At 41.9% G+C, this 576,716-nt stretch overlaps 12 protein-coding genes and 2 long non-coding RNA genes across 17 annotated transcripts in view; 10 read left to right on the top strand and 4 right to left on the bottom strand.

Moving 5' to 3' along the window:
* Positions 1-13,261, top strand: part of ddx19b (DEAD-box helicase 19b) — a 20,498-nt gene extending 7,237 nt beyond the window's left edge. Inside the window, exons 5-12 of the mRNA XM_079582197.1 lie at positions 2,413-2,505; positions 2,618-2,720; positions 2,812-2,926; positions 5,217-5,394; positions 5,610-5,847; positions 7,326-7,488; positions 8,635-8,826; positions 12,568-13,261. Coding sequence (XP_079438323.1) covers positions 2,413-2,505; positions 2,618-2,720; positions 2,812-2,926; positions 5,217-5,394; positions 5,610-5,847; positions 7,326-7,488; positions 8,635-8,826; positions 12,568-12,629 — 1,144 coding nt within the window. The 3' untranslated portion in view covers positions 12,630-13,261. The remainder of the gene's footprint in view (positions 1-2,412; positions 2,506-2,617; positions 2,721-2,811; positions 2,927-5,216; positions 5,395-5,609; positions 5,848-7,325; positions 7,489-8,634; positions 8,827-12,567) is intronic.
* Positions 13,262-23,374: 10,113 nt separating this feature from the next.
* On the bottom strand, positions 23,375-32,441 carry pusl1 (pseudouridine synthase like 1). The gene is made up of 7 exons (XM_079582224.1): positions 32,090-32,441; positions 31,954-32,014; positions 29,390-29,577; positions 27,886-28,032; positions 26,035-26,202; positions 25,633-25,850; positions 23,375-23,537 (listed from the first exon to the last, which is right to left on the bottom strand). The coding sequence occupies exons 1-7, from the start codon at positions 32,146-32,148 to the stop codon at positions 23,470-23,472; spliced, it is 909 nt and encodes a 302-aa protein (XP_079438350.1). The 5' UTR covers positions 32,149-32,441; the 3' UTR covers positions 23,375-23,469.
* A 9,593-nt stretch (positions 32,442-42,034) lies between these two features.
* LOC306982273 (arf-GAP with coiled-coil, ANK repeat and PH domain-containing protein 3-like) lies at positions 42,035-134,689 on the top strand. The gene is made up of 24 exons (XM_079582151.1): positions 42,035-42,140; positions 77,149-77,206; positions 83,247-83,366; positions 84,955-85,008; positions 89,510-89,568; positions 91,351-91,534; positions 93,010-93,054; positions 93,141-93,236; positions 93,484-93,558; positions 96,668-96,679; positions 113,923-114,035; positions 114,685-114,736; positions 114,835-114,935; positions 115,100-115,211; positions 117,488-117,708; positions 120,691-120,760; positions 121,054-121,148; positions 122,793-123,025; positions 124,810-124,902; positions 125,156-125,257; positions 126,215-126,432; positions 128,363-128,472; positions 130,341-130,451; positions 134,360-134,689. Exons 1-24 carry the CDS (start codon positions 42,094-42,096, stop codon positions 134,505-134,507), a joined length of 2,529 nt encoding a protein of 842 aa, XP_079438277.1. The 5' UTR covers positions 42,035-42,093; the 3' UTR covers positions 134,508-134,689.
* A 14,887-nt stretch (positions 134,690-149,576) lies between these two features.
* Positions 149,577-159,118, top strand: ube2j2 (ubiquitin-conjugating enzyme E2, J2). Its single transcript, XM_079582226.1, has 7 exons — positions 149,577-149,734; positions 152,756-152,886; positions 154,904-154,944; positions 156,179-156,281; positions 157,255-157,393; positions 157,564-157,644; positions 158,500-159,118. Exons 2-7 carry the CDS (start codon positions 152,756-152,758, stop codon positions 158,806-158,808), a joined length of 804 nt encoding a protein of 267 aa, XP_079438352.1. The 5' UTR covers positions 149,577-149,734; the 3' UTR covers positions 158,809-159,118.
* A 9,719-nt stretch (positions 159,119-168,837) lies between these two features.
* On the top strand, positions 168,838-186,822 carry LOC306982320 (RING finger protein 208-like). The gene is made up of 3 exons (XM_079582235.1): positions 168,838-169,034; positions 175,630-176,003; positions 186,692-186,822. The coding sequence occupies exons 2-3, from the start codon at positions 175,633-175,635 to the stop codon at positions 186,768-186,770; spliced, it is 450 nt and encodes a 149-aa protein (XP_079438361.1). The 5' UTR covers positions 168,838-169,034; positions 175,630-175,632; the 3' UTR covers positions 186,771-186,822.
* Positions 186,823-192,166: 5,344 nt separating this feature from the next.
* Positions 192,167-193,560, top strand: LOC306982334. Its single transcript, XR_013794187.1, has 2 exons — positions 192,167-192,265; positions 193,292-193,560. It is a non-coding gene; the product is annotated as an uncharacterized lncRNA (long non-coding RNA).
* Positions 193,561-194,386: 826 nt separating this feature from the next.
* hipk1b (homeodomain interacting protein kinase 1b) lies at positions 194,387-217,481 on the bottom strand (the record flags this gene model as incomplete). Of its 2 annotated transcripts, XM_079582149.1 has the most annotated exons (19): positions 217,128-217,481; positions 213,934-214,273; positions 211,090-211,468; positions 209,701-209,892; positions 208,447-208,628; positions 208,249-208,372; positions 207,159-207,278; positions 206,980-207,066; positions 206,714-206,898; positions 206,388-206,535; positions 204,688-204,874; positions 204,420-204,538; positions 202,638-202,754; positions 197,811-197,950; positions 197,641-197,700; positions 196,561-196,725; positions 196,246-196,412; positions 196,064-196,161; positions 194,387-194,779 (listed from the first exon to the last, which is right to left on the bottom strand). In XM_079582149.1, exons 2-19 carry the CDS (start codon positions 214,269-214,271, stop codon positions 194,387-194,389), a joined length of 3,201 nt encoding a protein of 1,066 aa, XP_079438275.1. In that variant the 5' UTR covers positions 214,272-214,273; positions 217,128-217,481. The 2 variants fall into 2 exon arrangements, with proteins under 2 accessions (XP_079438275.1, XP_079438276.1); XM_079582150.1 differs by lacking the exon at positions 202,638-202,754.
* Positions 217,482-228,332: 10,851 nt separating this feature from the next.
* On the top strand, positions 228,333-229,636 carry LOC306982333. Its single transcript, XR_013794186.1, has 2 exons — positions 228,333-228,362; positions 228,636-229,636. It is a non-coding gene; the product is annotated as an uncharacterized lncRNA (long non-coding RNA).
* Positions 229,637-234,234: 4,598 nt separating this feature from the next.
* LOC306982264 (calmodulin-binding transcription activator 1-like) lies at positions 234,235-415,607 on the bottom strand. Of its 3 annotated transcripts, none has more exons than XM_079582132.1 (24): positions 415,478-415,607; positions 394,913-395,005; positions 363,678-363,781; positions 312,705-312,772; positions 292,221-292,356; positions 279,825-279,896; positions 274,903-275,056; positions 265,872-266,149; positions 262,717-262,918; positions 257,700-258,901; positions 255,665-255,791; positions 251,666-251,800; positions 251,344-251,483; positions 251,093-251,274; positions 250,935-251,013; positions 248,857-249,139; positions 246,613-247,031; positions 245,417-245,541; positions 243,629-243,851; positions 243,405-243,473; positions 242,051-242,196; positions 241,601-241,672; positions 239,064-239,094; positions 234,235-234,475 (listed from the first exon to the last, which is right to left on the bottom strand). In XM_079582132.1, the coding sequence occupies exons 1-24, from the start codon at positions 415,500-415,502 to the stop codon at positions 234,443-234,445; spliced, it is 4,398 nt and encodes a 1,465-aa protein (XP_079438258.1). In that variant the 5' UTR covers positions 415,503-415,607; the 3' UTR covers positions 234,235-234,442. The 3 variants fall into 3 exon arrangements, with proteins under 3 accessions (XP_079438258.1, XP_079438260.1, XP_079438259.1); XM_079582134.1 differs by having other exon boundaries at positions 246,772-247,031; XM_079582133.1 differs by lacking the exon at positions 239,064-239,094.
* Positions 415,608-420,389: 4,782 nt separating this feature from the next.
* On the top strand, positions 420,390-437,735 carry LOC306982287 (dnaJ homolog subfamily C member 11-like). The gene is made up of 16 exons (XM_079582184.1): positions 420,390-420,485; positions 422,762-422,891; positions 423,077-423,150; positions 423,244-423,345; positions 425,357-425,488; positions 427,725-427,847; positions 428,316-428,389; positions 429,144-429,333; positions 430,833-430,918; positions 430,994-431,110; positions 431,192-431,347; positions 433,467-433,536; positions 433,649-433,706; positions 436,183-436,325; positions 436,515-436,644; positions 437,295-437,735. Exons 1-16 carry the CDS (start codon positions 420,411-420,413, stop codon positions 437,324-437,326), a joined length of 1,692 nt encoding a protein of 563 aa, XP_079438310.1. The 5' UTR covers positions 420,390-420,410; the 3' UTR covers positions 437,327-437,735.
* Positions 437,736-449,864: 12,129 nt separating this feature from the next.
* phf13 (PHD finger protein 13) lies at positions 449,865-458,531 on the bottom strand. The gene is made up of 6 exons (XM_079582223.1): positions 458,140-458,531; positions 457,178-457,276; positions 453,936-454,112; positions 453,569-453,843; positions 452,794-452,975; positions 449,865-450,312 (listed from the first exon to the last, which is right to left on the bottom strand). Exons 1-6 carry the CDS (start codon positions 458,182-458,184, stop codon positions 450,056-450,058), a joined length of 1,035 nt encoding a protein of 344 aa, XP_079438349.1. The 5' UTR covers positions 458,185-458,531; the 3' UTR covers positions 449,865-450,055.
* Positions 458,532-461,762: 3,231 nt separating this feature from the next.
* On the top strand, positions 461,763-475,280 carry LOC306982291 (uncharacterized protein). Its single transcript, XM_079582190.1, has 5 exons — positions 461,763-462,104; positions 464,801-464,951; positions 465,039-465,192; positions 473,988-474,022; positions 474,107-475,280. The coding sequence occupies exons 1-5, from the start codon at positions 461,927-461,929 to the stop codon at positions 475,128-475,130; spliced, it is 1,542 nt and encodes a 513-aa protein (XP_079438316.1). The 5' UTR covers positions 461,763-461,926; the 3' UTR covers positions 475,131-475,280.
* Positions 475,281-477,359: 2,079 nt separating this feature from the next.
* On the top strand, positions 477,360-485,193 carry slc48a1b (solute carrier family 48 member 1b). Its single transcript, XM_079582238.1, has 3 exons — positions 477,360-477,749; positions 481,452-481,619; positions 484,947-485,193. Exons 1-3 carry the CDS (start codon positions 477,620-477,622, stop codon positions 485,081-485,083), a joined length of 435 nt encoding a protein of 144 aa, XP_079438364.1. The 5' UTR covers positions 477,360-477,619; the 3' UTR covers positions 485,084-485,193.
* A 54,468-nt stretch (positions 485,194-539,661) lies between these two features.
* Positions 539,662-545,519, top strand: LOC306982316 (twist-related protein 2-like; the record flags this gene model as incomplete). Its single annotated transcript, XM_079582229.1, has 2 exons — positions 539,662-539,962; positions 545,209-545,519. The coding sequence occupies 2 exons, from the start codon at positions 539,662-539,664 to the stop codon at positions 545,517-545,519; spliced, it is 612 nt and encodes a 203-aa protein (XP_079438355.1).
* Between the last annotated feature and the right edge of the window lie 31,197 nt (positions 545,520-576,716).

The raw sequence follows: 576,716 nt of genomic DNA, 5'->3' as shown, positions 1-576,716 counted from the left end.
GTGCTTTCCCTCACTGACAGTGGAATACTATTCCAGAAGCTCACTCCCTGATATGACAGGACGTTCTGTGAAAAGGCAGTCCGCTTAAATACCAATTCACAGTCACCTCTCACAGTGGCTCGAGTCACTCGAGACCCCGCAGCAAAGGACTGTTTTAAAAACACAATCAAACTATTGTCTTCCTCATAATTGATCTTTGCCTGACTGTGTCAGCATTAACGCTAAAGACTAAATGACGACAACACAAATGTATCCCGTGATTATTGGAGGTTGTAGTGTCTGCAGATAAAAACTCTTACTGCCAGTATTTAAAGTGAATTGAGTGTCACAGATAAAGTGGAAGAAAATGTATGCATGGACATTACAATACGCTATCTACTCCCTGATATACCTGCACAGTAAGTGGTCTTCCACTGGTCACTCGGGCAATGAAGGGGGTCGGTCAGTCATCACTTTTTAGCAATGGACTCATTTTAGCCCCTTTCTTTCAGAAGCCCCAAACAAGTGGGTGCAGGCTCTGTGGGCGTTCCTGGTTCTAATGGGCTTTCCAATGAAACCTTTAAGTCATTATCGAACGCAGGCGTGTCATTCTTACCTCCATGTGTTTGTCCCAAAGGTGCATTCTGGAACATTTTTGCCTTTTTTGTGACCCGATGTATTAATGAGTGGTTAGCTTGGCGTCTTTAATTGTACAACACTCCAAGATCAAATGTTTTGTTGGTTTTCTGGTGAGATGGTCGATCAGCAGTGAAAGAGGCTTATGTGATGGAAAGTAAAGCCACCATGCTAACAAGAATACAGCCGCTGGGTCACTGAAAAGTCAAAAGCACACTAATTAAAAGGGTTTATTCTTCACTTGAGAAGTTCCATAATGCACCTTTATCCTATATTTTTTCCATGGCAATATTAATTTTAATTTCCACTCTATCTGTATAATGGAGCTGGCTACAAACATCCACCGAAACGCTTGCCTTTTCTTCTTGTTAGTCGTTCGTCTAAAGCTTTTTCGTCCCGTTCCAAACGCACATTGATTGAAAAAAGTCATTGCGCATTAGGGCTGCTCGATTATTGAAAAAATAATAATCACGATTATTTTTGTCATAATTGAAATCACGATTATTCAAACGATTATTTGTTGCCTTTAAAAAAATCCATCAAAAAAGTGACAAAAATCCATCAAAAAAGTGACAAAAATCCATCAAAAAAGTGGCAAAAATCCATTAAAAAAATGACAAAAATCCATCAAAAAAAGACAAAAATCCAGCAGAAAAATGACAAAAATCCATCAAAAAAGTGACAAAAATCCAGCAAAAATAGTGACAAAAAATTTACAAAAATCCAGCAGAAAAAAGCCAAAAATCCGGCAAAAATAGTGACAAAAATCCATCAAAAAAAGACAAAAATCCATCAAAAAAGTGGCAAAAATCCAGCAAAAAAGTGGCAAAAATCCAGCAAAAAAAGACAAAAATCCAGCAGAAAAAAGACAAAAATCCAGCAGAAAAAAGACAAAAATCTATCAAAAAAAGTGACAAAAATCCAGCAAAAATAGTGACAAAAATCCAGCAAAAAAGACAAAAATCCAGCAGAAAAAAGACAAAAATCCATCAAAAAAGTGACAAAAATCCAGCAAAAATAGTGACAAAAATCCATCAAAAAAAATTACAAAAATCCAGCAGAAAAAAGACAAAAATCCAGCAAAAAAATTACAAAAATCCAGCAAAAAAAGTGACAAAAAAATTACAAAAATCCAGCAGAAAAAAGCCAAAAATCCAGCAAAAAAATTACAAAAATCCAGCAGAAAAAACACAAAAATCCATGGAAAAAGTGACAAAAATCCCCAAATAAAAAAATTTGGAAAAAAAATGTGAAAAAAAATATTGAAAAAATTAAATAAAATTGAAAAAGAAAAAATTATAATCGTTTTTTTGCGATTATGCTAATTTTGTAATCGTTTACTGTTGTAATCGTAATTGAATTTCAATTAATTGCACAGCCCTATTGCGCATTGGTGTTTAATTCTCTTCCATTTAAAATCTGAATGACTCCTTGTGTCGTTCTGCGGTGGCAAAAACAAAATGCTCGTTCACCTCTTCGTGAACCTCCGAAAGCGTGTATTCTGACTGGCCAGGCTCGCTAAATGCAATGGGGGGGGGGATGCCATGCCCTCTGCAGTCAGCGCTATTTCACGGTCTATGGTCATCACAGGGGCATCGAGCGGCCACTCCCCAGACTGCAGTAGGACACCGCGTGAATAGCAAACGAGCAGATACAGGTGAAGCAAACATTAAAACGTACACATTAAGGACTTGGGAGGGAGAAAGAAGTAAGAAGAACCAGAGGGGCAGGGCTCGGCGGACTGTAGTTTGTGTTCAAAGCAACATCATTTCTCACAATTCTGTACATTCGTTGCAGAAAACCACAACTACTTCAAGGAGTTTACGGCATGGGTTTCAACCGACCATCCAAAATCCAAGAGACGGCGTTACCCATGATGCTCGCAGAACCGTGAGTGTTGCTGTTCTCGAACTAGGGCTGGGAGATGTGGCACGAAAAACATTCTCACATTGTATCGTTTTATTATTTAAACAATAACTCTTTTATTCCTTTCTCCCGTCAGTCCACAGAATCTCATCGCTCAGTCGCAGTCGGGGACGGGGAAAACGGCCGCCTTCGTTCTGGCGATGCTCAGTCACGTTGACCCCAACAACAAATGGCCACAGGTCGGTGTTTACTTTGCCTTTAGCGTAAGAGCTGACGGGGAGAAGCCGGGGGAAACGTCGGTGAAATCCTTTGCTTTGTTCCTCCCTCCAGTGCTTGTGTGTGTCGCCCACGTACGAACTGGCTCTGCAGACGGGGAAGGTCATCGAGCAGATGGGGAAAGACTACCCAGAGGTCAAACTGGTCTACGCCATCAGAGGGAACAAGTGTAAGGAGGATAATAGGATCTAGTGAACCTGGATTTGCAGCCCAGAAAAAAAAAAGAAAATACAAAAGCCTTTAATATGCATCATATTGTCGATAGGCTTCATTCACATGACATTACTGAATTACATTCTAAAGAGACTATAGATACAGACGGCATCTCTGGAATCGCAGAAAACAGCTAAGGGGGAAAACAATTTTGAAAAAATGGAAATTTTCTCTAATTATTCAAAAGCTACTGTAACAAATGCTGAAATATGAACATAGTTTCTTCTAAATAAAGACACAAAGACTTTGAGAGGAGCAAAGTGGTTCAACAGCCCATAAATACATGAATAACAGAGATTGATAACTTGATGCTTCATGTTAGCATCGGGCTAATGCTAACGGTTAGCTAGCGCTTGCTACAACTGCCGTTTTTTCACTTCTACTGAACAATCTGCTGTGAGAAAATATCCATATGGGCCTGATTTACACTTGACTTTATTTACATGTGATAAATAAGTTGATATTCCACCAGAAAATGGCTAAAAGAGTGGAACGCCCCTTTCTATGACGAGATGCCGTCTGTATCTATACAGATGGCATCGCGTCATAGTAGGGGATATGGCTTCACCGAGAGAGAAAATAGAATCTTTTGGGAAACACAATTTTTCACTCTTTTTAGCCATTTTCTGGTAAAATATAAACTTATTTATCACACACAAATAAAGTCAAGTCTGAATCGGGTCCATATGGATGTTTATTCACAGTAGATTGTTCAGTAGGAGCGAAAAAGCATGTAGCATGTAGCATTATGCTAACATAACGCATCATGTTAGCATTCTCCATTATTTATGTATTTTTGGCTGTTTAAACACTTTCTCTTCTCCATGTCTTTCTTTAGTAGAAAACTATATCAGTAATTCAGCATTTGTTTTCGATTTTTCAATTGTTTTCCCCCTTAACTGTTTTCAAACATGACCAATGACCATATATGGGCGATTCAAGAGATGCCGTCTGCATCTATATTTTAAAAACTTCCATCTAGTTTTTGTCTTCTCTGTCAGCTCGTATAAACTAATGTTCATATTCAATGTTAATGTTTCCTAAATCAATAAGGGCCAATTGATCGTCTGGAGTCAGTGATGTCACTTCATTTACGTCTAACCACAGTCCTTTTCCAAAATGAATAAATGAACCAATAAGTTAATCTATACAGTGGAGAGCTGCTGCTTCATCGCTGTGCATGACGCTGTTCATTGATAAGCACAGCATCATCAGAAGTTTTGATATTGATATCTCACTGAAAAATTTTGCAATATATCTGAAGCAGTGTTAATTTTGACAACATATTTTAATTAGTTTTAGTCTTAGTCTTTTGATTAAATTGTAATTTAATTATAGTCGAGAAAATATCTTCAAAAAAATAAATAATAATAATAATATCTTCAATTTTAGTCTAGTTTTGGTTGACTAAAATTGCATGTAAATGTAGTCCACTAAATTTAAGACACATTTAGTCGACTTTGCATTTATAATACTCACTATAATAATTTTTAATCTTGTTCCTCTGCTTCATGGAGCTGCTCCACATGAACAAAGCTCAGAGCTGATCTTTTGGCAGAGAATTTACATGATCTGAGGCTCTTTCAGACGCTCAATAGAAGTTTAGTTAATTTTAGTCGCTCCTTTTCATTTTTATTTGAATTGTCTAATTTTAGTCGACTAAAATATCTGGACATTTTAGTCGTAGTTTTAGTCTTTCACTTTCTAATCACTTTGACTAAAATTATGACTAAATATTTTAGTCGATGAAAATAACACTGATCTGAAGAAGTCCAAGATCCATGAGTGGTTCGCGCACCACAGTTTTAGAACCACTGTGGTGGAACACAGACATATACATTGTTATGAATTATGCTTTTTAATGAAACATGACTATAAATTGAAACTTGTATTATTTCTTTTGCCATTAAACCCAATATAAGATTTCACACAAAAAAAATCTATAGTTTGACGTTTTTTGTGATCTTTCTAGTTTAACTTCCTTATTGGACGCTGACAGGAAGTGACACAGATAAAGGCAAAAATGTTTAAAATGTTGCCATGCCAACCATGTAAAGTCAATGGGAAATTAGTCAAACGGCTATGAAACTTTACCTCATAGAATGATATTTTTTGCCTACGACAAGATGTTATCCATCTCAAGTCATATTTGCAACAGCATTAAAACTTATCATATGTACTTGAAGGTTCTGGCGTCACATATATGTCTAAGTCCTAACGTAGTGCGTTGCCGGCTGTCTCCTCAGTGCCGCGGGGTGTGAAGCTGCAGGAGCAGATCGTGATCGGGACACCGGGCACCATGTTGGACTGGTGCGCCAAGTTCAAGTTCATCGAACCAAAGAAAATCCGCGTGTTTGTCCTGGACGAGGCCGACGTGATGATCGCTACACAGGGGCACCAAGACCAGAGCATCCGGATACAGAGGTACACCGGGGATTACATTCACAACGTTAAACCTTTTCTCCATGAGACCAGGCCTCCAGCAAACGGGGCTGTTCCAATGCTGATTTTGTGGTTATTTTATTGGTGTTCCCTTAATGTGGTGTTTTACTGAATACAAGGGAGATCCTTTGATGCTATTTTGTAAATGTATTGTTGATCAGCTCGCCACTGTATAACTCTGAGCCTTGAACCTGCAGGATGTTGCCTAAAAACTGCCAGATGCTGCTGTTCTCGGCCACGTTCGAGGAGACGGTGTGGAACTTCGCCCAGCGGATCGTCCCGGACCCCAACATCATAAAGCTGAAGAGGGAGGAGGAGACGCTGGACACCATCAAACAGTACTACGTCCTGTGTAACTCCAAAGAGGAGAAGTTCGAGGCGCTCTGCAACATCTACGGAGCCATCACCATCGCACAGGCCATGATCTTCTGCCACGTGAGTTCAAACCGCCACATTTGTCAACAGCAACATGTGTTGACTTGAATCTCCCAATAGATTGTGAGCTTACTGACCATTACTCTAGAACAGTACATCTATATTCCCCTGCCATCAGTGAAACATAGATTTGAGTATTATCTGCATAATTGTGGTTTGACACATTACATCTGCGTATCAGATGACCTGATGAAATAGATTAAATAAGAGGGGTCCCAGGATCGGTCTCTGGGGAACCCCACAGGTCAGTGGTCACAACCATTTGGTCTAAGCACGAGGTTCCAATCTTAACACAATATGTCCTGTCTTTACTCTCATGGATCAGGAACATTGAGCAGACAGACCGTTTAAAGTGTGTGTGTTTGGTAATAACACATCCAAGTTAATGTGATAGAAAATGCCTTCTTGAACTAAAACGGCTTTTTCAAAGTTTCCCTTGGCCTAATGTCCTAAGCCCTCGCTCCCCGTCAAAACAAGCCTCACTGTAGCGGAGTGTAGCATTAGCTGCTATCTCTGTCCTGTCTCCTGTGAAAATCAGCTGTAGTCTGCATGCACATTGTATTGTGTTTACAGTATTGCAAAAATCCATAAAATGACAGTGGTATAACCGTGCCCAATAGCAGTGTTTTTCAACCATTGTGGCGTGGCACACTAGTGTGCCGTGAGATATTGTCTGGTGTGCCTTGGGTTGTTTTTTTTTTTTTAAACAAATGCATTATTATCCACAAATAATGTACCGTTTTCGAGTGTCTATGCTGTCTAGTGATCGGCAGAGTAACCATATTATACTCTTCCATATCAGGTAGTTAATTTCTTTGAGACAAAAGATTTAGTGATGCATTGAGGCATTGTGGCTAGCGAGGCTATACGGTGTTCCTAGTCAAGACACTTTGATGAGAACATTTTCTGCTGGTGGTGTGCCTCATGATTTTTTCAATGAAAAAAATGTGCCTTGGCTCAAAAAAGGTTGAAAAACTCTGCCCTATAGGATATGGCCCATGACCAATGAACATACATTACAAAAATTTAGGTCTCGTTCTGTCAAAGTTAGGCTTTATTTACTCTCTTGCAACAACATCCTGACTTTAGTAACTTCTGCAGACTCCAGACCTTTTTGAAGGTTTTCTCAGAAGAATATATATATATTTTTAAATCAAATTCTAGCCTCATGTGTTAAGACAAGATGAAATGAACTATTAGTTAATAACTAGTTAACTATTATAAAAAACCCATGATGATGTGATTGAGCAAAGCTTTACAGTTGTAAAACAGCACACATTTTATCAACTTGTACTTGTGATTGTAAGCCATCATTTTCAGACTGTTGACTGCTTGCTTCAGTCATCGTTGGCTTATACTTGTTTTTTAGCAACTTGTTTTTTAACTTTTTGACTCTATTGCTTTTGTGCTCCAAAATAACTTCACAAGCTCTGTCCACAGTGTTTTCAAAGTAAATTGAAACCTTTGCTTTCTCTCAGACGAGGAAGACTGCGGGGTGGCTGGCCGGGGAGCTGTCCAGGGAGGGACACCAGGTGGCGCTGCTGAGCGGGGAAATGCAGGTGGAGCAGAGAGCAGCGGTCATCGATAGGTTCAGGGAGGGGAAGGAGAAGGTGCTGGTGACCACGAACGTCTGCGCCAGAGGTGAGCACTAACTTCACTAAGGATGACCCGACCCTGGCCGATTCGGTACAGTCTATTGGTATTATTATATCTGTATTTTATTTATTATATATTATGTTCGGTAATACAGGATAAAAGAAGCATTTAATATTATTATAGCTTAGCCTTAACACCCCATCTCTCTCTGAAATCTATAAATGATGTGGTTTGCGCTTTGCCCGTCCGCATAAATCGGATTATCCAAAGTGAAAAGTTAAAGTCCACAAATATCCAACCCCCTCTAAACATTCCAGAGAGTTCAGGAAGTCATAGGCTGGTTCCGAAACGGGCAGATTGCTAAGAGCTCTTACGCCAAACCGGATGTGCGTCAGCGTCCGCCATGGCAAGTTGCCTCCGAATTGGTAAGTCAGTTAGGAAGTAGTTAGGAAAAGGAGCCTTGATGCTAACTATCATAGCCACTTTAGCATAGGGACCTCTGATGCTAACTAACCGGTGATTAGGAGCTATGTGCCATCCCATAAGCCACTGCGCCAAAAAAACCCACCCCCCTCGCCCCCACCCTCGAGTGATTCATGCGCAACCACTGTTGATTGACAGGAGCACATTTAATAATAAAAATAATAATAATTAAAAAAAGATTCTGCACAAGCCAAACTTTATAAAAGTGATAAATCCATGTTGTCGTCCCCACAGCTCAGTCACATGTCAGTGTTAAAGAGGAAACTCAGGAAACAGATTAAATGCTTTTGTTTTCATTTAGTAGAAACTTAAGCCACATGGATCATTTGCATAATGTAGCTTTATGAAACAGCTGCTGAAATAAAATAACACTAAAGGGAAATGTTTGGATCATTTGGATTTATTTTCTCCTTAAATGTCTTTGTTTGGACACTGGACACTAGGGGGCGACATGCACTTTTGTTTGGCCTGCACTCCACCAATAACTTTAAAGAAGAAGAAAAACAGCTGTTGGTGATGTCACTTCCCCTTCCCCTGTTTAAGGACGGACGGATTGTTCAAATGCTGCTGAAGGTCTAGTTCCCTAACTGCATAGATCTAACAGCCGACCCCATGAAAGGTTAAGGAGTTAGTTGCTAGTGTTAGTGCTTAGAGGCTACAATTTGATGGTTTCGGATTGAGCCATAGTTCCCTCTGACACTCTTGCAGGTATCGACGTGGAGCAGGTTTCCGTGGTGATCAACTTCGACCTCCCGGTGGACAAGGACGGCAACCCGGACAACGAGACGTACCTGCACCGGATCGGACGCACGGGGCGCTTCGGCAAACGCGGCCTGGCCATCAACATGGTGGACAGCAAAATGAGCATGAACATCCTCAACCGCATCCAGGAGCACTTCAGTGAGTCCGTTTGTTCAGGCCAGATGTGGCAGGTGCCCGATATGGATTTTCAGGGTCCGATACTGGTATGAAGTGGTGCAGAATCTTTTTAATGTAACTGCACATTGTCCTTTTTTAAAACTACTAAACAATTATGGGGGATTTTGATTGGCCGATGCCGGTGTGCACCATTGATATTTTTGGCCACATTTTAGAACCAGAGCCGTGGGAAGATGTTTTAGTTAGGGGGTGCTGAGGGACAAAATATACCCCCAAAATACTTTTACCTATTTATTAACCTCTTAACTCCCTCCTGAACCGAGAGCATTTTCTCCAGTTCAGCTTTACCCAAATCCTGTAGGCCAGTGTAACGCCTCATTTGAAAGACCTACAAAACTAAATGGATCTTTTTCCTCACATCAGATTTTTTTTACTCACTTTTTTTGTTGGGCGGTCTCATTTTTGTCAAATTTTTGTCACTTTTTCGTCAAATTATTTGCATTTTTTTGTCAAATTCTTATCACTTTTATGTCAATTTTTTGTAATTTTTTCTCCATTTTTTGTCACTTTTTTGTCAAATTTTTGTCATTTTTTGTCACTTTTTCGTCAAATTATTCGCATTTTTTTGTCAAATTTGTATCACTTTTTAGTCCATTTCTTCTCAATTTTTCGTCAAATTTTTCTCACTTTTTTGTCAATTTTTGTAATTTTTTTGTCAATTTTTTGTCACTTTTTCGTCCATGTTTTCTCACTTTTTTCACATTTTCATCCTTGTTTTCGTCTCAGTTTTGTTGCTATTTTCAGAACCATTTTTCCAGAAGCTTTAGGACTGGGGTAAAGCTTGAGAAAATGTGCTCGGTTCAGGTGGGAGTTAAGGGGTTAATATTGCCTGCAGTTCACAAACTATCCACCAGGGGGTGCTGCAGCGCCCTCAGCACCCTGGGTTCCCACGGCCTTGTTTAGAACTGTCTATAATGCTGTGTATGAAGCTTCTAAATGTGACAGCAGGGGGCGCTGCATATTCATTTTTAGTAGTTACTTCAGAAGGAACCTGTTTGAAAGACTAAAATCAGTAGATTCACAAACAAAGGTAAGTCTTTTCTTATGGTTCCGAAATTATACGCAAAAGTTTATAAAATATGTAAAATAGGTGTAAGAACCAATTTTCACCACGATGTTTCTCTGCTGTTGAACGGGAAGTCTCCATCACTTTTGGTCCCGGAGATATCGGCCTTTTTATCGGCCGATAGCCGATATTGAAAATATCCTAATATCGGCCAATATATCGGTCGGACCCTAATTGATAAATTTTGTATCCACATGTTCTGCAGAAAGCGACCAAGACGACGCTGTACAGTGGTCCCTCCTTTATCGCGGGGGTTACGTTCTAAAAATAACCCGCAATTGCTGGGTTGCAGGTTCTAGAATGTGATGATGTCATCGGACCCAGCGGGGGGCAAGGGCCAGTTTTTCCTATTAATAACATTACACTTTCACAAGTCATAGCTAAAAAGAAAATATATGAATTTAAAAAATGATCTTTAATATCAGTCACTGGGTCCAAGATCTCTCTGTACAAGACCAAAAATTTCCTCAAAAACATAATAATTTTTCCTCTATATAATAGTATAGGCCTTTAGAACGCTGTGATGTCACCTGCAACCCAGCAATAGGAGAAATCCGTGAAGTACTAGCTATTACATATGTTTTAAAGAGACTAGATGCAAGTTAGTCATTTTATGCTCACTACTGCCACCTCAGGTCTTATGCGTAACTGCAGTTCTATTGCTGGGTCTGCAGGTTCTAGAATGTGATGACGTCATCGGACCCAGAGGGGGCAGGAGCCAGTTTTTCCTATTAACAGCATTACACTTTCACAAGTCGTAGCTAAAAACAAAATATATGGGTCCATGATCTCTCTGGACAAGACCAAACATTTCCTCAAAAACAAAATATTTTTTTTAGAATGCTGTGATGTCACCTGCAACCCAGCAATATTAAGCTCGCGCTTGACGGCAATTCAGACCGGAATTAAGTTGTGGTGAACAGGTCTGAGCTCATTCTACACATTAGGACAAGGCTGGAACATGTAGGGGGAGGAAAATACTTAGTTTTAACCTTTTTAAACTCCGTATAGTCCCTTTAAAGCTGTAAAGCCCCTCACCACACACTTTATCCACTCCTGTCACTTGTTCACACAGGTTCTCCCTCATGCCTGGTGTCACTGTGATTTTTAGATGTCACATTACACATGTGGTTGGTAAAAGGTGAGCTGCTCTCGTCTCCACTGTGCGTTTGGTTGTAGCTACGATCGTCTCACAGTTTGAACAAAGTTTCATCGTCGCAGTTTCAGGCTTCAAAAGGCGAGTGTTTAGCTGAGGTGAGCGCCACATGCTGGCGGTGTTTATTTTCACAGAAAAGTGCTGATAAAGGGAACCCGGAGTCGGACCCACTCATGACTCTGTCTGCGGCGCAGTGTGAGCTGATGTGTTGACGGGACAAAGATCCTCTCTGCACGAGAGGAGGCTCACTTTACGACTGTCCAATCCGGACGCAGAGCACAATGGCGTTCATACGCTGGAAAAAACCTGCAAAATTGTTCTTAAAATAAATCTGCGAACAGCGAGGCCTCGAAAGGTGAACTGCGTGACTGCGAGGGACCACTGTGATTCCACGGCTAAAGACGGGAGAAATATACACAGGGAGCAGGTGCAGACGTTGCAAAACTTCAGGGACGTTTTGTCCAGATGGTTTTCATTCTACATTTGCAATTTGATCATAGTTTTTTCAGTGTTGGCTTTTTTATCCGATATCAGTATCAGATTGGTGCTTCCCTAATTATAAATTGGAAGTAACGGATGATAACATAAAATGACAGAAAACTACTATTTATATCAGTAATCTACAGCAAACGTTTCAAATTCCCCTATTTACCTTTAGTGCCTCGCCTTAAAAGAATAGGCCACCGTTTTTATATACTAAGATATGTTCTTACCTCACTTTAGACGTGTTAATATATCCCCGTCTGGTCTTTGTCCGTGCGCTCTGCCAGGCAAACGGAGCACATACGCAGCCTCTCCCACATGTCACATAGCTCCAAAAAAGCTCACGATAGAAGCTACCAAGCTCTTCCACGTGTTCCCTATTTAAATAAAGTTACGTGAAGTGTTTTCATGCGAAGTATATTTACACAGAAATGTAACGTGTCAATTTTATAAGCAAATAAAAAGGGGGACTATATTGTGAGGCGTAATGATACGAGGAGCAAAACGTCCGCGCAGTAACTCCTAAAGGTTATTGACGGAAGTGAGCGGGGGAAGTCTTTAGAAGCCTCACAATATAGTTCCCCTTTTTATTTGCTTATAAAATCGACATGCTACATTTCTGTGTAAATATACTTTGCATGAAAACACTTCACGTAACTTTATTTAAATAGGGAACACGTGGAAGAGCTTGGTAGCTTCTATCGTGAGCTTTTTTGGAGCTATATGACATGTGGGAGAGGCTGCGTATGTGCTCCGTTTGCCTGGCAGAGCGCACGGACAAAGACCAGACGGGGATATATTAACACGACTAAAGTGAGGTAAGAACATATTTTAGTATGTAAAAACGGTGGCCTATTCCTTTAAAAAAAAAAGATTGTGCACAATATAGTCTTACAATTTCAGAAGTGCAAATCATTTCAAACACTTCTGATCTTGGTGCAGCATTTACCCTAAAATCATGAAACTGTCTGACGTCAGTGTCCTCTTCTCTCCACAGACAAGAAGATCGAGAGGCTGAACACGGACGACCTGGACGAGATCGAAAAGATCGCCTCTTAAAGGGGCGGTACTTACGACACCCCCCCCCCCCCCCCCCCCACTCCTTCCCTCCCTCCCTCACGGCTCTCCTCGGACTCCACTGTTTTAACCTTTTTACTTTTTCTTTTTTTTTTAAATTCGGGAGAGAGGGAAACAAACAAAAAAAAAGGTTTACACTTAGCCAGACCTCCGTGTTTTTTTTTTTTTTGTAAACCCGTGAATCATACCCCATTTCACTTAAATAAAGCATCGTTTTTATTTTTGTATTTTTCACTGTGGTGGTGCTGCGCCTCATCCTAAACACTCATTACTTCAGGAAATCAGGAGTCGCTGGAAAAAAAAAAAATGCCAAGAGAGATATGAGTTTTATATAAAGTGCCACAAAAGTTTAAAAAATCAAACTAAAAACAAGCAAAACTGAATGTATTTAGGAGAATTCTATCACTCGAGCGCAAACGCAGAAGTGAAGTTGGGTATGCTTCAATCCGGGCCTGGCTACACTGCACGTACACGGGCAGTACATGTTTTACTGATGTACTTCATTGTGGGCATGTAAGCATCAAAGAGTTTTTATAGTCAATGTTTTTTCAATATTAAAGCTGATTTAAAAAGTCTAACCTATTTCAAGGGGCTATATTACGCTTTGATTTCTATTTAAACAACATTTTATAGAACTGACAAACTGGCAAAGCAGGAAAAACGAGGTAAAATTGGTGAGCCAATGCAAGGCCGTGGGAACCCAGGGTGCTGAGGGCGCTGCAGCAACCCCCTGGTGGATAGTTTGTGAACTGCAGGCAATATTAACCCCTTAACTCCCACCTGAACCGAGCACATTTTCTCCAGCTTTACCCCAAGTCCAAAAGCTTCTGGGAAAAAAGGTGTGAAAATAGCAACAAAACTGAGACGAAAACAAGGATGAAAATGTGAAAAAAGTGAGAAAACATTGACGAAAAAGTGACAAAAAAGTGAGAAAAATTTGACGAAAAATTGTGAAATAAAGGACGAAAAAGTGATACGAATTTGACCAACAAAATGCGAATAGTTTGACGAAAAAGTGACAAAAAATTTACAAAAAAATGTCAAAAATTTGAGAAAAAATGGACGAAAAAGTGATAAGAATTTGACTAAAAATGCGAATAATTTGACAAAGTGCCAAAAAATTACAAAAAATGGACAAAAATTTGACAAAAAAATGAGAGAAAATTGACGAAAAACGGAGAAAAAATGGACGAAAAAGTGATAAGAATTTGACCAAAAAAAATCGAATAATTTGACGACAAAGTCACGAAAATTTGACAAAAATGAGATGACTGCCCAACAAAAAAAAGTGATGAAAAAAAATCTGATCTGAGGAAAAAGATCCATTTAGTTTTGTAGGTCTTTCAAATGAGGCGTTACACTGGCCTACAGGATTTGGGTAAAACCTGAACTGGAAAAAAATGCTCTTGGTTCAGGCGGGAGTTAAGAGGTTAATAAATAAATAGAGATTAATCTTGCCAGACAAAACATAAGCTTTTTTTTAAGGAAATGTGTGGATGTACCAGCAGAGGGCAGGCATGAGCAGTTTTATTGTGCTCATTTAAAGGTCTTTGAAAAACGTACAGTATCTGGAATGAGGTTTTGTTGCTGTAATCCTTCATAATGAGTCTTTCTCCTTCTGATACGCTTGTCAATCAGAAATGTGAAGAAATCCCCCCCCTGATCCCAGATACACGTCTTTGTAAAGAAAAGGAAAAGCGAGTCGTCCGGCTGGCCAGGCTAGTTTACACCAGGGTTCCCCAAATGTGGCCCTCAGGCTTCTGGTTGAATTGACGCACCATTGACCGCAAGTTTAATTATTCTACACCCTCAAGAACTAACTTTTTATTGTAAGACTAGGCTGATATTATTGTCCAAAGCCTAAATAACGGTGTGGGGAATGGTTTAAACCATTTTAATGCACCCAGTGGACTGACCACCAGATGGATGCTTTTCAAGGCCACATATTGAAGGGTGTATAAAAGGAGGAAGTGCGCACTCTACTCAGTCCCTTCAGAATTTTGCAATGTGGCAATTGCAACCCCTGCGAAATCCTGCGGCAAACCCTGTGGCGTTGCAACGGTTCCACAAACCTCATTTAAAATATATACATTAACTCTCCAACTTTCCCACAACAAAGTGACTGTTAGTAATCACATATGTCTATTTGAACACGCTCTATACCAGTGGTTCTCAACCTTTCGGAGCCGCGACCCCCATTATAACAGTTAATTAGGATCGTGACCCCCACCCGGGTCAGACCATGGGAAAAACGGGGACATTAATCCCTTAAGTCCCGCCTGAACCGATCACATTTTCTCCAGTTCGGCTTTACCCCAATCCAAAAGCCTCTGGGAAAAAAGCTGTGAAAATAGCAACAAAACTGAGACGGAAAATAATGATGGAAATGTGACAAAAAAGTGAGAAAACACTGACAAAAAAGTGACGAAAAATAGACAAAAATTTGTTAAAAAAATTGACGAAAAAATGAAAAAAAAAAGTGACCAAAAAAAATGACCAAAATGTGACACAAAAATGTGATAAAAATTTGACAAAAAAAATACAAAAAAATGACAAAAAATGACAAATGTGACAAAAATGTGATAAAAATTTTTTTACAAAAATGTGACAAAAAAAATGATGAAAAAGTTAAAAAAAAAAATGAGTTGAATACCCCACAAAAAAATGCTGGAAAACAAATCTGATGACGTGAGGAAAAAGATCCTCTCGGTTCAGGCGGGACAAAGAAAAAACAATGGCTAAAACAAAAATGAATTAAATTTAGAACAAATAATGGCACCCTGGTAATAAAGCATATCCTACGACACCATAATAATATTAAAATATATATTTTATCTATATGCTCTGGCGACCCCCCAAATTTGTCTCGCGACCCCCTAGTGGTGTCCCGACCCCCAGGTTGAGAACCCCTGCTCTATACAACTAATGTTGGTACGGTTTTGCTAAATATTCCATTTATTTTCAAAAGAAAAGTGAATTTTAGATTTTTAACTTGTTTTGTTGGAAGGCCCGGGTCTACAGGGGCGCAAAAGGCTGCATTTCCACCTCATTTTAAAATATTTGCACCCTCTATAATCTCTATTGGCACCCATTCTCTAGCTTTGATGCACCCTCAGTGAGATTGTTCTGGATCTGGTGCTGTTTTAGCTTTCATGGAGCATCTTTGGTGAAACTGCATGAAAAATGAGAAAGGAAAAAAAGTGATTTTAATGTCATTTTTAAGGAGATTTAAAAACACTGCTTTTTTTTATTTTTTTTATTTTTAATCACAGCTTTTGGAATAAAATGGCTCACAAAATCAGGGTTTTAGCCCGCACAATTACAAACTCTTGACGGACTCTTTGCTGGCCATAGTGTAAATGCATTTGTCATATCATTAAACATAGGGATATTCTCTAAACCAGCAGTTTCCAAAGTGTTCCAAAGCAGTGTTTCTGAACTTTTATAGGCTTCCTGAAGTCCGTGATGCCAGAGGACACATTGTAGCAGGTTGAATATGCATAATATAGCCCCTTGTTATTCAAATATTCAAGGTTCTTTACTTTCTAGTTTAGTTAAGCTAACAAAGTGTGCCAAGTACTGCTTACAATATTTCAGAAAACATGATGGAAAGATTAATCTGGATTGAACCGTAGACTCATCTTGAATGGGGTTGAACTGTGTGTGTGTGTGTGCAGCCAGGCCCTGTGTAACTGTCTTGAAAGGTTTATGGTTGGGTTTCAAGGGTCTATGCAAAGTATATATAAAAATAAGTTTAGCAAGTTATCCAAATCAGACCATAATCCTGGTTTGACCTCAGCTTTAGCTTCAGGGTTTGTCAAATACTAAGTGGCGTTACCTTCACTGGCGCAGTGCCTCGGCTGAGCATTATTTCATTATCAAATCCATCGAACTCCATTTTAAACGTACGATTTTGAATATTCACAACCGCACCTCGGTCCTGGGGAAGCTGATGCATTGTGTGGAAATGTCGTTAAAAGTCTGCGCTGGATTGTATGAATTTAGCTGCTTCCATGAAATGTTAAGAGGCAGGTCCGCCCATCTGCTGCTTTCAGCAGCTTTTAGCTCTGCTCTCTGTTTCGTGATATGTTACTGCCGATGTATTCTTTATGAACTGTTTCTGCCCCAATGAGCAGTGTTTTTGGCAAATGGTTTAACCTCTTACCCCCACCTGAACCGAGCACATTTTCTCCAGTTTGGCCTTGCCCAAATCTCAAAGCTCCTAGAAGACGGCATCAAAATAAAGCGAAGCTGTGATAAAAAAAAAGTGACAATCTAACTATTGAGGCTAAAGCACCGGCCTCATGTGAAAATATCCCTGGGGTGACGTTAGCATAGTCAGATACAGACGGCATCTTTGGAATTGCCCATACAGTATGTAATCATGTTCAAAGAAGATCTTTATTTATACAGCGCCTTTCACAGACATGGTCACAAAGCGCTTTACATGAGACAATTGTACATTCACTCCATACTCGGTGATGGTGAACTACGTTTGTAGCTTCAGTTTCCCCTAGGGGAGACTGACAGATGAGCTGTCACGACCGCACATGTCTGCACCAATGGTCCCACCCCCATACATTCACTCACACACACCATTCATCCTGGCCTATTGTACATGTTTTTAGTGGTAGGGGAAACCGGAGTACCCGGAGGAAACCTACGCAGACATGAGGAGAACATGCAACATGGGAATTGAACCCTGGAGCTTCTAGCTGTGAAGCGAGAGCGCTAACCACTGCGCTGCCGTGCCGCCCAAAGCAACCAGAGGGAAAACAAATCTCTCCATTACTTTTAACAAATGGTGAATTAAGAATACTGTATATTTTTCTACTACTTAAAGATATAGAGAAGGAGCAAAGTGGTTCAACAGCTTATAAATACTTAAAAAGAATAGCTAATGCTAATGAGGAAGCAATGTTAACGATTTGCGTTGCATGCTACTGTTAGCAAAGCTAGCGGTTGCCGTTTTTTGCTTTTACTGAACAACTAGCTGTGGAAGAACATCCATATGGACGCGATGTTGCCCTGACTTTATTGATGTGTGACATATGTTTATAGTCCGCCAGAAATGGCTAAAAATTAACATAACATATTAATCAAGATTCTCCAGCGGCCATGACCCATGCGTTAACAGCGCAGGCAAAACAAAAAAATAAGGAGCAAGTAAACGCTTCCTGTAGCACTTAAAAAGTAAATGTGCCAGATATTCTACCAACAGCGGCTCATGAAGCTCTTGGCAAACGGTTAACAAGTCTTACTTTGGCTTATGAGTTAGCAGGCACTGTTTTCAGCTTATTGTTTGGCTTTGAAAGGGGAAAAACACGCAGCGCTCCACTAGTTCACACGTTTGAAATGAGGTACGATTGGACAGTGACCGTATTAGAGGGTTTTGCAACAGGTCAGTTGAGTTGACATTTCCCGGTTCTTCAGCTTCCTCAGGCGCGGTTGTCGGTCGTGAACTTATATCTTTGAACAGTCGTGGTGCACATTTCTCATATCTTTTGAATCAGGGTAAAGCTCAGCTCCTGTTCAGACTGTGCTGTTAAAGATTGTGCTAAAAAAAACAACAACTCAATGCCTTCCGTAAGTGCATTATTTAAACACTTTGTTACTGATATTACGACACATTGGGCTTAATATTCTGTGAAAACTTGACATTTTTGATTCTTATTGAATTTTGAGCATCTTCAGGATGTGTGAAACCAAATGCTGATTCTGGACCTGTGGCTCGAGTGGATTAAAAAAAAAAAAAAAATCTATGTGTATTTAAAATCTCTGTGAGTAAAGTGTGGCTGAATTAGACGCTTCTACGAAGTGAAACATTCCTAAAGTGGTTCGATTTTTACAAACCCAGCACTTTGAACACAGTTGGGGAAAAGGAGGTTTTACTCCATGTCTTTGGCTCAGCCTTTGAATCAACATTTATTTAAGGACTTTTCTTTTTATAGGGTAATATTTTTGCCCAATAAAACTATGTTGTAAAAGTAGTAATTTGTGAGGGAAAATAAACAAATAAACAAATGGTCAAACCTTCAAAACATTTGTCCATTAGGCTCAAAAAGCAAAAACAAAATTTTACCACCATGTCTTACTTGATGTCGTGAAACGATTTCCAAATTCCGAAAGCGAGCCAAAGCTGTGCAGAAAAACCCCTCGCAGTGAATAGTGGATGTTGGAACTATAAAAAAAAATGTGTTTAATTTGATCAATGCTCTGGACTCTGTCATTGGTCAGTTCTTCAAACCTCAAAATATGGCTGCAGTCGGACCGTGGAGGACGTAAAAAAAAACAACACAAAAAAACGAGGAGTCTGGACTATACATCCTCAGTGACAAACGGCCAAATTCAGCGCGGATCCCGGCCTGTGCGGACTCCCGGACACTATCGTCGTTACGTGGGTGCGACAGAAGTGGCGTGTGCAGTTTTCATGATTTATAGACACTTGGATTGTAAACATTAGCGGTGAGAGTGGGCACGCTTGTCGAGTCCCGAATCTCGGAATCGTACGGCGCAAGAGCAGCGGTCACCAACCGGAGGGGACGGGCAGTTTCTTAATCAATCAAAACATTTTATTGGTTTATTAAAAGTATGTATTTTTCTAGAAAAGTTCCATTAAGATGTTACTGTTAAGGCGAGACACTGCAGGTGAAAAATGTATATTTACAGATATCAATTTGAAACGTTTGCTGTCGATCACTGGCATAAATGTGAGAAAAAAAATACTTAGCAAGTTTTCTGTCATTTTATCTTTTCATATAAGAACAAGGTGTTTTATGCCTAAAAATGCCCCAAATTTCACATCTTTTTGGCGACGAAATCAGAATAATGGACAGAACTACATTCAAATTTATGGCTTCATTTTATTGATGAATGAGTTGCCAAGACTTTCTCAGAGGGGATTTTGGATTTCTTGTTTAGTTTTAAAATAAGCTGATTTTTAGTGGAAAATTTTGAAAAAAAATGATTTTCGCCTTATTTTTTGACATTCAAAACTCAATAAATGGGGCTTAGGGATTAAATAATAAAAAATCCCTCTGAAAAAAATCTTCCAAATATCGTTCAGTCCAAGGCTGGAAAATTTGAAGTCTTTAGGTTCGACTGACGTGGACATAGTGTCGCCACAATGACAGAAAAATGTGTTTTGAGAAAAAGGCCCTTGAAATTGTGTTCTCCCATATAAGTCTATGGGGGAACATTGAATCAGCGCAATATTTAAACATGTTATTGTGAAGATTAGGCATATTTTCTGTTTCCGGGTGAAAGCTTATATGTTCAGAGACCAATTTGGCCCAAAACCTGAAAACTGAAAAAATAGAGTTTTGCCTGTAGTGTCTCCCCTTAAGGCGTAAATGGGCTCAAGGGGACGTATTTTAGGCATTAAATTTGACTTACTGGCACCTGTAGAAACCCTGAAGTTCCACCAGGCCTCGATCAAATCAACCAGGACTATAAACAACTTCTAAACGCCTACTGAATTATAAACGAAATCTCTTCTTCTCTTGATGTAATGTTTTTCTCATTAAAAAGAAAACAAAAAACTGATTTTTACCGACGCATTACCAATTAACTCGATGCGTTTGCCCAAATATCCGTGTTGTTTGTGACCACTGCTCTTGTGTCTTTGCGGTTTCGATGCTTGACCCCCCCCCCCCTCCCATCTCCTTCACCTGTGTTTTGATGCAATGACCCAAACCCCAGCTCATAAGTATCTCATAGACTTTGTGTATAATCTGTGTCGCTTTAGACAATGAAAGGGTTGAAGTGTGTGGTTATGGACATGTGTATTCAAATTAAAAATCAACATGTAGACATCTTTCGTTTGGCAAAGTTTGTACGTCGCTACACGAGACTTCAGCAATGTCGCAGAGAATGTTGCTTTGTTTTTGTTTTTTTTAAGATGATATGGTGGATGAAACAAATCCAAGTTAAAGGGTTAAACGCAGAGAAGGTCTTTAAGAGTTTGTCCTATTTGTGATGTGCCTGAAGTGTGCAAATGGGGTACAAGGAGCACTTAAAGGGATATTTCATGATTTTTGACATAGGGCGTCATTTCCTAGTTGTCCAGAGTGTTGCTGATTTCTGGAGATATTTTTTTTTTGTAATTCATGCAGTTGTTACATTTGAAGAGTTTCGTGACGCTAGGCTAGTGCAAGGCTAGCGCATTTCTATGGTATCAGCTAGCCTGCATTAAAAACAGTCTGACCCGCTCCACAGAGCACCTGAGGCAAATCACTTATAACACCAGACTAACCATATAAATGTCTGTGTCGATAGAAAATTTTTTTGGAATATAACTGACCTTGTATTACATGAATGATCGCATTTTGAGGGACTGTTTTCTAGCAGATATAAATATAAGCTATTTTAAATGCAAAATGGCTACAATCACTCTATCGACAGACATTTATATGGTTAGTCTTGTGTTATAAGTGATTTGCCTCAGGTGCTCTGTGGAGCGGGTCACACTGTTTTTAATGCAGGCTAGCTGATACCATAGAAATGCATTAGCCTAGCGCCACGAAACTCTTCAAATATAAGAACTGCTTGAATTACAAAAAATATCTCCAGAAATCAGCAACACTATGGATAACTAGGAAATGAGGCCCTATGTCAAAAATCCTGAAATATCCCTTTAAAGCCTACAGCAGGAATAGGCAACGTCAGGCCCGGGGGCAAAATTCGGCCCTGAAGCATCCTACAACCTTTAGCCCCCAAGAGAATTTCGAAGAAACATTTATTCATAAATTAGAGACCAAATACGTGAAAAGGACTCTAAAATGTGGAAAATACAAAACACCCCATTAGGTCATATATTATGTGCGGTTTTAAATCGCACATAAACGTTAGCATTAGCAGCTAGTAGGTTAGCAGCTGAATGAACCATGTACCATTTGCCCATAAGCTACAAAACTACATTGTATGATTTTCATTTAATGACGATATTAAAGGGAGAAACTAGAAGTTGTCGCTGTAATGACTTTATAAAGCAGCCGGCGAAAAAGTTACTCAAACAAATGTCACTGACGTCATGATCACAGTGGGTTTAACTCAGTTAAATGTGTTCTCTGTGAATTATCTGACGAAACAAGTCACTTCCATGGCTTCCTTTTCACATTCGATAAATAAAAGAAATAGTTTTTTCATATATGTAAATGAAAGGTTCTCGGATGATCTTTCCTCATTCATTTCAATGATGAGAGATAACGGTGATCCCCAAAAAGAGGCGGTAACCTTTGGGCACCACTGATGTGACGTAGACTTTGTTCCCATCTATATCAATGATCTATATCGACTGGAGCGAAACAGGACGTGGTCATAAGTGCGGCTTCGTTGTCAAACACCATTAAACATTTAGGGCACCAGAATGACTTGCAGCGGCCCTGGGCTACGTAACTGACCTTTCACAAAAGCCCCCTTGAGCCAATGTTTGCTCCGTCAAGAGCTGGGGGAGAAGTGCCGGTGTAACAGGCCAGAGTACACCCCCGATTTGGACTATACCCGGGGTTAAAGTGGCCTAGGCTATTTTATACCCCGGGTACACTGCAAAAAGTGAATATCAAGCATTGGCTTAAATGACTTAAATTGAGGAAATGTTTCTTGTTTTGAGCGGTTTTCACTAATTTAGACACTTTTCCTGATCGGACCAAGTTTACTTTGCTTGTTTGAGGACATTTCAGACCAGTTCTAGGGTAAATCTCGCTTTAAATAAGAAAGCAAAATTGCCAATGAGATAAGACCAATTTTCTTACCCCATCGGCAAAGAAAATGACCTGAAATAAGGACGAAACGTATCGAAACGAGTCAGAAACATCTCAGAACAAGTGAAATAATCGAGGACAAATGCCCAAGAACTTCTTAATTAGTCAAAACAACTAAAATTTGGATTATTATGCTCAAATTGAGATGTTTATACTGATCTAGTTCAATACTTTTTGCAGTGTAATTTACCCGGGTTTAATCTGGGCGGGGGTTATTTGGCCTGTTACACCTGTAATTCCCGCTACAGAAACAGATGTCCAGCAACAACAGCTCACAAAACTCTTGACAAAACGACAGAACCGATGAGATTTCCTTTCCCTTTCAGCTTGATCATAGCCCCACAGCGCCACCCATTGGTCACTCCCATACTGATCTGGGCTGGTTTAATCTGGGAGCAGTGAAACAACCTGCAAGGAAGAATCTCTTCAAAACAAACAAACAAACAGAAGGTGAATGTTTGTAGTCTGTCTGTGGTAAATACAAAATGAAAAGTGGAGCGTGAAAAACTGTGAAACATTAGCTCAATAATCAGGTCATTGTTCCCTGATTCGGAATAGGACTTTTGACGGCTGTAGCGCTTTAATTACGACACAAAGAAAGCGATGATTCACTGGGAAGAGAACGGTTCAGTGTTTAACTCACGCTGCGTCTCGGTGGGAGTCTCATTAGGAGAAATGTCAAGAGACCACAGATATTAACCTAATTTGCATGATCTTTCCTCTGCAGCTGGTACTTACTTTTGCTGCCAAGTGATTAGAAGAAAAACGGGGAGAATAGCTCTGCCCAGTGAGGGATAAAACATGAAATTGGATTGATCAGAAAGGACGATTCTCTGCAGTTTGTCCACTGTATCTTTACAAACTATAAGAGTGAACTGTAAAGCTCTGTCATTCTGTCTACACTCACCTTGGTTCTCGATTGTGTGTTGGCGAGATTGGGCTGATGGACGATGAAAAGTACAAGTCTGCAGACGTTGTTTCAAAAGTACTTTAATTATAAAAAACAGTATTTTAATTATTCTAATACCTATGGTCAAAGGTTACAGCTCCTCATAGCTCGCTCAGGCTGCCGGTGGGTCTGTGGATGTTGTGAGTGTTTCGTCCGATGGTGACGTTGGGAGCTGGAAATCTAAAAGTAAAGAAAAATACCATTTAAATATTACAGTTTGTAAGGGCTGACATTGTGATGTTGGAAGAGTTATTTTATGGTCAGAAACCGAATTGTCACAACATGGCCAAATAAAACCCTGAGTTTCTCTGTGAAGCTGTGATCGTGTGAGCACTAAGCGGCCACTCACTCCCATTGAGAGAGGTTCTTATTACAAATGACAACAAAAAAAAATCTTTAAAGGAATAGGCCACCGTTTTTACATACTGAGATATGTTCTTACCTTAGCTTTGACGAGTTCTTTAGGACCTGTCTGATCTTCCCCCGTGCCTTCAGTCACGTAAACACAGCGCAGACGGCGTTAGCATTTAGCCTCTCCTCTTACAATATAGTTCCCCCTTTTATCCGCTTAGAAAATCCACATTGTTTAATTTAAATAGGGAAAACGTGGAAGAGCTTGGTAGCTTCTATCTTGACCTGTTTTGGAGCTATAGAGGAGAGAGGGAGAGGCTAAATGCTAACGCCGTCTGCGCTGTGTTTACGTGACTGAAGGCACGGGTGAAGATCAGACAGGTCCTAAAGAACTCGTCAAAGCTCAGGTAAGAACATATCTCAGTGTGGAAAAACGGTGGCCTGTTCCTTTAAGTCCGAGTCTGCTGCACATGTAGAAAGGGATGCACCACGAATGTGCTACTTTAGTGACACAGGACTTTGGAGTGCAGATTTCTTCCTCTCTCGCTATTTTCCCAAAGAGGATTAGCGATGTCTTACATAAATCAGCGAAGAGTTCAAGAAAACAATGAGATGCTGTCTGACAGTCACTGGCTACGTGTTAACAACATCATGAAGGATGTAAATACCTGACTCCAGACAGTTTCCCTTATAATATTGGCAAATGGAAACAACGAAAGAGGAAGAGCAGCGCTTCATGATTTTATGCATATACCGTACATGCTCTAATATAGGCCGGGGCCTTTATTTACTCAAAGGCATCTAGGACCAGGCCTTTATTGGAACCAGACCACAATTAGAGACAGGCCTTCAATTCTATTTGAGCAAAACGGACGACCAGGAAAATGAAGAAAGAGATTTGTGTCCATTTGGACCTAAAATATTAGGTTCATTTATTAATTAACATTTCAAACCCTCTCCCAGCGGCTGGAACATTGACGCCTTTTATTTTGTCGGGACAACAGGAAGTGTTTCGTTGCTGTTGACATCAATGTCACTGCAGGTTTCTGTTTTGTTTTTACCGCGGACCAGATTATTTGTTGTTATCTTGTGTAAAAGGCGAGTTTAGACGTTTGTGTTTGTGATCGATCATGAGACTGACCCGAGAGAAGACGAGACGCTCGCGCTGATGGGAGGAGTTATTTTGAGGCGTGGGACTGACCTGCACACGGAGCAGCTGGACGTGCTTTGAAGACGCGATGGTGACTTTATTAAAACCCTGGAGGGTCACACAACTCTCCCCCTGTTTCCAAATATAATCACAGGAGGTTTGAAAAGTGGCTAAATCTGTGTCAAAGTTACGCTCGGATCAGCTCCTCCGCAGCGTCCCCCTCGGCCCGGGTTCCCGTTTGTTACTTCCTGCACGTGAGTTTTCATTTCCACGAGCATGAGACAAATTCCTAACATGGGGAATATTTCTACTGCTATAGTTTCTAATAAAAGCCCCGGCCTGTTTTAGAGACCGGCTTTAATTTGCCTCCGCCAGCCGCGAACCCGGCCTCTGTACAGGCCAGTATTAGAGAATTTACGGTAGCCCATAAAATCATTTCCCACATGGATATAGAATTCCTGAGCTATCGCCACCTGTGCAAAGCCATTATATTACATGTCCCTCATCCCACCTATCCACAAGATGTCCTGCTTTGTCTTTGATGCTCTGTAAACTGCAAAATGTGGATAAAAAAGGTTTTTGCATCCTACAGTCCGTTATTGTAATTTTTTTTGTAAAGACAGTTTTAAATTGTGGGCCCGATATCCTCCTTTATCTATGCAAAGCTTAACTTCTTCAGGTCCTTCCTTGAAGTCACAGAAAAATTGCACAACTGGTCCCCAACCATTGGCCACCTTGGCTGCCACTGTCAAACCAGGGTTAGCCCCGAGTCACCTTGCTGGTTGTACTCCACGTTAGTGAGGAACAGCCCGTGCGCTGGAGCCGACAGGCCCGGGGGGAAGGCCATCGTATCCCGGGCATCAAGCACCTTCTTCAGGCTCAGCGGAGTGAGACGCCCCTGGCCCACCGCCACCAGAGCTCCAGCCATCCTCCGCACCTGTCTGAAGAGAAACGACCGGCTTCGGAAAGTCAGCTCCCAGAAGGTGATGTCCCTGGAAGGAAAGGCCATTGGGAAACACAGGCATTAGAAGGAAAAAGAACTTTATACCAGCCGCATTTTCTCCAGTTCAGCTTTAACCAAATCTAAAAGCTTCTCGAATGGAGTTTACAGACTGTAGGCCAGGGTAACGCCTCATTTGTCATTGCTTTTTTGGCTGCATTCTCCGTCGATCATACCTGTAGAAATGGTTGCACGTGAAGGAGGTTCCGGGCCTGATGGAGATCTGGTCCATGGTCTTTATGGGATCCTTTATGGGGTCTGAGTTAACGACTCTGAAGCTGCTGAAGTCGTGAGTCCCCACCAACATGGCCGCCGCTTCACGCATAGAGTCCACGTCCAGCTCCCTGAGGGAAGCGTTCAGAAGGACGGGCGATCACTTTCATGTCTTTCAAATCAATCGATCTCAAAAGTATGCAAATGGTCACACCACATTGTGTAAAAGCACTTCCCGATCGTGACTAGATTCGAGTCCAGCCGCAAAAACAGATCAGTTCTAAAGCTTTATTTATAAGCGTATTTGCTACTTCATCAAACATATTAACTAAACTAACTTGAGTTGATCAAGGAGTGACTTCATATTTTTATTGCACTAAACAAAGAGAAAATGACAAGCCTACATTCATCTTATTTTGAATACAACTCTTCAAATATCAACAGCAAAACTAATACAAAAATATCCTGCATTTTTGTAGAGGCATCCAGAGGAATATCGGCTGTTGGCAAAATGTTTGCTCATGGTAATTCGCCGACGACTAATGCAGATTTTTACCTTGACAAAAAGTGACAGAGACTTGCCGTTTTTTTCATTGTAAAGAGGAGGGTTAGAGCGTTAAAAGGAGCATTCACTGAATCGGGAAACTGTGTGAAAATACTTCCTCTGTACATGTTCTACACAGTATATTGCCCTTCACTTCAAATTGGTATCGGATCCCAAAAATCCATATAGGTGGGACCCTAGTCTAAACCAGTGTTTCCCAAACAGGGGTACGGGGACCCCAGGGGGTACACGATCATTTGGCAGGAGGCCCCTGGAATAATTTCAAAGGAGGAGCTTGTTCCTGCTCTCCTCATTCATTGACTGGGGAATTCTTCCGCAGTCATGTTCTTTATCCATTATTATATTTTTTTCCAAATTTTCTGCAGCTTTCACAGTTTCAGCGCTTTCTGCAAGTTATGCATCAAAACGTTCCGCATGTTGAGGAGAATCCTGCTATTACTTCAGGGACTTCTGCGATTTACGATTTTTCCGCAATCGGCCAAAATATCGGCGATTTTTCCCACTTATAAGATAAGATAAGATAAGATGGTACTTTATTGATCTCACAGATGGAGAAATTGCATAATGGGGCTTCCGCAAATCCATGCTTTTCTGCACTTTTTTCTGCAATTTCTGCACTTTGTGCATGTTCAGCTTCTGCAACTTGTGGGTTTTGAGAAAAAAATTGGCCTTCTGCAGTTTTCCAGTTTTTTTTTATACGAGAGTTTGAATTTTGGCATTGGTGTGTATGTGCGAATCCAGCCAATGGGGAGACTCCAGGACTCTCAGCCATTTGTGCAGCTTCTGCCATTTAAGCACTGAGGCCATTTCAACAGTTTATGGAATTTTAAAAGTTTATGCAATATTAATAATTCATGCAAATTAACCACTTTATGGGATTTAACCAGTTTATGCATTTTTAAGCCTTTATGCAACTTAAGAGTTTATGCCATTTAGGACTTGAAAGAGTTTATGCAATTTACATTTTAACCCATTCATGCATTTTATACAGTTTATGCAGTTTATACAGTTGATGCAACATGACATTTTATGCATTTTACCAGTTTATGCAAATTAGATTATGCAAATTAACCACTTTATGCAATTTGAACAGTTTATGCAATTTCTGCATTCGCTTCCCGCAATTCCGCAGTTTTTAATGGGAAGAGATAACAGACAGGAAGGACAGCGTCTGGCTGACTGTCCAGACGGAAATCACGTGAGGTCACTGTGCGTATAGCCCATACTGTGTGTTAAAGTAGGCACTCACGTGTTGCAGAGGTTCCAGCAGAACTCGGATTCACTGAGAGGGAACTGGTACTTGGAGCAGCCGAGAGCGACTCTGTACAGATACGTCCTGCTCTGGGCCCTGTACCGAGCGTGGAAGTCCAACGGGACACGGACCGCACGGTTCACTCTGAGGATATAATAGAAACGAGACGGATAAACACCTTTATTCATCCAAAAGGTTCGATTTATATTTATATCAGCCAGTTTAAGAGCAAAAGAAAGCCTCACAGTCACAAAAGCATTTTTATCTGCAAACAAAAAATGCATATTGTTATTCGATAGAATAAAAGTACAAATCTACTGTAAAACAAGTCATTTGACACTGCCTTCATCACAAGAGCTGCACAGAGGCTTTAACACTCTGGAGATAGTGATGCTGGCCCATGCACCAGTGATACAGCATGTGAGCTACTTCAGGGACCCGGGGTCATTTACAATTTAGACTTAAAGAGGGGGTATTATGCTTTTTTCAATCACATAGCACCAGTCTATATCACACTACAATGATGACCAAACCTTCTGTTGGTCTGTAAATGCAGTAAATTAGAATAACTGCCTTGTATAAAATTGCTCTCTCAAAATGGCTGTAGCGAATGTCTTGAAATAGGCCTCTGTCTCTTTAAGAACCTCCGACCCTTTGCAGTGGTTGGTTACTCGGCTGGTGACGAAAGCTCGGAGGCGTCTCCAGCAGGTGGGCGTGTTCCTAGGAGGACTCAGGCAAACCTATCCCTAAAATGGCCGCCATCAGAGTTTTTACAGATTACTCAAAAACACGTGAATGTGCCATGGCAACACTTCAGGCATGTTTTTAATGAGGGAATGACATAATAACATGATGTAAAGCTTGAAAAAGTCCATTTAGCATAACACCCCCACAAGTCTTTTTCATTGGAAACATGATTTTATCTATGCTTTAGTTTGGTTGAATTGCATTTAGGTAGTATGTTTTTTTTCTGGTTTTCTGGTTTGTTCACCGTGATCGTATTGTCTTTATTTGACATTTTCAAAACCTCATCTATAAGAGGAAAAAAACAGGTATGAACTTGAATCATATTTAAAGGGGGGCGTCTCAAATAGGACTAAATTCTGGCTTGATTAGGTGAATGGGGGTGACCATGTCTGAAAATCACTGTACAAATAAAATCCCTTCCTTTGCTTCTATACCTGTTTACTCACTTTTTTTCTGTTTCTACTTTTAGCTCCGGTGACGCAGTTCTCTGACCCAGAAACTCACATCAAACTTTTATGAGCGCAAACCTGGGCCTTAAATTTTGGATTTGGGGCGTCGTCTGGAGTCTCTGCACTGTTGCTGTGTCATCAAAGATATTTCATCATAGTTTTTGCAGACTTAACAAAATATAACACATGATGACTTGAAACTCATTTGATGACTTGAAACTTGTTTGGCGTTACCGTGCTGTTGCTATGCAGTAACATCACTCGCACGCCTCTATGTTGTGGTTGTCACATTTGCAGCCTCTCACCGGATCTGCTGTTCTCTGAGGTGGAAGTTCAGTGCGTCCACGAGGATCTCTTCGGTGAAAGGCTCTTGGTCGTCTTTGCGCTGCAGGTCGAAGTGGGCCGAGTTACACAGGGCGTGGACTCCGGCGTCCGTTCGGCTGGACACCGTCAGGCGCGCCGGGTTTACAGGCCTCAGACGCAAAATGGCCGCCTCAAAAAGAAGAGGATGAACAGAGAAAATGTATCACTTTTTAGTCCCAATTCTAACCCAAAAAACACATAATGACCCTCAAACAGTCCTTCCAATAAGTGAGGACCACCCAAAATATCTTCACTTTACAAAAATGTCCTCACTCCTCACAATGTCCTAAGTACAAGAACACACACACACTTACACACACACCCACACCAAGAGGGCTCACACTCGAGTCGACCTGAGGAAAGTGTTAACTACAAAAGGTTTGCACAAACATGGAAATCTTTTTACACGTGTCAAAAACAACTTAAAAGCCTGGCTCCAAAGAGTTTATAAAAATACTGTATCATATTTATAACCACGCTGATTTTTGTCGTATTCATCTTTAAAGTTTTCGCTTTGGGCTTTGGTTTTTGTTTTGTTGTATTGAGCCACACTAATGCACGAGCTGAAACTGTGATGCCTTAAACCAAAAGCTTCGTTTTACTTTTACATGAATACTGTTGTGAAGTTGTGGTATTCTGGAGTGGGGGTTCCCAAACTTTTTTGGCTGGGACCCCAAAAATTGACACGTTAGCAACTCAGGACCCCATTACATTAAGTTATTGCCTCTATTGCTACATTCAAGTTAATATTCACCTTATTCCGGAGGCTCGTGTGGGCGCCGCCATGAATAGCGCCCGCCCCTTTTCTCCTATATGTTTACATGGGGCTGGAGAAATCCACATAAAATCAGTCACTACACGAAAACAAAGCCGTTTTCTGGCCTCGCTGAGAAACGGTGCAGAGTTGACATGTTGGTGCAAATGAACATTGGACATTTTACACAAATCAATCGACTAAACATCAGATTTGAGCGGAGAATGTTTTCCCTCGTTCTCCGTTTAAATGAACGGGCTTCGCGCTCGACCGGAATTGTCTGTACAACGGAAGTCCCGAGACAAAGCAAAAAGAGGCAAAAGTGGGCGGGGCAGAATAAGGTGAATATATGTAAACTGTTCATTTTGGATATTACAAAGGATTTCACAATTTATAAGCTCAAGGCCTCGCGACACCCTAGGGGTCCCGACCCCCGCTTTGGGAACTCCTGTATAGGGCTGCAACTAGCGATTATTTTGTGATCAATACGAGCGATCGGTGTTATTGTTTACGTCCGCAATTTCCGCCGGATGTTTTGGTGAATGGTAGACAACAGCTGATGATGCATCCAGGTCTCTAACACGGTTTTTATAAAATGATCGATCTGTTACAGTGCAAGAGAAGCAATGCCTGCTTCTGATTGGACGAGACACAGACAGATATTTATGAAATTTACAATGTACAAAACACTACATAGATACAGACGGCATCTCGTCATAGAAGGGGGCGTGGCTTCGCCGAGGGGGAAAATAGAATCTTTTGGGAAACACATTTTTTCACTCTTTTTAGCCTTTTTTGGTGGAATATGAACTTATTTATCACATAAATAAAGTCAAGTGTAAATCGGGTCCATATGGATATTTTCTCACAGCAGATTGTTCAGTAGAAGTGAAAAAACGGCAGTTGTAGCTAGCGCTAGCTAACCGTTAGCATTAGCCCGATGCTAACATGTAGCATCAAGTTAGCATTCTCCGTTATTCATGTATTTATGGGCTGTTGAACCACTTTGCTCCTCTCCATGCCTTTGTACCTTTATTCAATAGAAAACTATATTCATAATTCAGCATTTGTTAAAGTAGTTTTTAAATAATTACGGCATCTCTGGAATCGTCCATATATGGTCATGTTTGAAAACAGTTAAGGGGGAAAACAATTTTGAAAAAATCTAAACTTTCTCTAATTATTCAAAAACTACTTTAACAAACGCTGAATTATGAATATAGTTTTCTAATAAATAAAGGTACAAAGACATGGGGAGGAGCAAAGTGGCTACATGTTAGCATCGGGCTAATTCTAACGGTTAGCTAGCGCTAGCTACAACTGCCGTTTTTTCACTTCTACTGAACAATCTGCTGTGAGAAAATATCCAAATGGGCCCGATTTACAATGGACTGTATTTGTATGTGATAAATAAGTTCATATTCCACCAGAAAATGGCTAAAAGGAGTGGAAAATTAAGTTTCCCTAAAGATTCTATTTTCCCCCACGGCGAAGCCACGCCCCCTTCTATGACGAGATGCCGTCTGTATCTATACACCAATTCCATTTGAGTCTGTGTGAACCAGAGAACGATTAATCGATTACCAAAATAGATATCAACTATTTCAATAATCGATTAGTTGCAGATTAATCGATTAATTGTTTCAGTATACAGTTTCATATCTGCAATTATTAATCAACAGTGCAATATTTACCAAACAAAGTGTTGGCTACGTGACATCATAAACACTTCATACAGCAGGGGGAAATTACCTCTAAATGGTCCTGGACTCCTTTCTTGTTCAGCTGTTGAGGAGGTACTTTGACCACACCACTGTTGACATAAAGTGGCTTTTCATCCAACCGCATGCAGCAGATATTTAGTTTAATGCATCAGTTGATCACTGACCTGTATTTGTTCCCGACATATTGAAAAAAGATCAAATATCGAGTCATGTTGTTGTGCATGTTGTCCTTGGTAGCAGCTGCCTATCTCTTCATGTTGCTGCTGAAGTGGGAAAACGTGTTCAAGATTAATGACAACGCCATAATAAAACCACACACACCCTGTGCAAATAGCCAGTATGTTATTTTAGTCAAACATGTTAAAATAAGCGTGCCGTTTTGATTTGTATATGAATTAACCTCTGTTGAGTGAAGACGCATGTGGACCGCATAGCTTCCGGAATAAATCTGTAGTCCGGAAGTAAAGTCGTACCACATTTTTTAGCCATATCAGGGACATGTGGAGCTTTTTCTGCTATTAGTAACACATTTTCAACTCAGTAAGCAATGCCAGGTTATTGTGCAAGGTTTATGAACATATTTACGTGCAAGCTGGGGCAAAGGTTTGAGAAACACGAACGATCAGCCCCCCTCGTCGTCAAAAAACCTCTGCACGAGCTCCTCCTGCGTCGGTTTACCATACACGTCTGTCTAAACCATGGTCAGAATAAGACTCACAGTTTCATAACATTTAAACTCATGGTATCGACGATATGTCCGCTTTTATGACGGCACACAAACTGTCATTTCCTCTAACGCGAACATTGTGGACCCGTGGTGTTGACTGTGGCTCACGAAATGCCCAAACCGCAATGTTCAAAGCTGTTAGCATTAGGCTAAAGCTACCGGATGTGACGTCACTTTGTAGTCACAGGTTAGTGCTAGATCGTATGCTCCGGAGGGACGGTCTGCTGTGATTTTGTATAGATCTATGAGTTGGTTTGTCTAAAAATACAAATAATCCTAATCCTTAAGGTTAACCCCTTAACTCCCACCTGAACCGAGCACATTTTCTCCAGTTTGGCTTTACCCCAGTCCAAAAGCTTCTGGAAAAAAGCTGTGAAAATAGCAACAAAACTGAGACGAAAACAATGATGGAAATGTGACAAAAAAGCGACGAAAAATTGATGAAAAAGTGGCAAAAATATCACAAAAATGTCACAAGAAATTGATTAAAAATTGACGAAAAAATGTCACAAAAAAGTACAAAAAATTGATAAAAAATTGACAAAAAAATGACAAAAATGTGACAAAAAATTAATAAAAAATTGCCGAAAAAATGACAAAAATGTGACAAAATGTGACAAAAAAATTACAAAAATGTGATACAAAATTGACAAAAAAAGTGACAAAAATGTGACAAAAAATGGATTAAAAATTGACGAAAAAATGACAAAAATGTGACAAAAAAATTACAAAAATGTGATAAAAAAATGACAAAAAAGTTACAAAAATGAGTTGAATACCCAACAAAAAAATGTTGGGAGAAAAAAAGGGGTGACGTGAGGAAAAAGGTCCTCTCGGTTCAGGCGAAGAGGTTAACCATTTCTCTGACCCTAACCTTAATTTGTGTCATGATATCTCACGTTTTCACAGCAGACTGTCCCTCCGGAGCGTACGATCTAGCACTAACCTTTGGGGTAATTGGGGGTCCCGTGGTTTTTATTTATGTCAGTGGTCTGATGCTATTTTTTCTCTCCCTTTATTTGCTTTTGACAATAACTACACAGTTATTACTAAAAGCTACAATCGCTACATGTAATAAAATGCATGCATCCATTTTTACTCGTTTTTAAAATAATATATATATATTTTTTTTTTATTCATTCATTCACCTCAGACATAGACACAGTCTCAGTAGACATTGAATAAAAGAAAACCATAAATAACACAACAATACCAAAATCACAATACATTTCACAGAAAGATAATTCCAGACTAAGACAGGACAAGACAAAGACAAGACAAGCAAACACAAAGACAAGACATACAAGACATACAAGTCCTTGACATATTTTGCATCAATTCCATATTATTTTTTACATTATATTTTACATTATATTTTATATTTTGCAGCGGCTCTCAAAGAATGGGCACTCCACCAGTCTTCCTTTGTTCTGTTCATCCTTATACACATTTTTATCTTGTTTGGAGTGTTTATTGATTGTTTTATATTCATTCATCTTAAAATTGTTGATCTAAATTTGTTGGAGTTTGGGATGGTAGTCCTGGGGCAGCTGGTTTGTTGCAGGTTTGATTTTAAAACCCACACCCGTCCCACTCGCGCTTCAAAGTTTGAGAACCACTGAATAAACATGATAAGACATTAATTACATTGTGTACATTAGGAAATTCAAAAATGTTAGTACACATCAGTCCCATAACATCCCATTCCACTTTTTGTCATGTGAATTTCTTTCATTTTTGTTTATTGCTATAATCTTTTCGATTGTATACTGTTGATGTGTTTTGTTTTCTGTTGGAAAATAACAGGCTTACACTTTTGAGGAGAAAAATATAAGCTCATGTTATATTTGTTCTGATTTCTGCTCTAGATCTCATTAACTGTTAGAAGTACAACAGGGGAAAAAAGGATAAACCGGCAGCTCTTTTGGCAAGGGCCGGGTATTATGTTAAAATCAAGGTAGTTCTATATTTATTTTTAATGGTCCCGGAAGCACATTTATTTTTAGATCCCAAGTTTTCCTAAAGAAAGTTACGAAACAAAGGATAATAAGTAAGACTTTATCTTTTTGTTTCGTCGTGTTTGCAGATGTCAAAGCTCAATGCCCTGGGTTTCCGGCCAATTTTTTTTTATGTCTAAAACCTCCAGGACTGGACAAATTCAAGGGGATCTGCTGCACTCCTTCCAACCTGAAAAGAACAGCGTGGAGATAAAACAGAACATGCATAAACTGTACGAGCGTCTTATTCAAGGTCAGTGAATAACATGAGCAGAGGTGGGTTTACCCGAGGCGTGAACGAGGACTCGGCGACCGGACTGATGCCCTTGTGTGTGTAAAATACAAAGGGACACCATAGTGGATTTGCCAGGCTATAGGCTTATTCAAGTAAGAGTTGCATTACTTTAAAAAGATTTGATATTATATATATATATATTAAAGCAGTACTAAGTAACGTGTTTACCTTAATAAATCCTTTTCGTAGTCCCTGTGGGGGTAATACAAGTGTTTATGGGATGACTGGAGGGTCTTTCATCTCCCCCTGGTGTCTCTGGACAGAAAACCAGGTTTGCAACTTCACTGCCACCAGTCCAGAGAAAGCAATACACACTAATGGAATCACGAAGAAGAAGCTAACAGGCTAACGGGCAAAGCTAACTGTGGGCTAACGTCACTTTAAACAGTATTTACAGCCAGGTTTGAGTGAAAAAAAATATTTCCATTGTATAATTGGATGCACAGTAACCCTCTCTCCCTTCGTCTTTCCTGTTAGCGTAGTATTTACTCTCCAAGACAATTAATAAGTTAAAAAATCGTAACTTGCTACTACGCCTGCAGTTGCGCTTATGGCCTCTAGGGGGAAGAGTTACTTAGTACTGCTTTAAGTAAAAGTAGTATCTCAAATAATGGGCTTTTATACGTACCTGTCTGGTCTTTGTACCCGTGGAAGAGCTTATTCTCTTCCAACTTCAGCCCCGTTTGGAGCCATAGGAATACACTAGGAGAGGCCAAATGCTAGCAACATCTTTGGTCGTTTTCCGTGACTGAGCGCATGCGCAAAGACCAGACAGGTACGCATCAACTCGTCTAAGCTCAGGTAAGAACATATTTCAGTATGTAAAAACAGTGGCCTGTTCCTTTCATTGATAATCGTTTGATAAAGTAACCATTAATGAAATGTGCATCACTAATCTGCTCTTGATCCACTCATTTGAATGTACAAACATACTTCTGCAAGAAATACAGACATGTTTTAATGTTTCCTGCACCATTTAATCACATTTACTTCTTATTTCTTTATTTCTATGTTAACATGGCCAACGAAGTACAAAAGTTACTAAGGTGAACTTTAGGGCTGGGTACCGAAACGATACCAGCATGGAAAAAAAGTTTAGGTACTACTAGGGCTGGGCGATATGGACCAAAACTCATATCCCATTATATTTAGGTTGAATGTTGGTAGACGATATATATATCGCGATATTTTTTCCCGCAAAGTGAGAGCTGTGAAATTAAATTTGAAGTCAGATTCAAAGCCAAATACGAGTAGTTTGATTGAAAACTCACTATAAAATGTAAACATAAAGACTGCATGACAAAGCTCTGTAAGGTGCACATTTAAATAGAATAATATCTTAAATAGAAATAGCCTAGAAAATAATCTTTTTCTGAGGGCAGCATTTATGTATAAAGAGATAACAAAATAAGTGCTCAGTTTGAAGGAGCTAGATGCAAGTTGGCTGTTTTATGCTCACTACTGCCACCTGAGGTCATTTGTGTAACTGCACCTTCTATATTGAGCTCGTGCATGACAGCTTTTTGAGTGACAGTGCAGGATTTTAGAGGCAGTTGTGGTGAACATGTCTGGGCTCATTCTACACATTAGGACATGGCTGGAACATGTAAAGGGAGGAAATACTTTGTTTTAACCTTTTTGAACTCCGTATAGTCACTTTAAAGGATCTATATCCTGCTATTTTAGCCATTCCAAAGTTAAGTATGTATATGATATATTGTACCTCTACCATTATTGAGCACTCATTTTTGTGATAAATATAAGTGTTTTCTGGAGGTATTTTTCAAACCCGGAAGACACAACGCTTCGATTCAGTTAACTCCGCCCCCTCTCTCCGCACATACAACTTTACCGTAACATAAATAAACAGCAATAAGTGAAGATACTTCACAATGCAGTTATACGGAGTTGACATCTGCAACACAGCTTCATAAATGGCTAACACACATGCTAATATGCTAACACACAAGCTAACACACATGCTAATATGCTAACACACAAGCTAATATGCTATCACGCGTTTGGACTGACTCACCCTCTGCTCCATCGCTGTTTACATTATGGGACTCACGTTGGTTATAAAAGTTAATCCACTTTGGTTCTGGCGAAGGTTCACCAAACATCCATCAGTGACAGTCACAGAAAAACAATATTTTGGTGATAGTCACTGAATCCCGGAGAGAAAAACAGCTGAGTGGCCTCTTCTTGAAAAAAGTTGAACAAACTCTCGTCCTCGTAGCCAAACGCGCTTCTTTTTCTCCGTCCGTGACTTTATCGTTAGGTAAGAATAAGAACAGGTGTGTCCAGTTATAACGAGCTCCATCTTCAGCTGCAGCGCAAACATGACTGATCTGTTCAGACGCTCAGGGATGTGTTTGTTTTGGCCACAGCTGACCGGAAGCACCTCGGGCGCATCCTTTTTAATTTATTTTTTCTCTCTTTCATCTCTCTTACGACAGAAATAATGAAAACGCTGTTTTACAAATTAAAATCAGGCTGTAAGACATTACATTACAGACGTCGAGCACTTCCGTTCCGCTGTGACGACACAACTGAACACTCAGTCGTTCACCAGGAGAGGGAGGAGCAGCTGCTCAGAGAGCAGGATTCAAGAGGATTACTGAGAGCTGCGTGAATGAAGCCACAAACCACTCTGGGGGTGTTTTTGATAAGGAAATAGCAAAACAACATGGCTAAAAGCTCCAAAAAGTCGATTTTGCATGATATAGGACCTTTAAGTATCTGCTGCTATTTCAGCAGAAAATTCAGATAGAGTTGTGTTCTTTTGCTGTGTTTATCTATGGAACTCTCAACAGTTTGGACCCAGTAGTGACTCGTTATTGTGTGAATTCGCACTTTAACAAAATGGGAGGAAAAAGCAGAGGAACTTTCAATGCTACTAGTAAATGTGACCTCAGTATCCTACAATGTATTTAGCTGTGCACATTATGTAACTTTTTTATGGGAGAGTCAATATTTGTGTGTATTTGATCTTTCTGTGATCCAGCGGCTGCATAGATACAGACGGCATCTATGGTCATGTTTGAAAAAGAAAAAAGTTGATTCCATGAGAGGTTTTCTTCCCTTTCGACTAGGCCACGCCCCCTTGTGTGAAGCATTGCCGTCTGTGTCTATGGTGGCTGCTGTCCATCCCAGTGGCTCCAAGGATCCTCCAGGACTAGTTGCTTTTTAGGGTTTCCTGTAGGTTTTCTTTGCAGATGGAACTGTCTCTATCTCCATGGTTGCGCATATTGGAGAAATCCTACCAGAAACCCTAACAAACAGAGCATCATAGAGGCCACTGGAATGGAAAAACACAGGTAATGCTCGCCACCCATACAGCTGACGGGTGGAGTGGTTCCCAAAGTGAGTGTCAGGACCCCTGGGAGGGTCGCGGGACACTGAAGTGTGGGTCAAAAGATAATTTGAGACAATGAATTTGATGTGTTTTTGATTGAAAACAGCATAAAATTTAAAATGATTCCAACTCATTAAACCAAATTTTTAACGTTTTGCAGCTTAAATTGATATAAATGCTAATCACTTTTACAGAAGGGGGCCCTAAGTTGTTGGTTGAGTGCCTTTGGGGTGAACCCCTCATGATGCACCTTTTTAAAGGAGACCAAATCTTTCTCTGTTCTTCTACCAGGCCTTCATTTTAGTTTTTCCACTGGAATGTTATTCATTTCATACACAGTTTGCAGTGAAATGGGGAAATTGTCTTTTAGTTCCCTGTCGCTGATTGAAAAGCGGAAGTTTCTAAAGTTCTGTTTTGTGTTTGGTTTGGTTGTTAGGTTCTGACTATTGTCTGGCGGACATGAGGAATATTTGCACATATTGAGCTCTTTCAGATATTACCTTCCCCTCCTGGATCAGTCACCTTAACGTGGTGGAGGGGTTTGAGCACCTGAATGATCCTGGGAGCTCTGTTGTCGGGGTGTCCCATGACCAGGGGCGGACTGGCCATATGTCTATTCTAGAAGAGCACAGAAGGGCCACTGGCTCTAGGGCCACCGGTCTGGCCTCTCACTTTACCTTACCCTTACCCCGAAGCCGAGCTTTACCCAAATCTAAAAGCTTAACCTCTTAACTCCCGCCTGAACCGAGAGGATCTTTTTCCTCACGTCATCACATTTTTTTTCCATCATTTTTTTGTCATTTTTTGTCATATTTTTGTCATTTTTTTGTCACATTTTTGTCATTTTTTCGTCTAATTTTTGTCATTTTTTGGTAATTTTTTCGTCAAATTTTTGTCATTTTTTGGTCAAATTTTTATCATTTTTTTGTCATTTTTTGTCACATTTTTGTAATTTTTTTTGTCATTTCTTTTGTCATTTTTGTGACATTTTTGTCCAAATTTTCTCACTTTTTTGTCACATTTCCATCATTGTTTTCGTCTCAGTTTTGTTGCTATTTTCACAGCTTTTTTCCAGAAGCTTTTGGACTGGGGTAAAGCCAAACAAAAATGCGCTGGAAAAGCAACAAAAAAGTGACAAAAAAGTGACAAAGGGCTGGTGCCATGTGATTTGGGCAGCTCCAACGGCTGCCCCCACGACCCGGCAACGGACAAGTGGAAGAAAATGGATGGATGGATGGATGGATGGATGGATGGATGGATGGATGGATGGATGGATGGATGGACGGATGGATGGATGGATGGATGGATGGATGGATGGAGATACTACCTTTGCATTCAGGGCAGGCAAATTATTTTTGTCAAGATATTTTGGCCAATTTTCTGTCATAACATATCGACTTTCATCTGGGACCAAATAATTGCCTGACGCTCGACAGCAGTCAGCTTGTTACTCATGTGGGGAAATGTAAGTTCTGCGCAAGGGAACTTCCTTTTTTGAAAATGAAACCTACACATTTCAAAACTCTTCAGTCTGTCACACAACATAGGAGATTTAACTTTACCCAGTTTTGAAAAGAATATCCTTTAAATGTCAGCCTGTACTACTGATTCAGATGATTTTTAAAGTTTGGGTTCACTCTTTCAAGCATGTTGACCGGTGTGTTGGCAATTTGGGTTCGGATGTTATTCTCTAAGTCGTCAGGGTCTACGGACGATCGATTTAAACCAGGGATCTGAGATAAACCCACAGGAAATAATCACAGGCTAAATCGGGCGAGTACGCAGGCCAGTTTACGTCCCCTTTCAGGGAGAGCAGTCGCCCAGGGAAGGCTTCTCTCAAAAAATCTACTGAAATCACTTTGTATGAGTGAAGATGGACTTCACAGTGAAGAATTTGACACAGGGCCACATCAAGTTTTTGTGGAGTGCCACAGATCGCCGGTCAATGCAATGAAATTTGAAAATTGTATTGAAAAAGTAAGATTTTAAAATCAACTCTAAATTAAACTGGAAGCCAATGCAAAGAAAATATAGGATCGGAGAGCTGAGTATTGCACATTTTAGGTCGCTTGTTGTGCCACCAAATAAGGGACAGGTGGTCACCCTATTGTAGTCAGCGGAAATGGTAGGGTGAATATGGGTAAAGTGGGACAATGGGTAAAGTGGGACACTTAACTTTAATCATGATTATTTTATAATGTGTCATATTTTATCACTAAAAATACATACACACTGAATAATTAGAATGTGCAGGATAAGAAAATAATGGTTTTGTGGATATTAATTCACTTCATATGGCGTGGCAAACCATAATCTACCACCAAGTAGTAAAAAAGCAGAGGTGTGTCCAATGACAAAGCATTTGGGGATTTATGATCTTAAGGTTATAACTTTTTAAAACTAACAGACATGCAGATTTTTGTTGATAAATTATATAAGGGAATGCATCTGCAAACAAAACATCTCAAAATCACATGTTTATTCTTTATACTTTTATTTTTATAAGAGACTTTATCAAATTCACACTTTACCAATGTGCTATTGGTAAATTGGGACAGCCTCATATTGGCAAAGTGGGACAGTGTATTTTTGTGGAAAATCCTGGGTTTGCTGATTACATTTCTGATTGAAGTTTTAACTGTAGCTCTTGTTCACTATGAACTCTTGATCGCCGTTTAGCAACATTTCAACATTAAGTTGTTCTTTTTGAGGTTTCTAAGTTCTTTAATTGTACATTTATTTATTTTTAAATACCGGCTATATATATAATTCTTTGCAAATCTTTAAAACCCGTATACTTCACCAATCAAAGGCGGCCTGAGTTCACAGATTTACGTGTGTTTTTTTGGGCATGTCCTTCATATTATCCCTCACTCATTTATAAACAAAAACAAATCTGATGAAAGCACTTCACAGTATTATTCTTCCATTGTTCTGTCACTCTTGTTTTTAGTTCATACCAAAGGTCCCAGTTAGATATTCCACACTGTAACATGTCTGACTCCTTCTGCACCAACAGCACAGGCTGCACGTCAGACACATGTCCTTCATGGTCATATGTCTCACACACCGTTAGAATGACCATTAGAATGGTTATTATTATTCATAACCTCTTCACATATTCATACAAGTACTTGCTACAATAATGTTAATGATTTTGAATGGAAAAATTACTATGTTAATAGTGTCCCACTTTACCAATTACAAGTGTCACACTTTACCAATAGCACCTCAAAAAATGTATCATTGGACCAACCTGTGTTTGAGGCAAAATTATAACTTCTTTGTTAAACATTTGACTTTTTTTCCTCCACTGGTGTAAAATAGAATCTAAAGCTTTTTAAAAACATACAACATTAAAGGCATTTAATTCCAAACCAAAAATGAGGTGGAAACTGAATTTTCAAAAAGTGTCCCACTTCACCCATATTCATCCTACACGCGTTATACTCGGTGTGGCCAGAGGAGGGCGCGCGCTGCTGCTCTCCTTATCCCTCTCCGGTCCCTCTCTTCACTCCACTCCGCAGTCACGCCTCCCAAAAGAAGCAGCAGCAGCGGCGGCGGCGGCAGGAGCGGCGTCTGTCGTAGTAAATCCGCCTCCTCCACTCGCTCCCATTCCGTGTCACGGCGCCGCTGTCAGAGGAGCGACAGAACCGCTGCGCGCCAGGGGCAGGACGACAAGGACACACACACACACGCGCGCTTTTGGGTTATTCTGGACTCCATCGTGCAATGACATTCACGTCCTGCTAAAACAAGACTGGGGGAATACGCCGGGACAGACCGCAAAAATGACGGTGGACTTTGAGGAATGCATCAAGGATTCGCCTCGCTTCAGGTGAGTGCGTAAAACGCGTCTGCGCGGGCTCGTGTCAGCGGTGCGCAAAGATGGCACACCTACAGATCGGCTGTATTTTTGCTTTTCCTTTCCTTTTCTTTTTTTTTTTTTGAACGTCGGATCGTGGCATCAACAGGGTGAAACGGGCATGTGGCGTGTGCGTCGGTTTCATGCGTGAGCTGGCTCGCATGTTCAACAAGAGGGCGTCGCTTTCGCCCATTCATTAGCGCGTTTTCATCCCCTTTATCCCAAATCCGTTTCCTCGGACGACACCGCGGGCTATTTAGTGCTTGTCATTCCGTGGCAGACGTAAAAACGCGTGACCTGTGCTGGATACGTGGATTCATAACGCATTTGTGGTTTGGAGATTGGCGTTTTTAGCCCAAGCACCTACTCATTTTTTTGCCAAATTTGCGTCTTGTCATGACATATTCGTGGCGTTTCCCCGACGTTATGGATCTCCCGACCGCGCTCGCGTATTTCGCCCGTGGTTTTGCGATTGCGGGGCGGCATTTTTCCCCGTCCCAAAGACACCCCCCCTCCCCTCCCCTCGAAGGAGCACTGGCTGGCAATCGTTGCACAGGCAGAGAATCCATTTTGTGGGATTGAACGCACCAGTATAGACGTGGTTATGATTAGGCTATAGCTGATTACGCGCCGCGTCTTGATGAGTTATGTTTCTTGAGAGGGTTGGCCCTGCAGGTTTGGGCGCAGTCCGGGCCCTCTCTTTTTTTTTTGGATTTGCCATTAAAGTGGAACAGATAGATGCCCTTGTGATGCCAGTATTAGCAGCAGCTGTTGGGTCCCGGTCAATGCATTTAGCCCAACTTTTATTGAAGCGATTGTGAGAACACCTTTGTCACACCAGACCAGACCTTTCCCATGTGCTGGACTTATCTGAATTAAAGCAACACTGCGTAACTTTCCCCCTCATAATTAGAGGATGGCTTTGCTGGGGGCGGGACGTCACCGGGTCGTTTCCATGGAGATGCTGCCGAATTGAGTAAATTCTTCGGCTTTTGACCGTAGTCTTTGTGGGGCGACAGTGGCGCAGATGGTAGAGCGAGTCGTCTCATGATCGGAAGGTCGGGGGTTCGAATCCCACCTCCTGAAAGTGCACATTGTCGTTTTGTCCTTGGGCAAGACACTTCACCCACATTGCCCCCAGTGTCTGCGTACATTGGTGTGTGAATGAGAGTGTGAATGGGTGAGTGGATCCTTGCTGTAAAGCGCTTTGAGTGCCTAATGTAGGTGGAAAAGCGCTGCATAAGTTGAGACCATTTACCATTAGAGTCGTATCTTTAGATGCAGTTTAGGCCTGAATGTTATAGCCACTAGCGGTGACGACACTCACCCACCTTGTAAGGCGCAATATAAAAAAAAGTGTAAGCTGTTGTTATTCACCTCTTGGGTATATTTTTGACTGCCACACCACAACCATTTTAGCTGCTGTGTCATCTTCAAATGATAAGATATTCCAGTCTTTAAAGGTGCACTTTGCAACTGTTTATGTAAAAAAAAATGAAATAAAAATTCGCATTTGACCTTTCAGTGACCCAGCAGATGCTTGGGGGGTGAGCAAAGGATTTCATTGCTGATTGAACCGTATCCATGGTTACATATACACCCCATAGATACAGACGCCATCTCTGGAATCGCCCATATATGGTCATGTTTGAAAACAGTTAAGGGGGAAAACAATTTTGAAAAAAATAAAAACTTTCTCTAATTATTCAAAAACAACTTTAACAAATGCTGAATTATGAATATAGTTTTCTATTAAATAAAGATACAAAGACATGGAGAGGAGCAAAATGGCCCATAAATACATTTTTTTTTTAAACGGAAAATGCTAACATGATGCTACATGTCGTGGCCATACCGCCTTTGCTCTGCCCGATCCCGTCAGACCTTGGAAGCTAAGCAGGGAAGGGCCTGGTCGGTACTTGGATGGGAGACCGTTTGGGAACACCAGGAAGCCTAGCGAATGTAGTGAGTGAGTGAGTGGTTGGTGGTGGTCGGAGGGGCCGATGGCGCAGACTGGTTGCCTCGCTTCCGTCAGTCTACCCCAGGGCAGCTGTGGCTACAATAGTAGCTTACCACCACCAAGTATGGATTGAATGAATAATGCAATGTGAAGCGTCTTTGAGTGTCCAGAAAAGCGCTATATAAAACCGATGCATTATTATTATTATGTTAGCATCGGGCTAATGCTAACGGTTAGCTAGCACTTGCTACAACTGCCGTTTTTTCACTTCTACTGAACAATCTGCTGTGAGAAAATATCCATATGGGCCCGATTTACACTTGACTTTATTTGTGTGATAAATAAGTTCATATTCCACCTGTGGAATGGCTAAAAAGAGTGTAAAATTGTGTTTCCCAAAAGATTCTATTTTCCCCCTCGGTGAGGCCACGCCCCTTTCTATGATGAGATGCCGTCTGTATCTATTCCGAAAACCTACCAGAAATCCTAAAAAAAACTGAAATAAAATGTATCCTGAAGCATCATGGGAGCCACCAGGATCAAGCCAGGCTAACCCCCATACAGCCGGCGGGTCACTGAAAGCTCAAACACGCACTAATATGAACTTCTGATTTACTTAAAAAGTTGCATAGTGCACCTTTAATGGTGTCCTGCGAAATATTTGTCATAACATCAGTGTAATCATGTTACAATGACAACTTTCTCAAGTCTGTCCCTCTGAATGGCTCAACAAATCCCACTTTACCATTTGAGGTGGTCAAATTCTTTAGCCTTTAGGATTGCTAATCGCTGAAAATGGCAATCAGGCCCTTCACTAGAGGAGCGTGCTGTCCTATGGCCACTCTTCAGTCCACGTGCCCTGGCCCGGTCCTACAGGGAGCGGGGATATAGGTCAGGGCTGCCCTCTGTGTCAGGAGGGGAGCGGGAGCACGGCCAAGCGCGGGAAGCATCTGTTGCATGTTTTACCAGCTTTTGGTGTTCTGGCTCAAAATCCACACGCATTTTCCTAAGTGATTGATTTGAGCTGCATGATTTGTGGATTTGTTTGAGTGGATATGACTGATCGGCTGCACAATATGTCTATGTCAGAAGAAAAACGTATTGCAATTGCTATTACTGCTCTAATCTTACCGCAAAAGGCTTAGGTTTTCTCTATGTTGCTTTGCGGCGTTTGCGTGATACACAGGTTTGCCAAAATCCAAAGTTCAAAATGATGATCTACCACATTTTTGGCTGAGATTGACCACATTTTGTGCTGAAAAGTTGTCAGTATTGTCCAATTGTCTTTCCTTTGTGCGCTGAATTGGTTTTTTGTTGTTGCGTGTGTGGCATTAAAATATAGTCTTTGGGCATTAAAACACATGCAATTGGACTTGCTTCTTCCTGTATAAACTCTGTGAACAGAAAAATGTCTGAGGGAGCTTCTCCAGTAGATGCAAAGGAGTTTGTATCAAAGAAGGATGGTGTTAAATGGTCACCCCTCCTTAACGTGGTCGATGGGTTTGAGCACCCGAATGATCCTAGGGGCTCTGTTGTCGGGGGCTTCGTGCCCCTGGTAGGGTCTCCCAGGGCAAACAGGTCCTTGGTGACGGGTCAGACAAAGAGCGGTTCAGCAGCGCCTTATGAGAGACCAACAGGTCCTTCTGTGGACCCACCACCTGCAGGAGGAGCCATAGGGGCTTGTGCAATGTGATTTGGGCATCTGCCCCCACGACCCAGGGAAGTGGATGGATGGATGGATGGATGGATGGATGGATGGATGGATGGTTGGATGGATGGATGGATGGATGGTTGGGTGGGTGGGTGGGTGGGTGGATGGATGGATGGATGGATGGATGGATGGATGGATGGATGGATGGATGGATGGATGGATGGATGGATGGATGGATAGTGGATGGATGGATGGATAGTGGATGGATGGATGGATGGATGGATGGATGGATGGATGGATGGATGGTTGGATGGATGGATGGATGGATGGTTGGGTGGGTGGGTGGGTGGATGGATGGATGGATGGGTGAGTGGATGGATGGATGGATGGATGGGTGAGTGGATGGATGGATGGATGGATGGATGGATGGATGGATGGATGGATGGATGGATGGATAGTGGATGGATGGATGGATGGATGGATGGATAGTGGATGGATGGATGGATGGATGGATAGTGGATGGATGGATGGATGGATGGATAGTGGATGGATGGATGGATGGATGGATGGATAGTGGATGGATGGATGGATGGATAGTGGATGGATGGATGGATGGATGGGTGAGTGGATGGATGGATGGATGGATGGATGGATAGTGGATGGATGGATGGATAGTTGATGGATGGATGGATGGATGGATAGTGGATGGATGGATGGATGGATGGATGGATAGTGGATGGATGGATGGATGGATGGATGGATGGTTGGATGGATGGATGGATGGATGGTTGGGTGGATGGATGGATGGATGGATGGATGGATGGATGGATGGATGGATGGTAAAATGTTCACATTTATGCAGTGCTTTTCTGCCAACATTACGGTCAAAGCGCTGAAACACCCATTTGCGCTCTCATTCATACACCGTACGTGCACAAGAGGGGAATCCTCCATCCAGGCGATTTTGCCCATTAGCCTCAAAGTAGGACCAAGGGGAGCTGCGCTGGAGTCGCCCACTGCTCTTAATGGACGGCATTGAAGGATGGGTCGAATGCAGAGGACAAATTTTGTAAAGTAATGACAAGTCAATTTTGTCTGGACCTGTGGTGCTCCCCAGGGGCCAGTCCTGGGACCTCTCTTATTCACTTCACTTGGGTCAGCTAATACAAATAAAGCACTTTCATGAGACCAACTTTCATAATGAATGAATGAATGAATGAACGTAAAAACAAGTGTACAGTGTAATTTGGACACAATTATAGGAAACTTGAACAAATCTGCGTTGATGAGTCTCAAACATGACGTGGGAATATTTTTTACTCTCTTTGACACTGATGTTGGGCAGGGCAGAGAGCAGGAGTTTAACCCACAGCCTCCCTACTCTTCCAGTGAACAGGAAGGTCTCACTTACATCAGTCGGCGCTAGTTGACTTTCCCATGATCCCAGACACACTCTGGGAACTGACACTTGTGGAGACAGGAAGGAGAGGAGCGAAGTGTGTGCAGGATTTTTTGCGATATTTGCGAGAGATCACACACAAACTACACAAAAGAAGATGGCACCCAGTCTGGGAATCAAACCTGGGACTTTCTTGCTGTTAGGTGTGAGTGCAAGCTCAGCCACTGTTACCGCAGGCTGTGCTATTTAAAAAGAGGGTGACATTCAGCAAATGATCAAAGCAGAGACTCAAACCCACAACGCAGTGTCCGACCATATGTGCAGCTGCCTTAACCACGCGACTATCTCCCGAAAAACTGGGATTTCTCTACTTCAGGGAGAATTTCTGTGACTTTTTCTTATTATGTTCTCTTTGTTACGCTAGTTTTGCGGTGTTTTTCAACTCAGAAAGAAAATCTGATCAGGGATGGCTGGTATTGGTGGGCTAGTAGGGCCAAGCCTCTCCTGTTATTTTTTGAGAAAAGTAGAAAATGTATTTGTCATTTTTAGTTATAGCGTAACTAATTGCCTAATGTCATTAATGTGTGTATACTCATTGTAGTCTTTTTTATTTTTCCCACAAAGAACAGAAAGCGAACTAGTTTTTATTAGTCCTGCGAACACACAAACTAACAATGATGTGATGGTGGCAGTCGCACATGGTCCCGCCTCCAGCACATACACATACACACACACGTCGTGACTGGTCAAGGATTAGCCGTGGGCCTGGAGCCAATCACAGAGCAGCAAAGCAGGCTGAGGTCAACGCAGAGGCTCTTCATTGGTAACATTCTCTCACACGCGGCATTTCAAAACACCAGAGAAACCTGCCAACACCGGTGGATTATACAGATTTTTTAAAAATTATTATTGAGACAGTACATGGGACTCATGCATGTAAACACGCCACAACTCTTTGCAACAGGACTTAAAGCATGCGACACAAAAGGAAGTGGGGAAGCTGAAGTGACTTTGTGGAGTTTCAAAGAGGCTAACCGACGTCAGGACGAGAGAGGCTCGAGGTGGGCCCAATGGTTTACTATTTATTCCACGATTCACATCTGTCCAGTTTTAGTGCTGGTGCTGACTATAAGCAGGACATTAACGACTCATGCTTGGGGTAAATGTGTTGTTAGGCAATAGTCTCAGCTCTTTAACCACAGTTCTTAGTGAAAACGTTCACCTTGCGTCTAGTTGCGCCTGATGCTCTGAGCTCTGAATGAGAGTTGGCTTTAACATTGGTTCTGTTGGTATTTGCTGGTGTGTGGTCAAATGTGTTCTAAGTATAAAATGTATATGTATATGCATATAAAAATGTTTTACCAACACGGTGTGCAACAGCCCCACCTAGAGTTTACGTCACCAGCTGCCACTGAATCTGGTATCATTTATATCAGATGATAAATATCAGTTCACTGATCTGTGAACTCCAGAAACCAGGTCATGATCTGTTAGTGTAAGTCATTTAATCAAATCTATGAACTCCATTGTTCTCTCCTGTTATTCCCATGGTGGTCATTGAGTCTAACTAATGTTCCCTGAGCTGCTCAGACTTGTGCCTGAGGGACGTGTCATTCTGACAAACTGGACTCCTTTGGGATTTCATTAGATCACATTTTCATCTAGCACCTTCTCTCCGGAGCAGGTCTGGGCTTGTGTCCGTCCTGGAGGACGACTGAGACATAGTATTTCAGGTTAAACAAGATTGGAGCTATCCATTCATTTACATCAGTGACTGTCAACTGGTAAGGCATGGAAGCCACGGCACATTTATTGCTCACACGTACGTGCACTGCCTGAGCCAGAAAAGAAAGTTACCTCAACAAAGGTGGCCTGCTTTAATATTTGGTTGCACACATTTAGCTTTGATTGCACTACACATTCACTGTGGCATTGTTTCAAAAAGCTTCTGCCACGTCAAAAGTGTTGCATTAATTTTTCACCAAGATCTTGTGTTGATGATGGGAGAGCGTGACCACTGAGCATGAGCAATGGTTTCTACAGCACCTCCCGAAGATTCTCAATGGGATTAAGATCTGGATTTTGTGCCGGCCCATCCATCTCACGCTCCCTGAACCACTCTTTCACAATGTGAGCCACATAAGGCACTGTCTTCTTACTGTAAATCGCTTTACGTGTCAACTAAATCCAAGAGATCTTATTTACTATGAATATGCCCCTGCTGTCAGGGAAGAAGGAATCCACTGATGCAATAACCTGGTCATTCAGGATGTTCAGGTGCAGCAACCCCATATCCGAATGTTACATCCAGGCACTACAGTATTACGGGTCAACTTTGCCTTTGGAGTTTGGACTTTGAGGAGTCACATAGAAAGAATTGTGTGTTTGTCTAACTATCTATTTTCTCGTCTTGAAGAGAAGAAATGTACAGTGAAATGCTGCAATTTGTGAAAGAAAAAAAGAAACGGACAGCGCACTCTGTTCGTAGCTAAATGGGGTGCTATTTAGCAGCTAATTAATTATGCACATGTTATCACACACAGTTCACACCTAGTTTACACATCCCTCATCCACTTAAATAGAGATCTGTGAGTGCGAATGTGGTGAAAGACACTGGAGTTTTCAGTCTGATGTAGCTCGTATGTGGCTAATAGCTGGAGCCACAGAAAATACAGGTAATTTCTATCCCCCCCCCATAATTATGTCATTAATCTACAGCAATAGTTTCAAATTGATATCTTAAAGCTTTTGTGGAGGCGCGGACCGTTTCACTAATTGAGATTGACCGCAGATTGACCCTCGGTTGGATTTAAATGTGACCTATAGGTGAAAAAGACTTCGAATAGAGTGAGAACAGTCAAAGGTAATGGGGCCGTCCTCACTGCTCCCTCTGTCTGAGCCCAGCACAATAGGTGCCTAATCCCAGCCGGATCCGTCTCTCACAGGTGTTCACTTCCTGCCTATTACTATAGTTACCTACCGGGATTTGCAGAAGGGTCACGGCCCGGAATATACAAATCATAGAAATGCCTTTAGCTATTTCAGCGTGTTCCCACAAATGCGCACATTTTGTTAGTTCTATTACCCGGCATCCATACTAGAAAACCCCAATGTATGTTTTGTCCGTTTCATGCCATTTATATAATTTCTGTTGTTTCTTTATCATGATGATGTTTAGTGGCCACTGGATTTGTATCTGACCCCACAAAATGCAGAAAATTAGCTGAATTTGAGTTAGCATTTAGCTCAAAAGCTATTGTTATACACTAATGTGTATAGCTAACCCTGTAGTTTGCGCCTACAAACACAATCTGAAATGGAATTGCCGTAGCTGTTCATAACCACATTTCGATTATTTGAAAGGGTATTTTTATGTCCAGCCTGCGTCACTTTGACTGTCTGAAATGCCGCGCTCCTATTGGCCAGCTGCTCCCGTATATATGGACATGTATGTGCTTCCCACGGTGTAAGGAACTGTTACTAAGGGCAACCGGTCAATTTATTCCATGGTCCAGTATTTATCTTTGTTTGTGTCTTATATAGAGAGATATTTGCGCATTGAATTCTCTCTCGGACCAACTGCCGCTGTTCTGTTGGTTACGTTTATATGTTTAGGAGATGACAGTCTATAGGTTGCTTTCACGTTGTAGAATTGCATTAAATAAATGTCCAAAGAGTATGGTTCTAAAGGTTTTTTACTTGATCATTATTTGGAAGTGATTGGATTCACAAACCTGCCGCGTTCATCTGACCAACAAATCGCACAAATGTTTTGTTTTTAAATTATGGCCACCAACTTTGTGCACCTTCATGAGAAAATAATTGGATCTTAGTTTGTACGTGCTGACAGAGAAGACACTGAACTTGTTTCTTGTAGATTGTCCCAGTAACGACAGAGATATTAGTCAAAAGCCTGGACCAAAAATCAGCATAGATACAGACGGCATCTCGTCATAGAAGGGGGCGTGGCTTTGCCGAGGGGGAAAATAGAATCTTTTGGGGAACACAATTTTTCACTCTTTTTAGCCATTCCACAGGTGGAATATGAACTTATTTTTCACATACAAATAAAGTCAAGTGTAAATCGGGCCCATATGGATATTTTCTCACAGCAGATTGTTCAGTAGAAGTGAAAAAACGGCAGTTGTAGCAAGTGCTAGCTAACCGTTAGCATTAGCCCGATGCTAACATGTAGCATCAAGTTAGCATTCTCCGTTATTCATGTATTTATGGGCAGTTGAACCACTTTGCTCCTCCCCATGTCTTTGTATCTTTATTTAGTAGAAACTATATTCATATTTCAGTGTTTGTTGTTTTTGAATAATTAGAGAATATTTACATTTTTCCAAATTGTTTTCCCCTTTAACTGTTTTCAAAAATGACCATATATGGGCGATTCCAGAGATGCCGTCTGTGTCTATTGTGACGGTTACCATAGTTACTATCATGGAATTCTTACCTGCACACTGCCTCAATTTTGAATTATGGGCTCTTTAGAATGTTGTGATGGCACATGAACACAACCGATAGATACAGACGGCATCTTGTCATAGAAGGGGGCGTGGCTTCGCCGAGGTGGAAAATAGAATTTTTAGAGAAACACAATTTTTCACGCTTTTTAGCCATTTTCTGGTGGAAAATGAACTTATTTATCACATACAAATAAAGTCAAGTGTAAATCGGGCCCATATGGATATTTTCTCTCAGCAGATTGTTCTGTAGAAGTGAAAAAATGGCAGTTGTAGCTAGCGCTAGCTAACCGTTAGCATTAGCCCGATGCTAACATGTAGCATCATTCTCCGTTATGTATGTATTTATGGGCTGTTGAACCACTTTGCTCCTCTCCATGTCTTTGTATCTTTATTTAGTAGAAAACTATATTCATAATTCAGCATTTGTTAAAGTAGTTTTTGAATAATTAAAGAAAGTTTAGTTTTTTCTCATTTGTTTTCCCCCTTAACTGTTTTCAAACATGACCATATATGGGCAATTCCAGAGACGCCGTCTGTATCTATAGATATAGACGGCATCATTGGAATTGTCCATATATGGTCATGTTTGAATATATTTTTATACTACATAAAGATACAGAAACATGGTTCAACAGTCCATAAATATTTTACTGTATATTACTGTCACTGCTTACAATTATATTATATTAATTATATTATTAATGTTAGCTTCATGCTACATATGCTAACCTTAGCTCCAAATGACCTTTATTCACTTCTACTCAGAGGTGAGTAGAGTTGTCAAAATATTTTCTCAAGTAAGAGTAAAAAAGTACTTGGAGAACATTTTACTTGAGTACTGGGAATATTAAGTAACTGTTTGAGTACCCTTCAACATGATTAGCAAACACAATGTAGAACCTCTGCACACCTATCCAGGTATTCCATTAAAAATCACCCATTTCCACCTAGAATAGGCATTTACAACATTAAAGGGATATTTCAGATTTTTTGACATATGGCCTCATTTCCTAGTTATCCAGAGCGTTGCTTTATACAACCACGAAGCTGATGCTCAAATATAAGTTATTTTAAATGGTAAAAATGATTCTATCGACACAGACATTTATATGGTTATTCTGGTGTTATAAGTGATTTGCCTCAGGTGCACTGTGGAGCGGGTAAGACTGTTTTTAATGCAGGCTAGCTGATACCATAGAAATGCACTAGCCTTGCACTAGCCTAGCGCCACGAAACTCTTCAAACATACGAGCTGCATGAATTACAAAAATAAATATCTCCAGAAATCAGCAACACTCTGAATAACTAGGAAATGGGGCCCTATGTCAATAATCCTGAAACATCCCTTTAACAACGTCTGGACTCTACCTCTGATTAAGTTATCTTTAATAAAAAATAAAAAAAATAAGGACATTTTAAGAGACCCCAAATTTTTGAGCGGTCTTGTATGTGGAAGAAAATACTATAAAAACATATAAAAAGAAATCAATATGAAGAAGTAATAATTCAACTAAGTAAGAAATACATAGTAAAAGAGTAAATGTAACTACCCACCTCTGCTTCTGCTGAACTGTAATAAGCAGTGAGAATCTACTCTATGGACCTGTCTGGATAATTGTTTTTAGTTGTTGTTCGTATTGTGTTTATGGCATGTTTAATTACCCCCCCCCCGGCAGACGGCTGCAACCAAACTTTGAGATATTCAACTGCTGTACGTGCAGCTCACGGTGGTTCCTCGGTATAAAAGGTCCAAAAGAGTAAAGTAAAGCAGACATGGCATGGACAGGTCTTGGTATTTCGTAAATCTGCACAGCCATCGACCAGTGTGCAGCAGTCGTACAGTATCGGGCTGCGTCTGTAGTGCTAATGTGGCCCTTCGTCGACCTTTTGGAACTGCGGGATGAAACGCGTGCAGAAGGACAGAGCAAGGGGACACGTCGGCCCCCCGTCGCCGCCATTAATATTTAAGACCGAGCAAAGAGCGAGTGCGATGGTTAACGGAGAGGAAAGTTCCATAGTGTTTGAGAAACCTGAAGTATCTTTTGAGGAAAACATCTACGCTCTTAGTTTCCACCACTCTTTAGTCTAATTTCCGAGATGCATTCTCTATAATGATCACCATTTCCCCCGTTATTGGGCGAGAGGGAGAGGACAAAGAGCCGGGCCTTTCATGTCCGCGGTGTGGAGAAAAAAAAGGCAGTTCAAAGTCTGAGAGAGCGGACGTGTGGTACGGCACGAGGAGAGAGCTTCAAACTAAACCTTGCAGATGAAAACCTGCGTCTTCAAGCTGTTGTTGCGTCAGGCCCCTAAAGCTTAGTAACGTCTTCACACGCCGCCGCTGTCTCCCAGAAAGGAAATGACCATGTTTGGATTCCAGCGTCATCTCGGTCGCTTTTCCCTGTCACACACGGGTACTGAACATGCCAGTACTTGTGAATGAATAAGTGTGGGGAAAAGGGCCAAAATGAGCATCGTAAAGTGTGAGTTTGGTCTTTTTTATCCTCTGACGTGGCTAAAAACTGGCTAAAAGTGTCAGCATGGACCGCTGTGTGAGAGATCTCTGTTCCCACCTGCTGTTGAAAAGGCACGGCGCACCGTGAATCTGCCTGCATGTCGTTTATAATCCAGGCCGCTGTGGCCGGGGCTCGGATTCTAATCCAGTTTATCAGATGGAGCTCACGTGCAGAGGACACACTCCCCTCTACAGCTGGAGGAGGGTCACGTGATCAGAGGCGTCATGTGACCCGCCGTCTCCACATGTCAGAGCTAAACGTGCATGACTGCCCGGCGTAGAAGCAAGGAGTATTACACATGTGCGAGCGCCTTTCACATTAGATGGGACATGTTCTTCATTTAGACACACCACGTTCCATGAAGAAACAGAAAATCATTAGCTTTTGGGGTTTTTTTCATCAAATTGTGTCAAAACAAGGATTTGTGATACGGATTCAGGCCAAAAACAAGACTGAAATGGAACAAAATGAGGAAAATTGAGACTAGAACTGCTGAGTGTGCCCTGAAGATGACAATTCAGATCACGATATGAAAGAGAAATATCATGATGATATTTGGTGATATTATTGACAAACTGAGAGGTAAATCTATCTCTAAAAAAAAAAAAAAATCAGAACTTTCTCTAATTATTCACAAACAACTTTAACAAATGCTGAATTATGAATATAGTTTTCTACGAAATAAAGATACAAGATACAAGATACAGCCATGGAGAGGAGCAAAGTGGCTCAACAGCCTATAAATATATAAATAGCGGATCAGCATCATGATACTTCATGTTAGCATTGTAATGCTAATGCTAGCTACAACTGCCTTTTTTTTGCTTCTACTGAACAGTCTGCTCTGAATAAATGGACCCAATGTAGACTTGACTTTATTTGTATATGATAAATAAGTTTATATTTCTCCAGAAAATGGTTAAACATTAGACTAACATTAGCTAAAAACAGTATAAAAAGTGGAGAGAAAAGGCGGTGGAACAGCTCCGTTAGCTGCTGAGTTACTGCTGGTAAATACATCTAACTCACTGTGCTGTCCAAGTGTTTTAATGTGAACAATAACTTTTAGCTTTTAAAATCATTAATTTATAATTGCTGCTAATCCCATGATGCTTAGCAATATGACATCACCTTCCCGAACTATATGGATACAGACAGCATCGCGTCATAGAAGGGGGGCGTGGCCTCACCCATAATTCAGCATTTGTTAAAGTATTTTTTGAATAATTAGAGAAAAGTTTGATTGTTTAGATTAGATTAGATTTGTAATTGTTTTTCCCCCTTAACTGTTTTCAAACATGACCATATATGGACGATTCCAGAGATGGCGTCTGTATCTATTGGCTGCATTCATGTGCCATAGATACAGACGGCCTATATATGGTCATGTTTGAAAACAGTCAAGGGGAAAACAATTTTACGATACCAGTGGGTCAGGAGCTTCTGTGTGGTCCTTAGGGCGGGGAGCTGACATTGCTGTAATACCACCTCCTGGTGGCCAGGGGCGACTCCAAGAGACATTTGGGAGCATTGATTCTAATGGGACTTCATTCTAATGACCCATGTGACCACACTGGGGGAGGTGAAATATTTTTAACCACACCAGGGTTTTTTATCAGCCTGAAATTTGGAAGCGTTTTCAGTACACTGACTCCAGGCTGTTGTTAGTGCCATACTAACAAACGCTACTAGGCTATGCTACAACTTGTCGGAGTTCATTCGAGACGCAAAGCCGAGTCTTTCCTTGCAAAGATGATCTAGTCACTTTTTTGTTCCTTTTGTTGCTTTTTGTTGCTCTTTCTGTGGCATTCAGGGTGCATTTTCGACGCGTTTTTGCTGCGTTTTCGTTGCGTCTTCATCACACACTTTTTTTCAAGAAGCCAAAAATGTGCTCTGTTCCAGTGGGTGTTCAGGGGTTATTAAAGTAGGACTAAACCAGGACGCCTCTATTCCGTTACATTTTGAAGTGCTGCGCGGATGTATGCACACAGGGACACGTGTGCCGTCCCTTATGGAACACGCTACATGAAATATGTAAATCTTAACACGTAGCTCTAATGCCACACATGCTAATTTTACGCCTGTAGTGGAGCGGTTACTGCGGCAGAGCGTTCTTCTTCTTATTGTGTCTCAAAAACACTGTGACACTCTCGCACTTCTGCTGTTGTCAGTGATTCAAAAACAACCCACGCAAACTGGACAGGAAGGAGAGAGGAGTGGGAGGAGAGAGGGAGAGGAAGGGGGAGGCGAGAGAAAGAGAGGCAGAAGAGATGGAGAGAGAGAGAGAGAGAGAGGAGACCGGGCTAGGGAAAGAGTTGGAAGTGAGAGATAATGAAACAAGGGAGAGGAAAGGGGGAAGAGAGAGAGAAAGAAAGGGAGGGGAGACAGAGATGGAGAAAGAGCGAAAGAAAGGAAAGAGAAAGAACTGGGTGGAGGGGAGAAAGGGAGTGGGAGGGGAGAGACAAAGAGAAAGAAAGAAGAGAGTGCCAACTTGAGGGAAAGAGAGAGAGTGGGAATGAAGAGAGAGAGAGAACTTGAGGGAAAGAGAATGGGGGAGGAAGAAAGAGAGAGAATGGAGAGAGTGAGAAAGAGAGAGGGAAAGAAGAAGTAGAGAACATTGGATGCAAAACAAACACGTGGCTAAACTAAAGCCATTGAGACAGAGGTTTTTTTTCCGACAGACGGTTGAACTGGTCGGGTCAGTCAGAAATAAATCATTACGAGTAATTCCCTTATTCATCGTCAGCCTTAGGAGATTATAGCCCTTGACTTTGTGCGCAGAGCCGTTTGCAGATCAACGTTCATAACGGGTCATTCTGGCCATTTTTAAGGCGAGACACGGCAGGTGAAAACATACAATTTGCCATTGTGATGCTTGTTTTGGTCAGGTTTTGTTGTCATAGTGAGCCGGAGATGTCAACAGGAGATAACAACAATATCACGGCACTCCCGGTTTTCCCGCGCTTATGCATTCATAAATATTGACACATTAAATATCCATGTGTAAGGCCACGAGATGTATGGCTGTGATGTATGATTCTAAAAAAAATAATTGTAATCTGATCTCCATGACAGTCTGCGTTTTTGATTACATCGTCATATCGTGATTCATTGAGGGTTTTTTTTAATGCTTAAAGTGACTATGTGGAGTTTAAAAATGTTAAAACTAAGTGTTTTCCTCCCCCTACATGTTCCAGTCATGTCCTCATGTGTAGAATGAGCTCAGACCTGTTCACCACAACTGCCTCTAAAATCCTGCACTGTCACTCAAAAAGCTGTTACTTCGGGTCTGAAGCGCCGTCACGCACGAGCTTAATATAGAAGCTGCAGTTACGTGTAAGACCCGAGGTGGCAGTAGTGAGTATAAAATGACCAACTTGCATCGTCTCTTTAACGCAGGTCTGAGCTCAAACGCTGACACTTTTCTCCACTTACTGCTTCTATTGTCATGATTAAGCCAGAACTAAACTAGGAGAAAGCTAAACGGACAATATCACAGTCTGAATCTGGACTAAAGCTGTACTAAACCAGCATAGACTGACATCAAGGTCAAAACCCAGGACCAAACTAAAAATTAAACGAAATGCGGATTCCCCTGGATTTACCAGAACTAAACCAAGGGTCAGAAGCAAACTTTTTTTTTTTCGTTTGGTGCAGTTCGTATTCAGACTGTACTTTTTGCAAGAGAACTATATTTTGTAAACACGTGTGTGACGATCGAGGCTCCCATTGGACACCAAGGACCACAACAAATGAAATCAAAATGAAAATTTGACGCTTACTATGATAATAAAAGAAACGTGAGAGGCTAAACCACTGACCTTTAACCTCAGCTTCACCGGAGCAGCTGGAGGAAGAGGAGTTTTGTGTGGATGAAGGGTCGTCTGAGCTGTTTGTTTCCATTATGTCCACGGGACAAACTGTTGGTCTTGTTCCTCCACTTTTCTTTAATGCGTCTCGTACTTTCATTTAAGTTTGGCGAAGTTTTTTCTACTTTGACACCGCGCTGCGACGACCGCGGCTGTTCAGGAGACGCTCGAAGCTAGTCTGCTTCATTTTCTCGCTAAACACGAACGCAGTTGGGTTAGTGCATCTGCCCAAATATCCAGGAGGCTCCAGGTCTGCCAACGGCTCATTGTTTGTAGCATCCATCCAGTATTAGCGTGAGCAGCCGCGAAGGGATAACTTTTCTCACGGTGCCTCGCTACGGTGGCTTGTTAAGCCCAAAAAGGCGCATGTATCCCGCAGTTGTTTCGGATCAACAGTGGTTTATATTCACACCTGGAGCAAACTGGACCAGAGTCCGTTTGGAAGCCGGACCGAGACCACCTGAACAAGTGGGTCTCGGTCCGGTTCTTTGATCCGCACCAGGATTCGTTTGTTGTATTCACACCTGAATAAAAAAATCCGGACCAGCGTTCAAAACGAACCCTGATCCGTTTAAAATGGACCAAACAGTGCAGGTCTGAATACACCCATAGACTCAATAATACAGACTGAACCAGGACTAAACCAGGACTAAACCATGTCAACACTATGTAAGGAGCCGAAAACTTGCAGCCCATTTTTCCACCCATTTTTAATATCAGTGATGAAATGATCTGATTTTTGCCCTATTCTCCGGCGGCGTTTCACTTTAAGTTGCTGTGTGTCTCTCCGATTAGAAGAAAAACAATGGCTTTCGCCTCACAATCGTTCACGGGCTGCGGGGTACAACAGCACAAACGCACTCACTGGTTTTCGAGCGAATCCGACAGCGGCACCTTGCATTTCCGTGAGCTTAGAAACCGGACTTGTTGCTTGTTGCTTCTACCTTTTGTGATCGACAGGCCAATCTTCTCACGTCTCTGTTTGTAGACAGCTGTCCCGACCGCTCTCTTCCGTCGCCCGATCAAAGCCTCCGTAGATTCACTCAGCCCTGAATCAGACTGAACCACAATGTGTTGAGGCGCCTTTCAAGTATACCCACACTGGTACAGCCCTAAAAGCTCTTTATGCCCTTCAGACGAGAGACAGGAGCCTGATCGAAATCCTTCTTATGCAAATGTTCACATAAGTATTGCAATTACACTGGAGAAAAGACTGAAATATCTTTAAAAATCTGCCAATTAATACACAATAAAAAAGTCTTAGAGAGGTTTTTCTGACTTTTTAAAGCAGTGCTAAGTAACGTGTTTACCTTAATAATCCTTCCCGTAGTCCCTGTGGGGGTAGTACACGTGTTTATGGGATGATTGGGGGGTCTTTCATCTCCCCCTGGTGCCAGAAAACCATGTTTGCAACTAATACACAAGCTAGCATGCTAACGGGCAAAGCTAACTGCGGGCTAGCGTCACAGTATTTAAACAGTATTTACAGTCATGTTTAAGTGAAAAAAAATATTTCCATTGTATAATTGGATGTAAGATAAGATAAGATAAACCTTATACAATATCCCTCTCTCCCTTCGCCTTTTCTGTCAGCGTAGTATTTACTCTCCAAGACAATTAATAAGTTAAAATAAAAATCGCAACGACACCTGCAGTTGCGCTTATGGCCTCTAGGGGCAAGAGTTGCTTAGTACTGCTGTAATTTTTGTTTTTGCTGTGACTTTTTATTTCTAACTATAAACTTGACTGCCAAATTATGTAAATGTTATAATTAGTTCTAGTAATTCTCCAGTCTGCCTTGGTTGGCAAAGGAAATTATATATACAGTATTGTACAGTTAGTCATGTTAATTTGACATTGAACACGGTGCAGCGTCAATGTCCGACAGTAGCCGCATCCATGGAGCTTATTCCAGAAGTTCGCGTGGGCGCCGCCATAAATTGTGCTCGCCCCTTTTCTCCTATCAGTTATCATGGGACTGGAGCATCTGGAGACAAAACGGCTAATGCTATGACAGCTAGCTCATACGATGCTAACGTTATATGACCGTTTCTCCAAACCAGATATAATTAAAAACATACGACATAACATTATGTTGAAAGCTGTGACCAAAAGTAACGTTCACGTCACTGATGCAGCGGTTTTGTTAGTTTTATCATGAGTTGCTCCTCCACTGGGGGGCGCCATTACTATCTGCATCTCATATTTGAACTCGTAGCAGTCTTTTGCAAGTTGTAATTACCAGTTCGAGCAGCGTTCCGAGGCATTTTTCCAAGTGGGAGGTGGGAAATTTACCAGCTACCAGGTGCCTGGAACGCACCATTAGGAGCAGGAGCTGAAGAAATCGCTTTGCTAATGTTTGCATACCTAGCATGAAGCTAGCATAGATTCCTGGTTAGCATTGTCTGTTTTTTATGTATTTATGGGCTGTTGAACCACTTTGCTACTTTCCATGTGTCTGTATCTTTATTTAGTAGAAAAATATATCAAAAATTCAGCATATGTTAAAGGAGAACCACGTAACTTTTGCCCCCAGAGGCCACAAGTGCCACTGCAGGTGTCGTGGCATATTGCATATATTTTACTCATTAATTGTCCGTGAGAGTAAATAAATACTATGCTGAGAAAAGACAAAGGGAGAGAGGGTTATTGTACATTGTGCCACAACCCAAATATACACTGGAGATATTGCTTGTAAACGCGGCTAAAGTGGCGTTTGCCCACAGTTAGCTTTGCCCGTTAGCTTGTTAGCTTCTTCTGATGGGGATAAACCAAATAACAACGTTTTGCAAAATGTTCATCAACAAAACGAAAGCTGCAGACAGAATCCAGTCTGGACTTACCTGTACCATGTCGTAAATCTCTTTGTCGACAACTGAGAACAGCGAGGGAGATGTTTTCCATTAGTGTGCATTGGTGCTCCCGGGTCGGAGAAGGGAAAGCTGCAAGTGTGGTTTTATGGCACCAGGGGGAGATGAAAGCCCCCCCAATCATCCCATTAACACCTGTATTAACCCCCAGAAGGACAACAAAAAGGATTTATTAAGGTAAACGAGTTACTTAGTTCTGCTTTAAAGTAGTGGTGGTTTTCCCCCTCTGGCAGCTTTTAACATGACCATATATGGGCATTTCGACAGATGCCGTCTGTATCTAATATGTCATGTTGTTGTTCTTATTAAAGCCATTTACAAAATAATGAAATAACTTTAAATTAGTTATTAATTTACCCCATATTTTGGGTCGCCAAATACAGTGTTATCATGACGTCAAAACAGTGATATAAATCTTAGTCCATATCGCCCTGCCCTACTGTCACCCCTCACTGGTAACATTGCGAGGTTAATGGGAATAACTGGGGGAAAAAATAGCAACACAGCTACCCTATAGCATGTTATTCAGGCAGAGAATTGACCCCTGTACTAGCAGATCTCTTACTTGGGCATGAGTGTTGTGATTTGAAGCATGAGCAGCTTTCCCCACAGTTTCCTCATGTATTGGCTTCGACAGGTTAAAACAGGTGACTTCTCTATGACACAGATTCTCTCTCTCTCGGTTGTTTGTTCGGGCCACAGTCGTCATCGTTGTCGAAGCGCTTCCAGAAAAGCCAGTTCAGGAGAAGCGGGGGATTAAAAGGACGGGTTTCGCAATTGAGTTCAACTTTCGCTTCTGTGGCTTCTGTAAACCTGTCAGAGCTGATGACGGCAGCGTACAGGGCATTGATTTGACTTGAAATAAAATACTCGGTCATTGAAGTGACATAAACAGGAGCACACTCTGACACACGGGAGTCAAATAATGGCAGGGCATTTGAATCAGTCTCTCGTCTGTCGTGGTGGTGTTCCCTGAGAGCGTTGGCGATGCCGGGGACCGTAAACTTTCCCTCCGCTGCGGGACACTTCCGCCTCTGCTGCGCTGATGTCGGATCTCAGGGGTCACAGGGGTCTCAGGGGTCACAGGGGTCTCAAGGGTCGCAGGGGCCATGAGAGCCGGAGATGGACGTGTGATCTTATAACGTCTTCCTGCTTTGGGTCGTGTCCCAAACCTCCAGATGTGTGCAGTGCATGTCTAAGCATTTATCTTCTTTTGTCCTTTTAATCTGATTCATTTAAAGCATTTGCTCACGTTTCATTCAAGTAAAACTGACTGTTTCATAAAAAACAGACAGGAGTTGTGTTTCGAGCCGCTACAGCGCATCTTTGAGTGATCTTCGGATCTTCCCCAGTGTTTGTTTCAGCTGTTTTAGGTCAATATTGCATTTTCTTACCTACAAAGTGTAAGGTAGTGATTAAAGGGGAAAAAAACAAAACAAAACAAACCCTTCTGATTACGAATTGTAAATCCAATATAACGTGCGCTCGAGGTCAAAAGTTAAAGCGGAAGATAATGGATGGATAAATGAATGGATAATCCACGGTTAGTATGTTGGCTGTCTTTTGATTGGTCGTGTTTTAAAGCCCTGACTTACAATCAGTTCAAAGAGAGTTCAGTCCAAAGTCTCATGTCTCATTTTTTATTTATTATATTTATGTTGAGCGGCGGAAATGAGCTTCCTCCGCAGGGTGGCTGGGCGTACCCTTCGATATCGGGTGAGGTGCTCAGTTACCCGGGAGGAGCTCGGAGTAGAGTCGCTGCTCCTTCACGTCGAAAGGAGCCAGGCATGTCCTATTGGGACGAGGCCTCGTGGAAGGTCCAGAACACGCTGGAGGGACTATGTCTCCGAGCTGGCCTGGTGTCGCCTCGGGGTCCCCCCAGAACAGCTAGGGGAGGTGTGTGTGGATCGGGAATCTGGGCATCTCTGCTGAGACCACATATAGTGGAAGAGGATGGATGGATGGATGGATGGATGGATGGATGGATGGATGGATGGATGGATGGATGGTTGGGTGGATGGATGGATGGATGGTTGGATGGATGGTTGGTTGGATGGATGGACTATCAATCATACACATTTCTATTCTGTTAATAAAAATTCTACTCTGGTCAGTGTTGTCATTGTCAACAAAGGCGATGACGAAATCAGTTCATTGATGCCCCCTTTTTTTCTTTTTTTTTTGAGTGATAACATAACAGGAACCAGCTACAAATGGCTCTTTGGTGACTGATATGATGAGACATTTACAAGGGTTTTTTTCCCAATTAAATACCATAGGGGTGTGAAAGCAGAGAGCAGGTTGACGAATGCACAGACGACCTCGATTCGATGATCGGAGGATGAGGAAACTTGAGGACACCTCTGCCTAGTGTGGTGTAATCTCTCTGTCAAAAGCTTAGTACATCCTGTCACTGTTCATCCAGTTTCCAATATTATTTGTAATACTTACCATTAAATGAATGAGTCTTTCTTCCCATGAAAGGCTTTGGTCTCTAGCACAGTTGACTCATCCTCCTAAAAACAACAACACAGTGTCTATATCCACAAGCCCGTGGAGAGGCATCGGAGTTTGTTTTGATGGGGAGCGAGGGGCTTAAAGCGAGAGAAACGATTTGCAACGCGTTATTCTGGAAGACGAGAAAGTAAAAATTAGATCGATTTGGTTTTACCTAATGAGGAAGATGTGTTTGCAACTATCACCAAATCCTATTTAACCTCTTAACCCCCGCCTTAACCGACAGCACATTTTCTCCAGTTCAGCTTTACCCAAATCTAAAAGCTTCTCGACTGGAGACTCACAGACTATAGGCCAGCTAACTGATATAAGATTTTTCCTTGCACTGTTGCCACTTCTGTTGTCACATTTTTGTTGCTTTTTCATCACTTTTTTGTCCCCTGTATTGTCGCTATTTTGACCTTTTATTCCGAGAAGCTTTTAGATGTGGGTAAAGTCAAAGTGGAGAAAATGTGCTCGGGGGTCAAGAGATGAAATAATAAGTATTTAAACAGCATAGATGTCTGTTTGAAATGCGTGTCCCTCTGGCACAGGCGCGACGAAGGAAAAAAAAAAAGCATTGAAACCTCACTCAGCTTTTCCACAGGAAGAGCCTGTGCTGACTGAGAGAAACACATTTACAAAAACATGTTGCAGAACCCTTCTCTCCGGTAGCGTTTGCGGTAAAGCCCTCACGTCCCGGCACCTGTCTGCTGCTGTGTGGAAGTGGACGCTCCATTCTGAGGTTTACAACGTCCACAACCACAAGAGGAAGTTCAGCCGCACTTCACTTCTCTGTAATGGACCATAACCACAGTCAGCTCAGGCAGGAATGCTGAGTATGGAGAGCCATGTTTTAGCACTGGCTCGGATAGTTGTAGTAGCTGTCGTTGTCGAGATTCATACTGCGTGACAATAAGAAAAGATCAAAATGACTCAAACAGCAGAATCGGCAAAAAGGGAAACACAAAAGACAAGGGCACACGAGTTCCAAGTTCTTTTCTGTTCACTCTGTGTTTCTATCGTTCAGAATGATCAGAACCACAGTGAGCTAACGATAGCTGGCGAAGCTACCAGCTGTATTTTAAGTTTCACAAACCTCTCTTCCTGGCTCAAACTGAATCGGTTTCATTTGACAATCTTAAGTTCCATGATCGCGGATGCATGTGGCCGAAATGAGCTTCCTTTGCAGGGAGCTCAATTACCCGGGAGGAGCTCGGAGTAGAGTCGCTGCTCCTTCACGTCGAAAGGAGCAGCTGAGGTGGCTAGGGCATCTGTTCCGGATGCCTCTGGGTCGCCTCCCGCGGGAGGTGTTCCAGGCATGTCCTAGTGGGACAAGGCCTTGTGGAAGACCCAGGACACGGTGGTGGGACTATGTCTCCGAGCTGGCCTGGTGTCGCCTCGGGGTCCCCCCAGAACAGCTGGAGGAGGTGTGTGTGGATCGGGAAGTCTGGGCATCTCTGCTGAGACTGCTGCCCCCGCGGCTGGATGGATGGATGGATGGATGGATGGTTGGTTGTATGGATGGATGGATGGATGGATGGATGGATGGTTGGATGGTTGGATGGTTGGTTGGATGGATGGTTGGTTGGTTGGATGGATGGATGGATGGATGGATAGTTGAATAGATGGATAGTTGAATAGATGGATGGATGGTTGGATGGTTGGATGGATGGATGGATGGATGGATGAATGGATGGATGGATGGATGGATGGATGGATGGATGGAAGTTCCATGATGCTTTTCCCCAGCCCAAATATGTTCAAATGATTCCTCATTTTTGAAATGTGTGCGAGGTCAAATGTTGACGCGAGCTGCGCAGGTGAGCGAGAAACCTGAAGTTGGGACTAATGTGACAGGTTGAATATTGTCCCGTGTGTTTGCGTATTGTGTGCAGCTCCATCATGGCTTGTTTTAAATGCAGGTGAGCCGCCTGCCTTTATACATTTTTTGTACATGATATTGAACTTTTTTATGAATACAATCTGAAAAGTTGGATTTAAAAAAGTATCAGTACTCTTTCCATTTCTGGATGGTGTTTTTAACTGTACTTTGAGAGATCTTCAAAGCTTTGGAAATCCACACAATCACTAATACTAATGCAGCTAATGCTAACGCGGCGAGTGCTAGCGTCTCTCCCCTGCTCGTCACCCCTGAACCGTCGCGTTCAATAAAAAGCCTAAAGAAGTACAATCACACCAGCTCATGTACTCGAGTAAACTGAAGTACTACCTGCCCCCGCTGATGAGAACATGAGAATATTTGTATTTGAACTGCTTTGCCCTGCGCGGAGCTCCCTTGAATCCTGCCTTTGTCGCGCCTCGCCCGCTCGAGACTAATGTTTTCGGCGAAAGCGGCAGATAGACACAGATAGACCGGTGGCTTGTGTGATAAAGCCGCAGCGCACAGAGGGTCAGTGAATGCAGCACTGTGTTAGAATAAGACGCCTTGTGTTTGCTTTGGCTGCGAGAGACATCTGCTGGGCCTGAATGGGCCGGCTTTGAGTGAGGGCTGGCTTGAGCTCTTAGACAAATTGAATGACAACAAGAAAAGACAATTTAACCTTTAGCGACAGACCCACAGACTCTGAGCTTACATGGTTTACTCCAGCTGCACCTGAAGAGAAAATTGTGGATTAGACCTTTTTGGTACAGCTTTGGTTAATGATTAGTGACCGAGTGAGCGCTCTTATGGTCATGAGATCTGGGTAATGACCGAAAGGACAAGATCGCGGATACAAGCGGCCGAAATGAGTTTCCTTTGGTGGCTGGGCGCACCCTTCGAGATCGGACGAGGAGCTCAGTTACCCGGGAGGAGCTCGGAGTAGAGTCGCTGCTCCTTCACATCCGAAAATCTGTCCCGGATGGATGAGCGCTCTCACTGTGTAAAGATCGGACGTGTGAAGTTGGTTTTGTTTTGTGATCGAACAGCACGGCTCGTGTTTAGAAAGGTTTAGCTGAAAGAAAACAGCGTCATGACATGGATCTGTCTCTGCAACTCAGGAGGCAATAACGTCCTTTCTCTCTTTTTATTGCAGCCTAAGTGGAAAATTCTGCTCATTCTGCCGGTGTTGCTTTCTGTGCCGTTTTAGGACATCCTGAGCAATACTTTTTTTATGCCCTTGTTATGTTCAATTAAGGCGAGGCACTGCAGGTAAATAGGGAAAAAATTTAAATGTACAGATATCAATTTGAAACTGTTGCTGTAGATCACTGGCATAAATGTGAGGGGAAAAAATACATTGCAAGTTTTCTGTCATTTTATCTTTTCATATAAGAACAAGGTGTTTTATGCCTAAAAATGCCCCAAATTTCCCATTTTTCGGCGACAAAATCTGAATAATGGATAGAGTTATATTCAAATTTATGGTTTCATTTTATTGATGAATGAGTTACCAAGACTTTCTCAGAGGGGATTTTGGATTTCTTGTTTTTCGCCTTATTTTTTGACATTCAAAACTCAATAAATGGGGCTTAGGGATTAGATAATAAAAAATCCCTCTGAAAAAATCTTCCAAATATTGTTCAGTCCAAGGCTGGAAAATGTGAAGTCTTTAGGTCCGACTGACGTGGACATAGTGTCGCCACAATGACAGAAAAATGTGTTTTGAGAAAAAGGCCCTTGAAATTGCGTTCTCCCATATAAGTCTATGGGGGAACATTGAATCAGCGCAATATTTAAACATGTTATTGTGAAGATTAGGCATATTTTCTGTTTCCGGGTGAAAGCTTGTATGTTCAGAGACCAATTTGGCCCAAAACCTGAAAACTGAAAAAAATGAGTTTTGCCTGTAGCGTCTCCCCTTAAATTCAATAGAAATCACACAGGTATCGAAAAAAGTAGCTACCGTTATGGCAACAGGACCAAAAAGCAGGTATTGTTACAGTAGTGGTGCCCAGCCATATATATTATATTGATTATTAACATGACGTCACAACATTCTAAACAGTCTCAAATGGAGTTGGCGCAGATAAGAATTCTAGTGCGGTAAATCTATGGAAAACGTCCAAATGATGAATTGTTTGACTTGTGAGCTAAGGTCAACTCTCATCGAGGCGTCCGAAAGTGGAGACAATATTCAAAATGATGTGCTCTTGATGTTCAGCCACGAGATGAATCGTGACTCGTGTCTCGTGTTTCGAATGCGGCTAAAGCAAACCTGTTGGAAGTGAAAAGAATTGAAATGTCACGAGCACGGAAACTAATAAGAATCTCTTACTGTAAACGAACGCAGACAGAACACGCCCTAAATCCCGTTTGTGTCTGTGGGAGAGGGGGGGGAGGGGGATCGCCCAGACACAGACGTCAGACAAAGAGCCAAATTGGTCAGTTAGAGAGAGAGAAAAAAAGAGAAAAAAAAACGGAGAGAGAAATCATCAGTGATGCCAGTTTCCTTTGGGAGCGGGGAGGCTGGTTGCCGTGGAGACGAGGGATGAGTGGTTGCCTGGGAGACGTGCGTGTGCGAGCGTGTGATGCCGACTGGGAGAGTCCGTGGGCGGATGGAGCTAAAGTTATGTTTTATGAATGGACTTTTGCATAGGGATGAGTGGGAGGGCAACAGCGGGTGTGGACGCTTCGTGGGCTCATCTTAGAAGAACGTTCTAAACGGCCATTTTTCCGACGAGTTGTCCCATTATGCTTGGATTTGTGATGTCTGTATTGTGATCACAGAGCACGTTTGAAACTAGCTCAACGTTATGGACTACACACATCCTGTTGCAGTTTTGGCTGAATTTGTAGTTCCTCCCTCAAAAGTTGCTCATTGTGTTTTGCATATAGGAATTTCTCTTCATTTGTCTGTGTACATTCTGTCTCTGAAGCAAGACTGGACTGGCAGAAAAAAATCGGCCCGGGACTTGTGGGTCAAGACTGGCCCTCAAAAAAAAAAACAGTCATATTCAAAGCAATAGTTGACATGAAAAACAATGAGCCCTTGAAGTAAAACAGTATGAACTACGAATCGAGGACAATCGCTGCATGTTGTTTCTGCTGAATTCAAGCATGAGGGTTATGTTCCAGAGACCCATTGCTCATTATGCGAGATTATCTGGGACCCATAACTCAAGAAAGCCCCACCAGAAGGGTATATAATGCGTCCCGTCCTTCTAGTGGAGGAATTGTGTAATTACATCTATGTAATGATAGAAATTCCAATAGCTTTTGGCGCTAATTGTGGGCCGGTGCAAAGTATTATGTCGGCCCATCAGGAAAACTCTGGGCTCCAGTTCAGTCAGTCCTGCTCTGAAGCATTACAGGCTCTCACAGGTCAAACTGAAAACTTTATTAACCCCATCGTGAGCTAAACAACGTTCGTGTCCCGAGATGCCATAACATACCAACTTTATTTATAACGCGCTTAAAGAAACTTTACGGTTTGTCAAAGTGCCGACACACATCATAAAAATAATGTAAGAATTAATGTGTCTTATCGCATGATGCAAAGTCCGGTAAATACGCCAAAATACAGCCAAAAGTAAGAAATTCAAGAGCGATGTCGCCCACAGCCGGTCCCGCTGTGGCGCGGCACTCGCTCGGCCATAATTGGGTTAACGTGACCAAAACAAAATCACATGTTCACCCCCCTCTCACCCACAACCCCTCTCGCTGCCCCTCCCCAGCCGCAGAGTCTGATTGGAGGAAAAGGTTGTTACATAGATACAGACGGCATCTCGTCATAGAAGGGGGCGTGGCTTCGCCGAGGAGGAAAATAGAATATTTTGGGTAACACAAATTTTCACTCTTTTTAGCCATTTTCTGGTGGAATATAAACGTATTTATCAGACATGAATAAAGTCAAGTGTAAATCGGGCCCATTTGGATATTTTCTCACAGCAGATTGTTCAGTAGAAGTGAAAAAACGGCAGTTGTATTTAGCGCTAGCTAGCCATTAGCATTAGCACGATGCTAATATGTAGCATCTGGTTAGCATTCTCCATTAGCTATTTATGTATTTATGGGCTGTTGAACCACTTTGCTCCTCTCCATGTCTTTGTATCTTTATGTAGTAGAAAACTATATTCATAATTCAGCATTTGTTAAAGTAGTTTTTGAATAATTATAGAAAGTTCAGATTTTTCTCCAAATTGTTTTCCCCTTTAACTGTTTTCAAACATGACCATATATGGGCGATTCCAGAGACGGCGTCTGTATCTATAACGTCTTTGGTCGTGGGTGTTTCTCCACACCACTTACTTCCCGCTTAAAAATCGCAAAGTCTGGGAGCTGCAATATCTCAAAGTGCGCTCCTACTCGTGCTACGCTATAGTCTCTGTGTTTAGAAACTTAAGATCGGGCCCTATAAGCACATCGATCACACACAAATAAAGTCTAGTCACAATCGAGACCATATGAATGTTTCGACACAGCAGATTGTCGCCACTCGAAGCAAGCGTTTAGCATGCAGCGTGAAGCTAGCGTTTAGCATGTAGCATGAAGCTAACGTTAGAATTATGGCGAGGATTCATTATTGAACCACTTTGCTCCCGCTTCTAGTCAGACCAGGAACTCTGAGGACGTAGTTGCATAGAAAGACACGTATGTGAATCACTGCATTTGATTAGTTAGTTATCTTTAAATATTTTTTTTTTTTTAAAAACACAATCCAGCCGTGCATTATATGATGTACACTTGTCAGAGATCCCCAAGATGGCAAAACAACAAACACCACGAGACTGAAAAGCTTCTAAAGCCTTTTGTGCTACTTTAAAGCATTTAACCCCCGCCTTAACCAAGCACATTTTCTCTAGATCCGCTTTACCCAAATCTAAAAGCTTCTTGACTGGAGGTTAAAGCTTTTAGGCCAGTGTAAAGCCTCATCTGAAAGCTAAGACCCTCACAACTGATGTAAGATTTTTGTTGCATTTTTTTTTAAGCGTTTTTGTTTTGCTTTGTCATTTTTTCGTTGTGCTATGGTCACTTTTTCATCGCATTTTTGCCGCTCATTTTTGTTGATTCCTTTGTTGCTTTTTCATCACTCTTTTGGTGCGTTTTTGTCTCATTTTGGAAGTGTTTTTTGTTGTGTTCTTGTTACTTTTCCGGCACGTGTTTTGTCGCTCTTTTGCCACTTTTTTCTTTTTAGATTTGGGTAAAGCCAAAGTGGAGAAACCGACTTCAGCGCTCACGTCACACAGTGAAGGCGTTGAAGACACTTTTCCTGTCCTCTGGTCCGCACTCTGCAGCCTCCGACTATTTTTAGAGCCTCTTGCAGAACCTCTGAGTCAGCAGATACGCGGGACATGCAGCTCCTGTGTAGTACATGAAATAAATATGATCGCAGTGTGTTTAATGCAGCGCGCTGTGAACCCCGCGGCCGCGCTGCATTTCCCGCTCTTTCATCGTTTCCAGTCGAGAAATCGCTGGATATTCTCCGTTTCAAACACGTGTGGGCTTCAGTCTGTCCACGTGACCCGTCCATACCTGAGTGTGCAGTTTACTGGACACTCACAAAAGATGTAAAAAGAACAATGAAGTGATTGTAGGGTTAGTTTTGCAGCTTATTAGTTAGTCTAATGCAGGGCCGTGGGAAGATAATTTGGCTAGGGGGTGCTGAGAGACAAGACTGCCCCCCAAAACGCTATTTCTTTGCTTATTTCCTGTTTATTTAACAGCTTAACTCCCACCTGAACCGAGCATATTTTCCCCAGATTGGCTTTACCCCAGTCCAAAAGCTTCTGGAAAAAAGGCGTGAAAATAGTGACAGAACTGAAACGAAAACAATGAAGATGTGACAAAAAAATGTACAAAAAAATGACCAAAAATGACCAAAAAAATGACCAAAAAAATGACCAAAAAAATGACAAAAAAATGGACAAAAAATGGACAAAAAAAATAAAGAAAAAAAATAACAATAAATGTACAAAAATGTGTTGAATACCCCCCTCAAAAAAATGAAAAAAAATCTGATGACGTGAGGAAAAAGATCCATTTAGATGAGTTTTGTAGGTCTTTCAAATGAGGCGTTACACTGGCCTACAGGATTTGGGTAAAGCTGAACTGGAGAAAATGCTCTCAGTTCAGGCGGGAGTTAAGAGGTTAATATTGCTTGTAATGCATAGACGATCCACCAGTGGGGGCTGTAGCGCCCTCAGCACCCTGGGTTCCCACGGCCTTGGTCTTCTGCCAAGGATAGTAACGATGGCTTTGACTGATTAAATCAGTGTCGATTCTGACATTTTGCTGGATGTCTCTCCCTGCTATTTTCCCCCTTGCACTGTGTTCAATACAATAAAGCAGGGGTAGGCGTCAGGCCTGGGGGCCAAATTCGGCCCTTCAGCATAAAACCTTTGGCCCCCAAGAGAATTTTGAAGAAACATTTATTCAGAAATCAGAGACCAAATACATGAAAAGGACTCTAGAATGTGGAAAATGCTGTCAGTGTTTTCACATTTCCCAGCAAAACAACCCATTAGGTCATGTATTACGTGCAGAACTTATATTTGTAGAAAAAAAGTACATTTACAATTATGTGTTTCGGCCCTTGGTGTTTTGGCAATGAAGAAAATCGTCCCTCCATGACACAAATAGGGCTGAAACGACTAATCGATTAATCAGCGACTAATCGATTATTGAAATAGTCGACAACTATTTTAGTAATCGATTAATCGTTTTCTGGTTCACACAGGCTAAAATGGAGCAAAAATGAGATAAAAAAATGTAGTATTTTTGATCAAAACTTACTTTGATTTTATATTCAGGGTCTGTAGTGTTTTGTACATTGTGAATTTAATTAATAGAGCCTTCAAAAAACATGTCCCTTTAGTTTACTCCATCAGCACATCCTCAAACAGTGCCACTATAATGTGATAAAAAAAAATTGAAAAAATAACATTTTCCTACACCATTCACAGCCAAGCAATTAATCGATTAATTGGAAAAAAATAATCGATAAATTAATTGATTACAAAATAATCGTTAGTCGCAGCCCTAGACACAAACTTGCCCACCCCTGCCGACCAAAAACATTCAACTAAGAAACGCACATTAAATCAAATGTGTCAGTAATGAAGTAAATTTACTGCTGTACATTTTGAAGATCTGTACTTGAGCAGTATTTTTGTGAGAGTATATATTATTTTCTACTTGATTTCTATAAAAGCTCCCAAGTAAAAAAGATAAAATAAAAATACATTTGCCCATTTGTTTTGTTCATCCTTCAGATCCGTAGGTGGCGCTGTGTGTAGATGCTCTGTCAATTCCACCGGCTCACCGCAAGGAACGGGGTTTGTCCCCATTGTGTTGCCGTACAGAGGGTTTCCTAACACTTCATTCAAACTGATTTGTACTTTATACCTCATATTTGTATGTATTTACAGCAAATACTTCAGCACTGAGCAACTTTTACTTAGTTTGGAGTAATATTTGACCTCCTCTGGCCAAAATACCAAGAGAATGGCACTGAGAGCGTCAATAACCGAGAGCCTAGCACAAGCCTAGCGCCACGTAGCTCTTCAAATATAAGAACTGCATGAATTACACACAAAAAATATCTCCAGAAATCAGCAACACTCTTGGATAACTAGGAAATGAGGCCCTATTTCAAAAATCCTGAAACATCCCTTTAAGCTTTATGCTCTCAGAAACGGAAGTGATGGCTCGTGATTTACAGGCTATTGACTCATTTTGTAATCAGGACAAACTTGCCTGGGTGCCCAAAGATTTGAGTGGGTGCTCGAGCCCCGCAGCACCCACGGGATCGACGCCTAGGTTTCTATGACAACTCCATGAAATGCCTCTCGTGTAGAGATTTGTATCTTGTTGCTGCATGAGGCTGAAATGTAGTAAATGAGAAACATGATGTTTAAACCTCTTATCCCCCATCTTAACCAGTTCCTTTTCCCTCCAGTTCAGTTTTTACTCAAATCTGATCGTAACGTTTTGGTTGCTTGGTGGCATTTTTGTTGCGTTTTTGTAGTTTTTTTGCTTTAACATAACTTTTTTTTCCTTTTTTTGTTGTGTTTTCATCACATTTTCGTCACTTTTTGTCGCTCTGTTGTGGCATTTTTGTTGCTTTTTCATCACTCTTTAGTCATGTTTTTTGTCGCTCTTTAGTCACTTTCTTTTTGCGTTCTCATCCTCGTTTTCGTCGCTATTTTGACACTTTTTTGCTTTTAGATTTGGGTTAAACATGCTCAGTTCAGGTGAGGGTTAAAGGAACAGGCCACCGTTTTTACATACTGAGATATGTTCTTACCTTAGATGAGTTCATTTGTACCTGTCTGATCTTCCCCCGTGCCTTCAGTCACGTAAACACAGCGCAGACGGCGTTAGCATTTAGCCTCTCCCTCTCTCCACTATAGCTCCAAACGAGGTCAAGATACAAGCTACCAAGCTCTTCCATGTTTTCCCTATTTAAATATGTTTACATGAAGTGTTACACGATAAAGTATAGTTACACAAAATTAAACAATGTGGATTTTCTAAGCGGATAAAAGGGGGGACTATATTGTAAGGCGTAATAATACCAGGAGTAATTTGGCATCCACACAGTAAAGTGAAGATTACTGCGCGGATTTCGAACTACTCCTGGTATTATTACGCCTTACAATATAGTTCCCCCTTTTATCCGCTTAGAAAATCCACATTGTTTAATTTTGTGTAATTATACTTTGTAGTGGAACACTTCACGTAACCATATTTAAATAGGGAAAACGTGGAAGAGCTTGGTAGCTTCTATCTTGATTTGTTTTGGAGCTATAGAGGAGAGAGGGAGAGGCTAAATGCTAACGCCGTCGGCGCTGTGTTTACGTGACTGAAGGCACGGGTCAGACAGGTCCTAAAGAACTCGTCAAAGCTAAGGTAAGAACATATCTCAGTATGTAAAAACGGTAGCCTATTCCTTAAAGGCTATAATGGTGAGGTTCGGCCCTGGGTGTTTTGGCAAGGATGGAAATCGGCGCGCCATGATGCAAACTTGCCTACCCCTGTTGTAGAATGTTAAAATCACAAGTCAACTTGTAATATCTGTCAAAATGCCCTTCTGCTCCGTTAGCGTCTCTCGGGCTCACACAGCTGTACATGTGAGTGGACGTGTGAATGGATGCACTACTCTCCTGTCTCGCACATGTGGCAGGGGGCAGCAGTGTCAGTAGTACAGTAGCAGTGAGCCCTTTCTCTCTCTCTCCATTCATTAAACTATTCATGAAACGCCTCGCTCGCCTGTCTGTGTCTGTTTACGTCTCGGGGGCCTGAAATATGTCACAACCGGTTTTCCGTCTTCATTGATTGGACGGGGAGACGGGCCGCACGCTTCGGGAGTGCACCGTGTCGTAAGCGGGGCTGTATAAACAAAGCAGGAGCAGACGAAGACCCGGAATCCTGGGAATGCGGTCCTCGGCCTCAAAGTGACACGTGTCTGAGGGAAGTGCGTGGACTCCAGTTGACTCCAGGTGCCGTGGAAGCTGCTGTTTACATATCTGGGTGTCGGATGCAGTTTCTCAGCCCCGTGTTGCGAGGCTTTACGGGCGGCTCTTCGCATATTTTGTCCCTAGATGAAGACATTTTGGAGGATTCTTGTAAACGCCGGACAAAAATGACCAGCTGTGTGGATTATTTACCGAAAGTGCCCGACGGTTTAGACAAGTCTTTTCACCAGAACAAAGTTAACACGATTGACCTTTGGCAAAAGCCTGCCCCAAGACGGTCAGTGTCCAGTCATGCCTTTCAGAGCCAAAAGAAAATGTCTGCTAACCTTCAAGCCAAGGTAAGACTTGTTGGCCATCAGTCTTGTCATTCATAGGGCCCGAAAGTGATAGAGCCTTCAGAGACAGTCAGAGCTTTAAAATGAGCCCTCCCACAACTCCGTAGGCCTCAGGGGAGCGAAGAAACATCACGGTGAAAATTGGTTTGTACACCTATTTTACATATTTTAGTTTATAAACCTTTGCGTAGAATTTCGGAACCATAAGAGACAGAAAGTTACCTTTTTTGTTTTGGAATCTACTGTCTGTTCAAACAAGCTCCCTCTGAAGTGCCCACTAAACACGAACATACAGCGCCCCCTGCTGTCACAGTTCAACACTGACACATTTAGAAGCTTCATGCACAGGATTATAAACAGTTCTAAAATATCAATGGTGCATACCGGCATCGGCCAATCAAAATACCCCATAATTGTTTTGTTTATTGAAAGGACAGTGAGCAGTTATATTAAAAAGATGCTGCACCAGATTTAGCACTATGCTAATTTCCATCTGTAATCGACCGATATTTCTATATATTTCTATGACTGAAACCTTTACTATAATAATAATAAATGCTTAAAGGAATAGGCCACTGTTTTTACACTGAGATATGTTCTTACCTTAGCTTTGACGAGTTCTTTAGGACCTGTCTGATCTTCACCCGTGCCTTCAGTCACGTAAACACAGCGCAGACGGCGTTAGCATTTAGCCTCTCCCCCTCTCCACTATAGCTCCAAAACAGGTCAAGATAGAAGCTACCAAGCTCTTCCACGTTTTCCCTATTTAAATATGGTTACGTGAAATGTTCCACTACAAAGTAGAATTACACAAAATTAAACAATGTGGATTTTCTAAGCGGATAAAAGGGGGAACTATATTGTAAGGCGTAATAATACCAGGAGTAATTTGGCATCCGCACAGTGAAGTGAAGATTACTGCGCTCGATGTCCTCTCAAAAATTCCAGTCAGGTTCCAGCAAAAGCATAGCATCCCCGCAGCCGCTATGGATGTGTTAAATTCAACCACAATGGCTTCACGCTTCACTTTTCCTTCATCTTTTTAAGGCATTTGGGCTCTGAATTGGGGTGCCACAGGGTTTGATATTAGGGCCCCCTCTATTCACTCGAGTTCTCTGCGAAAAGCTTGTGTTGCTGTCTATCCTGGGCTTCTGCGGTTAAAACTAGTCCTCAATGCTGACGACGGCTAATGTTTCGGTGCCTCAAACTCCCCCCACAGTGTCCACTCTTGAGAGAAATGTCCCAGAGTTTCAAGGTACACATGGACAATCTCGTGAAATGACTTTTTCTTTCAAATTTACAAGGACATACTTGCACCATTGTCCTCCTATATCTGCACTTGAATGAGAAAGAGAAGTGTTGATTCATACTTGTTGCGTTCAATCTATTGTTTGGTGCTATATGTTCCATTCGCATGCGCAGATTCACAGTATTCTCTGCTCCTCGTGCACGGAACGAGATACAAAAGCAGTGAGGTGCGAGACTTGCTGCTATAGTGAGGCCTGTGAATAAAGCAAAGGTTTTCCATTTTGATCCTTCCTGTTCTTCGTGCAGTGAATCAAACAGAGCAGCTTTAACTTCTCGTCTGTTTTTCGTGTGTAAATGTGCCGCACAGTCCCTGCTTTATGTCCCTCCTCCCACTTATTGATTCTTCAGCCACTAATCTTCCTCGGTGACGCCTCCGTCCGTTCCTCTCTAATAAACCAGGGTGTGAATGATCACGTCTTTATAAGCGATCAGTGTAAATAAAGTGGCGGCGCCCGGTTGTAATTTCTGAGTGTTGTTACTGCAGTGTAGAAGCTGGAAAGAATTGATGGTAGAGTCCAGTCAGGAGAACATGGTGATGTCCCTCTCATATTATGTATCTGTTATAAACTAACTACATCAGAAATATCAAAATATCGATCATCATTTCTGACCCTGCTCCCACAGTGCCTCGTTTTATCCCCATTCAGGCCAAATGCCCCTATTTATTAAAGTTATTTGGTCAAATATATGTTTAAATGAAATGATTTGCAAACTCCATATGGCTGATGGTCTGTTTGTGTCTTTCAGGGCTGGGATCGACGATGTGGAGACGGAGGTGGTGGAGATCGAGGCCAAACTCGACAAGGTAAAGGCTTGAACACCGCACACATTTTCTTTGGCAAACCGACGTGTGAATCGCTCGGCTCAAGCATTTGCAATTCACTTCCTGTTCAGCAGATGAGAACGTGCTTTTGTTTTCACACACACACACACACACACACACAACCAGTGGCTTTGATGCTCCTAAAATAAAAAATTGAACGCAGTGAAGCAGATTTTACCCAAAATATATAGGCAGTATTTATTTATTGAAGCATGGTATATGGTCTTTCATTTTTACTTTTGTAAAAGACTCACCATCCATCCATTTTCTTCTGCTTTATCCGGGGCCGGGTCGCGACTCACGTTTGAACAAATCAGCCAAACATGGGGTAGGACAAAGCAGTCAGCTTTTGACTCTTTACATCAGTTTTGCGAGGCATGCTCCGCTCCTGAAGCAAAACATCACTATTGGGATTTGTACAGAGACAAAACAGCAACAGAGGCTCTACTGCATAACTGCATAGTTCCTCACCGCAAGACTGCACTTGGTCAGTCTGCCTTCACATATAAAAGTGCAAAGATATGGAACTCATTACCCACTGAACTTAAAACCTTGACTGAGTTTAAAATGTTCACCTCTCGAGTTAAGTCTAGGCTAAAATCGAAACAGAATTGTACCCATTTGTAAATTTGTAAATAGCACTGAATTTGTGTAAATGATTTATATCGTGTATATAGGTAAGTTTTTAAGATAAAATTGAAAATGTTAATTTAGTGTAGAAAGGCCCAGGGACTGGAGTTGAAAATTAGCACTAGCTATATACTCTTTTTGCATCGCATCAGTATCAAGCTTGTTTTGTACTATGTTGACTTGCAATGTCCCTGTCAAATAAATCAATAAAAAAAAAAAAATGGTGTCACAAAAATTGCTCACTCGCTATTAACTTGCAAAACAGAACCACGTTTGCTCTGTCTCTGCAACATGGACATACGTGTCTTCTTTTATTCATGACAAATGTATAAATCAGGTGTTTAAAGCCCTGAACGCTGTGCTCCAGTCTGTGTTGAGATCCCACATGGACGTGTCGCACCGCACTGCATTGAGCTTATGAACTCCACCTCACGGGAGAGATGCAGTCTTAAATAATAAAATGCACAAATGTTTCCCTCGGGAGCGGAGGAGGAGGAGGAGGAGGAGGAGGAGGAGGAGGAGGAGGAGGAGGAGAGGACTTTGTGGGTCGACTCTTTTACTGTATTTGCTTTTCTTTAAAGTGTTAGTTTGTAAGTTTAAGGGCCCGATCTTGTGTTTCAGACTATAGCGTAACATTTTGTGCTGAGTCGGAGCGCACTTTGAGATCTCTCAGCTCCAGACTTAGCACATTTAAGTGGGAAGTACTGGGGTGGAGACACACCTCTTCCTCCAACCAGATCAACTCTGTGGCCGGGAAGAACAAGGGAGAGGGGTTGTGGCGGAGTGTGTTTTGTTTCGTTATACGGCCAAGCGAGCGCCGATCCGCGCCACAGCGGACGACACGAACATCGTTTATCTCACGGTGGGTTCTGAAAGTTTTTACTTTGACCTGTGAGAGCCCATCGTGCTAAAGGAAGAACACAAGGCTGCACGATGTAAACGAGGAAATGAATGTGAGGCCATCAGAGCGGTCCCCTCCTCTCGCCGCCTCATGCACCAGGCACAAGATCTGGCCTTTTATTTCAAATGTCATAGACTGCATATGATTTACCAGAGGTGGGAGGCTCGAGTCGCAATTTTCGGGACTTGAGACTTACTTGACCAAAGCTGCAAAAAGACTTGACTTGATTTGGGACTTGCTGTTTGTGACTCGAGACTTAACTTGGACTTGAGGCCAATGACTCTCAATGACTCGCTGTGACTTTATAGTTATTATTTATTTGAGTGAAACTGTCGAAAGATCAGGATTTATTTTGTAAAAGCGGTGCATCTATGTTTACATATGGTAATTAGCCACATGCGTGTTCGGTTTCCAGACACAGCGCTTCTAATCAATACAGCGCGAAAAGGCAGGAGGAAATACGACGTGTTTCCTTGGATTCAAAGTTTTCTAAAGACAGTGAAGAGGTGGAGATTTACAGACAGGAAAGCATTTGAAACAATGGGCTGGACCTTGACTCGACCCCATGACCGATAGACTTGGACTTGCTTGGTACTTGGACCTTCACGACTTGGACTTGACTCGAGACTTGCATTTAGTGACTTACTCCCACCTCTGTGATTTACCGCCTGGATCAGAAATTCGACCCAACATAAGTGACATCAAATAAATATATGTTTCTAAAGTCCCTCCTTTTGCTGATTTCCGCAACTAATCACGATCCTCTGCGCCATGACTGTGACCAATGAGACGAGCTTTAGTGTGAACAGGTCCAATCAGGAGAGAAGAGCTTGAAAGTTTGTCCTCGCTCTCCTCATTTGGCAAACTAGGAGGGGCTTTTTTTCTCGTTTGGTTCCAAAACAAATTCCTGAACTAATATTTGGAAGGCTTGGTGTTGCTTGCTGAGTAAAGCCACCACTTTTGCACGCCAATAATAGATCGCTTGAGTTGGCCAAAGAGACATTAAACATTGTGGTGGCTCTTATTTGAACAGGACAATCTCAGAGACATAGATGTTAACTAGCTACACTGCCTGACCAAACCCCCCAAACAAAAACATCTAACTGAAAACACAAAGACTGAGATCAGCTGAACATCCTGACCTCTTCCCTGATGGCACGGGCATGTTTCAAGATGACAGTGGTTCATTTTCACACATAGGGTTGGCCCGTTGAAGCTTTGGAAACTACAAATGTATTTCAAGAACCCACCTGAAGTCCAACTTATTTATAGAAAACGTGTTCAACATCCGCTAGGGCTGCTCGATTATTGAAAAAATAATAATCACGATTATTTTTGTCATAATTGAAATCACGATTATTCAAACGATTATTTGTTGCCTTTAAAAAAAACATTAAAAAAAGACAAAAATCCAGCAAAAAAGTGACAAAAATCCAGCAAAAAAGTGACAAAAATCCAGCAAAAAATGACAAAAATCCAGCAAAAAAGTGACAAAAATCCATTAAAAAAAGACAAAAATCCAGTAAAAAAGTGACAAAAAAAAGACAAAAAAGACAAAAATCCAGCAAAAAAGTGACAAAAATCCAGCAGAAAAAAGACAAAAATCCATCAAAAAAGTGACAAAAATCCATCAAAAAAGTGACAAAAATCCATCAAAAAAATGACAAAAATCCAGCAGAAAAAGACAAAAATCCATCAAAAAAGTGACAAAAATCCATCAAAAAAAGACAAAAATCCATCAAAAAAGTGACAAAACTCTATCAAAAAAAGACAAAAATCCAGCAAAAAAATGACAAAAATCCAGCAAAAAAGTGACAAAAAAAAGACAAAAATCCAGCAAAAAAGTGACAAAAATCCAGCAAAAAAAGACAAAAATCCAGCAGAAAAAAGACAAAAATCCAGCAAAAAAGTGACAAAAATCCATTAAAAAAAAGACAAAAATCCAGCAAAAAAGTGACAAAAATCCAGCAGAAAAAAGACAAAAATCCAGCAAAAAAGTGACAAAAATTCATAAAAAAAAAGACAAAAATACATTAAAAAAGTGACAAAAATCCATAAAAAAAGACAAAAATCCAGCAAAAAAGTGACAAAAATCCATTAAAAAAAAAGACAAAAATACATTAAAAAAGTGACAAAAATCCATAAAAAAAAGACAAAAATCCAGCAAAAAAGTGACAAAAATCCAGCAAAAAAGTGACAAAAATCCTAAAATTTAAAATTTGAAGAAAAAAAAACATTAAAAAATAAAATAAAAAAACATTAAAAAAAAAAATCATAAAAAAAAAAAATTATAATCGATTTTTTGCGATTATGCTAATTTTGTAATCGTTTACTGTTGTAATCGAAATCGTAATCGAATTTCGATTAATTGCACAGCCCTAGCATCCGCAGAGTTTGTCCGTCCCATGTCTGGGATCTGTCCGTAATGAACGAGAGGACAGAGCATAATGTGATCACAGATGCATTACCGGAACAAAACCTTTCCTTCAGACCTCACAAACGTGCAGCTCAGAGATGCCTGTACGCTCGCTCTGGTCGCCTCACGGTGTTTTATTTCTTTCCCGAGCCTTACATTTTCGTTGCCGGGGTCCAAATGTGCCACATACCAGTGTTCACAGCTTCCCACACTGACGCAGAGCGGGCCCTGGGAACCGCCGCTCCAAATGTGATAATTAAAGCTTGGGCTGGTCCCTGCCCTGTGCACCAAACCATAACTGCTCTCACTCAGCGCCGTCGAGGAGCAGACCCGGCCCGCGGGCTGGTCTCGGATAGATCCGTCGAGGAGAGTCCGCTCATGGATTTCTCGTGGACCTGTGGGTTATTTAGAGCAGCACCGATCCAGCTTGTACATTTGTTTACTGGGGGTTTGAGTATCTATCAATATCTGATACCAGGAGACTTTCTTAAAGGGGCTGGATGCAAGTTAGCCATTTTAGGCTCACTACTGCCACGTCAGGCCAAATGTGTAACTGCAGCTTCTACGTTAAGCTCGTGCATGACGGCACTTCGACCCGATTGAACAGGTCTGAGCTCATTCTACACATTAGGACATGGCTGGAACATGTAGGAGGAAAATACTTAATTTAAACATTTTTAAACTCCCTATAGTCCCTTTAAAAGTGTCTGCTGTGAGTGAGAAAGTGAAGGTTCTTCTTTCCTCCATTGTGAGATCAATAAAGTCCTTTATATGATCTACTACTAACTAATGTAAAAACATTAAACCGTGGTCACTGGACTTTTTCACTACACTAAATATCCTTTGGTAAATGACCATTAAGCTGCATTAATATCAATACCTCACAATGTGATCTGATCATTACAGATTACATCTATAAATCAGGTGTATGCGCGAAAACTATATTGTAGGGCTGTGCGAGAACGTGAGACCGGCCTCAACTCTGACAATGTTCAACTCCAGACTGAAAACCGTTCTTTTTACCCGTTCATATGAAAACTGAAAGTATTTTATCTGCACTCCGGCCTTTTACTGTAATTGATTCTCTTTCATGTTGATGTTTTATTGATTTTCTTGTATTTTTTTGCAACTGTGAAGCACTTTGAATTGCTTTACATTTGCAAGCACATTTTTCAGTCCCTCCCCTTCCAAGGAAATTAAAAAAACTTGAAAACATTTGAATTTTACAGATTTCTTTCACTTTAAATAGGCTTATTCTCCCCTGAACAAATCTTAATAACATGTCACAAAGTCAGGCCAATGAACTTGAACCAGGCTCTATCCATTATTTAAATACTGACTCGTAAAATAGAGGAAGTTTTGGCATTTTTTGTTCATTAATGTCTCTAGTTTTATATAAAGAACTGTTATATATATATTCTCTTCTCATGTTCTCATATCAGTGAAAAATCAATAGAGTCTGGGCCGCTCAGGATTTCCGTTGGGCTGGAGCTCCCTCTGCAGGCAGCAGTGGGAATGACACATGAAACAGTTAAAACAAGCTCAAGAAAGGTTATTATGATTATGATTATTACTCCATCAAGGAAGAGAAGCACGTTCATTTTGCAGGATCGCCGAGTCCCAGACTGAAGGTTCTTGTTTTCCAGCTGCGTCCTGGATTCTGAGGATTATTCTAAATATGAACCAGGCTTTGATTTATGTAACTCTCTCGTATTGATATCTCCCTGTGCTCTGTCTGCAGAGATCTTTCACCGGCTCCAGTTATTTCCTCTGCTATTGTTTTTTTATTGTTTGTTTTTGATGTCGTTTTTTTTTTTGGTACAAATTCTGTAACCTTCATTCACACTTTTTTTTATAAATAAGTTTTACATGGTATTTATTTTTGGGCAGGATCCAAAAGTAGATTTTTTTTGGTAACATTTCTTGCTATACTTTTGTGATTTTGCAACTTTTGTGATTTCTGTCCTTCTTTTTGATGCTATTCTTTCTCTGTTTTTTTGTGTGTTTTTTTTGGTCATCTTTCCCTCATGCTTTGGTGATGTCTGTTGCTGACTGTGGGGTTTGTGTGCTTTCAGCTGGTGAAGCTGTGCAGTGGGATGATCGAGGCGGGCCGGGCCTACGTCAGCGCCAACAAGCTGTTCGTGAACGGCATCAAGGACCTGGGGGCGCAGTGCAAGAAGGAGGAGATGATTTCTGTGAGTGCAGCGCTCTGCTTGGGTCGTTCACCATCGATGGAAGGATCAATTAATTCTGTTTATTTGTAAATCTTAAACTACAAATAATTATAGATTATTTTTTTTAATGCAAACTGCAAGCCACTTCCTCAAGCTTCATCTTAAAGTAGCCCACAAAGAACATGAAATACAATGAGACACAACTTACTTTGGTTTGCAACTGTCAATCGACCTCTGTCACATGTTGTATCGGAGGCTCGATGTTTGGAGTGTGGTTCAGGGTTTTCTCTTGAAGAAGCAGCTGCAGCTCATGTCCATAATGTTCTCCAGGGCTTTGCTGCTTTAAGTGCTGTCAGTTCAAAAAGTAGGCAAAAAGTATCGATACTAATTTTCATATGTAAAAAGAAGGTGTGGCAGCAATATTAAAGGAATAGGCCACCGTTTTTACACTGAGATATGTTCTTACCTTAGCTTTGACGAGTTCTTTAGGACCTGTCTGATCTTCACCCGTGCCTTCAGTCACGTAAACACAGCGCAGACGGCGTTAGCATTTAGCCTCTCCCTCTCTCCTCTATAGCTCCAAAACAGGTCAAGATAGAAGCTACCAAGCTCTTCCACGTTTTCCCTATTTAAATATGGTTACGTGAAGTGTTCCACTACAAAGTACAGTGGGGAAAAAAATTATTTGGCCAAAATCCAATAGAATGTCTATGTGAAACTGACCAAATACTTTTTTCCCCACTGTATAATCACACAAAATTAGACAATGTGGATTTTCAAAGTGGATAAAAGGGGGGACTATATTGTAAGGCGTAATAATACCAGGAGTAGTTCGAAATCCGTGCTGTAATCTTCACTTTACTGTGCGGATGCCAAATTACTCCTGGTATTAATACGCCTTACAATATAGTTCCCCCTTTTATCCGCTTAGAAAATCCACATTGTTTAATTTTGTGTAATTATACTTTGTAGTGGAACATTTCACGTAACCATATTTAAATAGGGAAAACGTGGAAGAGCTTGGTAGCTTCTATCTTGACCTGTTTTGGAGCTATAGTGGAGAGAGGGAGAGGCTAAATGCTAACGCCGTCTGCGCTGTGTTTACGTGACTGAAGGCACGGGTGAAGATCAGACAGGTCCTAAAGAACTCGTCAAAGCTAAGGTAAGAACATATCTCAGTATGTAAAAACGGTGGCCTATTCCTTTAACACAAAAGGATTATTTGTTTGTTCTGAGCCAAAACGCTCCACAGCAGCAGAGGATTGAACTGAGCCATATCATTCATAAATGCACGTAGATGCTGGCTAGTGTATATCATATCAAACTATGCAATCACTATGCATATCAAACTAACTCTTTTGATGCTGTTGGTCCAGGGACAGCATTAACGGGAGTGACGTAGATAGATAGATAGATAGATAGATAGATAGATAGATAGATAGATAGATAGATAGATAGATAGATAGATAGATAGATAGATAGATAGATAGATAGATAGATAGATAGATAGATAGATAGATAGATAGATAGATAGATAGATAGATAGATAGATAGATAGATAGATAGGTATTTGCATAACTGTGTAACCCATGCGTTGTCATCGGTGCAGGAGTTCCTGGAGAAATGTGGAGAGAGTCTTCAGGAGATCGTCAACTACAACATGGTGAGAACACAAACCTCACGAACACACAGGGACACCTCACGTGCACGCTCAGGCAGCCGTCACGTGCACGCTCCCGCACAGGAGCTCCTCAGACTGACGGCAGCGGTGTCAGCTGTCTCTGTTTGGACACGCTCAGAGCTCGCTGCATTCTGTGGTTATTCACTCACTTGTCTCACCCGGGGACCTCCTCATGACCTCCTCATGACCTCCTCGTGACCTCTGCCTGACCTCTGTATGACCTCTATGTGACCCTTCTGTGACCGCAATGAAAGCAGAGAGTCCAATCCTGAACACATTTATTTTCTCAAATGTCTAATCCCCTTCCTATGTTATTGAGTTGTTGTATATTTTTAAAACCAATATCAAGTAACAGTGACTAAGTGGTTCTTACTTCAGTTATAAAAAACACAAAAATGGCTGCCGCTCGTTAGCTAGCTTTGTTTTGCTATTTACAGTAGCTCAACATTAGCTCGGCCGTGTCAGGGAATACGACGCTGACACCAAAATATTTTAGGTATATGCTAATAGTTAATTCTACCTCATCCATTGAAAGTGTAGCTCTGCGGGCGGCACGGTGGCACAGCAGTTAGTGCTCGTGCTTCAGTGCTAGTAGGTCCCGGGTTCCATTCCCACCTGACGGGGCCTCTCTGTGCACCATGTGCAATAGGCCAGGGTGAATAAGAGTGTGTGTTTACATGGATGAGTCCCAAATGTGTTCATTAAAGGAACAGGCCACCATTTTTTTTTACATACTGAAATATGTTCTTGCCTGAGCTTAGACGAGTTGATGCGTACCTGTCTGGTCTTTGTGCGTGCCCTCAGTTACGCGAAGCGACCAAAGATGTTGTTAGCATTTGGCCTCTCTCAGTATATTCCTATGGCTCCAAACGGGGGTGAAGTTGGAAGCGACCTCACTCTCCCACGGGCACAAAGACCAGACAGGTACGAATCAACTCGTCTAAGCTCAGGAAAGAACATATCAAAGTAAAAACGGTGGCCTGTTCCTTTAACACGCAATGCCCCGAACCAATGACCCCATAACCAAGCATAGCTTCTTTAAAGGAATAGGCCACCGTTTTTCCAAACTGAGATATGTTCTTACCTGAGCTTAGACGAGTTCATATGTACCCTCAGTCACGTAAACACAGCACAGACGGTGTTAGCATTTAGCCTCTCCCTCTCTCCTCTATGGCTCCAAACCAGGTGAAGATAGAAGCTACCGAGCTCTTCCACGTTTTCCCTATTTAAATATGTTTACATGAAGTGCTAAACGATCCAAGTCTAGTCACACAAAATGAAACAATGTGGATTTTCTTAGCGGATAAAAAGGGGGAACTATATTGTAAGGTGTAATAATACCAGGAGTACTTCGACATCCGCGCAGTAATATCTTCGCTTTACTGTGCGGATGTCGAACTACTCCTGGTATTACTACGCCTTACAATATAGACAGGTACAAATGAACTCGTCTAAGCTAAGGTAAGAACATATCTCAGTGTGTAAAAACGGTGGAATATTCCTTTAACAAACTGCTCCAGACCCCACCCCAGGTTGGTGCAGCAGTTTAGGTCAGGGGTCTGCAACCAAAACAGCCACTTTGGTCAGTTTTAAACCAAAAGAAAGTCTCTTTGAAAGACTCAAAATAGTATTTGACTCAACAACAAAGCAGACACATTTCTAATCAATGAAATGATGATGAATAAATACATTTAAAGTAAAAATGATGAAAAATCTTTGAAACTGTGATCATTGTAAGAATTATAAGTGGATCTGGATGGTCCCTGCCTTCAAAATCTCAACAAATCATTCGTCACAGCCTTGGTTCTGGCGCAGGTTTTTGCCTCACACTGTTATTGCAGCTTGTCACTCATATAAATACTCATTATGGGTTTACTTTTTTCATCGAAGCTAAAAGGAGCTTTAATGGGCTCTTTGAAGGCAGTGGTTGCCGACTTCTGGTTTAGGTTGTGGAAACACCCCCACACCGCCCCGTTCCGCCCCGCTCCTATAAAAGATACCCCGTGTTACTGAGTGTAGGCTGGTTTCAATACCGATCCTAGTTTTGATGCCACGGATTTGATGACTTCACACTGGTCACTGCACAAACACACTCTGACTGTGGAGGCTCTGCAGACCCTAAAGCAGGGGTGTAAAAGTGCGGCCCGGGGGCCAAATGCGGCCCTCAGACCAATTTATGGTGGCCCTCGGCCTCTTGCTGTATCGGTGCACATCACCAGAGATGGACCTTTGTATTTGAAATGTAATAATTCTATTCAATTCAAACCTAACAAGTAGGGCTGCTCGATTATTGAAAAAATAATAATCACGATTATTTTTGTCATAATTGAAATCACGATTATTCAAACGATTATTTGTTGCCTTTAAAAAAATCCATCAAAAAAAGTGACAAAAATCCAGCAAAAAAGTGACAAAAATCCAGCAAAAAGTGACAAAAATCCAGCAAAAAAAGACAAAAATCCAGCAGAAAAAAGACAAAAATCCAGCAGAAAAAAGACAAAAATCCAGCAAAAAAATTACAAAAATCCAGCAGAAAAAAGACAAAAATCCAGCAAAAAAATTACAAAAATCCAGCAGAAAAAGACAAAAATCCATCCAAAAAGTGACAAAAATCCCAAAATTAAAAATTAGAAAAAAAAAAAGTGAAAATAAAAAAAAAAACAAAAAAAAACATTTGAAGAAAAAATTACAAAAAAATTGAAAAAAAAAATTATAATCGATTTTTTGCGATTTTGCTATTTTTGTAATCGTTTACTGTTGTAATCGAAATCGTAATCGAATTTCGATTAATTGCACAGCCCTACTAACAACTAACATTTCGTTGTGAGACAGAGCTGGCATGAAGGTGTTAAGCTTAAATAGAGGTATGGGGCACAATTTAAACCTCTGCTAGTCGAAGGGTTTGCGGCACTAACTACTGATCTACGGCCCTTCACCCCGTGTACACTTCAATATGCGGCCCCCCATGAAAAAAGTTTGGACACCCCTGCCCTAAAGCCTCTAATGACCTCAGTATTTATGTTATCTCTTCCATGCCTTCACTTATTCTTTAGAGCGAAAGCCCATTTATAACAATCTTTTATTGGAGTGTAGAAAACGGGTCACAACTGCTGTAACATCCATCCGCCCCAGACGTAGATCCTCTCCATCTTGTAAGCAAAAAAGTGACAAAAATCCAGCAAAAAGTGACAAAAATCCAGCAAAAAAGTGACAAAAATCCAGCAAAAAAAAGACAAAAATCCATCAAAAAAGTGACAAAAATCCATCAAAAAAAGACAAAAATCCAACAAAAAAGTGACAAAAATCCAGCAAAAAAGTGACAAAAATCCATTAAAAAAAAGACAAAAATCCATCAAAAAAGTGACAAAAATCCATCAAAAAAAAGACAAAAATCCAACAAAAAAGTGACAAAAATCCATCAAAAAGAAAGACAAAAATCCAACAAAAAAGTGACAAAAATCCAGCAAAAAAGTGACAAAATTCCATTAAAAAAAAGACAAAAATCCATCAAAAAAGTGACAAAAATCCCTCAAAAAAAGACAAAAATCCAACAAAAAAGTGACAAAAATCCAGCAAAAAAGTGACAAAAATCCATCAAAAAAGTGACAAAAATCCATCAAAAAAAGACAAAAATCCATCAAAACAGTGACAAAAATCCATCAAAAAAGTGACAAAAATCCATCAAAACAGTGACAAAAATCCATCAAAAAAGTGACAAAAATCCATCAAAACAGTGACAAAAATCCATCCGCCCCAGACGTAGATCCTCTCCATCTTGTAAGCGTGTGGATCGTTTCACACTTCCAGAAGCTCCAGAGAAACAACCACCCCGGAGCCTTTTCGCTTTTCCTTTCATCTAAACTTTCCACTCCGTGACCCGCCGTAACGCTTTTTTTTTAACAAACATGTTTGCGTCGCCAAATTATTCATGACACACTGGCTTTATTGAGTTTATTCACGGTGCAGGAATGTGTTTTTTGCCGCTGCAAGTTCGGACAGAGCCGTCGGGGGAATCAAACCCTGTACTTAAATGTGTTAGTCAAACCTGGCAACCGAACCCTGGTTTCACCTTCAGATTCCAGCTCTTTTTGTGTGTCGTGATTTCGCTTTTTGGGATTTTTCTTTTCCCGTCATTGTCTCCAAAGGTGTAATCCCGGGAGATCTACACGGATTATCGCGTTGTTTCTGATCAAGATTCATCGGCGTCCGCGCGTTTATCTGATGTCGCCCCGTGGGATTATGGGAGTTTAAATCGGACGAGACACATTATAAAGATGTCTGTTTTGTGGAATTATGGCGTGAAAAATGGGGGCAGGAGAAATGACTTTTGTTGAGCCTTTTGTGGTCTGTGTGTGTCTGTGTATGTACAGAAGGGGTAACAGTGCTATCTAGTGGCGGGAAGTGGGCACTGCGTGTTGGGAGAGTTGGTTGAAATGACTTTGTTTTTTTAATTTTCCTCCTCTGTTTGTGTTTTGTCCGACAGATTCTGTTCGACCAGGCTCAGAGGTCCATCAAGCAGCAGCTGCACACGTTTATCAAGGAGTGAGTGCATCACCCAGTACTTTGCTTTACTTAGTACTTCTGTCGTGTATTACTGAACATCTTAACTCACACTTTAGCCCAGCACATTCTCTCCAGTTCAGCTCTACCCAAATCTAAGAGATTACACCCTATAGGCTAATGTACGCCTCATTTGAAAGCTAAGACCCACAAAACTGACCTAAATGGATGTTTTTCCATTGCGTTTTTGTCAGAAAATTAGCTCGGTTCAGGTGGGGGCTAAGATGTTAAGAATGAGACGGCTGTGCAATTAATCCAAATTCGATTACAATTTTGATTATTACACTGAACGATTACAAAATTAGCATAATCGGGAAAAAAATTATAAATTATTATTTTGTTTTTTTTGCATTTTTTCATGGCGCTGGGATTATTTTCCCTTTGCATTTCACGTGCCGTGGCTCATGCTTTTTACCTGACATGTGTGATGATGTCATCAGGCCGCGCTGCTCAGTTTGCTTGCGCAGGTGTGAGGGCTGGCCAGCAGGGGGCAGGTGTGAAACAGAGACCTCTCCTTAATCGAGGCAAACTTGTAATCATTTGTACTTTTATGACTGTTCAGAAAACAGAAAATATTCAGCATAGTTTTTTTTTTATTAATAAATAAATAAAATAAACACTTCTTTTTTAAGGCAACAAACAAAGAAAATCGGGATTATTATTTTTTCAATAATCGAGCAGCCCTAGCTGAAGGTGAATAGCGGAAACGTTTGTTTTGTGATTTCAAACCTTTGTTGTACATCACTGAGATAAATATGAGGGGAAATGTCTTTGCAAGTCATTTTATGTGTAAAAAATGGCTAAATATTTTTAGTGATGAAATCTAAATAATGTACAGAGGCAGGTTTTTGTGGTTTTATTTTCTTGACAAATCACTAACTACTTTCACTATTGCAGTTATTGTGTACACTATTCATAAGTGCAAAAATCTGTAACAAAAAACAATTTTCCCCTGTTTTTTTTGCTGTTCAAAGCTCAAAAAATCAGTAAGGAATTAGATACTTAAAGCGGAAAATTGTGCCTTTTTTATACCCTGACCACGTGACTATAAAACTTTAAAGAGACTAGATGCAAGCTGGTCATTTTATACTCACTACTGCCACCTCAGAACTTACCTGTAACTGCAGGTTCTATTTTCAAGCAGTACTAAGTAACGTGTTTACCTTAATAAATCCTTTCCGTCGTCCCTCAGGGGGTAATACAAGTGTTAATGGGATGATTGGAGGGTCTTTCATCTCCCCCTGGTGTCTCTGGACAGAAAACCATGTTTGCAACTTGACTGCCACCGGACCGGAGTCACCAATACACAGTAATGGAATCACGAAGAAGAAGCTAGCAGGCTAACGCAAAGCTAACTAAAAAAAACAGTACTTAAAACCGTATTTACAGCTAAGTTTGAGTGAAAAAAATATTTCCATTGTGTAATTGGATGTACAATATCCCTCTGTCCCTTTGTCTTTCCTGTCAGCGTAGTATTTACTCTCACGACAATTAATAAGCTAAAAAATCACAACTTGCTACAACACCTGCAGTTGTGCTTATGGCCTCTAGGGGGAAGAGTTACTTAGTACTGCTTTAAGCTCGTGGTGAACAGGTCTGAGCTCACTCTACACATTAGGACGTGGCTGGAACATGTAGGGGGAGGAAAATACATAGTTTTAACATTCTTAAACTCTGTATAGTATATAAGCAACTCTTTTCTACGTGAGCGACGGTTCGGCTGCTCTGCTGACCTCTGCCTGACCCTGTGTTTGTTTATCCCAGAGACGTGCGTAAGTTCAAGGACACCAAGAAGCAGTTCGACCGGGTGCGGGAGGACATGGAGATGGCTCAGGTGAAGAACGCCCAGGCCCCGAGGAACAAGGTCCACGAGGCGGAGGAGGCCAGCCAGGCTCTGGTCATGAGCAGGAAGGCCTTCAGGCACATCGCTCTGGACTACGTGCTCCAGGTACAGACGCCAACTGCGATGGTTCGAGCTCCAGATGGTTAGACCAGCTCATATACAAGAGAAGGGTGTTCAGTGACATGTGATTTTGTAATTCATGCAGTTCTTGTGTTTGAAGAGTTCCGTGGCGCTAGGCTAATGCAAGGCTAGCGCATTTCTACGATATCAGCTAGCCTGCATTATAAACAGTCTGACCCGCTCCACAGAGCACCTGAGGCAAATCACTTATAAATTAAGTAATTTTAACCATTTTGCATTTAAAATACCTGATATTTCAGCAGCCTCAGCTTCGTGGTTGTATAAGCTACGCAGCGGTGGAGTGATCTGCTAGAAAATAGTCCCTCAAAATGTGATCATTCATGTGATACAAGTCAGTTATATTCCAAACATTACTCTATGGACACAGACATTTATATGGTTAGTCTGGTGTTATAAGTGATTTGCCTCAGGTGCTCTGTGGAGCTTGACTGCAGGCTAGCTGATACCATAGAAATGCGCTAGCCTTGCATTAGCCTAGCGCCACGAAACTCTTCAAACAGAAGAACTGCATGAATTACAAAAAAAATATCTCCAGGTACCAGCAACACTCTGGATAACTAGGAAATGAGGCCCTATTTCAAAAATCCTGAAATATCCCTTAATGTTTTTTTTGAATGGAGAGCTATAGGTCAGTGTAATGTCTCATTTGAAAGCTAAGACCAACAAAACTGATCACAACAGATCTTTTTCCTTGCATTGTGGCTAGGGCTGAAACGACTAATCGATGAATCGACGACTAATCGATTTTTGAAAGAGTCGACAACTATTTTAGTAATTGATTAATACTTTTCTTGCTCACACAGACAAAAATGGAGCAAAAATGACAAAAAAAAATGTAGTATTTTTGATGAAAACCGACTTTGATTTTATTTTTAGGGTCAGTAGTGGTTTGTACAATGTAAATTTCATGAATAGAGCCTTCAAAAAACACTTCCCTTTAGTTAACTCCATCAGCACTTCCTTAAACAGCACCACTTAAGCTATAATGTGATGGAAAAAATTAGAAAAAATAAAATTAACAGCCAAGTGATTAATCGATTAATCGTAAAAATGATCGATAGATTAATCGATTACAAAATAATCGTTAGTTGCAGCCCTAATTGTGGCAGTGTTTTCGTCGCTTTTTAAAAACTTTTTCCCCTTTTTTGCTGCTCTTTTTTTACGCACTTTTTCCATCGCTTTATTGTCCTTTTTTGTGGCTTTTTTTTTAATGTGTTTTAGATTTAGATCATGACAAACTGGGTTCAGGTGGGGTTTAGAGGTTAATGGCACCAGCCCTAGTTATAATTATTTAAAAAAAATAATAATTAAAGCATCGGTCTAAAGTAAAACAAAAAAAAATCTATCACTGGTGCACTCTAGCTGTCGGCCTAAAGGGGGCAGCGTTGATCAACCCAAACCATTACACATCCTCACATCTGTGTTTTCTTCCCTTTCAGATAAACGTGCTTCAGGCCAAGAAGAAGTTTGAGATTCTGGACGCTGTGAGTTTTTTTTTGATTATTATTAATTACATATGGTGAGTACCTTTTGTTTGTTTTTCCTCACGTCGTTTATTCCCTTCTCGCAGATGCTGTCGTTCATGAGGGCGCAGTACTCGCTCTTCCAACAAGGATACACCATCCTGGACGAGATCCATCCCTACATGAACAAACTGGCCGGACAGGTGTGGGCCAGTAAACTCCTCCAAACTCATTCATCACAACACAACCGTGGTTTTTAATGAGTATTTCATTAGGTTTGCAAGTTTTCCAAGTCAAGTTTAGTTCATGAAGCCGCCAAACATCGCAAATTAGAGTAAAAATGTCATCTGAGCTGCTAAGTTTCTGCTTTTTGTGGAGTTGGATCCTCGGCTTGGTTTTATTTCTCAAATCCTTCCTCCCGATGTGACCTGTGCTCTGTGTGTTGTGCAGTTGGACCAGTTGGTGATCGACTCTGCGGTGGAGAAGAGGGAGATGGAGCACAAGCACGCCCTCATCCAGCAGAGGGTCAGTCCCGGGTTTCACCTTCACATTTACACACAAGAGGAGGAGGAGGAGGAGGAGGAGGAGGAAGAGGAGGAGGAGGAGGAGTGGCCACGGTGTTGTATTTTATCAACAGGGTTTCCACAGGGCAATGAAAAGCAACAAGAGCCAGTAAATGGGAATTGTCCATGTTAAAGGGACCAGACGGAGCTTAAAGGAACAGGCCACCGTTTTTACACACTGAGATATGTTCTTACCTTAGCTTTGACGAGTTCTTTAGGACCTGTCTGATCTTCACCCGTGCCTTCAGTCACGTAAACACAGCGCAGACGGCGTTAGCATTTAGCCTCTCCCTCTCTCCTCTATAGCTCCAAAATATAAAAGTATAGTATAATTACACAAAATTAAACAATGTGGATTTTCTAAGCGGATAAAAGGGGGAACTATATTGTAAGGCGTAATAATACCAGGAGTAGTTTGGCATCCGCACAGTAAAGTGAAGATTACTGCGCGGATTTCGAACTACTCCTGGTATTATTACGCCTTACAATATAGTCCCCCCTTTTATCCGCTTAGAAAATCCACATTGTTTAATTTTGTGTAATTATACTTTGTAGTGTAACACTTCACGTAACCATATTTAAATAGGGAAAACGTGGAAGAGCTTGGTAGCTTCTAGACCTGTTTTGGAGCTATAGTGGAGAGAGGGAGAGGCTAAATGCTAACGCCGTCTGCGCTGTGTTTACGTGACTGAAGGCACGGGTGAAGATCAGACAGGTCCTAAAGAACTCGTCAAAGCTAAGGTAAGAACATATCTCAGTATGTAAAAACGGTGGCCTATTCCTTTAAAAATGTTAAAATTAAGTATTTTCCTCCTCCTACGTGTTCCAGTCCTAATGTGTAGAATGAGCTCAAACCTGTTCACCAAAACTGCCTCTAAAATCCTGCACTGTCACTCAAGAAGTTGTTGATTTGGGTTATAGAAACTGCAATTACACAGATGACCTGAGGTGGCAGTAGTGAGTATAAAATAACCAACTTGCATCCAGTCTCTTTAAGGCCTTAGAACAGGGTTGTCAAACTCATTTGGACGGTGGGCCGAAATCCACATGCAATGTAAACATGAAAATGCGAAATTGAGAAAACATGTTTATTATATATTAGAAACATGACAGCTCATTAATAATTATGAGCTGTCATTTTAAAGTAAAAGCAAGAAAGGATTGTAATAAATATTAAGAACAGCTTACACTTGTATTGAGCTTTCACCACGTGGCTATATTGTTTGTATCATGATCTCTTGTTATGTCAGTGCCCTCTGCTGGACACGTGTGGAATTCTTTCCCTTTTTTGTAATTTTAGCTGCCCCCTAGTGGCTGGAATTATGTCCTTAAAAATGAGACTTTTTTTGTGTGACATTCTCAGGATTTTATGCTCTACAAGGCCACCAGCTTGACATGTCCGCCTTAGAATTTTGCTTAAAGGGGCTAGACGCAAGTTAGCCATTTTATACTCACTACTGCCACCTCAGGTCATACGTGTAACTGCACCTTCTACATTAAGCTCGTGCATGACGGCAATTCGGACCCGAAGTAACACCGTTTTTAGTGACAGTGCAGGATTTTAGAGGCAGTTGTGGTGAACAGGTCTGGTTGGAACATGTAGGGGGAGGAAAATACTTAATTTTAACATTTTTAAACTCCGTATAGTCCCTTTAAAGCAGTACATGTTATTAAAAGACTTGAATTTGATAGCTCTTTGGAAATAATGTCATTGTTAAACACATTTTTAATCCCTTTGTTTATGGAAAAAATATTAAAACAGGCTTTATCAGGTTTACATATTTTGCACCATCACCCTAAGATGACGACCCAGGACCCCAATAAAGAAATACATTTTCTATGTATAATGTGAAACAGGGCTGTTTTATATGTGGCCACGGGTCACATATAAAAGGAAAATTGAGAAAATATTTTTTTCATGAAGTAATAATGAGCTGTGATTTAAAACAGAGCTGATCTGGACTGTAGCCTTATCAATAATTACTGCATATAATTGTATTACGCTTTACCAGCCTGTGTATCTGGTTTATGCTACACTGTATTATTTGTTTATTGTATTATTATGATTGATTATTCATTATTCATTCACTCCATGAGCTACTATAATAGCCACAGCCGCCCTGGGGCAGACTGACCATGTACCTATAATGTGTTCCTGATCTCTTATATAAAAGACTACTATTACTACTACTACTATTATGTTAGTGCCCTCTGCTGGACACGTGAGGGATTCTTTCACTTTTTCTATTTTTTGGCTCCTCTTGTTATTTCTTTAAAAATGTATAACTCCACATGAACCTCTTAACCCCCGCCTCAACCTAGTGCTTTTTCTCCAGTTCAGCCTCACTGAAATCTAAGTTTAAAGCCTATAGACCAGTGTAACGCTTCATTTGAAAGCTAAGACCGTTGTCACTTTTTTTTCTTTTTCTTGCTTTTTTTCTTGCTCTATTGTAGGTTTGTTATTGCTTTTTTTTACCCTCCCTTTCTTGTCCTTTTTCATCCTTTTTCATCCGTGTTTTCGTCTTATTTCTGTTGCTATTTTTTATGCTTTTTTCCAAGAAGCTTTTCGATTTGGGTAAAGCCAAAGCTGGAGAAACTGCACTTGGGGGGGGTTAAAAGAGGTTAAAAAATAAGTCTAAAACCGAGCTTGTCCGACTCAGGTAGTTTCTCTAAGTTTCCAGTAGATAAACACAACAATGCTTTGCAGCCTGAAAGGCGTCCTGTGACCCACTTTTGGGCCCCGACCCGCCAGTTGAAGCACAGTGGAGTCCACAGCGTCCCAATAAGACGCACAGATGCACAACAAAGCTCCATCTGCGATCAAAGACGAGCCAACTTTTCTACTTTCACACGCTTTTGCTTCTGTCGGACTGCCAGAGCTCGGCACAAGAACAGCTGTGGCACGAGGAGTAGTAGTAAAAGTAATCGAAGTAGTAGCGTTGTTTATCGCCAGTGTCAGATACTTCGATAAACGATAAATATGATAAGTGAATATGACTAATTTCCCCCATGTGGTTTTCTCTCTGTCGTCTCACATGTTGCTGCACCGCTGAACTTTGACCCCTCTTCAGACGCTGATGCAGGTAAGTTCATCGTTTCACTTTTTGGAAACTTTTTTTTGGTTCCTAGTATACACCACAGGGCAAATGTACAGAACATAATACATTTAGGGTTGAGGCAAAGGTCATACACGCATCATGTAGAAGAAAGACCAGATCCAGCTTGTTTGCTTCCGATACCGATACCGATACCGATACCGATACTAAGGTTTGAGCATCTGCTGATATCCGATATTAACCAATACCAAGAGTGAAGCAAGTGAACCGTCCTCTTTTCCCCTCTGTCAGATCAATAAAGTCTTTCCTTTTCTTCCATATCAATTATATCTATTAATAAACTAAAGGAAAAATGTTGCACATGGATCATTGGACTTTTACATATCCTTGTGTATATGCTGCCAGCTGCGGTCATCAACAATAACTCTGCGGTGGCTGAAACTCAGCGATTGGATTCTCCAGGTTCTGAGTGAAACAGCAAGTCCATAATCACTGAGATTTAGTTGGTGAAAGTTGTTCTTGTAAAACGTCGAGAGCCAAAACAAGTGTCGGTTCAGTATGGGATGTTTTGACCCTGTGCTGCAGCTCATACCAGAGACATGTTAGATAACGGGCGGTCAATGGCCAATCCCCAATGGGCAAGGAACATGCTTCTCTGTGCTCTTCATGGTGGGGAGCTGACATTGCTGTAATACCACCCCCTGGTGGCCAGGGGCGACTCCAAGAGACACTTGGGAGTAGGGATGGGCGATACCACATTTTTTGGAATCGATACAATACCGATACTTTTGGGGTCTTTTTTGTCGATACCGATACTGGTCATTTCATATGGGTGAATGTATTTCAATCAATATACATTTCTAAAACTGGTTATTTTATATAATTAATTGGTCCATTAAAACTATATTACTTTAACGGGTTAATTAAACAATGTTAATGTGAAATTAAATACCTAAAAAAAAAACATTTATAATTTATATTTAAATGACAAACAGAACCTAAACCAGAATGATATACCTGGCTCAGTTCAATCCTTTGCTGTTGTGACTGTTTTGGCTCAGAACAAAGAAATAAATCATCCTTTTGTGTTGATAATTGCTGCCCCGCCTTCTTTTTACATATGCAAATTAGTATCGATACTTTATGCCAAATATCGATACTTAAAAAGTAGCCGTTTGGTATCAATATATCGATACTTTGGCATCGATCCGCCCATCCCTACTTGGGAGCTTTGATTCTAATGGGACTTCAATCATCCCAAGAACGGTTTAAAAGCCTGGGTCCAAAGAGTGTTTCTTTTTCTAAAAATCGCTATGACCCATGTGACAACACTGGGGTAGGTGAAATATTTTTAACCATGCTAGTTTTTGTTTAAAAGCCCGAAAATTTGAAGCATTTTCAGTGCATTGACCGGTTCCAGAGCCTGTCAATCAAAAGTCAACAGAGGAAAACCCAGCGTGGTTAAAAATATGATACACCCCCCAGTGTTGTCACAGAAGGAAACTCTATTGTTTTTGCCAGGTGTAAAATCTCCATAGGATTCTATATTATAAGAGTTCTTTCTAGCCACTAGGGGGTGTTGCGATTCTGTGCCTTTTCTTTTCTCAACACATGTTCACTGTTAAAACACACAGTGAACGATTAGATATTTGCATTCAGAAGCTACGAAAGGCATAACTAATAAAGTGGCCTTCCAGTTTTTACACGCAGCTTGTTTTTCCGAGGCGTATCAGATCTTTGCTCACGGTTAAAGAATGCTGAGCCTGTCGTGTGTCCTTAGGCTGTGACCTTATTTTATACTGGAAATGGAATTATTGGCTCAGTACTAGAAGGTTTGCCCGACGTTTTCGTGGAAGTAGTTCAGTTTCGAGGGAATGACTCGATCCGGCGTGTTCCCGTGCATTGTGAGGAGTCATGGAGTAAAATGAATTATGTCTCCAGGGTGGGTTCACGTGACAGTGTAGCATTATCAAGAGCCTGTAGTCCAACCTTTAAAGGAACAGGCCACCGTTTTTACATACTGAGATATGTTCTTACCTTAGCTTTGACGAGTTCTTTAGGACCTGTCTGATCTTCACCCGTGCCTTCAGTCACGTAAACACAGCGCAGACGGCGTTAGCATTTAGCCTCTCCCCCTCTCCACTATAGCTCCAAAACAGATCAAGATAGAAGCTACCAAGCTCTTCCACGTTTTCCCTATTTAAATATGGTTACGTGAAGTGTTCCACTACAAAGTATAATTACACAAAATTAAACAATGTGGATTTTCTAAGCGGATAAAAGGGGGGACTATATTGTAAGGCGTAATAATACCAGGAGTAATTTGGCATCCGCGCTGTAATCTTCACTTTACTGTGCGGATGCCAAATTACTCCTGGTATTATTACGCCTTACAATATAGTCCCCCCTTTTATCCGCTTAGAAAATCCACATTGTTTAATTCTTCTTCTTCTGATACTACTTCTTTTTTTTCTGATTCTTCTTCTGATACTTCTTCTGATAGCCATGGCGACGTGAAAACAGGAAGTGACCTCCCTCTCTCCTGGTGCAGCTGAATTGTTGGCCTTTTTCAGTAAATTGTTTGCCTTTTTCAGCGAACCACGTTGTTTTTCTGGATACTTTTGTACGTCTTCACCGTGTTTTTGTGGAGGTTTGGTGGATTTGTTTACTTTGAGAGTCCTAAATGGTCCTGAAGAAAGCAGCTTTTTGAAGGTAAACAAACTGCTAGCTTATCAGCTAAACCCATTTGAGATCTACAAACATCTTCTTCTGAGACACTGAACAGTGAAGAGGCACCAAGAGCCCCCACACCTGCAGCACGGAGGAGGCGTCACAAGAGGAGCTACAGGAAACAACAAAAGGGACCAACGAGGAGATGGTGATAGACTGTGGAGGGAGCTGTGCAGGAGGAAGAGGAAGGACGAGGTGGAGCTGACCAGTGCAGGACACCACGCTCTGAGACGGGAACAAGCCCAGGAGGCGGTGCACCGTTTCAGATGATCAGAGGAGACAGAGGGCAGCTACAGTTTCTCCATCCTCCAAGGTCATGCGGGTGGAGAGGCTGAAGGACAACGAGTTCATGGACCCGGCCGAGGACAGGAACTTCTACATCACCGTGGACCACAACCTGATCATCAAGCAGGCGCGTCTGTCCCACACGGCTAACTACACCTGTGTGGCCAAGAACATCGTGGCCAAGTGCAAGAGCTCCACCGCCGTGGTCATCGTCTACAGATTTCCCATCAACCAGTGCTCCTCCTGTGACCAAAACAGGGAAGATGGCGGCCGCGACACAACCATCTTTCACCAAAGAAAAAAAAAGAGTGGTGCGCACTGAATGGGTGCTGCTGCCGGATGCTCTCTCATCGAATGCAATTTCTCCATATGTGAGATCAATAAAGTACCATCTTATCTTCCATCTTATCTTGATACTACTTCTTCTGATACTTTTTCTTCTTCTTCTGATACTTCTTCTGATACTTCTTCTGATTCATCTTCTTCTGATACTTCTTCTTCTGATACTTCTTCTTCTGATACTTCTTCTTCTGATACTTCTGATACTTCTTCTGATACTTCTTCTTCTGATACTTCTTCTGATACTTCTTCTTCTGATACTTCTGATACTTCTTCTGATACTTCTTCTTCTGATACTTCTTCTGATACTTCTTCTTCTGATACTTCTTCTGATACTTCTTCTTCTGATACTTCTTCTGATACTACTTCTGATACTACTTCTTCTTTGGAAACTTCTTCTTCTGATACTTCTTCTTCTGATACTTCTTCTGATACTTCTTCTGATACTTCTTCTGATACTTCTTCTTCTGATACTTCTTCTGATACTTCTTCTGATACTTCTTCTGATACTTCTTCTGATACTTCTTCTTCTGATACTTCTTCTTCTGATGCTTCTTCTGATACTTCTTCTTCTGATACTTCTTCTTCTGATACTTCTTCTGATACTTCTTCTGATACTTCTTCTGATACGTTTTCTTCTTCTTCTGATATTTCTTCTTCTGATGCTCCTTCTGATACTTCTTCTGATACTTCTTCTGATACGTTTTCTTCTTCTTCTGATACTTCTTCTTCTGATACTTCTTCTGATACTTCTTCTGATACTTCTTCTGATACGTTTTCTTCTTCTTCTGATATTTCTTCTTCTGATACTTCTTCTTCTGATGCTTCTTCTGATACTACTTCTGATTCAGATACTTCTTCTGTTTCTGACACTTCTTCAGATATTTCTTCCGATATTTCTTCAGATATTTCTACAGTTCTGGCTCTTTTACACTCATGTTTTAGTCCCAACTTCTCCCCAAACAATGTGAGGTGTAAAGTTCTGAAGTCCATGCTTGTATGAGCTCACCAGTTCACAATTGATTCTTCTCTATTATGCTCTGTTAACTGAATCTGGAAACACAACAGTAACCGCGATATAAACGGTGCAGCTGAATACTTGCTCACACTCTCCTGTGACAAACCAAGCATCCATATTGTCGTAAAAGTTCCTCCGGACGCAGACCCGTGTCTGGAGCTTCTCGTGAAACGCCTGCGTCTCGTGTTCAGGCTCTTCTATAGAGTCTGTGTCGCCTTTTGAGCAGGAACACAAAAGAGAGAGATGATTTCTGCTTGCGACATCTGCTCCCGATTCATCCCACGACCACATTATTCACGACACCTCGCAGCTCGCAGAGAAGAAGCATCGTAAAAACCTCTACGCTAAACAATGTGCACCAGTCTGACTTTATGAGCACAGGGCCTTTATCTCACTTCTATTTGAGCTTTTATGGACAAGTCATGCTGGAAACCCAGTGGTAGTGGTAATAGTAAAATCATTGTCATACCTTGGTACAAACACACACTCGAGTGCCTACGTAATAAAGCGGTTACCAGTCGCACTGCAGTATTTGTGGGTTTCCGCAGTCATAAGAGAATAAGAAGTTAATGTTAATGTAAGTTAAATGTTCCATACCCATGGCCAGGTGTGTGTGTGTATTCTGGTTTATGAATTACACTTTATCCTATTGCTATTCCAAAACAATGAGCAGCATCAACCTTACGATTAAGGCCAATAGCCGATATACAGTGGGGAAAAAAAAGTGTTTGGCCAAAATCCAATACAATGTCTATGTGAAACTGACCAAATACTTTTTCTCCCCACTGTATATATATTTTAACCAATTTCATTTGATGTCATTTTTTTTTTAATCTCTCAAATAGCATTTATTATTATAGTAAAGGTTTCAATCATAGAAATGCAGAAATATATCTAATACAGGTAACCAATGTGGGTTTTGCTGAGGCAGATGCTTATACCTGTAATTCTCTGTGAGGGCGCTGTATGAGGGGCAGAGGGCTGATTTATTCAGGACATTCAGGCGTAGTAGGTACTTCAGAGGGAGCTTGTTTGAAAGACAAAAATCTGTTTTTATGTCTTGTGGTTCCCAAAAGTCTACAACATAAAATATATAGTATTGCTGGGTTGCAGGTGACATCACAGCGTTCTAAAGGCCTATACTATTTAATAGAGGAAAAATTATTTTGTTTTTGAGGAAATTTTTGGTTTTGTACAGAGAGATCATGGACCCAGTGACTGATATTAATGATATTTTTTCATACATTTTTTCATTCATATATTTTCTTTTTAGCTACGACTTGTGAAAGTGTTATGCTGTTAATAGGAAAAACTGGCTTCTGCCCCCCATTGGGTCCGATGACATCATCATATTCTAGAACCTGCAACCCAGCAATAGGTTCACAAACCTTAAAGCTCTGACTGAGCCATTTCCAATCTCTATCACTGTCGGTGCCGGAGATATCGGCCTTTTCATTGGTCGATAGTTGTATTGCACTTTACAAGCCTGTGCCACAAATTCCTTGAAGTACAACATAGTCATTATTCATTCACTCCACACTCAATGGTGGTAAGCTGTTACTGAAGCCACAGCCGCCCTGGGGCAGACTGTCCATTTACCCACATGGCTATAATGTGTTGTTCATATCCTGATCTCTTATTATGTCAGTTCCCTCTGCTGGACACGTGTGGAACTCTTTCCTTTTTTTAATTTCAATGCCCCCTAGTGGCTTGAATGAGCATTCTGGTTATTCTTTAAAAATTCATAACTCAGCACAGGAATGGGCTAGAGGGGCCTTTCTGAGTGGAGTTTGCATGTTCTCCCCGTGTCTGCGTAGGTTCCTCCCAGGTACTCCGGTTCCCCCTACACTAAAAACATGTACAATAAGCGAGAGTGTGTTTGAGAGTGCAAGTGTGGGACAAACGGATGGGAATTAGCCCAAGTGGCGTGGCCTCTTTACATGCATGTATCCAAATAAACCAAGAGGTACATCTGGTCACTTCCTTGTTGTCCAGCACAAATACATAACCAGTACAATAATAATTTTGTGTTAGGTGTGTTAAGATAGATGAATGTAAGTAAAAGTAAAAAGTTGGGCTCAAGTATAATGCACAACAAAAGATACTAGACTTCAAATAATATGTAGTATTTAAAATAGAATAATAGAAAACAGTATTATCTGCACAGTGATGGTAGAAATGTGTCTGTGAGAATCAACAATGACGTAAGCGACCACCATTAAAGCTCTGTTTAGCTCACAGATTCACCTCCCCCTGGTTAGAACACGGCCACTGACTTCAAAACTGCTCCTAAATACTGACGTGACTCCACTTGTTCTGCCTCCTGCCCATTTCATTAGAGCAGTGGTGGGTGAAGTCAGCTCGCTCCGGTCGGGGCTGCTGCGCTGTCATCCTCAATCAGATCCTCCATGAGATTATATCTGCCTGAGGACCAGCTCTTCTTCTCACATGAGGCTTCCACACACATGAGCCAAGCCTGATGCTCCACAGTCAGTGCACCCAGTGATGTTTATCCACTTTGTACACATGGGTCAGCTGCCTATCTCTATACTCAGTGATGGACTAACCTCATCGGCAATTTTTTCACAAACAAATACCTCAATCATCATTTGATAAGAGTTACATGGCAAGAAAACTATAACAAACAGCTGCCTTGTTAAAGCCAGTGGTGAGTCTGTTGTCAGTTGTTTCTGTTGTGTCCAAAAGTGGCCACCAAGACGGGTCCCGACTCTTCCGATTCCTACCCCTTCCAGCCCAGCCCGCACCAGACCTGTATTGTGGGTCCTTTTTGTGAGTGGGTGACGGCTCCCAGGGGCATTGTAACCCCGCTCACTGTCCTCTCTCTTTGTCTCCACTTCCAGCGCAAAACTTTTATTTCAGTCTGAAGGGAAGCAAAAGAAGAAAAGGAAAGAAAAAAAACAGAAATGCAAATGTCTGAACCCAAATAAAACAAATACTAGCCTCTACAGACACTTAATTATCCACTATATAAAATTTCCCTTTTTTTTTTTGCTTTAAACACAAAAATTGTGTACTTTTTATTTCAATAATCAAAGTTTCAATCAGTTTTCAAAGACTAGGTAAGTTATCTAAAATCCCCTCTAAAAAGTAACTCATAGGTAATAAAATGAAAGAACACATTTAAACTTATCCACTGTTCTAATTTCAACACCTAATCTAAAATATATGTGATGCATAAAATGCCTCATTTATAAAAATGTATAAAAACTAAAAACTTGCGGCTCTTTGAACCTGCTCTTGCGGCTCTTTGAACCTGCTCTTGTGGCTCTTTGAACCTGCACTTGTGGCTCTTTGAACCTGCTCTTGTGGCTCTTTGAACCTGCTCTTGTGGCTCTTTGGACCTGCTCTTGTGGCTCTTTGGACCTGCTCTTGTGGCTCTCTGAACCTGCTCTTTCGGCTCTTTGAACCCGCTCTTGTGGCTCTTTGAACCTGCTCTTTCGGCTCTTTGAACCTGCTCTTGTGGCTCTTTGAACCTGCTCTTGTGGCTCTTTGAATCTGCTCTTGTGGCTCTTTGAACCTGCTCTTGTGGCTCTTTGAACCTGCTCTTGTTGCTCTTTGGACCTGCTCTTGTGGCTCTTTGAACCTGCTCTTGTGGCTCTTTGGACCTGCTCTTGCGGCTCTTTGAACCTGCTCTTGTGGCTCTTTGAACCTGCTCTTGTGGCTCTTTGAACCTGCTCTTGTGGCTCTTTGAACCTGCTCTTGTGGCTCTTTGAACCTGCTCTTGTGGCTCTTTGAACCTGCTCTTGTGGCTCTTTGAACCTGCTCTTGCGGCTCTTTGAACCTGCTCTTGTGGCTCTTTGAACCTGCTCTTGTGGCTCTTTGAACCTGCTCTTTCGGCTCTTTGAACCTGCTCTTGTGGCTCTTTGAACCTGCTCTTGTGGCTCTTTGAATCTGCTCTTGTGGCTCTTTGAACCTGCTCTTGTGGCTCTTTGAACCTGCTCTTGTTCCTCTTTGAACCTGCTCTTGTGGCTCTTTGAACCTGCTCTTGTGGCTCTTTGAACCTGCTCTTGTTCCTCTTTGAACCTGCTCTTGCGGCTCTTTGAACCTGCTCTTGTGGCTCTTTGAACCTGCTCTTGTGGCTCTTTGAACCTGCTCTTTCGGCTCTTTGAACCTGCTCTTGTGGCTCTTTGAACCTGCTCTTGCGGCTCTTTGAACCTGCTCTTGCGGCTCTTTGGCTGTAGAGAGACGGTCTAAACTTTGCCCTGATAAGGACTAAACCATTGCTAAACCAGGACTAAAACAAAAAATTGGAACTAAACTGTGTCTAAATCACAAACTAGAATCGGTCAAAAGCAAGACTAAACCAGGTCTAGACCAGAACTAAACGAGACATAAATCAGGATCAAAAAATAGTCTAAACAAAATTAAAGGTTGCCTACGCCTGATCTAATCCCTAAATCACGATCCAAACCCTTTTTGTTATTTTTCTGTAGATATAGCGACAGAAACCCACTGAACTGTCTCCACGGCCACATGAGCTAGTCCGAGCTAAATCGCTAACCCTAATACCCAGACGCTCACATGGGGTTTGTGAAGCATATGTTGCATTCTGCATATGTTGAAGCGCGCACTGATTCTCCCAGTGTGGCGCTGATTTAAGGCGGTCGGGCTGATTTAAGGCGGTCTGGGCGGGGTCAGCGGCGCAGTAACGTCGGCTTGATTAAACACACACACATGGATCACAGATGCGGCTGAAACAAACCTTTGGAGTGGTTTCCCGGAGGTCACAGTCACTACACCGCCTTCAAAACGTAGCCCCTTCGCTCCACCGGGCTCGTTCTGATCATTCTGGCTTTCAAATTGCCTCCACTGCGCAACTTTAAAGCAGTACTAAGTAACGTGTTTACCTTAATAAATCCTTTTCGTAGTCCCTGTGGGGGAAGTACAAGTGTTTATGGGATGATTGGAGGGTCTTTCATCTCCCCCTGGTGTCTCTGGCCAGAAAACCATGTTTGCAACTTGTCTGCCACCGGTCCGGAGAAAGCAATACACACTAATGGAATCACGAAGAAGAAGCTAACATGCTAACGGGCAAAGCTAACTGCGGGCTAACGTCACTTTAAACAGTATTTACAGCAAAGTTTTAGTGAAAAAAAATATTTCCATTGTATAATTGGATGCACAGTAACCCTCTCTCCCTTCGCCTTTCCTGTCGGCGTAGTATTTACTCTCGAAGACAATTAATAAGTTAAAAAATCATAACTTGCTACGACACCTGCAGTTGCGCTTATGGCCTCTAGGGGGAAGAGTGACTTAGTACTGCTTTAACTGTTTCCAACAACCTGTCTTTTTCATTTTCTTTTTTGGAAAATCAGGATTGAATTGCTTTAACTGTCCCATAAATACAACAGAAGCCCAATCATCTGTTTTAGGGCTGAAACAACTAATCGATTAATCGACGACTAATTGATTATTGAAAGAGTCGACAGCTATTTTAGTAATCGATTAATCGTTTTCTTGCTCACACAGACTAAAATGGAGCAAAAATGACTAAAAAAATGTAGTATTTTTGGTGAAAACCTACTTTGATTTTATATTTAGGGTCTGTAGTGGTTTGTACAATGTAAATTTCATGAATAGATCCTTCAAAAAACACTTCCCTTTAGTTTACTCCATCAGCACTTCCTTAAACAGCGCGACTTAAGCCATAATGTGATGAAAAATTTTACTACACCATTAACAGCCAAGTGATTAATCGATTAATCGTAAAAATGATTGATAGATTAATCGATTACAAAATAATCGTTATAATCTGTTTAGACTGAAAAAGAGTAGTGCTGATCCCCTATAGATACAGACGGCATCTCTGGAATCGCCCATATATGGTCATTTTTGAAAACAGTTAAGGGGGAAAACAATTTTGAAAAAATGTATATTTGATCTAATTATTCAAAAACTACTGTAACAAACGCTGAAATATGAATATAGTTTCTACTAAATAAAGATACAAAGACATGGGGAGGAGCAAAGTGGTTCAACAACCCATAAATACATGAATGACGGAGAATGCTAACTTGATGCTACATGTATGCTAACGGTTAGCTAGCACTTGCTACAACTGCCGTTTTTTTCACTTCTACTGAACAATCTGCTGTGAGAAAATATCCATATGGGCCCGATTTACACTGGACTTTATTGGTGTGTGATAAATAAGTTGATATTCCACCAGAAAATGCCCCCACGCCCCCTTCTATGACGAGATGCCGTCTGTATCTGTACATGGTCATGTTCGAATCAGCCAGAGGGGGAAAACAAAGAACTGGGAAAAAATGAACTTTCTCCGATTTCTCCACCAGTCCTTTAACAAATGCATAGTCATGAATATAGTTTTCTACTGAATAGAGATGCAGAGACATGGAGAGGAGCAAAGTGGTTCAACAGCCCATAAATACTTGAAAAACAGACAATGCTAAGCTTCATGCTACAAATGCTAACATTATCAATGAGTCGTTTTGTCAAACTGTGAAAGGTTGCACAGTGTGGCTTTAAGTTTAAACTCTGGGATAGACGCTGCTGTGGTGCCCAAAGGTATTTTCCATATCCTGATGCCTGAATGCCGTCTGAGCGGGGGGGGGGGGGGGGGGGGGGGGGGGGGGTACAATAGCATAATGGGACTCGCTCCGCGCCGCGTGCTCACAGTCTCCGGCCAGCGCCGCTCTTTGATGTGGGGTCAAAGGTCGAAGGACGCTGGGACAGCTGTATGCTAATCGGATGCTAATGCAGGGGGCTCGATAAATGTTGGGCATTTCATTCGGGGCGGCCTAAGTTGAATGCTACAGCGCAATAGCATAAAACCAGCATTTTTTTTTAATATGGGATGGGAAACCAGAGCACCCGGAGGAAACCTTGCTGTGATTCTTGAAAGTCCAGAGTAAATGTAATATTTCTGTGCGATCAGATGTTTACAAAGAGCCCTGAGGCTAAATGTTCAAATCAGTAAAATCCCATTATAGAGGTCTTAAGTTCCATTGGATCTGGAAGTAGAGTAGTGACATCATCACTTAACAAGAGGATACTGAGAATATTCCACAGTGTCGCCAAGGCCGTGGGAACCCAGGGTGCTGAGGGCGCTGCAGCACCCCCTGGTGGATAGTTGGAGAACTGCAGGCAATATTAACCCCTTAACTCCCACCTGAACCGAGCACATTTTCTCCAGCTTTACCCCAGTCCAGAAGCTTCTGGAAAAATGTGTGGAAATAGTGACAAAACTGAGACAAAAACAAGGATGAAAATGTGAAATAAGTGAGAAAAATTTGATGAAAAATTGAGGAAAAAATGGACGAAAAAGTGAGAAAAATTTGACGAAAAAGTGACAAAAAATTGACGAAAAAGTGAGAAAAATTTGACGAAAAAGTGAGAAAAATTTGATGAAAAAGTGACAAAAAATTGACAAAAAAATGACAAAAAAGTGAGGGAAAAATCAACGAAAAAATTAGAAATATTTGACGAAAAAGTGACCAAAAATTTACAAAAAATTAGAAAAATTTACAAAAAATTTACAAAAAAGTGAGAAGAATTCGACAAAAAAATGCGAATAATTTGACGAAAAGGTGACAAAAAAGTCAAGAAAATTTGACAAAAATGAGACGACTGCCCAACAAAAAAAGTGATGAAAAAAAAAATCTGACGTGAGGAAAAAGATCCATTTAGTTTTGTAGGTCTTGCAAATGAGGCGTTACACTGGCCTACAGGATTTGGGTAAAGCTGAACTGGAGAAAATGCTCTCGGTTCAGGCGGGAGTTAAGAGGTTAATACATAGGATTTTTGCGCAGAAAAAGTATTTTGGGGTTAAATGTTGTCCCTCAGCACCCCCTAACTAAAACATCTTCCCACGGCTCTGAGTGTCGCTTCAAACATTAGCAAAAGAAACCACCATGGTGCACCATCCACGGCAGACGAACCCATTCCTACTGGGACGAAATGGCGAGAATTTAGGGAGTGACACTTGATGCTCTGGAGCGTGTGGTGAGGGAGAGAGAGGAAGAGGAGGAGGAGGAGGAGGAGGAGGAGGAGAGGACAGAGGCATGTGCCGGCGCCTCTCAAACCTGTGGAGTCGGCCTCGGAGGTTGCAGCACAGAACAGAGGACATTCTTTTATTTATTTGAACTTATCGGTGTCGGTTATTCGGGGGGGACGGAGGATGTTGCTGGACGCGAGCGTGAAGCTGACGAAGCTGTTCGGGATGTTGGACTATGCGCTGGTGAGGACCAAAGAAATACCCCTTCTATACGCAGGGAAGTACGGGATTTGTGTGACGCGACAGGGGGAGGTAGTGAGTGGTCAGCAAGTCGGTGTACGCGATGTTAGCTGGAAAGACTTTGAAACAGGTGCTCGGGCTGGTGATGCGTTTAATGTCACGTAAAAACAAGAACGAATTTGCAAAGCGATTGTTTTGCTGGATTGAAACACTTTGCGGATTTGTGTGATTGGGGGTTCGCCAGAGCATATAGATAAAATATATGTTTTAATATTATTATTATGGTGTCGTAGCATACATGCTATTTTACCAGGGTGCCATTATTTGTTCTAAATTTAATTCATTTTTGTTTTAGCCATTGTTTTTTCTTTGTTTTGTAAGAGTTATATAGGTTAACCTCGTAACTCCCGCCTGAACCAAGAGGATCTTTTTCCTCACGTCATCAGATTTTTTTTCCATAATTTTTTTGTGGGGTATTCAACTCATTTTTGTATCTTTTTCATAATTTTTTGGTCATTTTTTGTCACATTTTTGTAAATTTTTTATCACATTTTTGTCATATTTTTTGTCATTTTTTTGTCTTTTTTTTTTTCATTTTTTTGTCATTTTTTTGTCAGATTTTTAGCACATTTTGTCACATTTTTGTCATTTTTTGTCACATTTTTTTTTTAATTTTTTCATCAATTTTTTATCAATTTTTTGTAATTTTTTTGTCACATTTTTGTCATTTTTTGTCACATTTTTTTCATTTTTTTGTCACATTTTTTTTCTTAATTTTTTCATCAATTTTGTTGTCATTTTTTGTCATTTTTTTGTCACATTTTTGTCATTTTTTTGTCATTTTTTTGTCACATTTTTGTCATTTTTTTGTCACATTTTTGTCATTTTTTCGTCACATTTTTGTCTATTTTTCGGCACTTTTTTGTCAGTTTTCTCACTTTTTTGTCACATTTCCATCATTATTTTTCGTCTCAGTTTTGTTGCTATTTTCACAGCTTTTTTTCCAGAAGCTTTTGGATTGGGGTAAAGCCAAACTGGAGAAAATGTGCTCGGTTCAGATGGGACTTAAGGGGTTAATGTCCCTGTTTTTCCCATGGTCTGACCAGGGTGGGGGTCACGATCCTAATTAACTGTTATAATGGGGGCTCCGAAAGGTTGAGAACCACTGCTTTAAACACTAAACACTTTCTCTCTTTGGTTGTTGTTAACACATATGGTTCAGTTCATTTTTTTAAATCTATTTCGGTGTGTTAATGACATGCTTTTTGCTCATATTTCACTGCTCTAAACACATGTAAATATCCATCCCTTCTCCTGTATCCTCCGTCTGTCTTCATCCCCTCCTCTCTCTGTCCTGCATATGTTCAGGACGTCCACAATCTCACTCTGAAAACAACAGCGTGGTTAATAATGGTGAAACGTGAACCTAATCTAGACCTGGTTTAAATCGGCACGGTATGTCACGGAGCAGGCGCCATCTGGACCTGCCATTATCACAGAAACACAAACCCACAGTAGCTTTCAGGGAGAACATAGTGAATGAGGAGAAGGGAGGTACAGCTCAAGTATCTTCTAACGCCTTTGTTCAGATTGACAACATTTACTTCTCAAATATCTGTTTTCAAGCCACCCGGGTTATGCAGAATATATCAAACACGCAACTTTTAAGGTTCTGTTTAAAGTGCACACTGTACATACACTCACTAGTTACTGCGCTGCTTTGCTGTGTAAGTAACTTGCTCCTTTGTTACCAATAAGAAACATCTATAGCCTTTGTTTCCTGAACACATTTCCAGCGCTTAAAGCTCCACTTTAGAAGCCCAAACCCTTCAAACGCATCCACAAATAGCTTTATCTACATTCTTTGAACATTTGATATATTCTGAGAAATTACAACAGCCTACAATAAGAGGCATCAACATGTTGCGTCCTTCAAGAGCGTTACCTCCAACACTGGAAGATACTTGACATAGTGCTACTAGCTAACATGTTACCCCCAACACTAGAAGATACTTGACATAGTGCTGCTAGCTAACATGTTACCCCCAACACTAGAAAATACTTGATATAGCGCTACTAGCTAACATGTTACCCCCAACACTAGAAAATACTTGACATAGTGCTACTAGCTAACATGTTACCCCCAACACTAGAAGATACTTGACATAGTGCTGCTAGCTAACATGTTACCCCAACACTAGAAAATACTTGATATAGCGCTACTAGCTAACATGTTACCCCCAACACTAGAAAATACTTGATATAGCGCTACTAGCTAACATGTTACCCCCAACACTAGAAGATACTTGACATAGTGCTACTAGCTAACATGTTACCCCCAACACTAGAAAATACTTGATATAGCGCTACTAGCTAACATGTTACCCCCAACACTAGAAGATACTTGACATAGCGCTACTAGCTAACATGTTACCCCCAACACTAGAAGATACTTGACATAGTGCTACTAGCTAACATGTTACCCCTAAGGCTAGAAGATACTTGACATAGTGCTACTAGCTAACACGTTACCCCTGAGGCTAGAAGATACTTGACATAGTGCTACTAGCTAACACGTTACCCCTGAGGCTAGAAGATACTTGACGTAGTGCTACTAGCTAACACGTTACCCCAAAGGCTAGAAGATACTTGACATAGTGCTACTAGCTAACATGTTACCCCTGAGGCTAGAAGATATTTGACATAGTGCTACTAGCTAACACGTTACCCCTGAGGCTAGAAGATATTTGACATAGTGCTACTAGCTAACATGTTACCCCTGAGGCTAGAAGATATTTGACATAGTGCTACTAGCTAACACGTTACCCCTGAGGCTAGAAGATATTTGACATAGTGCTACTAGCTAACATGTTACCCCTAAGGCTAGAAGATACTTGACATAGTGCTACTAGCTGACACGTTACCCCTAAGGCTAGAAGATGTTTGACATAGTGCTACTAGCTAACACTTTACCCCTGAGGCTAGAAGATACTAGACATAGTGCTACTATCTTACACGTTACCCCTAAGGCTAGAAGATACTTGACATAGTGCTACTATCTTACACGTTACCCCTAAGGCTAGAAGATACTTGACATAGTGCTACTAGCTAACACGTTACCCCTAAGGCTAGAAGATATTTGACATAGTGCTACTAGCTAACACGTTACCCCTAAGGCTAGAAGATACTTGACATAGTGCTACTAGCTGACACGTTACCCCTAAGGCTAGAAGACACTTGACATAGTGCTACTAGCTAATTCGTTACCCCTAAGGCTAGAAGATATTGGACATAGCGCTACTAGCTAGCGTGTTACCCCCAACACTAGAAGATACTTGATATAGTGCTACTATCTTACATGTTACCCCTAAGGAAGAAAGATACTTGATTTAGTGCTACTATGCTAGCGCAATACCCCCAACACTAATTTAGAAGATATTTGACATAGCGCTACTAGCTAACACGTTACCCCTAAGGCTAGAAGATACGTGACATAGTGTTTACTAGCTAACACGTTACCCCTAAGGCTACAAGATACTTGACATAGTGCTACTAGCTAACACGTTACCCCTGAGGCTAGAAGATACTTGACATAGTGCTACTAGCTAACACGTTACCCCTGAGGCTAGAAGATACTTGACATAGTGCTACTAGCTAACACGTTACCCCTAAGGCTAGAAGATACTTGATTTAGTGCTACTATGCTAACGCATTACCCCCAACACTAATTTAGAAGATATTTGACATAGTGGTACTAGCTAGTGTTTTACCCCAACACTAGAAGATGCTTGATATAGTGCTACTAGCTAACGCGTTACCCCCAACATTAATTTAGAAGATATTGGACATAGCGCTACTAGCTAGCGTGTTACCCCAACACTAGAAGATACTTGATATAGTACTACTATCGTACACGTTACCCCTAAGGAAGAAAGATACTTGATTTAGTGCTACTAGCTAGCGTGTTACCCCAACACTAGAAGATACTTGATATAGTACTACTATCGTACACGTTACCCCTAAGGAAGAAAGATACTTGATTTAGTGCTACTAGCTAACACGTTACCCCTAAGGCTAGAAAATACTTGATATAGTGCTACTATCTTACATGTTACCCCTAAGGAAGAAAGATACTTGATTTAGTGCTACTAGCTAACGCATTACCCCCAACACTAATTTAGAAGATATTTGACATAGCGCTACTAGCTAACACGTTACCTCCAACACTTTTGATATAATCAAAGATAATTGATATCGTAAAACTCAACTCTGTTTCAATAGAAATTCCACAAAGTTTGAACCTCATCATTATTTTATTGGTGTTTAGGTCCACAAACTTCTCTTGTTATGTTATAGTAGCTGTTTGACTGAATAATGCCACCACCACATTTTGATACAACCGTGATAACGTCATATCTCAGAAAAGGCGATAAGCCACGTGCCAGATTGTGTTGCTTGTTGATAAAAAATAACTGAGATTTTATTATCAAGGTTGTGAAGCATCTGCAATATCACAACACATCCCAGGAAGAGTAGCTATCCATTTGGAGACAGCTAATGGGGATCCAAATAAATAAATAAACAAATAAACAAACATAAATGCGAACTCCATGATCAGCGCCTGTTGTGACGCAACCCATGATTTAAGTATATTTTGTAAATATCCTCGTCTCTCTCCAGGATTTCTCGTACGATGACCCAAAGCTGGAGTTTAACGTTGACGCGCCCAATGGAGTGGTGATGGAGGGGTATCTGTTCAAACGAGCCAGCAACGCCTTCAAAACATGGAACAGGTGAACGGAATGTTAATGTTTTACTCATTTTATATCCTGATCATTTAGTCTGTGAAATGGAAGTAGATGGTAATTTTGGGTGTTGCGGCCATAGATATATATATAAAGACTAAATGTCTTAAGGCAGAGTCACTTCCGGCATAACCATCTTGCCACAGGGAAGCTTTCTGGCGAGCTCAAGTAATAAGTGATTGATTAGCATGAACACAAACCCTCTTATCTCGCTCAAATCCTCAAGGATGTGCAAACGGTATGGTTTCTTGTAAACGCTATTAACGTGGCTATAATTCTGAATGGAACATGTTGAAATAAAGATTTTTTTTTTAAATAAGATTTTTTTATTCATATGTTTGCAGTGTCATACCTACATCCTTGAGGTTTATAACAAACCAAACCCTTTGAAAATAGGTAGAAAATTGAGCAAGTTATGGTTATTTAAAAGTACATGCACCATAAAACACAATGTTATGAGTGAGCGAGCTCCCTGTGGCAAGATGGCCGCCTTTATATATATCTATGGTTGCGGCCTGCATAGTTTGTGAACTCCCGGCCTTGTGTATAAGGCTGCTGCTGCTAAAATATGTTTTACTTTAATTTAATGAAACAGGCTAATAAACAGCGTTGGTTATGACTTTCTTGTCTCTTGCAGGCGATGGTTTTCCATACAGAACAGTCAGTTGGTCTATCAGAAGAAACTCAAGGTGAAGACTAGTTCTTGGTTTTGTACATTCTCATGTTCTGCTGTCTGTTCGGACATCTTCATCGTAGAATTCCTTTCCTCTCATGCTCTCCTATGTAGGACTCTCTGACTGTGGTCGTGGAGGACCTGCGCCTCTGCTCCGTCAAACCCTCCGAGGACAACGAGAGGAGGTTCTGCTTTGAAGTCGTCTCTCCCACAAAGTAAGTAGAACGGCTTAGGTCAAACAACTATCAAACAACTATTTTTTTCAGAATATAGTACTCTTTAAATTGCCCTTGTACAGTCTGTTGTTAGAGTTTATGCTTAACAATTGTAATCCGCTTCTTAAACGTTTTTAAACCACGTATCCCACCGTCTCCTGTAGGAGCTGTATGCTGCAGGCAGAGTCAGAGAAGCTGAGACAGGCTTGGATCCAAGCGGTTCAGGCCTCCATCGCCTCGGCTTACAAAGACATCGGAGACAACTACTACATCGAGGTAAACCTTCTCTTTGTCTCGTGCATATTCTTGTCAATGCTCTGCAGTGTTTATCCCCATGGCCTGCAGACTTGTTTGGCTTTATTTGTAACTCTTGTTGTTTCGTGACCCACCCAAAGGCATCTCAAGAACCGCCCCAAACCCGCAGACAATTTTCCAAAGTATTTTAATAGTTTACGGTGCCACTCGTCGTCTTCTCTCTCACCCACAGAAAGAGTAGCTTTGATGGCCTTGGTTTTGAGAATTTGTTGATCAAAAATAGGGATTATTTTTAATCAAGAATTTAGCATTTGGTTATACGTTGGTCAGAATGTACTACACTGCAAAAAGTGGATTCTAAGCAAGTAAAAAATGTCTTACTTTAAGAAATAAGTTCTTATTTTTTCCCTAAAAAGTAATAATGTCTCACTGAGCAAAGTTTTCTTGAAAAAAAAAAACCTTATTTTAGGAAATAAAATCTAGCCATTTCTTGTTCAGATATATTTGCTAAAAACATGCTCATTTTTCTTGTAACAAGAAAGAAAAACTTTTTGAATCTTCTTCAGTTTTAGACAGAAGAATATTTTTCTTGTTTTAAGAAAAAATAAGATCACAGCAACTGTTAATGTAAGAACTGATTCTCACAGAGAGATAATACATTCCATTCTTTTAAGTGCTTCACAGCTCGAAGGTCCTGGGTTCAATTCCCACCAGGGCAGGGCCTTTCTGTGAGGAGCATGTTCTCCCCATGTCTACCACTAAAAACATGTGCAATAGGTGAATCCTCTGGCCAGGTGATTCTGACCATCACGGCGATGGGTCTCCAGGCGCTGGCAAAATTTTCCTTAAATATTAGTATTTATTAAGAACATTTTGCTCAAAAATGTGTGTAATTTAGAACATTTTGCTTAAATCGAGCAACATTTAAGTGAAATACCCACAATTTTTCACTAAATAAGAATCTTTTCCTTAAATTATTCCTTTTTCTGAGGACATTTTGCTTAATTCTAGCTATTTATGTGCTTAAATTTAGTGTTTCTTTCTTGTTTTATGATGAGAAAAATATTCTCGAAATAAGAATTCTTAGCAAGAAAAAAATGCTGATCTCATTGGCAGAATTTTTTCCTCAAAACAAGACAAAATGCCTTATTTTAAGATTTTTTTCCTTGTTTTTAGTAGGGTACTTTTTGCAGTGTATATTGAGCTAAAAAACCACTGCGCTGTTTGCCCCTGCTCCGTGAATGTAGCTGCTGTCGGACATCGGCGCGATTATCTAAAGGTGAAGCTCTGTGTTTTTGGTTTTTATTAGCAGCGATGCTTCAGCCTTTTGTCTTTTAGCCTCTTGCTGCCTTGAATTCGAGGGGTTGGTAAGCCGTGCTGGTTGGGAGGTTTGGAGAGCGCTTCCTGGTTACGTGATGAGGAGCTCATGGGGAAATGGAGGGGTAATACTGTATATGAGCGCAGGGGCGGACTGGGACTGAAAAACAACCCTGGACTCTGACCCGCCGTAACATTAACGAGTGCATTTTCCCCAGTTCGGCTTTTTATTATGATATTTTTGATCGGTATCATCAGCAAAAAGAACTGGAAAGGTGGTCGTAGAAACAGAAGCAAAATCATTAATATAAATAATAAATAATAATGGTCCCAAAATTGAACCTTGTGGCGCACCATACTCCACGGAATTCCTTTTAGATTCATGTTTTTTTATACTGGGCTTTACCCAAATCTAAAAGCTTCTCGACTGGAGATCGACAATGTAGCGCCTCATTTGAAAGCTAAGACCTACAAGAGTGACGGAAACTTTTCGTCACGTCGCCACATTTTTGTCATATTTTTGTTGTTTTTTTCTCGTGTTTTTGTAGGTTTTTTTTGTCTGTTTTTCTCATGTTTTTGTTGACTTTTCATCCTCTTTGTCTTGCTATTTTGATGCTTTTCTTTTTAGCTTTTAGATTTGGGTAAAGCTCGGTTGAGGCGGGACCGGTGGCCCTACAGCCAGTGGCCCTTCTGTGCTTTTCCAGAATGGACATATGGCCAGTCCGCCCCTGTATGAGCGGGTGCCACACTTCAAATAGTTGCCGTGGAAGATTAATAGATTGCTCAAACATGTACAGTATGAATGGCTCCAAACACAACCCTCTTTTGTACCGTAATATGTTCCTGAATTTTACATTAAAAAAACGTCTGCTTTTCCTGCATGGATGCTAAAAACATTTGACCAGGGAGTTGATGAGGCAAAGGCTGACTGTATACTGCATTTATGGGGTGTTATAATCTCCTCCTCCTTCTGTGCGCAGCGCCTGGACCGCACCGCCTCCCCCTCCACCAGCTCCATAGACTCCGCCTCCGAGCCGCGGGTGATGGATCGCGCTCAGTCCAGGGGGGCCGAGGGGCTCCTTCAGAGGGTCCAGACTCTGCCCGGCAACGAGGTGTGCTGCGACTGCGGACAGAGCGCCCCCTGCTGGGCCTCCATCAACCTGGGCATCCTGCTGTGCATCGAGTGCTCCGGCATACACAGGTGAAACACAGTCGGCCGGTGGCACACAGTAGTTTCAACAGCAAAAGCACGAGTAGTTGAGTTTTCTGTCACCTCACGATTCCCAGCAGATGCACAATAGTCGCGACTTACACAACATGCTAATTCTTCAATTCTCAGGAAAAGAAAAAGTGTTTAGTCCTTTATCACTTTAATGCTGATGGGTATTGATTACAGTTGAGTTTGTCTGGCAGAAATGTTTTTATAACGCTGCGTTCCAGGCGTCTGGTCACTGGGATTACTCACACTTAGGGCTTACATTATTTCATGCCGCTGGGATTATTTTCCCGTCGCATTTCCTGCGCCATGGCTCAAAAACAAACGGCGCTGTGTGATGATGTCATCAGGCCGCACTGCTCAGTTTGCTTGCGCAGGTGTGAGGGCTGGCCAGCAGGGGGCAGGTGTGAGAAAGAGACCTCTCCTTAATCGAGGCATTCTTGACATCATTTGTACTTTTATGACTGTTCAAAAAACATTAAATGTTCAGCATAGTTTTTTTAATTAAAGGAATAGGCCACCGTTTTTACATACTGAGATATGTTCTTACCTTAGCTTTGACGAGTTCTTTAGGACCTGTCTGATCTTCCCCCGTGCCTTCAGTCACGTAAACACAGCGCAGACGGCGTTAGCATTTAGCCTCTCCCTCTCTCCTCTATAGCTCCAAAACAGGTCAAGATAGAAGCTACCAAGCTCTTCCATGTTTTCCCCCTTTACGCACAGTAAAGTGAAGATTACTGCGCGGATTTCGAACTACTCCTGGTATTATTACGCCTTACAATATAGTTCCCCTTTTATCCGCTTAGAAAATCCACATTGTTTAATTTTGTGTAATTATACTTTGTAGTGGAACACTTCACGTAACCATATTTAAATAGGGAAAACGTGGAAGAGCTTGGTAGCTTCTATCTTGACCTGTTTTGGAGCTATAGAGGAGAGAGGGAGAGGCTAAATGCTAACGCCGTCTGCGCTGTGTTTACGTGACTGAAGGCATGGGTGAAGATCAGACAGGTCCAAAAGAACTTGTCAAAGCTAAGGTAAGAACATATCTCAGTGTGTAAAAACGGTGGCCTATTCCTTTAATGGTTCGGCCCTCGGTGATTTGGCAATGATGAAAATCGGCCCTCCACGACACAAACTTGCCTACCCCTGCATTACAGCATGGTGAGATGTTAAAATGTAGAAATGACATGTATCAAAAGTTTGCGATAAACAGGAAGTAGTTTCCCTATTAGCTTGATTGTAGCCCCACAGCGCCACTCCCACTGCAGTCTGGACCGGTTTATTCTAAAATCAATGACATGCAAATATGTGAGGGAAGTGTCCACCAAACCGCACCATGCCATCCGTCATTCAAAAAGTACTGTTGAAGTATTGAGAGAACCTAAGAGAAAACAGTGCCCATTTGCCAAAATGACACCCATCGTATGCAAACATGGCTGTCACCGAGTTCAAGCTCGTGACGCATTATTTGGATTCCATTATATTGTTTTTGGCTTGTGTTATACAGTGAAATCTAATAAGTCAAAAAAAATCAAACAGTGCCTGAGGACAGCAGCATGACTCTTTGAGTTCTTTGCCAACTCTTGTCTTCAGTCAGTTAGCATAGCATTGGATTGAGCTGAATCGAACTGTATGTTAAAACCTGTTAAGGACCACCTATTCTGATGTACTCTCGCCTGGCTAAATTAAACAGTCACCTCTCCATATTAAAATTAATGTTAAAACAACATACTTTGTCCAAATTGCTTATGTGAACCATCATAGGAATCAGGAAAGGAAGTAGCTTCTTTGTACATTTAGAAGGACATTGTGACAAAAACATGTAAAAAGGTTCTTTAGTTATAAAATTAATAAAAATATAGCTTTTTTATATATTGAAAATTACACAAAAACTGAAATATCTTTCCTGAAAATATACTTCACAGCACACACTCCAAATTGAGCTCAGTTGTAACCTTACTGGTACTCAGAATGTGTGTAAAATTTCAGAAGTCTAGGTCCAAGTATGTTGGATTTGTAAACTTTTCAATTTTTTGGTGCTATATCTCATTAGCATTGTGCACAAACCTCTCCAAAGTGCCAAATGTTATAAAAGCAAAAATATTTGCTTATAATATAAGTGCAGCAGCAACAACAAACCTCCCAAAAATGGACTAAATCAAAGCACAATGAAGTGGGTAATTTCTTTTCCATATTTATCTCAGTGCACAAAGGTGCGTCAGTCACACCCTTCCCCCGAAACAAAATGGCCGCCTTGTTTACTCAGAAAAGAGCCTTTACACGTCTTCATTCACTGTGGATATGGACTATGGCAGATTGTTGGACAGAGACAATGGACCTCTACACAGATGTACCACTGTCCACTGTGAAATCAATGGCCCTGTGGACATTTTAGACAAGTTTGTGCCTAAATGCTAATGTGGCTAACATGTGGCTAACATGTGCTTCTGGCATGCACTGAGCACTGCCAGCACAAATATCGATAGATTTCTTTGGGAAATGGCTCATTTTGAAGAGAATAGTCATTAGGATTAAGGGAACAGAACTGGAATTGCCATTTGTGGAGTATTTTTAGGTAATTTCTGACCGTGAAAATTTAAAATAATGAGCCAAATTTTCCAAAAAGAGTATTTTGTTGAAATTTTTGTTGAATTATATTTTACTTGAGTGTTTTGGACCAAAAAAATCCAGTCAACCTATGATTGGACCACAAATAATTTAATATGGATAAGAAATTCTTAATTTTAGTTTTTTTTTTTTAATTTTTTCTGCCCTTAATTAGTGTTTTGATTTATGTGATGGTGTTCCATGACTGGAATAGATGTTTTGGGGAGAATTGCCTGTTTAAAAATCTGTGCCACGTGTCTATATTGGTCCAAATATAATTTGCCTAAATACTGTATGCAAGTAAATGGAACTGGAATCAGTCCCTGATCAGGTCTTGTGTTTGTTTGCTTTTCGCAGGAGTCTGGGGGTGCACTGCTCTAAAGTCCGCTCCCTGACGCTCGACTCATGGGAACCAGAACTACTGAAGGTAAATCTACTTCCATCCTGACTCCACAACTACATTGTTTTGTTTGGCGCTTTAGCGTTAGTCTCTGAGCCGGGTGTCGTTCAAACATTTCATTGCAACTTCTTCGAGGGTCACATATCAAATGTCACAGCTTCACTTTACTGGCTCAGTGTTTATAGAATATGTTTTTGGAATTGAACCATTTTGTCTTCATGTGGACATAGCCTTAATCATCTTAATCATGTTTTTACCCACTTATTACCCGTCTCTTTATCTATCTAATCTTTTTTTTCTCTTTAACTCCCTCTCTCCAGTTAATGTGTGAACTGGGAAACACTGTGATAAACCAGATTTATGAAGCCACTTGTGAAGATGTCGGTGCCAAGAAACCCGGACCAACCAGCTCCAGGTGCGAACTGCGTCCAAGTCCGCGGTAGATTTGCATAATAGGGTCTAAAAGAATAGAGGCAGGGCGTACAGTTACATGTCAATAATATAATGAGCCTGGTGCTGCTGCATTGTGCGTGTGGTCTGAAGAATGATGGATGAGTGTTTAGATAACGCTGCCTCTGCTTTTGTTTAAACAGCCCCGTGATGACAGACAAATTAATAAAACTATGCCATAGATCAGGGCCAAATCCAGCCCTCCAGCACAGAACCTCTGGCCCCCAACATGATTTTGAGAAATACGATTATTCACCTGTTAAAGTACACTGAAAATTTGAGAAATAGTGTCTTTTTATGGTTTATTTTTTAAATGTCTTTGGAAGAACATCCCACTTGGTCATATATAATGTAAAACAGTGATTCTCAACTGGTGGGTCGGGGACTCAAAAGTGGGTCGCGATCCCTATAGGGAACTTTTTTTTCAATATTTTCCACCTGAAACTACACGGAAACACACTGGAGTCTGTTCAAATTTGTATTATTGGGTTGTTTTGATCATAATTTCAGTTTTCAAAGCAAATCTACGGCTTGTTCAATAAAAACGTGGGGTAAATGAAATATTTTATGCGATATATGACAAAGTACAGTTTTTTATTTGGGTCGCACTTTGTCATTAGGGTAATGGCGGGTCTCGGAGCCGGACCACTTTAGAGCCACTGATGTATAACATTGGCATTTGCAGAAAATGGTTCTTAACTTTAGGCTACAATAGTGAGGTTCGGCCCTCTGTGTTATGGCTATGATGAAAATCGGCCCTTCGTAATGCAAACTTGCCGACCCCTGCCATAGATGAACTCTAAATGGGACTGGTTAACCTCTTACCCCCCACTTAAACTGCATTTTCTCTGGGTTGGCTTTACTCAAATCTAAAGGCTTCTCGACTGGAGAGCTTGGCCAGTGTAACAACTCATTTGAAAGCCAAGCCGCGTTTTTATCCGATTTTTGTCGTGTTTTGTCGCTTTTTTGTCGCTGTTCTGCGGCTTTTACGTATGGCTTTTTCATCACTCTTGAGTCGTGATTTTTTTCCGGCTTTTTTCCTGTTATTGTTGCTTTTCTGGCACGTTTTTGTCGCTCTTTTTCCTCTTTTTTGACATTGGAAGCTAAGCGGGAAAGGGCCTTGTCGGTAATTGGATGGGAGACCGTTTGGGAAACACCGGGAAGCCTGGGCGAATGTAGTGAGAGGTTGGTGGTGAGAGGGGCTGATGGGACAGACTGGTTGCCTCGCTTTCCGTCAGTCTGTCCCAGAGCAGCTGTGGCTACAATAATAGCTTACCACCACCGAGTATGGAGTGAATGAATAATGCAATGTAAAGCGCCTTTGAGTGTCCAGAAAAGCGCTACATAAAACCAATCCATTACTATTATTATTATGATTAGTATTATTATTATTTTCGTAATGCCAAAATCCAGAAAATGTGCTCTGTTCAGGTGGGGGTTAAGAGGTTAGCTGACTGGTTAACTGTCATTCAGCTCGATCCATCAGGAAACCTAACAAATGATCAAACTTGAAATAATGTAATAACTTTAAAATGCCTCAGTCTAAACATCTCCGACACCTTTTTCTTTCCCCAAATTGAGTTTTTCCGCTGCTCCTTCCGTCTCCCAGGCAGGAGAAGGAGACTTGGATCAAGCTGAAGTACGTGGAGAAGCGCTTCCTGAAGAAGCTAGGGGGCGCCGCGCTGGCGGAGGCGGAGAGGAAGCACCGGCCGTGGACAGTGAAGAAGTGCCACAGGAACAGCGGCTCCATCCGGCGGATCAACAAAACGCGGAGAAAATACCAGCGCTACGAGCCGGGCAGCGCGTCGCCGGCTAACACGATACCGGCTAATCTGTCCGCAGGTAATGATCCCGACTCGTGTCCGACAAGATCCAACAGGTGTCCCGGGTTCGTGTACCTGGCCGGGGGGCGGGGCCTTTCTGTGAGGAATTTGCAGGCTCTCTCTGTGACTGCATAGATACAGACGGCATCTCGTCATAGAAGGGGGCGTGGCCTCACCGAGGGGGAAATTAGAATCTTTTGGGAAACACAATTTTTCACTCTTTTTAGCCATTTTCTGGTGGAATATGAACTTATTTATCACATACAAATAAAGTCAAGTGTAAATCTGGTCCATATGGATATTTTCTCACAGCAGATTGTTCTGTAGAAGTGAAAAAACGGCAATTGTAGCTAGCGCTAGCTAACCGTTAGCATTAGCCCGATGCTAGCATGTAGCATCATGTTAGCATTCTCTGTTTTTTTTATGTATTTATGGGCTGTTGAACCACTTTGCTCCTCCCCATGTCTTTGTATCTTTATTTAGTAGAAACTATATTCATATTTCAGCATTTGTTAAAGTAGTTTTTGAATAATTAGAAAAAGTTTATATTTTTTCAAAATTGTTTTCCCCCTTAACTGTTTTCAAAGATGACCATATATGGGCGATTCCAGAGATGCCGTCTGTATCTATAGGTTACCTTCGGGTGTTCTGGTTTCCCCTGCCACTAAAAACATGCACAATAGCGAGGATGAATAAGAACCACAGCAGCAGATGCACTATGGAGCCCCAGAGATATTTAATAGAACCTAGATAGGACATGGTCATAGTAATACTTTGGAACGAATGCCAACTCCGGCAGCCATCTTGACTGGCCCTTCTAACCCAGTGCAACGTCCTCAAATGGAAAACACCACTTATTTCCTTGATAATGTGAGTTATTTCATGACTCTTGGATAATTGTGACTGACCTTATGTCTAATTTGGCAAGAAAATAAACTTTTTGCAGTTTGTCAAATGCTATTTCAGTGGCCTAGACTTAAGCTACATTTGTTCATGGATTTTCACCTGTCAAACACTTAATTATTATATATCATATGATATTTCAAAGTTTGTAGTAAGTTTATTGTTTCGAAATGTGAGTTTGTGTTGCTAAACTTCAGGGCAGGTTTAAAGGGATGTTTCAGGATTTTTGACATAGGGCCTCATTTCCTAGTTATCCAGAGTGTAGCTGATTTCTGGAGATATATTTTTTTTTAATTCATGCAGTTCTTATATTTGAAGAGTTACGTGGCGCTAGGCTTGTGCTAGGCTAGCACATTTCTATGGTATCAGCTAGCCTGCCTTAAAAACAGTCTGACCCGCTCCACAGAGCACCTGAGGCAAATCACTCATAACACCAGACTAACCATATAAATGTCTGTGTCGATAATTTTTGGAATATAACTGACCTTGCATCACATGAATAATCGCATTTTGAGGGACTATTTTCTAGCAGATCACTCCGCCGCTGCGTAGCTTATACAACCACGAAGCTGATGCTGCTCAAAAATAAGGTATTTTAAATGCAAAATGGTTAAAATTACTCTATCAACACAGACATTTATATGGTTAGCCTGGCATGTGGAGCGGGTCAGACTGTTTTTAATGCAGGCTAGCTGATACCATAGAAATGCACTAGCCTTGCATTAGCCTAGCGCCACGAAACTCTTCAAATATAAGAGCTGCATGAATTACAAAAAAGAAATATCTCCAGAAATCAGCAACACTCTGGATAACTGGGAAATGAGGCCCTATGTCAAAAATCCTGAATTATCCCTTTAAGTTTAAAGCATTTTACGAGTTCTTACACCTCTTGTGTTTCAGCCGCTGCAGCGAAGTTCCGCCGTGACTCTCTGTTCTGTCCGGACGAGCTGGATTCACTCTTTTCATATTTCGACACCGGATCTGGCCCTCGCAGTAAGAACACCCTCTTTTTTCCCTCCATTTGGTTGTGTGTGGCTGGAGACGCACTAGAATATTCAAATAATTGCTCGCTTAAAGGAACAGGCCACCGTTTTAACAACAAAAACGGTGGCCTATTCCTTTAAAAGGCGTTGAAAAGCATTGAATTTGTCTTGCTAATATCAGTGTGTGAGGTTATGGAGGCTAAATGCTGCTGGCGTTTTCTGTTTTTTATGAGCTATGTTTTTAAACCTCACTGTCTCGTCAGGTCCGGCCGGTCTGAGCAGTGACAGTGGGCTGGGCGGCAGCACTGACGGCAGCACCGATGTCTTAGCGTTCGGGGCTGTGGTGGACAGCGTCACAGAAGAAGGTTGGTGTCTTCAGTACATCGGTAGCAATTACACGGCTCGGGAAAACACCAATTATCAGGAAATCACAACAACATGACCACAATCTACCAGACATGTTTTGGCAACATCTCCGTAGACTCCAATCTTAACACTCTTGGACTTGGCAATGTTTTGAGTCATTTATTGCAGTCTCCCCTAAGACTGTAGCTTTAACAGGAGTGGGTGCTCGTCTCCATGGAGATGTGACTAAAATCAGCAGAATTTGAGATTTTAACAGGTTAGGTTTTCATTCAAATCCATTCTTTGATTACACTGCAGTAATAGTGTTTTCTGTGTCGAGCAATGTTTGTGTTGCTAGTCACAGTATGGTCCCAAATGTTACGCAGTGTGCCTTTAAGTTTTGAACACAAAAAAACGACAACAAAACGCTGACAAATTTTGATCTTTACAGTTTTTTAGTTTATTCAAGAACTAAACAAGATCCACAATCCCTCTGAGCAGACTAATATATCAACAAAATAAAACAATGAATTTATACTTGACTCTATCCATTGTTTAGATTTTGTTGCCAAATATACAGGTATGAGCAGTTTTGTACAGTTTTACACATAATGGTCCTGATCTTCCACTTGGCGCAAAGACAGTGTTGATCCAAACAAGGTCATCTTGCATGTGAGCAGCTGTTGCACTATGCGACTGCGCCAATAGTGAGAGGGAGCTGCTTACAAAACGAGGTCGAGCCCACATTCAGCCCACTATATGCACCAGATCTGGAGCTGGAAGATCTCACAGTGCGGGGGGCCAGCAGCAAAGTCTACGCTACAGTCTGCATTTAGAAACCCAAGATGGGGCCCTAAATGCCCTAAAAGCCTTATTTTCCCTATTCACCTGCCGTGTCTCGCCTTGAATTCTAATAATGTGTGAGTGTATATAATATGTGTACATAATATGTGTCTACATGCCGTTTGCTTTTGCAGAGGAGTCCGAGGAGTCGTCCAGCGGGGAGGTGGAGATCGAGCAGGAGCCCTCAGACACGGAGGACCCGCGGGAGCTGCACCCCGGGGCGCTGCTGCTGCGGGCGGCCCGGCTCCACAACCTGCCGCTGATGGCAGAGTCGCTGGCCCACGGAGCGGACGTCCACGCGGCCAACGAGGAGGACGAGGGCAAGACGGCGCTCATACAGGCCGTCATCGGGGTGAGTGGGACGGAGGCCATTCCAGAGATGCCGTCTGTATCTATGCGTCATAGAAGGGGGCGTGGCTTCGCTGAGGGGGAAAATAGAATCTTTAGAGAAACACTATTTTTCACTCTTTTAAGCCATTTTCTGGTGGAATATGAACTTATTTATGACACATAAATAAAGTCAGGTGTAAATCGAGCCCATATGCATATTTTCTCACAGCAGATTGTTCAGTAGACGTGAAAAAACGGCAGTTGTATGTGTTTATGGGCTGTTGAACCACTTTGCTCCTCTCTTGTATCTTTCATTAGTAGAAACCTATATTTATAATTCAGCATTTGTTAAAGTAGTGTTTGAATAATTAGAGAAAGTTTACATTTTTCTCCAAATTGTTTCCCCCTTAACAGTTTTCAAACATGACCATATGGTCATTTTTATTAATCTTCTAATATTAATATTATTAATATTAATCTAATATTAATCTTCCAAATGACCATAATAATGACCATATATGGTCATTTGGAAGATTAATATTAGTCTCTTTGATGACAGCTCGCAACGCCATATTGTTAACATTAGGGAGGGAACATTATTAGAACATAGTTTATTTTATTAGTTTAAGCCGACTCTGCATGATCCTGTATGTCCACTTGTGCACTTTTAACAACAAAGCGTGCAAAGAATTTGTGCAAAATAATCAACAAAGACAAGTGCAACAAGGTAATCAGTCACCACTCACAGGCTGACAGGTCGCATCGCTACAGGCCATCCTCCTTGGCTTTGTGAAGAACAGCTCTCCATCTCTATCTGCCAAACTGTCGGCCCTCCACAAGGCGACTGACAGGTGACTGACTCAGGCTAAACACACGGCCAATAATTATTCACCACGGAGCAGCTATATGGCACATTCAGTTTGACAGAGAGGCTCTAACTCTGGGACAGTCCCAGGAGGAGCCGCTTCAGGTTTTGCTCCAGTCTCACTGGGCTGGCATGGTTTAAACAATAAACTAGTTTCATTTTATAGCCCAGAAGTTCTTAGCACACTTATATGAAAGCAAACTTACCTGTTGGACTTTAACTTTAATGAAAACACAGAGAAGCTGTGTAAGAAAGGGCAGCAGCACCTGTTTTGCCTCCGGAAACTGGCTTCCTTTCATGTGGACGGGACCATAATGAGACTGTTTTATAAATCTTGTGTCGAGTCAGTGCTAACGTTTTCTATGATGTGTTGGTTTGGTAACCTTAACATCAAAGCAAAAAACTCACTCAGCAAAATTGTAAATTTGAGTGCTAAGATTCTGGGAGCTCCTCAGACTCCACTTTCGGACCTGTGTTCTGGACAGGTGACGCGGAAGGCTCTGAGTGTTCTGGCTAATGATGCTCATCCTCTTCATGGTGAATTCTGTTACTTGCCTTCTGGTTTGAGGCTTAGGGCTCCATTGGTGGGGAAAAACAGACACAAATATTCCTTCATACCTGTAGCCATCTCCACTCTAAACGCTGAGTATAAAAGGAGTTTACAGGCACCAAATTCAGTGTGAGGGAAAAAAGTTGTTGTATTCTCTTGTTCTGTTGCCAAGGACTCTGTTTTTGTAAGGTTTTGCACTTGGGCATCTTGTTGAACTGGTGAATGAATGCATTTTTATTTTTCCTGTCTGTTTTTATGTATCTATTTTTATGTACCTTGTGCTGCAAAACTTAGACAAAGCGAGTGTTCTGTCTAATTTATGCCTTTACCACAAAGTGATACGGAGCGAAACAAATCATGTCAACATTTAACAGGGACACTTTTTGACATGTTATCGATGACATAAAGTTGTTCCCTTGTTTCCTCCAGTGGTTTTTCACTTCATTCACACTAAGTTGTCTTCAGCTGTTTCTCCAGTCTGCATTTCCTTTTGCTGCATTGCACTGTTTTCATGGAATGCTTGTGTTCTTTCTCCAGGGCTCGCTGATCGCCTGTGAGTTCCTGCTGCAGAACGGAGCCGATGTAAACCAGAGGGACATGAGAGGGAGAGGCCCCCTGCACCACGCCACCAACCTGGGACACACTGGGTACAGAGTGGACCTAATACAATAATACTCATGAAACAAATCCACTGATGTAGTAATCTATAGGCACAGAGCCGAAAGACGCGTAATGTTACTAAACATGTTGTCATCACCAAATGAATTCCATTTGCAGATGTCAATATTCTCTTAGTTTAGTTTATTTATTTATTTGACAGGAGCGTTCATCATCCATCTGCAGCCCCCGAGACATACAACAAAACACTGTGCAACAGGCATAAAGCAATACAGTTCATAATATTTACAGACAGTATAAATCTATAGAAAGTACATTTCATCAAAGGGAAAACTTGTTCCTCTATAGCAGGGGTGCCCAAAGTGGGGCCCGCGGGCCAAATTTGGCCCGCTGAAACAATTCTGTTGGCCCGCCAGAGAGTGACCTACTTTTGCGCGTGTGGTTAATACTAACTCTCTCCCATTCATTCTCAATGGCAAATATGGATGCAGTACACTTTTTGACCAGCAGTGTCAAATTGGGGGCGCTGTTTCACTCCTTTCTCAAAGTTAAGGAAACACTGTTGTGGTGTCTGTCTGTTTCACAGTTTTCCAACTTTTATTGCAAAGGTTGTTGACGTATACAACAGTACATGTTAAAAATTGACCTATAAAAGATTTGATGCTGAACTGACACTTTCGAAATACTCTAATGTGGCATTTTCTTTAAAAGTTAACGAATGAGGTAAAGTTACTGAGGTGCTGTAGATACAGGTGTTGGTTTTTTAGGCACTAAATTCCTACAATTGTTGGTTTTGTTCTACTAAAACTAGGCTTTTGCCTAGATAACTATGGCAAAAGCCTAGTTTTAGTAGAACAAAACCAACAATTGTAGGAATTTAGTTTTAATATAGCATGTTATTTGCATTGATAGAATCCAATGAAAAATGTAGGCGATTGAAAAAATTAAAACTAAATAAAATAAAGTAACTTTGTAATTTGCAGTTATGTGTTTTTCGACTCACAGGCACTTTTTCATTTTGGCCCTCGGAGACAAAAAGTTTGGGCACCCCTGCTCTATAGTGCATACCTTTCTCAGAAGTAAATAAATGAATGACTTGCTAACACAGGTACCTGCCCTCACTGGGACTGCACAATATGAAGAAGAAATGGTGACATTCGATAATTGTGTATATTATAGTGATATTCGATAAATGTGTATATTGTAGTGATAATATAGTGATATTTTACCAAAGAATATATTTAGGATAATCTATCAGAAAAACTCCTAAGAAGTTGTACATCAGCACCACAGGAAGGATAAGTTGGAACTTAAATAGTAAAATTATGAGTCATTGCTCTTTTAGCAAAGAAAGTGTAAATCTGAACCATCTCTTGTCATGTGGATCAGACGTACTGGAGTTTTTTTTTTTTGAGCTGACAATAATGATGTTTTGGCCACGTGTTATTCAGACCCGACTCACGCATGACCGAAATGTTCTGGCGCCGCACAGATTTATTTTAGCCAATGATATTTGACACAGCTCAATGTACAGAAAGGGCGCGGTGCCTGAAGCCACTGCTGTACTTTTGGACTCGTTCCAAAAGTTTGCACCACTTAGTGAATTCCCATATTTTTGATAGGCGCAGCTGTCTATCACACGTTAAAATGTCAAGTCTGGAGGGAAATCTAAATTGTTGACATTTGGGCCGCGGCATTTTTTTAATCTCCATCGAACGTTCACAATTAGCAGATCGTAAAGTTTCGCTGTTTCCGTAGACCTGGCAGTGCTTGGAAATGTTTTATCATACGCATTGCTCTTCAAACAATGCGTATGATCTTTGTGTGTTTGCATGTTCATATTTCAGTCCTTGCTCCTGGAGGTGTCTCAAATGTGTGCACTGTGTGTGTTTTCCAGCCAGGTGTGTCTGTTCCTGAAGCGCGGCGCGTCTCAAACGGAGGTGGACGAGCGGGGCCACGACCCCCTGAGCATCGCCGTGCAGGCCGCCAACGCCGACATCGTCACTCTGTAAGAACATGACCTCTTCCATTTTAGTTAGTATAAAGTACGTTAGTGGTGGGTCCTAGAACTGTCTCCTGTGATGAGTCGAATACTTAGTGTATTTATGTATTTGCTGAACTACAACTTTCGTGCTAGTCTGTGCTTTTTCGAGAAGGGTCGGGTGATCAGTGCAGCTCCACACCCCCACAGGAAATGACGTCACCTCCACAGGGCAACGCTAGCTTAAACTAATCCGACCTTAAGGATAGTGGAGTTTACTTAATTCATCTTATTGAGATTAATTAAAGGGACTATACAGAGTTTAAAAATGTTAAAATAATGTACTTTCCTCCCCCTACATGTTCCAGCCATGTCCTAATGTGTAGCATGAGCCCAGACCTGTTCACCACAACTGCCTCCGAAATCATTAACTGTCACTCAAAAAGGTGACAGTTAATGAGTCATGCACGAGCTTAAAGGGATATTTCAGGATTTTTGACATAGGGCCTCATTTCCTAGTTATCCAGAGTGTTGCTGATTTCTGGAGATCTTTTTTTTAATCTTTTTTTTCAAGCAGTTCTTATGTTTGAAGAGTTTCGTGGCGCTAGGCTAATGCAAAGCTAGTGCATGTCTATGGTATCAGCTAGCCTGCATTAAAAACAGTCTGACCCGCTCCACAGAGCACCTGAGGCAAATCACTTATAACACCAGACTAACCATGTACACTGCGTTCCAAATTATTATGCAAATTGGATTTTTGTGTCAAAAAGGTAAAAAAAAAAAGCAATAATAATGAAACTCATGGATGGTATCGTGTCTCGGGGCTCTATGAATCACTGACATTAATCTCAGAGACCTGGGATGATTAGTTTTCGGGTTAATCCCAGTTAAGGGAAAAACTACTGAAAAATGGCGTTCCACTTTATTAAGCAGATCATCATTTTCAAGCAATATGGTAAAGAAAAATGGACTTTCTGCTGATTAAAAGTGTGAAATAGTTGAATGTCTTGGTCTAGGTATGAAAACCTTCGATATTTCATGAAAGATTAAGCTTAATCATCATACAGATAAGAGATTTGTGGATGATTCAGAGCACACTCCGTTTTGTGCCGATAAAGGCACAATATGGACGGTTTCTGCCAGACAAACACATCAGATTATGAGAACAGATGCTACAAAGCAGCATACAGGTATTTGAAGCTGCTGGTGCCTCTGGAGTCGCCCGAACATCAAGGTGTAGGACCCTCCAGAGGCTGCAGTTGTGCATAAACCTTCTATCCGGGCCTCCCCTAAACGGTTAATTGAATGCTGATGAACAGAAACGGCTGCAGTGGCTCAGAAATACATGAGGACTCATTTTCAAACAGTCTTGTTCACTGATGAGGCCGTGTAACCCTGGATGGTCAACTCAATGGAGTAGTGGATAGTTGGTGAATGGCCACAATGTCCCAACAAGGCTGTGACGTCAGTAAAGAGGGGGCGGAGTCATGTTTTGGGCCAGAATCATGGTGAGAGAGTCGGTCGGCCCCATTAGGCCCTTTTAGGCTCCCTGAAGGTGTGAAAATGACCTTTGAAAAATATGTGGAGTTTCTGACTGACCACTGTCTTCTATGCTACAAAATGAAGAGCCGTGCTTTCCCAAACAAAATCCTCTTCATGCATGACAACGCACCATGTGCTGCTGTAAAGAATCCCTCTGCATCACTGGCTGCTATGGACATAAAAGGAGAGAAACTCATGATGTGGACCCCCTCCTCCCCTGACCTCAACCATATTGAGAACCTTTGGAGCCTCAACAAAAAACACTTCTATGAGGGTGGGAGGCAGTTTTCATCCAAACAGCAGCTCTGGGAGGCTATTCTGACATCCTGCAAAGAAATCCGAGCAGAAACTGTCCAAAAACTCACAAGTTTAATGGATTTAAGAATTTTGAAGCTGCTACCACACAAGGGCTCCTATGGTAAAATATAACTTGACCTGTTAATATTTTTTTGATTGAAATAGCTTTTGATTTCAGTAAATATGACCTCCTAATGCTACAAATTCAACAAATGACCATTTTCAGTTAATTACAAGCTTTAAAATGTATTGAAACGATGAGTTGCATAATAACTTGGAACAGTGGATTTTGAGGTTTTCACTATATTTATTTTGGAAAAAAATACTGTTATCACTAGGAATTTTTTTCCACCACATTTAAATGATCCTCTACCAGTTAAAGACTTAAAAATTATGCTGACTCTCATTTGAGTTGACAATTTAGAAAATCTTAGAAAAATGTCATTTGCATAATAATTTGGAACACAGTGTAAATGTCTGTGTCTGAGTCATTGTAACCATTTTGCATTAAAAATCACTTATATTTGAGCAGCATCAGCTTCGTGGTTGTATAAGCTACGCAGCGGCGGAGTGATCTGCTAGAAAATAGTCCCTCAAAATGCGATTATAATTATTCTATGGACACAGACATTTATATGGTTAGTCTGGTGTTATAAGTGATTTGCCTCAGGTGCTCTGTGGAGCGGGTCAGACTGTTTTTAATGCAGGCTAGCTGATATTGTAGAAATGCGCTAGCCTTGCACTAGCCTAGCGCCACGAAACTCTTCAAATATAAGAACTGCTTGAATTACAAAAAAAAATATCTCCAGGAATCAACAACACTCTGGATAACTAGGAAATGAGGCCCTATGTCAAAAATCCTGAAATATCCCTTTTATATAGAAGGTGCAGTAACACGAATGACCTGAGATGGCAGTAGTGAGTATAAAATGGCAAACTTGCATCTAGCCCCTTTAAATTTAGACCCTCTTGTTTTTTTCAGCTTTTAGAACATATTAGCTTCTTTTATTTGTTGCGTTATTCACTTTTTCTACATTTTTATACAGAACACTAATTCATAATAAAGTTTTCTTTGAGCTGCGTTCCTCTGAGTTTTGGACTAATCTACACACATGCCAGGGCAAAGGATTCTGTGTTCTTGAATTTTGAGGAATTGCACAGTTTTATACTCGGGGCAGAGTATAAAGATAAAAAATAAAACAATGATAATCAAAATAAAATAAAATTAGCTTTTTTCATATCTAAATTCTGTCCAAAAGGAAGTGGAAAGAAAATATAGAATGATATTTGGGTCAAGAAAATTTAGATAGAAATTAATGAATTCATATTAATGGGTTATTTTCCCAATTTTATATTGAAAAAACCTTTTACAAAAGTTCAATCTTTCCTAGGGCGCCAAGTTGTCCAGGCTCGGCCCTGCTAAAACGTTATAAATATGTCAAAGTGTTGTTTACAGCACTGTTCTCTCATATTTTGCCCTGATGCTGAGGGCATTGCATTTTCCAAGTATTTAGAACAAAGTCAAACCCGTGTGAGCTGCATGGACGTGACTTCTGCACATAAATAAAACACATTCCAACCGAAAGCCACTGTTTTTTTAGCTTGTTTACATCATTCCTCGTCACATTTTTAGCACTTAACATTTTAAAGCTGGACGCAGCGAAACCGGTCAAACCATTTTCAAATAGTCGAGTTTTCTCCCTGAGTGAAAACAGTCGTAAATGATGACACCTTTGTGCTTCTGTCTCTGATGACGAGAAAGCAGCTGAGAACAGGACGATTTTGAAAGGGGACCGTAGCAGCTGAGGGGCAAGTTCAGACAGCAGTATGTTAGCTATTTGCTCGCGTGCTCAGTCATACAGGACTTTTACTTCCAAAGACTTGAAAGTAAAAGCTGGATGGAAAGGTCCCTAGACTTGTTCCCTGCCATCCCTCCGTCTTTCTAATATAATAAATATAAATAAAGTTGCATCTGGTCTTGGGTTGTACGACGGCTCTACCTTCACTCTTTGTGTCGCTGTGATGTTTTAGCCCAGCGTTTGGTCATGTTGCGTGTGGCGTTTGGCTAACTGTGCTCCTCCTCTGTCCGCCCGCAGGCTCCGTCTGGCGCGTATGAACGAGGAGATGCGAGAAGCCGAGGTTCCTCTGGGGCAACCAGGTCAATACCCGAGCAGCAGCCCCACAGAACAGCAATACAAGAAGTGCATACAGGAGTTCATCTGCCTCACCATAGACGAGAGCTAGTACTCACTACTACTGCCGCCGCTACTACTATTACTACTACTACTGCTAATGCTGTCACGGCCACTGTGTACTGTCACTGCTGGAGATGCCAATACATAGGAACTACCTGTAATGCGAAGCAGGAGAAGAGGGTTAGAAATGTAGAGGAAACATAAGAAGGAAAGGTTCCAGGCAATTTTACGCTTTGTCCCAATCACAAGAACAATGTGTTGATCAATAAAAGGTTTAGCTTATATGGATAGCCGCTTGCCTTTGGAACAGACGACTAGTGTTCACATCTGCATAGATACAGACGGCATCTCTGGAATCACCCATATATGGTCATGTTTGAAAACAGTTAAGGGGGAAAACAATTTGGAGAAAAATCTGAACTTTCTCTAAGTATTCAAAAACTACTTTAACAAATGCTGAATTATGAATATAGTTTTCTACTAAATAAAGATACAAAGCCACGGAGAGGAGCAAAGTGGTTCAACAGCCCATAAACACATAAATAACGGAGAATGCTAACAGAATGCTTCATATTAGCACCGTACTAATGCTAACGGCTAGCTAGCGCGAGCTACAACTGCCGTTTTTTCACTTCTGCTGAACAATCTGCTGTGAGAAAATATCCATATGGGCCCGATTTACACTGGACTTTATTTATGTGTGATAAAAAAGCTCATTTTTCACCAGAAATGACTAAAAAGAGGGAAAATTGTGTTTCTCTAAAGATTCTATTTTCCCCCTCGGCGAAGCCACGCCCCCTTCTATGACGAGATGCCGTCTGTATCTATACGGGAATGAAATGTTCTATATATAATAGGCTGTGAAAAACCTTTTGTTAAACAAATAAAATAGATCTCCTCTAGATTTTTTTGACACAGACCAGAGTAAAGGCTCATTCATATGTCATAAGACGCAAGAACTAGACCGAGAGCTACAAAAACATAATTAAAGCAGTACTAAGTAACTTGTTTACGTTAATAAATCCTTTCCGTAGTCCCTCTGGGGGTAATACAAGTGTTAATAGGATGATTGGAGGGTCTTTCATCTCCCCCTGGTGTCTCTGGCCAGAAAACCACACTTGCAACTTGACTGCTACCGGACCGGAGCCACCAATACACACTAATGGAATCACGAAGAACAGGCTAACGGGCAAAGCTAACTGCGGGCTAGCGCCACTTTAAACAGTATTTACAGCCAAGTTTGCGTGAAAAAAAAAATATTTCCATTGTGTAATTGTATATCCCTCTTTACCTTTGTCCTTTCTGTCAGTCTAGTATTTACTCTCATGGACAATTAATAAGTAAACAAAATCGCAACTTGCTATGACACCTGCAGTGGCACTTATGGCCTCTAGGGGCAAGAGTTACTTTGAAGACATTTCCATTAAGTCAAAAATGAGTTAAAGCAGTACAGTTACAAGACACTTCCAAAGCAAAAAATGACTTATGAAGTATGAATGAGCCTTAAGGTTGCAAGAGAGGTTCCTGACTGATTTGATTTCCACAAACACAGTATCTTCTCATTTGCCACAATGACAAAGTCAGCAAAACTTCAGATATTAAAGGTGCATTATGCGACTTTAAGTAAAAAAAAATCTGTCAAAATGGTCGCCTGTCTTTTGCTTCAATGTGATGAATGGCAAACATGCTCACACAGGAGGCAGTAAAATTTTCTGCACGAGGTATAAAAACAACATATCAAGCTTTGTAATGCTGGTTTAGCTCAAGGAAACATTGCTGAACTTTGAATGCCTCTCTTCTCCAGCTTTGACAGTAAACAGTCTGTACTTTCATGTGTTTCTGCTCCAACCATTGCGCCCATGTGTTTCTACGATGCCACTGGAGCTTAGCCACTGCCATCCGCTTCTTTTGTGTATACTCTCTGTCAGGGTTTACCTTACGCTCATACATCCTGTCACTGCTAACAACTCTTACCTCTGGGGAAGCCTGCTGCATTGATACAACACCAATTTGGGCCAGATCTACTGAAGATTTGCTTGGGGAAAAAATGTGCACATTTTTCAACATGTCCATGGGGCATTGATTTTGAAGAGAGCTCAGACTGAAATATGACCTCACTGCCAAGCTACTACAAGAATCACATGCACTTCTGAAAATGTTTGTAGAGGCCCAGGCGACAGGGAACTGGGAGTTTTACCACTTACACTCCCATGTAAACAAAACAGCTAATGCTATAATAGTTAGCTCATAAGTTGCTAACGTTGTTTGAACATTTCTTCACAAATATAATTCAAGACAATGCTAAATAGCATCATCTCGAAGGCTGTGATTTTAACCACTTGAAAATTACTAAATCCGACCTCAAAGCGTTCCAGCTGAATAAGCTTGCATGTAAACAAAACAGCTAATGCTGCAACTGTTAGCTAATAAGATGCTAACTTTATACTCGCATAGATACAGACGGCATCTCGTCATAGAAGGGGGCGTGGCTTCGCCAAGGGGGAAAATAGAATCTTTAGAGAAACACAATTTTCCCTCTTTTTAGCCATTTTCTGGTGGAATATCAACTTATTTATCACACAAATAAAGTCAAGTGTAAATCGGGCCCATATGGATATTTTGTTGCAACAGATTGTTCAGTAGAAGTGAAAAAACGGCAGTTGTAGCAAGCGCTAGCTAACGTTAGCATTAGCCCGATGCTAACATGTATCATCAAGTTAGCATTCTCCGTTATTCATGTATTTATGTAACCTGGCTAACACCATGCTGCTGTGTGCGCTCGAATTATTTCGAACTGCACAACAGCCTGGGGACCATAGCCGACATCTCCGGTGGATTTGGGAACCAATCACAGAGCGAGGAGGGACGGCAAGACGATGACGCGCTATTCGATATATGGAAGCTTGTAGTTTATTTACGGATAATAATAAAAAAAAGTTTATTTACGGATCCAACATGACAGCAGCAGACACGATGGTATTTTTTGATCAAGCTTTAGACCTTGTTCTAAATAGTTTATATTCAAAAGTTTACAGCGGGTACGTCATACGTCATCTCATACGATGATACGATTGGCTGTGGCTACGTGCAGACGCAAGAGACTTTTTTTTTTTTTTTTCGTATCGCCCAATAAACGAGTATGGACGATCGTAAACCACACCTCTCCTACGAGAAAATGAATTGGTGGTCCCCAGACTAAATATCACTTGTGATTTTAGTCTGGTGTTAGCCAGGCTAGTATTTATGGGCTGTTGAACCACTTTGCTCCTCCCCATGTCTTTGTATCATTATTTAGTAGAAACTATATTCATAATTCAGCATTTGTTAAAGTAGTTTTTGAATAATTAGAGAAAATTTACATTTTTTTAAAATTGTTTTCCCCCTTAACTGTTTTCAAAAATGACCATATATGGGCGATTCTAGAGATGCCGTCTGTATCTATGTAGCCTATGGAGTTCGGGAAATCCTACAGTTACCATGGAGATCCGCCATCTTTGCAGCTGTTGCAGCTACATTTCCATTGACTAACATTAGCTAAAAAGTAAAGTATAAAACGTGGAGAAAATAGCCGTGGAACAGCTCCGTTAGCTGCTGAGTTACTGCTGGTAAAAACATCTAACTCCCTGTGGTGCCCAAGTGTTTTAATGTGAACAATACTTTTAAAATCTCCATTAGTTTACAATTACTGCTAATCCCATAATGCTTAGCGATATGACGTCACATTCCCGAACTCTATACAACAAAGCTAATGCTAAAACAGTTAGCTAATAAGATGCTAATGTTATATGAACATTTCTCCATACCAAGTATTCAAAACATACTAAGCAACATTATACTGAAGGCTAAATAATAATAATAATAATAATAATAATAATAATAAATACCACTTGTCAAGAAGCACCTCCTCTCGGATTTTCCTCCGGGAAACTGGGAATAACTTTGATACCAGAGCCCCCGAGGTGAGATGACATTTGACGTTTCAACACAACAGAGAGCAGTGATGTTAAGTTTCATTCCATTAATGAGTTGATTGTTATGAAGCCTACACACTATTCATTTTAGCTACGCAAGTTTTCTTTATATTTCACTTTGCTATGATCACTAGCAACGTGCTAGTGCACCGGTAATTTCTAATTCACAACGGGAAAGAATTGTCTTTCCCAGAGCACCTGAAGGCAGCATGAATTATTTTATTCAGACACACTTCCTCTGGGGTGGCCGCCATTGATGCATTCGACTCTGTCTGGAGTCTGACCACTCTGATCATCTCCGAGTTTGTCGAAATGACCAGTCTGAGCAAAAAAGACGTTAGGTACTACTATTCAACCTCAAGATACAGTCCCTATGCAGTATTCATAATTTAATTCACATCACAATTCATCTTAACAAAGGGTCTTACATGTGACTAAATGGATGTATTTCCATTATTTTCCTCACAAAGGCTCAGGAAGTTCAAACTTATAATGCAGTAGTTAGTACAAGCACATTAAGTGGATGCATTTCTATTATCTTTCCTTTGTACATAATACATCGGCAAACACGCTACCGTTGGACCACGTATTTGGGAGCGCTGCTTTAGTAGATCTGGCCCGTTCACTTCCTAAAACCCAAACCATGTGACGAACCTAAAAACAACTGTACATACACTTTACATGGGTGACCTGTGAGATAATTACTGTGGCATGAGGTGTACTATGGTATGTGTAATATAGTTCAAACGTAGCAGAAGACGCCGAGTCGTTTTGGGACCGAAGAGAAGAGACGTTTGTCATTTGAAACTGTGACGAATAGGGCCGTGGCCTTGTGTAAAATACTTGAACGGATGAGGCAGAAGCAAGGCGTGCATGTACAGACCGATATATTATTAAACTTACTGTAAAGAAACAAAACAAAAAAAAACAATGCACTTTTCCCAATTTGTACGGTATTATTTTTGAATTCCATCGTGATTTTTATATATTTTTATTATCAATTTACTGTTAATTAAATGTATTTTTTATTTATTTTTGGAAACCCCCACAGGACCAATCGATTTGAACGATTGTGAATCTTAAAGCAAAGTGTAGTTTTAAGTTACGGAATACAAGATGTTTCCTCATTATGGCCTTATTAAGCACGCAAATCTAATTTATGTTATTTATTACAATGATTATGCTAGCTGGACGCAAGAAGTGACTTGATGGAATAGAAAGGAATGTAGTGCTGTCCATTATCTTTGGTTTAGATCCATGATTTTATGATTCTTAATGGGTTGCAATTTGCATAAATACTGTGAGTCAGCCAAAATGTTATCACCACGACCAAAAAAACACCATCACTGCACTAATCCTGGCTTAAAGGGACTATAAGGAGTTTAAAAATGTTAAAATTAAGTATATTCCTCCCCCTACATGTTCCAGCAATGTCCAAATGTGTAAAATGAGCCCATTCACCACAACTGCCTCTACAATCCTGCACTGTCACTCAAAAAGGGATCAATATATAGGGCTGCTCGATTATTGAAAAAATGATAATCACGATTATTTTTGTCATAATTGAAATCACGATTATTCAACGATTTGTTGCCTTTAAAAAAAAGTTTTTTTTATTTATATATTTATCAATTTAAAAAAAACGATGCTGAATATTTTCTGTTTTCTGGACAGTCATAAAAGTACAAATGATTTCAAGTTTGCCTCGATTAAGGAGAGGTCTCTGTTTCACACCTGCCCCCTGCTGGCCAGCCCTCACACCTGCGCAAGCAAACTGAGCAGCGCGGCCTGATGACATCATCACACAGCGCCGTTTGTTTTTATGTCAGACAAAAGCACGAGCCATGGCACGGGAAATGTGGAGGGGAAATAATCCCAGCGCCGTGAAATAATGCAAGTCTGCTTTGCCAGGAAAAAAAAGAAAAAGAAAAAAAAAGCCCTAAATTTGGAACCGAAGTGCCGTCATATAGAACTGCAGTTAAGCGTAAGACCTGAGGTGGCAGTAGTGAGTATAAAATGGCCAACTTGCATCTAGTCCCTTTAAATTAGGTCTAAACCGGGTCTAACGCAGGACTTTGAGGTCCCAACCAGGACTAGAACTAAACTAATCCAGAATGAAATCAGGACTAAACTAGGTCTAATCAGGAGGGAACCCGTTTCCCTTGATAAAGGCAAAAACCAAGTCCAATCCAAGTAGTTCTTTTGTAAAGATAATAGAGACTGTCACACGGCAAAATACCGTTATCACAATGTCTTTGTTGTGATACGCGTATTGTATCGGAAGCCATGTATTGCAATACTTTTGATATTCATCTCAGTTCAGGAAAAAAAAATATCCAAATGTTTTTTTGATTGATTTGATTAAGACCTGTTTTGGTACTACCGCTAAACAAGGAAACCATCTCACTAAACCCATTTTTTCTGCTTCTAAAACCAATCTGAATGCTCCTTACTCCTTTTATCTTCAAACTAACAGACCCATGATGAAGAGTCCGTGGTCATAATGTTTTGGCTGAAAGCATGACACCCTCAAAGCTAACAAAGTCTATATTAAACGCATTGAAATATGTACACGTCCAACACAACAACTTGAATTTGTAGCACCCTGAGGTTGCTCCAAATGTAATGTGTGCTCTCTTTGTAAATATTCCAATGTCCTGTTTAAAAAAAAAAAGCACTTTTATTTTACTATATTCCCGTCATGGGACCAATATGGATTTGTGAATCCTCCTCTGGTCGCCCGGTGCATTCTGTTTTCTGCATGTTATGCTAGCATCTCCTTTGCACTGTAGCATGTTTACAGATGATCTATTGTGTGCAGTACAGTGCTGCGGGAGAAGCACATGCCGCTCAGAACAATGGGCCTCATTCAGGACACTTTGGGTGAAACAAAACAATATTTAGCCGATTTCACTTCTTTAAACGTGCTGCTTTAACTTGCTTTCTTCAGTTGACCCCACTCGAGACTGATTTGACCATAGGCTTTAAAGCAGTACTAAGTAACGTGTTTACCTTAATAAATCCTTTCCGTAGTCCCTGTGGGGGTAATACAAGTGTTTATGGGATGATTGGAGGGTCTTTCATCTCCCCCTGGTGTCTCTGACCAGAAAACCATGTTTGCAACTTGACTGCCCCCGGTCCGGAGCCACCAATACACACTAATGGAATCACGAAGAAGAAGCTAACATGCTAACGGGCAGAGCTAACTGCGGGCTAACGTCACTTTAAACAGTATTTACAGCCAAGTTTGAGTGAAAAAATTTTTTTCCATTGTATAATTGGATGCACAGTAACCCTCTCTCCCTTCGCCTTTCCTGTCAGCGTAGTATTTACTCTCCAAGACAATTATTAAGTTAAAAAAACGTAACTTGCTACTACACCTGCAGTTGCGCTTATGGCCTCTAGGGGGAAGAGTTACTTAGTACTGCTTTAACACCAAATACATGCCCTTCCAATTCCCGCTTGAGATGAGCACAAACCGAAAAATAATAGTTTTTAATTGTGTATTATGTGAAACCTACTTCTCAAAAACAAAAACAAAATACCCTTGTTTTTAAATTTTATCAGACTTATTTGTCAACAAAATATTTTACAGAAATTACTTTTAGAGCTGGCACATTATTTGGAATTATTATGTAGAAAATTTTGAATTTTTTAAGCCCAGTCCCCCTCCAAGGCACTGGCCCAATGTCGCAATGATTAAAAGCGAGATGCTGCAGGTGGATAGGGAAAAAAAAATATATACATTTAGAGATGTCAATTTGAAACTTGCTGTAGATTCTGCACAGTAATTTGAGGAAAACACTTATTCCAAGTTTTTATTCACTAAATGTTAATCACAAGTTATTATTGTTATTATTTAAATGTAAGGCGAGACACTGCAGATGAATAGGGAAAAAATGTATATTTACAGATATCAATTTGAAACTTTTGCTGTCGATCACTGGCATAAATGTGAGAACAAAATAAATTGCAAGTTTTCTGTCATTTTATCTTTTCATATAAGAACAAGGTGTTTTATGCCTAAAAATGCCCCAAATTTCCCATCTTTTCGGCGATGAAATCTGAATAATGGATAGAGCTACATTCAAATTTATGGTTTCATTTTATTGATGAATGAGTTACCAAGACTTTCTCAGAGGGGATTTAGGATTTCTTGTTTAGTTTTAAAATAAGCTGTTTTTTAGTGGAAAATTTTGTAAAAATTTAATTTCCGCCTTATTTTTTGACATTCAAAACTCAATAAATGGGGCTTAGGGATTAAATAATAAAAAATCCCTCTGAAAAAATCTTCCAAATATTGTTCAGTCCAAGGCTGGAAAATCTGAAGTCTTTAGGTCCGACTGACGTGGACATAGTGTCGCCACAATGACAGAAAAATGTGTTTTGAGAAAAAGGCCCTTGAAATTGCATTCTCCCATATAAGTCTATGGGGGAACATTGAATCAGCGCAATATTTAAACATGTTATTGTGAAGATTAGGCGTATTTTCTGTTTCCGGGTGAAAGCTTGTATGTTCAGAGACCAATTTGGCCCAAAACCTGAAAACTGAAAAAATTGAGTTTTGCCTGTAGTTTCTCCCCTTAAATTACTAAATGAAAATCACAAATTAATATGTTCTGCACCAAAAACAAATGAATGGATAGAGCCAGGGTCATATTTCTGGTTTTACTTTGTTGACATATTTGTTAGCAAGGCTTGCTTAGAGGGGATCGATTGGTCCCAAATTCGAAATCTATTAGATATCAAAAAATCCTCAGAAGAAACCTTTAGAATATTTAATACAAGACTGGGAATTCGGTGTCTGTAGGTGCTGCTAATGTAGAGATGTTGCTACAATGTGACCAAAAAAATGTACATTTACAATTTACAATTACAATTTCACAAACACTTGAAGAAATTGACTTCTGCGTCTCGGAATTGCGTTAATGAACGAGGCCCACTGTTCTGCCGATGTTCAGCTCGTGCGGCGTAAAAACACATCGCCTTTAAATCTGACCCACATGTTTGGTTTTTATATTATTGTGCTCCTTAATTTCCATTTTGCCAAAGAGTCTTTTAAAGGGAAAGTGTCTGAAAATGTACAAAAAGCTGTTGAGATTATCGTTCCGCGCCCTCTCTTGGTAGAAGTCCGTGACTGCATTTTATATGTCGTAAACCCCATACTGTGTGTTCAAAATGTAGAAATTGGAAAATGACAAATGTTCCTGAGGGTTTTTTTTTTTTTTTTTTTTTAAGTATTGCAAGTATAGACGCCAGGTTTAGAGGTGCCGTTTACTGCTACTGTGACGGAGGAGGGTAAAATGTGTACATGAATGTTATGTCTTTACGTATATGTGTGTTGACAGGTTCATGTAAATAATGTAATCCGATTGCCTGCCTCTTTTACATGTAAAGGCTCATCTTGGAGGAAAAAAAAAAAAGTGTGGTTAGAGGCACTGACATTTCAATATCTGGGAAAAAAAAAAAAACCTTGTCCATAGAAGGGGAGACGAAATAAAACCAACAAATACTCAACTAACCCCGCTTCTTGCTTTTTTCCTTAACATTTCTGATTCTTTACGCATAACTTTCTGTCAATGATTTAATTGATTTTCTGATCATTGCTGGGTTTGATGGAAGAATGGGGTTTCACATGGTTTCACATGGTTTCACATGGTTTCACATGGTTTCAAGGCAAGGCAAGTTTATTTGTAGAGCACAATTCATACACAAGGCAATTCAAAGTGCTTCACAGTTGCATAAATACAAGAAAACAAATAGAATCAATAAAAACATCAACATCAAATTAATCAATTACAGTAAAAGGCGAGAGTGCAGATGAAATACTTTAAGTCATATGCATCGGTAAAAAGAACTGTTTTCAGCCTGGATTTGAACATTGTCAGAGTTGAGGCCTGTCTCACATCCTCGTGAAGACTGTTCCAGATTTTAGCTGCATGAAACTGAAACGCAGCCTCACCGTGTTTAGTCCTGACTCTGAGAACCACCAGGAGGCCCCTCCCTGAAGTTCTCAGGGCCCGAGATGGTTCATACGGCTCTAACATGTCAGAGATGTACTTTGGTGCTAAACCATGAAAAGACTTGTAACAAGCAGAGCTGTTTTAAAGTCTATTCTCTGAGCGACAGGAAGCCAGTGCAGAGACCGGAGCACTGGACTAATATGTTCGTATTTCCCGGTTCTTGTCAGGACTCGAGCAGCAGCGTTCTGGATGTACTGCAGCTCTGACTTTGACACTATTCCTCTGATCTTAGCCATGTTTTTCAGATGGTAAAAAGCTGCTGATGTTATTGCTTTGATGTGGCTGTTTAAGTTCAGGTCTGAGTCCATGATTACTCCTAGATTTCTAACCTGATTTTTTGGTTTTAGAGAGAGAGACTCAAGGTGACTGATTACACTTTGTTTCACATGGTTTCACAGTCACCAGTACTTATTTGCAAATAGATCATTATTAAAGTGATAGTCTGTAAGTTTGCAAAGTGAGGAGAGGAATTTGAAAGGAAACAATCAAATTCCTCCCCTCTGTATCCAGAAAGCCCTTCTTAGTTTGCAGAATGAGGAGAGCAGGAACTGAATTTTCAAAAGAAAAAATGGTCAAGCTCCTCCCCCTTCTTCCTGATTGGACCTGACAGGCTGATTCACAGGAAAAGTCATTCGGGAGGATACTAGACTCTGATTAGTTGCTGATATCCGGGAAGGAGGGACTTTGCAAAAAAATAATATATACATATTACTTACTTACAAAATGCAAGACCAGGTGGTGGATTTTGCACATTTTACAAAACTTGTAAAATATTTAGACTTCCAGACTATCACTTTAAGGTGTAGCCTGAGTTTAAAGGAATCCAGAATTTGGAGCTAGTTGCCCGTCAAACTCCCCCACCCCGGACAAAACATCATCAGTAGTCATACAAGGGGGCAAGTTTTTGATAAACATATTTATCACACACCAAAAGTCAAGCCAAAATCGGGTCCATGTGGATGTTTTTTTACAGCAAATAAAAACACTTGTTACTAGCGTTAGCATAATGTAGCATGACGCTAACGTTAGGTTCCTGGTTAGCAATGTCCATATTTTAAGTATTTATGGGCTGTTGAACTACTTTGCTCCCCTCCATGTGTCTGATTCAAATTCAGTTTAATGGCCATTTGCAGTATACAACCAAAACCAATATCTTAGTATTGGTTTTGTCCAATATCTTAGTATTGGTTTTGTCCAATATCTTAGTATTGGTTTTGTCAGTCATCTTTATTTGGTAGAAAATTACATATTCATAATTCAGTATTTGTTAAAGCAATGGAGGAAGAATGGGAACGTTTTTCTCCTCTTTGTTGACCCGTCTGGTTGCTTCAAACATGTTACTTGAGGTAGTGTTTAGACGTCTCAAAGACTTAAAAATATGGTGTGGTTGGTAAAAAATATTCTTTAGACGTACAATGTACTAATATATGCAAACTCTGCATTCAATGTACCACTGTGGAGTACATCTCAGACCTTGCCCAAAAGCACATTGTACAAACTGCATTCATTCTCCAAACATGAATGAATGTGTCTTTCTTTGTCAAAAATGTAAAAGGTGTTTTTTTTTTTACCACGTTTAGGGGCGACCTCTCCCACCAGCAAAGTCAAAGCCAAGGATCGAGTGAGTGATGAGTCCTGGGTGTATTTCTGTTTGGTGAATAAGAGGGAGTTTTGTTCTGTTTTCCTGGTGAATAGTGGGTACATTTGGGAAAACCACAGGGTTGACTGGGTTAATTAATATATCTTTCTATACATGCCTTTTGTTGTTATGGCGGCCATTTTGAATACCGAATTAGCATTGTGCAGTACTACAACATGTAACAATATGTCTCCTGAGGACATGAAAAGAAAGACAACTGATTGACAGTGGCACATTTGTATGTACTCGTAATCATTGCACAAGAAGAAAGCAGTTAAAACGCGGCCCCAGAGACGCACGTTTACGTGATATAACCAGTGAGTCAGTGTTTAAGATGTTAGCATGCTACCGGTTAGCATTTAGCTCAGACCTCTCCAAGAGAAAGCCCTGAACCACACTCCAAACCTTGGATACAACATGTGACAGAGGTCAGAGTATTTCCTCAGTGTTCATACATGTGAGCCACACATGTGTGATGAAGCCATTGACAGTTGCTAACTGGTAGCATGCTAGCGTCTTGAGCAGCTTACACACTGACTCAGACTGAGACTCTGTTGACGTGACAAACGTCTTTTTCTGGTTCCTCTTTGATGAGTTAGTTCAGTCTTCAGAGAGCAGCCGATCTTTAGTAAATCCTGCTGTAGCTCGACAGACAGAGCTGCTACGTCTGTGCCACATTTGCTGTTAAATGTTTTAACTGTTATCTTCTTGAGCAATGATTACGAGTACATAAAATACCACTGTCAATCAGTTGTCTTTCATTTTCATCCTGAGTAGAGATATTTTTACATGTTGTAGTACTGCATAATGCTACTTCAGTATTCAAAATGGCCGCCAGAACTATGCGTGATGTCACTGGAAACGCATGTACAGATGTGTTTCTCTGGGGAAAGCAGCACTGATGGTTTGGGTGATTGGGTTGGTATAACTAAGCAGGTAGATTTGGGAAATCCTTTAACTAAACCTTAAAGGAGACATATTATGGCATTTCTTGTGACATTTTGTGATCATCTATTACACACATACAACAACATTCAGAGAGAAGTAGACGCGAGAAGCAGTTACTGGAGCTTCTAGCCTCTCACATTACATTACATTACCCAAATGGAACCATTTCGCCGTAGTTTTACTCACCGTTGCTGGCGTATTATACTATGAGATTGCGGCAGGCTTTGACACAGACTGTGTATTTTTCCGCTGTCCGATAAGTCCTTGTTTACAAAGCATTTGTCGGTAAAATGCCGTGCACAAATAAGAGCATTTTGGTCCAAAGGATGGTTCCCACTGTGTCAAAATGATGTCACCTTGTGCCATGGCCAGGAAAACCACCATAACCAGCTTAAAAGCTCACAAAAGTCAATTTTACATTATCGTCTACTTTAAAGCCATACTATATAATATGTCTTCCTAAACAGAAATTAAAGGCGCATTGTGTAACTTTTAATGCAAAAACAAAGAACACAGGATCAATTGTTTTTTAGGGTTTTGTGGTTGGTTTTCTCTTCTGATGGTTACGCATACATTCCATCGAGGAAACCTTCCAGAAACCCATTCACATTCAGCGGGTCAAAGACGTGTCGCAAATGTGATTTTTTTTTTTTTTTTGACTAATTGGGCATGTACAATGGGTTTAGGCAGGGGGTAGAGTGTGCTAGGTTGAAGATGAACTATGCAACTTTTTATGTACAAATTTGAAAAGTAATAGTAGTGCGTATTTGACCTTTCAGTGACCCAGCGGTTGTATGGGTGGTTAGCTTAGCGCCTTTACTTTTCATCACCGTGGCCCCTGTTACGCTTCAGTATCAATTTTCTTTCAGGTTTTTTTTTTTAGTTCATAGTAATGGTACGTAACCATGGATACGGTTCAATCAGCAGATCCTGGAGCGTCCTACAGGCGCTATGCTAACCGCCCAAGCTTCCACTGGCTCACTGAAAGGTCAAATATGCATTAATATCAACTTTCTTTTTCACATAAAAAGTTGGATAGTGCACCTTTACGTTATGTTTTGTCTGTTTATGGCATTGCTTTTCTGTAAATTGTAAAAAATCATAAATAAAGTTGAAAAAAACAAGACGGAAGACGTGTTGGAAAGAAAAGGCGCCATGCTAGCACCCCATAGAGCTGCTGGGTTAAAGGTCAAATAATATCAACTTTTTTTTCCACATAAAACGTTACACAATGGACCTTTAAATACAAGAATGAATTCTGTTTTGGGTGTTTTTGTCGGTAAAAACTCTCTTTCTGCCCAGTTTGGTCATTGATATTGTCGTAATGATCATCAGGAGCACGGTTGGTATCGCGGGAATGTTTGTACTTGGAATGTACCGCAGTGTGGCTTTAACTCTACTAACACAGTTTTCCAGAGAGGTTGGTCCTAGTGCGTTTCAAACCTCAGTTGTGTTTGTTGCAGACGTCGTCTCCGGGGCTGATGACTTTCACGAGCTTCCTCTCCAATCGTCTCTCCATGTCCAAATACTGAAAACTTGGCTCCACCCATTTAAACCAAGCCACAACAATAATTTAAAAAAAGTAGACTGTATAAAAAATGTGTACTACCGGCACTTTCTGGATCAACGACACTTCGAACATATCAATATTTTGTCCAGGATCATGGTATTGGGGTCGTGTCTATTTTTGCACTGGTGTTTTTTTCAATTGTGTTATTTGTTTTTGTTGTAAAATGAATTATGAATAAAGCTGTTTTCTGTTACTGTGTAAATTGTTGTTCCTTCATTACTTTTTGTGGCTTTTGTTGTGTTTTTCTGACTTTTTTTTCTATCATTTTTTTGTTATGGTTTTGTCACATTTTTGTGGCCTTTCCGTTGCTTTGTTGTCGTGTTTTTGTTGACTTTTCATCACATTTTTTTGTCACTTTTTATGTTGCTTTTCCGGCACATTTTTTGTTTTGTTTTCATCCTCTTTATTGTCGTTATTTTGATGCTTTTCTTTTTAGCTTTTAGATTCGGGTAAAGCTTGGTTAAGGCGGGACCGGTGCGCCCCTGGCCTTCAGGGAGAGAGAGTGGGCGGCGCCGCGAGACAAAGGCCCTTGTTATTTTGGGAATGATAAAAAAATAAAAAATAAATAAATAAAAAAATAAAAAAAAATAAAAAATAAAAATAAAAATAAAAATAAAAATAAAAATAAAAATAAAAATAAAAATAAAAATAATAATAATAATAATAATAATAATAATAATAATAATAATAAATTAAAACAATCAATGGCAACTCCTTTAGTTGGGCCAGGTCAGGATGAAATAACACCCCAATATACATTTCTTTAGGTGGTTCCTAACCCACCATAAAGATATATGGTGGTCGCATCTATCGCCTTTTACACTTCGGCTAATGGGCTTTCTTAAATGAGAATCCCCGGAGAGGATTCCTACAAACTTTTGGCCCAATCTGGCCCTCGTTTGCCTCCTGGGTTTCCTGGGGGTCCACCAGCGTTCTTCCAGTGTTGACCTTCTATGAACCGCAGAAGAAGAGGAGGAAGCGGAAGTGTCACGGATCCGGCAGCGAGGGACAGCTCAGGACAGGGGCTTCGTGGATTCTTCTCTTCAGATTGGGCTTTAACATCAACAACACGTGCTTTATTCCTGTCCAGACACGTTTATCTTCCCCACTGTGATCTCTAGAGAGGTACGTTTCATATGTTCTGTGCGTTTTAACGGCGATAGTATCCCATTTTGTACCAAAACACGGCTAGCCGTGGCCTAGGTTAGCATGCCGTTGCTAAGGGTTTTAAAAGATCCTGCGTTGTCAAGTGGCTTTTCCGCCCTCTAAACAACTGTTACATTTCACAAACATATGGTGTCATAATGTAGAACGCTACGCTAAATGAGTATTTCATAAGTGGTGTGTTTATCAAAGAGTACATGTTGTGACCGCTCCGAAGCTAATCTGGGATGCTAGCAGAGATTAGCCTCTAACGCAGTTTCCAAGCAGCGGATTAGCCTGGGTTAATTTAACGTTATTAGTTGACAGGTCCTGGACCAGCACCTCCGTGAAAGACTTTAGAATCTGTTTTCACTCATTGTAAACCAGTTACACACCTCTGACAGGAGTCAATCGCATCGTATTGGTCTAAAAATACGCTAGATAAAAGTTGCCAATGAACTATTATGGTTTTATTTTGGACTATAATGGACTATTATGGTTTTGTTTTGAATGAGTGGAAAGCCCCGGCTGATTCGACAACATTTATTTGCATGACGTGTTATGTGGTGATCCTGGTGGAAGGTGGAAAACCTCCAATCAGATTTCTGATTGCAATATGTTATTTTTTATAATAATAATAATAGTGATAATAATAATTTGCTCGGTAAGAACCAAAACATATAAATCGGCTCAGACAAAACGTTTGCAGACTGAGAATTGTAAATCGGATGAAGATTTTGTAATAACATATTGTGGATTTTTGTAATATTGATATAGCCACATCACTTAACGATACATTACAGCTGTTATTTGAATCTATGATCTGAAAAGAAAAAAGAAATCTTGGTTGTATAAATTAATAAATAACTAATTCCCATAAAAACAGCCATTTATATTTTACTAGTCGCGATTATTCATACTTCTATTGTTTATGCAGTCTGCTTAGTACTCTTCTGCTGTTGTCTGTAGGCAATAAAATGAATTTCAGTGTGTTAGTTATAAAAGTCTGTGTGATAAATACAGAGAATATGTGCATTGATCCTGGATTTATAATTGGGCAGCATAATGTATCAGCACATAAACGCAATATCTGGTGACAATATCGATATTGTGAGAAGCCACAATGTTTATTATCTAATCATCTAACGCAGCCTTTAAACAAAAATGCGTGATGACTTACACATGTGCAAAAGTTCAGTTTTAGTCTCGATTTTCCTAGTTTGCCTTCAGGGTCTTAAAAAGTGTTTTCAAAATTAGGATAAGTGAGAAAATACAAAAATGCGCAGTGCTGGGAGAAATAGAGAAAGAGAATATACTGCAAGTAACTGTTGCATATGTGGAACAAAAATCAATTGTCAAGAAAGGTTAATAAGAAAAGTTGTACTGACCAAAACATTGCTAAAAAATCATCCTGATGTGCATTACCTTTGTATCAATATTAAAAGTAAATGATGAGCATTTTAGTATAATTTCAATGGATTTAAAATAAACATGCTTGAGAATTTTGTTGATTTTTTTTTTTCATTTGTTGTTCTATTTAAATATTCAAATACAAAAACCCAAACAAAGACAAACATGTTAAATTTGTAAAAGTTACAATACATTTGACAAAGTACAGTAGACAAAAGCGTTGACTGGACGTACAAAACAGCACTTCAGCACAGTGCACACCCCCAAAAAATAATAAAGGAAACAAAATGAGGATGTTCAACTTTTTTTACTTATTATAGAAAAACAACCATTATTAAGGATGCCCTCCCGCTTGTCTGTCCAAAGCGATCTCAAGAAGCAAAAGCAAAACTTGCATTATTTTCTGCTGCAGGGATTATTTTCCCTTTGCATTTCAGGTGCCGTGGCTCATGCTTTTGCCATGAAAACAAACAGCGCTGTGTGATGATGTCATCAGGCCGCGCTGCTCAGTTTGCTTGCGCAGGTGTGAGGGCTGGCCAGCAGGGGGCAGGTGTGAAGCAGAGACCTCTCCTTAATCGAGGCAAACTTGAATCATCTGTACTTTTATGACTGTTTAGAAAACAGAAAATATTCAGCATCGTTTTTTGATTAAAAAAAAAGTATCTTTAGTTCATTTACTTATTAAAGGCAACGACTAAAGTAATTGTGATTATTATTTTTTCATTAATCGAGCAGCCCTACAGTAAAGCATATGCACTTAAAGTACTTTGAGCTTTGCATATAATCTTTTATATTTTATTCTCTAATGTATAAAGTCCTTTTTGCTTGCTTGTTATAATTATATTCTTAAAATGCAATATTTTATCAGGCGCTCAGCCGTGAGGTCTTCACATTTTTAAAGGAAGTTGCTCGATTATTGAAAAAATAATAATCACGATTATTTTTTGTCATAATTGAAATCACGATTATTCAAACGATTATTTGTTGCCTTTAAAAAAATCCATCAAAAAAGTGACAAAAATCCATCAAAAAAGTGACAAAAATCCATCAAAAAAGTGACAAAAATCCAAAAATTAAAAATTAGAAAAAAAAATGTGGGAAAAAAATTGAAAGAAAAAATATATTTGAAGAAAAAAAAAAATTGAGAAAAAAAATTATAATCGTTTTTTTGCGATTATGCTAATTTTGTAATTGTTTACTGTTGTAATCGAAATCGTAATCGAATTTCGATTAATTGCACAGCCCTAAAGGAAGTTTAAAAAAAACGTCTTGATAAGGTATTACATTTGACTTTGGGATATTTGCAGATACCCTGGACTTGTTTTGGGCCCGATTTAGTGTTGTGTTGTTGTGCGGACACAGTTTTAGGAAAAAAAACTGCTTACTCTTCTATGTCTTATCAAGTGTTTTAAAAATACTATATATCCATTGGGTGTTATCCACATAACTGCTCACTGTGTAGTTTACACCTCTAGCATAGCATCTCCTTGGACATTACTGAGCCTGCTCGACATGCGGCCCTACACGAGCCGTTCGGGAGACTCTTCCGTGGATTGTTTTGTTGCTGATGAGCTGCTTGTTTTGTGTGGTCAGATGAACAACAGCGGGAACAAGCGCGCTCCCACCACAGCCACTCAGAGACTGAAGCAGGATTATCTCCGGATCAAGAAAGACCCAGTGCCTTACATCTGCGCCGAGCCACTGCCCTCCAACATACTTGAATGGTCTGTACCTTAAACATGATGTCTTCTCATTTTGTTGGAAAGATAGTTGTAATGCATAGAGATGGGAATCTAAAAAGGAGCTTAATGCTTGTTCCATATCAGAACTTTTAAAAATATCTCTAAAATGTTTTATGCTTATCCTAGAAGTGTGTGATCCTCATCAAGAAACAGTGTAATACGTCCTACCCAGAAAAACATTGAATTTTTTGAGTTATTAAACAATTACAGAGTCAGACCACTATGCTCTGGTTTAAAGCAGTACTAAGTAACGTGTTAACCTTAATAAATCCTTCCCGTAGTCCCTGTGGGGGTGATACAAGTGTTTATGGGATGATTGGAGGGTCTTTCATCTCCCCCTGGTGTCTCTGGACAGAAAACCATGTTTGCAACTTGACTGCCACCGGTCCGGAGAAAGCAATACACACGAATGGAATCACGAAGAAGAAGCTAACATGCTAACGGTCAAAGCTAACTGCGGGCTAATGTCACTTTAAACAGTATTTACAGCCAAGTTTGAGTGAAAAAAAATATTTCCATTGTATAATTGGATGCACAGTAACCCTCTCTCCCTTCGCCTTTCCTGTCAGCGTAGTATTTACTCTCCAAAACAATTAATAAGTTAAAAAATCGTAGCTTGCTACGACACCTGCAGTTGCGCTTATGGCCTCTGGGGGAAGAGTTACTTAATACTGCTTTAAACAGTTTTTTAATACCGTAATTTCTGGACTCTAAGGCGCCACTTTTTTCTTACACTTTGAACCTTGCGTCTCATATAACGATCGATTTGTAGATTTTTATGGTCATATTCAATGTTGTGTCGTGTTATCAATAACAATGCACCTGGGTCCCAGAACACATGGCTATTTCTAATGAAATGCACAGAGAAGTCCTGTATTTCCAGGGCTTAAGCACATTCAACTGCATTTATTATATATAGATACAGACGGCATCTCTGGAATCGCCCATATATGGTCATTTTTAAAAACAGTTAAGGGGGAAAACTTTTGAAAAAATGTATATTTTCTCTAATTATTCAAAAACTACTTTAATAAATGCTGAATTATGAATATAGTTTCTACTAAATAATGATACAAAGACATGGGGAGGAGCAAAGTGGTTCAACAGCCCATAAATACATGAATAACGGAGAATGCTAGCTTGATGCTACATGTTAGCATCGGGCTAATGCTTACGGTTAGCTCGCACTAGCTACAACTGCCGTTTTTTCACTTCTACTGAACAATCTGCTGTGAGAAAATATCCATATGGGCCCGATTTACACTTGACTTTATTTATGTGATAAATAAGTTGATATTCCACCAGAAAATGGCTAAAAGAGTGAAAATTGTGTTTCTCTAAAGATTCTATTTTCCCCCTCGGCGAAGCCACGCCCGCTTCTATGACAAGATGCCGTCTGTATCTATTTAAAAAAAAAACACACAATTGTTTTAAACGTCTTTACTCTCACCTGAACCGAGCACATTTTCTCCTGTTTGGCATTACCCAAATCTAAAAGCTTCAACGACAAAAAAAGCATCAAAATAGCCACGGAAACGAGGATGAGAACACAACAAAAACGTGGTAAACGTGCTACAAAAAAGCAACAAAAATGCGACAATGAAGTGACAAAAACGTGATGAAAACGCAAAAAAAATCCACCATCCATTTTCTCCAGTTCGACTTGATCCAAATCTAAAAGCTTCTTGACCGAAGAGGGACAATATAACGCCTCAATTGAAAGCTAAGACCTACAAAAGTAATCATACCTTTGTTGTCACATTTTTCTGTTGCTTTTTTGTTATGTTTTTGTGACTTTTTGTGTTCTCATTGAGCTCCTAAAGGAATGTTTTGTACATTTAGGAAGTTCTTCTCAGATGGAAATATCCGTGGAATATTGTCCGTGCATGTCTCATATCGATGTGTGTGATTTTCCATTCTGGCGACACAATGTCTGAATCATTTTTGAACCTGTCCTCCTCCTCATTTTGACTGTAGCTTTCTGGTCCTGTCTCCTCAGGCACTATGTCGTCAGAGGCCCAGAGAAAACGCCGTATGAAGGTACACCTCCCTCAGTCTGTTTAAGCAGGGGCTCCTCCACGACCCCGAAACTGACCACACAAACAAACCCAGGACTCACCGCCTCTTTCTACTACTTAAGGACAGCAGACGTGATTTGAATCAAGTGTATGCGGGAAGTAGGGTTTAAAAGGGACGGAAAATTCACAGTAAAGTTTCAGACATTTTCCAGAAACTTTCAATGGGAACTTTTAGCTTGGAAACTTTGGGGGGAAAATGCTTTAATACATGTCCCATCCATCCATCCATCAGTCCTACATCTGGGGTAGGCAACGTCAGGCCCGGGAGCCAAATCCGGCCCTCCAGCACAGAACCTCTGGCCCTCAAGATGATTTTGAGCAACACTATTACACAAATCGGAGTACTTTTAACATTATTAGAGTTAAATGGGAGAAAAACGGTAGAAATACTGTCAATACACCCAATTAGGTCATATGTTATGTACAACACTGGTATTTGAAAGAAAGAATAATCAAAGAATAATCGTTTTAAGGAGGAAATGACATAAATCTACTTGTATTAAGAGATTAAATCTAAGGTTTGAGTAGATTTGAGCTTTATTCCCATGCTCTTGTACTTTGTAATATGTTCTTTTGTACTATTGTTGTGATATATAATTTTTTGTTGTAATGTTTTGGGGGTGGGCGTTTATAAGCTTTTGCTTTGGCCCACTCATTTTGAGCAGAATTTCAACTGCTCAAATAAACTAAACTTGGTTTTAGATGAGATAAAACCTCTAGCAGTAGTTATTCTCTTAATTCAGATTATTTGTCTGATTCCAAGTGGGTTTTATTCTTGTTCCATTGGCGCTTGCGTTTGTATCTTGGATTAGTTCAAACCGACTCAAATTCAACATATTATTCAAGCATTTTTAAGTCATTTATCTCATGATGGTCATTTTTCCAGTGTTGTGCTTTACTTTGGGACGGAGAATTTTCAGTTAATGTAACAGTTAATTGTGTACACAATAATGTCCATTGTTCAGCAAGACCCCCTTGAAAGGAAGAATGTGCTAACCTTATGCACTATTGTATTTTTGGCACAGTAAAACTCCACCTCTCTCTGACATACTTTTGCTCTGGCCCATTGTTTGTGTGCATAGCTTTTAAAACATGTGGAAACCTGTTTCCAACGAAGTGTCTAAATGTCGTTTCGATTTTGATTCCAGCTTATCTGACTCACCTCTCTTGTATCTGTGTGTGTGCGTGTGTGGCAGGAGGATACTATCACGGAAAACTCATCTTCCCCCGAGAGTTCCCCTTTAAGCCCCCGAGTATCTACATGATCACGCCCAACGGAAGGTTCAAATGCAACACCAGGTGAGGGGCGCAGGGAAAGATGATCCTTCATTGATCTCACTGTGGAGAAATGCACTTGGTACATACGGCTCTCAGTAAGATCACCCAGTTTGTGCTCAATGGACAGGAAATGTTTAAATAGTAAAAAGCGGTATCTTGATTTGTCGATGTATGTTTGTGACATAAGCCTGGCAGGAGCAGCAGTTCTGACTGAGAGCACTTTTGCATTTCTTTTACATGCAAACAGATATAGCGTATACACATGGCCCTAGCAAGGCGGATCAAAAATGCTAGATTAGGTACTTAATCCCTGATATCTGTCCATTACAAATGCACTTCAGGTATATATCTCCTTTTCAAACGGAGCAGAAGCAGTGAACTAAAATCATGGTAACCCCGGAACCACATTGATTGGTTGAATAGGCGGCTATAATCTGCCCATATACTTGTATTCTTTTTCGTTCCTAGCACACTCTGTAAAATAAACCACCGGAGAACACAAACAAAAGCATTTGGGCGCCAGTGTTGACGAACGCTCCAGTGATCCGTGCACTAACTTTTTGTACTTGAAAGCTAATATTAGTCTAAGGACCAGACTTGCTAGTTCAACGGTGGATTTCTATTGAAACCTTTTGAATAGTTAAAGAGGAAGTAAACACTTAACTGTTTTCTGCTGATGAACTGTATGACCTTTAAATGTGTTAGTCTACTGTTCCTCGTCCAATTTTAGTCATTTTAATGTAAACAAATGTAATTTGCGTGGGTAACAGAGGCAAGGCACGTTTATTTGTTGGGCACAGTTCATACACAAGGGAATTCAAAGTGCGTCACAGAAAGCAGATCAAGTCAAGCCATAAAACATCAACATAAAAGTGAATTCATTACAGTAAAAAGTGCAGATAAAATGCTTTTTGTCATATACATGGGTAAAAAGAACTGTTTTTGGGTCTAATTCCTGACTGACCTAAGTAAAACTCCCTGTTGTTGTTTCCAGGTTGTGTTTGTCGATCACAGATTTCCACCCAGACACGTGGAACCCCGCCTGGTCTGTGTCCACCATCCTGACCGGGCTTCTCAGCTTCATGGTGGAGAAGGGCCCGACTCTGGGCAGCATCGAGACCTCCGACTTTACAGTGAGTGTCATCCAGATCTGCAAGGACCACAAATAGTTTGAAACTACCCCTAGTTTGCTACAAAATGTGTTCTGAAATGTGTGAGATGTATTATGACAAATGTTAATGCTGTACTTTTTTCTAAAGTTGAGCTGTTCGAACAAAGTCATATAATGTGTCTTTATTTCCAGAAACGACAGCTGTCTGCGCAGAGTCTGGCCTTTAACCTCAAGGACAAGGTCTTCTGTGAGCTCTTCCCAGATGTAGTCGATGTGAGTTCAATCATTTCCTCTATTGAAACATGCTCTTAACTCATTTGAGTGGCTCGCCCTCGCACCTTACAACAGGAAGTTTGATTAGTGGATCAAGGGGTGCCTTTCTTTGAGGAGTTTGCTTGTTTTTGGATGCTATTGTTTCTCCCATCAAACATGCACAGTCGGCTGTTTGGAAATACGGGGAAATTAATTGTCAAAAAGCATTAAAAGATATTTTTTTGCGTTTTGAGATGCAAGTTCAAAAGCTAATAGACTAATATTAACAGTAATATGAGCAAATCTGGTCCATAGACTAATATTAGCATTGAAGCTAAAACTATGTTAACTCCGCATAGGAATACAACACTGAGCTAACTCCCCATAGGAATACAATGCTGCGCTAACTCCCCATAGGAATACAATGCTGCGCTAACTCCCCATAGGAATATAACGCTACACTAACTCCCCATAGGAATACAATGCTGCGCCAACTCCCCATAGGAATATAACGCTACGCTAACTCCCCATAGGAATACAACACTACGCTAACTCCCCATAGGAATACAATGCTGCGCTAACTCCCCATAGTAATACAACGCTGCGCCAACTCCCCATAGGAATATAACGCTACGCTAACTCCCCATAGGAATACAACGCTGCGCTAACTCCCCATAGTAATACAACGCTGAGCTAACTCCCCATAGGAATATAGCGCTGAGCTCACTCTCCATAGGAATATAACACTGAGCTAACTCTCTATAGGAATATAACACTGAGCTAAGTCTCCATAGGAATACAACACTGGAAAGGAAGCGGTTCTGACCACAGGAAGTTAGCTGGAACTAGCATATTTAACCACTCTCTCGTCTTTAGGAGATGAAGCAAAAGCAGAAGGCCCAGGAGGAGCTGACTGCGCGGACCCAGCCCCTTCCCCTCCCCGACGTCGTTCCAGACGGAGACCCCCAACAGGCACACTACCTCCCCGCCCTCAACGGAGCAGCAGCGCCCCCTCTGCCCGGAGGACCAAACAACAACATCCACCAACACGCCCTGCACAATAACCAGGCCAACCGGAACCACGGACTGCTTGGGGGCGCCCTGGCCAACCTCTTCGTAATCGTAGGCTTCGCCGCGTTCGCGTACACGGTCAAGTACGTCCTGAGGAGCATAGCGCAGGAGTGAGCGGGCGAGCCTGCGAGCGGACTCCAAAGATGAATTAAATGAGAAAAAAATAAACAGTTTGAATGACCCTCCTTCAGAATCTCCACACGGACTTTGGGAAACTTTTATCGAAAGCGATCGGAGGAAGGAGGGAGTGGCGAGGCTCAAACAGTTGGGATAAGACTCGCAATCGGTCGATTTGTAGTCATTCAAAAGTGGCCTAAAGCAGAACGCAGTAACTTACGTCGGTCTCTTTGTAGTTCTTTGCTGTGTTTTCCAGTGCACACAAAACCATCTTGGAAAAAAAAATAATTGTGACTTTTTGGACGAATATTACACTTGACTCAATTTGCGGTTTATTTGAGATATCCTTGTACATTTGAAGAGGAGACTGAAATATGAACAGTCTAAATTGAAACTCACATGCATTTCAGAACAGCTTGTCTAAACTACAGGGTTAGCCGGACCCCGGGGCTTTATAAATATTTATCTATTGCGACCATTTAAATTGCGCCTTTGATTGTAATTAAATTTGCAGCACTTATTTGCCGCTCGCATTTCCGATTAAAGACAGATGTACACTGCTTTTTCTTTTTTTTATTTGTTTCATAGGCTGTGTATATTTGGGTTAGCGGTGAGGTCGGCGTCACTCGCTAGCGCCGCTTACTTGAAAATGATTGAAAAGAGTAAGCCAGATGTTGGGTCGTCAAAATTGATTGATCAAATATAGTATCTAAACTAAATACTCGCTTGCAAATATGTTCTAAATGTAGTGTCAAATGTCTGAGCTGCCACCCAAACGAATCTCTATCTCTCACACATCCTCATTGTTCACATGAGTTAATTATGATTGATTTGATTTGTGTTGAGAAGTTACTTGGCCGGACCGACCACAAAAACGCTGTGCTAATTTCCCCCTTTTTTTCATAAATAAGATTTCAACACAGGGTTGAGGAATCATGTTTACTTTGGTCGTTTCTTCTTTTGTTATAATGCTTCGGTTTGTGTTTCCCGCATGTGTAGAACTTGTGCAAATCGCTTGTACAAAACGACCATGGGACCAGTTTTCAGTTGTTCTGCAGTCCAACTCTTCTTAGCATACCATTAGCTAAAATGGTAACTCCAGTTTTGCTTCGACCACGTTTAATTCCTCTTACTGCCTACCGGGGGCGCTCCAAGCAACATAGATGCAGACGGCAACGCATCATACAAGAGGGCGTGGCCTCGTCGAGGGGGAAGAAAAGCTCTCATTGGAATCACATTTTTTCACTCTTTTTTTTTAGCCGTTTTCTGGCAGACTATAAACATATTTATCACACACAAATAAAGTCGAGCCAAAATCAGGTCCCTATGGGTGCCTTATCGCACCAAATTGTTCAGTAGAAGTGAAAAACGGCACTCGTGATCATCGCTTTGCTAACGCTAGCATATAGATACAGACGGCATCAATGGAATCGGCCATATATGGTCATGTTTGAAAACAGTTAAGGGGGAAAACAATTTTGAAAAAATCTAAACTTTCTCTAATTATTCAAAAACTACTTTAACAAATGCTGAATTATGAATAGAGTTTTCTACTAAATAAAGATACAAAGACATGGGGAGGAGCAAAGTGGTTCAACAGCCCATAAATACATAAAAAACAGGATGCTAACATAATGCTACATGTTAGCATCGGGCTAATGCTAACGGTTAGCTAGCGCTAGCTACAACTGCCATTTTTTCACTTCTACTGAACAATCTGCTGTGAGAAAATATCCATATGGGCCTGATTTACACCTGACTTTATTTGTATGTGATAAATAAGTTGATATTCCACCAGAAAATGGCTAAAAAGAGTGGAAAATTGTGTTTCTCTAAAGATTCTATTTTCCCCCTCAGCGAGGCCACGCCCCCTTCTATGACGAAATGCCGTCTGTATCTATGTTGGCATGCTTCCTGGTTAGCATTGCTGTCTGTTTTTTAAGTATTTATGGGCCGCTTTGAACCACTTTGCTCCTCTCCATGTCTGGTTTTTTTTTCCTCATTTGTTTTCCCCCTCTGGCTGCTTCTGACATAGCCATATATGGGCATTTTCAAAGGTGCCGTTTGTTTCTGTATTAGATCCCAAGAGAGCTGTTCTTACTCAACAAGTGTCTTTCCAGTATTTAATTAGTCTACATGCAATTTTCTGCACAATGGGTCATCTTGCATCGCAGACATACAAAAATCGTGCACTTTACAGCCATCTTACTTTTAGAACATTACCTGGATGGAAATCTTGGATTTTTCAAAATAGGTCTAAACTGGAGGTCAACTAATACTCTATATCGGGCCGATATTTTGGGATTTTATAATATCGGCTGATCTAGCGCCGAAAACCGTCTGGTAGAGACTTCCTGTTTTGGAAAGGGCTTTAAAACACACAACTTTCTAGGCCTCAGGGGAACAGAAACATCACGATGAAAATTGTTGAGCTACAAGTTTGACTAAACTTAGTTAGTTTCAATAAACATCATTTTGAACCTGGAGAATTAAATTGCTGAGTTAGTTTCAACCGCCGCAATTGTACTTTTGATCGCTGCACAAAAAGCCGCGGCTAGCAACAGTATGCTAATGCTAACGGCAACTAATCAAAGCTGGGGCAGAAACTATGAATCACCTAAACCAGGGGTGTCCAAAGTGCGGCCCGGGGGCCAAATGCGGCCCTCAGACCAATTTTTGGTGGCCCTCTGCCTTTTTGCTGAATCGGGACACATCATCAGAGATAGTCCTTTTTATTTGAAATTTAATAATTCCACACAATTCAAACCAAACAACTAACCTTTTACTGTGAGACAGAGCTGGCATGAAGGTTTTGAGCAGAAATAAAGGTGTGGGGCACAATTTAAACCTTTGCTAGTCAAAGGTTTTGCGGCACTAACCACCGATCTATGGCCCTTCACCCCGTGTACGCTTCAGTATGCGGCCCCACAGGAAAAAAAGTTTGGACACCCCTGACCTAAAGTAATAACATTTGAATCGGCCACTGCTGGAGTGGCCAAGTATCTATGTCTTTAGAGGATTATTGACCAAACATTTGGAAAAACATCAGCCGAGCATATCTGCATTGGCCAATAAAAATCCCCAAAAATCGGTATAGCGAAAAACCCATATCGGTCGACCTTTAGTCCAAACCCAAACTAAAGTGGAATCGTTGACTCTACCGTGACAAACGCCAAGAAACCCTCCACAATCCGTTTGTCCAGCCGCCATGTGCCGCTTTCACACAATACTCTTCAGAGATCGCAGACCGCGACGCTCACACTTGCAAATGTATGTTTTTATTTTGTTTTGTTTGTCAGAGTTACAGAAGTTACTGCGTTCTGCTTTCGGTTTAGGGGAGAGGTGACGGGGGGGACATGCTTCAGTTAATGATCCAATCTGCAAATGGTTCAAAAAATGTTAAGTGTATGGCTTTCCAAAAAGAGTGGGACTGGAACTATAGAGATCCGCCCACTGCAAAAAAAACCTGCTCTTATTCCAGAAGTAACATTCCCATTCGTATTTCCCATGGCGTTCGTAAAAAAAAAAGATCACCTCACCACTCTACAACACTCACCACTATAAAACACTATATAAAGACAATATTTACCCGAAACTTTTCTCAGTTTCGAGCTTTTTCGCCTCATATCTTTTAAACGTTTATTATTTATGGGGAAAACGAGTTGGGATTTTACTTCCAGAGCAGGTTTAGAGGCGAGATTACGGAGCCCAGCGAGTGAACAACAGGGAATGATAAAAATAGGAACTTTATCCATTCAGTAGCGCTGCAAATCCAAAATTATTCATCGCGACAAAACGCTTTGCTTCGTAAAAGTAAAATAATTGCCTTAGAAATATCCCCAAACTCGCCGTCCATCTGGTCTCGGAGGTCGTTCGAATCTGCAGCCACTTGAAAAGCCTATTCCATTATTACGTTTTTTTTTCGAATCTGAAATTACAATAGTTGCTTTAAAAATCATCATTGTATGTTGTTATAAATATAAAACGTTATTCAATAAATATTTTTAAAACAGTCCTCTTATTTTAGCTTTTGTTCTTGATGCAGATGCTTGTAAGCTTGGTTTGAACTGGTGCTTGTGGTTATTTATTTTACAACATTACTGTGAAAATCAACAAATGAACAAGAACTGATCTGTCCGTTTCTACGTTACATTTTCTAGCTCCATGATGTGTCGTCGTCTGAAACCCTGGAGCTCTCGGCTCACTGTTCATCCGGTCCAGGCTAGGTTCAAAGACTGGCTTGAGTTTGATACTCATCGATGTGTTGCAAAGACCTGGGATAGGTTCAGCATTTCAATTAGTGATGTGCGGCCCGGAGAGAATGGCATCCACTTTGGGAACCAGGAGCACTACGCTGGGGGTCTCAAGATGATTTTAACACGGTGGTGGTGTTTCTAATGAGGCCAGCGCTTTTATAACAGTGGGCTAAATTGATAGATAAAGTATGGCTTGGTGTCCATTTAGTGTGTACAGAGCCGTTTTTTTCCTATTGGCAAACTATGCAAGGTGCGTAGGGCCCCCGCAGCCACAAGGGCCCTGCATCTCAGTCAAACACAGTGTTGTTTCACTGATTAATCAAGGCGTTGTTACGGCCTATTTGTCTCAAAAATGAGCTGAATCAACACGGTTCTCATGTGCACAGTTACGTACAGTAACTCTGGTTCTCTGAATGTGCACAGTCTTAAAGGAACAGGCCACCGTTTTTACATACTGAGATATGGTCTTACCTTAGCTTTGACGAGTTCTTTAGGACCTGTCTGATCTTCACCCGTGCCTTCAGTCACGTAAACACAGCGCAGACGGCGTTAGCATTTAGCCTCTCCCCCTCTCTCCTCTATAGCTCCAAAACAAGTCAAGATAGAAACTAATTATACCAAGTATAATTACACAAAATTAAACAATGTGGATTTTCTAAGCGGATAAAAGAGGGAACTATATTGTAAGGCGTAATAATACCAGGAGTAATTTGGCATCCGCACAGTAAAGTGAAGATTACTGCGTGTATTTCGCGTATTAGAAAATCCACATTGTTTAATTTTGTGTAATTATACTTTGTAGTGGAACACTTCACGTAACCATATTTAAATAAGGAAAACGTGGAAGAGCTTGGTAGCTTCTCTCTTGACCTGTTTTGGAGCTATAGAGGAGAGAGGGAGAGGCTAAATGCTAACGCCGTCTGCGCTGTGTTTACGTGACTGAAGGCACGGGTGAAGATCAGACAGGTCCTAAAGAACTCGTCAAAGCTAAGGTAAGAACATATCTCAGTATGTAAACACGGTGGCCTGTTCCTTTAAGGCCTGAGAAGGGCCAGCACCGGCTCTGAGTGCAAGTACAAGCACGGAAAATACAACACGGTGTTTGGGAAAACGAGCGAGGAGGAGATGAGAATGGCCATGGTTACGCATATACTCCACCCAGAAAACCCACCTTGGTGGAAATGAAAGATGCTGACCACTCATACCGCCGCGGGGTCATTGAAAGGTCATAGCAACATCGTGCTGCAACTTTCACGACACATGCAGCACACGGAAGAGGCTTGTTTCTCATCCGCATAATAGCACGAGTGTTTGATTGTTCATAAATGTGAACATTACTTATGTGCTCCTTGACCGTCCATGGCACTGCGTTAATATATTCCTTATGAGCTTCAAGAGAGATTTTGGTTTCCAGATCAGTGTCTGTGTCGGCCTCTTAGCGCCGACTCCTCCACATATCGTTGTATGTGTGTGTATTTGACCTTGTAGTGACCCAGCGGCTGTAGGAGTGGTCAGCATGGCGCCTTTACTGTCCGTCACGGCGGTCTCTGCAGCGCTCCAGGATCAGTTGTTCTGTAGGTTTTCCGGTGAGAGGCTCCGTCAGCAGAGAAAAAACCTTCAAAACTATTGATGAAAGTAAATACGATGGAATTGATAGAAAGTCAAACACGCAGGAATGACAATGACCACAGCGCTTTGAGGAAGTTGTGACACGGGCGTGAAAAAACGCACAATACAAGTGTAAGCCATTGTTATTCGGCTTTAACTACATTTTTCCGACACAAGTGCGTGAAAGGTATTTCTTAAAGGTTACTTGAGAAATGTGATTAAGCTACCAAGCATCTCAAACCGCTTCCTTCTGAACCTTGATAATAATAACTGATAATTGAGCCGTTGAATGCCAGTCCTTTCCAGAGAACTTGCCACGGAACATTATCCAATATCAGCGCCTCCTCCAGTACACACCCCCTCACCTGACGCTCTCTCAGCTCCACAAGCCTCACACAAGCCCGGTCTATGGAAGAAACATGATCGTTCAAAGTCCAAAGTCAATCCAAATCCAAGCACTTTTAAAGTCTTGATTACAAAAGCAGGTCCAACAAAGAGAAATCTTGATAAGTTAAAGGTGCATTATGCAAATTTCTTGGCGGAAAAAAGTTGATATTTCGGCGGCTGTGTGAGTGCTTACCATGGCCTTTACTTTCCATCACGGTGGCCTCTACAACGCTCCAGGATCAACCTTCCAAACACCTGATCCCGGAGCGTCCTAGAGACCACTGTGAGGGCTTTTTGGACACTTGGGTGAAGCCTGATTTTAGGAAACATGCTTGGTTCAGGTGGGGGTTAAGAAACATGCATTCCAGATAATTCAGCTTCCCTACTCAGATCACAAGAACATTTCAATATGTTTTTTGCAGTGAGAACTATAGGACTAAGAAGTACTAGACAGCTAGATCTAAAAGGGGATAAGGGGATTAAGGTAATCTCGGAATGATTCTCCAGAACTGTGTTTGCTTCAGGCGCCTGCTGAGGTAAAACCGGTTTGACGCTTTTCAGATAATGCACACACATTGGCAGAGGCCCAAAAGGCATGCCAGCACAGAGCGCCAAGCTTAATATGCAAATCCGGGATCCACATTCAAATCAGCTCATCCCATTTTACCCATATTACTCACTCTATTTACATGCTACTAATGTGTCAATAAGCTGCACATAGAGAGAGCACTGAAAAGAAAGAAAGATGGATGTGTTTGATTATATTTTCGCAGTGTGTCTTCGAGTAAACAATAGTATCTGAAATATGTAGTAAGTAAGCATTTCGACTTTGTTGGTTCCTATAGAGCGAGCTCAGTCCTGTGCTGCTGATGGAGTGCAGTGCTACAGCCACTTCTATTTAAAGGGATGTTTCAGGATTGTTGACATAGGGCCTCATTTCCTAGTTATCCAGAGTGTTGCTGATTTCTGGAGATTTTTTTTTTTCTGTAATTCATGCAGTTCTTATATTCGAAGAGCTTTGTGGCGCTAGGCTAATGCAAGGCTAGCGCATGTCTATGGTATCAGCCAGCCTGCATTAAAAACAGTCTGACCCGCTCCACAGAGCACCTGAGGCAAATCACTTATAACACCAGACTAACCATATAAATGTCTGTGTCCATAGAATAATTTTTGGAATATAACTGACCTTGCATCGCATGAATGATCACATTTCTAGCAGATCACTCCGCTGCTGCGTAGCTTATACAACCATGAAGCTGATGCTGCTCAAATATAACTTATTTTAAATGCAAAATGGTTAAAATTATTCTATGGACACAGACATTTATATGGTTAGTCTGGCGTTTTAAGTGATTTGCCTCAGGTGCTCTGTGGAGCGGGTCACACTGTTTTTAATGCAGGCTGGCTGATATTGTAGAAATGCGCTAGCCTTGCACTAGCCTAGCGCCACGAAACTCTTCAAACATAAGAACTGCTTGAACTAAAAAAAAACTCCAGAAATCAGTAACACTCTGGATAACTAGGAAATGAGTTCCATCCATTCATCCATTTTCTTCCACTTGTCCGTTCCCGGGTCGTGGGGGCCGCTGTTGGAATTGCCCAAATCACATTGCACCAGCCCCTTATGGCTCCTCCTGCAGGTGGAGGGTCCACAGAAGGACGACCTCATGGTTCAGTCCGGGCCTGTCGGTCTCTCATAAGGGGCTTCTGAACCGCTCTTTGACCCGTCACCTATAGGACCTGTTTGCCCTGGGAGACCATACAGGGGCACGATGTCCCCGACAACAGAGCTCCAGGATCATTCGGGCGCTCAAACCCCTCCACCACGTTAAGGTGGCGGATCCAGGAGGGGAGGAAATGAGGCCCTATGTCAAAAATCCTGAAACATCCCTTTAACACTACTTTGACAACAAAACGGATGTTTTTCTCCTTGTTGAAAGAGAAGATCAATCTGGCCAGAAAATGTAACTGGTATCGAGTTTTAAGTATTTGGGTTTTATAATTGTCCTTTTCTTTGCATTTCCAAAATGTAATTAAAAAGTTGAGTTTTACTGTAGCAATAAATCTTGCTTTACTACATTCCGGCCTGTTATTGACTCTGCAGATGTGTATATATATATGTATGTATATGAAGCTCCGGTGTCTCTGATGTTGGACAGTGTAAATCATGAGGCTTCATAACCAACTGTCGGCCTCTTACTCACCACTGCTTGTTTTACTCTAAAGGGAATGGGGTTTAGGCTCGTCAGCTCTCATTGGTATGTTTTTATTTTCAAGCTGCAGAGTCAGCGTAGTCTTCATACCAATGACACTTTGCAGTATGTTGTGTGGAACCTTCTGCAGAAGGACTTCAAAATCACAGACCTTATTTCTTTCAATAGTTGGAAGTGTCTCGTGATGTCAGTCCAGTCCAGATCATCTGTGTGTGAATGTTTTAACTAAGGCTGTGTTTGTTTTGAAATGTATAGTCACCATGTGTTGCTGCCCATCTTGGCCAGGTCTGTCTTGTAAAAGAGATATAAGATCTCAATGGGACTAACCTGGTTAAATTCACAAACTGGTCCCACTACTTCACTACTATTGGTAAAAGTAGTGGGACATAAAAATAAGTTGCATTCACGATCTTGGAGTTGATTAGCTGAATACAGCTGGACCGTAGTTTAAACATGCAGAGAGAGAAGACTCTGAACATTGTGATTGTTTTTGTTTCATGTGCAAAACAATCTGGATTTTAACAGTTACCATAGACACAAATCATTCTATATACTACCATCACCACAACCTTTACTACTACTTCAGTAAGAAGACTTCACAGTACTGTACTGTAGATACCACATTGTGATGCCTGTTGGGTCCAGGTACAGCGCTAAAGGAAATTACTTGGTTGATAAATTAGACAAATTTCAAAGAAATAAAATATTAAGTAACATTATTGTTCTGTTTTATGGTTCTAGATCTAGATGACAAATATTTAAGTATAGGTATCGAAAAAAGTATTGTTCAGGTATCGTTTGCCGCAGCGTAGCGTAAACCATATATCGTATATCTCTACACCATGATGGATTTTCCACCCTAAGGTTGGAAAATCGCTCGAGGATCAATATTTTTGAAGGTTGTCTCTGCTGACGGAGCCTCGTCCCAGAAAACCTACAATACTGTTTATCCTGGAGCGTTGTAGAGACCGCCGTGATGGAAAGTAAAGGCGCCATGCGGACACTTCTACAGCCGCTGGGTCACAAGGTCAAACATCAACTTTTTTTAATATATATATATATAAAGTTGCATAATGCACCTGTAGCGATATATGGTTTATGCTACGCTGCGGCAAACGACCAACCTTAGGTTGTAAAATCTGGTCACATTGACAATGACCACAGCGCTTTGAGGAAGTTGTGACACAGGCGTAAATATCAGCACAAGTGTGTGAGCCATTATTGTTATTAGGCGATAACTACATTTTTCTGACACAAGTGCATGAGAGGTATTTTTAAAGGTTAGCTTGAGCTGCTCAGCATATCGAACTTTTTTGTTTGGAGCCTTGATCATATCTTTTGCCAGAGGAAATTGAAAACCTTTCTTTCCAGAGAACTCGCAACGTAACGTCACGCAGCATCACGCAGACGTTTTAAAGAGCGCCTCCTCACCTGTACGTCCCTCACACTCGCTCACCTGACGCTCTCTCAGCACATGCCCCACACTGTGTGGAGAGCGCGCTCCACAAGCCACACACGAGCCCGGCCTGGAGCAGGCAGGACACGGAGCATTCGGGGGTCACGGAGCATCGGTCCTTCAGCTGCACCGCCCAAAACGAAGAGGTTTAATCCCGCTCGGAGAAGTCCGGGGACTGCGTGAACAGCGCTGCTGTCCTCAGCTCGTACCCCGGGAAGTAGCGCTCGCCGCCGGAATCTCGGATTTATCTTTTCGGAGGACACGAGGAGAAGAGACTGGACGCACGCGCTTGATTCTCTCACAGTAAGTTCGCTCCAACTCTGAGAAATGAAATGCAGCAGCAGGAGAAGCAGAATCATTTATGTCAAACCTGAATCAGACTTTTTTGTTCAGTTCGCCTAAAAACAACATTTTCTCCAGGTATTGTTATTATTATAATGAAGTATCCGTATCTCTTATTTGAGTAAATATTGTGCTACTCTCAGCAAGAGTAACGTTACTTTGAAATAATTTGACACAAGTAAAAAGTAGTGGCCCAAATAATGACTCAAGTAAAAGTAAAAAAGGCTACAGGAGAAAATGTAGTTTTTAGGCGAACTGAGCAAAAAAGTCTGATTCAGGTTCGACAGAAATGATGCTAAACAAAATATGGAATAATGTGAAAATCTTTCTGTAGAAACAAATATACATTTTATTTTAATATTGCTCAAGTTGAAGTGAAAAGTGCTGCATGAAAAACTAGTTGCAACTTCAAAAAGTTGTACCTTTGTAAATGTAGTTATGACCCACCTTGTGCTACTGAAGTACAAGTAAAAAGTACTAAAACAAGCAGAATAGTTGATTGAAATACGTGGCTTCTTCAGGAAGTATCGATGTTGATATTTACAAAGATTATATCAAAGATGTCATTCTTTTGTCAGTACCAGTTCTATAAACTAGTGCTAGAGGTAAAGTTGACAGTAGTATAGGCTCGTAGTAGTTCTAAAAAGCATTTGGAGCACAAGTATTTATTGTGATTGCATTGTGGTCCTAGTCTTTCTTGTATTTTGCATATACACAAGCGTTAGGCAGACTTTACTCTTGGGGGCCGTTATATCGTTGAATTTGCTTAACGTGATAAGGGCCTGGTTATTATTAATTTGATACTTCACAAAAATAATGGCCGTCTGTTCTGCCTCCAGCTGGTTAATATGACTTTTTGATCATAAAAAAAAGACCCTAAATGACAATACTGCATGAACACAAACCCTCTGTGCTGTGATACTGACGTGAACTTGCAGCTCTTGTGTTGCTCCCTGACAGTTGTGAAAATATTTGCCTCCAGTGTTTTTTTACTGCCACTGTTCTTTGGAAGGCGGTGTTTTGAGTCTCACCAGGTGAGGCTTTGGAGAGACTCCAACAACATTCACCAGGGACGCCACAGAGACGCTTACTTACTTTGATCAACTCATTTTTTGATTACTCAGTTGTTCGAGCGGTTTCCCTGTGACCAGAAGTTTGGTGGTTCAGAGCAATGGCTGCTCTGCTTTGTGGCAACAACACGAGAGGCCGCCATTGGTCCGCCATTGTTGTAGTACCTCCATATCGCCGCTAGCCTCCCATTGAAATGCATTGGACTTTAGACATGTGACACACTTGATGATCCACCTCAGGGTTGCCAGGTACCGCGGAATTGGGTGGTTTTTAAAGCCATTCCGCGGGTGAAAAAAACAGTTTTTTTGCCTTGCTGTAATCAATGTTGAATTGATCAAAAGTCAGGGGAGTAGGGGCGGTTTCTCATCATCGTAGGAGCACATGGGCTCTGTTAACGTATGTCCGCGGGTTTTCCGCGGTTTTCAGATATTTTTGAGCGGGTTTGGCTGCCCATACCTGGCAACCCTGATCCACCTGTGAATGTGTGAGCGAAAATGATGAGATAGATACAGACGGCATCTCTGGAATCGCCCATATATGGTCATTTTTGAAAACAGTTAAGGGGGAAAACAATTTTGAAAAAATGTAAATTTTCTCTAATTATTCAAAAACTACTGTAACAAATGCTGAATTATGAATATAGTTTCTACTAAATAAAGATACAAAGACATGGGGAGGAGCAAAGTGGTTCAACAGCCCATAAACACATGAATAACGGAGAATGCTAACTTGATGCTACATGTTAGCATCGGGCTAATGCTAACGGTTAGCTAGCGCTAGCTACAACTGCCGTTTTTTCACTTCTACAGAACAATCTGCTGTGAGAAAATATCCATATGGACCCGATTTACACTGGACTTTATTTGTATGTGATAAATAAGTTCATATTCCACCAGAAAAAGGCAAAAAAGAGTGAAAAATTGTGTTTCTCTAAAGATTCTATTTTCCCCCTCGGCGAAGCCACGCCCCCTTCTATGACGAGATGCCGTCTGTATCTATGAGTGAAAATAATTATTGTTACTCGGCTACTACTGGCTACAATCTAGCTCGATGTGTTTATATCGACGTCTCGTGCGTTCATGTGACTAGAGGTCGACTGGTATGGTTTTTCTTTTGCCAAATATGCACGGATATTTTTAAAACGTCTCTTATGTTTATAATCCTGTGTCTGATGCTTCTTAAAGGAACAGGCCGCCGTTTTTCTACTCGCTACTTGCACAGTACCATAATGCATTGCGCCTTGGGGGGGTTCGCTGCTGTAAACAATATGGCGTTGCGAGCTGTCATCGAAGAGAATGATGTTAATCTTCCAATTACCATTAAAAAAAAACCCAATTCCACTAAACCAAAGCTTAAAAAACCTGTACCTTTTTATCTATCGATTTTGAAAAGTCGATGTGCAGCGCTTTGTAGTTCCGGATTACGCTTAAGCTGTTTTTCATCATCGTTTGGCTGTAGCTTCACTCGCGCTCAAAGGCCTCCAGGTCGTAGCTACCCCTCAAGGCGCAAAGCATTGTGGGTCATGTGCAAGTAGTGAATACTGAGATATGTTCTTACCTGAGCTTAGACGAGTTGATGCAAAGTTGTTGTTAGCATTATAGCCTCTCCTCCACTCCCCTATGGAGCCGAACAGTGGCCTATTCCTTTAACTCAGTGGTTCTCAACCTTTTGGAGCCGCGACCCCCATTATAACAGGTAAAGGGGTTCGTGACCCCCCACCCGGGCTATTGTTAAATAGTGGAGATAAGTTCTCATAATGTTGTTTATAGGACCACATTTTATTTTATTTATTTATTTGTATTATTATTATTACTATTATTATTATTATTTTTATTTTTTTCCATGTCTTTTAATTTTTCTTCTTTTTTTCGGGGGGTTAATTTTTTTATTTTATTTTTTGGGGGGAGGAGGGAAATTTTTTTGGGGGGGATTTTAGCGACAAAACTGAGACAAAACAAGGATGGAAATGTGGAAAAAGTGAGAAAAATTTGACCAAAAAAAATCAAAAAAAAAAAAAAAAAACCGAAAAATTTGACAAAAAAAGTGACAAAAAATGTACAAAAAATGTACAAAAAATGTACAAAAAAAATGACAAAAATTTGACCAAAAAAGTGAGAAAAAGTGACAAAAAATGTGCCTGACTTGTCAATACACAAATAGTTAAAAAAAACAAATGGCTGAAATAAAATTCATGAAACCACGATCAAATAATGGCCCTCTGGTACAATAGCAAACACATGCTACAATAAAACATTGTTTGCTAACGAAATTTTGTATATTTTATCTAAATGATCTGGCGACCCCCCAAATTTGTCTCGCGACCCGACCCCCAGGTTGAGAACCACTGCTTTAACTGTACAATGTGTGTGACAGCAGGGGGAGCTTTATTACAGGCGTAGGGCCAATTTATTCAGGACCTTCGTGTTTATAGAGAGGAGGCTCATTTGAAAGACAAATAAAAAGTTAGTCTCTATCTTTAGAAAAGAAAGGCAAGAAAGAAACTTCTCTCATTTTGTGTCAAATTGCATGATGTTTTTCTTACAGTCATGTAAATAAGTATTAAACTGACGGCAAAAGAGACAGACAATGTTCAGGCACTACATTAAAGCAGTACTAAGCAACGTGTTTACCTTAATAAATCCTTCCCGTAGTCCCTGTGGGGGTAATACAAGTGTTTATGGGATGACTGGAGGGTCTTTCATCTCCCCCTGGTGTCTCTGGACAGAAAACCATGTTTGCAACTTGACTGCCACCGGTCCGGAGAAAGCAATACACAACGGGCTAACGGGCAAAGCTAACTGCGGGCTAACGTCACTTTAAACAGTATTTACAGCCAAGTTTGAGTGAAAAAAAATATTTCCATTGTATAATTGGATGCACAGTAACACTCTCTCCCTTCACCTTTCCTGTCAGCGTAGTATTTACTCTCACGGACAATTAATAAGTTAAAAAATCATAACTTGCTACTACACCTGCAGTTGCGCTGATGGCCTCTAGGGGGAAGAGTTACTTAGTACTGCTTTAATACATGTCAGATCTGTATCAAAGTATTGAGTTCCATTTATCCAAATACGTTTTAATTGCTGGCATGCATTTTTATATCAGTAAGTTCAGTCTAGTTGTGCTTTACACCTGACTGGTATATTGATTTAGCTCCTAGTTTAGTCTGACAGTTTATTGTCCCATGAGGGAAATGTAACTGTCACAGAGGCAAATAGCAAAACAAAACAACTTTAAAATGACGATAAAAAGGCGAGAAGAGGGAAAAAGTTGTGTCAAAGAGAATTCATTGGAAAGGTTTGTCAGCGTGCGCCCACGGGCTTCATGTTTGTGTCTTGTGGGCCGAGGGTAATGGGCCCATAATGACAGGGTTTGCCTCTTCCTGTGATGACAGACACTGCAGGCGAAGGGGGAGGGGCAGCGGCGGGGGGGGGAGGGGGAGTTAGGGAAGAGCGGTTTGTTTTTAATGGCAGACGCCAAAGTTCTGATGATGCGAAGTCTGAGAATGTGAAAAATCTGAAAATATGTCAATAAACTATAGGAAGGTTCAGGAAATATTATCTGAAATAGTTTCAGATCATATTTCATGCACTGCAAAAAGTCCCCTTCTAAAAACAAGGGAAAACATCTTAAAATAAGACGTTTTGTCAATGGGGTAAGAATTCTGTTTCCTAGAATATTTTTCTCATCATAAAACAAGAAAGAAACACTAAATTTAAGCAAATAAATAACTAGAATTAAGCAAAATGTCCTCAGAAAATGGAATCATTTAAGGAAAACATTCTTATTTAGTGAAAAATTGTGATATTTTACTTAAATGTTGCTTGATTTAAGTAAAATGTTCTAAATTACACACATTTTTGAGCAAAATGTTCTTAATAAACACTCTCTCCATGATGTGGAGCCAGACGGTCAGAATCACCTGGCTGGAGGATTCACCTATTGTACATGTTTTTAGTGGTAGGTGAAGCGTACGCAGACACGGGGAGAACATGCTCTACACAGAAAGGCCCTGAATCGAACCCAGGACCTTCGAGCTGTGAAGCTGAGGCTCTAACCGCTGTGCCACCGAGCCGCCCACTTTAAAGAATGTGATGTATTTTCTCTCTGTGAGAATCAGTTCTTACATTAAGAGTTGTTGATCTTATTTTTTCTTAAAATGAGAAAAAATATTCTTTGTCTAAAGCTGAAGAAGATTCAAAACGTTTTTCTTTCTTGTTACAAGAAAAATGAGCATGTTTTTAGCAAATATATCTGAACAAGAAATGGCTAGATTTTATTTCCTAAAATAAGATTTTTTTTTGAAGAAAACTTTGCTCAGCAAAACATTATTACTTTTTAGGGAAAAAATAAGAACTTATTTCTTAAAGTAAGACATTTTTTACTTGCTTAGAATCCACTTCTTTCAGTGTGGCATCATGGAATGTTGATTTAGTCATCATTACAGAGGCATGCCTGATGCCTCCTTCACTAGCGAGAGGGCATCGCTTATTAAAAAAAGGATGTCGTTTGAGGCGTAGTTTATGACAAGCAGCTGTTTTCCTATATCAGCCTCACAGTCTTTTCCTCGTTTATATTGTGATGCCTCATGTTCTGCCTGTAGCATTACAGGCTTTTATAAGCTCTATCAGGGCAAACTAAAAACTTCATTTATCCCACCGTGTTTGTTTGCGTTTCCGGTTAAAGAACTAAACATGTTTTAAACCCAGTTCAGACTTTATTTAGTCTAATGTGTGTATTAGTTGTGGTTTGATCTGGTGGTGGACGTCATGAGGTGGTACTTGGTGTGAAATGTTTGAGAACCACTGAGAGTGCCGTAGAACTCTGATTTTACTATTATTCTACTATTTAACCATTAGACATTTCTCAATGGTAAATATAAAAATAATAAAATAACAATGCACTGGTTTAATGTAGCGCTTTTCCTGGAGAGACGCTTTACTTTGCATTATTCACTCAGTCCATACTTGGTGGTGGTAAGCTACTATTGTAGCCACATCTGCCCTGGGGTCAACTGATGAGGCCATTGGCCCCTCCCACCACCAACCACTCACTACAATCACCCGGATCTCCAATCCAAGTACCAACCAGGCACTTCCTGCTCAGCTTCCGAGGACTGACGGCATCGGGCAGAGCAAAGGCGGTACTTCCTGAAATAACGTTTCTCTGCAACAGTTATGTAAAGGAGTCGTCGTAAACATCACTAAAAAAGAGCACTAATTCTGACTTGATTTGGGACTGTTGGAAAAGACTCGATGGTCTCCAAGTGGATGGATGACAAACATGCAGGAGTCTGGGCGTCTTACGCATGGATGTGTCTCCAGGAAGGACCTGTAGACATGAACTCGAGACGTTGTGCTAGTCTGACCGGTCAGGCCTCTGCTTCCACATGAAGAAGGATAACTAACCTCTGCTGTGCGTCATACTGATACACACACATTTTCATTTCAGCACAGTTCAAAATGTCTTCCTTTCTTCCTCTCAGGTCATGTCTCCAGACCGCCCCCTCTCCTGCCGCTCCCCCTGCTGCCCACCCCCTGACCACGCCCGGGTCTGCAGTGAGGAGCTGGAGTGCGTGATCTGCTTCTGCGTGTACTCGCGCTCGGAGCGGATCCCGCGGGTGCTCCACTGCAGGCACACCTTCTGCTCCGTGTGCCTGGAGAAGCTGGCCTCGCTGCGGGGCATGGTGCGCACCGTGTGCTGCCCGCTGTGCCGCTGGATCACCTGCACCAACGCCACGCTCAGCCTGCCGGGGTCGCTGTGGGTCAACACTGACATATGGGACCGGATCCCGGAGGAGCAGCTGGAGGAGAGGGGCCTGGACCTGGACCTGGACCTGCAGGAGCTGAAGAAGCACATGTGAGTGTTTACATCCGGGTTAGGTCCTGGGTTACACTAGTCCAGGAGCTGCTTCACGTAGACACACTGCGGGTCAATCTTAAGAATAATCATTTAGGCATGTCATTTTGAAACTTTTGCTGTTTCATATCGTATATTGACGGGTCAGACAAAGAGCGGCTCAGAAGCCTCTTATAAGAGAAGAGCCACGACCCGGCAACGGACAAGTGGAAGAAAATGGACGGATTACTGCAATAAAAAACACTTTAATCTTGGGCTGCTCGATTATTGAAAAAATAATAATCACGATTATTTTTGTCATAATTGAAATCACGATTATTCAAACGATTATTTGTTGCCTTTAAAAAAAAACATCAAAAAAGTGACAAAAATCCATCAAAAAAAGAAAAAAAATCAGCAAAAAAGTGACAAAAATCCATCAAAAAAAGGACAAAAATCCATCAAAAAAGTGACAAAAATCCATCAAAAAAGTGACAAAAATCCATCAAAAAAGTGACAAAAATCCATTAAAAAAAAGCCAAAAATCCATCAAAAAAGTGACAAAAATCCATCAAAAAAGTGACAAAAATCCATCAAAAAAGTGACAAAAATCCATCAAAAAAGTGACAAAAATCCAGCAAAAAAATCCAAATATTAAAAAAAATAAAAATGTGGAAAAAAAAATTGAATTTTTTTTTTTTGAAAAAACTAAAATTGAAAAAATTGAAAAAAAAAATTATAATCGTTTTTTTTGCGATTATGCTAATTTTGTAATCGTTTACTGTTGTAATCGAAATCGTAATCGAATTTCGATTAATTGCACAGCCCTACTTTAATCGGCAAATTAGGCAAGTTTTCCGTATGCTAAAAAAGCGAACGAGCCCAAACCCTGAATATTGAACAAAAATGCGTTGTTGTTTTTTGCCTTAAAGCCACACCGTGTAGAATTTTACCCCAAAAACTAAAATTGAAATACAAGCTTTAAATTTATGACAGATATTTTCAGCATTGAAAAATACCTCAAACAAACATGTGATTTTGCTGTGAGCGGCCTCAGCTCTCCTACACTGCAAAAAGTAATTAACTAGATCAGTATAAACGTCTCAATTTGAGCATAATAATACAAATGGTAGTTGTTTTGACTAGTTAAGAAGTTCTTGGGCATTTGTCCTAGATTATTTCACTTGTTCTGAGACGTTTCTGACTCGTTTCGATACATTACTTATTTCAGGTCATTTACTTTGCCAATGGGGTAAGAAAATTGGTCTTATCTCATTGGCAACTTTACTTTCTTATTTCAAGCGAGATTTACCCTAGAACTGGTCTGAAATGTCCTCAAACAAGCAAAGGAAACTCGGTCCGATCAGGAAAAGTGTCTAAATGAGTGAAAACCGCTCAAAACAAGAAACATTTCCTCAATAAAGTCATTTAAGACAATGCTTGATATTCACTTTTTGCAGTGTAAGAGATAAATTTACCGGGAGTGGGTACGTCTCCAGCTCGTTTCCATGGAGATGTCGACTAAAGTCAGCAGAATTTGAGATTGAAACAGGTTAGGTTCCCATCCAAATCCATTCTTTGATTTCTCACTGCAGTAATAGCAATTTTCTGTGTGGAGCCGGTCATTAGGAGCATGTTTTGTACTGATGGCAACAGTATAATCCAAAATGTTACGCAGTGTACCTTTAAGTGTCTCCGCTGAAATTGCACTACATGTTAAATCCTCAACCAAAGCAGTGACGGGCGGCCGTGGGGACGAGCAGCAGACTACAGCTAAAACATGCAGTGTCCATGTTTCAAATAATAACTGGGTTAGACCTCGCTCAGTCCTGGGTTATGTACAAATCTTACAACGCCTGATCCAAAAGTGTAAAGTGTACGGGTCACACGCTTAAATATTGACTTGGACCACCATGAAGGCTCATTCATGGAAAACATGCCCTGTGGCGATCGAGAGTGCAAGAGGAGGGGAGGGCATCTGGCGCACTGTGGAGTCTAATTTAAGGGGAGACACTACAGGCAAAACTCAATTTTTTCAGTTTTCAGGTTTTGGGCCAAATTGGTCTCTGAACATATAAGCTTTCACCCGGAAACAGAAAACATGCCTAATCTTCACAATAACATGTTTAAATGTTGCGCTGATTCAATGTTCCCCCATAGACTTATATGGGAGAATGCAATTTCAAGGGCCTTTTTCTCAAAACACATTTTTCTGTCATTGTGGCGACACTATGTCCACGTCAGTCGGACCTAAAGACTTCAAATTTTCCAGCCTTGGACTGAACAATATTTGGAAGATTTTTTCAAAGGGATTTTTTATTATTTAATCCCTAAGCCCCATTTATGGAGTTTTGAATGTCAAAAAATAAGGCGAAAATTAATTTTTTACAAATTTTTCCACTAAAAAACAGTTTATTTTAAAACTAAACAAGAAATCCAGAATCCCCTCTGAAAAAGTCTTTGTTAAGTGCCTTTCTTAGTCACTACGCCAAACCCCGCACTTAATTGGGTTGGTGATGTTCAAGGCCTCCCAGCAGGACTTTACTCAAGCACAGAAACCACTCCAACTTTTTGTTTCTTTTGTTTCTTTTATTTGGGTAGTTCCCAGCAGGTAAAAAACCTTTAACAAATGGACACACAAAATTCACAACTTAGATCAAACTTCTAAACTCAGATTGGCAAAGTGGAAATCACAAAATCATCAGTATTTGCTTCTGCAATTTACTTTATTTTTTGTCTTAACTTAAATCCATCACAGGCATATTATCTGACATATTCATTTGCATAAATTTACATATTCATTTGCATAAATTGTTTACGTTCCTTTAAACCAAATTGTTTAACGTTTACTTTTCTTTTGTATAAGTTTCCTTTAAACCAAAGTGTTTAAAGTAATTGAATAAGTTCCTTCTTTCTTTCGTTCTTTCACAATAAACACAACCAAACACATCTCAACCAAACACATCTCCACCGGAGAATACGTCCTAACGAAACCATAAACATAGATTGGTGTGCGTAATGCAACCATGACGCTCACAAACTTAAACACAAACACATGCGCTACGTGTGAGCGATACTCCAGTTCATTCAACAGTTCAGTGAAGGAGGGGTTTCTCTTACCGGCAGTTTCTTCGGAGGTCTTTACACGTAACAACACTGCGTAGTGGTAGCACACAGTTCAGATTGATCTGTACTCCAGAGACCATAGCTTTTTGTGTGTTCTCGGGGCGCACAGCTGATTGTCATTTCATTCACCGCACCTGCTGCGGCGCGCACGCAGACAAGGCAGAGTGAGGTCACGTGACCGTTGCCGTGACACCTCCCACTCGATCTCGAATCTTTGATGTTGAGATCGCTCGATTTAGGCAACCACTGTCCTCTGGTCCTCCACGGGAAGGAGTACCACCAGCCGGCGAACATCCCTCCTGACTACTGTGGTTGGCCAGGAACCCAAAACTGAAGGGTTCGGTTTTGAGCTCGGAGATGGAGCAGGTGCGCTCGGGGTAACTCTGATGTGCGCATCTCGAACAGTTCCCTTGGGGTCCGTCTTGACTGAGACGACTCGACCCAACCTGTATTGGCCTCGTAGCGCGTTCTGGTCGCACACCCACACAATATCGTCTACAGCTACGTTGCGTTGTTTCGTGTGCCACTTACTGCGGACGAAAAGGTGTGGACCTGCCAGTTGGCTCCAAGCTTGCCAGAACTTATTTACTTGAGTTTCCATCTCCCGTAGTCGTTTGTAGGGATATGTGGCAAAATCTAACGGTTTACCATCACAGTTTTGGGACCTGCCAAGGAGGAGTGAATTGGGTGTAACGTATTGGATACACCCCTCCCGGCTTTGGACTCTTGCGTCGATTGGTCTTTCATTTGCCAAGTTGGCTGCCAGCTGCACTGCCGTTAAGAACTCACTGAAGCTTAGTGTTAACTCCGCTCCGATGGATTGCAAAGCTCTTTTCAGGATCTTCACAGCTGCCTCGGCCGCGCCGTTACGATGGGGGGAGTCAGCCGGGTGCAATTCCCAGGCAAATGTCGTGCCGTTTCTTGCTGCCACATTCTCAATAGTTTGTTTGTCAAGCTTGTCCATGTAGTTGTACATCTCCTCCAGGACTGGTTTTGCTCCTACAAAATTGGTGCCTGGATCAGACCATATTTTCCTTGGATGGCCACGGATTGCAGTAAAACGGTGATATGCTAGCAAGAATGCTTCCGTTGACATGGCATTTACCAACTCGGCATGAATGGCCCGGCTTACCATGCAACAGAACACCACACCCCAGACTTTCATCGTGACTCGCTTCTTCACATCATCACGGACGTTATACGGACCGAACAGGTCCGTGGAGGTGTACTCAAAGGGAGCAGCAGGGGTTGTCCTCTCCAAGGGTAGGTCTCCCATCACTTGCTGACATCTCTTTGCCCTCCTCTTTCTGCACATCATGCACGCATCAACGATCCTTTGGGCTAGCTTCCGCCCGCGAACAACCCAGGCCTTCCCCCTCATCTTGAGTAGAGTGGCCGCTACACCATCATGGCCTTCCTCGTGCGCTTTTCTGGCGATTAGGGTTGACAACCAGGCATCGTAGGTTAAGAGAGGCACGGCGGCTTTGTCCCTATCGAAAGACTGGATTCGACCACCACAAAGAAGCAGCCCAGAGCTTTCATCCCTGAATGCAACAAGCCGGTCTATCGTCGAACTGGGAAAAGTATGTCCGCTTTGGGCCGCTAGAAAGAGGTCTCTCAGCGAATCCTCGCGTTCTTGGACTGTTATGGTCCCTGCTGAGCTGACTGCCTCCCACTTTGGTGTGCTGGAGGGTCCCTTTGGTGCCATGAACTTTTTGGCTGCCCTCAACACCAAAGCTGCGGCTCGCACAAGGCGGTCCAGGCTGCCGAAGCGACGTACCTCAATCAGATGACCGACACCAGAGGGAGGCCTCCGAGGGACTTTCTTTGTTTGCTCCATTGTCGGGTCGGCGTTGAGCGCCTTCTTCTGTATCTGGGCTCTTGTTACGACTGCGGTGATGTACGCCTTCTTCTGAAGCTTGCCTATGTTTTCGCTGGCTGCGGTCGCTACGTCTTTTGCAGATTTCACAGGCCACTCTTCCTCCGGCAGATACAAAAACTGAGGTCCGTTCTGCCACCGGGAGTCCTCCCCCAGGTCTTCAGGACTCGCTCCACGGGTGAGTATATCAGCAATGTTGAAAGCACCTGGCACCCACCACCAGTCCTCGACGTTTGTACTTCCCTGAATCTCCCCGATTCTGTTGGCAAAGAAGGTCTTGTAGCCATAACTGTCCCGATGAATGGCTCCAAGTATTGTTTGGCTGTCGACAAAGTGATAGTACCGCTTCACTCTAATGCGGCAGTGTTGCTCGAAGTACTTCTTAATGCGAGCAGCGAAAACCGCGCCACAGATCTCGGCTTTAATTGCCTCTCCTTGTTGATCGAGTGGGGTCAGTTTAGTTTTTGCTTCCACAAGTCGAACGATTGGGCGGCCCTGGGTGCAGGTCCATCGCAGATACAGGACTGCTCCATAAGCATGATCACTCCCGTCAGAGAAGGTGATAGCGCTGGGACCCTCCCGGGTACATGGTGGGGTTAGGGCTCTGGGAAACCTTATGTGCTTCAATCTGACATAGTCTTCGAACACATTAATTGCGTCTTCCCTCAGGCTATCTGACAGGGCCTCGTCCCATGTATCCTTGACAGCCGGTGACACCGTTTTGGCTTCTTGGAATGCCCGCCGAACCAGAATGGCGCCCTTCTGTTTTGTAGGAGCCGTGAGCCCGATGGGGTCGTAGAGACCGGCTACTTGGCTGAGGAGCTCTCGTCGTGTTAGAGGATCTGGTGTGCATGTTCTCACTTGGTCCTCCGGAAGGTTTTGGCCGAGACGCATCTTCTGCTTCTTCTTGGAGAAGTTAATTGCAACCATGGCGTGCAGCGTGTCATCTTCCAGGACGTAACCAAGGCCAAGTGCTTTGTTTTCCCCGTCGCTCATTTGGTTCGGCAACATCACTGTTCTGGTGGTAGACTCATCTTGACCACCGACCTCGGCTTTGTCCGCCTGGTTGCTCTTTCCAGACATGACCCAGGGCTTCAGATAGAACCCACCGGTTTGAAGGATTCTCTCAATGCTTTGCGTGACAGAGTGCAGCCGTTCTAAGTCATTATGTGAGGTCAGGATGTCGTCCACGTAGCTATCTTCATGGAGGACACGGCGCTCATCCTCAAGATGACTGAACATAGGGAGGTCGGCGGTCTCTCTCATCGCTACCTGGGCGATGCACCCCGCAGGCTTATCACCAATGTTGACTCGTGTGATCGCATACACCCCGATTTCATCATCCTCAGTGTCTCGCCAGAGGAAACGATGAAGGTGTTTTTCTCTTTCTTCGAGCCACACTGAGTTGTACATTTTCTTTATGTCACCAAGAGCGGCAAACCTCCCACTTCTGAAACGTAGCAGTACAGCCCGAATCGGATTGAGTACATCCGGTCCTTTCATCAGCAGGTCGTTAAGACTCAGGCCTCTGAACTTCTGGCTGCTATTCCACACAAGCCTCACCGGAGTTGTCACGGAGTGGGGGTTGGGGGCTATCAGGTGGCTAATGTACCAAACAGGTCCAGACCAGGTTAGCAATTCATCCCTGGTCAATTTGACTGCAGCATTCCGTGACACCATCTCATGGACTTGAGCAGAATAGGCAGCTTTCCACTCTGGGTCTTTAGCAAGTTGCCTTTCTGTCCGTAGGAATGTGGCTTCCACCCCTGTCTTATTGTTTGGGAGTGTTGCGGGGTCGACCAGCCAAGGATAACTGCTGTGCCAGTGGGGTTCACTGGTGTGGTCATCCTGCAGCACGTAGGTTAGGCCATTCTTGACTACCTCTAGCTCCCGTTCCTCGGCAAGTGTCATTTCTTTGCCGCCCGGCTGGCAGTTCCCACAGCGGCAACCACCACACCTCGGCTCACATGCTGCCCCTATACTTTCCCAGCCCCACCACTTCAGGAAGTCTTTACATGTGGCAAAGCAGGAATGTACAGGCTGGCCACTGGCAATGCACCATGGAGTTCCAACGGGGAGTTCCTCATACTTGACTGCTGCTAGCCTCATCGACCGCGCAAAGTGGGCTCTTGAGGAGTGAGCGTGAATGAGTGTTTCCTCAAATAACTCCGGGTGGGCCCCACCAACCGTCTTCCCTAAAGGGCCATCCCACAGCACCAGGTCACCGACTGATTGGACCTTCTGAGGAACTAACCGACCCTCCTTATGACTGACGAGAAGATCGATCCTCTCTGGCCGTTTCAGATCCTTCGGATGCACATTGGGGAAGAACTTTCCGAGTTGTCTTGCTGTGACCGGTTGCTGTATGTCCGCTATGTTGTCCAGCCCGTAGCACAACAACTGATGGGGTCGCAAAGTGCCCTTCGGTGTGCCAACTCTGATCTTCAGGAGGTATCTTTTTGTGTCCACGGTAAACTTCATGCCGCCAACACCATGAACCACCAGGGTGATGCTCTCACTTTTCAAGTTCAGCCTTTCAGCAGCAGAGTGTGTTATATAGTTCGTGTCCGAGGCTAGGTCGATCAATGCACCGATCTTCTGGCCCGCATTTGCAGTTACTTCCAATACCATCATGATGACTGGAAATTCCGCAACACCATTCTCTTTCAGAAATCTGGATGGGCCCTGTGTGGTGTTTAGCGACCTGGACACCCTGGACACTGTGTTGCTGAATGCGTTCTTGCACTCTCTAGCGAGGTCTGGTGGGAGCTTCGCTAGGAATTCCTCCTGGACCTCCGTGTATCCGCCTCCCTCAGCAACATTGACTTTACCCTTTGTGGGCGCCTTTCCAGACCTTGGACAAAGGTAATAGTGGTGGCTTCCCCGGACCTCACACTCTGTCTTTTTGCACAAGAAGGCTGGAGTGCATCCAGAGCCTTTGTCATGCGTTTCAAGACATCTTCTGCATGCTCCAGCTTTCTTCACTGCTTCTTCTCTGTCAGTGCAATTCATAAACTTGAACCTTGTGCAGACATAAAGCCTCTTTGCATGCCTGTGGTCTCCACACAGTCCACACACTGATCGGTCGCCGTCTCTACTACTGGACTTGGCGGTCTTGGTTCTGGCATGTCTCCACTCTGATTTTGTCGGCTTCGGGGCAACCTCCTCATCCTGTAGCTGGTCTAGTTGCTCGTAGATACTCTCTTGGTCTTTCAGGAAGTTCAACAGGCTATCGAAACGATTCTCCAGCGTAACATCATTTGACCTGTCGGCCGTATACATCAACCACTCCCTTTTTAAGATGTCTGGAAGTTTACTTTCGATCGACTTGGTCATTAATGGGTTTTTCAATGCCCCTGTGTTGCCAAGATCTCGCAGATCATTGAGGGCTTTCTCAACCGTCTGGATCAGTTCTACGATTTTCCTCGGTTGCTGGCCCCTTATCGCTGGTAACCTCTGAAGCTCCTCAACTATGTCGATGGCAATGCTGGTGTTATTCCCGTAACGATTCTTCAGGACTCGGAAAATGTCATCTGCTGTGTTGTATGACGACAACCGGTGGTCTTTTACGATCTTATCATCGAGGCTTTGGAGTAGCTGTAGCTTCCGGACCTCTCTAGACCCTGATGGCTCACCTTGTGCCTGCAGAGCCTCCCACTCTTTCCACCAGCGGTAGAACGTGCGCTTGTCGCCTGTGAACTTGGGCAAGGTTGTTGGCATTAGTTTGATAGCCGGTACTGCATAAGGTACAGCTTGGGTCGAGACAGCAGCGACAGGGGTTCGTTCTTCCCTTTTCGCCTGGATAAAGTCAGCCGTCCTAGAGACCAGTTCGGGCAAGTTGTGTTCCAGCCGTCTGAGACGTTCTATGAAATCTCCAGCTTCAGCTCTGGGTGCCCAGCGTTGCCATTTTTCGAAAGTGGCCGTTGCGGTCTCTATGAGATTTGTCAAATGACTTAGTCTGAAATCATAGGCCTCTTTGTAGGAGCTGGGTTGGACCGCAGCTATTCTTTCCGCCTCCTTTTCAGCATTCTTCACGGCCATAGATACGTTTTTCACCCCAAAGTCACCCCATAGTCTCCCCTGCAGTACGCCTTTCGCTTCCTTCAACCTGCTCTCACATTCCTTCGCTACTTTCACCAGATCGGCCTTCTGGTCAGGACTTAGTCTTGGCTCATCTTCGCCATCCTTTGCCGACAGTAATTCCGCCTCTATGTCATCGTTTATGTCCAACAGTGCTGTTGCTCCTGTCGTGAGCTTAAAGTAGCTTTCTTGGAGCTCAACTGCTGTCATTTCTGCGTAATTTCTCGCCAGAGTGTTCAGGATTTTCGTGAACTGTCTTTTTGCTGTTGTCCTAGCAGTCCTGAGCTGCTCTAGGATTCTTGCGTCCGCCATCTTGACTGTGGGCAGAGTCGGGGCTGAGCCTGGAGCCTAACTGGATCTGGAGTCGGGCTTTAGCTGGGCCTGGAGCCTGACTGGGTCTGGAGTCGGGCGTTAGCTGGGCCTGGAGCCTGACTGGGTCTGGAGTCGGGCTTGAGCTGGGCCTGTAGCGGTTTTTTACTGTTAAGTGCCTTTCTTAGTCACTACGCCAAACCCCGCACTTAATTGGGTTGGTGATGTTCAAGGCCTCCCAGCAGGACTTTACTCAAGCACAGAAACCACTCCAACTTTTTGTTTCTTTTGTTTCTTTTATTTGGGTAGTTCCCAGCAGGTAAAAAACCTTTAACAAATGGACACACAAAATTCACAACTTAGATCAAACTTCTAAACTCAGATTGGCAAAGTGGAAATCACAAAATCATCAGTATTTGCTTCTGCAATTTACTTTATTTTTTGTCTTAACTTAAATCCATCACAGGCATATTATCTGACATATTCATTTGCATAAATTTACATATTCATTTGCATAAATTGTTTACGTTCCTTTAAACCAAATTGTTTAACGTTTACTTTTCTTTTGTATAAGTTTCCTTTAAACCAAAGTGTTTAAAGTAATTGAATAAGTTCCTTCTTTCTTTCGTTCTTTCACAATAAACACAACCAAACACATCTCAACCAAACACATCTCCACCGGAGAATACGTCCTAACGAAACCATAAACATAGATTGGTGTGCGTAATGCAACCATGACGCTCACAAACTTAAACACAAACACATGCGCTACGTGTGAGCGATACTCCAGTTCATTCAACAGTTCAGTGAAGGAGGGGTTTCTCTTACCGGCAGTTTCTTCGGAGGTCTTTACACGTAACAACACTGCGTAGTGGTAGCACACAGTTCAGATTGATCTGTACTCCAGAGACCATAGCTTTTTGTGTATTCTCGGGGCGCACAGCTGATTGTCATTTCATTCACCGCACCTGCTGCGGCGCGCACGCAGACAAGGCAGAGTGAGGTCACGTGACCGTTGCCGTGACAGTCTTGGTAACTCATTCATCAATAAAATGAAACCATAAATTTGAATGTAGCTCTATCCATTATTCAGATTTTGTCGCCGAAAAGATGGGAAATTTGGGGCATTTTTAGGCATAAAACACCTTGTTCTTATATGAAAAGATAAAATGACAGAAAAATTGCCATGTATTTTTTTCTCACATTTATGCCAGTGATCGACAGCAAAAGTTTCAAATTGATATCTGTAATTTTTTATTTTTTTTCCTATTCACTTGCAGTGTCTCGCCTTAACAAATGATTTCCTGTGTTTCAGACCGAGCTCCAAACCGTCCGTGTTCATGTCCACGCTCCACAAAGTGTTCAGCTGCGTGCTCCAGCATCACTCCTGCTGACGCCGGAGTCTCCGCGCATTGACATTTGTCCTTCAGGGGCCACCGTACACCAGTGACAGCGCTCAGACACTGGGATGACCGCAGTTTTGTTTGGAGCGGGAGGCCTCGTTTCGCTTCTGCCCATGGATTCCAATGAGACGCAGTTCTCCAGATCGCCAGCAGAGGAAGTTAGCCCTGTTTGAACTTCCTGAAAGCCTTTGGATGTTGTGGTTTTCTGAGCTGACTTTTGTTTATTCTAAAGTAAAATTGAGTAATTACTGACTGGTATTTGTCTAAATCTGAATGTGAAAAGCCTGTAAACCTCATATCCTGACTCAGAAGATCCGTGTTCAGACGGCTGAGGCATCGAAACAATGTCCTCCAGAGTTTTCAGTGGAGCCGGAGTCAGACATGCGGCCCCTGAGCTGTTCAGAAGTGGTTTACGGCTTCACGAGGTTTCCAGTTCTCCATCTCTCCAGCAAACTCTCAGGACGACGGCCCTCACTTCACCCTCGGCTCGTATTTAAACTGTACCTGTCAGGAGCAGTGGGGAGACCACAGGGCAGCACTTAAGGGACCGGCCCGGGTGCTGATAACTGGATGGAAGACGAAAGGTTAGTGCTAGATCGTATGCTCCGGAGGGACGGTCTGCTGTGATTTTGTATAGATCTATGAGTTGGTTTGTCTAAAAATACAAATAATCCTAATCCTTAAGGTTAACCCCTTAACTCCCACCTGAACCGAGCACAGTTTCTCCAGTTTGGCTTTACCCCAGTCCAAAAGCTTCTGGAAAAAAGGTGTGAAAATAGCAACAAAACTGAGACGAAAACAGTGATGGAAATGTGACAAAAAAGTGACGAAAAATTGATGAAAAAGTGGCAAAAATGTCACAAAAAATTGATAAATAATTGACAAAAAAATGACAAAAAAATTGATGAAAAAAATTCAAAAATGTGACAAAAAATGACAAAAGATTTATTCAAAAATGACAAAAATGTGATAAAAAAAAGTGACAAAAATGTGACAAAAAAATGGATTCAAAATTGACAAAAAAAGGACAAAAAATTGATTAAAAAAAATGACAAAAATGTGACAAAAAATTGATTCCAAATTGACGAAAAAATGACAAAAATGTGATAAAAAAGTGACAATAATGTGACAAAAAATGGATTCAAAATTGACGAAAAATGGACAAAAATGTGACAAAAAATGACAAAAAATTGATTAAAAAAGTGACAAAAATGTGACAAAAAAATTGATTCAAAATTGACGAAAAATTGACAAAAAATGTTGAGAAAAAAATCTGATGACGTGAGGAAAAAGATCCCCTCGGTTCAGGCGGGAGTTAAGAGGTTAACCATTTCCCTGGCCCTAACCTTAATTTGTGTCATGATATCTCACGTTTTCACAGCAGACTGTCCCTCCGGAGCAGACGATCTAGCACTAACCAAGACGATAGGACGGGGAATCAGTCGGCCATTGTAGTTGTACAAGAAAGTAATTACACATGTAAGTACAGGTCATTTACAGATTAAAGTGCATCATTTCACAAAGGCGTACAAGATTGAACAAAGGTGTACAAGATTGAACAAAGGCATACAAGATTGAACAAAGGTGTACATAGCGTCTCACTTTAGATTACAGCCCACGCTGAGGTGTAGTTACACATTAGTCACAGTGTATTTGCACATTAGGAACGTGGTTATTTTCCTCACTTTATGACACTTTGTAAAGCTGTACTTACATGTGTACTTACTATTGCTCCTCCACATGGTGTTACCTCACTACGACAGTACTCAGTGGAGGGTGACGGGACGGAAACTGAGGTGATTTTGTTAATTTAAATTTGATTGTAACTTACTACAACTACTACTACTATTAGTACTACTACTACTACTTCTACTACAGTAAGATCAGAAGAGCATAGTGAAACGCAGCAGTCCCACATTCTTTCGAACAGAGCTCTTCTAAAATCCGATGCACAATCATAAACCTGTCAGAGAGATTGAGTGTCTCGTGAGACTGTCACTCGCCAAAAGGACATAAGCATCAGAGTTATGTTTCTTAGCTGAAGGGATGGGTCCAAAAAACACACTTTTGTTCTTTACATGAACTTGCCCCGTCACTCAGTCTGGGAATCAGAAGGGGGTGGGGCAAGAACACTTCGACTTAGTTTTAGCTGATCTATGCCTGATTATAAACAACAATAGTCGCAGTGCTAGCGAGCGGTTTGGTTTCTTACAAACATTATTAACGTGGCTTTAATTCTAAATGCTGGACCATGTTGAAATAAAGATTTTCTCTTTTACTCATATGCATGCAGTGCGATACCTACATCTCTGACGATTATAACAAACCAAACCGTTTGAAATTCGGTAGAAAATTGAGCAAGTTATGGTTATTTAAAAAGTACATGTGCCATAAAACACAATGTCACAAGTGAGCGAGCTCCCTGTGGCAAGATGGCCGCCGTGTGCGGGCGTCACCCTCCATTGGCCATCAGCGCACACGAGAGATCTGCCTTTATTATATTATATCTATAGCAGACGAGACCAAAACAAAGAGAGAACGAGGCTAAACGTTAGCGTGATGCGTATACCCTGGAGCCGGACATGACCGAGGGTCCGTGGTCAATCTAAACTCGGACCTTGTTGCTGTGAGTTGATGTAGTGATGTCACTACTACCAACAGTTGCAAATTGTTATTTGTGATTGTGATAGAATTTTTGAATCTATGATTTAAAAAAAAAAAAAAAAGCTTGTGAAAAAGGTACATGGATAAAATGTGAAGGAGTTGACCTCCCTGTAAGTCTGAACCACCTGTAAATTGTGTATTACATAATATGTAAATATTTATGTCGGTTTCCTTTTTATCATGTTATTTTCCGTGCTATGTATTTTAATAAAGTATCTTAAAACATATGTTTTGCTTCAAACTTCCTTGTCCACTTCGACCTCAGACTCAAATGCTCATGTTTATGGGACAAATAAATAGGTAGGACATTGTAGCCGTGACAAACGTGAAGGTCACAAGGTTTGCTTGTTGTCCTCTTCTTTTCCATTAATAAAAATTAATTAGTAATTTTGGAGTCCTGATAACACAGCGAAGCGCATCCGTTTTTGTCAGTGCACCGTTTTGCAACTAGATCTATGTCCTGAGTTGAATCAATAAAATAAGTACTTGTAGTTCACATGACTTTATGAGTAGAACTGACAATGAAAAGAAATGTGTATCAAAAGAGACAAATATACACATACAAAACAAAAATATGTAAATTGGGTATAAAAGAATACAAATATTTAAAAAAACAACAACCAAAGCCAAATACAGAGGCTAAGTGAAGCTTCATCAGAAAGTCTCCGAGAAGATTTGAATGCAGCAAATTTGGCATCCCAGTAAAGTGAAGTTTACTGTGCGGATTTCAAACTACTCCTGATATTATTACGCCTTACAATATAGTCCCCCCTTTTATCCACTTAGAAAATCCATTGTTTAATTTTGTGTAATTATACTTTGTAGTGGAACACTTCACGTAACCATATTTAAATAGGGAAAACGTGGAAGAGCTTGGTAGCTTCTATCTTGACCTGTTTTGGAGCTATAGAGGAGAGAGGGAGAGGCTAAATGCTAACGCCGTCTGCACTGTGTTTACGTGACTGAAGGCACGGGGGAAGATCAGACAGGTCCTAAAGAACTCATCTAAGCTAAGGTAAGAACATATATAACGTTTAAAAAGTTACAAGTTCCAGATCGTGCAGACACAAAAAATACACAAAAACAATTCTGTGTGTTTTGATTTTTTTTTTTATTGAAAACAGTGAGAGTGGGTCAATGTGCTCCTTTCCCTGAATTAGATCTAGCCTCTTTGTGACTGAACATTTGGAGGAAGAACAGTGAAATATCCGACAAATTACACAAATCGATGCCACACAGACAAAACGCTTTCAACCCAAAAGATTTACCTTCGATACAGTCCAGGCAAATGATCTTAATCGTTGTTTGTTTTTTATACATTATTACCAAACGGAGAGCCGTACAAACTGCATTATCTTTTAGCTTCGACAAAGACTGGCTTCTCTGTATAGATAAATCCAATTATTTTAGGAGGACAGCTTTAAGTAGCAAATATTTGAGGATATTTTTGGGGGGATAAAAGACTGGCCAAGATTAACGCAATGGTTAAAATAGTAATTCACAGATACACAGAATATGCCCATGATAGAATGAGAAAAACAGACTGGCCACTTTTTAGGCACACCTGGCCCTTAGCAGAGGCTAGTGCAGTGTTCATTTTGACAACATATTTTATTATAGTCTTAGTCTTTTGACTAAAATGTAGTTTAATTTTAGTCGAGATTTAGTCCCAAAAAAAACTTTTCAATTTTAGTCTAGTTTTAGTAAAATTGCATGTCAATTTAGTCGACTAAAATGAAGACTAATTTAGTCGACTTTGCATTTATAATATTCATTATAATCATATTTAATCTTGTTCCTCTGCTTCATGGAGCTGCTCCACATGAACAAAGCTCAGAGCTGATCATTTGGCAGAGAATTTACATGATCTGAGGCTCTTTCAGACGCTCAATGGAAGTTTGGATGATTTTAGTCTCTTTTCATTTTTATTTAGTCTTATTTTAGTCGACTAAAATATCTGGACATTTTAGTCATAGTTTTAGTCTCATGAGAAACTTTTAATTTAGTTTTAGTCCAATTTTAGTCGTCAAAAATATCACTTTGACTAAAATTAAGACTAAATATTTTAGTCGACGAAATGAACACTGGACTAGTGAACGGCTCAAGACGACACGCAAAGCTCAATCTATCGAGAGAAATCTCAAACTCATTACGGTTGGTCCGTTTGGTCAGTCGACCCGAGGGCAGCTGTGGCTGCGGATACAGGGGCGTGTGTTCACTCTTTTTAGCCGTTTTCTGGCAGAATTAACATATTTATCACGCGCCACTTAAGCTCAAGTCAAAATCCAGTCGATACGGATGATTTTTGTAGAAAACTATCCAGCACTCGCTAGCTAACGTAGCATGAAGCTAATGCCTGGAACCTTATAACAAGCTCTTCCCAACAATAGAGTTCGGGAATGTGACGTCATATCGCTAAGCATTATGGAATTAGCAGCAATTGTAAATTAATGGAGATTTTAAAAGTTAAAATACTGGAGTTATTGTTCACATTAAAACACTTGGACACCACAGTGAGTTAGATGTTTTTACCAGCAGTAACTCAGCAGCTAACGGAGCTGTTCCACTGCTTTTTTCTCCACTTTTTATACCGTTTTTAGCTAATGTTAGTCTATGGAAATGTATGCTAACAGCTGCAAAGATGGCGGATCTCCATGGTAACTGTGGACTTTCCCGAACTCTATACAGTTTTAGTTTGAGATCACAAGTGCGCAGAAAGTCGTTTCGCATACTAGTCCTACAACGCCACCCGTCGGTTACACCCATAATGGTCTGGACTGGTTTATTCTAAAAAGCAGTGAAACGCAAACCAGGGTTGCCAGGTCTGGGCAGCCGAACCCGCCCAAAAATATCGGAAAACCCGCGGAAAACCCGCGGACATACGGCGCGGCTAGAATTTTTCAATATTGTTTACTAGTTAACAGACCTATTTCCCTCCCTTATTGAAAAAGCAGCTTACAGAGCCTTGGATTTGCCTTCGAAATAGTGATTGTGATCAATTCAACATTGATTACAGCAAGGCAAAAAAACGCGGACAGTTTTTTTCACCCGCGGAATGGCTTTAAAAACCGCCCAATTCCGCGGTTTAAGGGGAGACACTACAGGCAAAACTAATTTTTTTCAGTTTTTAGGTTTTTGGCCAAATTGGTCTCTGAACATATAAGCTTTCACCCGGAAACAGAAAATATACCTAATCTTCACAATAACATGTTTAAATATTGCGCTGATTCAATATTCCCCCATAGACTTATATGGGAGAACACAATTTCAAGGGCCTTTTTCTCAAAACACATTTTTCTGTCATTGTGGCGACACTATGTCCACGTCAGTCGGACCTAAAGACTTCAAATTTTCCAGCCTTGGACTGAACAATATTTTGAAGATTTTTTCAGAGGGATTTTTTATTATTTAATCCCTTAAGCTCCATTTATTGAGTTTTGAATGTCAAAAAATAAGGCGAAAATTAAATTTTTACAAATTTTTCCCCTAAAAAACTGCTTATTTTAAAACTAAACAAGAAATCCACAATCCCCTCTGAAAAAGTCTTGGCAACTCATTTATCAATAAAATTAAACCATAAATTTGAATGTAGCTCTATCCATTATTCAGATTTTGTCGCTGAAAAGATGGGAAATTTGGGGCATTTTTAGGCATAAAACACCTTGTTCTTATATGAAAAGATAAAATGGCAGAAAACTTGCAATGTATTTTTTTCTCACATTTATGCCAGTGATCGACAGCAAACGTTTCAAATTGATATCTGTTAATATACATTTTTTCCCTATTCACCTGCAGTGTCTCGCCTTAACCACGAACCTGGCAACCCTGACGCAAACTTGTGAGCGTAGCCTCCGCCAAATCCGACCGCAGTCTCGAATCCTATGAATAAAATGTGCCAACCCCGCGATGTAGCGCTCTGCTAAAACGCTACGGACGCACCTCCTCGAGCGGCCAGTCCGTCGCTCCGTTTTCCGTAAATACATTCAGAGTTGATGCAGTTCCAATGGGTTTTTTTTCCTCTATTGCATTTTCCACATGATTTTCACCCCCAAAAGCCTACACACTACACTTAAACACGCTTAATAGTTAGTGAAACACATGTGCATTTTTTTTTTTTTTTTAAAACATCAAATCACAGTTTCATCTTTCTCTCTCTCGCTCTTTCTCCTCTTCATGGACCTTTTCCCGCAACAGACAAAAAAAATACAAGAGAAACAAAACAAAAAAAACAAGGCTAACCATAATTTAAATAAAGTACAATATATGGAGGTCCAGGCAAGATTCAGCTAATGACGGTATGAGGGGTTAAAAAGTCTTTAGGGGTAGTTAGCCCTTAGCTAGCATCGGGAGGTGTCTAAACGCCCATCGAAATGCCTCCCTACCCACCTCTACTTTTTGCCATCACCAACAATCTGGAGGAGACTCTGTGTGTTTAAACTCCGGCAAAAATCAAACCCGTCACGGCGAGCAGGGATCCGCATTTCAGAAAAGGCCGCAGGATGTGACAGGAGGAATCTCTCTTCACACACGCACAACAACAAAAAAAACAACAAAAAAACAGCTTAAAATGCCTTAAAATGTACATCCTGGAGCTAAAGTAGGGATAACATAAAAGACGGGGTTAATAATACTAAGAAGCTTCTGGGAGAGTGGGCGAGAACAGCCGGCTACGGGAGTTCAAATGACTTCTGGATTCTGAAAACAAATCTCACTTATCCAAAGTAAATCGAACTCTCTTTTGTGAGTGTAGGATACATGATATTTTAAGTTGCTTGACATTATGTGTAGGATACTTGATATTTTAAGTTGCTTGAAATGACATGTGAAAAAAAACAGGATTTTCTTTTTGAAGTTAGAAGAAAAATGGAGGCCCGACAGGTTATAAAATATAAATAAGTTAAAGCGACTGGATAAAAATCACCGTAACTCCAGTAGATGTATCTTTATAGGTAGGGATACTGTGCGATGCGCCTCGGGCTGAGCTGGTAGGCCGTGTACGCGTCGGAGCCCACGTAGGGAGACCCGGCGGCGAACTGCTGGTAAGGGGGGAGAGCGTGGTGCAGCAGCCCGCCGACGGACTCCTTCCTCTGGGCAGAGTCTCTCCGGGAGGCGGAGGAGCCGGAGGGGCCGGAGGACAGCAGCTGGTCGAGGGCCTGGGAGGCCGAAGACAGGGCGCTGGAGGCCGGGTAGGAGTACAGGGAGGCCCCCGAGGCTGTGGAGGTCAGCGCAGACACGTCGGGGAAGGGGAAGTGAGAGGCGGCGGGGGGGAAAGGCCTGCGCAGAGAGGAGTCCGACAGAGATGAGGGGTCCTGGGAGGAGGACACTACCGACTGGGCCTATAGAGAGAGAGAGAGAGAGGATCACAATAAGACACTTCATGGCATCTTTCTATTGTTTTTTTTATTTCATCTTGAGGTACGAAAATATCTAAGGTGAAACGTTTTAAAGTCTAGGGTTGAGTTAATTCATTTACTATCTTTGGTCAATCTCTCTTGTGGTTAAGTCACCGTCTCCTGCACATTGTTTGGACAAAATGTACTACAAGCTCCCAGGTTCCATCTCTGGCCTTTCAGTGTGGAGTTTGCATGTTCTCCTCTCGGTGCTCCAGTTTCCCCCAACACTAAAAATATCTACAATAGGTGAAAGTGTTGGACAAACGGCTAAAATCGAGCGTGGATGAAAATAAAAATAACACGTGGTGACCTAAGTTGATAAGTTATTCCTACGGCTGCCAGTCAAAGACGCCTGTATTTCATCGTTACCATTTGCAGTAGTATATACCCACTGTGTTTTCCACATGCTTTTTTTTTTTACAGGCGAGACACTGCAGGTGAATAGGGAGATATCAATTTGAAACTGTTGCAATGTAGTTTTTTCTCACATTTATGCCAGTGATCTACAGCAAGTTTTCTGTCATTTTATCTTTTCATATAAAAAAACAAGATATTTTATGCCTAAAAATGCCCCAAATTTCCCATCTTTTCGGCGACGAAATCTGAATAATGGACAGAGCTACATTCAAATTTATGGTTTCATTTTATTGATGAATGAGTTGCCAAGACTTTCTCAGAGGGGATTTTCTTGTTTAGTTTTAAAATAATCTGTTTTTTAGTGTAAAAATTTAATGTTCGCCTTATTTTTTGACATTCAAAACTCAATAAATGGGGCTAGGGATTAAATAGTAAAAAATCCCTCTGAAAAAATCTTCCAAATATTGTTCAGTCCAAGGCTGGAAAATGTGAAGTCTTTAGGTCCGACTGACGTGGACATAGTGTCGCCACAATGACAGAAAAATGTGTTTTGAGAAAAAGGCCCTTGAAATTGCGTTCTCCCATATAAGTCTATGGTCAAACACTGAATCAGTGCAATATTTAAACATGTTTTTGTGAAGATTAGGCATGTTTTCTGTTTCCGGGTGAAAGCTTGTATGTTCAGAGACCAATTTGGCCCAAAACCAGAAAACTGAAAAAAATGAGTTTTGCCTGTAGTGTCTCCCCTTAACTCTCCACACAAAAAAACATTCATTTTAGCATTGAAAAAAATGTATCGGATATGGCCAAAACAGTATTTGACTCTGCTGCTGAATTGGCCCACGTAACACCCAGTGAAGGGGAACAGACCTGGCTGAGGTTGAGGGGGTGCGACTGGGGCAGCACTCTGTGTCTGTCGACGTCACTGCAGGACTGGCGGCTGGAGCGCTTCCCCTTCACTATGTGACCTGAACAAAACAACGAAAACAGAATGAATGTCTCCGTCCTACTACAAGAGGTGCCGCTGTGTGATGCTGCAAACAGAACCGCACCAGTTTGGATCCTGCTGCGGGTCAGTGCCGTCTCGGTGGGCTGCGTTTTGATCGCCCCCAGTGCCAGTCCCTTGAGTTGCAGCGGCGTGAGCGGGCTGGCGTTGGACGAGTCCGAGTCGTGCACGGTCACACAGCTGATCACGTTGGCGCGCTGGCTCAGGCTGACACTGGGCAGGGGAAAATAGAAACTGTAAGACACTTTAGTCACTCAGCTCAGTCCACATCGTGTAATTTGAGATCTTTAGACGTTAAACTGCTTGTAATGACTGGGCCGGCGAGTAAACTAAGCTGAAACTACTCCTTGCTCGTGTGTACCTGGCTGGATGGAACTTCCTCTCGTCCTCCGTGTCCGTGTCGCTGTGGATGGTGATGATGCTGACGGCGGGACTGGGCGTGTCCGAGATCACGATGGGCTGAGGCAGTGTGACGGTGACGGGGGGCAAGACGCTGCTGCTGAGGAGGGAGGAGACAGGTGCTCCCCTGAGAGGGAGAAGAACGAGAGCATAGGATGAAGATTAGCAACCCAAATACAAACACTCTGAAGCAGAGGTTACATTAACCGAAAATTCTCCGTCATTTACGGAATATTTTTTACTTTGACGGAACATTTCAAAGGCCGTCCGTCATTTTGAAGGGTTGAAAATAAAGACGCAGCTCTGCTGTTTTTCAGGGGCTCCCCTCTCTAAAGTTTCACACCGCGTCTTGTCTTGGATGAGCTCTTACAAGTTGTATCACTGCCTCGCCAGCTAACTTTCCTAACAACCACGATGCAAACGCGGTTAAAGGCTAATAACATCCTTCCCATATGGAGCGCTCTTCTCACGTAAGTCTCAGGACGACCTCATCTATGTCCCCCCCCCCCTCTCTCTCCCTCTTTCCCTCCCCATGTGCGGAGCAGGCGGCGCATAGTGCAGTGATGTGAACTAGTAAACATTGTCCCGTTCACCCACCGTTTCTTACATTCTGTTAAAATTGAAAAAATGCAAATAATAAGCTCCACTTTACATTTGTATTCGCGTAATCTGAGCCTTGATATTGATGAGCTGGTGACTCTGAAAGTCGTCCTTCTCCGAGACTTTTACGCATAAGTTTATACACATTTCTACTGCAAAATGTACCATGACTGTTCAGATCAGTTTTAGTTTAGCTCCATTTATCCTGCAATCTCACATTTTTACTAACATAATATGCAGCATATATATATATACATTTATTTAAAAAACAAAACAAACGCTTATGAGAGATTAATTCATGAAGGATAAAAATTGCTCATGACGGATTCGTTTCAACCCCGAGAGAAATTATCCCGAGTGAAACCACTGCTCTGAAGTCAGGGGTTAAAGCAAACATTCTTCATCTGACGGTAACTACATGTGCGAGCGTCGTAGTACAAACCTGTTCCTGTTCTCGGCTTGCCTGGCCTTCGACTTCTTCCTCTTGGACTGGGCTGTGCTTCTGAAAGAGTCCAAACGAAAGACATCAGCTTCAGAACATCACTTTTATCACCGTGTCATGTGTTTTCACGATAGACTTCAGACACATCTAGACTTGACTGTTATCCGCACCTCCAGCCGTGTCCCTGAGTGGCGCCCCCGTCAGGCTGCAGAGGGGACTGGTTCAGGCTGCTCTGGTGCAGGCTCATCCCCGGGACCTGCTGCCACGAGGAGGGGATGAGGATCTGCTGCGCTCCCGACGGCCACGCCTGCTGGAGGGGCACAGACAAACACACACACACACGTTAAACTTAATCCTGCGGCCATGTGAAGGTGGGGTGGGCGGAGCCATGCTGAGAGAGGAGGGGCCCCGGACACTGTACAAACGCAACTGTGAGGAGGTAAAAGGACCGGATTCGCTACTTCAGACTGTGGTTTGAGCTTTCATTAGTTCAAGTTTAGCCTTGGTCTATGTAAATGGTACAAAGTGTGAAAAAAAGGACTCCTGCTCCAAAAAGAGATTGGTATAAATCACAACTTACTAAGAAATCCTTCAAAAAGGAAGTAGAGTATTAGGTGCGACTCACTTTGGCAACTTAAGCTTTGTCAGAACACGACGTATGAAGACAAAATCATTGTAGTGAATCTGTTGCAGTGCGCCATGCATTTCAGTCGAAGGTGCGTTCTGTGCCCTTTATCTGGAAAAAAGGTCATGCGAGTACGTATTTGACCATTCAGCGACCCAGCGGCTGTGTGGGTGAATAGCAGGACACCATTACTTTCCATCAAGGTGGCCTCTAGGACGCTCCAGGACCAATAGGTTGCGTTCGTGTGACATTCCAACGAGCCTATAGGTTAAATTGACTCTGTGCGTGACTTCAAATCATAAGTGACTTCCTGTTTCACTGCCGCACGCCAAAATAAAAGCACCATCTCATTCATTAGTTCAACTTTCTTTCTGTCTAACTATTGAAAGGAATAGGCCACCGTGTTTACATACTGAGATATGTTCTTACCTTAGCTTTGACGAGTTCTTTAGGACCTGTCTGATCTTCCCCCGTGCCTTCAGTCACGTAAACACAGCGCAGACGGCGTTAGCATTTAGCCTCTCCCTCTCTCCTCTATAGCTCCAAAACAGGTCAAGATAGAAGCTACCAAGCTCTTCCACGTTTTCCCTATTTAAATATGGTTACGTGAAGTGTTACACTACAAAGTATAATTACACAAAATTAAACAATGTGGATTTTCTAAGCGGATAAAAGGGGGAACTATATTGTAAGGCGTAATAATACCATGGGTTAATTTGGCATCCGCACAGTAAAGTGAAGATTACTGCGCGGATTTCGAACTACTCCTGGTATTATTACGCCTTACAATATAGTTCCCCCTTTTATCCGCTTAGAAAATCCACATTGTTTAATTTTGTGTAATTATACTTTGTAGTGCAGTGTTTTTCAACCTTTGTTGAGCCAAGGCACATTTTTTTTTCATTGAAATAATCACAAGGCACACCAGCAGCAGAAAATGTTCTCATCAAAGTGTCTAGGCTAGGAACGCCGTATAGTCTCACTAGCCACAATGCCTCAATACATCACTAATTCTCTTGTCTCAAAGAAATTAACTACCTGATATGGAAGAGTATAATATGGTTACTATGCCGATCACTAGACAGCATCAACACTCGAAAATGGTACATTGTGGATAATAATGCATTTGTTTAAAAAAAAAAAAAAAAAACTAGGGGAGATTGGATAATTTCCCAAGGCACACCAGACAATATCTCATGGCACAGTAGTGTGCCACGGCACATTGGTTGAAAAACACTGTTGTGGTAGCTTCTATCTTGACCTGTTTTGGAGCTATAGAGGAGAGAGGGAGAGGCTAAATGCTAACACCGTCTGTGCTGTGTTTACGTGACTGAAGGCACGGGTGAAGATCAGACAGGTCCTAAAGAACTCGTCAAAGCTAAGGTAAGAACATATCTCAGTATGTAAAAATGGTGGCCTGTTCCTTTAACACACAAAACATAGCGTTGTGTTGGTCCTTGCCCTCCATCTGAGATTATGACAGGATTAGATTCTAGAACGTGAACGCAACCTATTTTAGTGTGTCTGGGAGGTTTTCACTTCTAATGAAACCGTTTCCATTGGTTACGCATACAATCCATCCAGAAAACCCCAAATCAAATTATCCTGGAGTGATGGAACGTAAAGATGTCATGATAACCACCTGGTCACTGAAAGGTCAAACACGTACTAAAACTAACCGGCCCTTGGTGTTTTGATGAAGAAAGCCGGCCCTTCACCGAGCAAATGTGCCTGTCCCTGATCTTTCAGTTACTCGTAGAACATTTGCCTTGCGCCTTAAAACAAGTCAAATACATGAATCCAAGTCTGCGTCTCCTGGACAGGTGGGTTTGTACAGTGTAGGTCCACGGTTTGCACAGGCGGCGGCGGCAGCAGCAGCAGCAGCAGCAGCAGCAGCAGCAGCACAGAGCTAAAGCAGCAGGTCCCAAAGCCATTCCCTTTGTTCACAAACACACGGCCTGAAACGGATCCAACAGAGACGCATGCAAAGCTCAAACCTGTGTGGGCTGTGGGAAGAAGCACGACCAGGAGTCTACACTGGACTGGCACGGCAGAGCTCACCTTTTCACATCCTAAAAAGACACACTTGTGCTTTTGACCGTGTTATTATGTCCTTTTATTTTTGTCAAGTCCATAACCAGACTTTCAGACCGGAGTTCTAATCGTTGCAATGCAGGTAATATGTTTTTTTTTTTTGCTAGTGCTTTTGGGAATCAAGCACATGCTGGTTTCTGACCTGTACCGTGCCGCTCCAGTGAGAACAGGTAAATATTTAAACCGTGGCGTCGCCTGCTAAAGAAAACTCGATTAATGGATGCCCAGTGCTCTTCCGTAGGAGCCGGAGACTGAAAACAAGAAAGCTTGAGAGAGAGGGAGAGAGAGAGAAGGGGAGGCGATTCCTCAGCTGAAAAAACAAAACAGAACAAGGGCAGCTCAAGCAGAAAGCCTCATGCTCCATGCCTCACAAACCTACAAAGACCAGAGGAAGGAAAGAGGGGGAGCAGCAGAGTGAGGAAGTGTGTATTAGTTTAGATTTAAACTTCAGACAAAATGGTCTTCGACTGGACAGTTCATGTTTCATCATGCATCATTAGGAAAGACACATTGGCCCTGACTGACTGAACCAGGTGCTAAATTGCAAGGACGACTTACGATTAGCATTTGCTCATTCATAGCGTGTCCCGTCTGATCGATTTTTTGGAAACTGAAGCTGCATTTCCGTCACTTGATTTTAAAGCGTATTTTGAAGTTTCACAGAAGTAACAAGTGATAAACTTTTTAGACGAATTGAGGATTGTAATTGCGAAAAGGTGGTGTTTATCTGCCCTCTTGGTGTTTTTGGATTTTGGCGAATACGCATTAATGCACATTTTGGAGGATGGAAACAGATTTATCGCAGATAGTTTGACGTAGCCAATAAAAACACTGTTGGTTTTTGGCTGGAGTGGACAGATGCGGAGAAAGTAATCCTATGAGACGCATGTTTAGTCCAAAACTATTTTGCTTAAGGTGCAGCTGTGCTAGTCACTAAAGCTTGTTGCCACTGTTGCCTTAGAGGAATAGGCCACAAACTGAGATATGTTCTTACCTTAGCTTTGACGAGTTCTTTAGGACCTGTCTGATCTTCACCCGTGCCTTCAGTCACGTAAACACAGTGCAGACGGCGTTAGCATTTAGCCTCTCCCTCTCTCCTCTGTAGCATCCGCAGAGTAAAGTGAAGATTACTGCGCGGATTTCGAACTACTCCTGGTATTATTACGCCTTACAATATAGTCCCCCTTTTATCCGCTTAGAAAATCCACATTGTTTAATTTTGTGTAGTTATACTTTGTAGTGGAACACTTCACGTAACCATATTTAAATAGGGGAAACATGGAAGAGCTTGGTAGCTTCTATCTTGACCTGTTTTGGAGCTATAGTGGAGAGGGGGAGGGGCTAAATGCTAACGCCGTCTGCGCTGTGTTTACGTGACTGAAGGTACGGGTGAAGATCAGACAGGTCCTAAAGAACTCGTCAAAGCTCAGTATGTAAAAACGGTGGCTTATTCCTTTAACAGCTTAGTTTAAATCGCTCGGTCGTCTACATAGACATATTCCTGACATTACAGGTCAAATCAGCTAACCTAACGGCAAGATAAAATAATGTGGCCAACAAAAGAACAGGAAAGGCTTAAGTGGAATGGGTCTAAGTCTATGGGTAAATCATACATTCACAGTGCGCCCTCTGCTGGATAAATGCTCTAACTGCACCATTCAGTGCCTTCCGTGATCCAGGTAACCCATGCCCATCATTTGCTTGAACTGTGATGTAAGCTTGTGCATTTTTTTTGATGGAAGCACAGTGAGTGGTACAAATCTGATTCAAATCTGTTTTTACAGGACTTTTACACAAAAATAAACCCCGCGTCGTGCAATGTGATCTAAAAATCTTACAAGACAAAAAATAAATATTGCACAGTGTACACCAGGTCTCTGATTGGCTCAATTCAATGTATCTCAATAAGACGCCTTACGTAGACATCACTATCCTTAAGGTTAGGGTTGGGTTTAGGGCTAGTTTAGATTAGTTTAGCTTGACTAACTAGCCAATCAGAGGCCGTATTTCCCCTACCATCCTGCATAAGAACAAGTGCCAGCAGGCCTCATGACAAACTATAATGTAAGCGAATGTTGGCCAATACTACAGTTGTATGCTTTGATCGTCAAACATAAGCCTGTTGATGGTCATTTACTGCATGTGCTCAGCTCTCGATGACTCAGTTGTGATGCACAGTGTGATAGAGGTAAAAGGAGCCAGAGGGGGCAGGAGAGGATGCGGTTAGTGTGAGGGCAGAGACAGCATCTTTATTTGGATCGGATTGTCGAGGCTTTACCAGCACTGTGGCTGTGTGTTCCAGCAGGGGGCGCCCCACTCCTGAGCCCAGGCCCAGAGGCAGGGAATACTGGGAGGGGGGGTGAAGAGTGGCCACCATCAGAGGAGTACACGAGCCCTGAGGATGTAGGACACCAGCGAGGGGTTAGGAGGTAGGAAGGTTCAGGACAGATACAGGGTGGAGGAGCTGGACTCGTCTCAAAGCAGTATTTTGCATCCTTCACTTGTGTCTAAAACCAGGACTGAAGGTTTGATTCAAGGGGTGCACGGTGATAAAAATACCGATATGGGAGAACTGTCTGGAATATAGAAGGAATTATAAACGATTATAAACTCGTTTCAACCGACCCTCCTCTACTTTACCTGTATTTGAAATGTTTCCACCAGACCACTTTACAGTGAACTGGCACATTTTTTAGTACCTGCTTGGCCTGGGTACTTAACAAGCCAAGCAGGTACTGTTTCCATGGATACAGCCAAAAGTAAAGCCATATCCATGGAAACAGTATCAGATTCTACTGAATAATGGAAACACAACCAGGCCAAGTGGAGTAGAGTAGGGCAGGGTTGGTGGAAACAAGCTATTCATGAGGAAAATCACGACCAAAGCTGAATTTCGGCCAGTCCCCAGGCTGCTTGGGTACTTTTAGCACTAGAAGTTGTATGCATTTATTGCCTTGGTTATTTTGTGATACTGTGGCTTCGTGAAATATGGAGCCTACGTCATTTAATATTGTGCAATTGTCTGGCTACGTCAAAAATTCTAGCCAGAAATGAGTTTTACTGGTCGTATGTTTATCTAAGGGAGACTGACGCCTGTTCTTTGGGTACATTAAGCGCAGACAGGCCTATTACATGAGTGTATGAATCCAAAAACAAGTGCAAGTTCTGTTTTTCTGGTAGTCTACATTGACAAAATGTGTAGCGTTAGCACTGAAGTCAATGTGCCAGATATTCCAGCGGCAGAAACAGCTTTTTCGTGACGATGTCCAGCAACGACGGCTCATGAAATTCTTGGAACGCGACAAACTGGACGATTAAGAATCTTACCTTGGCTTTGAAAGGGGAAAATTACACCGCGCTCCACTATTTTCTTTGTCAAGAGATCCGGAGAATGACGGAGAGCAACGCTTGCTATGAGGTATGATTGGACAATTACCGTTTTGGGATGGGATTTTGCGGAAGGTCAATTCTCTGTTCTGAGTTTTTGCCCAACCAGACAAACGTTTGATGCACAAAAAGGGCCCTTGGGTGTGAATCAAGACACAAACACAAAAGTCTGCCATTTTAAGGAGGAAAAAAAAAAGAAAGATTGCAGTCAAGGATGCAAAATACTTGAGACTCAAACGCTCTGTAGCATCGGAGCAGTTGTCTCTGCAGAGTCCGCCCCTATTGCTGTCATCACAAACATACACCTGGCTAAATCTACTCGGCAGTTTAGTCCTGGAGCCTTTGGAAAGACAAACCTGTGAACAGCCAGGTCCATAACAGTTAAAGAATTAAAATGCATGAAAGATCACAAACATGTTTAACAGCTCAATAAAGGGATTGTAGCTACAACAAAAGATTGTGTTTTTCTATAACTTATGATTGTTTTTAATGATCATTTCAGAAATATTGCCTTTTTTGAGTTCCCAGAGCAGATTGAGACACTTTTATGTGGCAAAAATATTTCAATATATAGTGATAATATATGCATGTACTCTAACTTTTCTTCCTTGCTCATGCTTGTGTGAGATTTCCGATGATTTTGCATGAGGTGTTGGGGTAAATGAACATGTACCTGCGCGAGCATGCTGGGCTGGATCTGCAGGGGCTGAGCAGACTGGTTCTGAGGTACGAGAGGAACGGAGGTGTCCATCCGAACAGGAAACCCAGAGCTCTTGTTGGATGGCTGAAGCCCTGAAAAAAGGTCAAAAAGACGTCCATTACTTACAAACCGAACTACTGAATTAGAGGGCGACAAATCAACAAATCAAATAAATCCAAGTGCACAGACAAATCTTAGTTTGAAAGCAAATGAAATGTGTATTGGATCAGGTGTGGTTTACCTTGTATAGAGTTTGGGGGGCAGACGATGAGGGTTTGCTGAAAGGGCTCCGACTGGCCGCACAGCCCGGCGGCTCGCGTGCTCAGGGGGACGCTCTGCTGAGTCAGTCCCGGGATGTTGATGGTGGCCTGTTGGTACAGAGCCGGCTGGTAGTTCAGCAAAGGCACAGCGCCCCCTGCTGAAGGCACCTGGGGAGAACGGGCAGCGCGGCGTCAGACAAAGATCATCAGCGGGAGCTTCCCAGAGAATCTTTTTTAAGGTGAGACACTACAGGCAAAACTCAATTTTTTCAGTTTTCAGGTTTTGGGCCAAATTGGTCTCTGAACATACAAGCTTTCACCCGGAAACAGAAAATATACCTAATCTTCACAATGACATGTTTAAATATTGCGCTGATTCAATGTTTGCCCATAGACTTATATGGAAGAATGCAATTTCAAGGGCCTTTTTCTCAAAACACATTTTTCTGTCATTGTGGCGACACTATGTCCACGTCAGTCGGACCTAAAGACTTCACATTTTCCAGCCTTGGACTGAACAATATTTGGAAGATTTTTTCAGAGTGAGTTTTTATTATCTAATCCCTAAGCCCCATTTTTGAGTTTTGAATGTCAAAAAATAAGGCGTTTTTTTTTTTATACAAATTTTTACACTAAAAAACAGCTTATGTTAAAGCAGTACTAAGTAACGTGTTTATCTTAATAAATCCTTTCCGTAGTCCCTGTGGGGGTAATACAAGTGTTTATGGGATGACTGGAGGGTCTTTCATCTCCCCCTGGTGTCTCTGACCAGAAAACCATGTTTGCAACTTGACTGCCACCGGTCCGGAGCCACCAATACACACTAATGGAATCACGAAGAAGAAGCTAACATGCTAACGGGCAAAGCTAACTGTGGGCTAGCGTCACTTTAAACAGTATTTACAGCAAAGTTTGAGTGAAAAATAATATTTCCATTGTATAATTGGATGCACAGTAACCCTTTCTCCCATCGCCTTTCCTGTCGGCGTAGTATTTACTCTCCAAGACAATTAATAAGTTAAAAAATCGTAACTTGCTACGACACCTGCATTTGCGCTTATGGCCTCTAGGGGGAAGACTTACTTAGTACTGCTTTAAAACTAAACAAGAAATCCAAAATCCCCTGTGAAAAAGTCTTGGCAACTCATTCATCAATAAAATGAAACCATAAATTTGAATGTAGCTCTATCCGTTATTCAGATTTTGTCGCCGAAAAGATGGGAAACTTGGGGCATTTTTAGGCATAAAACACCTTGTTCTTATATGAAAAGATAAAATGACAGAAAACTTCCACTGTATTTTTGTCTCACATTGATGCCAGTTAATCTACAGCAAAAGCTTCAAATTGATATCTGTAAATATAAATTTTTTCCCTCTTCGCCTGCAGTGTCTCGCCTTAAGTGGAGTTATGGTTGTTTCGGATTTTCAGATGGTGAATCGCTACATCAGTTCTTGTAATAAACTAAAACACAAATATACATTTTTAAGAGTCTTTCCAACAAATCTTAAGCTTAACGGCCCTGTTTGTGTGCTACTGCAAAATAACAGCAGCCTTTTCAACACGCAAGTGCCAAACATTCAAACTCTCATTAGTTTAAGACCGTGTTGCGTGACTTCCTGGTAGTTAACCTGGTTGTGCTGGTTGAGGACTTTACCTGGTTGTGCTGGCTGAGGACTTTACCTGGTTATGCTGGTTGAGTTGGCTGCTGAAGGTGACTGTGAGGTTTCCTGCTGCAGCACTGGGCACATTTGTGGAGTACAGGGATTTACTGGAGTCGTACGAGGTGCGTCTCTTGCAGATCTCCATGTTCTGGAAGCACGACTTCACACTGAGGAGAGACGAGCACAGTCTCAGACGCCGCTAAACTTTGGCAGACAAGGCGTCACACTGAAGAGGCTTTGTTGGTCTGAATCAAAAGACGCCCAGCTGATAAACCCTTGAATAGTAGCGTCTTCTCTTCCCGGTCCATTAATAGTAAACCTGTTGGATGACACAAAAGTCCTTACTGTGAGCTGTGGGGGTAGTCCATGAGGTGGCTCATTGTGACAAAGGGATGTCCCAGAGTTTTTGTGGGAGTGATTCTTTTATCGGCATCCAGTCGCAGCATTCTCTTCAAGAGGTCGATGAACTCTCTGCGATCGGCCTTCTCCGCCAACATGTCCGTGCCCTCCAAGTGAGAGGACAAATTCACCTACAGAGGAAGAACGCGACGTATTAGAACGACCCGCGGCGGCAGAATGAAGAAAGCAAGCGCGACCATTTTGAGGCAAACCTGCATCATGTCGTCGAGGCAGTTGAAGATGTACTTTCTCGCTTCTTTGGATTTGATGCCCATCTCCATCTCGTGCTCCGATGGAGTCTGCGGAAATCAAACGACAGGGATTGATGTGAAGATGCAGAGAGGGGGGGTCGGACGGGGCAGAGGATGCGGAGGAGTTGCGTTGCCCTGACCTTGAGTCTCCAGAGCGGGTAGCTGGAGTCTGGTCCCTTGTTGAAGAAGCGGCTGGTTTTGGTGCCGGCGCTGAGCAGGTACTCGGCTGGAAGGCCCTGGGTCTGAGAGATGTAGCGGATCTGCACGGGACAGACACACATGGCTTTGAACCATCAGAGACATACAGGCTACAGCAAGACTCTATAATGCCTACACAGATATCTATTATATACACACACATTCTGATCTTAGAGAATGATGGGAAAATGTGCACCATTTGTGAATTTTTTGTTGCATTTTTGACAAACATCTGACGTAAAAATAAAAAAAAGTCTGTGCTAACAGGCTAACGGGCAAAGCTAACTGCGGGCTACTTCCACTTAATCAGTATTTACAGCAAAGTTTGAGTGGAAAAACAATCTCATTCATGTGTAATTGGATGCACAATATCCCTCTGTCCCTTTGTCTTTTCTGTCAGTGCAGTATTTACTAGTAGGGCTGAAACAACTAATCGATTACTAAAATAGTTGTCAACTATTTCAGTAATCGATTAATCGTTTTCTAGCAAACGCAGACTAAAGTAGAGCAAAAAAGACATAATTATGTATTTTGGATGAAAACCTACTTTGTTTTAAAAGTTTGGGTCTGTAGTGTTTTGTACATTTTAAATTTCATTAATATCTGTCTTTGTCGCGTCCAATCAGAAAGCAGAATTAGCACAAAGAGCCTCCTACAAACGTTTACTTTAAGTTTACTCCATCAACATGTCCTCAAGCGGCGCCACTTTAGCTTATGTGATAAAAAAAATGAAGAAATACAATTTCCTTGCACCTTTCACAGCCAAGCGATTAATCGATTAATCATAAAAATAATTGGTAGATTAATCGATTACCAAAATAATCGTTAGTTGCAGCCCTATTTACTAGTAAAAAAAACACAAGCTACGACACCTGCAGTGGCGCTTATGGCCTCTAGGGGCATGAGTTACTTAATACAGCTTTAATGAATGTATGCAGCAAAAACAGTACAGTGGTGTCATTATTTCCTGAAACTTTGAACAGAATTCATGAAATACTTGAACGTTTTCCAACGCCCCTGGGCGACACTGACCTGGTCGTACTCGGAGGCTCCCGGATACAGAGGCCAGCCCAGGAAGAGCTCCGCGATGACACAGCCCAGAGACCACATGTCTATGGCCTCGCAGAACGGCAGGCCCAGGATGATCTCCGGAGCTCTGCGCATGACACGAGCATCCGTTTACCTCCGCTCACCCGTAAACACACTTGGGCATGCGTGACCTGCACTGACCTGTAGTACCGGGACTGCAGGTAGGTGGAGCACACGGCTTTGGACACGTGACTGGCTGAGCCGAAGTCGATGACCTTGACTCTGTACGGCTGCCTCAGCGGGTCGACCAGCATGATGTTCTCCGGCTTCAGGTCCGCGTGGATCAGGCCCAGGCTCTTGAGCTTCATCAACGCTGTGGCCACCTGCAGGGAAACCATTTCAGTTTCAATGTGTGGCAGGTTTGGATGAGTAGATTTATGAGAGACTGTTCGAAGCCAGCGGAAAACTCAGCGACTTTCTAACCATCTCTGCAAACGTTTCCCCGGGTGTGATCCTTTCAGAATCCCTCCTGCATGTCCAAATTGTTCAAGCAAATTGTTTGAAAACACGCTTCATGCCCGTTTACAGGTTTAAGTGGTGGCAAAGTGAAGAGGGGGCCCCGACATACATTTCACTCATTTAGACTACTTCTATCTTCAATTTGTTTTAAACACATTTATTGAGCGATACAACAAAAAGTCAGGTACCTCAGCTTTAACTCCCTCCTCAATCAAGCACATTTTCTCCTGTTCAGCACTGCCCAAATCTAAAAGCTTCTAGAAAAATAGTGTGGCTTCAGCGCTGCAAGCGAAACAATTTGAGCAGAACATCTCAGAATCTAACTGGCTTAAAGAACAACTAACCCCAAAATCAACTTTTCTTTGTAGTTAAGTTGTATAAATGGGTATCTTATAGTGTTGTCTACATGTATCTGTCACTATTTTGTCACTTTAGTGCATGTTTGTTAAAATCCTGTCTTGTGGCAAAGGTCTATTCAGATATATTTATGCAGCTAGCTTTGTAAATTACAGAGGAATCACAGTTAATAACATAACCCAGAGTTTCAGAGCACTCTCAGGCACATGGCCGCTGTCTGCCACGATGCCTCTAGTGTTTCTTCCCAGTGGAAAATGTGCTAAAGAAGTTAGCTCGCTGTCAGAACTCCATGCGGACTTTGTTGACGATGACTCAGGCCTGTCAATCACTGACCCAGGCCCCTCCCACCCCTCACCCCTCCCGCGTGCCCTTAGTCCTCCAGGCAACGCCCCCTTTCTGTTGAGTTTTTCAAATCTGAGGCTCTGGAAGGGGGGGTTAGTAACTCTTTAATGAAACCAGGAAGTACAGAATCAAGCACCTAAACTGCGAACAATCAGTCATGTTAAGCACTAGTTCCATTCCTCACGGACGTCTGATTTGGGGAGTGTAGCCTGTGCGTAAAGTGGAGAGTTGACTCACCTGCTGCAGAATGGGCCGGATGTGGCGGAGGGGCAGAGGACTGAACTTGCTGTGTTTGAGAAAGTCGTAGAGGTTTTGCTCGAGCATCTCGAACACCAGGCAGGTGTGGCCCTTGTGTTGGAAGCACTCGTATGACCGCACAAAGTTGTACTCGTCTGCGTTTTCTGCACTCAGACGGTTCAGAATGCCCACCTGAGGAAAGAAAGCACGAGTGTGAGGAGCCATGAAGCAGCAGCGTCATAAACAGCGCTGGGCTCCGTTAAAGGTCCTATATCATGCAAAATCGACTTTTTGGAGCTTTTAGCCATGTTGTTATGCTATTTCCTTATCAAAAACACCCCCAGAGTGGTTTGTGGCTTCATTCACGCAGCTCTCAGTAATCCTCCTGAATCCTGCTCTCTGAGCAGCTGCTCCTCCCTCTCCTGGTGAACGACTGAGTGTTCAGTTGTGTCGTAACAACGGAACGGAAATGCTCGACGTCTGTAATGTAATGTCTTAATTCTATGCTTACGGCCTGATTTTAATTTGTAAAACAGCTTTTTCATTATTTCTGTCGTAAGAGAGAAACAAAGAGAAAAAAATGAAAAAAAAAAAAAAAGGATGTGCCCGAGGTGCTTCCAGGTCAGCTGTGGCCAAAACAAACACATCGCGTCTGAACAGATCAGTCATGTTTGCGCTGCAGCTGTGAAGATGGAGCTCGTTATAACTGGACACACCTGTTCTTTATTCTTAACTAACGATAATGTCACGGACGGAGAAAAAGAAGCGCGTTTGGCTACGGGGACAAGGAGTTTATTCAACCCTTTTCAAGAAGAGGCCACTCAGCTGTTTTTTTCTCCGGGATTCAGCGACTATCAGCCAAAATGGTGTTTTTCTGTGACTGTCTCTGATGGATGTTTGGTGAACCTTCGCCAGAACCAAAGTGGATTAACTTTTATAACCAACGCGAGTCCCATAATGTAAACAGCGATGGAGCAGAGGGTGAGTCAATCCAAACGCGGGTTAGCTTGTGTGTTAGCATATTAGCATGTGTGTTAGCCATTTATGAAGCTGTGTAGCAGATGTCAACTCCATATAACTGCATCGTGAAGTAACTTCACTTATTGTTGTTTATTTATATTACGGTAAAGTTGTATGCGCGGAGAGAGGGGGCGGAGTTAACTGAATCGAAGCGTTGTGTCTTCCGGGTTTGAAAAATACCTCCAGAAAACACTTGTATTTATCACAAAAATGAGTGCTCCATAATGGTAGAGGTACAATATATCATATAAATGCCTATACTTAACTTTGGAATGGCTAAAATAGCATGATATAGATGCTTTAAACAACACCAGACTGCTGTTGAGGGTCCTGGGATGGATTCATGTCAGAAAAGGATAAAAGTGTTACCTCGATCTGCCCCTGGCGAGCGTAGGAGGGGTGGTTCTTGAGGATCTTGATGGCGACGATCTCATTGGTGCCCCTCTTCCAGCACTTGGCCACCTGCCCGAAGGTGCCCCTGCCCAGGAACTCCAGCACCTCGTAGGTGGAGGACACGGAGCAGAGGATCTCGTGCTGCACCAGCTGGTAGTCGCCCTCGCCGCTGGAGCTGCTGCTCTTGGTGGTGGGGGCGGAGTGGGGGATGGACTGGCCGGTGGTGGTGCCGCCGTTGCCCGTGCGGTTGGAGTACGGCGCGGCGGGGGCGGAGAGCTCCTCCAGGATCTGCACGCTGCCGCAGCCGCTGCCCCCGCCGTCGTGGGGCTCCTCCAGCTTCCTCTTCTGCCCGTGCCTGTGAGCAGGGGGTGAGCGGGATTTAGTTAAGGCGGCTCGGGGACCGTTAAACGATACCAGTGTAGCATCAGAAAAAGGTTTAGGTACGATCGAATAAATGAAAGTATCAAAGACATGTAAAACCTCTTTAGAGCCAAGTTTTGATGCTGTTGGTCCAGGGACAGCATTAAAGATAGTTTCAGCTCCCACATACATTTTGTCTTATTTTTGCCCCCTAATATTTGCTCATTTCTTATTAAAAATATATCCCCCATTTTACTTACACAATTTTTCCTTTTATTTTTTTATTGTTCACACATTTCTCTGCATTGGAGATGAATCTGATATTGTACATTTAAAATGTAATGGCACCTAGCCCTAGCTATGAGCTGCTAAACCACTACCAAGCACTTGCAGTCCAGAACATGTGTGTAGAGATCTCCAAACTAATCAATCAAACTGGCGTCGAACAAAGTCCAACACAAGTACAAGTACTGCAACATGTTTGTGAAGAGCCTGAAAGCCCACAAACAGAACACAGCTGCTTCAAACTCCTCATTCAACTCTTTGGAACTGCAAATAACGAGTATATCACTTTGTCAGGATAATGGCTGTGGACAGTATTATTATTATAAGAGAGTCGTTCATTTCTCATGGTTAGAAAACAGCTGCGTGGCACCAGTGACGCAGCATGAGGACCACGGCACAAACGTAAACAACTATGCAAAAGACACTTTGGAAACAGGATTCCTATGTACCTTTGGCCCTTGTTTAAACTGGCTTAAACCCTGGCTCCATAGAGTTTTAAAGTGGCTATGGCCCATGTGACTGGCTCATAATGCTAAACTCTGTGTCAGCCACTAACGGTCGCGGCCTCTGCTGCTTAAAAATTGTGCGATCCCTGCACGTGTTTGTGTTTAGATCTTTACTTCTGCAGGACAAAGTTCGCTGCTTCGAAGGTGGTGCACCGAGCGATGCAATGTGAAAATGCAAGCATTACGGGCCGGCAAAATGGAGCAGCTGCAGCAGCTTTAAGTCATCTGCACTTTGAACCTTGTTATTAACACGATGACAGGTTATTGACCACAACTACACTGCGTTCCAAATTATTATGCAAATGACATTTTTCTCTGATTTTCTAAATTGTCAACTCAAATGAGAGTCAGCATAACTTTCAAGTCTTTAACTGATCGAGGATCATTTAAATGTCCCAGTGATAACAGTATTTCTTTTCAAAAATGAATGTAGTAAAAAACTCAAAATCCACCGTTCCAAATTATTATGCAACTCATCGTTTCAAAACATTTTAAAGCTTGTAATGAACTGAAAATGGTCATTTGTTGAATTTGCAGCATTAGGTCATATTTACTGAAATCAAAAGCTATTTCAATCAAAAAAAATCTGAACAGGTCAAGTTATATTTTAACACAGGAGCCCTTCTTTAACAGTAGCTTCAAAATTCTTAAATCCATTAAACCTTTGAGTTTTTGGACAGTTTCTGCTTGGATTTCTTTGCAGGATGTAAGAATAGCCTCCCAGAGCTGCTGTTTGGATGAAAACTGCCTCTCACCCTCTTAGATGTTTTGCTTGTTGATGCTTATTTTTCTGCATTAGGGATGAAGAAAAATAAGATTTCAAATATAAGAATATATTTGGAAATGGAGGTTATGAAAGTGATGTTGCACGGCAACAGCACAAGAACCAACATGAGTGTTGTTTCTTTTATTAGTTAGAATCATGTTGGAATGAAAATGATGTAAATGCACACCCTGCTGGGTTGCAGGTTCTAGAACATGATGATGTCATCGGACCCAGTGGGGGGCAGGAGCCAGTTTTTCCTATTAACAGCATTACACTTTCACAGGTCGTAGCTCAAAAGAAAATGTATGAATTAGAAAAATGATCATTGATATCAGTCACTGGGTCCATGATCTCTCTGTACAAGACCAAAAATGTCCTCAAAGGCAAAATATTTGTTCCTCTATATGATAGTATAGGCCTTTAGAATGCTGTGATGTCACCTGCAACCCAGCAATACTATGATAAAAGTAAGTAATGAAGTAAATTAAAGCAGACGCCCTTAAAGGAACAGGCCGTTCCATACTGTGATATGTTCTTACCTGAGCTTAGAAGAGTTGATGCGTACCTGTCTGGTTGTTTTTTTCATGACTGAGTGCACGCACAAAGACCAAAGATGTTGTTAGGTTTAAGCCTCTCCCAGCATATTCCTATTGCTCCTAACGGGAGTGAAGTTGGAAGCTACCACGCTCTTCCACGAGCAGATAAGAACAAATCTCAGCATGGAAAAACGGTGGCCTGATCCTTTAATGCTAAAGAGAAAGTCTTCTCTGAGATACAGTTTGTGAGCACTTTATTTCCTTTGATCATATCGAGCTGATAAGTCATTCATCTAATCACCCACTCACACAAAGGCCTTATTCTTCCCTTGTGACCCTGTCATTAGAGGTCAAAGGTGAAGCTCACCTGTGGCTGCGTGTGTCCGAGGAGGACTCCACGTGGCTCAGCTGCTCGTTCACTCTCCGGCTGGACCCGCGGTGCAGACTCCCGGTGCTGTCCGCCGCCCTCACCACCACCTGCCCCCTGGAGCCCACCGCTGCCGAGGAGGGGAACACCAGAGACGAGGCGAACCCCGGCACCGCCATGGCTGCTGCCGCCGCGACCGCCGCTCCCGGGGCGAAGGGGTACGAGCCGTACGCATCCGGGCCGTCCCACGCGCCGCTCTCCACCTTCAGCTTCTTCACTCGACAGAAGGCACTGGACGACACCGACGGCGGAGAGAACACCTGCAGCTGAGAGCTCATCTCTGAAAGCAGGAACAGGAGAGTCAGCCGGGCTCGAGCCAACGCTTCACAGGACGAGGCTGCACCGGCAAATCATTTTCACCACGATACATCACACTGCTCTTAAACCCCGTTCACCCTGTGCAGTCCTGTCAATGAAACCTTTAGAGGTTTTAAATGGTTTATAAAAATAGTCCAATTCCAGGAACATTTGCATTGGAGAGCAGACTGAAATATGAACTCCTGATTTAATATTACAAGTATTTCAAAGGCCTCCAGGAGTTTCCCGCCACACACACACACACACGGCCACTGGAAAAGGGTTGGTGGCCAAAGAAGCTCATTCAGCTACAAGGTTTTCTTTTCGCAGATTAAAGTTCGACCAAAACGACATAAAAAAAAATACAAATGAGAGTAATACGACGACTGAAATCCCCCGACTAATCAAAAACAGAATAAAAGTATCGCAATACTTTCAATACTTGTGCTTGGAGGGAGAGCTGGGCGATATATCGATATTTAAGATACATCAATATATATTTTCAAATGAGATTAAGGAACTAGACCAGATCGATAAAGTTCAAATCCAGAAAAGCTAATATGTTAACAAGATACAGGTCATCTCAAGTTGATGTTTAAAAAGGTTTACCTAAAACTGAGCACTTTATTTTGAGATAGAGATAGAGATAGATAGATATCCATTCTTTGATTACCCACTGCAGTAATAGCATTTTTTGTACAGCCCAATATCACTACAGGAGTTGCATCACAGGGCTGCACCGAGCATTAAGGCAATAAAACAGAGCAATAAATATGACAATGTAAAGCTCCGGTGAATGAAGTATCCAGGCAAACATAATTTACAAATAAAGCGCCGGCAGCGACGAGCGCCTGCTTTGTTGTACAGAGTTCATACATTTTAGAGTGAAGTTTTAATAAAACTATTCGTATTTGACTCTGCTCTGACTTAACATTTCGTTTCACAGCTCTCACTTTGCGGAAAAAATATTGTGATATATATCGTATATTGATATTCAACCTAAATATATATCAGGATGTGACTTTTGGTCCACATTGCCCGGCCCTACTTTGAGGCATTTTAATCCTGCACTCCTTTGTTTTCCAGCAACACTTTGTTACGTGTTGTGTTAATGTACTTTTCAATCACATGACTGTCTTCTTTTTTCATTTTAAGGTTAACATATCCCTGATCATAAATACTTACTGTATCGCAATACGCATCGATTGGGCCCCCAAATATCGTGATAGGCGTCGGATCGTGACTAAAGTGTATCGTCCCGGCTCTAGCAGTGGCTGCCCCAGGGGCGTAGCACCAAATTCTGGGCCCGAGGTACAAACTATCATTTTGGACCCCCCTCATATTTCTTGTTCTTTAACCACATAACAGTGGTTCGACAGTGCAGTTGATTTGTTTTCTATTATAACTTTATTATATACAGCGACTTAAAAATCTAGCTTAGTCCTGGATACTTAGTTCATTGTTTTGTTTTTGTTTGTTGTGTACTCGATGTTTGACTTGAAATTTCATCTGGATTGGCTTCAGTTACAGAAATTGAATAACCTTCAATCCCGGTGGTGATACAGATATTTAAATTGGTGGTGGAATATTCTGCATAATGATTATCATCAGACCACATTAAACAGGACGACTGCACCAGGGACATGGGATATTTGTGCTGAGAATAACAAATGTGTGACTTTAAAGTAGGCATTAAAAAGCTATTTTGCAAAAAAGAAATATATACTATATGTTGTCTCATGAACAAAAAAGCTCAAGGGCTTCAGCCTCATTTAGTCTCGCACCATATTTGAAGCCGACTGAACCATTTGGCACATTTTTAAATTCATCCATCATTATTGTATATGCAAAATTCGGTCTAGCAACCGTTGTATTTCAGCCCGGTTGAGTTCAATTCTTATAGTATCAATTATGAGGAAACTTAGAAAGTACAACACAGAACGCTTTTTGCAGCACTTTTTAGGGCCCCCACCCTGCTCTGGGCCCTGGGTACACAGTACCCTTCACCCCCCCAGTCCGACGCCCCTGCGCTGCCCTGTTGTTGAGGCCAGAGTATCCAAGTCAAAGGTTGTTGACCAAGTGCAAGTTCAAGCTCACATCCTGCTCCTTTGTTCAACGTCCACAAAGTAGAAGGAATGTTTCACAAGAATTCTTAATCATGGAAGTAAGAACAGAGATATTTCCATTTGGTTTAAGTTGATCAGAGCTCTGTTTAACACACCAAAGGAGAACTAAATAAAGCTCACCATTACAAATATCAGATTTACAAAAGTACAACACTGTACTGTATAAAACGGTGTTACTTTCCCAGGATCGCAGACGAGGCGGCCCACATTTAGACATATTAAAGATGTAAATATCATCGAGAACATCATCTCCGACGTGTATTTCCCTTATTTTCTTTAGGATTTTTGTGCGGATACGGGCTTTTCTCCGAGTGGCCTCTCGTTTAGTCGAAGCCAAAACTTGTGACATTGCAGCGACGCGTAATGGAAACTGCCACAGCCCTGAGCCTACAGCTGATAAGGCTTTCCCATCTAAATAACACGACATTACAGACATTTTTCACAGCATCAACGGCATCCTCGCGCTTTATACCGGACTCCCTTTCAGAAGTCCAAGAATGTATCCCGAAACCACAAAGAAAGACGCTTTAATCCCACCGACAGAACAGGACGTTACCTAACCCTAACCCAGCTAGCCCAATGCTAACGGGCTAGCACGTCAAACTTTCGAAAATATGCGGCACGTATCGCCGCAATACCTCCACAAACAAGCCTACTGCGGGTTTACAGGCGGCGGGAAGACTGGGGAAGAGTGAAAACAGCGAAACTCACCGGATTTGGTGTTCACACAGCGTAGGAAAAACAAGCCAGTCCCGGGGTTTAAATCCCCAGCTCTGCAGCAGCAGCGCTACGCGATTAGCCCCCGTTAGCTGTGGCTGTTAGCCCGAGAGCTAAAGGCTGTGCTAGGCCCGCATTGTTTCTCAGTCCGCTGCAGCAGGAGGCGGCTCACAAACGGGGTTATAGCGCAGAGCTTATAGAATAATATGGAAGGTGTATCATCCTTATGATACTTCGAACAATATCGCCATAAAATATGCACAGCGGCGGGGTTAAAATCCGGCGGAATCCCTGGAAAAAAGAGGTAATTCCCCCAGAGGAGCCAGAAAGTCCACTGCTCACCGGAACAAGCCCGGCCTTTATATCAGCTGCGGCGCCTACGTCACATCCGGGGGAGGTAGAAGTGGAAATTTTACACGAAAATTATACTAAATAAACGCGAACAAAGTGAAGTCTGTGAACGGGCCAACGGAGGGGGACATGTTAAGAGTTTATCCCCGGGGCACGTCCAGTTAGCGGGGCGATCTAAACAAACACAGGGGGAAAAGGAGCTCTGTTTGACGGTAAATTTCTATGACGTAAACCCGCCCCTGGTTTTGGTTTCGAGTTACTCGTCACGGATTACTGTAATCCTGGTGATTTCTGGCATTTTCACTTATTCACTAACCCAACACCGTGGGGTTGGATCATGGGTTGGATCTTGAAATCGTGTGGTGAGGTTTGTGAGGAATACAGTCATTATTCCAAGTATATTTCGATATTTGTGTGTTTGTGTTCAAATGCATAGATAAGAGTAGTGTTAATTTCGTCGGCTAAAATATTATATTATATTATTATTATTGTTCTTAATTTTAGTCAAAGTGATTTTTTTGCCGACTAAAATTGGACTAAAACTAAATTAAAACTTTCTCATGAGACTAAAACTATGACTAAAATGTCCAGATATTTCAGTCGACTAAAATAAGACTAAATAAAAATGAAAAGAAGAGACTAAAATCATCCAAACTTCTATTGTCCGTCTGAAAAAGCCTCAGATCATTAAAAATCACTGCCAAATGAACAGGTCTGAGCTTTGTTCATGTGGAGCAGCTCCATGAAGTCGAGGAACAAGATTAAATATGATTATAATGAATATTATCAATGCAAAGTCGACTAAATTAGTCTTAAATTTAGTCGACTAAATTGACTTGTAATTTTAGTCGACTAAAACTAGACTAAAATTACATTACATTTTAGTCAAAAGACTAAGACTAAAACTAAAATAAAATATGTTGTCAAAATTAACACTGGATAAGAGGAATAGATTGTAAAGCAATTAGAAGACATGCTTTAGTTTCTTATTCAACTCCACTTTTGTCTTCATCGAAAAAATAAAACGGTGAAATCAAATTGGAGCCATATTGTAAAAAGCAATAAATGATGATACTAATAATTTACCGGCTCAAAATAAAAGACAACTTAGTACCACGCAGCTCATCCAGTGTTATCTTATTATTCTATGTTATAACATCTGCACAGGGATGAGATGATGTTCTGCTCCAAGCAAGACCTACTTTTTCATGGCTTAACTGCCTACATCATCCGTGACATCAGCTGGAGGCAGGAAGTGATCAAGAGAAACGAGATTAAAATAAAACTAGCGATTATAAGTGTAAAACTACCAGTAAATAATGTGGTCTTGTTATGGCTTAAGGCGCAAGAACAAGAGGAGTGACATTTGAGACGATAAAATAAGGTTTATCTTATATTTCCAACAACAGTTAGACATTTGTTTATCGTTGCTATGGGTATAGCAATGGAAATAGATCGGAATCTAGCTTTCCGCCTCCAGCTAAGCCCGGAATGTTTACAAACAATTAAAGGGGAACTCTCTCCCATTCATTCTCAAGGGTAAATGGATGCAATACACATTTTGGCCACCAGCGTCAGATTGGGGGCGCTGTTTCATTCCTTTCGCAAAGTTAAGGAAACACTGTTGTGATGTCTTGGTGTTTATCACAGAGCGTTGTAGCATCAACTTTCACAGTTTTCCAACTTTTATTGCAAAGGTTGTTGACCTCAACAAAGGCACGTGTTAAAAATGACTTATAAAAGGGCTGATGCTTTTCAAGCTACTACAAACTACTTTCAAAATAATCTAACGTGGCATTTTCTTTGAGTTAAAGGTCCTATATCATGCAAAATCGACTTTTTAGAGCTTTTAGCCATGTTGTTATGCTATTTCCTTATCAAAAACACCCCCAGAGTGGTTTGTGGCTTCATTCACGCAGCTCTCAGTAATCCTCCTGAATCCTGCTCTCTGAGGCTCCGCCCTCTCCTGGTGAACGACTGAGTGTTCAGTTGTGTCGTAACAGCAGAACGGAAGTGCTCGACGTCTGTAATGTAATGTCTTAATTCTATGCTTACGGCCGGATTTTAATTTGTAAAACAGCGTTTTCATTATTTCTGTTATAAGAAAGAAAGAAAGAAAGGAAAAGAAAAAAGAAAAAAAAAAAGGATGTGCCCGAGGTGCTTCCAGGTCAGCTGTGGCCAAAACAAACACATCGCCTTGAGCGTCTGAACAGATCAGTCATGTTTGCGCTGCAGCTGTGAAGATGGAGCTCGTTATAACCTACTCTGGACACACCTGTTCTTTATTCTTAACTAACGATCATGTCACGGAGAAAAAGAAGCGCGTTTGGCTACGAGGACGGGAGTTTATTCAACCTTTTTCAGGAAGAGGCCACTCGAAGTTTGTTTTCTCTGGGATTCTGCGACTATCACCAAAATATTGTTTTTCTGTGACTGTCACTGATGGATGTTTGGTGAACCTTCACCAGAACCAAAGTGGATTAACTTTTATAACCAACGCAAGTCCCATAATGTAAACAGCGATGGAGCAGAGGGTGAGTCAATCCAAACGCGGGTTAGCTTGTGTGTTAGCATATTAGCATGTGTGTGTTAGCCATTTATGAAGCTGTGTTGCAGATGTCAACTCTGTATAACTGCATCGTGAAGCAATTTCACTTATTGTTGTTTATTTATATTACGGTAAAGTTGTATGTGCGGAGAGAGGGGGCGGAGTTAACTGAATCGAAGCATTGTGTCTTCCGGGTTCGAAAAATACCTCCAGAAAACACTTATATTTATCACAAAAATGAGTGCTCAATAGTGGTAGAGGTACAATATATCATATACATGCCTATACTTAACTTTGGAATGGCTAAAATAGCAGGATATAGATCCTTTAACAAATGCATAAGGTAAAGTCACTGTAGGTACTGCAGTGCACTACAATTGTTTTTGATTTTTGTTCTACTAAAACTAGGCTTTTGTCATAGTTAACATTTGTTTTAATGTATCATTATATTTGCATAGATAGAATCAAATGCAAATGTATAGCCTATAAAATAAAGTAACTATTATTATATGCAGTTATTCACGCTTGACATCGCCGTGTTTGGCCCGCGACCCACAGGCGCTTTTTAGTTTTGGATCTCAGAGACAAAAAGTTTGGGCACCCCTTATTTATTGGATGAAATATTAAGCAGTGTGTCTTTAATCCGCCATCAAAATGAGCACGTTGGTCTAAATTGTTATAATGACACCACAGATGACGGGAGGTAAAGTGCAAATTTTATCTTTATTCTGATTTCATTTTACAGCAGAAATTGTAAAGCATTCAGACATTTTCCACATAGAAGGGCAATATTCAAAACACATTGCATTGGCCTCAGCAACAAAATATTCTTTTAAAAACATCAACGTTTTGAGTGATGCTCGTGCATGCACAATTTTCCCAACAGAAAAACTGGGGGGGGGGGGGGGAGGTTTTTAAAAACTATTGATAAGCTACCAAAATAAAGGATCTTTTTTTTTTTTTTTTTACTTTTTTTTTTCTCGATGACAAAGACAGAGGCATAATGGAAGTTTCAACACAATCGCAGGCAAATTTTCGGGGGTTTTACAGTTAATGGAGGAACACAGGGAAGACAATGGAGAGAGGAGGAAGGGAAGTCTAGCCATAGGTTTCTATAAAGAGTCTATCATTCTAGCATGCAATGTGGGTTTTTGGCCACGCTCTCTGTCTGTTAGATATGAGACCTTTCTCTCCAAGGCGGACGATACCTTTGTCTACTGACTTGTCTATATGGCATCCGTTGTTTTTATTTACGTCTAACTCTACGTCTTTACACTTACCATCCGCTGCTGATAACATACTGGATTTTTATATATTTTTTTCCAAGCGCTGTAGGCTCGTCGCTATCGCACGTCTATTGAAGTAAGTGTGAGTATAGCAAGCATTTGTCTAGCTATGTTTATTTCTATGAGTACAATCTCTATAAAAGAGCCGGTATATGTTTGCGTGAATGGAAGATGGCGGGAACTGAAATTTTTTTCCGAAAAACGGTGAGCGCTCCTGGCACTTTTTCCCCCCAAAAAAACGTGGCTGCTGTCGAAATCGCACTTTCAGTCGGCCGGCCACGTCATTAGGTACACCTCGGATCATCCTCCCAAGGGCAAATCAGGCAGAACAATAAATAAAAATATTATGACCTTTTACACTTACTGACTGAAATTCAAACCCCCTTTGTTTTTTTTGGAATATCAAAAAAGGATGGAAACATTCTTATACACATAAAGCTCGACTGAAATGCGTTGTTTTGTTGATAAAAGTGTGGGGACCAACGAAGCACATAGCTGACGAGCTTTGACAATAGTTTGGGTCAAACTGTGAATGGTAAAATGGACTCAACTTGTATTTTCTACCTTTATCCGGCCCAAAGCACTTTACAGTGCTGGGTTTCGAACCCACAACCTTCTGATCACAAGATGACCCACTCTACTAACGGCGCCAACGTCACACTGTATGTAAAGCGTTTAAGTAAAATAGAATCTGCTATGTTAGAAATGTATTAGATCTAATTAGAAATAACTGTATTTTTCTGGTTCAAACATGACTTGCACCCACATTTATTTTGATCAATTGTAGCTAGATCCTTTTTTAGACCCTTTGTCAGAGCTGATGTAGGTGGTGATACTTGGAGGGCCAAACATATAATGCTGTGGTAGTACCTACATTTATCCAAATCGGTTGACTGATGTACTATATAGTACCTGTTCTCTGGACTACACAGACCCTGATCCTCTGCATTGTTTCAGTGTAGATTAAAATAGGACTTTGTACGTTTGTAAAGCGTGACATCACACACAATAATAAACTCCTTCCGGGTCCAAACTGTTGAGAGTTCCATTGACAAACACAGCAAAAAACGCAACTCTATCTGAATCTCCTGCTGAAATAACAACAGGTAAAATGTCAATATTGTTCTATATTTCTATAAGGAAAAAAAATATGTGATATTTAATGCAAGAATAGCACGACTAAAGAAAATCCAGAGTAAATATAATATGTCTTTGTGATTAGATGTTTAGAAAGAGCCTTGTAGTCGGCTCTACACAGGTTAAAATAAGCTAAAATCCGTTATAGTGAATACGACCTAAGCGCTGTTGGACCTGGAAGTGATGACATCATCCCTTAACAAATGTCAAAATCTCACAGTGGAGCAATGCAATGATTAAAATCTCCAGGAGTTCTTATCGTTTGAAACATGACAACACTAATTGCACAATAGAAGTTTGGAGAACATGAACTTCTAACAATGACATATGGTTACGTTTATAATCCTACAAAATGTCCCTTTGCTGTCAAATATTTCCCATCTATAAAGGTGTACCTAATAAAATGGCCGGCGAGTATATCCAAAACTTGACATTGGATTTTCCCATTACCTTTCCTTTCGCCTCTTGGACCCTCATTGAGGCACGCCCCAAACGTCACCTGGCTATTTTTCGCCGCAACCAACAATCTTGTGCGTTTAAGACAGGTTTATAAATAACAATATTACCACTTAAAGTACATACAGAGTATTCAAGTAGAAGATTCTATAAAATAACTTTAGTTTTGTCGATATAGGTTCGTCTGTAACAAAACGTCGAAAATACCTGAAGCTGCAGGTGTCGCTAGCTGCTTCTTAGTTAGAATAGAATAAATAGGCATTCAATCTTTAGCAATAGAAATGTGAATACTACTAAGGTCATTGTACCCATATATATTCAATAAATGTACCGACAGTAGGAGCAGTTAGGAGCAGTAGTTGTAGTAGCAGTACTACACATTCAATCTCCCCATTCTTCAACCCTGAGTAAAATCTATGGGAAGGAGATTTTTGTTCCCAAAGACAAAGGAGAGAGAGTGCGTGTCTGCGAGTACATTTAGATAAGATACATTTGCGTACAAAAAAAAATGGGAAACACTATGGAAAAAGTTGCGTCGTATCTAATAAGCCGTCTTTTCGATACTGCCAGGACATTTCATTTGATTTTTCGCAAACTGTGACACTCAATTGGTGGCTTAGGGGCCTTAAAATCGACAAAACAGCAAAGATGTATTCAAGCATGTCAGTTCACTGCCCTCTGCTAATGTCTCTGAAAACAACAACCAAAGCACGGAAATGAAAATGGACGCGAATGTCTTGCGATTTGCTCTCGTACACCAAATTTCGGGCGACCTTTGGCGTCACAGTTTTTTCCCCGATTAGCTCCCACGTTTAGGTTAGGCTTTGGAGTGAGCTGTTTTGTCCTACGTATCTTTACCGTCACACCCGTGGTCTACGCCAGTGTCTCTCCCAGTGTTTAAGCTCAAATCCACCTAAAAACCCTTGAACAGAGGCCGATAATCTTAGCGTTTTAGCGACCGTGGCTAGCGGCTAAAGGCTACCTCTATGCTACAATATTCAACACCAGGCTACGGCTCTTTGCTGATAAGAAGTGTGTACTCGATTAATTGTAATGGTGATGGTTTTAGTGACTTGATTGGTGCGCAGTATTTCTTGTTCGATCAGAGCTAGCTGTAGCTGGGAATCTTCTGCTCTTTTGGCCCGAGACGCATTCACGTTTAACGCGATGTTGTGTCGATCATAGCGATAAAAAGGAGAAACGGCTTTGATCCTAACTTATGCGGACAGCTAGCGAGTAGTCCGGGAGGCTTTTCAGAGTCCGTTTAGCCTGCTCACTGTATTTTTCATATAGCCGTTAGCATGAGCCGCCAAACATCGCAAATTCAGCTGTTGTCAACCCATCGACTACATATACAACTACGACTACAACAAAGCCTAGCTAGAAATCATGAATGAATGTACAGATACACATCCAGTGGCCACTAAAAATCATCTTATAATACGTAAACGATAAGGAAACCACAGACATTATATAAATGCCATGGAAAGGACATTCGTTATCATGGGCGCCAGGCTGCCTTATTGATTTGTATGGGAATGGAACAGGCTCAGATAGCTAAAAGCATTTTTCATAGTGTTGAATGGATGTTCCTTTCGGTAGCCTTTGATTCAGTTTCCGGAGGAAGGTACAGCATGCGTAGAAACCTTGAGCTAAAGCTATTTGATTTGGCTTAGGCCGCCGACCACAATCGGCTCAGGGGAAAGTCAGATCACGCCTTCCCAATCGAACCACCCGGGTGTACGTGGGTTTGGACGGTCCTGTTCTAGTCTGGCAGGGCTCGACGTCCGACCTTCCCCTCGTTTACGCAACTGCAATGAATCACCGCTGGAAGTCTCTCGAACCGCCACACAGTTTACCCTAGTCCTAGACTTTATCAAGCAGCTGATATTAGCAGAGGGCAGGACATGGAAGAAGTGCCAATTGTCAACAAGAAATGCAAAAAAAAAAAAGTTGGCCGCAGTAACAGCTCAGTTTGAAACATCACCAATTGAGAATCACAGTTCGGACAAACTGAAAACAAGCCTAAACAAAGTATACAGCGGTTGACATTGACGTGAACAAATTACTGTTGTCTCCAATTGCTGCAAAATGCACAATATTCAACACTTCCTGCAACACAGCATTACAAGGCCATTCATCCACGCTAACACTTTGAATAATTTTGACAGAAAAGGAAAAAAAAACAAAAAAACTGGCAATCATTTTGGAGGACAAACGACATTTTCATGACATGATCGTGCACATTTTTTTAAACATTTATTGAGCAGGCACTTTCTAAAGAATTCGAGCTTTCGAGACTTTTGTGTTCGCAATGGCAGTGGGATGAAGAGAATGGGAAATATAGAGTGATATGCTGAAATACTGTACGAGAAGAGGTGTACACCAGGCTAGATAACACCGAACGTTATTAAACGGCTGAAGCATAGACCACATTCGAAAGAAGAGCCTTGTTTTTGCCTTGGAGTGGTACGGGTAAGCTTACGGTAAGTGGTGTTGGTGGGTAACGTATTGGCAACACATGACTTTGTTAATGACTTGGTTGCAGACACTGTGGGGACTTTGGGAGTCGAGATACCGTGGTCGCCCTCTGCTCTTGACAGAACAGCGGAGCCTTCTTTGGAGTATAAATATTGCTAAGGACTTGTGTTTCAGAAGAGCCCGTTAGCCTAAAAGTAAAGGCGGTGTCATGTCATCAATACTCAAAGTGGCTGTGTATTAATATATATTGTATATATCGATACAATGTGATCGATAAGGCCATCTCTAGTTTGTTCACTATAAAAAGTAAATATCAAGCATTGGCTTAAATGACTAGAAATGAGGAAATGTATCTTGTTTTGAGCGGTTTTCACTCATTTAGACACTTTTCCTGATCGGACCAAGTTTACTTTGCTTGTTTGAGGACATTTCACACCAGTTCTAGGGTAAATCTCGCTTGAAATAAGAAAGCAATTTTACCAATGAGATAAGACCAATTTTCTTACCCCATTAGCAAAGAAAATGACCTGAAATAAGGACGAAATGTATTGAAACGAGTCAGAAACTTTTCAGAAGAAGTGAAATAATCTAGGACAAATGCCCAACAACTTCTTAACTAGTCAAAACAACTAAAATTTGGATTATTATGCTCAAATTGAGATGTTTATACTGATCTAGTTAATTACTTTTTGCAGTGTTCACAAACATTCTACTTATGTCTTTAGTGCGTCTGGTGCCTCTTGTTTGTCGTGGGAACTGATTTCCATGACATCGGGTATCAAGGGAGATCCACCTAACCAGAGCCAGTGTGAATCACCCTAAATGTCCCTTTGTTTCCATGGGATCTTCCAAGTAGAAACCTACTAATCTTGTCGTCTAGAGCTCTGCAAACGTGCTAAAAGACAAGCGATTCTTGTATTAGTTTAGCAGCTCAAATTGTGTGTCAACAAAACAAATATTTTGCCAAAGCCAAACAACCCTACCACTCCACGGCGAACAAGGCCTCACTAACTACTTGAACTAATCATAACCTCTTCCTTGCATTCAGTCGTATCAAAATCATTGTCAAACGTGCCGCCATCTTGGACAGGTCCACGCTTCATCTGTGCCTTTACCATCACAAAAATACCTTCTTCATAGAAACTGTTCATCTTTGAAAATTGAAGGTGGGCTGTAGAATCACGTCTGTCACATGTGTCATGTGGATTTGTGGTTTCCTTGATTCATTCCCAACGTGTTATTTCTAGTAGGAAAAAAGTAGCATTCATTGTTATTGGCACAACTGGCAGGAAAAAGGGGTTACTTTTTGCTATAGCCAAGAAAACAAAGCAGATTTTTTTTTCTTCCCGTGTAGCTAACTTCCCGTTTTCTAGTTTTTTTTTTTCATATTTGCATGCTTTATAAAGAAAATTTGTACCTATATTTTGATAAGCGTTTTTAAAATCCTGTCACAGTCCATAGCCACTAAGTTCTTTTTGCGTCATGCATGTAATTCCGTTGTTCAATTTTTGAAATATGTACATTATATACAAATACAGCCTTCGTTTTGTATTGCGCAGATCTCTTCTTAAGTCTTTATAATAATAATGGGCTTAAAATAATTTATATTCTTCTTAAATACAGTCATCTTATGAAAAAGTTGCAGGGAACCGCCCGACCCCTCCCTCCCCCTCCCCGTCCGATACCTCGTAGTAATCGTATTTACAAGTATAGTCCAAAATATGGTGGATTTGAAATATAAGGGGCGTCGTCCTGTACAGAGCTATAGCATCGGGACCAAGTCAAGGCAATGGCAACGTTACTCTTCGCGCCTCGTGGAAACCAACGTCAGAGGTATTTAACGAACAACATTGACTGATCGGGACAATTTGGCGTAACACAAAGGGAGCAGGGAAAACCCCACAGGTGTCTCGCCGCACACCAGGCGGACACTTTACTAGGTACGCCAGCAGCGAATCGCATTCGACCAATCGGCCAGTGACAAAGGAGTGGTGTACTGTGGTGAAGACCTGACGAAGTCCTGGTTTAGAGCCGGTTTAGTTTGATTTGATTCTCTGAAGGAGTTGAACTTGAACTTGGAAGGATTCAGGATACAGGATTCAATGCTGATACTTGAAAAATATCTAGCATTTGCTCTTTGAGGTCATCCTCTATAACTTAATTTTTTCATAATAATAAATATTCAACAACAATCTTTATATTTAACAATCCAGAATGATATAAGAGCTGCTCATATTAGGTTTGGACAGTGAACCATCGTTTTGTGCTTACAATATAAAAGTCATAAAACAGATCTAATCCACACAGTGAATTATGTTTATGTAAATCAAAAAAGTATCAGTTTTAAAAACTAATCTCAGTAGATGATCTTTGATGTTTATTGCACTTCACTTTCATTTGCCTTGTGTAGCAGTAGTTTTGTTATCTGAGTAAGTTGAGTCCTTTTCAATTAGAAACCTTGGCTAAAATCATGAAACAGAAGCCTGGAAATTCCAGAGCGCTGTAGATTTAAAAACTCTTTCATTGCATTGGTTTCAGCAATTGACGGTCACAAAATAAATCCTGACAAGTTTTAGAATAGTTTGAAGAATATCCGCTTCTAAACGGACTAGCGTTGACTAAAAAAAGGGAACCAAACAAGGCTGTTCTCACAGTCATGTTAACTTCTCATGTAGTTTAGGCTATTACAGTCTATTGACAATTAAAAACTAATCAGAGAAACTAATCTCAGTAGATGATCTTTGATGTTTATTGCACTTCACTTTCGTTTGCCTTGTGTAGCACTAGTTTCGTTATCTGAGTAAGTTGAGTCCTTTTAAATTAGAAACCTTGGCAATTGGAACCTTGGAAATTCCAGAGCGCTGTAGATTTAAAAACTCTTTCATTGCATTGGTTTCAGCAATTGACGGTCACAAAATAAATCCTGACAAGTTTTAGAATAGCGTTGACTAAAAAAGGGAACCAAACAAGGTTGTTCTCACAGTCATGTTAACTTCTCATGTAGTTTAGGCTATTACACTCTATTGACAGTCTTTGTCAGTTTTGTTTTCTGAGTAAGTTGAGTCTTTTTAAATTAGAAACCTTGGCTAAAATCATGAAACTCAAGTCTGTAAATTCATTGCAATTTATTATCACAAAATAGAACCGCAATAAATCCTGACAAGTTTTAGAATAGTTCTAAGAATATCTAAACTGACCCGACTCCGAACTTTGCAGTGTTGACTAAAAAGGGAACCAAACAAGGCTGTTCTCACAGTCATGTTAACTTCTCATGTAGTTTAGGCTATTACAGTCTATCCCAAAACAAACATGTCTATTGACAATCTTTGTCATTACAACCAAATTTGGATTCATTCTGAGGACTCGAGAAATGGATAGAGCTTAGGATTCTTGGCACATTCCATTATGATGAACCAACGGAAAAATGGAAAATACTGGAGTTCTGGTTCAAGTTAAAGCATTTTGGACACTACAGTGTGCTGAATTTACCTGTAGTGACCAGGGTTATTCCATGGCTCATTTCTCATATTGTTTTTAGCTAATATTAGCATTCTATGGCAGTTTTCTATGATAACACTGAATTAATAACACCCTATCCCTAACTCTATTACAAAAAACAGGTCTAAACCGTGATGAAAACAGAGCAAATCCATTCTGTGGCTTGAAGCTGAACCTAGATTAGACTCGAACTAAACCAGGACTTTGACGTTGAGGCGTTAAACCAGTCGTACCTTCTAAAGTGGCCCGCCTGTGTACGCAGCTTGCAATTCATACAAAACATTTCCCAGATTCTCCTTTTTGCGAATAAATAATTTTCACCATAAAATAATAAACTTAAAAAAATAAAATAAAAAAAAAGTAAATAACTAAAAAACAGCACCCGGTGTTTGATCAGTTACACGTTTTCACATTACGTAGGGCAATAATAAGGATCAGGTCAAAGAGAAGATGAAAGACAGAAGAATTGGAGACACAACTTCCTTAACCCACGAACACACATAGAAATCACGTAGAAAAACTGAAAACAGCACTGAAGCGTTTTGGCAAAAAGCATGCAAGAGCTCCACAGCCCAAGTACATGCATTTTTCAGAATCGAAACGGACGACAACGCGACGCACACACCGAAAAAACGTCCATGTAACAAAGAAACTTTTTTAAGACATCGTTTTTTGTTTTTTGTTTTTTTTTCTCCACCCCCAAAGAACCCTTTTTTTTTGAGTCGTATCAACGGTAGCAATGCCCCTTCGGAAACATACATTCAAGTGCGCGTCCTCCTTTTTCGAGTCCGGGTTGAGTTAAAGTGAGGAGAGTAATGACGAAGAAGAAGAAGTAGAAGAAGAAGAAGAAGAAGCCTGTGTGCAGTCCCGGGTTTGAGTTTGACCTGTACACGATGAACTGGAAATTATTTTTGCGGATTCTAGGAGGAGGAGTAAGCGGAAAAGTCGTCGCATGCAAATAATGAGTTGCTGATTTTTTTTTTTTTGGTTTATGTTTTTGTATGTTTCGAGTATTTGCCGATTCCTAAAAACAAGTCGAGCCACGGGATGATTGCAAGTAAAAGCGCAAGTGCAATGGTTTTGGAAATATCCTTGAGTCATGTTTTACAATTGGAATGCAAATGTTTTTTTTTTACAAATCCAAAGAAAAGGGGCCTAGCATCGGATCAGTGTTAATTTTGACAACATATTTTATTTTAGTTTTAGTCCTAGTCTTTTGACTAAAATTTAATTTAATTTTAGTCGAGATTTAGTAAAAAAAAAACGTTTCAATTTTAGTCTAGTTTTAGTCGACTAAAATTGCATGTCAATTTTGTCGACTAAAATGAAGACTAATTTAGTCGACTTATATTGATAATATTCATTATAATCATATTTAATCGTGGTCCTCGACTTCATGGAGCTGCTCCACATGAACAAAGCTCAGAGCTGATCCTTTGGCAGTGAATTTACATGATCTGAGGCTCTTTCAGACGCTCAATAGAAGTTTGGATGATTTTAGTCTCTCCTTTTCATTTTTATTTAGTCTTATTTTAGTCATTTTACTCATAGTTTTAGTCCCATGAGAAACTTTTAATTTAGTTTTAGTCCAATTTTAGTCGTCAAAAATATCACTTTGACAAAAATTAAGACTAAATATTTTAGTCGACAAAATTAACACTGCATCGGATAAAACACCATCCAAGGTAGGCTACTAGAAAACTGCTGAAAATGTATTTTGATAACATTTCCAAGGGGCCGTCTCCCGAACCCCTCGATAGGTCATGTATGATGGGATTCGGAGTCTTTTGACATGAAAGGAAATTGGCCTCCCTCAAAGCGAACTTGCCTACCTCGTGCAAGCTCTCAGTCATCCATGAGTCCCCAGTGTTAGTAAAAGTTTCCAAAGTGGTCAATCATTCTGGGTTATACGAGTTCCTCTGATCTCACGCCTTTGCTGCAGAATGGAAACACTACAGTTGACTCCACGAGACTTCTACGAATATACATAGAGAGGGTTTGCAAAAAATGACGTGAAGAGCAGTCGAATAAGTGTCAACGCTGTGTGTCATGACAATTCAACAAACAGGAACATTGCGGATTCTGTTGTAGGATATTTTGGCACTTTTTTTTTTTTTTTACACCTGGTGCCTTTCCCGTCGGTCCCTGCCTCACTACCACCAAATAATCATAAATTATTAATAAATTATTTGTATTAAAAATTAGAATCAGAAAGCTATGTGTCTATTTTCGGCAGGACTGTGAACGAGGAAGGGACTGCCGGGAGGATGAGCCCATTTTCAATAAAAAAAATAATAGATTTGGGGTGTGAAACGTTACCCCAAGTCTCTAATATTTTAGTAATTCATTGGGTTTGATATCTTTACGGTCCTGTGTCAACAATCGCAGTTTTCGGATATTTCTAACCATTGCACTTTGTTTATAATCACTTTCTCGTCTTTGCCCCTTTGTTTTAAGAATCGGCACGGTTTAAAACAAAACCAAAGCTTATTCTTATCCTCAGCACGTCCAAAGTATTTTTTTTTTTCACCAGCCGGCCGTCCCGTCTCAGGAGAATCCTCTTCAATGCAGCATCGAAATTTAAACATTCTCTCCGTGTTTAGTTTATTATTATTATTTTTTTTAATGTTCTCCTATCCAACATCTCGCTTTTCGCCGACTTTATGTTTCTTGCAACAAAAAAAAGAAGAGACAAAAAAAAAAAAAGAGTAAAAGAGTGCAAAGAATGCCATGAGGTTAATGCGATGGCCTCCTCGGTGTTTAAAAACAGGAAGAGGAGCAGTGCGATGGGCGGGGCTAAGTCCATTTAACCACGCCCGTTTTTCTGTCAATCAATCTGAGCTGCCATGATGGACGCTGTGGTCATATCCTCAGTCAGATACAGAAGAAGAATTGTTCTTTTTTTTTTCTTTTCCATGTTTGGGTGATGGAGCTCAAGCAAATGTGGGCACGTTTGGATCCGAGAAATCAAATTCCCATTCGGTTTTCCCATAGACTTTTCACTAAAGGAACTTATGGTGAGCGCTTACAGAGGTATTTTTTTGAAAATTTGAACATTGTACTATTTTATAAACATTACCAGGGCTTGACATTAGCTTCTTTAGACAGTTTAAGGTCCTCTTCTATACTTGATTCTGGATTTTACATGATATGGTTAGCCTTTGTAGTTCTACATAAGATAACACAATTGTCAACAGAATATCCTTATGGTTGACGATATTAGAAAATGCAGTTACACTAAATGCCAGCAGAGGGCGCACTTCCTCCTTATCTACACCAGGCATCAGGGTAAAATAAAATATAAAGTTATTCACCAAACCCACACATGCAAATACCGCAAGAAAGAGAGAGTGGCGTACATGGTAGTGTTATATATATGCCCTCATTTGAAGCGAAACTGAATAGATACAGACGGCATCTCTGGAAGCGCCCATATATGGTCATGTTTGAAAACAGTTAAGGGGGAAAACAATTTTGAAAAAATCTAAACTTTCTTTAATTATTCAAAAACTACTGTAACAAATGCTGAAATATGAATATAGTTTATACTAAATAAAGATACAAAGACATGGGGAGGAGCAAAGTGGTTCAACAGCCCATAAATACATAAAAAAACGGAGAATGCTAACTTGATGCTACATGTTAGCATCGGGCTAATGCTAACGGTTAGCTAGCGCTAGCAACAACTGCCGTTTTTTCACTTCTACTGAACAATCTGCTGTGAGAAAATATCCATATGGGCCCGATTTACAATGGACTGTATTTGTATGTGATAAATAAGTTGATATTCCACCAGAAAATGGCAAAAAAGAGTGGAAAATTGTGTTTCTCTAAAGATTCTATTTCCCCCTCGGCGAAGCCACGCCCCCTTCTATGACGAGATGCCGTCTGTATCTATAGTTACAGACGGCATCTCTGGAATCGCCCATATATGGTCATGTTTGAAGCCGTCAGAGGGGTAAAACAAAGAAGAGAAAAATGTTAACTTTCTATTATTACTCCAATAATCCTCTAACAAATGCTGAATTATCATGATAGCATCATGCTACACGCTAACGCTAGCTGGCTTTTTTGCTTCTACTGAACAATCTGCTGTGACACATTCACATGGCCCGCGATTTAGACATTTATTTGTGTGTGATGAATAAATGTATATTCTGCCAGAAAACGGCTAAAAAGAGAGAAATTGTGTTTCCCAAAACATACTTCCTTCCCCCCGGCGAGGCCATAGATACAGACGGCATCTCGTCATAGAAGGGGGCGTGGCTTCGCCGAGGGGGAAAATAGAATCTTTAGGGAAACTCAATTTTCCCTCTTTTTTAGCCATTTTCTGGTGGAATATCACATGTAAATAAAGTCCATTGTAAATCGGGCCCATATGGATGTTTTCTCACAGCAGATTGTTCAGTAGAAGTGAAAAAACGGCAGTTGTAGCTAGCGCTAGCTAACCGCTGGCATTAGCCCCGATGCTAACATGTAGCATTATGTTAACATTCGCCGTTTTTTTATGTATTTATGGGCTGTTGAACCACTTTGCTCCTCTCCATGTCTTTGTATCTTTATTTAGTAGAAACTATGTTCATAATTCAGCATTTGTTAAAGTAGTTTTTGAATAATTAGAGAAAGTTTAGATTTTTTCAAAATTGTTTTCCCCCTTAACTGTTTTCAAACATGACCATATATGGGCGATTCCAGAGATGCCGTCTGTATCTATTCTAACCATTCTAAAGAGTGGCAAAATCAAATAACAACTCAGCTAATGCAAATCTAAATCAAATACTAAGAATTTTGGAACTCACTGCAGAACTATGACATAAAGTTTACGTTGCAAGATGTAGAGCGTCAATGTTCAAATGAGCTATATTCAATCTTACATGATAAAACTCTCTGAAAGATTTAAAACGGATTAAGTTCGATTATACAACAAAAACTTGGCGTACAAAAATCTGACCTACACATTATTCGACTAAACTGGCCAGAGGGGCTACAGTACGGGACAAAAATGTTTGGCTCGAGTTAATATCAAACCCTGGTCATTACCTACATTGACATTGATTTTGTTTTTGTCTTGGTTCTAATGGCTAATACCAGTAGGAAATCCATCAAAATATAGGACGACCTAAGAGGTTAAGGCCTCCCTTTAATTTTGCATTCTACTTATCCCACCTTTAAAGGCAGAGCAGGGGCTAATCTGCTATGGGCTAACTAAACATCACTGCTAGACACTCGTGCTAATCAGATTTTAGCACTAAATCTATGGATTTAAACAGCACAGTTAGAAATACATTTTAAAGCTTTTCTATATTTACTTAAAATCAACACAAGCTGACTTTTAAACTCTTGAAAAAAAAGTCTATGAATAACCGAATGGTGAATTTAGTGGAGGACCCAGAGGTGAACTGGCACTGTTGAGCTCCATGAGAACAGGGGGCAGCGGAGGAGCCGTGTGGGGGCAGGAGAGAGGGGAAGGTTCTTGGACAGGACCATGGGGGGGGGGGCGATGGAGGTCTGGAGGTCTGGAGAAGGATGTTCACAGGCTGAGGGAGGAGCTCTCAGGAACCCTGGCCTTTCTCTGCTCTCTGGCCCTGAAAGGAGAAGGCAGACAAACAGTTTCATACACAATGGAGAGCTTGAGCTGTGTAAGCAAGTGTTGAATGAGGCCAGAGAGTCAGCGCTGAATGGATTTGTCATTCTAATGTATCACTGTTGTCCATAAAAGATCTCTCATCCTCAGCTCCTGATCAAACCTGGCTCAAGATCTAGAGATACAGATACTCTTTGAGAACTGCAGAGATGTTGTTCGAGTTCAGGTCCAAGTTCTTACTTAGGACCAAGTCTTCAATTTGGAAGCCACAGTTATGAATGTGCATGCCAAAAACCATCCTCTGACCATCCTTAGAATACAATCAAGCGAATTGTAACCTTAAAGGAACAGACCAAAGATGCAAACATTTGGCCTCTCCCAATGTATTCCTATGGCTCCAAACGGGGGTGAGGTTGGAAGCTACCACGCTCTTCAACAGGCACAAAGACCAGACAGGTACGTATCAACTCATCTAAGCTCAGGTAAGAACATATCTCAGTGTGGAAAACTGGTGGCCTGTTCCTTTAACCGATGACATCCGGGTTTTAAATGTCATACAGCCAGAGCCGTGGGAAGATATTTTAGTTAGGGGGCGCTGAGGGACAAAATTTACCCACAAAATACTTTGTCTGTGCATAAATCCTATTTATTAACCTCTTAACTCCCGCCTGAACCGAGAGCATTTTCTCCAGTTCAGCTTTACCCAAATCCTGTAGGCCAGTGTAGCGCCTCATTTGAAAGACCTACAAAACTAAATGGATCTTTTTCCTCACGTCAGATTTTTTTTCAGCACTTTTTTTGTCGGGCAGTCGTCTCATTTTTGTCAAAATTTCGTGACTTTTTTTTGTCACTTTTGCGTCAAATTATTTGCATTTTTTTTTGTCAAATTCGTATAACTTTTTCTTCCATTTTTTCTAAATTTTTCGTCACTTTTTGTCATTTTTTGTCAATTTTTTGTCAATTTTTTGTCACTTTTTCGTCACTTTTTTGTCACTTTTTCGTCAAATTATTTGCAGTTTTTTGTCGAATTCTTATCACTTTTTCGTCCTTTTTTTCTCGCAATTTTTCGTCAATTTTTTCTCACTTTTTTGTTACATTTTTATCATTTTTTGTCATTTTTTCGTCCATTTTTTCTCACTTTTTCGTCAAATTTTTCTCCGTTTTTTCACATTTTAATCCTTGTTTTCGTCTCGGTTTTGTTGCTATTTTCTCACCTTTTTTCCAGAAGCTTTTGGACTTGGGGTAAAGCTGGAGAAAATGTGCTCGGTTCAGGTGGGAGTTAAGGGGTTAATATTGCCTGCAGTCCACAAACTATCCACCAGGGGGTGCTGCAGCGCCCTCAGCACCCTGGGTTCCCACGGCCTTGCATACAACTTGAACTGTTAACTTCAATCCTGGCTCACGAGATTCCTACGCCCTGCCGCTCGAGACAACTTACAGCTTGTATCTGGAAATGAAGATGGGGGCGGACCCACAGCAGAAGAAGACACAACCAAAGCCAAAAAAACGTACGAAAACGAACGTGTCTGAAGTCCTAGTTTTCCCATTTCAGTAGCTTACCTTACACTTTCACTAGCTAAACTGTTTGTGTGCATTTATACTAATGCTGTTTACACACTGTAGGCTAAATATTTGCATGCATTTCCTACTGCAGGACACCCTTTCTTAAACCTTTGTCATTCAGCAAATAGCCTCAGCCCCAGGCCAAGCACTGCATCCAAGCCCAGCCCAGAGGAGGGACATGCCCCGGGGGAAGAGGAGAAAGCAAACTGTCTGGTACATGCAGCAGTCCGGGAGCAGAGGAGGAACTGTAGCCCCTTTTAAGATCCTTCATGATAACTGGAGAAGTGACCCAAAGGGGAATGGTAATGCCTTATTGATCATGTAAAAGGTTTGTACAGTAAATCTTCCATCTGACTGCGAGTTACACATTTTCTGCAAACTCAGTCTGAAACAAATGCCGTGATTTTTCTAATTTAGTTTAATTTGAGCTTGAATTAGTATATTTGAAAGTTTTATTTGGAGAAATTTTCATAACAAAAAACAAAAACAGAATTGCTTGAGATAATTGACCTTTTACAAAAGCCCCGACCCTTCGCAATTGACCCTGTGCATAGCTTCAAATCGTAACAACGCCGCCCGAGAAGTGACTTCCTGTTTCGATCCAGCACGCCAAAATAAAAGCACACACAGCTCGTCTCATTGATTAGTTCAGCAGGTTCTTGCAACATTACAAGAATGTAATTAAATACACACATTTGAAGTGTTTTGTCTGTTAATAGTTTGGCAAAAAGAAAGTTGAACTAATGAATACGATGGTGCTTTTATTTTAGTGTGCTGGATCAAAACAGGAAGTCACTTTTTGGGCGGAGTTGTTAGGATTTGAAGTCATGTCAGTTGTTAGCTAGCATTATACCATGGTCTGGGTGAATACTGGATTCTGATTGGCTGGTGCATTATTTTGGTATAACCGCACACGTAGTCCGGTAGTTAAATCACTGGGATATCACTCCGCTGTGGGCATCGCTATAGCAACGCATGACACAGCTGAATCAGATAAAGGCGTAATTAGTGACAGACAGGAACGTATGAGATGGATTTTGTGTTAATTTCAACGTTTTTGGCCAAAACAAAAGGTTTGATAAATGTTTGTAGAGGAGAGTGAGCAGCTAGGTTAGCTACTGTTAATAACATATGAGCTTTACATTTCTATTGAAAACGGTTAAGGCTATTCATCATTTTCAGGCGTACATAAAATGATCCTGCATTTAAACATATTTGTCTGGATTAATAAAGTCAAACATAAAAGTTTCAGTTGGTGGGGCCCAGGTGTGAGCGACTCCACCGCAGCTGTTTCCATAAACAGTTGAGCTGGTTGAGCTAGCTAGCTAGCTTCAGGTTAAACAGCGTAAACGTGAAATAACTCCTGCCCACGAGTGCCGCATATCGGTGTTTACTTCCAGGGAAAAGTGTTTCCGGGTTAGTCCTGTTGTGTTGTGATTCTGTGCTGATGTTGTGTCGTTGAGCCTGACTGAGATCCTCGTAATAGCTGCGGAGAATGACCCCCCCCTCTTTTTGTGACAATGTCCAGCAAAAACTGCGCTTTCCACTTTTAGCCAATGACAAAACGAAAAGGTAAACGACTTTTACCTTGGTTTACAAGTCAGCAGGTGCTGTTTTCAGATTTTTCCCCGGTTTTGAGAGGGGAGAAGCCACTTCTCAGGGGCGTGCTGCTGGGACATCATTTCGGGCCCGGGAGTTTTATCATTTAAACCGGGCCACATATCTCCAGACTGGTAGCTCACCTCGCAGAGCTTCAGCTTTGAAACCTTAAGGCTGCTGGATCAGTTCTTTCCCTTTTCACATCGGCCACTACGCACATAATCCGGGCCTGACGAGTCTCCAAAGTCAGCTTTTGAGGTATGCAAATGAAAGACGTTCTTTTTTTGCCTTGAGCGTTGTCTCCGCAGGACTGCGCCGACTTAAACGAACTCACAGGGGTGTTCAACTTAACGGAATAGGCCACCGTTTTTACTTACTGAGATATGTTCTTACCTTAGCTTTGACGAGTTCTTTAGGACCTGTCTGATCTTCACCCGTGCCTTCAGTCACGTAAACACAGCGCAGACGGCGTTAGCATTTAGCCTCTCTCCCCCTCTCCTCTATAGCTCCAAAACAGGTCAAGATAGAAGGAGTAATTTGGCATCCGCACAGTAAAGTGAAGATTACTGCGCGGATTTCGAACTACTCCTGGTATTATTACGCCTTACAATATAGTCCCCCCTTTTATCCGCTTAGAAAATCCACATTGTTTAATTTTGTGTAATTATACTTTGTAGTGGAACACTTCACGTAACCATATTTAAATAGGGAAAACGTGGAAGAGCTTGGTAGCTTCTATCTTCACCTGTTTTGGAGCCATAGAGGAGAGAGGGAGAGGCTAAATGCTAACGCCGTCTGCGCTGTTTACGTGACTGAAGGCACGGGTGAAGATCAGACAGGTCCTAAAGAACTCGTCAAAGCTAAGGTAAGAACATATCTCAGTATGTAAAAACGGTGGCCTATTCCTGCAACACCCCTGCTCTGAGTCAGTTCAGCGTCCAATGGCGTCTCCTGCTTCAGCGCAATGAGTGGAAAGTGCAGTGTGAAAGTTCTTTCTGATTCGAACACCTCAGTCATTAGGCCTCGATGTCTTTATTTGTGTCTAAAACAGCAGCCCAGGCTCCTGCCGCAGCTAAAGCCTTTAGGCCTGTAACAGTACAACTGGGAGAGTCCACTATTAATAGATTTTTTTTCTTCTGGCAGCCCAAAAGCACCGCGGCCGACAATGACCACTTTGGGGCGGGATTTTGCGAAAGGTCAATTGTTCAGATTAACAATGGTTTCCTAAAATATTACAACAATATCGTCATTGCCATATCAAAAGCAATTACGGAATGTGGATTTATTTATGATTCTTTTTTTTGTTCCGTCACTTCACTTTGAAACATCCAAAGTCTCTAAAAGGGGCTCGTGCTTGAGGCTCTAAGCGTTAGCTACCGTTTCCCTCTCTCTGCTCACATGCAGCAGGCAGCAGCTCACACACTCACCTGCTTCAGAGGCCTGTGGTCCAGCAACGGGCTTCACGAGACAAGACAATCGTGTTAGCACCAAACACTCAGCTAGCACTAAAGCTAGTACTGTGCTCGCTCTCCTTCAGTCCACCCCAGGGCAGCTGTGGCCACTACGTCAGCTCACCACCGCCGGGCGTGGAGAGGACGAATGATGCAAAGTGTAGCGTCTAAGTGGTCCATTAAACCGAGGCAGTGTTATTATTATTATTCCTAGGGGTCAGATGCCCTCCCATCCTCATATACTCCTGTAGTGTTTGACTGACTCTCTTAAAATGACGTTCCTTAACCTCCACCTTAAAGGGATATTTCAGGATTTTTGACATAGGGCCTCATTTCCGAGTTATCCAGAGTGTTTTTTGTCATTTATGCAGTTCTGTTCAAGAGTTCCGTGGCGCTAGGCTAATGCAAGGCTAGCGCATTTCTATGGTATCAGCTAGCCTGTATTAAAAACAGTCTGACCCACAGAGCACCTGAGGCAAATCACTTATAACACCAGACTAACCATATTTTACTTTAGCCATTTGTTTTTTTCTATGTTTTTTAAGAATTATGTAGAACAGGGGTAGGCAAGTTCTCTAAACGGAGGGCCAGTTTTTTTTTTCATTGTAAAAACACCGAGGGCCGAAGCCGCCAATTTTAGGCCAAAGTAAAGCACTGCACTGGAAAAAATACCATCTTAAATGAGAAAAATGACTTAAAATTGCTTGAATAAAGGTTCTTTATGTTGGATTTGAGTCTGTTTGAACGAATCTAAGATAAAGATACAAATGCTAATGCCAATGGAACAAACATAAAACCCACTTTGAAATCAGACAAATAGTTTTTCACTTGAAATTATACAATATGATCTGAGTTAAGAGAATAATGACTTGTTCCATTGGTGATAAGATGTTTTATCTGATCTAAGACCAGACCAAATCTGCTCAACGCTTAGATTGAATCTCATAATTCAAGAAGGTTTCTGTCATTTCTTCTATAATTTTGTATTTATGTTTTTCCAGTGCACTTTCTACAAATGCCAGAGTTGTACATAATATGACCTAAATTGGGTGTATTAACAGTATTTCGTCCATTTAACCTTAAAAATGTTAAAGTACTTTGATTTGTGTCGTTATGTTTCTCAAAATCGCCTTGGGGGCCAGAGGTTCTGTGCTGGAGGGCCGGATTTGGACCCCGGGCCTGACGTTGCCTACCCCTGATGTAGACTAATGTGCCTATTTCTCATGGTGTGACCAGGGCGGGGGGTCACGAACCCCTTTAACTGTTATAATGGGGGTCGTGGCTCCAAAAGGTTGAGAACCACTGGTATAAGCTACGCGGCGGCGGAGTGATCTGCTAGAAAACAGTCCCTCAAAATGCGATCATTCATGTGATGCAGGTCAGTTATATTCCAAAAATTATTCTATCGACACATTTATATGGTTAGTCTGGTGTTATGAGTGATTTGCCTCAAGTGCTCTGTGGAGCGGGTCAGACTGTTTTTAATGCAGGCTAGCTGATACCATAGATACAGACGGCATCTCGTCATAGAAGGGGGCGGGGCTTCGCTCTCTTTTTTGCCATTTTCTGGTGGAATATCAACTTATTTATCACACAAATAAAGTCAAGTGTAAATCGGGCTCATATGGATATTTTCTCACAGCAGATTGTTCAGTAGAAGTGAAAAAACGGCAGTTGTAGCTAGCGCTAGCTAACCATTAGCATTAGCCCGATGCTAACATGTAGCATCCTGTTAGCATTCTCTGTTTTTTTATGTATTTATGGGCTGTTGAACCACTTTGCTCCTCCCCATGTCTTTGTATCATTATTTAGTAGAAACTATGTTCACAATTCAGCATTTGTTAAAGTAGTTTTTGAATAATTAGAGAAAATCAACATTTTTTCAATTGTTTTCCCCCTTAACTGTTTTCAAAAATGACCATATATGGGCGATTCCAGAGATGCCGTCTGTATCTATAGAAATGTGCTAGCCTTGCATTAGCCTAGCGCCACGGAACTCTTCAAATGTAAGAAATTCATGAATTACAAAAAAAAATAGCTCCAGAAATCAGCAACACTCTGGATAACTAGGAAATGAGGCCCTGTGTCAAAAATTCTGAAGCATCCCTTCGACTTTACCCAAATCTAAAAGCTTCTTGAAAAAAGTGTCAAAAACAACAACAACGAGACGCGAATAAGGATGAAAAGGCAACAAAAAAAGCAAACTAGGTGACAAAAAAGTGATGAGAAAGCAACAAAACGGAAACAGAAGTACAACGAAAAAAGTGACGACAACGCAAGGAAAAATCTTCGATCGGTTTTGTCGGAGTTGAAGTCTTGCTGACCCCCAGGTTGGGAATCACAGCACTAGAGCACTATAGGGGATGGAAGGGCATCTGAAAGCACCACATGTCACACTAAAGCTAATTACTGGGTTTACTCTGAGCTGAGACACACACGGGTTGGACTGAAGGGATCTGCCCACGGGCGTTGTTAGGCGCCGTGTTTGAGTGTCAGAGCGCCGGCGTTTTCACCTGTGACGGCAGCGCAGCAGGAATCTCAGGATCTTGCGAGCGGCCTGGCTCTGTTTTTTACTGAGGAGGCGACTGTGGGTCAGAACGAGAAAAAAAGACGGTGAACACTTTTTAGCTAGTATTTTACCATAATATCTTTTCATCGTTTTTATGTCTAGGGCTGGGTACCGCTAAACTATGGTATCGGTATCGGAAATCAAGTTTTTTGTACAAGCATCAAAAAAATATGAACAGTGCCCAGCCCTAATGTCAGATAAAGACAAATACACAAATTTTATGATGTTTTGTCTCACTATCACAGCTACGGACAATGTTTGGGATTCATTCCACTCCACGGATATTTTTTTCCCTATTCAACTGCCATGTCTCACCTTAACTCAACTATGCTGCTGCAGTGTCCTTAGTCCAGACCATGCCCTCTCTGCACATGCACTGGGACACTAATGTTACCTGAGGGAGTGCCTGTAGGAGCGGTAGTATTGCTGGATGAGGACAGCTGCGCGGCGACTTTGCTGAAACTTCTTCTGTTCCATTAAACTCCTGAAGCGGCTCTGGATCAGGACGGCAGCCAGGGTCATCCTCTTATAAAGTGCATACTGAAACACACACGCACACAGCATATGTAAAGCCTATGTAAAGACATCTTCACGGTACGCAGGATCATGTATGGCAAGGCAGGTTTATTGGTAGAGCACAATTCACGCACAAGGCAATTCAACGTGCATATCCTCTGGTCTGATGAAAAAAAAATGGAATTGTTCGGCTATAGGCGGCCGCCTCAGGCACCATCTGCTGGAGCGGGTGCCGAATTGAGTCTTTATTTACAACATCGCAGATTTTCGCTCATAACTTTGGAACAGACAGTCAGAGATAGAGACTTGTGGTCTTTTGTGTTGAAAACTAGAGATTTCAAACTTTCAAACGAGCCCTCTTTGGTCCTACTCCAATTGAACTGTTGTGCGTTTCATAATGCACATGTTCTGATTTTCCTTTAATGACTAGATAATCATAATGTGATGTAACAATGATAATCATAATAAAATGTTACAATGATAATCGTAATAAAATGTAACAATGACAATCATAATAAAATAAAATAAAACAAGCCTTTTCCATATCCAAAATGTTTTCAATCTTGCCTCGGGCGCCAAATTGGCAAGGGCCCTGCACATTTGGAGGAAAAAAAGCCTGAGAACACCATTCTCAGGGGGGCAGCTTCATGCTGTGGGGTTGTTTTGCTGTGGGAGGGACTGGTGCACTTCACAAAATAGATGACATCATGAAGAAAGAAATATTGTAGGATTTTTTTTTTTTTTTAGGATATTATATTATATTATAGTGCAAGAAATGGAGCAACATCTCAAGACATCAGCCAGGAAGTTAAATCTTGGGCGCAGATGGGTCTTCCAGATGGAAAATGACCCAAAGCAAACTGCCCAACTGTTTACAAAGTGGCTTAAGGAAAACAAAGTCAATGTTTTGAAGTGGTCATCACAAAGTCCTGATCTCAATCCAGTTGAAAATGTTTGGACAGAGCTGAAAAGGCATGTGCACGCAAGGTGGCTACAAGTTTGGTTCAGTTACACCAGTTCTGTTTGGAGGAATGGACCAAAACGCCTATTGTGAGAAGCTTGTGGAGGGAAATCCAAAAACGTTTGACCCAAGTTATACAGTTTAAAGGCAATTATAACAGATATTAATGTGTGTATGCAATGTAAAAGCAGGTTATGAGCTACAATGCTCCCTGATAATGTCCACTTTAAAACAACTCTCGCTGCTGAACGGTGTCTGTGTGAGCTGATACCTGCTTGTATCTCTTATAGCAGCGTTGAATCACCGCTGCAATCTCTTTACGCTGTTCCTGAACGGGACCCTGAGGAAATAAAGGTTAATACTCGTGTCAAACTAGGTCTAAAACTATGACACAAATCCCCAGATGTTTCCGTTTGACTCATTAAGACTCAATAAAAGCAAAAAGACTGGACTAAAAAACATCTGGGGGCTCCACACCCTTTCGCCGTCCCGTACCTTGTTCTTTCTGAGCACAAGCAAAGCCCGGCGGATGGTCTCGCTCAGCTCTGCCCGCTCCGACTCGCTCAGGGACAGGCGAGACGACGACGGGCTTTTGAGTCCCGGCTCGCTCAAAGCTCTGCAGAGGAAGCGGGGCTCAGACGGGCAGGGCTGCGGGGGCTGCTCCCCGGACAGAGAGCTCAGCCTGGGCACGGAGGCGGGAGGAGAGGGGTTCAGGAACCTGGGGGAGAATACAGAGAAGCCTTTTAGACGTCAGGGTGAAAAGAGCATTTTCCTGCGGTGCAGCTTTCAAACCTTTCCTTGGTTTGCTTTGTTTGCTTTGTGCACTTCACTTAAGTTCCATAGCAACACAAGTAATCTCAAATAAACAGATCTCAGCTGTTTTATGTCATGAAAAAGTAGCTCACGAGAAAAATAAATTCCCTAATCTTAAACTGTTTACTATGTGTTGTTTGTTATTGTTTTAGTTGAGTCCATATGGGTCACAACAAATCATTCAGAAAAAGCGAAAAAATAAAAAGTAAGTCATAGCTAAAGTTAGCATATGTAGCATGAAGCTAACATTAGAATTGTGGTTAGCATTGTCCGCCTCTGTATCTTTATTTAGTAGAAAAATATGTTCATAATTCAGCATTTGTTAAAGTAATGGTGGAGAAATGGGAGAAAGTTTAGTTTATCTCTTTGTTTTCCCTCTGGCTGCTTTGAACACGACCATATATGGTCATCTCTGGAATCGCCCATATATGGTCATGTTTGAACATTAAGGGGGAAAACAGAGAAAAATCGTACCTTTCTCCAATTGCAAATGCTGAATTACTGATATAGTTTTCTACCCAATAAAGACACAAAGACATGGAGAAGAGCAAAGCCCATAAATACATAAATAACCGAGAATGCTAACATGATACTTTATGTTAGCATTGCGCTACATGCTAATTCTAGCTAAGACTAGCTACGACTGCCGTTTTTTTGCTTCTACTGAACAATCTGCTGTGAATAAACATCCATATGGACCTGATTTAGACTTGACTTTATTTATGTGTGATAAATAAGTTTATGTTACACCAGAAAATGGCTAAAAAGAGTGGAAAATTGGATAGTGTTTCCCCTCGGTGTAGCCACGCCCCCTTCTATGACATCTGTAACTATTTACTATACCACAGAACATGCAAACTCCACACAGAAAGGCCCCGTCCAGGTGGGAATCAAACCTGGACCTTCTAGCTGTGAAGCATGAGCACTAACCGCTGTACTGGTGCTGGTGAATACATTTGTTAAAGGAAAACTTACCCTCAAATCCACTTTGTTAGCTGACAAACTGTATAAATGAGAGCCCAATAGTGCTGTCTACATATCATGGTCATAATTTTTGCAATTTTGGGCAAATAAGTAAATAGATCGACTTTCTGCCTAAAAACATCAGTGTGGTGAGGCATGTCAGAGGCACAATCTGATGTCACTTGCCCTGCAGCACAAACACTTCCCACACATGGCCCTGCCTCCAGCAGTGAGGAGGGAGCGAGGGAGGGGCTGTTTACCTGTAAGGTGACTCAGGCCTGTCAATCAAAGAACCATAGCTAATGTTTGTCCATAGAAAATGTATGCTAACAGCCACAAACATGGCACCAGTAGATTTTTCCCAAACTCTTGAAATCTTAAATCTAGTTGTGTTGACTTTGCCTAATCTCTCGTATGAAGTTTAAGGCTTGGCAAACCAGATCTAAAAAGATAAGCTACAAATACAGTATGAAAGGAACAACAAATTCAAGTTGTGCAAGAAAGCACCTCTCGACGTCGCTTAGGCAACCGGACAGCCCCGCCCCCCGACAGTCAGCCTCTGTTTCCATTGGCTCCTGCTTCAGTCGCCCCGACGACGTCTCCATGATGTGGTCCAGCAACGAGACGTCCATCTGCAAGAAAGAAGTTTCTATGAGCTGGGTTTTTCAGAAGGTTCAAAGTTTGATTCACTTCTAAGTGACACTTGTGCAGGCTGAGAGAGAAAGCTCTGGTATTGAGACTGACATGATCAAAAATGTTCTTGCAGAATTTTAGATTTGTAATATTTGTAGTATTCTATAATTTGTGTATGTATTTACGAACCTCTGTGTGTTTTAAAGTCTGAAAACAGAGTTTATCTTTTGAAGCAGTGGCAAAAACATTGCGGAGAAACTGCTTCTCTAAGTCTGATTTGTATCTTATTAATAGTTACAAAATCCGACAAACCAAAAATGTCACATCTTCCAATGAACAGACAAAAATATTGTAAACGTGCATATGACAGGTTTTAATGCTTTTGAAAATGTGACTTATTTAGATGGATACCATCAGTTATAATTATCGTTTTATTTCAAGGAACCAGCAATTTTTATGACTTTTGACAAATGACAAGGCTGCCACGGCAACAGTTTAAAATAGCCTCTATCGACGTCACTTCCTGTCAGTGTTCTATAAAGAAGTGAAACTACAAACATTACAAAAATGGCTAAAAGCAAAGAAAGCTGGGTAAAAATGAAGCTAAATCTTAAATATGTGTAAACTATGTGTCATATGCACTTTAACAATGGCAAGCTGGGACCTCATTTCAGGCTAATGATCAGGGCACACCAGAATACAGGTTTTGTGTCCAGCTCATAGTTTAACCTGGATAATTGCTCAGCTTATTCACAGATGACCAAAGTTCACATCTGCATGAGGCCATATTATTCTCTTAGCATGTAAATCTTCATATTAATACACTAAGGCGCGTCCAAAGGTGGATCAGAAGAACATAATTTACTCCTGTCACACTCTCTTGTTTACATATCAGACGGCCTTTATATTCTGTAATACACATCGTTTCCAATGTTAAATCAGGTGCAACATGGCTGCACAGAAGCATATTTTATTGATCAGCTTGCACTCGTCTTGATAAATGACCCCGTAACCCCTTCTCGTCCCTTGTTTCCGTGCGGGCTGACGGGCTTCGGCGTGCAGTCACTCACCTGCACGTCGTCTGCGTCGTCATGGACACTGAGCAGCTCCGCCTCTCCTCTCTCACACACCACCCTGTGACGCAGGTGAAGCGCCAGCCGCTCTTTACCCATGATCCTCCGGGCCACGCCCCTGTGCTCGGAACCCCCCACGGAGCCCCCTGTCCTGACCTGCAGGAGGGGGGTCCGGGACGGCGCCCTCGGCTGGCACAAGGCGGTAATGCAGGGCAGGGGGGCGGGTCTGACGGAGGAGTTGAGCAGAGAGGTGAGCGTGGAGAGGCCAGGGGCCAGGGGGGCCAGCTGCTGCCCAGGAGGGGAGTCCCCGCTGGGCTTGGGCCGCTTGGCAGGAGGGGGGTCTTCCTGCGGCGTTCCTGGTGCAGATCTGAGTTGGTGGCTGGACTTTGTGTCAGAGTGGTTCTCTGTTTTCACCACTGAAGACGAAATAAAACAGGAAGATGAATCTCAGTTTTGGCAAGTCAAAAATAATGACTAAAGAAATAACATGTGGTAGTAGTAGTAGTAGTAGTACTAGTAGTAGTAGTAGTTGTAGTAGTAGTAGAAGAGTGAAGTATTGGAGAAGGATTAGTCAAATGGACGCTTCCAGGCTTCAGAAGATTTGATTAGAGCTCACGCCTGTGGCCCACCATGTGAACAGTCTCAGGTCCTCTGGCAAACAACATCCTGCTGGAGTCAACCGCGAGGCAACACTTTATTTTCACTCTCTGGGATACTCTGGGCAAGGATCTCAAAAAAAAAAAAAGTAGTAGAGATAGTAATTAAACATTGAAATTTATATTAAAGACGACCCCCCCATTGGCTGCACATTACATAGAAACTGGTTCTAAACTGTCTAGTGATGTTTGTCATACTAAATCATTTCAACACAGTGCATTTAAAACATTTTTTTTGTAAATTTGTTTTGAAAAAAGACTTAAAGTGATAGTCTGTAAGATTGTAAAATGAGGAGAGAGAAACTTCAAAAGTAAACAATCACGTCCCCACGTCCCCTCCTGATTGGACCTGACAGACCAGCTCAAAGGAAAGTACGGACTTCCCGGTGGCCGACCCAGGCAGTTTGAGAGCATCGGACAGGATAAAAAGACTGGATCGCGGCCGATCCCCATAAAGACGACAATGCTATCGCTAAGCTAGGCTACTATCACTCACCTGCCGCTAACACTTGCAGCTTACAAACTCACAGAGAACAATCAGCAGCTGCTAAAGATAATAATAATAATCATAATAATAAGCAGAGAAAGGTCTTTCGCTGCCTTTGCAGTGCTGCCATGAACTTTTACAGAGGAGCCAGAAAGAATCGCGTCCAACAGTGAAAATGAGAGCGTTCTGTAGGTGCAGAATAATTAGCCATGTGGTTCTCCTTGTGTTTATGTCTTTTACAGACCCTGAACATAATGCAATAGTCTTGAATGACCTTTAGAAGCAGATAGAGCTACAATAAATAATAATAATATCTGCTGCTTTGCTGTTGTGAAGGGTTTTTAAAATGATGCAATTATACAACTGTTAATGTTTTGATGTAAGACAATATAAGCGTATAGCCTTTGTATTACCCAATATTACATTCTAATTTAAAATTCAAAGCGAAATCCCAAACTTCTTCCATATTTAAAGAAAGTGCTGTAATAGACTAATATATAAATAATATAATATATTGGCGATATATGATATATAAATTAATAATCCGCCAGTATGAAGTGCCAAAAAAATCGGATCGGATCGCGAGCTTATGTAAAGCGGATTGGGACATCCAGCTCGTCTCACTGATCACAGTGATGTCATGTTGATTCTGATTAGTGTCTGAGATCAGCAAAAAAACATCATTATGTTGCTTATGTTCGGTCAAACAGCAGGTCCAGACGGACAATTAGACGCAATCTATCAAACATTTACACTTACAGACTCACTTTAAAGGTGCAATATGCAACTTTTTATGTGAGGAAAAAAAAAAGTTGATATATGTGCAAATTTGACCTTGTTGTGACACAGCGGTTGTGCAAATATCAACTTTTTTTTCCCATATAAAAAGTTGCATAATAACCTTTAAAGAAGCACCAAAACACGTTATTGTTTAGCCATAAATGTGACATAGACTGTAGACAGCTACATATATAGTGAGTTGCTGCAATATGTTTTTTTTAACAAGTCATTTGTGAGCATTGACAAAGTGGGTCATTGTCTAAATAGGTGACTGTGCAGCACAACCAAAAGCAGCACAAAAATTAAAAAAACAATCACCTGTGTTGCTGTTCTCTGGCTGGGACTCCCCTCTCCTCTGCTCTGTGTCCGTGTGCTGCCCTCTGCTGGTGGGTGCCGGTCTCTGCGCGTCCGAGGAGGAGGGGAGGTTCTGCTGGGGCTGTTCCAGGAGCTGTTCCAGGAGCTCGGCGAGCCGCGTGTGGCCCCTGGACCGAGCGATGTTCAGGGGCAGGCGGCCCAGAGAGTCCGGGATGGACAGGGCTCTGTGGTCCCACTCGAACAGGACTGAAGCTGCCTCGGTGTGGCCCAGCGCACACGCCCACATCTGAGGGAGGGACCAGAGGGGCAAATCCATCCATTACTAGGACTTTAGGAACGCATTCTGAAAACTAGGAATTAGACCATGAACAACAACAAAATCTATCTTTAACACAAGCTTTTGTGTCATAAAGCTTCTTGGAAGAGACGCCAAACACTTCAACAGATGCCAACTCTATGACTGCGGTTGGAAGACAGGCCTTGTTACGTTTCTTTTGTGTTTTACAGTAAATCAATCAACATCTCAGCTCCGATACTGACACAATATGCACGTGTGATAACCTTTCTAATACAAACGTATTGTCCCAGCCCTGGGAACGAGCCACAAAGCTCCTCTCCAGGTCCCTGTTAAATAAACTACACAAGCTAAACTAAGTGATCCACTGAAGAATAAGGTTTTCCAGTCATCATCTGTCCTACAGTTGTAAGGATGTCCCCAGTAAGGATGTCAACTTGAAAACGTTTTTTCCTATAAACCCTTTCATAGTGATGGCGTTTGATCTCCAGCAACCCTATAAGAAGAAGGCATCGGTTTGATATAGCGCTTTTCTGGACTGACAGAAGCGAGACAACCAGTCTGCGCCCCTCCGACCGTCACCACTCACTCACTCACTACATTCGCCCAGGCTTCCTGGTGTTACCAAAGGGTCTCCCATCCAAGTCCCGACCAGGCCCTTCCCTGCTTAGCTTCCATAGTCTGATGGGATCAGGCAGAGTCTCATTTTACATTCAGCCATGGAGTTAAGCTTCTTCATCAAATCATATCATAATAATAATAATAATAATAATAAGAAAAACCCTTACAATAACAATATGGGCCGCCTGCGGATAGGCCTCGATGCCCTGAGTCACTCTAGTAGTGTTTTAAGGACTGTTTTAGGGCCATGGTCGATGACAAGCGCGTTGCGCTCGTCATCAACTACTTTCTTGTCAATGTTGCGACTTGCCTGGATTTTTCACCTTTTTTCATGCGAGCAGTTACAAATGTGCCGCTTTCGCGGCACACGCCTATTTCACCGGACAGGTCGGGGTGCCGGGAGTCGCCCCTATTACTGTCTAATGCATGGGGAGCGCTCAGCGCTCTGTTTCTTTTCGCACGTCTTTCATCAGTGCCAGTACTGCCAGTACAATTACAATAGGCCCGAGCCCTGCCAGGGCTGTATTAATCTCTGTAGAGAAATTAGTTCTCTGCATTTGACCCATCCTCAGTGTTGCATGGGGCGACCTGTAGGAGCAGTGAGCTGCCAGCTTGGGCCGGTGCTCGGGGACCCGTCTCCATGATGTGGAGCCAGGCTGGTGGTCAGAAACACCTGGCTGGAGGATTCACCTATTGCACATGTTTTTATAACCTACCGCTAACCTACGCAGACATGGGGAGAACATGCAAACTCCACACAGAAAGGCCCCGTCCAGGTGGGAAACGAACCCGGGACCTTCGAGCTGTGAGGCACGAGCGCTAACTGTTGCGCCACCGCGTCTATATATCATGCACTTAAGGGTCTATCTCACTGGCCTGGAGACTACTTGGAGACTTGAGTTTCCGCTGGTCATGGAGATGAGGCGAGTCTCCAGGTCTGTGAGACGTTTCTGTGACTGCAACGTCTCACAGACCTGGCGGATACAAAGCAGATCTCAAAGAGTCGTACGGAGTCTCTTTGACATCGCCCTGGTGGCCGCCAAGTATCGGAGACAGTCACAGAAACGTCTCACAGGTTGAGGACAACAAATAGTGTTCGCAGCATTGCCACAACTGCTTGAGACCACAGTGTTTGTGGAGAAGTGTGTGTGAAAGAGTCGCCCACCAGGGGAGTGCACGAGAAGTGATCCACGTTCAACGGGTCCACCTCCAGCTCCAGGTCGATGCTGTCCGAGTGTTTAGTCCTGCAACAGAACGCGGGTGATGAGTGTGTTTGCCTTTTCAGCCTATTCTTCATGTTTGGGTTTCTGCAGCCGTGCTCACCGCCAGCGCCGCAGCGTCCGGATGAGCTGGCTGTAGCCCTGCGCCGCGGCCAGGTGCAGCAGAGTCATCCCCCTGGAGCTCCGACTGTGGACCAGCTCCGAGCCCGAGCCCCAACACGACTGTCCCATCATCTGCTCGCACAGCACCACCACCCGGCCCTCGAAGCTCTGCTCCGTGGACAGCTGCGGAACGAGAAGTGTTAGCAGAGATTCCTAAAACGCTATATAAGAACGTCTCTCTCCCTCTCTCACCTGTTCTGTAGCCCCGCCCTCAACCCCTCCTCCTCCTTTGGGGGCCGAGGACTCCGGGGCGGGACTCGGGTTGGAGATCTCGGACATTCTCTGCTCCATCTGTTCCAGGCGCTCCAGGATGGACATGCGGAACTGAGTGTCTGCAACGGGCAAAAATATGAAAAGTTATTCAGCGTTCAAGAGAGATGCTGAGCGCTCTCTCTGTCTCTTTCTCTTTCTCTTTCTCTTTCTCTTTCTCTTTCTCTGTCTCTGTCTCTGTCTCTGTCTCTGTCTCTGTCTCTGTCTCTGTCTCTGTCTCTTTCTCTTTCTCTTTCTCTCTCACCGTCCAGGGAGAGCCAGTCGTGTTGGGAGGAGGGCAGGGCAGGCAGGTCCCGCGCCTTGTACTCGAACACCACTGAGGAGGAAATGACGTCTCCGCCCATGGCCACCTGCAGCATCACCAGGCCCGTGTCGTGAGCTGAAAGCACAGGACACACACGTGTTTGATGCCAGGCTGGGAAATAGATAAAGCCCTGAGAAAAAAAAAAACCTTTAAAACATTGTGCAATCCAAGCCTGTAAAGTTTGCCGCCTGTAGGAGTTACTAAAGTGGAGATGTTGTCACAAGAGTGGAATGAAAACCTCCTTTGGAGAACACGGCCTCTAAAATGTTGTAACGTCTGTGCCTATATGAAATGACCATATTTGGATTACTGCGTCATCTTGCTCGCTTTTTGCAGTACACATGGATACCCAACATGTCAGTATTTGTGAATGGATATGCATGGGGAACAGTTGTTGCGGTGTGATGTTTGTAGTTATTTCCTGGATAAATTGTTTGTTTGATTTAGGGTTGGGCGATGTCCCCTTAATTGGCCGTTGACGATGTTTACAGTGAACCATCGTGATGGACGATGATATCGTCCATTTCTCATTATAAGCATTTTTTTTTTAAAGACATTTACACAGCCTATATATATATGCTGCATATTTCTGTGTATGTTAGGAAAATGTGAGATTGCAGGATAAATGGATCTAAACTAAACATGATTTGAACAGAGTCACGGAACACAACTTTTGCAAAAGAAATGTGTTAAAACTCGTGCGTAAAGTCTGAGAGGAGAACGACTTATTCAGAGCGTGAACTCCAAGGCTCTTATCACATCGGAGCTTATTATTTGCATTTGCTCAATTTAACGTAATGTTTAAGAAACAGTGGGTGAACGGGACAATATTTACACGTTTGCGTCGTAGCTACATTTTTGAAGCTGCTCCACGCGCCGCCCGGTCCGTGAGCTCGTAACTTCGTACCTCCTGCACCGCGCCTTTCTCTCTCCTCTCTCTCTCCTCTCTCAGTTCTTCGTGAGAAAAATCCGCGAATTCAGTTCGATGTGAGAGCCATTCTCGTCATTTTAAAACGGTTTAAGTTTCAATACGCAGCAAAGCAAAGCAAAACCACGCGCTGTTAAACTCTGAGCTGCAGAGAGAGAGAGAGAGAGAGAGAGAGAGAGAGAGAGAGAGAGAGAGAGAGAGAGAGAGAGAGAGCTCCGCGCGTCATAAACAGAGCAGCTGCGTCTTTACGTTAATAATTACGGCTAACACATCGTGGCTTCTGACAGGCTACTGACACTAGTGCACATATTAGTTACATCCGTGATTTAATTTACAGTGCAATCCCTGCAAAGTTTGTAGGTTTACAAGGCCTACAGTAGACCAGTGCGTGTTTCTGACAGGAGGGGGCGTGGCATCACGATGGTGGCTCTCCATTGTGATGGACAACCCTAGTTTGTTTATTGGTTTATTTTGTCGGGACAGTGCATGTTAATGAACAAGCCTTAGGGTAATTTCCATCCGTCGTCCCCCAATGCACACTCTCAAACACACTCTCATTCATTCAGGCCTATTGTACATGTTTTTAGTGGTGGGGGGAACCGGAGTGCCCGGAGGAAACATATGTAGACACGGGGAGAACATGCAAACTCCACACAGAAAGGCCCCGTCCAGGTGGGAATCAAACCCTGACCTTCTAGCTGTGAAGCACAAGCACTGACCGCCGTAAATCTAACTCGTTAGCAACAAAACGTCATGAGATAAGTGTTATATTTTCAGTCTAGTATCCTCCTGCATCGACCAATGAAACGACCTTTTCCTGTGAACCAGCCTGACAAGGGGGAGGAGCTTAATTCTTTACTTCTGTTCCCGCTCTCTTCAAATTGCAAACTAGTAAGGGCTTTCTGTTAAAGAGGGATTTGATTGTTCACTTTTGAAATTTCACTCTATCACTTTGCAAATCTACAGACGTTCACTTTAAGTGTTTCACAATTCAAGAGGCCAAACCGCCTTTGCTCTGCCTGACCCTTTCAGATCTGGAAGCTGAGCTGAGACTGTTTGGCAACACGTGGGTGAATGCAGTGAGTGAGTGAGTGGTCGGTGGTGGTCGGAGGGAGCAGCTCATCACCACTGAGTGTGGAGAGAATGAAAAATGACTACGTGATACAGTGTAGCTCTGTGAGAAACTTGGTATTACAGGCTTGTAAAGTGCAATACAAGTGTAAGCCATAAAATTATTAAATTCATCAGCAGCCAAACTAATGGTCTTGGTTTTTCCTTTTTTTTAATCAGCAGAACAACCCAGACCTCTGAAAAAAAGTTTGACTTGACTTGCTCCCAACTTGCTGAGAAAAGGAAAGAAGAAAAACATGTCAAGGTGCTCAGGATGTTAGGGAATAGAAGTCAGGTAAAACAACAAAACCAACTCCCCACTACATTCCATTTGTTAAAAAAATAAAAAAAATAAAATGCTTCTATTTAACAGTCACAGCTAAACTCAAGTGTTAGAATGCAGCTGCTGTCCCACATTTGCATACCTTCAGAGGAAACATTTTGACAGTATATTAGGCAGCAGGTTGCCCACCTGTACTTCATACGAGTGAAGATAATAAGGCGATCTCACGGGGCTCGGCGTTTGACTCTGTGTGGGAGGATGTTGCTTACAGTCTGCTTCTGGTCATGTCAGAGTGAGTCAGAACACGCTAACTTTATCCCAATGAACCGTGTTCCCTGCAGCAGGAAACGGGAACTCCACGTCATCTTGGGACAAAAATAATCCCTTCTGTTTTTGTGGCGCAAAAAAATAAATAAAAAAATCCTGACCCAAGTCTAGAATATTGTATCACGGCAAATGTGTTTTTCACGAGGAGAGATTACAGCGTGGTTAAAAGCAGTGATGGGAGCTTGTCTCGCTCTCGCTGAGGCGGTTTGCTTCGAAGCACTCGGGCTCAGTGCGTTTTCTTGGTCTGACAGCTTTGAGCAGTGATGCGGTAAACTTCACTATTTTAATATTATTATACAGAAGATCCTGTTTTCAACCGGCATTTTAAACATAAAAATGTGGTTAATCCGTTTTTTTTGTCATGAATTTCCAGGGTTCTTTAATACAACGATTTAAATGGCTTATATGATGTTTTACAAACAAAAACACAAAAGATGTGGGACAATCATACTGTTGTGGTATGTAGTTAATGAATATCTAACATGTTTAATGCATCAGATCAAAGTTTTTTTATATGACTTTTAAAACCAAGGTTTGAATCAAGTATTCGAATATTTGTGTCTCCTTTATATTTGTTCAGGTTTACGTTTATTTGAAAAACAAAACATTGAGACATTTTGATCTATGTTCAAGGTAATGCAGGACATCAACCATTCTGTGACTTTTTGCATCTCTTTTGTTCATTTCTCAAACTCGTTTCATCAAAAGTAACCGAATGATCAGCGTAAAATATTAACAGTTAACGCATCATTTATATATTAAAGAACATGGGCCCCAAAATAGACCCCTGTGGCACTCCCATAGAGGTAGCTCTAAACAGGAATTGGATGTTGCTCTGGTAAGATCTATCCAGTTTAATGCACTGCAAAAAGTATTTAACTAGATCAGTATAAACATCTCAATTTGAGCACAATAATCCAAATTTTAGTTGTTTTGACTAGTTAAGAAGTTGTTGGGCATTTGTCCTAGATTATTTCACTTGTTCTGAGATGTTTCTGACTCGTTTCGATACATTTCGTCCTTATTTCAGGTCATTTTCTTTGCCAACGGGGTAAGAAAATTGGTCTTATCTCATTGGCAATTTTACTTTCTTATTTCAAGCGAGATTTACCCTAGAGCTGGTCTGAAATGTCCTCAAACAAGCAAAGCAAACTTGGTCTGATCAGGAAAAGTGTCTAAATGAGTGAAAACCGCTCAAAACAAGATACATTTCCTCAATTCAAGTCATTTATTTGATATTTACTTTTTGCAGTGCACAGACACAGGGAGAAGAAAGCAGTATTCAGTCTACCTGGGCAGTAGCAGCGCAGGACGCCCGGCTGGATGAGAGCCGCCGGCACACTGATGTGGTCGAAGAAACAGCTGTAGTCAGAGCTGGACTCCAACCACGGACCAGTGATGAGCACCTTCACCCCGCCCTGAAACAGACCAAGCATCATGATCGTTACTGTTGTGTAAAATAAATGTTATCGTAGCCACAATCACGCCGAAAAGCTTTTTCGATTTTCCTGATTAAGTTCCTTATTAGCCTCGTTTTGGTCCTGACTTCACAATGGTTTAGAGTTTTTTGAGGATCTGTATCACATTTGAAAGAGAAATATAATATGTTCCTTCTCCACTACATTTCTATAAAAGCTCCAAGGTAAAAGGCCAGAATGATCATGTGTTTTGTTTCTTTTAAAAGCCCTGTCACACACATTGTAGACGAACTGTCGATGCTACTGGCTCTCCACAAGGAACAAGGTTTGTCCCAGTTGTTTTGTCTTACTCGTTGTGATTGCACATTTTTTTGTGTAATTGAAGCTGGAAAGTGATTATTCCTAGCACTTATTTACAAAGATTTGCACTTTCTACTTTGAATACTTATTATTTCAATTATGCCACGACTAATTCATTAATTGTGAGTTCAAGCATTAACTTTGACAGTTGTTCAATTTCTACAAAATTGGGAATCCAGTTTGTAAATGTTTTCTAGACGTATGAATGATAAAAAATATATATAATCCAATGAAACTTGTTGAGAATAAAATGTTTTTTTCACTTTGGACTCCTGTTTCTAACCATAACACGTGTCTAAAAACAACTGAAAACATTAGTGAATCTGATCTATTGGGTGAAAATGAATCACATCTCGATTAAGGCCGAGACACAACATGACATGGATAATTTAATAAAGGAAAAATGTTTATTGAAATTCGATCACATCTCAATCAGAGCTGAACGAGAGACTCCACAGACCGAGAGACAAACTGAAGCCCCGGCTTGAACATTTTAACTTTCGCTGTCAGTTCTTCAAGACTGAAACGTGTGGAGTCTGTAGGGGCTACTAAAGTGGAGATGTTGTTGCTAGAGTGGAATGAAAACTTGGTGAAAACGGCCTTAAAGTTTTGTAACGTCTTTAGCGGCGACTGTCTCACGGAAAGGAAATGACCATATTTGGATTGCAGCATCATCTCAATGGCCTTTCATGATGATACACACGGGTATGCCAATATTTGTGTAGCGTAGGAAAACGGTCGTTGCGCCATGAAGTTGTTCCAGAAAATCTCTCTGCTTGCTAGCAACAAAACGTCATGAAATAAGAATTGTACAGGGCAAGTTTCGTCTATTTTTTTTACTCTGACAGTAAAGCAGTACTAAGTAACGTGTTTACCTTAATAAATCCTTCCCCGTAGTCTCTGTGGGGGTAATACAAGTGTTTATGGGATGACTGGAGGGTCTTTAATATCCCCCTGGTGTCTCTGGCCAGAAAACCATGTTTGCAACTTGACTGCCACCGGACCGGAGCCACCAATACACACTAATAGAATCACGAAGAAGAAGCTAACAGGCTAACGGGCAAAGCTAACTGCGGGCTAGCGTCACTTTATCAGTATTTACAGCCACGTTTGAGTGAAAAAAATGATTTCCATTGTATAATTGGATGCACAATATCCCTCTCTCCCTTCGTCTTTTCTGTCAGCGTAGTATTTACTCTCCAAGACAATTAATACGTTAAAAAATCGTAACTTGCTACTACACCTGCAGTTGCGCTTATGGCCTCTAGGGGAAGAGTTACTTAGTACTGCTTTAAAACTAAGAGGTTGAGGGATAAAATTAAATTTCACTGAAAATTCAATGTTAAAAATATGCGAGTTTAGGTAAAGTCCTGATTTTTTTTAACTTTGTTCCATTTTATCTGTGTTTTTGTCTTATCATTTTTAAGACATCTTTTGATACAATTTAAAGAAAAAACAAATTCCCCAAATGATTATACTACCACAAAATGTCAGTTTAGGAAGGAAGAAAATTTGCAGTAGTAATGTTAGGAACAGGAACAAGCTCACCTCTGGGTAGGACCACTCGGGCGAATAGTCCGTCACTCCGAACAGCCTCCCGCTCTCCGGCAGCAGCCCGAGCGACGCCTGCTCCACCGCTGCCCCCTGCAGGTGGCTCTGCGCGCTGCCCTGCTCCTCCGCGCCCCCCCCCTCCTGGCTCATCAACACCCCTGCTCCCACGGCCACGCCGGCTCCGGACCCTTCCACCGAGATGAAATCGTTTATCAAGTCCGAAAACTGGCTCCCGAAAGACGCCTCGAAGCCCTCTAAACTGATGCCCGCCCCGGACGCGTTGGTGTTGGCCGTGACCCCCTGCTGTGGCATCGGTGAGCTGTACAGCGCCCCGTCTATGCTGCCCCCCTGTGCTATCGTCTGCGGGCTCGCGACCACCGAGCTGACGCCGTTGCATAAAATTTCGCCGTCTCCCCCGCTCGCGACGCCGCCCTCTCCGCCGTTCTCTTCCTGCAAATAATGCTCGACTTTGACCCCCGCGCTGTAGGCGTCTTCCGATTTCAGCAACAGGTTATCGCTGCTATCCGCCGCTTTGTCGCCCGCTGCAGTTTGATCCGCTCGCGACGTGGAACTTCTCCCGCACAGAGCTGCCGTTTCGGGGCTCGACTTCTGCAGATCCCCGTTGGTCGTGACTTGCGATGCGTTGGACACGTTGCTCAGCCCCATGTAGCTTTGGCCGTCTCCTTCCTGACTGCCGTCCGCTGAGCTGCCTTGTAGCGCTTGATTCGGGGACGTTTGGAGGAAGAGGGTCGGGGACGGGTGGTGCCCCTGCTGGCCCAAAGTTGAGGACATGACGGCGCTGAAATCCATCTGCTCCAGCGTCGTGCTGGGGCTCAAACCCGTCGACTCGTACCCGCTCTGATTGGTGAGCGGCTGTTCTAAGTTCCCCGCTTCCGTTTTGATGTTGTTGACCAAAGTGGGGTTGTAGAAGCCGTTGGAGGGGCAGTGGATGTCGTCTCCGTTGCAGCCTTCCGCCTTGCCCCCGCCGCCCCCGTACGTTTGCCCCTGTTTGGGGTTGTTCAGGAAGCAGTCCGGGTCAAACGTCATGGTGGTTTCGGGAAGGCCGACCCCGCCGGCCGAGTCGAGAGAGCTGGACAGGACCAGCTCTCCTCCGTCGCCCAGACCGACGCCCCCGGAGAAAGAAGGGAAACGCTGCGGGTTTTCAGGGGTGACGGCCAGAAGGATTCCAGTCGCGAGACCTGTAGGATAGAAGAAAATATGCAAGCTGGGTTTTAAGCAATCTTCCTGAGGCGAGAAGTTAGATCTGACCTCAACACGTGTGATGGAGCAACACCCCAAGGTCACAGAGCCACTTACATGTCATTACCAAGGCTCTGTTGTTTGTTGTTTCTGTCATCTAGATCTGAGGAGACCATTTGATAAAGCCGGGCTCACACGACACGACTTTCAGGGCGATTTTGAACATGCTAAATTGGTCATCAACACTGTGTGAGAGAACCTGAGCCTCACACTGTGCGAATTTGGTCCATCCTCCCATTCATTCAAACACTCACTAGACCAGGGGTAGGCAAGTTTGCATCATGAAGGGCCAATTTTCATCATAGCCAAAACACCAAGGGCCGAACCTCACTATTGTAGCGTTAGGCCTACAGTTAAGAACCATTTTCTGCAGATGCCAATGTTTTACATCATATACATACATACATACATGGAGCATTTTCTTATTCCAGTTACATCCACATATTCACTTAGAAGTACTCACTCTCTTACTTTTACTGTCCCACGTATTAATAAAGAAATAGGACGCAGAGCTTTTCAGTTCAAAGCCCCCTCTGATTGGAATAGTTTACCTTTATCCATTCGTTCTTTAACATTGTTTTTTTTTTTTTAGAGCCTCCTTATTTTCTCACCTAAAAACGCCTTGTTTATGTCTTTAAGTGTATTTGTAAGTTTGTACTTTTACCTCATCTCTTGGAATTGTTTCCTTTTGCTTCCTTTTGATTATATTTCTGTTGCTGTTTTTTTATTTATTTATTTGTATTCATTTATTTTTTGTTTTATTTTGTACATTTTGTCCAAGTATCTTGGAGGGGTTTGGGAGGACTATGGAGCAAGTTTGTTTTGTCTGTGTGACTGTCCTAATGTGTGTTTTGCCCTGTTTATATCTTGTCTTTTACTGTGTTTTGTTAACCGTGACTAGTGTTTTGTGTTAATGGACCCCCTCGCAAACGAGATGGCACATCTCAAGGGGCATTCCATCAATAAACTTATAAACTTATAAACATCAGTGGTTCTAATGTGGTCCGGCTCCGAGACCCGCCAATACCTTAATGACAAGCTGCGACCCAAATAAAACTGTAATTTATCATATATCGTATAAAATATTGCATTCACCACACGTTTTTATTGAACAAGCCGTAGATTTGCTTTGAAAACTGAAATTATGATCAAAACAACCCAATAATACACATTTTAACAGACTCCAGTGTGTTTCCGTGTAGTTTCAGATGGAAAATATTGAAAAAAAAAGTTTGCTATAGGCTCGCGACCCACTTTTGAGTCCCCGACCCACCAGTTGAGAATCACTGTTTTACATTATATATGACTAAGTGGGATGTTTTCCAAAGACATTTAAAAAAATACACCATAAAAAGACACTATTTCTCGCATTTTTAGTGTACTTTAACAGGTGTTTGATCCCTTATATTTCTCAAAATCATATTGGGGGCCAGAGGCTCTGTGCTGGAGGGCCGGATTTGGCCCCCGGGCCTGACGTTGCCTACCCCTGCACTAGACTGTTGGTGAAGCTAACATCAGCAGCAGATGAGAAGTAGCCTAGCTGACTTCTATGCTGAGGAAGATGTTATCAGCAGTTCCTAGCGCTCGCTCGCCTCTGTTTGCAGTGTTTTCCTCCTTCTGTCGCCTGCAGCTCTGTTATATCCATGTTTAGTGCCACCACAGCGCTGGGACCCCACAATCGTGCAATCTTCAGTCACGAGCTCATTGTGAGCAGCTAATCTCTGCTTATAAACCCCACTGCACGATAGAGACACAAGTGAAGCGGAAAAATAGCTTCACTATCTAAATTTGTGTCAAAATCGCCATGATAGTTGCAGTGTTTTTAGTCAAAGTGATGTTTTTGACGACTAAAACTGGACTAAAACTAAATTAAAAGTTTTTCATGAGACTAAAACTATGACTAAAATGTCCAGATATTTTAGTCGACTAAAATAAGACTAAATAAAAATGAAAAGGAGAGACTAAAATCATCCAAACTTCTATTGACCGTCTGAAAGAGCCTCAGATCATGTAAATTCTCTGCCAAAGGATCAGCTCTGAGCTTTGTTCATGTGGAGCAGCTCCACAAAGCAGAGGAACAAGATTAAATATGATTAGAATGAATATCATCAATGCAAAGTCGACTAAATTCGTCTTAAATTTAGTCGACTAAAACTAGACTAAAATTGAAGATATTTTTGGGACTAAAACTAGACTAAAATCGAATTACATTTTCGTCAAAAGACTAAGACTAAAACTAAATTAAAAAATGTTGTCAAAATGAACACTGGATAGTTGTGCTGTGAAAGCCCAGACTGACCATATCTAAACCCGCCATATCTGTTTAAAAATTAATTGTGTGTTGTTGTTTTTTGTTTACAGATAAAATTTCCTTCACTTCTCTCTCAAACCATCCATTCTCCCAGTATTCTGACCATGCTGTCCTGAAAGGTTTAGTCAGTGGCTTTCAGATGGTGTATTTTGAGTTTGCCCGGTGTAACACTCAAGGCAATAATGTTCGCAGCGCTGTTTGCGACTCGGAGTGTTGTCGTTGGTGTGAACCACTTTCCGTCACAAAGTGTTGACATGTTGAAAACAGGCAGGTGTGTTACACTGCCTAAAAAACAGTCAGATCTGGACTGTTCATATTTCAAGTTTTCTTTTCGACATCCACCTACCCCATATTGAATGATGTAAGCCTAATTGTCAAGACATCACGAGGCATTTCACACAGTCTGGTGGAGTGAAAATGGCCTTAAAGGAATAGGCCACCGTTTTTTTGTCGTTCCTAGCCCTAATCCCTGACTCTAAACCTAACCCTAACCCTACAACAAGGGGGACGGCAACAGGTTAAAGGAATAGGCCACCGTTTTTACATACTGAGATATGTTCTTACCTTAGCTTTGACGAGTTCTTTAGGACCTGTCTGATCTTCCCCCGTGCCTTCAGTCACGTAAACACAGCGCAGACGGCGTTAGCATTTAGCCTCTCCCTCTCTCCTCTATAGCTCCAAAACAGGTCAAGATAGAAGCTACCAAGCTCTTCCACGTTTTCCCTATTTAAATATGGTTACGTGAAGTGTTCCACTACAAAGTATAACTACACAAAATTAAACAATGTGGATTTTCTAAGTGGATAAAAGGGGGGACTATATTGTAAGGCGTAATAATACCAGGAGTAGTTTGGCGTGACTGAAGGCTCGGGTGAAGATCAGACAGGTCCTAAAGAACTCGTCAAAGCTAAGGTAAGAACATATCTCAGTATGTAAAAACGGTGGCCTATTCCTTTAACCTGTTGCCGCCCCCCTTGTTCAGGGGAGTAGGGTTAAGGTTAGGTTTAGAGTCAGGGATTAGGGTTAGGAACGACAAATGTGATGTAAGTTGTGTCTCACTCACACAGATCTTACAAATAGTTTTTGAAACTAGAAAGTATCAACTGAGCTATCACACTGGCATCTAGGCTGTAAGGTCTCGAGTCAATGCGCTTTGAGATGGCAGGTGTTGCAGCTTCTCAGTCCATGCTGCCCAAAGCGAGCGCTCCTACCAGACCTGCGCTTCCAATGAGCCGCTCTGGGTGGAGTCCTTCTACCTTTAAAAGCAATTTTTATTCATTGTTTGTATGTCTGTCTGTCTACAAGGATGTGTCCGCTAAAAGTATGTTAAAATAAAAGAAAGTAAAAGACACTTTTGATTGTCCGTCCGTATTTGGTTATATTGCAAAAGCAGGTAACAGGTTAATGTGACCAGAGACACCCCGTAGGGCAGCTAGTCCTTACCCGTGGCGGTGCCCTCGTGTGTGGATGCCAGCAGGTGCGTGTGCCCCGCAGAGTAAACCGAATCCCCCGTCAGAGTGGTGACTTCAGACATAAAGACCGCCGAGCTCTGGGACAAGCCGGCCCCGATGGCCAGCGCCGGGCTGTCGGCCATGTCACTGGCGATGGAGAGGGGCGAGCTCTGGGTGGTGTCCGGCACCTCCACCTGGGGAGTAGAATCATGTAGTTAAAGGTCATACCTGATGAAGAGGAAGCCACTAAATAAAGATGTTAGTTGTGGTCCAAACTCATTCCTAACTGTTCCAACATATTTGTATTGTCCCGATTCGTCACAGGCTCACTTTTCAGGGTCGCTGTGCTAGAAAGTTATAGAAGAAGAAGCTATAGCCTGTCAGTAACTACAATTGCTTTGTAATGGGATGGATAGTTTTCACTCAAATGTCTGAGTTTACAATATACTAAAGGAGGAGACAAAACTAAATTTATACAAAAACATATATAGTGCCTGCAAGTTAGGAAGAGCAGTAAAATACTCCCCCCCCAAAAGAACAAAACAAAACTGATGCTCTTGTGCAGGCTAACAGTAAACATTAACATGTCCCTCTGCCCTCAGAAAGAAGTGAATGTGCTCATAAACACAACTTAAAGGTCCTATATCCGATTTTTCTATGACAAAAAATGAAACAGGAAGCCACTAAATGTAAGTTGTGGTTTAAACTCATTCCTACTTTCGTAAACATATTTGCAGTATCCTAATTCTGCACAATTCACAGGGTCACTTCAGGGTCATTGTCACAGAAAGGCTAGAAAACTAGCTAGCAAGTTTATGAAATTGATACAAATGCTTTGTAATTAGATGCACAGAGTTTTTCCCCAAAAAGTATTTTGCTGCGTCCGAAACGAGCAGATTGGTAAGAGCTCTTACGGCAAACCGGATGTGCGTCAGCGTCCGCCATGACAAGATGCTTCCGAATTGGTCTGTCAGTTAGGAAGTAGCTAGGAAAAGGAGCCTTGATGCTAACTATCATAGCCACTTTAGCATAGGCTCCTCTGATGCTAACTATCATAGCCACTTTAGCATAGGGACCTCTGATGCTAACTATCATAGCCACTTTAGCATAGGGACCTCTAGTGCTAACTAACCGGTGATTAGGAGCTATGTGCCATCCCATAAGCCACTGAGTCAAACCCCCCCACCCCCCTCGCCCCACCCTCGAGTGATTCAACAGATTAAATGCTTTTGTTTTCATTTAGTAGAAACTTAAGCCACATGGATCATTTGCTGCTGTCGCTTTAAGAAACAGCTGTTGAAATAAAATAAGACTAAAGGGAAATGTTTGGATCATTTGGATTTATTTTTCTCCTTAAATGTCTTTGTTTGGACACTATGTTGTTGTAGGACACTGTACACTAGGGGGCGACATGCACTTTTGTTTGGCCTGCACTCCACCAATAACTTTAAAGAAGAAGAAAAACAGCTGTTGGTGATGTCACTTCCCTTTCCCCTGTTTAAGGACGGACGGATTGTTCAAATGCTGCTGAAGCTCTAGTTCACTAACTGCATAGATCTAACAGTCGACCCCATGAAAGGTTAAGGAGTTAGTTGCTAATGTTAGTGCTTAGAGGATATAATTTGATGGTTTCAGACGCGGCCTTTGTTTCCAATGAACCATCCATTAGGCCTACGAGAAAAAATAAATAAATCAGGTGCCGTGCTTTCTTCGATTTGAAAATAAGAAAAAAAAAGTGAGATACAGGATTTAAGCAAAGTTGAGTAAATCTGAATAAGGACAAAGACCAACTAAACTAACTGCCCACATTTGCAGTTAGAAATGAGCAGCCGAGTGGGAGAAACCAGGCTGGAGGAACAGTAGCGCTGGAGAAACACAGGATGTTGCCGTGTGGCTAGATTCTCCCACGGTAAATGCTAACGACACACTCGCCTGATGCTGTGTGGATGTAATGCCTGAAAGCCAACATCTTCATCCTCCACTGCAGATCACCATTAAAACGTTACAAATGTCAGGGTTTCAGCAGAAAAAAAGTTGGCTTGGAGTTTAGTTCCTCTCGCAACTCACTAAGTTGAATTAAAAGGCACTATACCTCAAGGCCGTGGGAACCCAGGGTGCTGAGGGCGCTGCAGCACCCCCTGGTGGATAGTTTGTGAACTGCAGGCAATATTAACCCCTTAACTCCCACCTGAACCGAGCACATTTTCTCCAGCTTTACCCCAGTCCAAAAGCTTCTGGAAAAAAGGTGTGAAAATAGCGACAAAACTGAGACGAAAACAAGGATGAAAATGTGAAAAAAGTGAGAAAACATTGAGGAAAAAATGACAAAAATGGACAAAAAATGGACAAAAAAGTGAGAAAAATTTGACGAAAAATTTAGAGAAAATGGACGAAAAAGTGATAAGAATTTGACAAAAAAATGTTAATAATTTGACAAAAAAGTGACAAAAAAATTACAAAAAGTGACAAAAAATGTACAAAAAGTGACAAAAAATTGACAAAATTGAGAAAAAAGTGAGAAAAATCTGACGAAAAATTGAGAAAAAATTGACGAAAAATTGAGAAAAAAGTGACAAAAAAGTGACAAAAAAGTGACAAAAATGGACAAAAAAGTGAGAAAAATTTGACGAAAAATTTAGAAAAATTTGACAAAAAATTTAGAGAAAATGGACGAAAAAGTTATAAGAATTTGACAAAAAAATGCGAATAATTTGACGAAAAATTGACAAAATTGACAAAAAAGTGAGAAAAATCTGACGAAAAATTGAGAAAAAATGGACGAAAAAGTGACAAGAATTTGACAAAAAAATTGCGAATAATTTGACGAAAATTTGACAAAAATTAGAAAAAAAATCTGATGTGAGGAAAAAGATCAATTTAGTTTTGCAGGTCTTTCAAATGAGGCGTTACACTGGCCTACAGGATTTGGGTAAAGCTGAACTGGAGAAAATGCTCTCGGTTCAGGCGGGCGTTAAAAGGTTAATAAATAGGATTTATGCACAGAAGAAATATTTTGGGGGTAAATTTTGTCCCTCAGCGCCCCCTAACTAAAATATCTTCCCACCTGATTTCTTTTCTAGCATATTGTTAATTTAGTAATCTACACATCCTAAGCGAAAAGAGGTGAGAGAAGGAACAGCGGTGAACCTGGGCGTTGTTGGTGGAGGACGACACCTCCATGCTGCTCTGGGGGAGGAGCGAGGGCTTGGGGATGCGGCCGTTCCTCCGGTCGGACGCGCGGCTCCTGACCGCCGTGCCCGTGTTCTCCGTCTGCCCCTCGGAGACGTCGCTGTTCTGGACCTCGCTCCCGTCCGCCTCGTCCGCCTTGTCCAGGCCGCCGCCGCCGCCGGCCCCCGGCTCCTGCTTCGACGAGAGGATCCGCTGCTTCACGCTCGAGCACTTCTGATGCAGGCTGCTCCCGGCACCTGCCAAAAAACACGGCGGGAAAGATCGGATTTAGCCGTCCACTAGCTGCTGTTAGCGTGACATATAGCGGCATCATTGTGAAGGATTGGGATGTTGGGAAAGCTTTGGCAAAGTTAGGAATGAGTTTGTTTCCTTTGTGTTTGTAAGGCACAGGTGTAGCTATGGTTTACTCCAAGCATATATTTACTTAGAGAGCGCAGTAGAAGATTATGGGCCCAATCCTATGTTTCTAAACACAGACTATAGCATAACTTTTTGGGCTTAGTAGGAGCACACTTTGAGATCTTAACACTGCGGACTTGGCGCATTTAAGTGGGAAGTAAGTGGGGTGGACAAACACCCATAGATACAGACGGCATCTCGTCATAGAAGGGGGCGTGGCTTCGCCGAGGGGGAAAATAGAATCTTTAGAGAAACACAATTTTTCACTCTTTTTAGCCATTTTCTGGTGGAATATGAACTTATTTATCACATAAATAAAGTCAGGTGTAAATCGGGCCCATATGGATATTTTCTCACAGCAGATTGTTCAGTAGAAGTGAAAAAACGGCAGTTGTAGCAAGCGCTAGCTAACCGTTAGCATTAGCCCGATAGATACAGAAGGCATCTCTGGAATCACCCATATATGGTCATTTTTGAAAACAGTTAAGGGGGAAAACTATTTTGAAAAAATGTAAATGTTTTCTAATTATTCAAAAAGTACTTTAACAAATGCTGAATTATGAATATAGTTTCTACTAAATAATGATACAAAGACATGGAGAGGAGCAAAGTGGTTCAACTGCCCATAAATACATAAATAACGGAGAATGCTAACAGGATGCTACATGTTAGCATCGGGCTAATGCTAACGGTTAGCTAGCGCTTGCGACAACTGCCGTTTTTTCACTTCTACTGAACGATCTGCTGTGAGAAAATATCCATATGGGCCCGATTTTCACTTGACTTTATTTGTATGTGATAAATAAGTTCATATTCCACCAGAAAATGGCTAAAAAGAGTGAACAATTGTGTTTCTCTAAACATTCTATTTTCCCCCTCGGCGAAGCCACGCCCCCTTCTATGACGAGAGGCCGTCTGTATCTATGCTAACATGTAGCATCATGTTAGCATTCTCCGTTATTCATGTATTTATGGGCTATTGAACCACTTTGCTCCTCTCCATGTCTTTGTTTCTTTATTTAGTAGAAACTATATTCATGTTTCAGCATTTGTTACAGTAGTTTTTGAATAATTAGAGAAAGTTTAGATTTTTTCAAAATTGTTTTCCCCCTTAACTGTTTTCAAAAATGACCATATATGGGCGATTCCAGAGATGCCGTCTGTATCTATGGCCAATGGCGATGTTGTGTAGAACAGCCATTTCCTCCAATCAGACTCCACAACCGGTGGACTGTCCAGGGAGAGGGGTTGTTGGGGGTGAATATGTGTTTTTGTTTTGATCGCGTTAACACAATTACAGGCAAGTGCGTGACTACCGACCGCGGAGACATCCCTTTCTCTCGGGACACGGACATTGTTTAATCCATGACGGGATAAATAAAGCTTATAGTTTGACCTGCGAGAGCTCTCAGTGCTGCCTGTAATACACCAGGCCTCAGTCGACCTCTTTTTTTTAATAAGCCACTCCCTCTAGCTACACATAGTGCAACAGCTGTGCCACATGGAAGCCGACCATCGTGCTTGGAGCAGTGCTGTCCTTGTGCCAGGCAGAAGATCTGGCCCTTAAAGTGCGTAATGCATAAATGTGGGTACACTACTTCCTGAAGTTGTGCGTGCCAGTAGTTCACATGTCCTATTCATTTCCCATGCAGATGAGGTCAGACTCGTTCCTCGATGACAGAGCAGTGAGTTCCTGGCAGATGATACTTACCAAGTGTTAAATACTTAATGTAGGGTGTAAATACTTCAGTGCAGGAGATGTCTAAGTTTATAAAGGCCGGAGAGTTTGTCCCTACATGCAATAATATAATGAATAAAACCAAATAAATACAAAAATATGAACATGTTGCAATTTTAGTCGACTGAAACTAGACTCAAATTGTTTCCTCAAATCAGATTTTTTTCCATCACTTTTTTTGCGTCTCATTTTTGTCAAACCTTTGTGACTTTTTTGTGACTTTTTTGTCAAATTATTCGCATTTTTTTGGTCAAATTCTTAGCACTTTTTCATCCATTTTTTCCTCAATTTTTCTCCCTTCTTTGTCAAATTTTTGTCCATTTTTTGTAAATGTTTTGGTCACTTTTTCGTCAATGTTTTCTCACTTTTCTCACATTTTCATCCTTGTTTTCGTCTCAGTTTTGTTGCTATTTTCACACCTTTTTTCCAGAAGCTTTTGGACTGGGGGTAAAGCTGGAGAAAATGTGCTCGGTTCAGGTGGGAGTTAAGGGGTTAATATTGCCTGCAGTTCACAAACTATCCGCCAGGGGGTGCTGCAGCGCCCTCAGCACCCTGGGTTCCCACGGCCTTGCTACTGGTGCTTCTTCGCCGGAACTAGCGTAGCCACACGCAACGAATCCAATGGAGGTTTAAAAACATTACACAAGATGTCCTCATTTTCCCAGACATGTCCTCATTTTTAGACCTAAAAACATCTGTGAGGAATGGATTTCTAAATTACCTAATTACCCAAAATGCCCGGGAATATAAATGTAGCCAGTCAAAGGGCGACTTTTCTTAGTTCTGGCTCGTCTTCTGATCGGGTGTCCCTCCCGCCCTCTCTCCACAGCTGTGTGTCCCCGTCCTCTCCTCCCTCCCTCAGCCCAGTGACACAACAGGGCCACAACAGAGAAATATGGCCGGTCGGAGAACTCTTCCCGCTCCCCGGTATATCGCCGCACATAATCTTAAACGGCCCCAGCGGTCGCTTCATTTACAAACAACTTCCATTCACTTTTTTCTGCCCGTAAATCCGGTGTCCTCGTTTCGGTTTGGGCCGCCCCAGTCTGGTCGCGTTATATTACGTTGGGAATGGCCAGGGGCAGACTGGGACTTAAAAACAGCCCTGGACTCTGACCAGCCTGGCCCAAATTAGCGTAATTGTGCCACTTACCACCCGCCTTAACCAAGAGCATTTTCTCCAGTTTGGCTTTACCCAAATCTAAAAGCTTCTCGACTGGAGAGCAACAGTGTAACGCCTCACTTGAAAGTGAAGACCTACAAGAGTGATTGAAACTTTTTGTCAAGTCGCCACAATTTTTAACCTCTTTTTTTGGGTTTTTTTCATGACTTTTTTTGTGGCTTTTTGTTGTGTTTTTGTCACGTTTTTTCTATCATTTTTTGTTGTGTTTGTGTCACGTTTTTTCTATCATTGTTTGTTGTGTTTTTGTCACGTTTTTTCTATCATTTTTTGTCACGTTTTTTCTATCATTTTTTGTTGTGTTTGTGTCACGTTTTTTCTATCATTTTTTGTTGTGTTTGTGTCACGTTTTTTCTATCATTTTTTGTCACGTTTTTTCTATCATTTTTTGTTGTGTTTGTGTCACGTTTTTTCTATCATTTTTTGTTGTGTTTTTGTCACGTTTTTTTTCTATCATTTTTTGTCACGTTTTTTCTATCATTAGGTGTGTTTAAGATGAAGTGCGCCTCGCCTCGATTCCAGACGAGACCAGGCGGTGGCGTCAGAGGGCGGAGAAAGGCGCCTCTAATCAAGGCAGACACATCTCAGCCCCGAGAACAGAGAGGAGCCTCAGATCACGCAGCGTCTCGCGTTTGTTAGAAAGAGTTTGGGAATAAAACTATTTTAAAAGTTTGTGACACATTTCTGCTTCTCCCTCACACCAGACAGACGCCCCATCACTACAGCTAAAATAACAGACTCTCCTCCTACAGTTTAGGATTAGAATAATAAACTTATGCTTATTTAAAATGCAGGCCATATGTTGAACACACGGGCACTTTCTGTCATAAATGAAGACTCTGAAGCATTTCTGCAGATTTAAGTAGATCTTGGTGATGAGAAAAAAGGAGGCAGGAGCTGCGGAGCGTCAGAGCAACACGTCTCTGATCTAAACACAACTCATATCCAATCATCTGTCAGTCCTCTGTCAGCGAACGTGTTTACGGCACTTCATTTCCCACAATCCCTTTGGCCTTTGTAGTTCAGCCAGCCGAGCGAGGCGGAGAAAAGCAACTTCGCTCGCCTACCCAAGGCGCTCCAGCCGCCTCGGTCTCACGAGAATACGGGCACCGTCGCACAGGTGACGTCAGAGCGGTTCTGACCGGCATGCACCGCTCGCCTGCAGCCGCCTGCAGCGCCTCGCTCATCTTAAACACACCTAGTGTTTGTTGTGTTTTTGTCACGTTTTTTCTATCATTTTTTGTTGTGTTTTTGTCACGTTTTTTTTCTATCATTTTTTGTTGTGTTTTTGTCACGTTTTTTCTATCATTTTTTTGTTGTGTTTTTGTCACGTTTTTTCTATCATTTTTTTGTTGTGTTTTTGTCATGTTTTTTCTATCATTTTTTGTTGTGTTTTTGTCATGTTTTTTCTATCATTTTTTGTTGTGTTTTTGTCACGTTTTTTCGATCATTTTTTGTTGTGTTTTTGTCACGTTTTTTCAATCATTTTTTGTTGTGTTTTTGACACGTTTTTTTCTATCATTTTTTTGTTGTGTTTTTGTCACGTTTTTTCTATCATTTTTTGTTGCGTTTTTGTCACGTTTTTTTCTATCATTTTTTTGTTGTGTTTTTGTCACGTTTTTTCTATCATTTTTTGTTGTGTTTTTGTCACGTTTTTTTCTATCATTTTTTTGTTGTGTTTTTGTCACGTTTTTTCTATCATTTTTTGTTGCGTTTTTGTCACGTTTTTTCCCAACATTTTTTGTTGTGTTTTTGTCACGTTTTTTCCTATCATTTTTTGTTGTGTTTTTGTCACGTTTTTTCCATCATTTTTTGTTGTGTTTTTGTCACGTTTTTTCTATCATTTTTTGTTGCGTTTTTGTCACGTTTTTTCTATCATTTTTTGTTGTGTTTTTGTCACGTTTTTTCTATCATTTTTTGTTGCGTTTTTGTCACGTTTTTTCCCAACATTTTTTGTTGTGTTTTTGTCACGTTTTTTCCATCATTTTTTGTTGTGTTTTTGTCACGTTTTTTCCATCATTTTTTGTTGTGTTTTTGTCACGTTTTTTCTATCATTTTTTGTTGTGTTTTTGTCACGTTTTTTCTATCATTTTTTGTTGTGTTTTTGTCACGTTTTTTCCATCATTTTTTGTTGTGTTTTTGTCACGTTTTTTCTATCATTTTTTGTTGTGTTTTTGTCACGTTTTTTCTATCATTTTTTGTTGTGTTTTTGTCACGTTTTTTTCTATCATTTTTTTGTTGTGTTTTTGTCACGTTTTTTCTATCATTTTTTGTTGCGTTTTTGTCACGTTTTTTCCCAACATTTTTTGTTGTGTTTTTGTCACGTTTTTTCCTATCATTCTTTGTTGTGTTTTTGTCACGTTTTTTCCTATCATTCTTTGTTGTGTTTTTGTCACGATTCTTCTATCATTTTTTGTTGTGTTTTTGTCACGTTTTTTCTATCATTTTTTGTTGTGTTTTTGTCACGTTTTTTCTATCATTTTTTGTTGTGTTTTTGTCACGATTCTTCTATCATTTTTTGTTGTGTTTTTGTCACGTTTTTTCTATCATCTTTTGTTGTGTTTTCGTCACGTTTTTTCCATCATTTTTTGTTGTGTTTTTGTCACGATTCTTCTATCATTTTTTGTTGTGTTTTTGTCACGTTTTTTCTATCATTTTTTGTTGTGTTTTTGTCACGTTTTTTCTATCATTTTTTGTCACGTTTTTTCTATCATTTTTTGTTGTGTTTTTGTCACGTTTTTTTCCTATCATTTTTTGTCACGTTTTTTCTATTATTTTTTGTTGTGTTTTTGTCACGTTTTTTCTATCATTTTTTTGTTGTGTTTTTGTGGCCTTTTCGTCGCTTTGTTGTCGTGTTTTCCTTGACTTTTCATCACATTTTTCGTCACTTTTCGTGTTGCTTTTCCGGCACATTTTTGTTTTCTTTTCATCCTCTTTTTCGTCGCTAATTTGATGCTTTTCTTTTTAGCTTTTAGATTCGGGTAAAGCTCGGTTAAGGCGGGACCGGTGGCCCTTCTGTGCTCTTCCAGAATGGACATGTGGCCAGTCCGCCCCTGGGAATGACACATGATAGAAGATTTTAAGAGCCACTAATCCAAACAATACTTAAATCTACAATGAAATACTCGCTTAGAGTCTATGATTTCCTCTGGGCACAAAGGGATGGGTGATCGTTTTGATGGCGGACGGTGGCTTTGCCCTTCACAAGTGGATGAATTGATGAGGTGCATGTGATGAATGAATTATGGATGCCGGGCCTGTTTGATGGAGTACAGAGGCAGAGGCAGAAACGGCCTGTAGGTGGCAGCATGGGGCCGCACACAGTAAAGCATAGTGTAGCTCTCATATGCTAGAGCAGGGATCCGGGACCCTCCATCACCTTAGGACGACGAGCCGTGACCCAAATAAGCAACGTGTTTGTTAAGTACAACGTGAAACCGCTGGATAACAAGAGCAGCTTCTGTTCTGTTCGAAAAAAAACATCTCAGCACCACTTCATTTCACAGACCGAGGTAGTGTTTCCAAAACGTTTCAGTTGATGAATGTGAAAAGCAACAGCAAGAAATTATTTGTCAGGAACTGTTTACAGATACATTCATCCTACGAAAGAAAAGAGGCTTTGTACTGATTTGGCTATTGCTAATTTCCATCTGCAGCCCCATATTTTTGTAGTGTTTCCATCATCCTACTTCCAGAATGTGTAATGGTGCTCTCTATATCAGTGGTTCTCAACCTTTTGAAGCCGCGACCCCCATTATAACAATTAAAAGGGTTCGTGACCCCCCGCCCGGGTCACACCGCGAGAAATCGGAACTTTAGCCTACATAATTCTTAGTAAACAAAGAAAAAAGCTAAAGGTTTAAATAAAATTAATCAAATTCCGAACATATAATGGCACTCTGGTAAAATAGCACACATGCGACCATAAAATATTACAATAGACGCTAAAAAAAGGATGTATATTTTATCTACATGATCTGGCGACCCCCCAAATCCCCCCCCCCCCCCCCAGGTTGAGAACCACTGCTCTATATGATTGCATGTTCATATTCATGTCTTTGACCTAAAGAGCTGTTTTTGAAGTTTTGTACCAGAGGTCGACTGATAAGATGACAAAAAAGGGTAAGTCTCTCTGTCTGATGGTTCCAAAATGATCCGCATATGCAAAGTAGGGTTAGGGTACGAACTTGGGACCGATTTCCACCGCAATGTTTCTCAATGTGTCGAGGGAGTTGTGGGAGGGATCATTTTAAAAATGTGACTGAGCTCTTTCCAGTCTCTTTCAATTCGGAAGATGTCGGCCTTTTAGCGACATGATATTGGCCGATTTTGTAAAATACCCCAAAAATCGGCTCAATATATCGGCCAAATATCAATCAACCTCTAGTACATAACTCCAAAGGTTGACCTCTATCCTGTGCACTTGGTAATGGTTTAAACCCCGACACTGATATCACACGGTTGACTAGTTTACTGAATAATATAGTTCATAAACACTAAATAGCAGCGCAAAGGTTAAGGCCATCTTTATCCTCCCCTTAAAGGTACACTGTGTAACATTTTGGACTATACTGTTGCTGCAAAACAAAACACGCTTCTAATGACACCGATAATGCTGTTCCTGCAGTGTGTAATAAAAGAATGGACTTGGATGAGAAACTAACCGGTTTAAACCTCATATTCCACTGCCTTTCGTCACATCTCCATGGAGACGAGCTGGAGACGCACCCACTCCCAGTGAAGTTTACAGTCACACCTCAGGAGGGGTGAGACTCAGAGATGTTTGTTTGTACATTTATGAGGTATTTTTCAATGGTGAAAATATCTGTCATAAAATAAATGCTTGTATTTGAATTTTATTTATTGGGTGAAATTCTACGCAGTGTGGCTTTGAAGAAGAAGAAGAAGAAGAAGAGGAGGAGGAGGAGGGGAGGAGGAGGAGAAGAAGAAGAAGAGGAGGAGAAGAGGAGGAGGAGAAGAGGAGGAGGAGAGGAGGAGGAGGAGAAGAGGAGGAGGAGGAGGAGAAGAAGAAGAGGAGGAGAAGAGGAGAGGAGGAGGAGGAGAAGAAGAAGAAGAAGAGGAGGAGGGGGAGAGGAGGAGGAGGAGAAGAAGAAGAGGAGGAGAAGAGGAGGAGGAGAGGAAGAGGAGGAGGAGGAGAAGAGGAAGAGGAGGAGGAGAGGAGGAGGAGAAGAGGAGGAGGAGAAGAGGAGGAGGAGAGGAAGAGGAGGAGGAGGAGAAGAGGAGGAGGAGAGGAAGAGGAGGAGGAGAGGAGGAGGAGAAGAGGAGGAGGAGAAGAGGAGGAGGAGAGGAAGAGGAGGAGGAGGAGAAGAGGAGGAGGAGAGGAAGAGGAGGAGGAGAGGAGGAGGAGAAGAGGAGGAGGAGAGGAAGAGGAGGAGGAGGAGAAGAGGAGGAGGAGGAGGAGGAGGAGGAGAAGAGGAGGAGGAGAGGAAGAGGAGGAGGAGGAGAAGAGGAGGAGAAGAAGAAGAAGAGGAGGAGGAGAGGAGGAGGAGGAGAAGAGGAGGAGGAGAAGAAGAAGAAGAAGAGGAGGAGGAGAGGAGGAGGAGGAGGAGAGGAGGAGGAGAAGAGGAGGAGGAGAAGAAGAAGAAGAAGAGGAGAAGGCTCTCCGGTCAGTGTGTGGCACGCCTGCGTGGTCGTCACAACAACACACTCACACATGGGTTTGAGCTGCCCGATGAGCTCCTCCTTGCTCCATTTGGCCCACTCCTTCCGGTCCGTGTTGATGGAGCAGAGCACGGGGCCACAGGGCTTTCCGCTGTCGTCCACCGCGGGGACGTTCAGGTAGTGCACCAGCACGATGTCGGGGTTCTGGAACCACAACAAACACACGCACATGAGAGAACCTCCCATCAGAACAAATCAAAAGGCAGTGCTTATTCAACTTGTATGGCTGGCTCTGTTGCGGTAATGCCAGAAAACGCTCCTCTTTGTCTCTTATCAGAGCCCGCAGTTACGAAACCAAAACCCTGAGAACGCCTTTCATGTTTCGAGAGGAGAGCAGAGAAAGAGGGGGGAGGAACAGAGGGAGAGAGAGTGTAGGTCGAGGAGGAGGTCAGACTTGGCGTGTCAGATACGCTTCTCTCACCTCCATAAAAGATTTAACAACACTCTCCACTCATCACTCTACCTTCCCTCTCTGTCCTCTCTCTCGGAGCTGCGGGAAGAGATAAAACACACTTTCTCCGCACTTTAAGGGTGTGAGCCTCTCCGTGCCAGGCATTTTGCTTCCAATTATTGGAATTCCGACCCAATCCAGAATCAAATATTTACTAAAAAAAAAACGATGATTGTGCATTGCAGTGTTTCCCGACCAGGAGGCTGGGTGAGGGAAAGCAAATCTGTGACGCCTCCGTGACCATGTGTCCAATCACATAATCACTACTCACTTTATAACACCGCATTCAAACCACACTGCCTGACCCAAAGAGTGATAGCAGGCCCACAAAAAAAAAGGTCACACACTTTGGTATTCGGTTGTAGCGCCTTTAGCTTTGATTACAGCACGTATTCGCTGTGGCGTCGTTTATTTCCTGGTCCTCCAAGATGAGTTAGAGCAATATAATTACACCAAAACAGAGATCTAAACAACTGTTAAGGTACTCAACAAATACTGAAAGTGTTTAAAAATAACCTGGGAGAACCTGCGGACCCCTTGTACTGCCCCCTTGTGGGAACTGTTTTGAGTTTTGTCTATTTTGTCCTCTTTATGCTTCCGTAGTTCAGTAATGTTCCAAGCATTGAAAGCAGTCTCTCTAAACTCCAGTGTTCCAGCCTGTACCTTTCAATTTGGCTCTACACAAATAGCTGAGTTCGAGAAAGTCCACAGTTACCACGGAGATCCGCCATCTTTGCAGCTGTTAGCATACATTTCCATTGACTAACATTAGCTAAAAACAGTATAAAAAGTGGAGAAAAAAGCCGTGGAACAGCTCCGTTAGCTGCTGAGTGACTGCTGGTAAATACATCTAACTCACTGTGGTCTCCAAGTGTTTTAATGTGAACAATAACTCCAGTATTTTCACTTTTAAAATCTCCATTAATCTACAATTGCTGCTAATCCCATAATGCTTAGCGATATGACGTCACATTCCCGAACTCTATTGACGTTAGCTTCCATTAGACACCAAATTTAGTAGTTTTAGTAAGTTTCCGATTCGTGATTTCCAAGTATAAATTAGGCGCTAATTTCGTTAGCATCCCTATGGGTTTTCCCATGTATGTTAGCATCGTGCTAATCGCTCGCAAATGAGATTGTTTTTTGTTTTTTGTTATCTCTGAGCTACTTATTTTATATTTTCCACCAAATGAGATTGTAATATGGACCCTTAGTGTTTCTGTATGTTACAGTTTTACAGTGCTTCAGTAAAACAACACCAAATACAGCAAGACGCTTCCTGGAATTTTATTGGAGACTGTTCGCTATCTGTGAAGCTAGTTGACACACTAGTAAAGGCAGCATATGATGTACAATAGGTGAAAAGTGGTCAGCGTGGGAGGCTTGGCCCACAAATGTATTTTTATTACGGAAATAAATCATGTCGTCATTCAGCACACTTACCAACCCCTGCTCCCGATAATGTTTTTGCAACCAGTTTTGTTTTTAGCTGGTGTGCCGAATCAGGCGGCCGTTGCGCGTGTGTTTTTCCACTCTGGAGTTGGACAGGTGCGTGACACAGACAGGTGAGGAGCTCCTCTGTATTAAACATTTAGCACAGGCTCCGGGGTCTGCACGAGAGAGAGGACTGCGGTGACGTACAAATGAACTGACCACGGAACCCGCACAACACCTCCACAAACATGCAACTCTTGGATTTAGCGGTTCGGTTAGCTTTCGGACCTAGCTTGGGCTTTGTTTCTTTAAAGCAGTACTAAGTAACTCTTCCCCCTAGAGGCCATGAGCGCAACTACAGGTGTAGTAGCAAGTTACGATTTTTTTTACTTATTAATTGTCAATGTCAATGTCAATTTTATTTATAAAGCACATTTAAAAACAACCATAGTCGACCAAAGTGCTGCACAAGAACAGTAACAATATGTACAATAAACACAATAAAAGTTAAACACAGGTCATATATAAAGGCACAAACGGTGTCTGGTCTACATGGAACCGAAGGCCAAAGCAAAAAGATGAGTTTTTAATTTGGTTTTAAACTCCTCTACAGACTGAGCCGGGCGCACATGTACAGGAAGGCTGTTCCAAAGTTTCGGGGCCGCCACTGAGAAGGCTCGGTCACCTCAATTGTCTTGGGAGAGTAAATCCTACGCTGACAGGAAAGGCGAAGGGAGAGAGGGTTACTGTGCATCCAATTACACAATGGAAATATTTTTTTTCACTCAAACTTGGCTGTAAATACTGTTTAAAGTGACGCTAGCCCGCAGTTAGCTTTGCCCGTTAGCATGTTAGCCTCTAACATGATGAAAGACCCCCCAATCATCCCATAAACACTTGTATCACCCCCACAGGGACTACGGAAAGGATTTATTAAGGTAAACAAGTTACTTAGTACTGCTTTAAGACCTTGTGCAGTCCTGATGTAGACCTGGATAAAAGATTTCCCGATTTCGTGTGGTATGAAAGGCTTAATGTGGCAGATAAAAACTGGAAGTAATGAATTCAAAACCATTTCCGAAGCTGTAGTGCTTGAGACAAAAAGCAGACGTAGGGTGGCACTCAAAATTGCAGCAACATTAGCAGAATCTAACATTAATTAAGTTACTTTTTTTTTATCCAAATAGTGCTGTGGTTTGGACTCTGTGGTGGCTAAACCCTGTGGGAAAATGACATCTCCAGCTTGTCCTCTTTCATTAACTTGATCCCGGCGAATCTTAGCATTGTCATCTTGGGATATGCTAGCCTGGTCAGTCTGTTTTTTTGTGTGTTTTTTTTTCTTTGTTAATTCGCAGAGATGACGCCAGGCCCCAGACCATCTGTGTCTGTACAGAATATCAAAAGGTCTAACTGGCTATGCTACACCGTGTCATCGGGGAAGAGAAGAGGGCCGAGGGCTGGTCCTTGTGGGATGCCACATCTGAACTCTATTGATGAGGAGGCGCAGTTGCCTTATCTGGTGTGACTAAACGCAAACCTGTTTACCATTCTCTAAAAAGAACTTGGGTAACACTTTACATTACGGGCCGGTAAGTCCATGGTACCTACAGTGGTAATTACAGTGGTAATTGCTAGTACAGTGACAGTGGTACTTATTGTGGTACTTACAGTGGTACTTGCAGTGGTACTTATTGTGGTACTTATTGTGGTACTTACAGTGGTACTTACAGTAGTAATTCTAGGTACTTATTGTGGTACTAAAAGTGGTAATTACTAGTAATTAGGGTTAGGATTAGGGTTAAGGAGACACAGAGTTACCACTGTATCTCTCATTACTAAGAGATACAGTGGTAATGCTCTTAGTAATGAAGGTTGTACTTCTATTTACTTTGGTACTTTAATTGACTTTTTAATTGATATAAAACAACATAAATCAGCATGAGGGAAAAAAGAAGTACAACCTTCATTACTAAGAGTTACCACTGTATCTAGAAGTACATACCTGGTAATTCTCACTATAGTGTCCTTTAAGTACCACAATAAGCACCTAGAAGTACCACTATTATTACTAGAATTTACTACTGTAAGTACCACCATGAGTACCATTGTAAGAACCACTGCAAGTACCACCATAAGTATCACTGTAAGTACCACCATAAGTACCACCGTAAGTACCACTGTAAGTACCACCATAAGTACCTAGAATTACCACTGTATCACTGTAAGTACCACCGTAAGCACATGATAAGTATCTAGAACTACCTCTGTAAGTACCAAGGACTTACCGGCCCGTAATGTACAGTGTTACCAGAACTTGTTTTTTTTACTAGAGACGCGGGATTACTAATTCAACTCAGTGTGTTTGTGTCACTTTGCAAAGGCCTACAAGTCTACGTTCATTATTGTGGCTAATGGAGCTTCAATGCAGGCTTTGGAGGCTCTGCAAGAACAAAAAAAACTACAGTCATACACACATAGCATCTGTTTGTTGCAGTACAGTATATATTTGCATCCCTTGGGTTGAGGCTGGTATGGCTACTCTGAGCCCGGTCATCATGAAACGGTTTTAGGACAACCCTTCCTTAGCCTTAGGATTCAAGGGGGAATATCAATCGGTCCTGAGTGCTAGCGTTGTAAAGGACTGCTTTCTTTCACTTCTGACAGAGCAGCAGAGTGAGTCCACATCTCCATAAAAAACAACACGGAAACACCCAAGGGACTGTGAACCTGTTTGTGAGGGGGGGAGATGCCACTCTGGTGAACAGTGATAGGTGGGAGGGAATAGAAGAGAATATAGAATAGCCAGATAGAGGGTTGGCTTTGTCAGTGTCTGGAGTTATGTATTCTTGGCTAGTTTTATCTTATGCCAAAGTAAAAATCAGAGCAAACTCTCCCTTCACGACGTTTATTTTATGACGTCATCATGTTGTTATTGTTTTTTTACCTTTCTATAAACAAAGTGAAAACAGTGAAATGTATTTTGAAGTCCAGGAGTTGAAGGGGGGAGAGGGAGAGGGAGGGCCTTACCTGCAGCAGCCAATAGCATCGGCGGTGGAAGGTGGGGATGATGGAGGAGTGGACGTAGCAGCCATACAGACACTGGAGAGAGGAGAGGTCAAAGGTTAGTCACGGGGTCACCACGGGGTCACGCAGGGGTCACCGAGGGGTTAGGGCTCAAGGACAGCTCAGGTTAAACACACTCACGGCGCACAAGTGAGAAGATCCAGGCATCTGGGTTTGAAAGGCCTAAAGAAAATAGCAAATTAAAGGAGCGCTAAGAGAGACAAACTGTGGAGCCAAAGTGTGCATCAATAATAGTTGCTCTGTGTGGCTCAGTGGCGAGAGGTGTAGAACATATGCAGAAGAGCTCTCATGTCTTACCCTTTTGCATCTAGACTTTTTGTCACTCCATGCTAGAGCTTTTACGTAAACCTCAACTCAAACAATGAACAAATACAGACGGCATCTCTGGATTCGCCCATAAATGATTGACGTTCAAAGCTGCGAGAACGAGAATGGTGACGTTCTCGAAGCGGAACGTCTCCACCACTCTTTCACCCATTACCCCACCACTACAAAAGCTGAGAATAGAATTACTAAAGATAGATACAGACGGCATCTCTGGAATCGCCCATATATGGTCATTTTTTAAAACAGTTAAGGGGGAAAACAATTTTGAAAAAATGTAAATTTTCTCTAATTATTTAAAAACTACTTTAACAAATGCTGAAATATGAATATAGTTTCTACTAAATAATGATACAAAGACATGGGGAGGAGCAAAGTGGTTCAACTTCCAATAAACACATGAATAACCGAGAATGCTAACTTGATGCTACATGTTAGCATCGGGCTAATGCTAACGGCTAGCTAGCGCTTGCTACAACTGCCGTTTTTTCACTTCTACTGAACAATCTGCTGTGAGAAAATATCCATATGGGCCCGATTTACACGACTTTATTTATGTGTGATAAATGAGTTCATATTCCACCAGAAAATGGCAAAAAAGAGGGAAAATTCTGTTTCTCTAAAGATTCTATTTTCCCCCTCGGCGAAGCCACGCCCCCTTCTATGACGAGATGCCGTCTGTATCTATACAGAGATATGGGGAAGAACAAAGTGGTTCAACAGCCCATACATAAACAACAAAGAATTCTATCTGCAAATTCTAACGCTAGCATCATGCAACATGCTAATGCTAACTTTGAGTGCAGGTTTGTCGCTTTTACTGAACAATTTGCTGCATCAAAACATCCATATGGACCCGATTGAGACTTGACTTTGTTTGTTTATATTTCACCGGAAAATATAAAGCATCAGTGGAGCTCCACACCGCCACAGGAAATGACATCACCTTCAAATTTCTACGTGACGTTTAAGTTAGTAAGTGCATGATTTGTCATTGTACAAGCGTACAACGAAACAGTGTTCAGGTGTTAGTCCTGAGCTGCTGCGACTGAACCGTGCTGCCACTCAACATGACCAGCATGTTTTTGGAGGTCAGGGATACTGTAGCACCTGCCTTCAGTCTCCTCTGATCACTGAAACAGTGCAGCGCCTCCGGGGTTTGTCCCTGTTTCAGAGCGTGGCATCCTGCACTGTTCAGCTTCACCTCCTCCTTCCTCTTCCTCCTGCGCAGCTCCCTCCGAACCTTCTTGGTGCCTCATCAGTGTCTCAGAGGAAGACATTTGCATTACTCAAATGTCTTTAGCTGGTAAGCTAGCTGTTTGTTTACTTTTTAAAGCAGCTTTCTTCAGGACCATTAAAGGGGCTAGATGCAAGTTAGCCATTTTATACTCACTATTGCCACCACAGGTCATAAGTGTAACTGCAGCTTCTATATTAAGCTTGTGCATGATGGCACTTCGGACCCGAATGAACACCTTTTTGAGTGACAGTGCAGGATTTTAGAGGCAGTTGTGGTGAATAGGTTTGGGCTCATTCTACACATTAGGACATTGTTGAAACATGTAGGGGAAGGAAAATACTTTTTTAAACATTTTTAAACTCCGTATAGTCCCTTTAAGGACTCTTTGCAGTAAGAAAATCAGCTGAACCTCCACAAAAACACAGCAAAGACATACAAAAATATCCAGTAAAACAATGTGGAACACGGAAACCACAAATGCAGTTCGCAGAAAAAGGCAAAAAAACGGAGCTGTGCCAAGAGAGAGGGAGGTTGTTGCTTGTTTACCCGTCGCTAAAACAATCCATCTCGATTCCACGCCTTTTGTGAACTTCACTATCTAGGATTAGGCTTAGCTTGGATTCATTTAAAGCTAGCGTTGTTCTGTGCAAGTGTGGACCTCCAATCACATGCCCCGCCCATCAGCCTCCATCCAGACCCTTCTCAAAATTGCAATTCCCATAACAAGCCCCCCCCCCCTTCCCCCTCGGCTAAGCCACGCCCCCTCGTATGTGTCTGTATCTATCATTTCCTCCTGTGTCACTGTCGCACTAAAACCTGTGCCGTTCCTGCCAAACAACATGGCTGTAAACCATCATAAAGTCCCTTGACAATCATTGACATTGATCAAAAAAACGAACGGGCTGATCCTGACTAAGCTAAAGGCTGTGTTTGCATGGCATCACAACGGTCCAAAGAGCATGAAGAAGTGGGCAGCGAAGAATTCTACTGCGGTAACTATGGTAACTGTCAAAATGTTGATTTTTTTTTTTTTTCCACCTTGTTTATACCAAGTGTCTCAGTAATTCTAAGCACAAAGTTCAATGGCTTCTCTGTCAGCACAAACGAACTCCTGTCACATTCTTTTCTGATGAAAGTATTTTTCTTATCGCGCCTCTGCCTATAGCTCCTGCCCGGGTTCGAGTTCTGGCTCCGACAATTTGCAGAATGTCCCCCCCTCCTCCGTTGGGGACACAGGTAGGGGGTAAAAGGCACAATAAAAGAGTGCTCATTTGACAAGACGAGTGATAAAAAAAATAAAATGACTACGAGAGAAATTGTCCTTTGCCAGATATTGGCGCCACGTCATTGGGTTGTTGTTTTGATCCTCACACTAATCACATATCTGTTTTCCTTTGGCAGCGTCCTCCTCTCGCTCTCTCTGTGTCTGAATTCTGTTTTGCCTGAGAGCATTTCCATACATTTCCATTTCATATGAGCCTCCCTCCATCCCAATGTTTTATTTCTCTCTCTCTCTTTCTCTCTGCGTTCCCCGGTTCCCGAATCACTCGCCGTCTCCTGTTCCTGTTCCAGAGTTTGGGTGGTCCAATTTACGGAAAAAAATCTACTGCGGGAGGGGGGGAAAAAAAATGGCTTGTCGGTTCAGAATGACAAATGGAGCGAACGCCAGAACAGCCACGGAAATAAATAAACAGAGCCATATCATTACGACCACCAGGCCGATAGTGGAAGAGCGAAGAAACCGGATGTCAGCGTTTGGGCGACCGGTCAATCCTTGGTGCGACAAGCCGAGGCCCAAAAAGGAACTACATTTGTTTATGTAAAATGGAAATGTCAAAAGGCAAAAAGGATGGGCAGAAACGATGTCATTACATTAAAATTTCAAACCCCTTCGGACCCAGTTTGATGCTATTTGAGATTTCAGTTTCTGAAAGTTGCTGCTGCTAGGTTTAGGTCCTTCACAGATGGGACAACGTAGTATGGCTGTGTTGTTGCGGTGTGATTTTTGACAACCACCGCCAGGATGATGAACGATCTTTTAGAGGAGCCCGGGAAAGACAATCTTCTGGAAGAATTACCGAAGACTCAGGTTTACCACAGACCCCAGTGGTAGCACAAGACCCAAGAACACTGATGGAAGTGCATGACCAATGGAAAGACGAGGACCTTACATCATGTCAAGAGCTCCAGCCATCCATCACAAACTTCAGAAGCACAGGGAGATGGCAAGGAAAGAAAGCTTTCTCTCTAGGACCTCCAGGGTTGCATCAGTCAAGACAAAGCGGTATAAGGGCGGTGAAATATAACAAGGGCTACGCAGCTTTGAGACAGCGTGCAGATCAAAACTTGGTGGCAAAAGATGGTTACAATCTGATGAGGACCTGGACCTTATTCCCCCCCAAAGCCATGGGTTCTTCGGTGGACTGATGCTCTGATGGCCCTTTTCCACCAAGCTGGTGCCGGTGCCGGTTCTGGGCCAGTTCCAGTTTCAGATCCGGCTCTTTCGTTTTCCACTGAAAAAAAACGCTGGCTCTTGGTTCCAAAATCTGGTGCCGGTTGGGAACCAATTAAAAACTGGACCAAGAAACGAGCACCAGTGATGTCAGCAGCTGGGGGCGTGGCTCTCTCCTCCAACAAACAATCAATATTAGTTAGTTTGTGCTTAGAACTTCCTGGAGAAGCCAAAACAGTCTCTCTTGTTTTGCTATATGCTCTTTAGCTAAAACAAGAGTTAGAAAGAAGAAATCAAAATATTAACGGCTGCTGTGACTAAACATAAACTGATTTTTCTGTATTTTATAACCAGAAGTGGCTGTAGTAAGATATTACTGTCCATTTTTGATGTTGACTTCCCAAAGCGTTGCTATGACAATAGGCACAGCTCTCATTTTGGTGGAAAACCAAGTCAGTATGGAACCAACCCGGCACCAGAACCAGCCCAGAACCAACACCTTGGTGGAAAAGCCCTATGAGGGAACGTCCTGCTCCAAGCAGTGATGCTGGTGCTACTGCCTGGCTTCACTCAAGTCTTTCAATCTTATCCCAAAGGCCCACCTTCCAAGGACTTCCATCTCTGAAGCCAGTTGTTTATGATAACAGGACTTTAAGAGCAAGCCTTCTCCACTGTGACCCATCTTTTTTATAGCTGCAAAAAGTGCTGTGTCTTCTCAGTGAGTGTGCATTTTGGCCCTGTAGACCCACTGGAGAGTGATGACTGTCAGATTCACTCAACGAACACTTCTGCACTGCGTGTGAAAGGGACGTGGGATTCATGTTTTTTTAAAGGTTGCAGTTAAGACTTTGTACTGACTTTAAACACACAAAACAGGCTAACAAGAAAATAAGGCTTACTCTATTCTGACTAATGTAATATTCATAACACCCTGATGCTTTTTCAAAACAAATGAAAATAAATTGCTTTTGATCCTCGTTTTCTGGTATCACTGTACTTCATAAAATCGTCTACAATATAAAGTACACAGAAAAGAAAAAAAGAGGTCGATGCTATTTATCTGCCATCCATGGGTTGGGTTTAGCAATGATGCATATCCAAATCTCAATCGATCCATTGCAGTCCCAAACCCCTAACCCCCGATCAGTAAAGGCTCATTTATGCTTCCCTTTCATACGCAAACAAATTTGTGCCTTCCAATTATAGTTATTACAGTATTTAACTCATTGACTGCCAGCCATTTTCAAATCAGAGAGCTCCTCACTGCCAGAGGTTTTTCAGGATTTTGACTGTTTTTTCAAGACCCACAGAAAATTTAGGTCTAGGTCTATGTCAACACGAAACCCACCAAAAGAAAGATTAGACTCTTCTTTCATCTAAAAAAAGTGTGTACCTCTTTTCATTCTTTAATAATCGTCTGTAGAAAATAGGTGAAATCACCCAAAATGCTGTTTTCTGACCAAAAAGCTGAGAAAACGAAAGAGCAGCACAACTAAGCTTTTAACACCAGACATGCTCAAGGCTTTGTTGTTCCCATTGAAAAACCTAATTGACGTATATAGACGTCATTGGCAGTCAACGTTAAGATTTCAATTGACGACTTTAGACGTCATTGGCAGTCAATGAGTTAAGCTTCAGCGCGTTTCTAATGTCCAGTCTGTGTTATTGGAACTTACCACCAGTAGGCGCGTCAGAAAATGCACAACAGAAGAAGAAATGTAAACAATATGGTGCTATGAGGAGCGCGGACTTGAGGAGTTCACGAGGGTGGACTCGGCTTTATCAGCGTTTGGAACGAGTGAACTCGACATCACGGGGAGAAGCTCATGAAGTTTTTAGCTTTTATAACATTAAATAACCTCATATGAAATGAAAAGCGTGAGACACTGCCGGCGACGTGGAAAGATGTTTTCAAAGATGTCAATTAAAAACTTTTACTGTAGCCTATAGGCTGTAGGCTCCAGTCGAGAAGCGTTTAGATTTGAGTAAAGCTGAACTGGACAAAATGCGCTCAGTTATTTGTTGATTGATTGATTGATTGATTGATTTATTTGGATCCCCATTAGCTGTCTCCAAATGGACAGCTACTCTGCCTAGTTAAAGCGACACTGTGTAACATTTTACTATACTGTTGCCATCAGTGCAAAACATGCTCCTAGTGACCAGCTCGACATGCTGTTACTGCGGTGAATAATCAAAGAATGGAGTCAGACGATGACCGTTAGGTCTATTTAAAGCAGTACTAAGTAACTCTTCCCCCTAGAGGCCATAAGCGCAACTGCAGGTGTAGTAGCAAGTTACGATTTTTTAACTTATTAATTGTCTTGGAGAGTAAATACTACGCTGACAGGAAAGGTGAAGGGAGAGAGGGTTACTGTGCATCCAACTATACAATGGAAATATTTTTTTTCACTCAAACTTGGCTGCAAATACTGTTTAAAGTGACGTTAACCCGCAGTTAGCTTTGCCCGTTAGCATGTTAGCTTCTTCTTCGTGATTCCATTAGTGTGTATTGCTTGCTCCGCACCGGTGGCAGTCAAGTTGCAAACATGGTTTTCTGTCCAGAGACACCAGGGAGATGAAAGACCCTCCAGTCATCCCATAAACACTTGTATCACCCCCACAGGGACTACGGAAAGGATTTATTAAGGTAAATAAGTTACTTAGTACTGCTTTAAATCTCAAATTCTGCTGACTTTAGTCACATCTCCATGGAAACGAGCCAGCGACGTACCCACTCTTGGTAAAGCTACGGTCATGTCTTAGGAGAGCTGAGCCGCTCACAGCAAAAACACATGTTAATTTGGGCATGTATGAGGTATTTTAAATAAATGCTAGTATTTCAATTTTAATTTTTAAGTGAAAATCCTACACGGGGTGACTTTAAGGCGGGGGTTAAGAGGTTAAGGCCTTCATTTTAATCCATGTTTCAGTAATACTATTGCGATCGGTCGAAAGGAGCAGGGATGTGGTCATTTCCTTTATACTACACTTACAAAGCAATACATTTGAGTAATAATCAAACACAGCACTACAGAGAGATAAGGTGAAATGTGCAGATCCTGTTTTTCTCCCTCCTTGGTGCCGTCACCTCTCTGTCTCCTTGACTGTTCTCCCTCTCTCTGTGTTTTTGTGCTGATGAATCACTTTCCCCGTGCGTGCCTTTCCCGGGACACACTCTCATACGCCGCGGCCCGCGAGAGGATCGATGTCTCGCTGTGTTCTGCTGAAGGAGGCGCTGACATCATCCCCCTGGCACCGGGCCAAAGCGCTCTCCTCTCCATCACAATCATCAAACGCACTACTACTGTGTGTGTGTGTGGGAGGCTCTCAGTCGTGCAGGGGTTCTCCGGCGTCGACGGCGATCCTTCTTTCGGGCTGATCTCTTGGAGGGAAAGGACAAACTGCTGGTATTGCTACTTCTGCTGCTCGAGTACAGTACAAGTATTAGCACGAAAACCAACCTACAGAGCTGTAACAGGCAGTAGGGGAGACCTTCACCTGTCACGTTGCTTTTTATAGCCTGTGTGATGGTACTGACTTACTATATGTGCATTGGTATCCTTCTTCTCTTCCAATAATAGGCTTGTTGCACAATGTGGCTACGCTAGTTCCTCTGAGCTGAAGCTGTGGGCGCTAGTACTTCCTGTTCGTAGTCATTTCCATTAAGATTAGCTCAGACCAGTGAGTTCCTGGTAGAGATATTTCCATAGAGGAGACGTTTATGCTTGTAAGGATCAGTGAGTTTGTCTTGAAGCTAAAGGCTAATTTAAACTCTTAACTCCCGCCTAAACCGAGAGGATCTTTTTTCCTCACGCCATCAGTTTTTTTTCTCCATCATTTTTGTCACTTTTTTGTCATTTTTTGGTCACTTATTATAATTTTTTTTTTCATTTTTTCGTCAATTTTTTATCACATTTTAGTATTTTTTTTGGTCACATTTTAGCCATTTTTTGTCAATTTTTTATCACATTTTTATCACATTTTTGTCATTTTTCGTCAATTTCTTGTGACATTTTTGCCACTTTTTCATAATTTTTTTTGTCAATTTTTTATCACATTTTTGTATTTTTTTTGTCACATTTTTGTCACTTTTTTGTCAATTTTTTATCACATTTTTATCACATTTTTGTCATTTTTCGTCAATTTCTTGTGACATTTTTGTGACATTTTTGCCACTTTTTCATCAATTTTTTGTCCCTTTTTTGTCAATTTTTTATCACATTTTTGTAATTTTCTTGTCACATTTTTGCCATTTTTTTTCACATTTTTATCACATTTTTGTCACATTTTATCACATTTTTGTAATTTTTTGGTCATTATTTTGTCACATTTTTGTCATTTTTCGTCAATTTTTTGTCAATTTCTTGTGACATTTTTGTGACATTTTTGCCACTTTTCCATCATTGTTTTCGTCGAGAAAATGTGCTCGGTTCAGGTTGAAGTTAAGCGGTTAATGCATTACACAACTTGAAATAGTGCCTTTATATATATTTTTATAGCATGTTAGCCTTTAGCTTCAAGACAAACTATCAATCCTTCATGATCACAGGCGTCTCTGATCTGAACTTCATGATTTGAACACACAGTAAATGTTCATCTACCGGGAACTCACCGCCCACAACATAATCTTTAGAAAATATGATTATTATTCCAGGAAAAGAAAACAGACAGGAAGTCCAGGCGCTCACACCTTCAGGTCAGAGGAGCTAGCATAGCCACACCGTGCAACAAGCCTGTTATCTTCTGGACTGAAAGATAGAGAAGTTAGCTTTGATTTGAGCCGTTTTGGAGCTAAAATGCTAAAGCCGTTTGTTAGCTAGCTTACGTGGACACTCGGGGCTAGTTGTCACACTGGGCATAAATGGTTGGAAATTGTTTCTTTTGTGTCTAATATGTTTTTAGGATGACTTTGTGTGAACATGAGCTTTGATAGAGGCCGTATGTTTGGGTCATTTGTAGTAGTAGTAGTAGTAGTTTATTCGGTCAGTTCATTCCTTTAAGGCAAGACACTGCAGGTGAATAGGGAAAAAATGTATATTAACAGATGTCAATTTGAAACTTTTGCTGTCGATCACTGGCATAAACGTGAGAAAAAAATACATTGCAAGTTTTATGTCATTTTATCTTTTCATATAAGAACAAGGTGTTTTATGCCTAAAAATGCCTCAAATCTCCCATCTTTTCGGTGAGGAAATCTGAATAATGGATAGAGCTACGTTCAAATATATTGTTTCATTTTATTGATGAATGAGTTGCCAAGACTTTCTCTGAGGGGATTTGGGATTTCTTGTTTAGTTTTAAAATAAGCTGTTTTTTAGTGGAAAAATGTGTAAAAATGTAATTCTCGCCTTATTTTTTGACATTCAAAACTCAATAAATGGGGCTTAGGGATTAAATAATAAAAAATCCCTCTGAAAAAATCTTCCAAATATTGTTCAGTCCAAGGCTGGAAAATTTGAAGTCTTTAGGTCCGACTGACGTGGACATAGTGTCGCCACAATGACAGAAATATGTGTTTTGAGAAAAAAGCCCTTGAAATTGCATTCTCCCATGTGAGTCTATGGGGGAACATCTTGAATTTTAGTAGCTTTAAACAACTTTTTGAAAGCTTTGACTGTTTGGGACTGTTTTAACTGATCTTCCGGGTCGTTCCACAGATTAACACCTCTTACAGAAATACACCCACTCTTTTTGTTCTTTTTAGCTTTTGCTTTTTTGAAAATAGCAGTTCCTCGGAGGTTATACTGACTTTTCCTGTGTTCAAAAAGCTCCTGGATGGGAGGAGGGAGAAGATTATGATATGCTTTGTGCACTATTACTAATGTATTTAGATCAATAAGATCATGGATTTTCAGTAGGCTCAGCTCTACAAAGATAGAAATCTGCTTTAGTGATAATTCTTATTGCCTTGTACATTTTGGCGACGGTGGCGCAGTAGGTCGAGCGGGGCGTCTCATGATCGGGAGGTCGGGGTTTTCGAATCCCAGCTCCTGAAGGTGCACACAGTCCTTGTGTCCTTGGGCAAGACACTTCGTCTTCCTTGCCTCCAGTGTCTGTGTACATTGGTGTGTGAATGAAAGTGTGAATTGCTGTGAAGCGCTTTGGGCCTAATGAAGGTAGAAAAGCGCTCAGTTAGTTCAAATGAGTGTAATAAACACATCTGGCATTGATTTGCGACTGTTTTAAACTTATTTTGACCTTTTAGCAACAAAGTTACCAAGGTTTATCAAATTTCATGTTAAAAAATGAATAATGACACATTTTGTTGTGTTTGACGGTCATCAAAATATGACAGAAAAAAGGAACCGACGTCTCCTTCCAGTCAAGGGTTCGAGCTGTCATTTAAAGCAGCTCTGACTCCAGTGGGATTTTCTGTTGATGAGCAGTGGACTCTAGAATAAAAGGTGTGACAAATAGCCCCGGTCTCCCCTACGAGCAGCAGCAGATACGGGAGCTCACTGCTTAATTTATAAAGTTCTTTACCCATCCAACGCTGCCAAAGGCTGGGTCAGATGGAGCCCGGCTAATGTTTAGAAACACATGGCTGGAGGACTCACCTAATTGTACATGTTTATGGTGGTATAGGTGCACAGACATGGGGAGAACTCCTCAAACAAAGGCCCCACGCGGGTGATCGAAATCAAATTGACATGGATCTTTTTTCTTTTACATGTTACCAGCGAGATAGCAACAGCCAGGAGGGAGGTGACCTGCAATAAAGAACAAGCAGGAGTCCAGAGCAGTGCAGCAGCGCTCGTCCCTCCCCAAAGGGCATCGAGTCACTGACCGGAAAACTGTTCAGTGTTCACAACATATGTGTAAAAAGGGGTTTGTGTTTGTGACGAAAAGGGCTTTGTCGTCACATTGTGAAAATACAGTTGTGCTCAAAAGTTTACATCCCGTGGCAGAATTTTTTATTTGTTTTTGGACATTTTTCAGAGAATATGAACGGTAACACTGTTGTTGGTCGTGCAAAGCCATTTATGGTCAAACAACTGAGTTTACTCTTTTTAAATCAAATCAAAGAAACGACCAAAATGACCCTGATCAAAAGTTTACACACCCCAGTTCTTAATGCTGCTTGTGCCTTTAACATCATTGACGGCTTGGATTCTTTTGTGGTAGTTGTGGATGGGCCTCTTTATTTCCTCGGGCAAAAAGCCTCCGGTTCCTGTAAATTCCTGGGCTGTCTTCCATGAATAGTGTGCTTGAGATCTCCCCAGTGCGGCTCAATGATATTGAGGTCAGGAGACTGAGACGGTCACGCCAGAACCTTCACTTTGGAGGTGGACATGTCCCTGTGCTTTGGATCATTGTCATGTTGGAACATCCCAGTGCGTCTCGTGCAGCTTCCAGGCTGATCAGAGACACTTTTCCTCCAGTATTCTTTAATAACATGCTACTGTCATCCAGAAATCAGTTTTGACCAAGTTCCCTGAAGCTCACACATCCCCAGCACATCAGTGATCCACCTCCGTGTGTCACTGTAGGAACGGTGTATCGTTCATCACAGGCCTCGTCGACTCCTCCAAATGTAATGTTTATGGTTATGGCCAAAAAGTTCCGTTTCAAGTTCAAGTTTCAAGTTTTATTTGTACAAGGTACCAAAGCAATGAAAAAAGTTTTGCCCTGGCGCTCGCTCCGCTGAACAAGAAACTATATATAAAAGCATCAAAACAACACAACAAAGCATTCCACCAATAAAAACGGAATTTCCTCAGCGTTCCTTCAGGCTAATGTTCATGAGCCTCACGGCCTGAGGATAAAAACTGTCTCTGAAACGAGATTCAAGTTTTGAGGCCCCGCAGACGTCTCGAGGGAATGTGCGGGATGACTCGGGTCCTCCATAACACTGACATTTTGGTTTCATCATTCCAAATGACGATGTTGAGACTTGTCTCTGTGCTGTTTGGCATATTGTAAACAGATACTTTATGGCATTTGCAAAGTAATGGCTTTCTTCTGGAGTCTGCAGCCCATTTTTCATCAAGTGCCTCCTTATTGTGCATCTTGAAACCCCTTTTTTAGAGAGTCCTGTATTTCTGATGAAGTTATTTCTTTGCATCCACTATTGTCCTGCGAGTTGTTACTGACAGTTTTGTCGGTCCAAAAAAATAATAAAAAATTCTGTTTGTGCACAACTGTATCGATTTTATCACCTTTTGACTAAAAATTCAAAATTAGGATGGGGATATATGGACGAAACACACTTTAGAATGGGGAAACCATTCCAGTTAAAGACGGTTAAACTAGAATGGTTTCTAGGAGAGGCTAAATCCTAGTAGTTCCTCATCACATCCCCATGCACTGTGGTGCTCACCTCCACGCCCTGTACTTTGAGCTTCATGTGGTCCTCCCTGGTGGTTTTCCCGTCCTTGCGTTTCTTCCAGCAGTAGCCATCCTTCCGGTACTTGACCTTCTTGCGGTTGTACAGGATCATGGAGCCATTCTGCGGCCTGGACACGACACACAAATAAAAATATCAATATTGTTTTTAGGCAACGTGGCTCCTGGTGTCTAGCACCTGGACAAAACAAAACCATATTGTTGCAGTCGTAGTAGTTGTAGTAGTAGTAGTGGCAGTTACACTAGCCCTGGCTGTGGTGGCGATAACATGAGCAGCAAAAGGAGCAGAAGAAGTTGTGGACAGGCCACTCTGACAAAGCTCAAAACCTGTGCTGAAAGTGCTAATCTGGACTTTTCACTTGGAATTCATCTCTGAAATGACATTTATGTTTTATTTTTGAATGTACCTTTTTTAGATTGGTAAAGTCCTTTGAAGCACTTTGTGTACTTGCTCAACTACAGCAGCAGTAAAAGCAATAGTGATCCTTAGGGCTGGGACGATCTACTTTTGTCACGATCCTGTACATATCACGATACTCAGGGGCCGATCCGACATGTACTGCGATACAATGAGATATGTTTACCTTAAAATGTGTAAAAAGTTATGTGTTCAAAGTTCATAAACATTTGACATTTACTGAAGTGTTTAGATTGGAAAGTGCATTAACACAAAATGTAACAAGGGGCTGTGTAACTGTTGCTGGTGTGTGATAAAAAATGCCTCCAAACACAAGTATTGAAAGTATTGGGATGCTTGATAAAGTATCGATACTTGGTATTGCAGCACAAAGTATTGCGATCCAAGTCTGATCCAATATTAGTCCCAGCCCTAATAATCATCCAGTGGGAGCAGGAGCAGCAGAAACTATCACAAGGCTTTACTTCCACTCCGTCATGGACAACTCTTAAACTAAACGGGAGTTTGGAAGTGAAGTGGCCCAGGAGCAGCCCGGCCTGACGCTGTGAGAAGCTGCTCTCCTCAGGTCAGTCAGGAGCTGTCGCCTTATCATTTATTTTAGCTGTGCCTTGCTTCTTGCTGCTGCATTATTTTTATCACACGTGCGCTGCCGCTGTGCACGCGTTGAGGTGATCAAAGTCATACAAGAGCTGTAGGCTCCACCTAAACTCGGCACAATGAGAAAACTAAACACGCTAATGATGCGTTTACCCCATAAAGCTGGACATTCAGCAAAAATATGGCCTACTTTGAGAGGCATTTATGGATCTGAAGGCCCTGTATGTTGTAAACCAGCAATGTAAGGGGAAACTACCGTAGATGCTCTAACATAGGCCTTTATTTACTCAAGGGCATCCAGGACCAGGCCTTTATTGGAACCAGGCCACAATTAGAGACAGGCCTTTATTTCTATTTGAGCAAAATGGACGACCAGGAAAACGAAGAAAAACGAGATTTGTGTCCATTTGGACCTAAAATATTAAGTTCATTTATCAATTAACATTTCAAACCCTCTCCCAGTGGCTGGAACATTGACGCCTTTTATTTTGTCGGGACAACAGGAAGTGTTTTGTTGCTGTTAACGGAGCTTTGACATCAATGTCACTGCAGGTTTCTGTTTTGTTTTTACCGCGGACCGGATTATTTGTTGTTATCTTGTGTAAAAGTTGAGTTTAGACGGAGCGTTTGTGTTTGTGATCGATCATGAGACTGACCCGAGAGAAGACGAGACGCTCGCGCTGATGGGAGGAGTTATTTTGAGGCGTGGGACTGACCTGCACACGGAGCAGCTGGACGCGCTTTGAAGACGCGATGGTGACTTTATTAAAACCCTGGAGGGTCACACAACATTTGTTGCCCTGTTTCTACAAATAGTCACTGGAGGTTTGAAAAGTGGCTAAATCTGTGTCAAAGTTACGCTCGGATCAGCTCCTCCGCAGCGTCCCCATCGGCCCGGGTTCCTGTTTGTTTACTTCCTGCACATGAGTTATCATTTACACGAGTATGAGACAAATTCCTAACATGGGGAATATTTCTACCGCTATAGTTTCTAATAAAAGCCCCGGCCAGAGACCGGCTTTAATTTGCCTCCGCCAGCCGCGAACCCGGCCTCTGTCAGAGACCCGGCCGCTAATGGAACACAGGCCAGTATTAGAGAATGTACGGTATGTGTTCTTTCTAACCTGCACCCAAAGTGTGCCGTATATTTGAAGTACCTGACCAGCATCGCTATTGTAGTAGCATCAATAAAAGCAGCATACCACGGCAACGCAAGATTCTCTGGCAAACAACAGCTCTGGGAGACAGTGAGCCACGATCCATAAGAGAAAGTAGCACTAGTAGAAGTAGCAGTAGTTGTAGAGTAGTCATAGCACAAGTGTAGTTGGAGGAAGGGGAAACCAGATGAAACTGCGCACAAACTCACACACATAAAGACCCCAGACCTGGGACCCTTCTTGCAGTGAGGAGAGAATCCAGGGCTCATTCACAAGCACAGCGCTGCCCCGTTAATGTTTTCCTCTCATGACGTCAATACAGCCACAGTTAAAACTCCTCGCTCTCTCTCTCTCTCCTCTTTCTAGGTTGTTAATAATTCAGGTCAATGATTTATAGTCGCAGCGTGGACCTCCACTTCTCCGGGCTTAACACACAAACAACAGCCCCGGCACGAAGCTCTCCCGTCGGGGGGAAAAAAAAACGCGGCACCGACGGGGCCCCGGCGAGACCCACCGCCGAGCCGACTCGCGGTTCAATGTCGGCCCCGCTGCTCGGCAATCAATCTACAGCAGAGAGGAGGGAGGGGATGGGCTTATCTCATGACAACAGGGGGAAGACGTGTCTGAAATCGATACACAAACTCCGGTCTTTTTTTTTTTACGACGCGGAGAACGGCACTTGGTCAAAGATGATTGGACCGGGAGAGAGTTATGGTTTGGAGCACCTGCTGTTGTAGTAGTGGCGGCAGAGATGGCGCTCCAATATGTTATCCACCGGTGCTTTTCGACCAGCCTTTGACATAGGAGGTGTTCTCAGTGCGGTAGGTTAGAGACCGAGGGTGGGCAATGTCAGGGGAGCATGAGAGGGAAGGGTGAGGAAGAGAGGGAAGGGGGATAAGGAGAGAGGAGGATGAGGATGAGAGGGAAGGGTGAGGATGAGAGGGAAGGGTAAGGGATGAGAGGGAAGGGTGAGGAGGAGAGGAGGGTGAGGAGGAGAGGGAAGAGTGAAGAGGAGAGGGAAGGGTGATGAGGAGAGGGAAGGGTGAGGATGAGAGGGAAGGGTGATGAGGAGAGGGAAGGGTGAGGAGGATGAGAGGGAAGGGTGATGAGGAGAGGGAAGGGTGAGGAGGATGAGAGGGAAGGGTGATGAGGAGAGGGAAGGGTGAGGAGGATGAGAGGGAAGGGTGATGAGGAGAGGGAAGGGAGAGGAGGAGAGAGAAGGGTGATGAGGAGAGGGAAGGGTGAGGAGGAGAGGGGAGGGTGATGAGGAGAAGGAAGGGTGAGGAGGAGAGGGAAGGGTGAGGAGGAGAGGGAAGGGTGAGGAGGAGAGGGAAGGGTGAGGAGGAGAGAGGGAAGGGTGAGGAGGAGAGGGAAGGGTGAGGAGGAGAGAGAAGGGTGAGGAGGAGAGGGAAGGGTGAGGAGGAGAGGGAAGGGTGATGAGAAGAGGGAGGGTGAGGAGGAGAGGGAAGGGTGATGAGGAGAGGGAAGGGTGAGGAGGAGAGGGAAGGGTGAGGAGGAGAGGGAAGGGTGAGGAGGAGAGAGAAGGGTGATGAGGAGAGGGAAGGGTGATGAGGAGAGGGAAGGGTGTGGAGGAGAGGGAAGGGGGATGAGGAGAGGGAAGGGTGAGGAGGAGAGGGGAGGGTGAGGAGGAGAGAGGAGGGTGAGGAGGAGAGGGAAGGGTGAGGAGGAGAGGGAAGGGTGAAGAGGAGAGGGAACGGTGAAGAGGAGAGGGAAGGGTGAGGAGGAGAGGGAAGGGTGAGGATGAGAGAGAAGGGTGAGGAGGAGAGGGAAGGGTGAGGATGAGAGGGAAGGGTGAGGATGAGAGGGAAGGGTGAGGAGGAGAGGGAAGAGTGAGGATGAGAGGGAAGGGTGAGGAGGAGAGGGAAGAGTGAGGAGGGAAGGGTGATGAGGAGAGAGAAGGGTGAGGATGAGGAGAGGGAAGGGTGAAGAGGAGAGGGAAGGGTGAGGAGGAGGAGAGGGAAGGGTGAAGAGGAGAGAGGAGGGTGTGGATGAGAGGGAAGGGTGAGGATGAGAGGGACGGGTGAGGAGGAGAGAGGTGGGTGATGAGGAGAGGGAAGGGTGAGGAGGAAAGAGAAGGGTGAGGATGAGAGGGAAGGGTGAAGAGGAGAGGAAGGGTGAGGATGAGAGGGAAGGGTGATGAGGATGAGAGGGAAGGGTGAGGAGGAGAGAGGAGGGTGAGGATGAGAGGGAAGGGTGAGGAGGAGAGGGAAGGGTGAGGATGAGAGGGAAGGGTGAGGAGGAGAGGGAAGGGTGAGGATGAGAGGGAAGGGTGAGGAGGAGAGGGAAGGTGTGAGGAGGAGAGTGAAGGGTGAGGAGGAGAGGGAAGGTTGAGGAGGAGAGGGAAGGGTGAGGAGGAGAGAGGAGGGTGAGGAGGAGAGAGAAGGGTGATGAGGAGAGGGAAGGGTGAGGATGAGAGGGAAGGGTGAGGAGGAGACGGGAGGGTGAAGAGGAGAGGGAAGGGTGAGGAGGAGAGAGGAGGGTGAGGATGAGAGGGAAGGGTGAGGAGGAGAGGGAAGGGTGAGGAGGAGAGTGAAGGGTGAGGAGGAGAGAGAAGGGTGAAGAGGAGAGGGAAGGGTGAGGATGAGAGGGAAGGGTGAGGAGGAGAGGGAAGGGTGAGGAGGAGAGTGAAGGGTGAGGAGGAGAGGGACGGGTGAGGAGGAGAGTGAAGGGTGAGAAGGAGAGGGAAGGTTGAGAAGGAGAGGGAAGGGTGAGGATGAGATGGGAAGGGTGAGGAGGAGAGGGAAGGGTGAGGAGGAGAGAGGAGGGTGAGGAGGAGAGGGAAGGGTGAGGAGGAGAGAGGAGGGTGATGAGGAGAGGGAAGGGAGAGGAGGGGAGAGAAGGGTGAGGAGGAGAGAGGAGGGTGAGGATGAGAGGGAAGAGTGAGGATGAGAGGGAAGGGTGAGGATGAGAGGGAAGGGTGAGGATGAGAGGGAAGGGTGAGGATGAGAGGGAAGGGTGAGGATGAGAGGGAAGGGTGAGGAGGAGAGGGAAGGGTGAGGAGGAGAGAGGAGGGTGAGGAGGAGAGGGAAGGGTGAGGAGGAGAGAGAAGGGTGATGAGGAGAGGGAAGGGTGAGGAGGAGAGGGAAGGGTGAGGAGGAGAGGGAAGGGTGAGGAGGAGAGGGAAGGGTGAGGAGGGGAGAGAAGGGTGAGGAGGAGAGAGGAGGGTGAGGATGAGAGGGAAGAGTGAGGATGAGAGGGAAGGGTGAGGATGAGAGGGAAGGGTGAGGAGGAGAGAGGAGGAGAGAGAAGGGTGAGGAGGAGAGAGAAGGGTGAGGTTGAGAGAGGAGGGTGAGGATGAGAGGGAAGGGTGAGGAGGAAGAGAAGGGTGAGGATGAGAGGGAAGGGTGAGGAGGAGAGGGAAGGGTGAGGAGGGCAGAGAAGGGTGAAGAGGAGGGGGAAGGGTGAGGATGAGAGGGAAGGGTGAGGAGGAGAGAGGAGGGTGAGGATGAGAGGGAAGGGTGAGGACGAGAGGGGTAAAACTTTAACATTTATTAGCGTTAAATCAATGTTAGCCTTTAGCGTCAAGGCTAAAACACCTACATTTACACAGCTAAGACAAGATAACAATACAAATGTACATGTTTTAGCCTTGAAGCTAAACGGTTGACGCTAATTTAAGGCTAATAAATGTTCAAGTAATGCCGTCATCTGAACTAGCCTTTTTTTTAGTGTCCTCTGGTGAAGTATTTACATCCTGTGTCACGCTTTGAAGTGATGTTTTGAGCTGCGTACTATTCAAATGTATGTTCCTTTCAGCAAGACATGGCTAGCTCCTCATAGGAACCGAGGAACTTAGCATCAAGTTGCTCGGTAATCCTGTCAGAAATGTAGCTCCTATAGTAGTAACCGACAAGGACTGTTGAACAATGGTAAAAAACAATATCAATAAACACCCTTATCTCACGGTAACAGACAGAAAACATCAGTCGGAGGTCAATACGCTCTTCAATGATGGACTTTTGCTCCTATCTGCAACATTCATCTTTATTTTACAGGTTCTCTCTCTCTCCTCCTCCTCCTCCTCTCTCTCTTTCTTTCTTCAAATCAATACAGAAATTAATTAAACATTTTAGGTCAATTTTAATTAAGGGAGATTCATATTCGATTACAGTGGGTTCTTTCCTTCGCTAACTCGCTAAATCTTTCCCTGCACCTGCTGTGGTAAATCCTGTCTCCTGCCTGTCAGCGAGCGGGTTGTGGGTGAGATTCCTGATCTCCCTGGCCGGAGCGCGCACGCCTTCACTGTCAGGGTGAATCAGTTGTTGAGGGTGAACCGCCCAAGGCCCACGTATCAATAAGTTATCCTTATTTGGCGTCGTTCTAAATAATGTATTCGTTATTCTCCACCCAGACTGTTTTAGGAGGACGACACTGCAACGGTTCAAGCCTTTCCGCCCTATTCCTACGTCCCGTGAGGCCTTGCGTGAAATATGGGTGGGATTTCTGGCCTGACCGGGAGCGCTGTTTGTTTGCTAATTCACTTTTTATGAGCTTTAGAGGCGTAAACTATGTGGAACACGAGCGGTCACATCTGAAACCAAACTAAGGACTGAAAATGGCACCGTCAAAGAGTTTTCTGACCCGCAAAGCCATCAAAACCGCCAGGGACCCTTCGCACCCATCACACAGTCTCTTCAAAGTTATGCCGTCAGGGAGGAGACTGCGGAATCTGCGGGGCAGTTCCAGTCGCTTGAGGAACAGTTTGGTCCACAGGGCCGTTGGGAAGCTGAACTCCCCACACACAGGCTAACTCTCAGTGGTCAGACAGAAATAACCGTCAGGTGCAGGTGTCAGTTAGTTTTAAATCAGCGGTTCCCAAACTTTGGGTCAGGGACCAGAGGTGAGAGAATGGGACCATTTTAAAAAGGTTAGTGGTTCTCACACAGAGGGGCAGGGCCTGAATTGAGGTCATTATGTTCCACTTCTTCCCTGCACTACTCCACAGTGGAACTGGATAAAACAGATTTTATTTTGTTTGCTGACTCGAATTTTTCAGACTTTGGTTTACTGTCTTCTTCAGGTCAAGTTTTTATCAGCTGCGTGTTTTAACTAAAGAAAAGCCTTTTTTTAAACCGCTCAGACCTGGAGCGAACCATCCACGCTTTTATCAGTTCAAGAATTGACTATTGTAATGCCCTTTATTTTGGAGTTTCCCAGTCCCGTCTTAATCGTCTTCAATTGGTGCAAAATGCTGCAGCTGTTTTTTTAACAAACACACCCCAGCACATCACCCCAGTCCATTTTTCGTTGCATTGGCTTCCAGTTTCTTTTAGAGTTGATTTTTAAAATCCTTCTTTTTGTTTTTAAAGCCCTCAGTGGTCTGGCCCCTTCATACTTGTCTGAACTTTTAACTGTTCGTGACTCGGGCAGATCCTTGAGGTCGTCAAACCGGCTTTTGCTGGAAGTGCCCAGGACCAGGTCCAAGCACTGGGGTGATCGGTCCTTTTCAGCAGCTGGACCCAGACTCTGGACTAAGCCGCCCCCTGATGTGCACCATCACTGACTTTGGCCTTTTTAAATCCAGGCTCAAGACGCATTTATTCAGACTGGCTTTTAACACTAAGTAGCACGGCGACACTTTTTGTACATTTTATCTGTTCTATTTTTGTTTGTATTAATGTCTTTTACGAACTATTTATTGTTTTATGCAGGTTTTAGTCTATTCTTTTTTTTTAATTTTTAATCTGTTTTTTTTTTTGTGGTAGAGCTAATAAGTATTGTATCTGTTTTTAGGATCTCATGTGCAGCACTTTGGAAACATCTTTGTTGGTTAAATGTGCTATACAAATAAAGTGGATTGGATTGGATTATTGTTTGGTTGTATGAATGTTTTTAATGGATTTTATGTGGTTTTATTGTAAAGCCCTTTGGTCGCCTTGAGTGTTGTAAAGGGCTCTATAAATAAAATTTGATTGATTGAACTGTTTTTGACCGTAAATGGGTTCCCTCTTTGTCGAATAACCATGGGATGCGTACTGTGGATTTTTGCCTAGGGCCCCAGAAGGGCCAGCACCGGCTCTGACTTCAGGCTTAGGGAATGTATTGTCAGCATAAAAACCCTTTTTATTTCGTGTTGATTGGTCAGATATCCGTAGAGATGTCACATTTTCAGATTGAACCGAGCTACGGTCTGTTTACGAAGCCTCATTACATGCGTCGCATTCACAGGGAAACACGCCATATCCGTACTTTAATTAGGTCATCGGTTTTACTCAGAAAACATCAGAAAATAGTTGGAACACTCTTTCCACAACTATGAAATTTAAATGAACAGGCCACCGTTTTTCCATACTGAAATATGTTCTTACTTGAGCTTAGACGAGTTGATGTGTACCTCAGTCACCCAAAAAGACCAAAGATGTTGTTAGCATTTGGCTTCTCCCAGCATATTCCTATAGCTCCAAACTGGGGGTGAAGTTAGAAGCTACCACGCTCTTCCACGGGCACAAAGTTACCAGACAGGTACACATCAACTCGTCTAAGCTCAGGTAAATATCTCAGTCTGGAAAAACGCTGGGCTGTTCCTTTAAAATGCGTGTGAGCCGGTCAGTCGCGTGTCTTATCGCTCTCCACAGCGTCAAACACCTCCGTGGGTTTGGGTTCCTCCTCATATGAGAGTCAGTCGCATTTGGCATGTTCAAAATCGCCCCAGAACTGTCACAGTGTAAGCCCAGCGTTAGTCCAGGAGCATGTTCCAAAACGCTGCATGTTCCAGAGCCACAAATGTCACTTTCTTTGTGTTTGAATTCAACCATGAGCTGCGCGAGGACATCCTTTCAAACGTTACGGGGGCTGATCGTTCAGAAAAATCATCTTGAAACGTTGAAATAAACCTCTATATGAAACAAAAACTCTTTCTGGCTCAGTGCGATCTCACCGGAAATGACTCCTATCCTGGTTTCTACATGAGCCACCCCAGGAATTAGGGTATGCAAATGATGTAACAGTATGGCAACAACAAAATCAGCATTACATTCAAGATAGAGTCTTATCTTTTTGGAATTTGTAAACTATTTCAAACATCTTACACTTTTTTTTTGGTAAGAAAATGCTACGTTGATCGAAAACGGCTCGTTCTCTTCCTGGTTCAACATGAGCCTCTGACTGAAGCCCTTACACCGCTCGCTCATCTCCGGAATCGCCCATATATGGTCATGTTTGAAGCAGTTGAGGGGGGGAAAAAACGACTTTAAAAAACGCTATAGTTTTCTACCCAATAGAGATTCAAAGACTTGGAGAGGAGCAAAGGGGTTCAACAGCCCATAATTACAAAAACAACGGAGAATGCTAGCATAATGCTTCATGTTAGCATCATGCTACATGCTAATGCTAGCTACGACTGCCGTCTTTCCGCTTCTTCTGAACAATCTGCTGTGAGAAAACATCCGTATGGACCTGATTAAGACTTGACTTTATTTGCATGAATAAGTTTACAGACGGCATCTCTGGAATTGCCCATATATGGTCATGTTTGAAAACAGTTAAGGGGGAAAACAATTTGGAGAAAAATCTAAACTTTCTCTAATTATTCAAAAAATACTTGTGAATATAGTTTTCTAAATAAAGATACAAAGACATAGAGAGGAACAAAGAGGTTCAACAGCCCATAATTACATAAAAAATGGAGAATGCTAACATGATGCTTCATGTTAGCATCGGGCTAATGCTAGTGGTTAGCTAGCGCTAGCTACAACTGCCGTTTTTTCACTTCTACTGAACAATCTGCTGTGAGAAAATATCCATATGGGCCCGATTTACTGAAAGAGTGAAAAATTGTTTCTCTAAAGATTCTATTTTCCCCCTCGGCAAAGCCACGCCCCCTTCTATGACGAGATGCCGTCTGTATCTGTGGGCTATATCAGAGGTCTCCAACGTTCTTAACCCGGCGAGCTACTTTAACGCAACCAGAATGTTGGAGAGTTACTTACGCTTCAAAAACACTGTACAGTAACACTACACAGTAAAGTGAAGATTACTGCGCGTATTTCAAACTACTCCTGGTATTATTACGCCTTACAATATAGTTCCCCCTTTTATCCGCTTAGAAAATCCACATTGTTTAATTTTGTGTAATTATACTTTGTAGTGGAACACTTCACGTAACCATATTTAAATAGGGAAAACGTGGAAGAGCTTGGTAGCTTCTATCTTGACCTGTTTTGGAGCTATAGAGGAGAGAGGGAGAGGCTAAATGCTAACGCCGTCTGCGCTGTGTTTACGTGACTGAAGGCACGGGTGAAGATCAGACAGGTCCTAAAGAACTCGTCAAAGCTAAGGTAAGAACATATCTCAGTATGTAAAAACGGTGGCCTGTTCCTTTAAGACGTGATGTTTTTAACCTGCTCCAGTTATATCCTAACTTTTACTCTACTTTTACTCGCCGTCCTTTGCCAAATCTTGAGCTATGGCTTCATTTGTGTGGGACCCTGCTAACTGTGAATGTAAAAGATGGTGGAGAGGAAGGACAGCGCCCATGTTACTGTCCAGGCAGGAAACTCACGCGGGGTCACTGTCAGTGTTCATTTTGACAACATATTTCAATTTAGTTTTAGTCTTTTGATGAAAATGTAATTCGATTTTAGTCCAGTTTTAGTCAAAAACATATCTTCAATTTGAGTCTGGTTTTAGTCGACTAAAATTGCAAGTAAATTTAGTCGACTGAATTTAAGACAAATTTAGTCGACTTTGCATTGATAATATTCATTATAATCTTATTTAATGTTGTTCCTCTGCTTCATGGAGCTGCTCCACATGAACAAAGCTCAGAGCTGATCCTTTGGCAGAGAATTTACATGATCTGAGGCTTTTTCAGACGGTCAGCAGAAGTTTGGATGATTTTAGTGTCTCCTTTTCATTTTTATTTAGTCTCATTTTAGTCGACTAAAATATCTGGACATTTTAGTCATAGTTTTAGTCTCATGAGGAACGTTTAATTTAGTTTTAGTCCAATTTTAGTCGACAAAATTAACACTGGTCACTGTATGTATAGCCCATTCCGCCAGAAAACGGCTGAAAAGAATGAAAAATGACGTTCCTCAAAACATTCCTCCTTCCCCCTCGGCAAGGCCACGCCCCCTTTTATGACGTAATGCATCTATTGTCCCCGCACTGCTACAGGAAGCTGCTCTAACAACAGTCACTAGGGAAACACAACTCCAGGTGTGTGACGAGGAGGCGACCTTGTAGCGTTCAAAAGCTTTGATTTTTGCGCAACGCCACCGTTTAAAAGAACTCACAGTTATAAGCAGAGTCAACTCTTTGTTTACGTGAACAGAGAGGAAATCACAATACAGCCGCCAGAGCTGGATGTTTTAGTTCTGTCGGATCACCATGGCAACTTCAGACGGAGCGCTCGCTTTGGCGTGCACTTACATCACTTACTTGACGTTCCGGGGCCAAAACAAATAAGAACTAATGTCAAAACACAACGTTTGAAACTCATTTGGCTTCTGTCGCCATCGCATGAGCCCTACAGTAGCTCGACGAAACCGCTACTAAAGGAGAATGAGAGGATGAGGAGGGAGGAGGGGCTGGTGAAGAGGCCAAAGACTTCCTCCTCTTCAGATGATGCTTTCAGGGACAAGTCAAGGTCAGGACATGAAGGTGGGAATAAAAATTTAAAGGAAGGGGTACGCAGGACTTTATGTTTGTAAATGTTTCACGAGCATGACCCATCTGCCTCCCCCGGATGTGACAGGAACATGTTCAAATCAAATATTGATTTCACTGTGATGTTGATTTATTCACTACGACCAAATGATGTGAAAGCTGCTTATCTTTTACGCGACGCCTTTCGGTGAACGGAACGATCTTATCTCGAGGAAAGCGCAGCCAGCCCACGCATCGGTTTGTAATTTGGGTCAAACTGTTGAACTTAACCTCCTAATGACCCCCGCCTTAATGGAGCACATCATCTCCTGTTCGACTTTACCCAAACCTAAAAGCTTCTGGAAAGAAAGCATAAAAATAGCGACAGAAACGAGATGTAAATGAGGATGAAATAGAACCAGAAAAAAGCATCAAAGAGCAACAAAGAAGCTACAACACAGGCAACAAAAAAGCACTGAAAATGCGTCGAAAAATGGACCACAGCGCAAGGTAAAAATCTTAGATCAGTTTTGTAGGTCTTAAGGCTCATTCATACTTCACAAGACGCGAGAACTTCTTGTTCTTGCACCCTGAGCTGCAGAACAAAATACGTTTGTTAAGTGGTGACGTCACAGCTCTACTTCCGGGTCCGCAAACTACAAAAAACTCTTTAATACCACGATCAATATTTGTGAAACTCAACAGAGAGTTACTGGACATACTTATTTATCAGGCCCATGAGCCAAAAATGCAGAAAAAAAAGTCATATTTACCAAAATCGCTACATCCTGGTTAGCGGAGATAGATGCTAATGGTGCAGCAGCTACGCTAACCCTGGAAGTACAAACTTTAGTAAATATGACTTTTTTAGCAGTAGGTGCGACATTTTTGGCTAATCAATCTGAGAAATAAGTAGGTTCAGTAACTCTACGTTCAGTTTCAGAAATATTGACGGTTGTTTTTAAGAGTTTTTAAAGTTTTTTTCTCGCATATTTGCCGGTCTGCCAGGACCCGGAAGCGGAAGTCGTGACCAGTGTTAATTTTGACAACATATTTTGTTTTAGTTTTAGTCGCAGTCTTTTGACTAAAATGTAATTTAATTTTAGTAAAAAGTTGACTAAAATTGCATGTCAATTTAGTCAACTAAATTTAGGTCTAATTTAGTCGACTTTTCATTGATAATATTCATTATAAAAATTTCAAATTTTTCCCCAATTTCTTTTTGGTGTTTTTTTTTCCTCCCAATTTTCTCCCGTTTTTTTTAATTTACCCAAAATTTACCCCCCAATTTTTTTTTCTTCAATTTTTTCCCACGTTATTTCCCTTTTTGATATTTTTGATTCCCCAAATCTTCCCCAAATTTAACCAAATTTTTCCCACTATTTGCATTTTTTTATTTTTCTATTTTTTACTTGTCTTTCCCTTTTTTTTTCTTTTTAAATTTGTATAACCAACAGCATAAAAACTTATATATCATATATCATTATATTTCTTTTCGGTACCTGCGTTCAATGTTTATGAAACATTGACCAAAAATATCGTGTGTCTCTCAGATTTCCCTCCAATGCATTTGTCCTCCATTGAACTAAGCGTAAGAACACGTCGCCCTTACGTCGCCTTGATCAGATTCGTCTCGTCTGAAGTCGCGCTCTCAAACACAAATGCTTCGGACCGATCTACACTTCATCAGGAAGGATTGTATTTATTGTTAGTAAAAATGCGGAGGTGACGAAACCCGCGGAAAGACTCCCGTTAGTGCGATTCGAGCGGAATCCGAAGTGCGGGGCTGAGCTGTGGGCTGTGACGGGCCACTGCAGACACACAAACAGACGGAGGGGTTTCATCTTCCAAAACACAAGCGACGCAGGAAGAGGGGAAAGTTCCACATTCCAAAGATAGAACCGGGACTCGCTCGCGGGCCCGTACAGGGATGCGACAGTAATGAAATGTTGACCTCTTCTTATGTCATTCTGTATCATTTACAGAAAGGAAGAGGGGAGCAATAAACGTCACCAAATATGTCACCAAATCTCTGGATAAGCTGACACTCGTTTGCTTCTGTTATACACTGTGTATTGTTATTTTTTCTTCACTTTTTAAAACTCCAAAACCGAATGGGGATAATGACTTTGGTGCCGGCGAGATGATGGAGGGGCACAGGCAGGGGTGGGCGCGTATCATTAAAGATGAGTTAGGTGGACCTTTTCAAGTTGGAAAGTGGAAATGGAACCCGACTCTGAATCCTCCTGATAGAAGGTGATTCGTCAAGTGGGTGGGAAAAGGACAAAGCCCAACGAGACTCACTCTGATCTCGTCCCTCCATAAAGCCTTTGAAAGATCTGTCTTTAGATCATTTCTGCCTAAGTCTAAACATTTCAGCTCGTGTGTCTTGATCACCAGTCGGTGTTTTTACCCTTTCCTCACATGTCTCTGAGCACTGAACGTTTTGTGCTTCTGGACACTTCAGATCGGTTACAGCTTCTGAAAATGACAGCACTGGTGGATAATGGATTCCTGATAGCTTTATACTTGATTTTTCGTCAGCCGTTCACCGTTACTTGGCGTCTTTTTCTGCCAACTCACTTCTCACGGCCCAGTTGGCTGTCGGCAACGGAACACGTGACGGTTCAGTTGTCCTGTCCCGACGTTTTTGGGCATCCCCCTGACCGTGGTGTCTTTTCCTTCCCATTTTGTGAGAGGGAAAATGGCAATGGTCCCTCGTTTATTGCAGGAGTTTACGTTCTAAAAATAACCCGCAATAAATTAAATCCGCGAAGTGGACGGCTTTATTTTTTGCTATACATTTGTTAAGTGTAACGTGACGACTTCCGCTTCCGGGTCCTAGCATACCGGATAATACGCGAGAAAAAAAAACATTAAAAACTCTTTAATACAACAATCAATATTTCTGAAACTCAACGGAGAGTGACTGAACCGACTTATTTCTCAGACTCATTATCCAAAAATGTCGCACCTACTGCTAAAAAAGTAATATTCACTAAAGTCACTACTTTCAGGGTTAGCGTAGCTGCTGCGCCGTTAGCATTTATCCTCGCTAACCCGGATGTACCGATTTTGGTAAATATGACTTTTATAGCAGCAGTTGCAGCATTTTTGGCTACAGGGCCTGATAAGTAAGTATGTTCAGTAACTCTCTGTTGAGTTTCAGAAATATTGATTGTGGTATTAAAGAGTTTTTTGTAGTTTCTCACACATCTACGACCCCGGAAGCAGAGCTGTGACGTCACCACTTAACAAACGTATTATTATGTATGTTTTAAAAGGCATGTAAAATTGGGCTAAATATAAATCCGCGAAAGAGCAAGGCTGCGAAAGGTGAACCGCGTTATAGCGAGGGACCACTGTTCTGCTGGCTACTACCAACTCTAGCTAGCATGAGTAGCTACGCTTCCTTTTTCTTAAATATTTCACCCTAGTTTGACGGAACATGTTGTTTGCCAATGGATCCAGATACAAATCCCCATTATAACTTTTTCTTTTTTTTGTGGTAAATTTTGTGGTACAAATGTTACACTTTTGGCAACAACAAAAAGCTACAAAAACCAAAGAATCAAAACCACTGATAGCTTTTCACACACGTGCCCTCTGCTGGACATGGGTGGAACTCTTTCCTTTTTTTAAATGTAATGCCCCCTAGTGGCTAGAACAGTGTTAATTTCGTCGACTATAATATTTAGTCTTAATTTTAGTCAAAGTGATATTTTTGACGACTAAAATTGGACTAAAACTAAAAAAAAAAAAAATTTTTAATTTAATGCCCCCTAGTGGCTAGAATGAGCATTCTGGTTATTCTTTAAAAATTCATAACTCCGCACAGGAATGGGCTAGAGACTTACTTTTTTTTTTTTACATACTCTGGAATTTATGCGCTACAGGGCAGGGGCCGGATTAAATCATCTCGTGGGCCTGATCAGGCCCGCAGGCCGTATGTTTGACACCACTGGACTATACAGAGTTTAAAAACTTAAAACTAGTGTTTTCCTCCCCCTACATGTTCCAGCCATGTCCTAATGTGTAGAATGAGCTGCCTCTAAAATCCTGCGCTGTCACTTAAAAAGTTGTTACTTCGGGTCTGAAGTGCCGTCATGCACAAGCTTAATATTGAAGCTGCAGTTACGCATAAGACCTGAGGTGGCAGTAGTGAGTATAAAATGACCAATTTGCATGTAGTCTCTTTAAATCACTATTAAAAACATGTGGAAAAGGAAAAAAAAAGTAGGACTTAACATTACAGTACAATAATAGTGTGGAAATAGGTTAGAAATACCATTCTACAAACATTGTAGTAACACGGTTATTACATAGAAACGGCACAATTCATTTTATAGCGATATATGATCCGAACTCTAATCCCAATCTTAAATCCTGGAAACATGTCCCTAATTTCTGTCCCTAATCACCATCCTAAAGTGCTTCCAAAATATGTGTTTTCAATGAGATCTGGTGGGTAAATCTGGTCAGATAAAGTGCGCACGGCGGTGTTCGACTTTCTGCCCTTCGGAGCCAAAAGTAAAGTGCAGACAGGTGTTTACAGACTATGACTCAGAGTGTATCAGCAGTGCCATTCCCTGGTCGTCTCGGTCTGACGGGATTATGTGGAATCCGGGGACACGTTTAACGGGATTATGCCCAAACTCTAAATAACATGTCTGCTCCCTTCCTCCCGCGACCCGCTGCTCCGGCTGTGGCTGAGAGGCTGAGGAGGAAGGTAAAGGCAGCGCCAATAATCAATGAGCGTCCGAGCACAGATTCAGCAGAGCCTCGGGGAGCTCCACTCTGCGCCGGCTCAGACCGATACAATACAATCCAGGGCCAGGGCTCCTCGGGCCGCGGGCGTCACCCCACACAGAGGGACACTTTGACGGACCGAGTCACAACAAATCCACTTTTTTTTTTTTATTATTAGTTCTTATGCGACCTGTATCTGTATCTGACAAAGTTTCGCTGCGGCACGCGAAGCAACGGCAGAATCCACACGGCACGGGTAGAGTCGGCTGTGCTTGATAATAAAGTAAAAACATAAAAAGTAAAATATTATAAGAGAATAATACAACACAAGCTTTGAGTAACTTTTGGACTTCAGCTGTTTTGACGATTCCATTTCCATCTTGATAAGTAAAGTGAAAAAAAAAAATCAATAACACACAAAAAAAAAAAAATGACACATGATTATTACCAAATGACACATGATTATTACTAAATGACACATGATTATTACTAAATGACACATGCTTATTACCAAATGACACATGATTATTACCAAATGACACATGATTATTACTAAATGACACATGATTATTACTAAATGACACATGATTATTACCAAATGACACATGATTATTACCAAATGACACATGATTATTACTAAATGACACATGATTATTACCAAATGACACATGATTATTACTAAATGACACATGATTATTACTAAATGACACATGCTTATTACCAAATGACACATGATTATTACCAAATGACACATGATTATTACCAAATGACACATGATTATTACTAAATGACACATGATTATTACTAAATGACACATGCTTATTACCAAATGACACATGATTATTACTAAATGACACATGATTATTACCAAATGACACATGCTTATTACCAAATGAAAGATGCTTATTACCAAAGGACACCTGCTTATTACCAAATGAAAGATGCTTATTACCAAATGACACCTGCTTATTACCAAATGACACATGCTTATTACCAAATGACACCTGCTTATTACCAAATGACACCTGCTTATTACCAAAGGACACCTGCTTATTACCAAATGACACATGCTTATTACCAAATGACACCTGCTTATTACCAAATGACACATGCTTATTACCAAAGGACACCTGCTTATTACCAAATGAAAGATGCTTATTACCAAATGACACCTGCTTATTACCAAATGACACCTGCTTATTACCAAATGACACCTGCTTATTACCAAATGACACATGCTTATTACCAAATGACACCTGCTTATTACCAAATGACACCTGCTTATTACCAAAGGACACCTGCTTATTACCAAATGACACCTGCTTATTACCAAAGGACACCTGCTTATTACCAAATGACACCTGCTTATTACCAAATGACACCTGCTTATTACCAAATGACACCTGCTTATTACCAAATGACACATGCTTATTACCAAATGACACATGCTTATTACCAAATGACACATGCTTATTACCAAATGACACCTGCTTATTACCAAATGAAAGATACTTATCACCAAATAACACATGCTTATTACCAAATGACACATGATTATTACCAAATGACACATGCTTATTACCAAATGACACATGCTTATTACCAAATGACACATGCTTATTACCAAATGACACATGATTATTACCAAATGACACATGCTTATTACTAAATGACACATGCTTATTACCAAATGACACATGCTTATTACTAAATGACACACGCTTATTACCAAATGACACATGCTTATTACTAAATGACACACGCTTATTACCAAATGACACACGCTTATTACCAAATGACACATGCTTATTACCAAATGACACATGCTTATTACCAAATGACACACGCTTATTACTAAATGACACATGCTTATTACCAAATGACACATGCTTATTACCAAATGACACACGCTTATTACTAAATGACACATGCTTATTACCAAATGACACATGCTTATTACCAAATGACACACGCTTATTACCAAATGACACATGCTTATTACCAAATGACACATGCTTATTACCAAATGACACACGCTTATTACCAAATGACCAAATGAAAGACGCTTATTACCAAATGACCAAATGAAAGATGCTTATTACCAAATGACCAAATGAAAGACGCTTATTACTAAATGACCAGATGAAAGACGCTTATTACTAAATGACCAAATGAAAGATGCTTATTACTAAATGACCAAATGAAAGACGCTTATTACTAAATGACCAAATGAAAGATGCTTATTACTAAATGACCAAATGAAAGACGCTTATTACTAAATGACCAGATGAAAGACGCTTATTACTAAATGACGCAATAACACATGCTTATTACCAAATGACCAAATGAAAGATGCTTATTACTAAATGACGCAATGACACATGCTTATTACCAAATGACACATGCTTATTACCAAATGACAAAATGAAAGATACTTATTACCAAATGACCAAATGAAAGATGCCTATTACCAAATAACCAAATGAAAGATGCGTATTACCAAATGAAAGATGCTTATTACCAAATGAAAGATTCTTATTACCAAATGAAAGATGCTTATTACCAAATGACACATGCTTATTACCAAATGACACACGCTTATTACCAAATGACACTTGCTTATTACCAAATGACACTTGCTTATTACCAAATGACACATGCTTATTACCAAATGACACATGCTTATTACCAAATGAAAGATGCTTATTACCAAATGAAAGATTCTTATTACCAAATGAAAGATTCTCATAACCAAGTGACCAAATCAAAGATACGTATCACCAAATAACACATGCTAATTACCGAATGACAAAATGACACGCTTATAATTAAACTACCAAATCGCACGTGCTTATTACCAAATGACATTCAATAAACATTCTGTTTAAATGAGCCATTGAAAGCACAATTTAGGCCTTTTGAAAAAGATACTTTGGCAAGACACTTCCCTCGTCTCCAGGACGCCTAATAAAGTGTCCGGTGGATTTTGACATTATGGCTGCAGAGCTGAACGCCCACTCCCTCTCCCTCCACAGGTCTAAATTATGGATGTCTAACCCTGCACATTTACATTTATTAATATGGGATTTGGAGCCGACATGGGGCTTTCACACACAGCCCTGGACCCTGTGCTCTCTACATGTAGGAAGGATTAGAACTAAAGCCTGGTTTAGTCCTGGTTCAGACCACGATTAGTCCTGGTTTAATCCTGGTTTAGTCCTGGTTTAGCCCAAATTTAATCCTGGTTTAGTCCCGGTTTAGTTCTGTTTCAGACCTGGTTCAGCGCATGTTAAGATCCTTCTTCGCTCTTGTTTACACACCTCTTTCAGATCTTGGTTTGTCCTAGTTTAAATCTACTTCAATGTAGTTTTTAGGCATTTTCGGTTCATGGGGACTACTATCGGCAAAACAAAGTCTTTAGCATGTGTCCGAAGGCTCTGGATCATACAGAAACACTGAGACAACACAATGAGCAGGCTTCGGGAGTTTAGCTTCTGTTCGTGATGCACAGAGCAGAGGCGCGGCACATCCAAAGAGGCGGAGTTTAACTGCTTCAAATTAGCGTCTGGATTGTGCGTTGCATATGCCTCTTGCTGCACATCCACGTCACCAAAGAGTTGCTGATCGGACTGAAAGCGCTGCCCCCAGATCATCTAAAAACAGACCATCCACAGTTCTCCGCTGTCCGAAAGTGCGTCAAGAGCTTTGGCTTTTCTTAATCACTTTCAGATCTATAGCATGACTTCACCTTTTCTTTGAGCAACACACTTTCCAGACTGGTTTTCCTGTGTTTGCAATATTTGTCATCGACTTCTTCACTCTGACCGTCCTATCACCACATCAGGCAGTGGTTTCGTATGATCTTTTTTGTAATCTAAGTAACGAGTTTGTCATGACCTTGACGGAGCACTCTCTCTCTCTGTCTTACCTGGTTTTGGGCGATGTCGTCAGCCACTCGTCATGCTTCTCAAATGTGATGAGATACGCCGCAATCTCCTGCACAAAGACACAAACAAAGATTTTCACTTAAGAGGACAACTCTGCGGTGTAAACGCTCGGAGAGGCTAACAAGCGGGGCCCGGTCCTCCACAGGGATACAAGCAGGCAGGAGCACATGGGACGGGTGCCTGGAAGCGCACTTACGCACTTTAGCGCCCTAACTAAAGATCCCTCCACCGCTGAGTCGCTTGAATGTGAAAGTGCAGACTTCCGTAGCTTGGATGTTTATGCTTTTCATTGTGTTTTTAATGCTTTTCATTGTGTTTTTAATGCTTTTCATTGTGTTTTTAATGCTTTTCAGTGCGATTTTAATGCTTTTCATGGTGTTTTTAATGCTTTTCATGTGTTTTTAATGCTTTTCATTGTGTTTTTAATGCTTTTCATGGTGTTTTTAATGCTTTTCATGTGTTTTTAATGCTTTTCATTGTGTTTTTAATGCTTTTCATTGTGTTTTTAATGCTTTTCATGGTGTTTTTAATGCTTTTCATTGTGTTTTTAATGCTTTTCATTGTGTTTTTAATGCTTTTCATGTGTTTTTAATGCTTTTCATTGTGTTTTTAATGCTTTTCATTGTGTTTTTAATGCTTTTCATGTGTTTTTAATGCTTTTCATTGTGTTTTTAATGCTTTTCATGTGTTTTTAATGCTTTTCATGTGTTTTTAATGCTTTTCATGTGTTTTTAATGCTTTTCATTGTGTTTTTAATGCTTTTCATGGTGTTTTTAATGCTTTTCATTGTGTTTTTAATGCTTTTCATTGTGTTTTTAATGCTTTTCATGTGTTTTTAATGCTTTTCATTGTGTTTTTAATGCTTTTCATTGTGTTTTTAATGCTTTTCATGTGTTTTTAATGCTTTTCATTGTGTTTTTAACGCTTTTCATTGTGTTTTTAATGCTTTTCATTGTGTTTTTAATGCTTTTCATTGTGTTTTTACTCTGTTTGGAGCTTTTGTTAGCCTTTAGGTTTAAGACAATCTATCAATCCTTTATGATCACAGGTGTCTCCGATCTGAACTCGTTACATCAAGATTTGAACACAGTAAATGATCATCTACCGAGAACTCACTTCCCACAACATAATCTTTAGAAAATATGATTATTATTCCAGGAAAAGAATACAGACAGGAAGTACTGGCTACTTCAGGACAGAGGAACTAGCATAGCCATACCGTGCAACAAGCCAAATGAAGCTGCAGTTACGCATAAGACCTGAGGTGGCAGTAGTGAGTATAAAATGACCAATTTGCATGTCTTTAAATCACTATTAACAACATGTGGAAAAGGAAAAAAAGTAGGACTTAACATTACAGTACAATAATAGTGTGGAAATAGGTTAGAAATACCATTCTACAAACATTGTAGTAACAAGGTAATTACATAGAAACTGCACAATTCATTTTATAGCGATATATGATCCGAACCCTAATCCCAATCTTAAAGTGAGACACTACAGGCAAAACAAATTTTTTTCAGATTTCAGGTTTTGGGCCAAATTGGTCTCTGAACATATAAGCTTTCACCCGGAAACAGAAAATATACCTAATCTTCACAATAACATGTTTAAATATTGCGCTGATTCAATGGTCCCCCATAGACTTATATGGGAGAACGCAATTTCAAGGGCCTTTTTCTCAAAACACATTTTTCTGTCATTGTGGCGACACTATGTCCACGTCAGTCGGAACTAAAGACTTCACATTTTCCAGCCTTGGACTGAACAATATTTGGAAGATTTTTTCAGAGGGATTTTTTATTATCTAATCCCTAAGCCCCATTTATTGAGTTTTGAATGTCAAAAAATAAGGCGAAAATTTAATTTTTACAAATTTTTCCACTAAAAAACAGATTATTTTACAACTAAACAAGAAATCCTAAATCCGCTCTGAGAAAGTCTCGGTAACTCATTCATCAATAAAATGAAACCATAAATTTGAATGTAGCTCTATCCATTATTCAGATTTCGTCGAAATTTGGGGCATTTTTAGTCATAAAACACCTTGTTCTTATATGAAAAGATAAAATGACAGAAAACTTGCAATGTATTTTTTTCTCACATTTATGCCAGTGATCTACAGCAAAAGTTTCAAATTGATATCTGTAAATATAAATTGTTTCCCTATTCACCTGCAGTGTCTCGCCTTAACATGTGGATTTCCTAAGCGGATAAAAAGTGGAACTATATCGTAAGGCGTAAGAAGCACTTCGACGTCCGCACAGCAACATCTTCACCCTAGATATTACTGCACACAAATACCCGGTGTTTTGTTGTCGTCCTCTGCATAGATCCAATATCGCAGTCAGATTGCGCAGGTGCATTGGGACAAAGTGAGTTTCCCAGAACACCAACTCTCTACCACCGTCTTACCTCTCCAAACTTCTGCGGTATACGGTGCATTCTACAGATCCCGTGTGAAGCTCGAGATTTCAGCGTTTGTGTTTCAATAAAGACGTTGGCGTTCAAAATGTATGAGCTGGGAAAAAGGCACCGCCGTCTTTGGCAGAGCAGGACCATTTCTGAGTTAGAAAGCGATGTATGTCTTATTCTCTCTGCACTTTTAAAGCCGTAGCGAAGTCATTGTGTGGAGGTGTGGAGAAATGCAAAGAGGAAGAAGAACATACAAATAATCTGCTTTTTTAATCTCTTTTACCGAGTGCATTTTCTCCAATCGAAAAGCTTCATGGCCAGTGCAAAACAGTGAAACACAGCTCCAGAGAACGCCTTAAAGGCAAGAAAACATGCTCTACCAAGCAATGTTCCAGTATTGCTTTGTGACAGAGGTTTTTTTAATCTAAGAGGGGACTTCTCGGACAGATTGTATCCTGAGAATGTGGTCACTGGAGAAATAGTGTCTTTCACAGTAGCTACAGTAGGCTTGTGGGCCGAGAGGTACCGGCAGGCCAAGCGTGCTGCAGCTCGTGCGGTCGCAGAGGCAAAAACTCGGGTCTGGGAGGAGTTCGGAGAAGCCATGGAGGAGGACTGTCGGTCGGCCTTGAAGAGATTCTGGCAAACCATCCGGCGTCTCAGGAGAGGGAAGCAGTGCTGGTGGGGGGCTGCTGACCTCGACTGGGGGTGTGGTCGGGTGGTGGAAGGAGTGCAGCTCTATGCCCATCATCGGGCCCTCGAGGGTATGTGGGAGTTCGCCCAACCAGCAGGAGCTTGGTCGGAAGAAGCGGAAGAAAATGGATGGATGGATGGATGGATGGATGGATGGATGGATGGATGGACAGCAGCTACAATTAGATCGTGACGTAACGCCGCAAAGCATCATGGGATGTAGAGCAAGACAACCAAGCCCTCATATTGCGAAGGTAAGTCTTTGAACCTTTTCTGCGACAAAACATGTTCAAACGCCAAAGCACTGCTGTTGGGGCGTGTGCAGTTCGGACTGTAGATAATCCAGACCGCTTAGTGGAGTTTTCAATCCATTCCCAAAGTCCGGTATCTTCTGCAACGACGTGACACACTCGGAAAGAGAATGGACCAAGCAAAAGACGGGCCAGGAAAAGCGGCGTCAGTATTCATATGGACGAGCGACTCTCGAAGGGTCGCACGTACATAAGCGATTGCTCTCCGATGTGGAGTTTTCTCGGGAAGCAACAATGACGTAAACGAAAGGCCCCAGTTGAACGTCTAGACTAAACAGCATGCCCCCCAAACAAAGATCTAAGCCACGGAGAAGGCTCATCATTACACGATCCTGGCCAGTCCACCAATAAGGCCTGATTAGTGGAGTTCTGCAGAGATGGGTGTCCGTCTGCAAGGGTGTACCATTCCCTCAGAATAACCATCGGGTTCTTGGTCACCTCCCTGACCAAGGCCCTTCTCCCCTGATGGCTCTGGTTGGACGGGCCCAGCTCTAGGAAGAGTCCTTATGGTTCTGAACTTGTTCCATTTGCGAATGATGAAGGCCACTGTGCTCTGCAGGACCTTCAATGTGCTGCAACAGTTTCTTTTCTGTACCGTTCCCCAGATCGGAGCCTCGATGCAATCCTGTCTCGGAGGTCTACAGACAGTTCCTTCGACTTCAGAGTCCAGTGAATGTAGTGCAGCACAGGTGGACTCCAGTCAAACTGTAGAAACATCTCAACAACAACCAGTGGAAACAGACTTTTGAGTGTCATAGCAACAGAGTGTCAATGCTCATGAGATATTTCAGGCTTTTATCTTGGCCTTGTCATGATGAACTTAGAACTGGAGTTATCAGATGATGCAGCAATCTGATCACAAATCTGATGCTCCAAAACTCCGGATGTGCCAGGGCAGATGCAGTTTTTTTTTTTTTTAGAGCCCCTGAACTCTCTGCTGCACCAGGTGGAGCTGATGGAAAATGATTGCACCTCCTCCATATCTGGCCTTGGCGTCAAAGGGGCGTTTCTCAATTGCCAGAATCCTCGGCGTCTGAACCACTTCGGAGGAATCCACGTCGTCAAAGCTCCGCCAAGTGCTGCTCCAATTCACCCACAGCCCTCGCACCCTCCGCTGCTCCACTCCTTCATTCGGCTCATTTACCCAGATGCACCTGTGGACCCGCCGCTCCCCTGGGAGGCTGAATATTCACCGTAGTGCACTTTTGTCTTCTTTTTACAGATACAGGAGTTATCTTAGGATTAAAACACCACCGAAATCAAACTCCAGTCTTTTCATGCATGTACTTTAAAGCTGGGGTTTTTAGTTTTGGCCCAAACTCGTTTCTAGCTCTCACAATCCCTCCGGCACATCTAAATTGTTCAAGCAAATGAATATACCGGTATGCACGTTTCACACCCGTGTACAGCTTTGAGCGGAGTGAAGCAGGGGGGCCCACTCCCAAAATAACTTGCACTAATTTAGATTCTACTTCTATCTTCCATCGCTCAATAAAAATAAAACATTTAAAAAAAGACGATGCAACAAGATCTGCTGTGTTTAAATCCTACATGGTGGTGGAAATAATAAATGCACTCAACCAAATGTCAGGACTTATCCAACACCTCGACGCAATTTTGTTGTACAATTGCACCATTAAGATTGAGATTAATTGTGATTAAAATGACCTGGCTCTCCCTCTGGCCTCTTAATGAATTGATGAAAAAAAAAAGAATAGTGAGGCAAGCACTCGCTGCACAGTGAGGGGACTGTGAATTAATATGCTTGTTCAGGGGCGGACTGGGACTGAAAAACAGCCCTGGGCTCTGACTAGCCTAGCCCAAATTAGCGGAATTGTGACACTTCCGCAAATACATATTTTAACCTCTTACCCCCCGCCTTAACATTAGCGAGTGCATTTTCCCCAGTTCGGCTTTTTATTATTTATTTTTTTGATCGGTGTCATCAGCAAAAAGAACGGGAAAGGTGGTCGTACAAACAGAAGCAAAATCATTAATATAAATAATAAATAATAATGGTCCCAAAATTGAACCTTGTGGTGCACCATACTCCACGGAATTCCTTTTAGATTCATGTTTTTTTTATACTGGGCTTTACCCAAATCTAAAATCTTCTCGACTGGAGAGCAACAATGTAACGCCTCATTTGAAAGCTAAGACCTACAAAAGTGACGGAAACTTTTCGTCACGTCGCCACATTTTTGTTGTTTTTTTGTTGTTTTATTAATGATTTTTTCTATCATTTTTTGTTGTGTTTTTCTCATGTTTTTGTTGACTTTTCATTCTCTTTTTCTCGCTATTTTGATGCTTTTCTTTTTCGCTTTTAGATTTCTTGGTCGGCAAAATTGTGACAAGTAGGCAGTGATTTAGTTCATTGGGACGTCCTGTATGATACGTGTTTTAACGCCTGTGCCTGAGTGTGAGACGTGATAATGTGAAGGTGATGAGGCGCCTTCCTTTTAGCTAGTAATAAATGAAGTATTTTTTTGTACATGTAGCTTATGTCACGTCGTACTTCATGTATGTTCTGTGTTGGTGGTTGTTTTTACCCCATGGGACTCGAGCTCTGAGCTGAATCTGGTGTTCCTGTCTCGCCTTATACTGCGTTTAAGGCGAGACACTGCAGGTGAAGAGGGAAAAAATGTATATTTACAGATATCAATTTGAAACTGTTGCTGTCGATCACTGGCATAAATGTGAGAAAAAAATACATTGCAAGTTTTCTGTCATTTTATCTTTTCATATAAGAACAAGGTGTTTTATGCCTAAAAATGCCCCAAATTTCCCATCTTTTCGGTGACGAAATCTGAATAATGGATAGAGCTACATTCAAATTTATGGTTTCATTTTATTGATGAATGAGTTGCCAAGACTTTCTCAGAGGGGATTTTGGATTTCTTGTTTAGTTTTAAAATAAGCTGTTTTTTAGTGGAAAAAATTGTAAAAATGTAATTTTCGCCTTATTTTTTGACATTCTAAACTCAATAAATGGGGCTTAGGGATTAGATAATAAAAAATCCCTCTGAAAAAATCTTCCAAGTATTGTTCAGTCCAAGGCTGGAAAATGTGAAGTCTTTAGGTCCGACTGACGTGGACATGGTGTCGCCACAATGACAGAAAAATGTGTTTTGAGAAAAAGGGCCTTGAAATTGCATTCTCCCATATAAGTCTATGGGGGAACATTGAATCAGCGCAATATTTAAACATGTTATTGTGAAGATTAGGCATGTTTTCTGTTTCCGGGTGAAAGCTTGTATGTTCAGAGACCAATTTGGCCCAAAACCTGAAAACTGAATTTTTTTTGTTTTGCCTGTAGTGTCTCCCCTTAAACTTTGTATTGCATCACGTTAAACCTAATCCTAACCCTAAGGTACTTTGATTATATACAGTTTTAAATGAAAAAAGCAAGTTGGAAAATGTGACGGTGTTTCAACAGATACACCGGCACATTTACAGCACTAGTCGTCTGTTCAAGTGCACTTTGCAGCTTTGTATGTAAAAAAAAAAAGTTAGTATTAGTGTGTATTTGACCTTTAGGTGACCCAGCCGCTGTATGGGTGGTTTTTGGAATGTAATGCACATGTAGCCATGGATACGGTTCAATCAGCAGTGGAAAACTTAAAAAAAAAACAATTGATCCTACAGGCCATAGGTAAGTAAAGGCACTATGCAGGCATCCTCTGGGTCACTGAGAGGTCAAATACGGACTAATATCAACTTCTTTTACGTACAAAGTTGCATAGTGCACCTTTAATAAATGAAAAATGCAATTTGATGTATATTATATCCACACAGCGCAACATTTCCAACAAAAATTGAAATGACGTCATCGTGAAAAGGCTAAGAATGAAATCGAATGGAAATACAGAAACACTGCGGTGACATTTTTCTGTATTTTTTCTTCTTTCGGTGAGAAGTCGGACACAGCACGCCGCCGCCGCCGCCGCCGCCGCCGCCGCCGCCACGTTACGGAGAGTGTCTCATTCAATTATGCATCTATTCATTAGCAGTGACAGCAGCCCCCCCCCCACCCCCCTCCCCCTAAACCACTGAGCGGCAAGTCAATATTCTATATGGGGAAGGGAGAGGGAGGGAGGGGGAGGATTAGGATAGGAGAGAGAGAGAGAGAGAGAGAGAGAGAGAGAGAGAGAGAGAGAGAGAGAGAGAGAGAAAGCAATTAAAGACCTGCCCCATAAGAGTCATTTAGGAGGCAGAAACAGAGGAGTCAGCTGAATCTCCCTCTCTCTCTCTCTCTCTCTCGCTCAGTGGGAGAGAGGGAGGGGGGTGTTGGGGGTGGGGGGGGGGCAAATGAAGGGCACAGCTTGAAGGGGGCCGGGGGGCGGAGGAGGGGGGGGGGGGGGGTGACTGTCCCGGCGGATGGAGGATGGAGACAGGATTGAGCGGTGCATGTGCGGGATCCGCCGACAATCACGCATTCATACAGTAGAGATACAGACGGCAACTCGTCATAGGAGGGGGCGTGGCTTCGCCGAGGGGGAAAATAGAATCTTTTGGGAAACACAAATCTTCACTTTTTAGCAATTTTCTGGAGGAATATGAACTTATTTATCACATACAAATAAAGTCAAGTGTAAATCAGGCTCATTTGGATATTTTCTCACAACAGATTGTTCAGTAGAAGTGAAAAAACGGCAGTTGTAGCTAGCGCTAACTAACCGTTAGCATTAGCCCGATGCTAACATTTAGCATCATGTTAGCATTCTCCGTTTTATGTATTTATGGTCTGTTGAACCACTTTGCTCCTCTCCATGTCTTTGTATCTTTATTTAGTAGAAACTATATTCATAATTCAGCATTTGTTACAGTAGTTTTTGAATAATTAGAGAAAGTTTAGATTTTTCTCCAAATTGTTTTCCCCCTTAACTGTTTTCAAACATGACCATATATGGGCGATTCCAGAGATGCCGTCTGTATCTATAGATACAGACGGCATTTCGTCATAAAAGGGGGCGTGGCTTCGCCGAGGGGGAAAATAGAATCTTTAGAGAAACACAATTTTCCACTCTTTTTAGCCATTTTCTGGTGGAATATGAACTTACTTATCACACATAAATAAAGTCATGTGTAAATCTGGTCCATATGGATATTTTCTCACAGCAGATTGTTCAGTAGAAGTGAAAAAACGGCAGTTGTAGCAAGCGCTAGCTAACCGTTAGCATTAGCACGTGGCTAATATGTATGTATCATGTTAGCATTCACTGCTTTTTTAATGTATTTATGGGCTGTTGAACCACTTTGCTCCTCTCCATGTCTTTGTTTCTTTATTTAGTAGAAACTATATTCATAATTCAGCATTTGTTAAAGTAGTTTTTGAATAGGCTAATTAAACAAAGTTTAGATTTTTCAAAATTGTTTTCCCCCTTAACTGTTTTCAAACATGACCATATATGGGCGATTCCAGAGACGCCGTCTGTATCTATTCACCTTATTCTGGAGGCTCGCGTGGGCGCCGCCATGAATTGTGCCCGCCCCTTTTCTCCTATATGTTAACATGGGGCTGGAGAAGTCCACATAAAATCAGTCACTACACGAAAACAAAGCCGTTTTCAGGCCGCTCCGAGAAACGCTGCAGTGTCGACATGTCGGTGCAAATGAACATCGGCCATTTTACACAAATCAATCGACTAAACATCAGATTTGAGCGGAGAATATTTCCCCTCGTTCTCCGTTAAAATGAACGGGCTTCGCGCTCGACCGGAAGCGTCTGGACAACGAGGTGCCGGGACAACGCACAAAGTGGCAAAAGTGGCAAAAGTGGGCGGGGCGGAATAAGGTGAATAGGTTTTCAGAATGGAACGTATACGTAACCATGGAAATGGTTCAATCGGCAGTGAAACCTTAAAACAACAACTGGTCCCGGAGCGTCCCACAGGCCACCAGGATGGTAAGTAAAGGCGCTTTGCTAACCACCCAAGCATCTGCTGGGTGTTTAGCCCAAGAAGTGACTTCCTGTTTCGATCCAGCACGCCAAAATAAAAGCACACAGCTCGTCTCATTGATCAGTTCAGCAGGTACTTGCAACATTACAAGAATATGATTAAATACACACATTTTAAGTGTTTTGTCGGTTAATAGATAAACAGAAAGAAACAAGAAATGAAGTTAGATGGTGCTTTTCTTTTAGTGTGCTGGATTGAAACAGGAAGTCACCTCTTGGGCCACGAATCAAGGAAGAAGAAATCTATTGATGGAATAAGCTGAACCTAGATCTGACCGACTGCAGAGAGAACAAGTAAAGGACGCTTTTTTCTGTTTGTTTGGTCAGGCGGCGTATTAGTTACAAAGAATATGGCGCTTTTCCTGATATTGTAGTTCAGCTCTGTGCCAGCTCCGTCAGCCGCGAGACACCTCCACAGCGTCCCCAGACTTGGAATCCGTTTGGACTTTGAAGCAGAGAGCCTGGGAGTGTGTGAAAGGTAGATTGGAGCTGAACCTTGTTGCATTTGGGAAATCAACCTCCCACTCACGCTCCGCTGCGACCGAACAGCCCTCCAAGAAAAACTGCGACATCCACGCGCCGCCAGACGAGACGGGGGAAATGTGCCGCCACCCATGCTAATGTATATGGATATGTATGTGGCGGGACGGGGAACAGAGAGGGGAAGAGGGAAGAGAGGAGGGGGGGGAGGCTAGCCAGATTATACTGTATGTAGAACTCTGACATAAAGTAAACAGCAGAGTCAGTATTTTTTTATTTCATGTGGTTAAGGCGAGAGGTCGTAGGTCAACTCACCCTGCACGATGTTTGCTTTATGGATTGTTGATTGTTGTAGCTCAGACTCCAAACGCTCTGATCTTGGACTTATTTATATTATTTACTGAACATTGTGAAGGATTTTGAGCGCCATCTTTTAAAAGTACACTATGCAACTTTTTAATACATTTTTGACCTTTCAGTGCAGCGGATAGTCGGGTGGTTAGCATAGCGCCTGAAGGATCAAACACGCACTAATATCTTTTTTTTTTACAGAAAAAGTTGCATAGCGCACCTTTAAAGAGACTGGATGCAAGTTGGCCATACTCACTACTGCCACCTCAGGTCATACGTGTAACTGCATCTTCCATATTAAGGTCGTGCATGACGACAATTCGGACCCGAAGTAGCAACTTTTTGAGCGACAGTGGAGGATTTTAGAGGCAGTTGTGGTGAACAGGTCTGAGCTCATTCTACACTGGGCTAGGAACATGTAGGGGGAGGAACATTCTTAATTTTAACATTTTCAAACTCCATATAGTCCCTTTAAAGGTGCACTATGCAACTTTCTGATACATTTTTGACCTTTCAGATGCTTCGGTGGTGCAAAAAGTGAATATCAAGCATTGGCTTAAATGACTTGAATTGAGGAAATGTATCTTGTTTTGAGCGGTTTTCACTCATTTAGACGCTTTTCCTGATCGGACCAAGTTTGCTTTGCTTGTTTGAGGACATTTCAGACCAGTTCTAGGGTAAATCTCGCTTGAAATAAGAAAGTAAAACTGCCAATGAGATAAGACCAATTTTCTAACCCCATTGGCAAAGAAAATGACCTGAAATAAGGACGAAATGTATCGAAACGAGTCAGAAACATCTCAGAACAAGTGAAATAATCTAGGACAAATGACCAACAACTTCTTAACTAGTCAAAACAACTAAAATTTGGATTGTTATGCTCAAATTGAGATGTTTATACTGATCTAGTTAATTACTTTTTGCAGTGCACAGTGCCTGAAATGGAGCAATGCTGGTTGACAGCAATGGTACTGAAAAGATACCTTTTTTTCCTTTTCTTTAACTAGCAAATACACATATATAATAAATTACTAGGCCCTCATTCCACACATTAATGCACCACATACATTCATACATTCAGACATACCATTGCCCTGCTTATTTTGTCGTTGTTCTTAACCCCCACCCCCCACACATTCACAAGTATATCTTACTATCATGTATTGTGAAGATGATGTAATTATAGTACATTTGTATTTCTTTTGTCACTAGGTGTAATCTAAATAAAAAATTAATTAAAAAAAAGCATAGCACCTGAAAGATCAAACATGCACTAATATCAACTTTTTTTTTTTTTTACATAAAAAGTTGCATAATTCACCTTTAAGATTTAATTCGTGTCATATATATTGAATTTTGACCCCCCCCCCCCCCCCCAAAAAAAAAACAGCGCAAAATTAGTGTTTTTTTTTTTTTTTTTTAACAAACATATTGTTTTATGAACAAGCGGCTCATTTAAAAGCTAAACAAGATCCAACACTTTTAAGCAAGTATATTTTTTTTCTTTCTTTTTTATTTGAGCAGCTGAGTATTCAGCAGATGACATGACAAAACAAACAAACAAACTAACAGGTAAGACGCCCAAAAGGAGTAGGCAGAAGCAAGGTGCTTGTACACGCCTACCCCCTTCCAAATGGACATAGTTAAAGGCAAACATTTACAGTTAGTTACCATAGTAACGTTTCGAAAGCATGTCAACTAAACGAGCATCTTATCATGAACATACATACGATATTGTTGAGAAAAAAAAAAAAAAAAAAAATGTATATGCTCATATGTACATGTATGTAGTCCATTTAAGCACATAGCGTATACATATACATGTTTATATATGTATACAGCAATATAAATATTAATGTACATAGCCCTTCAGAGAACATTGTTATTATTATTATTATTATTTATTTATTTTTATATATTTTTTTCATATTGTCTTTTTCCATCTTTCTCACTTCTTGAATATCGTTTAGCTCTCTTTTCCAGTGTATTGATGCAGTAAATCCTATATCAACAAAATAAAGCAATACATATCTAAACCTGGCTCTATCTATTATTTAGATTTTGTCGTATCGTCAGTGATTTTGGCCATTTTATATGAAAACATTTAACGACAAAAAACACGCAACACATTTTCCCCTCATTTTAACATCAACGTACAGCAAACGTTTCATATTGACGTCTCTAAATCTATGTCTGTTCCCCATTCACCTGCAGCATCTCACCTTAAAAGCAAATACACAGACCAGTAAAAAAGGAGAAAAAAGTCCTCTCATTCTCACAAAATCCTTTAAAAAAAATAACAAAGGAAAAAAGTCGCAAACATATTAAAATAACGAACTAAACAATTGAAAGTATTCCGAGAGAAGTGTGGTAAACTAACAATCTTTATAACTAATGGTATAACTAACCCTGCAGGTCCACAGCTCCGCACACATGTTCTGAAATACCTGTGTACGCGGTTCATATTTGGGTCTGCTCTCACACAGATTGGAGCTCGGGCGTCGGGTGGATTCTCTCACATAAAGCATCCTTCTGTGCTCTTCATTCGGAGCGCTCCAGTTTATTTTGGCTGCGCAGCAGGAGGCGGCGCACTCAAAACAAACACGTCTCTTCTCTCTCTCGCTCAACCTCAACCTGTTGTAGCCGCTCTTCGCTCCTGGTTCAGACCTGGTTTTTAGTCCCCGTAAAGTCGCAGTGTGACAGGGTTTTCGTTATGAATCTGAATTTTAAATCGTTCAAAATACGAGTCCCGGTTTACTCCTGTTTGCGTTCTAGTCATGGATTAGTCTAGTCCTGGTTTTGTTTAGATATAGATTAGCCCTGGTGTAGTCCTGGTTTTGTCCCACAACGGCTAGGTTCTGATTTAGACCTGATCTAATACTACTTCAATTTTATCCTGATTTAGTCAAAACATGGCCCCGTATCTGTCCGTTTGGTATTGGTTTAGTCTTATTATAGCCAGTGCTCGTTTTGACCTGATTAAAGCAGTACTAAGTAACTTGTTTACCTTAATAAATCCTTTCCGTAGTCCCTGTGGGGGTAATACAAGTGTTTATGGGATGATTGGAGGGTCTTTCATCTCCCCCTGGTGTCTCTGGCCAGAAAACCACAATTGCAACTTGACTGCCACCGGACCGGAGCGACCAATACACACTAATGGAATCACGAAGGAGAAGCTAACAGGCTAACGAGCAAAGCTAACTGCGGGCTAGCGTCACTTAAACAGAATTTACAGCTAGGTTTGAGTGACTGTGTCCTCGTGGCTGCCCTTGTACGTAAATGGGGAAAAAACAAACATAAATATTGGTCAGAAAAAACTGGCTAAACAGTAGCTAAAAACTGATTTGTAGAATTTTGTATATAGTCATTTGTGTATGTAGATAAACGTATTACATTATGGGCCTTTTAATTATACTACTGCAGTGCAAGTGCTAACAGCCTTGCGGCCCTTCGCTTGTTGGATAGATACAGACGGCATCTCGTCATAGAAGGGGGCATGGCTTCGCCGAGGGGGAAAATAGAATCTTTAGAGAAACAATTTTTCATTCTTTTTAGCCATTTTCTGGTGGAATATGAACTTATTTATCACACAAATAAAGTCAAGTGTAAATCGGGACCATATGGATATTTTCTCACAGCAGATTGTTCAGTAGAAGTGAAAAAACGGCAATTGTAGCTAGCGCTTGCTAACCGTTAGCATTAGCCCTATGCTAACATGTAGCATCATGTTAGCACTCTCCGTTTTTTTATGTAGGCCTATTCATGGGCTGTTGAACCACTTTGCTCCCCTCCATGTCTTTGAATCTTTATTTAGTAGAAGCTATATTCATAATTCAGCATTTGTTAAAGTAGTTTTTAAATAATTAGAGAAAGTTGTTTTCCCCCTTAACTGTTTTCAAACATGACCATATATGGGCGATTCCAATAGGGGGAAAACAATTTGGAGAAACTTTCTCTAATTATTTAAAAAATACTTTAACAAATGCTGAATTATGAATATAGTTTCTACTAAATAAAGATACAAAGACATGGGGAGGAGCAAAGTGGTTCAGCATCCCATAAATACATTAAAAAACGGAGAATGCTAAATTGACGCTACATGTTAGCATCGGGCTAATGCTAACGCAAGCTAGCGCGAGCTACAACTGCCGTTTTTTCACTAGTACAGAACAATCTGCTGTGAGAGAATATCCGTATGGACCCGATTTACACTTGACTTTATCTGTATGTGAGAAATAAGTTCAAGAGTGAAAAATTGTGTTTCCCAAAAGATTCTTTTCCCGCCCCCTTTTATGATGAGATGCCGTCTGTATCTATGGTTGTTTTCTGCTACTTTAGAATGTCTTACTGCATATATTTTATCTACGCTACAGAACCACAATCACCTGGGGCGCTCCTCTGTAAATCGTTTAAAAAAAAAGAGACAAAAAAGACAATCATCTCCACATTCTCATTGATGCCCCCTGGTGGTCACAACATAATAAAACCAGTCAAATTAGCTCTATCTCAAAACATGGACAAAGATTTAAATAGATGATCTCTGCCAAAACACCAGCGTTCCCGCCAGTCCCCATTTTTTAATTCCCCTGCACTTCTACGCGGAAGTACACCGCGCTTGCATGCGGCGCTCGCCTCAGCCAAACACACACGCCGTTTATTTGCGCGGCTCTTTTCACACGACGAAGTCTCTCAGAGCATTTCACACGTGGCCGGAGAATGACTTTTGTCGACGCCTCATCATTTTTTCCGTAAAAGCGGATCTCGAGAGGACGGTGACCGCTGTGTTTTCCCTTTGCAAACAGCCCCTCAGATCTGATTCAGTCCCCGGGTTTAATCCTGATTTAGCGCTAGCGTAGCCCCGCTTTCGTCCTGTTTTGAGTCCCGCAGTCTTCAGTCTGTTCTCAGTTCAGACTTCTCCTCTCCTTGTTTAGACTGGCATCATCAGGGGACGTCTGCTGATGCTATAATTTGTCCTCATCTCTCCCTCCCTCCCCCTTCTCTCTTTTCCCCGAACAGCTTTGCTTCTCCTTTGACATTGACAGACACTCGTTCCAAAATTGCCTGGCGTTTTTTTTTTTTCCTTTTTTTCTCTTTTATATTGGATTCGGTGGCGGCTCCGCGCTGTATTTTTATCTGCCACACTATTGCCTCCATTTGTAACAGTCAGAATGTATCGACCTCGTTCTATTTCGGAGCATATCCCGGTTTTTCTTTCCCGTCACTAGCGGGGCCTGTGATTTTATGCTAAAGCTAACGCTCTTATGCCAGCTGATTGAAGGGCTAATGATCGATAATATATTAGCATTTCCAAGCGTTGGCCTGGGGGGAAGGGCTTGATCGAATGGCGACACAAGCAATAACAAGATTCAATTCAGAAAGAGGTCTATGGAACCTATATGCAGGGGCGGACTGGCCATGTGTCCGTTCTGGAAGAGCACAGAAGGGCCACTGGCTCTAGGGCCACCGGTCCCGCCTCAACCGGGATTTACCCAAATCTAAAAGCTAAAAAGAAAAGCATCAAAATAGCGAGAAATGGAGGATGAAAACAAAGCAAAAATGTGCCGGAAAAGCATCAAAAAAAGTGATGAAAAGTCAAAAACACGACAGAACCATAACAAAAAAAAGTGACAAAAAATCAAGAAAAAGTGACAAAAATTCAACAAAAATGTGACAAAAATTAAACAAAAATGTGACAAAAATGTGACAAAAATTCAATAAAAATGTGACAAAAATTCAGAAAAAAGTGACGAAAATTCAACAAAAATGTGACAAAATTTTTTAAAAAAAGTGACAAAAATTCAACAAAAATGTGACAAAAATTCAAGAAAAAGTGACAAAAATTCAACAAAAAATGACAAAAATTCAACAAAAAATGACAAAAATTCAACAAAAATGTGACAAAATAAAATAAAAAAAGTGACAAAAATTCAACAAAAAATGACAAAAATTCAACAAAAAAGTGACAAAAATTCAACAAAAAGTGACAAAAATTCAACAAAAATGTGACAAAAAAAAAAAAGTGACAAAAATTCAACAAAAAATGACAAAAATTCAACAAAAAAGTGACAAAAATTCAACAAAATTCAACAAAAATTCAACAAAAATTCAACAAAAATTCAACAAAAAGTGACAAAAATTCAACAAAAACATGACAACAAAGCAACGAAAAGGCCACAAAAACGTGACAGAACCATAACAAAAAAATGTGACAAAAATTCAACAAAAATCAACAAAAAATCAACAAAAAATCAACAAAAAATCAACAAAAAATCAACAAAAAATCAACAAAAAGTAATGAAGAAACAACAAAACTATGACAAAAAATGCGGCGACTTGACAAAATGTTGCAATCACTTTGTAGGTCTCAGCTTTCAAATGAGGCGTTGCATTGTTGCTCTCCAGCCGAGAAGCTTATAGATTTGGGTAAAGCCGAACTGGAGAAAATGCGCTCCGTTAAGGCGGGTGGTAAGTGTCACATTTACGCTAATTTGGGCCAGGCTGGTCAGAGTCCAGGGCTGTTTTTCAGTCCTAGTCCGCCCCTGCCTATATGGAGTCTTAACCAGGACTAAACCACGAGCAGTTACCATACTATACACATTTATTTAGCAATCAACAGAAGCAAAAGTTAACTGGGCCGACACAACTGAATGGGAGAGACACAATTTAGGAAAGAAATGTCCGACCAGAAAAATGTCCAGAAAATGGTCTTCAAGGAAAAAATATGCTCGGAGCCACTGGTGTATCGCATCAAACTCTGCATCTTCAGGTCAAGATGCTACGTCCAAAAATAGCGGCTCACGCAGAGGAGTGGGGCTGAAAGTTAATGAAAACTGAAAACTTTGGATTTGATTCTTATTGTCTGCCTGGAGAGTTACAGACAGCACTTGGAGAACATTTGTGGACGTTAGCTGCATTTGCTGAGCTACAGGTCGTCTCAAACACACTCAGACACGTACTGTATATGTTTATTGTGCTGAGGCTAAATGCTAATCGTGGTAACATGCTAACGTCTTGAGCAGCTTAAACACTGCAAAGAGCTACCGTCAATCAGTCCTCCTTCATTTTCATCCTGAGTAGAGATATTATACATGTTGTAGTTCTGCATCATTCCACTTCGGTCTTCAAAATGGCCGCCTTAACTCTGCGTGACACATACAAGGGTGTGTGGCCTAGCCGAGGGGGAAGAAAACCTCTCATTGGAATCACAATTTTTCACTCTTTAGCCGTTTTCTGGCGGACTATAAACATATATTTTACTCACCGACAAAATCAGATCTTTTTTTGTTCAGTAGGAGTGAAAAATGGCGCCGGTATGAAGCTAACATAAGCTTCGCTAGCTTCCTGGTTAGCATTGTCCGTTTTTTAAGTATTTATGAGCTGTTGAGCCACTTTGCTTTAAAGTATTGGTGAAAGGTCATGTGTTTTCTTTTCTTAGTTGCTGCACCTGCACATCTGTAAATACACTCACACTGTGGTTCTGTGACAAATTGTTGTTGTCTTTACCATAGTTTAAATGTAATCTTATAGTTTTAAAGGATCTGTATCATGTTATTTTAGCCATCCCAAAGTATAGGCATTTATATGATATATTGTACCTCTACCACTATGGAGCACTATTTTAAGTATTTTCTGGGGGGTTTGCAAACCCGGAAGACACAACTCTTCGATTCAGTTAACTCCGCCCCCTCTCTCCAAGCTAATCTGCTCATGCATTATTAGCAGTAAGAAATATAAATATCACAGCAATAAGTGAAGTTACTTTACGACGCAGATATAAGGAGTTGACATCTGCAACACAGCGTTTATAAATGGCACACAAGCTAACACACAAGCTAACACACAAGCTAACACACAAGCTAACACACACGCTAACACACTAACACACAAGCTAACACACAAGCTAACACACAAGCTAACACACAAGCTATCACGCGTTTTGATTGACTCATCGCTCTGTCCTGGTCGCTCTATCGGGCGTTTACTCACGTTGGTTATAAAAGTTAATCCACTTTGATTCTGGCGAAGGTTCACCAAACATCCATCAGAGACAGTCACAGAAAAACACTATTTTGGCTGAGAGTCACTGAATCCCGGAAAGAAATTCCAACACGTTTTTCTCCGTGAAATTATCGCTAGGTAAGAAAAAAGAACAGGCGTGTCCAGAGTCGGTTAGAAAGAGCTCCTTCTTCACAACTTTCAGTGCTAACACGACAGGGGATGTGTTTATTTTGTCCGCAGACAACAGAAATAATGAAAAGCTATTTTATAAATTAAAATCAGGCCGTAAGTCATTAGATTACAGACGTCGGGCTCTTGCTGTTTGACACTATGACGTAAAAAACGTCAGAGTGTCACAGGTCGGTCCTTTTCCATCAGAGGGAGGAGCAGCTGCTCAGAGAGCAGGATTCAGGAGGATTACTGAGCACTGCATGAATGAAGCCAAAAAACACTCTCATAACAACATGGCTAAAAGCTCCAAAAAGTCGATTTTGCATGATATAGGACCTTTAAGTTTTCATTGTTTATAATGTATCTAAGTTATGTGTTATATGTTTCATGTTTCATGTTGCACGATCAACCGAAAAAAAAAAAATCCTAGTTGTGAACCTGTTCATAACCATGGCAATAGATATAGATGGCATCTCCTCATAGAAGGGGGCGTGGTCTCACCAAGGGGAAAATATAATGTTTTGGGAAACACAGTTTTTCACTCTTTATAGCCACTTTCTGGCGAAATATAAACTTATTTATCACATACAAATAAAGTCAAGTCTAAATGGGGTCCATACGGATATTCATTCACAGCAGATTGTTCAGTAGAAGCGAAAAAACGGCAGTCGTAGCAAGTGCTAGCTAGTGTTAGCATTAGCACGACGCTAACATGTAGCATCATGTTAGCATTCTCCGTTTTTTATGTATCTATGGGCTGTTGAACCACTTTGCTCCTCTCCATGTCTTTGTGTCTTTATTTAGTAGAAAACTACATTTATTTGTTTAAAGTAGTTTTTGAATATTTTTCAAAATTGTTTTCCCCCTTAACTGTTTTCAAACATGACCATATATGGGCAATTCCAGAGACGCCGTCTGTATCTATAAAACAATTCCGATAATGAGAATGCTGTAAAAAAACATTATTATGTGTAGCGTGGCGAAAGGCCTATTGCCTTTCGCCATTGTTAACGCATTCCAGAGAGCAGCTCAACCCCCACTCCAAAACTCCTAGGCCATTTTATGACTTTTGGAATGTCGTCACTTCCTGTCTTGTGAATGGCTGATAAGATCGAATACAGTTCAGGAGAAAAAGACTGTGACGATCTATCCTAACCCTCACAACCAGAGATGAGAACTCTGTATTGACCTTCGAATTGGACTAAAGACTGAATCTCAAACATCCGATTTGAGTAATAAGCCAATTCTTCAATTCATGGACAGTGAGAATGAACTCAACCAATCTGTTCTAATGATGAATTCTTCCCCAGGTCAACAAAGACGCAATGTACAAACATACTGTCGAAATGTTGTTTGGAAAGTTGTGAAGTTGTTAATGTGTTTATCGCAATAGAAATGTATTTCTTGAATTCTCTCCCAAAGACATTCCCACTTGGGATCGTCATATCGAGTTACGGACTGAAACGATTGGTCGAATCCACGGAGAAAAAGGGGCCGCCCCCTTGGTATAAAGGAAGGAGAAATAGCCAGAAACTTCCCTTTTCCCTTGCTCTTCTTTAAAAAAACGCGCTTCTGAGAGGGTTGGAGAAGGAGAGACGGCAGGATGACATCCCCCGCTGAACTCTGACCTCTCCTTTGTCTCAGATGGACCACAAGAACTTTAAGTTTGAGCCCGTCGTTTGACGTGATTTGTAACTATCTGTTACTTCTTTTAAGAACATTTGCATTTTTCCTACAAGACAACAACATTTTTGATCGCTGAGCTTTCAGCGAAACCAATTTGAGTCTAGCTGGTCAATCCAAACCCCAAGGCCCCGAGGAGCTGGAGAGAGACCCCCGCCTCGCCTGCATCAGCTTGAGAATGGCCATGCGAGAGACCATACCACGACCACAGGCCGTCGGACACCAGGACTTTGAACCGCCTGACCACAGTTGGAGTGGAAAGCCTTTCTCTCACGGTCGTAAGCTCATAGACCTAGCTCAATAAGACTCACATAACTTCTCAGAAAACCACCTTATTGACTTTCAGATACAATTTTAGAACATTTTATCTGATTATTCATCCTGTTAGCCTTCTAGGTTACTCTGTTTGCACTTTAATATTCAATGCCGTCTGTTAATTGATTTTGATCATTAAACCTCCATAAACCACAGTTTGCTTTGGTAATGTCTGTGTTTATTATTCAGACTAAGGGTCCATGTGTAAGGGTCCACGTCCAAGACCTCACTTCCTTCAGATAAATCTGTAGTTTAGCCTCCTATTCTTACTTTTATTTTGTTCGCCTTTCGAACTGGTGCCCCGTTAAATTTTAAGGCTAATCTACAACCTATTAATTAATTAATTAATAAATTAATTGATTAATAAACCCTCATACCCTACATATGTAAAATGTGAGGTTTGCAATTCAAATCAATTGAAAGTGCAAAACAGCATTTCAAATGTATTGCTAAAGTATTGGCAGTGAACTGTTTTGTCGTATGCTTTCCAAGGCCTTTCTAAAGTGTGCCTGGAGCTGACCTTAAAAGCCTCTTGAAGAATCCCGCACAGCGATCGGACCCCACTTTGGGAGCCACAGAGTAAATTAGCTGTTAGTGCGCCTTTCCTCCCGCAGATGAAGAAGCAATGAATTCCATCATTTGCGTCTGTTATGGCCCCACACGAAATCTCATCAGCGCCATCGAGAGCGAACATAATGTGTACGGCAGATTGGAAGGTTTAAATTAAGACTGGAACAGACTGAACCAGGAAGAAAAAGATCCAAACCCGGATTAAAGCGGGGCTATCCCAGGACTAAACCTTGATCGAGGATATTCGGAGAAACGCAAGACTGTTCTGTGTTCGAATAGGCCTGAAAGGACAAAGGCAGATCTAAACCAGGACCAAGATAAAACGCTGAGGCTAAACCAGAACTGAATAAAGACTAACTGATCTAAACGAGGACATTTAACCGACACTGGAGCAGCCAGCTATTAAACCGGGCCCCCCCCTCCGTCAGTAATATTGTATACATTGCGCGTCCGCCTCCCGCTGGGCCGGAGTTTCGCATGAGCGCTAGCGGCTAATACAAACGTTTAATGCAGTTTCCATAACAACTGTGCCGGGGCTGATCAGGATTCCTCTGCCCTCTGCGAGTTTATCTCTGAACAAACCATCAGAGAGTCAAAGAGGCGCCGACACGCAGGAATACTGATCGAAAATTCGGCCCGAAAACAGCCGCAGCGGTGCGCAAACGGAAACCTCTGCGAGCCCGAAGCGGTCCTAAAGGTGGATTCTTCGGCGTCAATGTTTTAGGTTTTTAGAATCAGAAATGGCGTCTGTGTTTGGGAAAGGCGGTTTATGAGCGTTCTCCGGTGGCGTATGCGGCGAGGCGTATGCGGACTCCGGCGTGAAATCAAACAAAACTGCAGGAAGATGCAGTTTGCAATCTCTGGTAACTGTGTGTATTATCTTTACATTGAAATAACAACGGCATTTTCCATTAAGAAGCTCATTTTACACTTGAAACGTATTCTCATAATATCAGAAATAAAGGTAAAAAGCCACAGGCACGGCTTCACGTTTAACACAATTGGTTTTAGATTGTAGTCCATTTTTTTTGTACTAATGTGCGGTACAGATACAGCGCCTGTTGTACCTGTTTTTGCCATCATTTCTGACATTGAAGATGAACCCAATAGTATACATTTGCATTCCCTCCAAACATTATTGTTTTCTGGTTTGAAATGACATATATTTTATTATAGGTATCGAAAATCGTTCAGGTATACGTATCGTAAATTAAGTACTGTTAAAGTACAGCTATTGGAAAAAAAACAGTACAGAGCCCGACACATAAACAGGTTAAATCTGGATGTTTTTTTTATCCAGATGATAGAAAACCAACAAAAACATTTACATTTTTTAGTTTTTGTGGAGGGAAAAAGCTACAGAATGAAGGAATGAATGTGTGTGTGTCTTCCGGTAATTGCGACATTGTGAGGACCAGTTTGAGTTTTTAACCAACACAGTGAGGACATTTTTGGAAAGTGACGACATTGTGGGTGATTCTTACTTATTTTGAAGGACTGTTTGAGGGTCAATATGTGGTTTTAGGGCTCGGGCTAGAGCTAGGACAAAGGCTAGGGTTACGGGGCTTAGGGTTCAGGGTTAGGGTCTGGGTAGTACATTATGTCTATGAGTGTCCTCACTAAGATAGCATTACAAACGTGTGTGTGTGTTCTTGTACAGTACTTACGACATTGTGAGGACCAGTGTGAGTTTTTAACCAACACAGGGAGGACATTTTTGGAAAGTGAGGACATTGTGGGTGGTCCTCACTTATTTTGAAGGACTGTTTGAGGGTCAAGATGTGGTTTTAGGGCTAGGGTTAGAGTTAGGACAAAGGCTAGGGTTACGGGGCTTAGGGTTCAGGGTCTGGGTAATACATTATGTCTATGAGTGTCCTCACTAAGATAGGATTACAAACGTGTGTGTGTGTGTGTGTTCTTGTACAGTACTTACGACATTGTGAGGACAAGTGTGTTTTTAACCAACACAGTGAGGAAATATTTGGAAAGTGAGGACATTGTGGGTGGTCCTCACTTATTTGAAGGACTGTTTGAGAATCAAGATGTGGTTTTTAGGTTAGGGGAAGGGAATCTTATTTGTATAGCGTTAGAATCATCTGTTAGGGTTAGAATTGGGTTAAGATTAGGGTTAGGGGTTAGGGTAATACATTTTGTCTATGAGTGTCCTCGCTAAGATAGAATTACAAACATATGTGTGCGTGTGTGTGAGCTCTTCCTTCTTTACAAGCTTTTCTGTTCACCTAATGGCACACTAACAAATCAACGGCGCCGGGATGACCACACTGTGAGCGGGGAACTGCTCAGAATGGACCTGGTGATGAACTCAGAGCTTAGAAAATAAGGAGGAGGACGGTTTTCTCTGTCATCTGTTACACAACAAAAATCCGAAAAGTACGCCCTTTCAAGCCACATTTATTAGCCTAAACTGCGCCAGGTTTTGTAGCATTGTCCTCAGCAGGCGTACTTGTATCTCCGGTCTAATTTCTCCTGTACATCCTTCCCTCATTTGCGCTGTCCCGTTCTCAGCATCTGTATACAGGGCCATTTTGGAGCAGTTTTTTTTTTTTCGGTTTGCTTTCCTCTCCCAGGAGCCGCCGCCGCCGCGTGTTGAACCACGTCACAGCCCATTACTGAGCACATGAGCTGGAAAGTTAGCAGGAAGCCACGACAGGAGATGACTGATGGCTGCCCGCGTCTGGGCTCCCGAAAACTGCTTTAAATTAGAGCGACTTTAACAAGATCATTTGCAATGAGAAAATGTACGTGTCCCTGGGGTCCCTATAGCCTCCACACGACTGCAGAACTAATACACTTAGAGGAGACGGTGTGGGCCCGTATCCGGCTGAACTGACTTCCCTTTTTTAACCATTTGTTCCTTTGTCGAACACGTCTTCCAATCACGCGTGGGCGGGTTATCCTGCAAATTCAGTCCATCTCTCAAGCTCAAAAGGACTGCCTCCACCTTGTGATGTCATGAGTTGGTGCCCTTCTCCACGAAAGACCAGCTCAAGACCAGGTTGTGAAACGTCTGGCGAACCACTTTTTGTCTCGTCAACGAAAACTCCAAAACGTCTCGTCATGTTTTAGACGTTTTTACTCAAAGTGCTACATAAAGTCATTATTCATTCACTCACACTCGATGGCAGTAAGTTACTATAGTAGCCACAGCCGCCCTGGGGCAGACTGACCACTTACCACGTGGCTAAAATATGCTGTTTATATCCTGATCTCTTATTATGTCAGTGCCCTCAGCTGGACACGTGTGGAATTCTTTCCTTTTTTTTTTTAAATTTAAACTGCCCCCTAGTGGCTGGAGTGAGCAAACTGGTTATTTAGTTTTTAAAAAATCCATAACTCTGCACAGGAATGGGCTAGAGACTTACTTTTTGTTTTGTTTCTTGATACGCTCAGGAATTAATGCTCCTGGAAGGGCCACATTAAATCATCAAAAGGTTGGGAACCACTGATGTAAACAATACTAGTTTTATCTCCAAAAAGGCTCTAAAACTTACATGTATTGGATTAAATGATGTCTAAACTAGCTGTAAAGTAAAAGCCTAAACCGGAAAAATAAAGAAGTCAAATGCATATAAACAAAAATCAAATGAACCATGTCTAATACTGCATTCTATGAAGGTTTCATGTTGAGAGTGAGAAACTACCTCGTCGTATGTCACTTCCTGTTCCCCAGGATTAGATCAACAACAACAAAAGGGGTAACTATACTACGATGATTCAAAACAGCGCTGAGTGACAATAAGAAACAAATCAACACACAGATGCAAATACCTAAAGCCTTTGAGATTGGACGATTGCGGCGATTCTTGAGACCCCGTTAAACATTAGCTTTCAGTACTGGCCGTTGCGTGGATAAAAGCTTAAGTACATGACGCTACAGTAGATAATTTTAGCAGAGGCGCTTGTGTCTGGTACAGTCACAGGTAAAGCCCAGAGTCAACACTTTGGTAAAGGCGGTGAGTCATTCCAGTGGGCGCCTGCTCTGTAAACATCTATGTTTAATACCTATGTCTGCATCATTGGACGTACAGTATAGAAGTGCAGCGCGGAGAATACATTAGCCCACGTTCCGATCGCACGTTGCTTTTGAATTATCATTGTTGTCTTTCGGGGGAAATCTGGGAATAGTCATGAATAGTATATCCCTGAGTTCAAAGCAAATTCACAAAGAATAAAATAATATGCAGTGAAAATGAATGAACGCATTGGCTACAAAACATAATAAAACAAGAACCGTCGCAAATCCTGCTCAGCTTTTGTGAAAAAAAAAATCAATGGTTCTTTAAAAGAGACTTTAAAATATTCAGACTGAGCTGTTCTGATGCTCCGGGGACGACAGTTCCAAAGTCACCTCTAGTTTTCAGCCTCGGTCTTGGGACGTCTAAAATCATTTGATTAGCCAGGCTAATTTTGCTACTTGGAACATGAAATGAGAGAAACTCTAGCGGTTGGTTAGCCCGACCAGACAGACCCACTTCTTTCTAAGAAAAGAGAAAGTGTGATGGGCACTGTCGGAAGTGGCGCGTCTGTAGGAAGTCAACCACCGCTCAGGCTGCTGGGGCTAACGTGGGGCTAACGTGGGGCTAATGTGGGGAGAACGTGGGGCTAACGTGGTGCTAACGTGGGGAGAACGTGGGGCTAATGTGGGGAGAACGTGGGGCTAACGTGGAGCTAAAGTGGGGCGAACATGGGGCTAACTTGGGGCTAATGTGGGGCTAACGTGGGGCTAACATGGGGCTAACGTGGGGCGAACGTGGGGCTAACGTGGAGCTAACGCCGGGCGAACGTGGGGCTAATGTGGGGAGAACGTGGGGCGAACGTGGGGCTAACGTGGAGCTAACGTGGGGCTAACGTGGGGCTAATGTGGGGCGAACATGGGGCTAACGTGGAGCTAATGTGGGGCTAATGTGGGGAGAACATGGGGCGAACTTGGGGCTAACGTGGAGCTAACACGGGGCGAACGTGGGGCTAGAGTGGCGCTAATGTGGGGAGAACGTGGGGCGAACATGGGGCTAACGCGGGGCGAACATGGGGCTAAAGTGGGGCTAGCTTAGCAGTGGAGCGTTGTGCTTCTGTGACATGAATCATTTCATGTAAAGTTCAGCAACTGACGACTCTAAAGACAGAAAGACTCTCAGCCTGACATTAACAAAGAAGTTGTTGTCATTTTGTCAAGATCAGCATCCTCCTAGTTTCATGCTACGTTGCTGCTCGGTCTTGTAACTTATGCTAATTGTTTTGAGCATAGAAATCACTGAAATGCCTTTATCTATCTTAGCCTGTTCCAACCAATGTCAAATCCCAGACTCGATGTTCCATCCCCTACAAAAGAATAGGGAAGCCAGGCGCAATACTGACGTCTTTTCATTGCATTTACATCATTTCTGTGGTTTCTTTATCATTAACATATTATAAAATGATCTGACCCCGCAAAAAGCAGAAACTAAACTGTATGTGAGTTTAGCATTTAGCTTTGAGGACACTTTTATACTCTCATTTTGTATCTAAATGATAATCTCCAAAGGTCTGTACATTCATTATTGATTTCTAACCATTGACCACAAAACCTCACTTACTTACATATCGTCAATGGGTCAACACATCAGCAGCAAACATATAGATTGTTCATAATTTGCAATGATTGGTGGCTAATGCTAACGGCTATAGGAAATGAAAAAACATTGTGCAGTCTAATGGACTCTGAAAAGTGTCCTGGACTAGCCGACTTGCTAGCTCTTCCTCGTATACATTAGGATCGAATGCCGCTTCTCCTTGTGGGGCGAACATGGGGCTAACGTGAAGCTAATGTGGGGCTAACGTGGGGCTAACGTGTGGCTAATGTGGGGCTAATGTGGGGAGAACGTGGGGCGAACGTGGGGCTAATGTGGGGAGAACGTGGGGCTAACATGGGGCAAACATGGGGCTAACGTGAAGCTAATGTGGGGCTAACGTGGGGCTAACGTGTGGCTAATGTGGGGCTAATGTGGGTAGAACGTGGGGCGAACGTGGAGCTAACGTGGAGCTAACGCGGGGCGAACATGGGGCTAACGTGGGGCGAACATGGAGCTAACGTGGGGCAAACGTGGGGCGAACGTGGGGCGAACATGGGGCTAACGTGGGGCGAACGTGGGGCGAACGTGGGGCGAACATGGGGCTAACGTGGGGCGAACGTGGGGCGAACGAAATGGACTCTGAAAAGTGTCCTGGACTAGCCGACTTGCTAGCTCTTCCTCGTATACATTAGGATCGAATGCCGCTTGTCCTTTTTATTTCTATGGTTCTGAAGTCCTGGTTGGCAACATCATGCATCAGTGGAGTCTTTTAGAATTGTACTTTTTTTTACGCATCCGTAGTATAAGGAGTCGCAGTCGTCCAAGCGGCACGAGATAAAGGCGTGAACTAAAGTAAGGCTCGACTTCACCGAGGAAGCAAACTTTGTCTACAGATCTGATCCAGCTTGAAGGAACCATCAACAATCCCACCGAGATCAAAAGCACTCTCAAGGATAGCCATGAATGTTCCGTTTTTCTAGTCCCCGTCTATTCCTGGTACAGCCCTGCATTAGACCCGAGCATCACATCGCAGCTTCGGTCCAGACAAAGCGTCAGAAGTCGATATTTTCACTGATACCACTCGGAGAACAATGCCAGGTGCGGGGGCTTCACACTCAAACCCCGTCATCTGCTCCGAAAGTCCAACACAAACCGAGCGCCCAATCCTCCCCAAATTTATTCATTAAACTCCGAGAATCCCCCGAACGAACGTAATTAGAAAATGCAAATGAACTGAAGGCGGTAGAGCAGGAGGGGCCGTGCTGATACAGTCACACGGATCTTTTTTGGATTCGTTCGAACTGACCTCGTCCAAGAAGGGAGCACATTTTTTTCTTCTAATAATAACAACACAGACTTTTCCTGATGCTCAACGTTGCTCTACAATCGAAGGCATCATTATTCGCTCTCCATACTCAGTGGTGGTGGTTTGTATGTGGCCACAGCTGCCCAGAGGCAAACTATCAATGCCTCTGTAACCCAAAGACGAGGTTGGTGGAGTATCTTTTTTCGAGTTGGAATCAGATCGCCGACTTTTTTAATGGGTAAGCAACATTCTACCACTGAGCCACTGTCATCCCAAAGCCCAAGCTCCAGGCTACACAGTCTGATAGTGCCCGTTTGTTACACGAGACAGTGTTTTGGCGGATACATACATATATATATCTGAAATGTTGTGTTTTTGAATGTGCCTGGAGGAACCCCGAGGTCAGCGTTCAGTCTGGCCCCGTTCGAGGTGTAACCCGAGGTGACCGAGCGTACGGAATCGCTGGACCTGAGACGTCTACTCTTCAGTCGCAACAACAAGAACACATCTTTTAGCGCCGGCTTTTAACATAAGTCAGATGTTGCACCTTATTCTGTCACTTACTCAGCGTTTTACAGCAAAACATTGTTCTCTCAAAGGCAAAACGATCTGTGTGATGATGTCGTTCAAAGAGTCTGGACACTGTCGTTCGCACAAACAAGACGAGGCTGTTATCTTACATGCACACGCCTGATCTTTGTGTGTGCCCTCAGTCATGCACAGCGACCAAAGATGTTGTTATCATTTGGCCTCTCCCAGCATCTTCCTATAGCTCTCAACGGGGGTGCAGTTGGAAGCCATGCAATGCTCTTCCATGGGCACAAAGACTAGACAGGCTAGCATCAACTAAGGTCCAGTGTTCATTTTGAAAACATATTTGAATTTAGTTTTAGTTTTAGTCTTTTGACTAAAAGTAATGTACTTTTAGTCGAGATTTAGTCAAAAAAATCGCTTTAATTTTAAGGAAGAGAGGGTTACTGTACATCCAATTATACAATGGAAATATTTTTTTTCACTCAAACTTGGCTGTAAATACTGTTTAAAGTGACGTTAGCCCGCAGTTAGCTTTGCCCGTTAGCCTGTTAGCTTCTTCTTCGTGATTCCATTAGTGTGTATTGCTTTCTCCGGACCGGTGGCAGCCAAGTTGCAAACATGGTTTTCTGTCCAGAGACACCAGGGGGAGATGAAAGACCCTCCAATCATCCCATAAACACTTGTATTACCCCCACAGGGACTACGGAAAGGATTTATTAAGGTAAACACGTTACTTAGAACTGCTTTAAGACAAATTTAGTCGACTTTGCATTGATAATACTCATTCTAATCATATTTAATCTTGTTCTTCTGCTTCATGGAGCTGCTCCACATGAACAAAGCTCAGAGCTGATCCTTTGGCAGAGAATTTACATGATCTGAGGCTCTTTCAGATCAGGTCAATAGAAGTTTGGATGATTTTAGTCTCTACTTTTCATTTTAATTTAGTCTTATTTTAGTCGACTAAAATATCTGGACATTTTAGTCATAGTTTTAGTCTCATGAGAAACTTTTAGTTTTAGTCCAAAAATATCACTTTGACTAAAATTAAGACTAAATAATTAATACGAAATTAACACTGCAAAGCGCCGCACACAGAAACAGATACAAATATTTACAGTAAAAAAAAAAGTACAACCACAACAGCAGGCAACATCAATTTGCGTTAAACGCCAGAGAAAAAAGGTGTGTTTTTAGGAGAGATTTAAAAACAGGGACTGGGCCTGTCTGATCTCTAATGGCAGCTGGTTCCACAGCCGCGGGCCGGCACCAGAGAAGGCCCGATCTCCCCGAAGTTTGCGCTTGGTTTTTGGTCCGGAGTGTAGAAGCTGCAGTTACACGCATCTAGCCCCTTTAAACACCGAAATAATCCTGTGTCGTTGCTAATTTGACACACAATGCAAATTTCTGATGTGAATTGAACCCCCTTTTTGTGTCTCCGCTGTAGCTCGACCTGTCACAGAGCTTCACCTCCGTCTGAGAGATCCAAACGCTCCAACACTCCCGTCTCCCTCTGCCTCCACGCTCTGTGTTCTAACTTTCGCGGGGTGTATCTGAGGACAGGGTGCTGTGGGGCGGATGTCAGGTGGTATCCCAGAATCCCTCTCTCTTGGCGGGAGGGCCTGCTCCGCGCTCCGCACCCTGCACCTGTCGACCCTCTTTGAAGCGCGGTGCCCCCTGCTGTGTCGGAGGCGCGCTGTCTCCTCCATGCAAATATCTGCCTGAGTGGGAGAAGACAGGCACCAGAGAGCTGCCTTGCGCTGAGACGTGAGTGATGCTCCCGGCGAGGATCCTCTCCAGGCTCGGCCGCCGGGAAACTTTACGTGACTTTGCTCAACTTTTTAGACAGATACGAGCCGGACGCTTGACTTTCTTAACCGGCAATGAGGGCGGGACGTTTGACGGGTTTTGAGGGAGTATCTTTCTAAGTACGTCCAAAGAGGCAAACATGTTCAAATCAAATTTCTTTTGATTTGTTGAACTTTTTAAAGGTGCATTATGCAACTTCTTATGTGGAAAAAGAGAGTTGATAATTGTGTGTATTTGACCTTGTAGTGACCCAAGACAATTAATAAGTTAAAAAATCTTATACCATGGTCTGGGTGAATACTGGATTCTGATTGGCTGGTGCATTATTTTGGTATAACCGCACACGTAGTCCGGTAGTTAAATCACTGGGATATCACTCCGCTGTGGCATCGCCATAGCAACGCATGACACAGCTGAATCAGATAAACGCGTAATTAGTGACTGACAGTAACGTATGAGATGGATTTTGTGTTAATTTCAACGTTTTTGGCCAAAACAAAACGTTTGATAAATGTTTGTAGCGGAGAGTGAGCTGCTAGGTTAGCTACTGTTAATAACATATGAGCTTTACATTTCTATTGAAAACGGTTAAGGCACTATTCATCATTTTCAGGCGTACATAAAATGATCCTGCATTTAAACATATTTGTCTGGATTAGTAAAGTCAAACATAAAAGTTTCAGTTCGTGGGGCCCAGGTGTGAGCGACTCCACCGCAGCTGTTTCCATAAACAGTTGAGCTGGTTGAGCTAGCTAGCTTTAGCTTCAGGTTAAACAGCGTCAAAGTGAAATAACTCCTGCCCACGAGTGCCGCATATCGGTGTTTACTTCCAAGGAAAAGTGTTTCCGGGTTAGTCCTGTTGTGTTGTGATTCTGTGCTGATGTTGTGTCGTTGAGCCTGACTGAGATCCTCGTAATAGCTGCAGAGAATGACTCGCTCTGAGACCAGCCTTCAGTGACCGGCTAATAACACACACAAAATAGTCCCGTAGTCTGGCATAATTAGTGACTTTAGTAAATGAAACAAATACTTATTATAAATGTTACGTTTGTGGGACCCTGGTATAAGCGGATTAAACAACTCAGAGCCACGTTAGACGTTATAATGCACTTCGCGGAGTAACACGGAGTGTTCTTGACTCCGCGTCGTGCATTATAACCGTCTAATGCACGGCTCCGAGTTGTTTAATCCTTACATAACTTGCTACTACACCTGCAGTTGCACTTGTGGCCTCTAGGGGGAAGAGTTACTTAGCACTGCTTTAAATTTAGTCGACTAAATTTATTTGCAATTTTAGTCGACTAAAGCTAGACTAAAATTGAAGATTTTTTTTGGGACTAAAACTAGACTAAAATCGAATTACATTTTCGTCAAAAGACTAAAGCGGTTAGCGCTCTCGTTTTCACAGCTAGAAGGTCCCGGGTTCGATTCCCACCTGGACGGGGCCTTTCTGTGTGGAGTTTGCATGTTCTCCCCGTGTCTGCGTAGGTTTCCTCCATGTACTCCGGTTTCCCTACCACTAAAAACATGCACAATAGGCCAGGATGAATGATGTGTGTGAGTGAATGTATGGAGGTGTCAGAGGGTCCGTTGGCGCAGACGTGTGCAGTCACGAAAGCGCTTCTGTCAGTCCCCCCCCCAGGGGAAACTGTAGTTTACCACCACCGAGTATGAAGTGAGTGTCCACCCGTCTCATGTAAAGCGCTTTGTGACCATGTCTGTGAAAGGCGCTGTTTAAATAAAGATCTTCTTCTTCTTCTTCTTCTTTACACACCCCGAGGCCTCCTCCCTCCTCCACTCCGCTCACTCTTATCACGGCTCCGACTTCTGCAGTGATATCCTCTTTTTTTTTCTTCTTTTTTTTTATGTTTTGAAGAGCATCCAACTTATAATCACTAATTGGACCTCTTGGCGTCGTTTCCTCGCCGCTCCTCCTCTCTCTTTCTCCCTCCGCTTTTGTGCGATGGTTTTTGTAATTCCTTCAAGCCGAGCGCGAGGCCAATTACCCGGCGAGGAGTGGCTCCGTGTTGGCCATACTGTCCGGCTGGCCGTTACGGAAAGGGAGGGCTTAATTACCAGGCTTCGCACTTTGCGTATTGTGATTTCTAAGGACCGATGTCCCAGTGGCAGAGATTCTATTGAGGGACTTTACACGAAAACATCTCCTGTCCCTTTGAACCTCCGAGAGGGAAAGGAAAAGGAAGATTTTAAGTTAATTAGTGGTGATTAGAAGCAATATGGCTGTACAAGGAAGGACTATGGTTGACAAATTCTTGCTACGTTCCTTTTTGCGGGAGTAACACGAGCTAAAGGCCCATAGCGGTGACTAAATCAGCCTATAATCGAGTAAACTGCCTCATGTCCCGGGTCTTGTTTGCACGTGTGGCTCAGGCTTCAGCTGAAACGTAGGTCCTGCTCACACTGAGTGACTTTCTCATGTTCCCGTTCACTCACACGCACACTGTAACAAGCAGGACAAGAGGAACAGTCTGTATCTGACACTGGTTAAATCCAACTCTCCCTCCTCTCCTCTCCTTCTCTCTCTTTCCTCTCTCTCTCTCTCTCCTCTCCTTCTCTCTCTCTCCTCTCCTCTCTCTCTCCTTCTCTCACTTTCCTCTCTCTCTCTCTCCTCTCCTTCTCTCTCTCTCCTCTCCTTCTCTCTCTCTCCTCTCCTTCTCTCACTTTCCTCTCTCTCTCTCTCCTCTCCTTCTCTCTCTCTCCTCTCCTTCTCTCTCTTTCCCCTCTCTCTCTCCTCTCCTTCTCTCTCTTTCCCCTCTCTCTCTCTCCTCTCCTTCTCTCTCTTTCCTCTCTCTCTCTTTCCTCTCTCTCACTCCTCTCCTTCTCTCTCTTTCCCCTCTCTCTCTCCTCTCCTTCTCTCTCTTTCCTCTCCTTCTCTCTCTTTCCCTTCTCTCTCTCTCCTCTCCTTCTCTCTCTTTCCCCTCTCTCTCTCCTCTCCTTCTCTCTCTTTCCTCTCTCTCTTCTCTCCTCTTCCTCTCTCTCTTCTGTCTCTCTTTCTCCCTCTCTCCTTTCTCTCTGTGTCGAGCTCCCTTCTTTCTGTCTCCCCGCCCTCTCTCTCTTTCCTCTCTCTCTTTCTCTTTCCTCTCTCGCTCCCTCTCTCTCTCTTATTTCTCTCTTTCTTCTCCCTCTCTCCCCTCTCTCTCTGTCTCCAACTCTCTGTCCCTCTTTCCCCCTCTCTCATCTCTCTCTCCACTTCTTCTCTGTCTTTCCTCTCCCTCCCTCTCTCTCCTCATTCTCTCTCTTCTCCCCTCCCTCTCTTTCTCCCCCTCTCCTTTCTCTGCCTCCAGCTCTCTTCTTTCTGTTTCCCCTCCCTCTCTCTCTTCTCTCCCTGTCCCCTTCTCTCTCCCTCCCCTCTCTCTTGTTCACCCTCAGTCTTCCCCCTCTCTTTCTCTCTTCTCCCTCTCTCTCCTCATTCTCTCTCTCTCTCTTTCCTCTCCTTCTCATTCCCTTCCCTCCCTCTCTCCCTCTCATTTCCTTCATAAAAACTATGTTTTGCTCTATTCTATTTTCCGAGTCGCGAGGCCCATATTTATCTTGGCCACTATAATTTGACACAAAACATTGTTAACTGCAGACAGAAATATATTAAACAAGGGACAGAGTGTGGGCTGTGAGTTAGAGGCCGAGATCAGGTTTGTGCTATGAGTCTAAACACGGAATAAACCAGGACTAAAGCCGGTCTTAATGAGGTCTAGACCAGGACTAAACCAGGATTAAAATTGTGCTAAACCAGGATTGAACCAGGACTAAACCAGTGCTAAACCAGGATTAAACTAGGACTAAACAAGGATTAAAATTGTGCTAAACCAGGATTAAACTAGGACTAAACCAAGGCTAAACCAGGAATAAACCAGGACTAAAGCGGGATTAAACTAGGATTAAATCAGGATGAAGCTAGGACTAAACCAGGGCTAAACCAGGATTAAACTAGGACTAAACCAGGACAAAACTGGGACCAAACCAGGATTAAACCAGGACAAAACATGGGCTAAACCAGGATTAAACTAGGATTAAACTAGGATTAAATCAGGATTAAACCAGGATTAAACTAAAATTAAACTAGGAATAAACTAGGATTAAAACCAGGGCTAAACCAGGATTATACTAGGATTAAATCAGGATGAAGCTAGGACTAAACCAGGGCTAAACCAGGATTAAACCAGGATTAAACCAGGACAAAACATGGGCTAAACCAGGATTAAACTAGGATTAAACTAGGATTAAATCAGGATTAAACCAGGATTAAACTAAAATTAAACTAGGAATAAACTAGGATTAAAACCAGGGCTAAACCAGGATTATACTAGGATTAAATCAGGATGAAGCTAGGACTAAACCAGGACTATACTAGGACTAAACCAGGATTACACTAGGACTAAACCAGGATTAAACTGGACTAAACCAGGACCAAACAGGATTAAACTAGGACTGAATCAAGATTAAGCCAGGACTAATCCAGGGCTAAACCAGGATTAAACTAGGACTGAATCAAGATTAAACCATGACTAATCCAGGGCTAAACCATGACTAATCCAGGGCTAAACCATGACTAATCCAGGGCTAAACCATGACTAAACCAGGGCCGTGTTGGAGCCAGTGGTTGGTGTGTTGTATGTGAGATACAGATGTAGCTTGAACCACTGTCTCAGAAACCACTGTAGCTTTACTTTACACTTTTGAAGGAACCAAAGCCCGATCTTGTGCATCAAAACGGAGACGATAGCGTGACATTTTGCGCTCAGTCGGAGACACTTTGTGATCTTGCCACTCCAGACAAAGCTCATTTAAGTGGGTGGAGACACACACATTTTCCTCCAACCAGATCGACTCCGCGTCCAGGAGAGTGGTTGTGTGGGGTGAACAAGTGCTTTTGTTTTGCTTCGTATTTGCTTCATATTTACACATACGGCGTCAGAGCAGCTGAAGCTACGCGTGTGTGTCTCTGCTCTTCCCCTAAATGATGGGCACTATTATTGTATGCTAATGTTTACTTACCGTCGCAATTTAAACTTGTGGCAACTGAGCGCCATGTCTGCATATATTCTTCACGTTGTCTTTGTAAAATTTGTGTTGAGCATCGTAAAGTGTGCTGTACTTCTCCACTTCGACAATCAACTGTTCGTCGTCCATCACAAACACAAGGATGCTGCGTGTTGTGAACTTCGAAAAATCAAACTTATTTTGACAGGGTGTCGGAAGTATACTTTGAAAGACTGTACCATTTTCCCGTCGCAGCCTCGCGTCAATACGTCCGTCCGACGCGCGTACAACAATGCTAGTGTAAATATCATGATAGGTTAGAGTGGAAAAAAGTGACGCTACAACGCTTACACGCTGTAATTCCTCTGGTGTAAATTCGTCGTAAGGCTTAAAGGAATAGGCCACCGTTTTTACATACTAAGATATGCTCTTACCTCACTTTAGACGAGTTAATATATCCCCGTCTGGTCTTTGTCCGTGCGCTCTGTCAGGCAAACGGAGCACATACGCAGCCTCTCCCACATGTCACATAGCTCCAAAAAAGCTCACGATAGAAGCTACCAAGCTCTTCCACGTGTTCCCTATTTAAATAAAGTTACGTGAAGTGTTTTCATGCGAAGTATATTTACCCAGAAATGTAGCATGTCGATTTTATAAGCAAATAAAAAGGTTGACTATATTGTGAGGCGTAATGATACGAGGAGCACAGCGTCCGCGCAGTAACTCCTAAAGACTTCCCCGCTCACTTCCGTCAATAACCTTTAGGAGTTACTGCGCGGACGTTTTACTCCTCGTATCATTACGCCTCACAATATAGTCCCCCTTTTTATTTGCTTCTAAAATCGACATGCTACATTTCTGGGTAAATATACTTTGCATGAAAACACTTCACGTAACTTTATTTAAATAGGGAACACGTGGAAGAGCTTGGTAGCTTCTATCGTGAGCTTTTTCGGAGCTATGTGACATGTGGGAGAGGCTGCGTATGTGCTCCGTTTGCCTGACAGAGCGCACGGACAAAGACCAGACGGGGATATATTAACCCGGCTAAAGTGAGGTAAGAACATATCTTAGTATGTAAAAACGGTGGCCTATTCTTTTAAGAAAGAACGCAAGACAGCGCAATGTAAACGAGGAAGTGAACGTCAGCCGTGTTTCCATCAGTGCAGTCGCCTCCTCTTGTGACGCCCCCTCACAGGTGGCGGAGGCGAATGGCACTTATAGCGCCGCCACTCGGAAAATAATTCGCCAAGAGCCTGCGCCGCCCCGTGCGCCGCCACAAGATCTGGCCCTAAGTGTGGCCAAACAAGGGCTGAACCAGGACCAGGACCACATCCAGACTCGCCCCTTTAGCACTGGCTCTGTATCGGACTCAGCCTTCTTTTATGTCTGCTCTCCGCAAACAAAAGTGTGTTGGCTCGGTTAAAAGTCGCAGAGGGAGGGGAACGTGTGGATTCCTCTAAACTCTGCGTCCGCCCGCGCTCCCGTCTAATAAGACCAATATTAAACCTGTGCATTGAGACCACACTCCGGCTCCTTTTCTATCTCATATCGGCTTTTGCTGATATATAAATGTCTGCTTTATTTCCGAGGCCGATGGGCGGCAGTTCCCAAACGTACATTTACATTTGATTGAAATCTTTTTGAAAACACATTTATTATTCTGGAGTACAAGACATGTGTTTATATGTTTCTGTATGTATCTCTCCAAACTTCAATGTCATTACTTATATGAGGCAATACAAGAGTACAATAAAGAGTGATAATTACAATTTGCAGTCCTTTGAGTCCTTTGCAGCGCACTTTTGGAGGCTTGTGTTTGTGAATGTTTTGGATATAGAGCATGTGTATTAGTCAGTGGTTGTGAGCTAAGTTCTTAAACTGATCTCACAACCACTGACTAATACACAAGAGCAAATAGCAAGACATTATTTAGGCTATTTACAAAAAAACAATCATTATAAGCTTATTGTAAATTATGTAAATAAGCTATGTGAACTATTTTGAATTATATTCCATATGATTATAAAGGACTTAAGTAAGGGATAATGTATAGAACGCTGGTCACCTTCAGGGCGAAACAAGACCCTTCGCGTCGGGGTCCGGTTCGCCCTGTCGGTGCTTATTTTCCCGATAATGACCAGCGTTCTATACATTATCCCGCTTATTATACGGCCATTTGCCAACTAAACACGCAACATAAACTTTGTACACTTTTATGAAGGTCGAAAGGTTTATTTAATGACTTCCGCAACAAATAGTTCCCAAAAGTTTGCGCGTTGCCCGGCAACGTTTTGCTAGGCTAGAAGCAGCAAGGCTAGTAGCTAGCACTTAGGGAATGGTGGTGAATCTCTGGGTTTAAAGTCAGACTCACGCTAACTTCACGAGCGATTCCCCAAACTTCTCTGGCAGTGACGGGACAGATAGTGTCGCTGCTACGTGCGCGCGGAGTGATATGAAAGCACGAACTCCGTTGCCATTGGTGCGGGCATTATTTTTTTCAGAGGTCCTTTATCAGAAAATAATGACCGGTAGAACGTTGGGAAATCCCATTCAAATCAACGGAGCTTCTACTTACGTTGTGAAGAGCCGTATAATAAGAGTAAGTAATACTTTAATAATAATTATAATGGTGCATTGGCTTTACATTGCACTATTTGTTCACTCCATACTCAGTGGTGGTAAGCTACTATACATATACAGCTGCCCTGGGGTAGACTGACGGAAGCGAGGCAACCAGTCCGCTGGTTAAGTTTTAGTTTAGTCCTGGTTTAGTCCCGATTCAGTCTTGATCTAATCCTGATTTAGTCCGGGTTTAGCCCTGATTGAATCCTGATTTAGTTCAGATTAAGTCCTGGTTTAGTCAATGAATAGCTCTAGTTAAATTATAGTTTAGTTTTAATCTAATCCTGATTTAGTCCGGGTTTAGTCCTGATTTAATCCTGATTTAGTCCGGGTTTAGTCCTGATTTAATCCTGATTTAGTCCGGGTTTAGTCCTGATTTAATCCTGATTTAGTCCGGGTTTAGTCCTAATTTAATCCTGATTTGGTTCGCCACTGGGCCCCCATTAAAAAGCACTGGACTTTAGACCCCTTAAAAACAACTTTAACGCCTGGTTTAAATTTTTTCAACACTAGACTAGGCTGGATATCCCTCCTGAGATAACGCTGGGTTAATCACAATTCATGAAACCAGGCTGGATTATAGAAATCTCGTACTTAATGAGGCTCGGACTGTTAGCATTGGAGCAGCGCGAGCTACACGTCACGCAAGGGCCGAGTCTACAGTGAAGATCCCGCCCTTATGCCCTTTTTAGGAACATGCTTCGTCAGAGCTGGGGAGGTGGAGTCCGTAAACCCTCCATGAATTCCCCCTCGACCGTGGTCATGATGGTAAACGGGGAGGAGTGAGCAGAAGACGTCCATTATTTTTTACAGTCTACGGCCACAGCACATTCTGATCAAGCCCCGGGAATCAAACAAAACCAAACAGGAAGCCGGGCGCTGCAGCCAAGGGAAGAGAGTGAATGTTTAGAATAAGATCTGCTAATTTAAACTAATTTAACGTAAACAATGCGGCTAAGGAGGATCATGGAGATATTGTCATTTCCATCTTTGGATCAGCAGTCCGTAACTCTGGCATCTCCTCTCAGAAGCGCTGGAACACATGTACTGAACAAAGTGCCCGCGGGGTATCTTTTCTTCCCGTGGTTTTGTAAACAATATTTGAAGCTGGAAAGCCTCTGTTTATTCCAAAGCAAGTGGCACCACTAAATGGAGCTTTCAGACGGACGCTCCCGATCTGTGAAGTGCTCTGACGAACTCATCCCGTTTATTTAGTTTCGAAAGAGAGACGTGTTTTTTGTTGTTGTTGCATTGATCACGTCGCTTTATGGATAGACGGGTGGAAGACCTCGTTTCGCTTTTCCCTCCAACTTGGGCTAAGCAGGGTTTTTTTTCGTGGCCCATTGTGCCGGGGCTTATCTGGATCCTCAGTTCTCCCGCTCGTGTCTGCGTGACTCGGCCCGCCCCCCCGCCGAGCGCTATGTGGGGCAGACGACGACGACGACGACGAGCTGCAATCCGGCTCCGCCTCGGCCTGGAAAAAAAACCCACACATTCGGGGGCCCGGTGTGGATGGCTTAGTCCTGGTTTCGGTCCCGGGTTTAGTCCGCCGTGTCCGGGGCCTGGCGGTGATGTGCTTTAGTTGCATCATTCGGGGGCGCAGCAGGAGGGGGAGAAAGAAAAACATCACCGTCCAACACCGCCTTCCAACGCAGCCACTGCACAGCGATCTGCTGCTCCGGGTCGAGTCCAGACCTGGTTTAGGCTGTTCTAGAACTGGTTGAGTCCTGGTTTACCTCTTGCTCGGTCCTGCTTTAGTCCTGGATTAGTAGTTCTGGATTGATTCTGTTTAGTTCCAATTTAGTCCTGATTTAATCCTGATTTAATCCTGATTTAGTCCTGATTTAGTCCTGGATTAGTAGTTCTGGATTAATTCTGTTTAGTTCCAATTTTGTCCTGATTTAATCCTGATTTAGTCCTGATTTAATCCTGATTTAGTCCTGATTTAGTCCTGATTTAGTCCAGATTTAATTCTGATTTAGTCCTGATTTAGTCCTGGATTAGTAGTTCTGGATTAATTCTGTTTAGTTCCAATTTTGTCCTGATTTAATTCTGATTTAGTCCTGATTTAGTCCTGATTTAGTCTATGAATAGCTCTAGTTAAGTTTTAGTTTAGTTTTGATCTAGTCCTGATTTAGTTCCAATTCTGTCCTGGTTTAGTCCCGATTCGGTCCTGATCTAATCCTGATTTACTCCGGGTTTAGCCCTGATTGAATCCTGATTTAGTTCTGATTAAGTCCTGGTTTAGTCTATGAATAGCTCTAGTTAAGTTTTAGTTTAGTCCTGATTCGGTACTGATCTAATGCTGATTTAGTCCGGGTTTAGCCCTGATTCAATCCCAATTAAGTCCAGATTTAGTCCTGGGTTAGTCTAGGAATAGTTCTGGTTAAATTTTAGTTTAGGCCCGATTTAGCTCTGGTTTAGTCCCGATTCAGTCCTGATCTAATCCTAATTTAGTCCGGGTTTAGTCCTGATTTAATCCTGATTTAGTCCCGGTTTAATTCTGATTTAGTCCAAGTTTAGTCCTGACTAAGACTTGGAATAGTTCTGGTTAAGTTTTAGTTTAGTCCTGCTTTAGTTCTGTTTTAGTCCTGGTTTAGTCCCAATTCAGTCTTGATCTAATCCTGATTTACTCCGGGTTTAGCCCTGATTGAATCCTGATTTAGTTCAGATTTAGTCCTGGTTTAGTCTATGAATAGTTCAAGTTAAATTTTAGTTTAGTTTTGATCTAATCCTGATTTAGTCCGGGTTTAGTCCTGATTTAATCCTGATTTAGTTCAGATTAAGTCCTGGTTTAGTCTATGAATAGCTCTAGTTAAATTTTAGTTTAGTCCTGGTTTAGTCACGGTTTAGTCCTGATCTAATCCTGATTTAGTCCTGGTTTAATTCTGATTTAGTCCAAGTTTAGTCCTGACTAAGACTTGGAATAGTTCTGGTTAAGTTTTAGTTTAGTCCTGGTTTAGTTCTGTTTTAGTCCTCGTTTAGTCCCGATTCGGTCCTGATCTAATCCTGATTTAGTCCGGGTTTAGCCCTGATTCAATCCCAATTAAATCCAGATTTAGTCCTGAGTTAGTCTAGGAATAGTTCTGGTTAAATTTTAGTTTAGGCCCGATTTAGTCCCGGTTTAGTACTGATTTAATCCTGATTTAGTCCTGGGTTAATCTAGGAATAGTTCTGGTTCAATTTTAGTTTAGTCCTGATTTAGTCCCGATTCGGTCCTGATCTAATCCTGATTTAGTCCGGGTTTAGCCCTGATTCAATCCCAATTTAGTCCAGATTTAGTCCTGAGTTAGTCTAGGAATAGTTCTGGTTAAATTTTAGTTTAGGCCCGATTTAGCTCTGGTTTAGTTCCGATTCAGTCCTGATTTAATCCTGATTTAGTCCAAGTTTAGTCCTGACTAAGACTTGGAATAGTTCTGGTTAAGTTTTAGTTTAGTCCTGGTTTAGTTCTGTTTTAGTCCTGGTTTAGTCCCGATTCAGTCCTGATCTAATCCTGATCTAGTCGGGGTTTAGTCCTGATTTAATCCTGATGTAGTCCTGGTTTAATTCTGATTTTGTCCAAGTTTAGTCCTGACTAAGACTTGGAATAGTTCTGGTTAAGTTTTAGTTTAGTCCTGGTTTAGTTCTGTTTTAGTCCTGGTTTGGTCCTGATTTAATCCTGATTTGATTCAGATTAAATCCTGGTTTAATCTAGGAATAGTTTTGATTAAGTTTTAGTTTAGTCCTGATTTAGTTCGAATTCAGTCCTGGTTTAGTCTATAAATAGTTCAAGTTAAATTTTAGTTTAGTCCTGATTTAGTCACGGTTTAGTCCTGATCTAAACCTGATTCAGTCCTGGTTTAATTCTGATTTAGTCCAAGTTTAGTCCTGACTAAGACTTGGAATAGTTCTGGTAAAGTTATAGTTTAGTCCTGGTTTAGTTCTGTTTTAGTCCTGGTTTGGTCCAAATTTAGCCCAGGTAGTGTTTTAGTCCTACTTGAGTCCAAACCTTTTCAGTCCTAATTCAGCCCTCGTTTTTTTTTCCACATTTTCGATGAGGTCAGAGGCTTACTTCTCTCTGACTCACCCGGGCCTACGATCGAGTGTCAAAGCGAGACAACAGAGAGGTAAAAGATCCCTTTAAGACACGAGGGGCCTTGCCGGACGTCCGGGCAGTCGGTCGCTGGAACGTGCTGCAGGTGTTTCAGCGTCACAAAGCACAGACCCTCTCTGACCCAGATATGAAAGAGCTCCGCATGTTTGATGTTCATGAATCTGATTTTCCGTACAACACAAAGAATACATTAACCAATCTCGATAACATACCATATCCGTTCAAAAATGGAACAAATCAATAAACCATGCTACTCCACATATTTCTTTCAGACGGAAGTTGCACTGATCTAATAATAAAACGGTGTTAGTGTTTTCATCCTCATTGTGTGATAAAAGTGCTTTAGTTCAGGCTGAATCAGAGAACTTTTTGTTAACACGATTTTGTTAGTCTTAAAGGAATAGTAATAATACCAGGAGTAGTTCGAAATCAGTAATCTTCACGTTACTGTGCGGATGCCAAATTACTCCTGGTATCTTTTTGGAAGAGAAAAACTGACCCCAGATCAGCAAAGATAGGCCACTGTTTTGGACAATGACTCCGGATTGGTCAACATGTGCTCACTGTTGGCACAACACCATTCAAAGCCGCCGGTACGAGACTTCCTGAACTTCTTTCTGGAGAGTTTCTGAGAGACAGACTTTACAAAGGTGGACACACACCTGCCCAGAGCTGCTGTTTGGATGTGAACTGCCTCCCACCCTCATAGGTGTTTTGCTTGAGGCTCCAAAGGTTCCCAATAGGGTTGAGGTCAGGGTAGGATGGGGTCCACATCATGAGTTTCTCTCCTTTCATGCCCATATCAGCCAATGATGCATTTCACACCGTCAGGGAGCCTAAAGGGGCCGACCAGCTCTCTCCCCATGATTCCAGGCCAAAACATGACTCCGCCCCCTCTTTACCGACGTCACAGCCTTGTTGGGACACGGTGGCCATTTACCAACTATCCACTACTCCATCCATGTGACCATCCAGGGTTACACGGCCTCATCAGTGAACAAGACTGTGTGAAAATTGATAGAAGGTTTATGCACAACTGCAGCCTCTGGAGGGTCCTACACCTTGATGTTTGGGAGACTCTAGAGCAGTGGTTCTCAACCTGGGGGTCGGGACCCTCATGGGGGTCGCGAGGCAAATTTGGGGGGTCGCCAGATCATTTAGATAAAATATATTAGCAAATAATCTAATGTTTGTAGCATGTGTTTACTATTGTACCAGAGTGCCAATATTTTTCGTAGTTTCATGAATTTTGCTTCAGCTATTTGTTTTTTTTCTTTGTTTTTTAAGAATTATGTAGCCTATTTCTCACGGTGTGACCTGGGCGGGGGGTCACGAACCCCTTTACCTGTTATAATGGGGGTCGTGGCTCAAAAAGGTTGAGAACCACTGCTCTAGAGGCACCAGCTGCTTCAAATACCTGCTTGGCTTTGTAGCAGCTGTTCTCTTATTCTGAAACCCGTGCATGCTCTGAATCAGCCACAAATCTCTTATCAGTACGATGATTACGCTTAATCTTTCATGAAATATCAAAGGTTTTCATACCTAGACCAAGGCATTCAACTATTTCACGCTTTTCATCAGCAGAGAGACCCTTTTTCTTTCCCACATTGCTTGAAAATAATGATCTGTTTAATAATGTGGAACGTCCTTTTCAGTAGTTTTTCCCTTAACTGGGCTTAACCTGAAAACGAATCATCACAGGCGTTGATGTCAGTGATTCAAAGAGCCCCGAGACACAACACCATCCACAAGTTTCTATGATTTTTTTGGTTTTTTTGTTTTTGTTTATGACACTGAAATACAATTTGCATAATAATTTGTTTTCACGTGTGTCACTTTGGGATCGGCAAAATCACCCACGCTTCCCCTGTGCGTCCAAAATCACCCCTAAAAATCGAAACCTATTCGATTTGCTGCGACTGAGCTTTAGTCTCATCTTTCTGTCACGTTTGGCAGTCCAGTCGTTGACCCCACACACACTACAAGACACAATTCTCCGCAACAAAAACAATGATAATTTGTCGTGTGTGCTCAGCTTAAGACACTCCCGGTCTCGGTCTGGTCCAGCCGTGGTTTCAGTCTGGCCGTGGCCTCTGCTTTAGTCCGGTTTGTTATCAGCAGCGCCGGTCTATAGTCTATTACCACTGACACGCCAATCTCCCGCTGAACAAAAGACTCCTCGCGCATGGCCTTCGGGGAGGAATCTATCCCTCCATCCCTAAATAATTTCACACATCACTAGGTTCACAAAGACAGAGAGAGAGAGAGGGAAAGAGAGAGAGGGGGAATGTAAGGAAAGACCTGAAGGATCAGAGGAAAGATTAAGGGTCTTGGCTGAGTGCGTATTGAGTGAGATCTGGATGCAATGTTTAAGCTCTGGTTTAGTTTTGGTTTTAACCTCGTTTGGTCTGATTCATCCCCGGTTTATTAAGTCCAAGTTCCAGGAGCAGCAGTAAGTTGAATTTCATCCTTTCCAATGCCATTTCGCTGCTCACGAATTAGAATTTTAATTCGGCGAATGCCCCAAAAATACGAGTGTTTCTTTTCTTAAGATTTGCAAACATTCCGTCAAGCAGAGGAACCAGGGGGAATTTCAACATTCAAAAGCAAATTGGACGCAAACGGGCAGCTTTTGATCAAAATATTTTCCTACAATTTTAGCCCAATGTGATTTTGGACCATGTTTTTGTGTTTCAAACAAACTTCTGCTGCACAAATACTCCAGCAATGTCACGATTCTCCATGGAAATTTGCTCCAAAACCAGTTTGAATCCAATTCCTGGATGTTGGTGGTGGTTGAATGCTGACTATAACAAGTGACAAAAAATAATCACGTGCCTCGGCCAGTCTATTGCTGTTTATTTGATGAAGTTCCGGAGATTTCTAATGTACAAAGGCTCGATTCACGTGCAGAATGTAATAATGACTAATAATTTACAGTTCATGATGTAGCACTTAAGGGATTATATATATATATATATATATATATATATATATATATATATATATATATATTTTAGAATGTTACCAAATGTTTGTGTCCAATGAACTTAGGGGCTGAAGTGGGAGGTATTTGCGAGAGCGGAGCAGGAAGATTATTATCAATTTTCTACAAGCTTTAATTGGAAATAATAAATATGTAAATGTGTAGAAATTAGAGAAACTAGCGGAGAGAAGTCAGCGGAGAGAAGCTAGCGGAGAGAAGCTAGCGGAGAGAAGCTAGCGGAGAGAAACTAGCGGAGAGAAACTAGCGGAGAGAAGCTAGCGGAGAGAAGCTAAAGCTAGCGGAGAGAAACTAGCAGAGAGAAACTAGCAGAGAGAAACTAGCGGAGTGAAACTAGCAGAGAGAAGAAGAAACTAGCGGAGTGAAACTAGCAGAGAGAAGAAGAAACTAGCGGAGTGAAACTAGCGGAGTGAAACTAGCGGAGTGAAACTAGCGGAGTGAAACTAGCGGAGTGAAACTAGCGGAGTGAAACTAGCGGAGTGAAACTAGCGGAGTGAAACTAGCGGAGAGAAGCTAGCGGAGTGAAGCTAGCGGAGTGAAACTAGCAGAGAGAAACTAGCGGAGTGAAACTAGCAGAGAGTAACTAGCAGAGAGAAACTAGCAGAGAGAAACTAGCGGAGAGAAACTAGCGGAGAGAAACTAGCGGAGAGAAACTAGCGGAGAGAAACTAGCGGAGAGAAACTAGCGGAGAGAAGAAGAAACTAGCAGAGTGAAACTAACAGAGTGAAACTAGCAGAGAGAAACTAGCGGAGAGAAACTAGCGGAGAGAAGAAGAAACTAGCAGAGTGAAACTAGCAGAGTGAAACTAGCAGAGTGAAACTAGCGGAGTGAAACTAGCGGAGTGAAACTAGCGGAGTGAAACTAGCGGAGTGAAACTAGCGGAGTGAAACTAGCGGAGTGAAACTAGCGGAGTGAAACTAGCGGAGTGAAACTAGCGGAGTGAAACTAGCGGAGAGAAACTAGCGGAGAGAAACTAGCGGAGAGAAACTAGCGGAGAGAAACTAGCGGAGAGAAACTAGCGGAGAGAAACTAGCGGAGAGAAACTAGCGGAGTGAAACTAGCGGAGAGAAACTAGCGGAGCGAAACTAGCGGAGAGAAACTAGCGGAGAGAAACTAGCGGAGAGAAACTAGCGGAGAGAAACTAGCGGAGAGAAACTAGCGGAGAGAAACTAGCGGAGTGAAACTAGCGGAGAGAAACTAGCGGAGAGAAACTAGCGGAGAGAAACTAGCGGTCTGTTTATTCGATTTTATCTATCCAAAAAGTGGGTTCAAATATCTGTTTCCCCCTACAATAAAACAGTTATGCCAACAATGTATGTCTGACTGGGTTCTGCAAATTATTCACTGGCTTACAAAAATAGATAAATAAAAAAATAAAAAAAGATTAGCATTGAATTAAAAATGTCTCAAAAACAATGGCATTTCCATCTTTAAAATTCCATCTTAAAATCATTCTCAGACCCCCGCCCAGGGCCTTGTGACATGTCTGCTTGGCCCAGAGCTCCTAATAATAGCCCAAAGTAAAGCACCAGACTTATAAATGCCAGTGTTGTACGACATATATTACATGTCCAAACTCTGGAGAGTACTTTAACATGTATTTGAAGGCCTAATTTGGTTCTTATCCTGCTATAGAGGGTCCGGACCGCTGCTTTGAAAACCCCTGCTATACAGAGAGTACAGACTTACACCATTTTCATTCTAAACAGACCCAAACCGGGTGTCCAAGCAAACAATGCCAAATGTCTTTACTCAAAGTTCACACTCACTTGGCTTCGTTGCTATGCTGTAACATAATCCACCCATAACTCTATGATATAACACATCCAATCACAAATGTTCTTCATACTGCGCGTTCTTCATAAAAGGCTTCAGGGAGCTTTTATCAATTGTATAAATGACTTTGAGATTTTATGACCTTGAAATGAAATAGGAGTGTTAGGAGTGCGCTGTTTCCATGAGCCATGATTACCATGTTATTACACGTTCGAGCCCCCTGCTATTGCCATGTTGCCACTGGTTTGTGTTTTCGTCCTAAGAAATGATGACGGATTGTGTTTATCAATAACTTTGGCACATCCCGGCTATAAAAAGCGCAGCCACAATGCGGATACTTAAGTATGCAGAGGAGCGTATAGGTCTGGGAGAGAGGGAGGCTTTGAAGAGCTCCACCGAGGGACGTCACCTCCATCTGAACCCCCAGCAGAGAGGAGAGCGGGGGATTGTGGGTATAACAGAGGGGAATTATGGGAAAATAATAGTGAAGGTAAAGTCGGAGGAGAGGGCACTCGAGGGGCGATGTTCAAAAATATGTAAAAATGTACGGCACTGACAATCTGAGAGGAGCGGAGGGGTTTAGCGGCCCAAATTTAACCGGTAGCAAAAAATCCTGATGTTAGCTTCATGCTACGTGCTAACAGCTAGCTTGGAGTGCCGGGTTTTCACTTTGAGTGCTGTGTCAAAACATTCATATGGGTCCAACTTTGATTTACATAATGTTCTAATCTACATATGTGCAGGGGCGGACTGGGGCTGAAAAACAGCCCTGGACTATGACCAGCCTGGCCCAAATTAGCGTAATTGTGCACTTCCACAAATACATATTTTTACTTCTTGCCACCCACCTTAACATTAACGAGTGCATTTTCCCCAGTTCGGCTTTTTATTATTATTATTTGGATTGGTATCATCAGCAAAAAGAACTGGAAAGGTGGTCATAGAAACAGAAGCAAAATCATTAATATAAATAATAAATAATAATGGTCCCAAAATTGAGCCTTGTGGTGCACCATACTCCACGGAATTCCTTTTGGATTCATGTTTTTTTTATACTGGGCTTTACCCAAATCTAAAAGCTTCTCGACTGGAGATCAACAATGTAACGCCTCATTTGAAAGCTAAGACCTACAAAAGTGATGGAAACTTTTCGTCGCGTCGCCACATTTTTGTTGTTTTTTAAATTATTTTTTCTATCATTTTTTGTTTTGTTTTTCTCACGTTTTTGTAGGGGTTTTTTGGTACGTGTTTTTCTCATTTTTTTGTTGACTTTTCATCCCCTTTTTCTCGCTATTTTGATGCTTTTCTTTTTAGCTTTTAGATTTGGGTAAAGCTCGGTTGAGGCGGGACTGGTGGCCCTAGAGCCAGTGGCCCTTCTGTGCTCTTCCAGAATGGACACATGGCCAGTCCGCCCCTGCATATGTGCTACATCTGTTGACAGTCCGCCACAAAACGCTTTAAACACTTTAAACACAAATATATTTCTTTTGATGACAGTTTTCATAATTATGAACAAGATTAATATGTGGTTAATGTATTCCTTTTGAAAGAGGACTGTGTAAATGAAGGGATCTGCCACTGACAAATCATTAGACCCATTTAATGATAAGTCAAGGATCATTTATTGACTTATTTATTTAAAGTGATAGTCTGGAATTCATGGAACATTTTACAGAATGTGCTAAATCGACCACCTTGTCTTGCATTTTGATATAAGTAAGTAACAATATATATTATTTTTTGTAAAGTCGCCTAATTTGACTTAATCAGAGTCTGTTATCCTCCCATGTCGACCAATGAGACGAGCTTCTCCTGTGAACCAGCCTGTCAGGTCCAATCAGGAGGGAGGGGGAGGAGCTTGATCGTTTACTATTGAAAATTCTGCTGAGCTCTCCTCATTTAGCAAACTAAGAAGGGCTTTCTGGTTAAAGAGGGGAGGAATTTGATTGTTTACTTTCAAATTCCACTCTCCTCACTTTGCAAACTTACAGACCATCACTTTAAGAGAAAGGAATACAATGCACATGAAAACAAATGTAATGCTTGAATAATAGTAGAATAAAATCTGTCTTTGGAAATCGTAGTGTATTGTAGTATATCGTTATTTTTGTGCGATACACAGTGTAACTTATTGCAGTATCTGCGTATCGTAAGGTTACAGTTATTGTGAGCCATGTATCACACATCGAATCGAATCATGAGGGTAGCCAGAGGTTCCCACCCCATAACGGTGATGGATTACAGGTTTTATGTTTCGTCTTTGATGCAACAAACTCCCGGGAAGTAGAAGAAGAAACGACCAAATTGAACAGGTTTACTCCAAACTATGTGAAAGTAAAATACCATGCAATGTTGTATCATGGTGAAACGCTCCAAATGATCCCAGCCCAAAATGTCCTACAGGAAAATAGCAACGCTCTATTTGGCCACATTTCTGCGCTAACTTCCCTGTTTCGGCCCATGCCTTGGCTCGTATCAGACCAGGCTTTGGAAAAAAAAGGCTTGTTTTGTTTCAAGCCTCTATTCTGTGAAGTGCCTCCCCCCTCTGTGAGCGGGCGCCTCTCTTTTTCGGGCGCTGCTGCTTTTTGGCCCATTTTCACAGTGGTCTGATCCATCGGGGGGGCGGCGGTTAATCTGTCGGTCCCGCCGCTGATATGAAGCTAATTTAGCCGCGAGCTTTAGCCCCCTTTTAGTGTAAAGGGGAAGGAGTGATCGGAGACGTGTACAAACTGTGCTTAACCCAATCCAAAGGGAAATCAATGCGGCCGTGACCTGCTTTATGATCAGCCCGCGGGGAGAACACAGCGTTTACCACAAAGGCCTCGTTACCGGTCATTAACAGGGTTCCTAACCTGCTAGATGTGTGCGCCTCTCTCTCACTGTGTGGCGGAGTGGTTAACATGGCGTGACTGTGGCAATGCATACAGTACCTTAACACCTGTAGTAGTAATTACAGAAGTACACTGTTAACCCAAACAGTTATTGTATTATATATTATTAGCTGCTAGTCTCCACATTTGATATTAAGAGTGATTACAAAGAAATGTCCAACCCGTCACACAGTTCAGCTGTAGACCAGTGGTTCCCAACCCATTCCAAAAACTATGGCCACTACAAATGTTTAAAATAATGAATGCTAAAAATAATTTCAAACAAACTGCAATTGGAGTGTTTGATGCACCCGCACTCCTTTCTTACAAACTACAACCACAATATGTTCGCTAAACTCAGGGAACAGAATTCAAGAGACAGTGGAATAATTATGGATAAATATTAGGGGTTCAGCTCTAACGGTTTGGTTCACGGTGCAGGACCCGTGGTTTGGTGCATCACGGTAGTGTACAATCAAAAAAGTAATAAGTTGGTTTTGACCTGAAATAGCCTAATGATCGTTGTTAGACAGTATTTATAACCTTACAATAAAATTGGCAATGCTTTCAAAGCTGCTTTAGAATAAAATGTACCTCTGGGCTCACAATACGTGAAAGCAAAATATAAAACAAATGGTACAGCGGCAAAGTAAAGAAAAAGAAAAAAACTACTCAGTGCAGGCCATGCGCTCGTTAAGTGGTAGTTTCATTTTCGCTTTTACTCACACGGAGGATAAATCAGTCGGAGCAGCGCGTGTGATTAGAGGCTCATGTTGGAGCAGGTTTTGGGCAATGTTTTGGGTGTACTTTTATTCGGAGACAAAGGATGCACGTGCACTCACACGCACGCACACACACGGCGGGTTGTCCTGGGACAGCAGCACCGCGGTCCATATGGACCCGTGGTCAATGCCCGCGGCCGGTGGGACCGTCACGTGGGGGCCGCCCCGCGGATGTAATAATGCATTAGTCTTATATAGCGCTTTTCCAGACGCTCAAAGTCGCTTAACAATTTGGTGCATTATTCATTCACCCCATACTCGGTGATAAGCGAGGCGCCCAGTCTGCGCACATCAGCCCCCACCACCAACCACGCACACACTCACTACTGTCGCCAGGCTTCCTGGTGTTCCCAAACGGTCTCCCATCCCAGTCCTAACCAGGCCCTTCCCTGCGGCCATTGAGTTTGCGGTTTCTATTATAGATTATCAGCATTAGTAGCATAGCAACATACAACAGGTATTGATTTTAGAAGTCTTTTTACACTGGGTAAGCTCCGGTTTCTTTATTTTCTTAACAGCAGTGTGTCTTTTGTTTTGATTGAATGTGCTGCCTTTTGAGCGTGGCTGTTGTTTACTGTCTCTCGGAGCGTTGCCTTGGTGACAGCGGTCGCAGTGGCAGCTCAGAGGTGGTCGGGGCGTCTTACCTCGTTGGTGTTCCAGCGATGCCGCTCTTTGGGCAGGGACGAACATTTGGGCAGACATTCCAGCAGCTTTTTGGGCAGGTAGATCTTCAGCTGTCCCGGTTCATCTGAGGGAGGGAGACAGACGGGAGGAAATGATCGTTAGCGAGATCAGGTGAAAAGCCTAAACACAACTTAGTAGCATTGTAGTCATGATTTTCCTCATCCATTATTTTCGTTTTTTTGCTTTGACACCATTTGGATGAAAACAATTATAATTCCTTACAATTTTTGTTTGACTTTGTGGGAAATTGATGATTTTTAGTTAAACTATGTGCTTTAAGTTTCAGTTGAAACCAATCTTTCATTGCTGAAACAATACCCCATTTCTTGCTCTTGCATTCTTTTGCTCAAACTTATGGAGACGTCCAGGTGCCCTCACCAGTGTTGTGAAAAATAACTCCAAATAAGGCAACAGGAAGACTCTTCTAGTGGAAAACAGAGAGAAAGCCTTCATGACCTTGGCCCGAGCTCCACATATCTCCTATCTCTTCGTGAACGTCACATTTTTTCTGATATATATTTGTAGGAGCGCAGTTAGACGGTGCCGTTTCCTGGGACGGCACCGTTCGTGTATATTGTTCGGGACTTTAGCATTCAGAAAACCTGTGTTTAGACATTGTAAATGTTATAGTGAATAAATCTTCTTTGACTAAAGCTACTGAATTCTGGTGGTTTCTCCTCGGACCTTGTGATCAACGAACGCGCTTGGCGAGACCTTTTTGATACTTTAATATTTTAAACCTAACTGTTTAAATGTGTTTAAAATGATCTATGGAGTCAGACCTTATGTAAATTTAGAGTTTTAATATTTCCTGTGAAATCGCCCACAACTTCAGTTGAACATGTAATTGAGTACAACAATGACCATGACCAGATCTTCTTCATTGTCCCCAGAGCCAATGGAGAAATTGGGAGGCATGCTTTCTGTGTTAGGGCCCCTCGTGATTGGAAAAATCTTCCAGCTTCCATTCGTTCCATTACATCTTTTCCACTGTTCAAATCTGCTCTGTTTACACATCTCCAGAGCTCCTGTCTTTGTTTCTATATATGTTATATAAGTGTGTATACATGCATGTGTTTATGTAGATATGTTGGGCTTATGTATATATATTCATGATGTATACATGAACACAGAAATAAGTATACATATATAGATGCATGTGTGCAGGGGCGGACTGGCCATATGTCCATTCTGGAAGAGCACAGAAGGGCCACTGGCTCTAGGGCCACCGGTCTGGCCTCTCACTTTATACCTTACCCTTACCCCCGGGCGTAACCGAGCTTTACCCAAATCTAAAAGCTTCAAAGAAAACCATCCAAAAACAAAAATGTGCTGGAAAAGCAACAAAATGTGACGAAAACGTGACGACAAAGCAATGAAAAAAGCGATGAAAAAACAACAATAACATGAAAAAAAAGCGAAAAACAACAGACGAAAACACAACCAAAAAGTGACCAAAAAGTGACGAAAACACGCAAAAACATGACAAAAATGCAGTGACGTGACAAAAAGCTACCATCACTTTTCTAGATTTTAGCTTTCCAATGAGGCGTTACAGTGTTGCTCTCCAGTCAAGAAGCCTTTTGATTTGGGTAAAGCCGAACTGGAGAAAATGCTCTCGGTTAAGGCGGGTGGTAAGAGGTTAAGTCCAGGGTCCAGGGCTGTTTTTCAGTCCCAGTCCGCCCCTGCATGTGTGTATGTTTAAACTGTGATACTGTGTTATATCTGTGATGTAGTGTTATACTAGAAAAGGTGTTGTGTTGTATGCATTATGTTACACCAGTGGTTCTCAAACTTCTTACACCAAGTACCTTTATAAACACTTGACCCTAATAATAATAATAATAATAATAATAATAATAATAATAATAATAATAATAATAATAATGAAAATAATAATAATAATAATAATGATGTAAAATTAACCTAAAAATAGTTTAAAATGTGTCTAGTGGCATAAATTGACTGTTTCTTTACTATGGAGTGCATTCGGACCTAATGGGTTCAACAGCCCATAAATACATAAAAAAAACTGAGAATGCTAACATGATGCTACATGCTAGCAGCGTGCTAATGCTAACGCTAGCTAGCGCTTGCTACGACTGCCGTTTTTTCACTTCTACAGAACAATCTGCTGTGAGAAAACATCCACATGGGCCCGATTTACACTTGACTTTATTTGTGTGTGATAAATAAGTTCATATCCCACCAGAAAATGTCAAAAAAAAGAGTGAAAAATTGTGTTTCCCCAAAAGATTCTAGGCCACGCCCCCTTCTATAACAAGATGCCGTCTGTATCTGTAGATTGAGCAGGCTCTGAAAAGTCTCCCGAGCTAGCCCACATGCTAACAAACGCTGCCTTTCCTTTTTGTTACACTGAAAATAGAAACGTGCTCTGAAATCCTCGTCGTTTCTCGCATTAGTTTAAAAGTCGGCGTTTCATCCGCCTCTCACATGTTAAAGACCCCGGACATGGTTAGCAGCTGCACTGTGCACTCAAACCTTTGCAAACATTCACCGCTAGTCGAACCCCAATTGCAATAGTTGTCAGGAAAAATCGCTATTACATTTGATGACACAATAGCGCTTTACTCAGACACAGTGGGCAAACCCGAAGTATGGGAACAATCCTATAAAAAGGGGTGGGAGAGAGAAGAGACAAATGAGAGATGAGGAAGGAACCGCAGCCATATTTCATCACTGAAATGGTATGAGCGTTGAATACCAAAACACAGCCCTCGGGCGCTGGCTGCACTAAATACGAGCAAATATTGGTCCATCCGCACTGTATTTGGACAGGGGGACGTTTCAATCGTCCAAACAGACACGGATTTGGCAAAGACGATGACAGTGTCTCGCCAAGCGCGTCTCTGGGATGGTCTTTTTTTCCGCCTTTTGTTTTGACAAGGAATCAAGCTAAAACGGCGATCAGGCTAAAATGACGAACACCTCTCTGTAGGAGGGACTCGCTCAGAGATGGTCACTATGGGAGATGGTCCGATGCAGAGCCGTGGGAAGATGTTTTTGTTAGGGGGCGCTGAGGGACAAAATGTACCCCCAAAATACTTTTTCTGTGCATAAATCCTATTTATTAACCTCTTAACTCCCGCCTGAACCGAGAGCATTTTCTCCAGTTCAGCTTTACCCAAATCCTGTAGGCCAGTGTAACGCCTCATTTGAAAGACCTACAAAACTAAATGGATCTTTTTCCTCACATCAGATTTTTTTTTCATCACTTTTTTTGTCGGGCAGTCGTCTCATTTTTGTCAAATTTTCGTGACTTTATTGTCACTTTTTTCGTCAATTTTTTCTAATTTTTTTGTCAAATTTTCGTGACTTTTTTGTCACTTTTTCGTCATTTTTTTCTACATTTTTTGTTAAATTTTCGTGACTTTTTTGTCACTTTTTTCTCATTTTTTTATCAAATTTTCGTTACTTTATTGTCACTTTTTCGTCATTTTTTTCTAATTTTTTTGTCAAATTTTCGTGACTTTTTTGTCACTTTTTCGTCAATTTTTTCTAAATTTTTTGTCAAATTTTCGTGACTTTTATGTCACTTTTTCGTAATTTTTTCTCAATTTTTCGTCAGATTTTTCTCACTTTTTTGTCAAATTTTTATCCATTTTTGTCATTTTTTTGTCACTTTTTCGTCAAATGTTTTCTAACTTTTTTTTTCACATTTTCATCCTTGTTTTCGTCTCAGTTTTGTCACTATGTTCACACCTTTTTTCCAGAAGCTTTTGGACTGGGGTAAAGCTGGAGAAAATGTGCTCGGTTCAGGTGGGAGTTGAGGGGTTAATATTGCCTGCAGTTCACAAACTATCCACCAGGGGGTGCTGCAGCGCCCTCAGCACCCTGGGTTCCCACGGCCTTGGTCTGATGAAGATGGACCCCCGGTTTGGCTAGGTCAAAGCTAGATCTCTAGAATACACTTTTCCTCTTCTTTGCAAAGACGTGTATCTGGGATCAGGAATAACACCCGTCAAACTAACCAATCGGACAAAAGACGATCACGATGCAAACGCAGGGTGACCAGAGTTTCCATTAAAAAAAATAGGGTACAATGTTGAACCACCATGAGGCACCATGTCAGCATTCTCTCCCCCCCGTAGCCCCCTAAACTGGGAGAAATCAATTGTTTTGGTGAAACATGGGACAGAGGCTTCCAAACTGGGGCTGTCCCGGGTAAACAGGGACATCTGGCCACCCTACGCAAACGGCATGCATCGTACTTCGTCAGCGAGGAAGCCAGTGGTTTTACGAGGAGCGGAGACAGATGTTAGCGATCTATGTTGTTTGTGCCACAATTAGCAAGTCAGTTTTGGATGCCAGACGTTGGAGAATTTGGATGCTTCAATCAATGCACGTTTGGTGGAAACAAGAAGAAAATCGATGGCGTCAGAAAACTATCTTTAAGTTGAGGGCGCAAATACAACATCAACGCGCGCATCACACAGGGATCGAGGGCGGGTGCACTAAAAGTGAGCACAAAAACTATAGCAGAGGCTGAGGTGTCTTCATACGCCCGGGGTTTGCATTTCAGCACTCTGTTTTCAGCCACTACGCCCTCTCTCTTCCAAAGTCTGACCGCTCAGTTTTCTTCTTCCTTCAGCACTATACGTCATCAGAATCAGGCTGACCAGTCGATCACAGATATAGTAAACAGTCTGTACTGAACACATATATTTGACCTGATACGTTGCCTCAAAATATAAAAGTAGTAAATAAATATTATAAATAAAATGTGAAAAAAATAGACTACTACTACTACTACTACTACTACTACTACTAAAAAATAATAATACAAATAATGATAATAAATGATGATGATGATGATGATAGGACAAAAAAAGGAAGTCCATGTTCTGCAATCTGATTGGCCAGTGCGAGCAGAGCCGTGTGATTGAACAGATTTGCTCAAACATAGCTATATATTATAAGGATTAAAGATTAAAATGAAATATTCTTAGCTACTCCTCGGCTACAATACGTAGTAGTTGGGATGTAATAAAGCCTTTTTTGTGAGTAAAAACTCCAGTGTGTTTGCGTGTTCAGTCCATAGACTGTATCTGCATTGTATATCTGTGATCGACTGCTCAGCCTTATTCTGATGACGTAACGCGCTGAATGAAGAAGAAAACCGAGTGGTCAAACTTTGGAAGAGCGAGGGCGCAGTGTCTGAAATGCAAACACCGGGCGTATGAAGACACCTCAGCCTCTGTTATAGTTTTTGTGCTCACTTTTAGTGCCTGCGCCCTCGATCCCTGTGTGATGCGCGTGTTGATGTTGTATTTGCGCCTCAACTTAAAGATAGTTATCTGGCGCCATATTTTATTTTATTTATTTATTTATTTATTTATCAGGGACGATACAATCAACATAGTTACAATTAATATTTGCAGCTGATGCAATGCATGAAGAGCTTGTAGCTAGTGCTAACTCGCAGCTCATGTCCCTGGTTGGGCCTTTCTACACAGTTTACAATAATAAAATACAGAAATACAACATTTGTATAAAACTTTGTCAGTCACACTCTGTGTACGCTCACACCTACATTCACACAGACTCAGTGCTATTTACAAATGGGTACAGCTTTGGTTTGTTTTTAGCCAGGACTTAACCCTAGAAGTGAACATTTTAAACTCGGATATGGTTTTAAGTTCTGTGGGTAGTGAGTTCCACAGCTTCGGACCAGAGAACAAATGGCAGACTGACCAGATGCAGTTTTACGGTATGGAATGGTACAGTTGTGATTGATGGAGCCTCTGGTCACTCTATTACTGTTTTGTCTCTGTATAAATTTGTCTCTGCATAAAAATCCTCTTAGAGAAGATGAAGCATCAACATCTGGTACCTTCTTGTCGAGTATATTAAAGAAAGTTTTCCTGTTGTGACGACGTGCTCTGTCATTGGATTGATAGAAAACCTTTCGAGATTTGATTGGCCGTTAGTTCAGGACGGTCCGGCTTTTGAACAGATACAAAAAGCAGTTGGGCAACGTCATTGTCGCGGGTTCTGTCTCTAAAGAAAATTCGATTTTCTAAGAAATTTTGATTTAATGCCAGTTTGAAGCTCATCGAATGCGTCTTAATGACTGTTAAGCCGTTGTTTTTGGCAGAGTTCATTTAATGACTTTTAACAAACTTGTTTTCAACCCTCACGGGGGCCGACAGAAGCTGTGCTCAGTCTGTGAATTGGCTGCCGTCAATGTTTTGTACACAAGATCAGCTTATTGACAACTATACTATCGCCAAGAGGGTAATTCTGCAAAACTGGAAGTCAAAATATTCAATAAACATAATTAACAGTATTTTCCTCCCCCTGCTTGTTCCAGCCATGTCCTCATGTGTAGAATGAGCTCAGACCTGTTCACCACAACCGCCTTTACGATCCAGCACTGTCGCTCAAAAAGGTGTTGCTTTGGGTCCGAATGCCTTCATGCAAGGGCTTAATATAGAGACTGCAGTTACGCGTAAGACCTGAGGTGGCAGTAGTGAGTATAAAATCACCAACTTGCATCTCGTCTCTTTAACATAAACAAAAACAAAAACAGAATACCACATACATTCCTATTACTCCAAAGACAACCACATGCACTCAACAATGCTACACAGTTACACACACACGCCTCACACACCCGCAGACGCATAATCCACATGATCACTCACCCCGTTATTAACACAAACGTATAATAAAAGACACTAAGGAGTTTATCATCGCTGCTGTTGCCGTAACCCAACACTGAATGTGAATGTCCTTCATTTCGGTCAATAGGTTGCGTTCATGTGACATCACGGTATCTCGTCATAGAAGGGGGTGTGGCTTTGCCGAGGGGGAAAATAGAATTATTTATCACATAAATAAAGTCAGGTGTAAATCAGGCCCATATGGATATTTTCTCATAGCAGATTGTTCAGTAGAAGTGAAAAAACGGCAGTCATAGCAGGCTATAGCTAGCGTTAGCATTAGCATGCTGCTAACATGTAGCACTATGTTAGCATTCTCAGTTTTTTTTCATGTATTTATGGGCTGCTGAACCACTTTGATCCTCTCCATGTCGTTGTATCTTTATTTAGTAGAAAATATATTCATAATTCAGCATTTGTTAAAGCAGTTTTTTAATAATTAGAGAAAATTTACATGTTTGCAAATTGTTTTCCCCCTTAACTGTTTTAAAACATGACCATATATGGGCCATTCCTGAGATAGATACAGACGGCATCTCTGGAATCGCCCATATATGGTCATGTTTGAAAACAGTTAAGGGGGAAAACAATTTGACGAAAAATCTAAATATTTCAAAATAATGAACTGAGCCATATTAAATTTTATGGTTTTATTTTATTGACATATTAGTAACTAAGATTTTTTCAGAGGGGATTTTGGATATTTGGTTTAGTTTTTCAATAAACTAATCATCAGTGAAAAAATCTGTAAAAACTCAAATTTCGCCTGTTTGTTTGGTTTCAAAGCTGAATAAATCAGGCTAGGAATTAGATATTAAAAAATCCCTCTGAAAAAACCTTCAAAACATTGTCAGGTCTCTGACTGTAAAGTTTGGAGTCTGTGGGAGCTTCTATAAGGGCTCAGGCTCTGCCCGAGTGCGGCTTCTCTCATTCAGAGAAAACCAGCCCTGAAGTTTTGTAGCGAGTGCGCATGCTCGGCCCGTTCTCCGACTTTTCCGCTGCAGCGTCTCGTAGGAGGAAAAATACCATATTTGGGTGAAAGCGTCATCACGGGGCCCCTTAGCAGGACACGTGGATGTAAAATCTGTCAATATTTATGAATGAAAACCCGCTTGAAAGACGGCGTTTCTACGCGGCGCAGCAGCTACTTCCGGGTCACCTCCACCTCGCAGACAAAACATCATAAAATAAACATCATGCGGGTGAGTTTTGTCATTTTTATATCTGACATGAAAACTAAGATGTAAAGGGAGGAAAATAGATACAAATCTCCACTTCGACCACTGCGTGAAAAATCAATACTTTCACCTGCCGTGTCTCGCCTTAAAAGAGACACTTAAATAAAAGGAGGGGGTAATGACGCTGTGCTATCCCACAGTCATCGACTGCGGCATCAGTGTTATCAGAGACACTGAACAACAGAAGACACACTTTAGATAATGCAAACACACTTAAGCATCACACATACTTACAGACACATCCACTCTTAGATATTCAAGACTGGAAAATACCATCCCATAAAAGAAATAACAAGCCTGCAGAACACACCAAGACAATGTAAATATTGTGCAATTGTGTTTCATTGTCACATGGTGTTACTTAAGGGGAGACACTACAGGCAAAACTCAATTTTTTCAGGTTTTGGGCCAAATTGGTCTCTGAACATATAAGCTTTCACCCGGAAACAGAAAATATGCCTAATCTTCACAAAAACATGTTTAAATATTGCGCTGATTCAATGTTCCCCCATAGACTTATATGGGAGAACACAATTTCAAGGGCCTTTTTCTCAAAACACATTTTTCTGTCATTGTGGCGACACTATGTCCACGTCAGTCGGACCTAAAGACTTCACATTTTCCAGCCTTGGACTGAACAATATTTGGAAGATTTTTTCAGAGGGATTTTTTATTATTTAATCCCTTAAGCCCCATTTATTGAGTTTTGAATGTCAAAAAAATAAGGTGAAAATTAATTTTTTACACATTTTTCCACTAAAAAACAGCTTATTTTAAAACTAAACAAGAAATCCAAAATCCCCTCTGAGAAAGTCTTGGCAACTCATTCATCTATAAAATGAAACCATAAATTTGAATGTAACTCTATCCATTATTCAGATTTCGTCGCCGAAAAGATGGGAAACATTTTTAGTCATAAAACACCTTGTTCTTATATGAAAAGATAAAATGACAGAAAACTTGCAATGTATTTTTTTCTCACATTCATGCCAGTGATCTACAGCAAAAGATTCAAATTGATATCTGTAAATAAATATGTTTCCCCTATTCACCTGCAGTGTCTCGCCTTAAATAAGTGAAAATATATACTGTGGGGGGTAAAAAGTATTTGGCGGAAATCCAATGGAAGTCTGTGGGGAACTGAACAAACACTTTTTTGCCCTACTGTATATACAACTTCCGGTTTCAACCCAAACAAAACCCACATTTCTCGCACTCACTGAAGGAAAAGACACACAAACCAGGAAGGGTCCCAGGACGGTGTGTTATTGTGAAGCCAAACAAGACACATTTAAAACAGAGCTGCTAAACATAGGACGCTTAAGCTAATTGGATGTAAAAATAGCCGCAGAGTGTGGTACAGGGGGGGGTCTGAAAGTGTCTAAGCCTTGGCTGGGACCCACATGACATCACACTTGGATTAAGGTGGAACCCATTATCATACATTATCAGGAATCACCGGGGGCCGGCGTGATCCTCCTTAAAAGCGCCCGAGCCTCCCGGTGCACTTTCATAATGGAAGACACAGACAGCGGGGCACTTCCTCCAGAGAGGCGCAATAAAGCGCGTAAATAAAGCACTGCTGTGGGGAAATCTCTCTCCGTTTATAGGAAGGGGCAGGTGGCTTGTGTGGGCCACGTTTAAAGCCGCACTCGCAGACACACGTTTGTTTGATCACAGGCGTTGTTACTGGAGAGAAATGGCTGAAAAAAACATCATTACTTGCTCTGTGGTTCATGTAACATTTCTGTAAATCCCGAGTCGATCCACATGAAACAAAAACTGGCACAGAGTTCACCGTATTCTGAACTGAGGTCTCCTAAAGTGGTGGCAATGAAAAGGATGAATGAGAGGTTTAATATGGCATGTTTGTAACCCCATGTACTACTCATTATTTTCTCATAAAGACCAACGATCACGTCCAAATAATGATCCATTTGAACCTTTTCTTTCAAAAACTGAATGACATCATCACAATTTTTCACTCTTTTGAGCCATTTTCTGGTGGAACATGAACTTATCACATACAAATAAAGGCAAGTGGAAATCGGGTCCATATGGGGGGTCGGGTCGCGGGGGCAGCAGTCTCAGCAGAGATGCCCAAACTTCCCGATCCACACACACCTCCTCCAGCTGTTCTGAGGCCACACCAGGCCAGCTCGGAGACATATGGCTCGTTTCCACCAGCCCTACCCTTCTCTACTCTACTTGGTTTGGTCCTACTCTTCTTGGCCTGGTTGTGTTTCCACTATTCTGTAGAATCTGATACTGTATCCATGGTTACCAGGGTGTATCCATGGATATGGCTTTGCTTTTGACTGTATCCATTGGAAACAGCACCTGCTTGGCCTGGTTAGTACCACGGCCAAGCAGGTACTAAAAAAAGTACCAGTTAACTGTAAAGTGGGCTGGTGGAAACATTTCAAATGCAGGCATAGTGGAGCAGGGTAGAGTAGAGTAGGGTAGGTGGAACTGAGCCAATAGTCCCACCACCGTGTCCTGGGCCTTCCACGAGGCCTTGTCCCACTAGGACATGCCTGGAACACCTCCCGCAGGAGGCGACCAGGAGGCATCCGGAACAGATGCCCGAGCCACCTCAGCTGCTCCTTTCGACGTGAAGGAGCAGCGACTCTACTCCAAGCTCCTCCCGGGTAAGTGAGCTCCTCACTCGATCTCGGAGGGTGCGCCCAGCCACCCTGCGAAGGAAACTAATTATCTGCGATCTTGTCCTTTCGGTCATGACCCAAATCTCATGACCATAGGTGAGGGCGGGAACGTAGATCGATCGGTAAATCGAGAGCTTTGTCCCGACTCAGCTCCCTCTTCACCACGACAGACCGATACAGCGACCGCATCACTGCGGACGCCGCACCGATCCGTCTGTCCATCTTGTTTGTTTGTTTGTTAACTTTATTGTCCCCGTAGGGAAATTTGTCCTCTGCATTTAACCCATCCTTCGATGCCGCTGGGGCAACCCGTAAAGAGCAGTGGTCGACGGCCGTGCCGCGCCCGGGGACCCATCTCCATGATGTGGAGCCAGGCTGATGGTCAGAATCACCTGGCTGGAGGATTCACCTATTGCACATGTTTTTAGTGGTAGGGGAAACCGGAGTACCCGGAGGAAACCTACGCAGACACGGGGAGAACATGCAAACTCCACACAGAAAGGCCCCGTCCTTGGTGGGAGTCGAACCCGGGACCTTCTAGCTGTGAAGCGGAGGCGCTAACCGCTGCGCTACCGTGCCGCCTACATCTCACGCTCCATCCGTCCCCCACTCGTGAACAAGACCCCGAGATACTTGAACTCCTCCACTTGAGGTATGGACTCCTCACCGACCTGAAGAGGGGAAGCCACCTTTTTCCGGTGGAGAACCATGGCCTCGGATTTGGAGGTGCTGATCCCCATCCCGGCCGCTACACACTCGGCTGCAAACCGCCCCAGAGCAGCTGAAGGTCCTGGTTCGTTGAAGCCATTAACCCGATCATCAGTAATCTAAACACCTGTCGTCTATTCTAGATATGGTTCAGTCGCCATCACCAGAATGTATTTGGGTCGCCAGAAGAAGAAAGGCCTGCCCTCATCCATCCAAACACCAGCAGAGGTTGCCCCTACGTCTCATTCAGCCTTGTGCGCTGTGGTCCGACGAGAGATGGTCATTTGGGGAGGGACTTCAGCAGCCTGGGGGGTTATGACGTCACTGCGAGGCTTAACATTGGCACAAAAGGCCTTGGTATCGCATTGCGTCGCGATACATTACAAAATCGATGTATTGCCCCGGCACGCTCGGAGCAGAACATCCGTCTGCAGCCACAGATCGGCCGTGTGCATCGTCCGTGAAAGGCCCCACGGCGAGCGGCGCGAGCGGGTTATCGACGAGCCATCGAGAAGGACACAGAGAACGAGAGAGAGTAACGGAAACTCCAACCTTTTTTTGTCCAAACGCAGGAACGCTTCCAGGTGAAGTTCTCCCGAGGGTTTTTTTTTTTTTTGTGTTTACTTTCTCCGGCGGCGCCTGAGACAGCGGCGGCGGCGAGCGGCACGTATGCTCCTGATCAATTATGCATTTATTAATAGAAGCCCTGAGAAGACAGAATTTCAAAGAGCCCCACGCCGCCGCCTCAACGCGGGGCTTAGTTAGAGCCTAATTTCTTTTTTAGCAGCCGCTTGAACGCTCCGCTCTGAATGACAATCGCAGCTCCCCCCCCCCTCCTCCTCCTCCCCCGCCCTCAGAGAATCTATATTGCAACTATAGATTGGCCGCACCGTCAGCCACGCGACAACACTCCCGCCGTTCGCCGGACTTATTCCCATGGCAACACACGCTGGCCGGTCATTTTCTCTCGCTCACGGTTAAACACAATGGGGTCGATGCCCGTGGCCGAGGAGAAAGGCACTTTGGATGGAGATGTGGCCTTTTTTGAGCAATGAAAAGACGAATCTCTCCCTGCACCATGTTTATTTCATGGCGTTTTGTCACACGCGGTTTCCAAAAATGCTCAGTTTCTTTCTGGACTGCGTGAAAATACCGGAGAAATGTACACGCGCAACAACGTCTCCTACAGACTACAAACTTCGTCTTGGACTGAACAAAATTCCCATCCATACTAACTACAGTATAATCCGAATATCGATGTCCACGCCAAAATATTTATATTTAAATCTTACTAATCGCTGCTTTTGTCTCTGAGTCTATCCAGGTTGAATTTGCTGTTGAGCAATGTAAAAAATGTCAATATATCTAGATTCAAGGGGTGATTTTGGCACAATTAATGTTATAGAGCAGGGGTGCCCGAACTTTTTGTCTTCAAGGTTTGTCTCCGATTTGATATTGATATTATATGTGACATATAACTGCAAATTATAATAGTTTCTTATTTTTTTCGGTATATATTTGCATTTGAGTCTATCTACACAAATAACATGATACATTAAAGCAAATGTTAACTATGGCAAAATCCTAGTTTTAGTTTTAGTTGAACAAAATCAACAATTCTAGCAATATAGTGAAAAATGTTAATACAGTTTTACAGGAGCCTATACAGTGACTTTACCTCATTCATTTGTTAACTCAAAGAAAATGCCACATTTGATCATTTTGAAAGTGTCAGTTCTGCATAAATTCTTTTATAAGTCAATTGTTTACCTTTGTTGATGTCAACAACATGTACAATAAAAGTTGGAAAACTGTGAAAGTTGACGCTACGACGCTCTGTGATTGATAAACACCCAGACGCCACAGCAGTGTTTCCTTAACTTTGTGAAAGGAGTGAAACAGCGCCCCCAATTTGACGCTGGTGGCCAAAAAGTGTACTGCATCCATATATACCATTGAGAATGAATGGGAGAGAGTTGGTATTAACCACATGGGCGCAAAATAGGCCACTCTCTGGCGGGCCAACAAAATTGTTCCGCGGGCCCCACTTTGGGCACCCCTGTTATCTATTATAGAAAACGCTATCTCAATGGCCGCCGCCTGGGCGCCGCCATGTTTATTTCCCATACCGGTTTTGAAGCTAAGCAGGCACGGGCCTGGTTAGGACTGGGATGGGAGACCGCTTGGGAACACCAGGAAGCCTGGCGACAGTAGTGAGTTTGTGCGTGGTTGGTGGTGGGGGCTGACTTTGAGCATCTGGAAAAGCGCTATATCCGCGGCCGGCCCCCACGTGATGGTCCCACCAGCCGCGGGCATTGACCACGGGTCCATATGGACCGCGGTGCTGCTGTCCGAGGACACCCCGCCGTCACAACAACGCGAGTGCACGACATCTGACTGCCGTGCGTGTGCGCACATCCAAACAGGGCGTGTGTGCGCGCGCGTGTGCGCGTGTATGTGTGCGCGCGCGCATACAAACATGGCGATGTGTGTCATCGTCACTCACCGCTAACCTGCAGACGCTCCGCACAGGTACAGTTACATCCTCCAAAACACATCTGCGCGTCTTTCTTTAAGTCTCTCCTGCAGTGACCGAGGCTGTGGTTCATTATACATCCAGGCAGTATTCCGTCTCTAAAGCTTTGTCTCCGAAAAACAGTACACGCAAAACATTGCCCAAAAGCCTCTAATCACACGCGCTGCTCCGACTGATTTCTCCTCCGTGTGAGTTAAAGCGAAAATGATACTACAACTTAACGAGCGCATGGCCTGCACTGCGTAGTTTTTTTCTTTTTTTTTCTATTTTGCTTTCACGTATTGTGAGCCCAGAGGTACATTTTATTTTAAAGCAGCTTTGACCCCATTGCCAATTTCATTGTAAAGTTATAAATACTGTCTAACAACGATCATTAGGCTATTTCATTTCAAAACCTACTTCATATTTTTTTGATTGTGCACTACCGTGATGCACCAAACCACGGGTCCTGCACCGTGAACCAAACCGTTACAGCTGAGCCCCTAATATTTATCCATACTTATTCCACTGTCTCTTCAATTCTATTCCCTGAGTTTAGCGAACATATTGTCGTTGTAGTATATAACAAAAGAGTACGGGTGCATCAAACACTCCACTTGCAGATTGTTTGAAATTATTTTTAGCATTCATTATTTTAAACCTTTGTAGTGGCCATAGTTTTTGGAATGGGTTGGGAACCACTGGTCTACAGCTGAACTGTGTGACGGGTTGGACATTTCTTTGTCATCACTCATACTCTCAGAATATCAAATGTGGAGACTAGCGAGGCCCGGCCGAAGGCCGGGTCTCAGCTAGTAGAGTTATAATGCTTTTTAATGCCAGCGAAAACACTGAAAGAAGTTAGACTTAAAACCATGCCTTCTATTATTTGGATTTTGACACCAAAAATATTATAATATAATATCAATAATAATAATAATAATAAAAATAATAATATCAAGTTTTATACATCTTTATTTCCTCACATTAATACCAGTAATGTTGCAAAAGTTTCATATTGATATCTCTAAAGTGTTTTCTCCTATTGCAGCGTCTCTTCTTAAAGAGGTTTTTATCCTTTTGTAATGGTGACTTAGTCAGATGGATCACGTCTGTTGTAAGTAATAATCAAATTGTTTTATTTCAGTGAAGCAGCATTTTAAAGGTACATTATGCAACTTTTTATGGGACAAAAGGTTGATATCAGTGCGTATTTGACCTTTCAGTGACCCAGTGGCTGTATGGGCTTAACGTGGTGCCTGTGCTTTCCTTCACAGTGGCTTCTATGTCGCTCCAGGACACATTGGAGCGTCCTAGGCCACCAAGATGGAAAGTTATTTCTATTTAGATGTTTATGTTAATGACATATATAAAAGGGAAAGTTCCAAAGAATTCTGACTCACTCATTTCTCATTTCGCACGGCAACAGTTTAGAAATGTTTTCCTCCACGTATGTCACTTCCTGTCTGTGCCCAATGAGGAAGTAAAACAATAAACTTCACAACAACAAAAATAAGCTTTGTTTTTGCAGATAATTGTTTCTAATGTGTCATTAGAGGTGGGCAATATATGGCCCACAAGATAATATCGAAAGTGTTGAAGATAATGGGGCAGCGGATAGTGCTCGTGCCTCACTGTTCGAAGAGCCCGGGTTCGATTCCCATTTGGCTGGCTGTCTTCGGTCCTCCTTTTGCACTTTAGGTGTAAGGTACTTTATGGTCAGGAAGGCGACCTGTAAGGAACATGGGAGACTGCTTGTGCTTGTTTTGGTTTGGTGGGAGAATCCGAAAGAAAAACCTACGCAGACTCGGGGAGAACAGGCAAACTCCACACAGAAGAGCAGCTGCGACACTTCCCTTCAAGGTCGTCACACCCACGAAACACAAATCACAAAGCCGAGTCAACGTTATGACTTGAGGCCTCCGTTCATCGAAGTTTATAGAAAAGGACGGACCTATTGTGCCATGTTCCAACTCATTCAACATCCTGGAGCGATGTAGCCTCTAGCTTTTCTTTTAACTGCACGCTCCACAAAGCCTGGCCATGAGCTTGACCTCGCTTTACAAAATACTTTCTCGTTACAAAATGTTCTCAGTCACAAACGCCTTCACCGTCATACTTTTCCCACTGAGACACATGTGGTGGGAGTAGAAGCAGTAAGAGGAATAGTATTAGTAGTGGTAAAAAAAAAAATAAGGTTTGTAAGCAGAAGTTGCATTACACCAGTGGTCGTCAATATTTATCGATATACATCGATAAAGGATAGAGCCTATTGTAGATATGTTATAAAGATTTTTCAGTGTTGGATCGTGTTTTGTGTAAACTATTAAGTGGAAATATATACTGTATATACTATTAAGCCCAAGAATGGAAACTTTGGAGTCTGTAGGAGCTACTAAAGTGGAGATATGATTGCAAGAATGGATTGAAAATTAAATTTTGAGAAAACTGGCCTTAAGTGTGTGCATGTGCGTGCACATTTCTCCCGTCTTTAGTCCCTGCTGCTTCTCAAAAAGAAAATGACCATATTTGACCAAACGACCAAATATGTCAATATCTGTGAATGAATACGCATGAGGTGGCCAATAGATACAGACGGCACCTCTGGAATCCTCCATATATGGTCATGGGGGAAAACAATTGGCCGAAAAATCTAAACTTTCTCTAATTATTCAAAAACAACTTTAACAAATGCTGAATTATGAATATAGTTTTCTACTAAGTAAAGATACAAAGACATGGAGCGGAGCAAAGTGGTTCAACAGCCCATAAATATGAAAAATGGAGAATGCTAACACGATGCTTCATGTTAGCATCTTGCTAATGCTAGCTACGACTGTTGTTTTTTCGCTTCCCCTACTGAACAACCTGCTGTGAATAAACATCCATATGGACCCGATTTAGACTTGACTTAATTTGTAGTTCATATTTCGCTAGAAAATGGCTAAAAAGAGTGGAAAAATTGTGTTTCCCAAAAGATTCTGTTTTCCCCCTCGGCGAGGCCACGCCCCCTTCTATGACGCAATGCCGTCTTTATTTATGCGGCATAATGTTGTAGTTACTTCCTGGAAATCTCCGTCCCGCTAGCAACAAAACGTCATAAAATAAGTATTGTAAAGGGAAAGTTTTGTGTTTTTTTATAATCTGACGTTAAAACTATGATGTCGATGTTTTCAGCTGCCTTAAGGATGCCCTCACGGCTCATCTTCACACACGCAAACACAACTACAAGCTCGGCACACATGATAGTTTTGAGAACAAACTGTAAATCACAGATAGATATGTCTTACATTGTACCGCCCTGATAGCAGTAAAAGTGGTAGTAGTAGTTGAAATAGTAGTAGTTCCAGTGCTAGAACCAACAGTTGTAAAAGTAATTCAATCACCAATAACAAAAAACCTCCTTGTCTTAAACCAACCTTTCCCCGGATCGAGACAAAGTTGCAGGTGCTCCGATTCCTGCCGAACCTTTGTGGCCTCCGCAGAGAATGCACGCTTTATATTTTTGCACTGATCATGAAGTGAGAAAACATCCCCCGCATTCGAGCTGCAATCATTTCACTTTTCTCTCTCTTCAAACGACTCCCATTGGAACGGCATGACAGCGCGTTGCGCAACAAAAAAAAAACTCGTCACTCTCCAAGAATAAACCTGCGACGTGAGAGCGGACCGAACGTTAGCAGAACGATAGGATTTCTACAGCCGCCGCCGTCAAGCTAGCGCTAAAAGCTGCAAAATGAGTCGGGTCGCCATTTTCGAGTCAGAGTGGCTAAGAGCGACTCTAAAAGGATCGCTATAACATGGAAACCAATGGGGACTTTAAACGTGTCAAAAACAACTTAAAAGCCTGGCTCCAAAGACTTTTATTGTTTCTTAAAAGTAGAGTTGCCTTCGATGAACTATGAGGGGAGAATCATATTTTTGACCACGTTGGTTTTAGCTTTGGGCTTTGATTGGAATCGAATGGTGTTAAAAATGTAAATGGTGAGGAGCGAGGAATGGTTAATATGACTAACGATTTCTGCAGACGAGATTACACCGTAACATTTCATTAATGACTTAGAGCCCCTAAAATACCTGAGCCCTTATAGGACCTGCTGTTTGTGGTCCAGGCTTTTTCCAGAGTTAGACTTCTGTCAGAAACCATGAGTGACAGTAACATGACGCTAAATACATTGTGGCCATTATATTCAGTAAAAAGGCCTCACTGTTCTTCAGTCTGTCACAGACCGACAGGTGAGGAAGGAAGTCATGGAGATTCTGCTTTAGACAGAACTTTGCACATGTGCTGTAAATTATGAAACTAAAGTAAGTAGTGATTAAATTAAACATGAAAAAACTGATATATTTTTTAAAAACTTAAAAAAAAAAAATCACAAAATTGATGCAGATAAAGGTTGAAAAAAATGTCGGTATGTATTATCTGATGTAGAGTCATGGTGGGTCATGGTGGACCATGACAGATGTGGACAGGACTGTGATAGATCTACTTTGACTGTGCAGTCAACAGTTACTAAAGTAACTGGTGTTGAAGAAAGGAACCTCATGAGTTTCTGTAACAGGGGCCTGTCCACATCTGTTCTGCTGCACCATGACTCAGAGGAACTGGGACACACATGACCCTAATCAGGTAATATATAGATATGTTTTCAAACCTTATCTGCATCAATCGCCTGATTTTATTTTTTTTAAACATCTGTTTAATAATAATTCTCATTTTTTGTTTAATTTATTCACTACTTACTTTAGTACATGTGCAAAGTTCTGTCTAAAGCAGAATCTCCATGACTTCCTTCTTCACCTGTCGGTCTGTGACAGACTGAAGAACAGTGAGGCCTCCGTCTTTTTACTGAATATAATGGCCACAATGTATTTAGTGTCATGTTACTGTCACTCATAGTTTCTGACAGAAGTCTAACTGGAAAAAGCCTGGACCACAACAGCAGGTCCTATAAGGGCTCAGGTATTTTAGGGGCGACTGATTTAGAGTAAACTTTACTCTAAGTCATTAATGAAACCTTACTCTTTTTAAAGCAAACTTTACTTTGTAAAGAGCAAGGTTTCATTGATCATTTAGAGCACGCTTTATTTGTTCTAATGACAGAACTCTTACTCAATTAAATTGTGGCAATTTGTGTCTGCAATTTTTTTGAGGAACCTTTACTAATCACAACTGAGAGAGATGAAACTGCAAGATCTTTAAAATTCTGCACTAGCACTTCCTGAAGAAGGATGCTCGCACCTCATGACATCATCAGGAGGAACGGGGTCTTCTGAGCCCGTGAGTCGGAGACGAACCTATGTACGCATGAAGGAAACAGCTCTAGTTTTTCCTGAGTGAACAACATTACGACTCAGCTGAAATGTCACAAAATGTCGACTTTAGTTTAGCGGAACGAGACCTCTTCCCAAACTTCCCGTTTCTGTTCCGGGTGCCATCTAACTGCGTATCTATCACACGCCGCGCTACTTCACCTCATCAAATTGTCATCTTCATATTTAACACCAGAAAAGAGTCAATGCCCCAGTGACGAGGCTGTCAGTTAATTACGAAACTGTTCGCGGCAAAGAAAGAATCCAAACGCAACTCTTAACTTGATATTAGGAGGCGCCGGGGGAAATCTCAACATTTTTACCCACTTTTCTTTTTATCTTTTTTTTTCAAGATGGAATTAATGTGACAGAGGGAAAGGCTCATTGCACCGCAGCAGCAGCAGCAGCAGCAGCAGCAGCAGCAGAGGAGGGGATTGATAGAGAGGCGGGAGGGAGAAAGAAAGAAGAGAGATAGATAAGAAGACGGGGTATGCATGCTAATTTGACCATTCTGCTGATAAACTTTCTCTCCGAAATCCTCGCGCTGGGACGGGGGGGAGCACTCTCTTTTCTCCTCCCTCCCAAACCAAGACCGGAGAGTTTGTCAACAGCAGACGCAGGATGGGCATTTGAAAAACAATCGAGAGCTTCCACGTTGTGCTAGTTAGCTCCATACGCAGCTTCTAACAGTGTTGCGGCAGGTTGATAGGCTGCACCCCGCATTACAAACACCGCCCACGTTTGATGGACTTCCAGAGATCCATGAGGAGGAGATTCCCTTCTGCAGTACTGGGGGGGGGTGTACTATAACGTTGCTAAATACAGTACTTGTCCTCCACACTGCTTCCACTAAAGGGCTGCACCAGGCACGACGTGAAGCGCTGTTGTGTCCCACCTGCTGCTGCTGCTGTGACAGCTGTTACAAGGAGCTTAGAGGTGAACACCGGCCTGCAGGAGCGGACCAGGGTCACCGCTGTTCACATCTGCCCACAGGAAAATGTTACAGGCGGAAACACGGTTAGGGTTGTCAAAAGAAATCTATTCCTCAATCGAAAAAGCATAGGGTGTCCTGAATTCAAGGCTTTAGTCCCAGATCCCGAATCTTGTCCCACATCAGGACTCCACCCCGAGCCCCGGTCTGCAAAGGCTACACACAACACGGGTCATTTCTGACACAGGGATCGCTGAAAGCCTGAGGGACAGAAAAGAGGGGCTGCATTAAAGAGGCAAGAAAGAACTCCAAATGCACAATTCTCTGAAACTGCCTCATTTGTGTGTTGCATTTCTCACTCATCCCGGTTGTTTTGGTGATCAGCGGAAATAACACTTGAAACAGTCCTTAAAGGGACTAGATGCAAGTTGGCCGTTTTATACTCCCTGCTGCCACTTCAGGTCATACATGTAACTGCAGCTTCTATTAGGGCTGTGCAATTAATCGAAATTCGATTACAATTTCGATTATTGCACTAAACAATTACCAAAGTAGCATAATCGAAAAAGCAGACTTGCATTATTTAACGGCGCTGGGATTATTTTCCGTTCGCATTTCACGTGCCATGGCTCATGCTTTTGCCTGACATAAAAAACAGCGCTGTGTGATGATGTCATCAGGCCGCGCTGCTCAGTTTACTTGCGCAGGTGTGAGGGCTGGCCAGCAGGGGGCAGGTGTGAAACAGGGACCTCTCTTTAATCAAGGCAAACTTGAAATCATTTGTACTTTTATGACTGTTCAGAAAACAGAAAATATTCAGCATAGTTTTTTTTATTAATGAATATATAAATAAAATAAAGACTTTTTTTTTAAAGGCAACAAATAATCGTTTGAAAAATCGTGATTTCAATTATGACTAAAATAATCGTGATTATTATTTTGTCAATAATCGAGCAGCCCTCGCTTCTATATGAAGCTCGTGCATGACGGCAATTCGGACCTGAAGTAACAACTTTTTAAGTGACAGTGCAGGATTTTAGAGGCAGTTGTGGTGAACAGGTCTGAGCTCATTCTACACATTAGGACATGGCTGGAGCATATAGGGGGAGGAAAATGCATAACTTTAACATCTTTAAACTCCGTATAGTCCCTTTAAAGCCTTTAAAAGAGCCATGACGCGCCTCGCACAACTTGGTACACAACGCACGTAAACCACGTACCCCAAGGCTCAATTTTAGGGCCAATTTTGTTTTCACTGTACATGCTGCCACTGGGCTCAATTTTTAAGAAATAGAACGTTCAGTTTCACTGCTTTGCAGATGATGTACAGATCTACTTGCCTTTGGACCTTAAATGTAACTCATCTGCCACTTTATTGACATGTCTTAAAGAGGTCAGAGACTGGATGTCGCTGAATTTTCTCAATTTGAATGAGAAAAAGACTGAAATAGTGTTTTTTGGTGAGCCTGACCTCACTGGCAATGCTCTTGGTCCACTTGTGTCCCACTACTGTTCATCTGCCAAAAGTCTTGGATTTCATATTGACAGTTCATTTCAGTTTGAAAAACAGATCAATGCAGTCGTAAAAACTGTTTTTTTCCAACTTAGGCTTCTAAGCAAGGTAAAGAGCTACTTGCCTTTAAACCAGTTTGAACAGGTTGTCCACACATTGATCACGACTCGGTTGGTTTATTGTAATTCTTTGTATTTTGGTCTAAAGCAGTCATCGATTCACGGACTCCAAATGGTCCAAAACGCGGCTGCTCTCAGGAGCCAAACCACATGAACATATCACTCCTGTTCTTTCTTCTCTTCACTGGTTACCTGTTGCTTTTAGAATCGACTTCAAAATTGTATTGCTTGTTTTTGAATCCATACAGTAATTTTTTCCTTTTCTTATCGTGTTATATTGTTGTAGTTTTTTTGTAGTTTTGCATTATTGCACTGTGTACCTGTACAACACTTTGGGGCAGCGATGACGGTTTTGTAAATGTGCTTTAAAAATAAACTTGACCTTGACCTTGACCTAAGTATCGATGCTAAGTATTCATTGGAGTAGGTATCGAGTAGATATCACCTCGGTCAGTGCTCTGTATCTCAAAACTTTCATTTGAGCCAAATAGCTTTACTAAAACACTGGATAAAGTTCTGCTGAAACTAAATGCATCCATTGTCGAAACAGGTGGCTGGCGAACTGCGGATGTTTTTGTCTTAGATTTTGGTTAATATCTCGGTCATTACAGGGAGAATCTACATGAAACAAAAAACTGTCTCAAACTTCATTGTCTTCTCTGTCAGCACATATAAACTAATGTCCTATTACTTCCTCATAAAGGAGACAATAGACTTTCGCCAGTAAAAAGGACTTCCAGCCATAAAAATAATGTGGCCGGTTTGTGAATCACTATCAAATACTGATGAGGAAAAACATTTGTTAATTTTATTTTGGGAGATTTCTTACCAAAAAAAACAGTATTTCTCCCATAGAGTTATATTGGCCTCCACCTGACATCATGACATCATCACATTCTTAAACGTGAATGTGACCCATGTAGGATATGACTACTGCTGCAGGGGCTTGTTGAAAGGAGCAGGCGCTTTGATAAACACTGTGTGGCTAACGCTAGCTTAGAGGCCCATTCCTTCCCATGGCATAGCTTAGCCACCTCCATTCACTATACGTGTATCAGTTAGCATTGGATTAAGCCATTTTGCTCTTGAAATCCACAACAAAATGAAATAATATCAAAGCCAAAAGTATAGTTACATGTTTACTTTTTTGTACTTGGTTCATGAATATATTTGGAGGCATTTTAAAGGTACATTTTAAACATTGTTTGGTATGAATGCACAGTTCTGCATCACCAGTACGGTTCACTATTCATGAAGGCAGAAACACTGTTTTAACATGCCTTTAATGGGCTAAATCCAGTCTGTAAATAGTTTCTATTGTAGGCTATATTGATTAGTATAGTATAAGCAGTTTATCATGAATACTAATTATTCAATGTTGGGGTTTTTTCTCTTGTATCAAAATCGAGTTTGAAATGTTAGTATAGATACAGACGGCAACTCGTCATAGAAGGGGGCGTGGCTTCACCGAGGGGGAAAATAGAATCTTTTGGGAAACACAGTTTTTCACTCTTCTTAGCCATTTTCTGGTGGAATATGAACTTATTTTTCACATACAAATAAAGTCAAGTGTAAATCAGGCCCATATGGATATTTTCTCACAGCAGATTGTTCAGTAGAAGTGAATAAATGGCAGTTGTAGCAAGCGCTAGCTAACCGTTAGCATTAGCCCGATGCTAACATGTAGCATCCTGTTAGCATTCTCTGTTTTTTTATGTATTTATGGGATGTTGAACCACTCTGCTCCTCCCCATGTCTTTGTGTCTTTATTTAGTAGAAACTATATTCACAATTCTGCATTTGTTAAAGTAGTTTTGGAATAATTAGAGAAAGTTTAGATTTTCTTCAAAATTGTTTTCCCCCTTAACTGTTTTCAAACATGACCATATATGGGCGATTCCAGAGATGCCGTCTGTACCTATCGTGATAACACTAATTCCATCGTACAGCACCATCACTATGGAAGAAATTTCCCCCACACTTCAACTAATCCTCATCAACTTGTTTCTGCTTTTATTATATCTTGTGTGGATGTATCTGAAGCAGTACCATGTGCACAGGACACACTCCCCCACTGAGGGACAATAAAGTGCACCATACCGCACCAAGCTACATCAGGTTGACACAAGAACACATAAAGAGCAATTGCCTTCCTCTCCCGGGCTGTTTGGTGAAAGTGGAAGACACAGGCAGGGTGAGCGTCTCCACTTCTTCTTCTCACACCACCCACTTCTTTTTTTACAGAGCAGGATCCATCACAACCTCCGAGGTGGACCCAGTGGCAGGAAACACCATTATGTGCGAGGTGTGGATACACAGATTGGACTTTTGCTCTGGCGTCTGATAGAAGTCAGTATAAAAAGCCCAAAAGCAGAACAAGCATAAGATCAGCCTCCCACCGCTGAAAAACTAGTCAGAGCAACTTGAACAGAAACACTTCATGCAAAATCGACTTCCTTTAGACATAGTATTTCACTACATTCTCGCAGTTTTGAATGATCCTCGGGTTCATCCTGTTTAATTTAACTGTTTCTTCTTCTACGGTGTCAGCGCTTCGTTATTTACTCCCTGGATACAATTTCGTCGTTGTTAAAATCCAAAAACTTTCCTCCACATTTTTAAAGTGTGTTTATCACGGCGTGCTGAAGCTGTAAACCACACTGTAAATTAAAACTGATGTTGTCCCCATGGCTGCCAGCAGGAGGAGTCCCAGGCACACTCTTCACCAGCTCTAGCGCCTGTGTTTCATTTCTACAATTTTCATTTTGTTCTGTGTAAAAAAAGGATCACTTTTTTTCATATTCTTGGATGTTGTTGTTACAATGATTATAGAATTTCACTAGAATGGCATGTTCTAAAAATGTTTTATCTAAATTCTACTAAAATGCGGTCACTGTGGCCACCAGATGGAGCAGTTTTCCTTTATGGCCTGATGTTGCAAAGGACTACTGAAATCTCCAAATAACAAAAAAAAAATCCATCACACGAAGTTCATTCCGATCAATAATCTAAAGATGGAAACAAGGAGCTGCTACATTATTTTTATTTTAGCACAATTCAACTTACATTTGAAGGTTTCATCAAAGTTGCTGCCTCGATTTGCAGAAATGCTATTTCCGCTAAATAGCTGCCATGACCCGGTTGTGGTTCCTTCTCTGACCGGTCCTACGAGAAACTAGTGCTTGCAAAACGTTCCTAGGTACGGCGTGGATGTGCAAACAGGTATCAAGGGAAAACGTGCGTTATTTTAGCCACAGTCTGGCAAGAAGAGGTATGTCGTAAATTTGCACCAATAGGCGTTAAGGGGTTAAACCAATGTATAGTCCCTTTAAGCCCCATAGATACAGACGGCATCTCTGGAATTGCCCATATATGGTCATGTTTAAAAACAGTTAAGGGGGAAAACCATTTGGAGAAAATCTAAACTTTCTCTAATTATTCAAAAACTACTTTAACAAATGCCGAATTATGAATATAGTTTTCGACTAAATAAAGATACACAGACATGGAGAGGAGCAAAGAGGTTCAACAGCCCATAAATTTATAAATAACGGAGAATGCTAACATAATGCTACATATTAGCATCGGGCTAATGCTAACGGTTAGCTAGCGCTAGCTACAACTGCCGTTTTTTCACTTCTACTGAACGATCTGCTGTGAGAAAATATCCATATGGGCCTGATATACACCTCACTTTATTTATGTGTGATAAATGTGTTCATATTCCACCAGAAAATGGCTTAAAAGAATGGACAATTATGTTTCTCTAAAGATTCTATTTTCCCCCTCGGCGAAGCCACGCCCCCTTCTATGACGAGATGCCGTCTGTATCTATATGCATGAGACACCCACAGCAGTAGTTTATGCCTTAACAAGCAGCACAGAGGGCTGTTACAGGACCTACATTGGGAAAACATCACAGACACTTCCTTTATCAACGCCGCGGTAACATATCTTCTGGCCTGGACCCGGCACATGAATGAGACGGCTCGCTCTTCTGAGGACAAGGACACGTGCCAGTTGGATAAAAAGGAAGCAGCTTTTTGAAAGAGGCTTGAAAGAGACAGTGGCCTGGCCTTCAACGGACATGGAGGACTTCCGGTTTTCACGCACCTGAGACAACTCGCTCAACCCAGTCCGAGTGACGATATCCAAATCTCTACCATGACCGTTGAGAGTCAATCATATTAAAGACGACTGAATCATGAACTGAAGTAGTAGAGTGAGTTGTGGTGGCATAGGTACAAGCCGTGATGGGTAGTGACGAGTAAAGCTACATTCAAATAGCCACCTCTGGTCTTTCGGCGGCTCCCTTCTGTTCAAACAAACCCAATGGGATTATCGCCCAGCGCCGTAATTCCATGTGTACAGATTAGCCGCAGCACTAACACTCTGGTATCTGGAATGAGCCCTGTGTGTGGCTATGCATTTGAATAGGGACTAATGCTATTATACTGTAGAGGCGTGCATGAATAAACATAGACTCATAACGCCGCGGCTGCTATCGAAAATCAAATCACCCTTTGAATGGTCGCTATTAGGAAAAGCCCGAAGGCGGCGGCGGCACGACGTCCTCTGCAGAGCCTGTCCCTTAGAGAATGTCTCCATGTGGTTTGAGGACGTGCTAACCCCAGAGTTCACGGGATTCTTGTATTAGTTCATGCCATTCAAAATTCTCTCTGTCGCAATAATAACTGCGTAGCATTATTGCTCAGTCAGGTGATAAACGTATGTGCAGCTTCATCACAAGACAGAGAAGGCTAGCTCCGACGAAGCATGTTCCTAAAAAGGGCATAAGGGCGGGATCTTCGCTGTAGACTCGGCCCTTGCGTGACGTGTAGCGTCCAATGCTAACTGTCCGACCCTCATTAAGTACGAGATATCAAAAATTCTTCTTACGAAAACCAGCCTGGTCCCCGTAGCTAACCCAGCGTTATCACAGGAGGAACATCTAGCTCTAGATAGTTCCAAATAAATTGGGACCAGGCGTTAAAGTTGTTTTCAATGTGTCTAAAGCCCAATGCTTTTGAATGGGAGACTAGCGGCGATATGGCGGCCCCTTAGGGTTGTGACCAAAAAGCAGAGCAGCCAGCGGCCATTGTACTTGAGCTAATGCATAGCAAAGTGAATCAAGTGAAGAAGCCAAATAATACAGATAAACAAATTAATGACATTTGAAAGAGGAAAAAAAATACTTTGTGGGCATAAACATAGGCCACCATGTAATAATAAAAGAATTCCGCTCGTAGAAATGCTACTAGGAAAAGCCAAAATTGTCTCTTCAATTCCCTGGGCCCGATAAAGTTAGCGTAGCTAAACGGCACATGTCCAGTGTTTACTTATTGTAGTCGTTTCACTACTTCTAAATCCGTGAATAGTCACTCTTATTTTGCGCCCAAGAAAAGCTAACAGTAGCAACATTATTTTTGCCATTAAAACATACAGCACCATGACCACTGTTATACTCAAATGTTTTGTAGGTACAGCACAATTACTGTTATCACTGACTGTATGTGCAGCTTCACAAGACAGAGAAGGCTAGCTCTACGCCACAGGACTAGCATCAAACAGTGCGGTCTCCTTGTGCGAAACATGAACATGAACGTTGGGTTTAGTTTTATCCGAAGTAAAGTGGTGATTGTATAAGCCTATAGATACAGACGGCATCGCGCCATAGAAGGGGGCGTGGCTTCACCGAGGGGGGGAACAGAATCTTTTGGGAAACACAATTTTTCACTCTTTTTAGCCGTTTTCTGGCAAAATATAAACGTATTTATTATTATTATTACTATGCTTGACTGGTATGTTTTTAATGGTTTGAATCATTTGTGTATTACCAAACCGAAATAAACCGAAATGTATCACATACAAATAAAGTCAAGTCTAAATCGGGCCCATGTGGATGTTTGTTCACAGCAGATTGTTCAGTAGAAGCGGAAAAAAACGGCAGACGAAAGGTAGCGCTAGCATTAGCACTATGCTAACATGAAGCATCATGTTAACATTCTTATTTATGGAATTATGGGCTGTTGAACCACTTTGCTCCTCTCCATGTCTTTGTATCTTTATTTAGTAGAAAACTCTATTCATAATTCAGTGTTTGTTAAAGTCGTTTTTTAATAATTAGAGAAAGTTTAGTTTTTTTTCCAAATTGTTCCCCCCCTAACAGGTTATTACTGTACAGTATTTCCAAATCTGTGTCACTCTGCATTAATACTTGGCATTCTCCTTTGTGAAAAGATATTTGCTTCGTCTAATAATGAATAATAATGTCACATATGGTCACGTAAAGTTAGGTTTTCAGCATGAGGACGACTCACGTGGATCACATACCCAGCACTCACGGCACAATCGCAAATAACAATGGAGGAGGAGAGAGATGGAAATCTGCCACTGATGTGAGTTTGAGCCAGCATTGTTATTGTTGAAATGCAGAAGTGAGTCTTGTCATTTGTATGTTGAGGCGGTGGAGGTGTCGTCGTTAATCGTTGAATGTAACTCATAAAGTAACTTGCAACTTAAATGAGTTACTTTTAAAAACAAGTCATCAGTGAAGCTACTTTTAAAGAAGTAATCAGAGGTCGGCAAACAGATTATTCCTTACTTATTATTACTTTTGGGGAAGTCAATGGCAAAGCAAGTAAGGCTGAATAAAACGAAGGTGTGAGAACAAACACATTGTAGACAGAGCTGCAAAATTCATGAGCAGAGATGTGTAACGTGAGCTGAATCTCATGCAGAGGAGAGGATTTTTGACCAAAACAAAAAAACAGCTTCTATCTATCATTTATCACGATATTTTCTGAGGCAATATATCATCCTATAAAAAAAAAACATTTTGTGACAGGCACATTCTCTAGACTGTTCATATTTCTGACCTGAATACTCAATCTTCGCCGCGGCAGCAGAAACAGCAGCCTCCTCAGCCTGCTTCCAGTCAAAGCGCTGAAGTCTACCCATTTTCTTCCCGGTGTCTGTTTTGGCTTCTGGGTCTCTCCGTGGTGCGCGAGGAGCAGAAGGCGCTTTGATTGTGTTGGAGCCGTGAAAGTTGTCGCCACAGTGAGTGCGCAGCAGTGAGAGCTAACACTGACCTCCGCTTCCAAGTCACAAAAATCCTCTTTATCTGAACCCAAGCACCCCAGAATGACTCTTACATCACCCGTATCCAAACACACAGGCAGGGCAAAGCAAAGCATCTCTTCCAGTGTGCAAAGGCGGATTAGGGTTGTACGAAAGGGAAGCCGTCTGACCAGGTGTAGGAGTGGCACGAAGGTTATTTACCTCTCTTCACGTGGAAGTATCGCCAGACTCTGAATGATCGATGCTCTGAATACTATATTGACTGTTCGAATGTCTCCAGGCCTGTATTACGGTAATGAACTTCTTCCACTTAAGACATCCAGACTGTGCTCCGTCTCTCCAGTCACATTTCCCCCGGACGTCTTTGGTATTTCCCCAACAACAACAAAGATACTGGCCAAAAAGTGAGACAAATGGGGGAAAACGATGCAAGAAAAAATTCACTTTCTCCCATTTCTCCACCATTACTTTAACAAATGCTGAATTATGATTTTTTTTTTTGTGGTTCAACAGCCCATAAATACTGATAAAAGAAACAGACAATGCCAACCAGGAATCTACAGAGCCTCTCGAAAGTATTCATACACCTTGGACTTTTGCACATTTTGTCATGTTTACAGCCCTAAACATAAAGATTTTATTTTGATTTTTTTACTGAACGTTCCCACACAAGTAACCGACAACTGTGAAGTGAAAGCAAAATGATACATGATTCCGTTATTTTTCAAAAAACAGAATAGTGAAAAGTGGGGCGTGCATAAGTATTCATACAGCATTTTCTGAGTGCATTAAATTGCCTTTAGAACATTCCTAATGACTCCAGAATGTTCACACCTTGGCCTAACCATTAAATAGAGGCCACCTGTGTGTAAACTACTCTCAGTTTAATTTCAGCTGTTCTTTTAGGCCCTCAGAGCTATGATCGGAGTGTATTGGTCACTAAACAACATCATGAAGGTCAAGGAGCACCAGAGGTCAGGGATAAAGTTATGGAGAAGTTTAAAGCAGCAGACTTTCTGTTGTTGCAGTAAAAGGGGGTCCCACAAAGTATTCATGCATGCTGTATGAATACTTATGCACGCCCCACTTTTCACTTTTCTATTTTATGAAAAATAAAAAAATCATGTATCATTTTGCTTTCACTTCACTATGACAAAATGTGCAAAAGTTCAAGGTGTATGAATACTTTCGAGAGGCACTGTACATTAGCTTCATGCTACACATGCTAACATTAGCTACATGTGCGTTTTTTGCTACGACCAAACAATTTGCTGTGAAAAAAACATCCATAGGCACCCCATTTAGTTTATAGTCCGCCAGAAAACGGCTAAAAGGAGCGAACAGTTGGCTCATTGAACGTTGTGGCTATGCTAGTTCCTCTGAGTTGAAGTTGTGGGCACCAGTACTTCCTGTCTGTATTAATTTCCAGTCAGTGTTTATAAAGGTCGAAGAGTTTGCCTTCAAGCGGAAGGCTCGCATTATAGGGATATTTCAGGATGTTTGACATAGGGCCTCAGTTCCTAGTTATCCAGAGTGTTGCTGATTTTCTTCAGTTTTGTGGCGCTAGGCTAATGCAAGGCTAGCACATTTCTACGATATCAGCTAGCCTGCATTAAAAACAGTCTGACCCGCTCTACAGAGCACCGGAGGCAAATCACTTATAACACCAGAATAACCATATAAATGTTTGTGTCCATAGAATAATTTTAACCCTTTTGCATTTAAAATACCTTATATTTGAGCAGCATCAGCTTCGTGGTTGTAAAAGCTCCCCAAAAAATATTCTATCGATACAGACATTTATATGGTTAGTCTGGTGTTATAAGTGATTTGCCTCAGGTGCTCTGTGGAGCGGGTCACACTGTTTTTAATGCAGGCTAGCTGATACCATATAAATGCGCTAGCCTAGCACAAGCCTAGCGCCACAAAACTCTTCAAATATAACTGCATGAATTACAAAAAATATATATCTCCAGGTATCAGCAACACTCTGGATATCTAGGAAATGAGGCCCTATGTCAAAAATCCTGAAATATCCCTTTAATTTCATGCATTATAAAATTTGAAATAGCGCCGCGAATGCAAATGAACTAACCTGCATGAAAACAATCGTCTTGTCTATGCTTTAAACCTTTTATACAAAGTGTTTTGCTTCAAGACAAACCATCCATCCTTTATGAACACATGTGTCTCCTCTGAACTCATTACATCAAGTTTTTAACACACAGTAAGTATCATCTACCAGGAACTCACTGTCCACCAGGTAATCTTTCTGAGCTAAGTGAAGACAGACAGGAAGAGCTCACAACCTCATCACGCTAAAACTTCGGAACCAGTTGGCTTTTCCCTCAGACATTGTGTGACCCGCAGTTGCGTTGATACGAAGCCTGACCGTTCTCTGTGTTTTCCGATGCGTGTAAACTCACTGTTGTCGGAGTCATCGCTCTTTGGAGGGGTGTGTCCGGTGTAGCCCACTGCGATCCGCACCGTTCTCTCGGGGTTTCTTATTTTCTTCAGTCCTGGAACGAAACACGTGACAACAATCAATCGACTTCAGCAGCTTCTCTTAAAAACTCATTCTAACTGAATCGCAATCTCGAAAGTGGTCGATTCATGGCCACTGTTTGTGCCATAGTTTGTTATTGTTTTGGTTAGATTTGGGAGAGACATTTTCGCCTTTGGTGACGACTATAGGGCAGGGCTGAATCAATTCCGAGGGCTTTGGACCAGATAATAGTGATTTGTTTCCATTTCTATTGCCTCTTGTAACGTTTAAGGCGAGACACTGCAGGTGAATAGGGAAAAAATGTATATTCACAGATATCAATTTGAAGCTTTTGCTGTAGATCACTGGCATGAATGTGAGAACAAAATACATGGCAAGTTTTCTGTCATTTTATCTTTTCATATAAGAACAAGGTGTTTTATGCCTAAAAATGCCCCAAATTTCCCATCTTTTTGGCGACAAAATCTGAATAATGGATAGAGCTACATTCAAATTTATGGCTTCATTTTATTGATGAATGAGTTACCAAGACTTTTCTTCTTTGGTTTTAAAATAAGCTGTTTTTTAGTGGAAAAATTTGTAAAAAATAAATTTTCGCCTTATTTTTTGACATTCAAAACTCAATAAATGGGGCTTAGGGATTAAATAATAAAAAATCCCTCTGAAAAAATCTTCCAAATATTGTTCAGTCCAAGGCTGGAAAATCTGAAGTCTTTAGGTCCGACTGACGTGGACATAGTGTCGCCACAATGACAGAAAAATGTGTTTTGAGAAAAAGGCCCTTGAAATTGTGTTCTCCCATATAAGTCTATGGGGGAAAATTGAATCAGCGCAATATTTAAACATGTTTTTGTGAAGATTAGGCATATTTTCTGTTTCCGGGTGAAAGCTTGTATGTTCAGAGACCAATTTGGCCCAAAACCTGAAAACTGAAAAAATTGAGTTTTGCCTGTAGTGTCTCCACTTAAAGTGTTGAATAATGTTGTATGTGTGTAATGGATTATGACAAAATGCCTGAAGAAAACCTGTGGCAGTAACATTTTGTATTAAATGCGGATTATGTAAGATCTTTTGTAAATATTTCCCCCCAAAATGACCGATCTGTGTCCCAGGATAAACCTTTTCAGATCAAATGCTACTTTAACAGAAAACAATGGCGATGTTGATTCATTCACAATCACTTTTTGTTATTGGTTTTTCCAAGACGATCATCCAATCAGAGAGCAGAATGAGCCCCGCACTCGGGTTGCCAGATCTTGTGGCTAGAACTTTGACTTACTTCTACAACCCCAGCTCCTGTCCACAAATTCTAGCCTCCAGTGGTTGAGGCTCAGTTTGGAGGTTCTTAGCTTTCAAATGTTCACATAGAGACAAAAAGCATTCAGGAAGCTTCAGCGCAAATTCCACCTGGAAGACGTTGTACCTGCAGCATTCATTCATCGCCTCATCAACAGCAACCTTCACTAATCATCCAATCACAGCCCCAGCTCAAGCCACGCCTTCACGTCAGCCAATAGATACAGACGGCGTCTCTGGAATCGCCCATATATGGTCATGTTTGAAAACAGTTAAGGGGGAAAACAATTTAGAGAAAAATCTAAACTTTCTCTAATTATTCAAAACTACTTTAACAAATGCTGAATTATGAATATAGTTTTCTACTAAATAAAGATACAAAGACATAAAGAGGAGCAAAGTGGTTCAACAGAGAATGCTAACCAAGAATCTACATTAGCTTCATGCTACATATGCTAATGTTAGCTACAAGTGCGGTTTTTGCTACAACCAAACAATTTACTGTGAAAAAACAGCCCATAAATACATTAAAAAAAACGGAGAATGCTAACATGATGCTACATGTTAGCTAGCGCCAGCTACAACTGCCGTTTTTTTCGCTTCTACTGAACAATCTGCTGTGAATAAACATCCATATGGACCCGATTTAGACGTGACTTTATTTGTATTTGATAAATAAGTTTTTATTTCACTAGAAAATGAATAGAGTGAAAAAACGTGTTTCCTTGAAGTAGTTCGAAATCCGCGCAGTAATCTTCACTTCACTGTGCGGATGCCAAATTACTCCTGGTATTATTACGCCTTACAATATAGTTCCCCCTTTTATCCGCTTAGAAAATCCACATTGTTTAATTTTGTGTAATTATACTTTGTAGTGGAACACTTCACGTAACTATATTTAAATAGGGAAAACGAGGAAGAGCTTGGTAGCTTCTATCTTGACCTGTTTTGGAGCTATAGAGGAGAGGGGGAGAGGCTAAATGCTAACGCCGTCTGCGCTGTGTTTACGTAACTGAAGGCACGGAGGAAGATCAAACAGGTCCTAAAGAACTCGTCAAAGCTAAGGTAAGAACATATCCCAGTATGTAAAAACGGTGGCCTGTTCCTTTAAAGATTCTATTTTCCCCCACGGCAAGGCCACGCCCCCTTCAATGACGCGACGCCGTCTGTATCTATCATCGCAGCTGCTTATTCCTGCTTCAGCCGTTCATCATCCAGGATCCCCTTCAGTCCCCGGTCAAATCCCTCGGCCATTTCCCGGCCGCGCTGTGACCCTCCTCCGCCCCTCCTCCGCCTGGCCTGAAGGAAGGGCTGAAAGGAGGGCTGCAGTCACAGTGCAGCTTTTAAGACCCCACAGATTTACCAACTGTGACCATCCGAATAACGATTCCGATCGGATTGCAGTCAGTCCCGCGGCCCCGGCAGCCCCGGCAGTGCTTGTTCTTTGTTTTGGGTGCCGCTCTCCCCGTCTCTGTGTCACTCTGTGTCTCGTGTGTCCTCCTCTCAATCGATCCGCCCGCCGCTCCTCCTCCTCCTCCTCCTCCTCCTCCTCCGTCGCTGGGCCCAGGCGAGCTGGTACCCGGCTTGGGTTTCTCTCATCATTTCTGTTTCCCTGACCACTGTTGCTACGAGACGACGCTGGAGACGAGGTGCTGCTCCTGCCAGCCACACGCCAGCCAGACCCGCCACAGTCTCGCGTATACAGTGAAGGACAACACAGCGGCTCTCTGTCGAAAAGCTGCTGGGAACGCGCGGGATTCTTGTGTTAGTTTATCAATAATCCGGTCTTTATTTACAATCTGAAAATTCAATTCAAAAGGGTAGAACCGTTTCCTTTACTCAACGTCGATTAAGGATATTGGGTCATTGGCTCGTTTCCCCATGTCGCTAGGCTAAAGCTAAAGTTGTGAGCGCTAGTTCTTCCCGCCCTTATTCATTTCTGAAGGGGATTCGCTCAGACTCATTGGAACAACATATTTTGTAACGATTACAGAGGGTTACTGCTGGAAAAACTTGATGTGGGATGTAAATAATTCAGCAGAGCACTGAGTATTGTGCTTAGAAAGATCGGGGCGTTTTGTTCTTGAAGCTGAATGCTAGTTTAATTTGATACTATTTCCATTTTCCAAAGAGGAAAACTTTTCATTCAGTGGTCCATGTTGAGACTATTAGCTAGTTTCGTCGCTTCATAGTTTTAAGGTAAAAGGAAGGTCTTTTCCTTTGGGGAGACAGCAGCGGCTAAAGACAGGACAGCTATACACATGCAAGTGCCGATGCTACATATCTATAGGTCCCAGTTTTCTCCAAACTAGCTTTCATCTCCGCTTCAGTAGCTCCTCCAGACTCCGAACTTTTCAGTCTTTTCATAATTTTGAAGGTTTTTGAAGTGTGTTTTATTTTATATCTAATGCTGTGTTCCACTTAGGTTTGAAGTAGGGCTGGGCACCACAACTTTAACGATTCCTGCTTTTCGGGACCGGTGCCTTAACGGTACTTTTTTCGATACCTATGTTACTTTAATTGAGTTAAAATAATGTGTATAAAAAGTATTGTTCAGGAAACAAACAAACAGCACATCAGAAAACAGGCCGCAGCAGCGTCACCTGTAACTTCATGTTTTGAGCAGAATTCCCAATAAAGCCGTGATAAAAAGAGAGAAAGGACATTATTACCTCCTGAGCTGAAGGAACAGACCAGATCCACATCAGGCACCGTTTTCTTTCAGATAAACTTTTCTAAACACACTGGGCTGTTCGACAAAGTGAAAGCTCCTCACACGTCAAAGATCTGTTACATAGTGAGAGCGCTCACTCTGTCACTAACAATGTACAAACTGTTCCAAAAATGGCTAATGCAGAGTGAGCGCTCACCTCATTGCGGATGATTTATTGACGGTTGGAGAGAAAAAATACAGAAAATTAGCGCCGAAAAAAAATGTGGTTTTCGTTTAACGGTACCCAACCCTAGATAGAAGTCAGAAAATCCAACCTGGATCAAACGTTCACTGCAACAGGGCAGTTGTGACGGGGCGCCAGTAGTTGCCTCGTCACTCTCGGTCCCCGCGCGCCTCTTCCTCTCCCCTCTCCTGGGAGAGTGCTGGCGCTGGGAGCGCTCGGGCGCGCTCTCGCTCCAAGACTGGTTCCCGCAGCCCGCGCATGCATCCCGCGGTCATGCGTCATACAAACTGTCCCTCCGTAAAACACTGGTTTTCCCGGCTGTAGCGCACGAGGGTGCACACTCGTGCCTACATGCCACATCATTTTCTCACCTGCTCCTGCTGTCCCGTCAGTCCGGTCGCCGCGGGTAGTGTGGCCAAACAGAGGCACTTCCTGGGCCGCGTCATGTAGCCCGTGGTGGCGCGCTGGGGCCAACCACGTGACCCGGGCTGGTCCATTTTGGTTGTTTGTAATGGTTTTGTGATTTCTTGTGTTTGTATGTGAGTTTCTGTTGGCCTTTGTAAAGAACGTTATTTTCATTAGAGTGGTGTGAATATTTTGTGTTATTTTCTTTGTTTTTGTGTCTCCCTGTGTAATTGTTTAATAACCCCCTCCAATTAGTGTTGGTCTGCCCGGAGGAGGGGCTGGGGGTATTAAAGGGGAGCATTTGGGCTCTGTTCTTAGTTGGAGTCTGGAGCTGGCTGTGACCTGAGGCCTTGAATTTGTAAGATTTGGTTTCTTTTTGTAAATATTTCTTTTCCTTGCTGCACTGAAAATAAAAAGGGTGGATCTAAAGTTTCGGCCTTGCCATCATTTTTCCTGTGGGAGTACGAACCCGTGACATTTGGTGGCAGTGGTGGGATGGCTGGTCGAAAGAAACGCCGATCCATGCAGCGCAAGAGAGAAGAGGAGGAGGAAGAACTGGACTCCCTCAGAGCTGAGGCGGACGCCGCAGCCACGCAGCCTTTGGGTGAGCTCCTTGGTCTGATGAAAGACTTCATGGTGAGCCAGCAGAGCAGAGAGGAGGGGTTCATCGCGGAGTTGAAAGAACTCAGGGCGGCGTTGCCATCACCTCAGCCGGGCGGACGAGCGGGGGCCGCCGAGCAGGGAGCCGCTGCGTTTAACTTGGCAGCTATGGAGCCTCTGTCGTCACCAGAGGGTTTGTCCATAAGCCCGAGGGTGGGTTTGCCAACGCCTGCTCCACGACGGCTGCGCAGTTCACCGGTGGACTCTTCCAGAGTCCAGGAGAGCAGCCGAGAAGACCCCGGGCCAGGCGTCCGACCCTACGGAGACCCCAAGATCCCTCAGTATGTAGCAGGGGAGGATATTGAGAACTACCTCCTACGCTTCGAGCGCATCGCCAAGACGTGGGGATGGCCGGAGGGTGAGTGGGCCTGTCGCTTGGTGCCATTGCTCAGTGGAAAGGCGCTGGAGGCCTACACAGCGATGGACGAGGAGAGGGCCCATCTGTATCCGGACCTGAGGGCGGCGCTCCTGGCGAAGTTCGACATCTCACCGGAGACATATCGGCAGCAGTTCCGGCTCAGCATGGTGCCACCTGGAGAGAACCCGACCGAGACGTACCACCGCCTGAAGGGGCTCTACCGGCGTTGGATTCGTCCGGAGCAGCACACGAAGGAGCAGATCGGGGAACAGGTCATCCTGGAGCAGCTTCTACGGGTCCTTCCTGCCGAAATTCGCACCTGGGTGAAGGAGCACGAGCCGGCAGATGGGCTAGCTGCCGCTAAGCTAGCACTGCAGTACATCAACGCCCGGAAAGGAGGCCCAGCTACACACCCAGGCGGATCTAGTCGTCAGCCCTGGTCGCAGCCCAGACCAGCCGCTAGGACCAGCGAGCAGCCTGGGAACCTTGGCGCAGCATCCAATCAGCACGGTACCGGTAAGGATTTCATCTGTTTTTACTGTCAGCAGCCGGGCCACAAAGCGGCCCTCTGCCCCATCAGGAAAGCTAAACTTACTGGTGCCTGTTACATGCCCCGAGCTGAGGATGTGAGTGCTGTAGGGCGGCGGCAGCGGTTTAAAGACGTCATGATAAATGGACAGCCTGTGACCGCGCTTGTTGACTCTGGCAGCTTCCTGACCCTAGTTCGGAGGGATCTGGTGCCGACTGGGGGTGTGGATTTTAGCCGACAGGAAGACATTTTGTGTGTGCATGGGGACAAGCATTCTTACCCCACGACTGATCTGACTGTGGTGGTGGATGAACAGCCGTACCTTTTGACTGTCGGGGTGGTGGAGAAATTGCCTGTTGCTGCCATTCTGGGGTGGGACCTACCGGTACTGCTGGATGTGCTATTGGAGGAGGGGGTCCGGGACAGTGACTGTGGCAAGATTTTGTCAGTTCCAGTGATCACTCGGGCTCAGGCTAGAGCTGGGGTGACGTCAGACTCATCAGATCCAGGACGCGGGACTAACATTGAATCCTGCCAAGTGTCAGTGGGCCAAGGAGGAAGCAAGCTACTTGGGCTACCGACTAGGACGTGGCGAGGTTCGGCCGCAGCTGGATAAGGTGGAGGCCATCCGCAGCTGCCCGCGCCCTCGGACCAAGAAGGAGGTGAGGTCCTTCCTGGGTCTTGCCGGCTGGTACAGGAGGTTTGTACCACAGTTCGCCACCATCGCTGCTCCCCTGACGGCTCTCACCGCGAAGGACCAGCGGAATCCTGTCACCTGGAGCGAGGACTGTGAGGCTGCCTTCAGTAATTTGAAGACTAGCCTGTGTACTTCCCCTGTGCTGAGGAGTCCTGACTTCGCCCAGAGGTTCCTGGTCCAGACTGACGCCTCTGCTGTGGGGTTGGGAGCTGTCCTGGCGCAAGGTGCTCCTGGGGAAGAGCGGCCAGTGATGTACCTGAGTCGTAAGCTGCTGCCCCGGGAGACCAGGTACTCCACTGTGGAGAAGGAGGGCCTGGCTATCAAGTGGGCCGTGGAGAGCCTTCGGTACTACCTGCTGGGGAGGGAGTTTGACCTGGAGACCGACCATCGTGCCCTAACCTGGATGAACTCCATGAAGGACCACAACAGCCGTCTCACCCGATGGTACCTCTCCCTTCAGCCGTTCCAGTTCCGGATCCGTCACCGGGCAGGCCAGCTCAACGTTGTGGCGGATTATCTCTCACGGTTGCCGCACATCGCCAACCTCGGGGAGGAGGGGGATAATGTGACGGGGCGCCAGTAGTTGCCTCGTCACTCTCGGTCCCCGCGCGCCTCTTCCTCTCCCCTCTCCTGGGAGAGTGCTGGCGCTGGGAGCGCTCGGGCGCGCTCTCGCTCCAAGACTGGTTCCCGCAGCCCGCGCATGCATCCCGCGGTCATGCGTCATACAAACTGTCCCTCCGTAAAACACTGGTTTTCCCGGCTGTAGCGCACGAGGGTGCACACTCGTGCCTACATGCCACATCATTTTCTCACCTGCTCCTGCTGTCCCGTCAGTCCGGTCGCCGCGGGTAGTGTGGCCAAACAGAGGCACTTCCTGGGCCGCGTCATGTAGCCCGTGGTGGCGCGCTGGGGCCAACCACGTGACCCGGGCTGGTCCATTTTGGTTGTTTGTAATGGTTTTGTGATTTCTTGTGTTTGTATGTGAGTTTCTGTTGGCCTTTGTAAAGAACGTTATTTTCATTAGAGTGGTGTGAATATTTTGTGTTATTTTCTTTGTTTTTGTGTCTCCCTGTGTAATTGTTTAATAACCCCCTCCAATTAGTGTTGGTCTGCCCGGAGGAGGGGCTGGGGGTATTAAAGGGGAGCATTTGGGCTCTGTTCTTAGTTGGAGTCTGGAGCTGGCTGTGACCTGAGGCCTTGAATTTGTAAGATTTGGTTTCTTTTTGTAAATATTTCTTTTCCTTGCTGCACTGAAAATAAAAAGGGTGGATCTAAAGTTTCGGCCTTGCCATCATTTTTCCTGTGGGAGTACGAACCCGTGACAGCAGTGAGCCATTTCACGTTGATATTTAACAAGTTCATTTGAGAAACATCTGATAACGTGCTTTATTGAAGCTGTACATGTGCTACATGTTGCGTAGGGTGGAAGCGCAGCCATCTTTAAATGCTCCTTGTCAGGTTAGGCGATTCTGCCCCAAGCTTCCACGTCAGAATTACGGAGTTCCAGTTGAAATTTCCAGGTTGGAGCTCAGAAATGTAACCTCTGAGATCAAGTAGAACAGAGCATAATTCCTGCCTGATTAGGAAAAACGGTAGGCTACTGTGATTTTCTTTTTGTACAGATTTTTTCACATATAAATAGCTTATTGAAAATCCCCTTTGTTAGTAACATATCAACACATTTAAACCAAAAATGTAACCCTAGCTCTATACTTTAGCTATTTGGATTTAGTCGCAATTTTGGCTACTTTTACGAAGAAAATATGTCATTTTCTATATGAAAGCATGAAATGTAGGACTGCGATTATTTTGGCGTAAACTTAAAGTAAACATTTGTACAAGGCTATTTGTGCTAATTCTGCTTTCTGATTGGACGAGACAAAGACAGATATTTATTAAATTTACAATGTACAAAACACTGCAGACCCTAACTTTAAAAACAAAGTAGGTTTTCATCCAAAATACATAATTGTCATGTCTTTTTTGCTCTATTTTAGTCTGTGTTCACTAGAAAACGATTAATCAATTACTGAAGTAGTTGACAACTATTTTAGTAATCGATTAGTTGCTTCAGCCCTAATGAAATGACACTTTTACCTCATATTCTTATCACTAATATTCAACAAAGTTTCAATGTGATATCTTTTGATGTAATATTTAGTCAGTGGTCATCTACCGGGGATTCGCTGTCCACCATGTTATCTTTAGAAAATATGAATTCAATTATTCTCCCTGTTCTTATTCATTTATTCATCTGAAATGAATAAGGACCGGAAGTATTGGCGCTCATGTTTGCATAATTTGCGTACAGAGAGAGAGTGCTACGGTCTCCCTGTCCTCACATTGGTCCAGGCGTGGTAAATAATTCCACAGTGAAAGCGATCCCAGAGGAGTGGAGGGGTTCTACTGCTGCCACTGTGTGTAGCCTATTACTGCAGCTTTATTTCAAATGATGGGGAAACACCGGACCCGGAATTCCAGCTACAGCACATTGCACGTCAATATCTAATTTTATCTCACTAAATTACAATAACAATAACCATACTTCACTTTAAACACTATAATTGCTACTAGATTGCATCATATAGCTTTCTAATTTAGCTTCAGAGTACTGTAAAGCTAGAAGATTAATTGCTATCAAATTGCAATTCCGAAAAACGGGCTATAGGTCACATTTGAAAGGCACCCTGAGCGCATGGCTACTTAATGCAAAAAAATCAATTGCAGCTGTTGGACTTGATTCTTCCAGAGTCTGCACTGAAAAGGTAAGTCTTTCCTTGGAATAATTATGTTCTGACCCTTCTCGGTGTGAGTATTTCTAAGCGTTAGGACGTTAGCATTAGCCGTGTTAGCATAGAGAGTGGGTAAGCCTATTTATTTATTTATTAAGAAATCAAGGTCAATCAAGGTTGTGACTGTACTATAGAGTTGGTATACGTTTGTTAAGTGGTGACGTCACAGCTCTACTTCCGGGTCCGCATATGTGCGAGAAACTACAAAAAAAAACTACAAAAAACTCTTTAATACAACAATCAATATTTCTGAAACTCAACAGAGAGTTACTGATCATACTTATTTATCGGGCCCATTAGCCAAAAATGCTGAACCTACTGCTATAAAAGTAATATTTACCAAAAATCGGTACATCCGGGTTAGTGGAGATAAATGCTAACGGCGCAGCAGCTACGCTAACCCCGGAAGTAGCAACTTTAGTAAATATTGCTTTTTTAGCAGTAGGTGCGGCATTTTTGACGAATGAGTCTGAGAAATAAGTCGGTTGAGTAACTCTCTGTTGAGTTTCAGAAATATTGATTTTTTTTTTAAGACTTTTTAATGGGTTTTTTCCCTCTCATTATTTGTCGTGACGTCACACTTAGCAAACGTACAGATACAAACGGAATATTTAGAATTGTCCAAAAACGATCATGTTCGAATCAGCCAGAGGGGAAACAAAGAAGAGAAAAAAATGAACTTTGTCCCATTTCTCCACCATTACTTTAGCAAATGCTGAATTATGAATATATCTTAATACTAAATAAAAATACAGACACATGGAGCGCAGCAAAGTGGTTCAGCAGCCTGTAAATACATAAAAAACGGACAATGCTAACCAGGAAGTAATGCTACCTTCACGCTACATATGCTAACGCCCCCTTGTATGTATTGCCGTCTGTACCTCTATCTCTTTCTCTCTCTCTCTGCTTAGGACGATGCCAAATGAATTGCAAACATCTGAGTAACAGTTGGTATTTGACCTTGTTTCTCCTCAGTGAAACGTGCGTGTCTTGGATGCACAGCGTTCTATGTATGAATGCATCTTCTGCTGATGTGCCCATGGGCCTCGCGTCTTATCTTCTGTGTTCACACGCAACGGGGGGCTCGACCCGCAACCCTCCCTTCACCCCCTCGCCTCCGGGTGAGAGAGACTGGTGCAGAACTCGGCATATCAGAGCGGGGCTGGGCTGCGCTGACGACTGACAAAACTCGGCTGATCAATATTTAAAGAAGGTAAGAATAGTTTGTGCACATGGTTTTCATGGTTTGTTGCTATGATGCACCGAGCGAAGAGGAGCTACTCACAGATGGAATATTTACAGGCCAAATGTAATGATGTACATGTTCTTGTTACGCACTGTATCCATGTCACCGAAGAGTTCCTGCTCTGACAGAAAGTACTGCCCCAGAGCAGGAGCTGAAACAGTCCCCGGTGCTCTGCTGTCCCAAAGTAGAACTCAAACAGCAGCAAGAACTGCAAAAGACTCTGGGAAAACGCCTTTAGCTCTGGTTTAGGTCAGTACATATCCTGAAGCACGACTAAACCAGGACTAAACCTGGACTAAACCTGGGCCTAAACCTGGGGCTAAACCTGGGGCTAAATCAGGACTAAACCAGGACTAAATTAGGGCTAAACAAGAGCTAAATTAAGGCTAAACCAGAGCTAAACCAGAGCTAAATCAGGGCTAAACCAGGGCTAAATCAGGGCTAAACCAGGGCTAAAATAGGGCTGAACCAGAGCTAAACCAGAGCTAAACTAAAGCTAAACCAGAGCTAAATTAAGGCTAAACCAGAGCTAAACCAGAGCTAAATCAGGGCTAAACCAGGGCTAAATTAGGGCTAAACCAGAGCTAAACCAGAGCTAAATCAGGGCTAAACCAGGGCTAAATTAGGGCTAAACCAGAGCTAAATTAAGGCTAAACCAGAGCTAAACCAGAGCTAAATTAAAGCTAAACCAGGGCTAAATTAGGGATAAACCAGAGCTAAACCAGAGCTAAATCAGGGCTAAACCAGGGCTAAATTAGGGCTAAACCAGAGCTAAATTAAGGCTAAACCAGAGCTAAACCAGAGCTAAATTAAAGCTAAACCAGGGCTAAACCAGAGCTAAACCAGAGCTAAACCAGAGCTAAATTAAAGCTACACCAGGGCTAACCCAGAGCTAAACTAGGACTAAACCAGAGCTAAACCAGGGCTAAATTAGGGCTAAACCAGGGCTAAACCAGAGCTAAACCAGGGCTAAACCAGGGCTAAACCAGAGCTAAACCAGGGCTAAACCAGGGCTAAACCAGGGCTAAACCAGAGCTAAACCAGGGCTAAACCAGAGCTAAACCAGGGCTAAACCAGAGCTAAACCAGGGCTAAACCAGGGCTAACCCAGAGCTAAACCAGGACTAAACCAGAGCTAAACCAGGGCTAAATTAGGGCTAAACCAGGGCTAAACCAGAGCTAAATCAGAGCTAAACCAGGGCTAAACCAGGGCTAAACCAGGGCTAAACCAGAGCTAAACCAGGGCTAAACCAGAGCTAAACCAGGGCTAAACCAGGGCTAACCCAGAGCTAAACCAGGACTAAATCAGAGCTAAACCAGGGCTAAATTAGGGCTAAACCAGGGCTAAACCAGAGCTAAACCAGGGCTAAACCAGGGCTAAACCAGAGCTAAACCAGGGCTTGACCAGAGCTAAACTAGGACTAAATCAGGGCTACACCAGGGCTAACCCAGAGCTAAACCAGGACTAAACCAGGACTAAACCAGAGCTAAACCAGGGCTAAACCAGGACTAAACCAGAGCTAAACCAGGGCTAAACCAGAGCTAAACCAGGACTAAATTAGGAGTAAATCACAGCTAAATCAGGGCTAAACCAAGACTAAACCAGTGCTAACACAGGACTAAATTAGGGCTAAATTAGGACTAAACCAGGGCTAACACAGGACTAAATTAGGGCTAAATTAGGACTAATCCAGTGCTAACACAGGACTAAACCAGGGCTAAACCTGCTTCAGTCTGACTCTGTGCACCAACAATGCCAGTCATTGTTTTATATGCACAGAAATGCGTGTGCCAATCAAACGTCCATTTACAGCACCATTATATGGCAATGCTTCCAACCCCATCTTATCTCAACCTACTTTGTAAAATAAGAAAAGAGCACGTTACAGTGATCTGCGTCAGAAAAGGTAAATGCTGTGATTTATAAAGCATATAGTTACTGTGTGTGAAGCTACAAACAAAAGTCGAAAAGCCCGTTTGAAATGCAGGGGATAAATGGAGCTTCATTCTTCAAAGGGACACGGCACAGAGCTGTTTTATTCGCCCAACTTCTGCTAAAATACTGAAGAAAAAAAAAATCATTTGCCCTTTAGAGAAATCCTGCTGTAAAGCCTGTCTGCAAATGCCACATCTGTGCGCACTTTAACGGCTAAAATGTAGAACGGTGATCCTGATCGGGGGGAAAAGTGAAACCAGGCCTCAAAACCAGCGTTGGCTGAAGAAGACAAAGGGCAAAACCAGTGCTAAATAAGTTTAAAAAAAATAAAATACAAAAAAATAAAGCATCAAGCAGGCCTATGCCAGGACTATGTCAAGAATTAAAGGAAGTGACTTGGGGTCAAATAAATGATTTTTTTTTCTCCCTAATTTTCTCAAATATTTTTGTCCAATGTTTACCCCATTTAACCAACTTCCCCCCTAATTTGTGCTAATTTTTGCCCTGAAATTCAACGGGAAGTGACTGGACCTAGCTTATTTCTCAGACTCATTAGCCAAAAATGCCACATCTACTGCCAAAAAAGTATTAATACTAGTACTAAAGTCGCCACTTCCGGGGTTAGCGTAGCTGCTGCGCCCTTAGCATTTTTCTCATTTTTCTCCGCTAATCCGCGCAGTCTTCACTTTACTGTGCGGATGCCAAATTACTCCTGGTATTACTACGCCTTACAATATAGTTCCCCCTTTTTGTGTAATTATACTTTGTAGTGGAACACTTCACGTAACCATATTTAAATAGGGAAAACGTGGAAGAGCTTGGTAGCTTCTATCTTGACCAGTTTTGGAGCTATAGTGGAGAGAGGGAGAGGCTAAATGCTAACGCCGTCTGCGCTGTGTTTACGTGATTGAAGGCACGGGTGAAGATCAGACAGGTCCTAAAGAACTCGTCAAAGCTAAGGTAAGAACATATCTCAGTATGTAAAAATGGTGGCCTATTCCTTTAACTTTAGGCTAATTGAGAGATTTAAAAAAACAACATCAACTTAAACTACTTAAAATATCATATTAAACATATTTATATCGGCTATCGACCGATCGGCCACGCCAACCCCCTCCATATCGGTATCGGACCCCAAAAATCTATCGGTCGACGAGTATAAATTAGTATATTTGGATTACAGCGTCATCTCGGTCGACTTATACAGATACAAAATACGTCCAAAAACATCAAAAAACGTCAAAATAAGCCTCACAAAGGCTCAGTTTTGTCTTTCACTTTACTCTGACATTAAAGGAGAAAACTAGCTAAAAATGTAACATTGAGAACTGTGTGACAAATCGACATTTTCACCTGCACAAATGCGGACTCAACCAGATCTAAACTAGGACCGAACAAACTCAAATTGGAGATGAAGTGAAGAAAAAACGAGTGCAAAAAACCTGAGACTAAACCAGGACTAAATGAGGTCTGAACTATTATACAGTTTATATGTTTGCAGAGCGGGGAAGCTCGTGCGGGTCTTCGATCAAACCTTCCAGCGAGGGAGATTTACTCTGACGTCAGAAAGAGATAGAGTTTGCATCGAGGCAAAGGAAAAAAAAAAAAAAACCTTTAGCCCTTAACTTTATTACAGCCACACTCACAGACGGAGAGAGAGAGGGGAAAGCCTCAGGCGCTGCAACTGAGTCAGTCCCGGGTTACTTCTTTTACAAATACACCTTGGCATTAAACAAAAAATATCCTAATAGCAATTTCTCTTTTGCGTAAGTTATGCGCTTGTGTTTAGAATAGCAATATGGCCAACTTGCCCACGGTGGGTCAAAACATTTCACTGGCCAGGGTTCCCGGAGGTCACTGGCAACTGCGCCGATCATTTGGCGAGGCCCCCCCGCCCCATTCCACCAAACAAAATTTCATCACTGCTCAAAGAAAATGAAACATGCAAAGCTTCATTACATTCCAGCATATTAAGCCTCTTTTAAAAACACTACAGCAGATACACTTCTAACTCACTGTGTCAGGAGAGTGTGATTTCAGCCCTGTTGTATTATTTAGAAGGCCTGACGCACCAGAAGCACATGGCTACTTAATATGCGCAAAGACAAGGACATGCTTTAGCTCCCGATCACAGCTGTTGGCCTCGATTCTACCACAGTTCTGACTCCGCTCAAAAGGCCACTGAGGCGCAGCAATCGTTACAAGAAATGTCTGTGATAATGATGTTTTTAGCAGATGCAGACTGAGCCTCCCAGGTGAGAGGAGAAGCTGCGAGCGGTGGTCACGGTAGCATTAGCATTAGCATTAGCGGTGCGTCGCCATTAGAGGTGAACGATTCCGCTTTTTTTGCTTCTGATACCGAGACTCGGGGTTTGAGTATCTGCCGATATCCGATATTAACCGATACCAAGAGGCTCTCTTAAAAGTGGATTTCTGTGAGTGAAAAGGTGAATGGTCTCTTTTCTCCATTGTCAGATCTATAGAGTCTTATCTTTTAGTGCAAACAGATCAATTATATTGATTAATCACTGGACTTATCTACACTAAATATCTATTAGGCTACATCAATAAACTGATCATTACATCATGTGCATTACAAATATGTTAGATCAGTTATTCTTTAACAGCATTTCATAAACACAAACACTAACTTTAGTTTATTAGGCTCACCTTTGACTAGTTGACATTACCATTAGCAGGCTGCTGCTGCTGCTGCTGCTGCTGCCCGTGGCATTTCGCACGGCGATCAAAAGAACTTCTCGATATAAGGGTATGTAAGGGCAGGCCCATATATTCACTTTGATTTACTTGGTGAAAGTTTTCAAACTCTGAGAGCCAAAAGAGGTATCGGTTTCTGATATCAGGAATTGATACCCGATACTGTATTTTTTTCCTGCATTGCCTCCGATATCAGCTTTGGACCGATGCATCCTTACATGCCTATTATTATTTATTTCTTATGGGAAATTGCCAGTGGGCCAAAGCCGATTGATTGGTGGGCCGAATCTGGCCCGCGGTCCGCCAATTGTATAGGCCTTCTATAGATGTATAAGTGTCAGAAGATGTCTGGGTGTCAGAATCATCTTGGGTCAATATGCTCAAGGGCTGGATTTGGCTCCTTGGCCTGATGTCGCCTCCTCCTGGACCACAAGATACAAGAGCGAAAAGAAGCATCTGAAGAAAGAAGCAAAACATCCTCAACTCTTCCCCTTCGTGCAAATGTACACAGCATAACTGTACAGTCTTATATTATAAGAGAAGTTAATCACAAAGACTACTTTTCCACATCTCGCACAGTCCATATTCGACACAGAACATAAACACTAAAGTATCTCCATTCCAGCAATGGCAGCTTTTTTCCATTCGATTGCAACCATTAAAAAAAGCTTATTTTGATTCCATTTCGATTCATTTGGCTCCACAAAAGGACTTCACAGCATGTGCTAGAGAGAAAGGAACCGGCCACAAGATACCATGGCTAAGATAATATTGCCATGGAGAAATCGGTCATCCGTTGAATTATTAATGAAGGGTGAGTAAGTGTAGATAGAATACCGCTGCTGTGGAACAAAACGCTCCTCGGGAGATGGCTCTGAGGTTGGATAGATTTGAACCTGCTGTAGAGGATGCGGGAATTTGCCGACTTAACGATATAAGAAGTTACACTCTCATAACCGTGTCAGAGGTTCACTCGGACTCATCACAGTTGTTTAGAAACCCCTACGAAGGGGAAATCTAACAAGAAGCTTATTTCAAGTTTGTATAAATGACAAATCCTCAGTCCCACTCAAGTCGATGCTGTGGGAGAGAGAAGGAGGGATGACGACATCGGGAGGAGGAGTGGACCGCAATATGGAAACTCCAGCGGAATCACACAAACTCTCCGAGACGCGATGGAAAACACGGATAAGATTCTTTATCACACTTTGATGGAACACCTCTTTTCTGTCGGGGGGAGTGCGGAGAAGAGCCCCGTCCTGTGGGGACCGTCCACTTCTCAGACGGTACTGGGACTGATGTTCACAGAGCGCTGCGACACATTTGGAAGTGTGCGTTACCTTATTTACAAAGCATTCTGTTGTTTTGGCAGGTATAAGAAGTGCACAACCACAAAACGGTTATCTCAGGCTATTCCCAGAACGCCGGGACTCAACAAGGTAGAAACACCGGACCGTACAAGCGTTGTTTCATTATTGTCCTCATCGTCTCGAGATGTTTTGCACCAAATATCAAGCAACTGTCACAAAGTCTGCATGGGTCCTAGCCAGGGCGGCAAAGTTTATCGATATCCAATCACAATGGAGGTTCTGACGACTGCAAAGACTTTTTTTTTTGTCTTCTGTCTCTGGTGTTTGAGTGATGGATGTTCACCAATCAGCAGGGGCGGACTGGGACTGAAAAACAGCCCTGGACTCTGACTAGCCTGGCCCAAAATAGCGTAATTGTGACACTTCCACAAATACATATTTTAACCTTAACATTAGCGAGTGCATTTTCCCCAATTCGGCTTTTTATTATTATTTTTCTGATTGGTATCATCAGCAAAAAGAACGGGAAAGGTGGTCGAAGAGGCAGAAGCAAAATCATTAATATAAATAATAAATAATAATGGTCCCAAAATTGAACCTTGTGGCACACCATACTCCACGGAATTCCTTTTAGATTCATGTTATTTTTTATACTGGGCTTTACCCAAATCTAAAAGCTTCTCGACTGGAGAGCAACAATGTAACGCCTCATTTGAAAGCTAAAACCTACAAAAGTGATGGAAACTTTTCGTCGCGTCGCCACATTTTTGTTGTTTTTTTAATCATTTTTTCTATCATTTTGTTTTTCTCACGTTTTTGTAGTTTTTTTTTTGTCCGTGTTTTTCTCACGTTTTTTGTTGACTTTTCATCCTCTTTTTCTGGCTATTTTGACGCTTTTCTTTGTAGCTTTTAGATTTGGGTAAAGCTCAGTTGAGGCGGGACCGGTGGCCCTTCTGTGCTCTTCCAGAATGGACATATGGCCAGTCCGCCCCTGCCGATCAGAACTGTCGAGATCTCAGGTACTCAAGGTCTGAGTTTCCATGAAGCAGATTCTGAAGTGTTTCGACCGACGCTCCGTGATTCCATCCCGGACTTATTTTAGTCACGTGGCTGTCCCCCGGTGGTACTCTCTAGATGTCGGTGGAAAGGAGCTGTCCACAGAAAACCAAATATTTTGGGTGTAATCTGAGCAATTATGTTGTTTGACAGTCTAAAGGTAATATGACTCCCTTCACTCGTTTTAGAAATGTATGTATTCGAATGCATGAAATGTAAAAATCGCAATATTTGTCCGAAAAATCTTCTTCTTTTTTCCGCTCCAAATCATGCAGCCCTAGAACACCTAATATTTCAAACAAATGTCAAAAGAAAAAACGCAATTATATCCAAGGATCAATGGGGCAAAGCTGGAACAAAGGAGTATGACCTTGTAATGAGGTCAAATCTAACTAGGGCTGTCACGACACTTACTACTACTACTATACTACTACTACTATATCCACTTATCCGACAGATAAACAATACATTTTTTAGCTCAATACTTATCGTATACTACTTATTCATTTTTTCCCCCCAAAGTAAGTAGTGCCTCATTGAATTTCCTGCTCAGTATGGGATATTTTAAGATGAAGTTAAAGCTTTAGAGTTAGATTCTGAGGTCTCCAAGGTCTTCATTTCGATAGTTTTCCCGTCCCGATATATCGAACTTTAGATTTCGTTAGGCCTAAATCCAACTCAAAATGAACAGTTGAGAAAAAGGAAACTGGTATCACTGTAAACCCTCTCAAAACTGACGCCCATATTAAATATTTTGGACGGCTAGCAGGCTTTTCTGAAACACCAGGTCCACGCCAACATTTATGCCAAATTTCTCATTTCCATCACAAAAGCCAATGATTTGGCCAAACAATGAAATTAATCCGCTCCACTCCACGGCGTTCTGGCCCCCGTCCTCCACATCAGCGCGAAACTCGGCCCTTTATTTAGAATTTATCACATGAGCGCAGGTGAAAGTTGGTAAAGGATTTCACGGCAGAGCTGAAGTCGGGACAGCGAGCGGAACCGAACCAGGACGGAAACTTCGGGAATCGGGACTAAAAACGAGCAGTCAATCCAAACTAACTTAGGACTTAGGACTTAGGACTCCATCCACTTATAAAACGCACATTCACCGGGCGCATCCGCGTGAAACAAAAACTGGCACAACGTCCGGCGCCTCCGTCAGCGCAAAGCGAACTAAAGGCCATATCGTTTTCCACTGTCGCCGTTGACGGCGCGTCCCTCTCTCAGATGGAACATTGTACTTTCATAAAAACAAATGTCCCGAAGGAAAAACTCGCACAAACGCTACATCTTCGAATCTATAATCGCGTCAGCTTATCCGAAGACACCGCGAAACCTGCCGATAACAAAAGGAATTTGCTCCGAGCTTGTAGTTAAAAGTATAGAAGGATTTAGGGCACCTAACACACAGAAAGAGGTGGTAATAATAGGATAATAAGACGCCGCGGACGGGATTTTGTCGCTCGCAAAGGATGTGGCACTTCCTAAATAATTGCAGCGTTTTTCTGTAGTCGCTCCAAAGCCGACGCGTCCTTTTACACATTCACTGTCGCCGTCCTCTAACTATCGAGCGCGGATAAACGCGTCCTGTTTTGCTACGTAATTTCTTTCCAAAACAGTCCCTCGCCTCGCGCGTGTCGGTCCCTTGCCCTCCATCGCATTCTGTGCGTACGCGCGCGTTTGTGTGTGTGTGGTGTTTTTTTGTTTTTTTTTCCTTTTTTGACGCCGTCCAAATTCTGCAACGCACGCTCTTCTTCTTCTTCTCTTGCAATGACCTTAAACTGACACACATGCCATCACACGGAGCCCGAGCGAGGCATCCGGCGATAACCTTCACAGCGATAATGATCACGTCTCACCCTCCACCTCCTCCTCCTCCTCCTCCTATTCCACCACCACCACCTCCTCCTCCTCCTCCGCGCACAAACACAAACAGCGTGCACCGACCCGCATCACTTTGTTTTCTCTCCTTTAAAAAAAAAAAAACAATAATACGTGTGGGGGCGGGCGCGCGTTTTGGCACAAGTCGTAATTACCCCCCCAAAAACGAGGCTAATTCGGGAGCGTAAAGAAAGGCGAGAGCGAGCACCCGCGAGAGGCGCAAAAACACGCACACACACACGCACTCTCGCACGAACGCGCATCTCACGCACGCAGAAAGCATCAGAATTCCTACAGCATCATCACCTTCATCTTTTTTTTTTTTTGGGGGGGGGGGGGGGGGGGGGGGGGATAAAGGAAATACGCCGACAGATCGTTTGGACAAAACAAAACAAAAAAAAGAAAGCCAGCGCGTAATGTTGTGACGCGCGACATCGGCTGAACGCGGCTAATTCCGCGCCATCCACCGCGCGTTTCGGGACAGGGAATTTGTTAAAGAGAAAGGGGGGGTGGGAAAAAAAAAAAAAAAAGAAAACGAGGAAATCCCGAACGGTTCCATGACTCCGGTTTTTTCTTTTTCTGTTTTTTTTTTCTGTTTTTTTTTTCCTTTACGCCGCCGCGATGTGCCGGACGTCGCCGTGCGTGCGCGAAGCGAAGCGAAATAAACACCCCGATATATCTGCTGCTCTGTCTTACCTTCCGGCTTGTTTTCGGCAGCCATTTCCCCACATCCCTCCTCCTCCACTCCTCTGCCTCCGCCTCCTCGAGTCGACCTAGCCGCTGTGATGGTGATGGTGGTGCTGCTGCTGCTGCTGCTGGAGGAGGTGGTGGTGGCGGACGGTGGTGGTGGTTGGTTGGTTGGTAGTTGGAGGAGAGTCGGGTTGAGGGGGGGTGGGGGGTGGGAGGGGGGGGGTTGTAGAGAGACGCGCGCGCGGAGAGGACAGCTCAAGGAGGAGGAGAGGAGGGGGGCGGGCCGCAGGAGCAGGTTTTTTTTTTTTTTTTTTTGGGGGGGGGGGGGGGGGGGCGAGTCTGCCGCGTTCCGGCCTCCCATTGGCGGGCGTCGGTGACTGGCAGGCCGCTCCGTGTTTTTTTTAAAGCCATAATAAAATAAAATAAAAATAAGGGTAATTAATAACGATCTATTGCGGCGCAGAGAAGGAATGAGAGGTCTGGCCAATAGGAGCACGTGCTAGTATTTCTGAGCAGAATTTGCTAACAATAAAACATGGATGTACAACACTTTACTAGTCTTAGTGATGCAGTTCAGTCCAGGGTTCAGGGTTTTTCACTCTTGTTTTAGACTTTGGGGCTAATCTTGGTTTAGTCTTTCTTTCTTTTTTTCTTTCCTTCCTTCTTTACTTCCTTCTTTCTTTCTCTCTTTCTCTTTCTCTCTCTCACTCCCTTCCTTTTCCTTCCTTCTTTCCTTCTTTCCTTCCTTCCTTCCTTCTTTCTTTCTTTCCTTCTTTCCTTCTTTCTTTCTTTCTTTCTTTCTTTTTATCTTTCTCTCTCGCTCCCTTAATTTTCCTTCCTTCCTTCTTTCCTTCCTTCTTTCCTTCTTTCTTTCTTTCTTTCTTTTTTTCTTTCTTTCCTTCCTTCTTTCTTTCTCTCTTTCTCTCTCTCACTCCCTCCTTTTCCTTCCTTCTTTCCTTCTTTCCTTCTTCTTTCCTTCCTTCTTTCCTTCCTTCCTTCTTTCTTTCTTTTTTTCTTTCTTTCCTTCCTTCTTTCTTTCTCTCTTTCTCTCTCTCACTCCCTTCCTTTTCCTTCCTTCCTTCCTTCCTTCTTTCCTTCCTTCCTTCCTTCCTTCTTTCCTTCTTCTTTCCTTCCTTCTTTCCTTTCTTCCTTCCTTCCTTCTTTCTTTCCTTCCTTCCTTCTTTCCTTCCTTCTTTCCTTCTTTCCTTCTTTCTTTCTTTCTTTTTTTCTTTCTTTCCTTCCTTCTTTCTTTCTCTCTTTCTCTCTCTCTCACTCCCTTCCTTTTCCTTCCTTCCTTCCTTCCTTCTTTCCTTCCTTCCTTCCTTCTTTCCTTCCTTCTTTCCTTCTTTCCTTCCTTCCTTCCTTCTTTCCTTGTTTCTTTCTTTCTTTTTTTCTTTCTTTCCTTCCTTCTTTCTTTCTTTCTCTCTTTCTCTCTCTCACTCCCTTCCTTTTCCTTCCTTCCTTCCTTCCTTCTTTCCTTCCTTCCTTCCTTCTTTCCTTCTTTCCTTCTTTTCTTCTTCTTTCCTTCCTTCTTTCCTTCTTTCCTTCTTTCCTTCCTTCTTTCCTTCCTTCCTTCTTTCCTTCCTTCTTTCCTTCTTTCTTTCTTTTTTTCTTTCTTTCCTTCCTTCTTTCTTTCTCTCTTTCTCTTTCTCTCTCTCTCTCACTCCCTTCCTTTTCCTTCCTTCCTTCCTTCTTTCCTTCCTTCCTTCCTTCTTTCCTTCTTTCCTTCTTTTCTTCTTCTTTCCTTCCTTCTTTCCTTCTTTCCTTCTTTCCTTCCTTCCTTCTTTCCTTCCTTCTTTCCTTCTTTCTTTCTTTTTTTCTTTCTTTCCTTCCTTCTTTCTTTCTCTCTTTCTCTCTCTCACTCCCTTCCTCTTCCTTCCTTCCTTCTTTCTTTCTTTCTCTCTTTCTTTCTCTCGCTCCCTTCCTTTTCCTTCCTTCCTTCTTTCCTTCCTTCCTTCCTTCTTTCCTTCCTTCCTTCCTTCTTTCCTTCCTTCCTTCCTTCCTTCCTTCTTTCCTTCCTTCCTTCTTTCCTTCCTTTCTTCCTTCCTTCTTTCCTTCTTTCTTTCTTTCTCTCTTTCTTTCTTTCTTTCTTTCTTTCTTTCTAGGTTTGCTTTTAGACTTAATTCCTGGTTCATTCATATAGTCCCTTTGCTCAAGTAGCAGCCATTCTCTCTTGATTCAGACAATGTTTAGTCGGAGTTAGCTTGATTTATTTACCATTTAAAACTAGAAAGGCGCTTCCCCCCCTCTCTCTCTCTCCCTCTCCCCCCCGTCTCTCTCTCTCCCTCTCCCTCTCCCTCTCCCTCTCTCTCTCTCCCCCCCCTCTCTCCCTCTCTCTCTCTCTCTCTCTCTCTCTCTCCCTCTCCCTCTCTCTCTCTCCCTCTCTCTCTCTCTCGCGTCACTTTTCTACGTCTGTATTCGAGGACACCTTGATAGTTTTCTCCCACAGAAGCATCGTCATCGCGTCATCACAAGCGCGCTCACAGCAGCTGCAAGCCACGCGCACGCACGCGAAAACCCAACGGGAAAATGCGGCGTAAGGTCGACGCGAGCGGCTCTCGGCTTGAATGCTAATAAACAGAGGAGCGGGAGCTAGCAGGCAGGAGGCAGAATGGGCGCAACTAGCCTAGTTTTAACTTCTTAACCCCCGCCTTAACCGAGCACATTAGCATTAGCATTAGCCACCCGAATAAAAGCTTCTTGGGGGAAAAAAAGTCAAAATGGCGATGAAAAGGAGATGAAAACGCAACAAAAAGACACAAAAGAGCAACAAAAAAGTCACAAAGACGCAATGAAAATGAAGTTAAAAACACAACAAAAAGAAAGACAAAAACATGAGCGAAAAAAAGCGAAGAAAAGGCAACAAAAAAGCGTCAAAAACAAGATGAAAAACGAGTATGAAAATGAAAACACACACACACACAAAAGGCACTGGCCTATAGGCTGTTAGAAGCTTTTAGATTTGGGTAAAGCCGAACTGGAGAAAGTGTGCTCGGTTCAGGCGGGGTTAGTAAAGTCATTCTGACCGTCTGCAGTTAGTTTAGCAGGTCATATTTCAGTTTTCTCCATCTTGATTTTAAACTAAACTAAAAGTAGCCTCAGTAAATACATGCGTAAAGTAAACGCCTACATATTTCAAAATAAGAATAAAATAATAATTAGGCTATAAAAATCAATAAATAGTCTATCGTAATAATTACCCCAAACTCGTATCTCGCGCAGTCCTCTTTTGTGTAATATGCGCGTGGGCCGGAGAAGGGCTGTCATTGGCTGCGTTGAGCTCGTGGTGCTGAAAGGACAGCTCCACGAGCGCCTACGCAGCCACGTTGCTCCGGGGCGCGAGAGCTCCAACCAAAGCAGGCCTAACATCAATAATAACAGTTGAGTACTGTACTTCCGGGGAAGACTGAGGAGAAAACGGGAGTTTTGTTTAAATTTACGCCCTGAAAATAACATTATTATTCGCTAGGTCTAAAAAGTGCATTACTAATTAGTTACAAAGGCTCACATTTTAGAGCTCATAAAGACAACTACTTTCAAAAGCTGACAACTATGACTAGTATCACTCCGTTATCTCCTCTAAATGATATATTGTCCTGGCAGGCTGTGGTTTTGTCATTTCAGTGACATTGTGACTTAAAGTGTATATTACTAGGCTTTAACCCTTTTGAAAATATTGCATATTTAGAAGGATAACACCAGTTGCAAGTTCATCAGGGGCATAATTTCAAATTTAAATTAATTTTACTTCAGTGAAGAAATGTTGGAAGACAAGATATTTTTATTTTTATTTTTAAACTGCTGACAGGAAGTGACATAGATACAGACGGCATCTCGTCATAGAAGGGGGCGTGGCTTCACCGAGGGGGAAAATAGAATCTTTAGAGAAACACAATTTTCCACTCTTTTAGCCATTTTCTGGTGGAATATGAACTTATTTATCACATACAAATAAAGTCAAGTGTAAATCGGGCCCATATGGATCTTTTCTCACAGCAGATTGTTCTGTAGAAGTGAAAAAACGGCAGTTGTAGCAAGCGCTAGCTAACCGTTAGCATTAGCCCGATGCTAACATGTAGCATCAAGTTAGCATTCGCCATTATTCATGTATTTATGGGCCGTTGAACGTCTTTGCTCCTCCCCATGTATTTGTATCTTTATTTAGTAGAAACTATATTCATATTTCAGCATTTGTTAAAGTAGTTTTTGAATAATTAGAGAAAGTTTACATTTTTTCAAAATTGTTTTCCCCCTTAACTGTTTTCAAAAATGACCATATATGGGCGATTCCAGAGATGCCGTCTGTATCTATAGATGAAGGTAAAGTTCCATAGCAGTTTGACTCACTTCCCATTGACATAACATGGTCGCCACGGCAACAGTTTAAAATTGTTTGCCTTCATCTATGTCACTTCCCGTCAGTGTCCAATAAGGAAGTGAAACTATAAACATCACATGAATGCACAAACTAAAGAAAGCTGGCAAATTCTCAAATAATTGTATTAACTATGTTTTTTGCACTTTAAGCAGTAACATTTCAAGTAGATTTTTTAAACATGTTTGATGTTTCTTATGAATCAACAAATCAACCAACATGGCAATCAATAAAAAAAATAAAAAAAGGAAAAAAGCACGTAGTTTGCTAGCCCAAGTGTTTAAAAAGTTTACAAACATATTAAACTAACTGACAACGGTCTATAAGACAAACGGCATTATTTTATCAAGCAAACACTTTTAATTTTCTTTCACTATAGTTCATTAGTTTCATTACTGTTCCTTATCTAACCTACTCGCCTCCTTCCCTCTGACCTCCGCGTGCACAAACCACCCGGCAGAGGGCGACAAATCCCCTTCCGGACTCCGTCGGCCCCGTCACTGCCCTCGGCCAATCAGGGCACAGGACGCCGGCAGCGTGGGCGGGGCTTGGGCAGGCGCAAACATGGCGACGTCCTTAGAAGACGATATCGAGCCGAATAACCAGGATTATTACTCGCTGCTCAACATCAGGAGAGAGGTGAGAGGGGGGGAGGACGCTGTGCGAAATGTCGGGCGGGTGGTGGACTTCGAGCCGACCGTGTTTGAGAGTTAGTTCCGCACAATTCACGCCGTGAAGCGGGCGAAATCTGAGCGCCCCGAGTCCCGTTCAGAATCAGCACCATCCTCCTTGACCGGTGGATGCTAGTACCAGCCGGGACTTTTTACCAAAAAAACCCCGATCGTTTAACAAGTTTTTGTCTGTGTGTAGGATTTCGGAAGATATTAGAATGTCACGCAATGCTAGAAATGTTATGTGTGTTTTGTAACAACCGTAGGACAACATGTAACCATTATTTTGTTACAGATTGATTACTGTAAGTTTGGAAGTAATACATTTCTACTGTTTGTCACATAGTGTTTTCAATGTATTCAAGGTTTTCATGAGATCAGCTGCAGGTTGAACAATTAACCAATCTAAGCTTCCATCCATAGATACAGACGGCATCTCTGGAATCGCCCATATATGGTCATTTTTGAAAACAGTTAAGGGGGAAAACAGTTATGAAAAAATTTAAATTTTCTCTAATTATTCAAAATTACTTTAACAAACGCTGAATTATGAATATAGTTTCTACTAAATAAAGATACAAAGACATGGAGAGGAGCAAAGTGGTTCAACAGCCCATAAATACATGAATAACGGAGAATGCTAACATGATGCTACATGTTAGTATCGGGCTAATGCTAACGGTTAGCTAGCGCGAGCTACAACTGCCGTTTTTTCACTTCTACTGAACAATCTGCTGTGAGAAAATATCCATATGGACCCGATTTACACTTGACTTTATTTATGTGATAAATAAGTTCATATTCCACCAGAAAATGGCTAAAAAGAGTGGAAAATTGTGATTCTATTTTCCCCCTCAGCGAAGCCACACCCCCTTCTATGACGAGATGCCGTCTGTATCCATCCATTTTCTTCCACTTTTCTGTTGCCGGGTCGTGATCATATTGCTCCAGCCCCTTATGGCTCCTCCAGCAGGCGGTGGGTCCACGGAAGGACGGCCTCATGGTTCTCTCCGGGCCTGTTGGTCTCTCATAAGGGGCTTCTGATCGCTCTTTTTTTGACCCGTCACCTATAGGACCTACCAGGCGCACGAAGCCCCCGAGAACAGAGCTCCCAGGGTCATTCAGGTGCTCAAACCCCTCCACGTTAAGGTGACGGTTCCAGGAGGGGAAATCTAAGGTTATTCTGTGATTTTTGTTCTCAGGTTTTAGTTTTTTAGCACGTTTTTGTTGCTTTTTTCGCCCACATTTATGTCACGTTTTCATTGCTTTTATGTAGCGTTTTGCATCATTTTTGTGTGTGTGTGTGATGTAACTTAGATTAGAAAAGGTTTCCGCACAACTGAGTAGCTCCCAAAAAGTGTGACTATGATCCAGCCACACAAACGTGACCAAAACATGTCAAAACGGCAACAAAACTGTGATGAAGTCACACCCGAAAAAGCACAAAAACGTGACAATCACAACAAGGAAGAAGCTTAGAATACTTTTGTCGGTCTTAGCTTTCAAATGGGGCGTTGCTCTGGCCTATAGTCTGTATGCTCCAGTCGAGAAGCTTTTAGACTCGGGTGAAGCCGAAGTGGAGATAATGCGCTCGGTTAAAGGAATAGGCCACCGTTTTTACATACTGAGATATGTTCTTACCTTAGCTTTGACGAGTTCTTTAGGACCTGTCTGATCTTCACCCGTGCCTTCAGTCACGTAAACACAGCGCAGACGGCGTTAGCATTTAGCCTCTCCCTCTCTCCTCTATAGCTCCAAAACAGGTCAAGATAAAAGCTACCAAGCTCTTCCACGTTTTCCCTATTTAAATATGGTTACGTGAAGTGTTCCACTACAAAGTATAATCACACAAAATTAAACAATGTGGATTTTCTAAGCGAATAAAAGGGGGAACTATATTGTAAGGCGTAATAATACCAGGAGTAGTTCGAAATCCACACAGTAATCTTCACTTTTTCACGTAACCATATTTAAATAGGGAAAACGTGGAAGAGCTTGGTAGCTTCTATCTTGACCTGTTTTGGAGCTATAGAGGAGAGAGGGAGAGGCTAAATGCTAACGCCGTCTGCGCTGTGTTTACGTGACTGAAGGCACGGGTGAAGATCAGACAGGTCCTAAAGAACTCGTCAAAGCTAAGGTAAGAACATATCTCAGTATGTAAAAACGGTGGCCTATTCCTTTAAGGTGGGGGTTAAGAAGTTAAAGGTGGAATAACTCTAACGCTGTGTAACTCCCGTTTTCCAGGCGACTCTGGAGGAGCTGAAAGCCTCGTACCGCAGACTGTGCATGCTCTATCACCCGGACAAACACAGAGACCCAGAGCTCAAAGAACAGGCCGAGCAGCTCTTCAACCAGGTGCAGCAGGCGTTCACAGGTCAGGACAAAGTATTCATTCGGTTTGTGAGGACTGCATTGTTTGGTTCATGATACGCATCGTTCCCCCCTTTCATCTTGAGTGGTTTAGTTCTTCGTTTGGTGTAGTTTTTTAGGGCTTTGTTTTAGTTTTCAGATTGCCATAGGGTGTTGTTATTTCCTCAAACTTGTTTTCTCTTTGTTCAGTCCTAAGTGATGAGCATTCCAGGGCAATCTACGACCTATTTGGCAAGAAAGGTCTGGAAGTGGAAGGATGGGAGGTAGGTTTCCCTCCTCTGTACCTGTCCAAGCCGCCTCCACCTGGATCTGACGTTATCTAAAAAAAAACAGTGATCTTTCTTTTTTTTTTTTAGGTTGTGGAGAGGAAGAGGACCCCGGCAGAAATCCGAGAGGAGTATGACAGACTCCAGAGAGAGAGGGAAGATAGGAGACTGCAGCAACGAACTAACCCCAAGGTTGGCTCCACTGACAACGTTTGCGCATAACAGGTTTTCACTAAAAGCTACCAGCAGATTTTTTCGCAATCCACCGCAAAAAATGGAAAGCGTCCCAAGATTCACAACTTGTAAAAGCTTCAAATCCAGTTTTGTGACACTAGTGATTTTAAGTAATTCTTGTATCGTAATATTTGTTTACTTTCAAGAGATTAAGAAAGTGTTTATCAGTCTTAAAGCAGTACTAAGTAACTCTTCCCCCTAGAGGCCATAAGCGCAACTGCAGGTGTAGTAGCAAGTTACGATTTTTTAACTTATTAATTGTCCGTGAGAGTAAATACTACGCTGACAGGAAAGGCGAAGGGAGAGAGGGTTACTGTGCATCCAATTATACAATGGAAATATTTTTTTTCACTCCAACTTTGCTGTAAATACTGTTTAAAGTGACGTTAACCTGCAGTTAGCTTTGCCCGTTAGCCTGTTAGCTTCTTCTTCGTGATTGTATTAGTGTGTATTGCTTTCTCCGCACCGGTGGCAGACAAGTTGCAAACATGGTTTTCTGGTCAGAGACACCAGGGGGAGATGAAAGACCCTCCAATCATCCCATAAACACTTGAATTACCCCCACAGGGACTACGGAAAGGATTTATTAAGGTAAACACGTTACTTAGTACTGCTTTAATCAATGAAGAATACACACAAAAAGAAAGTTCAACGTCAATCACAAAGTTATGTATGTTTACATGTTGGGCCCCATGATTTTGGGGAAATAATTTTTATGTCTTTGTTTTTTGGCTCATTACTCATTGCTGGAGGAATCCACATGAAACAAAAACTGTCACTAAGTTCTTGTCTCCTCTGTCAGCACATGTGAACTAATTAACTACGTCAAAAAGTGGTGACAATATGCGAAAACATGAGTGTGATGTTGTCCAATAGGAAGGACTTTTAGACATAAGAATAATATCACAGGTTTGTGAATCCAGTCACGATCAAACACTGATGAGGAAAAATATTTGTCAATTTTCGTTATGGAGATTTCTTAGAAAAACTGTATTTCTCCCATAGAGTTGTGTTGGCCCCGGCCTCCACCTGACATTATGACATCATTCGCCCAAGGCTACAATCTGGTGTGGCTTGTTTACATGCATGAGACCCATTAACTTGTACTGTCCCAACCAAATAAACCAATAAATAAATTGTGTTTATACACTTTATACATGATAAATCCTTATGGAGACTAGGGTTGCCCATAGAAACAATTTTTAGTAAAACCCTTTCCATGAGAATAGAGAGAGAAGAGAGAGAGAGAAAGAAGGATACATGGGAAAAAGCTGGGAATTAACATGACTGGAGCAGTGTTAATTTCGTCGAGTAAAATATTTAGTCTTAATTTAGTCAGAGTGATATTTTTGTCGACTAAAATTGGACTAAAACTAAATTAAATTTTTCTCATGAGACTAAAACTATGACTAAAATGTCCAGATATTTTAGTCGACTAAAATAAGACTAAATAAAAATGAAAAGGAGAGACTAAAATCATCCAAACTTCTATTGACCGTCTGAAAGAGCCTCAGATCATGTAAATTCTCTGCCAAAGGATCAGCTCTGAGCTTTGTTCATGTGGAGCAGCTCCATGAAGCAGAGGAACAAGATTAAATATGATTATAATGAATATTATCAATGCAAAGTCGACTAAATTCGTCTTAAATTTAGTCGACTAAATGTACTTGCAATTTTAGTCGACTAAAACTAGACTAAAATTGAAACGATTTTTTCGACTAAATATCGACTAAAACTAAATTAAAATATGTTGACAAAATTAACACTGGACTGAAGGTCATTCTTTTACAGGGAGACATAACTCAGCACAATAAGTTGATTTAATGGCAATACACTGAGATATCACGGCTTTTTAACACTCTCAGCCGTGTCTATGACAAAAAGCTCTCGCCAGCTTTCCCCACAGAATCCCCCACAGTTTGCTTCCCTCCCTTTAACTTCCCTCCTCTTTGTGCGGCCGTGATTCCAGGGCACCATCAGTGTGGGAGTGGACGCAACGGACCTTTTCGACCGGTACGACGACGACGACTTCGAGGAAGTGCCGAGCAGCGGGTTCCCTCACATCGAGATCAACAAGATGCACATTTCACAGTCTATAGAGGTACATGCAGAAAAACAGCCCGTCATTGCGTCATTGGCAGAGGTCATGTTTTGAATGCTACATCATATGTTTTCATCTCATTTTAGTGTGTTCTAATATGTTGTATGCTGCATTTTCCTTTAGCTATGAACACAATTGAAGATATTAGCTAAATATAGTAAGTGAAGTATAATGTAGTTCTCAATCTCTCGCAAAAAGGGGTCCATCAAATCAAACGGGGTCCATCAAAGAAGTAACTACAGTCTAGGGCCCGACTGATGATAATAATAGTGATGCATTGGCTTTATATAGCACTTTTCTTGACACTCACAGACGCTTTACATTGCACTATTCGTTCACTCCATACAGGATTTGGTCAACGTAAACTATTTTTGCAAGGTTGGCAGTGTGCGGGAAGTATTATTATTTTTACTTGTGTATAATTTCGGAACAATAAGAGAGACTTACCGTTGTTTGTTTTGGAATCCACTGATTGAGCTCCCTCTGAAGTACCTACAGTATTAAACATGAATATACAGCACCCCCTGCTGTCAGAGTTCAACATTGACACTTTTGGAAACATCACACACACAGGATTATAAACCAGACATTTTCTAAAAAACATCATCGGCCACTGTTAGATATATTTGTATTCCTATGATTGAAACCTTTACTATTTCAATGAATGTCTAGCTATAGGCTATTTGTGAGAAAAATAATAATAATCATAATAATAATAATAATATGATTAATAATAATAACAAAGCACAGTAATTATTGTTGGATTTAGTAAGGTTAAAAAAAAAATCCCCATAACCGTAAACTAACGTCTTAACCTCCGCCTTTACTAAGTGTAGTCCAGCTTTACTCAAATCTAAAAGTTACACCACTGTGACGCCTCAAAGCTAAAACCTACAAACCTCATCTAAACTGATCTTTTTCCTCGAGCTGTTTCTGCATTTTTGACACACACACACAAGAAGCTTTTACATTTGGGTAAAGCGAAATCGCAGAAAGTGCTCGGTTCAGGTGGGGGTTAAGAGTTGAACAAAAGAGTGACAAAAACGTGTCAAAAACATCGAGTCACATGACTTGACTTGAGTCAGACTCGAGTCGCAATTTTCGGGACTTGCTGCAAAAAGACTTGACTTGGGACTTGCTGTTTGTGACTCGAGACTTAACTTGGACTTGAGGCCAGTGACTCTCAATGACTCGCTGTGACTTTATAGTTATTATTTATTTGAGTGAAACTGTCGAAAGATCAGGATTCATTGCGTAAAAGCGGCGCATCTTTGTTTACATTATGGTAATTAGCCACATGCGTGTTCGGTTACTCAACACAGCGCTTCTAATCAACACAGCGCGTAAAGGAGGAAATACGACGTTGAAATGTTATGCCGTTTAAATATTAAATATTAAATATTTCACTCAAACTTGGCTGTAAATACGGTTTAAAGTGACGTTAGCCCACAGTTAGCTTTGCCCGTTAGCATTTTAGCTTCGTCTTCGTGATTCCATTAGTGTGTATTGGTGCCTCCGGTCCGGTGGCAGTCAAGTTGCAAACATGGTTTTCTGGCCAGAGACACCAGGGGGAGATGAAAGACCCTCCAATCATCCCATAAACACTTGTATTACCCCCACAGGGACTACGGAATAGATTTATTAAGGTAAACATGTTACTTAGTACTGCTTTAATTAGACTTTAAATCCAAATCCATGAGATTTTAAAAAGTTTGATTTTAGCCTAAATTTTCAAAATTGCTGTATCTTGAGAAAGCACTTGTTATTTTCAAGATTAAACACATTAAAAGTAGACACGCTGGACTTGACTTGACAAAAGCTATGACTTGACTTGACTTGACCTCATGACCGATTGACTTGGACTTGCTTGAGACTTGCATTTAGTGACTTACTCCCACCTCTGCATAAAAGCGACAACAAAAAAGAAACTACGAAAACACAACTAAAAAGAGACAAACACGACAAAAATGCATTAAGAGCCGAACTGGAGACAATGCGTTCAGTTCAGGCCCGGGACTAAGAGTAAATAAAGGTTTAATAAATGGAACTACCGCAGTGGTGTGCAGTTTATTCAGCAAAGGACGATCGTATATGTAAAATATTCTCGATGAGGCACAGAAACGATACAGAGCAGAAAAGGCGAATCACGATGCGTCTCAGCCCGCTTCTAACCCTTCCTTTTTTCCCCCCCGCTTTCCTCTTCTTTGTTCAATATGATTCTGCATCCTTCCTATAGGCCCCTCTGACGAACTCCGACACGGCGGTGCTGTCCGGGTCTCTCTCCACGCACAACGGCAGCGGAGGAGGCAGCATCAACATGACAGTTCGCCGCGTTACATCAGCCAAGGGATGGGGAGAGGTACGCAACCCGCTCTGCCGGCTCCGCGGACAGACAAACAAACAAACACGCACACAAGTTTTACAGGAAATGAAATAATCAATTCAAGCCGAGGGGTGCCGCGCGGTTCACCTGACAGCTCAACCAAAATATGACCAAAAAAAAACGGGGGGAAATCTCGGCAGTCTCTAGGTGACTTTGTAGCCTCAACAGCAAGTTTCTCCACGCGATTGTTTACGTTTGGACCGACATTGACTTAATCAGGTGCCGTAAGCTAGCGTTGAACCTTGTACGAACCAGAATGCTGCTTAAGTAACAACGCCGGGCTCCAAGGCAGCGCCGCCTTCCTTCTCTGATCCTTCCACTTCCATTTGAGAATCCATCCGTGCGTGTTACACAACTTATACAAAAACAAGGTCTTAACCGGGTCTCGGTATGCTATGAGAATGAAAATATAGCTCTTATGTGACTGGTTTCTCTTTTCCGCAGGTGGAGCTCGGCGCTGGGGACGTCCTGGGACCGCTCGTCGGGTTAAAAATGTTCCGAAACGTCACGCAAAGATGGTACGATTCGAGCGCTAAGTAATCGAAGTCCAGGCTTCTTGGTAACAGCTGTGGTCAGCGCTGTCCTTGTCCGGTCAGTAAGTTTAGGGGGACGGCCGGGTCTCGGTAGGTTTGCGGTGACGCCAGACTCTTTCCCTTCCTGGATGGTGTTTTTCATTCCTTTGTATCGGCTTCACACTTAAAACATTGTCCTCTTCAAACGCTGATGCTCAGACACGGCCAAGATGACTTCTTTGAGACTTTTCATCTCTTCTATGACAGATATTTATGTGTTGGCTCAAATTAGATTCTTATGCTGCCGTTTATATCTGTCTGTAAATATAAACTGCAGCTGAAGAATCTGCACAACAGGGATTTAGCACAACAACTCCCTGTTGTGTGAATTAAAACATTAATCAACACAACAGGGAATCGCGGAACATTTGAGAATTATTGCCATTAATTCACATATATTTCCATTAATTAAAAGAGATTTCTGAATTTTACAAGCCACGTTACTCTCAAACCCAGGGTGGAAACAGTAACTTACAGGTGGACACAGAGGGAAGGGAGCGAGTTCATCCTCCTGACATGGAACAGTATTGGTAATTAAAAAAAAGAATGACAATATCTGGGGTTATCTGCTATTTTTGAGAGTTTCATGAATACAGACCCCCATTGTCTCCTCTTTGTGCATCCTCGTTTGTGCTCGGTTCAGGTGGGGGTTAAGAGGTTTAGAAGCAGCAGTTGATTGTTTCTCCTCCCCTCTCTGCAGTTGGATGACGGCTCAGTGCGCGCTCCAGTTCTCGCCTCGCGGGTTGAGGCCCAGCTGTTCCCTCATGACGGCGCGACACTTGGACAACAACACGATGGGGTACCTGCAGTGGCGCTGGGGCCTGAACAGCGCCATGACCACCAGCCTGGTCCGGGACACCAAGTCCACGCACCTCACGCTCGCGCTGCAGGTAACGGTGATTCAGATTCCGGTTAGCCTGATCGTCGCACAGCGGAGAGGTCTCAGAAGCTTCCTGAGGGAGTCGTTTTCCTGAAAGAGGGGTATTGTGCAAAACAGAGCTTTAAAGCAGTACTAAGTAACGTGTTTATCTTAGTAAATCCTTTCCGTAGTCCCTGTGGGGGTAATACAAGTGTTTATGGGATGATTGGAGGGTCTTTCATCTCCCCCTGGTGTCTCTGGCCAGAAAACCATGTTTGCAACTTGACTGCCACCGGTCCGGAGAAAGCAATACACACTAATGGAATCACGAAGAAGAAGCTAACATGCTAACGGGCAAAGCTAACTGCGGGCTAACGTCACTTTAAACAGTATTTACAGCCAAGTTTGAATGAAAAAAAATATTTCCATTGTATAATTGGATGCACAGTAACCCTCTCTCCCTTCGCCTTTCCTGTCAGCGTAGTATTTACTCTCCAAGACAATTAATAAGTTAAAAAATTGTAACTTGCTACGACACCTGCAGTTGCGCTTATGGCCTCTAGGGGGAAGAGTTACTTAGTACTGCTTTAGGGCGAGACACGGCAGGTGAAAGTATTGATTTTTCACGCAGTGATCGAAGTGGAGATTAGTTTTCATGTCAGATATAAAAATGACAAAACTCACCCGCATGATGTTTATTTTATGATGTTTTGCGAGGTGGGGGCGACCCGGAAGTAGCTGCTGCGCCGCGTAGAAAGTCCGTCTTTCAAGCGGGTTTTCATTCATAAATATTGACAGATTTTACATCCACGTGTCCTGCTAAGGGGCCCCGTGATGACGCTTTCACCCAAATATGGTTTTATTCCTCCTACGAGACGCTGGTGCGGAAAAGTCGGAGAACGGGCCGAGCATGAGCACTCGCTACAAAACTTCAGGGCTGGTTTTCTCTGAATGAGAGAAGCCGCACTCGGGCAGAGCCTGAGCCCTTATAGAAGCTCCCACAGACTCCAAACTTTACAGTCTGAGACACAACAAGATTTTGAAGGTTTTTGCAGAGGGATTTTTTAATATCTAATTCCTAGCCTGATTTATTCAGCTTTGAAACCAAAAAAACAGGCGGAATTTGAGTTTTTACAGATTTTTTTCACTGATGATTAGTTTATTGAAAAACTAAACAAAATATCCAAAATCCCCTCTGAAAAAATCTTAGTTACTAATATGTCAATAAAATAAAACCATAAATTTAATCTGGCTCAATTCATTATTTTGATTTTGGCAATTTTAATGCTCAAAATGCCTTATTTTTTTGTGAAAACATAAAATGACAGAAAAAGTGCAATACAAATTTTTTTTTTCTCATATTTATATCTGTAATGTTCAGCAAAAGTTTCAAATTGAAATCTCTACATTCATTTTTTCCCCTGTTCACCTGCAGTGTCTCGCTTTAATTGACAGTAGCTAAGCAGAAAACTCCCGACTACACTCCCGCACTTTTATAACGGTGTTGTTGCTGATGCGGTGTGGTTACAGCTGAGCGTCCCTCACTCGTATCTGATGGTGAGCTACCAGTACAAGTTCCAGGACGAGGACCAGACCAGAGTCAAAGGATCTCTCAAGTACGTTCACTATTAAAACAAGTAGTTAAAAAAAATGCATATGAAATGACTGTCAGTTTCCTCATTCTCTCTCAGGACGGGCTGGTTTGGGACGGTTGTCGAATACGGAGCTGAGAGGAAGATCAGTCGTCACAGTGTTCTATCAGCGACCGTCAGCGTCGGAGTCCCACAAGGAGTCACCCTAAAAATCAAGTACTAACTGGTTTTCATTGCGTCAAAGACATATCGTATTATGTCTCATACAGCAGAGTGACTCCCTCTTGCCCCCTGCAGGCTGTCCCGGGCCTCTCAGACGTACCTGTTCCCAGTTCACCTGACGGACCAGCTCCTGCCCAGCGCGGTGTTCTACGCCACTGTGGGGCCGCTGCTGTTTTACCTGGCTGTGCACCGACTGGTCATCATCCCCTTCACACAGAAGCAGAAGGAACAGTCAGTAACACCATCATTCACACTAGGTTGAACAGATGAATTCATTCATTTTGTGATAATGGATCTTGCCACGAGGAGTGGGATCCTCCTTGAGGCAACTATTAACGCAAAGTCAAGCAAACTCTGCGAAATCAGTGAAGCTTTGCAACTTTTCCAGAATCACACAACTTTCCCGCATTTCTTTCGCAACTATTCCACAACTTCTGCGTAGCCAAAGTAAGTTTACTTGTTAAAGTTGTGAGTAGGAAGTCCCTAGAGGACCACTAATTCATTTTTCATTCATACGAATGTCTATCATGCGTCTGCACGTAGCCATAGCCAATTGTATCATCGTATCAGATGACGTATGACGTATCCGCTGTAAACGTCCGAGCTAAACTATTTAGAACGTGGTCTAAAGCTAGATCGAAGGATGGCGTCATATCTACTGCTGTCATGTTGGATCCGTAAATAAACCTTTTTTTTGTTTTTTATCCCTAAACAAACTACAAGCTTCCGTACATCGAATAGTCTGTCACTGTCTTGCCGTCCCTCCTCGTTCTGTGATTGGTCCCCAAATCCATGGTTGCGCATGTATCACTCGAGGGTGGGGCCGAGGGGGTGGGACCGAGGGGGTGGGGGGATTGGCACAGTGGCTCATGGGATGGCACATAGCTCCTAATCGCCGGTTAGCTACTATCAGAGGTCCCTATGCTAAAGTGGCTCGAATAGTTAGCATTGAGGCTTCTTTCCCTAACTACGTCCTAACTGAGACCAATTCGGAAGCTTCTTATCATGGCGGACGCTGACGCACATCCGGCGTTGGCGAAAGACCTCTTACCAATTTACCGCTTTCGGACGGAGCCTGAGACTTAAGTCTACCACAGACTGGGCTTAAGTTTGAGTGGTCACAGGTCGTTGAATGAGGAAGTCGTAGCTTTCAGACGTGCAGGTGCGAAAGCAGCTGGTGGACCCGGCTCCTGTAGGTTTAGTAAGATATACTGTAGCTAACTTAACAATAAAGCTCATGTTTGATCAATACTAGACTAACATAAGAGAACTTACCCAGTAGTGCAAGAGCATGACTTGCCCACATGCACCTTTGTTGTATATTTCAAATATATTCCTCCACTGCACATTGACAACACATTTGTCCTCGATATGGAGGACATCGCTCTGGTATTGCACCAAAAAATGTCACTAACAAGCACCTGTTATCACGTGTGTTAAAGGAATAGGCCACCGTTTTTTACATACTGAGATATGTTCTTACCTTAGCTTTGACGAGTTCTTTAGGACCTGTCTGATCTTCCCCCGTGCCTTCAGTCACGTAAACACAGCGCAGACGGCATTAGCATTTAGCCTCTCCCCGTAATAATACCCGGAGAAGTTTGTCATCCGCACAGTAAAGTAAAGATTACTGCGCAGTAATCTTCACTTTACTGTGCGGATTTCGAACTACTCCTGGTATTATTACGCCTTACAATATAGTCCCCCCTTTTATCCGCTTTGTGTAATTATACTTTGTAGTGGAACACTTCACGTAACCATATTTAAATAGGGAAAACGTGGAAGAGCTTGGTAGCCTCTATCTTGACCTGTTTTGGAGCTATAGAGGAGAGAGGGAGAGGCTAAATGCTAACGCCGTCTGCGCTGTGTTTACGTGACTGAAGGCACGGGTGAAGATCAGACAGGTCCTAAAGAACTCAAAGCTAAGGTAAGAACATATCTCAGTATGTAAAAACGGTGGCCTATTCCTTTAAACTCCACTTCTTGACGGAGCTAGCTAAAGGACCTGTCTCTCTGCAACTGGAACGGATTGGACGCATACAAAGGGCCTCTCTCACCGGCCACGAGACTAGTCGGAGACTAGAATCGCCGCTGGTCACGGAAATGTCTCCGATACGTCCCCTGTCAGATACCAAGGAGGTCTCAAAGAGTCGTATGGAGTCTCTTTGAGAGTCTCCAGGCCGGTGAGAAAGGCTCTTTGCTAAGGGGGTGGGGCTTTTGCGAAAGGTCAGTTATGGATGACATGTTCAATTCTACTATACCTACTATAGCTGCCCTCCGCTTCAGTCATCGAGCTCTATTGGAAGTGACTTTTTACCTTCTGTCTTCTGCTTTGGGCTTGTGCTCGCAGAGAGCTGGAGCTTCAGAGGATAAACTCCGCCACGGACATCGCCAAGAAGAAGCAGGAGGCAGAGTCGGCCGTGAGTCATCCGCAGTTTGCGAAATCTGTTTAGTTTCTAGGTGTTGAACCAAAAACTCCCCCAACCTTTCAGGCATTCTGTTTACTTCTTATTCTCCCTGGTTGTCGGACAGGTTTTGCTGATGCAGGAGTCTGTGAAAAGGATCATAGACGCGGAGGAATCCAAAATGGGTGAGTGTTAAGAAAAAAAAAGCAACTCTTAAAATATTAGCAAAACATTTCACATTCCACCCTTGTCAAAACAAATGTCTAGCTCGCTGTTAAGTTAGCATTTTGAAGACCGTGGTGATGTAACCTGCCTATTCTACATAGCCTGGAAATCACGGAGCGCCAAAGGGAGAATTTCAAAATAATGGTTACATTTTCAAGTTGGGGAGTAACTACATGGTTTTTCAGGGACACGTCAGTGAATTCTAGCTTCGCTGTACAAAAAGCTCAAGAAAGTATTGCTAAAACTATCCACAACTTAGTGAATGCAGTTTAAATAGAAAATCTCACACTAAGATCAAGTCAAATGCCCATCGTTTTATGTGCCTAAGTCTTTGTCCTCTGCGTTTGACCTTCATTTCTCATTGCACATTTACATTAAGTACGCCCAGTTTCCTACAGAGCATGATCCAAAAAACGGCGGGAACCTCTGCTACAGTTCTCCAGGGCCTGTCAATCAAACCCCAAAGCTAAAACATTAGAAATAAATGTGACTGAAACCACAATGGTCAAAAATGAGACTTTTCTCAGTTAGAAACCAGTATTTTTAGAGCCAGGCATTCAGTTGTTTTTGACATGTGTAAAGTCCCCATTGGTTTCAGTGTTATAGCACCCCTAGCCACAAGGGGGTGGTACCAATGTCAGCCCCGAGACAAGAGACAAGAAGCAGTGGCGTAAGAACCTGTGAATCAGTGTTTTTGCATGTTTTGAGTTGCAGCAGCCTTTTATATGGTAGAAAGGTGTTGGTCCCACACATAGATATGATCTACAAGAGATCAATCGTTAGCCATTCAGCCCCATTCATGGTAATGGTTCCGTGCTGTTTGTGTTTGTGTAACATGGCTGCAGAATCAAATTGGTATTTATTGCCATTGTTTGAGAACAGGTAACAAGTTCACAAACTAGTACTATTTTTTTCTCTGTACACTTGTGCAACATTAAACATATAACACAGAATTTAGAAAAAATAAGCTTTGAAAACAGTGGTTCTCAACCATTCCAGTTCTCCTCCTTACCTAACCCTACATATCGTATTACTATAGCTGCACTATAATGTCTTGTATGATAATATGTCTCACAGCTACCGTAAATTCTCTATATACAGGCCGGGCCACTGTTAGAGACCCGGCCTGTATTCCATTAGGGACCGGGTCTTTAACAGTGGCCGGGTTCGGGGCTGGCAGAGGTAAATTAAAGCCGGTCTCTAAAACAGGCCGGGGCTATAATTAGAAACTATCCCCATGTTAGGAATTTGTCTCATACTGGTGTAAATGAAAACTCACGTGCAGGAAGTAAACAAACGTGAACCCCGGGCCGATGGGGAACACTGCGGAGGAGCTGATCCGAGCGTAACTTTGACACAGATTTAGCCACTTTTCAAACCTCCTGTGACTATATTTGGAAACAGGACAAGCAACAAATGTTGTGTGACCCTCCAGGGTTTTAATAAAGTCTCCATCGCGTCTTCAAAGCACGTCCAGCTGCTCCGTGTGCAGGTCAGTCCCACGCCTCAAAATAACTCCTCCCATCAGCGCGAGCGTCTCGTCTTCTCTCGAGTCAGTCTCATGATCGATCACAAACACAAACGCTCCGTCTAAACTCGCCTTTTACACGAGATAACAACAAATAATCCGGTCCGCGGTAAAAACGAAACAGAAACCTGCAGTGACATTGATGTCAAAGCTCCGCTAACAGCAACGAAACACTTCCTGTTGTCCCGACAAAATAAAAGGCGTCAATGTTCCAGCCGCTGGGAGAGGGTTTGAAATATTAATAAATGAACCTAATATTTTAGGTGCAAATGGACACAAATCTCGTTTTTCTTCATTTTCCTGGTCGTCCGTTTTGCTCAAGTAGAAATAAAGGCCTGTTTCTAATTGTGGCCTGGTTCCAATAAAGGCCTGGTCCTAGATGCCCTTGAGTAAATAAAGGCCCCGGCCTATATTAGAGCATTTACGGTATATAATATTTCAGGGACATTGATAGAATGATACAGGTTACATGTCGGCCACAATTTAAAACTTTTTAAAAAGAAGTTCTCATTTAATAATCCACGTAAGGCATAATTCTTGTCAAGTGCCAGATTCAATTTATTTTTTTGCCCAGGCTGGTAAGAAAACCTATACCAATGGCCTAAACTGCACTGTTAAAATTATGACACCACATGGGTCATAGCAATGTAAAAAAAAACATCTTTGGAGCATTCTTTTGAGCAGTGCTTGGGCAGTGCAAAGTCTACCAGGTAATACAGACTACATGGTGCTGCTAATGCATGTTCCATTGTGCCCCCCTGTCTGGCCCACACAGACAATTGGTTTGGTTAGTTTTCTCCTCCAAAGTTTGATCACTGCAAAGGACAACGCCAAAACAACACCATCACCTTCAGACCAATAATGATGATCTAAATTTGAATTTCCGACATGATTTTTGTTGTGTTCAGGCCTGATAATCCTGAACGCCTGGTACGGGAAGTTTGTGTCCGAGATCAGTCAGAAACAGGAAAAAGCCAAAGTGGCGGACGTCACTGTCCCTCTGCAGTGTCTGGTCAAAGATTCCAAGCTCATCCTCACCGAGGCCTCCAAGGTACGTATCTGTGTCCGTCTCCTTGCATGTGTCATCTGCTGGCCTTACTAGTATCAGTCAGCGCATTAGTCAGGTTTTTAAAGTCCATGTCTAAGTCTTTGTCCTAGTTTCTGGTTGATCTAAACTCTTTACTCTAAGGTTTTGCCCTGTTTTAGTCCTGTTTCCGGTCTCGTCCTCCCTCTTCTGTAGGCGGGTCTGCCGGGGTTCTATGATCCATGCGTGGGGGAGGAGAAGAGCCTGAAGCTGCTGTATCAGTTCAGAGGAGTCATGCACCAGGTCATCTGCGCAGACACCGAATCGCTCAGGATACCCAAGCAATGTGAGGAGCACAAATACACTTTCGCTCAGTTAAACATAGACGTACACTATCCACATAGGAGAATTCTCTGAGTTAATACAAATGTAAATGGCGCTGTTGCATTCGATGACCACGTAAGAGTCCAGACATGACCTTTGATGCTGCTCGTTGTCATGTGAAGCAGTGCTCTATTGTAACAAAAACAGACCACGCACCCTTTCTTTTATCAGAGATCGGCCGATATAAGGTATTTTACAATATCAACTGATATAATAACGATCAAAGGCCGAGGTCTCCGGAACCAAACTGGATAGAGACTTCTCGTTTTTTTTTGCTTTGGAAAGAGCTCAGCCAGGGCCTTAAAATGAGCCCTCCCAAAACTTTCTTGGCCTATGGGGAGCTGAGAAACACTGTGGTAAAAATTGGTCAAAGGTTCGTACTAGGGTTGTTCCTGGATGAACCACCATCACCATGGAGAGCCACCATCGTGATGCCACGTCTCGTCCTGTCAGAAACATGCACTGATCTTTCGTAGGCCTAGTAAACCTAAAAACCCTGTGCACCTCCTGCTGGACACAGTGGTTATGAGGACGCAGTAATAAGAGTTGGATTAAAAAAACGAAACTGTCAAAGATGAACATAATAAACTCACATCGCTGTTCTCTCCTCAGCCCACAGAATAGAGGCGTCAGTGTCGCCCTAGGAGCCCCTGAAGAGAAGATCTCTGAAGAACCCTGGAAACACGTTACTGTGTGCGTAGCTCCTCCGATAGTTTTGTGTTGCCACATAAATCTGAAGAAAGTATTTTCAAATGGTGAGAAACTGGACTGCGACCTGAGCAGTGGAGCAGGCAGGTGTCAGAAGCAACATTTCGATCTGTTTGAACAACTCGGTTTAACATTTCTCCTGTGATTCTCAGCTGCTGCTAACACCACAAAATGCACTTTTATAATCATCTCAAATGTAGTCTGAATCCTCACAGATACATATTAGTATTTAAAGTCATTAAACAAGGCAGATTATGAGGTGGTTGAATTCAATCTATTTGTTTCAACAAAAAGCAGCTGGAATTGACCTTTCGCAAAATCCCGCCTCCAAACGGTCATTGTCCAATCATAGATACAGACGGCATCTCGTCATAGAAGGGGGCGTGGCCTCGCTGAGGGGGAAAATAGAATCTTTTGGGAAATAATTTTTCACTCTTTTTAGACATTTTCTGGTGGAATATCAACTTATTTATCACACATAAATAAAATCAAGTGTAAATCGGGCCCATTTGGATATTTTCTCACAGCAGATTGTTCAGTAGAAGTGAAAAAACGGCAGTTGTAGCTAGCGCTAGCTAACCGTTAGCATTAGCCCGATGCTAACATGTAGCATTATGTTAGCATTCTCGTTATTTAAGTATTTATGGGCTGTTGAACCACTTTGCTATATGGGCGATTCCAGAGATGCCGTCTGTATCCATAGATACAGACGGCATCTCTGAAATCGCCCATATATGGTCATGTTTGAAAACAGTTAAGGGGGAAAACAATTTAGAAAAAATGTAAATTTTCTCTAATTATTCAAAAACGACTGTAACAAATGCTGAAATATGAACATAGTTTCTACTAAATAAAGATAAAAAGACATGGGGAGGAGCAAAGTGGTTCAACAGCTCATAAATACATGAATAACGGAGAATGCTAACTTGATGCTACATGTTAGCATCGGGCTAATGCTAACGGTTAGCTAGCGCTAGCTACAACTGCCGTTTTTTCACTTCTACTGAACAATCTGCTGTGAGAAAATATCCATATGGGCCCGATTTACACTTGACTTTAATTGTGTGTGATAAATAAGTTCATATTCCACCAAAAAATGGCTAAAAAGAGTGAAAAATTGTGTTTCTCTAAAGATTCTATTTTCCCCCTCGGCGAAGCCACGCCCCCTTCTATGACAAGATGCCGTCTGTATCTATACCTCACAGCAACCGTTGATATCTATTATTCTCCGGATCTCTGGACGTGCGTTTTCGTGTTCTCTTATTTTTCTTACCTAATTCCAGCTGTTTTTTTATTTCATTATGCAAAGTCCACTTTTTCGTGCTTTTCTCCATGTTGCAATGTTGTTCTCTCATCGAAAACAAATATGTCCCTGTAGCAGAGTAAAGGTACAGCAGACACCAAGGACAAAGGACTCAGTAGTTTGCTCCATGACTTACATTGCGCAGACAGGCTCCACTTTGGGTCAGCTGTTGAGAATTCAGGACTCGACATGTTCACGCATCCAATACTGTGAATTTAACCCAACACTATTACATTAGTCCGTCCATGTTACTGTCTTACATCGAAACTCATGATTTTATTGTTACAGACATGTGTTTTTTTTATGTTTAATGTCCGTGATCATGCCTTTAATGTTGATTTTAATTATTTTTAATGTCGGCAGCAAAAAAAGGAATTTGCTCCATAAAATGTGGAGGAGGAAAAAACTCACTGGCCACTTTATTAGGAATATGATAGAAAGACTGAGACTGAGAGCTGAGATTTGTACTTATGAAGCTTTGTCAGCGAATAATGATCTTCTAGCAGCAGGCTGAATATAAACACCAGGTCGAGGGAGAGGTTCACCTTGTTATGGTTACCTCCCACACATTACCGCCCAATAACACTCTCGGTCGGATGTTGCAATGGATCTAATGGCCAGTTCTGTTGTGATTGTCCATAGATACAGACAGCAGCTTTGCAAATGCCCATATATGGTCGATTTTCGAAGCAGCCAGAGCAGTGTTAATTTCGTCGACTAAAATATTTAGTCTTAATTTTAGTCAAAGTGTTATTTTTGACGACTAAAATTGGACAAAAACTAAATTAAAAGTTTCTCATGAGACTAAAACTATGACTAAAATGTCCAGATATTTGAGTCGACTAAAATAAGACTAAATAAAAATGAAAAGGAGAGACTAAAATCATCCAAACTTCTATTGAGCGTCTGAAAGAGCCTCATTATGTAAATTCTCTGCCAAAGGAGCAGCTCCATGAAGCAGAGGAACAAGATTAAATATGATTATAGTGAATATTATCAATGCAAAGTCGACTAAATGTGTCTTAAATTTAGTCGACTAAATTCACTTGCAATTTTAGTCGACTAAAACTAGACTAAAATTGAAGATATTTTTTTGACTAAAACTAGACTAAAATCGAATTACATTTTCGTCGAAAGACTAAGACTTAAACTAAATTAAAATATGTTGTCAAAATTAACACTGAGCCAGAGGAGAAAAACAAAGAAGTGAAAAAAAACCTGAACTTTCTCCCACTGTTGCTTTAACACATACTGAATTATGAATGTATTTATTTTGCTAAATAAAGATGCAGAGACATGAAGAGGACCAAAGTGGCGCCTAAAAAAACGGACAATGCTAACCAGGAAGCTATGCTAGCTCCATGCTACGTATGCTAAGATTAGTGATGCTAACGAGTGCCGTTTTTTGGCTTCTACTGAACAATTTGCTGTGAAAAAACATCCATATTTTGGCTTGACTTTATTGGCATGTGTTGAATATGTTTATAGTCAGAAATTTATCTGCCAGAAAACGGCTAAAAAGAGTGAAACATTGTGATTTCTGTTCATGTTCAACCTATTTGCTCATGAAAGTAAAATGAATCCATCATAAATTAACAAATAGTTTATTCAGTGTGTGGATATGCAAACATATCGTAAACCCTAAAATGAGCTCTGTATCAGATTTTATATTATTTTTTTTTACTTTTATTTGTCACTGTCATACAAGTCACTGTCGGCCTCTTTACTTTCAATTAGCATTAGGCCAATCAGACAGACACAAGATGGCCGCCACATTTCCCCATGGAAACAGCTGCCGTTTCCCGAGAATTCTATCGTAGATCTGCGGCACCAAATATATTTATTAGTTCAATAGCCTCGTCTATTGTACAGTATCGATATCAAAACCTTAGCTTATACTCACCTGGCATCTGCACACACAAACAATTAGTCAATCCAAGACAAAACAAAAAACATTGAACCAGGACTTCATAAACTAAGGAACAGTCCAGGACTTTCTCCATTGTGATGCCCTGGTTTGTTTTTCCTCCTCACGTGATGTACTGATTTACCGTTTCCATTTGGAGGCGTGGGACAGGTGTAGCTAATCTAGTGGCCAGTCAGTGGAGTGAGTTCAGAACACTACTTTTTGTGCACTTTAAATCGACTGAAACCAATCATAAATATCCAATCCCTACAATGAGAGATTGTGACAAAGGGAATTTCTTTGCGTTTTGCACTGACTTGTGTCCTCAGCCTCATGTGTTTATCCCATGCCATTGTTAACATTGGACCCACTGCTGTAAACTGTGTAAATGGATTATTCATGTCGTCTATGCTGCAAGGTCTGCAATAAAACACAATGAGACGAGACCAGACCCAGCAGTTTTTACTCTCAACGTCGTCTATCATTTAGTGTTTTCAAACATTCTCGGTCATCCACGTAGTTGATTCAAACTAAAACAAAAAAAGGAAATCAAAACATTTGGACTTACCTTTGCACTTCCAGATGGTACATTCCAGATGGAAGGGTGGTTTATGCCGTCACATTGGAGTGTAGCGAGATGTACATCTGAGAAGCAGCTCAGCTCTTGGAGAGTTGTCTCTGTAGCATCAGAGGAAAACATCTTCAGGCCCAACTCCTGCAGTGTTTCCACCATAAATATAATATACAAGAGATGGCTGCTGTTCCATTCAGGCCCATTCATTGTATCATCTGAGTCGACATGGCTGCTCTATCTCTTCCTATGAAGCCTGTTCCTTAAAAGGGCAAAAAGGTGGGAGGTCCTGTGCTCACATGGTGGGCGGAGCCTCCACAGAGCTCCAGAGCTTGATTGACAGGCTCTGGAGCCAGTCAATGCACTGCAAAGGCTTCCACGTCTTAGAGCTGATGTACAAAGGCCAGCGTGGTTAAAGCGTTGTCACGTGGGTCATGGCGTTTCTTTAGAAAACAAATAAAACTCTTTGAAGCCAGGCTTTTAAGCCGTTCTAGGGATGTCTGAAGTCCCATTAAAATCCTGTCTACCAAGTGTCTTCTGGAGTCGCCCGTGGCCACCAGGGGATGGTACTACAGCAATGTCAGCTCCCCGCCATGAGGACCATAGAGAAGCGCGTTCCTTGCCCATTGGTCTCTGCACATGGAGGAGAGGAGACACAAAAAGCAGCGGTGGTTTGAGAGCAGTTAAGGAAGTCGTATATGAGCCAGCAACAGACAAGGAGGACGTGGATTCCAGTTGTCCAACAGCTGGGACAGAGCCTGCCGGAGGATGCTCCAGACATGGCCTGGATCCAAGGCATGCTAGGGGCCCCCCGCCACTACATCACTGGTCAAGAAAAGTAATCAGCGTCTCTACTTTCTCCTTAAGTTAAGAAGAGCCAGAGTCCCAGCCTCCATTATGTCCAACTTCTACACAGGGACTATAGAGAGCATCCTGACCAGCTCCATCACTGTGTGTTCTTCTACAGAGGGACTATAGAGAGCACCCTGACCAGCTCCATCACTGTGTGTTCTTCTATAGAGGGACTATAGAGAGCATCCTGACCAGCTCCATCACTGTGTGGTTCTTCTACAGAGGGACTATAGAGAGCATCCTGACCAGCTCCATCACTGTGAGGTTCTTCTACAGAGGGACTATAGAGAGCACCCTGACCAGCTCCATCACTGTGTGTTCTTCTATAGAGGGACTATAGAGAGCGTCCTGACCAGCTCCATCACCGTGTGGTTCTTCTACAGAGGGACTATAGAGAGCATCCTGACCAGCTCCATCACTGTGTGGTTCTTCTACAGAGGGACTATAGAGAGCGTCCTGACCAGCTCCATCACCGTGTGGTTCTTCTACAGAGGGACTATAGAGAGCATCCTGACCAGCTCCATCACTGTGTGGTTCTTCTACAGAGGGACTATAGAGAGCGTCCTGACCAGCTCCATCACCGTGTGGTTCTTCTACAGAGGGACTATAGAGAGCGTCCTGACCAGCTCCATCACTGTGAGGTTCTTCTACAGAGGGACTATAGAGAGCATCCTGACCATCACTGTGTGGTTCTTCTACAGAGGGACTATAGAGAGCATCCTGACCATCACTGTGTGGTTCTTCTACAGAGGGACTATAGAGAGCATCCTGACCAGCTCCATCACCGTGTGGTTCTTCTACAGAGGGACTATAGAGAGCGTCCTGACCAGCTCCATCACTGTGAGGTTCTTCTACAGAGGGACTATAGAGAGCATCCTGACCATCACTGTGTGGTTCTTCTACAGAGGGACTATAGAGAGCATCCTGACCATCACTGTGTGGTTCTTCTACAGAGGGACTATAGAGAGCATCCTGACCATCACTGTGTGTTCTTCTACAGAGGGACGATACCCCTAACCGTTCCACAATCAAGGATGAGAGAAATATAATATATTCAAATCATTCACAAATGTTTTGACAAATAAAAAATCGTTGAATGTTTGCCACGGACAACGGCTCTGAGGATGCTACTTATTTGAGTCTGATTTAGTCTTTTAAATAACAACGTTACTGTTGGTAAATAACTTGACCTGTTTCATCATGAGCTCATCTTGCCAGCTTTTGTTCCAAGGTATATGAACAGCACATCCGCAAGAAACCGTTACATTTTCTCTCTCACAATCAAAATATGATCAAAAACAGACAGACTTTCTTCCCAGGGCCGGGCCGAGCCTTCATGGGACCTGGGCGGGGTTTTGTTTTGCGGCCCTTGCAACAAAAGCGTCATTTTGGATCGATCACTGAAGTAGAGGCGCTGCTCCTCCAAACCCAAAAAGCCGTCCTTGTTGAGGTCTCTCCGAGTGTCCAGCCCGGGACACACTACAGAGGGATTAGGGATGAATTCCATTTCTTATGACTTGCCTCCTCAAAGCCTTGGGTGCCTCTGGGTTTTCAAATGTATTGGTCCAAATTGCCATCGGGGATATTTTTCATTATGCACATACCACCACAATAAACTCAATAACAAACAGGTGCGACTGCGTAACGTATCTATTAAACAAAAAGGAGCTGTAAATGAAAGTTAATGGTCATGGATTCCAACAATACGCATTTTATGAACTTGTTCCTTGGGTTCAAAAGGTCAGGATGCAGAAGGTAGACGTCCTCTGGGTTCTCAGCATGGATGAAATGTAACCGGCAGATCGATGTTGCGCATCATCAACAAACACTACAGAATCTGAGTGCGGGATCTTGGCCAGGGTGCCAGCGTCCCAGGGTAACAACCGTACACTCGCCTGTCCTTGTCCATGGGAGTTAGCCTGGTCTTATTGAACTAATTTAAGAGCACATGGTAGAAAAGACAGCTGTTGAACAATAGCCTAAAGAGTAGAGGCTCCTCCCGGTGCTGGAAGTAATAATCAGACTTTTTGAAGATTTCCAAATATTAAGAGTTACAGTGAGAGAGTTTAAAAGCACAACAGACGCTGAACAGCTCTGTGCTAACTAGTGTAACAAGGCATCGATGATTTCCAAGAATACTTAAAAATCCAACAATTTCTTCCCCATTTTTTTTATTAGGCGCATTGAGTTGCCTTGTGTACGAAATGCGCGGTATAAATAAAGTTGCCTTGCCTTATTGAATGTATCTTACACATATAAAAAAAAACATGTGTTTTATATCCATGAGTTACCGCATAGCTGATTCTATCATATTCTTTGAAATGCTTTACTTTTTCCTTCCCACTGGACTGTATATTCCCACTGAACCCTATAGAGTGACATCATATCGCTAAGCATTATGAGATGAGCAGCGATTGTAAACTAATGGAGATTTTAAAAGCTAAAATACTGGAGTTATTGTTCACATTAAAACACTTGGAGTGAGTTAGATGTATTTACCAACGGAGTTGTTTCACAGCTATTTTCTCCACTTTTTATACTGTTTTTAGCTAATGTTAGTCAATGGAAATGTATGCTAACAGCTGCAACTATGGCATTTCCCGAACTCTATTACATACATGTTAAAATCTTCACACAGAGCCTTCTGAGTTCATAAATGACACGGTTTTAGCCTTAAAGCACAAAGCTAATGTTAATGTTAATTTGACGCTAACAAATGTTAAATTAGCAGCACAATCTGAACAAATTATTATTCAGAACACTTAGCTTGACAGGGTTTTTTTCCAATTTCTTTTGTCTTTATATCTTTTTAATTTACATTAAAAACGTGAACAGGAAGTCGTCGTTACCCTCCATCTATCAACAGGAAGTTTCCCACTTTGTCCTGAAAACACACCGGCTCCTTTAAAATGGTAACTCTTTATTTACAATAGTTTACAATAGTTTCACAGAAACAGTTTGCAACACAGTTAGACACTCTCGGGACACAGGTCTGGACCGGGATTAAGACCAGGGTCTGAACAAGGACCTTTAAAACATTTATTATTACATCAAGTCTTCGGACAAGACCACAAATTCAAAAACTGCACATTTTGTTTGTCGGATGCAAATCTTAAAGCAGAAGTCAAGACACTTTTCTCTTTTTTCTTTCCCTTTGCATTGACTGCTGAGAGACTGATGGTTAAAGGGGTCCTGCTTTAAATATCATATCCTTAAGAACTACGTCTTGAAAAGTCATCGACAATAAACCACCGTGTTCCTTTTTGGTCTCTCCCAAAGTACGCGACTGTTTATGTGATTCTACGGTATGGCTTTTTAAATAGTCAAAACCTACATGGACAGATCTATCGACAATGGCACAAGAAGAAAAAGCTTACTCCGGGGTTTTCATTCAAAAAAAAATAACACATCTCCCATAGTCCTTTGCTCTGTTTGAGGAAGTGAATACTGACGTGACGGAGTTGGAAGCAAAACTCAGTCGGGACATACCTATATAACTCTTTGTCATGACTTTAAAACAACGAAATCTATGACTAGGTTGCGTTCACGCGAGTTCTTTAAGAGGCCGTTATATTTCAATGGAGGGCAGGGGTGGGAATTGTCTTTTGAAGCGTTAAAGTGAAGGCGTTTTGACCCGTTTTAGGGTTGATATCGCGAAAATGAATGGTCTTCCATCGGCGCAAATAAAGTTCTGCGAAATTTACGTCCTTCCAATGCCGTGGGAAAAGTAGTGGTACGTTACACAGGAAGGACTTAATGCCAGTGAATAGCCCTAGGAGATCCAGGCCCCTGCCCTCCGTCCGAAATGATGAATGTCGCCAAACACAAGTTAGACTAGTGGTTCTCGACACGGTTTGAAGGCACATGAAAAAAAACAAACAAGAAAAACTATTAAAATGCGTGCGGAAAAAGTAGCTGAGATGTACATGTTAAAACCATATGCAATAGTGTGCGGTTATGGAGAACTATTGGATGACTAAAAGCTTACGTACTGTTTTTTTGAAATACCATTTGTTAAATATAGCTTTCCACAAATAAAACTGCTTGGTACAGCGGTTCTTTAACTAGTCACTAAATTTATCCGGACCGAAACTTTTTTTTCTTTTTCCGCTCAGTCTGGTTGGCCACCTGGCGGTTTGGGACGGCGCCACAGAGATCCGGATTTTCAGAGAGTTCTTTTGTACTGCTGTGCCTGTTTTCAAAGCAAAACTCGACTTTGCCCCACGCCTGAACCGAGCAAGTTTTCTCCAGTTTGGCTTTACCGAAATCGAACAGCTTCTTGAAAAAAAAAAGTGTCAAAAAGAGATGAAAACGAGGATGAAAAGGAAAGAAAAAAGGAAAATAAGAGAGGACAACACGAGGAAAAAGATCCATTTGGGGCGGTGACCTTACGGATTTGGGTGAAGCTGAACTGGAGGAAAAAAAAGCACGAGGTTAAGGCGTGGGTTTGGCAGTTGAGCCCGTTCACTCGTCAAAAGCAAGACCTGGAGTACCATTTTCCTTTCACGGTTCACTTAAGTCACTTCTCTTTCCACTGCTTCCCAAGTTCGCCATCTGTACTTCTTGGATTTTGTTGCTCAAGACTCATAATCCATCACGGGGCCTCCATGGATTTGCAAGCGCGCCATTAACTGGAAGCTTGGATTTATTGTTCTAAGTCAATCACTCCTTTTCGGTCTTTTTTCGTCAATTCAGTTGAACAAAACAAACATCAATGCTTTTGAACAAAAAAAAGCCTCCATTTTGCATGATCGATCCACTTTTCTTTAACACTTTTCTCGGCCATGAACAGGACACAAGCCACTTTTCTCTGATTGGTTTTCAAGGCTGGACTAACGGTCACCGAACCAAATTTCTTTCCATGACAATTAAGCAATAAGAACCCTTTCATTCGCCTTATGTCCATACAGTTCTTTGCTTCTCAGTGACACATTTTCGCCCAGTAGGAACCGCTGTCCCGGCAGTTTAAAAAGCACGACGTTCAGCTGGAAGACTGTCTGAAGGATAGAAGAGGGGGGGGGGTTTGTGCCGGCTTTAAGCCACAATGATAAATAACAAAACATACTTATTTTACAACTTTGTTCAATGTTGTCGATGATACTTGAGAAACTTCTAGCACCATCTCGAGCGAAACACACACACGTTTCCCGCTAAAGTCGAACCGATTCTTTTACGTAACATTGATAAGAGGCATCATCGTAGGAGCAACCACAGCACTTAAATTAAAAACACGTTTTCCGAGCTCCCATACAATGCCCAACTGACTTTTTGGTTTTGTGACTAATCGTTGCACCTCAGAAACACTGATTTTTGATCTGTTTACGCACACGAATAGTCAGCACCAGAAAGCGTCCACCCATTAGCGCCACGTTGCTAACAGCAGTGCTGGCCGTTAGCTATTCCAGCACACTCCCGGCTGCACAACATATCACAAAAATAGCGGCATCTCAACATTAGGGAACGCGATATCCAGATTTGACCTAGTTTAAGTGGTTTGGTAAAATATTGTAAGGTTAATCGAATATCGATTTATGCCGACATCACAACATTTTCAGGTATCGATGAACTGAACTAAAACCATTATCATACTGTTGGATGCTGAAATGCGAGGAGCAGCTCTACGGTCAACACTAAAGCTAGCTATTAAATGGAGCTCAATAATAATCGCATTCAAAATCTCTACAGACTTTGGTCAATTGGAATATTAAAGAGTTTAAGGTGAGACACTGCAGGTGAATACGGGGTTTCTGCAGAAGTCTGCTTTAAAAAATCCCTTGGAGAAAAACTTCCAAACAGTGTTAAGTCCGAGCCTGTAAAGTGTGGAGTCAGTAGGAGATAGATACAGACGGCATCTCGTCATAGAAGGGGGCGTGGCTTCGCCAAGGGGGAAAATAGAATCATTTGGGGAAACTCAATTTTTCACTCTTTTTAGCCATTTTCTGGTGGAATATGAACTTATTTATCACATAAATAAAGTCAAGTCTAAATCGGGCCCATATGGATATTTTCTCACAGCAGGTTGTTCTGTAGAAGTAAAAAATGGCAGTTGTAGCTAGCGCTAGCTAACCGTTAGCATTAGCCCGATGCTAACATGTAGCATCATGTTAGCATTCTCCGTTATTCATGTATTTATGGGCTGTTGAACCACTTTGCTCCTCTCCATGTCTTTGTATCTTTATTTAGTAGAAAACTATATTCATAATTCAGCATTTGTTAAAGTAGTTTTTGAATAATTAGAGAAAGTTTAGATTTTTTCCAAATTGTTTTCCCCTTAACTGTTTTCAAACATGACCATATATGGGCGATTCCAGAGATGCCGTCTGTATCTATACTGAAGTGCGCCCTGTGTATATTTCTCCCGTCTTTACCCACAAAGGAAATGACCATATTTGGATTACAGCGTCATCTCAAGCACCTTTCGTGCTACATGTGGATACCAAACTTATCAATAAACCGGCGCGCCGCAATGCTTGAGTTACACGCTGGAAATCATCATAAAATAAGCATCTTATCTTTTTTATATTTTGAAATTAAAATTAATACGTTAAGGGAGAAATTCTAAACATTCAATCAATGTTTTCAACCTCGCCGTGTCTCACCTTAAAAGCTTTGCCTTGAAAATAATTGAAAATGCAGCTTTTGTAACTTTTCAGGTTTTAAAGTTTTGGATAAATCTTCAGTTTATGTGTTTTTATGTCCACAAGTTACGCCAGACATCCATTGTTCTTTTAAATTGTGAATTATTGATGTTATTCGCGTGTCCTTCTAAGTCTCTAGACATTTTGTAAGGGCAGAATGCGCTTTCAACACTCGCATTATCCTAAGTTTCGAAGCGTAAAACTCCAGCACAAGCATCGCAAAGTCTGACAGGGAGCATGATATGGGAGCTTCGTGAGAGAATCAACGTGCAAACAATCTCTTTTCCTACACATTCCCAGCATGCACCAGGGTCGGGGGGTGGCAGTTACACGGAGGCGGAGGGATTTCTCTATGGCAGTTCCAGTGTTCCGTTGAGAATGAGAATCCCCCTCCCCGAAAGGGAAAACATTAGCGTTCTTCGTTGCTATGCTAATCTTTATCGACAGAAAAACGTAGTCATTTTTTGTTTACGTACACGTGTGATTGCCGTACGCGCCGAGTCTTGTAAAAGGAACTCTTAAGATGTCTTCCGATAAACGAGGAAGTCCTTAGTTTTAGGTCCATAATCGAACAAGAGGGGGGGGTTTAGGAGAGGGTGTAGCGGGAGATGATTGGACCCCAAAAGGAAGCAATGTCCAGTAAATAAAGCCTTTACCCCTGGATTTGGAGCGGAGATCAGGGGAGCAAATCATTCCCTTTCTTATTTTCACACACCTAGCTTGTGTGTGATTTTAGGCAGAAACTCAACAACTCCCAAAGCGGAGTTTTATCTGGAGAAAGATAATTGAGTAAAACAAGTTATTTATTTTTTTAAGTAAAGACAACCAAAACTCTACTTCAGTCATCTTTACTTAAAATAACTTGTTTTATTTGGTTATGTTTTTTTTAAGTAAAGACAACCAAAACTCTACGTTGGTCATCTTTACTTAAAATAACTTGTTTTACTCGGTTATTTTTGTTTAAGTAAAGACAACTACAACTGTACTTGTCTTTACTTAAACAAAAATAACCGAGTAAAACAAGTTATTTTAAGTAAAGATGACCAAACTACAACTGTACTTTGGTCATCTTTACTTAAAATAAGTTGTTTCACTCGGTTATTTTTGTTTAAGTAAAGACAACCAAAACTCTACTTCGGTCATCTTTACTAAAAAAAAAAAAACCGAGTAAAACAAGTTATTTTAAGTAAAGATAACCAAAGTCGTTTTTTTTGTCAACCATGCACGGTTTCCTTCTGGGGTCCAACCTTGCCGCTTTAGGAGGGCAGACCTGAATTTGCAGAAAAACCATGTGGATGGGTGCGGAGGGGGGGGCCAGCGCGGCGAGGATTCAAAAGTGTCATAGTCTAAAAGGTTCAGCGTCGCCCCCTCCTCCTTGTGTCTTTGTGGTCAGCACTAGTCCAGCATGTGCTTTTTGGGGCCGACCCGTGAGCGATTGGACCTCCGTGCGTCGCCCCCCGGCCCCTCGGCACTCTCGGCGCCCAGCCCCTGCGCTCGGCAGCTCTGGCACACGTAGGTCTCGGGCACGTGGCTCTTGCGGATCTTGGCGCAGGACAGGTGGATCCAGGTGTTGCAGGAGTTGCACTCGATCATGGCCCGGCCCGCGAACGGCTTCATGCAGAAACACGTCACCAGGTCCCACGAGTCGTCGTCTGAGGAGACAGGTGCGGGGGATTTCAGCTTCACTAACACATTGTGGTTGATCTCTACGTATAGAAAGGCAAGGCAAGCTTAACTGTAAAGCACAATTCATACACAAGGCAATCCAATAGGTGCTTCACAGTTACGATCACTCATCATCATCATACCATATACCAGGGGTAGGGGCCGATTTTCTTTATTGTAAATAGACCGAGGGCCGAAGCCGCTGATTATTAGCCCAAAGTAAAGCACAACACTGGAAAAATTACTATCATGAGATAAATGACTTAAAATTGCTTGAATTAAAGTTCTTCTATGTTGAATTTGAGTCGGTTTGAACTAATCCAAGATACAAATGCTATAGCGCCAATGGAACAAGAATAAAACCCACTTGGAATCAGACAAATAATGGTTTTTCACTTGAAATGACACAAAATTATCTGAATTAAGGCGAGACACTGCAGGTGAATAGGGGGGGGGGGGAAATGTAGAGATATCAATTTGAAACTTTTGCTGAACATCACAGATATATTTATGAGAAAAAAATGTATTGCATTTTTTCGGTCATTTTATGTTTTCACATAAAAATAAGGCATTTGAGCATTAAAATGGCCAAAATTGCCTATATTTTGGGCAACAAAATCAAAATAGTGAATTGAGCCAGATTAAATTGTATGTTTTTATTTTATTGACATATTAGTAACTAAGATTTTTTCAGAGGGGATTTTGGATATTTTGTTTAGTTTTTAAATAAACTAATCATCAGTGAAAAAATCTGTAAAAACTCAAATTCCGCCTGTTTTTTTTGGTTTCAAAGCTGAATAAATCAGGCTAGGAATTAGATATTACCTTATTTTCTCCCAATTAACTCTAATAATGTAAAAAGTACTCTGTGATTTGTGTAATAGTGTTTCTCGAAATCATCTTGAGGGCCAGAGGTTCTGTACCGGAGTGCCGGATTTGGCCCCCGGGCCTGACGTTGCCTACCCCTGCCACATACCCTCTATACCACTATTATCACTGTTATTAACGTATGTGATCAAGAATTAACGCTGTGTTCGGCTCCTCTGGACTGGAGTCAGTTACGAAGCTGCGTCTCTACATGTGAAAACACTGAGTGCCGTGTTGAATGCATTAGAATCATTATTAACACAGTGGTTACCTAAAAGAACCATCAAAGGGGCAAAGCAGGGCCCAAAGGTTATTTACACACCACACATAAACTGAGTAATGAAGAAACTTTATGTATTCATGTGTGTAAATGTTGTTTATGGATAAATCTTGTATTCTTTGTAATTAATAACTGAGGCTGCACTCGTCTCCACTGTGCAATGGTTCAGGAGCAGGGTGCAGGTACCCAGGCCAGGCTCTGGATGAAGGATAGCGTCATGCCTGGGCACTGTTGCTTTGACTCTGGCAGAGCGGGTGCAGGGTTTTTTTTAACGACACGCCTGACAGAGATCATAGCTGCAGGAGGATGACTCACCCTGACCAGGGTCTAAAAGATCAGACTCTGACGTCAGTCGCAGCTTGTCTTTGGTCATACAACGGTTCTTTATTCATCTTTGGCTCCGTCCACTGTGCGGCCTACGACCTGCATTTTTCAGCTGCAAGATTTTCCTGATCTTTAGTCACAAACAGCCAAAAGTGTGCTGTATACACAATGTCATTTCTACAACTATATTTTAAAGCAGTACTAAGTAACTCTTCCCCCTAGAGGCCATAAGCGCAAATGCAGGTGTAGTAGCAAGTTACAATTTTTTAACTTATTAATTGTCTTGGAGAGTAAATACTACGCCGACAGAAAAGGTGAAGGGAGAGAGGGTTACTGTGCATCCAATTGTACAATGGAAATATTTTTTTTCACTCAAACTTTGCTGTAAATACTGTTTAAAGTGACGCTAGCCTGCAGTTACAGTGGGGAAAAAAAGTATTTGGTCAGTTTCACATAGACATTCTATTGGATTTTGGCCAAATACTTTTTTTTCCCCACTGTAGCTTTGCCCGTTAGCATGTTAGCTTCTTCTTCGTGATTCCATTAGTGTGTATTGGTGGCTCTGGTCCGGTGGCAGCCAAGTTGCAAACATGGTTTTCTGGCCAGAGACACCAGGGGGAGATGAAAGACCCTCCAATCATCCCATAAACACTTGTACAATCCCCACAGGGACGACGAAAAGGATTTATTAAGGTAAACACGTTACTTAGTACTGCTTTAAGATTTAGTTAAACAGGCTTACAACAGATGTTCGTCATCTAAATAAGTCATATTTTCAAAAGCATTAAAACCCTGTCATACGCACTTTAAAAGGCATATATTTGTCTCTCTGTGAGATTCTTAGAAATGCATTTTGGTTTTTTTGTGCACATAAAGCTGATTGCTTCGTCCCTACTGTTGTATGAAGTTGTGCACTCTCTACAGAATGAATATTATTTCTTATGTATTTGGGCGTGTTTAGGAGGATGAGAAACTCTGCAGCTTTATTCCCACTCACCCGAGTCCACCATGATGTCCTCGTCCTCTCCCGACCCGTCTTCGTCTCTGAACACCACCTGTTTGCCCTGACGAAACACCTTCCTGTTGCCGTGGAGACCCTCTACTTTTTGCACCTGCACCACGCCCTCCTCGAGGTCCCAGAAACGACGGTCCTCTCCGGGGGCGTCCCGCGGATACTCCCTGGCAGAGGGGAGAGGCGTTTAGTTCACTTAGTTTGTACTAACTGACAGGCAAATAAACACAACTGCATTTTCTTTGACCTGTACTAACCAAAAGCAAATAGTTATATCATCCAATCCATTAATATCATGGATTCAGGGATGTTTTAGTAAATTTAGCAAAAGCACCAGAATTCGCTTCCATTTTGTTGTACTGTTTCATCAGGAGCTTGGATCATGTTTCCATTCATCCCTTCAGTTCATTTTGTCCGTTTTTATGATCAAACAAACACATCTAGAAACGTGGTCAGTTTTAGACATCCTTTAAAGCCCATAACGTCTTTGTGTTTCGCACCTTACATGGAGCAGAGCAACACAATACTGTTTCCTGCGACAGGTCTGGGCAGGACTAAATGGTTTTTGCATCAGCTCCACTTCCAGGTTCAAAACGTCAAAACTCCAGTGACTTTAATTCATTTGTAGACTGTGTAAAGTTTCAGAAGTCAAAAACTTGCTATAGTAGAATAGAAACAGTAGTTGATCAGGTAAGTGCACTAGAAAGAAGTAAACAGTGTTGAAAATACACTTGATTAAAGGGAGGTCCGTATCACCCACCTCTGCTCTCTGGAGTGCTCTCTGGGGTACTCCCGGGGGTACTCTCTGGGCTCCTTCTTACAGCCTGATGAGGAGTGGGCGGGGCTCGGCAGGGAGATGCTGATGTCATCGTCAGGCTCGTCTTTGATTGGCCGGCCGCACTGCAGCTCAGGTACAGGTGAGTGTGGGTGTGTGAAGGCGTCCCCTCCCGAGAGCTCCCTCTCCTTCCTCCGCTTCTTCTTCTTGAGTTTGTCGACTTTTCTGCGCTCGTCTGTGTGGAAGGAGCTCACCGTGAGCTGGAAAATGGAGAGAGAAAAAAAGAAAACATTTAAGTTCAACAAATAGAACCGAAACATCCTCCTCTCTGCACGCGTCTGTTGAATCTGACCTCTTTCTTGGCGTGTCCGGGCAGGGCGCCCCCGGGCTGTGGACGTTTCCTGTTGCGGTCCTGGGTTGGGACTTTGTTGGGTCGCTGCGGGGCGGTGGGCACAGGGGTCCAGCCATCGCTGTCCGCAGTGCTGCCTGTGCTGTTGGGAGGACTAGAGCTGCTGCGCAGGGGAGAGTACTATACGGGACATACAAAAGGAATCCATTTATATAAATAATCAAGCCGGAGGCCAACTTTGTGCTCTCGTACTGGAAACTGCCTGACTTGTGCCGCCCTCCAGGACTGATTTGAGCCAGTTTGTGAGTCATGTTTGTCTCTGGAATGATGTGGTGCATCATAGCGTCAGAAAAATAAAGCCACTTTAAAAGTACTGCATATTGTTGTACCAACTGCTGCTAGTTGATATTGTTGACCTCAGATTAAAACAATGACGAAGAATTGTCAGTAAAGGGTGTTTATAAGACTTTGGCAAACATAATGCCTCTCCAATAGGCTTCACTAACATGCATGTTCAGACAGATCCCAGGCAGCTCATGTGAGAAGAGCTGCCTCAGTCCACAGGCTCGCCCACTTCTCCCGACCCGGAGGAGGACACACTTCCACGGCCCTAATGCAGAGAGCAGCTCCGTCTTTGCAGAGAAAAAGCGAGGGTCCTCGTCCAGCTCTCGGTTAACCCTCCACAAACACGTGGGAGTCGCACCACCACGTGTTTGTGTTTCACTTTCCTCCGTGTGGGTCAAGGGAGCATTAGATCGTTGACATATGGTGAAAATATAAGCGTTATATCACCATGACTGTGAAGAGCTTTTCTCTGGTTAGCAATGAGTTTTTAGCAATTTAAAGTGAACAGTGGAAGGTGAGCATTTCTTATTTAAGCTTAGATTTATCTACAAAAATCTACATGAGCCATTTTAAAGACTGAGTTTTTAGTGCTAAAAATGAAATGAATAAATGTAAACACTTTCTTATATCCCCACACTTGCATAATGACCACTGCTACAATACAATTGTCATAAAAGTGTTACTCAACAATGATAAACAGGCATATGCCTCGGCCCATATATCGTCACTTTATCCTTATTGGAATATTAGGCCATTTCAGATTACAGGGCTGCACAATAGAGTAAAGCCAAATTACTGCATAAAATCAATATTGCAAAAATAACTGAGCTCTGACTGAGATTAACACTTTTATTTGCTCACACAGTCTGTATTAAAAACACATCGGAACATTTCCAAAAGTTCCGTTTCGATCATGGGTTTAATTCCTTTTTAGCCTGTTTTGGATTCTTAATTTGAATTTCTATTTCTTCTTTTACAAAGTGGTTATGACAGACTTGGCTGACAAAGCAAATTTCTAACTTTTTTTTAAATGATAAAACACAGTTGAAAAGTCTGGTAACATACAATAGGTAAAATAGAATTCAGGATCGTGATGTCATATCGCCATCATCATGGGATTTGCGGCAATAATAAACTAATGGAGATTTTAAAAGTTAAAATACTGGAGGTTTTATTCATATTAAAACACTTGGACACTACAGTGAGTTAGTGTATTTACCAGTTGTGAATCAGCAGCTAACGGAGTTGTTCCAGAGCTTTTCTCTCCACTTTTTATACTGTTTTTAGTTGATGTTAGCTTATGGTAAATGCACCCAAAAAACAGGGCGGATCTCCATGGCAACAGTGAATTTTCCTTGTTTTTCTGGAAAATTGTTAATACATTATTAAAATAAATAAGGGGAAATACCGCTATTTGCGATATTGCGAATATGCGATACAGCTGTGCAATATTGCGATAACGATATTATTGCGTTACGATATGTTTCATTCTAATTAAACACATATCGCAAGGAACTCGTTTATCAAGTAGTTGTGTCAAAAGGAGAAATTAAAAAGGACTTAAAATAATAATAATAATAATAATAATAATTATACTTGAGACTTAGACTCATACTATATAATATAATATAGATAATTGATGTTGTTTAAGCTAAATTAATATATAAAATAAAGTAAAATAAAAAATAAAGTAAAAATCATGAAATCAACTGGAGTTTCATGTAAAACTAATCTAAATGAATAGGGTGCTAAAGTTAAACCTTGACAAAATAATAATAATCTATGTGCAGATATACCGTACCTGTTTTGTTGTATAAAACAAAAAATAGTGGGAATGTGTGTGTATATATATGTGTAGAAACTTCTATGTTTGTAATATCTGCCTATGCAGGAGGTTGCAAAATTCACACTGCTGACCCAAATTAAGACTTTTATTAACTTAATATTTTATTTATTTTTATTTTATGCTATTGATTTAACTATTCATTTATCTTTTTTGCCGCTGTTTTCTCCTTTTTTGTTTCTGTTTTGTTTTTCTCTGTTAATTGTTAAGAAGAAGAAAAAAAAAAAGGAAAATAAATAGTAAAAAAAAAGGACTTCATCAGGACCAAAACAACTACATCTGAGCTTCCATTTACATTTCAACGTATTGTTAGTTTTTGGCAGAGTTTGACCCCCGCAAAAAAAGTCATCGATCTCAGTCAGATGAAGACTTTAGCGATGTTGCGATTTGTTGTGGCTTCTTGCGATACGGATATTGCTAGGGCTGTGCAATTAATCGAAATTCGATTACGATTTCGATTACAACAGTAAACGATTACAAAATTAGCATAATCGCAAAAAATCGATTCAAACATTTTTTTTTAATTTTTTTTTTTTTAATTTTTGTCTTTAATTTTTTTTTCTAATTTTGGGATTTTTGTCACTTTTTTGCTGGATTTTTGTCTTTTTTTCTGCTGGATTTTTGTCACTTTTTTGCTGGATTTTTGTCTTTTTCTGCTGGATTTTTGTAATTTTTTTTGATGGAATTTTGTCACTTTTTTGCTGGATTTTTGTCACTTTTTTGCTGGATTTTTGTCTTTTTTTTAATGGATTTTTGTCTTTTTTTTGCTGGATTTTTGTCACTTTTTTGATGGATTTTTGTCATTTTTTTGATGGATTTTTGTCATTTTTTTGCTGGATTTTTGTCATTTTTTTGATGGATTTTTGTCACTTTTTTGATGGATTTTTTAAAGGCAACAAATAATCGTTTGAATAATCGTGATTTCAATTATGACAAAAATAATCGTGATTATTATTTTTTCAATAATCGAGCAGCCCTAGATATTGCATTACCCAATATCGCGGTATTTTTAGCGCTATACCAGGCAGACCTAATAACAACACATCGCTCCACTCACCTCCTGTGGGTATGGGATGTAGCCCGCGTAAGCCAACACAAACGTGCAAAACTTGTTGAAGTCCTCCACCGTTCTCCTCCGATACTGCGGGCTGAAACCCTATGTAAACACAACCGCATCTTTAGCATTATCCCATTCAATCAATGCACGGATGACACACATTTTAAAGAGTTCGCAAACATTAGGAGAATACAAGATGACAGGAGAACAGACGAAAACAAGCGGAGACGTCCATGCGTTTGACAGTAGCGGCATATGGCAATAGCTAACCCCCCCTCCACCCCCCTCCAAAAAAAAAAAACTCGCCCTCACCAACTTCATTCTCCGATGACCTGTCACACCTATCAATAAAAAACGCTTCATTGTGCTTCATTTTTTTGACGATAGAGTGCGTTTCTGTGCGGGTCAAACTAAATTCCTACCAACCCCCACCACGCACCGATCGCCGAAGTTAGCCGCCGATGCTAGCGATGAAAACACCACACAACTTATGCGCAGCTAATGCTAAAACGTGAGCGCTACTTCGGTCCCGCTCCGTTGACAAACACAAATAAAGCATCCCGGGTAAAGTGTGCGGCAAAACGACACAATCCCCGCGGTCATTTCCGAAAGCGACCGCTCGGTTTTGCTGTTTATGTGCACATTCAGCACAATGCGCGTATGACTGAGAGGCTAGCGTTAGCATTGTGGCTACGGTGATGGAATGCCTAGTTTGATTAGCCAGTCGGTAAAGTGCAACATTTACGTAAAGTACAACGCTTTAATGTGCAAAGACGGGCAGCGACGACACAAGGAAAAAGTCCGACAAAAGCGTCTCTCGGTGTCACTTATTTCGCAACTTCTGTCATTTCTGCCGCTAATGTCAAAAGTAGCATCGCGAGCTAACTGGGTGACAAGTTGACGTTTTGCTAGCCGTGTCACGGGCAACGTCTCGCGGAAAAATAGTTGGAGAAAACTCTTACCTCGGGTTGAAACGTGTGGGATGTGGATGGGTCGATGTCGCCCATCTTCGCCGAATGTCCCAGGTCTGCTTGGCGGCGTTTCCACGGTGTGACAAGCCGTGTTTTTGCGAGCCCAAACACGGTTAGAGAGCGGGGCTAGCGACGACGATGCCACCGTACTTCGGGGGCTACCGCTGCTAAAAAAGAAGAAGCAACAGTGCCCCTTCGTCGGAGATCGGGGGGAATAAAGTGGTCGAAATCGTGGAAATGGCGCTGGGGGAAGTTTGTAGAGGGGTGTCCTGTGCGGTAGAGAAAGCTGGAGGAGGTGTTCGTGCACCGATGCAACCTGCTCACTCCGTCCCGGGTACAGTGTGTGTTGTTGGGGGGGAGGCTTCTCCTGTCACAGCTGCCCGTCTCCGTCCGTCCTCCGCTCGGTCTTCAGGCATGCGCCCCCGCCAGGTTCAACGGTGGTACTACAATCACGTTGGACAGCTTTCCTAAGTGTTTTGGGGGGGGATTTGATTGACATTTATAGATATAAACATATAACGCAGGTTTCTATTAACTGTTTCCATAAGGGTCTGAGGTCGTTTGTGCATAAAAATGACTTTATTGTGAAATGTATGTGTGCAGGGGCGGACTGGCCATATGTCCATTCTGGAAGAGCACAGAAGGGCCACTGGCTCTAGGGCCACCAGTCCCGCCTCAACCGAGCTTTACCCAAATCTAAAAGCTAAAAAGAAAAGTGTCAAAATAGCGAGAAAAAGAGGACGAAAACATGAGAAAAACACGGACAAAAAAACACAACAAAAAAATAATAGAAAAAATAATTTAAAAAGTGTATGTATATGAGTGTATATGTGTACATGTGTGTATATGTGTGTATATGTATATGTGTGTACGTATATATGTAATTGTTGTTGTTTTTTGTTGTTTTTTACATCGGTTAGGCCATCTAGTTTGTAAGTTTTCTTTATTTTTAAGAATGGGGTTGGAGTTTAGAGATTTTTTTTTCTTCATCCAACTCCTGTTCTTTTTTTTCATGGTATGTATTGTTTGTCTGTTTTTTGTTGGATTGTTGCTTTATTTTAGGTTGCATTGCCTTGAAAAAAGAATAAATAAAATGAAATGAAATGAAAAAACAAAACAAAAATATGACAAAAATGTGGCGACGTGACGAAGAGTATCCATCACTTTTGTAGGTCTTAGCTTTCAAATGAGGCGTTACATTGTTGATCTCCAGTCGAGAGGCTTTTAGATTTGGGTAAAGCCCAGTATAAAAAAAACATGAATCTAAAAGGAATTCCGTGGAGTATGGTGTACCACAAGGTTCAGTTTTGGGACCATTATTATTTATTATTTATATTAATGATTTTGCTTCTGTTTCTACGACCACCTTTCCCGTTCTTTTTGCTGATGATACCGATCAAAAAAATAATAATAAAAAGCCGAACTGGGGAAAATGCACTCGTTAATGTTACGACGGGGGGTAAGAGGTTAAAATATGTATTTGTGGAAGTGTCACAATTATGCTAATTTGGGCCAGGCTAGTCAGAGTCCAGGGCTGTTTTTCGGTCCCAGTCCACCCCTGCATGTATGTATGTTTGTTTGTTTCAGATGGATTTTTTTTATACATATCACATGTAGTCTTTGCTACTATAATTTGATCCAAACAGAGTACCACCACAATATAAATACATGGCGCACTATTGAATCAATTCAATAATGAAGGACTTTCTTGGAAGAGCGCAGACTGGCCATAAACCTCTAAATGAAAAATCCAATTTTACCTTGAATCAATCAGTGCTGTTGTTTGGGATCACGATTGCCATTTTATTGTGTCATTTGTTATAACACTCAAAGACAGACAGATAAATAAGACATCTATGGAGGGGGGGAAAAGTATTAGGCTATTTGATTTAGTTGGTCCTGTTGTGCTACATATTTCGACCCTTTCGACAACTTTTGAAATATTTCTGTAGTGCCGCAATTCACTTAAAGGTGCATTATGTAACTTTTTATGTGAAAAACAAAACTTGTCATTTGTGCGTATTTGACCTTTTAGTGACCTTGTGGTTAATGTTGCGCCTTCACTTTCCATCACAGTGGCTTCTATGATGCTCCAGGATCAATTGTTTTGAGAGTTTCTGGTAGGTTGTCACTACTGACCGGGAACCCAACAAAACAATTGGTCCTGGAGCATCATGGAGACCACTGTGATGGAAAGTAAAGGTGCCGTGCTGAACACCCACACAGCCATTGGGTCACAAAAAAGTCAATCATGCACAAATATCAAGTTTGTTTTTCACACAAAAAGTTCCACAATGCAGCTTTAACCTCTTAGCCCCCGCCTGAACCAAGTGCATGTTCTCCAGTTCAGCTTTACCCAAATCTAAAAGGTTACAGCCTATAGGCCAGTGTAGCGCCTCATTTGAAAGCTAAGACCTACAAAACTAATTTATTTACCTGACATTTCTTTTTGTTGCTTTTTGTCATTTTTTTACAACTTTTCTGTTACTCTTTTGCGGCGTTTTTGTCACTTTTCCGTCGCCCTATGGCACATTTTCGTCACTGCACTAACTGTTTTTCTTTGGTTGCTATTTTGTTGCGTTTTCATCCTCGTTTCCGTCTCATTTTTGTCGCTAGTTTTTTCAAGAAGCTTTAAGATTTGAGTAAAGCCAAACTGGAGAAAATGTGCTCGATTAAGGCGGGGGTTAAGAGGTTAAATATGTATGCTCCAGTGTTAATTTTGACAACATATTTTATTTTAGTTTTAGTCTTAGTCTTTTGACTAAAATGTAATTTAATTTTAGTCGAGATTTAGTAAAAAACAAAACAATTTTAGTTTAGTTTTAGTCGACTAAAATTGCATGTCAATTTAGTCGACTAAAATGAAGACTAATTTAGTCGACTTATATTTAGAATGTTCATTAGAATCATATTTAATCAAGGTCCATCATGGAGCTGCTTCCACATGAATAAAGCTCAGAGCTGATCATTTGGCAGTGACTTTACATGATCTGAGGCTCTTTCAGACGGTCAATAGAGTTCGGGAATGTGACGTCATATCACTAAGCATTATGGGATTAGCAGCAATTGTAAACTAATGGAGATTTTTCGAAGTTAAAATACTGGAGTTATTGTTCACATTAAAACACTTGGACACCACAGTGAGTTAGATGTATTTACCAGCAGTAACTCTGCAGCTAACGGAGCTTTTCTCCACTTTTTATACTGTTTTTGGGTAATGTTAGTCAATGGAAATGTATGCTAACAGCTGCAAAGATGGCGGATCTCCATGGTAACTGTGGACTTTCCCGAACTCTATAGAAGTTTGGATGATTTTAGTCTCTCCTTTTCATTTTTATTTAGTCTTATTTTAGTCGACTAAAATATCTGGACATTTTAGTCATAGTTTTAGTCTCATGAGGAACGTTTAATTTAGTTTTAGTCCTATTTTAGTCGTCAAAAATATCACTTTGACTAAAATTAAGACTAAATATTTTAGTCGACGAAATTAACACTGGTATGCTCCTTTGATCTAAAACGCTGCACTTTTCTTTACTTTTCTGTTGCAACTGTCCAGTAGTTCTTTATCCCATCAGCAGGGGGCAGTAGCGCCTAAGCACAACAGCTGAGCAGCTTCAAAACATCCGACTAAATCCTTCTCTTCCGGTGCGGCTTCGAGTGCAGCGCGGGTGCTAGCTAGCATCGTTAGCTTCTTCTGTAGCGCACACGTGAAAAAACCGAGGGACCGGAACATTTAAAACACTAAAGGACAAAAAAGTAAACTAACATCGATCTTAAAATGTCCACCGAGGCGCTGGAGCACTTCAGGACGCTCCTCACGGAAAGCTTTACCATCGTGGCTGTGGATGTGTTCAACCAAGTCCAGACTCTGGTCAGGTCTTACGAGGACGAAAACAAACGGCTGAGGAGTTTACTCAACTCCGTGCTTCAGCCAGAAGTGCGACTCCCCAGGATCGGTACGGGGCGAATCCTTTTCCTTTAGATGTGGACGGAGATGATGGCTGTGAAAGGTCACTCTCAGGAAAAGGCTGTGAAATTGTCGTGATCTTTGTTTGCACGTTGAATGTGATGGCCTGTTTTGTTTTGTAACGTGACTTCCAAGCTCTCCGGAGTTGGTGCGGAACAAGGCCGTGGGAACCCAGGGTGCTGAGGGCGCTGCAGCATCCCCCTGGTGGATAGTTTGTGAACTGCAGGCAACATTAACCCCCTTAACTCCCACCTGAACCGAGCACATTTTCTACAGCTTTACCCCAAGTCCAAAAGCTTCTGGAAAAAAAGGTGTGAAAATAGCGACAAAACTGAGACGAAAACAAGGATGGAAATGTGACAAAAAAGTGACGAAAAAAAGAACAAAAAATTTGAAAAAAATGACCAAAAAAAGACAAAAATGTGACAAAAAATGACAAAAAAAAATGACCAAAAAAAGGACAAAAAATGACAAAAAAATGAGTTGAATACCTCGCAAAAAAAAGATGGAAAAAAATCTGATGACGTGAGGAAAAAGATCCATTTAGATGAGTTTTGTAGGTCTTCGCTTTCAAATTAGGCGTTACACTGGCCTACAGGATTTGGGTAAAGCTGAACTGGAGAAAATGCTCTCGGCTCAGGCGGGAGTTAAGAGGTTAATAAATAGGATTTATGCACAGAAAAAGTATTTTGGGGGTAAATTTTGTCCCTCAGCGCCCCCTAACTAAAACATCTTCCCACGGCTCTGGTGCGGAATGAACTTCTTTGCTGTTCATGAAATTCCACAGTTACCATGGAGATCCGACATCTTTGCAGCTGTTAGCATGCATTTCCATTGACTAACATTAGCTAATATCGGTATAAAAAAGTAGAGAAAATAGCCGTAGAACAACTCCGTTAGCTGCTGAGTTACTGTTGGTAGATACATCCAACTCACTGTGGTGTCCAAGTGTTTTAATGTGAACAATAACTCCAGTATTTTAACTTCTAAAATATCCATTTGAGTTCGGGAATGTGATGTCATATCGCTAAGCATTATGGGATTAGCAGCAATTGTAAACTAATGGAGATTTTAGAAGTTAAAATACTGGAGTTATTGTTCACATTAAAACACTTGGACACCACAGTGAGATGTATTTACCAGCAGTAACTCAGCAGCTAACGGAGCTGTTCCACTGCTTTTTTCTCCACTTTTTATACTGTTTTTAGCTAATGTTAGTCAATGGAAATGTATGCTAACAGCTGCAAAGATGGCCGATCTCCATGGTAACTGTAGACTTTCCCGAACTCTATTGCTGCTATTCCCATAATTCTTAGCGATATAACATCACATTCCAGAACTCTATTGGATTGAGAAAAGCTGCAAGATCGTTACAGCCTTTTGCCTGTTTAGTTGAGAGATGCGCCAATGATAGTGGAGGCGAGAGGTCGAGACTAAAGAAACCAACGGTTGCTGAAATGTGCTTGTTCTTTTTCCTTCAGCTTTACCCAAATCTAAAAACTTATCTGAGCTTACAGACTGTAGACCAGAGTAACGCGCCTCATTTGAAAGCTAAGACTTACAAAAGTCGGCTGTAAGATGTTTTGTTGCGTTTTCATCTAAGGCGAACTAGAGAAAATGTGCTCAGTTTAATGTTCGGTGCAGCCCTGTCAGTCCTCACAGGGCTGCACCGAACATTAAGTCAGTAAAGCAGCGCAATAAATATGACAATGTAAAGTTCAGGAGAATGAAGTATCCAGGCAAACATAACGTCCAAATATGCATTGGCAGCAGGTGGCGACGAGCGGCGCGTGTGTCCCTTGTCCTTAGACTCTCCAGCACGGCGAGGAAAAACTCAAAAACCCAGCAGGAAAACGGAGAAACCTTGGGGAGAACCACAGAAGGAGAGATCCACTCCCATGGACTAGGGCTGCAACTAACGATTATTTTTACGATTAATTGAGTAATCGCTTGGCTGTGAATGGTGTAGGAAAATTCTAATTTTTCTATTTTTTTTTAATCACATATAGCTTAAGTGGCGCTGCTTGCAGATGTGTTGATGGATTAAACTAAAGGGAAATGTTTGTTGGAGGCTCGATTCATGAAATTTACAATGAACAAAATGTACACAGACCCTAACTATATAAACAAAGTAGGATTTCAACAAAAATACTGCATTTTTATGTCATTTTTGCTCCATTTTAGCCTGTGTGAACCAAAAAACGATTAATCGATTACTAAAATAGTTGTCGACTATTTCAATAATCGATTAGTCGTTTCAGCCCTACCATGGACGGGAGCCCCTGAATAGGCCAAGATCACAGACCGTCCAGTCCTCAGATTCCAGAATGCAGGGTTCCTCCGTTCGATCTAGACAGACTCCTGAGGGGGAGTAAATATTGTATCATAATAAGACAAAGTCTGCAGTAAGAAGAAGAGGATAGCGCTCACGCCGCTCAGTGGACCGTACGTCCCACAGCAGTGTTCCTCGTAAGGCAGCTTTACTTCAGGCTGTGGGTTAGAGCTTCACGTATAACTGACCTGATATAAGCTAAATCGAAGAGGTACGTTTTGAGCCTTGTCTTAAATGTAGGGACTGTGTCTGCTTCTTTAACGTGGGAGTGCTCTGGTTGGATGGAAAGATATCACTATTAAAATCATTTTAATAGCGATATCTTTCCATTTTCTTCTGTGTTCCTTCTCTAGCTGTACCTCAGTCCCAGACCAGAGAAAACCCCTCACCCTCCACTCCATGCGACCAGGTGAAGGAGGAGCACATGGAGGTTGTCATCGGCGACGATTTCACCGTCGAAGTCAAAGACGAACCAGACCAGCCCCTCATCTGCGTCACTCCCAGGTACAGGGACTGAAAAGCTCTCCCTCAGATGTGTATGTTGTCCGGAGCCCGGTCTCTACTAGTGTGATCTGCCGTGTCTGTCGTCAGTGTCGCGGAGGTCGACTGCAGCGCCTCCTCCTCGGTCACGGCCTCGGCTGCGGCGTCTGCGCACGGCGACAGCGAGGGGAGCGAGGACGACGAGGGTGAGGATGAAGAGATGGACCAGTGGAACACGGAGGACGGAGAGCCGAGTGTGAAAACGGTAGGCGGCAATTTGAGGATTTCCTGTTATCATTAAAGAGCATTAAAAGTATTTGATAATCGTGGAAGAATGAGGTGCATGTAATTAAAAAACATTTAATTTAAAGGTTCATTATGTAGCTTTTTATTTGAGGGAAGAGAAGTTGATATATTTGTGCATTGTTGACCTTGTCGTGACCCAGCGGCTGGTTCAGTGCTCAGCATGGCACCTTTACTTTCCATCACAGTGGTCTGTTGCAGGGATGGGCGATACCAAGTAATACCTGGGGCTATTTTTAAGTATTTATTTATTTTTCATGTTGCATCAACAGCTGAAAAAAGTGTCATCAGTGTTAATTTCGTCGACTAAAATATTTAGTCTTAATTTTAGTCAAAGTGATATTTTTGACGACTAAAATTGGACTAAAACTAAACTAAAAGTTTTTCATGAGACTAAAACTATGACTAAAATGTCCAGATATTTTAGTCGACTAAAATAAGACTAAATGAAAATGAAAGGGAGAGACTAAAATCATCCAAACTTCTATTGAGCGTCTGAAAGAGCCTCAGATCATGTAAAGTCACTGCCAAATGAACAGGTCTGAGCTTTGTTCATGTGGAGCAGCTCCATGAAGCAGAGGAACAACATTAAATATGATTATAATGAATATTATCAACGCAAAGTCGACTAAATTAGTCTTAAATTTAGTCGACTAAATTGACATGCAATTTTAGTCGACCAAAACTAGACTAAAATTGAAAACATTTTTTCGACTAAATCTCGACTAAAATTACATTACATTTTAGTCAAAAGACTAAGACTAAAACTAAAATAAAATATGTTGTCCATATTAACACTGTTCTATATTCTGGCTTACATGAATACCAAAAAGAGCCATTTAACAAGACAGGTGCTTTATAGCAATTGCAGAAAGAAAAGTAATATGCAATTTTCTGGGTATAATGTATAAAGGTCATGTAAATGCGGGAGAGCTGGGGTTAGGAAAAAAAGACACAACTGACTCTGCTGCTAATCGCACACATATCAACTTATTTTTTGCATAAAATGTTACATTGTGTACCTTTTAATTTTTCTTTTTTGAACTCAACTTTTGTCCAAATTGCTCAGAAGTTGTCCGTTGTGTCAAATTTACTTCTAAAGACTAGACACGGCAGGTCTTTTTGGCGGTCAATATTGTGATTTCTTTTTTTTCTTCTTTTTTCTGCCAGTTTTCAGCGTCTTAGTTTTCATGTAGAATGTAGGGAAGGGTGAGTGCCACAAGTGTCACAATTTTGCAACACGATTCATCATGACTCCTTGAACTTTCTCCAGCTCTCCCAAGGTTGGCAAAAATGCATCTCAAAATGCATCAGATTGTTGCTTTAAGATATGGAATTTAAAAATATTTCCCTGAGAGGGAAAATATACTTCTCACCTTTTTCATGCCTGAATAACAGCTCGCAGCAAAAAACAAAAACAAAAAAAAAGAACTATGAGCTAGTTCATTTTTGGAACTATGAACAAACTATTTACTATAAACAATTATGAACTATGAACGAACTAGTTCATTTTGAAATTTGTGAACTGCACTTTGAACTAGTTCATGTAGAAAATGAACTTTCCCAACACTGCCTAATGCCAATAGAGTCTAAAGTCCCGTATAAACAGAAATTGGACGTCTTTGGTCTATGTGAAGGTTTGGAACTGGAAGTAATGACCAAACTATGGTAAATGTTCAGATTTAGAGAACGAGGACCTGTCGACCGCTCTCACCAACACACCAGGCCATTTTCTCATCAGTTTCAACGCCAATGAGTGCTAAGTTGGACAAGAGCACCTTTTTAGCATTTTTTTATATTTCTAAAGTTGTTCACAAAAGAAACATACTCTTCTAATCTAACTTTAGGCTGGATTTCACGCTTTTCTGTTCTCATTTTGGGAAATAATCATGTTCTCGGTTAAACGTAATGCTGACTAGAAAATCTTAGGCAACACTTTTTCTAGTTCATTCTTTAGATTTAGGGAAAGCATGATTTAACCAACACGTGTCATGACATTAAACGTTTGATTTGTAATTTATTTGCATCGAGGCGCTTTGAGCCGCCTTGTGTACGAAATGATGATGTAAATAAACTTGCCTTCCCTGTTTTATGTTTAAAGGGATATTTCAGGATTTTTGACATAGGGCCTCATTTCCTTGTAATCCAGAGTGTTGCTGATTTCTGGAGATATTTTTTTTGTAATTTCGTGGCGCTAGGCTAATGTAAGGCTAGTGCATTTCTATGGTATCAGCTAGCCTGCATTAAAAACAGTCTGACCCGCTCCACAGAGCACCTGAGGCAAATCACTTACAACACCAGACTAACCATATAAATGTCTGTGTCCATAGACTAATTTGAACCATTTTGCATTTAAAATACCTTATATTTGAGCAGCATCAGCTTTGTGGTTGTATAAGCCAGTGTTTCCCAACCAAGGGTACGGGGGGACCTAGCAGGGGGTACTTGAAACTATTTCAGATTGAAAAAAGGGGGAAATTGAACATAATTTTTATAGGAAAAGCTATATTTTCCAGTAAAATGGGTTGCCTTGGGAGAGTTTTAGGTTTATTTTGAACGCAACATTGTCCTTTTTCTTACAAATACCTACCTCGGGGGGTAGGGGGTACACGGACGACCATTGAAAGGCCCAAGGGGTTGTTGTGGATTTTCTTACTTAATAAAGCTTAAGAGAAGTTTGTCTAGTCAACATGTGAAGTTTATTACGCATGCGGAGATTGTACGCACAGGAGGATCTGTGCGTAAATCTGCAGAGCAAGGTTTCGTAGCTGATTTTATACACATACATCGAAAGGCGGTGTAACAGAACAAAGACATGGTGATACATTTGGAGATGTAAATGCAAGCGGCCAAGAGGCGCTTTGCATGGGAATGAAATCAGGTTGGCGGTGGAGAGAGAGTGGGGTCTTTTGTCATGTTTTAGAAGATGGCCCATCTTGGCCTGTTGTCCGTCTGGGGTACAGGAAGAAAACCGGTCTGACCACACGGCAGGGAGCCAGGCCAAATGGCGCCGGGTTGGTTACTAGCTTAACTTTAACTAAACTTACCACAACAGGGTACACAAGACAATAAAGGTTGGGAACCACTGGTATAAGCTACGCAATGGCGGAGTGATCTGCTAGGAAATAGTCCCTCAAAATGCGATCATTCATGTGATGGATACAGACGGCATCTCGTCATAGAAGGGGGCGTGGCTTCGCCAAGAGGGAAAATAGAATCTTTAGAGAAACACAATTTTTCCCTCTTTTTTGCCATTTTCTGGTGGAATATGAACTTATTTATCACATACAAATAAAGTCAAGTGTAAATCGGGCCCATATAGATATTTTCTCACAGCAGATTGTTCAGGAGAAGTGAAAAAACGGCAGTTGTAGCAATCGCTAGCTAACAGTTAGCATTAGCCCGATGCTAACATGTAGCATCAAGTTAGCATTCTCCGTTTTTATGCATTTATGGGCTGTCGAACCACTTTGCTCCTCTCCATGTCTTTGTATCTTTATTTAGTATAAACTATATTCATAATTCAGCATTTGTTAAAGTAGTTTTTGAATAATTGGAGAAAATATACATTTTTCAAAATTGTTTTCCCCCTTAACGGTTTTCAAAAATGACCATATATGGGCGATTCCAGAGATGCCGTCTGTATCTATGCAAGGTCAGTTATATTCCAAAAATTATTCTATTGACACAGACATTCTGTGGAGCGGGTCAGACTGTTTTTAATGCAGGCTAGCTGATACCATTGAAATGTGCTAGCCTTGCACAAGCCTAGCTCTTGTATAAGAACTTCATAAATTACAACAAAAATATCTCCAGAAATCAGCAACACTCTGGTTAACTAGGAAATGAGGCCCTATGTCAAAAATCCTGAAATATCCCTTTAAAGCAAACTAAATCCTAACATTTGGAGCCTGATGTTTCCAGCACAGTTACGTTAAAACATTATCCACACAGTTTATTTAGATCTGCACAAGTCGATTCTCATCACTCAGTAACTTTTTTCACTTTATCGCGCACACAATAAGTCATTCACAGGCAAAATCCCTGTGCGATATAGCAATTGTTCCACCACTAGGGCGCGCTGTGGATAATATCGGAACTGTCCGGATGTTCGGAATTGTTAACATATTTTGGCATTGAGGCTGCGACTTTGCTGAAATTGTCCAATGTAAGGTGAGTTGTGCTCAAATGAAAATATGTAGCAGCTTATTGTTTCTATCTTCAGCTTATATATTGTAATAGACTTGTGTCATCCGTCTATCAGAGCTAATAGTGATGCATTCGGCCACAATAACTGCGTATTGGTAGTATTTAGATTGATTACAGTGCTAGCATGCATGTTCTTTAGAAAATGTTACTACAGTGAATTTGTTTAATTATTATAATAATAGCTTAGGAGATAAAATGCATTTTATCATTTTTTTATTGTTTTTTTTTTACACAGAACAAAATGGAATGGTCGATGTTTAATCCAAAGCAACCACCAGGGGATCCCCTTCAACCGGTGGAAAGTGACGACAGCCGGGATGATGAGGAGGAGGAGGAAGAGGAGGAGGAGGAGGAGGACTCCACTCCTACACCAGGTGAGGGTTTTGAGTCGAGTTTTTACACATGTCCTTATTTTTGTGAATAAGATAGATTATGGGGAGACTAGGGCTGTGCAATTAATCGAAATTTGATTACGATTTAGATTACAGCAGTAAACGATTACAAAATTAGCATAATCGCAAAAAAATCGATTATAATTGTTGTTTTTTGTAAAAAAAAAAAAAATTGTAATTTTTTTTTTTCTAAATGTTTTTTTCTTTTCTTTTTTTTTTTGCAAAGCCGACTTGCGTTATTTCAGGCCGCTGGGATTATTTTCTCTTCGCTTTTCTCGTGCCATGGCTCGTGCTTTTGCCTGACATAAAAACAAACGGCGCTGTGTGATGATGTCATCAGGCCGCGCTGCTCAGTTTGCTTGCGCAGGTGTGAAACAGGGACCTCCCTTTAATCAAGGCAAACTGGAAATCATTTGTACTTTTATGACTGTTCAGAAAACATAAAATATCATCATAGTGTTTTGATTAATAAATAAATAAAATAAAGATAGACTTTTTTTTAAAGGCAACAAATAATCGTTTGAATAATCGTGATTTCAATTATGACAAAAATAATCGTGATTATTATTTTTTCAATAATCGAGCAGTCCTAGGGGAAACCACTCTGCACATTTTCCTGATTTACCCATTTGCGCCTATCAAAGAAGAACAGGATAATGTACATGTAGTGATGGTAAATAGAGGTCTCTAATGTATGAATAATAAAAACAATCACAACAAGGGGGTGGGACAAAAGAATAAAATAGTAATTAATAAAAAAATATAGGGCTGGGTATTGTTACATTTTACGTTTACAAATATTTTCCATCTAAAACAATATAATAATGTGTGGAAGATGTGCAAATTTACAATATTGGGCTGATTTTGGTCAAGAAATGTGTGAAATTTGGACAGAAAATGAGGAAAAATTGTGGGGAAATAAACTAAAATGGGGCCCGAAAAATGAAGAAATAATTCACTTACAACCACATCACTTTCTTTAAAACTTCAAACTTCAAAACTTGGATCCAATGATTTCTTTTCCATATATGCTTTCTATTGTTTAACAGTCCCCTGCCCTACACGCCTATGTTTTTCTAATGTGATTTATTTTTTTGTCTCCAGCAGGTGATGAGAGCAGTAGCAGCAGCAGCAGCGATGATGCCGATGACGGGAGCAGCAGTGATGAAGATGCCGATGATTATCACAATGCACGTCCCGGGACCAGCGCTACAGCTGCAGGACAGGAATCCGCTGCTTCTACAAAAATAAACCAAAGGGTGGCGGTGAAGACGGAGGAGCGGCAGAACTCTGAACACGCCATCCCGACATTGCAAAGCGCTCTCACAGACGGGGATGAAATCGGACTTCCCATTCAGTATTTCAGAGACTTGTTTTATTCGGACCTTTCGAATGCCATTGTGGAACAAAGTCAAACATATTGCACGCAACAAAATCCAAAGAGCGCCCTGAAACTGGATCATAAAGAGCTGGAGCAGTTCATCGGCACTTTGGTGTTCATGAGTGTTTCACCTTTGCCGCGGTCGAGGATGTACTGGTCGGGTCCGTGTCGATTACCGCAGGTGGCCGACGTCATGTCCCGAGTCAGATGGGAAGAAGTGAAGCGGTTCCTTCATTTCAGGGACTCCAGGGCGTCAAACAGTGACGACAAGCTTGTCAAAATCCGGTCGCTTATTTACTCGCTGCTCGCCAAGTTCCGCGCTGTCCTTCGAGAAGAAAAGCTGTGTTTCAATGAACAAATGTTGCCGTTCAAAGGCAGATCAGGCACGTTTTTTAACTTTGTGGAAGTGGTGATTGTGAACGGCTGGTTGTTGTATCGGCGCGATTGTGAGTCGCTGGAAGTCCCTAAGAAGAAGCAGAAGGATTTGCTGCGTTTCAGAACATCTATTGCACAGGCGCTCTGCATGCAAGGCAAGGACCTGTCGAAGAAGACGAGGGGGCCGCCTTCACTGGATGTCGAAAAGGAGTTTAATATTAAGAAACGTCGAGGTCCAGCTAAAGCGATTCCTTCGCAGGAGATCCGGTCAGATGCTGTGGGTCACGTCCCAGTGGTGTTGGGTCAGCGGCAGCGATGCAAACTTCCGCTTTGTAAAGGCCACACGGTGTTCAAATGTGAGAAGTGCGACGTTCACCTGTGCCTCAACAAACACAAAAACTGCTTCCGAGAGTTCCACGAGTGAGACTGTTTCAGGCGATGCCTCCCTGTCCGGTCAAACAGGCAGACGGAGGGTTTCAGAGCTGTTCATTCATAACCCACTTCCTGCCCAGTCTGTTCCCGAACCCTCCAGTCCAGTTTGACGGTCAAGATAATCAGGAGGAGGTAAACCAAAACTAGAAACACTGGTACCGTTTTTCTGAGAAGTGTTTCAATTAGGGCTGCACAACGAGCAGTTCTGTTCAATTCAAACACAAATCCTAAGTCATTTGTTATTCCTGCAAAATGTGTCAAGAAACACTTAATCGGGACAAAAACGAGGCTGAAATGGAACTAAATTATAAGTAAAACTGAGCTTTTGCACATTTATTGTTTGCCTTTGAAAATAAAAAAGTTTGCCTGTGGTGCAGGTTTTGGGAGGAGACCCACTCAGACACAGGAAGGCCCACAGGAAATCAAACCTGTGACCTTTGCACCAGATCAAAGACTCTGGACTCGGCCTAAAACAACCTGTCAGATCAGTGTTAAATACAAGAAGACATTAGTATAAGAAGGAAATATGTTAAAACGTGTTTGTAAATGGCAAAAATCCCATTATTTTAGTTGATTGCCTTTTCTGTTTGATATTTTCGCATAATAAGTGCGACCCTTTTGTTCTTTTAATGCTTGTTTTTCGCAAGTTTTAATAGATTTTTCATTTTTTTTGGTTCTTATAAAGCGTGTACACTGTAAATGTCCCTTCACGGCAGACAGAGTGTTTTTACAAGCTGTTCATTCGTGACCCACAAAGTGTTTAAAAGTCTTGAGTTCTGTTTACAACTCCAATATACTAATCTGATCTCTAACTGTTGTTATGTTTGAGATGTTATAGTGCAATATGAATTTGTAATATATTTGAACAAATAAATGTATGATCACAATTACCATTTTTACAATTTATTCCTGTTGTCACTAATTTGCAACATACCCAAAATTACAACTGTACTATGTGCTATAGATAAATTAAATGAACAGGCCACCGTTTTTACATACTGAGATATGTTCTGTCCTGAGCTTAGACGAGTTCTTTAGGACCTGTCTGGTCTTCACGCGTGCCTTCAGTCACGTAAACACAGCACAGACGGCGTTAGCATTTAGCCTCTCCTCCTCTCTGTAGCTCCAGACCTGGTGAAGATGAAAGCTACCGAGCTCTTCCATGTTTTCCCTATTTAAAGGGGACACCGTGTAACATTTTGTTGCCATCAGTAAAAAACATGCTCCTAATGACCAGCTCGAGACATTACTGCAGTGGGTAATTAAAGAATGGACTTGGATGAGGACCAAACCTATTTAGCTCTCCAATTCTGCCGACTTTAGTTGATGAATAAAATAATGATAAAATAAATGCTTGTATTTCAAGTTTATTTATTGTGTCAAATACGCGGTGTGGCCTTTAAATATGGTTACATGAAGTAAAGTTGCACAAAATTAAACAATGTGGATTTTCTAAGCGGATTAAATGGGGGGACTATATTGTAAGGCGTAATAATACTAGGAGTAGTTTGAAATCCGCACAGTATCTTCACTTTACTGTGCGGACGCCGAACTACTCCTGGTATTATTACGCCTTACAATATAGTCCCCCCATTTAATCCGCTTAGAAAATCCACATTGTTTAATTTTGTGTAATTATACTTTGTAGTGGAACACTTCACGTAACCATATTTAAATAGGGAAAACGTGGAAGAGCTTGGTAGCTTCTATCTTCACATTGTTCTTAAAATCGTTTGGAGCTATAGAAGAGAGGCTAAATGCTAACGCCGTCTGTGCTGTGTTTACGTGACTGAGGGCACGCGTGAAGACCAGACAGGTACAAATGAACTCGTCTAAGTTCAGGTAAGAACATATCTCAGTATCTATGATTAATCTTACACCTCTTCATACAATTGTCTTGCGTAAAAAAAAACCCTTCCTTTGGCCTTGGCTTGTTCGAAATAACCATGTTTTGCTTTTCTCCCCCAGACTCCTCTACAGAAGACTATGCTAGAATCTCCAAGGTTAAGGTCAACTTCATTTAACACTATTCTTTTCCTTTGTATTTGCGCCTGACTAATCACCAGTATCATTTCTTTGCATCACAGGTTTAAGAAGCCGGACAGCAATTTCCTCCCCACTCCGGACGAATACCGAGACTTTATCTCCCGTCTCACCGACGCCTACCAGGACATGCCCGAGGAGCAGCGGCCGTTGATCACGCGGCTGGGCCTGGACAAAAACATCGAATTTGTGGATTGCGCTCTGGGAAAAGTCCCCAAAGGCTGCCCTCTTTCGTACCAATACCCGGTCCCGTCCGAGCACGACTTCACGCCGCTGGACGACGCGCCTCCCCAGCCGAGGCTCCCGCTACAAAGCCAGAAAATCGACCCCGTCTTCGCCGCGCCGCCCATGACCGCCAACGAGCAAGCGAAACTCAACAGCATGAAGCTAACGTGGGAGGCGGCGTACGACTTGGAACAAGCGACTCGCCAGAAGAAGGAAATCGGCGACGGGCTCAAGGACGTGCGCCTGATGAACTGTTTCCGGGACATTTTCTCCCTCAAGGAAGGCCGAAACAACGCCGAGCTCCTCATAGCGAAGATCAAACGCGGGAAACGGAGAGCCAAGCTAGCTACCATCGAGCAGGAGCTAAAAACCGAGGCGTTGCGGGAGTACTGCCGCCTCATCTGCGTCAACTGGTATCCGTGCGGCTTGGTGGTGCACCCGGGCGCTCCGTGGCTGGCGGCCTTCCCGGACGGCCTGGTCTACGACCCCAACGAGAGCATCACGTTCGGCCTGTTGCACGTCAAGTGCGAGAGCCTGAGGAGCTTCATCGAGTGCAAGTACCTGCAGTGCACGAGGGGCGCGCTGGAGCTTAAGAGCAACCACCCCGTTTACTGGCACATCCAGGGGGAGATGATGGTCACCGGCACGGTTTGGTGCGACCTCCTGGTGATCTGCGGCGACGACATGCTCGTGCAGCGCATTTACCGAAACGATGCGGTGATCAAGGGCGTGAAAAGTAAAGTAGACGGGTTCTTTTTCTACCACTTCCTGCCCAGTCTGTTCCCGAACCCTCCTGTCCAGTTTGACGGTCAAGATAATCAGGAGGAGGTAAACCAAAACTAGAAACACTGGTACCGTTTTTCTGAGAAGTGTTTCAATCAGGGCTGCACAGTGAGCAGTTCTGTTCAATTCAAACACAAATCCTAAGTCATTTGTTATTCCGCAAAATGTGTCAAGAAACACTTAATCGGGACAAAAACAAGGCTGAAATGGAACTGAATTATAAGTAAAACTGAGCTTTTGCACATTTATTGTTTGCCTTTGATAATAAAGAAGTGCAGGTTTTGGGAGGAGACCCACTCAGACACAGGAAGGCCCACAGGAAATCAAACCTGTGACCTTTGCACCAGATCGAAGACTCTGGACTCGGCCTAAAACAACCAGTCAGATCAGTGTTAAATACAAGAAGACATTAGTATAAGAAGGAAATGTGTTAAAACGTGTTTGTAAATGGCGAAAATCCCATTATTTTAGTTGATTGCCTTATCTGTTTGATATTTTCGCATAATAAGTGCGACCCTTTTGTTCTTTAAATGCTTTTTTTTCACAAGTTTTAATAGATTTTTTTTTTTGGGGGGGGGATTCTTGTAAAGCGTGTACACTGTAAATGTTCCCTCACGTGTTGTGAAAACACCGGAATAAAAAGTTCTATTAATGTTGTTGTCTTGACTGTTTTGGTCCAGTAGAGGGCGCCATCTCTGCTGGTCTGTTCGGCTCGGCCACACGTTGGCGAGGTTGCCAAATCAGACGGTTTCATCCACTGGATTGCTGTTGACCTTTAACCAGGGGTGTCCAAAGTGCGGCCCGGGGGCCAAATGCGGCCCTCAGACCAATTTTGGTGGCCCTCTGCCTTCTTGCTGAATCGGGACACATCATCAGAGATAGTCCTTTTTATTTGAAATGTAATCATTCTACACAATTCTAACCAAACAGCTAACCTTTTACTGTGAGACAGAGCATGAAGGTTTTGAGCATAAATAAAGGTGTGGGGCGCAATTTAAACCTCTGCTAGTCAAAGGTTTTGCGGCACTAACCACCGATCTATGGCCCTTCACCCCGTGTACGCTTCAGTATGCGGCCCCACAGCAAAAAAGTTTGGACACCCCTGCCTTAAACCTTAAAAAGCCGACGTACACAGCACCTGTGTACGTATACAGGGGTGTGTGGTAAAATAGACCTCTTTATTTGATGGAAAAGAAATGATATAAAGAGTCCACTTTGAATGGGTTAATCTCTTAATCCCCGCCTGAACCGAGCACATTTTCTCCAGGTTGCCTTTACCCTGATCTAAAAGCTTAAAAAAAAAAAAAGAAAACTCAACATAAAAGTGACAAAGTAGCAGTAAAAGGGCGTCAAAACATGCCAGACAAGCAACAACAAACACAGTGACTACAGAGCAGGGGCGGACTGGGACTGAAAAACAGCCCTGGACTCTGACCAGCCTGGCCCAAATTAGCGTAATTGTGACACTTCCACAAATACATATTTTAACCTCTTACCCCCCGCCTTAACATTAACGAGTGCTTTTTCCCCACTTCGGCTTTTTATTATTATTTTTTGGATTGGTATCATCAGCAAAAAGAACGGGGAAAGTGGTCGTAGAAACAGAAGCAAAATCATTAATATAAATAATAAATAATAACGGCCCCAAAATTGAACCTTGTGGCACACCATACTCCACGGAATTCCTTCTAGATTCATGTTTTTTTATACTGGGCTTTACCCAAATCTAAAAGCTTCTCGACTGGAGAGCAACAATGTAACGCCTCATTTGAAAGCTAAGACCTACAAAAGTGATGGAAACTTTTCGTCACGTCGCCACATTTTTGTCATATTTTTGTTTTTTAATCATTTTTTGTTGTGTTTTTCTCACCTTTTTGTTGACTTTTCATCCCCTTTTTCTCGCTATTTTGATGCTTTTCTTTTTAGCTTTTAGATTTGGGTAAAGCTCGGTTGAGGCGGGACCGGTGGCCCTAGAGCCAGTGGCCCTTCTGTGCTCTTCTAGAATGGACATATGGCCAGTCCGCCCCTGCTACAGAGCAACAAAAAGACGACGAACATGTGATAAAAAAAAAAACAATGGGACAAAAAGTTATAGGCTCTGTTTTGTCGGCCTTAGCTTTCAAATGAGGCACTCCTCTGTTGCTCTCTAGTCGAGAAGCTTTCAAGATTTGGGTAAAGCCAAACACCGAACTGGAGAAAATTCACCCAGTCTGAGCACATTTTGAGGCTGGGGTCTGCTATTCCAATCTGGCAACCCCTGCGCCTCCTCCGTCTGACGTAAAGCAACGTGCATATTTTACCAAACAGCGGCGCAGCGCAACATCTTTATTTTGACACGTTTTTTAGCGCGATAAGGACTCCGTATTCAACATTTAACATGCGATAGTCCACTTATAACGGGCTCTCCCTCCTCAGCTCAGCGCTCGCTCATATTTTACGCACCGGATGCAGTTGTTTTGACATTGTTTTCTCTGCGCCCTCCTCGACACTGGCTCGGATCGGTCCTCCTGTTTTTTTCACGCTGGGTTTGTGGTGATATTCGGTTAAAAATGGCGATTAACAAAACGTACATCAGTGTTGGGTACGCGTCTTTCGGGACGATCATGGGCTTCTCTGCCTTTCTGGTTTGGAACATCGCGTACGGGCAGCCGTGGACCGCAGCCATGGGGGGACTCTCAGGTAAACACAGGACGTTCAGGGCATTCTTCAGTGCACATGAAGGAGATCTGGAAATATATAAGGAAATCTATGTATTCGAAATGTTCTCTTTAAAGCAATAGGGCAACTACAAAGTGTTTTTTTACTCAAAGTCTTGTTTATGTAGACAATAATGCTGCCCCTGCGAACTTACTACAAGGTTATTGCAAATCTACCAAGTCACTTTCCACACCAGTAGTTCCACCTCATGACATATTTGACCCTCCAAGTATCTCCAAGACCAATCCTGGTCCTAAAAAGGCTCCAAAAAATTCAGTCTAAACCAATCAGAAAAAACACCCACGTTAAAGGTGCACTATGCAACTTTTATGTAAAAAAAATAAGTTCATGTTAGTTTGTGTTTGTCATTACTAAAGCATAAATGAAGCAATGTAATAAATATAATTGTCTAAAATTGCCCAAGAAGTGGAACAGTGTCAAAAAAGGTACATAATACAATGTGAAACTTGTATCCATTAGTGACAGTTTAGCCAATTTTACTTAATAAGTGTACGAGTTCTACCTACCAGTGTTAATTTTGACAACATATTTTATTTTAGTTTTAGTCTTAGTCTTTTGACTAAAATGTAGTTTAATTTTAGTCGAGATTTAGTCGAAAAAATCGTTTCAATTTTAGTCTAGTTTTAGTCTAGACTAAAATTGCATGTCAATTTAGTCGACTAAATTTAAGGCTAATTTAGTTGACTTTGCATTGATAATACTCATTATAATCATATTTAATCTTGTTCCTCTGCTTCATGGAGCTGCTCCACATGAACAAAGCTCAGAGCTGATCCTTTGGCAGAGAATTTACATGATCTGAGGCTCTTTCAGACGCTCAATAGAAGTTTGGATGATTTTAGTCTCTCCCTTTTCATTTTTATTTAGTCTTATTTTAGTCGACTAAAATATCTGGACATTTTTGTCATAGTTTTAGTCTCATGAGAAACTTTTAATTTAGTTTTAGTCCAATTTTAGTCGTCAAAAATAACACTGTGACTAAAATTAAGACTAAACATTTTAGTCGACGAAATTAACACTGCTACCTACATTTTTTAGTACATTTTCAGAGTGGTTTTACATTTTTACAGGACACTAGTGCAAGTTACTTATAAAAAACATTTTGCTCAAGTTACTCAAAATGTTATTGTACTACGATTAGTATTACAGTATTACTATTACTGCTACTAACTATTCCTACTGGAGTCGGAGTTGCTACTACTACTACTTTGTCAGACTAGATGCAGAGGTATTTTTAATGGAGCTCGATTAATCACTTTTAAGTCATTTCTACTTGGAGGTACAAGTTCTTCATCTAACTTCTTTATTATCTTAATAACAAGTGGTTGAAAAACAAACAGCACTTTGAGTCCTGAAGAGAACGTGAAGCCACATTTCAGATCTGCTAAAAGTTACTAAGTGTAGGATTGCATGTCGATGGACTTATGTAAGAGGCTTTAGTCCAAGTACTGCGAGGACTTTGAGCCATATTTATCACATCTGGACTGAACTTGGTGTCGTATGTCACTTTGTGGGCCTCAATAGCAATACTTTTTATTTACTATAGGCTTATTTAGGTTGTGTCGATGACTAATTGTGATCAAAATTGGAAAACCACAAATATCCCGGTCTCCATTGTGTGTACTTTCTGCTAACCCTGTCGTTTGCACTTCTACACAAACATGTTCTGTCTAGCAGGTTTCGCAGCCTCGTTTTGCCTGAGCTGGTGCCGTCTTTGTGATTTAAAAATGGCCATTTGAGTTTCACAGCGATGTGGCAGCCCTGAACAAACCACACGAGCCATTGTTGGTCCTTATCTCCCTCAGACTGACCTGACCTGGGTGTGAAAGCCCTCCTTCCAGTTCACCCTGTCACGTTGTGTTGGAGAAAAAAGCACAAACTCATGATAAAAGTGTGACTCGGCTGATAATTAGAGGAAGTGCTGTGTCACTGTTAAATGTTCACACTGTGGTAACCGTGAAACAGAACGGTCGCCTCAGCAGATCTCGCGTGGGTCAGCTGCTTTACGTCTACGTCTTTCACAATGCACGCTGAGAAATGGACCTCATCTGCTTTTGTCGTGTCCTCGGGCAAGACACTAGACAGTGCGTTTCTCGAATGTGGAATAACATTTCAATAAAGAGGGGGTATTGTGTTTTTTTCAGTCACACAGCACCAGTCTATATCACACTACAATGATGACAAACCTTCTGTTGGTCTGTAAATGCAGTAAATTAGAATAACTGCCTTGTATAAAATGTCTCTCTCAAAATGGCTGTAGTGAATGTCTTGAAATAGGCCTCTGTCTCTTTAAGAACCTCTGAGCCTTTCCGACACGCCCCCTCCACACGCTGTCTGTGGCATCAGTGGGGAGGGGGTTCTGCTGAGGAGCAGTGGTTGGTTACTCGGCTGGTGACGAAAGCTCGGAGGCGTCTTCAGGAGGTGGGGGCGTTCTTAGGAGGACTCAGGCAAACCTATCCCTAAAATGGCCGCCATCAGAGTTTTTACAGATTACTCAAAAATACGTGAATGTGCCAAGGCAACACTTCAGGCATGTTTTTAATGAGGGAATGACATAATAACATGATGTAAAGCTTGAAAAAGTTGATTTTGCATAATACCCCCCCTTTAACACAAGTGAAAGGGTGAAATAGAAAGAAAAATGTTTCTTCCCTTTTGACGTCTGTCCAGGACAATTTCTGATGGTTTCCACAATGATTACTTCATCATTGTTATTGAGAAAGTCCCCAAAACATTGAGTTATCAGTTTTTGTCAATATCGCCCAGCCCTATTGACGAGAGAGTGTACTGTTGCACTAAGAACATGGATGGTCAGCTTGCATTCATAAAGATTACTTCAGTTCCTTCTCACACTTTTGGAGTGGAATCGTTCATACACCTTATGTCCGGAAGAGAAGATGTTCAAGACGTGCAATATGCAACGTTTTATGTAGTAAAACAAAGTTCATATTACCAGTGGCTGGACGGGTGGTTAGCTCGGCGCCTTTGCTTCCCATCATGGTGGCCTCTAGGACGCTCCAGGATCAATTTTATTTTAATAGAATCTTTAGAGAAACACAATTTTCCACTCTTTTTAGTCATTTTCTGGTGGAATCTGAACTTATTTATCACACAAATAAAGTCAAGTGTAAATCAGGCCCATATGGATATTTTCTCACAGTAGATTGTTCAGTAGAAGTGAAAAAACGGCAGTTGTAGCTAGCGCTAGCCCGATGCTAGCATGTAGCATCAAGTTAGCATTCTCCGTTATTCATGTATTTATGGGCCGTTGAACCACTTTGCTCCTCCCCATGTCTTTGCATCATTATTTAGTAGAAACTATGTTCATAATTCAGCGTTTGTTAAAGTAGTTTTTGAATAATTAGAGAAAGTTTAGATTTTTCTCTAAATTGTTTTCCCCCTTAACTGTTTTCAAAAATGACCATATATGGGCGATTCCAGAGATGCCGTCTGTATCTATGGAGACAGATCCATCAGCAGTGAAAACCTACCAGCAACCAGAAATGGTCATGGAGTGTTATATTATCTTACTGCCAACTAGATTTATGACAGATACACAGTAGTACGGATATAATGGAAATACAGGAGGTACATGAGACAAATGAGGGTGGGCATTGTGACAGCTAGAAATGACTTCCTCTCTCTTCTCTCTGTCCCTCACAGGTGTGCTGGCTCTGTGGACCCTGATCACACACGTCATGTACCTGCAGGATTTCTGGAGGACCTGGCTGAAGGGGCTGAAGTTCTTCTTCTGCGTCGGCGCGGCCTTTTCGCTCGTCGCCGTCATCGCCTTCATCGCCTTCCTGTCCGTCAGCATCCACACCCAACAATGTGAGTCGTTGAGCGGGGAAAATATTGAAAATGAAGAGGTATCGATTTGAAACGCTGTAAAAAAAAAAGGGCTTGCAAGTCGGAATAATGGATGGAGCCAGGTTTAAAGGAACTGGCCACCGTTTTTCCATGCTGAGATATGTTCTCACCTGAGTTTAGACGAGTTCTTTAGGACCTGTCTGATCTTCCCCCGTGCCTTCAGTCACGTAAACACAGCGCAGACGGCGTTAGCATTTAGCCTCTCCCTCTCTCCTCTATAGCTCCAAAACAGGTCAAGATAGAAGCTACCAAGCTCTTCCACGTTTTCCCTATTTAAATATGGTTACGTGAAGTGTTCCACTACAAAGTATAATTACACAAAGTTAAACAATGCGGATTTTCTAAGCGGATAAAAGGGGGGACTATATTGTAAGGCGTAATATTACCAGGAGTAGTTCGAAATCCGCGCAGTAATCTTCACTTTACTGTGCGGATGCCAAATTACGGAAACGGTGGCCTATTCCTTTAAAGGAACAGGCCACCGTTTTTCCATACTGAGATATGTTCTTACCTGAGTTTAGACGAGTTGATGCGTACCTGTCTGGTCTTTGTGCGTGCCCTCAGTCACGCAAAACGACCGCCGGTTTACGTTCTTCCCAAGGGGTGCCCTGTCTGCAAAAAAAGTCGAGGTCGGGATTGAACCTGCAGCCTCGTGGTCGCGAGCCCGCGCTTCACCTACGGAGCTAAAAGGCCTGTGCAAACTACACATTCATGTATATTAGGCACCACTCCGCGCCCTTGTATTTCCTCTCAGTATGGAAAAACGGTGGCCTGTTCCTTTAAATGTATGACTGATTTGTGGACAGTGAGTTACTAGTGGGGGGGGGAGCTCAGAACGCAATAAATCAGGCAGGAAATTCAGTAGATGCTGAAAAATCCCTTTGAACAAACCATCAAAGTATTGAAATAAAAGCACAAGACGGTTTGTTTTTATTTCATGGCCTCATTTTATTTCATTCTGAAGCATTCTTTCTTTTCTCTGAGCCGCACTTTAGAGAATGTGCTATAAACTGTCATTATTCATTCAGAAAGTTCCCTTTTTCTGCCCATTTTGAGAGTATAAGCGACCTCACAAATGCTGATACTCGACTTTGACCAGCAGTCTTCAGTGCTAACACAACAGCACCGAGGTTTTTCTAATCATTTCATTTCATTTTTACTCATTTCATGACGTTTTTCCCCACATCATTTCACTAATATTTTTTCATTGTCTGTTAATATGTTTGAAAAGAAGGATCACCAATCAGCCTTTAGCACGATTAGCTAACACAATGTCGAACAATAGATAGGGCTGAGTACCGTTAACCTCTTAACCCCCACCTTCACCAAGTGCATTTTCTCTGATCTTCGAATCAGCTTCACCCAAATCTAAAAGTTTACCTAGAAAGACCTACAAAACTATACAAAAAATCTTTTTCCTCACGTTGTTGCGATTTTTCCACATTTTTGTAACGTTTTTGTTTGCGTTTTCTTCACACCTTTTGGTCACTTTTTTTGCCATTTTTCTGTTGCACTTGTGTCACTTTTCTGTGGCTCGTCTGTTTGGCATTTTCATCCTCATCTTTGTCTTATTTTCGATGTTGTTTGGACACTTTTTCCAAGCAGCTTTTAGATTTGGGTAAAACCAAACTGGGCCTGTTGGTCTCTCATGAGGGGCTTCTGGACCACTTTGTCTGACCCGTCACCTATAGGACCTGTTTGCCATGGGAGACCCTACAGGGGCACGAAGCCCCAACACCAGAGCTCCCAGGATCATTCGGGCGCTCAAACCCTCCACCACGTTAAGGTGGCGGCTCCAGGAGGAGAGATTAGACACAGTTTTTGCTAAAACATAGTTAACACGATTATATTTAAGATTTGGCTAAAGATTGTTCCCAGCTTTCTTTAGTTTGGCCATTTTGTGACGTTTGTAGTTTCCTTATAGATACAGACGGCATCTCGTCATAGAAGGGGGCGTGGCTTCGCCGAGGGGGAAAATAGAATCTTTAGAGAAACACAATTTTCCCTCTTTTTAGTCATTTTCTGGTGGATTATCATCTTATTTATCACATAAATAAAGTCAAGTGTAAATTGGGCCCATATGGATATTTTCTCACAGCAGATTGCTCAGTAGAAGTGAAAAAACGGCAGTTGTAGCAAGCGCTAGCTAACCGTTAACATTAGCCCGATGCTAACATGTAGCATTATGTTAGCATTCTCCGTTATTCATGTATTTATGGGCTGTTGAACCACTTTGCTCCTCCCCATGTCTTTGTATCATTTAGTAGAAACTATATTCATAATTCAGCATTTGTTACAGTAGTTTTTGAATAATTAGAGAAAATATACATTTTTCCAAAATTGTTTTCCCCCTTAACTGTTTTTAAAAATGACCATATATGGGCGATTCCAGAGATGCCGTCTGTATCTATTGGACACTGATAGGAAGTGACATAGATGAAGGTAAACAGTTTTAAACTGTTGCCGTGCAACCATGTTGAAGCAGAACTAAGTAACTCTTGCCCCTGGAGGACATAAGCGCCACTGCAGGTGTCGTAGCCTGTTGCGTTTTTTTACTCATTAATTGCCGTGAGAGTAAATCCTACGCTGACAGAAAAGACAAAGGGACAGAGGGAAACTGTACATCCAATTACACAATGGAGATCATTTTTTTCACTCAAACTTATACTGTTTAAGCGGTGCTAGCCCACAGTTAGCTTTGCCTGTTAGCTTCTTCTTTGTGATTCCATTAATGTGTATTGGGCCTCCGACCCAGAGGCAGGAAAGCTGCAATTGTGGTTTTCTGATGAAAGAACCCCCAATCATCCCATTAACACTTGTATTACCCCAGGGGGACTAGGGAAAGGATTTATTGAGTCAGTCAAACTGTTACAAATAATATTCAAAACATTTTAGCATTTCTTCATTAAAATTGCTGCCTCACTGAAATAAAATAAATTTGCAACTGATGTAAATAAGTCATATTTTGAAAAGCATTCAAACCTGTCATATGTGCTTTAAAAAGCATTTAAAGTCAATATATAAACTGATATGCAACTAAATGTCATTTTAAAAAGCATTAAATTGGATTCCAGCGTCATCATTAGGCTTCTGCTGATGTTCTGCTGATGTACTGCTGATGTTCTGCTGATGTTCTGCTGATGTTCTGCTGATATTCTGCTGATGTTCTGCTGATGTTCTGCGCATGTTCCCACACAGTTCAGCTCAAACATTGCCTTTTGCGTGTAATTGTCTCTCCTATAACTGAGGAATGACGATGTCTCATGGGCCTGTGCTCCCTCTCCACAGCCTTCACCAACCCGCGCAGCCTGTACCTGTCCTGTGTGTGGAGTCTGATGAGCCTGAAGTGGGCCTTCCTCCTGGCCCTGGCCTCCCACCGCTACCGCAGAGAGTTCGCCGACATCAGCATCCTCAGCGACTTCTGAGCCCTCCAACGCACGTCCAAGGCTGAAGACTGCCCAGAGCGCCCCCTGTCTCTGCATCGTCACCACTACAGAGAACGCCCTCGGGTGGAGACGGACCTGCAAAGAACATGGATCTTTAAAAAAAAAAAACACCGAACCTTCAGAGTCGGCCTGGATGAGGACACGCTGAGTCAGCCGGACGGGAAATTACAGATACATGGGTGTCCGCTGTCAGAAGAGGGGATACTTTTATTATTATTATTCATTGTGAGACAGGGTTTTCGAATTCAAAAGCAAGTCAGAAAAGGAATTGTGATAAAGTGAAGGCCTTAAATGTCATTAAAGAGCATTAAATCGATCCCAAACTGGCAATAAATCAAAACCTCTTGGTAGGGCTGTGCAATTAAGTAAACGATTACAAAATTAGCATAATCGCAAAAAATCTATTATATTATTATTTTTTTTCAATTTTTTTTTTTTTTCAATTTTGTTTTTTTTTTTTTTTCAATTTTTTTTTTATTTTATTTTTTCAAATTTTTTTTTTTAACATTTTTTTTCAATATTTTTAATTTTTGTCACTTTTTTGATGGATTTTTGTCTTTTTTCTGCTGGATTTTTGTCTTTTTTTAAAAGGATTTTTGTCATTTTTTTGATGGATTTTTGTCATTTTTTTGATGGATTTTTGTCATTTTTTTGATGGATTTTTTTAAAGGCAACAAATAATCGTTTGAATAATCGTGATTTCAATTATGACAAAAATAATCGTGATGATTATTTTTTCAATAATCGAGCAGCCCTACCTCTTGGATAGGCTGGGTATCGCTAAACAATCGGAAACAATTTAGGTCATCAAAGTGTCGAAAAAGTATCGTTAAAGTACCGTACAGCACCCAGCCCTCCTCTTTGAAGATAGTGACACTGTTCAATTATTTTTCCTGCGTAAGTTTGTTAAAAAAAACCCTGATATGACAGATATAAATATGCAGAGATTCGTTCCTTTTGTAGCATTAAAATGGCATTAAAAAAAAGCTTGTTGCTTCCTGTAAAAACCCTGTTCTAGGAGCCACAGACAGACAAATACAAAGCATTTTCCACAACTGCACAGGGAAATGAGCCGCTAACTCCACTTATGAACAGCGCCCCCTGCAGGACAGAGGGGGGGGGGACCTGTTTTAATATCCTCATGATGTACAAGAAGTGACTGATGATCCAAATGTGGAAATTGTTGATGTTGTGTCAAAAAGTCTGTTTTCAGTTTTGTATGAATCCACAAGAGGGGGCTATTTCTCCACATTATTTCTTCTCTCACTCTTGTTTTTTTGTGTGTGTTTTTTTCTATCCCTGATCTACACAAACGTCTGTTGTCCATTGCAATCAAGTGTCGTAAAGATGTCTGTGTAGAATTCTGAAAAGGCATTTGTTGGACACTAAAAACCAAAACCTTTTTTTGCTATTATCAAACTGACGGATGCTTTACTTACTGATCTCATAAGTGACGTCGAAAGAGCCAATGATGATTATTTTAAAGTATATTATTTGTGTATTCGAGTTCAATAGTGAGTGTGACGGAGACTGTTGACCGTGTTATTAAATGTCTTTTCTCAGAAGTGGATCGTTTTGTTTGTTTTTTCTACTGTTTAGAAAAGAAGTTTCAATATGCACCTAGAAAGTAAAATGATCAAATTGTATCAAATCCATATCTATAGAAAGAAACAAGCAAGGCCGTGGGAAGCTAGGGTGCTGAGGGCGCTGCAGCACCCCCTGGTGGATAGTTTGTGAACTGCAGGCGATATTAACCCCTTAACTCCCACCTGAACCGAGCACATTTTCTCCAGCTTTACCCCAATCCAAAAGCTTCTGGGAAAAAAGGTGAGAAAATAGTGACAAAACTGAGACGAAAACAAGGATGAAAATGTGACAAAAAAGTGAGAAAAATTTGATGAAAAATTGTGGAAAAAAAGGATGAAAAAGTGATAAGAATTTGACAAAAAAATGTGAATAATTTGACGAAAAAGTGACAAAAAAGTGAGAAAAATTTGACGAAAAAGTGAGGAAAAAATGGACGAAAAAGTGATAAGAATTTGACAAAAAAAAATTGAATAATTTGACGAAAAAGTGACAAAAAATTTACAAAAAATGACAAAAAAATGGACGAAAAAGTGATAAGAATTTGATGAAAAAGTGACAAAAAAAGTCACGAAAATTTGACAAAAATGAGACGACTGCCCAACAAAAAAAGTGATGAAAAAAAATCTGATTTTGGGGGTTAATTTTGTCGCTCAGCACCCCCTAACTAAAACATCTTCCCACGGCTCTGAACTTGACTAAATACTGTTAAAGTGGCGCTAGCCCGCGGTTAGCTTTGCCGTTAGCCTGTTAGCTTCTTCTTCGTGATTCTATTAGAGACACCGGGGGAGACCTTCCAATCATCCCATAAACACTTGTATTACCCCCAGAGGGACTACGGAAAGGATTTATTAAGGTAAATAAGTTACTTAGTATTGTTTTAAAAGAGCAACAAAGGCAAAAGACAAAAACACGCAACTATGGACAGATGAAAAAGCGGCAAAAAATAAATGAAAATGTAACGAAACAAAAAAGCAACAAAAACACGCAAGAAAAAAAAAAGACAAGAGCGCAACATAATCACTTCCAAAATGTGAGTGTTGGAAAAGCAACAAGAAAGCCACGAAAGAGCGACAAAATTGTGACAAAAATGCGAAGAAAAAGTGACCAAAACACGACAAAAAGTTTAATAAAATGCAACAAAAAATGTCATCAGTTTTGTAGGCCTTAGCTTTCAAATGAGGCGTGACCCTGGCCTATAGGCTGTTGAGCTCGAGTCCAGAAGCTTTTAGATTTGGGTAAAGCCGAACAGGAGGAAATTCACTCAGTGAAGGCGGGGGTTATTATTCTTCACTTTTTTAATGTTCTTTTTCATCTCATTTTTGTCACTTTTTTTTGACTGGAGAGTTTACAGCCTCATTTGAAAGCTAAGGCCTAAGCTTTTCCCTCGTTTTTGATGTCAGATTTTTTGGAGAGTTTTAACTGCTGCGACTCCTGCCGACTACAACTACCACTACTGTGCCACAACAATGATCTGGACGGGGCCCCTCCTGCTGCGGAGCGGACAACCCCGGCTCCGCGGCCCCTGCACCGCTCATCTGTTTCTTCCCGTATTCGCAAATAGCACTTATGAACACATTTGGTAAAGCACTTTGAAGTCCCGGCCCCTCCGACGCGGGTCAGGGGGTCGGTCTCGAAGTGGGATCCAGCGTTTAAAGCGGTCTGCGTTTGGTGCTGATCCGGGTTTATGAAGGAAAAACAGCCCGGAGCGTCGCAGCGTCGCAGCCGCAAAGGCACCGGGCTTTGAAGCTGCGGAGATGATTCCATAGGTTTTAGACGCTCAGAGGAGAGTGGGCCATACGGGCTCTGCGTTTGGACGATCGGACGAGGGGGGGAGGGGTTTTTTCATTGACAACAGTTTGTTTTAAGGCGAGACACTGCAGGTGAAGAGGGAAAAAATGTATGTTTACAGATATCGATTTGGATCACTGGCACAAATGTGAGAAAAAAATACACTGCAAGTTTTCTGTCATTTTATCTTTTCATATAAGAACAAGGTGTTTTATGCCTAAAAATGCCCCAAATTTCCCATCTTTTCGGCGACGGAATCTGAATAATGGATAGAGCTACATTCAAATTTATGGTTTCATTTAATTGATGAATGAGTTACCAGGACTTTCTCTGAGGGGATTTAGGATTTCTTGTTATAAATAAGCAGTTTTTTTAGTGGAAAAAATTGTAAAAATGTAATTTTCGCCTTATTTTTTGACATTCAAAACTCAATAAATGGGGCTAGGGATTAAAGGTATACAGGAGGAGTTCGGGAAAGTCCACAGTTACCATGGAGATCCGCCATCTTTGCAGCTGTTAGCATACATTTCCATTGACTAACATTAGCTAAAAACCGTGTAAAAAGTGGAGAAAAAATCCGTGGAACAACTCCGTTAGCTGCTGAGTTGCTGCTGGTAAATACATCTAACTCACTGTGGTCCAAGTTTTTCAATGTGAACAATAACTCCAGTATCTTAACTTTTAAAATCTCCATTAGTTTACAATTGCTGCTAATCCCATGATGCTTAGCGATATGACGTCACATTCCCGAACTCTATACGCATGCGCAACGCTCTACCTGCCTCCGAGGAGGAAGAATCTCCCAAAAACACTCTGGTCTTGTTTCTCTCTTCTGAAGCCTTTCTCTTCTTCTCATACACTTTTTCTCTTTCTCTTTCTCTTGGCGGACTGGCCATATGTTCGTTCTGGAAGAGCACAGAAGGGCCACCGGCTCTAGGGCCACCGGTCCCGCCTTAACCTAGCTTTACCCAAATCTAAAAGCTAAAAAGAGAAGCATCAAAATAGCGTCGATAAAGAGGATGAAAAAGAAAACAAAAATGTGACGGAAAAGCAACAAAAAAAGTGACAAAAAATGCGATGAAAAGTCGACAACAAAGCAACGAAAGACACAACAAAAAATTATGGAAAAAATGTGACAAAAACACGACAAAAAGCCACAAAAAAGTAATGAAAAAAACACAAAAATATGACAAAAAATGCGGCGACTTGACATTACATTGTTGCTCTCCAGTTGAGAAGCTTTTAGATTTGGGTAAAGCCAAACTGGAGAGAATGCGCTCCGTTAAGGCGGGTGGTAAGTGTCACATTTACGCTCATTTGGGCCCGGCTGGTCAGAGTCCAGGGCTGTTTTTCAGTCCCAGTCCGCCCCTGACTCGGTGCGTTCTGTAGCAGCAATGAATGGCTAACAGCGTAGGGGCGAAGGGCGAGCGCGCACGACGGCCTCCGCTATACCTTTAAAAAATAAAAAATCCCTCTGAAAAAATCTTCCAAATATTGTTCAGTCCAAGGCTGGAAAATGTGAAGTCTTTAGGTCCGACTGACGTGGACATAGTGTCGCCACAATGACAGAAAAATGTGTTTGGAGAAAAAGGCCATTGAAATTGCATTCTCCCATATAAGTCTATGGGGGAACATTGAATCAGCGCAATATTTAAACATGTTGTTGTGAAGATTAGGTATATTTTCTGTTTCCGGGTGAAAGCTTATATGTTCAGAGACCAATTTGGCCCAAAACCTGAAAACTGAAAAAAATGAGTTTTGCCTGTAGTGTCTCGAATTCAACGTTTTGCAAAAGCTAAGTACGTTTTGCACGGGGGGTCAGAGAGTTGTTGGTCAAGGGTTCCCTGAAAAGTCGGGGAACCCTTGGTCTAATCTGCACAATATCATGTACCTTCATCATCGGTCATTATCTCAGTATCTGTTCCCAGAAGGATTTGTCGTCTTTCTGTTTATCAAACGAACATTGAAAATCTACCATCTCCTCAGTGTGCTGCCTCCAGGCCAGGTCCGGCCGACTGAAGAGCAGCTTCATCCACCAGGCTGCCAGGAAGCTGAACTCTCTCCCTCCCTCATCACATACTCTCTGGAGCAGATACATTGTAGTCTTCAGTATTGTTACTTAGACCTTCCATGTTTTTAGTTTTCAGAGGGAAAGAGAGAAAACAAAACAAATTCTGTGTAATTTTCAAGACTTACCGATTTCCTTCGTTCTTGTCTAATGATGCGGCCCTGACTTTGAAAATAAACCCCGCCCCTCTTACTGTTTTGATCTGGTTTAGTAATTGCTGCTTAACATTATTTTTCCACAGCACTGTCATGCAAAAGTAGCACAAACAGCTTGTGAAGTTTAGTGACAAAGCCAATTATGACCAAATCAGATTAAGCAATAACAACTAATCTGTATATGCTCAAACAAAATCCGGGTTTACAGTGTGGGTGGAGAGTAGCCTTTAATAAAGGGGAGGGACTTAGCCTAAGCCCCTCCCAGTGGCCGTCTGCATTTGAGCTCAATCAATCAAGCAACCGGCCGCCAAACTTCATATTTGAACTCAGGAGTGACCGGTGAGGCGTGTTCAGAGGGTGAAGGCGAAACGATGGACAACTCCTGCACGACTGAGAGCCTACACAGACATACTTTATATTTTATTAACACTTTATTATTCAAATATAGGGAAATTCAGTGTCTGTTTCGAACCCATCTCAACCATTTCAGTCGAAGGAGAAACCTACACAGAAACGGGAGAACAGGCAAGCTCCGCCCATGAGATAAGAGTGTTTATTCTAACCCATAAAACACTTTGCCCGTTAAAGTTATTGTAAATACTGTATATCCACGCAGTCACGTCGATGTAAACCCTGAATAAGCCTGTAAATCAAACTTCTCATTTGAACAGAGGTTGGGTTTTCTCAGTAATATAGAGATAAAGACCTGTGACCCAGTGGTTCCATGGCCCATCTTTGGGTCTCGACTCGCCATATTTAAACAGATACATTAATACTATGGAGGGGGTAGAAGAGTCAAGTGGATATTTTGCATTGTGTGTATTAATTGGTTTGTAAATGGAGTTTTTAGTGTCGTGCCAGCAGATCCAATGGAGTAAACTCATATAATAAGACATAAAGCAGTACTAAGTAACGTGTTTACCTTAATAAATCCTTCCCGTAGTCCCTGTGGGGGTGATACAAGTGTTTATGAGATGATTGGTGGGTCTTTCATCTCCCCCTGGTGTCTCTGGACAGAAAACCATGTTTGCAACTTGACTGCCACTGGACCGGAGTCACCAATACACACTAATGGAATCACGAAAAAGAAGCTAACATGCTAACAGGCAAAGCTAACTGCGGGCTAACATCACTTTAAACAGTATTTACAGCCAAGTTTGAGTGAAAAAAATTATTTCCATTGTGTAATTGGATGTACAATATCCCTCTCTCCCTTCGTCTTTTCTGTCAGCGTAGTATTTACTCTCACGGACAATTAATACGTTAAAAAATAACTTGCTACGACACCTGCAGTTGCGCTTATGGCCTCTAGGGGCAAGAGTTACTTAGTACTGCTTTAAGCCATTAACTCCCGCCTGAACCCAGCTTGAACATTTTCTCTGGTTTGGCTTTACCCCAATCCAAAAGCTTTTTGGAAAAAAGGTGGGAAAATAGCAACAGAACTGAGACGAAAACAATGATGAAGATGTGACAAAAAAGTGAGAAAACTTAGACAAAAAACTGACAAAAATGGACAAAAGTTTGACAAGAAAATGATGAAAAAGTGGCAAAAATGTCACAAAAATTGACGAAAATTTGACAAAAAAAATGACAAAAAAGGACAAAAAAATGACAAAAAAATGACAAAAAAATGATGAAAAAATGATGAAAAAGTGGCAAAAATGTCACAAAAATTGATGACAAATTGAAAGAAAAAAATTGGCAAAAATGTTTAAAAAAAAAATGGACCAAAAAAAGGACAAAAACATTTACAAAAAATGTAAAAAAAAATGACAAAAAATTGAACATGTGACAAAAAAAATACTATTTGACAAAAAAATTACAAAAAAGTTTCAAAATTTAGTTGAAAACCCTCCCAAAAAATGATGGAGAAAAAAAATCTGATGACGTGAGGAAAAAGATCCATTTAGATGAGTTTTGTAGATCTTAGCTTTCAAATGAGGTGCGACACTGGCCTTACAGGATTTGGGCAAAGCCGAACTGGAGGAAATGCTCTCGGTTCAGGCGGGAGTTAAGAGGTTAAACACCAAAGTGCCTTATTTCCATAATGTCTCTCCATAAATGTTACTACATATACTATTCCTCCTTCTTTATTATTATTTTTTTCATTTTTGATCTGAGAGAAAGTGCCTTAAACCTCCTAATTCTCCCCCGCTTTGATCCCGGATCCCTCTCTGAGCGCTCTGAGTTTGGGACATTTTTCTGGTTGCGTTTTGGTCTAAATTGCTTAATTCCGTTGCGTTCACGAGCCCCGGAGTCTCAGCGCGTCAGGTATAATTGACGCGCTGTGGTTGCGTTTCCGCGGCAACAGTTTCTTTTTATCTGTAAAGCCGTAAAAAAAAAAAAAAGAAAAAAGTTTGACATTAAAAAGAGAATAACAAGTCTCCGCCGTGCGGTAGGAGAGCGGGGGGTCCCGAATGTGCGGCATTTACTTTATACTGGCCCTGTTAAGTGTTTCTGACTTTATGTGTGTGTGAAAAAATGTGCAGTATGGAGACAAGAGGGGGGGGAGAAAGAGAAGAGAGAGGGAAAGAAAGAGAAGAGAGAGAGGGAGATGAAGAAAGGGGGGAGAGAAAGAGAAGAGAGAGGGAAAGAAAGAGAAGAGAGAGAGGGAGATGAAGAAAGGGGGGAGAGAAAGAGAAGAGAGAGGGAGAGGGGGAAAGAAAGGGAAGAGAGAGAGACAGGGAAGAAATCGAGGTGGGGAGAGAGAGAGGGAGAGAGAGGGGGAAAGGAAGAGAAGAAAGAGAGAGAGAGAAGAGGGGGAGAAGGAGAAAGACGGAGAGAGAAGGGAGAGAAAGGAAGAAAGAGACAAGAGAGCAAGAAGCAGAAAGAAAGAGAGGGAGGGTAAGGAGAGAGGAAAAAGAAGAAAGGGGAAAGGAAGAGAAAGAGAAGAGAGAGGGAGTGAGGGGGAAGGGAGGGACAGAGAGGGAGGAGAGAGAGGAAGAGAGAGGGGGAGAGAGAGAAAGAAAAGAAAGAGAGAGATGGGGAAGAAATCAAGGTGGGGAGAGAGAGAGGGAGAGAGAGGGGGAAAGGAAGAGAAGAAAGAGAGGGAAGGGGGGAGAAGGAGAGAGAGGGAGAGAGAAGGAGAGAAAGAAAGAAAGAAAGAAAGAAAGAAAGAAAGAAAGAAAGAAAGAAAGAAAGAAAGAAAGAAAGAAAGAAAGAAAGAAAGAAAGAAAGAGAGGGAGGGGGAGGAGAGAGGGAGATGAAGAAAGAGGGGAGAGAGAAAGAGAAGAGAGAGGGAGTGAGGGGGAAGGGAGGGACAGAGGGGGAGGAGAGAGAGGTAGATAGAGGGGGAGAGAAAAAGGGAGAGAAAGGGGAGAGAGAGAAGGGAGAAGAAGCAGAAAGAAAGAGAGGGAGGGCAAGGAGAGAGGAAGAAGAAGAAAGGGGAAAGGAAATGAAAGAGAAGAGAGAGGGAGTGAGTGAGGGGGAAGGGAGGGACAGAGGGGGAGGAGAGAGAGGAAGATGGGGAGAGAGGGAAGAGAGAGAGACAGGGAAGAAATCGACGTGGGGAGAGAGAGAGGGAGAGAGGGGGAAAGGAAGAGAAGAAAGAGAGGGAAGAGGGGGAGAAGGGGAGAGAGGAAGAGAGAAGGGAGAGAAAGAAGGTGAAGATAACAAGTAAGAGAAAGGGAAGAAAGAAAGAAAGAAAGAAAGAAAGAAAGAAAGAAAGAAAGAAAGAAGCAGAAAGAAAGAAAGAAAGAAAGAGAGGGAGGGCAAGGAGAGAGGAAGAAGAAGAAAGGGGAAAGGAAAAGAAAGAGAAGAGAGAGGGAGTGAGGGGGAAGGGGGGACAGAGGGGGAGGAGAGAGAGGGGGAGAGTACGGGGAAAGAGGGAAAGAAAGGGAAGAGAGAGAGACGGGAAAGAAATCAAGGTGGGGAGAGAGAGAGGGAGGAAAAAAAAAAAGAGAAGCGAGATAGAGGAACGAGGGGGAGAAAGAGAAGGAGAGAGAGGGAGAGAAAGAAGAAGGTGAAGATAACAAGTAAAATATAAGAGAAAGGGAAGAAAGAGAGAGGAAGAGGGAAAGAAAAAAAGAGAGCAAGAAGGGGAAATAAAGAGAGGTGGGGAGAAAGAGAGGAAGGGGGAGGAGAGAGAAAGAGAAGAGAGAGGGAGTGAGGGGGAAGGGAGGGACAGAGGGGGAGGAGAGAGAGGAAGATAGAGGGGGAGAGAAAAAGGGAGGGAAAAGGGGAGAGAGAAAGAAAGGTGAAGATGACATAAGTAAAAGATGAGAGAAAGGGAAGAAAGAGAAGGGAGAGAAGGAGGAAGAGAAGAAGAGAGGGGGGACAGATGGGAAGAAATAGAAGAGAGGGAGAGAGAAAGAGAGGAAGAGGAGAGGAAAAGAAAGAGGGAAAGACAAGTGAGTGGAAGTTAAAGGGGGGTAAGAGAGAGAGAGGGAAAGAGGCAGTACCTAAAGGGCCTTAGATAGTGAAAATCATAGTACAATGCAAACTTCACATCAGGCTTGTATTTTCACAAATGACGTACTTTTATGGGGAAAGAAGAAAGAAGAAATGTCAGTTGTAGATTCTTTAATTATATAAAAACAAAAACTGCTAAAAGTACCGGAAGTTTAAGTAAAACAACAAGTACTAGATCAAAGAAATCTGCATGAATATTATACAATACACTGATTCTGCCGTACCTGACATGTTGTTGTGAGATTTGGGGAAATACATATAAGAGTACTTTACTACCACAAATTATTTAGTATTAATTAAAGCCAAATATTGAAACTTACGGATTTGGTTGCATTTAGGACAGCGCAAGTCATCTTTAAAGCGAGACAAAAAGGACTTCCATGATTCCAAAATTAGCACAAAAATGAGAGGGTTCATTATTTAAGAGGCCAAACGTTAGAACAACAAATAGAGCATGTGTACAGAAGTATGCGGTGTAAAGTTTTGGAATAGACCGGATGAAAGGTGTACCAAAAACATACGTGTTCAAGGAATAGGAACTTCTCTTTGTTATTTTCTATGATTCTACGTAAAATATATTGAAAACAAAACACAGAAATACAAGACACACCATTGAAATCACAGAAATGCCTTTGGCTCTGAGCCTGTTTCTACAAATGAGAAGATTTTGTCCGACGTCAAATCCCAGATCCGTTTAAATGTATTGTTCCATCCCCATACACAAGGATAGAGAAGCCAGACGCAATACTAACGTATAGACACAGACGGCATCTCTGGAATCGCCCATATATGGTCATGTTTGAAAACAGTTAAGGGGGAAAACAATTTTGAAAAAATCTAAACTTTCTCTAATTATTCAAAAACTACTTTAACAAATGCTGAAATATGAATAAAGTTTCTACTAAATAATGATACAAAGTCATGGGGAGGAGCAAAGTGGTTCAACAGCCCATAAATACATAAAAAACGGAGAATGTTAACATAATGCTACATGTTAGCATCGGGCTAATGCTAACGGTTAGCTAGCGCTAGCTACAACTGCCGTTTTTTCACTTCTACTGAACAATCTGCTGTGAGAAAATATCCATATGGGCCCGATTTACATTTGACTTTATTTATATGTGATAAATAAGTTAATATTCCACCAGAAAATGGCTAAAAAGAGGGAAAAATTGAGTTTCCCTAAAGATTCTATTTTCCCCCTCGGCGAGGCCACGCCCCCTTCTATGACGAGATGCCGTCTGTATCTATGGCGAGGTACGTTTTGTCCTTGTTCATGGCATTTCTATCATTTCCGTGGTTTCTTTATCATTAAAATCTTATAAGATGATATATAGAGGTCACTGTATGACCCCAATCCAATACTCTTTTAAAGGGACTATACAGAGTTTAAAAATGTTAAGTATTTTCCTCCCCCTACATGTTCCAGTCATGTCCTAATGTGTAGAATGAGCCCAGACCTGTTCACCACAACTGCCTCTAAAATCCTGCACTGTCACTCAAAAAGAAGTGCCGTCATGCACGAGCTTAATATAGAAGCTGCAGTTACACGTATGACCTGCGGTGGCAGTAGTGAGTATAAAACGGCCAACTTGCATCTAACCCCTTTAATGCACAGACCAGGATCCGCATATCATTTTTTTTCCAATAAATGAATAATAATAAGCTGTGATTTGGTCAAAGCCCCAGCTTGACTGTAGCTTCATTAATAACAACGGCTCACACTTGTATTGCACTTTACAAGCCTGAGTCACAAGTTCCTCAAAGTACCTCGACAACACAGTCTCACTCCGAAAGCGTCATAAAGTGACGAACGGTCACTCGCCTTATGCGTAATATAGAACGCAAAAGGTACCCGTTTGCGTCTCCCTTGACGCAGTGGGTTTTTCGCGTATTTGAATGAGAGCCCCTGTGCGTCTCCCTTGACGCAGTGGGTTTTTCGCGTATTTGAGAGCCCCTGTGCGTCTCCCTTGACGCAGTGGGTTTTTCGCGTATTTGAATGAGAGCCCCTGTGCGTCCCTCTTGACGCAGTGGGTTTTTCGCGTATTTGAGAGCCCGCGTGCGTCTCCCTTGACGCAGTGGGTTTTTCGCGTATTTGAGAGCCCGCGTGCGTCTCCCTTGACGCAGTGGGTTTTTCGCGTATTTGAGAGCCCGCGTGCGTCTCCCTTGACGCAGTGGGTTTTTCGCGTATTTGAATGAGAGCCCCTGTGCGTCTCCCTTGACGCAGTGGGTTTTTCGCGTATTTGAATGAGAGCCCCTGTGCGTCTCCCTTGACGCAGTGGGTTTTTCGCGTATTTGAGAGCCCCTGTGCGTCTCCCTTGACGCAGTGGGTTTTTCGCGTATTTGAATGAGAGCCCCTGTGCGTCCCTCTTGACGCAGTGGGTTTTTCGCGTATTTGAATGAGAGCCCCTGTGCGTCCCTCTTGACGCAGTGGGTTTTTCGCGTATTTGAGAGCCCGCGTGCGTCTCCCTTGACGCAGTGGGTTTTTCGCGTATTTGAGAGCCCCTGTGCGTCTCCCTTGACGCAGTGGGTTTTTCGCGTATTTGAATGAGAGCCCCTGTGCGTCTCCCTTGACGCAGTGGGTTTTTCGCGTATTTGAATGAGCCCAGGCGCGGCTCATTTGACGATATCGGTCAACTCGTAGTATAGAACGCGTACACTGGCTTGAATCCCTCGCACAAGCGCATAAAGCACGCAAACACAAACCAGACGCGCAGAACTACAGTATTATTTGCGTGAATCTGAGGCCAAACTGTTGTTCATTAAAGCTAAAATGAGGGATCCAGGACAAACCAAGCCGGACCCAACCAACCCTCAAAAACTACTCCAGGAACTTTTACAATATCGTATTGCATTACAGCAATAATAACAATTTAAAGCCTTTTTCCTACCTTCTGCTGTCTTCATGGGACGAGTACTCCAGTATAAGTCCCACAAGTGTGCAGCCGCCGCGCGTCATGGTCCTGTTTTAATCCATGGCCTTGCCGGGTCTTTCCACCGGCTTGTACCCGGCGAAGGTGCGTTCTCTTCGGGCTAGCTTTGAGCTGCGGCCCGCTGGAGTCTAATGGAGTCTCGTAGCAACGATTCACACTTCCTCTGCTTCAGTCCTTTTGGTGAAAGTGATGCCAAGCGTCCGCGATGATATACATGATATACGCGCCTCTATACGGCCATTTGAGGTTCAAAAACACGCATTTATTGATCATATGTTTGACTAGGCGCCAATGTACAGTGACAGGATCAGCTGTTTTGATTGACACCTCCGTCAACCAGTGACACGCGTTCAAAACTGTGACGTCACTAAGAAGATGGTCAATCTATATTTTTATTGTATATTTAAGTCATTGAGCAGAAGATTCTGAAAGCACATTTATAGCATGGATTGGAGGCCTATTTTATTTTATTTTTAGAATTATTATTTTTTATGAATTTTTCAGCAAAAGGTAAACAGAACTGAAGATCCCTGTTTCTACACGGACTCGTTTTGGTGTCGCGCCCATCCCCCCGAGGCTTTAATAAGTTAGAGGTGAGTTGTTTTTAATCGTGTCATTTTACCTACTTAGTTGAACGCTTCAAACGTCTAGGCTCTAGAAACAACTTGCTGTAGGCTGTATGTGAGTATATTTTTGCTGGGATTCATATGGCTGTAGAGCCTTATACAAGCTACTAAGTTTTTTTAGACAGGATTTTATTTTGTGTTTTTAATAAAGTAGGAACTGATCCAGTGCTGAGCCTCTAAATTAGGGTGTAAACTGATACAATCATGATTAAAGCATGTCACAACAAAGATTACATTTATTATTTTTTATTTTTTTATTTTATTGACCTTTATTTAACCAGGATAGTCCCACTGAGATTTAGAATCTCTTTTTCAGGGGAGTCCTGGCCCAGAGGGGAATCTATTGTACATGTTTTTAGTGGTAGGGGAAACCGGAGAACCCGGAGGAAACCTACGCAGACACGGGGAGAACATGCAAACTCCACACAGAAAGTGGGGTGGGAATCGAACCCTTCTAGCTGTGAGGCGTGAGCGCTAACCGCTGCACCACCGTGCCGCAACCAAGAACCTGACCATCTTTACCAAGGCCCAAAACCATGGGATGCAGGTCATTCCTGTATAGTAGGAGTAGAACCTTTGTCATGTGCTGCAAACATATTATTAGTAATGAATCATTAATTCCTTTCTTTGTGCGAGGACAGACAGACGTCTTTCTGAATTGAGGAGAAGATCGAGGACATGGGATTTGGAGTTTGTCCACTACAAGACCGTAGATTCTTCACTCTACTGCATCAGATTGCTCCAGGTTTGTCATTTCCACATCAGTCAGAGGGCTGCACAAGTTTGGACAAATATCTACTTGCAAAGGTATTGTGATTGCAGCTAGATTTTTGTCGTTTCGTTAATACAAAAATGTTGTAATTGTGTCCTTGTAAAATAGACTAAATAAGACATGACGTCTTCTATCACTGAAGACACTAAAGTGCGCAGAGGTTTTGTGGCAATCACCTCTAATTTAAGCTAGGCTTCTTGTCATATATACTGAAGTTGGCTTTGCCAAAGCTATTTTGTAAATGTTTAGTGGTGTTTAGAGGCATTGTTTGAAGGGAGGATATGACAGACCACGCTTGTGTGCACTAGATGAGGAATTGTCTTTTCTTTACCTATGTTGTTAATGATCATTTCGTGTTTGTGTCCCAGCATTATTGATCTGCACCCTGGTATATCCTGGAATAGTCACTTGTGCAGTTTTGATGACATCTCTTGAAGTGTTATGACCATCGAGCACAGCAGGTAAGATCACGTTATACAGAAGAATCAGCCTCTGAATTAGCTGGTGCGGTGTTTTGTTTATATGGCAAACCAGAGCGCTCAAAAGCATATCAAGCATATCAGGTTTTCAGCACAGTTCATTCACAACTGAGGCTTATCTCACCAACAGACACTCAACTCCACATTTTCAGAAGACGGGGGACTGACATCCTGTCTGTGCGTTCTGTCAGAAAATGAAAAGTATGTTATTATTGTCACATGGTCTATAGTTCCGAGTTCATTTGCATGTTTTGAGCCAGCACTTCATGGTGGAAACAACCAGTCATCGCCTTGGTTTTGTTGGATGCAGGGAAAGAAAGTCCGCACAACCGCATAATTGGCTTGCAAATTTTAATGTTTACTAACACCAAAACATATACATATGCAAACATCTAACCTTAAAGTAAATATCTAAAAAATCTAATCAAACAAAGGCAGAAGCAGCTACATGAGTATTAAGTTTTTGTCATTTTCTCTTTCAAACAGCAAAGAAAAGTGTGTCATCAAAATGCCTACATTTACAGAATGTCTTGTGTTTAAACTGAATTTAAAAAATGTTTTCCTCTTCTCACCAGCTTCTACCGGCAAAGAGACTACAACGAATGAAGATTTTGCATCATTATAAACACACAGCAATAAGGGGCTTCTGAACGGCCCGTTGTCTGAGCCGTCAGCTAGGATCTGTTTGCCATGGAAGAGCCGACCAGGGGCATGAAGCCCCCGACAACAGAGCTCCAGGATCAATCAGGTGCTCAAACCACTCCCTTCCAGAAAGGAGGCCCCTTATGAGAGACCAAAAGGCCAGGTTAGAATCGGAAGGCCGTCCTTCTGTGGACCCACCACCTGTGGGAGGAGCCATAGGGGCACTGGGCAGCTCGTATGGTGGCCCCACGACCCGGCAACGGACAAGTGGAAGAAGATGGATGGATGGATAAACATAAGCCACAGCTGGACTGGACAACTTGTTTTCTGGGAACAAGAAGTACAGCATCAATGAATGTGTGACGAGAGACTGAAGTAACTGACTGACATTCTTGACTGAAGACTCCAGTCCATTCTGTACCACTTGTTCAAACAAAACTCTCGATTCTAAAAAGCTGAAGCATAGGTTTCAGGAAATGGCACAAATTTCATGCGTTTTTGTTTCATCACCCAGCTCTAGCAGGAACTGAATTGTAGTGGAGGAAGTTTGAGCTTTGAAATGACAAGAATAAATCTGATATACGTGCAAGTATTTCAAATTAAGAAGAAGATGGTGTCAGCATTTTGAAAGCTGTGTTAAAAAGTGTTATAAGTGTTTGAAAGGGATGGAATGCATGATAACCACATCATATACAGTATCATAACATGATTATTTTAAATTCTATTTTAAAATGATGCAAGCCATTTTAGCGTGTGGGATGTTTAACCTACTCCTGGTCAGTGTTTTCCTATATAATATTTTGGTTCAGTCTTGCAGGCACTGCTTTAGACGAAGACTTTCTTGTTTCAAACCTGTTTGTTTTCTTCTTTGATGGGTTCTGGCTGTACATTCTAACAATTACTGTACTAGTTTCTACTCATCAGGTTAGTTACTAAATATGTTCAACATCATTTCATGCTTGGTAATGTTTAACATTATATTAGAAAATAAAAATAACATTTTTAAAAAGTCTTTACAGCTTTGTCTTGGGTCTTTGGGCTGGTCTGTTTAGTCTTTACCAAGAGGCACATATACAACATTTCTTGAATAACAACCAGATATTAAAAATATGTAGAGAATTTTGAAATTGCCAATTTATATCAGTGACAGGATTCATGATCTTATGGTGCAACACTAACAAACTCCATAATGACATTACTATTTCACTAGTCACTGATCGCTATTGAATCATACAGACTTATAGAACGCTATGTCACCTGAAATGTATTCATAATATGTAAACAGTGCTTAATTTGTAAATTAGTATTTTCAGGAACACTTTTGGTCTGAAGTGATGGATTCGGGGAACAGGCCAAAACATTTGCCGGAACACTCTCATTAAACACCATTATATCAGATAAATCTTTTGCCGGATCCTCCATAATATATCCCAGATCCTTTAGCCTGGATCAAAAATCCAGCATAAAGGGTAAGAACTGTTGAAAACATTTTGCATGTGGCTTCTTGATAGAATGAAGCCATTCTATTCTTGATAGAATGGTAGCTAAGAAGTAAGGGTTCGATTCCCACCAGGGACGGGGCCTTTCTGTGTGGAGTTTGCATGTTCTCCCCGTGTCTGCGTAGGTTTCCTCCAGGTACTCCGGTTTATCCTACCACTAAAAACATGCACAGTAGGCCAGGATGAATAACAGTGCACATGGGGAACGACGGATGGAAATTAGCCCAAGATAATAATCCGTTGTGGCTTGTTTACATGCATTGGACCCATGTATGTTCATTAACATACACTGTCCCATCAAATAAACCAATCAATAAATTATACTTATTTTATGTGATCCAAAACAACGTATAGTTAGGTTCTTTATTTATTTATTTTTCATCAATTAGCTTTAAGCCTCCCGCGGGAGGTGTTCCAGGCATGTCCTAGTGGGACAAGACCTCGTGGAAGACCCAGGACACGCTGGTGGGACTATGTCTCCGAGCTGGCCTGGTGTCGCCTCGGGGTCAGAACAGCTGGAGGAGGTGTGTGTGGACCGGAAAGTTTGAGCATCTCTGCTGAGACTGCTGCCCCCACGACCCGGCCCCGGATAAAGCGGAAGAAAATGGATGGAGCTTTAAGCCCTGGCCACTTTTCAGGAACAAAATTACATTTTTGGTTAAAATACAGTACACATTTCTTTAAATATAATTAATTTGCATAGTTGACATGTCTTCAATCACTATTAAACAAGATCTGATCATTCAATTATAAACTTTAATACCTTTTCAATTTTGTCCATGTTGGGCAGCTAGAGAGTGTCTAAAAGTATGTCTGGAAGGAGGCATCAGGGCTGAAGTGAAAAAAAAAAGTTTTTATAGTAGAAGCAAATGAAAGGCATTTTCTGAAAGCTTATGTTAAATGGAGTAAGATGATGTAATTATAATGCCTGTACCCCACACCTGTTTTTAAATATTTAGGCTTAAGCACTGCATTTGGGCAGTTTTTAAATGCATATTTTTCAAGAACCGTAATAGCTATCATAACAAACTAAATTTTGCTGGATCAGTTTTGACCTGAATTTTAATATAAGAGCATTTGAAACTAGGGGGCGCTGTTAATTATTTACATTAGAAAAAAAAATATGAGTAAACATATTAAATGGTATAATATTGGCATGCCAATTACATATGTATTATATTATGTATTGACAATCAACATGAGTACCATTCATTTTATTTTTAATAAATGTGTTTTGAAAAAATGGCAAAATTAAAAATGTACCATATATTACTACATTTCCCATGAACCCCTGCCTGCATCTGTGCGTCCTTTGCCGCCATATTTGAAGTTCTGTAGTTGCCATATTAGGTTTAGAGATTAGGGCTGTAAACATGAATAAAATCGCTATAAACCCCCCATAAACTTAGCCGAATTATTAATAACATTTATAAAATATGAAAACTATGTTTACTTCGCAAATACGTTTTGTCATTTTAATGTATCACATTATTTACTGTTAGCCGAGTGGGTGCACTATTGTGTTGATGCTAGCTAGGGTTGACGTCCTTAAAACTTGTGTGTTTCGACATCAAAGAAACCAGCGGAACTAGTTAACATCAATAGATTAATAAGGTAGATATTAAAAAATAGCCAAATTATTTCGGATGGCCATTAATTTTAACTTTTTCCACCACAACGTGGTCTCCTTGGTAACCAAACAAAGATCAGGGCCTGATCTATGTACATTTCGGCCTAGATTCTAGGCCGAAATGTACATAGCCCCTTAATGCACAGACATACTAGCTCGGGACATATCAGAGAAACAACATACTGTTAATCATATAATTATGAACATGAAAGATACCAATGCTTTTTTCCTTTTATTGCAAATCATGGACATAAACATTTGAAAAAAATCTAAATCTCAAGAGGTTGAAGCGTATCCACAACTTTCCCTTGCTTCAATCAAGAGTCTCAGGAAGAAAGTCTGGTTTCTCTTCAAAACGCAAAACAAGTAGAATCAGACTTCCAGCCGTGGCTGTGTGTTTATAATGATACAAAATCTTCATTCGTTGTAGTCTCTTTGCCGGTAGAAGCTGGTGAGAAGAGGAAAACATTTTTTAAATTCAGTTTAAACACAAGACATTCTGTAAATGTAGGCATTTTGATGACACACTTTTCTTTGCTGTTTGAAAGAGAAAATGACAAAAACTTAATACTCATGTAGCTGCTTCTGCCTTTGTTTGATTAGATTTTTTAGATATTTACTTTAAGGTTAGATGTTTGCATATGTATATGTTTTGGTGTTAGTAAACATTAAAATTTGCAAGCCAATTATGCGGTTGTGCGGACTTTCTTTCCCTGCATCCAACAAAACCAAGGCGATGACTGGTTGTTTCCACCATGAAGTGCTGGCTCAAAACATGCAAATGAACTCGGAACTATAGACCATGTGACAATAATAACATACTTTTCATTTTCTGACAGAACGCACAGACAGGATGTCAGTCCCCCGTCTTCTGAAAATGTGGAGTTGAGTGTCTGTTGGTGAGATAAGCCTCAGTTGTGAATGAACTGTGCTGAAAACCTGATATGCTTGATATGCTTTTGAGCGCTCTGGTTTGCCATATAAACAAAACACCGCACCAGCTAATTCAGAGGCTGATTCTTCTGTATAACGTGATCTTACCTGCTGTGCTCGATGGTCATAACACTTCAAGAGATGTCATCAAAACTGCACAAGTGACTATTCCAGGATATACCAGGGTGCAGATCAATAATGCTGGGACACAAACACGAAATGATCATTAACAACATAGGTAAAGAAAAGACAATTCCTCATCTAGTGCACACAAGCGTGGTCTGTCATATCCTCCCTTCAAACAATGCCTCTAAACACCACTAAACATTTACAAAATAGCTTTGGCAAAGCCAACTTCAGTATATATGACAAGAAGCCTAGCTTAAATTAGAGGTGATTGCCACAAAACCTCTGCGCACTTTAGTGTCTTCAGTGATAGAAGACGTCATGTCTTATTTAGTCTATTTTACAAGGACACAATTACAACATTTTTGTATTAACGAAACGACAAAAATCTAGCTGCAATCACAATACCTTTGCAAGTAGATATTTGTCCAAACTTGTGCAGCCCTCTGACTGATGTGGAAATGACAAACCTGGAGCAATCTGATGCAGTAGAGTGAAGAATCTACGGTCTTGTAGTGGACAAACTCCAAATCCCATGTCCTCGATCTTCTCCTCAATTCAGAAAGACGTCTGTCTGTCCTCGCACAAAGAAAGGAATTAATGATTCATTACTAATAATATGTTTGCAGCACATGACAAAGGTTCTACTCCTACTATACAGGAATGACCTGCATCCCATGGTTTTGGGCCTTGGTAAAGATGGTCAGGTTCTTGGTTGCGGCACGGTGGTGCAGCGGTTAGCGCTCACGCCTCACAGCTAGAAGGGTTCGATTCCCACCCCACTTTCTGTGTGGAGTTTGCATGTTCTCCCCGTGTCTGCGTAGGTTTCCTCCGGGTTCTCCGGTTTCCCCTACCACTAAAAACATGTACAATAGATTCCCCTCTGGGCCAGGACTCCCCTGAAAAAGAGATTCTAAATCTCAGTGGGACTATCCTGGTTAAATAAAGGTCAATAAAATAAAAAAATAAAAAATAATAAATGTAATCTTTGTTGTGACATGCTTTAATCATGATTGTATCAGTTTACACCCTAATTTAGAGGCTCAGCACTGGATCAGTTCCTACTTTATTAAAAACACAAAATAAAATCCTGTCTAAAAAAACTTAGTAGCTTGTATAAGGCTCTACAGCCATATGAATCCCAGCAAAAATATACTCACATACAGCCTACAGCAAGTTGTTTCTAGAGCCTAGACGTTTGAAGCGTTCAACTAAGTAGGTAAAATGACACGATTAAAAACAACTCACCTCTAACTTATTAAAGCCTCGGGGGGATGGGCGCGACACCAAAACGAGTCCGTGTAGAAACAGGGATCTTCAGTTCTGTTTACCTTTTGCTGAAAAATTCATAAAAAATAATAATTCTAAAAATAAAATAAAATAGGCCTCCAATCCATGCTATAAATGTGCTTTCAGAATCTTCTGCTCAATGACTTAAATATACAATAAAAATATAGATTGACCATCTTCTTAGTGACGTCACAGTTTTGAACGCGTGTCACTGGTTGACGGAGGTGTCAATCAAAACAGCTGATCCTGTCACTGTACATTGGCGCCTAGTCAAACATATGATCAATAAATGCGTGTTTTTGAACCTCAAATGGCCGTATAGAGGCGCGTATATCATGTATATCATCGCGGACGCTTGGCATCACTTTCACCAAAAGGACTGAAGCAGAGGAAGTGTGAATCGTTGCTACGAGACTCCATTAGACTCCAGCGGGCCGCAGCTCAAAGCTAGCCCGAAGAGAACGCACCTTCGCCGGGTACAAGCCGGTGGAAAGACCCGGCAAGGCCATGGATTAAAACAGGACCATGACGCGCGGCGGCTGCACACTTGTGGGACTTATACTGGAGTACTCGTCCCATGAAGACAGCAGAAGGTAGGAAAAAGGCTTTAAATTGTTATTATTGCTGTAATGCAATACGATATTGTAAAAGTTCCTGGAGTAGTTTTTGAGGGTTGGTTGGGTCCGGCTTGGTTTGTCCTGGATCCCTCATTTTAGCTTTAATGAACAACAGTTTGGCCTCAGATTCACGCAAATAATACTGTAGTTCTGCGCGTCTGGTTTGTGTTTGCGTGCTTTATGCGCTTGTGCGAGGGATTCAAGCCAGTGTACGCGTTCTATACTACGAGTTGACCGATATCGTCAAATGAGCCGCGCCTGGGCTCATTCAAATACGCGAAAAACCCACTGCGTCAAGGGAGACGCACAGGGGCTCTCATTCAAATACGCGAAAAACCCACTGCGTCAAGGGAGACGCACGCGGGCTCTCAAATACGCGAAAAACCCACTGCGTCAAGGGAGACGCACGCGGGCTCTCAAATACGCGAAAAACCCACTGCGTCAAGAGGGACGCACAGGGGCTCTCATTCAAATACGCGAAAAACCCACTGCGTCAAGAGGGACGCACAGGGGCTCTCATTCAAATACGCGAAAAACCCACTGCGTCAAGGGAGACGCACGCGGGCTCTCAAATACGCGAAAAACCCACTGCGTCAAGGGAGACGCACGCGGGCTCTCAAATACGCGAAAAACCCACTGCGTCAAGGGAGACGCACGCGGGCTCTCAAATACGCGAAAAACCCACTGCGTCAAGAGGGACGCACAGGGGCTCTCATTCAAATACGCGAAAAACCCACTGCGTCAAGGGAGACGCACAGGGGCTCTCAAATACGCGAAAAACCCACTGCGTCAAGGGAGACGCAAACGGGCTCTCATTCAAATACGCGAAAAACCCACTGCGTCAAGGGAGACGCAGACGGGTACCTTTTGCGTTCTATATTACGCATAAGGCGAGTGACCGTTCGTCACTTTATGACGCTTTCGGAGTGAGACTGTGTTGACCTCGAAGCCACAGCCGCCCTGGGGCAGACTGACTATTCACCACGTGGCTTTATAATGTGTTGTTCATATCCTGAGCTCTTATTATGTCAGTGCCCTCTGCTGGACACATGTGGAACTCCTTCCTTTGTTTAAATGTAATGCCCCCTAGTGGCTAGAATGAGCAATATGGTTATTCTTTAAAAATTCATAACTCTGCACAGGAAGGGGCCAGAGACTTACTTTTTTTTTTTTTTTTTTTTTACATACGCAGGGGCCAAATTAATTGCATTACGGTATATATCAGTATCAAAATACAGAGCCCCCTAGTGCGACAACCAACCCACGTGTCAATAGTCTCATCATACCAAATCATGTACAAATCAGAGCCAAACAGAAATAATTATTAATACCAAAGAGGGGGGGAAAAAAACCCCGTTAAGGCTAAGAGTGAGAGGGGAGGGAGTGAGGAGGCTATTTTATTCCTTTGACTTTATTGGGAGGACTTTTAAACAGCGCCCAGATGGAGGATGTGGTCTGAAGTGCAGAAGGAGCAGAACTAAATGAATTGAAAACACGCTGACAGTGATCGAACGGACTCTTCACATGTTTACGGATTTATTTTGTTGTCGTCGAGGTGATTTGGCTTTTATCTGGATCTCAGCTACCGGCACCGTCACCGCCGTCGTGTCCGGGGCCCGAACACTCCATCCACTTTCCCCCCGAATGTGCAAATGCATACGGTTTGGAAAATGTACGTTTGTTCGATTTGCGCTTAGACGTGGGGTTTTGCAGTTTGCGCGCAGAGGAGGAGCATCAATCAGTGAAATATGACTGCGTCTCCTCTGATCTGAGCTAAAAACAGAACGGGAGATATTTGAAGGCATCTGGGACACATGTGGAGAGGCCTCTGCAGCCGAGTGCCAGATTTAACCAAGTATTTACTGTCAGGACTGGGATCAGTGATGTGAGGAGTCACCCCTGTTTGACCTGTCAGTATCAAAAGTGGAGTCTATGTAAATGGAATGGGGGTCCAATCGATCTCCTCACATTAAAGGTGCACTATGCAACTTTTTAAATGAAAAAAATAAATAAAAATCTTAATATTTGTGTATGTTTAACCTTGCAGTGACTCAGTGGCTTTATAGGTGCAGCATGGCGCCTTTTCTTTCCCTCACAGTGGCGCCTATGATGCTCCAGAATCAATTGTTTTGGGGTTTCTGGCCAGTTCATGGTACGAACCCACAAAAACATCTGATCCTTGGGCGTCATTAAAGGAATAGGCCACAGTTTTTACATACTGAGATATGTTCTTACCTTAGCTTTGACGAGTTCTTTAGGACCTGTCTGATCTTCACCCGTGCCTTCAATCACGTAAACACAGCGCAGACGGCGTTAGCATTTAGCCTCTCCCTCTCTCCTCTATAGCTCCAAAACAGGTCAAGATAGAAGCTACCAAGCTCTTCCACGTTTTCCCTATTTAAATATGGTTACGTGAAGTGTTCCACTACAAAGTATAGTGGAACACTATACTTTGTAGTGTTCCACTTCAAAGTGGAACACTTCACAGGAGTAGTTTGGCATCCGCACAGTAAAGTGAAGATTACTGCGCGGATTTCGAACTACTCCTGGTATTATTATGCCTTACAATATAGTCCCCCCTTTTATCCGCTTAGAAAATCCACATTGTTTAATTTTGTGTAATTATACTTTGTAGTGGAACACTTCACGTAACCATATTTAAATAGGGAAAACGTGGAAGAGCTTGGTAGCTTCTATCTTGACCTGTTTTGGAGCTATAGAGGAGAGAGGGAGAGGCTAAATGCTAACGCCGTCTGCGCTGTGTTTACGTGACTGAAGGCACGGGTGAAGATCAGACAGGTACAAATGAACTCGTCAAAGCTAAGGTAAGAACATATCTCAGTATGTAAAAACTGTGGCCTACTCCTTTAAGGCCACTTTGAGGGAAAGGTGCCATGCTGCACCTATAAAGGTGGGTCACTACAAGGTAAAATAAACACAAATATATATATATATATATATATATATATATATATATATATATATATATATATATATATATATATATATATATATATATATATATATATATACATATATAACCCTATGTCTTTAACATGTGTAGTTTTGTGTTGGCACAATTTTCATACAAATAAATTGCGTATGATTTGTATTAACATGTGATGGAACATACTTTACTATTGTACATTATACTTATATTACCTGTTGAAATGGTAGGTAAAATATGTCAATACATGTGTCTCCATAGTTAAGGAGACTGAAGTGGGATGATGCAGTACTACAACATGTATAATGTCTGTACTTCTTGGGATGAAAATGAAGGATAACTAATTGACATTAGAGGCTTTTTTTTATGTGATTGCAATTATTGCTCAAGAAGATAAGTGTAAAAAGACACATTTATAGAAACAAACCAGGATGTGGTTATGTTTCGAAGGCAAAGACGTGGCAGCGCTGTCAGTCCAGCTACAGCAGGATTTAGCAGAGACCTGATTCACTCCTCAGGCTAAAGTATCTTCCAAATGATTGTGCAAATTATGTTTTTCTCAGATTTTCCAATTTTGTCAACTCAAATAACAGTCAGCATAATTTTCAAGTCTTCAACTGTTAGAGGATCATTTGAATGTGATTGAAAAAACCTCCCAATGATAACAGTATTTTTTTTTTTTTTTAAAGAGAAAAAAAAGTATTTCATTTTGTTTCAATACATTTTATAGGTTGTAAAGAACTGAAAATGGCAATTTGTTAAATTTGCAGCATTAGGAGGTCATATTTGCTTAAATCAAAAGCAAAAAAAAATTTCCTCCCATCCTCATAGATGCTTTTTCTTGTTGATGCTCCAAAGGTTCTCAATAGGGTTGAGGTCAGGGGAGGAGGGGGTCCACATCATGAGTTTCTCTCCTTTTATGCCCATAGCAGCCAGTGATGCAGAGGTTTTCTTTACAGCAGGACATGGTCCGTTGTCATTTTGTTCAGCCGTTTCTGTTCATCAGCTTCAATTAACAGTTTAGGGGAGGCCCAGATTTATTTGCACAAACCTGTGTGTGCTAGAAAACAGCCACAAATCTCTCAACAATACGATGATTAGGCTTAATCTGTCATTAAATATCGAAAGTTTTTATACCTGGTCCAAGGCATTCAACTATTTCACGCTTTTCATCAGCAGAGAGATCCTTTTTCTTTCCCATATTGCTTGAAAATGATGATCTGCATAATAAAGTGGAACACCCTTCTTCAGTAGTTTTTCCCTTAACTGGGCTTAACCTGAAAACTACTCATCCCAGGTCTCTGAGATTGATGTCAGTGATTCAAAGAGCCCTGAGACACAATACCATCCATGAGTAGAAAAACCGTTTTTTTTTTTTTTTTTACCTTTGTGACACTGACATACAATTTGCATAATAACTTGGAACATACTTTGAATGGACACATCGAAAACCTTTCAAAAGAGCATCAGTCTGAGTCAAGCTGCTCAAGACGTTAGCATTCTACTGCTGTGAGCATTTGAGGAATCTGAAGAAAAACTACAGTAACAGCTCAGCTCTGACCTCTGTCACATGTTGTATCGGAGGCTCGGTGTTTGGAGTGTGGTTCAGGGCTTTCTCTTGGAGACGTTTGTACGACCTGTGAGCTCAGCAGCTGCAGCTAATGTCCATAAATGTTCTCCACGTGCTGTCAGTAACTCTCCTGGCAGTGTCTAAGAATCAAATAAGTATCAGCTCTGACAGACTGATCAGTGCATCGTTGGCAGTGGTTGGACTGTTGAGGTGAAGAGGGAGCAGAGCCGAAAGACAAAGCTCTCCATTTATCGGTTGATCTGGGTCATGACTGGCAGGACAAGATCACAGATAGAGGCGGCCGGAATTAGTTTCATTCGCTGGGTGGCAGGACACCCCTTAGAGATAAAGTGAGGAGCTCGGAGTGGCCACTGCTCCTTCACACAAGGGGAGTCAGCTGAAGTTCTGGGCACGTCTCGTTGGGAGGAGGCCTCAGGGAAGATCTTGAGGAACTACATCTCTGAACTGGCCTGGAAACGCCTCTGGAACAGCTGGAGGAGGTGTGCGTGGATAGGGAAGTCTGGGTATCTCTCCTCAGACTACAACCTCCGCGATCCGATCCCGGATAACAGGGAAGAAAATGGATGGATAGGTGGATGGATGGATGGATGGATAGATAGTTTGATGGATGGATGGATGGATGGATGGATGGATGGATTGATGGATGGATGGATGGATGGATGGATAGATAGATGAATGGATAGTTTGATGGATGGATGGATGGATGGATGGATAGATAGTTGGATGGATGGATGGATGGATAGTTTGATGGATGGATGGACGGTTGGATGGATGGATGGATGAATGGATAGTTTGATGGATGGATGGATGGATGGATGGATAGGTGGATGGATGGATGGATGGATGGTTGAATAGATAGTTTGATGGATGGATGGATGGATGGATGAATAGATAGTTTGATGGATGGATGGATGGATGGATAGGTGGATGGATGGATGGATGGATGGATGGATTGATGGATGGTTGAATAGATAGTTTGATGGATGGATGGATGGATGGATGAATAGATAGTTTGATGGATGGATGGATGGATGGATGGATGGATAGGTGGATGGATGGATGGATGGATTGATGGATGGTTGAATAGATAGTTTGATGGATGGATGGATGGATGGATGGATGAATAGATAGTTTGATGGATGGATGGATAGATAGTTTGATGGATGGATGGATAGATAGTTTGATGGATGGATGGACGGTTGGATGGATGGATGGATGGATGGACGGTTGGATGGATGGATGGATGGATGGATGAATAGATAGTTTGATGGATGGATGGATTGACGGTTGGATGGATGGATGGATGGATGGATGGATAGGTGGATGGATGGATGGATGGGAAGCTAGCGCAGAGGAAACCTATGCAGACATGGGGAGAACATGCAAACTCCACTCCGAAAGACCCCACTAACAGTCTAGGATAAAACTCGGGCCTTCTTCAATCAATCAGTGGTTTTGTATAGCCCAATATCACAACAGGAGTTGCCTCACGGGGCAGCACCAAACATTAAAGCAATGAAACAAAACACTAAACAAGACAATTCTTGCTCTGAGGCGCTTGCACTAACCGCTGAACATCAGTGCCGGCCCATTCTACTTTCCTTAAAAAAAAAATCACACAGCATACGGGGCACTGTCCTGGGCCCACCCCGCCTAAGGCCCACAGTCAGTCCCTGTAACAACATTAAAGTAGCTGGATCCCTCTCCGCTCCGGGCTGTACCCCCTGTGTTTAATCCTATTGTTCTGTTCGCTGATGTCCTCCGCTGCCAGGCCCATCTGAAACACTTTAAACATCCCTCTGTTTCTGCACAAAAGCACGCTGTTCGTTTGAAGTGGCTTTTCTGGAGGGAAGCAGTACCAGAGGACGCGCGGTACAGACTCACGGACGTTTTATAACATCCGTGCGCTCGCCCTGTGAAGCGCGCCGATGCAGCGGGAGCCGACGGGAGCGGGCTGATTGGAACTGAAAGGCCCACAGCTTTGAAGCCTTTGGAGGGAACACAGGGAGTTTTGGGGCGGCCTTGTTCAAAGGAGGGAACGAGTGCAGTCAGTAAACACTCTCGTACACAAGCCCCGGAGTGGCTGGAGCAAGAAGGTCACGGGGTGGGGGGGGGGGGGCTATTGTTCTACCTGACTATTGGCTGATCATTGACGTTTGTAAGACTGTAGCCTCATGTGGCCGGTGTTTCCCAAATCGATTCGATTCACTTCACAAGGGTTAAGGATATCACGCAGTACCAATTTTACTTGGATATGGAAGAAGAACTAATTCTGCAAACAGTAGAAATGAACTCTAACTTTTAACTAATGTGACCTGACCAAAACAAAAATGCAAGAAGTCACATGGTGTTTTTATGTTATCAAAAGGATTGATTTAAAGCAGTGCCAAGTAACGTGTTTACCTTAATAAATCCTTTCCGTAGTCCCTCTGGGGGTGATACAAGTGTTAATGGGATGATTGGGGGGTCTTTCATCTCCCCTGGTTTCTCTGGCCAGAAAACCATGTTTGCAACTTGGCTGCCTCCAGGTCGGATGCCCCAACACACACTGATGGAATCACGAAGAGGAAGCTAACAAGCTAATGGGCAAAGCTAACTGCGGGCTAGCACCACTTTAAACATATTTACAGTCAAGTTTGAGTGAAAAAAAAAATCCATTGTGTAATTGGATGTGCAATATCCCTCTGTCCCTTTGTCTTTTCTGTCAGTGTAGTGTTTACTCTCACGGACAATTAATAAGTAAAAACACCATCATAAATGTGTAGTTTTGTGCTTGGGGCGGCGAGGAACAGCGCCCTCTCCATCTAACCAATGGCGCTCTGATGTGGTATAAAAACGTCACTACATATAATTAATTAAACCAATCAGAGACGCGCAATAATAAATCTCTGATGGGCGCTTGGCCTCAGGTGAAAGACGAGGAAGCGTCCACTGTAAACAAACGTGAGTGGCAGCTCTGAGCTCACAGACGATCGGAGGAAAAACTTCCCATTTGAGAGACGGAGAAGCTTCGTGTTGTCGCCTGAGAGGAGGTGAAAGGATTTAGTCAAACTAATGGACTTGGGACAACTTTCTTCAGTCAGAAGTCACGTCTAAACTGACTTTCATGGAGGTAGCATGACGATGCTAACTAGCTCGTCTGCTTTAGCTGCTGCTTGTTTATCTCACACTTTGGGACAACCCTCGCTGACTTGAACACTCATGTGTCAGGACGTGGACATTTGATGGAGAGAAGATTCACGACCGTGAGGAATTTACGATGAGAAGAGGGGAACGTCATTCATTCATTCATTCATTCATTCATTCATTCATTCACTGAGGGAAACAGAGGTGGAGCTCCAGGTGCTCTTCATAACGTAAGCTGCACTGTTATTTCTGAGCGGATCATTTGTCTGACGGTTTATACAGGTTTAAACCTGTGGCTCTGAGGCTCATAATGGAACCATAGCAGGTCTGGGACTAAAACTGTACATGAAATCAAAGAGGAAACACCTCCTGCCTTTGTTCTGGTTCTGTTGGTACAAAACACAAACCAGTGGTGCACAACACAAATATGTATAGTGACTATCATTACACTTTTATTTCATTTAGTCAGAAAAAAGATATTCCAAAAGCATAAATGCTTTATTTTTGAGTTTAATAAAACTAAACAATATATTCTGCATAAAATAATAATATTAAATGCCCCAAGGATAACCTTCTTTTTGAAGTTGAAAACAATGTTTATAAGTATGTTTTAAAATATAATAGAAGGTAGATAGAGGCAACAGCCCCCCCTGGTTTCCACATCACCAGCCGCCATTGTCCCGGAGCGTCCAAGAGGCCACTGGGATGGAAAGCAAAGACGCTTAAAAAGTTGCACCTTTAAGTTAATGAAAAAGACAGTGGGAAAGTTCATTGATGTTACATGGTTGGCACGGCAACAGTTTGAAAATGTTTACCTCTACATTTGTCACTTCCTGTCAGTGTCCAATAAGGAAGTGAAACGATAAACATCACAAAAAATATTGAAATGACCAGATGAGTTTCCTGGAGAAAGTGAAAATGCCGGCGGTGTTTTCAGACCGTGTTGTTTGAACGACTTTACTGCAGCTTTAGGCTGACCCTCTGAGCTCACAAAGGTCACTGTGAGATTACATGTGTTTGAACTCGGCCCGGGACTATTTTAGTTTCCGATTCATTCATTACGTAAGGTTTAATGCTGTACTTTAGCGGCACAGACACTTTTTCAGTTTCCTTTTTCCTGCAAGATGTTGCTTAGGGACAAACACTGCACAAGGACAAAAACTATTTACGATGCGATTAACCCCAGGCTTCACCGACCGGATAAATAAATACAAATAAATAAACAAAAAAGGCAACAAAAACCCAGCAAAACAGATGACAAAAAAGCTGCAAAAAGGCGACAAAAGCGTGACAAAATATCACCAAAAATACAACGAAAATGTGGCGACGCTTTCAAATGAAGCGTCACACTGGCTTAGAGGCTGAAAGTTCCAGTCGAGAAGCTTTTAGATTTGGGTAAAGCTGAACCAGAGAAAATGTGCTCGGTAAAGGCGGCTGGTAAGAGCTTAATTGCGATAGCTACAAAGGTCATAACTGACTCTGTGCATAGAACAGGGGTGTCCAAACTTTTTTCATGGGGGGCCACATATTGGAGCGTGCACGGGGTAAAGAGCCATGGGTCGGTGGTTAGTTCCACAAAACCTTCGAGTAGCAGAGGTTTAAATTGTGCCTCATGCCTTTATTTATGCTTAAAACCTTAATGCCAGCTCTGTATTACAATAAAATGCTAGTTGCTTGGCTAGAATTGTGTAGAATTATTACATATTAAATAAAAAGGACCATCTCTGATTATGTGAACCGATTCAGCAAGAAGTCCGAGGGCCACCAAAAATTGGTCTGACGGCCACATTTGGCCCGCGGGCCGCACTTTGGACACCCCTGGCATAGAAGAAGTGACTTCCTGTTTTGATCCAGCACACCAAAATAAAAGCACCATCTTATTCATTAGTTCAGTAGTTCATTAGTTCAACTTTCTTTCTGCCGAGTTATTAACAGACAAAACACTTCAAATGTGTGTATTTAATTACATTCTTGTAATGTTGCAAGTACCTGCTGAGACGAGCTGTGTGCTTTTATTTTGGCGTGATGGATCGAAATAGGAAGTCACTTCCTGGGCGGCGTTGTTTTTATTTGAAGTTATGCACAGAGTCAATACGTTTGTTAAGTGGTGACGTCACAGCTCTACTTCCGGGTCCGCAGATGTGCCAGAAACTACAACAAACTCTTTAATACCACAATCAATAGTTCTGAAACTCAGAGAGTTACTGAACATACTTATTTATCGGGCCCATTAGCCAAAAATGCTGAACCTACTGCTATAAAAGTAATGTTTACCAAAATCGGTACATCCGGTTTAGCGGAGAAAAATGCTAACGGCGCAGCAGCTACGCTAACCCCACAAGTAGTGACTTTAGTAAAAAATACTTTTTTAGCAGTAGGTGCGGCATTTTGGCTAATGAGTCTGAGAAATAGTCGGTTGAGTAACTCTGTTGAGTTTCAGAAACATTGATGGTTGTTTTTAAGACTTTTTTTCTCGCATATTTGCCAGTTTGCAGAAGGACCCGGAAGGACCCGGAAGCAGAAGTCGTGGCGTCACACTTAACAAACGTATTAACTCAATAAAACATTTTTCATCGAGTCTCACCACTAGTTTAAATCACTTAAAGAGTAACTAAACACCAAATCCCCCTTTTTTTTTGCTGATAAACGGTCTAAATGGTTGTTGAATAGAGTTAGCTACATGTCCCAGTCAATATTTTGACATTTGGTGCAAACTTGTTCAAAATCTCACTTTAGTGTCTAAAACCGCAGGGTTAGCGCCTCTACTGGTTTCACGCATCAACTACATTTGATATTTTGCGGTTGGAGGAGAGTGTGTCCACGGCGTCCACAAAACGTCATCAGTTCTGCCTCTGTGCCTCTGTGGCCCCGCCCACACACGCGTACATTTACAACAAACGACGTAATAAATATTTCTACTGGTATTTTATTCAGCTCACTTGGGAGAGTAGTATTATTTAGCCTTAGCTACGATGCTAACTTATAGTTTGAGATTCTGGAGGTTTCATATTGAGCTCATGAGTCAGACCAGTAGATGGCGCCCCTGCGATGCTCACACTTCGGCTGAGGTGCTGTAGAGGAATCAATCCCTTAGAAAAGCGACTGTGCGATGCTCTCTCTCTGTTCGCAGTCACTGACAGCGAGCGAGTCGTCTACCAGCGGCCATCTTTTTTTTTTTTTCGTAGGATAGTTGCTACATCAAGCAATCACAAGTCATGAGAGTGCACCAACTATCCTACGAAAAAATCAACCTTGCGCACAGTGGTGACACCGGTAACAGCCGTCTGTCAGTTCTTTCAGATCTAGGGGCTTGGTCTGAGACGGTCAACAGAGCAGACCCCGCCCACACACTCACCCCCCTCGTCTCCCCCAAAGCCTCCGAGACCACCCCTTTCTCAGCAATTTTTGACTTTAGTTTGTGGGTGGGGAAAGGCTCTGCCACGCCCGATTAGTTACACTTTAAAAAACAAAAGCAAAACAAAAAACGTTTACTTTCAATCCAGGTCAAATGTAGCAGAGAAAGTACAGATACCGTTCTGTAGTAAAAGCAAAATTACCTAAAATGTGTACTTCCATTTCTTTTTCCCGTCGCCCGTTTTTGTCAAGTCACTTTTCGTCCTGTCACAGTTTCGACGCAGATATCACACTTGTTTAGTTCCTCATAAATACACATGCGCTGCAGTTCCTCTCGGCGAAAAGCGCTGACTCACCTCCATTCACACACTCGCCGCGGCCATGACTCAGCGGGTCACTGGACTAGAACATGAAACGGGAGAAAATGTTGTTTTGACGAAGGTCGATGATCAGCTCCAGAGCGACGTGTTCAAAGAGGGCGCCGGCCGCCTGTCGCGCATCAGCGCTAGCACGCGTGTCTATGACGTACCGCCTCCATCCCCGTCGTCCTGTTTCTGATTCCACCAACTGTCTTTGAACACATCGCGGCACTTTTCCATGAGTCACCCCGGAATGGACAGTGTTTTAGATGAAACAAAACGCTTTTTTTTGTTGTTTAATTTTTGCTCATCTTTTTCACAATTCTGACTTACATTTCACATCGAGCAGAAGTTACAGTTTTTTTTTTCCTTTGTGTCAATAAGTGATAGAAGCTACGGGATCAGACCGGATCGGATGTGGGCTCTGTGGCACATGGAGCGGATGGAGGAAAAAGGGTTTGCGCCGTTAATAAAAGACGTCGAGAGACAAAGAGCAGAGGAAGCGGCGGAATGAACTGACGTGACAGGGCACATCTGCAAACCAACACTGCAAAACAGAGAAAAAGGGGGAAATGGGAATGAATTATAATGACTTCACGGGGTATTAGAATGAGCGTGAGAAGCTCGGACTCGTTTGGCTTCAACAGAAGATCAAAGTCTGCTTTATTATCAGTTCCTCCACACAGATACAGACGGCATCTTGTCATAGAAGGGGGCGTGGCTTTGCCGAGGGGGGAAATTTTCCACGGTTTGGTGCCATTTTCTGGTGAAATATGAACATATTTATCACACATAAATAGTCAAGTGTAAATCAGGTCCATATGGATATTTTCTCACAGCAGATTGTTCAGTAGGAGTGAAAAAACGGCAGTCGTAGCAAGCACTAGCTAACCGTTAGCATTAGCCCGATGCTAGCATGTAGCATCAAGATAGCATTCTCCGTTATTCATGTATTTATGGGCTGTTGAACCACTTTGCTCCTCTCCATGTATTTGTATCTTTATTTAATAGAAACTATGTTCATATTCCAGCATTTGTTGAAGCAGTTTTTGAATAATTGAGAAAGTTTAGATTTTTCTCCAAATTGTTTTCCCCCTTAACTGTTAACTTGTTTTCATCCGTCTTTTTTTGTCGCTATTTGGATGCTTTTCTTTTTAGCTTTTAGATTCGGGTAAAGCTCGGTTAAGGCCGGACCGGTGGCCCTAGAGCCAGTGGCCCTTCTGTGCTCTTCCAGAATGGACATATGGCCAGTCCTCCCCGGTTAAACCTCGCTGTCTGGACTCTAAGTTAGCCAAATTATATCAGAATAATTCATTTGACAGGTAAATGTTTGCTTTCCTTTCTCCTTTGACTCAATTTGATGGCAGGAGTCAAGAGGCTAAGTTAAGTTTATTTTTTTTAAGCGTCAGGTCTGGACAGAAGAACAATGACTCGGGTGCTTGGTTAGCCCTTCACAGTTCAGTACGTGGTTTCACTCTACTCTGTGCTTGTATTACAGTATTACAGTATCACAGTATGACTCTGTAGTTGAAGGAGACGCGTATGCCCCTCTAAATACACACACTAATGAAAACCGCTGAGGGAAAAGTTTGCCTTTTGATGGAGTTTATGATGCACTGGGAGAGCGCGGGGGGAGACATTTTTACCAGGTGCATAAGAAGGTAAAGTGTTGCAAATGAATAGAAGGGAACACATTATTATTGCAAGGATAACATTGGGGCCTTTGTTACACTTCATAGGATCCGCCAGGCCTGTGTGAGTGTGGGGCAGATCTGGAAACCCTAGAGCATGTTATTTTCCATTGCAACAGGTATAATCATAATAGTGAGAAGTTGAAACAAGGACTGGGGAAGCAGGAATCAGAATGCTGAGTGCCGCCCGCCATTAAGCAACAAAAAGAAGATGCACTGAGTCAGAGAAAAGAGCCGACAGCATCAGGTGTTTCAACTTCCAATGAAAGAAAATTGTCATGAACGTGTCACAGGTTGTTTGTTTGTTTGTTTGTTTACTTTATTGTCCCCGTAGGGAAATTTGTCCTCTGCATTTAACCCATCCTTCGATGCCGCTGGGGCGACCCGTAAGGACGGCAGTGCCCCGGGACCCATCTCCATGATGTAGAGCCAGGCTGATGGTCAGAATCACCTGGCTGGAGGATTCACCTATTGTACATGTTTTTAGTGGTAGGGGAAACCAGAGTACCGGGAGGAAACCTACGCAGACACGGGGAGAACTTGCAAACTCCACACAGAAAGGCCCCGTTCTGGTGGGAATCGAACCCGGGACCTTCTAGCTGTGAAGCGGAGGCGCTAACTGCTGTGCTACCGTGCCGCTACCGTGCCGTTAAAAATCCAATGGGAATAAAACTGTGGCGCAATTAATAAAACAAAGTCGGGTTAAAAGGGAATTAAACAACAATTTATTACTGGCCAGTAAAAAGTCCAAATAAAACATGTAAAAGGGCTAAAAAAAAAAGGAGGATTTAAAAGGACTAAAAAGCTAAAAGGAGGGTGTGCAAAAGTGCTTTCGGTGGGGGGCTCCGTGTGGCGGCGGAGGTCACGTATGCCCGGAGAGTCCCGCCACTCATCCCGCCGTGCCTGTCCAACAGCTGTTTTTCGTCCTCTTTAAAGTTATTGGTGGAGTGCATGCCAAACAAAAGTGCATGTCGCCCCCTAGTGTACAATGTCCAACAACAACATAGTGTCCAAACAAAATCCAAATAATCCACACATTTCCCTTTAGTGTTATTTTATTTCAACAGCTGTTTCTTAAAGCTACATTATGCAAATGATCCATGTGGCTTAAGTTTCTACTAAATGAAAACAAAAGCATTTAATCTGTTTCCTGAGTTTCCTCTTTAACACTGACATGTGACTGAGCTGTGGGGACGACAACATGGATTTATCACTTTTATAAAGTTTGGCTTGTGCAGAATCTTATTTTTTTCTTCTTTTAATTTTTGTTAAATGTGCACCATGAATCACTCAGGGTGGGAGCGAGGGGGGTGGGGGGTTTGGCGCAGTGGCTTATGGGATGGTACATAGCTCCTAATCACCGGTTAGTTAGCATCAGAGGTCCCTATGCTAAAGTGGCTATGATAGTTAGCGTCGAAGCTCCTTTTCCAAACTACTTCCTAACTGACAGCCCAATTCGGAAGCATCTTGTCATGGCGGACGCTGACGCACATCCGGCTTGGCGTAAGAGCTCTTACCAATCTGCTCGTTTCGGACGCAGCAAAAGTCTCTGTCCGCCTTACCATTGCTTCAACTAGCCACACCTGCAGCAATCAGCGGCAGGGGCGGGGCTCCCAGGGCAACGAGCTTTGCTGGGTTAAAAACTATTTAAAACCATGCATAATAAAAACACTAAAAGCAACATAAAGCCAGTCCGCTCGTGCCCGTGTCAAACGCAGTGACATTCTTCACTTCTGAATATGTGCTGGGTCACCGCTGAGGCGAGCTGCGCATGCTCAAACAAGAGAGAGTCCAAGGTTGGGAAAAAACATCAGTTCAACGTCAGTGAAAATGAGCCAGAACTGTAGAATCACAGTCTAAAAGCATCGTAAAGTCGAATTGTTTCACCTGTACAGCCACACCATCTCTGTAATGCAGCCACAACCTTGGTTTCATCATAAATAAGCTGGTTAATCACTATGCACTCGCTAATGCTAATGCAGCTAGTGCTAACGTCCACAGCAACTTATAAATACTCTCACTAAGGAGGGTCTGCTCCTGCTAAAACATCATTATTGTGAGGAAAGAATGACCTTTGCTGTGCAAACATGTGGCCTTCAGAGCAGAGTCTGGTAGAATCAGACAAACAGCTGTGAACAGAAGTGCTAACAAGTACGCATATCAAGTAGCCATGTGCTCCGACTCAGGCCTTCAAAGTAAAACAGTGGAACTGGGAAGGCCTTTAGATTCCAACAGGACTAAAATAGCAGCTGTCTGTCACAGTGAGAGTTATAATACTGCATCTGCTGCCGCTGAACTAAGGAATTGCATGCTGCGTAATTTTCTTGAATAAACCACTTAAAAGTACATCACTACATTGAACAGTGGCTAACGTTAGCCGTGGACCTTTAGGTTAAGTCATTAAATCCCAAAGTTCGGAACATCGCTGCGCCCTTATTAATCTGAAAATCATTTGAGGGCCCCCAAATATTAATATAATAATGTGTTATTATTTGACTTCTAAAATTACATTAAAGCAACATTTAACAATGACTGTAGGTTAAACACTGGTTTAAAGTAGTAGATGGTAGCAAAGAAATGTACATTTCCTTTAACCTTTTAACCACCATGTGAACCAGGCACATTTTCTCCAGTTAGGCTTTACTCAAATCTAAAAGCTTCTTGAAAAAAGCATCAAAATAGCGACAAAAATTAGGATGAAAACGCAAAAAATCGGAGGCACGCTCTTTCTCTCTCTTGCACTGTTCGCAGTTTGGTATTGAGGGACTCCTGCGTCCCATGAGTGACGCTGCTCGTGATGCAAATAAACAAATCTGATTCCTGAGGCTCATTTAGATTTTTCTGATGCCCCAGCGGGGCGGGGGTTCCAGACTGATCCCCCTTGGTATAATAAAATATAGAGGGGGATCATTCTGGTCTCACCAGGCTAAGGAAAAAGACCCTTTAGATCAGTTTTGTAGATCTTAGCTTTCAAATGAGGCGTTACACTGGCCTATAATCTGTAAGCTCCAGTCAAGAAGCTTTTAGATTTGAGTAAAGCCGAACTGGAGAAAATGCACTCAGTTAAGGCGGGTGGTTAGAGGTTATAAATATATATTTTTTTATTATTTAATGTACTTCTCCCCCCCGTTGTGCCTCTCAGGCGGCCTCGGACCTCACTTTGGGAATCACTGGTTTCGTCTCATAATCCTAGCCATTTCTCCGCATTGAATGTAAAACTCTGGCTTTAGTCAGTTTGGTCAACAGTTTCTTTCCTCACCTGCCTGTGCTGGAAGGCTGCCCTCTTCCTGTGACAGATCACTTTGTTTACGTCACGTTTAGCATTAGCACGGCTCGCTTTGGCCCAGTGGAAAGACGGCTTCCTGTGCCCTCCTCTAACTGTGGGAAACGGGTGTTAGATGTTCAGGTACAGTTTTACATTGTCTTCCACAACAACAATAAAGAAATGATGAAGCCATGACAAACACATGTTGTTTGAATCCATGCAACAAATCCAATAGAACAAATCCAATCACCTCTGATAAACGTTAATTGGCCGGTTGAGTATTCAGGTCTGTCGTAAAACACCTCATTCTCATTGGAAGTCTGCGGTCACTGGCCTCCCTCCCCTCCCTCCTCCCCACCCCGCCCCATACCACAGCCCCGCGGACCCCCCCAGGACCGCGCTCTAAGTGGATCCCCCACAGGAAGGGCTTCTCTGGGGGGAAATGGCTCCCAGATGTGGGCCTTTGTGCCACTCTTGCGCTGGAGGAACGCAGCCAACTTTAGATCGCTCTGTCTCTCTGCTATGCACGGGTCTGTAACGGGTGTGTGTGTGTTGTGTTTGGGTGGAGAGATCGGTTCCTTTTGCTGATTTCCAAAACACATCATTTGTCTCCGAAGACAGTTGGTGTGTTAATGTGTTGCTCAAGAGCGAAAATACTCTGCAAAACGTCCCTTTTTTAAGGTGTGAACCATGTTGTTGTTCCAATCCCAACTCCTGCAGGTGGAGGACTGTTGTTGCGTCCACCTCAAAGACATAAAAAATGCTATCTATTTGTGCAAATTTGGAATAGGTTTGGACTGTCTTATCACCGATGGAAAGAGAATGATTTTCCCAGCCTTTGATTCTACGTCTCATTTCAAGTTTTTTCACATTAGTTCGTTTTACAAATCAAAATCAGCGTAAAGTGTGAGTGTGGAGCGAAGTAGCGACAGTGCAGCCTTTTCTGAAACTGAAACTTGTCAACACAGCCTTGTAAAGTGGAAAACAGCGGGACTGTCGGAGAGTCTGGAAGGGCCGCTGTTCCCCCAAACCTCAGTGGGAGGAGTCTGGCTGTTTCCCCGGTCCAAAGAAATGAGGAAACATGGGTACAGACCACTTTAAAAGCCCTCACGCCTTCACCACACGTTAGCATCAATGATCCCCAGTGTGTTTGACCCATCCGTCAAAAGTCTTCCAGTCTGGATCGGGGCCTGGCACGGATGCCTTGCATCAGCGGCCAAAACCTACCCCCAAAAAGCCTCTGAAAACCCACCCAAAACATCCAGAACAGCCAGAATTTCCCATGCATTTCATGAGTTTAGAGGAGGGCTTCTTGCACTCCTTTGACGACCTGGATCTGGTCAGGGGCGGACTGGGACTGAAAAACAGCCCTGGACTCTGACCAGCCTGGCCCAAATTAGCGTAATTGTGACACTTCCACAAATACATATTTTAACCTCTTACCACCCGCCTTAACATTAACGAGTGAATTTTCCCCAGTTCGGCTTTTTATTATTATTTTTTCGATCGGTATCATCAGCAAAAAGAACGGGAAAGGTGGTCGTAGAAACAGAAGCAAAATCATTAATATAAATAATAAATAATAATGGTCCCAAAATTGAACCTTGTGGCACACCATACTCCACGGAATTCCTTTTAGATTCATGTTTTTTTATACTGGGCTTTACCCAAATCTAAAAGCTTCTCGACTGGAGATCAACAATGTAACACCTCATTTGAAAGCTAAGACCTACAAAAGTGATGGAAACTTTTCGTCACGTCGCCACATTTTTGTTGTTTTTTAAATTATTTTTTCTATCATTTTTTGTTGTGTTTTTTTGTCCGTGTTTTTCTCATGTTTTCATTCTCTTTTTCTCGCTATTTTGATGCTTTTCTTTTTCACTTTTAGATTTGGGTAAAGCTCGGTTGAGGCGGGACTGGTGGCCCTAGAGCCAGTGGCCCTTCTGTGCTCTTCCAGAATGGACATATGGCCAGTCCGCCCCTGGATCTGGTCCTTTCTCTGTCACAGAACGAGCTGCTCCCGAGGGTCAGAGACTTAGTTTGATAGAATACATTTTTCTTCCCATCAGTATTATCTCATGCAGTCACTACTACAATCATTTCTTAAGTGTGTTGAACAACTGTGTGCGTTGATGGATTGGATAGTTGGAGATGCGGCTGCGCCATTGAAAGAGTCTTCCAACAAGAAACATTATGTACGAGGCAACTGCAGTGAAACGCCTGATGATGGGAGGGTTACTGACACCCTCCAAACAAACCCCCAAACAATGGACAAACTTAAGTCTCACTGCACTGTCTATGAGGAAAACAAAGTGCTCGACTTAAGTGGCTGAGGTTCCATATTTTTCTGTTGCGTTTTGCTTGAATACAAATTTCAATCTTCAGAAGCCCCTTATGAGAGACCAACAGGCCCGGTTAGAACCATGAGGCCGTCTTTCCGTGGACCCACCACCTGCAGGAGGAGCCATAGGGGCTGGTGCAATGTGATTTGGGCAACTCCAACGGCTGCCCCCACGACCCGGCAACGGAAAAGTGGGAGAGGATGGATGGATGGATGGATGGATGGATGGATGGATGGATGGATCTTCAGAGGTAGGTTTTTCTATTTCTTTTTGTTGGATCACATTACCGAAATACGACCAAAAAGAGTGTCCACCTGGATGTGACGAGTCCAGCTGACGACCTGAAGTTCCTGAATGACCAGGTTATTCGCCACAGAGTCCAGATCTGAACCACATTGAGGATCCTTGAGATGTGCTGGAGAAGCTCCCATCATCATCAGTTCAAGATCTCGGTGAGAAATGAATTCAACACTGGATCTTTCGATACTTATCGAAACAAGGCCACAGTGAATGTTTGCTGTAATCAAAGCTAAAGGCGGCCAAACGGTACATTAGGGTGTGTGACCTTTTTTTGCAACAATGTTGGTCAGGCAGTTTAGTATCGTTAGTAGTTTTCATTCATAGAAACACTCAAACCCGCCTGCAAACCTGGCAAACGTTAGCACACGAGCACGTCTTCAGATCTTGAGCTAGGTTTGCTCAGAAGTGCAAAGGTGGAGGAGGAAGCTTATTGTACATGTTGGAGTTTCTTATTTCTTATTTATTTCAAGGATAGCCCCGCGGGGGGGACTGTAAAGTACAAATACAAAAGGTAAGAAGACATATCTATCCTATGGGGACTGTAAAGTACAAATACAAAAGGTAAGAAGACATATCTATCCTATGGGGACTGTAAAGTACAAATACAAAAGGTAAGAAGACATATTTATTCTATGGGGACTGTGAAGTACAAATACAAAAGGTAAGAAGACAGATTTATCCTACGGGGACTATGAAGTACAAATACAAAAGTTTGTTAAATGATGAATTCGACGTCAAACGAAAGCAGGAAACGTTGTCGCGAGTTGTCAAAGCCCGGCACCGCGGCAGAAAAACATTTAGGTAACACAGCCCTAACCGAATTATAGACCTCTCCCTCCAGAAGGACTTCAAAGATCCAAGATGGCGGCTCAGTCAAAACACCAGCTCCGCACCGCGCTTTGAAACCCAAGCTCCCCCGATGAACACGGGGGCCCTCGCTCTCCCCCCTCTCCGCTCAGCCCGTGCGCGTCCCGTGAAGGGTTAACTCCGAGCGAGGGGGGGGAGAGAGAGCGGAGCGTTTAGTGAAACATTCTGTCAAAAAATCTGACGCGGAAATGAAAAGTGCAGCCGGCGAAATCCGCCCGAGCAGATCAAACGGCGGCGCGAGTCGGCGGCGCACACTCGGGACATCTGGGAGTGTTTACCGTCACACTCTCCGGACCGTCTCTCTCCCTCGCTCGCTCTCTCGCGCTCTCTCTTCTTGGCAGTAAACTTGTTGTGTGTCATTTTTTCCGTGGCGTTGTCCTGCCGAAGCTCAAAGGGAAACGCGGCGAACCATGAGATTAACTTCGGAATCAATGACTTCCCCCCCCCCGATCCGTCTGTAATCACCAGTCGGTAACGGCCGCGGACGCCGCTCCGCACGTGATTTCTGTGGTTTTGTGTGTAACCAAACAACTCCAGCCACCAGCGCAGTTTGGTCGGTGTTCTTCCTCACGCCGGTCCCAGGCCTGGAGAAAAAGCACGTCCCTCTGCTAGGTAGAGATTAAAGTTCCTGAATGACCAGGTTATTCGCCACAGAGTCCAGCTCTGAACCCCATTGAGAATCCTTGAGATGTGCTGGAGAAGCTCCCATCATCGTCAGTACAAGATCTCGGTGAGAAATGAATTCAACACTGGATCTTTCGACACTTATCGAAACAAGGCCACAGTGAATGTTTGCTGTAATCAAAGGTAAAGGCGGCCAAACGGTACATTAGGGTGCGTGACCTTCTTTTGCAACAATGTTGGTCAGGCAGTTTAGTATCGTTAGTAGTTTTAATTCCTAGAAACACTCAAACCCGCCTGCAAACCTGGCAAACGTTAGCACACGAGCACGTCTTCAGATCTTGCAAAGGTGGAGGAGGAAGCTTATTGTACATGTTGGAGTTTCTTATTTCTTATTTATTTCAAGGATTGGATGGATGGATGGTTGGTTGGATGGATGGATGGATGGTTGGATGGATGGATGGATGGATGGATAGATGGATGGATGGATGGATGGATGGATGGATGGATGGATGGATCTTCAGAGGTAGGTTTTTCTATTTCTTTTTGTTGGATCACATTACCGAAATACGACCAAAAAGAGTGTCCACCTGGATGTGACGGTCCGGTCTACGTTCAGCAACACTATGTGCCCAAAGAATGAGTCCCCATTGAGAATCTTTAAGATGTGCTGGAGAAGCTCCCATCATCGTCAGTACAAGATCTCGGTGAGAAATGAATTCAACACTGGATCTTTCGACACTTATCGAAACAAGGCCACAGTGAATGTTTGCTGTAATCAAAGCTAAAGGCGGCCAAACGGTACATTAGGGTGTGTGACCTTCTTTTGCAACAATGTTGGTCATGCAGTTTAGTATCGTTAGTAGTTTTCATTCCTAGAAACACTCAAACCCGCCTGCAAACCTGGCAAACGTTAGCACACGAGCACGTCTTCAGATCTTGAGCTAGGTTTGCTCAGAAGTGCAAAGGTGGAGGAGGAAGCTTATTGTACATGTTGGAGTTTCTTATTTCTTATTTATTTCAAGGAGAGCCCCGTTGAGATGAACCATCTCTTTTTCAAGGGGGTCCTGAACACAAAATAACAAAACATAGCAAGTATTGTCACATACATGCAACAGTCACATACACATAACAACAAAACATATCATCACAAGGTCTCATGTCTTGGTCCCCATCCCCGCCCACCCCACCAGTGTTGTATTTGTTGTTACTGCGAGAATCTACATGAAACAAAAACTGTCTCAAAGTTCTACTGACTGTCCGCACGCACTGTGTAAACTAAGGTCTAATTATCTTTTAATTATCTAAAGGTGTCCAAAAATGGTGACAATATTACAAAATTTGAGTGTGATGTTGGTCAGGACTTTCTGCCTTAAAAGTAAGACGGCAGGTTTGTGAATCCGATCATTACCAAATACTGCTGAGGTACAGCATTTGTCAAATCTCTCTTTGGAGGTTTCTTTCAAAAAGTGTTTCTGTCCCATAAAGTTACAACAGCCCTTGCCTTCCATCTGAGATTATGACATGATCACATTCTAGAACACGTGAACACCACCTACATGTTCCGCTCACGAGACATTGCAACATTGTAATGAGCCACTTTTTCATAAATGGTGACAATATTTTAAAATATTGGCGTTTTTTAAACAACATAGCACATTCTAGAACGTACAACAGCATCAAAGTGATCTTACTTCTTACTTTTACACCACTACATTTGAAATATATTTGTACCTTGAACTTTGGAGCCTTATAGAAATGTAGAAAGTTGAATTTAAAGTCTTATGATGCACATTCCGGAACAGTAGGGGGCGCTGTGAATAGATACAGACGGCATCTCTGGAATCGCCCATATATGGTCATGTTTGAAAACAGTTAAGGGGAAAACAATTTTGAAAAAATGTATATTTTCTCTAATTATTCAAAAACTACTGTAACAAATGCTGAATTATGAACATAGTTTTCAACTAAATAATGATACAAAGACATGGGGAGGAGCAAAGTGGTTCAACAGCCCATTCATGCATAAATACATCGGGCTAATGCTAACGGTTAGCTAGCGCTAGCTACAACTGCCGTTTTTTCACTTCGACTGAACAATCTGCTGTGAGAAAATATCCATATGGGCCCGATTTACACTTGACTTTATTAATGTGATAAATAAGTTGATATTCCACCAGAAAATGGCTAAAAAGAGGGAAAATTGTGTTTCTCTAAAGATTCTATTTTCCCCCTGGGCGAAGCCACGCCCCCTTCTATGACGAGATGCCGTCTGTATCTATACAGTCTGTACTGTCAGCACCACTGACTCACATCAAGTAAGAAAGTTTGTCCCCGTCATGCTTTTTACGCTTTCGAAGCTGCAAATGTATAATTCACAGTATTTATTGGAATGTTATACTTAAATACTTTTGTAATAATTTGACTGAGCAACTTTCACTTGCATTGCAGGCAGAAAACTATGACTGAGCGATGAGGAGTTTTGTTATTCTTTCATTCGTTTGCATTAGGTGACTTTTGAATGACACATCGGTGAAGCTTTGGGAAATACTTAGCTCACCATTCAGACCCATAAAACATGTACCAGGCCTTCCTAATATTCATTCATCATTTATAGGCTGAGGACATAGACTAATCAAGTGTACATTTTCACTCAGAAAGTCCGAGATTTGTCAAAGTGAAACCCCGTAAAGGACCCAGGCAGTGATGAGTCAAAGGGCGTGAGGTTTGAGGAACCAAATCAGAAACAGTGATGGGAAGAAGCATGAGTCACGCTGAGGCTGCTACCAGAGAACTGCACAATACCTTTCTTTCCTTTACGCCTCATGTACTCCGGCCTGGCGGGTGGTCCGTCAAACAGGGGAAGCTCATCACATTTTCTATTGTTTATCACTGACCATTATGTACCTGTAGTCACATTTTAGGGAACTGCCACTGCATGAAGGTAAAAAGAAACATTCACATTCAGAGTGAACAGTGTTGGGGAAACGTTTTACAAATGCAACGAGTCACAAAAATATATCACTTTTATCGGTAACTAAGGAATATGACTGAAAGAAAATACGGGAATGTGTTAGACATTACAATTAAAGTAAGTCGGGTTCTGAGTGCTTTTAAATGGTTTGTATTGAAATGCTAAAACTCCCCCCAAATAAAATGCAGTACTAATACTTATACTTATGCTGGTGTATAAGAGGTGTAGTAGTAGTTAATGTCATCAAAACAGAACACGAGAGAACGGGGGAAAGCGAAAGAGCAGGACATCTTTGACTATTACTATATATTTTAGATTTGAAACAGTAATATATGTGGGAGTAAGAGAGAGTAAGAGTAAGAGCTTTATTTGTACAATCATACAGTGAAATAGGTTGCGTTCACGTGACATCACAACATTCTAAAGAGCCCATAGATACAGACGGCATCTCTGGAATCGCCCATATATGGTCATGTTTGAAAACAGTTAAGGGGGAAATTTATAGGCTATTTTCTCTAATTATTCAAAATATACTGTAACAAATGCTGAAATATGAATATAGTTTTCTACTAAATAAAGATACAAAGACATGGGGAGGAGCAAAGTGGTTCAACAGCCCATAAATACATAAATAACAGAGAATGCTAACTTGATGCTACATGTTAGCATCGGGCTAATGCTAACGGTTAGCTAGCGCTAGCTACAACTGCAGTTTTTTCACTTCTACTGAACAATCTGCTGTGAGAAAATATCCATATGGGCCCGATTTACACTGGACTGTATTTGTATGTGATAAATAAGTTGATATTCCACCAGAAAATGGCAAAAAATAGTGAAAAAATGTGTTTCTCTAAAGATTCTATTTTCCCCCTCAGTGAAGCCACGCCCCCTTCTATGACGAGATGCCGTCTGTATGTTTAAAATTGAGCTGGAAGGTTACTGATGGTCACTATGGTAACTGCAGTAACTGACAAAATGCATACTTTTATTTCTTTGCTTTTTGGCTCATATCTCAGTCATTACTGGAGGAATCCACATGAAACAAAAACTGTCACAAAGTTCATTCCTCTGTCAGCACATATGAACTAATGTCCAATTATTTTCTCCGAAAAACGTCAAAAAGTGGTGACAATATGCGAAAACATGAGTGTGATGTTGTCCAACAGGAAGGACTTTCAGACATAAAAATAATATCACAGGTTTGTGAATCCAGTCACGATCAAATACTCATGAGGAAAAACCAATGGCCGCTGGCTGCTTTATGACCACGACACTTGGAGTTTAGACACCTTAAAAACAACTTTAACGCCTGGTTTCAATTTTTTCAACACTAGACTAGGCTCGATATTCCTCCTGAGATCACGCTGGGTTAAGTTCGTAAAAAGAATTTTTGAAATCTCGTCCTTAATGAGGGCCGGACTGTTAGCATTGGAGCAGCGCGAGCTACACGTCATGCAATGGCGGAGTCTACGGTGAAGATCCCGCCCTTACGCCCTTTTTAGGAACATGCTTCGTCAGAGCTGGGGAGGGGGAGTCTGTAAACCCTCCATGAATTCCCCCACGGCCGCGGTCATGATGGTAAACGGGGAGGAGTGAGCAGAAGACGTCCATTTTTTTTTACAGTCTATGGGAAAAACATGTGTAATTTTTTGTTTTGGAGATTTCTTACAAAAACTGCATTTCTCCCATAGAGTTGTATTGGCCCCGCCCTCCACCTGACATTATGACATCATCACATTCTAAATCGTGAACGCCGCCTATTGAGTTGTTAGTCCTGAGCCGCTGTGGGCCCACCTGAGCACCTGGAGGAAACCTGGCTGACGTCCTTCAGTCTCCTCTGATCCTCTAAAACGGTGCAGCGCCTCCTGGGTTTGTCCCTGTTTCAGAGCATGGTGTCCTGCACTGGTCAGCTCCACCTCCTCCTTCCTCTTCCTCCTGTCGGTCTCAAATGTCTTTAGTTCAAACTCTAGCTTGTTTAGGACTCGTAGCAGTAAAACAATTCCCCAAAACCCCCACAAAAGCACGGCAAAGACGTAACTCTGTGATACTAATATAGAATATATTACAACTTTAACTTGCCCAACACTGAAACAATCTTGCTACAACAGGTTAAACAACACAAATAAACTTACATTTTAAGGCAGATGCCAATTCTTCTGGCCCTCAGCAGACATGGAGGTCTCTTGACTCCAGGCCCAGCGGACATTACTGAACTGTTACCTCCACCCTCACCCATACAGCCGTCAGAACTGTACATTTGCTCATTGTGTGGTAGTGAGATTTCATTCCATTTGCACCAAGGGTTTCAGATTATTTCGATTCTATGTGTGTTTCTCGGATGAATTGACAACAAAACGATCTTTAACCCTTTTCTTTTCACTTTAGGCACAGATGTTGTTCCTTGTGTGTGGACTAGAGTGCTGCAACCCGTCCGACGTCCGACGGGACCCGTCGGAACCCGACGGGCTCGGTCGGACTCGGACAAATATTTAGAACTTATTTTCGGGCTCGGGTCGGACTCGGACACATCAGCACGATAATAAAAAATGAAAATAAAATGGGTCTGTTTCATTTCATGCATAGCAAGCGTTCATTTGTCAAAAAATAAATAAATAAATAAATAGAAGATGCGGCATTTAAACCCGCTTATGCACTGCGCAGTGCGCACGCAGTAATGCTTTTAAGAAGTTGTGAACTGCTGTGACAACGAAACACGTGTAGTGACCGCACAGGTAAAACTGTTGCTCCGCGTGCGTGCGTGCGTGTGGCCGTGCGTGCTCCGCTCATCTGTGTTGAAGTTCCGAATGCCTTTTGATGGATAAAATCTGACTTTTTCCACACAAACAAAATCGTATCCTACTGTGTCATTAGGCTTATGGAAATATTGTGATTTTAAATGTGTCGGGCTCGATCGGACTCGGACACAAATATCTTAATGCCTGTCGGGCTCGGTTCGGATTTGATCACTGCTCTGTCGGACGAGGGCCGGGCTCGGACAGAAAAAATCAGCCCGATCCGCACTCTACTGTGGACAAAAAGAACAGCCTTTGAAGTGACGATTTCTGACATAAATCTGTGGAGGAAAGTGGATTCAGTGCAATAATAAAAGAGTTTATTGTGTCCAGGTGAAAGACCAACATTCTAACACTTGGATGTGGAAATGAGTTTGGAGTTTCCTGGATGAATCTGGCCCTGCTGTGTCCTGGAGAGGGTCATGCACATGTTGTCCCTCCTGTCATGTTGTAGTCGTGTCTCTAATGTGTCCTGCTGTTTAAGTGCTAACTGTCTGCAGGCTTCATCTTATAACAAACACATGTGTTCACGTGTCGGCCAATCAGCTGACGCCTCTGCGCCCGGGCAGAGGTCGCGCAGGGGTCACGGAGGGGTCACAGAGGGTGAGAGTCACACCGCTGACGCACACGCTCAGAGCACCCCACGGCTCATGCTGTGGGAGGAATGAGGGCGGTCGAGCGGTCTCCCTGTGACGGGGCGGTCGGCTGGATCTGACCACGCTCTAAAGCTGCTTTATCCAACACTTCAATAGTATTTTTCTGTCATTCGTGATACGTTAATACGTCTCAATAGGGTTTGCCTCGGCTCATGACATTCATGATGATCCATCCATCCATTTTCTTCCCCTTTATCCGGGGGCTGCCCAGACTTCCCGATCCACGCACCCCTCCTCCAGCTGTTCTGGGGGGACATCGAGGCGACACCAGGCCAGCTCGGAGACATAGGCTGTATCCGAATGTCCACACTATTCCCTATATAGTGACTATATAGTGCTCACGCCATTTTGTAGGGGTCTCCGAATGTCCAGAGAGGAAAAAGTCGTCCACTCGATATTTCCCACAATGCATCTGGAAAAGTAGTGAGCGTCGATGGTCACTAAACGGGTCAATATAGACCACAATGCATTGCGAGAGTCGGAGAAGAGCCTGACAGCGACAGGTCTTTGAACTAAACGACACGACTGAAGTAAATCAGCTGTTTCAGTCGTGTGTTTGTGTTTCTCATGAATAAACGACCTAAATATAAACGGTTACGGTGAAAAGATGCTAACGTTAGCTGCTAACCTTTAGCTTGAGCTGTTAAATGACCGACAGCTTCCTCTCGAATAATCCAAGCCATTCACGTAAAATCCATGTGAAATAAAGCGTATCTGACTCGTATTAATCCATAAATATTCCACTGTCTCTGAGTTTGGTTGGTCTTTATCACAGAAATACTTTATTCCTGGAGTTTCGCGAACTTTTAGCGGATGTAGTCCCTCAATCTGCTGGCGCTTCGGACACCGGGCTGAACTACTTTCGGCACGTCTTTTGAGCTAACACTTTTTTTTCCTTTTAATTTTAATTTAAATGACAAATAAAACGCCTCTAAAAGTGCCAAAACAGTCGTTCTGTTTCATAAAATAAACGTTTGTAACAATAAATAAATTCAGATGAAAAAACCCCCCAAAAAAACATATCCTGCCTGACGTCACGCAGCGCGGAGAAAGTAGTGGCTTGTGTCCGAATCGCCAACAGAATCAGTGACTATATAGTCGACTATATAGTGCGGCCCTATGTAGTGAATGAGGGGTTAGGGAATAGTGTGGACATTCGGATACAGCCATAGTCCCACCAGCGTGTCCTGGGTCTTCCACAGGGCCTCGTTCCAATAGCACACGCCTGTCCAGGGGACCAGGAGGTATCGGGAGCAGATGCCCTAGCCACCTCTGCTAGCTCTTTTCAACATGAAGGAGCAGCGACTCTACTCCGAGCTCCTCCCGGGTAACTGAGCTGTTTAATGTAACAATCTGGCCTCAATGGAGACCAACGAAACAATGCATGAATCTGACGATATACTGCAGACAAGATTTTTATTATTATTTGTTTTGCATGTGTAATAATCCGTGCCATTAAAAACCTACTTTCCACTTATAAACAGCTTCTTCCAACAACTAAACAAGATCCATTATCATCATGTGACAGTGTGACAGTTATGAAAGAGTTGTGAAAAGTGCTTATAAACTCACCCCTGTTGAGAATATGTGGACGATTGCAATGTGTTAGGAAACCAGAATGAGTTTGGACAGTTTTCATTGTTCCCAAACCAAAGAAAAAACCGGTACAGGGCCTTTAACTGGACAAAATCCGACCGAAAAGGGATGAAACCATTTCTCTCTCAGACTCCAGGCATGTCGGTTTTGCCACATTCTAACACACTGATGGAGCCTTTAATTTGGCTTCATTTGGATAATTCCCGGAATTTCACAGATGTGGAAGCGGAACTCAGAATGTGTTACTTTAAGAATGGTGTAAAGTGCATTTCAACAGTTTAATAATGCCGTGCGAACCTTAGCGTCTTAGTTTTAATGTCAGAGTAAAAACAAGACCAAGCTCACCCTACGAAGTCATGGCCGTTTTTTCCCACACTTGTTCATTCACAAATATTGATGTATTTTGTGTCCTGCAGGAGGCAACCGAGATGACTCTAATCCGAATATGGTCATTTCCTTTCCGGGAGACAGCAGCGGCTAAAGACTGGAGAAATATACATGGGCATGTGCAGAAGTGAGGTTTTCTTTCCACTTTTACAGCAACATTTCCACATTAGCAGCCCCTGCAGACTCCAGATGTTCCAGTCTTGGAGTTAAAGTGCATGACAGGTTTGAATGCTTTTGAAAATATGTCTTGTTTAGATGGATAACAGTAAATGAACACAATGTTTAAGCTGCTGACAGGAAGTGACATAGATAGAGGTAAAGTTCCCTAACAGTTTGACTCACTTCCCATAGATACAGACGGCATCTCTGGAAACGCCCATATATTGAAAACAGTTAAGGGGGAAAATAACTTAGAGAAAAATCTAAACTTTCTTTAATTATTCAAAAACTACTTTAACAAACGCTGAATTATGAATATAGATTTCTACAAAATAAAGATACAAAGACATGGAGAGGAGCAAAGTTGTCCAACAGCCCATAAATACATAAATAACAGAGAATGCTAACATGATGCTTCATGTTAGCATCGTGCTAATGCTAACACTAGCTAGCACTAGCTACGACTGCTGTTTTTTTTTTTTTTTTCGCTTCTACTGAACAATCTAGACTTGACTTTATTTGTATGTGATAATTAAGTTGATATTCCACCAGAAAATGGCTAAAAAGAGTGAAAAACTGTTTCCCAAAAGATTCTATTTTCACCCTCAGCGAGGCCACGCCCCCTTCTACGATGCCGTCTGTATAGATCAGGCGTCTCAGACATGCGGCCCGGGGGCCAAATGGGGCCCGCGAGGTAATTTTTTGCGGCCCGCGAGATAATAACTTATTTATATTATATGCGGCCCGCCGGTAAATTGCATTAAACACGTTAGAACTACATTTCCAATGAGGCACCGCGCGGTAGCGCCAATGCTGCTGCGGACGCGAGAATGTCAACATCAGACATGGGAAGGGAGATGCACTTATCAACTTTTTTCAACAAAGAAATGGACTAAAAGCAGCAGACTGAGAGAGAGGAGTAAAGTGAGGAGCCTTTTCTCTCCATCTCTCAAACAGAGCTACATTATCATGTCAATGAATTTAATCTTTATTAAGGACACATGTGCGAACAAATGATCCATAGTTAAATAAAAAATAGAGAAAATGGAAATGTATTAAAACACTACAAATAATTACAGCAACATTGACAGTAAAAAATGTAAGCCCCATCAGTTCTCTAACTGTCGGTCACACAAAGGCCTGAGGTCAGTGAAGCTTAAAAATGTGCAGATAGGTAATGTACAGGCTATTTTAAGTTATATTATAGCAAACAATTAAAAGTTTCTAAATCATAATTGACTTAATATAAAAGGCTTCGTCTGTTGCGGCCCCCGACCAACACTAGGTTCGCATTTTTGGCCCCCAGTCCAAATGAGTTTGAGACCCCTGGTATAGATACAGACGACATCTCTGGAATCGCCCATATATGGTCATTTTTGAAAACAGTTAAGGGGGAAAACAATTTTGAAAAAATGTAAATTTTCTCTAATTATCAAAAACTACTTTAACAAACGCTGAAATATGAATAAAGTTTCTACTAAATAATGATACAAAGACATGGAGAGGAGCAAAGTGGTTCAACAGCCCATAAATACATAAATAACGGAGAATGCTAACTTGATGCTACATGTTAGCATCGGGCTAATGCTAACGGTTAGCTAGCGCTTGCTACAACTGCCGTTTTTTCACTTCTACTGAACAATCTGCTGTGAGAAAATATCCATATGGGCCCGATTTACACTGGACTTTATTTGTGTGATAAATAAGTTTATATTCCACCAGAAAATGGCAAAAAAGAGTGAACAATTGTGTTTCTCTAAAGATTCTATTTTTCCACGCCCCCTTCTATGACGAGATGCCGTCTGTATCTATATAATATATATATATATATATATAATATGGTTGGCATGGCAACAGTTAAAAATTGTTTGCCTCTATCTTTCACTTCCTGTTAGTGTACAATAAGGAAGTGAAACAATGAACATCACAAAAATGGTCAAACTAAAGAAAGCCGGGGAATATTTTGGGCTAAATCTTACTTGTGTTGAGGACGGTGGCGCAGCAGTTAGCGCTCGTGCCTCACATCTAAAAGGTCCTGAGTTTGATTCCCACCTGGACGGGGCCTTTCTGTGAGGAGTTTGCATGTTCTCCCCATGTCTGCGTAGGTTAGTAGTAAAAACATGTGCAATAGGTGAATCCTCCAGCCAGGTGTTTCTGACCACCAGCCCGGCTCCACATCATGGGGATGGGTCCCCGAGCGCCGGCCCACGCTGGCAGCTCACTGCTCCTACAGGTCGTCCAGAGACACTGAGGACGGGTCAAATGCAGAGAACTCATTTCTCGACAGAGATTAAAGCAGTACTAAGTAACTCTTCCCCCTAGAGGCCATAAGCGCAACTGCAGGCGTAGTAGCAAGTTAAGATTTTTTTTACTGATTAATTGTCTTGGAGAGTAAATACTACGCTGACAGGAAAGGCGAAGGGAGAGAGGGTTACTGTGCATCCAATTATACAATGGAAATATTTTTTTCACTCAAACTTGGCTGTAAATACTGTTTAAAGTGAGTTAGCTTTGCCCGTTAGCATGTTAGCTTCTTCTTCGTGATTCCATTAGTGTGTATTGGTGACTCCGGTCCGGTGGCAGTCAAATCGCAAACATGGTTTTCTGTCCAGAGACACCAGGGGGAGATGAAAGACCCTCCAATCATCCCATAAACACTTGTATTACCCCCACAGGGACTACGGAAGGATTTATTAAGGTAAACACGTTACTTAGTACTGCTTTAATAAAGTATAACTTAACTTAACTATGTTTTAGCAAAAATTGTGTCTTAAACAATATTTTGAAGTTTTCATCAGAGGGATTTTATCTAATTCCTGCCTGATTTATTGAACTTTGAACACGAAAAAATATAAATTTTCACAGATTATTTCACTTATAAATAGCTTAACAAAAACTAAACAAGATTCAGAATCAATTAATAACAAGTCTTTGCAACTGCTGTTTCAACAAGATATAAATATTGGCCATTTTAATGCATAAAATGTCTTATTTCTATATAAAAACGTTAAAAAAAATGAACATTTGTAATACATTTTTTACATCAGTAAACTACAACAAATGTTTTGAATCTCTAAATTTATTTTTTTGCCCAATTTCTCTGTGGCGTTTCATTTTCACATTCCGTGACTTAAAAGAAGAAGAAGAAACTCTATAGCTAATGATAAAAACAAGTACTGCAAAAAAAAAAAAAAAAAAACTGTAAAAGGTTCTGTTTTAGTGTTTTGTTCTTAATTCATAATTTCTTTTATCAGAACTGCTTACGATTTTTGTTCCCGAATGTTGGGACATACTTTGTTGACATGGTTTAGTTAATTATCCCAATATCCCAGACAATGATTGAACATCGCCGTGTTTATCATATCGTGCAGCTTAGAAACAACATGCAACACTGTGAAAGCCGCTGTAACAAGTCCGGGGAGAAAAAAAAACAACATTTCCAAACAATTTCACATAAAAGGCAGCGTCATTAGCCCAAAGATCTTAGCTTTGACATTCTCCTCTGACAATCCGCAGACCCCCAGCCCCAAAATCTGGAACCACTCAACTCCAGAACTCGCCTTCGAGAAGAAAAAAAAAAAAACCTTCACATTATTGGCTCCGGGCTCCACTTACCTCTTTCTCTCTCCCTCTCACTCACGCACCCGCCTCGAAAATCGCAAACTTCCTGCCTTTTTTCCCGCTGGCCACGCCTCTCCTCCCGCCCTCACGGCCAATGGGCTCGCGCCCCGGACCCCGTCGTGTATAAAACCGGGGCGAGCTGGGGGTGCGTGCCATACGGTTTGTTGACGTTTTACCTGCGCTGTTGAAAGAAAACCCCGAGCAAGATTTTCACCGAAGAAACTTGCGCAACGTCGACCGCATGGATTTGCCAGACTTCCGGCACGACTAGCGAGCTCGAGTTCCGGAAAAAGTTCTTTTTTTTTGTTTTGTTTTTTGGGGGGGGGAGACGTTGACTGGTAATTGCGGTGGATGATGCGGGAGGAGGTTTCGTGTACTAAGTCCCCGGAGGGAGGCATGGGCGCCGGCGAGGAGGAGCTGGAGCGGATGGCCTCCAAGAAGGGTGCCCATCAGGGGAACCGAAAGCGCTCGCCGTACCCCAAGAAGGAGGCGGCGGTGGCGACGGCGGCGGCGGTGGAGGAGAGCGGCGGCGGCGGCGGCGGCGGCGGGGACCCGTCCTGCCTCATGCCCTCCAAACGCATCAAGAAGAGCCCCAACTCCAGCATGGTGTCCCTGGCTCCCGCGGCCCTCTCCGTACGGCCCGATAATCGAGGAGGTGGGGACAGTTACTGCTCACTTTTACCACCGAGAGGAATCCAGAAATAAGTGGTTAGAACTGGCAGTTAAGTAGTTTGAACTTAAAAACACAATTGTTATCCACTTTGCCTAATTAGATCATAGATAAACTGCGAAAAGCACTTACTGCACATTTGTTTTTACTTGTGCAGCAAAACGGAATCGTGAACTCTGTCTGAAAATGAGATAAAAAAATATCTTTATTTACTTCAAATTAAATGTTGATTTTTTTTCTTTATTTAAGTGTAAAAAAAAACTTGCCCCACAGACAGACTTCTCGAAATGAGTAACTTAAATCACTTTTTTCAAGAAAAATTCGACCCATTTCAAGATGACATTTTGCATTGCAAGTACAAACCATAGTATTTATGCACTTTATTTCTGATCTAATCAGGCAGTATAGACAACATCGCTTTTTAAGTTCAAAATACTTGAACACGTTTTGCAGCGCGAGTAAAAGCAAACAAGCAATAAGTATTTGTGAGCTCTATTTACAATCTAATTAGGTAAAATGGATAACTTTGTTTTCTAAGTTCAAAATACTTGAACATGTTTTGCAGCGCAAGTAAAAGCAAATAAGTAATGTGCACTTTATTTGTGATCTAATTAGTTGAACTAGACATTAACTTTGTTTTTGAAGTTGAAAATACTTGCTCCATTTATAGATTATTTTTGCAGTGTGGCAAGTCATCACTGCAAAAAGTATTTAACTAGATCAGTATAAACATCTCAATTTGAGCATAATAATCCAAATTTTAGTTGTTTTGACGAGTTAAGAAGATCTTGGGCATTTGTCCTAGATTATTTCACTTGTTCTGAGATGTTTCTGAATCGTTTCGATACATTTCGTCCTTATTTCAGGTCATTTTCTTTGCCAATGGGGTAAGAAAATTGGTCATTGGCAATTTTACTTTTTTATTTCAAGCGAGATTTACCCTAGAACTGGTCTGAAATGTCCTCAAACAAGCAAAGTAAACTCGGTCCGATCAGGAAAAGTGTCTAAATGAGTGAAAACCGCTCAAAACAAGATACGTTTCCTCAATTCCAGTCATTTAAGCCAATGCTTGATATTGACTTTTTGCAGTGATCATTATTAAAATTAAGATTAAAAATATTAAAAATGTCAGTGATTTTAACATAAAAAATTCACTTTAACAGTGTTGACGTCACAATTGAACACAGTTTGAGGAAAATGTTTTTTGTTGTCAATGAATCCTTTTTAATTTTATCCTAGATTTATGCACAAAAACAATGGCACTAGCATGTTGGAAACGCTATAGGAGAAGTTAGGAATGAGTTTGAACCACAACTAACAATTTCAATTTCACATGCTCCCTCTTTCACTGTTTGTACACACACGAGATAAGAGCCTTTAAAAAAAACTCCAAAATGAGGCCTGAAGGAGATACATGAAGACTTCACCTCCTGACTCACCTTCAGATGCTTTATTTGATTAGCTTAATTCACGCTATGTACAACTGGTTAAAACATTTTATAATCAAATCAAGCAAAAACCAGCGCCAAGTGGCAGCTTCTCACTGCTCAATCGTAGTTGGAAATGAAATGAAATCATGAAACAAGCTTTAATCCGAACTTTCCCTGTAGTTCTGAAACTGTCAGCTCGACCGCCTTCCAACCAGCAGATTCAAAAGAACTCAAGCTTCAATTCAACATTTGAAGCTGTTGATTTCGTGTGGAAATACCTTTATATTCAAAACCACATTCTTCCGACTTGATCCTGAAAGAGTCGAGTTAATGATGAAAGAAAACTGCACTTCAGAGAATCATACACAGTGACCGGTTGTTTTGCTGAAATTATTCACTACAAAAAGTAAATATCAAGCATTGGCTTAAATGACTTGAACTGGGGAAATGTATCTTATTTTGAGCGGTTTTCACTCATTTAGACACTTTTCCTGATCAGACCGAGTTTACTTTGCTTGTTTGAGGACATTTCAGACCAGTTCTAGGGTCAATCTCGCTTGAAATAAGAAAAATAAGACCAATTTTCTTACCCCATTGGCAAAGAAAATGACCTGAAACAAGGACGAAATGTATCGAAACGAGTCAGAAACATCTCAGAACAAGTGAAATAATCCAGGACAAATGCCCAAGAACTTCTTAACTAGTCAAAACAACTAACATTTGGATTATTATGCTCAAATTGAGATGTTTATACTGATCTAGTTAAATACTTTTTGCAGTGTTGAAATTAATTGGGAACAACAGACTGATGTTTTCTTATTTTGCTGATTGTGCAGGTTATCACAGTGCAGTTTTTATCTTTTACTGTAGTTTGAGCGTCATACATGTGTCACCCGGCATTCGTATTCCACTTTTACAGCAGTGCAGTAAACCTGGGGCCTCACTCTGCTAACTCTGAACTAACACCTGCAAGTTCCTGGATTCTGCTGCGGTTTGGGTCATGTATCCTAATCCTAAATCAATTCTTTACATTGAAGTAACTGATTTCTTTGCAGTAGTGGAGTTCCTGATCACATGGTGCACGTTACTGCTTGGAACATAAGGCTGTGAAAGGTTCCAGACCACGTACTTATGTGGACACGTTTTCAGAGCGGTTCATTAAAGCCACGTGCCGATAGAAACGAAACAGAATTAAATTGAATCAGAATTAAACCATGCCTTAACTTAAAGGAATAGTTCACCGTTTTTTCCGTGCTGAGATATGTTCTTACCTGAGCTGAGACGAGTTGATACGTACCTGTCTGGTCTTTGTGAGTGCCCGTGGAAGAGCGTGGTAGCCTCCAACTTCACCCCGTTTGGAGCCATAGGAATACACTGGGAGAGGCCAAATGCCAGCAACATCTTGCGTCATTTTGCGGGACTGAGGGCACGCACAAAGACCAGACAGGTACGCATCAACTCGTCTCAGCTCAGGTAAGAACGTATCTCAGCTTGGAAAACTGGTGAACTATTCCTTTAACCTATACCTTTAACTATTCCGAACCGAGCGCGGTTTCTCCAGTTCAGTTTTATCCAATTCTAAAAGCTTCCCGACTGGAGCTCACAGCCTGTATAGACCAGAGTGACGCCTCATTTGAAAGCTAAGGCCTACAAAGCTGAACGCCGCGTGTTTTTGTTACATTTTCGTCACGTTCTTTTCATCATTTCTTGTTACTTTCTTCTTCGCTTTTTTCCTTGATTTTTTTGAAGCTTCCGTCACTTTTGTATTGCGTTATTGTCACTTCTTTTGTTTTGTATTTCCATCTTCGTTTTCGTTGCTATTTTGAAAGCTTTTAGATTTGGGTAAAGCCAAACTGGAGGAAATGCTCTCGGTTCAGGAGATTAAGTAAAGCCTTTTTTTTTAAAACCGCACCGCCATTGAAAGAGGAAACCACTGATGCTTTAATCAGTTCAAGAATAGATTCCAGCAATGCCCTTTATTTTGAAGCCCCACAATCCTTAGGGCCTGATTTGCTAAGACGGAAGCTAAATTGCACCACGCCATTAGAAACAGCGATGATTTAAGCTTATATTCCTTCGTATATGCAAGACCTGCAAAAGTTACATCCTCCAAACACGTGAAATCTTCGTGGCTTTGGTTAAGGCTTCTCCTGCCGTCGGCTGCGGTGAGTGATGGATCTTTGTCAAGAGACGCAGACGAACGAGCAAGATCCTGGTCATAACTCGGCCTCAAAAGCTTTGTTTCCCAAAAAAAAAAAAAGTACAAGCAGAACGTCGTCCAGGAACTGCCCGGACACGAGAATCAAACGCTGGCGTCTAAAGCCAAACCAAAAGCTTCACACTTAGCGAGCGCATGGTCGACACGTGACGGGGCTTTGAGTTTTCTTTACAGTCATTTAGTTTTCTGTGTTGTTTTGCAGTGTGAGCAACAGAGGCACATTTTATTACACAGCGGCTTTGGGGAATTAGAAAACTGCAAAAAATAATAAACTAGATCAGTATAAACATCTCAATTTGAGCACAATAATCCAAATCTTAGTTGTTTTGACTAGTTAAGAAGTTGTTGGGCATTTGTCCTGGATTATTTCACTTGTTCTGAGATGTTTCTGACTCGTTTCGATACATCTCGTCCTTATTTCAGGTCATTTTCTTTGCCACTGGGGTAAGAAAATTGGTCTTATCTCAGTGGCAATTTTACTTTCTTATTTCAAGCGAGATTTACCCTAGAACTGGTCTGAAATGTCCTCAAAACAAGCAAAGTAAACTTGGTCCGATCAGGAAAAGTGTCTAAATGAGTGAAAACCGCTCAAAACAAGAAACATTTCCTCAATTCAAGTCATTTAAGCCAATGCTTGATATTTACTTTTTGTAGTGAAAGCATTGCCAGTTTTATCCTCTAGATCAGGGATTGGCCAGTTTGTGTTGAGGAGGGTCGACTTTAATCATCGCCCCAAAACACCAAGGGCCGAACCTTACCATTCTATCCTAAAGTAAAGAACTTTTCGTTTTACGCTAGTGGTTAACAAGTGTGATGGCTTTGGGGCCCAACATTACCCAAGCAGCAACCCTAAGAAAACTGTAAATTGTCGTACATCGTCTAAAAAAAAAAGCCCAATAACATGAATTTTAACCGATTCCATGCTGAAATGTTCTATAGACCCACAGAAAATAGTTCCACAATCCACTTTCTGGTCCCGACCCACACAAAAATGCACAAAAATATTTCTCAAAATCATCTCGGGGGACCAGAGGTTCTGTGTGGAGGGCCCGATTTGGCCCCCGGGCTTGACGTTGCCTACCCCTGCACTAGATTGTATTGTAAACACTGCCTAGTAAAGAACATTTAGAGGTAAATTCAGAAGAAAGCATTTCAACTGAGCATTTTCGTACATTGTTGCCCAACGTTTCGAGAATCATCCATTTTCTTCTTCAAAGGGCCGAAGATGCAAAGTCCCAGATGGTGGACTGCGCAATCTATAACACCTGTGCGCTTGGAGTACGTCACCACCCAATCCACCATCTGATGGGAGTTTACATCTTAGGCCCTTTGAAGAAGAGGATGGATGGTCCGGCAACTATGTACGAAAATGTCCAGTTGAAATGTCTTCACTTTCAGCGTTTGTATCTACCTGGATGATATCAGTCTTTGTTGTAAAATGAACATTAGACACTGTCCATTTTGCACAAACGCTTTGTAAATCAGGACTTAAGTTAACCCCCCCCCCCCAGCTGTCAGCACATGGCCCCAGTCCCTTTGCCCCTCGTTGTCTTTCTTTCACTGACTGGCCTGTCCTTTTGCAGGGGAGAGCTTCGAGGACCTCCACTCCCAGCGGGTGATCGCCAACGTGCGCGAGCGCCAGCGCACCCAGAGCCTGAACGACGCCTTCGCCTCGCTCCGCAAAATCATCCCCACGCTCCCCTCCGACAAGCTCAGCAAGATCCAGATCCTCAAGCTGGCCTCGCGCTACATCGACTTCCTGTACCAGGTCCTGCAGAGCGACGAGATGGACGCCAAGCTCGCCAGCTGCAACTACCTGGCCCACGAGCGGCTCAGCTACGCCTTCTCCGTGTGGAGGATGGAGGGGGCGTGGGCCATGTCCGCCAGCCACTAAGGAAGGACGCCCGGGGACCACTCGCTTCCTATCTTTCCCCTTGACCTTATTCTTTTCCGCGCTCTGTCTTGACCCCAAGCTCCGAGTGGTTTAGGACTCTTTGCATTCGCTCGAGCGTCCTGGTTATTAACGGGGATTTTCAATATCCCGGTTGTCCCTGGGTCTGCGTAAACATACCATCCGGATTTCACATTTCTGGATAAGTCGGTGTCCAGGGTTATGAGAAGCCAGGATACTCCTATTGGGATGCCAACACAGGGCCATGTAAGCATAATATCCTGGTTTCTCATCCCGGCTGACGCAATTTAGCTTGTACAAACGCGGCAGGAACAGAAACTTACCTACAACATCTCTACCTGGGCTTTTTAAACAAAGCACCGGGATATTCCTTTACAAACGACCACTTTGTCCCTCTGCGGTACTTCCTGTTTCTCGGACTAATGTCACTTCCTGCCTCAGCGCAAACCCGTACCGTATATTCTTGTTCCACTTTGCACGGCTTTCGCTGAAGCTATGATCACCTTCTTGTCCCTGTGTTTGGGGAAATGTATTTGTCATTAACCCCTCCCCCACTCTGGAGCCTAAACATCCAGGATACTGCGGTACACAGGTGTAAAACATCATACCTGGGATTACTAGGAACTACTAACCGGGATGCTCGAGTGCATGCAAACACGCTCACCAACAGAGAAAGCGAAAGGCACTAGGAATTGAGAGGCTTCCTGTTTTCAAAACCCATATTCTTCGAACGCAAAAACGCTTTCAGTAAATAAGGGTCTTTCCCTTGTACCAGCTCCACAATTCAAACTGTGCCATGCCAGGCCAAAATGCTCTAGCTCTGGCTTGGGGGCATGTCCGCCTAACCCATACCCTCCTCCCTCTGGCCTGACCCCCATCACCTCGTCGTGACCCTCGACTGATCACCTCTGCCGGGCCGTTTGGACATAATCTCTTCCAGATTTCCATTTTCCGTGTTTCGTGCCTTCGTTCGGCCACTCTAGTTCCGTCTTCCAAAGGTTCACCAAGCCGTCATCTGTACTGTGTAGCTTAGGTGTTGAACGTTTGGCCTCTCGCGTGAAGAAGCTTCGTCGGTAACGCCAACGATCGTCGATGAACCTTCAAAAAGAGGAGTTTGACTTCGAGCCGTGGAGTTTTCAAAGAGGCCTGTACTTCCGTGTGGTCAGGTCACAGACTCAGAACCACAAATATGGAGACAGGTCTTTGAAGCTCTTGACCCCCACCTTAACCAAGTGCATTTTCTCCAGTTCGACTTAACCCAAACCTAAAAGTTTCTTGACTGGAGAGCTATAGGCTAGTGCCTCATTTGAAAGCCCACAAAACTAATCAAAGCTGATCTTTTTCCTCATGTGGTCACATTTTTGCCTCTAGTTCCAGGTGTCGGCCCATTAGTCCGATGTCTCATTATTCTGAAAATGTTCCATTGAGTAAGAGTTGAAAAATAAAGTTAGCTTCAGGCAAGAGTCCACTGACCTCACAGTTAGGGCTAATGATTGTATATGGCTCTTTAAGGTGAATAGGGAAATTTATATTTACAGATATCAATTTGAGACTTTTGCTGTCGATCACTGACATACATGTGAGAAAAAACTACATTGCAAGTTTTCTGTCATTTTATTTTTTCAAATAAGAACAAGGTGTTTTATGCCTAAAAATGCCCCAAATTTCCCATCTTTTCGGCGACGAAATCTGAATAATGGATAGAGCTACATTCAAATTTATGGTTTCATTTTATTGATGAATGAGTTGCCAAGACTTTTTCAGAGGGGATTTTTGGATTTCTTGTTTAGTTTTAAAATAAGCTGTTTTTTAGTGGAAAAATGTGTAAAAAAAATAATTTTCGCCTTATTTTTTGACATTCAAAACTCAATAAATGGGCCTTAAGGGATTAGATAATAAAAAATCCCTCTGAAAAAATCCTCCAAATATTGTTCAGTCCAAGGCTGGAAAATGTGAAGTCTTTAGGTCCGACTGACGTGGACATAGTGTCGCCACAATGACAGAAAAATGTGTTTTGAGAAAAAGGCCCTTGAAATTGCATTGTCCCATATAAGTCTATGGGGGAACATTGAATCAGCGCAATATTTAAACATGTTATTGTGAAGATTAGGCATATTTTCTGTTTCCGGGTGAAAGCTTATATGTTCAGAGACCAATTTGGCCCAAAACCTGAAAACTGAAAAAATCTAGTTTTGCCTGTAGTGTCTCACCTTAATCCACAACACAACTGGGTTAGAGATGTCGGACTAATGGCACCTCTGCTCAATGGGACGTTTTCAGACCAATGGCATGGCACCCTTTTTCCATCGCTTTTTAGTTGTTTTCTTGTTACGTTTAAATTTGTTTACATTTTTGTTGCTATTTTGACGCTTTTTTCAAGAGGCTTTTATATTTGGGCGCAAACAAACTGGAGGAAGTTTAATCTGTTGAGGTGAGAGGCAAGAGATTAATACGGCTCATCTTTGTCCTAAAGAGAAGGAGAACTACTACTCTAATCTTGATCAGAAAACCAAACACTAAACTAAAAACAAAACCATACTAAAGTGCTGAGGAAACAGAAACCTGTGAAAGAAAAAGACATTTCCAACCAAACAAAACTCCACTACATTCTGTAAAAGGTGAAATCTAAGCTATATCTTCTTGGTCGAGGCAAAACGTCCAAATTGCAGGGTACAGATGACGGTTTCAGACCTTTTATTTGTAATGGAGAACTCCTGTACGACGGAACGGGATTTCCAAGATAAATTTGTCATTTCAAGACAAAATGAGCGTGGCCACGAGGTAGACTGACCATGTACTACGCTCGCACATATCTTTGGTTGGTGTGACCTTCGGAGTCCAAAGTGAAGGAGCTTGGGGCGCGTTTATTAACCACTACAGGAACAATGTGCTTCCTCTGTCCTCACCTCTACGTGTCCTATTCTTGATTCTTCCACTCCAAGATCACGGCGTATCTTTAAAAACGACTTTCTTTCCATTTTCTCTGTTCATTCTTTCCACCTTTTTGTCCAAAGCCTCGGCCCAAAAGTTCTTCAAGAAACTCCCGTGGAGCGCGTACGGTAAGACCCCCGTCCTCTTCTAGACGCATAGAAAAAATAAAAGTGTGCATCCAAACATTCCCCGATATGTTGACTGCACATGCTCACTTAAATTTTGTTTTCATGTCAACCATATAATTATGAATATGCTCGAGCGTTTTCACTCTAATTAGAGCTATGTAATTAGAAACAGGAGAATACTTTTTCTACTACTGGCGAAAGAATAAATCATCAAAAATAAGCAGGAAGAGCAGCTGCCGTTTTTGTGAAAGTTACTAAAATTCCTAGACAAAGTTGTTTTTTCCTCTTTGAATGAGTCGCGCCCCCTTGTTAAAGTGTCCGGGCCCCGGGGTCACTCTGAAGGTCCAACGTCAAAGTTCAGACGCATAGTAGAGTTCAGAGGTCACCCTCTGAGGAACTGTCCATCGCAAACAGCTGCTGGGCTTGGAAGTGTTATGGAAAAGAAAATTGAGCGACTTAAACCCTCTCCGCACGGGATTAGAATGACCTGGAGATGTCGGTAAAACTGAAATAACCCCAGGACGTCGGTCCTGGATCAGCAAAGTCAGTAATTCATTCACTTTGAACAGTTTGGACCTGGTAGTAGCTTGGTGACCGTGTGTGATGTCAAACTTAACAACCCAATAGGGTGCATTCACATGGCAACACAACATTGTAAAAAGCTGAGCTGGTGCAGATAAGAGTTCTATTGTGGTAACGGTCAAAATGCTGAATTTTGGACTTGGTTTATGACTAATATCTCTGTAATGGCTGGACTTATCCACATGAAAGAAAAACTGACATGAAATTCAGCGTCTTCTCTCTCAGCCCATATGAACTAAGTCACATGACTGTCTCATAAAGGCGTCCGAAAGTGGAAACAATGTTCCAAAGTATGTGCTTGATGTTGGTCAGATGAAAGGACTTTCTGACATGAGATGAATGTGGCAGGTTTGTGAATCCAGTCACTTCCAGATCCTGGAAAACACATGGACATTTTCTGTTTGGACATTTCTTTTTGAAACTGCGTCACGCACATTGAGTTGTATCAGCCCCCGCTTCAATTGTGACATGAGATTGTATAACGTTGTGAACACAGCCTGTAGGCTGCATTCATGTTCTTGAATGTGACCACGTCATAATCCCAGATGGAGAGAATCCATTTTTGAAATAGATGTCAAAAAAGAAAACACACACACAGATAATCACATGACCTTTTAGTTTCTTGTGGATATGTCCAGCCAAAGGTACAGACAACAACACGCCATACAATGGGCATGAAGACAAGGGGGGAGGAAGCTTCTGATGGAAATCACAATGTTTTACTCTTTTTAGCCATTTTTTGGCAAACTGAACATATTTATCACACGCTAACACAAGTCAAATTCGAGTCATTATGAATGTATTTCCACAGCAAATTGTCCAGAACACTTCATTGTAGCTTCTTCTCATGCTTAAAATGACAGAGGTGTGTGTTCTTATTATTTCACTACATGTTTTGTTGACATTGTTTGTGATGAATAAACTATCTATCTATCTAGTAGAAGCATAAAGAACGACACTCAAAGCTAGAGTTAGCAAATGAAGCATGTAGCAAGAACTATAGTTAGCATTCTCCATTATTTCTGTATTTATGGGCTGTTGAACCTCTTTCCTCCTCGCCGTGTCTCTGTATCTTTATTGAGTAGAAAAATGCATTCATATTCCTAATTCAGCGTTGGTTCCAGTAGTTTTGGAGTTTATCCACCTTTGCCCTGCCCTTTGATAATGGTGATAATGAACGTCGCTCAAAGTGGTTCAGTGTTTACAACATGTAAACTCGGAGATGATCAGATTGGCCCGAGTTCAGATGCGAGACGAAGACAGCAATGGTGAAGAAATGCAGCTATTGATAAAACTTTAACCGCCTTAACCCAGCACATTTTCTCCAGTTTGGATTTTTCCAAATCTTAAAGCTTCTCAACTGGAGCTTGAAAGCTAAGACCCACAAAACTCATCAAAGCGTCTTCCTTGTTTTTGTTATCATGTTTTAGTCGGAATTTTTTTAATTGCTTTTTTGTCACTTTTTCATCGCTGTTCATTGCATTTTTCCTCACATTTTGTCACGTTTCCGCTGCTTTTTTGTGAGATATAACCAAAGACTAGAATTAAAAGACAGCTTCTTCTCACTCCTCCCTCACAATAATGACCACGCTCGAAAGGGAATCTATGGCGGATTTACAGACTCCTCCTACCCAGCTCCGATCGAGCATGTTCCTAAAAAGGGCATAAGGGCGTGTAGCTCATTCATAGCCACGCCATTAGCTATAATGCTAACGGCCTGTCAGTCAAAGTCCCTAAATAGTATACGAGATTTCTAAAATGTTCCTTTACGAAAACCAGCCTGGTGTCTTTAATTGTAACTAACCCAGCGTTATCACAGGAGCAACAACGAAACCAGGCTTTACAGTTGCTTGGAACGTGTGTTAAGTGCAATGCTTTCTAATGGAAAACTATCTTGTTAGCAATGGCGGACAATGTCGGTCCCTTGCGTTGCAGTCATAAAGCAGAGCAACCAACGGCCATCGGACGCGATCGAGCCACAAAAATGTGAGCAAAACACAAACAAAAAGGACGAAGCGTGACAATAATAATGAGGAAGAAGCTTAGATTAGTTTTGTTGGTCTTAGCTTTCAAATGAGGCGTTACACTGCAATGCTCAACTGGAAGAAATGCACTCGGTTAAGAGGTTAACAAAACTACTGCACCAGTGAAGGGAGCGTGACTTTTGGACACGGCCTTCAGTACGATGCTAATGTAGCATGTTTTGAATAGTGTGGAGGAATATTCATATAACGTTAGCATCTTTTTAGCGAGCTGTTTTAGCATTAGCCAGTTCATTTACATACAAGTTTATTCAGTGGAACTCGGTATTAGTCTGACAGTTTTGCTCGGCATCTGTTCTCCAAACATTGGCCCTGCCCATATCCCTCATATCCCGTGCTGATCATTTAAGTCCTCACGCTCACTGCCCCGATTACGGTCGATTCAGGCCGTCCGCCCCCTCCCTCCTCAGCACACATGGCCCAACATCATTGTTTTGGTGCCGTTAGCAGAAGCGTCTCTGCTTGATTCAGAAACACGTGCATCTGGGTAAACAGCAGCAAACTTAATGGGCTGATCGTATCTGCCGCTCCACTTCGCTGCATCAACAAAACGCTCCTTTTATGGCTCAGGAAGCAGATTCGCTAATGAGTGAAATTAGGCTAATCTCAAGGGTTGTTTAGCGGCGTATCTGATGGGTCCGCTGCACTGGCGGGACACCTGTCATTTACAACCACAGTGGCCTGCTGGGTGACGAGAGTCAGGACCAAAGATCTTCAATATAGAACTGGAGATAGGACACGGCCATAGTAATTCTTTGGGACGAATGGCAGTTCTGGCGGCCATCTTGTGACTGGCCCTTCTAACCCAGTGCAATGTAATCAAATGGAAACACCACTTTCCTTGATACTGTTTTTGTCTATTTGTGGTTATTTCATGTTATTTCGTTGATAATTGTGTCTGATGTGAGTTTTTTTTAAATGTTTTTCCAGTTTGATAGGAGGCATAGACTTGCTATTAGCTACATTGGTTCATGGATTTTCCTCCGTCAAACACTTCAAATCATTCACTTCTATTTATATCAAACATAACATTTGTTTCCACTTTCCCCTCTTAACCGAATCCATTTTCTTCAGTTCGACTTGTTTGGTCAGATTTTTGTGGCTTGATGGCAGTGTAGTATAAACTAAATGTGGCAAAAATGCTAAAAAAAACATGTGAAAATCTGAGAAAAATTGCCACAAAAAAGGAATGTGACTTAAAATGTGCTCGATTAAAGAGTTAAAACAGTATTTCTGTACTTTTTAACACAACATGACTATTATTTATTGAAAACGGGACAGTGATGCAGTGAATGCCACTGAACCACTGAACCCTGGGAATGAATGGAGAAAACAAAGCTAATACGGCTAAACAACGCGACTAAAAAAACGAAACCTTTCAAAGAAATGACCTGATCCCGACTTAGACACGGGACGTAGAAGTAACAAACTGATCACAAACAGTTTCACATTCTGCCATTGGATCAATGAACATGTTGCTCCTGGTTTCGGCTGCTGTAGGTGCTAGCCAGGCACAAGATGGCCGCCACGTTTGCCACGTCAACGAGCGCCACGTCAGTCTTATTGAATATCTTTGGTTTCCCAGTGGGGTATATTCTCTGTGAGGAAAAAAGTGGACAGAAAAGGCCAGTGAAATCATGAATCATGAACTCAGAACGTTCGATGTGACTTTCCATGTGAGTTAAACCTCCTGACAGTGACAGTCGGGGACAAATTGCTGTCAAAGGTTCTTACACCGTCATCTTTACTATGTAGTTTTTAGCTTTGCGGACACTTCAGAACACTAGTCCCCAACCATTTCCCTGCGAGTTACGATACCAGACCGGAATGAAGAAGGGGTGTGGGTGTGTGTGAGTGTGTGTTCTTGTACTTATGACATTGTGAGGACCAGTTCAAGATGTGGTTTTAGGGTTAGGGTTAGAATTGTGTTTAGATTAGGGTTAGTGTTAGGATTAGGGTTAGGGTCTGGGTAGTACATTATATCTATGGGTGTCCTCACTAAGATAGAAGCCCAAGATCGCGTGTGCGCTGAGGAACACATGGTTAATTGGACTGGGTCGTGTTTCTGAAGCATGTAGCCCTTTGATATCAGCGGTATATTCTCTCTTCTCTCAGGACTGTTCATTCCCCAGTGGGGCTAAAGACAGCACACTGGTTCCCGTCAGAGCGTAACAAGATGTAAATGAAAATTGCGAGGCCGCGGCACGATGAGGGCGAGCCGAGGCCAGAGGCAGATTCTGTCGGTCACACTCCAGATGAAATGTGAAACACGCGCGGGGTCAATTCGGGGCGGACTCACGCGTATAGGGCCTTGGTACGACCCAGACAGTTGGCCTTTCAAGTGCCGCCAGGGTGATATCAAAATGAAATCAGTGCTAATCACAAATCTAAAGGGTTACAACCTATAGGTCAGTGTAATGCGTAATTCGAAAGCTAAGACCTACAAAACTAATCTAAATTAAGCTTGTTATTGCTGCTTTTTCATTACTTTTTGTCACTTCTTTTGTTGGTCTTTCGTGGCTTTTTTGTCACGTTTTTGTCACTTTTCCGTTGCTGTTTTCTGTTTTGTTTTTGGGCCTTTCTGTCGCATTTCCATCACGTTTTTGCTGCATTTCAATCCTCGTTTTCGTCTCATTTTCACCCTCGCTATTTGGACCATATTTACCATGAAGCTTTTAGATTTGGGCAAAGCCAAACTGGAGAAAACGTGCTCAGTTCCGGTGCGGGTTAAGAGGCTAACCGCACCGTAACCGCACAGGAGCACCTGCATGGTCTGGTAGGTGTGAATGTAAAGCGTCGTGTTGACAGTGAGCAGGCCCATCGCGCTCCCTGCAGGTGTCCCGTCCCCGCAGAGCATTCGGCCTTGAAAACAGAGAGCCTAGAACAGCGAGGGTAGAAAGAGGGCCCCCCCCCCCCATACCTAAGCCCGGGTCTACTCCTGGACCCGATCTGAGCCTCGGCAGCGGGAGGCGAAGACACGGCAGAAACTTTAGCTTCACACGCAAACCGAACCCAGGACGGACTGACAGGCGAGCGCGTGGAGGGGCTGGACCTCTGCCCGTGTCTGAAATCAAACGGAAAAACACCCACCAAAGAGAAAACAATAGGCTACAGTCTCAAATGTGATTTTTTTTTTTTTACTCACATGATCTAGACGACTAACTTTGATTTTCTTGTCTTGCACTTCACAATGTTTGGAAGATTTCTTGATGATAATTGTTCAGTGTCTCAGTCCTCCCTGATTTATTGGATTTTGAACCCCCCCAAAACCATGCAAATGTTTTAATTTCCCCCCACAAATGAGCCCATTCGCTACTTGCACAATAACATAATGCATTGGGGGTTTCGCTGCTGCAAACAAAATGGCGTTGCGAGCTGTCATCGAAGAGACTTATATCAATCTGATCAAATGTCCAATTCCACTAAACCAATGCTTAAAGGAACAGGCCACCGTTTTTACATACTGAGATATGTTCTTACCTTAGCTTTGACGAGTTCTTTAGGACCTGTCTGATCTTCACCCGTGCCTTCAGTCACGTAAACACAGCGCAGACGGCGTTAGCATTTAGCCTCTCCCTCTCTCCACTATAGCTCCAAAACAGGTCAAGATAGAAGCTACCAAGCTCTTCCACGTTTTCCCTATTTAAATATGGTTACGTGAAGTGTTCCACTACAAAGTATAAGTACACAAAATTAAACAATGTGGATTTTCTAAGCGGATAAAAGGGGGGACTATATTGTAAGGCGTAATAATACCAGGTGTAGTTCGAAATCCGCGCAGTAATCTTCACTTTACTGTGCGGATGCCAAATTAGGTCCTAAAGAACTCGTCAAAGCTAATGTAAGAACATATCTCAGTATGTAAAAACGGTGGCCTTTTCCTTTAAGAAAATGTGTACCTTTTTATCTATTGATTTTGAAAAGTTGAAAAAAAAGCTCTCGTTAATTTCGTGTGCAGTGCTTTGTTGTTTCCGGATTATGCTTTTGATTGTTGTTTTTCATCATCGTTTGGCTGTAGCTTCACTCGCACTCAAAGGCCTTCAGGTCGTAGCTACCCCCCCCCCCCCCCCCCAAGGCGCAAAGCATTATGGGTTATGTGCAAGTAGCGAATTCAAAGGCTAGTTACCGTACTTTCCGGACTGTAAGTCGCACTTTTTTTCATAGTTTGGTATACTCCGGTGCGACTATGTGATTTTTTTTTCTTTTTTTGAATTTAAATGTATAATTTCACATGCCACTAGAGGGCACTGCAGGCTAATCGAGTAGCAGAAAGAAAGCGAGAAAGCGGAGGTCACTCTTCCCACATTCAAGAGAACAAAACAAAGCAAATCGCGGGCTAAAAGCTCGATGGCCACAGCTGGAGGAACGAGTTCGCAAATGAGCTTGAGAAACACGCTGCCGGGAGAGGTTTGTCAACGGCGCAGCTACGCCTCCGCGCCTAGTTCGTTGTTTATGCTTCATGTAGCTAACCATCAATGTATCACGTTAGGCGTTTTTTTTGGCTTGTGTGTCTTACGTTACATGCGTTTGTTAAGCGGTGACGTCACAGCTCTACTTCCGGGTCCCGAGGTGTGCGAGAAACTACAAAAAACTCTTTAATACCATAATCAATATTTGTGAAACTCAACAGAGAGTTACTGAACAGACTTATTTATCAGGCCCAGCAGCCAAAAATGCTGAACCTACTGCTATAAAAGTCATATTTCAGTATATTTATCCGGGTTAGCGGGGACAAATGCTAACGGTGCAGCAGCTACGCTAACCCTGGAAGTAGTGACTTAAGTAAATAATACTTTTTTAGCAGTAGGTGCGGCATTTTTGGCTAATGAGTCTGAGAAATAGCTCAACTAAGTAACTCTTCGCTGAGTTTCAGAAATATTGATGGTTGTTTTTAAGTTGTTTAAGTTGTTTTTAAGTCACACTTAACAAACGTACACTCTGGAGCGACTTATAGTCCGGAAAATACGGTAGCGGCATTTCCAAAACAAATCCCATCAGAACACGGCCACAAAAACGTAGCCTCTTACAGTGCAGTGCCCCAATTATTTGAAAGCTAAGGCCTACAAAACAGATCCAGACTTTTTTTTTTGTCACGTTGTCGCCACGTATTTGTCACATTAAACGCTTTTGTTTTGGTCACATTTTTGTCATGGTTTTGTAGTGTTTTGTTTTTGTTTTTTTTCATCAGTTTTTTTTGCTTTTTTTCACAAAGCTTTTAGATTTGGGTAAAGCCAAGCAGGAAAAAATGTGCTCGGTTCAGGCGGGGCTTAAGAAGTTAAATTCAAACCAGGCTCCGTAATTGAGATTTCCCTCCAGAGAATCTACAAAATATCTCATTTTTAAATCATAATAAGGCATTTTATTTGCCTTTTTATAGATACAGACGGCATCTCGTCATAGAAGGGGGCGTGGCCTCGCCAAGGGGGAAAATAGAATGTTTTGGGAACACAATTTTTCACTCTTTTTAGCCATTTTCTGGTGGAATATGAACTTATTTATCACATACAAATAAAGTCCAGTGTAAATCGGGCCCATATGGATATTTTCTCACAGCAGATTGTTCAGTAGAAGTGAAAAAACGGCAGTTGTAGCTCGCGCTAGCTAACCGTTAGCATTAGCCCGATGCTAACATGTAGCATCATGTTAGCATTCTCCGTTTTTTTATGTATTTATGGGCTGTTGAACCACTTTGCTCCCCTCCATGTCTTTGTATTTTTATTTATTAGAAAACTATATTCATAATTCAGCATTTGCTAAAGTAGTTTTTGAATAATTAGAGAAAGTTTAGATTTTTTCAAAATTGTTTTCCCCCTTAACTGTTTTCAAACATGACCATATATGGGCGATTCTAGAGATGCCGTCTGTATCTATATGCCTCAAGGCGTTCTATTTGCCCTGTTTTACCTTACAATATCACGTTTTTCCTCGTATTAACATCAGCACAGCGATTCTAAATGACATCTCTTAAATGTTTTCTCCTGCAGAACATCGCCTTAAACAAAGGTCAAATTAGAAGAGATAGATTGAACCCCAGAGGTGCTGAAGGAGGGGTCAGATGCACAGGGCAAACACACAAATACAGATAGCATCTCCGGGAGCACATGGTTCGGGTTTGCGCTCCACAATGCATCGATTGTTGTGAGTTTGTTTACTCCCTCCTCCTTCACCCAGACGGGCATATTGGAGTTTTCTCTCTCTTTCTCTCTCTCTCTGTCGGCGGGATGGCTTTCATTTGGAAACCGGACGGTCTATTCACTCCAATTCAGTTCAAACGATTGGATTTTAGTTTTTGGCTTGGTTAAAGTAAAGTCCCTGTACCGACTTTTTCTGCCGTTTTTTTTTTTTCCAACTGAACTCTGTGGTCCAAACTTATCCAGACTTTTGTAACACATTCCTGACATTCCCCTTCTTCAGAGGGATGAGTTTATGAGCACGTTTCACGGCTTTCAGGGAACAGAGAGACCCATATAATGTTAACAATATTAGCATCCACCGGGGCCAATTGTTTTAGCATCAGTGCCTCTTCGCGTTGTGGAATAAAATGAGCTTTTTTTTCTCTTCCAGTACATCGTAAACGCAGATAATTGTTTGGAAAGAAATAATAATAACACTGTGCTTCTAAGTATAAAGCATTTGTGTCAGTTATAGGCTAGCTTTCTTTGATGGTGACAGAGAAAAGTGACCCTGCAAGTTTAATCCAGGGGAATAGTCAGCCCAAACTACACTCGGGGCACAAAGTAGCCCAGGCCCAGACGAGGATACACGCTAAACCGGGGAGTCGACCTCACAGTGTCACTCTTTTACTCACGTGGATCGGCGGAGTCATGATCTGCGCCTTCGTTTGCACAGAAAAGTGGTTGAAATGTCCATTGGGGGTGTGGCCTTGCCGAGAGAGAAAACAGAATCTTATCACATACAAATAAAGTGTCCAAATCGAGTCCATGAAGCATCATATTAGCATTCTCCGTTTTTTTTAAATGTATTCATGGGCTGTTGAAGCACTTTTCTCCTCTCCATGTCTTTGTATCTTTGTTTAGTAGAAAACTATATTCATATTCACTGCAAAAAGTAATTAACTAGATCAGTATAAACATCTCAATTTGAGCACAATAATCCAAATTTTAGTTGTTTTGATTAGTTAAGTTAGATAGTTAGATTATTTCACTTGTTCTGAGACGTTTCTGACTCGTTTCGATACATTTCGTCCTTATTTCAGGTCATTTTCTTTGCCGATGGGGTAAGAAAATTGTTCTTATCTCATTGGCGATTTTACTTTCTTATTTCAAGCGAGATTTACCCTAGAACTGGTCTGAAATGTCCTCAAAACAAGCAAAGTAAACTCGGTCCGATCAGGAAAAGTGTCTAAATGAGTGAAAACCGCTCAAAATGAGATACATTTCCTCAATTCAAGTCATTTAAGCCAATGCTTGATATTCACTTTTTGTAGTGTTTGTTTGTTAAAGTAGTAGTATGGACCTGATTTTGGCTTGACTTTACTGGCGTGTGATAAATATGTTTATAGCTGCCAGAAAACGATAAAAAAGAGTGATTCCCCTGAGAGCTTTTCTTCCCCCTCGGATTGGCCACGCCCCCTCGTATGATGCGTTGCCGCCAGTATCTACGGGGCTCCTGGGTCTGGTTAAAGTTAGGAATACGTTTAGTTTTTGTGCCACAAAGTGACGCAACATGCTTCTAAATCCGACAGAGTAAGAGTAATGCATTAAACATTGGTAAATGAAAGTAATTCTCATGTACATCACGTAACACTACTGAGATACTTATACTCAGGGTGATCGGGGGCCTTGGTATTGGCCTTTTACACCAGGTTTACAATCGCACATAACAACGCTGGAGACGCCACACTGCGAGGACCGTGATGTCATATCGCAAGGCATCATGGGATTTGCAGCTCTAATGAACAAAGGGAGATTTTAAAGGGTAAAACACCCATTGTTCACATTTAAGGGGAGACACTACAGGCAAAACTATTTTTTTTCCGTTTTCAGGTTTTGGGCCAAATTGGTCTCTGAACATACAAGCTTTCACCCGGAAACGAAAAATATACCTAATCTTCACAAAAACATGTTTAAATATTGCACTGATTCAATGTTCCCCCATAGACTTATATGGGAGAACACAATTTCAAGGGCCTTTTTCTCAAAACACATTTTTCTGTCATTGTGGCGACACTATGTCCACGTCAGTCGGACCTAAAGACTTCACATTTTCCAGCCTTGGACTGAACGAGGGATTTTTTATTATCTAATCCCTAAGCCCCATTTATTGAGTTTTGAATGTCCAAAAATAAGGCGAAAATTACATTTTTACACATTTTTCCACTAAAAAACAGCTTATTTTAAAACTAAACAAGAAATCCAAAATCCCCTCTGAAAACGTCTTGGTAACTCATTCATCAATAAAATGAAACCATAAATTTGAATGTAGCTCTATCCATTATTCAGATTTCGTCGCTGAATAGATGGGAAATTTGGGGCATTTTTAGGCATAAAACACCTTGTTCTTATATGAAAAGATAAAATGACAGAAAACTTGCAATGTATTTTTTTCTCACATTTATGCCCTTGATCTACAGCAAAAGATTCAAATTGATATCTGTAAATATAAATTTTTTCCCTATTCACCTGCAGTGTCTCGCCTTAAACATTTGGACACTACAGTGTGTTAGATGGATTTACCAGCAATGACTCAGCAGTGAGTTGTTTCACAGCTTTTTATTGCACTTTATATATAGTTTTATAGTGAATGTTTCCGAGGGATCACCAGGACCGTGATGAGACATGACAATTGCAAAGTTTTTCCACTAACATGAAAAAAAAAAAAAAAACCTGTGGAACAACTTGTTAGCTGCTGTTAGCTTTAAACGTCCCCATTAGTTTATTATTGCTGCAAATCCCGTGATGCTTTGTGGTATGACATCAAGATCCGGAACTCTATAGAGCTCAACGGTCCCACCCACTTTCCAAATTCAAGTAGGCTAATAAGAATGAACAGCATGACTCTGGCTAATGAGCTCTGTGCTAACTCATGGACATAAAAACACAAGGTTCAATTGAAAATGTGTCTAATGTGTCCAAAACAGAAAAATGTATGCTAAAAATAAATGGGATTTTACGTCGGATCCAGGGCATTTTGTCACCTTTATGGGCGATTCCACACCCATAACTCATCCGTAAGTGCCAGAGAGGGAAAACAAAGAGGAAAAGAACTACTATTTCACCCATTACTCCGAAACTACTTTAACAAATGCTGAATTATGGATGTATTTTCCACCAGACAAAGATACAGTGACACAAAAAAGAACAGAAGCCCATGAGTGCATAAAAAAACAGTTTAGCTGGTATGCTAACCAGGAAGTTAGCGTTAACTTGAAGCTAACGTGAGCTGTTTTTTCCACTTTTACTCAACAATTTGCTCTATCAACAATTGCATATGAACCACATTTCAACTTGACTTTATTTGTGTGTTATAAACATGTTTGTAGTCCATACCTCACGCGTCACTGTCTGTATCCAAGGCCGTGGGAACCCAGGGTGCTGAGGGCACTGCAGCACCCCCTAGTGGATAGTTTGTGAACTGCAGGCAATATTAACCCCTGAACTCCCACCTGAATCGAGCACATTTTCTCCAGCTTTACCCCAAGTCCAAAAGCTTCTGGAAAAAAGGGGTGAAAATATAAACAAAACTGAGACGAAAACAAGGATGAAAATGTGAAAAAAGTGAGAAAACATTGACGAAAAAGTGACAAAAAATTTACAAAAAATGACAAAAATTGGACAAAGAAGTGAGAAAAAATGGACGAAAAATTGAGGAAAAAATGGACGAAAAAGTGATAAGAATTTGACAAAAAAAATAGTTTGACGAAAAATGACAAAAAATTACAAAAAATTGACAAAAAAGTGAGAAAAATTTGACGAAAAATTGACACAAAAATGGACGAAAAAGTGATATGAATTTGACAAAAAAAATGAGAATAATTTGACGAAAAAGTGACAAAAATTTTACAAATAATGACAAAAAAAAATGACAAAAAAATGGACAAAAAATTGACAAAAAAGTGAGAAAAATTTGACGAAAAATTGACAAAAATGAGACGGCTGCCCAACAAAAAAAGTAATGAAAAAAAATCTGATGTGAGGAAAAAGATCCATTTCGTTTTGTAGGTCTTTCAAATGAGGCGTTACACTGGCCTACAGGATTTGGGTAAAGCTGAACTGGAGAAAATGCTCTCGGTTCAGGTGGGAGTTAAGAGGTTAATAAATAGGATTTATGCACAGAAAAAGTATTTTGGGGGTAAATTTTGTCCCTCAGCGCCCCCTAACTAAAACATCTTCCCACGGCTCTGTCTGTATCTATGCCACGTGAATGCTAACAAGATCGAGCTAACATGACAGGTGAATGTAAGATGCAAAATTCAAACTTTCAAACCATTCTAACCGGAATTGTCTTTTTTCTCTCTCTACAGAGCCCCAAAGAAGTTCCCTGCCTTCTGGACTATCCTCTGTGTTGATTTATTTTTCTTTTGACCAGTCGAACTGGACCAAGTCTGAACTTTTGTTTTGCTTTTTATCGCTTGACTCTAAACTAAAAACTCTACGGACTGATGGAACAGTTTTTGAAAAAAGTCAAGCTCGGACAGATCCACAGCTGGCCTGGATGAAAATACGACTGGACTCAGACTAACAGATGACCCGCACCCGGAGCGGCCAATCCATGTTTACAGCTAACATGCTAATAAGCTAACTGGACGGCTCCGTGGGGAACGAAGAGCCAGAAGAATATGTTTTTCTATTTCTTTGTTTGTTTTTGCTTTGTGTTTTGGGAGTTTGAAAAAAAAAATATATCTGTGAAATTCTGTACACACTGTAAGATGAAAGTACAATATACACGGCAAGAAAATGTTTTTATCAGTGGTCATCTTAACTTGGTGCATTTACGTGGGATTATGTGACACTATGGAGAGCTATGGGAGGCTGCGCTTCATGGTTTAGCTGGTGCAGTGGTTCTCAAACTGTGGTGAAAGGACCCCCTGGTGGTACGTGGGATTAAACCAGGACTCAATCCGGACTAAAGCAGAACGAAACCAGGACTTAACCACACCTAAACCAGGACTAAACCACGTCTAAACCGGGACTAAATCTGAACTAAACCCGGACTGAAGCACGACTAAAGTAGGACAACATCTAAACCAGGACTAAACCACGTCTAAACCAGGACTAAATCTGAACTAAACCTGGACTAAAGCAGGACTAAACCAGGACTTAACCACATCTAAACCAGTACTAAACCAGGACTTAACAATGTCTAAACCAGAACTTAACCAGGACTGAAGCAGGACTAAACCAGGACCAAATCCGGATAAAAGCGTAACTAAACCAGGACTTAACCATGTCCATACCCGGACTGAACCTGGACTGAACCAGGACTTAACCACATCTAAACCAAGACTAAACCAAGTCTAAACCAGGACTAAACCTTGTCTAAACCAGGACTAAAACTGAACTAAACCCGGACTAAAGTAGGACTTAACCACATCTAAACCAGCACTTAACCACCTCTAAACCAGGACTTCACCAAGACTTAACCACATCTAAACCAGGACTTAACCAGGACTTAACCACATCTAAAACAGGACTGAAGCAGGACTAAACCAGGACTTAACAACGCCTAAACCAGGACTGAAGCAGGACTAAACCAGGACGTAACAACGTCTAAACCAGAACTTAACCAGGACTTAACCACATCTAAAACAGGACTGAAGCAGGACTAAACCAGGACTTAACAACGCCTAAACCAGGACTGAAGCAGGACTAAACCAGGACTTAACAACGTCTAAACCAGGACTGAAGCAGGACTAAACCAGGACCAAATCCGGACATAAGCGTAACTAAACCAGGACTTAACCATGTCTATACCCGGGCTGAGGCAGGACTAAAACACGTCTTAACCTGGACTGAACCAGGACTAAACCAAGTCTAAACCAGGACTAAACTAAGTCTAAACCAGGACTAAACTAAGTCTAAACCAGGACTAAAGCTGAACTAAACCCAGACTGAAGCAGGACTAAATTAGGACTTAACCATGTCTAAACCAGCACTTAACCCGGACTTAACCAGGACGGAACCACATCTAAACCAGGACTGAAACCGGACTAAAACAGGATTAAACTAGGACTTAACCACATCTAAACTAGGACTAAACCAAGACTAAACCTAGACAAAAGCAGGACTACACCAGTTTTACACCAGGACCTACCCAGGACTAAACCCATTTGAAACCAGGACTTAACCAGGTCTAACCTAGGATAAATCAGGACTAATCCAATACCAGACCGTTAACATTGTGATAACGTAGATCTGGTTTAGGTTAGTCTTGGTTGGCTTTTTCTTCACTTTTGTCCTTTTAAAAGTTTATACAGGAAATATGTTTGATTTATTTTGTGTCGATCTTTGCATCTGCCTCGATCAAGACTGACTGAGACTACACCGGGACTAAACCGGGACTAAACCGGGACTAACGGAGGAGTACACCAGCACACGAGTCCGCCATGCTCCTGTTTGTACATAGCGCTATAGAGAGAAAGAGAATCTAAAATCGCAGCTTATAAAGAATATAGTTTTCCCTGTTTAGCCTCTGAATGTTTGGACTGTCGGCTCCTGTGGACAATAAACGCTTTTCACTGCCATTTCCGGACGTGTTTTTGAGTTTACCTACCAGACCTGTTGGAATTGGCGTCGCCAGTCCTTATGTCAAAGCACGGCGACTGTTTCATGACATTTAGATAATTTCTGTGGTGTACCCGACCCCATAAAAGCAGAAAGTTAAAGGGATGTTTCAGGATTTTTTGACATAGGGCCTTATTTCCTTGTCCAATTCATGCAGTTCTTATGTTTGAAGAGTTTCATGGCGCTAGGCTAGTGCAAGGCTAGCACATGTCTATGGTATCAGCTAGCCTGCATTAAAAACAGCCTGACCCGCTCCACAGAGCACCTGAGCAAATCACTTATAACACCAGACTAACCATATGAATGTCTGAGTCGATAGAGTAATTTTTGGAATATAACTGACCTTGCATCACGTGAATAATCGCATTTTGAGGGACTATTTTCTAGCAGATCACTCCGCCGTAGCTTATACAACCACGATGCTGGTGCTGCTCAAATATAATAAATATATTATTTTAAATGTAAAACGGTTAAAATTACTCTATCGACAGACATTTTTATGGTTAGTCTGGTGTTATTTAAAGTGATTTGCCTCAGGTGCACTGTGGAGCGTGACTGTTAGCCTTGCGCTAGCCTTGCATTAGCCTAGCGCCTCGAAACTCTTCAAATATACGAGCTGCTTGAGTTACAAAAAAAGTATCTCCAGAAATCAGCAACACTCTGGATAACAAGGAAGTGAGGCCCTATGTCAAAAATGCTGAAATATCCCTTTAACTGAATATGATTTAGCATTTAGCTCAAAGGACACTTTTATACGCTAATTATTGTCTAAAGTAAAATCTTAAAGGTCTGTACGTTAGTAAATGATTTCTAACTAAGCTTTGACCTAAATGAGGTTTATGGGCTAACAATCGTTCTTTTATTATTGTAATTTGTGACATTTGATGGCTAATGCTAACAGCTATAGAGTTCAGGATCGTGATGTCATATCGCAAAGCATCGTGGGATGGGATTACCAGCAAAAATAAATTAATGGAGATATTAAAAGGTAAAATACTTTAGACATGTGTTTACCAGTAGTGACTCAGCAGCTAACGGAGTTGTTCCACGGCTTTTAATTCCACTTTTTATACTGTTTTTAGCTAATGCTAGTCAATGGAAAATGTGTGCCAGTACCCACAAACATGGCGGATCTCCATGGTAACTATAAATTTCCCCGAAAAATACAACACATTTAACAGGTTAACGGACTTGCTAACCGTCCGCTATAAGTCAGAATCTAATGCCGCTTTTTCATTTTATTTCTATGGTTAAAACAATATCAAGTGCTACGTAGCTTCAAAGACGAGCAAGCTAATGTTCATGCTAATCCACTAGCCTGGCAATATTTTGGATTATTCTGTGGAAAAAAAAGTGTTAAATCCATTCTCTGACAAGTTAGAGTCTTAGTTCTTTATTCGTTTAAAAGGTAAATAAAGTCAGTAAAGCCTTTAGTACCTTCTTGTCCAGGGTCCATCTGTCCTCGGAGGTTGGACTTTGTTTGACGACGTTCCATTTTGGTCGGCGGTCAGCTGTTGCTCCGGAGTCAGGCGGGTTTTCCTCCGTCTAAGACGGTTCAGCATTTGTGAAGGCAGGTTAGTGTTTGTTTTGTCGGAGCTCAGGACCCATAATACATGATATGCCGACGTCACTATTGAAACTGCCGACTGTTGGAGATTGGGATACCAGATTTAGGGTATACCACAACATCTACAGCTACTATCGTACTTCACAGGTGCTCAACTAACAGATTACAAGTCACTTAAAGGGACTAAATGTTTAAAAATGTTAAAATTAAAGGGTCTAGATGCAAGTTTGCCATTTTAACGCTCAAGGCGAGACACTGCAGGTGAAAATTAATGTATGTAAAGATATCAGTTTGAAGCTTTTGCTGAATATTACGGATATAATACATGAGGAAAAATTGTATTGCAAGTTTTAATAATAATGGATAATGCCAGGTTTTAACCTCTTACCTTAAAGGGACTACACAGAGTTTAAAAATGATAAAACCAAGTGTTTTCCTCCCCCAGCCATGTCCTAATGTGTAGAATGGGCTCAGACCTGTTCACCACAACTGCCTCTAAAATCCTGTCACTCAAAAAGTTGGTAGTTCGGGTCCGAAGTGTCATGCACGAGCTTAATATAGAAGCTGCAGTTACACGTATGACCTGAGGTGGCAGTAGAGGGTATAAAATGGCTAACTTGCATCTAGCCCCTTTAACCAAGCGCATTTTCTTCAGTTCAGTTTGACCTTGAGCTGGGTGATTAAGAAAAAAAATTATATAAAAAAAAAAAATCCCCCCCCGGAAAAAAACTAAAAGAAACAAAACAACGCTGTGTAGCGCCTCATTTGAAAGCTAAGTCACTTAAAGGGACTATACGGAGTTTAAAAATGTTAAAATTAAAGGGGCTAGATCAATGGCCGCTGGCTGCCCTGCTTTTTGACCACGACACTGGGGGCCGCCATTGCTGTAGTACCTCCTTATCGCCACTAGGCCCCCATTGAAAAGCATTGGAGTTTAGACGCCTTAAAAACAACTTTAACGCCTGGTTTCAATTTTTTCAACACTAGACTAGGCTAGATATTCCTCCTGAGATAACGCTGGGTTAGTCACAATACAAGAAACCAGGCTGGTTTTCGTAAAATGAATTTTTGAAATCTCGTACTTAATGAGGCTCGGACTGTTAGCATCGGAGCAGCGCGAGCTACACGTCACGCAAGGGCCGAGTCTACGGTGAAAATCCCGCCCTTATGTCCTTTTTAGGAACATGCTTCGTCAGAGCTGGGGAGGAGGAGTCTGTAAATCCGCCATGACTTCCCCCTCGGCCGTGGTCATGATGGTAAACGGGGAGGAGTGAGCATAAGACGTCCATTATTTTTACAGTCTATGGGCTAGATGCAAGTTTGCCATTTTATGCTCACTACTACCATCTCAGGCCATACATGTAACTGCACCTTCTCTATTATTAAGCTCGTGCATGACGGCACTTCAGACCCGAATTAACAGTGAAGGTGCAGGATTTTAGAGGCAGTTGTGGTGGTCTAATTTTAACATTTTTAAACTCCGTATAGTCCCTGTAAGTATTTTCCTCCCCCTACATGTTCCAGCCATGTCCTAATGTGTAGAATGAGCCCAGACCTGTTCACCACAACTGCCTCTAAAATCCTGCACTGTCGCTCAAAAAGGCGTTAATTCGGGTCCGCAAAGCAAACTTGCATCTAGCCCCTTTAAAGCTTACACATATTTTGTGGCGGGATGGGAGGCTGACCTGCAACTAAAGAGAGTGCCCCACGTGAAGCATTACCCCTTCATGTCAAAGGTTCAGCCGACAGCCACAGTGAATCGGAGCCTTTTCCAAACAGTGCACAGTTTATCCGACTCTTCTGCCAACGAAACGCCGGGATCTGTCAAAAAGCGTGAGTCCATTTGTCTTGTTTTAAACCGCACGATATAAAAACATCGATTACGAAGTGTCCAGCCAGTTACACAATCTGAGATAAAGTCGTTTTTGTTCTTTTAAAGCTCAGTCAAGAGTGTGTTACAAATGCAATCCATCTTTATTAAGACTTTATAAAGAAAAACATACAGGAAAAACTACAAAAAATGCAAATTCTCCGTACAAAAAGTCAGTTTAACAAAATAGAACTCCCAAGAAAATACAATAAAGAAAGTGGTTTAAGTGCACTTCTTCACACGGCTGCAGCACAGACGGGACGCAGACCGAGTGAAACACCAGTATTTCTGTTGCAGTAGTTCATTCACTTCACATTGTACAACACACTATTTACATCGTTTAAGTGCTAACGTCGGCTGTTATTATGTTTCTTCCGCAAAACAGAACTCTCTGGTAAAATAAGACTTTGAACCTAAAGAGAGACAGACTTTTATCGGTTCATGACCCATGCAGGTGAAAAGGGGGAAAAGAATTCAATTTAGTGACGTAGTTTACAGACATGAATGTAGAAAAGAGGAAATAAATGTTTCTCAAGTTTTCTGTCATTTTATGTGTCGTTTTGTTGAAAGTTTCATTACAAAGAATGGCTCAGAGTGGATTTTAGACTTTGTTTTTGAATAAGCCACTCTGTGTAAAACCATAAATGCAATGTTTTTTGGAATTCAAAGGAGATTACAATATAGATACAGACGGCATCTCGTCATAGAAGGGGGCGTGGCTTCGCCAAGGGGGAGAATAGAATCTTTAGAGAAACACAATTTTTCACTCTTTTTAGCCATTTTCTGGTGGAATATGAACTTATTTATCACATAAATAAAGTCAGGTGTAAATCGGGCCCATATGGATATTTTGTCGCAACAGATTGTTCAGTAGAAGTGAAAAAACGGCAGTTGTAGCTCGCGCTAGCTAACCGTTAGCATTAGCCCGATGCTAACATGTAGCATCAAGTTATCATTCTCTGTTATTCATGTATTTATGAGCTGTTGAACCACTTTGCTCCTCTTTATATCTTTGTATCTTTATTTAGTAGAAACTATATTCATAATTCAGCATTTGCTAAAGTAGTTTTTGAATAATTAGAGAAAATATACTTTTTATCAAAATTATTTTCTCTCTGGAATCGCCCATATATGGTCATGTTTGAAAACAGTTAAGGGGGAAAACAATTTTGAAAAAAATTATATTTTCTCTAATTATTCAAAAACTACTTTAGCAAATGCTGAATTATGAATATAGTTTCTACTAAATAAAGATACAAAGATATAAAGAGGAGCAAAGTGGTTCAACAGCCCATAAATACAATAAATAACGGAGAGTGCTAACACGATGCTTCATGTTAGCATCGTGCTAACACTAACGCTAACTAGCACCAGCTACGACTGGCGTTTTTTCGCTTCTACTGAACAATCTGCTGTCAATATAGGCCTGATTTAGACCTGACTAAATAAAGTCTAAATCATATAAATATCACATAAATAAACTCATTTATTTATGTGATAAATCAGTGGTTCTCAACCTATAACAGTTAAAGGGGTTCATGACCCCCGCTCGGGTCACACCTTGAGAAATAGAAACATTAGCCACATAATTCTTAAAAAAACAAAAACAAAAAACAAATGGCTAAATTGAAAGTCATCAAACTACGAACAAATAATGGCACTCTGGGCAAACAAGAGCAAACAAATGCTACAATAAAACATTAGATTATATGCTAATGAAAATATAGCTATTTTATCTAAATGATCTGGCGACCCCCCAAATTTGTCTTGCGACCCCCAGGTTGAGAACCACTATGATAAATAACGGCTAAAAAGACTGAAAAATTGTGTTTCCCAAAAGATTCTATTTCCCCCCCTCGGCGAGGCCACGCCCCCTTTTATGACGAGTTGCCGTTCGTATCTATAGGCAATTTTGGCCGTTTTTATGCACAAAATGCCTTATTTTTACATGAAAACATAAACCGACCGAAAACGTGCAATACATTGTTGTCTCATATTTATGTCTGTAACGTTCAGCAAAAGTTTCAAATCGATATCTCTAAAAAAAAAAAGGTTTCCCCTATTCCCCTGCAGTGTCTCGCAGTTAAAACATTACATCTACTCGCTGTGTTTCTCAAACTTTTAAAGGCGTCTGGCTCAAACGCCGCTGTTTGTACATTCATTTCTACCTCAAAATAATAATCAAACTCTGACAATATTTCACACACAAAACCAAAAAAAAAGACACTTGATCTAAACGTCCAAGGCTACATCTGGGTTCACATTTTTCACCACAACAACAGAGATCGGGGCTGCTCCGGCGCAACACAAGAAAGAAATCAATCATATGGAATAGAAAAAAAAAAAAAAGAAAGTCCAAAACATCTTTAGCACCGTGACAATCGATTCCAACATGCAAGCGAGCAGTTCAAAGACTTTGCGTAAATAAAACTCTCCCCGATGTTTAACTAACCGTCTTTTGTTGCCCTGGGTCCAGAACAGGGAAAAAAAAAGCAAAAAAAATTCCAGATCTCTTTTTCTCGAGGTCTTTGAAGTGCGAGTCCAAGTCCGTGCCAGTCCGGGAGTCCCACGTGGTTCTGATCAGTCCGCGGGGCCGAAGCCGGGACCATGTGTGCTGCATCAACGCAACGCTATTATTCAATTCACGATGTCCCGGGTGGAGCCGGGCCACGGGAGGCACGGACGGAGGCGCTTTTCGCTCTACCTGAGGGTTTTACATGGGACTGAATGAGTGAGTAAAGACAAACTGTGACCCTTGTGGACGGTCGGGGAAGTGACGCTCAAGGCGGGACGCTGCAGGTGAACGGGGGGAAACTCATGTATGTAAAGACATCAGTTTGAAGCTTTTGCTGAATATTACGGATATAATACATGAGGAAAAATTGTACTGCAAGTTTTAATAATAATGGATGAAGCCAGGTTTTAACTAGGGATGGACGGATCGATACCAAACGGCAACTTTTTAAGTATCGATATTGGGTAAAAAGTATCGATACTAATTTGCATGTGGAAAAGGAAGGAGGGGAAGCGATTGTCAACCCAAAAGGATGATTTATTTCTTTGTTCTGAGCCAAAACAGTCCAGAACAGCAAAGGATTGAACTGAGCCAGGCAGATCATTCTGGTTTAGGTTCTGTTTGTCATTTAAGGCGAGACACTGCAGGCGAATAGGGGAAAAAATGTATATTTACAGATATCAATGTGAAACTTTTGCTGTAGATCACTGGCATAAATGTGAGAAAAAAATACATTGCAAGTTTTGTGTCATTTTATCTTTTCATATAAGAACAAGGTGTTTTATGACTAAAAATGCCCCAAATTTCCCATCTTTTCGGCGACGAAATCTGAATCATGGATAGAGCTACATTCAAATGTATGGTTTCATTTTATTGATGAATGAGTTTTTTTAGTGTAAAAATGTGTAAAAATGTAATTTTCGCCTTATTTTTTGACATTCAAAACTCAATAAATGGGGCTTAGGGATTAAATAATAAAAAATCCCTCTGAAAAAATCTTCCAAATATTGTTCAGTCCAAGGCTGGAAAATGTGAAGTCTTTAGGTCCGACTGACGTGGACATAGTGTCGCCACAATGACAGAAAAATGTGTTTTGAGAAAAAGGCCCTTGACATTGCATTCTCCCATATAAGCCTATGGGGGAACATTGAATCAGCGCAATATTTAAACATGTTATTGTGAAGATTAGGTATATTTTCTGTTTCCGGGTGAAAGCTTGTATGTTCAGAGACCAATTTGGCCCAAAACCTGAAAACTGAAAAAATTTAGTTTTGCCTGTAGTGTCTCCCCTTAAGTATTAATTAATTTGAATCAAAAGTGCATGTGCTCTGTGGTTCAAAGAAGAAGAAGAAGAAAAAAAGTAATTGGACATCGGCTACGTGAGTGTGCGATGCCGTTTAAAAAAATAAAAAATAATAATTTTCCTCAACATCACATCTGCACCTCTGTCGCCGTTTCTGGAGCGCTCGTTCTTGTGATTTGAATAAAGATCAGATCACATTTTATGACCATTTTAGGCAGAAATGTGACAACTTTTCCCCCCCACTGCACAAAACGTTTTCAGAGGGATTTTTAATATCTAATTCCTGCCTGATTTATTGAGCTTTGAACCCAAAAAAAATATAATTCTTACTTATAAATGGATTATTAAAAAACTGAATATCAAAAATGCTCACAGAAAAAACCTTTGCAACTAATACTACAGAAAAATAAAACCAAACATTTAAACCTGGCTTGATTTGTTATTTTGATTTACATTTTTTTTTTTTTTTGCATGAAAACATATATTTTTTTGTCATTTAGTAATATTCAGCAAAACTCTCTCTAAATGATTATTCCTGTGCAGGGTCTCTCCTGAACCTCTTCATCCCCGACACCTGAACCGAGCACATTTCCTCCAGCTCGGCTTTACCCAAATGAGAAATGGTCTCAACTTGTTCAGCACTTTTCTACCTTCATCAGGCCCAACACAGCAACAAAATGAGGATGAAAACAGAACAAAAAAAGTGACAAAAAAGCGGCAAAAGAGCAACATAAAAGCAACAACAACACACAAAAAAAAAAAGAGAGACAAAAAGTTGAAGAGAGCGGTTTATAACAGGTGTGTTGGAGGTCGTGCTCGTAACATGTCAAATATTGAATCATGTTAATAATATCTCCCTGAGCTCAGAGCTGTTCACCACAACTGCCTCCAAAATCCTGTCACTCAGAAAGTTGTTACTTCGGGTCCGAAGTGCCGTCATGCACAAGCTTAATGTAGAAGCTGCAGTTACACGTATGACCTGAGGTGGCAGTAGAGAGTATAAAATGGCTAACTTGCATCTAGCCCCTTTAACCAAGCGCATTTTCTTCAGTTCAGTTTGACCTAGAGCTGGGTGATTAAGAAAAAAAATTATATACAGTATATAAAAAAAATCCCCCCCAACTCGATTATCAATTATTTTCCCAGCCCTTGCTTGACCAAAAGCCAGAAGCTTCTTGACTGGAGCTTATAGGCCTGTGTAACGCCTCATTTGAAAGTCCTAACGGATCTTTTTCCTTGGGTCGTTGCCGTCAATTTTTTCCCCGTTCTTTTTCATCTCATGTTTGCCACTTTGTCTTGTTTTGGTCACTTTTTGATGCGTATTCATCCTCATTTTTGTTGCTTTTTTCGAGACGTTTTTTTTAGATTTTAGAATATCTCACTTTTTGCAAAATAGATACAGACGGCATCTCTGGAATCGCCCATATATGGTCATTTTTGAAAACAGTTAAGGGGGAAAACAATTTTGAAAAAATGTAAATTTTCTCTAATTATTCAAAAACTACTGTAACAAATGCTGAAATATGAATATAGTTTCTACTAAATAAAGATACAAAGGAGCAAAGTGGTTCAACAGCCCATAAATACATTAATAACGGAGAATGCTAACTTGATGCTAACGGTTAGCTAGCGCTAGCTACAACTGCCGTTTTTTCACTTCTACTGCACAATCTGCTGTGAGAAAATATCCATATGGGCCCGATTTACACTTGACTTTATTTATGTGATAAATAAGTTCATATTCCATCAGAAAATAGCAAAAAAGAGGGAAAATTGTGTTTCTCTAAAGATTCTATTTCCCCCTCGGCGAAGCCACGCCCCCTTCTATGACGAGATGCCGTCTGTATCTATACACCAATGTGCAGGAGATTCAAATTTTCACCCAAAAAAGAAACAAAAACACGACTAAAGAGTGATCAAAAGTAACATAAATGGTAAATGGACTCTGGGCCTGAGAAAGATAGAAAAACGCTATATCCAATGCGGTTTACAGTGACGAACCAGGCACACATCCACTCTCTTATTCATACACCAGTGTACACAGACACAAGAGGTCAATCTCACTTCCTCACCCCGGGCCCCCACAGACCTTAGAAGCGGCCCTGTGCGTACGAACGCGACCCACTTTCGGCTTCCCTTTCATGCGTGTTCCGCGCTCAATCCTCGCGATAATCCCAAAGCGTTATTGCGCTCGGCTCATCCTTTGTTCTTTAAACCCCTGCGTGACTTCATTATACGCACATTTGGAGAAAAAGAAGTTAAAAGCGCTCGGAAATATGTCAACATTCAACAAGATATACAAAACACATGTATCTTCAGCGGCTTCAGAACTCGTCCCTACATTCAGGAATGATCCGACGTGTCTTTGGGGTTGTTTAAGCATCGGGGACGAAACGTGGTTCACTGCCGGGCCTCGTTTGACTCTTTTTTTTTTTGGAATGTAGCTACTTTGGGCCTGGGATAATCCTGGTTTAGTCTTGGTTTAGTCTAGTTTAGAGCTGAGTCATGTATTATGCAGCTGGATTAGACGGTCAGGGAGGTCACTTGGGAGTTGATCCAGGTTTACTAAGAAGCTGTTGTTTGTGCTAAGCTGGTGTTGGCTGATAATTCGTGTATTTCTGCAGTAATGACCCAGTGTCCTGCATCAGAGCGGGGTTTCCCATCAGTCCCACTTCAGGCTAATGTAACACGGGCTCACTGTCGCTATTTTTCATGTTCAGGACATTTGGGTATTTCCACAGGACTCATCGGTGTGACCGAGCAGCGACGTGCAGAACAGCGTCCGGTCTGACTGAGGCACAAGGTAGAGATGAAGAACTAGTGAGTCTGGCTCCACATCTGCAGATCAGTCCAGCTCCTTACGGGTCGCCCCGGCAGCAAAGGATGGGTCAAATGCAGAGGACGGATCTTGTGGTAGGTTTGTGGGCTGGTTAGCGTGGTGCCTTTCCAAAAAACAATAGCTTTTTAGGGTTTCTGGTAGGTTTTCTCTGCTTATACCATTTGGAAGGCATCAGATGCAATAATTTTGTAGGGCGTATTTCATATAATTCATACATCCGCAGATAGATACAGACGGCATCTCTGGAATCGCCCATATATGGTCATTTTTGAAAACAGTTAAGGGGGAAAACAATTTTGAAAAAATGTAGATTTTCTCTAATTATTCAAAAACTACTGTAACAAACGCTGAAATATGAACATAGTTTCTACTAAATAAAGATACAAAGACATGGGGAGGAGCAAAGTGGTTCAACAGCCCAAAAATACATAAATAACGGAGAATGCTAACTTGATGCTACATGTTAGCATCGGGCTAATGCTAACGGTTAGCTAGCACGAGCTACAACTGCCGTTTTTTCACTTCTACTGAACAATCTGCTGTGAGAAAATATCCATATGGACCCGATTTACACTTGACTTTATTTATGTGATAAATAAGTTCATATTCCACCAGAAAATGGCAAAAAAGAGAGGAAAATTGTGCTTCCCAAAAGATTCTATTTTCCCCCTCGGCGAAGCCACGCCCCCTTCTATGACGAGATGCCGTCTGTATCTATGGAGCCGTCTCCATGGTTACTAGGGGTGGGAACCTCTGGGTACCTCACGATTCGATTGACACGATACATGGCTTACGATGACGATAATCTCACGATTCGCCGATACTGTGATAATCGATATGTTGGACAAACATAACCTACAATACATCATGATAAACTATTTAACCTTAATTTTAACATACCACATATTATTCATTTACATTTCTTTCCATGTGCTTTGTACCTGTCAGTGACTTGAAGACAGTCCTATTTCAAAAGGAATCAACTCCATTTAAAAAAAAAAATATAAATAAGATTATCATTAAAAGTCATTGTGTGAGTGTTTGGTCCGAGTGCTTCAAATTGTAGTGCTGCCCCCTGCTGTCCTGGCTGAATTCCTGACGTTTATTAGCGTCTATTGACTGTGAAAACAATGGAGCCCTGTTGCCTCATTAACATGCATGAGGTCAACAAAAGTATTGATATCGGGAAAAAAATTACCGGCGTCATATCGTCAAGCAAAACATCGCGATATATTGGAAAATCGATATATTGTCACACTCCAAATGGCTATGCTTGAATTCCATGCAGAAAATCTACCAGAAACCCTGAAAACACTTGGTCCTGGAGCGTCCTCAAGACCACTGTGATGGAAAGTAAAGGCACCACGCTAACCATACAGCCCCTGGGTCACTGAGAGGCCAAATACGCACTCACATAAAAGTTCCAATATGCACCTTTAGTTAAATCAACTCGTGTGCAGTGGAGAAACAAATACAGAAGCTGAGTGAGTGGCAGTTAAAGAATTGTTTTGTGTAAATGCCTGCGTGGATGAAGTCTGACGAGGCCAAAAACACGATATCAAAGGCGTTCCATTAAGCTTGGAATAAAGACGGACTGTGTGTCTGTAGCTGCTTGGTCCCTCGAGCCGTATGATAGTTTGGTAATGAGTTTAGTGATGGCTTTTCATATTCAGATGAGACGTCTTTGTGATTGGCCCATGGAGCTGACATGGATCCACATGCTCCACATGTGATCCTCCGCTCAGACCCTCCAGCTTCACATTAAGGCCCTGCTTGAGTCCGTTTGCTCACACATTGTGGACAGTTGAACAGTGCGCACAGCACAGGGTCATGTCCTTCACTTGATCCTGGTCAGGTGCACAGAGATGACATCATCAGAGCTGGACGCCGGCTGCGTCACCGCCGGATGCGTCTGCTCAAGGCCTCTCCGCGGAGGTGACCTCTGACCTCCTCAAGGCTGCCGGCGTCTGATTGGTCGAGAGTTGATCGCCTGTGCTTTGTCAAATAAGTGCTTTTGTACATTCTCTACAAAATGTCCTTCATAAAAAAACGACAAAATGTCCTTCAAAAAATACAGAATATCCTTCATAAAATACAAAATGTCCTTCATAAAATACCGTTTTTATAAAAGAGTTCTTCCAGTGATCACCGTTCAAAGTTTTTTTGGCTCTTCGCAAAAATGTCCTTTACATTGAGTCCTCTGCGTCTTGCATCCTGGAGATAAACACATTCAAATTGTTTTTTAACAAAACTTGACAGTAACATAGAAAAAAAAAATCAAGATTTTGTACGAGCCTCTCAAAAAATAATGGGCCTGTCTTTAGTGTAAATACTTTTTAGTTGTTTAAATTGTGGTGTTTTTTGATACTCGCCGTTTACTCTGGGATAAAAAGTCCTACTTCAATGAGTACAGACGTTTCCTGCAGTCATTGACATCCAACGAAATGTTTTAGCCACGTAAGAAGCCAGTGACTTCCCATCAGTCCCTCACTGTTCTTCAATGATTTGTTGATTTAATCCGTATTGGGAAGAACGGCGACCTCTGGAGACACGTGTCACCCGTGTGCTGATCGACAGCGGCATTTTTATGTTGACAGAATAATTGCTCAAGAAGATAACAGCTAAAACACGGCCCCAGAGGCGCACGTTTATGTGAAGA

Source organism: Gobius niger (assembly GCF_951799975.1).
Source record: "Gobius niger genome assembly, chromosome: 24".
NCBI classification, from domain to species: Eukaryota; Metazoa; Chordata; class Actinopteri; order Gobiiformes; family Gobiidae; genus Gobius; species Gobius niger.
Note: the sequence above shows the minus strand (reverse complement) of the source record. Positions and strands in the feature narration are given on the sequence as shown.

Excerpts from the sequence above, each read along its gene's own strand:
- LOC306982264 (XM_079582132.1), bottom strand. The coding sequence starts at position 415,502 with ATGGCTGCCGAAAACAAGCCGGAAG. Across the intron at positions 266,150-274,902 it reads CGGGCAGCTCAAACCCATGT|GTGCCGGGAGCAGCCTGCAT; the intron begins GTGAGTGTGTTG and ends GTTTTTTGGCAG. Across the intron at positions 247,032-248,856 it reads GCCAGAGAACAGCAACACAG|TGGTGAAAACAGAGAACCAC; the intron begins GTGATTGTTTTT and ends TTTCGTCTTCAG.
- slc48a1b (XM_079582238.1), top strand. The coding sequence starts at position 477,620 with ATGGCGATTAACAAAACGTACATCAGTGTTGGGTACGCGTCTTTCGGG. Across the intron at positions 477,750-481,451 it reads AGCCATGGGGGGACTCTCAG|GTGTGCTGGCTCTGTGGACC; the intron begins GTAAACACAGGA and ends TGTCCCTCACAG. Across the intron at positions 481,620-484,946 it reads CAGCATCCACACCCAACAAT|CCTTCACCAACCCGCGCAGC; the intron begins GTGAGTCGTTGA and ends CCCTCTCCACAG.
- LOC306982320 (XM_079582235.1), top strand. The coding sequence starts at position 175,633 with ATGTCTCCAGACCGCCCCCTCTCCTGCCGCTCCCCCTGCTGCCCACCC. Across the intron at positions 176,004-186,691 it reads CAGGAGCTGAAGAAGCACAT|ACCGAGCTCCAAACCGTCCG; the intron begins GTGAGTGTTTAC and ends CCTGTGTTTCAG.
- LOC306982287 (XM_079582184.1), top strand. The coding sequence starts at position 420,411 with ATGGCGACGTCCTTAGAAGACGATATCGAGCCGAATAACCAGGATTAT. Across the intron at positions 425,489-427,724 it reads ACATTTCACAGTCTATAGAG|GCCCCTCTGACGAACTCCGA; the intron begins GTACATGCAGAA and ends TCCTTCCTATAG. Across the intron at positions 429,334-430,832 it reads ACCTCACGCTCGCGCTGCAG|CTGAGCGTCCCTCACTCGTA; the intron begins GTAACGGTGATT and ends GTGTGGTTACAG.
- pusl1 (XM_079582224.1), bottom strand. The coding sequence starts at position 32,148 with ATGCACAACAACATGACTCGATATTTGATCTTTTTTCAATATGTCGGG. Across the intron at positions 29,578-31,953 it reads GAGTCCAGGACCATTTAGAG|GCGGCCATTTTGCGTCTGAG; the intron begins GTAATTTCCCCC and ends CTTCTTTTTGAG. Across the intron at positions 25,851-26,034 it reads ACGTGCAACCATTTCTACAG|GGACATCACCTTCTGGGAGC; the intron begins GTATGATCGACG and ends CTTTCCTTCCAG.
- LOC306982291 (XM_079582190.1), top strand. The coding sequence starts at position 461,927 with ATGTCCACCGAGGCGCTGGAGCACTTCAGGACGCTCCTCACGGAAAGC. Across the intron at positions 462,105-464,800 it reads AGTGCGACTCCCCAGGATCG|CTGTACCTCAGTCCCAGACC; the intron begins GTACGGGGCGAA and ends TTCCTTCTCTAG. Across the intron at positions 474,023-474,106 it reads ACTATGCTAGAATCTCCAAG|GTTTAAGAAGCCGGACAGCA; the intron begins GTTAAGGTCAAC and ends TTTGCATCACAG.
- LOC306982273 (XM_079582151.1), top strand. The coding sequence starts at position 42,094 with ATGACGGTGGACTTTGAGGAATGCATCAAGGATTCGCCTCGCTTCAG. Across the intron at positions 83,367-84,954 it reads AGAAGGAGGAGATGATTTCT|GAGTTCCTGGAGAAATGTGG; the intron begins GTGAGTGCAGCG and ends TCATCGGTGCAG. Across the intron at positions 85,009-89,509 it reads AGATCGTCAACTACAACATG|ATTCTGTTCGACCAGGCTCA; the intron begins GTGAGAACACAA and ends TTTGTCCGACAG.
- ube2j2 (XM_079582226.1), top strand. The coding sequence starts at position 152,756 with ATGAACAACAGCGGGAACAAGCGCGCTCCCACCACAGCCACTCAGAGA. Across the intron at positions 157,394-157,563 it reads TCGAGACCTCCGACTTTACA|AAACGACAGCTGTCTGCGCA; the intron begins GTGAGTGTCATC and ends CTTTATTTCCAG. Across the intron at positions 157,645-158,499 it reads TCTTCCCAGATGTAGTCGAT|GAGATGAAGCAAAAGCAGAA; the intron begins GTGAGTTCAATC and ends TCTCGTCTTTAG.
- phf13 (XM_079582223.1), bottom strand. The coding sequence starts at position 458,184 with ATGGGCGACATCGACCCATCCACATCCCACACGTTTCAACCCGAG. Across the intron at positions 454,113-457,177 it reads ACATCCCATACCCACAGGAG|TACTCTCCCCTGCGCAGCAG; the intron begins GTGAGTGGAGCG and ends TGTCCCGTATAG. Across the intron at positions 450,313-452,793 it reads GGACATCATGGTGGACTCGG|ACGACGACTCGTGGGACCTG; the intron begins GTGAGTGGGAAT and ends CTGTCTCCTCAG.